The sequence below is a fragment of the Temnothorax americanus genome, unplaced genomic scaffold, assembly GCF_048541705.1.
Source record: "Temnothorax americanus isolate GAGA-0224 unplaced genomic scaffold, ASM4854170v1 Scaffold3, whole genome shotgun sequence".
NCBI lineage: Eukaryota > Metazoa > Arthropoda > Insecta > Hymenoptera > Formicidae > Temnothorax > Temnothorax americanus.
Genome location: NW_027509442.1, coordinates 2,170,001 through 2,610,000, shown reverse-complemented (window position 1 = coordinate 2,610,000; position 440,000 = coordinate 2,170,001). Strand labels below are relative to the sequence as shown.

Here is a 440,000-nt window from a genome sequence, read left to right as displayed (position 1 = left end):
AATTACAAGTTCTTGTCGAACGTTTTTACATCGCGGAATGCCGATCGCGTCTCGAACTATGCATCGATAGATCTTTTCGAACCGCTGCCGATTCGCGTTGCTAATTTAGCGTCCGCGAATTCTTAAGTCGGGACGAAGCGTTAATCGCGAAATCGGGGGAATATTCCTGAGCCCATTAACATACCCGATACGTTTCTTATGAAATTCACGCATCCGCTTTGTTAATTCACATTCTTCGGCGAGCATCAAGCTAAGAATCCGAGAATTTCGCGAGAACGCTTAAAAAAAATCGCTTAAAAAGTACAATACAAAAATACGAGATGCATAATGGAATATAGACCGCTGATCGAACCGATAAAGCATTCGATCGTTCGTTCCGCCGATTTGTCTGCGATTTCGCGAAGTCTATCATTGATCGATCGAGTGCGGAATTTCACGAGCGACAATGATATGCAACATTGTTGCAACTATAATACACACAAAAACTATTTCTGCTTAAAAACTGGCTATAGCGGCTGAAATATTGACTTTTATTTTTAACCACCAGAACCACGCAAATATTTTTTTTCTTCAATAAGTAAATAGATAGACCGGTATTTATGCAAATATTTTTTGCACAATATATAAATAATGTGTGTAATATATGCATAACGTATTTTTTTTTCTCTGAACGCTAAACCTCCGCGCCGATGTGCGTAACGTATATATAAATGTGTGTCGAAATATCAATCTGCATTTTTAACCGCAGAGTGTCCGGCATGAAAGAGGAAAAAAACGCTCGCTTGCGACAAGCATAAGTCCGCCTCCCGTCGTCGCCGTCGCGACGAATAAAGCGCGGCCCGCAATTAGCGACGAGGATATCCGAAGGGATTCGGAATAGCGATGGCTTTTCGAGGAATTTATACGTTTCCAAGAGAAAACGAAAGTAAACAAGCAAAGCGATCTATAGCGTCTCGTTTCGACACGATTGCATTCGAAATTTTGCGGCGCGCTTACGCAATATAACCGGCACGAGCGCGACGCGGCATTCGGGAAATCGTGGGTGCGAAGGAGAAATTTATTCGACGTCGTTGCGTCACGACCGCCGGAGTGTTTTATTCTATCGGATGGCCTCTAGGACACGTGCACGCATGGCACTCGTATCGCGCGTATATACTCGGGCGCGGGCGCGCAGGAAACGTTATGCCGGAGCGGATATGACAATTCATATTGAAATTAATTGCCGCAAAACGCCGCGATTACGAGACTGTCGCGAGTGAATGTCACGACACGATTGTACTTTCGATCGATCTGAATTCATAATTGTCACCGCCGCCGCCTCCGCCGCCGCCGCCGCCGCACGAGAAAACGAGTTTAATTACACGCTACCGTAACGGGTTATGATAAAACGGGATTTCGTTTTCGAATACCGGTTTAGTAGTCGACTTACCTCATACAGCTGCACTATAGCAGCTCGCGCAGCTGCAACGCCGCGAAATACGCGCCGCTAAAGCCGGAGCGGGCTCGCGGCGGAAAAATGACAACGATATATATACGCATGCCGAATCTGGGCGACTAAAATCGAATATCGCCACTATGAAACGGCCGTGACCAATCGAGCAGAAACATCGTGATTATTCGTGATAGGAACGTTGCGATTTCGAGTTCGGGCTGAAATATCGTTAATCGGAGGACCGGACAATGCCTGCAGCGACGTTGGCAGATACTTGCGGAGATCGGGAAGTGCGTGGAATCCCGTCTCTGCTGCCCTCGATGATTTCGACGAAATTTCACAATGCCGCGTCGATTCATTCGTCCTTTAAATTGCCACGCGAAATTCATCCGAGAAATATAATGACATGCACATTCCAGATCCACCGGATATCCTGTTAACCGTACGTAGAGATACCGCGGGCCGAATCAAAAAGAATAGCTGATGCTGTTTCAATGTCGAGCGATAATAATTGCGAAATTATTTAACCGTTCTCAATCAAAGGTTTTTTTCTCACACAATCGGTTATACAATTCTCGACACAATGTCGACTGCACAATTGTATATTCTGAATTGAATTATTGTAATATACTCGTAAATATATTTTATGTATACATGTAATGTATATAAATAAATGGTCTTGCAACTATTTTTATGCAGCTTAAGAAACATTTTCCTTACAAATTTCCCATACAGAAAGTATTTAAATTTAACGTTGTTAAACGTTATTAACAAGAATTTTTATAAAAAATTAACTTTAAAATTAAGTTTAAGTTCTTAGATAATTGTTAATATAAATAAATGTTTAAAATCAAATTTACTTTGTGTGAGAGAGAGAAATCAAGAATTAAAAGAGGGAATTTTTTAATCTATTCTCGCAGAGAATTTTAATCGACCAAGTTTAATCTAATTAAATATTTATTATGTGATACGCCTTTGAGGTGAAAATAGTCGTGCACGCTCTGTATAAATCTCTCACAGCATAGATATTATATTATTCTCTGCGTGCAACTTTTACTTCTTCGTCCTACATAAATGTAAAAAAAAAATCAGCTGTTGCGCGGAATTAAATTATACGTAACTTTCAAACACGTTAGAAACGGATGAAGATAATGAAATGAATTAAGTGTTTAATCCTCTTACGCACGCAGTGCACCTTTAATGTTTGAATTATGCTTTGTATATCTCATATTACAAATTAGCATAAAAGAAAAGAACACTCGATACTTACTCAAAAAAGATAATACATGCAAAGATAAGAAGAAAGGGAATAAATGACGATATATCACTCGATTTGTATTCTCGGGGTTTACATATTTATTTTCACTTTTTATAGGTATTCTTATAACATTTTTATATATGGGAATATATAATCATGGGCAAGTCAAAGAAATAAAAAAAGAAATTTACCAGATCAGTGCCCACTTATGCACTCGTAAATCGCATACGAAATAGATTTTCTTTCTCTTTCTTTCACTTGTTTTCTTTCGCATTCTCTCTCTCTCTCTCTCTCTCTCTCTCTCACTTTCATTAACTCCCTTCATTTTATCTTCTTAAAATACAAACGGGAATAATGTTAACTTTAAATTACAATTATTATTACCAGTAAATCATTCATTAACAGTAATCATCGTAAATTCCGTACGCGCGATGTGCGTGCGTCGTTGTTTTTAGGTTTTTCTCGCGTGTACATATGTATACGTGTATATGGAGTATCGGTTTATTTAAATGTATTATATGCGCGTATTGTTCACGCAAAGTGCGTTTGATCATGTCTATATCGCAAGCACGTACACACGCACGCACGCGCGCGTTTATGTGGTGTGTGTGTGTGTGTGTGTGTGTGTGTGTGTGTGAACTTAGGATCGAGCTTTCAACTCGCTGTCATCGCTAGAATCCAAAGAGAAGAAGATGGCGAGAACTGACAATTAAACGACTGAACGAGGAACGAAGAGGAACATTTGAGAAAAGCGGACATCGCGGGAAAAGGGAAAGCGCGAGGATAAGCGATAAAACAGGAAGAAAGGAATAGGAAAGCTCTCCTGGCACGACGGCTTCGCGATCGTTCTAATCGGTCGCCGGAAGTCGGCCCGATCTCGATCTCGAGAGAGCGACCGGCGGAACTTCCGGCATCGCTCGATCCGCGCGCGAAATCACGCGAGGGTGATCTTCATCTCCTGAATCACACGCCGATCCGCGCGGGATCTTCCGGGTTGAACGGGGCGGGAAGATCGTGCATCGGGAGGAAGACACGTGACACACGTGAGATGTGTGCACGCTCTCGATTTCGAAAGAAAAATTGCGGTGAAGGGCTACAACGATATTTTCTCGCTACAGCGCTGCGTAATGCTCTTTCTCTCTTTCTCTCCCCGCGCGCCCTACCATTATGATATTGCTATGTCACTACATATCGCAGCAACCGTGGGCTTACACACACGTACGACACGTATATACATACATACACACACAGGGCCATAACGCGGTCGCTATACTCATTAGCCGCTACTAGAGAGTAATGGCTACTGCAGCCATTAATCAGTGTAATAACTTAATTGTAATGGATGGTCAAAGGGACGAGATCTCTTTTCTGACGCGCCGCGGACAATTATGAAATATCGTTGTAGCCGAAATTTCCCATTCGCCATATTCGTATTCGTAATTCACGAGCGTATGAATTATTAATGCGACGGTCGCGACCGACGTATCGCGCGATCCATCTCCCGTATATGCAAGATGGAAAGGCGGAAGAGCGGGCTTCTCGCGTGATCTTCACAGACCACTCGTTAATCACTCCGGCCTCCTACTTCCCGCGAGATGTTCCGTTGATCGACGTTCGATCGGAATCGGGCGATTGCGATTCGACCGAGATCTCGATCGGAGAATCCTCGACGTCGTACTATAAAACAGAGATAATTGTATAGAGATATAATAAATAGAAGACGAGAAACAAATGATTTTAATTTACAGTACAGTCCGACAGAATTGCACACGGCGATGCGCCGAGTTTTACTTGATTGTTTCGATCGAACGGGACCGTAATGCCGAGCAGGAACAACGAGAACCCGAAGGAACCAGTAATTCTCGAGCCGATTGTCTCGGAGCGATCGGAAACAACGTGCACTTCCAGAGGTTCGGGCCGTTTAACTTCCTCGTTAGTGATGCCAGATCAGAAGGCGCGCCATTATCCTCGACTCGACTTTTCCTTGCCTTGAGGAGAAGTCAGAAGACGGAAGAAGAAAATCTATCGTGTAAATATCCGAGAAAAATATCCCTCTTTTCGTACGTAAGTTTCGTTCCCTTTGCATATTCTTTTTTCTTCTACTCTCTCTCTCTCTCTCGATGAAACCCTTTCCCTTGGATTCGCCGCGAGGGAAACGTTTGATTCGGCTCGCAAAAAAAAAAAATATCTGAAGGGCATCTGGCATCACCGAAGGATACGTAACGAACGGAAAATTATCGTCGTTTCTGCCGTTGAGACGCGCGTCACGCGCTTCTCATGTCACATATTAATCTTGCGTACAGCGTTAGATTTGTTGGGATCTTCCTCTCTTATAGACATTTTAGAAGTTCGTTATTATCCGATAATTATCTTCGAAGACTCGGTATCGTGTACGATGCTTTAAAATTACGCTCGTAATCGGACTAGCGCGCCGGAGATATCTCTCGTTGTTCCAATAAGAGAGAGTGCATGTAATCCGTGTGAAATTCGATCGGCAATCAAAGATAAAGAAACAATCGTCCGAGTGTAGTCTTATCGTGATCCGCGTTAATATCAGAGTTGAACGATGGCAATCACTGGCGCAAGCTCGACAAAAAGAACATTGTGTATATTTTCCTGATTTACACGTGCGAGTCATTGTTGAGCAAAAATATTCAGAAAAGCTAATTTTGCTAAAGACTAATCCATCGAAGTCTTGTAATTAAAATATCTTTATGACTGCATAATAAAAAAAAAAAAGGGATAGGTCTCTGATACGCTTCAGAAACAATATCGATCTTCAATGTTATTTCTTTTGTGACAGGTGTAACTTTAAGAATGCCAGCTGGTTAAAATTCTCCACTTTATTGCGTATTTATTAGATCGCGTTCCACAAACAATATTAACATTTAGTTATCGCTTCTACAATGTGATAATTTCTCGACAATTCGAAGATTGAATACTGCATCGGAAAGTTAATGCAAATTACTGAGGTTGATATGAACGCTATCACTTAAATCGTTATGACAAGAACTGCGATACCACGCCATCGAAGAGACAATTAATTTTGCCGTTGAACGAAGTATGTTATATCATTGTTATTAACGATTTTTACGAACATTATCGTAGCGCGATCCTCGCGTATTCCGAAATTCTTCGAGCAAATAAAATTACAACGACGTTCAGATCGCAATCGCCTTTACGCGACATGACGTTTTTTTGTCACGACCAACGCGTGATTATCGTGTTCGATGGATCGGGCATGAGAGGATCAAGAGCGCGCAATGCGACTTGATAATTAATCTTATTTGATAAGATCCGCGCGAGCATTCGGAAAGCGCGAGTAGCGCTAAATATTCAATATATTATCAAGACTGACAAATCCGAGGAGAATATATGAAAACTAGAGATCAGAAGTCGTCAATTAGCATTGCATCACAAACAAGTCGGTTCACTTCATTACGGACGGTAGTTGCGTGATAAGAGCCGCTGTTAAATAAACAAATCTATAAATCGATGTCATTAACATAAACAAATTCCTCCGATATTTTCGCAAATTAAATTCATGTTAATTTTTTGAAGGACTCATGTAATTATGTTAAAACCGGATGTAAGAAGCAACCAACTTATTTCTATGCGGATTAGCTCTTTTGCCGAGAAGTAAACAGCTGAATAAATTTTGGATTATTTACCATCTCGATCGCCCGGGTGCTTGCTAGACCAATTAGCGCGAGTGATTAAAACCGATCAGCTGAGGGACGCTCGCGCCAAACGTATGTATTTTCCCCGACAATTTACCGTAGCAATTATCTAATTAGCTACGCGGTTTCGCGCTAAATAACGTACGCTACATATAACGACTCATTGGGGTTTTCATCCTGTAACCTGTTCAAAATTAAAGCGGTTCATTCGCAAGGCAATCTCGATTCGTTCGCCGCTCATGCGTCCAAAAAGGAGCTAATCGTTAACCACGAATCGTTACATACTTATTCGCGTCGTCAGTTAAATCCGCGCAAATTCACACGCATGTGTTCATCAAGCGACGTTAAGCGTTTCAACGCGATCGGTTCCGATTAGGATAAGTAATTGGCCGATCGTCGTTGTCCTCATCACGATCGTATAGAGCGGCGACGCCGTACAAGAAAAAAACGATTAGATTTATAGATATATAGATCTTTCCTCGCAAAAAATTTAATAATTATATCTTAATATGTATATCAACTACTCTCGACTATATGTAGATCGATAAAATTTAGTTTCCATAAAACTTCTCTCTCCTTCCATTTACTTTACGCTTTAATCTAGCCACAAAAAATAGCGTTGCCTTTACTATACACATACTTTATTATACGAGTCTTATGTTTTTCACGAAGTATCTGGGTCCAGACGTACAATCACCGTCCGAAATCAGAAAACTCCACAGGCTTCCGGTTAACGGACGAGGCAAGAATATTATTTATCTCGAGGCCTTATTATTATTGTTATTCATTATTATTATTTAACTGTCGCGAATCCAGTCAAGTCGACGTCGCTGTGTTAATCGGCGTCTTAATTGCTAATTCATTATCTTATCCTTATTACACAAAAGTCTAACGTTAAGAAAATCGACATCAATTTTTTATATTTGCAATTTTAATAAATTTTCATTTTTTTATCCGTTTAATCTATATTTATTTATTTGCTTACGATGTATATATTAATTTAGTTATCCGTTGATAATTAACACAGTCAGAGGCTAACACTATATACAATCACAACCAATTCAAAAATTATTTCAAAGCCTTACTTTAAAATCGTTTCGTGATAGATCGACCTTATCAGTAACTGCAATAACACATCCTTTCAATATTTCGTTTTATCTCAATTTTTATCGCTGTATATAATATCTATGCGATCCCCCAGTTCTACATAGAGCATGAGCTCGCAAAAGCCGGTTGATTCTATATCTCATATTATAGATTCTCAAGCGACGTCGATTCGAAAGATCCTCGAAAGTGTGTGTGTGTGTGTGTGTGTGTGTGTGTGTGTGTGTGTGTGTGTGTGTGTGTGTGTGTGTGTGATTTATGTATGTATGTGTGTTATACATTTACACACATATAAATATATGTATATGTATTTATATAAACATATACATAAATATATATACATAAATTTACACAAGCATATATATGTACGCGCGATTTTCTTTTTGCAGTTTGGACGCACACTTCGCCGGGATTATTCTAATAAAGACGCAAAAGGGCCTGCACAGTTCTCTCCTCTCTCTCTCTCTCTCTCTCTCTTTTCTTTTCGCAGCTGATTCACGTGTAACGTAAACGCGGCAACACGTTTACCTTAAAGTATGGACGAGGATGCGTGAGCACGCACACACGCATATACACACATATGCACGACGTGCGAACGCGTCCAGCGGCGAGTCGAGTCTCGTGCCTCGTAAAAAATTAAGAAAAAAAAAGAGAAAAAAAAAAGAACGCACACACAAAGACGCATGGATATGCGACGAACGAAATTAGAAAAATGTTCGTCATGGGAAAGGCGGACTGACCGCGATTTCCCTCGATTATTTTGGGTCCCTCGTTTCCCCCCTCCCACTACCCTTTGTCGTTAGGACAACTTGAGATTTCCCCGGGCACGGGCCCGTTACTCGTCTTTGGACCTCGCTCTGGACGTAATTATACATATACATATATATCTTTATTTCTATCGACATGTACGTGAAGTATGTATGTACATATATATCCGTTTTCCGCGATCATTCTGTCGTTTCTAGTCCCTCGGCACCCACCTATTGTCTTTCCCTCTCTTTCTCGCTCGCTCGCATGTAGTAGGTCTTACTAAAGGATTAAAAATCGTAACGGGTAATCTATTAAACACTAAGGACGATAATAGCGTTCTTTAAATACATTTCTCTCCTTTCTGCGGCTGTGTGCTATGTTTTCTTTAATTGTAATTACGTTACAGCGTCCCATTACACATATTAATAGAAAGATAAATTCATTAGTGTCGTATTTCTTGTAGTAAAATAATAAACGGTAATGTAACATGAGCGTATATGTGTCCTCCGCAATACCTTTCGCAAGAGATATATGTATATATATGTATAGCACATAGTTACGTATCAACCCTGGACCTTAAAGCGCTTAGTGAAAAATCAGGGGGGCCTGTCTCGATCGACTAAAGACGAAAGACAATTTCTACGAGAGAACGATGTTATTGATCGACGATCGGGATCTCGAGAGGACGAAGAACTCGGTTTCTGCTTCCGTTCGATTCGTAGGACCCGAGATGAAGGATCAATCGCGCAAACCGCAAACGACAGCACCGAAGCTTGTATTTTAAGAAAAACTGATATATCATTTTGCAAATTAGATCCGGGTCCGCTTTTTACCGCGCGAATAATAATTTTCTTATTAACACAATCTGTTTTTTTTTGCACAAGCTCTTACGTAATTTTCTCTCGCATCGCAAAATTCGATAGGTTCTAGATTCTTTTTACTCGGTCACCCGATAAAATCATCGAATGAAGAAATCAAAGCGGAAGCCTTTCTACCTACGTTCAGCCTTTTGCGTGTCGTCATGTGAACACTCAGAATTTATGTATCGCGTTTTACAACACGTTTTAAAAATACGTGCGACATTCCCGCTTTGATCCTTCCCCTTCGCTGGTGTGTCATCAGTTCATTGGCGTGTCTCGCTACGTAAATGCATCTTTATCGATGTGTGCATGAAGATGCATCTACGTTGCTCGGTTTTCTGAAACGCATCGATGCCTCTTCGCTCTTACGACGGTAATGATAACATTATGCAGCCTGAAGATCGCGGCACGGCCTTTTGGTTATTATGTACTTGAGAAAAATTTTCACCCTACACATTACGCAAAAAAAAACATATATATACATATATATTTAAATACATATACATGTACGATTTATATACATACACATATACATGTACATATGTATATGTATATATACTTCCATGTTTCAATTTTATATCATTTTCAATTTTCATTCGACTTAACGTACGAGTTACTAAAATGCTGCCGACATGGAAGCAAAAAAAAAATCATTCGACTCACATTTCTCGTACTCGTGTTTGCTTCTTCTCTCTCTCACGCTGATATATTAAATTTTGATTTAACGCACAATCTATAAACAAACAAGCTTTCACGTTGATTAACTAAGCAAGCTCGTCGAGATTACTCCCGAGACGCACGCAGAACGCATGTATTATGTAAACCTGTACATTATTATTTTTACTATTTTAGACGTAATTGTATTCGACGACCTATACAAGTTGCAATTAACGTTTATCGCCGAGTAATTAACGTAATCAATGTGTCGTTGATAATGGCAACTAATTCCGAGACTTAACGTAGACACGGTTATAATTATTTCAATAAGTTGGCACCTGTTCCGGCCATCCGCGTGAATTTCTCTTTCGTAATTAGGCGCACGGTTTAAACCTACATAAATACAACCATTAATAACGAAATGCGCTCCGGGACATGCTAGATTCGCTATTCGAAATCTCCAATTCACAAGACGAAGACGTGCGCGTGATAGACAAATAATTTTTTTCGCTCATTCTTTTTTAACGATGCACATGTATAAATCACGTATAAAAAAAACAACGCAACACAATTTGAACAACATATTAATGCTAAAAATGTACGCTGGTTCCGATTTTGTAATTTTCGATTACTATCAGCCTCGCTTGTTACCACCACCACGCTTCTGTAGATATTTTCGGCGGGCTGCCAGTTGCGATTTGTAGTTATAAATCTATCATTAAGTATCCTCCGATGACTACATTTTCTTCTACCTTTTTAGCAATATACACTGACGTTAACTTTTGGCATGGCACCAAAGTAACGGGTGACGGTATAAAAATCAATATTTGTTACGTATAAAACAAATGTTAATTCGAAAGAAAGGAATAACCTACTAAAAAAAAAAAAAAAAAAAAAAAAATGCCTCTATCCGCTGAATTCGTTGTTCGCGTCGCCATTTAAATAAAAGCGGTGGAAAGCGACGAGGAGGAAAGCGAAATGAGCTCGCTGCCTTTTATAGATAACGGAAGGCTTAATTCCGCCGACGGTCGGACTCATCTCAGGCTCATCTCTGGTAGATTAATTTGTCGATCGATGAGCGCCGCGAGTGGCTCGAATGTGACGCGAAGGGGGAGATAGGGAGTACGACGCGCTCGACTTTTACTTAAGAATATCATTAAAGCTCGATTGTAGGAATTCGCCACGATTCGCGAAGCGACGAGTCGGCGTAAAAAATTTTTTTTTTTCAACGCGAGACACGCCGTATCGTTGATGTTAATAACAAGTGTTTTCTCAGTTTTCTGTTAATCGAAATTGCGATGCGGTAACAAGACTCTAAAGAACAGGTCTCGACGAATCATACCGAAATTTAGATTTACATCTCTCATCATCTTTTCAATTACTTTATTACACCTCAAACATGTACAGAGTATCTGACTATATATAACAATAACATTTCTATATATCCATCAATCTCTCTTATCCTACGTTGCACAATACCCTAGCATACAGGATTTCGTCAAGATTTAGAATTGGATCGAATGAAAATCCGCCACGACGCGGCATGTCGAGTGTGATCCAAAATAGCGAATTTCGCGAACGTCCGATCGACGGATAATTTAAGCTCCCCGTTTATGCCGTTTGCGGAAATTCGTCGTTCTATAATCGAACGGGCCACGGAGATACGCGAGAGAGGCGTCTGGGAAGAAGGAGAAGGGACGTGACGGTGGAACAGGCGGTGGTAGTAGAGCGATAGGCGATAGGCCGGCAATAGAGGCACTCCGGCCGCGCCGGCGGCTGGATCTCCTTAGCATTAACACGCGATATACCTGAAAAACCAGTTTGCGGGCTTTTTATTAGGCCTTTACTTTCGCTCGCGAACTGAAAGTAAGAGTGAGCGAGCGAGCGAGGCAAACGAGGCCTGTTAGCGAGCGAGCTAACTAATGGGGTCACCAGTCGATACGGATACGCACGTAAACGGAGACGGAGGAGACACACATACGTACACACACGCACGCACGCACCCGTATACACGCGCACACGCAGAGACGGACACGTACGCGCGCGGATCATACACGGAGAAAGACATAAGGAAAAGAGGAGAAGATAGAGAAGCGTACGTAAAAGTACGCACATATTTTGCACGTGCACATGTACAACTTGCGTGTATACATGTGTCCACTTACGCACACGCGAGACCCCGAGCGCCACGTCCTCCGCTGCCTCCGCGCATGTATAACGCGCGGATACACACGCGGATGCATGCGCGCGCGCGCGCTCGCTACTGAATGTTTACGATGTCTATAATAAAGAAAAATGCGGGCTCAGTCGCCGCGCCACGAAAGAGAGAAAGAGAGACCGGGTCTGTGTTGCGTCGTGCCGATCAGCCGTGATTCGTGATATTACCCTCATTGTTCGACGCGAGTCGCGTTCCGTTCAACGTACACGGAGAGGAGAAGTAGTTTTGCATTCCCTTGTTCTCTCACTTCTATCTCATCCTCTTTTTCTTTCGCTCGGTCTCTGTCTCGTGTCCCTATCTCCAATCGCCATCCTTTTCTTTCTTTTCTTCGAACGTGTGCGCGCGCCGCGAGTTTCAGGCTGCAGAAATGTGCCACCTTCCAAAACGAACGTTCAGAGGATCCGTGATTAATTTCTCCGCGCGCGGGATGTCGCGCCGACAACCGTAGTTTCTTTTAACGATAGATAATGCCGTGAGTAAATAAAGAGGAAAAAAAATAACGTGATAGATGCGGTGGTTTTCCGATGGGAGCGGACCCCAAAGTCTTCGCTCGGCAAGCGCGCGGGCGCGCACGCGCGGGAATGTGACGCGGATTTCGGGCGAGTTACGGCGCGATATGCGATTGTCGAGACAATGGCACTGGATGACAGCGTTATACTAGAATTAGAAACGTATCGACGTGTTCTGACACAATACAACATATTACGACAAACATTACGAAAAACGGTTTTCAAATACTCCTCGCTCATCCTCGACATATCTCGCCGTGACTCGAATTATGCTGCACGGTTTTCCTTCTCGTCACGCGGGGTTCATATATATCCCGCTCTCGTAGGGAGAGAGAGGTCTAATCATCCCCCATTAAAATGCGATTGCAGCCACAATTTCCTTTTTAGCGCCGTGTGCCGCTTCGGCCACTCATGTAGTATTTATCGCCCAAGAAAAGCACGGTCGGTCGGACACGTCCGGTGTACGTGGATATGTGAATACACGCGTCTGTGTGTATGTGTGTGTATATATATTTGTATATTTGTATCGTATTTACGCTCGCTCGCAGAAATGAAAGAAAGAAACGCGGCTCCGAAGCGTTTCCCTCTCGATTCGCGCGCACTGCCCGTGCTTGTTCCCTTTCCGGCGTGCCGGCCGTGCCACCCCGCTAACATCATCTTCCCGAGTTAAATCTTATCACGTTATACACAGTATCTAAATGAAATGTGTTCACAGCCACACATTAATTATTTATACATAAATTTATACATATATCTGTATATATTTAAATATATTTATATTTATATATATATATATGTATATATCTTTTCGTATCCCTCAACGTGTTTCCTCCCTCATCAAAAATACCCCTTGCCATTCCTTCCTTCGCTTTCTGTCTCTTGCCTCCTGCTGTCCGGCACGCGATCGACTCCGCGAGAGAAACGGAAAGCAAACGAAAGATCGAAACAGGGGGGATTGCGTCTCGCACGAGCTGTCCGTTCATTCGACCACTCTCTCCTGTCTTCCCTGTTTGTACGAAGTTCCGCCGTGGTATATTCCGCCTCGCGTCCACCTTCGACTCTTTCTTCTTCGTTTCCGCTCCCTTCCTGACATGGCCTCGTCCAGAATTCGCTGTACGCAACGTCGAGGTCCGTTCCATCGACAAACGCTCGTTCCGGGACGATGCCGACATCTGTTCTCCAAAAATTCGTGTTTAGTCGATAAAAGCGGCGCTTGTTCCATTAATCTAAGACCGTCTTGCTCTTTTACTTTTACGATTTTATGTCCGTCCTTTTGTTATAACTCATTCGGAGGAACCGTCTTTTCCATCTTCCTAGTCTTCTCCGATCTCTTTTTTTTATTTTTATTTTTAGGCACAACACATTGTTTCTGGAGTAGTGGTTCGGTCCTAACTTCGCTGCAGCGACTGCCACCGAGTTTATGTTTACGAATGCCTAGAAAGAGCAGCACTCGCGATGGCGGAGACTTGCGATGAGAATACTCCGCGCCCCGTACTTGCCTACCGCTTCTCACATCGTCGACGATATCATACGTTCGTCGTCCGAACACGCCGCCTTTTCGATCCACGATTTTGTTGTTGCCGCGTTTGCCGACTATCATCCTCGATGCCGAAGAGATGACGTCTTTCGTATACCGCTTCTGTATCCAAGCATCCCGCATCACCCCGACGAACGTCAACTGAGGAGTTTAGATTCTTTGACGTTGGACACGGAACGATCGATGTTCGCCTCCGCGTTCTTTGGCACCTCGCAAGGACCACAAGCGCAGCAAAAGTCCCCGGGATCTTCCAGAGGGCAATAGAGGCCGTAAGAGCAGAGGTAACAGAATCCGCACTCGTATCTCTGATTGTACCAATGATTGTAAGAATCGACGTGATTGAGTCGGTTAAAGCAGCAACAATCAACGATCGTGGTGGCGGTAGTGATGGAATCGGTGGTAGCGGTGGCGACGTCTACGGATACGACGTTATCGCCGATATCGTCGCATCACGAGGAACACGCCATCCAGTTGCAGGTGCACGTGTAGCACGCCGTCGTGGGTATCACCGGCGCGTAGTAATAGCCATTGGCGTAGACGTAGGTGGCAGGCGGACCTTGCGGTGCCTGCTGATGACTCGTCAGCCGCTGCTGCTGCTCCTGGCAGAGCACTTGGTAGGCAAGGTTCTGGATCAGGGCGAGTGTCTGCCGTCGTTCGTGGCCCATCAGGCAAACGGTAGACTCTTCAACGACGCTGTGCAGCAGCATCAGGTACTGATACTTGAGGGCCTCCTCCTCGGGCCCGACGAAATGGTTCCACAGGTAGTTCTCAAGTTTGGAGCGCTGCTGTCCTATGTCCGGGAAATCGATGAAGAATCTCGAACACATGTATCGTTCGAGAGTCTTGATGTAATCTGGTTGAGACGGTTTGTACATTTTCACCAATAGGTTGCAGTATTTGAGCAGACCGCCGCCGCGTATCTCCTCGGGATGCCTCGTCGAGATGAGCTTCTTGTGCAGATGGTAGAGCGCCTCCTGGAAATCACCGTAGACGGACTCGCCCACCACGGTCGGGTAGAAGTTCTCAGCGATCGGCAGCTTGCTGCACTCGTAGAACAGCAGCAGGGAATCGAGAACGATTTGGAAGGAGTCGACGGAGAACTCGAATTGCCGTCTCATCGAATCAACGAATTTGAGCTCGACATTTCGATGGCCCCGGGAGTTGCCGAGGGAGATCAGGGACCATCGGTCGCCGTCGTTGTTCACCTTCACCATTTTGCTCACGTAGGCCTCCTTCAGACTGCAGGTAGTGATGCGTTTGCGGCTCACACCTTCCGGCAGCAAGTCGAACAGGGACCCGAGCACCGCGGCCTTGACCTTGTCGTAGTTACGGCCGCTGGACAGTTCGACCGCGAAGATAAGGTCCAGGTCGTTGTAGGGCTGGGACTCGGTGGCCAGCACGTGGGAGGCGGCGCCGCCGTTCAGCCGAATGTCACGTACCCTCATGCCGGCGCCCCCGTTGCTCGGATCGGTCTCTAGCTTGCTGCGCACCACCGTCACGAGATCCCTCAGTCGGACCTCCAAGGTGGGGAAGTTCCCTCGGCCGTGAATGCTGACGACTTCGTTCATCACATCGTTGAGGCGGCGGACCTGCTCGAAACTCAGCACCGCCAACCTCTGCTGAGGATCCGGGCAATCGGTGGCGTTGCTGTTGTTGTTGTTGTTGTTGTTATTGGTATTATTGTTGTGGGTATTGTTATTATTGTTCGTGTTGTTATTGTTGGTCTCGTTGCTAACATCTCCATTGCTGATGCCGTTGGTTTTGCTGCCGTTTACCTGGCAGAGCGACTCCATCATAGCGACCCGACGCTGGCGTTCCTCGTCGATCTCCAGAGAGCCACACTGCAACAATCAATAAAAGACCAGACTTTTACGTGATTCTCTCTTGCAAGCGATATTTAATTATAAAAGCGAACATTATAAACGTTCACATTTTCTTTGTTTAATTTTATAAATTTTTCAACAAGAAAATGTAACCCCAAGATTTTTTATTTTTATTTTTTTGTGAAGGATTTTGTATCATTTATATGAGTTATTTATAAAGAGTAAAGAATATAAAAAATATTTATTTTTCTGTACGACTTCAATATAAATATCTTTAAAAACAATCTTTCCTGAGATTCTGATCTCTCTTCGGTAAACAGATTGTTGTTTCTGTAAAATTATGATATTATTCTTTAAATTATTATCATATTATTCGCATCGCAATCTTTTTAATGGCAGTAATAAATCTTGAACACGCATGCATTTTTCTAAACTGTTGTATGCATCTGTGCATTACATAAAAACAATGTGCGTATATGCATATGCAGATATGCAAATTTACGTTATTGCGGAAAATTGTAACTTTTTGATAAATGTGAACCGCGATAATAAAGGTCTTCGTATGCTAATGCTTTCAAAACTCGCGTGATGTTATACAATGTCACACTTTGACCCACGTGCGGAATTAAAGGTCAGATTAAAGGTGAAAAAAAGGTGTTCGTTTTTAGTGCCGTTTATCGTGCATCGCGCGAATTTCCCCGACGAGTGCATCGCCGAGCGCGCGCGCGCGCCCTTCGGCGAGTATCTATGTCATGGTGGCTCAAAGTGTACGGGTGTACGGGTGCGCGACAGAGAAATGCCACGAGGTTACGTCCGGGTACGCGCGACGTACGCGAGCCAGTCAGCATTGGCTTTCGTGCGCGGGTGCCGTTCAGAAAAGCGCAACAAGTCGAAGCGCCGGTACTCCCGGCCCTCCCGGCGTAACGCGAATATCCTCTTAACTTGGAACTTGAATCGCGCGATGCTCATTCATGCGTCTTTTTAAATTATATCGAAAGTACACACGTGTGTTGGAATCTAGCGAAATATAGCTCGGGACATTGAATCCTTTGGCACGGGATCGGAGCCCCGATATTTCCCATCTCGGTAAAAATACTGATAAAAAATAGTATCCGCTGTTACGAGGAGTGACGTCATTCGTAACGAATTCTAGTTCGTAATTGGCATTCCAGTTCCCGATTGCCGCGCAAGAGCTTTTATGCGGCGCCGATCTGTCGCCAGAAATCAGCCTATCGGTTATTATCTGCAGACTTCTATGTGTGCTGTACGTGTTTTTAGATAATAGGTGTACTTCTTTGAAAGCAATTATGTCACGAACCAGATTTGTAGCAAGACGTCATGAGAGATACGACCGGGAGTTACGCAGTCTTTAATCTCGAGCAGCTTTTAGAAACGCGACGTGAAGTCTACGCTAAATGATCGCGCAGATAAATATCCAATGTCAACAGGTTGCGAAAAAAAAAGATGACCATCGGTCAAAACTTTATTAGAAGTATCGCAGCTGATCGAGGATCGCGGATGAAAGGAGTCGACGGAGACGAGAGGAGGCGCCGCGAGAGTTCTAGAACGTCCCGTGTATACCGCCGAGAAAGCTGGCGTCGAAACTTAGCGAAGGTCGCGCGTCTCGGGACGACCCGAGAAGTCCAAACTGAACTTCGGACTTGCATTAAACTGCTGAAATTAGTTCTGATTGAGTGTCACAGACGAGAATTGATTAGATAAAGTAACGGCGATAAAATGCATTTCCGGCATGTCTCTCTTTCGCATCATTTGCCGGAGGATTATTCAGCAACTGTCAATGAACACGCGTCATGTTTACGGATATATATTAAAAAAAAGTCGATTTATCGCTCCAGGCTCTCCGCATCCCCCCTTTATTCGGCCCCCATGACTGACACCGCTTCGAAACAACAAAGCAGCGAGCTGTCACTTCTCTGTCAGATACTACGCACAATCAAGATCATGGATATGCCTTTGACGCACACAAAGTTAACCGCTATTACCACTTATTGACACGGGAGTGCTGTAATGCGGAAGAACGTGACCTTTTCGAACACATCTGTTTGACACTTTCGTATATTATTGACAGAGCGTGCACCGAGGATCAGCGATCAGCCCGCATTTTTCAAAACCGTCATTCGCGCGCCTCGAGCTACAATCTCGCGCTGCTCAAATCTTGGGCCTCGATCCGTCGATCGAATTTCAGATTAATAGGATCGGGCTTTCCGCTCGTCAGTTTGCAATGCCGTTGTTTCGTGTATTATATTACTTTCAAAACACCGAGTTCATTACGCTGATGGGTTAGCAGTCCTAAGTATGTAGTCCATTCGCACGTAAGACAACAACTTCAGCGAAACGACTTCGCACGCTTGTCAGACGTGCCGTCATAAACAAAAAGGTTAATTACTCACGGTAAACCGCCGTATTTCCCGAACGCTATATTATTTGCTTATTCTCGTACGATCCGCGAAAAGAAAACGAGCCAGCGAATCTTCAACCGGCACGCACCTCCTTTTGAAACTCCGACACGACAACAACAGAGAGAAAGCACTCGTAGCGATTTGGAACGCACGCCGGATACGCTATCACCGCAGTCGTAATGCCTCCGCGGTATTGTTCCCTTAACGTTGGCACACGATAGCGTAAAGAGAGGCAGCTTCGTAAAAGAAGTCCTCTCTCGTAGACGAGAATTGTGCAGATAAATCACTTTTCCGGAGCTTGCTTCACCTCCGAGAACCGTGTACATCGACCACTCTTGAAGCGGGGTTCAACGAGCGACGCGCGTTCCTCAGATCGACGCTCTTCAGCGGGCTGCGTGAAACGCAAGAATGACGAAGAAGCTGGTATCCACCGATCTACAGGTGCGTGCGACGCGAACAAACGCGTTTCCCAGAAAGCGTAGTAACGCCCCGAGAGGGACGTCATATGAGACGTAACAAAGGACACAAGGTATAACTATACCTACAGAAAAATACACGTCGGACGTATCGCAACGTTGGGCTGGTTGCGTCGTTCGAAGAGACCCGCAGCTGATGACGGACACCAGCGAACTGAGGCCCGCGCGAGTGAAAGGCGGAGACGGGAGAAGCGGCTGGACTGGTGGTGGCAGCAGCGGCAGCAACGGCAGCGGCAGCAACAGCAACCGCAACCGCAGCGGCAGCGGCAGCTACGGCAACAGCAATACCAGCGGCACTCGGGGGGTGTAGGAGGGCAAAGCCAGTACGAAGCCCTCTACTACCGCTACTACTGCCGTCACCACCGCGCTACCACCACTATCATCGCCCGCTACCATTAGCAGACGTAATCCTGGACCGTAGACGTAGATCGTGTGCGCGCATCCTCGATCGTTTCGTCTTTGTCTCTCTTATTTCACTCCGCTCCGCCTACCGCACGCGCGCGCGCGGGGGTAGTGAATGCTCGCCGGTGCTCTCTATGACGTCACGTGGAAGAACGCGGGGGTGGCTCTGAATGAAGTTCGTAGATTCGCGCAAGGATAGATTCGATCCAGCTTTCTCTCTCTTGAACAAGGAGCGTATAGGTATCGGGGGTGTCGATAATTAGGGGTTTAATTCGCTGGGCAATTGTGGAAAACCGGGGATCAGTCGAGTTCGGTGATCTGAGCCTAATGCAGTGAAACGAAACGAAATCTCGCTTTTTCTTTCGTTCGACTAACGAATATCTATCTTTGCGGTTTGATTTGAATCGATTTCATTTCGCAAAAACGCGTAAATTCTCGTTAGACCCCGTTGGGGGTTGTAAAAAAAGCAACTCTACCCTTTTCGCAGTAAACATAGATTGGAATACCGCGCGCGAGATATATATTTCATGTAGAATTGAGTCGCTTGCTCCTTTTTCACACGAAATATGTGGCGGAATGCGAAGCAATATGTAATATTAACTTATAACTTATTTCGAACTCAAACGCGCCATTTGTCTAAATTAAAAGGTAAACCCATCTTTCTGCGAAATATCGGAGAAACATTTTTCTCATAGTGAATTGCAAACTTTGTCACAGCGAGTCTCGCGCGCTGAATGAAAAAATTATTCGAAAATGAGAGGGAATCGTCTCCTTCTAACGCTTCTCGTTATTAGATAGACGTTATTAGATTCGTGAAGTGATTTTTCGCGAGAAAATTAAATCCCGTGTAACATCGGATACCGGTGCGAAACGAAATAAGATACGCAATTGTTCATTCCGGCAGCAAATGAAAGTACATCAGAGGATTGAATTGCTCCGCGGCTCGGAAAGAATCTGGCGAGGCAGGGCTCGTTCTCGGTCGCCAAGTGCCGCAAAGAGGAACGGGACGTCCGGAACACCCGGTGTTACCTCGGGAACGGCGCGGCGTACCGAATGCGGGGAGCCAGAGACACGCGTCACAGACAGATATAGGTATATAAACCTGTATATATTTCTGGACGCCCACGCGCCTCGCGTCGGGGAGATGGCCTGGACCAACAAGGCGGCGACTCGCCAAGTACTATCGATTTTACCCCGACAACCGCAGTCGTCAACCTACGTCAAAACCGGTCGGGGCCGTCGGGGGTGTCGCGTTTACGTTACGCGCTCGCGCTATTTCGCACCGCGTAACGAGAGTATCCCCCCCGCCGCCCCTTCCGCATTTCCCCGGTCCTCCTCGGCTGATTTGATCGCGAGGGAGAGAAATATTCACCGAGTGTTATTTATCGCTGAGTTCCAGGTGCCGCGCAGACGCGATGACATTACGAACGTCGCGCAGCGAACTTTTTCCCCTCCCTTCCCTTTTCCTTTTCATTTTTCCCCGATATCACAGATTGCGAAATAACACCCGCCTCGCCGAGATTTGCGGCGCATCGACACGGAATTCACGCCTTTTTATTTACCTTTCGGCTGCGAGAGGCGAAGAGCCGATTATCTGCGACAAAGCTATAGCGCTCTTTTCTTTTAACGTAAGAGAAACGCACGTATACAATACTTTTGTTACCACCGCGTAAGCTGAGCATGCTTTGATCGTGAAATTCTCAACGTTCGCCGGCCGTATATCGCGCATCTTTTGAGAACAGTTGTATCTTTTCGCGGAATGTGTTTCTCTCCGTATATGTTAAGTCGTTTATTTTTAATGTTCATCGTAAATAAAGCAATAAATACATTTTCAGCTAAAGGATTAAATTGGAATAATTAAGTATTAAGTATACGTATCAACAGCTGTGAAATTACTCGATCGTTCGTTAAAAATATTTCGCTCGATTGGTCCGCACAGGATCGCGCGGCGCGCCGGATATTCATTACGTTACATCCCGCATTTTAATCTCCCTATTGAAATGCGCATTACCAGAGGCGGAAAAACTGGCGACGACGCAGTGAAATGACATTTCGCAGCGCGCCGCGGAACAACCTGCGGAACAAACTTCAAATTCACGTTTAATCACGTTACAAAGGTCAACCGTTGACAAATTATCCCCGTGAGGAGATTGGAAAGTGACGGATGCGAAGATTACTGCAGCCAATCAGACGCGCATCGACGCGCGATGGCGGCTCACGGGGGATCCAAATAGTCTCGCTCGCAAATTGCATCCGCGCTGCAAAACGCCGCGCGGCATTCCTCGGTCGCGACGTGCCGCGCGCTGGCGAGTCAACTCTCCATGCAGCCGGGAGAGAGAGGACTTCGGACCTCGCGAAAGGCGAGTAATCGTGACGCGACGTGAAAACGCGGAAAGAGACGCGCGCGCATCCGGAAACGCGTGCCTGCAAACGACGACACTTCCGTAACTCCGTCCCCGCTGAAATACCGGCGTTGTTGCGCGGGGTCAACGAATTAGCGCGGCGAGAGATATCTCCCATGCGATCGCACCATTACAAGCCGTAATGCGGGATTACAGATCTCCTCCGCGCGCCCCTGGAATCTGTCTCTTGTGCCGGTTTGGGACGTTAAACGGCGCGATGCAACTCGAAATGCTAATATATACACGAAGAAAATATTGTAAAAATTACATAAAAAGTATATTTTCTTTTACAATTTTTTTTGCTTGTTAAAACTGGGATATAAAGACATTATGTTTATTATTATATATGAATTACTATATATCTATATAATTTATTATCTTTCGCTAATATATATATATATATATATATATAAATATATAAATTAACAATGCGTATTGTAGAAAATATGCATTGTTAATGAAAAATATGTAAGTTTTTTAATCTATGGACATTGTAAAAACTTCATAATAATTTCGCTTATATCAACGTTTTGATGTTGGCATCTAAAATAAGTATGTTAATATTGTAATTTTCACTGCATATAATAAAGTCCGCTTTATATGACTTATTAATATACGAGTAATTACAATCATCCCTTTGTAAAAAATACAAAATAACATTTATAAATATCATACTTTTCGTCATATATCTCAGGATAGAAACTTTATTTAAATTTTTATTACATTTTCTTCGTCCGTCTTCCTATATTAACCACATAAAACGTTCATTTAGATGATTTACACAAAGAGTGTAGAGTTTAAAAAAGTAACGCGAAAAAATGTCTATTGAGCGTATACGTGATGGAGTTTTAAATATAAAGTCGTAGCTTCGAGGTACGTATAATCTTCGATGTGTAATCGAATGAAATCGAGAAGAGAGCGACAAAATAGCGGAGCTATTTATATCGAAAGAGCACAAAGCAGATAAAAGCTGTCATACGATAAATTGAAAGTTGTTATAAATATCCGTTATGATCTCCGATATTAAAGCGGGTATTTTCATTGCATATATTTAAATGAGACTGCTCGATCTGCATTTTATATCGACAATCAATGCGATCTTTATTAACTTAAATATTTATCGATTGCTCTCTACGGGAATACGAGTTCTGATTACGTAACATAAACGATTGTAATATTTAATATCCACATCGATCGAGTAACCCCTTTTCCAAAGGCGGCTGCTTTAATTCAGTTCTCCTGAACAATTCAGTTTTCCTGAAACGTTGCGTGCGCACCCGGCTACGCATTCCACTCCCGTAATTATCTCGCAGCAGGCTAAACGAGTTCGGGTAGGAGCAGGTTTAATTGATAATACATTTTCGTTCAACGTAACGTAACGATCACGGCATAGTGATGGGGCCATCGATCGATAACGCTGCTTAGACAATAACATCGTAACTCGTAAATCTTAAAACAATAAAATCGTAAAGCCGCGTTTAACGAGACGAATTAGGCGAGTCATGATCGAGTAGTTACGAGTGCTGACATTAAAAACGCTAACAGACTATACTTGTCAAAAATGAAATAGCAGATATGTATGTGTTCGGAGAAACAGGTGTACTTCAAAAAAATATACAGGACGTCTCAAACTCATTTTATATATTAGTTTCCGTCTATTCGATACTTTTTGATCAATTTTATGTTTTTTTCCACACCGAAAATTTGGTTAAACGCTTTTTTATATTCCTTTTTAACTTTCAGTAATTTCAATTTTATTTTTGTCGAATAAATATCGCGATTCCATCAATCGGAATAATTTTCAATAAAAAGAATGTAGTGAATCTGGAAGATGCAAAGTATCATCGTTACATTATTATCATTGTACGTTCTAGACTAAAATTATCCGCAAAATAACTGGTATATAGTCATAACGTATATAACATTGAAATAATTTGATCCCCTTGTTCGCACAGGTATGAATTTTAAAGTGAAACATCCTGTATAGCATTGCGAATGCTCACAATAAACGTGCAATACTGATTCACGTTCCTCTAGAATATTATATATTCACAGCTTTTAATTCACGTTAGAGAGATATTTTACTGTAGTAATCGTGATTCCGTTGCGCGCGCGGTAAATTCATAAAGCCATAAAATCGGGGATTGAAACGCATTATTTCCAGCGAGTTGTTCGTATACGTGTATTATGATCGCGATCGCAATTACGAGTATTACGTGGCGTGTCTGACTCGTCGTGTCGTCGCCACAAAATAACCAATCCTCTCTCTCCTCCCCTGCAATATTCTCTCGCACGCTCCATCGTAATAGCCGGCACCCACGTTGAATACCACAGCTGTGCGCAGATTAAAATTCTATTAAAATGTACCATCCACTTTGAATAGAATGAGATTAAACAAATTGCGTGTATTATCCACTTGTCATTCTGAAGATTAATTCCTTAAAATTTGCAACATTCTCGATCTTTTTATAATTGCAGCGTCGGTATGTCATTTTTATTAAAAATAAATTAACTGTCATATACGCGTACGCATATGTGCATACGTGCATATATCTTCCAAAAATTCTTCAGGTGTATGCGCGCGTGTAATATAATATTTATATAATATTATATACATATATATATATATATATATATATTTTTACTCTCTCTATTACGTTTTTTTTATCTTATACATTTTTTATATATAAGAACATATACATATATGCATATTCTTTACTTCCATCTTACATATTCACATACACGCACAAACTTTCCTTCTGTCTTTATCTCTCTATTATGTCGTGACTCAATCTCTATCCGGCGATATGTATCAACGCGCAGGCAATGAGTAAGTACGTACATCGTCTTACATCGCCGCAATATGTGCGAGCGACGCGATATGCGCAACGGCGACAACGGCGTTACATATACTTGTTGACAAGGGCGCGATGGCAGTTAGGGAGAGAGAGATACGGTTGTCCGAGAGAGGCTCGACATATATCTCCGCCTCGGAGAGACGTCAGAGCGAGCATCGTTTCCGCGTGATTCAGATTCTGGCAGGCCGTGCCAGGCACTCGTGCGCACACCAGCAATGCACTATGCCACGAAGGTTTCCCGGTGTAATAATTCGAGACATTACCGCGCGTGACTCGGGCGAGCGGGCAAACTCGCCGTCCGGGTCCGAATCTCTCCGCGCGTCGTTGCGCCATTGAGCGAGCGCTGCGCGTTATCGATCGCGACTCCTATAATGGAGTTCAATTATGGTGAAAAGGACACGAGCCCGATATGAGAGATACGTTTATGATAGACCGAGGTTATCGACTGCGAAGTTCAATCGACGCTCGTATATATTACGTTAGCATTATCTAATATCTGCACACTAGGCCACCCGCGCGTACGAGCCAATTCCGCCAAACAATATCGCATTACTTATAGATTATGGATAGCATATGGGGGATATACGCGTTCGGAGAAATCACGCGTTTTCTCTGACCCAGGGTGCTTTGCGGGTCAGTCAATCACAACGCTCCCGCACCTTCGAAATCATTGATCGAATAAACATCGTTAACGGACCCGCCGAGTTTTTTTCTCGCAATTTCGACCCCTAACCTTTGGCCTTCCTTGCTATTTTCGCGCAGGAAAGTGGAGTGGCGTTCGACCAGCCGAGAGAATAAATACTCAGGGTGGATCAACGATCGTGAAAGACGCGGCGAGGAGCCAATGATTCGCCGGACGACTTCATCGGTGCGAGGTATGCTTATAGCATACGCCGCTATCGAATCGCTACCGGCGGATCTATAGACGCGCGGCGAGGAGTTGATAAATAATTAATCGCGCATCGACATGTTAAAGAATTTAAGTGGCGTATCTGTCGCGGATGTGCGCGCTACGCTGTCAATCCGTTTTCGCGCGAAACGTCATTCGCTGGCCTACATCGCTTCCCGGGGACCTGAACGCCGCGCGCGGCTTGGGAAAAATTGCCCCTACCGAGCCATCATCCGACACACGTGCCCGGGGCACACACACACACACACATACACACACACACACACGAGGCCTCTCTTTTACATACGTGCAGGCGGTAAATCCCGCGCGTCCACGACAGGTGAGAGACGATTTAATGTCGAGTGCGCATCGCACTCGATGCCTCGCGACGTGCTCACCCGCGATCGATCTGCATCCGTGCGTACCTATATCCTATGTCGATAGGGAAAGAAGTTGAATTTCAGTCGAGAGAAAATGGGAGAAAACAAACCGGTTAAAACGAACTCTGATCCTCGACGCGGAAGAGACGGCGAGACACGATTTTGTCGAGTGGATTATAAATATTTGATCGAAGTCGGAATTTTTATTTAGCAAAGAGATCTAATTATATCCAAACACGTATTATTGGATTACAGGATTTATTTCGCGTCGGTGAGAAGGAAAGAAATATCGACTCGCACACATAGGTTTAGAATCATGTAAAAAAAAAAAACAGCTTCTTTCTCTCTTTAAAGGCCTACAATTATAGGTCTACGATACGTGGAGTAAGAGTAGGCAGGATTAAGCTTTACAGCCTGTTGGGTCTTGATTGGCCAAGCGTAAGTGTAAGAGTAAGAGTAGGAGTAAGAAATAAAATTAATTTATTTCGCTTACGCCCTTACGACAGCTCTCTTAAACCGAAAATAACCCTCTTATGCCTATACTCTTACTCCCTTACTCCGCGCTTACTCCGTGTATTGTATTCGACGCTTAATAGATCGAATTTATCAGGGTACATGTGACGGTAGACTGTATAACTATGAAAAAGAAGAAAAATACTAGGGAAGACTGAAGAGCAACGTGCCACAAGATGCCATGCATATCGGAAGATAGATTTACTAAGTATGGTGTAACTCGCACAAAATTAGATTTAAAAAGAAACTGGATTACACACACGCGCAATAAAAATTAACAAGCACGCAAACAGCGGGAGAGGGTGGAGAGGAAGATACGAGCAGACTCGTGCAGTAACTATATATCTCACGGAAGATTGTGAGATATAGTTACTGCGACTGTAGAATCTACGACGGCACACGAGCTAAATGATGTGCTATAGCGTACAGTTACTACAAACGTTGCGCGATTTATGTATCACTAACGACGGCGTAGTTCACGGAAACTTTCCCATTTGTAACGTCAAGCCGGTCGCTGCGCCACGATACTGTGTGGGATAAAAAGTAAACGTACCTAGCAATGAAATATAGCTGCTCGAGGGAAACGTCAGAAGTCAAAGTTAGAGGAACCGGCGATAAATACAAGCCCCTCCTTTTCTCGGTTTATGTCGTTCTTCCGTCTACTTTGTTTACCTTCGTCTTAATGGAGACACAATATGTTGAAGCAGGATTCGCGGCGGGATTCACGTCGGACACGCGAAGCGCAGTTACCATCGTGTTTAACGCGATTGCATGTAGGCGACGTATGACTGCACGTTGCCAGACGCGCGCGATTCGCGTGTCTCGAGCCGCCCAATCCAGATAACACTCTACCGAGTGTGGGTGCACTTTCGCGTGCAACGAAATAGCGTGCTACCAGTTGCGCGCATATCCGTTTTTCCCGAATTTGTCGGGCGAGCGTTCTGCAGCCTGACCAAACAAACGAGTGTGAATGAACGAATCTGTTTCAATGAGCGCTCCGGATGGTACCGCGAGCACGAACAAGTTAACAACGTTCCATCTCCTGTCGGTGCATCAAAGGAAAAGAGACACGCTCGTTCGAGCTCATCGTTTCGAAATTCTTTTTCCTACAACGCGTATTTTAAAATCCTCCAAAAACCCTTAAGAGCTAAAAATAAATCCCTTAAATTTTCTCCCAATAATTAAAAGCTAATTTCAAGTTGAGATTAGAGGTAAAGGAAGGCTACAGACACTTTGGCTACTTCCGCGTTGTTCAGATATATTCGATTTTATAAAAATAAGTGACATAAAAAGACGTAATTAAATATATCATAATATGTACCACAACACGTACTTATACAAACAAAAAAGCAAACAGTTGGGGGCCAAATTATTCCAAGTCAGACCGAACGAGCCTGCAATGTAATCTACTGTGTATATAGCGGATAAATAAGATTTTAATATATTATAGATACATATAACAAGAAGGAGTAAATATTTATAATAAATATAATAAAAAATTAATTTATATTATTATAATATCTTAAATCAATACAATTCTCAACAATATTACAGATCTTTGCTTTTTCTTCCCAAAAAATTCCTTAAAATTTCTCCTAAACTTTTTATTCCCTTTAAAAATCCTCCGTAAAAATAAAAAAACTACAAATTTGAGAAAAAAATTTAATAACAATGATATCTTGTCTCTTCGTGATCATTCATCCCTAGCTCGGTCCGAATTTATTCACGATCGTGGATTTTTTACACAATTTCTTCTCTTTTATTATTATTTTTGCATGTGAAAGCGCGATCGCGGATCGTATGAATCGAATCTCGAGTTCGGGATGTTCAAACGTTTTATCGTTTTGCAGTCAATAACGAATCTATTACTAACGCAATTGATTTGTTAATTGGAAATAGAATTCGATCCAGAAATTCTACACTGTACAGAGTGTACATCAGAGCGTACCACCTAGGGTTTATTGTATTTTTCCTTCGATAAACTTTTCATATTTTACAATGATTTTCAGTACAGCCTGAGCCATACATAATTAAGATTTATTCTCAAAAGGTATCACCAAAGTTTGGTAATACCTTTCGAGAATAGAGATCTTAACTTTTTAGTCATAATTCGCCAAAGAACCTATATAATTAAGAAAAAATATATGTTCGAGGCCCTCTTCACGTCATCGACGAGTTTTTCGTAGAAAATCGCTAACTGTCGCGTGACGTCAAACGACGTTGATCAGTGCTAATAATCGACCTTGGACGGCAGAACCCCGATCTATTATCGTTCGAGTCATCTGCCGGCCAGCTCGATATACCGAAAGAGAGCAAATAACGATGCGGAAATACTATCGAGGGTGAACGCCGGTTTCAGCGTGACGCCGGTAGCCTGAATCAACTGAAGGACGTGCAGGTAACAGCCGACAAAAAAAGGAAGGACGTCTCGACAGTTGTGCCGACAGCTGTGTTGGCTTGACCTGTCGCGTCGAAAGTATGAGTCGACCTACACAAGTACCCAATAATTCGCCCACTTTCTCTTGACTGAATGACCACTTGTCACGCACTTAGACAATTTGAAACCGTTCGTAGGAAAGATGTAATTGAATATTCTATCTTTCTTGCATCTTAGACATGTTTAACGTCAAACATACTAGCCGCGAGAAAAACTGGACGAACCGTGAACGGTTTAAAAGCTTAGATTCACGTACAAATATAAGAATATGTATAGTTGAATTTCAAGTTCGTAAAATTTTTTTGATTTTTTTGTTTTTGAGACCGTTGGAAATATTAAAATTGTCAGAAAGTTCGTTTTATTTTGTGCACTGAAATGATTAATTCAAAATGAGACTAAATCAATTGATAAAGGAAGAGTAAAAATGTAACGCTTACGGTGTCGCTATACGGTGAATTGATAGCTAAACTTTTAACTTATTATGCATTATCGAGCGTAATTCTATATATAAGAAAAATGTATTTTTTTAAATAACTAAATAGAACTTCTCTGTATCGATATTATATGAGGTACTTAGTTACATCAAATAAAAATAAATCACACATTTCATAAATTCACAAGGAAACATTTCTGTTCGCTGAATTTCTCTCCTCTTAATCCCAAATTAAAACGCGATATTCGTTATTCATAATATTAATTTGCAAAGAGCTTTAAATCTACAATTTTCGATATCTTTGTAGTTAAATTTAAATTTTAAAACTCTCAGTAAATAAAAATCAAATCTATATGTAGAATCCGATTAACGATTACATTGAAGTGTGCGCCTCTAATTAACGCATCAGAAAAAAACTTTATTGTTCACGCTAGTAAAAGCCTTGCCGCGTTCACGCTGATAAAGACTTCGTCGCTCGCCGTTTAGTATGCCGACGGGGCGACGTTTCGAATCGCGCTCGGGGCACCCCGCGACTTCCGCTTACGCGTCGGTGAGAGGTGGCCGAGGAGAATGAAAATCGAAATGAATATTCGGCCTTCGTTCGAACGGGACGCGCGGTACGGTCGTAGGATCGTCGTCGTCGTCGTCGTCGTAACTGGAAAACGGGGTCACCGTGTATACGCGAGTAGGGACGACGTCGTAGAAGAGCCGAGGATGTCCCAGTTTCGTGCCGCGAGGGTCGTTGCACCCGACCACCGTCAGCCGGTGCTGCATCGGGTGCATCGTCGGTTATGTACGCCGGTTGCGGAACGGGGGAGGGGGGGGGGCAAAGGGAGAGGCAAAGGCGGGGGGGGGAGAGAAAAGTTCGATTTCGCGATCGCGCGCGCATCCGGGAATCCCCGACTCGTCATTGTTTTCATCACTTGACGCATGGACAGCGCTGAAATGCGAGTCGAAAAATGAAAATAAAATGAACGAGGAACAAAATGAAATGTACATACGATAATTCAAATGATAAAATGTTGCGACTGAAATAGAGAACAAAGAGGCATGGTTGGGAATTTTGAGATATTAGAAGCTGCTTGAGATTAAAATATTATCTTATCTTGAATAAGATTTCCCACATTTTTAACCTTCCGGTTAAAAAAAAAAAAAGGAAGATACTGTGCCATACACGTACCACGCAAACTGTATATCAGATTACCGTATAGATTTCAATTTATCTTTTGCTTTATTTTGCGTTTTATTTTCTTCTATTGTCCCTTTATTATCGTGCTACGGCATATTTCGTATAATCGTATGTTGTAATAGAAAACAAGACGCTGCAATCATGTCGAAAACGTTAAGTAAAGTGCGTCAGATTGAATGATAGAAAGACAATGCAAGTTTCCCTCGCGCTGCACGCAATTCACGAATTTGCAGAAAATTAATTTATACATCAGATACGGATGTTCGTAATTGAAACATATACGCTCGTCTGAAAGGAAGGAACATAAAATAAATCGATGTAGAAACTATTTCATAGCTATTCAGATTTGTAGATATTCTGTATATTTATGATTATGATCGCGATGTAATAACATGATGATAAATTTCCTTTTCGAGTTCGCGACGTCTACATAAATAAAGGTACTTAACATCTTAAAAATACTACGCTTGGAATAAAACCAAGGGGAAACTCAATTTATACTTGACCCATTCTAACGTCTTTCAGCTTCAAATTCCTTTCTCTCGATATTGGTATCTGCCGAGTTTATGCCGTTGAGCACTTTGAGTATCTCACTTATCGATAACCCAGGATGCGAACAAGAATCGTCGTGCCGTTGAAGCTGACGCTGTCTTTGAATTAGCGGGAGGAAAATATTATGCGGGATGACTGCGTGCACCGCGGCGACAGACTTTTCATCTGAAGTTGAAGAGAGACGCGATAAGTCCGAGATAACCGGAATAACGAGACATCACGTCTCTAATCTCGTGGAGCGAGTTGAAAAAGAAAATTTTAATCCGCGGCTTCTTTCATATACATAAGCCTGAAGCCTCTCCCTGGATATCCCATGCACGCTTTTATTGTTTGTGCATATAGAGATGGGCCCGGGGCTGGTATGAAATAATAGTTTAGATAATCTACGCGTAGATTACACATATAAACGAGACTAGGATTGCTGTAGACTATATAATTTACGTGGTTTCTCTACGTGGGAATATCGGGCATAATGAGAATATCAACGTGCACTTCTTTCTCATATAAAATGTAAACTACGAGAAAGGAAGGAGGGGAGCAGGGGGGGGACGACTAGGAAATTAGCCCGAACCGCTCCTAATTTCCACTCTTTACAATTACATACATACGTAAGAGATACACCTGTTAAATGTATTATGTTCATAAATATATCATGTGATTTATGAATAAAAAGAACTGTTTAAAAATAAAGAAAAATGGAATAATTATCATTGATTTTAATACAAGATGTTACGAGAAAAGTAAGCTATCTCTCACTGCATGAAAATAAAATATTCAGACGAAAATTTATTGGTAAAAAATATTCATTTTCTCAAAATTAAAAACCGGATTCTTCTTAGATGGATCACGTATCTTCACGAGCTCATACAAGAATAGTTCTCTCGCAGATGACGTAAGGAAACATGCACAAATGAGAGACGATGAGAGAAAGAGAGAGAGAGAGAGAGAGAGAGAGAGAGAGAGAGAGAGAGAGAGAGAGAGAGAGAGAGAGAGAGAGAGAGCTAAAAAGCGCAAAGAGAAACACGAGAGCTCGCTGATAGCGAAATGGCAGTATCTGACGCGGTTTGAGGGGGAAAAAAAGGATGCTCGAGAGACGAAACGAGGCACCTCTCTCGTATATAAATTTACTACCGCGATATATGCGTACGCGGCTGGCGTGTGTGGATGATCCTGGGTGCGCGCGTGGTGTAGTAACGCGAGCGGTTACGTATGCGCGAGCAACGCGAACCAACCGTGTGACGTCATTGGTCATTGATCTTCGGTGCGTTGACTAGCGTTCGCGCTGATAGTACGTCCCACTCCCGTATCACGTGTCGTACTCTTCCCTCCCTCCCCGACCCACAATCCCGATTCTTGCGGGCAGCTTATCGCGCGGGCTCTGCCGTAATTTTTCCACGTATATATGTATAACTATCTTTCCAGCCGGATAATTCCCCGGTCGTAAACACGTCCTGATTCGCCGAGGAGTCGCGCATTTAAAAGTAAAACGCGCGCGCGCATCCGTTTCGCTATCACGAACGTGGATACACACACAAATCCGTTTGCCTACTTTTCCCTAGAATTGCCAGAGGATTCGACATTAAAATTTCACGCGAATTGCGCGAGCGGCTCTCCCGCGTGTGAAATTTGGAAGGGAGAAATCAACTCTTGGATCTACTACTGTTACGCAATCGTTTTGTACAGATCTCGTCTTACGTTTACATATACGCGACACACACGTGACACACGTATATGCGCTGATCGAATATACACGTCCTATTTTTAGAGATCAGAATTTGCAAAACTCTTTTATGCCAAAACTGGTTTTATAATTACGTGACAGTCGCGCAGCTGCGTGCGAGGCACACACGTTGCGACATTCATCGAAGTCCTTGAACTTCATTTTATTAGATCTTCGTGATGCAACGCGATTCGCATAATCGACAACAGTTATAATATTAAATACGATTATCATAAATTAGCATACAACTTTTAACCCGTGCACACATGCCGAAGTAGGTATTTCACCGTGATATACAATCAGAGGTCAAGACTGAAGTTATAAACAATTTTCACGATATTCTCTGTTATAAGATACCGGAGATAAGATACCGGGAATTTGATCTCTTCATCTGTCACCTGTTAAATAGTTAAATTAACACAGCCAGCATATAAAGTACACTTTTCTGTATACAGCAGTATTGACATGGCAAAATAATATTCTTTTTTTGTTAACGCAATATTTTATCCCATATACTATTATTTTATCTCTAAAAATAGTAATAATACTTCTAATATCTCACGCAAAAATATTAAATTTGTAAAAAAAAAAACATGGCATTTTACTTTAATTTTAAAGAAATTTAGATTGCGATATCAACCGCAATGTTATATCGGAGGTATTAATTGTCTAATAAAAAAGCACAATCAGCTCCATCGCCTAAATAGGAATGTAATCAGGCTAAATTTATAAACGAGATATGTTGTACTTTCGTTATCTAGCGCTTTTGGAAGTCTGAAAATGTTTCTTCAAGCGAGAAATGGAAAATTTCTGTCGTCGCCACGAGTTCGAGAGAATTTCGTGCGTAGGTAGGATCCGTCCCTAAATAAAAATACAGCGTTGAAAGCAAAAGCAAAAGCAGAAGAGAAGATCAGATTCGTGGTCGCATAAGGAAGGAAAACAGTTGAGATCCACACAAACGGCCGTTAAATTAATAAATTAACCGTCACCGAATCATTGACGTCACGTTAGACCGGGGTCACCTCTGTTATTTTCGCAAAATACGACTGAGCTGATGCGATGGCGCAGGAAGAGAAGGGATGTGATAGGGGAAGGAGAGAGGACAGAGAAAAAACGACATCGTATCGACTGATTTGTCGAGAGACGGGCGGCAAGGAGAAAGGAAGCGAAAAGGACGGGGCGCGCGAACGCGTGGGGGACGGAGAAAAAGGAGGATAATAGAGGGGGAAACCCGAGGGGGTTTCGCCAGGAAACGCGGCGACCTTGCCGAGGTTAAGCAAACCCTTGATGGCTACGTCGACCAAGTTCGCGCCGGCTTCAACGCGATTCAACTACCGGAGTACTCTCTCGGTCATCATCTGTTGCAAGATCATGGGGCAGAACATTAATCCTGTTAACAATGATGATAGAAATTTTCCGTTACTCGTTTCGCCGAAGCGGTAAAGAAACTCTTATCAGGCTTCCAAACGTGCCGAACAACGAAGGCGGAGAGTAGGTATACTGCTTTAGTTTGAATGGATTTCTGTTTATCAAAAAGCCGACGAAGACGGTCACGTATAACAAAGCGAGTTATTCTATATAGATATTCATGTAGTTAGCTTTCAACTAACGTGAGATTATCTCTTGACGATTAAATTTGCAGTACGGTTTAACTATTAGGTATACGCAGAGACGTGCGATTCAGTTAAATTATGTTTATTAGGAGAGCATACATCACTGGCGTAGCGATTACGTTACTTGAAGTAATTTTGCGAAATTATGTGTGCGTTCCTCGCGTTAAATAATTTATTATAATCGCGTAATGCAGACAAAAATTACTTCTAGTATATATTAACGACTTTTTTAATAGAAAAGAAAATAATCTCAAATGTTGAATAAATGTAAATCTTATTTATAGCAATTTGTGACGTTTCAAACTCCAAACAATTGTGACACCATATAAATATGTAACATACAAAGGATAAATATGCTACATAAAATATATGCTGCACAGTGGAATGATAATTTATTTCGCGATTGCATAACAACTGGAAACGATTGGATCGCTCGGAGCGCAAAGTATCGAGACATCTCGAGGGCCCGTTAAGCCTCGCGCGACGAGAAAATGTCGCGGATAAGTACGTTTGTACGTGTCATCGACGGACGAGCGCGAGCGGCGTAATTCACGGGTAAATCTGTTCTTCATCCGCGCCGGCCGCGCTATTATAAAATTCTCCCATTTTCGTGCCATTAAGTAACTCTATTTATGCATAACAATGCAGCGTGCGTTTTACATTGGTACGACGGCGACAAAGCCACGTGTGAATTAATCGCGCAAACATCGTTAACATCGCGCCGCGCAATGCAACGCAACGAATGCGCTTTCGTCGTATAAGCATCCCCACATTTCCCGCTCGGCGGATTGTTTCGTTGAGCATTATAATCGTTGAACGTTAAAACGCTAAAAGCTCTGCGCGCCACACCTTAAGACTTCGGCTTTAAAAGAGCCGAGTTCAATAATACGTAATACTTTAAGGAGCTTTGCCAGGATCGCACTTTCGACCTCTCGTTCCCTCACAAATCTTCTCCTTCCCTCTACATGCGCACGTAGAATCCCGTCACGTGAGTAAGAATGCACGTGAAGCTATGCGAAAGAATAATGATATATGTTGAAAATTTATCGGCATCTATACTAGCAGAGTTTGGAATGTCTCATAAATGTATAATATTACATATAAATACAGTTTCGAAGTGAAGCACGGATTTTTTTTTAACGTCAATGATTGAAACTTAATAAAGACACAAAAATTAAATGTGGAGATTATAATCTTAATGTTCTAAGAATTTCAGTCGAAATTATACCTGTCTCGATTCACTTATCAGTAGATATAATATAATTCATTCATTAAGATAATTAATATTATTTATATCGGCGATAACTGAGTTTGATATTTGCAGCGTATGATTAAAAAAAAATTCTTTTGTATTATAGAGAGCTCTTAATATTTGATATTATTTAATATTTGATTTACGTAATCTCTCTAAATTAGAATCTTTTTTTTATATCTTAATATTGGATAAGTGCCATCTTCAGCAAGATTTTGATGGAAAAATCTCATTAATCTTGCAACTATTTATATTTTAATATCAATAGCGTAAATCTGAGTAAAACATTACCATATTATCTGCCTTGAATTAACTTTTTATTAAAATAAAATCGTACATGTGGTAAATAAACGCGTATTATAGATAAGATTCTTTATCGAATATTTTCATACCCATTATCTCGTTATTCATTACATTGTCACTTACTTAAAGCATATATAACATTATCGCGACCCGTGATATTTCACCTTTGACTTCTGCTAATTGTAAGCTAGTTACTACCTAACGTCAACCCCGATACCTTATAAAATACGATTCTATGTCTACGTAAAAGAATCATCCTCGTACACAGCACAACATGGAGCGAGAGTCGCTTTTCAAAGCGTATAGAATATCGACTTTTCCTGATTTCATATTCTAGCAATCCAAATCGTTGATATTAATGATATGCAGTTTCTCATGAAATATACCAATTATACGTGCAATTACGGCTGCATTTGTCACACAGATTTTATATATAGAGTAATCGGAAAGTGTAGCTCGCACGATTTATCGTTGTTGCTTCATGTTAACAAATAACATTACGATACGCATTAACAACCTTTGGGCTGTTTGCTCTTTATCGAAAATATATAACCTCGGTATATCAGGTCAAATACGGCAACAATGTAATTAACGAACATTTAAACATTCATTAATTTTGAAAGATTGGTGATATTGTTGTTATTCACGAGCACGATTTTTCTCTCGGTCGTCTGCGCAAGTGATGCAAGCTATTTACGACTTCAGAAGTCTGGAATTGTAGACGATTAAGCATCGCGTGCAATTGCAGTAATTACATTATCTTTAATATTATTATGCATTATATATAAAAACTTTCTTATCATTTGAGTATAATTTAAAAAATATTATGTATATTTTTTAACGAAACTATTCGAACGTCGTTGGATCGAAATGATAAGATTATTACTGAGCTATTTAATATTTTATCGTGTAAGTTTTTTAACTTCTATATAAATTGCGTGCGAGCTGCGCGCGCCGCTCGTATTATCTAATCGCATAAATACAAAAAAATGGAATTAATAATTTCTCGGTAAAAAATTTGTATTTTTTAAACTTTTTTTTTTTACGTAAAGCATTTTAAATATTTCGAACTTGAGTGATTATCCGAAAAGCTTTCAAGTGAAAATCGGTTATCGCATGAGTCTCGCAAAAATTTAAGGTTTTTTAAATTTATGATTTTCGTGCCGAATACTCACGATGATACAGACCCATGCATATCGATACAAAATATTTACGCTTTGTCTGCCGATTTTCACATTGTAGATATCTTTTTCTAAACATTGTTACGAAATATCGGAAAGAACCTATCGCATCCTGTGTCAAAGGGTCAAAGGGACCAAGAGTCAAAAGTTAACAACAGGATCAACATGTTTCTTTAAATCTCTTGTGCAGTTCTTCTAGCGATTACGTTTCTCCAAAAATAGTCGCCGTGCATATTATATCAAGCCAACGCGGCTCAAGCGTGCAACGATATCGGCGCAGAATACGATTATCGCAAGTTACAATTATCAGCGACATTGTGTGCTTGTTCCAATCACATTCGTCACGATATCTTTAAGGATATTTTTTAATTTTTATGAGCAATTACATCTTGTATTATTTTTGGATTAATTATACGTCTCTCTATGCGATTAAACTCTTTCAAACGTTTGACTTGTCCAATTTACAAAACAATTTTAATATAATGTCAAGTGCAAAAAGATATTCAAGAAACTATATGGTCACTTAAGAGCAATTTTGGAAATAGAAAAATTAAGAAATCAGAAAACAACATAATGTGCATTATAGTGGAGTTAAATTATAGAAGATTTTAAATTTACAATTATTTTCCAAAATTTATAATAAATTTCAATTGTATAATGAATCTTTAAAACAAAAGATTTTAGTAAATTTTTTTCATATATGATTAAAAAATTGTCTCTAATTCGATCATTATAACTAAACTTGAAAGAAAAATAATAAAAAGCGCACTGAGATCGGACTGTATGAAAAAAAAATTAGAAGAAAAAGCAGATAAATGTAGGTTCTTTTGATCCAAGAATAGATTAAAATAGTTCACAAGATAGATTCTATGGTTTGCCTCGGAGCTGTTAAAACCGAGCTGAAGAAAATTACTCGACAACCAATTAACGAGTCTCCTCCTCGTATTAGTAACGAGTCGAAGAGAAAGAAAGAGAGCGAGAAAGAGAATCCCGAAGAGAATCCAGTTTGTAAGAGGGCAGCCTTGTACAACCTCATCGTCACCATCCCTTTTACGAGACGAAGTAGATGTATCTGACCGAGGTTGATCGGCGACCTTTCGGAGGAAAGGGAAGCCCATGATCGAACTCTCGCGCGAAGAGAGAGGTACGGCCAAGGACAGGAAACAACGAGAGAGAAGGAGCGGTATCCGTATTCGAAGGATCAAGTGGCGTTTCTCGTTTCTGCGAGAACGGCGCGCGGCGCAGCGCGTGTATTACCCAACCGGATAAATTTACATTCACGAAGCGCCTGGCTAACGACTGACGTCAAACAAACTATAAAATAAGCCGCAATTTTTTTGCGGCCGAGCTCATTAGGTACACGCAAATTAATTTCACGATCAAGTCCGCGCGTGGAATAATACCCGCTCGCCCGATCGATGCGCATAGACAAAAGATTCACTTTTTATTGCTTAAATCGTTCCAATTATTGGAATAATTTCGGATGAAGAATTGAAAATACACTGATCTGAGATTCATGTTTTTAAAATCGAGCGTTGCCCACGGTGTGGAGATGTACCTTCAAGTTACTGCTGAATAATTGCTATTTCCATAATGGAAATAGCAATTAGTCAGCAGTAAGGCTTTCAATTAGACGATAATTTTCTGTGATAACAAACGGCGGTATCGCGCATGAAAGATAGAACTTTATTCATTATATACTGCAACTTATTATGTGATTAACGATAGTGCGCGAAATCATAAAGTTAGACTGGACTACGATCGGTAGATTAATTTAATCTCGGCTAATATCTGTGATCTTTTAAGTACTATTATCTCTCTTCTGCGCTTCTCTATCTTTCCCTTTAAACAATTTCTTTAAGAAGTAGAAACTCCCAATCTGCTAAACAGATACGTGTAAAATATTCAAACGTAATGTTACGAGTAGAGCAAAGTAAAGAATACAATTTCAACAAGTTTCTCTCCGAAAGTGTTACCTTATGAATTAAGACTACGCTGTAACATAAACCTCGAAAATGCGAGAGGGTGCTCGATTCCGCTTCGTTTTCACGTCGGATGGAATTTCGTGACAGACATAAATCTCGAAAATGCGAGAGGATACTTGATTCCGCTTTGTTTTCGCGTCGGATGGAATTCTGTGACAGACACCGAGAAGCTACAGTAAAAGGGTCTGTGGAACATTCCTGCGGATCATCGACCGCTTTTCGCTCGTCACACATGCACACGCTTCGGTATTTCTTCACGGTTGACACCTCTCCTCCGTTTCGGAGGGTCGTTCGATCACGCGTTCTGTGTGTGCACCGCGCGCGAGAAAACGCGTTCTCACGAGTTAAGGTGACCCACTGACACACACGAAAATGTCGCTAATGTCTAAAATTATCGTAGCGCGTCCTCCATCTGTTCCACGAGCCAATCCGTAAACGCAGTGGGCGAAAATCGTCGCGTGTCGGAATAATACTCCGACGCGCATCAACCTCCTATATGTCGTTTGGTGTCACGTCTGCGTTAGGGACTTCGATCTTTAAAGTTAAACCGGAAAGAGTGCCGGCCGAATATAAGTAAGTATCAAAGAATCCACGATAATCGAAACACACCATATTAACTCGTATACTCGGAAGATATCCGTTATTCATAAAAACGCGGGTCGTCTCGCTGGGAAAAAAACCTCGTCGAGACATGAAAAATTCCAATATAGAATTGATATAGTCACGATTGTGTATCACGTAATAAAGATTCTGCGAATTCAAAATCTTCGTTGCATAATATTTTATGTGAAAAAAAACTCCCTGACGTAGACTTTTATTGACAATATTCAAATAGCCACATTACTTGGTAGTCAATCGCGATTATAACTTCCCGAAAGAAACGCAAATATATCGCGGCGTGAATCGTTATAAACGCATAAAGTTCATTACTGCTACATTATTTGTCATTTAAATTATTATCTAATAATTTTCGCAGGACATACAAATTGACGACTGTAAATTACACAGTAACTTGTGGATTTTTTTAAACATAGTTCTTAAACGACTTGGCAAGAAAGCATCAATGGAGAGAACTTCTAATTAAAATACTCCGTGCGTCACTATTTATCCGATCAGCGCGATGTAAGAAACGACCGCAAACATGTATATTCGATTATCGATTTAGTCCGAAGCCTCGTAGTTATCCGGAGGTCCAGTCTCTACGGTTGAAAACTTCAGCTTGCGTAACTGCGGCGCACACAAACGCATGAATGTTGTTGACGCATATGCGATTATCAGACTTCCGTCCAAGCGAGCTTGGCAATCGGTATCCAGAAAGAAAAAAAAACCGAGGACTAGTCGTGGGCAATAAGTTTCAACGTGGCACAAAACAAACGTGGCGTAAAATAAATGTCGCAAGATTTATGCCGTTAAGAAACAATGTACGTATAATGTGTAAAGCATAATTTCTAACTAAAAAAGAAGGAAGAGAAAAAAAGAAAGAGAGAAAGAGAGAGAAGAGAGAGAGAGAGAAAGGGGAAATTTGAATTCTTATCCATATATATAATTTATGCAGAAAATTATCTCTTCGTAAAATGGACTGATTGTTATTTACTAGAAATCTTTTTCGAAGTAAAATTTACATTTAAATTCAACATTTGAATACAGTATTTCTGTGTTTTTTTTTCCACCAGACGATGTCTAATATTCGTCCTGAAAGTTACGTAATATCATTTCAGTTTCTTCAAGTCAAAGCAACATTAATCATAGTAATATTCACTGGAAGTCTTTCCAATATTCATCTTCAGGACTGCCAAAGGCATTCGCAGTCACTCGTGCACTTTTTTGACGAGAAGAAGAGAGTTAAATATCTCTGTTTAATGATAACATATTTTGATAAAACAATTGATAATAATGTATTATTTTACAAAAATATGCACTGATCAAAATGTTTCCTTTCATTCGAAATATTATCGTTATTATATACCGTTATTATCGTTCCTCAATCAAGAAATAACGGGAATAATAAATTATTTCATGCAAATTCGTGTTGGAATCACGCACACATGTCTTCCTTCGATTGCTTCCTTTTAAACAAACACGAGGCACGCAAACGCGCGAATTGGTAATAGCCCAATTTTGCTGGTGGGGAGATGACTAATGGTGAAAACGTAACGTCGCAATAAAGCGACGCTGCGGCACCGGAGGCCAGAGACACAGACGTGTTTCTGGTAACGAGGAAGTCCCGAAGTAAAACAATGGCACCCGGTGCACGTGCATCGTGGAATCTCTAAATGCAACAGGATGAAAGCTGGCCCAGAGACAAAAGCTACTTCCGTCTCCGAGACTTTATTCGGTTTTTCTCTCTTTCTCTATATCTCTCTTGCTACTCGCTTCCCGTGTATCTCGTGGTAGTCTGCCATCAGGAAACTTTCGGTAACCGGTTTCCGCCGTCGCGCGAAATTGTGACGGCTTTATGGATCCTGCGAGACCCAGCATGCAATTTCCCCCCCCCCCCCCCAATTTACCCTGGCTAAGCGTAACCGAATTGTGCCGTGGCGCTAAGCGACGTGCCGAAATGTAAAATGCGTATATTGCAAGGAACATTATGGGGTACGTCTAACATGATAACGGCGTTTCTTGTGCGCCGACATAATCTGCATATTTTGAATCGCTCGCGTTTATCGCGTTTGTTTTAGTTGCATAATTCGACGTCATGATAACGTGAACGACGTGCAAAATGTATGTCAAATTTTTCTAAAAACATCAGTGATTTTTTTTAAATTATCTAACTTCCTGCAATTATTATAGACTGGAATACAGAATGTATTACAGAATATATTTTTATGGATAATACACGTATCCTATAATTAGTTATTAAGTAAAGTAAACATTACGTGATCCAACAAATTTTGTAATATTATTATTGCATATTTGACGTAATATCATATAAATAGATATTTTATTTGATTTTAATACATTAAAAAAAATTTTTAATCGTATTTTCTAAACTTATATGTCTATTTCTAAATTAGTAGAATTATTATCTCATTGTTTGTCGGTATAACTGCGTCAAGTTATAAAGACGGTGAAGTATATTGCGCATTATGATTGAAAAACGTAAAAGCAATCAGTTAAGTTTCATTCAAACTACGCAGCGTAGCCGTAACAGAATCAGATTGCCTGCCCCGCCGTAAACAACGTGTCAAAGTAAGACGACGTCTTGTTCCACTACCGTAAACACCTCCGTGAAAGGCGACTCCTTGAGTTTCATTTTGCTTGTCATCGTACGTGACGGGACGATTTCGATGTACGACCTCTGGTGCAACAGCCTCGATCTTCAACAAGTAGCACGATGCGCGTAATAAAAGATCGTGCGATTCTATTATATGTCGAATGCTGCACTTTAACTTTTAACATATTGATACACGAATCAAATATCATCTTTTCAGTGTAATCGACACTGTGTACTTGTGTCAATAGATAAAGCTATGCAGAACAAAATTATGCGTTGTATTAACAGCATTAGTTAACAGCATTAAATTAACAAGATTATTTTCAATTAGATTTCCGTTAGCTAATACTGTTACTATAACATCATTTGTTTCCCGTATATTTTTGAAAATATTGTCTATTGTCTATTATTTTCAGGATATTAAATATTGTCACTTTGCAAATAATGTTTTACGTTGTTCAATAATTAACCAAAAATATATAAGCATATATAAGCATTGCTTATATACATATTGCAGTCAATTATAATCTTGTAATTTTCGTCAAGAAATAATTACGGGCAGAAACCCGTTATTGGCGAAGCCGATTGAAAACAATTGAGGCAACTTACGAAATCGTTTGTATATATTCGACAAACACGCGGTCGGGAAACTATAATGTAAATTCACAACAGCTGCTCCGTAAATATGTTTACAAATACAAAAGTTTCGGAATTCTTGATTGGACATCAAATATAATACCACATTTCAAAATAGATATTAGGTATCTCAGAAATACGTATGCCGTTGCACTAAACTCGTCGACACAAGTCTCCTCGTTCTAAGAGCATACATTATTTTTACTGATAAACATATTAGTTGTAGAAGAGTGACGCAGTCGAGTTTAAATCACGCACAACGCTTCGCAACAATTTATCATAAGTACACGTTGTTCTCTTATCGGAACCGCAGGAAAGAAAGAAAAAACTCGTTCGTAACTCACTCACGGGCCGTGCCTGCTGTCCATTAGTCCCAAATGGCTAAATAAACGAACAGTAACGTCGCCAAAAATGGAGCTAACTAAAGCCGATCGGAATTAAAACACTCCGGGAGCTCAACCTAATTAGCTCCGGTGATCATTACGACGTAGCAACGTTGCACAAAAGCTATCGGAGACTTACGTGAATGCACGTCCTCGGCGCGGCACGCGAACTCACCGGTTTGTCGGCGATACGAGTTGCGCGAGATACCGTCGGGAATCGGAATCCCACGAACGACAACGATTTGTCCCATTAGCATAGCTTCGCGTCGTTATCAATTTGTCGATCGATCGTGCACTCGAAATCGCACGCTCGCGACCCGTTTCTACTGTGATATATATATATTTTTTTTATTTCGACCATTACGTCGCGCGACCTATGTTCTATAGCCTTTAGCGGCGGTATAGCGACTCTACACACATGCGAAACTTCTCCGTTCAATACGTGAGAGAGGCTTCTCTCTATCCTTGTAACAGCTTTAACTTTTTTTTCCATGCAAATCGTATCGGAACAACGTGCGAACTTGCGGAGATTCGGAATAGAATAAATTTGAAATATGCGGGATTTTCGGATTAACGTAGCACCGTTCGTAAGATTATAAAAATACATTTACATAACGAAAAAAATTCATAAGCTAAAAATTTTATATTTGTATCTATTATATTTCATATTTTTATATAGTTATACATTTTCCGATAATTACGTGAAATAAAGATGTATTCAGTTCTGTTAATAAATGATAACGCTTTTATTTGAGCATTTCTTCATTATACTTACCTTACTGACAATGTACGTACAATTTCTTAGGGGGGAGGGGCGGCAAACGACGAAAAAAACCCTTAGTTTTTACGTGGCTCGATTGAATGACAATATATTGGGTATCGCATCACCATCAGTCGAGTCATGACAAACCACGTTACGTGCACTTATGCAACCGACCGCGAATCTTGATAATAGCCTGTACACAGGCCGATACGAATATAATTGCTCAATTATCTCGAACAAAACTCTCTTACATTATTTGCATTGCAGCATGACTTTGTCGCTTGTTACGTGCGCGGCTCTCTCATTCATAACGATATATCGATTCCACGGAGCGTCGAGCAAACGTTGAAAATTAACAGAGGACAGTGAAACATGTATATTACGTTAATTCCCAGCGTTCGCGAAATCATTAGGTATTCGCGGCGTGAACTAACGCTCGATTTTGTTTGTGAACGAGACAGCGTGCCAAAAGCGTAATCGCACGAGAAGGGAAACACCGAGAGCGTCAATAAAGCGGCGAGAGAATTTCGCGAGGACGAGCGCGACGGCATGGCAGCCGGGCACACGTCGCTCCTTCTGTCATCGCTGTCATTATTGTCATTAATGCCATCCTGGGAAAGAATGCCATGGAAGATTGATTCGCGCGGCAAGAGAGCGCGGCGGAGCGTCTTCTGCAAATGTCTTGGCTATTCTAAATACCAGAAAAAGGTCATGTTCGCGGTAAGCATTGGGTTCTGGCGCTTGGCGCGCAGCCCCGTATAATACTGCAACATTGTCGGTCAGATAAACTAGGCTCGTACTTTCACGCGATGAGTGCTCGAATGCGCGCGCGCGCGCGCGAGCCGGTCTTTTTCCCGCCTCGCACACAGATTTCGCTCTCAAACGAAACAAAGAAAGCGAACGTTATAGCAACCAGGAAGTGGATCTCCCCTTCGCCTCGCGGCGACGGCGGCGGCGGCGGCTCCACTCGCTTCGCTTTCGATATTAAGAGAGAAAGAGACTTGATAATTTCATTTGACACACGAGGATACGATATGTATGTGAATGTTAATCCTTAATCCTGCTACGGCGATCTTTTATTATGCAACTATTGCGTCGAATCGACGTGACTTTTGATTTGTAACGGTGTCTCGAAGATCAAAATCTATAATTGAAATCGTGTAACTGAGAAATTTTATTTACTCAATTTTAGAAAGTTCAATTATATTTCATATAATACATTATTAAACACTTAAAAGAATTTTCTCTCTTTCAAGATTAAAAAGAACAAATGCGTTTCTGTTCGCGCGCTGTTATTGACATGGTCCGTTTTTAAAAAAATGTTGTGGATTTGATTCGAGTTTTTGAATGGGAGGTAAATATCGCGAATCTGGAAGTAAGAGAATAATGCCGCACGTTCCAGAGCGTGCTACAATGGTACATTGTGACTGACTGATGCCTATATAATCCTCTTTTATTCGCATTCCGCACTGTTTCAAACGCAATTCTTCCTAGCTGCTTAGATTTATCATTAAAAAGAAGTGTAATTCGACATTTTATGCGACGCATTAAAAGCATATCAAAGAGAGAAATAATGAGTAGAAAATACAGAATGGAAAATACTGGAGATTATGCAAAAAGTTAAATTCCGCGAGACCAAACAATAATGAGTATGACAAAAAGTTTTTTTAACTTATTTGTAACGTTTTCTATAATGCCACGTGTTACATCTGACCTCTTTTTTAAATCATAAATTTAATTATACTTTAATAAATTGTTAAGGAATATTTAAGTAATAAAAACCAGTGCAAAATGATAATGGTAATAAATGACTTAATAATTATATATGTTGATGATTAATTTTGATCGGACAATAGTTCGAAGGCCAAGTTCCCTTAGTCCGAAGTTTACATTTCATTGGTGCAAAAAAGACACGATTATAATTGACAGATTTTAGTGGTTCAATATTTGCTCACCGATCGCGGTATTTAAAAAGAATTTTTTTTGTAATTGCGTAACAAACGCGCTTGTGATGCTTGTGATAACCGACTTATATCTGGTTCAATAGACCCCTTTATGATTTTTTATATAACGTTCCCTCATAAAGCTTCGGAATTTTCTCGATTTTACTTTTCGTTTGTTCTTACGCTACGAGCTGACGTTTGTCTGCCAACAGAAACAATCTAATGCGAGTGAATGTTCCTGTGGAGCCAATCGCGGGTCGTGCCTGCGTGAAATATCTCCGGCTCTATCGGCGAGTAAGATACGGGACATAAAACTAACGCGAGATCCGAGCGCGCGTTCGCCATTTCCATATAATCCGATATAATAAAATCGATCCCGACTGGTTTTATAAAATCGTTTCATAAACCACGATTGTAAAATTGTAGACGTCGAAAAAGCGAGAAACAATTATTTATGATTAGACGGAATTAAGAAACATCAACAACTTACTTAATACTTTCACTGCCGTTTAACGTTTGCACAACGACTGTTTTTGTCACCGGTGATACGTTGGCAAGCGTGAAAGCGTTAAATAATATCACGATGCCATTTTCACGCTTCCAAAAATGTTTAACGCGGAATGGATACATGCGTTGACAAATGTTGAAATGCTTGCGTAGAACAGGATTTTTTAATTAATCGCCGCTGTTTTATTTAAATGTGTAAACATTCTATAAATTTGCCAAGTTACGTAATATGCATAAATTTATACATGTATTTATAACTTTAGATAAATAACACGGAGTAATTATGTCGATGAGAATTCAATAACAGTATCCTTGTGTAACAGTATCCAGTATTATACATTTTAAATTTATACATGTAATATTAATTTACATTAAATTTGTAAATTTAATTCGTGCATTAAATTTGTGGTGTTTTTCCAGTAAAAAATATAAAGAATCGAATAAGCGGCATCGAGCAGTCGAAACAAATCGGATCTGCTCGTTAACGTTACATTTATCACGACGATCATGTAATAATTTTCGAGAGATTTGACATTTACGTTGTATCCTCGCGAGAGGTTAATAGCTTCTCGGGACTCGTTGACTCGTAAGAGTAGTTAATGAGTGGCGTGCACGCAGAGTCAACACTCGATGAGTATAGGTGCGTTTCACCTGCGAATGAGAGTGCGAAGTGTAGAACAATGTCGTCCGTCGTGTCGAAACGGTATTTTCTCATTAAGTCACGATGGGTTTTATAAAGACGTCGCGAATTTGTCGTCAAGCTTAGATTAGTTCTCTCCTTACGGGGATCGAGTAAAGGAAAAACAGAGTATCGCGATAAAGAGTGCGCCGCGGACGGACAGAGTCAGCGCATCCACGACGTTTTACGCAACCACGCGATGCCACGCCGGGATTTAATTATCGCACTCGCGATTAATCATCGGCGCTGTTATCGAAATAATAACTCTACGGTCTATGAGTTGCGCGCGGAGATTTTTCAATAATGCACGAAGAGACAATGTTAACGCAGCAGTTATAGCGCCAATTCGCGCCACGTCAGTACGAATAAACTCGTTTTATATAACCCGACGAGGATCACTTTTCGCGACGGACACTCCGCTGCATAATGGACGTAATCGCGTATCTATAATAGGCAACGCGCCGACTTATTTGCGGACGCGCGCGAGCGGGGTTCCGCCTACAAATCCGCTCGAAAACGATACGGGGGAAAGAGGTTTTATCACTTGGCCGCGTCCCGTGGTCCATTTCTTCGCGCCTATCTCCGTCGCCATTTATTTATTATCATCACGGTCGGCACGCTGCGAGCTGAGATTACGGTTGCGGCGCTGCGCGATACTCCGTACAGCACCAAAGAAACGAGGGTTTGGAGCGGATAAATATAGCTCTCCGATACACCTCTTCATGCATAAGGTACAATGGGATGTAAGAACGTGAGTGAGAAACCTGATAAAGAATCCGACCACATCAAAAGACATATATCGGTGCGCAACCCGCGTATATATTTGTATATACTCCTCTTGTATTTTATTTCAATGCGTGACGTCGAAACATATTTCCACGCCATTCGATATAAATAGAATTTATTCGATTATTTTACCAATATACTTGCCATACAAAATAAATTGCATAAAAAGAATAACACGCTCCCGAATTTGACAATTAATTTGGCGATAATTTCAGCTCAGGAAATTGTAAACACTTTTTTCAGTCTTCCGCGTATATGCTACTATACCTTATTCGAAGATATTCTACAACGGCAAAAGATATACGTCAAGTTTTTTATCGCACTTCAGATAAGAGCCGATATTCTTTGTTCCTAGAGTTCTCACTCGATCACGCTTAAGCAATGAGCGAGAGTAAAAATGGATCTCGGCGATTCGACGTTCTCCGAGCGTCCGAGCTGTTGAGAACGCGCGAATCATTGCACTCTCACCGCCTCGCGATACGAATTCAATCGCTATATACGTTTGTAACGAGCAAATAAATGGGCAATGGATATCCGTACAATAGAATTGAATCCGTAGGCAAAAGAGCCCATATAGCGTTCTTGAAATTTTTCAATATATATATAAAGCGATGTATATTCTTATTATACATATGCTAAATACAAGGTAAAAATGTGAAACAGAGCACGAGATCTCTCCTTCCCCATAAGCTTCTCAAACGGAACATTGTCATTTAAAATAGATGATTCTTTCCAGATGTTATACAGCATTTTGTTGTTACGTTTGCAAATTTAGTAACATTAAGATACTACAACGAATGTTTATTTTTCAGCTCCATTAAGATTGGCAAGACGCGGATTATTAATTAAACATTTATACGCTAACTTTTGATGAGTCTAATGTGAATGACACAATGCCCAATTACATCAGTATTACTAAATAGTTCTGCAATATTTTTGCAAACAATTTTTCAGCTAAAATTTTCCTCATAATGCATACGTACACGGTAAAAAATAATGTATATAAATAACAGCATTAGTGTAATTGGAAATAATCTTGTTAATTTAATACGTTAATATTTTTGTTTTAGTAAAACAAATAATTGTTTCATTAATATTGTTATCGTATTAACGGGATTTCCAATTAGATGTATAATGCAATATTATTTTTTTCCGTGTATATTCAAAGATTTATATCTTTGCTTTTAGCAGTATCTGTTAATTTTCAAGCTTTTTGCTTACAAAAATCGTATGTAGGATTAACAGATAAAACGTGAGTAAAGATAACAAAACTGATAAATCCATCATATAACGATCAGTGCATTCCCGTGTACAGATTAAATCTTTATAGGTTTAATTTAAGCAAGAGTGACCGACCTTTGATCAATAAAACAGATGACCGAGACAGGTATCAAATGCCTGACAACATCGTTGAGGAAGTTCAGCTCGAGTCGACGTCACGCCGCTAAACCGGACACTGACAAATGAAGCTCCGCTGCACATATGTATAATAAAAGGATCGCGCCTATCAGTGTGTTACAAAAATAGCAATGATAAGAACAACATCATTGTTTTACGTCGTTGTTGACGTCAACAACTCATAACTACGATAAACGAACGAATTACATATATGATATTCAATATCAAAATGTATAATACAGGAATTACATCGAACCAAAGTACAAAATAAAAGGCATGCTTATTAATTGACTTTATAAATGCGTTGACTACGTTCTTCGCTGAGCAGAAGTTTACACGCCATTTCTGAGGCTCTACGAAAAAGTCGATTCAGCGAAAAGTTAATTTTCGGAGTTACCCATCTAATCGGACGTTCGCGTTACGATCGCATTATTCCTTTCGCATTCCGAGTCGCGCGACTTTCACGATGAGCGACCATAGATCGGCGTCGCCATCCGCGGGTAGTACGACCTCGCGGATCCACCGATGTGGGACACCTCGATAAGAATATACGCGGAGGGCCTTGACAGAGACGCGACCGCTCCTCCTACGAGTGGCCAAGCGAGAGAACGCGATCTCTCTGATGGGCTCGGCGTCTTTCCGCGCGGTCGGCCGCCTGCCCTGGCTCGGCCCGATCGAAACGAATTTCCCAGACGCTCGAGCGGTCTCGCGCGCGGATTTCAACAGCGAGGGGAACGCGCTGCAATCGTGCAATGCGCGCGCGCGCGCTTCGTGACGCAACCCGCGACGCTTGCGAAATAACCGTAAAATAGATGCAGAAAGGGACAGTAACACTTTAACGACGCGCCGCGCAAGCAGGTGAGAGCGCGAACGCCGCTTTTGATCCGTCGAAGAATTTCTGTTCATCTCGGCGGGAAAGAGGCGCGGGGCTCTCTTCTCGGACCGCAACGTGATTTTAAACAATTCCCGGCGAATTCAAAGGGAATCTGTTCTCGGAGGAATATTTTCAGAGTTAATTATGCGAACGCTTAAGCGTGCGAAAAGATTTCGTAAAATTAGGTTTCTATTTTACACGTTATGGTTTTTCATTTTATTTTAATAACTGAAAAAAGGAGCAAAATAAAGCAATATCTGTTGCTTATAATACGCTTTATGGATTCAAAAGAAAAATAGATAAAGCCTTCCGTCACGTCGCACGACGAGAAAAAAATAACGCGGACAGAGCGGGAAAAGGAAGAGAAAAAACTACGCGACCGAGGAGAAAACGCAGCATACGCGAAGCAACGCTCACGCACTCGATTTGCCAATCATAACGAGATCGGTTATTGCTCAGTGCTGGTACAAGCGTTTCCACGTGCATACCACGTCCTGGTACGTGCCGGCAAACCTTGAAAACCGGCCACACGTTCCTTTTGCAGGGCTAAACCGGAGCGTTCTCGGCATTTAAAGCGCGGTGACGTCGAGAGAACGAAGCGGACTGTGATCGGCGAAACGTCGCTTGGCGCGGTTCGCGCGGCGACGTTTATCGATCAGCTCGCAACGCTCCACTTCTCTGCGAATCTTACTGCAAAGCTACGAACCGCCGCGCACCGGCCGTACAAAAGGCTACGAAGACCGTTAAACGAGCACGACTTCTACGACTTCTACATTCAACATCTAAGTTCTGCATAGTATACATTTTTAACCGACTTCCTATTCACGATTGATAATTTTATTTAAATGCAGATATATCTGGGAAATCGTTGCGTCTTTAACTTAGGGTTGTACTTCTCAAATTGGTTATCTCGAGTCATATGAGCCGATTGGTGAATTTCAAGTAGCTCTTAATTTCATGTATTATACCTTACGCAATATATCGCTTTATAATATGTAATTTCGCGGGATTTATTACGTTACACATATGTATATTATGTATTACACCCTTTAACGTACGCCAACATTTCGCTACGGCGGACACCGTAATAATATACGCTATGAGTAGTGGCACGCTGTGTTTATATTAATACATTCAATATTACACATATCCGGACGTATATAATCGAGTATCCTTCGTTGAAGTCAATAGTAGAAAAGTTGTAGAGAAAAGTTAATAGGAATATCTGTACATTATCAGTAATAACACTTTTAAAATTTTGTAAGTATAATATATCTTGATAACTTGAACCGCTATATTACGCCATATTTTTGTATAGTTACAAATTGCAACAATATAACTTTAATACTCGCCCGCCGTCATTCTTATTGCCGTCAAGGCAAAGTCGATTTCAGCTTCGCAAAAGAACATTCTCACTTCTGCCTTTCCACATAATTCTGGAGCTGGCTTCCACCGACTGTACCACGCTGCACGCTCCAATTCTGCGTTACGGAAAGAAAAAGAAGAAAAAAAGAAGAAATGCATAAATGCGAGGAGGAGACATGTTTTACACGCGTGAGACACGTGATCGTCGTCGATGGCGAAATCGTGACGGTTAAAAGAAAAATAACCGGACATCAAGGCCGGGTAGAGAGTTGATCGAGAAAGAAGATATAAGATGGAAGGCGCGAAGTGACAGGAGCGGAACGAAGAGAGGGAAAGAGGGAGAGAGAGAGAGAGAGAGAGAGAGAGAGAGAGAGAGAGAGAGAGAGAGAGAGAGAGAGAGAGAGAGAGAGAGAGAGAGAGAGAGAGAGGAAGAAAAAGAAAGAGAGAGAGAGGAAGAAAGGGACCGAAGGAGAAAATATATTTGCGGTAACGCAATTCAGCCTGACCACTTTCGGGGCCGTTTCTCGCCACGCCCGACATTCGCCGGCCTCTAATTGGCCGCACGACGAAGTCAGAGCGCCCGAGGTAAAGTCTTTCGCCCGCCGTATTTAGACGAACATTAATTACGCACTTTTACCTTAGACGGCCGTCACCTGTTTCGAACGCCCGTGGACACGCACGGCTTTACGTCTTACTTCGGCGCGGGCGCTCCAAATATACAGGGTGTCTCGGACCATAGAGCGTTGCATTGCAGATTTGTCGATTTAGAGACGGAAAGACTCAACAGTGAATCGCCGATTGTGCAAATTTTAAATGAGCGTAAATTTCTGTCGAGTTAAATTGACGTTTATTGACGCATTTATGCAAATTTATGCAAATGACATCAGTTTTCGCAAATTAAATTCATTTCAGGCAACGAATCATAATTATCTTTATATCTTTTCCATTTCATTATGAGATATAATCTACAGAGTAGGAGAAATTAAGATATTTTCTTTCAACAAACGACCTTCGTCAACTTGATTTACCAGTTTTGAACACCTTTCGATTAAGTAGTTACTATTTAACCTCGACATTTTGGAATCATTCCAAGAATCTATCGTAACAAAATTATACGATGATGTAGATATGAGCCACTCATCAAGCCTACACATAGACTCATCGAGTGTACAAGTATAACGAGATGAAACGTCAAAAGACAATAGTTCGAAAAGCCCTAGCTTTCTGCCGCTCCTGAAGATTGATTTCCGCTATGTTCGCTACAGCCGAAGTGAAAATGTCTGCCGGAACTGATCGCGAAAGCCATGTATATTTGCTCTCAATTATTAGCACGACTACAATTGCTGTAGCTAATTTTCTCTCAAGCTTCATTAACGTGAACGATCCATGAAAGATACTAAGTATCTCGCTGGTATACATCACGATTATATACGCATTGATCGAATAGAATTATATTAAAAGGTGAATCTAATTACGGTAAAAAAATTGCCTTTCAGTAAAAAAAAAAAGACTATAACTGCTTCATGGCAGTCAGAAAAGGCAGTCAGGATCTTTTAACAGCAGAGTAAGCTATAACAAGTAAAATAAATAAATAGACGAGATTTTTTAAATCAACGCTTACGCTAGAAAATATTCAAACTAAACTTATCAGGATAGACTTGAAAAAAATAAAATCTTTTGAAGGATATAATATTGAATATCACAGTATTCTATTTCGCATTTGATCCTAAGGATCGCGTGTTGCATGATTAATTAATACCATACCATGAATGTTAATTATGGTGTGACGCAATTTGCGTGCATGAATGCTTCTATATCTTGAGTAGAGTTTGGATCGCATGCGACGTATAGATAAGGAATTTAGCTGTAAATGCCAAGTAAAATAAAGATTATGTAGAAGCATATAATATTTATACCAAGATTGCGCCAATTATCGTAAAAATATTATCGTAATAACATAAACGGTTAAAGGTCTATTATAAAATTAGGCGGTTGGTTAAACATCGTCCCGTCATAAACCTCTCGATAAAAATATCTCGCGCGCGCGAATATTTATCAGCAAAAATTATACTCGATGTCAACAGCAATATTCTTCATAATTATTTTACAACTACGCTAGGCGGTACTTAATAACCGCATTTATATTGCGTAACAAACGATTCTAACTTTAGTTCTTCAGTTAATATGGCGCAGAAAATAATTCGAATATAAAGACTATAATCTTTTCCGATAAGACGTACGTTATACGTATCATATAATACACGTTTATATATCTCTATATCATAATGAATATTTTCATCGATGGAAACTTAATTGGGTCAATTAATCTAATTAATGACCCAATTAAACATCGTAAACGTTCAAACTTTTTAAGGCAATAGGATTAATGACAGAACGTCACTGTTATTATTTCATTAATCTGCATATATTATATTAACTCAAGGTTTTAGCACAATTTGTGAAAGTATTTTGTTCGAACCGGATACGGCGACGCCTTGTTTTATTCGAGTAACGCATGGAGGCAATCATCCCGTTGGTGCACTAAGAAGAGAGGATCAGAAAATAAAGTTTTGAGCGATAAAAAATAACAAGGGACACGACAGGCGACAGAGGCGGAGCAACGGATATAAAACGGATATAAAACAAGAAGGCGTGGTTGACCGAATAGTGGTTCGCAAAGGAGCGAACAAAAAGCCAACGGGAACGAATGAGAATGTGTGGCGATACCGCACTTTGTGCGAATAATGAAAGAAAATAAATATCAACGAAATATATGCGTATATGTATAATGATACTCGTATCCGCACTTGACCCAATGGACAGCGAACGCGTGATATTCGACCATGGAAAATAAAAGGGAGATCGTCGCAGATGTGACGCATTAAACGCCGTGTAACATCGCGGGAATAAAAGAAAAACGTTGCGATCGTAAACAAGAAGCGTGCAAGGTGTACGCGCCTTATTCCATTAATAACATTCGATCGCGGGCAAGATAAAGAAAATGCCGCAATGCGCGACATTGTATGTCCGGCGAGTAATGCATCAAAACGGACGTCGATAGGTGCCAATGATAAATATGCGCGCGTGTTGCTCCGGGACAATCGCCAGAGATCGATCTTCCGTCCACTTGGAATTGACAAGCTCCCATAAACAAAAATTTAATTGGCATTTTCACCATTTCCGAATGTGCAATCTTAAATAGCTCGATAATTAAGCTTTAGGTGAAAAATCTGTGAGAACAGGCTTCGGAGGTAATAAATCAACGTTAAGTTGTTCAGCCGTCCTTTGCCTGAGGAGGCAAAAAGAGGCCGTTCTGCAAAAACGCGTCGGTCAACGTAACTTGAGCGCGGTGCACTCGCACCGATAAAACACTCGACTCGTATACGTGAGAATGAGAAGACGCGAACCAGTTTATACGAAGTCATGCGAAATCAAGGAAAAAAAAACATGAGAGCGCGCGAGAGTGACGAAAGAAGAATGCAAAATTAGGCAACGCGTTCGATTTGCAAATGCACGCGGCAACGTGTTGTTGCTCAATACGAATATTGATAATTATTTCATAATATTTTCCATTATTTATAATATTTCGTAATATTATTTTATTATCCGTATCGTAATTCTTAAAGTAATAAATAAAGGAAATAAAGGAGGGATATATATTCCGTTGTAATAAATTTTGGTAACGTACTTATATCCTTCATTTACTTTTACTTCCGAGATTCTCGCCTACTAAATATAAAAGTGCGTATTTAAAACTACGAGTGCTTATTGCGTTTATTTGCCATCGTAATTTGGCAATGACGGCGAATAACGGAGTAATTTTTCACGATGCCGAAGGGCGCACTTGACTCGTCGCCGCCCACATTGTATAGCGATTACGAACGATAAGGAGGAAGAAGAAAGACAGAAGAACGGCGAGGAAAGATGATCGAGGAAGAAGAAAGAGAACGGTGGGCGGGAGGATATTACGCTTTCACGATGGAACGCATGTAAGTGTACATTTTAATGTCAAGGAAGACGTGCGCACGCGCGCCCGTTTTGCAACAATGCGAACGTGGGCTTACCACGGTAAATACACAGTAGCGAATACGTCTTACTCACAACGCACGCTGAAACGACCTAGAAAAAATTAACCCTTTATAACCCCGTCGTTCTATATCTCATCCTACTTTCGTCGAAGTCGCCAGTTCGGCGGTCTCGTTCATCGTATCTTATTAATATAATGTCCGACATATAAATTTTTTTTGTAAGTAATTAATGCAACAGAGTCAATTTGATTCGGTTAATTAAAATACCGTTTTTGTTTCTGGCAAACCGGAGTTCTCAGTTTCGAAGATATATTACGTGTTTTGCTAGACTTTCCGGTTAGTTCGCGTTTAAACAGGAATTTAATGTGCGCATATTGAATGCCGGAGTAATCTTAAGAATTTAAAACAATTTGGTTTACAGTTTACCAGTTATGTTACATACATAGCTATCTAAATTTGCAAAATTCGAATCCAACGAGGTCACGTATGAATTTTTATCGGGCTACGCATTTACTATAACCGTCTCCTTACTCAACGACCGCTCAATCATACGAATTCCGAAACCTGACCTTCAACAAGCCGAACGATATCTCGTGTACAAGTTGTTTGGAATTATCGAAATAAAAGGTAAACACAGGGGGGAACGATCAAAGACGACAGGATTATGTGTCGAAATTAATTTAATACTTGCGACTGGAATGTCTGCGAATTCCCGGGACTTGTCCAATTAATAATCCACGCGACACGATAAAATTTTATTACTTAAAGGCAATAAATCTCAATATTTAATAAGAATTATTCGCCAGTGATGAAATAATAATTTGGTTATACCAATGTTGTGATATACTAATAAAACTTGCCAGTCAGGCCGTTTAACTATACCAAATCTCAATATATTGGTCCAACTTTACTCAACGTTTTCTTTCCCACATTAAGATTCGGCCATGTCCCTCCAACGTTAAATCAATTTCGATTTTAATAGGTATTTCATTCATCTTGTGAAAGAGATTGTTGGAATATTTGCTTATTAACTTACAGTGGCGCATATTCGCGCGAATTTAAATATGGGACGAAGGTATTCGCGAGGATAATAAAAGCGATGACATCCAGTCACGGGGAATCGGCACATGTTGCAAATAGAGCCGTTGCACAATCGCAGCTATCGCGGCTGATATTTTTCGAGAAACATAACTTATTACGCCTACGTCAATATATAGCCGCGCGGCGCGGCGTAGCAACAAACGGACATCTCGTACCATTGTTTGGCGTAATATAATCGGCCGTTCTGGAACACTCGCCGTGAGCATTGTCGCCTGCCGAGTCGGATTTATTAAGCTTAATATGCAGGAGAAAGGTTATGCGCGCCGGCGCATGGCTGATCTATTAATAATGATGAATAACGGGTGTTGGAATTATGAATAAGAGAAACGCGGGGAAGATGCTGCGGCTACTGAATCTCGGTCGCGAACGAGACGTGAAATGATATGTATGCGTGTATGTGTAAGAAAGACGATACGTAAAGGCGCCCCAGATTTCCCTTTCTCTTCTTCTTTAACCAAAATCCGATCTGGATTTGTATTCGATTTTAATAAAATTTTAATGTTTTCATAATTAGCTATTTTAGACAACTGAAAAAAACGTAGTATATTGCATTGTCAGCAATCTTGTAAATTACCGTCACGTATCACGTTTAATCGTCACGCATCAGTTACAAAAACACCGATAAATTCGAGTGCAAAGTACGTTTCGAAAGTTCCAAGTTCGATTAGTGATTAAGCGGATGGCACCGCGAGGAAACGCGGCGCGCCGCAGCCGCCGCGATTTCCCGAGATTAACGCCGATTTGCAAAAACGCAAGTTCCGCGCGTGGATGCGCGCGGCTGGCGGAAAATTGACGGGCCGATAAAAACGACGTATGCCGCGAATGTAACGTCGAATTACGCAAATTTACTGCATAAATGTAGGAATAAATACCGTCAGCGTCGTCACGCGGAGATACAGCACCAGTCGTAAAGTTGTCCATCTTGGAAAATATTGGCAGACCTCTTGACCTTTCCGCGAATGAAGCGACGATTGCGCGACAGGTTTCAACGCGATTTCGGTGCGAAACTTCGGAAGAAAGTCGTCGCTTCTCGCTTCGTGACATATATCGGCCGATTCTCTTTCGGGATTTTTACGGGTTGTGTCTTCTGCGTTGATGGATATGCGACACAAATCGCGCGCGCAAGATTCTACTCGATAAAGATGCGAGAAATAACGTGAGAGAATGACAAAGAGAGGAAGAGAAGTGGTACGCGAAGTTTAATGTCCCAATAAACTCCCGGTTATTGTCGTATCGACATATTTAGGGTCGCTTTACGTTAACCGATACGTGAGATGAAATTCATGAAGTCCCGTAAAAGAAGTACTCAGATACCGAGAAGTGCAGTAATAGCGAAAAGAGAATTATAGAAGAGAAAATTAGCATTAATCAACGTAATGCAAGGAAATGACAATGTTGCAGGTTGTTCCAATATTGCGTTATCAGCCTGTGAACGTAAATAAATTAAAATCGAGCGGATAAATTCGTTTGACGTTTATCGTGTCGCAATATCGTGAGAAAATATGAGCTCGAGAAACAAACTGTCACATTATACCGTTAAAAGCCATCTGCTGTAACACCTAAAGACCATTCCAACACAGAAGTTTAGCGCGAGCGAACCATATTTATGACTTTACATGGGCGGCGCCGTAATTTAATTGGTTAACGTACACCGGAAACTCGAAAAAAACTTCGCGCAAGCGGAGAATGGCGGAGTGTGAAAAAATCCCGAAAGAAAGGAGGAAGTACTCGCGGGAGTGAAAGGCGGGATCGGGTCTCGGGTCGTTTAAGTGATTACTATGAAGATTACTATCCCCCCCGATTGACTGACGAGCACGTCACGTTCGAAATAGACGGCGGGCGCACCATTGTGTGTGTCGACGAAAGAAAAGAAAATCAATAATCGCGACGATTTGCGATGCGTTCGTTACGACGCGAAAAGAACTGCCTGGCATACCGAAGGCGGAAATTGGGTGGTGGATCGAATTGAGTGAAAGGTATCTCTCTATACGGAGCGCGCGATAAAGCCCGGTCTACATAGGCCGCAGTTCGCAAAACGCAAGACACACGCACAGAGGTTAGGTTAGGTTGACACGTAGACTGTGCGTGTGCTTGCGTTTTGCGAACTGCGGCCTATGTAGACCGGGCTTAACACGGATCCAACGCGTGTCGCGTACGTCGCGCGTCGTTACGCTTGCGAGCCACGAGCGCGATATCTTCGACCGGAAATTCGGGTGAGAAGCAGGGTCAGGAAAACGTCAGGAATGCATCATATTGCGATCCCGCGAGGAGATTCGCGAAGAAAGGAGGAAGTGGCCGCCGGTTGAGTGAAAGGATGCGCGGGATCAAAAAATTCAACCGAGAGATTATAACACGATCTCTCGACGCACGTGCACGTCGTATCTCTCTTCCTCTCTCTTTCTCTCCTTTTTTTTCTTCGCTCTTTCTGTTTTCGCATACGTAACACATTGGTATCTCGCTATCGCTCTTTAATAGGAATCATAATACAGCGCGACCGGAATATAAAGCCGGTTCCGCGGACGCGTTTGTTCGTCACAGTATATATCGCAACAAATAAGATGAATGCGACAATACAATAACGGTACATGGCTACAGCGCATTTGCGTACATTGAACGTTTCAATATTTAGCGAATAAATGCTACTCTCTTTGCTTTGGTTCGCAACACAATGCATATATTTAAATAAAAATTCAATAATGCGTGTTGCTCATCGACAGCCAGTTTATTTATTTATACATTACAGCGACGTGGTGAAATTATCGCGTTGTTATCGGACCGATCTGCTTATCGGAAAAAATAAAAATGTCCTAAATGAACTCATTTCCATCAGCGCTGATAACGCTATTATAAAAACTGCCTGGCAATTTACATAATAATAAAATAAATAAAAAGATACGATTTACGATTAATTAGTGGTTGATTTATGAATGTTTTCCAGCCTCCTATCTAGCAATCGGTTGTTAAACAGTTCCAATATTAATTATGATCGCAATATGCAAACAAGTAATCAAGACAAACAAGTTTTCGCTCCCGATGCGAGCACGCAGCTGCACGGAGATCCGTAGGTGTCGCACACCCGCGAACAAACGCATGGCACGTCACTCGAGTTAAACGAGCTTTTGTTCTTGCGCGAGTAAAGAAACAACCTGTTGGCTGGGTAATCAACAACGGTGCGCGCGTTATTTGCACACGCGTCGCATCGCGCCGCGTATTAGGGTCTTGGCAAATCTGCTTAAGATTCCATTGACACCTCCCTCAAACAGCTGACATAAATCGGCGGATTATCTATGTTCGTGCGAACAATGTTAAAACGATTAAGAGGCAAGATCGCGTGCGGACGCGGGGAGCCGAACGCGCGTTCCGAAACCCCGGTCTGGCGCAATAATTTCCCCGCGCGAATTATTCCACTCGCGCCGTTCGGCTGGCGCATTCGCGAAACTCTGAAAAGAAAGAGGGGGAAAAAAAAGAAAACGAGGAAAATACCTTGACCCCTTGCGAGCGAGTTTATCTTTAGCTCGACGTTTCCGACGCGCGATTAGGGTGATGTCACTACTTAGGCATTCGGATAGTATTTCGGGAATACTCCGGTATTTTGGAGTCTGCCTCGAATAGCACGTGGCACATCGAATAAATCAATTTGTTAGAGAACGACCATGTTTACACGGCGACTTGTAATCCGGTTTGGTCACTACCGTATACTATCCGATCAAAAATTTGTCTTCTTTTCATCATAGCGAATATAACAATCATTTAAATATGAACCTATTTTGATACTCTAAACATTTGAAACAATCTTTATAATATATTTTGTATATCAAAAGTTGTAGTTTAAATATCGAAAAGGCTCATATCTAAATGATCAGTATGATCAAAAGAAGAAAATTTTTGGATCGGATAGTATGCGGTAGAGTTATTAAACCGGATTACAAGCCGCCGTGCAAACGTATAGTCAATGTCTTATTGCTCGACCGCTTTCGCGACATCATCTGACATCATCCGCCGCGATCGAAAGGTGAAATGAGAAATGACCGTCGATTTCGCAAGCGCGGAAAAATTATCTTTCGCGCCGACGAAACATCGGTCGAATCTCTCTCTCTCTCTCTCTCTCTCTCTCTCTCTCTCTCTCTCTCTTCTCTATTTCTTTCTTTCTTCGTCTCGAGGAGCGTACTGCAAGTGGAAATGCAGCACAATGTAATTTAATCCGTGCTAATGCTAAGATCGTGAGACGGAGCTTGTTTTGCCAGCTTGTCATTAGTCATTTTATTCAGACGATCAACTGTTAAGTCATAGAGACTTCCCGTATACGCGAAAATACGCTCGTTGTTGCACTGCTGAGAGTGGAGCGTATATAAAATTTCAAATATTTCTCGCGCGTGCTTTATCACTCCCGCTGGATTTAAATATCGCAATGGAAATAAAGCTTCGAGATAAAACCGCTTTCGCTCTCCATTATACACGCCATAAACGGATATATCGCAGAAAGGCATAAACATTTATCGCATATATTTCCTTTTCATATGTATCGATGTATCGTTTTCACGCGCAAATAAATCGAACAATTCGATAGACGCCCGCTGATCTGCTTTGCGCAATCCCGATATTCTCCCCCGTTATTCCCTTCGCGCTTTTCGCGCCGCGACGTAATAATTATTTCACCATATTGCCAAGACTGCTCGTTAAAGACACGGTAAACAAGTCGGCGGCGGCTTTTAATATACCGCTCGCGCGTGATCGCACGTAACGGATGAATTAACGTAACGTACATTAAGGCATTCGTGCCGGCGCGGCGCGGCGCGACGCGGCAATCCGACCGTGCGTTGCGGGCGCGCGAGTATATATATCTGTGTACGTCGCGATTTGTTGCAAGCAAGCTATCCCGACCTTGACTACTAATCTATTCCCGCAAAACAGTCGATTCCTCAGAGTATCACGTGTACACAATGACATAATTGCGCGGCGCTCGTAATTTTAATTTCCTCACCTTACGTTGAAAACGAATCGAGCCGCGAATCAAGAGCGTATCTCCGAAGATTTCCAGTTTCTGCTCATTAATCATTTAAGCTATATATATATATTTTTTTTAAGATTTACGGCAGTAAGTTGTGCCCTTTATATACGTGAATTTATTTACGAGTTGCAATTAAACTAGCCATGTGTCACGAAAATAAAAGAATTGTGCGCTACTATTTTGTTACTTTCTCGATTTTAGCATCGAGATCATCGCGAAACTAGGAAACAAGTCTTTTTTACATTCGTATCATTACCAGAATTAGGTGTACATTCGCGACGTGTTAAAAAGGCGCATTACTCCAATCTTCGCGTTTTCAAGGATTAATCAGTTCCGCGTTTGAGAAACGCAGTAGTCATAAAGTAATTTAAATTGCAGAGTGAAAGTGAACCGCGCAAAATGAACCACTAGCCTATAATTATACCAGAACAAGGAAGAACGAGTTATTTTCGCACACAATGTCTCGAGTAGACGCACCGGCCGCGGCGAATGATCGATAGTCATCAGCGGACAGCTGCTGTCGACTTCGCTTCTGCCACTTACAATTGCATAAAATCAAGTAAATATCGTTTGCAAAAAGCCACCGTGAATATTATACAATTCGTAAATTAGCGCGCAGTCGTCGAATAAAATCGTTTTTCAGAGCTGATTCATTAACGATCCCGTTTCGATATCTCGCCTCTCTACCATAAGTATATAATGCCGCGTGAAGTTAGCAGCGTTCGAAATTCAAAATGCTGATCGCAGACGAGACTTGAAAAGCAAGCGCGATTGATTGATATGTAATTACTAATTAGTATCCCGTATCGCGGAGAAGTTCCTCGACCGATCGCAGCGGTGCGTTTACCCTCGGCATCGGGGGGTGCATCGACACGCGGAGAGCCCGTCGCCGTCGCGCAAAAAGTTCCGCCCGAACTCGGCGAGAGAGGCAGGAGAGGATACGAGAAAGGTCGCGCGCGCGTGCGCGCGCGCACCGCGACGTTTCTAGAAAGAGCGCGATCGCTCGCAGAGACGCGAATGGGAATGCGTATACTGATGTGTAATACGCACGGGGATGCGAGTGGCGGATTTTTCAAGCCGAAGCGCGAAAAAGGAGAATTCGAAAAGAGCCCGAGTAAGAGCGACTCCGAAATCACACTCTGAATTTCCGATGAACTTCGGAGTTTTCAATTGGCCAAACGCCAATTCACACAGGAACGATTCTGCCTTGACTCGATTCGAGACGGAACACCGTGAAGTTCGCGCCGTTAATTTCTAAATACGAATTGAACGACTATAATATAAAGACAGGGTGATAATCGGCTATATTCTCGCTCCTCATTCTCCAAATCTTCTGTCTCGTCGCCGAGCCTGCGAGGAACGAGCACGAAGGGCTAACATATGGCGAACGAGATTTAATAACACAGTTGCTGACAGTTGGATACTTACAAATGCGTACAAGCCTTCCGCTCCTTGTCGTCGTCGGGACACTAGGTCACGGCACGTTTCACTGATCTCTCGCGAGGTCGGGGTGTGTTGTCACGTACAAGGTACGCAGAGACAATAACATCCGGTCCGAGAGAGTTTCGCTTCTTGATCAACGCCTCTCTCGATTGCGGATTAAACGCCGCTCGGTGGCCCGCGCACTTGAGTGCGCGCCCGTATTCTTCTCGTACACCTCGATGTGTATATTTACGATAGAACTCGTCGAACGTAGAGCTTATAGCGAGGAGCGCGGCGTTCCGCGCCGTTTCCCGAACCGATCGAGCTCGTTGCGCCAACCCCAGAAAGTCGAATATCGCACGTCGCGTAAAACGAGAACTTGGCGCCTTTCGCGTTTGCGTCCGTATACGAAGAGAATCAGCCGTGTGTCGTCTCTCTCTCTCTCTCTCTCGCCGCCCGTCCGCGTCGACGGGCAGGCCGGTCTCGTCTAGTCGCGAGCCGCGCCGCTCCGTTCTCGCGCCCGCTCGCCGGAGGAACCGGGAAAAACGTACGTTTTACTCGGCCGTGGGCAAGACGCGCGCGCAAAGGGGAAACCGTGTATACGTGTACGACCAGAACGAGGAGGTTCAAGCGCGAACACGTCTACGACACCACCGGTCACCGCGGCGAATCAACTGACACTGACAGCGACGCGTTCGCTCCGAGCGCGCACGCATCCGCGTCACCCCACCATCGCCCGGCGACGAGTCCCCCTCCCGCCTCGCGCTCTCCCGGCTCCCTTCCCCCCATCCCTACTCGCGACGACTCCGGAGTCCGGCCGGCCGCGGTGTCCTCGTCGCCGTCGCCGTCCCCGCGTGACGCCGCGCGAGCCCACACACGCTCGCGGACTTCGCGGAGTCGTGGCGCGAGCGCGACCCGAGATCGCCGATCTCCCCGTTTTATTATACAACGCGGAGACCGCCGGCCGCGGCGACACATGCGAGCAACGCGAGCCGGCGCGGTGCGCGGAAACGCGCGGCTAACCGGCGAAACGACGAATCTCTAGCGAAGGGATTTTTTTTGCAGCTTTCGAGCAAATTCGACTTTTGCGTCTCTCGCTGTCCTAATTGCTGCGCGCTTTTCATCATTCCGTCGATTTTTCCTCTCGCACGCAGCGCGTAACGCGAGGCTCGGTTTTCTCTCTCTTTCACGCGCGCGCGTGACTCTTCGCCGCTCGTGGGATCGCGGATGGTGCCCGAAAGAGAGAGTAGGCCACGACGCGCGAGTATATAGTGGCGTGTTGCGCGATCGATCGGTGCAGCGCCGAGACTTCCGCGATTTTCCGGTATATTGTCCGACGCGTTGGTCGTCTCTTTATTTTCTGAAATTTTGCAGCCTGTCACAATCCTGCACGCCTGACGATTTAAAAAGCGTTTTAAGTTTCTTAATGTCCGCGTCCTACGTTTCAGAGAAATTACGAAACTATTTTGACGAAATGCACTTGTAAAGAATTAGACGCAGGAGCTCGGCTACACTCGCCACGGTATAAATTATGCATGCAAAATTCTTTGTATAAAAGTTTTCGCTATAAGCTGCAGGAATTGTTCGCGTATACGTTTATTTTGAAAGAAATTGCAGGCTGATGTGATGCGCTTAAAATTTTTCAGATATTGTGAAATCCGAAATTATGAGACAGAATTAATTAATAGATTCTATTTGGTTGGCTCGTAATAGATATATAATTTCAGTCGTGTCTATAAGGCGCAAATTAATTTTTTTTTAATCTTTAAAATGGTTGCTTTTAATTATACTCATTATGTGTAACGATACACTTTTCAAATTTGGCTTAGAATATAAATTATATAGTTATGTATACAAAGATATACGCGAAGAACGCCGAGGAATCCTACAGACTTCCGCTTAAAGTCTTCCCGCGCACTTCCGTATAAAACGGTAATAATCGCAAACACGCTGCGTACTACATTATGCGCCGCGATAGACAAACGTTGCGACGTTCCTCTATCCCAAGTCTTACGTAATAGCCGGATCAATTACTTCTGCCTATAAGTGGGACGACTTCGAGACGTTACGCGGCCTTGTTTGCGCTCTTTATCTTCGAAATTGTGTTGCAATTTTCAAATAGCGTCGTTCTTTTTTTTTCCTCGATCTTACGTTCACATTCCAGCGCGGCGGTTCCTCCGCGCGCGGAGGTAACGCGCATTCGAACGTTTCTAACAGCTTCTAGAAACGGCGAACTATAGACATCGATGTCAGATAAGAGCTTATAGCCGTCTGTTTCTCGTAACCTATAGGCTAAATACGTCCTTCCGCGCACCAAGAGTTATCGTCCTACTTTATACGCTCCATCGCGTTTTCCGGATTCCCTTCGAACTGTCGTTCCGTGCAGTTCTTTAATCACGACGAGACCTCGCCTAAGCGGAAACCATAGAACACGGGAGATAGAGTTAACATCAAACGCCTGATAGCGATCAATTTGACGTAATTAATGGTATATTGAATCGATATTTCGACGTACGTGTGTTTTCATATAACAAGAGAAATGGGTTAATATTTTTACACAGAGATATAAAGACGTTAAAAATGCAGAAATCAAATGAGATTAGACATTAGATTAGATATTTGTCATTTTTAAAGATAGACAAAAACTCTCAAAACAAAGTAAAAACATATCGATAATAATTTATTTGTATTGTCGCACACGTGTGTGACTGTCATCTTCATTTCTTGAAATGGAAAATATTAAAACTAATACTATAAAAATCAATTTTCGATTTTATATCCAATAAAAAATTATATTTTATATTCTATATTCAATATAATAATATTTTTAATTCCAATTTTGTGAATAAATGTCTCTTCAAAAAGAATAATTAATCACGTTGTCAATAACACATCAGTATCGATGAAGTTCAAAAATATTACCTTGACGTTTATGAATTCGGACAATGAATGGATAAAAAACGGATAAAAAAATCTTTTGTTTCAATCGTATCGTACGAAAAGCTCGCAATAAGTTTAACGTAGGCAATGAGTGGTATGAATAAAACGTAGACTGAACTTAGAAGTACGCTTGGACAGCGAGTATTTACTTTGGTATTAAACTCTGGTTGTGGAAGTTTGATATTAAAATTTATACGTCATTAAACGCGCAGTACGAATGCCGGGGAATTTATATTTACAACGGGGATATATACTTCCGTATCTAGATCCTACATAGACTCGCCCTTCCATCCGCAGAAATTCTCAGTGCAGAAACACAATGAAAGTCGAGATATCATTTGAAGCAGATTAAAATCTGCAATCCCATGTTTTCTTTCATTAATCCGTTTTTTTCTCTTTATATTACGTTTTTCTTTTGCATAACAGAGTATCTATCGTGAGTGCGTTAAATATGTTGAACGTGTTTTCTCAAATATCAAAGCGATACTTGCTGCTCGTGCGATCTCGCGCACGTTTTAGGTACTGATTATCTCATTAAGAAAAATTCCGGATTTCCCGAACGCGAGCTTGTATTCATTTTTACTCATATGCTATTCATACCGTGTGGCGGGTGATTCTTCCGTGTATTGTCTTCCGAGGCTAATAAGTGCGAATGGATATTTATGATCGAGGAAAGAACGCATTGCACACAGGAAAGGAACTGCGTTTAGTCGGACGACGCGAGTAGAGCATCAGGACGTATCTGTAGAAAGGAATTGCGTGGTCGTGTTATCGTGATATAAAACGCGCAAACGATATCAAATTTAACAAGTCGACGAAACTACGCCTCATTAATATGTTTCAGAATTGACTGATTTAAAAGCGTGAAAGACAATCGTCGCGGCAAGTCGAGCGTCGCGGATTCCGAGCTGCCCGCGGAAAAAAACCTCTTCCAGGGCTCCAAAGACAATTTTAGGTCAAACAGTTATTGCAGGTTATTGACTCGACATCAGATCGTTACTTTCACGTCATAGTGTTGGTCGTGCTTTTAAATCGAAGCGGCGGTTATAATCTATTCTCGGACGCGCTATACCGCCGATGTAACAATCCTGCCATTCATCGTTAGGCAAAGAATGTAAGGAAGCGATGATAAATTTTTTAGATGTTCACAAGTCGATGGTGATGTTTCAGCGCGCGTCTTCTCCCATATGAAAGAGGGATTTGTAAAAAATATATCCGGGGATGCGGGGATTCCCATTAAATGTTCGCGATCGTTGACATTTGAACATAGATCACACGAATATCGTCCATTGCGGACTATTGCGGACAATTCTACTTGAAAAGTCTGTCTAAGTTCCTTTAGCTCTCGAACTTGCAATAATTTCAAGATATTTCAATTCCCCTACATGCGAGTACAAAAGACGTTTCGTATATTATAAAACTCAACAACTATGCTTTTCTCCCATATTAAAAAGTGGATGGAATTTTATATTATTTATTTTTATCTAAAACTTATTCTGTAAAATTCTTTACGTTTTTTTACTCGAAAATAATTTACGGTATAACATTGATTTCTCTAGTTGTGAAACATCCTAAGTATATGCATTCGTACATATGTCTGTAAATAAAGTAAAAATAAATAAAATTAATTTCACTGAATTAATTCGTAATATCTAACAGATCCAGCAGATAATTTAGCACAATCCAAAGCTGCTGTAAAATCGGTTCTCTTATCCTGTTCGAGTTAAGTCGCTGCGCACGTATTCAATTTGTAATTTACACGATGCCAGAGCATACGAGATAGGATTACACACCTACGACGGTAACTTTGCACCGTAACTAATAAAGCTTTCAGAACCGGGTAATGTAATGTCCGAGAAAGTAGCTTCAGTTAAGCCGTAAGCTTTAATTTCTGTATATCTATACGTATACGACCCTTGTTGATATTAGATGGGGTCTGCAATTTTCTCTTCTCTTAAACAAAGAGCATCGCCGTTATCATTTTACTTTGTCTTGCAGATAATGTTAAATCTAAAAATATATCCTGAAAGAAACATTTTAAGGTAAATGTACCAATGCCGGGACACTTAAGACCTACATATGTCTGGACACCTTTATCATTTTAGTTTTTAAATAAGTATAACACGAATATTAAAATCAAAGATAAAAATATAATACAAAAAAAATTTTTATCTTTGATTCTTTGATTTTAATTCGCATTATAATTTATTTGAGAACTAAAATGATAAAAATGTCCAGACGCATTATTGGTACACTTACTTTAAGTAGCATACATTGAGGAACAGTGAGTTTCACAACAAATAATTTTTTTTAAATTAAGCAAAGCGACAAATCCAGTCGTTAGACTTTTTGAAATGTATTTCAAAGCAACTCTCTTTCGATTATGGCTTAAACTTTGCAAGAGATCATAGAAAAATACGACAAGATGTTGAGACCCGTTAAATTCCAATGTGTCGCTTTAACGGAAAGATGAAAGGGTTAAATTCAAGCAACGATCGCGAAACTAACGACGCTAATTCTAAGACCAGCGACGGTGTGGTGGGGAGTCCCCACTGGGGACACGAACGCAGGCCGAGAGACGACGAGAGTTCGCGTCGTCGCGCTCGGACACAGCGCGAGCGAAGTGAAGGTGTTGATGACGTAATGTGCGCACGGCAGCAACCGCGTGCGTGGTAAAGTGGAGAGTTGCTCGTGACTTGCGGTGTGCATTAAGAGAGAGAAAGAGAGACAGAGAGAGAAAGGAGAAGAGAAAGAGAGAGAGAGAGAGAGAGAGAGAGAGAGAGAGAGAGAGAGAGAGAGAGAGAGAGATAACAAGAGAAAGAGTGAGATACGAAGAGAGGAGCGGAGCGTGGAAGTTGCGCACAAGCGCAACGACGTGCAACGCTGCGCTGCGCTGTCGCCGTCGCTACAGCGACCGTCAAGGACGTTTGCGCTCGGTTTGCCATGCCGAGAGAAAGAAAATGTTGAAGTGAGACGTAGAAAGACGGAACGACGGTAACTGAGAGGGAACGTGACGGAAAGGTAGATGAGGAAAGGAGAGGGCCACGGGAGAGGCAGAGCGAGGGAGAGAAAGAGAGGCGTAGACGCGAAAGAGAGGAACCCTTCTCTATATCGCGCGCCCGCGAGATCGACGCGACGAATTCGAGCCTCTCGATCCGGCCTCGAGCGGCCTTGAATACGTCGCTGGCGACTCTTGCAGGGTGTGTGGAGAGCGAGAGATCAATCTCCAGGGCATTTTCCGTCGCTACGGGCATTGCGACTCGCGGTGTTCGTGGTGTTTAATTATCGGTTCTATATATAGGCTAACGTAATTTAAAAGTAACGTACTGTATTATTAGAAGGTAGAGTTTTATTACTTTTCTTTCAGCACTGTATAAAAAATTTAGGTTAAAAAATTGAGTTTGATCTACGTAGATTTATAGAAGTCTTTTAAATGCTTACATATATCGATTCCGATTTTAATTTGATTTTAAAAGCAATTCTTATATATGTATGCGATACAGATTTTATCTATCCTTTGTTACATAAAACACATAAAATTTATATAGAATATGATATATATCAAATATGATATATATCGTTTAAAAAAGTTATGCTTAAAAAAAATTGTAAACGTTAAGTAAAAAATTTCATTTCTCGTTCCATTGAACTTTTCGCTACATCATTCATCCATCTTTCTCCGCCCATCGCGCGTTACGCAACGGCTATTGTATCGAAATGTGCGCAACACGCGAGCGCTTCTTCAGTAAACATTATTCGTCACCCGCGAGCAACTTCTGGTACAGGAGAGATAAACTCGATCGCTCGCAGAAACGCCGTTTGTTTTCGCTCGTTATAAACAGTCGGACAGCGACAGAATTACACTTGCCGCGATCCGCCGCAGCAAACATGCCGTCGGCGACATGTAATTTCTTAAAACCTCTACGAAAGGTGGCCTCCCGCCTGGCGTTCTCGCCCGGCTCACAGTCCACTTTTACTTTGTTAGAAAAGTCTGGCGCGTATATCAAGGCCATCGGGTTTATCGATCAGAGCCGCGCGCGGGCTTCTCTAATAAACACAAAAAAAAAAGAGCGATCCCTCTCATCAAACCGATTGAAATTGTAACTCGATATGCGTCACCGGTCCCTGATGCCTCGCTTATACGTTTTCCGCGTAATGCAAGGTTCTCTCGAAGTACTTGCGCCAAAAATCTCAAAACCTTGAATACAATACAGGCAATAGGAACAGGGAATAAGCCAGGCAACAGAAATAACCCTAACTTCAACTTATAATGAAACTGAAGTACTGTGATTGTTTAGATATATAGGCAATAAATAGAGAATATAGAAATCCAACCGAAATTCTGTTCCTAATGCCTATTAAGGCCCTATTTCATATTTCATTGCGTTAATACCCAGTTTTTGATAAGGTTGAAATGTGGTTATTGCCTGTCTTAATCCCCGATTCTATTGTCTGTATTGTGTGATAGGCCTAATACCTTGATACTTTAGAAATTGTCGCCAACTCTCTTTGCTAAAGATTTCACACGCGCAATCGATATTCGGGAATCCCAGCACGAAAATCCTTCGTCAATTCGTAATCTTTTTTGAAGTAGCTATAATCAACTCGATGGCCAGTGCACAATATTTCTGATACATCGCGTTGGGTATCGCGTGGAGAAGTTATATACATTTTGGTAAACGCTGTTGCGAGAAGTACCTATAGCCGCGCGAATGTTTGTCTCGCGAAGTTAACTTTCTGGAACTTCCTTCCCAAGGGTTAAAGACTTCATTTATATTTTTGTCCGACGCGCGCGTGGACAGCGTAACCGTGTAAATCGTTTCATCGGCGGAAATCACGGAACCTGGAACAGCCTGTACACGACACCGACCGCCGTTCGATAAACTGCCGAGTGCGGGAAAGGCGATTGTAACACTCGTGCATAGGTCAATCGGTTATGAGTATGCCGTAAAATGATCGATGCGGCGCTTTTCCGCGGGATTGTGTTACCAACCAACGTGTCGGCTGGCGACTCGTATAACAACGAGATCTCATGCCGTATCGTAATTCGCACCAACTGATAAACGAATGCGGCAGGAATCGACGAATTATGCCGGGGGTAATTAAATGTCGAAACAACGATGACGGCAGCGACGACGGCGACCGTGTGCTCTTATGTTGTGCTCGCATAATTACGTTTTCGCAAGCGAAGCGCCGCGCCGCGCCGCGCCGCATTGTGTAGACCGGCGCGGCGCGGCAGCGCGGCGCTCCGTTCCGGAGTGTTCGTTTGCAACACGGAGTTTTTAGCGGTTGTGTCGTGGTGCCGGGCAGGAACGCGGAGAGAGAGATCGCGGTGGTTTTCGCCAGGAACGCGAGGAACGCTTGTCCAATCGGCAACGGCAACGGATAAACGTAACGCGAGTCGGTCGGTTCGGTTGGGAAAAAGTTTTGCATAATGTATAACAGCCAGTGCTACTTCTCGCGGGTATACGAGCGCGGTCGTCAGCTAAATCAATGACCCGCGGCCAGCCTGATCGAGCGTTTCATCGTCCGCAGAATTTATATCGTTTCAACAACTAGTCATTGGAGTAACTTATACAGAGCGTTCCAATATAAACATTATGTATGTGTATATTTATACGTGTATAATTTAATAATATATTGAATATATATTCAGTATTATATATATATATATATATATATATATATATATAATATATATAATATATATATATGTATAAGTTACTCCAATGACTAGTTGTTGAAACGATATAAATTCTGTAATATATATATATATAATTTCTCTAATATATATATATATATATTAGATATATATATAATTTAAAATTGAATCATATTAAACATTTTATACATGTATAAACATCGACGATAATATTTAAAGCGACAATTATATTAGTGAACCTAAAAACCGAATGTTTTTATGGATACCCAATTTTGGATACCTTAAACTAGAAGAGAAGATCAAAGAAATTTTTTTAAAATTTCATAATGCTTGTTATATATTCGCATCGCGTACGACGTCCTCTGTGACTTCATAGATCTTTAAGCACATCAGTTATCTGACTTTGACTAATGTTCATATACCGAAATCTCTCTCAATTCAGCAACCTTCACTACAACCGTTTCACACGTGCTACCTTGCTAACTTGCGCTATACCTTGCGTAAGATAATCCTGTAAATCGCGAGCGTTACGGTAGGTGAGACAATCTTGCACAACCGTACCAACGTACCAACGTTAGCGGGAATGCAATCGATGATAAGCGAGTGCGTGTATTTCACTTCGTTTAAAGCGCGGCTAAGCCGCTACTTTCATAGATAATGCCGAGCGTTGAAAATATTAGAAAAAAAAAATTCCCATTGCGAAACGGTGAAACGTATGTTCGTATTTTTATGCTTGCGTTATTACAATAAGTAACGATATGGACGATAAAAGCACGCACGTAACGAGTAATTGATCGGTGGGTTTACGTCAGCAACGCAAAATTCCAACAATCGTTACCTAAAAAGCTTTCCTCATCGCGAAATTGCTGGGTATTCTTGAACTGCTCCGTATAAGGATGAATATATTCCATGTACCTACATATTGTTTCGGTAGCATTAATCGTCACGTCTTCTCGTAACGAAGAGAAATCGGACGATTAAGGGCTTTGGCACATAGAAATACTTAAGCAGTAAAACTTATAAAGCAGTAAGAAATCAACGGTATGGATTTCGCTACCGCTTAGGGCCGTGCCTTAAGTTCTTGACTGCAGTGATTGGCTGATTTGCTTACTGCTTGAGTTTTACCGTTTAAGTTTTTCTATGTGCCACGGCCTAATTCTACCGAAACAATGTACGATTATCGAAAACGTATCATAATGTAACTATGTGTGCGGGAACATTGAAGTAAGTTCAGAACAGCAAATAATTATTCATTATTATTCATATATACACCCGTAAGCTGTTATAAATACATAAGCCGTTTAGTTTGAAAGTGATGTGAATCCGGTTTTCTGGAACTTCATAAATTTTAATCAAGCGTAAACTGATTAAATTAAATATAAACTGGAACTTTTATCGTCATCAATAAGTAAATATACCTCACGTACAAAATAGTGCTACTTTTGAATCGTAAACATTTTTGTTCGAATTTTCTTCCACCATTCAAGAAACGGCGTATGTAATCAATTTTAGCAAATGCTTATGTATTATGGGCTTACATTAAAATTCATTAAGGTTACGAGACACTGTTTCCCATAAATGTGGTCCCGTTACATCAAAAGCAATGAAAAACACATGATATAATTAATCTAAATGCATTATTAAATCGTATTTAATTTGTATGCGAAGTTATTTAAATTATTCTCCGAGTATAACTTTTACTTGATGTTGACATTTATTACCTTTCTCCTAACGTTCGCTTCTTTCTCCAAAGTGAAGCGCCCGAAAAACGTAATGCCGCAACAAGCTCTTACAATTTCCACTTCATCGTAGTTACCGGGGTAACAAGGATTATGAAGGATCTTTCTTCAGAATGTCACTCGCGATCAATTAAATATATATTGTTCGCGCGCGAATTTTTACGAAGTCGCGAGATATGCGACGAAACATTTTCAGATTCCGGTATGAAGAGTGCGTAGAATATTTTTAAGTAAACCGATAAGAGGTGCGATAGTTTTAAATCACGCGCAGGTTTTTTAACGTCAATTTTTAAACTGATAATTATTCTCATGTTATCAAGTGCACCTTAAGTGTATTTTGACGCTATACTTTCAAAAATTAGCGTGTAACATTATTAGAAAACGTAAACGGCGTAAGTGATATAAATAAAATAGTAAATAATATGTATAAACAGAATATAATAGAATATAAATAGAATTCTTTACATATTCTGATATGTCAAAGTTATAAATACTCTGTTTGATGCGATATAAAAATATAATATAAAACTGATAAATATAATAAAAATGCAATTGTAATAGCTGTGAATTTTATATTTTGTACATTCAAACAAGCTCTTTCGCATCTTAACCGCACAAGTCGAAGATTAAGTCTAGTCAGATTCGTATATACATTATACGCGCGATCTCGCTTGGAATCCTAATTTTCTATTCACCCGTAAGATTCTCTCAAGTTCACTGCGGTACTACGGTAACGATCCTCGCGAAGGTTGAAGAGATTTCGAGTAAACTCGAGTGCGGTAAAATGATACGGGACTCGGTGTCTCAAGGATATCATTGAAACCCTCGACAAACTCATTGCCGCCGGCACCGCGACATCACCTTCTCTCTTATCTCTCGCTCTTATAAGATCTGTTCGACGCGTTATCCTAAGCGACTGAATACCAAGACCCCGTTGCTATTGCTACTTAAATTGACCTTTACCGCAGTAACGTCGACTCCAGATATCATTCGCTATGTGCATACAGACGGTTTAGTTACGGAAAGTAACGAACATGTGGCTAACACCATGGTTTGAGTGGAACATAAATTACTCGGTTACGCGCAACATCCTATCAGAAACGTCAAAACCACATTAAGCTTGAGTAAAAGAACATTTAATATTCAATGGGGCGACATAAGTTAATAAAGAAGCTTTATATCGTAAATATCTTATATCAAAGTATCTGAGTTTTGTACGAAATCAAGAGTCAGAGTGAGCGAATAATGAAATCATTTCTCACTCTCATACACTAACACGTTGTCTTATGAAATCTCTATTCTATGGCCGAATGAATTTATAGAACAAAGAGTAGAATTTATATAATGTTAAAGACTCTAGAACCTTTTCAGAGTAGAACAAAAAAGAAAAGAAAGTATTGTATATAGTGTTTAAAATATCCCGTTTTGGAACATTTTTCCTAAATTTGTTTGCAATCTTTGACGATAAAAATTAATCATGAAAAAATTATAAGTTTTACAAACAAGCGTAAACCATCAGAAAATAGATCTTACAATTAAATAAAACAGAATGGCCATCTATAAGAAGATTATCACCGATAAAATTTTATAAGATATTTTATGGAATATGTAATGATATTTGTGTTAATAGTCAAAATAATAAAAATCTCAAAAATAATAATAGAAAAGAGTCTTTCAATTCACGTTAGATTTGCTAACAATCTCTCGTTGAAATTTAATCAAGCGATAATGCGAGATCTCGTAGTCTCCGAAAAGACTAATTTAGTTTATTTGTATCGATCTACCGAGAGACGTGTCCGAGCAGGTAATACGGAAAAATTTTGCTGAGCCAAAGTGACGGCGGGTCAACAAACGATACGTCGAAATTCTACACGCGCTTTCGCTTTCGTGATCCCTATACGATCGATTTACCTGCACCGCGAGTTTTCATACGACACCTGTTGCTGATTACGCGGTTGCTGCTTTCCAGAGAACGGACGCCAACCCGTCATTCGTCGCTAAACGATAACTTGAGCAGCCGCGATCGAATTGCCCTTTTGGGAAGCGTGATCCTATGCATCATGATCATGCACGTATTGATCTCGATACTATCCAGTATCTTTTGTTCTATATGATCAGTGCAGAACTTCTACTTCATGCAAGACGATCTTCTCGCTTTTCTTTTATTCACGTTTTCTTTTCCTTTGCGTCCTGTGGTTGTTTCCCTGTTATAATTCCTATTTATTGCAATTATTAACGAAATACAAAATTCGATATAAAAACACAGTAAACTCGCCACGCAAAGTGGGACACTGCATAATGCAACAACATTATAATCAAATTAATGATAAACGTTCGGTTGTCTCCGTGTCCAATTAAATTTATAATTCAATTAATAATAACACATTCGCTTCCAGATATTATTATTGGAACTTCGTCGGACGTATAGAAATTATAATGTACAATATTTCATTCTCGATACGATGAAAATTTCTAAACGTTTATCGATAAAATTATCACTTTTTATCACGAAATATTATATTATGTCATCGCATTTTGCAGCAACAGCATCAAACAACTTCTGTGATTACATCGTAGATTTTTTATAGACTGATATAGTTGTGCGATTAAAAAACGAAATAACATCGTGGTCAAACCACTGCGACCGATAATTCTATTCTAGACATTGAGACAGGAAGGAAGACGCTAACTTCCTGACTCGATAAAGTTAGGTATGTGTGAAGAACTTCCTGAGAGAATTTAATGCATGTATATGTATAATACAATATCTTTTTTAGATTTGGGATTATGCACAGTTGTGTCGATTCTAGTTGTATCGACTTGTGTTGATTTATATAATATTATATAATTTTATATAAACATTTATATAAAAATGATATCGCACAAAACGTAGTTTTATAGTACCTATTGGTGAATTTTTTATAGTGAACTTTCAAGATAATGCAAAAATGCATGACTTCGCAATTTATTCACATACTATTGTATATGTTACATATTAAGTAAAATAATGTCTGTAAAGTTTTAAATTAAAACATAATAATAGCCAGAAATAAAAATGCTATTTTTGAAAGTTGTTGAAATTATACGAAAAAACATGGCTTAGTATAAACATATGTATAATAAACATTTCTAATAATTTCGAAACTCAATATAACATAACGTTTTTTTGTAAGTGTTATTTCACGTTTTATTATTTCGCTATATACAGAGTGCAATCACAAGAAAATCAGTTTTTCTTATATAAAAAGTGCGCCAACTAAAAGTCAACGTGGGTTTACCAATATTATATTGCGTGAGAGAATGGCGAGAGAACTATAGTATTACGCAGCTTACTGATATGAATAGTTGCTAAGCTGACCACATTAAAGTCGTTAAAGTAATAATATCTAATTTCGTTAAAAGTCGCAGAGCCGTTATAAACTATTTAAGCGTATCAATTGCAACTAGATTTTCAAGAAACCAATAGACACGTTAACCGAAGTCGTAGATAAAATAATAGTACGCATGCAAATTTATGTGCATGTATTTGCTTTATAATTATAATTTACATATGTAATTTATAATATATAAAGTGTATAAGTATAAGACATATATTTATATAAGTAAAAGATATATATTTATATACATATATATACAAAGATATTTTTTTCTATCGTATATTCAATAAAACGACACACATGTCAAGCTGCGTGCTATTTCACTAACGATAAATGTTGCGATGCGAATGAATTCAGCGCTACAAAAACAGTAAAAAAAAAGAGAGAGAGAGATAATGAAATTATCGACGTGACGTGACGAAAAATAAAAATCGATTTTCCTGTCACTTGCGGCCTTCTAGTGTTTGAAACTGGTGAAAACCGAGCTCTCGGCTTTTGCATCCAGAATCAGGGTGTGGTAGGTAACGCACAAGGTTGACTACATTCACGCTGGCGCCATTATCTACCCGCTCTCGAACGAATTGTTGAAGGAACAGGTCTTAAAATTGTCCCCGTTCCTATCGAAAGTCGCGCTCTCGACACTTTGCCGATATACGTGTACCTCCCACAATTCGTTTTACTATAACAGCGAAACTTATACGATTGCAGAAAAAATGCTGTTTATAACGATAAATCGATCCGTATTAATTAATTCAAGACAATAATGAATACTATAATAAATAAGCATAGCATTCAATTCTTTAAGGAAGAACGTGTTGGATTTTTATAAAATATCCCTCAAAATATGGTTAATTATTTCAAAGATTATATCAACAATAAGACAGACTGTATTTGCAATATAAAATCTTTGTACTATTTAATATATAAAAAATTAAAATTGTTTTAGCTTTAGATTACTAAATCCGTATTCCCAGATTTAGTCTTAATGCAGTATCGAACTATTTTCACTTATTCATCATTTTGTGCATATCGTGATAAAATACACTTTTAACAGTCTGTGACTTCTCTTGAAAGCAAATTCAACCTATGCGACTACAACTGTCGCAGAACAACTTATAAGCTTTTCTCATAAAAGTTGACTATTTTTCACACGATCGACTTTGTCGTAGATTATACAAAAAGTGCGTTAGTAGGCCTCGTTTTTCGCAAAAGATGCGTGGAAGATGTAAGACGGATAATTGGAAAAGAATGCGGAACGCGGTTTCGCAATATCGCGAACCGGGACGGTAACCTTGTCTTACTAGCGCAGGATCGATGGGGACTTTTAAAAAATTAAGCGCCACATCTCGTGGAGATTTATCGTGCGCCGTCACCTGGTGTAATTGCGTTTCTTGAGTATAATAGCGGGACGAAATAAACATCGATCGATACCTTCTAAGGAAACCTGGATAAATGTTTCAAGGGAAAAAATGCTACGATCGATTTTTCGTGCGTTACACCTAGCGACGCGGTTCTGCTCGTTAGGACGCAGAGTGGATCGAATGCAGATTACATGATGTAGCCAGCTTAGCGAGAGTCTCTTCTATAAAACACGCCATATAGGCGATCTCTCATATAGCTCGACTATAAAAGGAATGCATTAATGAACCCTGACAAGCTTTGTTTCATCGTATCAAGTAGTTTGACAACATAATTACGGGTTATAACGTCTATTGTACTCATTGCATCGAGGCGTTGAAAGTCTTGTACTAGTTCGTATATAGCTGTACTTATAACACAGTACGCGAAAAAAAATCCACCTGATAATTCTTTTACACTCGCCAAAGAGAGATTTCTATAAAATTCTCACAAATTAAATATATTATTACCTAACGCGAACTTTTCTGTCTTTCGGAAAAAAAAAGGACGAAAGACATCTAGTCAAGCCTCAATGTTTCGTCACCGTGCATAGCAATCGAGGTAATTTAGCTGGGCGAACGTCATTCATCAGAATCAGTGTGCATCGAGTGACGAGGCTTCGCCAAATATTACGTTATACGTTAAGTATGTCCATCGGCGTTACGAAAATGCCTCGGGCTGTCGAGTACGAGCAAGAGCCACGCCAAGAGGAGCGAATCGCTGAAGCGCGCGCGGATGATGATGTTACTATAATGTCAAGAGCAACCGGTATATCACACTCAGCGACTCAGCATACGCGCTTAACGCGTAGCTGTCCACCGCTGTTCCTCTGCGTATTTAGGATACGGCTGCTAACGCGTCCGCGACATACGAATGCGGTTTTCTACGTGCGGGGAATTGCGTGCCTAATACACACTCGCGCGTCGCGTTGCGTTACGTTGCGTTGCACACACGCAAGGACCCTGACTGCTAATCACGTATCTCATTGACGAGACGCAAGAAAAGCGGAAGAGTCGCGATGAAGAAAGATAACAATTACGGAATGACCGCCGGAAATGGGAGGCAGCAATTTGTTTTCGTCAACCGTGATACAAGACACCACGGATTCGACGCGACGCGCGAGCTATTAATTAATTTGATGCGGTGATTAAGAGCGTTTGCGGAATTGTAAAAATTTTCGCTGCACTATCGATCACTAATGTGAGCGCTACATAATATACGTGCTAATTTATGTATCCTGATAAATAGTCCATCTGCATCTTCAGTCGTTTCCTTTTGTTATGTAAGTGCTATCAAAATGCTATTTCTTGATTATCTATACATATATAGTCTCGAAAAAAATAACGCTATTTTTTCAAAGATGGGTATATATAACTATAAAAAAATCTGAGGAAAGCATACAGGGCTAAAAAGCATTAACCGGAAGTTAATGATTTTAATATTAAAAGGTGCAAATGAATAATATTCTAATAATTCGAAAAAATCTATAATTTTTGTTCCATCCAATTTAACATCAATTTAAAATCAATTTTAGTTTTTAATTACATTTTTGAAACGAAAAATTTTTTTCAAGATTTGAATCTTGAACAAAATTTCTCGTTTCAAAAATGTAATTAAAAACTAAAATTGAATCTAAATTAATATATACTTATTTATTGCTAAACCCAAGTGCCCGTAGGCAATAAATTAACGATAATGAAGCATTTTGTTAACGATAATGTCACGACAGCTGCGCGTACAGTAATTTGATAAAAATATTGACGCGAACATCATGTTATTCCACTGTCGTGCACTGACAGAAATCATTGAGTAGGATAAACAGAATATTGAGTAAATCGGAGATCGACGTCGGTACCATTTTCGATAACGAACATATTGTAATAACACCTGTGCGTACGCACGCCGTGCGCAATTGATCCAAATAAATATCCTCTGAAATATATTGCTCAATTGACGTAAAACCTACGTTACGCACTATGCGTTAAGATAAAAAAAAATTTTTTTAAAACGATAAATATAGATCTGAATAAATATTGTCTTATTTATCATATTAAATCAGGATAAGTTCAATGAACTTCGTCATATTGCCAAGTTAAGCTCATTATATCGCAATTTCGTTTTATGTTTTATTCTTATTAGAATCTTATACTACGTACTTTAATAATAATAAATAACTATAGTTATATTTAATGCTCTACCCACAGAAGAGCGATTTTATTACATTCTATTTATATGGAATTTAGGATATTTATAGCAATAAATCTTTTCCTTATAACATTTACATCATAATAAATCACGCGCTTATATCTTGTTTATACGTAAGCTTTGAGATGTAGGTTAAACAAGTTCTTTTTCTGCATTTCGTACACATAACAAAAACTTTATAATTAAACCTTAGAACGCGTTTTTCACCTCGTTTTTAGCTAAAATACTTTCGAACATTTTTTCGCGCGCGATGCCGCAGAAGCGGCATCCGTGACCGGCATTTCCGACCTAATTCTATTCGGAGTGGCCCCGCCGCGACGTTATCATTTTCTGGCACATAACGACATCCTGACGGTATTGTCGTAGCTTCCTGACGTCGCCGACGACGCGCCATGCTTTTCACATTAGCGGGCGCCGATGGCCATCATCGGGACGTGTTGTCTCACAGAGTGTTACGTAAAGATATATTAACGTACGGAAGCAACATGTTAAGTGACACTCAGTTAAGTTGCACAGACATAACTACATCGTTTTGCAAAAATTGCAAGACTGGAAAAGAAAATAGAAAAAGAAGGTTGATACACGAGGTAGTCATCGCAAATATACGGCAAAGATCTCCCAAAAAGTGAAATTCGAGAAGTCAAATAATTACAGAAGTTTATTAAAAGAAAATGTACTGGTATAACTTGACAAGTTATCACGTAAAGTTAATACACTTATTTAAAAATAGTCATCATTGTGTGGAGGTCAACTTTGTTGAGCAAGAGTGACATTATACTCTTGAAAGAAGATATTACTACATAAAAAAGATAAAAGAAGATATCACGCACAGCTTCTGTCACCGCGCGAATTTCAATGGTATTTTATCGATCGAGAGCGGGAACGCGGCGATTATATCTGCGAGAACGTAACAATTACGACATAGAATTCCTTTCAAGGATTCGCTTCGTGATTCATGCCGGGTATACAGAACGAGCGTTGCGCACATCTCTCACCGCGAAAGCTTAGCAGAACCGAAAGAAAGCGCTTTCCAAGAAAATATTTGTATAAGAAACGCATAGTTGATCATCTGTTTTAATGTTGTGCACTTCTCACAATCAGTCATCTTAAATTATACGTAAATAAGTTACTCAAAATTTTACGTACGTCATTTCTGATGAACTGCATATCGTTGATCTTTTTTTTAAATAATATCATTATTCAAATATATATAATAATAATTAACTGAGGACTCAATAATGAAATTAAACAAATTACAAATTAAAAGACATTGAGTACTATGCGGTTACCAGTGTGTTTGATTATTCATATAAAACATTCGTTAATTAGCAATACAAAACATATAATTAAACGTCGATCGTTTCGGCTCTGTTTTGAGCCATCTTCATTATTAAAACATTTATTAATTACATATTACTGTTTTTGTTTTAAAAACATGTTTTTAAATGTGATAGAATAATACTTATCGATGCTAAGAGCATCCTTTATTTTGATTAATTTCCTATTTTCTCTACACAAATAAATTTATCGTGCTTATTTTCTCTTATACGTCACCCATGTATCTATAATTGCAACGTAGCTTTTCTAACATAAGCTCATCCCATTTGAAATCATTTTCTTTAGCATTTACTCGTTTGGCATTTCGTGTCCTATATTTAACAGTGGAAATCCGACCATCGTAACTGTTAGAAAGCAACGACTACTCACAGATTGCGATTAATCAAAAAAACATGGTGAAAAAAGTGGATTATTCGTGTACGAGACATTTATCTAACCAACGAGTTTATCCGCGCCGAACAAGCTAAAGTAATTATCCGGGGAAGCAACGTTCCGTATAGACCAATGCGGGATGCGGAACACGCGGAAGCGAGAACATTTATTACAATAATTGCAAAGCAATCGATTTCCCGCATCCGTCTCGTTGCTACATAGCATTGCTTACTTCGCTTCCTCGCGCAAACTGTCGACATTTTAATTTTTGTGGTAGAAAAAATGTTGATTAAATACAATTTCATTCGTTTGATAAAAATCCTATTATATTCTATATTCTTATGTGCTGATAGTTATTAACTCAGTTTATCGTAATAACCAATTTTAGTAATGTATATTCTTATCGTACAGATGCAGAAAACCTAAGTTTAATAATTTATTTATTTATAATAATTTGCATGTGTGTGTGTATACGCCATTTCTCGAGAATATTTCAAATAATATATTAAATCGTAATAAATAACTATGACGACTTCACACAAGAACTCGACCAGAAAATCCGGGATTATAAGGCTCAATGACGTCACAGCGTCGACGTCACAGTGTCAATGACTCGGCATAGTAATCCGCTTAAACTTCTAATACATAGGGAAATACATTAATAATTAACTTGTTGGAGACAATTAAGTTAAAATATCATAGAATAGTTATTAATATAACGTATAGTCGATTGAAAATATTAATGATCTGCTCTTCGTAACTTAAATCGACTAAAGTTAAGTATGAAACTTTTCGTATACGTGATATATTAAGACTTCCAAATAAATAAATAGAGCAAACGTTAAACAAAATTATTCGAATAATTTCTTATATTATACATTTTTTAAATATTCAAGCATTTGTTATATATTGCGCATTTCATAACGCAGTTCAATAATTATCGGACAATACGCTGATGTAATCGTAATCATTAAACAAATTGTAAATTATGTCACTGTCATTAAGATAATATAATAAATGGAAAAGCATAATAAAGAATAGTTTTAATAATCCTGGTCATATACCAGCGTAAAATATCGATTCCATTCTTGCGGAAAGAGACAAGCTGAAGCAAAGAGATTTATCTCGCGTAATATTTCACCGCAATATTTCACTGCAACATTTCTTGACAATACCGAGGAAATGGAGAATCGATTAAAAGAAATGCAGGGTATAAAAAACGAAACTTAATATCTTGCGTTGGAGCAAGGATTAAAAGTTCAAGAGTTAATTCGAGCTTCAATTTCATTCAGAAGTAAGGTAATAAGTAAAACTGAGACGCGGGAAAGATAAGTGTATGGATAAATAAATGGAATGATGTATTTCCTTAAAAAAGGTGAATCGTCTCGATAAACTATCGCAATCTCGCGCTATACAATCGATTCGATAGTGACTATTTAAATTGTACTTCAAATTCATTAATTCACGCTATATTTTATTGTAGACTTTTATTGTAAGGTAAACTCGGGTAAGATGGCCATACAGGAAAGATGACCAACCCATGTTCATTCGATGTTTCATGATGAGCTAGATTGATAGAACATAGGTGGGCCATCTTTCCTGTGTATGGCCATCTTACCCGAGTTTACCCTAATCAAAATTGATAGAGCCTAAGGATACTGTTACAAAGTTATAAAAATTTAAAAGATTTTCTGCTGTTCTTTCCGTTTATCGTCAAGATTTAAAACCGACATATTTTCAATGAATTCAAATTTGTCACATATCGTATATTGAGCGTGACAATTGATGGATTATTATTTTATCGTACCCAAATATGAAAGATTAAACTCATCCAGATTTTAATTCACGCTATATTCTGTCACGAGACTTTGAATTGTACTCAAAGTTGATCTAAAAATATTATAACAGTGTTATAAAAATTAAAAAAAATTCCTGCTATTCCTTTCTCAAATCTTTATAACGCTAAGAATGAAAACCGATATATCTCCGATGAATTCAAATCTCTCATAGACGCGAGAATAATTGTATATTTACTCGTGATAAGTGACAGAATGGAAGATTGAACTCATCCCACAGATTATAACGGTTTTAACGCCCCCCTTCGTTGCCCATCTCTTTCGTTCTTTTTCGTTAAACCCGCGCGAATTATCATCCCCTTTGACTGTTCAAACCCTAAAGGCCTCCTGGGCGACAACGAGACGCCCCCAGGGCAACTTTGTTCGCAGACAATCGTGTTCGCGACCGACACCCAACTATCTAGGTCAATCGGTTGCTTGGCAACGGTTCAGTAAGCTCTTCCTACGCTTTATCTTCGACCAACTACGTTATACGTAAGTAATGCTGGGTCGCACCGTCGTCGCTTTCTTTATCGCGTAGGAGATACGCGTATTCCTGTACATTGTGTCTACGAGCGCCGACGTCCCTTAGACACCCCTGTAGTGAGCATATTAAAATTCTTGTAGCCGTGCGAGCGTGATGTCTTGCCTAACCATCCGCCGTTAAAAAAGAAAAAAAGAAACACAAATTACGTAGATCTACTCAACAGAAAAGCTGACGGATACCTACTTACATTATCTATTCCAATTCTCAGTATTAAAATATCTCGGCAATAAAGCTTTCGTTTGAATTGAAAATTAAAATATACTCCAAGTGTTTGCAGGATCGACAAATTTTCAATCATTCTTCATTCTTTTGGCGGACTATCCATCTTTCTATCGGTCAACAGATGACACGGTCAGAGACAGTGAACAAATACTGATGGCGCCCGGCTTGACTTCCTGTTTGTATCCCTCAAGTTTCGAGCGACGCCGGCGCCCATGCTTCGCATCAGCTACGCTAGACTGTTGCGTCGCAACAGAATTTGTGTGGGTGCAACGCGAAATCGCGTGGGTGATGGGCGGAATGGATGGATGGATGATCGCCGTTGTAAGCGGGCACGCGCACTCATCCGAGTACCCGCGTGAATCAGTGCTCCCCAAACCCCGAGATGTCGAGATTCCACATAACGCAAAAATAGATGCCTGCAGGTGATGCCCGCGCGCTCTCAGTTCACTATCTTCCGATGAATTTTATTAAGCGTCGCGTACACGAGCGCGCGACTACGGTCTTCTACCAGCTATTACGTAATCGCAAGTTAATTTGCATTACGTAATTAGATTACTTTATTGGCGCTAGATTACTCGCTCGGCTTTTCATCGCTCCGACCTTTCCGGTTTAAACAGCACGTTCTTCGCGTATAAAGTTAACAGCGTTCGAGAATCTGCTTGATCGATACCCCAATCAAGGAACGAAAAGTTAATAAACGAATGGAAAATAACATTTTTAATTCTTAACACGAGATTCGCGTCGTCTCTCTCGTCCATCCTCTACACAAGTTCCCTCTCTATTTATATAAAATTACAGTTGGGAGACACTGACGCACGCACGATGTGCGTAGTACAGGCGACATGCTACACGTTGATGGTGACTACTATGTCATTACCCCGTTATGCGGACGGCGCGACACGCGGCGTCGCCCGATATCATTCGGCGTCCGTCGATAGCAGGGATGAGTTTTGCGAGGGTGGACGGTGGGGGCGAGCGACGAAGATGGAAATGACAGACGATCGACTTGCCGCGTTGTCCCGATTCGACGCGCGGTTAACGCTTCGACGTTGACGTCATTCACCACGGCGGCCGCTGTATATACGAGCCGCCGCAATAAACGAGAAATGCTACATCAATGAGAACGTCGGAACATGTCGAAAGACATCGAGCTGGAATTCCGGTACGCGTCTGCGAACGTTTTCGCGGCTAGACGGTGCGATGCGGCAAACTAAAGTGTTGAATACCTTTCTCTTTCTCAATTCATAATTCATAATAATTAATAAATATATATGTATAACACACTAATACTCATTTGCTACTGTAACGACGTTAGTGTCATTGTTTCGCACTATATAGCTTTCTTAAACTATTAATATTATGATATTCTGCTTTCTCATTTCGAGAACGAGTGTCCTCGCATGAAAATAATGATTTTTCCTTAAGTGGCTAGCGAGAGATCAATGTTGAGAAAAAAATCGGTATATCCCTCTTTCTTATTTTTTTTTTTTTCAAATGTGTGAGAGAATACACATATAATACAATGAGATACAACGGCACAACTATAGACTAGAGAGTTTATTGAATCGCACAATCTTGGATAACTATTATTCAAGGCAAAAGATATATGATAACAAAGTCGTAACACCGGATATCGCGTTATCGCGTATTTCGTAACGCACTTGCCAGCAATATATATAGATAAACGTTCGCTTGTTTAAAAGAACTCGAGTTAATTGATGATAATGCTGGCGTTATGGCATTGACATTGAATACATTGTTAGAATAATATCCCTGTTTGCCTCGTAGTCGGACATTCACGGGGAAACACATGTATATACGTTCACGGTATGTTCCTTAGTATTGTGGTATTATACTACTTACTGTGTATTTTACTTATCTTCCGTAATTTATAGACGCAATTTTTAAATGAATGCCAACAAAATTGATCGTTTTTCAAAAAATAAAAAAAAATATAAAAACAAACATTTTAATGCACAAAAAGGTATTCACAAGGTATTAGCAGAGGTAGAGATATAGAGATAGGAGAAGGAGAGATAGATAGATAGATAGATAGATAGAAAGAAAAGTATTCGAGAGAAATATTACAATTGTCATGAATAAAAAAAACTCTGATATTTGCTACGGTAAAAATATTTCTCGATAACATTATCGATATCAGCGATATACGATATCAACGTATGATCATAAAAAACTTTCATTATTTCTGTCGCGTACAATATGTAATATGATTTATTTATTTAATATAAAATTTAATATCTATATATATATATGAAATTTTTGTAATCTTCTCATGTTCGACAAATTATATTTTTGAATATGAAAAATATATATTAAAATGTATTTTATGTACGGAATAGTACGGATGCAACTTAACGACCTCATTCATCCCCCGTTCTTCTTTCAAGCCATTTTTCAAAACTGCAAAGTCGTATATCAGGATTTGTTCAGCTGAGTAAAATATTGTTACACTGTTGTATGATGATCCATTATGCGACCGGAAATGCAACGTAGGCGTGTAATCGATGAGTTGCGAAATGGTAATGACGCAAATACATAGGTTATTAATTAGTTCGGATCATGGTATCAGTTTTCCCAGCAACATCCCCGTCGTAACTCAATTCCCTCTCTGTTAATATTTACACAATGTACGACGTCGGTCGATCAACCGAATTTATTTACAGACGCTTATACGCACGCAACTGAGCTGTACTTTATACGTGAGAATAATTTGAATACAATAAAATATTATAATTAAATATTTTCCTACAATATATTATTGCTATTGTTATAATTTTTATCTCTTTTTTTACATTTTTGTTTTAATTCCGATTTCTTTTCCGACTGTTATTTCCTTCCTATTTTCCGCCATAAAAATATCACATTAATATTATATCAATCTAAGATTTGTATTTATTTATATACATTTAAGCAAATAATAAAAAATATTTAATTTTATATATATACATATAGATACAAAATACAACTGAAACTACTATACTTGGCACTTAAAAGGCGACATCAACACAATTTCAGTAAAAATCATCATATGCAAATATATATAGATATATGTATATGTACACCGTTGCACGATTCTTACCGAACTTGTATTGATGTCGCTTTTCAAGTGCCAAGTATAGTGGTCTCTGGCATACGTCCACGACCTTTAAACGACTGCCGATCGTATCGACGAGGAAGTGAGCAAATTTCCTACAACATTGCAGCTGGCTTTACGATGCATGAAGCCGGCCAGATTAGTACATGACAAAATTCCGAAAATCATCTGGCGCGTAACAAAAAAAATCAGGTTATTTAGTTTAAGTAATATATATAAAGTCAATTTTTATTATATTACTCTTTATCATATTACTTTTCCATTAACAGATTTTCAATAATTCAGCTATCAAAATATTTAACAAAATATACCAGATATATTAATTTCAAGTAAATAAAATAAATTAAAAGCAAAAGTAATCAATAATTAACAATTGTTAATTAAATTAAAAAATAATTCAAAATCGGTCGAAATATCTGCCAACAGAATAAATAGCGTACTTTCTTTCTAAGGAATTAGTATACTTAGTTGAAAGATTTATACATATACTTATACATATATAAAGAAAAAACAGCGTCCTCTTGTGCAAGACAAACGAGATTATAGCGTATAACAATATAAAGCATAACAATTATTACATATAAGAATGTAATAATTGATTAATAGTTGACACAAGAATCGTTATTAATTAACACAAGTGTGTCAAATCGCCGCATTATTATTATGCGCAAATCCAATTATTATTATTATTAACCGCGACGCGTAATATTACGTTGTTGTCGACACTCGCGCTAAAATGCGTAAATGTCTTGGCCGAGGCGTTCAAAAGCGAAGCGCGGATTATAAATAGGCGGAATTTGTTCCGACTTGTTTGTAACGTGCCATATTGACGGAAACATTGGAGAACGTGGGAAAATGGGAACTATGTTTTCACTATCGAGCGACAGCGTCACAACTTCGAGAAATAAAGCAAAATCAATAGACAAAAACTGTTTACATTCCGCGCAGTTAGGATATTAAGTAAAAAATGAATTATAAATATATGTATATATGTAGAGAGTGTCTTAGAACTTCTTCTAATACCGACGAATGATTCGACCAATATAAAGTAAAATCTTCTGTAATCGAAAATTTAATTATAGATATATCGATCTTTCTCATAACTCTCGAGTCTTTTTGAGATTCAATATCGTGACTAAATGTAAGTCTGAAATTAGGTTTCTCTTAAAGTGCTCTTGAAAGTAACTAAGAATAAAATCTCATTATTTGTTCGCGCTTTGGAATTAAGTCACCAAAAATTGCGTTTTAATTATTCACAAATTGGAAATGAATGGCATACCAAATTCAACTGATATAAAAAACCATTAACTTTGATTTATTGTCTTCAGTGCTTTAATCAAAAGTTGCGAGGATATTTCCACTCTACGTAATTTTATATCAGAACAAAATCATATTTTCACCTCGATTTTCACAAACCGTAAATTAAAATAAAACTGCCACATGGATTATTTAGAAACCAATTACTGGGTATATTAAAATGAGAAATGTATTGTATGTGCGAAGTTGGTGCGTATTATTTTGTGGAAACTTATATAAAGTATTGTCAGTTCTGCATGATGGCTGCTTTATTTTTAATAGTTCCATAATTCTCTATAGATTAGAAAAGTCCCTCTTTCTAGAACTTGTGTAGAATCACCAAATCTTTCTTAAAATCTAGGAATAAATATTAAAAAAGAATTCCCGTGGGACAAAGTGAGACGCTTTCCAACTTTTAAGCAAGTTTTTTAAAAATGCGTTTCGATTCCGATTTTTTTCATTTGACAATATCACGATAATCCTCGTTTACTCATCTTTGCACTAAAGACATTAGACATTGGACTAAAGTATTTGTACAGCGATTGCAACTTATAACATTTATTATATACCTTACTTATTTGGATGTAGAAATGTGATTCTTTTTTATTCATTTATTTAATGTAATTAATTAGGCTGATGAAGGCACGGTGTTGCCGAAACGTCCCATTTTAACATTGTTAATAATATAATATTTTTAAATTTCAATATTCTTGTTGCTCGTTATTGGCCGGTAACCTTTATCTCTTTGTTATGATAAAATAATTTATTTTTAGATGTCTAACAATTCTTCCAATTTCGCTTACGTTCTATATTCGATAACGCTTGTAGTTATTAAGGCAATAGGTCGTTGCAATATTATAGCAACAAGTGGCAGCGAGCGTTGAAGAGGGAGCTTTCTTTACACTCGGTGTTTCTTATCATACATTGCGGCTATACGCTCCCTTATATCTAACCAATCCCGCCTGACATGTCGCTATGCTACGCCACTTCCAGGAAACTAATCTGTTGTTTTGTGTGTGCGACCGAAACAACACATTTTAAATACAGCAAACAGATATCTTAACATAACAGACATTATTATTACTCCGCGTATCTCGAGTCGTAACACAACTTTTCACGATAAAAGTGATCGGAACAACGAAACGGAAAACTACCGACACCGAGAGAGAAATTTATACCACAGGTAAAACAAAAAAAAAACAAAAAACCGACGAATTTTACACGATTTAAATATCTGCGAATTAAACAAAGATTAATAAACAAAAGTTAAAAACGATGTTTGTATACAAAATCGATAAATAATACAAACCAATCAGAAGCGTTGTGAAAATTTATATTATGTGTCAATATTACACGTAAAAGAAATAAAACAAATTAAAAATAACAGTGAAACATATATGGCTATATCTAATTTGTGATATCATCTGATTCAATATGCGATAGCCATGCAGGAATCATTGTGTCGAGCTTGTTGCCTTTTTATCTCAGTGTTATATGTACAAAATAATGAATTCAAATTTAGGTCTAGTAATGTTTTTGTGCGTACGCCGCGGCCGGGCTACGAGATAATGTAAAAGAGCATAAACAAGTGCAGTATGCGTCTATTTAAAAACGCGCAAACTGATAAGTATATAAATCATATCTGATGTCATCGTCATAATTACGCATCTATAATCACGAACGAATACCGTTAGTTTCGCGGCTAGAAGTTTAATTTTTATGATGCGCGTATTCATTCCCGCTGACCAAAATATTGGATCCGTTTTTTGATTATAAAGAATCTTTTAACAAAATTATTTATGAAAAACTGGAGAAATACAAATCATTTAACATTTTATCAACTGTAGCTCAATTATACAGACGCATTGACATCAATTTTATTTAGTAATATATGTATTTTTATCTAGAGCAATTAATATATTATTATCACGTTTTAGCTACATCCTTTGTCGCACACGTATCACTAAAACACTAATAAAACAAATAACATATTTTTGCGGTTATATACGTTACGCGACAACATCGTGATGATATCAAGTCAGTAGTTTTCTCTGCTAGCTCTATATTGTGTTGAGAGGAATTACCCTTTCACATTACATATTTGTATATAAATTGATGATAATAACATATTGTAGAGAAGATTGTGTGATTTTAGTATCGCAAAGATAGCATTGATAAAACTATGGCAATAACTCTAAAAGTTGATATTTTTTACTAAAGTATACTTAAATTAAATACAAAAAATTATTGAACAAAATGTTAAAGAAATATTTAAAATAAAGAAAGCTTTTTGTCATTTTAAGAAATTCCAGCACTTCCAAATCACGCTCTTTTATTTCTATAACTTTCTATTTATTATTTCTATAACTTCTCTCGCAGTCTTTCGATGCAGAACGAAAGAGAAATATGAAAAATGCAAAAACGCAACTAATGAACGTATACGCGAAGGATTTCTCGCACTAATAACCGCGGTACTGCTCCCATTGTTCGTATACTGATTATTTTTTTCCTAGCGCCACACAACCTTGCAGATTACTCGCTGTCAAAAGCACGATGTGCACGTTGAAGGCGAAGGACGCCGTGATTTATTATTCCGTGCGTCCATTTTACCCAATCGTGAAAAATAATAATCTTCTCTTGTGCCGTCATTCTTTTTATTCGCGAATTTTTTCAATCAAAAAATCTAACACAGTTCGTAGATCAATTTACAAAATAAATATTTTTAAACAAAAATTATCTTTTCTCATGCTATTTTCGATTCTCAACATTAAACGTGATCTTTGCAACTCAAAATCTCTCATAAAATTTCATTAAAGCAAATGTTGAAATTAAGTAAAGCTCAAGACTCGATTATGTATATTAATAATATATTCCAATGCTATCGTCTAGTATTACAAACCAGTTCTATGAAACTGTGCCGATACACTTTTATCAGTTAGACAGCTGTCGTTGAATTAAGTAAGCCGTGTTAAATCTCGCTGTGCATCTTAGAAATGATAAGAATATTATACAATTGAAAGCCACACGCGTAAAACCGGATAGAGCAAAGTTTGTGCGGTTTGATCAAATGACATGCCGTCTAATCGTTCGCTCGGGGCCTTTCTGCTTTTGCGTAACCGCGCGTGAAGGTGTGATTAAAATGAAATACAATGTTCAATCCAGAATCGACTTAACTAAAGAGCGAGTAGACATCAGTATTTTTCGTGTAGATCAATTATCTTTTTACCACGTAATCTAGTCATACTAAAAAGATAAATAATGACTGTTACACGCGCGTTTCTATATAAAATGTTCAATCATTATTCATCATTATAAATAAATTTAACGTATATTACAACTTGCTTGTACCGTAAAATAGTATATAGAATAAAACACGTCCATTTATTTTCTGCGTATTATAGTTTAAGTACTTGGCAGCTTAGGTAAGAAAAAAGTTCAAGCAATAATTTCTAAACGCAAAACAGCGACGGTAACTGTCGTAGGACAATAATCAAATCGCAGACCAATGAAGCGTATATAGCAGTCGCAAAATTACAGCAGCCACGACGAGAATGGCATCCCGAAGAGCTTTTCGCGACGTATACCCGCAGGTGCGTCACAAGTAAAGATTCCAGGAGTAAGAATATAGACAAGCGCCGTAGATGCGACCGTAATCGAGAGGAGCGATAATCATCTACACAGCGACATAGGTGGGTAACGACGTCGAGACATCAGTTCTCTTTTACTCGCTTTTCCTCCCGCGGCTGCGGCGGCGATTTCCACGTCATTAAAATCCGCTCGAGCCGCTCAGAATATTGATACTCGGACGTTCACGAGAGGATACGTGCATTAATTAGCGATTATCGCGACGGCCGTTGCCTTCTTTTTACGATTACCTTGCGCAATGAACCCGATAATACCTATAACGCGGTTGAGCGAACTAACCACGGCATGCATCGCTTCTCATGCGAGATCCTCGGAGCTCCGGTTTCTCCGTGTTCGGTCGACCGAACTGTCATTGTGGAAGTGCTCCGTCGTTGTGCACCGATATTATAGAAGTCCGTAATTGTATCTTTAAACCGCCGCGCCGCGCCATCGTGTTATCGCTTGCGCGGCGTATATATTGCGGTGTTGCGAAGCGAGAATGACAGCAATTAGTTTGACTATAATGTTTCTGCTTTCAGAAAAAACATAAAAAAATAATTATCCTAGAACGTTTTTTTCGTTGTATACTTTCATCTTAAAGCAAATGGTTTTTATCAAGACGTGCGTGAGAAAATACATCAATAATAGTCAAAATTATCGAATTGTACTTAAAATCAAAATATGATAGAAAAAATGGCCGAGATGTGACGAATTTAATTCATAATTAAACTAATAATCAATCTATTGCAATAGAAGAGACCAGATGATAGAAATGTAGTTTTTGTTAAGCTAAAACATGGGGAATGAAAAATAAGAATAACAAGTAATGACTCCTTTTTTTTTCCTTGTTTTTCTCAACTCTCATTCACAAAGATTTATGTTTTCCTCCTACAACACCTTATCTTTACAAGAGCCACGCTGTGACGCATGGCATTCATTATATCAATTCGTATCTGGTCAATATATGTATTTCACTTTAATGATTGCGAGCTATTAGCGAATTTCATTCTGATGCACGAGAAGAGGCTAAAAATACACGATGAGGTAACTTCAGTTTATTGGAAATGAGATACAAGCGCTACATTATAAAGTCGTTGTCTGCAGGGTATCAAGCGTGCGTCGCAACTTTTACTCGAGTTTTTAAAGAGCATTAAATAAAATTCTATTGTATATTTGACATCCTCCACCGCGTATAATCTGTTGCTCGTGGCTAAAAGAAAAAAAAGAGATACGTCTCATGTCATTCTAAAGTTAACAAAGTTAAGAGATATGAATTAAAAGAATAGAAATAACAGAGAAGATATACCGAGTATACGGTAAAAAATGTTCGGAGTTAATTCGCGGTGTGATGCTGTCATCGACCGATCTCATGAATATTGTCGATTATACCGATACTGTCTTTGTTCGGATCGGCCGTAAGAAAAAAAAGAGGAAAAAAGGAACGATCATTGTAAACGTGCACGTTCGGACTTATCGGTTCGTCGAGCGCATGCTTAAGTAACATTGCATAAGCGATCGGAGACAAAGTTATTCCGTTCAATGATCAATTTGTCGCGGCGGCAGAGAACGCAAGCATTGCCCCCGTGCTCGGTTGCAACCTGCAACCATGTACGGGGTTCAATTGGTCTCGAAATGATGCTCGATAACGACGAGGGATCAACGATTTTCTGATCTAACCGTTTAATCGCGCCGACTTTACGTAAACTGTATACGGAGCGACTATTACGTATAGTTACGATTAGTTTCAACTTAATGAACGTGAAAGATATCTATAGTATATATATATAAGCATGTTTGTATACGCTTTGCACATCGTGACAGGCGCTTTTCTCCCGACTAACATTTATTCTGGAAGGACATTCCTTTTTTCGCGCGTCGGTTTATTTTCCTCTTTTTTCCACGTATTCAATCGCCCGTCCGTTCGTTCACCATATGTTCCGGAGCGACAACGGCGACTCTTTCGACACATCTAGTTTATCGCATAGTGACCGATCGCCAAACATCGATTTCAATTAGCGTTTCTTTCGGCAGCACTATAACCATCGCTGTTTGCAGCAACGCGTTTGACATTTCGCCTAAAAGGGTCGCGATACTTCAAAGGTAGTCTTTCCTTCTTGAAACAGAAGTTAAATGGATCAGCCTCTACTTTTTATATAAAGTTCTTATTTTTAGTACCAGAATTCATGATTATTATTTCACAAATTTTTTCAACTATTTATCTCATAAAGGTAAGACATAAATCACATACGTCGTCATTTGTAACTTTTCGTTGCGACCATTTGTAAATCGCTCAACAAACGTAAGGCTACCCGTGACGATATACATATATAATAATTTTTGTCGTAAATATTACGATCTCAAAATCTCACGATCTGACCAAATATCCTGCTCGAGGAAAATACGAACGATATGCGCTTCCGCGCGACGGCTAATCGCCGTAAAAGTAATCGAAGAAGGTACATATCGACTTATCCTGACAAATTAGTCAGCGCCCGTAAAAATTCGCAACGTATTGCCACAGATTAGCGCGCGGAGTGCAATTATTACGCTCCACGTGAGATCTTTCATTTTTCTCCCTCCCCTCCCCGGTTCGATCCGCGCGCTGTATATAATTAATCGCGGTCAAACGGGTTTGATTGTTTTTTCCGCGCGCGTTTTCGCGCTGCCGGTTTTCATATACGCTGCCGCGTGACGTGACCTCACGACAGACGCGTGTGCGTGACGTTGCTGTCACGCGTGTACAGCACTTATCGCGGCGTACACTTTTGTCCGACAGGCCTTCGGCGATCGCGCGGTGGACAGCGGGGCGCACGGAGAAACGGGTAGGCAGATACCGGGAGTTGAAACCAGGCCTGTCCCGGGGAAATAATTCTCAAAGCTTATTACACGAAATATCAAGGTCTTGCCTTTCTACGGTACGTACGTGCACAAACACGCGCAGCGCAGAGCCGAGCGCAGCACGTCTCCGCGAAACGCGTGCGGCACGTTCGTGATCGGCGAAATTTCCTCAACTATGATGACCGACGCGACGAGACGAGGTTCGTTCGGCTGCGTTCTCCTCGCTTAGCTAATTGTAAGTAAAGAGCAAACGAAGGATCGCGGTCGCAAACGCCGAGCGATTTTAAAATTAAAATGTATTTAAAATGAGGGAACTGCAGCGTTTATACCCAGTCACACCCCAGTCCCCGCATTCTCGACGTAAATTCAGCGTTAAATGAAGCGACTAGTTTGCACTCGTCTCGTATATTAATCTGTCGAGCAGAGAAACAATTTAAGCTTGAATTTAAAATTGTTAAAATAATGGCTTAATAATGACGAATTCGTTCTTCGCTAAGAGGTTCAACATGCGCAATGAAATTTGTTGGACGAATTACATTAAAATATCATCTTTCATCTTTTTGTTCTTCAAAATTTATTTAAGTGTGCGTATATTTGAAAAAACACATTTATCGTGTGTCCTTTATTTAAATATCAAATAGCGCATGTTTTCAGGCGCGCGACATTCACAAACTAAATTGCCCAGTCGATAATCTTGTTTCGCGCCAAGCTAATAAATTTACAAAGTAGAAATATATTAAGTGTACAACTACAATTCTTTCTACTTTAAATAAAATAATTTGCTTTAAAAGAATTTGCCTGAAGTATAGAAAATGATCGATTATATCAACGCGTATAGCATTTAATCGAACGTGACTAAAACGATAATTTTCATGACTGCAGGGGTTATGCAATCAGGGTCGTTTGTAATGCTACATTTACTATGAATACATGCATAGAAATGATGTTATAAATGTTATGATGTTATAAATGTAATATTGAAGATAATGGTCGATAATAAAATATATACGACCAATTTAATCACGCGCTTCAATATCTTTTATTATTACTAGGAATACGGCGCCTATATATGCAGACATATGCGTGAACTTTGTAAATTACGCAGCGCACGTTTCAGTGATTCAATTTTAACAAAATTTAATATCAACAGTTTAATTTCAGCAAAATGTTATCTCAGGCTGTTGCGTATAATTGATCGATTATATTTATAAATGTAATTATCTGATGATAGCTATAAATCACAAATTTTTGTATAACAGATTTCGTAATGCAAATAAAAGATGCTTCTCTTTGGTTGTTTATGGAATTAAAAAGAGTCTGGTATCAAATATTGCCCGCAAGAAACCGTCACACTCGACACAACATAGAGATTGAGAAAGAGAACGGCATTGGCCGCCGACAGCTGGCTAAGCTTCCTGCGACTTATGACCTATGTATCGGGATAAGAGCGTAAGCTTATATCTCAAATCATATCTCACGATGGTGATAGTATTTCACGATAACTTAAGGAAAAATTACGACGGTTTTTTTTTATCGCAAAAGTACTCATTCCGTTTTTACACGCTATCTTTTTAAGCAAGTTACCCAAATTCGCAACTCAACTAAAAGTATTAAAATACGTAAAAAATAATTTTGTAACGCGCGTATTATTTATTATGTTTTGTATTCTCCATTACATAAGTCTTGATGTATACGCCGTGTGTTTTACGGTCAAGTTCTAACGAATAACATGCTAAAAGTGGGAATTTTCTTTTCATGCAACGATCGTCAGGCACTCCCTCCCCCATACCTCGTGACTTCATTTATTGTTTAATAAACACAGACGAGCAATAAAGCGAGTTGGCCAGGTGAATGTGTGTTGAATGAAGACCAACAAGTGAAGCCGCCTGACGTATTAAAATAATCGCGATAAGTCGCATGTTGAAAATACCAAAGTTTATCGTTGCGTGGTAATTAATCTGCTTGTCATAACTGCTCGATGGTTGCAGTTCTTGTCTATCACATGGCTCATATATGCTAATGCAAATCTCGTCCTCCTTGTTTTTCGTCTTCCATCATTTAATCTATTTTTTAGAAACATTAAAACAATCTAGTCATTGTAATTCCTTCGCCAACAAAATTAAGCTTTCTTAATAACTATATACGCTTCGAATTAAACACTTAAAATAAACTGCAGATATTGGAAACAATTCCGTCTCTTATTTATAAGCCATGCATTTAGTGAAGCTTAATATCTACTTTGAATCTCCCTACGTCAAGAAAGAATATGTATTAAGGATACAAAACCGGTAATTTGTTATTAATTGTTACGTATAGCCTAATGTTTCCACGATAGAAGGCAAATGTACGCTAATTTTCTATTATCAAAGAAAACATTAAACGTAGGATTAAATATAATTTGCCAGTAGACTAAATGTAACGTTTGTACATGTACATTACAACATATTATATACCGCGACCTATACGTAATTTGCATTTAATCATGATAAATCACACTTAAATTACACTTAAGTACAATGTGAGGTGAGTAACAGGTAACTCGTGATGCTTGGCATCTTATCCAGGACTCCGCGCCTCAAATGTTCTCATATCGAAAATTATCTATAAAAATCATCTATAAGCCATTTATAAAAATCATTTAAATATTAACTGTTTTAATATCATTTTAAATATCACTATATTACTCGCGAAAGTATCTGTGCGCTGAATAAAAGTATTTTCTTAATAATTTAATCGGACATACATTTAAGTTATAAATTATTTCTCGCATTAATGTGCATATTTTCTTTAATAAAGCATATTGAAGCATAAAATAAAGTAATTGCAAAGAAATCAAAGTAACTCTCGCCATTGCAGAGAGAGCAGAAATCTTTTGATGAACCGATCGCACGTATTAGAGCTTAAACTTTTACTTGTATCGGTCCCTCTCTCTCGCTACTGTGATCTTATATTTCTTTTTCCGTACTCCTACGGTTTATCCAAATATTTTTCTGAGTAACGATGAATCTCATTACGAGCGAATCTCCCATCCAGGAGAGAAGATCGTAACGAGACTCAATCTTTTTCAGCAGCTTTCTTTGCGCTCGTCCCGCCGTCGTGTTAGCTATTTCAAAACCTGATGATCGTGCAAAAAAAATCGTCTCTTATTACTCAATCTGATCGTGCAACCTTTCACGAATGCATGCCGAGAGTGATGAATCCGGTGGGTTAGAAACCGGCCGACCCACGAACGGACGGTCCGACCGTCGCGTCGGCCATGTGTTATACATATATCCGTGTGTGCGTATACGCATCATGAATCGAGTATTGAGTGGATATCATCTTTGATGGTAGATTAGTTGATCATTATGTAACGAACGAGAGGAACACGTCGTGTTGCGTGTTAGTCCGATTACTCTCGACTTGCTTCCACGCATGCCAACTCTTACGTCGAATCGCCGATCGCCGAGTCGAAGATCACGTGCCGATATGCATATAATTAAAGAGTTCTCAATTAAAATAACTTGGCATCGTACTTCTTTGCCCGCAGGCGAGAGAAATCGATTCGCGTCCGCGCGGCGAAAACGCCGCGGCGTCAAAAGTCATCATACGCGTCGTCTCCACGCACGGTTTGCGCAAAGCGAAATACATGTTTTCGATAACGACGCGATACTCCGGTCACGCTAAAATACGCAATCCGCAAGTATACTCTCGCAAATACAATACATCGCGCGCAGCTTGAATTTACATGCGCCGAGTAACTATGCGGGATTCCGTGTTGTTCTCATATTGAACGATGTAACGATCATAATGAAAGTAACTCTCTTCTTGCAACAGTGCTCAATTGATTTTTAAATATCATATACTCCGCTTTATATGATATTTAAATCCCCCACACACTCATCACGTTACCGCTTTTCACCAGACATCTTGCTGGCTACACTTAAAATTCCGCGACAGTTTGCGCAAGTAGTGAAAAGGAATAACGAGATACGGCATATGCGGATCCGCGGTATTGTTACGAAATTTCTGTTGATCTCATTTAGCAGCTGCTAAATGTCGGATCCCAATGCCACGTCGCGGCACCTTATTAGTTGTTATTACTTTGGATCACGAGGCGTCTCGTGTAAATAATAATGAAAAGAAATAATGAGATATGACGTACATGAATAGTCATTTAAAGTGTTTGTTAAGACATTTCTATATACCGATTACGGGCGACGAGAGACTGTTTGGTCTCGCATCACGCAAATCGCGTCGATCATTGATGATTTTCGTATAACTGTAACTCATGAAGCGTAGGTAACGCTGTGAATAAATCTGATAGATAACAGTCGTTTCGAGAGATGTGTAATCGAGAATTGTTATATATATATATATATATATATTGCAAGATAACTGCAAAATATGCTATTTTCATTTCATTTTGTCATATCTTAAACTTTTAATTTAAAAAAGGATTAAAAACACTCATTTTTTTAAAATACCTAAACTAAATAAATTATATATATATTCTCCGTTGTCTTTCAATGCATGGATAGGTCCTATATGAGAAATATATAAAAAATATCGCGAAATTAAAAAAATCAATTACCAATTCAAACACAAACAGATAAACATCCTAATTTTCGTTATAAAAATTCAATTTAAAAAAGTGTGAATTGATATTTTAATATAACAAAGCGTTAACACCAGTGTAAAATTATTTAATAATAGTTTCATACGCTCGAGACCAAATTAGAATGAGGAAAAGTAGTTAACTGGAATAGCGCGTTGAACAGGTGTGTCGAAAGCGAAACTGTTTAGCATACACATGTGTATGTGCGCGCGCGCGCGCGCGCGCGCAGAAGTACGTGCGCACGTGTGCGTCCGTGAACGCAATCACGTTTCGAGCACGAACCATCGGTCCGTCGAAATTCGATTGCTCGCAGATCTGACGAGATTTCGTCCTGCCGACCGAACAAGGTTGATACATTTATCACGAGTGTCCGCCGAAACGATCGTATAATAATACCTTGTGTCTTTGTTCACCGTGTATCGTCGAGACAGTTCCCGTCGTTAACGGCGTTTCTGGTCGGCTTTGAAAATCCGGTTTCCTTGAATACGTTTCGAATGTGTTTGTTTTTCTACCTCGCAAATTGACACAAGTGTAAGATTAATTTGGTGTGATAAAGATTTTAAAAACATAAATTTTAGTTCTAATATCATATTTATCCCCTTATTTTTTATTTAAAGTTTCTAATTTTCTAGTTTCTAACTTTAAAGTTTACATTTAGAAAAATAACTATCATTTTATGTAATAAGAGAGAGAGAGAGAGAGAGAGAGAGAGAGAGAGAGAGAGAGAGAGAGAGAGAGAGAGAGAGAGAGAGAGAGAGAGAGAGAGAGAGTTCTTCAGTGTATGCTGGTTCGTTAACTTAATTGCATCTATACAATGCATATGCGCTCTGTATATAAAAGTAAGAAATTTTGTACAGTTTGCAACGTACTTTGCAAACTTACGTTTGCAACGTAACTTGCCCTATCACGTTTCGTTAAGGATATGCTTAAATAAATTGCGAGATGACTATTTCGTTAATAACTTAATTTGCTATTTAACTTCCTCAAGCATTGTTTGTGTAAAGTTAACCCATAGCATAATTAAGCACTCTTGCGTTTGTTTTCGGTAATTGTGAGAAGAACAAGTAATATTCAATTTTCTTTTTAGTATAAATAATGCAGTTCAAGAAAAAAAGATTCCCTGTCATTAAATTTATAATAGAAATTAGTATAGCGTTGAAATATATAAAAATTTATATATATATATATATATATATATATATATATATAGTAGCATTTTCATAGGCGCAACGCAAATATATTTTTGCGACCTTATCTTTAAAGAGATATTTACAGTCGTTAATGAATCTCAGCTCGTGTATCAAAAAGCGTGATATTTAAGCGAGATATTTAGTAGAACAAAGTTTTATTTTGAGATACAGATAGTTCACATTTTGATTAAACAACAACTGATTGTGAGAGTATACTCAACTGATCGTGAAAAACGGTATAATTACTCTCGTGAAACCTGACGCGATTGAAGTATTGTATGATTATTGTGGAATATTCCGTATAAATATTAGAATACGCGATGAGATGGCTATTAGAAATAGCATATAAGATCTAATGACTAATAAAATCTAATATTAGATAAAAGTTACTCATCATCATACACATAAACATATCAATCATGAAATTTAATAACTATCTTATGTTAAATTATTAATAAAAATGGATAAGTTATGAACAGATGCAAAAAAAATAAAACAATATCTAGAAGAATAACTGTTATCCATAATTAAAATAATTGTAAATAAACAACACTGTGAATAATGAATAAAATAAAAAAATAATAATTTGCTCACTTCATGGTTCGCCGTCGCCTGATACCTCCCAGGCTTCGTCTTTCTCTCAAATTCGTTCGTGCAACACAACATTCGCGAATTATGACCGTGCGTGCCAATCATTAAAATAGAATAATCGTACACGCGGCATTTTGGACGACGCTTTCGACGTTAATCACACACGACACGCACTTTACTACTGTATACTGCAACGAAATTCAATTAAAACGCGATCGTGAAAACGTTCTTTAAAAAGATATGAAGCTCTAATATGATCTTTCGACTGCACTCGCAACTCGAATCTCACAAATTAACACATGAAACGACATGTCAAATAATCAAGGGTTTTGCAAATCACGATACATATATTTATGCCGCGCGATTGACAAATATCAAAATACGAGCTTAATTACGAACGTACTTATTAATTAAATATACAGTGAGCTATATATACATATTGGTAATAAATAATCGATATATTATTCATCATTTTAATTAACTAGACACCACAGACGCTTCGCGCGCGCTATTTAGCTTTAACATTATGCTATATTACTATCACAACTGTCAAAATATACGATGACAGCTGCAAATGAAGTAATCGGCATCGCGGAAAAGCGACAACAATAAACTTCGATAGATTCGAATACCTATATCGACTTTACATCTCTTTTTTAGGTGTGGATTCACGCTGTCCATCCGATTGTGACAAGCAAATTACGTTCAGATAAAAAAATCAGTGTTCCATTGTAAAACACATTCAAACTTGCTAATTAAAAAATTATTATTGCCTGCGATAAAACGATATCGCAATAAAACAATATTTTATAATCTCCATTCCCTATCGCTTCGAATCCACGAAATAAACAAGTTGCGCGAAGTACTCTTGCTTCGACAAACAGTCAATGCACTTACAATCGTTAATCGTGGGAGTTAATTAATTGCGCGGGCGGATAGTAATTAAATTGTTCGTAAGAAATAATCGTGTTCGGGGTCTCCTCTCAATACGATCGCGTTTCGGTGAGCAGTGCAACGAAACGTGGAACGGTACGCGTGACTTTACTTGCCGACTCGAATCTCATCAAACGAATAACAAACACGGCGCGCAGCGGCTTTGCAAATCAACAAACAAAGGCCGTGTGCCGACCAGCTTTACAGATATAAAATATTTAACGTATTTATATACGAGAGAGATAAAGGTACGAGATATTCTCTCTCTCTGTGCTGCTTCCGCTTTAAATTATAAATATATAATCGATACAACGCAGCATTTTGTTATCTCGACTGACTCGATCTATATAATAGTAACTCGAATATTATATTCCACGTTATCGATCTCAAAAATGTCAATTAAATTATATTTAGATTATAAAAGTTTAAAGCACGATACGAGATATATCCGAAGCTAAGCATCGTTAAGAAAATAATTGTTGCCTGTTAAGTATAGCAAAACAATAATTTATAATCTCCACTCTCCACCGTTCTTATCTTACTACTCCAGATAAATAAATCATGTAAATATTTGCTTCGATACCTTTGCAAATTCTTACTAACGTGAACTAATAATTGTTTACTGTACAATTGTGAGATCATAGATACGAAATGTTGAATAGATATATTCCTTACGTCTAGAAAAATGTTACAAGATTTAAGAATTATAAACGTACTTACATAAAAATATGATCTTTTGTCAAAAATCGAATCGCGAGAGATAAAACTCGGACTGTGTCTCCAGATGATCTTCATCCGAGTTCCTCGATTAAATCGCAATTGCAAATACAAATCAAAAATGGCCTTTATCTCTTTGACAAATCAAAAAACTGATACTCAAGATCCATTTATTAGAATGTATTACGTCTCTCAAAACTGCCTTTATTTAGTTTTCCAGTAAAATTATAACTATTAAATGCAGGCCTAAGAAATGTATTTTAATCTACAAATCAAAGGTAGACGTAACATATTTTAAGACCTTATCTGAGCAGAATTCGTCGACATTCTCGTTGACACAGGCCACAATAAACAACTATTAAATATTGCCACGTCACATTCATGTGATAAATGACGTTTATCAACTCCGGCATCGTATAAAAAATAATTAACCGCAGGCGCGCTTTGGCCTCATTTAAAAATCATGTTGATGTAATTAATATTACATGCTTTCATTCGATTCTTATCAGAACCTCATTGTAAGACGCCGCCAGGATATTAAATGACAAGAAGTAAAGGATCATATAGTATAGGCCAAGCCTTATATAATTTATGCGGAACATAGTAAACATCGTAAAAACATGAAAAATCCATTTGTAGCGGAAAATTTTTCAATATTCTTTTATCTAATGATTTACGACTTTACATAGTCGCTGTTAATGCGGCATTTATAATTATAAATCTTGAAAGCATTAATACACCTTGTATTGTCAGAATAAAATTATAACAAAAAACACAACGGAAATTATAAAAAACTGTTGTTACGTATAAGGCAAGAGAAATGTTTAAGGAAATCATTTAAAAATTAGAAAAAAATAAAAAAATCTGGTTGTCTCATTTTTCATTGTAAGACGATAAGGCCCACATAGAACGGACTCGTTGCTATTTCTTCATAAATTCTAGAATATCTCTGCACGTATCATCACGTAGCTCGTATAAGAATATCTTCAAAAAAGTGCTAGATTCCATATAAAGAAAATCAAAATGTATAGCACGCTATTAAAAGTTAATCTAAAAAAAAAAATTCCGTGCAGCAGATTTCTCGTTTCCAACTTTTTTTTTTTTAATTTACTCTTAAGGGCATGCTATAAATTTCAATTAGAAATAAGACGATAACTCGCTGGAAATTGCACGGCGTAGAGTGGAATTTACCTTGTGCCCCAGTCACAGCACGGTCCAGATTCTCCCGCGGGATCAATGGGTCGTTGCTCCTATGCCTGCGACGACCAGTATAGGAGTAGCGACCGAGGCTGCGTTTACAAGAAACAACGACGTTTAAACGTCAACTCGTTTATTGTTTCTTATTGCATAATACATGCGCGTAAATGTTATAGCAGTTTGCCTGATTCACTGAAGCGGCATGCAAGCACGACATACGTGTGAAAACATTTTGTTTCAATTCAATAAGAATAAAATATATTCTGGATTGCACGTTAAAAGAACGGAGAGAAAATATTTGTTCCTTTTTACAGCCTTCAATTTATTTATCGTGCTACAAAAGATCGGCCGGCTTGATCGATTTCTCGAGGAAATCGTTATATCCTTCTTTAAGACTTCTTCAAGATGTTTTTAATCATAATATTTTCAGAGCGAAGACGAGTATTTCTCGACAAGGGAAAGTACATTGCGGACGATCGTCTTTTTCATCGAGCGCGATAATAATTCCGTTATAAGTCCCGATTTCGTTACGTCTGTCCCTGTTTCTCTCACACTCTCCTTCGTCAGGGAAGACGATATTTATCGCGGCCTTCGCGAAGAGATATATCGCCGATCGAATCGAGCGATCCTACATGGCCTACGTACACCACAGCATCGACGCCACGGAGATTGGAAAAACTTTCCCTGCATGGCTTAAGCACCGTCTTTGACAATACGGAAGAGGGCAATTTACGAGAAGATTCTCCATCGGGTGCACCGCGGCGTGTTGGCTAAGGAATGCGAGCCGAGAAAAAGGAAAAAGGAAAAAGAAGCGCCGTACGATCGCCCGGTAAAATGGATTTTATATCCCGCGGAGACTTTCTCTAAAACATAGACGGTCACGCGGATCATCACTTCGCGCGCGGCGAGACTTCATCTACGAGCAATATCCGATAACTCGGAATTTACGCGTGGCTGTCATCATCGAAACTCATCTCGATATTCCCCCATTATCTCTGCGCGCTGCGCCTTCTCTCAATATTATCTCCCCCCCCTCGCCGTATTGATTGCATCTTGATATCTTGCGTTACGCCATCACCTTTTGTAATATACGTCCGAGGAATGTTTCTTCTATATATATATATATGTACGTTCACAAAAACAATCAAGACACATAGACTTTCATTAAAATTGAAGGTAAATCAATCCAAAATACACACCAAAAAGAGCTGTTATTAATTTGTCGATAGGACGTATTAAAAATTCAACGCGTAACTATATATACTTTCACGTTATACATAAACTGTCCTCGCTGTAAGTACTTCCAGCATTTATTCCATTATTATTACTTCCATTATCATTTTATATATATTCTAAAGCGCTCGGCTAATAATAGAAACTATGCACCAGAAATTTCAAGGTAGTAAGTATCTCCAACGGCCGCGGACAGCTGTTCTCGCTTTAATTTTCATATCATTGTTTCGCGACCATATCTCGGTGTGACCGCACGGACTTACGAATCGCCTGCGAATTGGGCACATCCTTCCTTCCGTATACTTCCTGCATAATACGTTTATCGCTTGGCCAGCACGAAAGATTACAGTAGGTTAACACATACATACATACATACATATACATATACATATATATATATATATATATATATATATATATATATGTATATGTATGTATGTATGTATGTATGTATGTATGTATGTGTTAACCTACTGTAATCTTTATCCGTTAATATCCGTTATATATATATATATATATATATATATATATATATATATATAACGGATATTTAATGTAACAGACCGAGGACCTCGTATCTTTCAGTATAGACCCGCTTTTCGCCATTCTCGCTATCTGAGCCACGCACTTCCGTTCGATACAGCCCGCGTTAATTACGGGCGCATACACGTTTCTTTGTCGCGTTGAAACGGGACAGGGATAATTGCATCTTAATGAAGGCTGAAAAGTGAGCGGCCCATCGCGTCGATCTCGTTTCCTTTAAATGGCTGTAATTAGAGAGCGGATCGTCATTCCGCGGTAATGTTATCTCACGGTCGGATAAACAAATCGCTTTGGTTTGTCGATGCGCGTTAACGAGAGCCCGCGACTTAATTATCTCGCCGAGTAAATCGGGACGAATAACGTATACGCGTGCGTTAACGTGTGACGAGCTGCCGTGCCGTACGGCACGTATTAATATAGACAACACTCGCATCGTGTGCATGCGCGTCGTGTACACCCATGTTAAATGTCCGTCGAATGCCGGAAAACCGCGCGTATTATACCAACGTATCGTGTCTGAAATGACGCTCGCCTTGATTGATGAACGCAAATAAACGACGACAAAGCTGCATCCCCGCCGTATCAACGTCTGCGAATGCGTGAAATCGAACGTGAGACCGGGTCACATATTCGCACCTGCAGAATGTGACTAACATTTTTAAAACGCCTTTAGAATCATCAGAGAAGTTGTTGTGGCATTAAACGCTTTCTGAGGTAATCTCTCTTGAGAATTATGTTGGAGAAAATTGCGATACTTGAAATAAAGAACGCTTGAAAGAAAAAAGTTAATTGATATTTTCTAAAATACATAACAGGTAACGTCTTGTTTAAATTACTAGCACTAATTTTCTTTTTTTAGTTAGATAAGACTTATTTCAGAGTTATAATATCTGCATTCGTAACTCGAAATAATAGATCTTTTTTTGCGATTGAAACAAATGAATAAGTAGAAAAATAAATTATTCCGTTTTTAATAAATCTAGTACATTACTTTTATAATATTTTATTGTTTTTTTTATGTCTTTATAAATACTTATTGTTAGTAAAAGCATTCTTAACCGGATAAATGGAACCGTTATCTAAGTAGGTAACGGGATTCTCGTGGAAACTCACGCGTTATCCAAATATGGGTAATGTAACAATAAAAGTGTTAAATTAGCATAAAATCAAAACAACTGTCTAGATACCAAATAAAAGAACTTGTATGATAAACCCCGAGAATAGAAGTTCTATATACAAGTTTAATTATATATAAACTACAAATTGCAAGAATAAATTTTATTTTACCGTTATGAAATCGTAGATAAAAAAAAAGAGAGATAATTCCAACAGATCTTATATATATGCGTTCAAATATATTAAAAAGCGAGAGAGAGTTAATACCATTAAAAAATTTACAAAGGACTCAGAAAAAGTATTGTTCCGCGACGTATATTACATCATTATGCTTGTTTTTTTTTCCAATATATGCAGGTATGATGGATAATAATAAAGCAGTCAACATTAATGCTACTTATCGCATTAGCCAATGAGCTTTTTATAATCGCCCGCAAATTGGATAAAATCGCGCGTATTATACACGTTTTTGTCGTGCGTCAGTCGTCAAGAAATTACCCTTTCTCGGTGCGCTTACTGATTTCTATATTACTCGCGCGAATTATAGCGCGTAAGAAGACTGCATGGGGTTTACGTAAAATCGCAGGCGGCATGCAGGCACATTTATGTCGCAACTATCGTCCACTTCTTAATGCTAGCGGGATTCACGCGCCGGCCATCAATATACCTGTGTCGATTGGAGCATTACATCCGACGCGGTATGCGTTTCTCCGTTTACGCAACGGTTGCCCTCCAGCGTTTTGCGCGAAGGATGAAGAATTTGCATGCGAACTATGTAGGCATTACGGTTTCATAAGGTCATCCGCCGACAGAGACTCCTCGCACTCTCAACGGAACTCGGTCGATCTCTTTCCTCTCGTGCAGCGAAGTCGCGGTGTACAACTCGCTCGTAGACCCTGTCCACGCTTTCGCAAAATCGATTCGCGATTATCGCGGTGGTTCACGAGCGAGGCTAATTAAAAATTTTAAAAATTAACGAGTGCGCATAAAGCGCGACGCGACGCGAAGTTAAATATTTCGGTTACGTAAGGTTCAAGCGTTTTATAAATCTCGCCATAAATAATTGTTGTGATATAAAGTTTGCTATATGGCTTAACGCATACGTGGCACATATACATTTTTCTGTTAATTTATCGCTCTTCCCGGTACATTATGATCTCCCGTGCAAAGTAACGAATAGTGCCGACTCATTAACCCATCCGCCTGCCATTCCGAACGTTGTAAACGTAGCATAAATTACCTCTTACCTACAAATTTTTAAAATAACATAATCATGCTATCATAGTTTAAAGCACCTGCTCGTATATGTCCTAATTAATAAAAATAATAGTTTCTCTAATAATTTCTTCCTCATAATAAAAGCTCTTCACTCGTAAATCACGTGGAAAATTAATCAGTATTATACAAAAATGATTAAACATTATATAAATATAATCTGTCCTCAACATTCGTTTCTATTTAAAAATTGATTTATATACCACATATACGAGAACGATTATTTGATAACTGAACGATTATTTGATATCCACGGAATATTGTAAAATTAATTATATCACTTATATCTAATGATGGCTGCAATTATCACTAAGCGATTGTTAAATTCAGTCAATAAATTACGCGATGCATTTAATGCTGCTGTTGAATAAATGACGATTGAATTATAGCCTACGAACTTTCCAATTTGAAGCAAGACAATAAATAACTGCTGTATAGAGAGAAGTAGAGTCTAATACACCCTTTTCATTAAAATCGGATTATAAACCTCTTTTATCGAGCTTTCTAAATTATTTTTTATGCATATACACTGAGTTACTCATACTCACAGAATTTCTTTCAAACATAACTATTGATTTTATAAACTTTAAAAATTTATAAAAGTAGCAAAGACATTATCGCTGTATCATAAAATCTTTTTTAAATTAACCTCGCAAAAACTAAACATCCGTTAATTAAAAAAACTAAACGCGTTGTCTTTGAAAACATTAGCGGACTTTTCTCATAAATATTTACTTCAAGCATTTTTAATTAGCAGCTCGTCTCGATAAAACATTTTCGATAATTATTTATTTTTAAAGCAAAGTACGACAGATCTTATCAAATCTTGATAAATAAGTCGTTAAAATTTATAGGAACGAATTTATGAAATCATTCAAATCAATAAATTTATATAATAGAAGGTTAAGGCTTTCAATATACGATCGTTCGAATATACCAAATCAGTACCCTTCTTCACATCCTTTCACGTACGATTATCGACCTTTGACTCCCGCCGACGAAAGCTGATTCTATTTAAGGATCCTCAGCGGTCGTGTGTCACCGCGACTAATCTCGTTGCCTTATGTACGAGAGAAAGACAATCGCTCCGTAACGGTCGTGACGTAAGACGCGCGCAATCTTCGGGTTTCTATGCGCAAAACTCCGATAAGATCGTCCGCTTTGTTACACACGAGGGAGAGTCATTCATTATCGCGTGCACGCAGTCGATTATGGTGTTCCGCGCCGGAATGTCGCGAATGAGCTTTCACCATCAGGGAGAGTGCTGCTGGATGGACTTCCGATGACGCGCGCGTCGACGCCTTTCCAGAGAGGCAGACGCGCTTTTGAATCGATAATATCGGGGTGAGAGAGAGAGAGAGAGCACTTCCGGCGCGCGACGGGCCTCGTTGATTTTCAATCGGGCACGACCACGAGAGAATCGTGTCGGCCGGATTGGCGCCGGGATAAGTAATTTTAAAGTCGGAAGCCTGGGATTATCATCGGGGAAACCTGATTGTCGTTGTTACATCACGCGAGCCCCGCGATAGGCGTAATTTATTGCGTTTGTACACGCGCAGAGTTTTATTCCCGTTATCATCGCTATAATGAAACATAAATTTTAGGTATACACGAGGAGATGCTAGCTAGTGCCCGCCTTTGGCTTATTCAGGCCATTTACGCATTTTGTCCATACTGTAAAAATAAGTACTATATCTCGGAAACGAATCAAACTTCCTTCGGGCGGCTCGATTTGTCCGAGTTAGATCTTTAAAATTAGATAGAAGATAAAAAAACTTAATATGCGCAGCTTATTTTTATTTTACAGTTAATATTAACTGTAGCTCGCGCGATATGATCGAAAGATCACAATATGGTAATTGATCATGAAAATAAACTGAATGCACAGATATCTCCTGATAGTATCTAAAATATAATATTTAGTAATTAATCTTAGAAATCAATTATGTAAGCTAAACAGTTTTACTATCTCTCAGCAATAATCTTGCAAAGTTTTTTGTTACAACCATTACTTTCTTATTTATTGAAACATTTATTTAATCTGGATGACATTTAATAAATCTACTTGGGTAAAAATCACAAAATGATTCTAAATATAACACTTATGCGCGAACTATCAAATAAAAAAATTTCGAGCAGCCTAAACATATCTGTCAAAATAGCGAATGTATCCAGCTTGTTACGAGAGTTGAGAAAGAAAGAGAGAAAGAGTCGGTACGCGTGTGATATTCACTAAAATATTCTTGAAAAATTATTTACATTGAGATAAGCAAGCAAATTATCGTGTTGAATTGAGTCACGATAAGAAGAAATCTGCATTACCCTCCGAAAGATAATGCCGCTCGTGCGATGTGTACTCAATTGCCCAAAATATGACAAACAATGTTGCGTTATCAACGCTGCGTAATGGAAATATCGTAAAGCGAGTCGTGTATACCCGTGCCAAAACAACGCGTGGGTCAATCAAAAGATTAAGTTTATTCTATTTTCGTCGATCAAATTGAACTCATCCGATTTCCAAGCGCCGCAATATTATGTTTTTTCGCAGGAGATAGTGCATGCTATTCGCTATGAAAGTTACGAAAGTGACAAATGCGAAAAAGAGTCACGATTTTAATGTCTGCAATAACGCGAGAACTTTAATAAAAACGAGACATAAATATACTTTTATCTTTTTGCATTAAATGTATTTTCTCTGTAATTTTATTTTATGTATATCGGATTACAGACTTCACCTTTGTTACTTGACTCCGAAAGTCGAGAAGATGTTATTAATGAGTTTCAAGCAATGAAAAATGAAAGATAAACCCGCAGAAGAGAAAAAAACTATGAGTTTTCGTAACAACTTTTCAAGTCTCATCATTTTTAGATATTATTATCTCGGTACCGATCTATATTTCTAAACGAGCATTAAAATTCTTTTTTTTACTCTTATAAAAAATTTCAACAGAAATAACATGTATCACGTTAAAATTAAAAATCGAAAGTTGTTACATTAAAAGGCACATTAAAAATATTTAATTATTCTTAAATTAAATAATGCAGACAATTAAATGTGAAATAAATATACTAAATGCCCATAAAGTTTTGTTCCTTTATAAAAGAATGTGTTTATAAAATCTTTATGTTCGTCACAATCTTGATATCGCACCTTGGTTTCATCAACAAGGTATATGGCAAACATAAATATTACAATGTTCGTAGAAACACACGAAACACGTGTGATGGATAAGAAAACTCATAAAATGTGCTAAATAATCTCCAAAACACATGCTATATAAATTCTTAACAACAATCACTTATTTGACAAGCCGCTAAGAATTGGATCGCGTTGCGCGGGCACGCCGCCTAATTTTCGACAAGAAGTCATTGCACTCGAGAATGGAGGCACGTAGACGAACGCACATTGACGGGCTCCTTTCGCGGTCTGTCGACCGCGAGTCACCTTTTACGCGAACCGCACACGTATATCAGAGCCGGTCGAGCCGTGTGTCTGGCGGGATTAATTACTGTAGCAGGAGGTCTAAAAGCACATCTCATCTTCACCGCGAGCATTTTCGATTTATGACATACGTAAGTATGTACATACGTCCGATCCTTAACGCATTAACCTTTCGGGCGAGAGCGAAAGAGACGAAAGAAAGAGAGAGAGAGAAAGAGAGAGAGAGAGAGAGAGAGAGAGAGAGAGAGAGAGAGAGAGAGAGAGAGAGAGAGAGAGATACCGTTAGCCGACTCTCGTTTCACTTTCGCGACACTATAACGTTACACAGGCGCGCGACCTTCTTCTGGTATTTTCGGGTAAATAAGAGATGCCGCACTCGGTTTGGCAACGTCAGAGGATCGTGCGTGTGTCTGTATGCACAATATTCTCCCGCGGAATATTATACATACACATTCACACGAACACATACACACGCAAGAATAACATCGACAAAAAAAATACAAACGCCGACTTCAGTCGAAGTTACGAAAATCTCCGTTGTAACTTTAGCCTCGGCCTCGGCCTCGAAATAGGCCATGTATCGGCCCTCAACGTATCTCCGAAATAAACTTTCCATCAATACCTAATTGCGATTGCGCAATTTAATACTTTGAAAGTAAATTTAAAAAAAAATCTTTCACGTTTGCTATCATTAAATATTAAAATTCATGCGACTAATTAAATTTTATAGTATGTACAAATAATTATACTTATATATCGATGCAAATTCTAAAATCAGTTTCAATCTCTACTAATTTTAAGATCCTTTGGCGGAGTGCTCTTCTTCGTTTGCGATTAAAAATTCGAAAATTCGAAACAACTCATCTATCTTAAGTGTTATCTCTACGAAAAAAGTAAAAACGAAATGCGGTTGAAAATTCACTTTCAGTATACATATATAGGAAATATGGAATACGACGTGAATCGTAGATGTCAACGTTCTTTATTTGACACGCTCAGATTATGCTTATTATATTTAGATTATGCATATCATTGGACGAGATCCCACGCATGCTAAAATTACCCGTATTTTTTCCTTATTCGATATTTTCGTTACTTATCGTCGACTAATGGTACAAACATCTTCGGAATCTATGTCACTGGTCGATCGATCGTTAGTTTGCGTTAATGTAATTTTACACAAATCTGTTTAGATAAACTTTGCCTTTCGTATCTAAAAAAAATTATGTTCGGCCGCTGTTATCGTTCGTATACATATAGCGAGTTAGATGACGATTGCAATCCGGCAAGAAAATACGCCATTCAAGAAAGTGCGATCTTCAATACGTCGGCAATAATCTTATTTGTCGCGATTCAAAAACAGTCATCGTGCACTCCTCCTCTCCGGTATCATCTCCCCAATCTCATTTATCGCGTGTATGCTCCACATCTGCACGAATCACGAGATTTTCAGTATTGCATAATACGCGGTAAACATGTTTGGCACATTTAAGCACGATTAAGAATGCATTAAAGCATCGACATTTTAATCATTTACGCACTTGCCGAATATTGCGAAGCAACCGACAGCCTGCAGCGTCGCAGATGACATAATATCGGAGAAAAGGTTTACAAAAAAAAAAGTAAATTAACAGAAGCGCAACGCAAATAATTTCGATGTAAAAATGTACATACATTCCAAAATTTATTAGAGATTCTTATGCAGTAATGTAGCATTGTTCAGCTCGCCGATATTTCTTCCCTGTAACGCTGCCTTTCTCAGGTCGCGAAAGTATTTATTATCTCGAGAGCAATAGTATCGATAACACTTTTCAATCAAAATACTATATGTAAGCAACTCTACGTTTATCACACTGTGGCCTGATCAATCGATAACCGTGCCATTGCTCTGGGAGCAATCTCGTTGTTCGGAGGTGCAGAGAAGATGACGTCATTGCAGACGCAAATGATCATTCGAAGAACGGAGGAGTGATGCGTGGGAGTGCGATACAAAAGTATTAAAAAGCTCACGCTAGGCGACGACGACCACAATTAAGGTGGAATGAAACAGTTGAAAAGTATTTATGTGAAGAAAAAGCAACTCGTATAGATACGAGAGAAATCACTTTCTTATTCGGTTACGAAGTTTCGGTGTTTACGTCCAAACTTTGATTGAAAACGAATTTTCAGCAATCGGCTAATCTCATCTCTTCGTAATCACGTGCCAATAGATATAAGATATCAAATTTTCTTCTTTTTTTCTCTGTAACATCTTGTATTAAACTTTTTTCTTTTATATATTGATATCAATTTTTAAGACAATATAATTTAATTTTAAGCAAGTTTTAACCAATTTTAGCCAAAAATTGCTAAAAAATATTTCTGAAAATAGATTTTAGTGAAAATAGATTGTCATACAATATTACACTGTGACATTCTTAGATACAGATAAAATTATTATTATTAAAAATTAAAACTATTTCAGAGATCACGTTTGCCAACAAACTTTTCACGATCTCTGATCTAACGACCATGTAATGATAAATTATTTTTTATCCAACGTTCATTAGCGTGATGATTATTAAACTACTTTGTATGCTTAAATTATTAAAAATGAATGAATCGTCAATTTAAAATCGTCAATGCATATTTCAAAAATGTTATAATGATATCATTGATTACATTGTATATTTATTCTCACTACGTAAGTAAATAATTATCTTATCACGCGTGACCCTTTTTTCAACCGTGGAAAATATTTCTGCCATATGCGCGCATCGACGGCACATGATAAAATTTCCGGAATAATATAAGTCGTGATATCAATGTCATTCGTATTTTGATCGTTTGTAATACATGTTGAATAGCATTTATTTATTTATATATATATATATATATATATATATATATTAGAGACTTATCTTTATGCTACACTATGGAAAGTAACGCAAGTTAGAATGCGTAAGAAAGCAGGGTTGCGCAACTTTGTACTCATGTTAGACAATTTTTTGAAAGACATGGTTCTCTCTATGCATCGATATTTCCATTTCATGCCTACGTAAAGAAAGAAAGGCATATAAGCAGTATTTTGTTACGTAAATTTAGTCAGAAAAACCGTGTATGCTCTGTATACCCATCACATACATCCGAATGGAGAAACAATTTAAATTTCGCTGAAGTATTAATTAAATTTCGTTTGAGGTGCGTATTACTTGACGCTATAATAAATACAGTACACGGTAAAAAATAAAATGTTAATCGTAACATTTTTCAAATGTCCCAAAAAGTCCAGCCTAAATTTTATGTTAAAATAACTCAATCATCGTGCGTTACTTGTTGACAAATTAGAAATGTTAATTTATTGACACTATATTTTACCATTTATGTGTTCTTTTAACTTTAAGTATAATGTAAAAATAACTTGTACAAAATGTCGATATAACATTTTGCTTCGTCTGATTTAATGTAACTCTTACGAAATGTATATTATACATTTCATTTTGAGTTATATTAACACATATTTTAGTAAATTTGATTATTTTATATATGTCAAAGTTTATACAATTATTTGAAAAGATTTACTTTAACTTTTGTTTATGTTAAAATAACTTTAAGACGTGTTGATTTTTTGAAATAATTATGTTAAAAGAACTCAAAATAATATTCAATTTCTAAATGACATACATAAAGTGTTAGTTATCACGTTGACATAAATATAACATGAAAATGTTACGAAAATAATAACATAGCTGTTGTATGTTAATTTTACATTGAAATAATAGTCAAATCTTGGTAACACAAGAAAATTTTAGCATTTGGACGCACGATTTTTTACTGTGTACGTACATATACAAATATCATCAAAGTGAGCATCCGTGCATGCTTTCATAAATCTTAATAACGGTCGGGAAAATTTTGTCGCAGACAGATATATCCCACGTATCCCACATATTTATCACAATGTCATTTAATATGTGCTTCAAGCAAAATTTCAAACTTTAAGTAAAATTTAAATTATTTCTCTATATTCTCGAATGTGTGTGTATATGTAAAAAGATACTTTGCATTAAATTATATGTTTTTATTATGTATTTATTTTTATTATATATTTTTTTACGTATTTTTTATTTTACATATATGTATAGATATATAATAAAAACATATAATTTAATGCAAAGTGTCTTGCGACGAAGCAGACAATGCCGCGCGGCGAGCCACGTGATCAATATCACCTTTCATTGAAACTCCGACCGGTAAATTCGAGAAATTAATACATACCGCGGTACACTGATTGGCCAACGCCACCGTCGATCGTGGCCGGCCGCGCGAACACCCGTTATGCAAATTTAATATATAATTGTCGTTCCTTATAAATTCTGCCCTTTCCATTCGTTTCCCTTCTCGCCGTGGCGATCAAATCGGAGCGCAGTTGCGTTCGGTACACGCGGCACACGCACTTAAGCGGAAAAACGGCATTTAAATGGGAATGCTCTTTATCCACGCCCACGATCAATCAAATAGCGCGAAAACACCTGTCGACGGATCATTCCGCGATATTTCGTAAAACGGTATCACACTGAATAAGTAACCGAATTCTCGACAGAATGTTCCAAGTGCTGGAATAGAGTCTCCGTCGTCGAATGTTTCGTGAAAGATCCGGTAATAGATTATAAGACTGTTTCACTCTAAAGATAAATAAGTTGCGGAATTGTTAAATGATTAACTCAAAATATCGCCATCGATATTTTCAGGGTGTGGAAAATTCTACAGATACCTTTTTGTTCTTTTTGAGCTCGCCAATGAAAGAATAAAGTATTTCACGCACTTTCTTTCCCATTGAAACTTCTAGACCATTCTAGGGCAATTTAAAAGTTTGGAAACACGGACAATTCAATTGAATCTGTACTCGCGCGAGTAATTAACTCGACCGAAGATCAGCGATCTCCGATTGCTCGAATACGCGCGATTCTTAAAGAGATTCCTCCAATTTCACTTATCTAATCGCCGTTATCTTTTTCACGCACGAATTCTCTTGCACATGCAATAAAGATTCCGATTTGATAACGCGCAAGGAAGCGCGTTTCCTCAAACCCCGCAATCTCGGAAATAACGAAAGACGAACTGTTTAGATTTAGAGAGATCGACGTATCGCGTGTGTGACTCCGGATAATAAATAACACAAGCGAACGACAACGCGGATGTATATATACGGAAAATATCATTCTTGTCTGCAAATTCTTTAGCTTTGAAGAGGATCTTCTCGATAACTCGATAACGGCGAAGGAGAACAATTTTACTTGAGTTAATTTTTCGACACGCTAATTTTCAATATTAAATATCTTGGTAGATTTAATTTAAAATTCCACTAAGATAACTAAGATAAGATGATCACTTAAAATCAACTAATAAATAAATTGTTATATATATAATTCCAAAAATTCTACAATTTTATTCAACTCTTTAAAAATTTTATGAAGTTACAGCTGTTCAAAATTACTTGTTGCTAAATATATATCTATGTATTATTTAATTATATTATTTCAGTTCATAATTATGTATCATGATTTTTGAGAGAGAAGTCTTATGTGTGTTCAATTTATCATAATTTATACTTAAAGAAATATTAAATAAAATAAGTAATAAAATTGAAATGTTACTTGTTTTTAAATCTGTTTTTATATACTTCATTAGGTATACGATATTTATGAAGGGGGCTAGATATTTCGTCAAAAAGACAAGTTTTTTAGAATTAAAAATCTCGATTTAGGAAAGAAGTTTTCAATGCAAATCGTAAATCGAAAATATTCGTATTTTTAATTTACAATTTGCATCGAAAACTTGTTTCCTACATCGAGATTTTTAATTCGCTTTCTTTTTATATATTCGGTCTTCTTTTTATTCAAATTGGAGCCACAATATACTTCATATCTGTTAATCTGAGAAATAGCCACTCTGAGAAATAGACGACAAAATAAATTATTCTTTTTTAATAGCTATGTAAATTATAAAAAATAAAATATTAAAAATAAAACTCAATAAAAAAGTAGCTCTTTTTTCGATCACGTTAATTCACTGGCACAAAATATTATGGCAATCCGAATCTAAATAATTGAAACGAGGAATAGAATCTATCGAGTGCCAAGCACGTTATTTGTCAGTCTGTTATCTCGTTGACCCTCACAATCAGTTATTCGCGTGGGTTATTGTAAAACACACTCCAGTCTCAGAAATCAACTAAATTCACAAAGTAAAATTTTATCGATCGAATGCAGCATAATTTGTTTCACAAATAAAGAACTTCCGCACTTGTCTTTATCTAACAAATATACAGAATATTATTAACCTTCCTGAGAGCGTTTTTCCCGATTCTATTATTAACCTTTATTTAATTGTAAATCATTAAAGAGAACGATGATAATTGAGATGTAACATTGGGGTGTTATAAATACACCTCTCGCGCGAGTAATTACCGAGAAAGAACCACGCGATTGACGCGTTGAGTTACGAAGAATTACAATCGCAGATTATAAAAGTGGGAAAAAAGATATAAATCGGACAAGTTAAACACGCGTCAATGTTGTGTTAAGTACAAGCGCCAGACAGATTCGGAGCGACCGCACGTCTCTCTCCGGCAGCGTAACAATATATTTATACTGAAGTCAATGTAGGACGCGAGGGACGCGAGCAAACACGCGAAGGACAGAGGCAAGGTAAACAGTGCAGTGGTACGTGCGCGCGAGGGGAGCAAAAAAAAAAACCCGCGCGCGTTGACGTTTCGCGGCTTTCAGATTTGCGCTTCGGCGTACCGGAACCTTACCGGGGAATCGATCGCGGGGATCGATCGTATATGCGCCGGCAAACGCGCGGGGTGTCGACCTCCCCGCCGCAGTCTCCGGCCCGCGAGAGGGTTGAACGACTTGGGTCGTTGAGTCTCGCAGCCCCTCTCGCCCCCCCCCCCCCTCGACCCGGCCCGGCCGTCGGCGCTTGGCGCGCCGCAAATGGGCCGAGAGGCGAGGTTCGCTTGCTTCGCCTCGCACCGCACATACGCGCCGACGTGTGTATATATATATATATATATATATATATATATATATATATATATATATATATGTAGGTACGACTTGAAGCATTACGTAAGACGTAAGAGCTTACCTGCATCAGCGGTACTTGGACGAGATCGGCGAGTCTGGCTGACAGCTTCCCGGAGGTTACCGTTTCGTATCTCGCAGGGACAATGACGGCGGGTACCTCGGTCCGCGCGGCTTTCGGCTTGGTCGAACGCGGCGCGTCGCTGCAGGCTCCGGCCTCCATAGTCGCTTCCAGGACGATTCTCGTCTCCGTCGGGATACGATGACAACGACGACGGCGACGAGGCACGAGAAATTCCAACGGACGGAAACGGGACACCCCCTGCTTCGGGTTGCGCGCCGATCGCGGATCGATTTGCCGGCGCGACGCGACGCGAATCGGGAGATCCGTAGAAGGCGACGGTGTCGAGATTCGAGATCACAGCAGATCACGCCGCGCGAGGCGCGAGGGGGCGAGCGGACTTCCGACTCCGAATTCGGTTACGCGCGCGCGCTCGATTTTCAGCGCCACGAATATCACGTGATTTCGATTCGCGAGCGCGTAAACTGACGCGCGCGAGAGAGAGAGAGAGAGACGACTGCGTCGATGCCGTCGATTCTTCTAAATTCTTCTGATAAGGCGGCAAAAAGACGGGTGGTGGATCGTCGCACAGAGGCAGGGGAGTCACGCGCGAGGCACACAGACAAGTCGAGGCACAAACACGCTCGATCGCGGACACCTTCACGCTTGTAGTATTCCGGCCGCGGCGGCGGCGGCGGCGGCGGCGAACGGCGCGAAGTCAGGCACAGGTACTTACGGCGGTATTAACGTGAACGGTATTATTACGCGATTATTATATTACAAGGTCGAGAGAGATGCGGAAGATACGGAAGAGCGACGAGACAATTGCGTGGCGAACGACGGGGTTCGGCACTGCGAGAATATCTCGATTCTCTCGTCGCCTCGGCCGGTCCCGGCTCGCCGCCGTCGCCCCACCCGAACGCAGCCGAATGCCGAGCAACAGCTTCCCCCCTCCCCCCGCCACCGCTCCACCCGCCTACCGTCTTCTCGCTCTCCCCGCGCCTCCCTCGCGACTAACCGTCTGCCCGAAATCACCCGAGAGAGAGAGAGAGAGAGAGAGAGAGAAAGAGAGCTTCCACCGTAGTCGCGTCGTCGTGTGTCGTCGCGGTGTTGACCGGCGACGTTCGCGTCGTTCCCGACGTCGTGGCCCGTTGTCTGAATGCCGAGCGAGATTCGACGACGACGACGAGGAGCGACGAGGAAAATGGTTAGCTCCGCTCGCCGACCGCAATTAGCCAACGCTGCGCGCTGGCGCGAACGCGGAACGCTTCTCGCGGCTCGCCGACCCTCTTTGGGGTTGGTTTCGGGACTATTGCGAATAAGATTATCTTAATCGTGATATCCATGAGTGTCAACTCGATTTTATAATCCAAGTGTTTAATTTGAAGTTATAAAGTTATAATTGTATATCAAGTTATCTCTTCGACAGGCTTTTAAATACTTGGGTTATAAAATCAAGTTGACACTCATTTTTACTGTGATTTTGGAACTACATGGATTAAGATAATGTATATGTATAAATTCTGAATTATTATATAATTTATATACATACAATCTCTAAAAAAAAGTCTACAATGTAATCTCATAAACTCAGTTTTGTAAAATATCCGGATTGCACATACGCATATGTTTCATTATTCAGTTATTAAAAATATTTACCGTAATTTTTGAAAAAAATTCCAAGTGAAAGATACAGCGATAATACGCACATTAAGTATGAGAATTTTCAGAAATTAGATTTACGTAGAAAGCAAGTTTTGAAATTCACGAGAATTACAATAAGTAGCGTGATGATATCATAAATAGTTGAACATTTTGCAACACACATCCTATGTTTTACCAGAATTAATGAAAGAACGAGCGTAATGAGAAATTTTACTTTATTTCCTCATCTCTATATGTTTCAGATAAACGCAGATAGTCTTATCCTGTTTCTGCAACCAGATCCGTGTTTCTACAGCCGTCGTATTGTTTTGGCAGGATGTACTCTCGAAAGGTAACGCGTCAAATTAATAATATTTAAGAGCTTCAGTAGGCATCGCCGTTAATTGTTCTGCGAGACCTAATACATCGTGTGAGAACTCTAAAATAACAGCTGGGAGGTGACCGGGACGGTTGCGAAGCCGCAAAAATATTTGTTTACACGTGGCTGACAAACGTGTCGAGCGAAATATCTAGCAGTTATACATACGAGATCACGTAAATAGGAAAGGAAATGAGAGAAAACAGAAGGGAGATGTACTTCCAGTTTATAATAATGTCTCGAAAAGTTTCTATCCGTGATTGACGCGAAGTTAAATTAAACTCCCTCTTGCTTGTTAAGGAAATTTAATTTTAAAAGTTTTCTCTTAATAACATTAATCTATTTTAATTGCTTCTAAATTTGATTTTAAATACATTGTACTTTTAGTGTGCTTATATAATGTATATATGTATTCACATTTCTAGTAAAAGAGAAATAAAGCAAACGAATTTTCTTGATCTCAAATACGATTCGATTTCAAGTCAAATCGGCTTGACCTTAATCTTAATCACGAGGCAAAATTTATAGTAATCAACACGGACACTTTAACACATTGCAAACTAAATTTTAAATTTTTGAACAGTCAAAGATAAGAACATTTAGGTAATCGCAGGTAAAAATATTACTTCTTTTCTCGCTAACGGTCAATAACTTTTGGTCGCACCTTATTGAATTAGTTTTTTTACATCGTCTAATTAATATTTCCACGCTCTAGAAACTCGCCAGTATTCTTTTTTTTACGTAACTCTCCAGTATTGCGCTATATTATTCTACATTGTATTATATGTCGGAAGTAATAACTCGCAAACGTGTGCAAATAATTGCGTTAAACGTTGATTAGATTCGCGGATAGCCTCGCTGAAAGATCGTTTATAGACAATTAAGTATGTATGTATGAAAGTATTTTATTTGCCCCTAAGGGGCCTTAAAGGGCGTTTTTAAGGAACGTACCCAAACCTTTACAGCCTCCTACTCTTCTTCCTTTTCTCACAAAAATTGGCGTTTTTCAGGAACGTACCCAAACCTTTACAATTGCTCGCGCTTCCTAACCCTGCCTGTCCTCTCTCTCTCGCTCTCCCGCTCTCTCGCTCGCTCTCCTGCGTCTCAATTGCTTCTCGCTTAATCGCTCTTATATTTATATCTTATATCTAACTTAATTCTAACTTATTTTTTCTAAAGTTGGACTTCCGTTTCCTTTGCTTCCTTCCTTTCATATTTTTCTCTCATACGTCTCAATCACACTGCTCTCTCATCCTCACTTCCCTTCTCCTCCCTCCCTCTTGTCGCATTTCCTCTATCGCTTTCATCCATTTCTCTCCCTCTCCCCCCTCTTCTAGTAAATTCTCCACCACATCCTGCCACTCCTCCCCATCCCATTTCTCCCATATGTGTTCCCAAGTTTCTTCCTCCCTCTCGCATATCCTACACCTTCTATTCTCTTCTTTTTTCCAATGCAGTCCTTCCCTAATTTCATTACCGAGTCTGAATCTCGCGACCTACTCCATCTTCGTCCCAGTTTTTCTCTAAGTATCCTGGAATCCCGTCCTTCCTTATAAATTTATACCACCGGTTGTATTTCGAGTTTACGATCTTTTCCATCCTTTCTTGTTTTTGCTTCGCCTTCTCTCTGCTCTCCAGCTTTTCAACTTCTAACTCTTCCTCCTCTTCATCTCTCACCTCCAGCTCTTCCAGATAACTTTTTCTTTCTTGTTCCTACTTTCCTATTATCTTCCCCTTCTTCCATCTCTTTTTTATTTCTTCTAGGCATTTCCTCGCTATTCCCCCCTCCCGTTACCTTCTTCTAATTTTTTTTCGAACTTCCAAGCTCTCTTGCTTGCTCTACCTCTCATCTTCTCCCTCTTCACTTCATCTCTCACCATATATCCGGGTGTCCTCCAGTTTAGCCTAAATATCCATCTGATATATCTCTCATGTATACTTTCTACCTCCACTCTTTCCTTCCACCCCCACACTTCTGCCCCGTATCCCATCACTGTCCATATCAGAGTATCATACAACCAGATCCTTCTTCTCCAGTCCTTTTTCCACATTCTTTTCCTTATCCCCCATACTTCTCTCATCACTCTCGCCGCCTTCCTTCTTCTCTCTCTGATGTGTGCCTCTTGTCCCCCATTTCCCTTCAGCGTATATCCAAGATATTTAAATTCCTTAAGTCCCTCTAATTTCTTTCCTTTCCATCTCCAGTCATACTTCTTCTTCCTTCCTCCTCCCTTTCTGAACCTCATTATTTTTGATTTCTTATAGACAATTAAGTAATTTTCCTTTCGAAGCAATTTAACGCTTGAGCAATATGCAATAATTTGCTCGTATCCGCCTCATTGCGCCTTTTAACTATTCGACAAGGTAAAAGATATCGGGACTTATCGGCGCGATCAGATTCTTGAAGCATTATCGATATCGATTTATCGTAGCTCGCTCTCATTGATAAAAGTGTCGTATCTTGTAGCTATCTTACGAACGTACGAAATGATTCGCTTTGTTCCATTGTTCCATTCCCTCTGCAGATCGAGTTATCTCTTAACGATTTTTGATATCAGCAAACGGGTTTCGTCGATCAACGAGACGGACGGGGTATAAGTATTCATACCTGCAAATGAGATAATCCGATCGGCGGATTGTTACTGCACTTGTGCACTGCAGGGTCGAAAATACGGTCGACCGTACATGTCGTATATGTCGACGATCAAGAATGGAAAGCCGTCCGAAATCAGCCCGGACGTTGGTAAAGATCGGCCGGTGGATGTAAAGCGAATTAATTTGCCGCTTTCGTAAGAAAGAATGTGTGTGGCACAATAATTATTGCACCGCGGCGTATCGGTGCGTCGGATTGACCGTGTTCGCCGCGCGCATCGCGTGCATCGGTCGGCTGGCCGCCGCGCCGGCCGGCTGCAGGCCGTCTTTTTCCCCATTCGTTTTTCCTAATGAGCGCGCGCCGGTTACGCTCGACGTGCGTATATACGTGTACACGTAAACATCTCGCATCTCGTCGAGAAGGAAGCAATTTGCGGTAAAAGCGGTCAATCGAGATGAGACCGAGAGCTGGCGAGGAAGCCGCGACGCGAAGCCGCGCCTGGCTCGCCTGCCCGGCCTACTACCCACCTTGCCTATCTTGCGTGATTACTTATCCGACGTACGTAAGTCAACAACCTTTAATTCTCACAGGCAACGAACTACGCTAAACCTAGCGTTCATCTCGATTTTGCGTGTCTTCAGATACAAGCCGGTGCCCATTTAATTCTCAGAACGTCCTTCTCGCTTTCAATGAGCTTCCTCCGCCTCCATTCATGTGCCTGCAAGCTTAATTAAAATCTTAAGCGAGTAATATAATTTAAAAATTCATATGGTTCAGCTTGAATACGAGGCACTCCTTTTTAATTAAACGAGTTAAGAGTAATAATTTAGGTAATAAGTTTTAATTTCAATTATGTTTTAAATTTTTGTACTCATTAAAATGCATTCCTTATATACACATTGGCGCAATTATTTCCATAATTTATTTATAATGAATGTGATTGACACCGATTTAAAAAACGTTTAAAAAAATTGATTGTTTAAAAAATATATGTTAATATTTTATTAATGAGTTTTAATAGATTTTAAACAGTTTAGTTATATTTGCAAAACTTTTATATATATCTATTTATTTACATCAAAAATTCAACTTGGTTTTTCACATCGCTAGTTTTTACGCGATTGCTTTGTATATGTTAATTCTTATCATTTTTTGCTAAAAGAATGCCCAGCTAAAAATAATTTTCTTATCATTCATTAAATATCTAAGAGTTTTAAAATTTGCACAATTATTTCTTTATTTCACATAAATATTTCAAAACAGTGAATAACAAAATAATGATATATAAGAAATGTTAATCTAAATTAATATTACAATGTAAGTAAATAAACATATGTAATTTAAGTAAAGAATCATAGTTCTTTAACCTACCCCACTGTAAAAAAAAAATGAAAAAATATAATAAAAGATTTATTTGCTTATTACATAAATAGATAGCAGAACAAATATGGACTGTTCGGTACTCATATTCGTGTCTTAAACTTGAAGCGAAAGATGTACATATGTACAGAAACGCGCATAAATTGGAATTGTGCTCTACATTTATGTAACTCATTCTCAACGATGGCAAAACGACAGCGAGTTGTCTCTACGGCATTTACTTCTCAGAAGTCCGTGTTAACGGCCTAACAAAATTGCAAAGAGAACGTAATCTGCCTATCAGTTTTGCCAATTAACATTACAATAAACCTATCCGAGCGCGCGTATTTGCGATAAAAAAAAAAAGGAATGCATAATTTATGAACGTTTCTTTGCGACGGAATCGCAATCCGAATAATTACGCGTCTAACGCGTGTGCGCAACTGTAAATGTAGATCAGCGATTAGTTTATCGTAAGACTTATTTGTCGGTGTACCATTATCGTTGACGTTTTTCTTATGCGCATATCTAATCACTATTGATTTTTGCAAGAAATGCACGGATAGAGCGAAGGGATCCACATTCACCATGCATTCACCATGGTCGACCGTGAAACGATACAGAATTGCGAAATTTATCGCACGATATAATGAGCTCAAATCATTATTCCGTCGATAAACAAATCGTTAAATATCCAAATATATCGCAATGTTAGCTATCTGTTTTGATTGTTTTGCGTCGTAAAGACATTACTATGTATGTATGAAAGTACTTTATTTGCTCGTAAGGGGCCTTAAAGGGCGTTTTTAAGGAACGTACCCAAACTTTTACAGCCTCCTACTCTTCTTCCTTTTCTCACAAACCATTGGCGTTTTTCTGAATAATCAGAATAATGTTTATGCAAATGATTCTACTATAATATATGCATATATAAGCGCGGTCGCAATCATTTCTTTCTTTACCGTATTAATCGCGTTGTTGTAATCTCGTCTTAATTATTTTAGCACGTCGAACAATTTCCCGCGCTTGGGATGGACGCGTGCTATTTATTATCTACCGATTGTCAGCATTAGTCAGGATAATTCGGACGTGGCAAACGCGATACGCCAAATATTTAGAGCGGTCGTGCGGTTGCGGTTGTAACTCACTTGCGTCGCGTGTACGCTCATAAGGAAGAAGCCCTCGGGGTGTTGAACCAGAAACTGCGTCGTACTTGACTAGAAAGAGATGTATGTAACACAAATTATATGAACATTAGTTATCCGATCGGGTGGTAATCTTATACGCTCGTGAGTGTTACACCTCGCTCAAGCGTAAAATAATATATTTTTAACAATCTTGCAAGAAATTTCACGTAAAATCACATATACATTTTTCTTTCCCTAATAGAAATGGGAAAGATAAAAAAATTAACTTACGTGAGTATTTAATTTCCTACGATTAAGGAAACAAATAAAATAATTATTGGGGAACAGGTCTTTTCCCGTTTAATTTGGATGTTGCGAAAGCGAGAATGGTGAAAAAGTACGCGGGCGCGTTGCTAATGCATGGTAGAGATGAAGAAGACGCGTGAGCATCCTGGCCGCGATCCGTTCAAGATCCATTGGTTCCTTGTTTTAATTTTCTTCGGGGCTTGATTTCACTTTCACTGCGATCTCGACACCAACCCGAAGTATCCACCCCCCCCCCCAGAGCGGAGCAGCCGCGGAGGTTTCTGACTGCGACGGGACCCACCCCAACGTGGTCTCTCAAGAAGTGTAAAGTCTTGGCACCCTCAGCTTAAAAAATTGATCTGATATCGCGCCGTGTTGGCTCCGCAATCTCATGGGGACTGAAAGGGACAATGCCGCGAGACGAAATACGAAGAAGGGAGGAGGGGTTCGTGTCGAACGGGATTTTCCTTCGCGTAAACGGGATTTTGTAGTAACTTACGATAATTTACTACGCGTAAACGAGTGATATATCGTAAGTTACTACAGAAGTAACGCTCGCGTAAACGTAGTAACATATACACACACTATCTGTCACGTACTACGTTTACGCGAGCGTTATTTCTGTAGTAAGGGCCAAAGCTGACGCGAGACACTATCGTGTCTCTTGATTGCACGAACTTTCTCTCGTATGTTTTTATATATTTTACGTATTAAATGATGTGTCTATATGAGTAGCAGCCTATTAGCTGTCAGCTATTAATGTCGCGTTTTTCACTTGGAATTCCATTGATATTATCGCACGTCGGTAATTAATGACTGTTTGGTAATTAATCGTTGTAAATTAAAAATCGCTGCAAACTTATTTGTTGCAAGAATACACCGAATCTTTTCCTTTCGCGCGTTAACGATCTTCTTAAAAATTAGCGCACTTTCATCCGTTTAATCTCCGTTGGAGACGAATAATATTATTTAAGATAAGATAAAAGCACAGCTGCGTGTTAATTTCGCGATCAGTAAATATGTTGTGTTCCAATCGGACCAATGGAAACTTTCATCCCTGGCTACTTTACGCCGTTGTAAATATGTATGTTCCGTGTTGCCTCGTATAAATCGAGATAACAGGCTGCTGTTTTTAATTTGGCCCGAAGAATGCTTTCTCTGACACTTGCGTGACATTGACACGTGGGAGAAGAGCGCGATATTTGATCCCAATCGATCCGTAAGAAGAGATCGAGCGCGAACAAAAACAAACTGCTGAGCCATATGATATGGTATTAATAGGATTTATGTAACAGCGCATATGTAATTTCTCGTATACTAAACGAGCGGCAGTTGCAAATAATCTCGTAGCATAAATGTTTTGACTTTGCGTGCGTTTCCTGCGCGACACTACACTAAAACAGACATCAGATAAACCGCAGCGCGGTTTTATTAATTTAATTTTTAATTTTTCACGACAATGAAACGCTAATTATTAAATAACAATAAGTTAATTCTAACATGTATTAAAATTCTATCTGAGAACTTGTATTAAAGGTCGAGGCACACTGTTTAAATATTTAATGTAGGAATAACAAACGAAATTAAATCGATTTTTACCAAATTTTTGCCAAAAAATTGTATCATTTTAAGATGGAAATTATATTCAGAATTGAGAGGTTCTAATAAATCATGAAGAAGCTGAATCATTTTTTACAAAATATTTTTACGAAAGCGAATATCTTTATCGACTACTTTTCTCGACAAAGAAAATCGCTGCTTGTCATTTCAATACGAAGCCGTTATTGAGAAATGACAGATTCTAGTCAGTCGTGAAAAGCTGAATCTATTTTTACAAAAAGTATTTTTACGGAAAGGAATTTTTATTGACTATTTTTCTTGAAAAAAAAAAATTGCCGATTGTCATATTTGTCACACAGGGAACCATTGTTGAGAATAGGGAGGTTCTAATAATTCATATTTCTTCATATTTCTGGAGTATCCATTCGTAATCACTGTCGAAGAGAGTGAGAATTGAGAATCTCTCAACTTTCGATGTCTGCGGGCGCATCGGCGCCATATGTTAGCGTGTAAAAGCCGTTGGTCTATTCTCGCAAAAATTGACCAATAAAAAGGTAACTCGTCGACCTTCGATATAGTCTACGCTTCGCGGCGACTGGTTCCCCATCTCTCTTCTACTGCTACCAGGTCTCTCTACCTTCTCTCTCTCTGTCTCTGTCTTTCTCAGCTGATTTTCTTCTCTCTCTTTCTCTCTTTGCGCTCTGTCTACGTATATGTATGTATGTACGCCGCTCTGCCAACTTTCACGTATCATAATATACAGTGAAAGAATGTGGTTTCCCTTTCAAATTACAAAATATGCCACGAGCGTGCAGTTCAGTACACTTCCTTTTCTTTAATTTTTTTTTTTTTTATGTTATCTTGATAAGTTTTTAGATTTTTTTTTCTAATCGCCTACTTTTGAAAGTAACGCGCTATTGACAGTAACAATAGATATTTCTAAAAATCAGATATTATATATAAATAAATGAAAAAGATTTTAAATAATCAAATATATTAATCACAAAAATGTCAGTACTAGCAATGTGAATGGGAGCAAGATAAACTTAGATTATATATAGTTTTTACCCCATAATTATAAATATATGATATTATGCATTTTAACATATGTTAAAAAAGCAAATATTATTTTCCATATTTTTTGTCTTCCTTCAGAGAGAAAATATGACATCCCGTTATCAACCTTTACATTGGGAGAGTTGTAGTCGATATCCGGCTATGTCGGCAGAATATCGTGTTAACCGTGTTGACTACATTTATCAATTTGTGAAGAAAAGATTTCTGCAACAGCATTCTCTTTCAAGAATTCGTTTAAAAATAGATCTCCTGTGCTTATACCTTTTCTGGCTACAGTTTTGTTTAAACAGCTTTCTGTGAAGTTTGTTGTAAAATTTATCCTCTTCTAAAAAGGGCATGTCATAGGTATTGTTGTCACTTTGCCGCGATGCCGATTGGTTCTCTTGCTGCGCTTACTTCATTTGCAGCTGTCATTGTATATTTTGACAGTTGTGTGTATCATGGGGTTAATAGTCTAATAGTAATAGCATAATGTTAAAGCTAAATAGCGCGCGCGAAGCGCGCGCGTCTGTAGTGTCTAGTTTTTTTTAAAAAATACCGGAATTTCGCGTTTACGTTGTCTCTATCGCTGTGTCTCTGTATTCTTACGTTTCTTTTTTTCAATTTAAAACTCAAACCCTTCTCCAGTATCTTTTTACGCCTTTATTCGATCGAAAGTGTACATCCCGTTGACAAGCGGAACATGGCGATCTAAAGGTTTAGACTGGAAAGGACAGCGCCTGGGACTGAAACCTTGATTGAAATATTACATTGCCACGACGCGCACAATCGGTGCGCAGTTTTATTATTAAAGAAGGACTTGACCCAGATTTTATCGGTAAGAAAAAAAAAGGATACCTATAGACGATCCATCCTGACTGTCTATCTGACGTCTTCGTCAGAGCGACGCGTTATTGCCGCCGGCGACGATTTGTATCATCTTTCATGTTATTAATTTAGACAAGAGGGATGTGGATTTATGTGTGGGTTGTGCGACAAACTGGGTCAGGGACACGGGTTTGCATGCGCGTAATGTGCGCTAGGTAGGCCATCCAGATTCATATATCCGTGCTCGGCGATGAAAGATATATGAAATATGCTTTATTTATTCCAGATAAACAATCGTTTTCTAGCAAGACCAAATTAATAATTTACACTGCTTAAACATCTTATATGCTTTCACAAATACGAGCAATTACGTGCGAGTTGCGTTGCGAGCGGTAATTTGTTCATACAATATATAAACGACGAAGTAAACATGTAAAATGCATGCGCGTGAATTAAAACGCGTATAAACTTTTCAAGCGACTATTATTATATCTTTTTTTCTCCACTTTTTTGGGTCGTGTAATCTTTCGAATACTCCGCGGAGGAAAAGGAGGTAAAATTATTATGTAAATTATGTAAAATATCTAGAATATCGTGTCTTATAAATGTTAAACGTTTTATTCATAATAAAAACAGTAAAAAAATTTTTTAACGTAATTAGCGAACATTTTGTGGTCAACGGGTTCTTTTAGGGCGGGGTTCCTTTTTTTTTACTGCGACGTACTGCAGCAGCCATTGTGTATGTAACCACCCTTTGTCGTGATCTCATTGTCAGTATACGAGGACGTCTCGGACAGCTGCGAAGCAACGCCACTTGTCCGGTAGGTAAAACGGCTCGAAGACGTGCGGGAAGGGACTGTCCCATCCTGTGACCCTTTGAACCGGCGCTTCCAGGTACAGGAAACACTCAGCCTGCATAATGATTTGACAACGCTCCGTCAGGGCGACTCAGTGACTCACAATTAGTCCGCGATTAGCCCGGATTAGTTTTACAGCCTTTTCGTCGCGCGCGCAACCGACTTTCTAATTTATAAGAACCGATCGATCGGTATCGATTAATCGCCGGCAACAAATGCGGATTTGAGAAACAAGACCGGCTAATCGGCCACCGTTAAAAACCGGTTTGGAAGATTATTACGCGTGTAACATTACCATCTCGCGCGTCATTCTATCTCGAGCGTCGAAGACTCCGACTTGGGCACCAATTCGCAACGCGCTACATTAGGTTCACGCTAATAAAATCTGACTGTTAGGTATCTGATTTGCGTTAGGTATAATCTTCCCGTTTGCGCAATCCGAATATTCATTGTTGCCGCGAAGAGTCCGAGGACTCGACGGTGTGGACCTTACCTGGACGGTCGCGGCTATTTCCGCCCCAAATCCATTCGTCATCGGCGCTTCGTGGGCGATGATGACGCGTCCGGTTTTCTTCACCGACTGCAACATTCGAACACACGATATCACCGCATATACGGTAATTTATTATCGGTCGCCGGCTGGCGGGTTTAATTCGCGCGTGATTTACGTCTCGTCCCACATTTGCGGTACAATAATAACTTCACATGCACGGCCGATGCGCTAAGCGGGCGCATTAACGACGGCACGATGACGGCACGCGGGCCGTTTTGTAACGGCTATCAAATACGGGTCTACGACGTGATCGACGTTGGAGAAATACACGCCGGGAACGACCGGCGCGATCGGGATATACGTAGGCACACCTGTGCCTCTATGTAAGTGTATATGTGTGTGCGTCCGTCCTGTTGTAAATCATTGACAAAGGTAGCTAGATAAGCGTGACTGAATACGCTGGATACAGGTTCCTATGACATTTTCGACTCAAACCGTCCTTCCCGGCAACTTTCAGGAGTTACAATCTTTCGTTACGGATACACCCCACAGAAAGCCTACATCTCTATATTTATCGGATTGATATTTATGAGCGAGTTTATGAGTTTCTGTATGTCCACTATTAACCTTTATTAACGGCCGCCTTGCTGTCACGATAAACGTTTGAATTATTGCCCACTTTCCTCGTAATGTTCGATCCGGGATCCCTTTCAAACGCCTAAGGAGAATTAACAATTAACGTTAATTAACTTCGCGTTTATGTTTAAAGGAATAAAGTCGACAACGCTATTAATTGTATCACTCCCTTTTACTTTCATTATTTGTAATAGATATTAAGAGAAAAACACTTTTATTATATGTAATCTAGTTTGACGTAATGCATTATGCAATACTATGCAGCTTGTTAAATCTTTTAAAAAAGCTGAGCTTTTTTTCTTGGATCTTATGTTAGTAAGAAAAAGTACCAACTGCTATTGAAGACTAAAAATTCTAATTGAGGCGATTTGAATTAATACTTAACCGCGCTAATTCAGTGTTTCATAATTTTTGTGTTCATGAGTTGTCTGTTTTTAACGAACTTAATCGATATATGCCATTCTTCCTACTTCGTGCAAGCCGGAGGCGGTTTCTCGCCGAAACGACGCATCAGAATTTTGTTTTGCGCGAGCAGTTCATCTCGTTGCGAAACCGTGCGCGGCGTTTCGCAGGCAGGCATGTCGGAGAGTAGACATCAAGACGGCAAATCCGCGACTGTATCGAAATTGCGGGGAAACGGGTTTTCAATTACGATCACCTCGTCATGTGTGTGCGTGTATGTGTGTGCGCGCGCGCGCGTGTGTATATATAATATAGCGGCGGTTTGCGAGCCGCGAGTGGATACCGCGGTACGATCGAGCATATCATTAAGCGACCAGCGATCGATTAGCATAAATCAGCGCGATATTAGCGTCTATGGAAATCCGTATGCTATCGTAATCTGACAGGGCATGCAAGCAGTCGACTTCGCTCGACATCACGACCGCTTCTCGTTTTTGCTACGGCGCGGCGCATCCGCCTCTCTGTCGTCGACGACACGACACAGGACGTCACGTCACGCTCGTCGCGCAAGATCGAATCGCGGCATCGAGTGCTCGACTCCTCGTGCGACTGTGGGCTTACACCGCTTACACGCACGACGATGAATCCTCGCGCGGTCGAAAAGGAAGGCGGAGGGTGGACGGGCAGGTCTTCTTTTCGCGCTATCCCGATGTTCCGCGACGTTTCACACAGAAAGAAAGAATATTCTTGATTAAAAAATGTCTTTAATTTCAACGTGGAAATCTTGAAATGAGATATTGCGTTAATCGAAGAAAACTTGCTTGATTAATAATAAAGTCATATTTTATATAGTTCAAAAAAATTGTAATAAATATAAATACAAATGATGCGAAAGGCACTTTAATTGCATCTCTCGTGCTCGGCAATTCTCTACGTCGAAATGTGCGTTTCGGCGTTCACGGTCACGACGCGTTTGTCTCACCAAACGTCTCGGAGCTTTGAATTAAATTCCGGAACCGGAGCAGGAAGGAGATTCCGCGCGATCTCTCGGCCCTTGAAATTCGACGTCAATGGGGAACGAGCAACGAAAAAAAAACGCGAGCGAGAAGGGTATACACCGGGCTTCTCGCCTTAAGCGGAATCGTCAGATCGATTTCTTTCTCTCTGTCTCTCAAGGAAACGGCCGTTACTGCCCACCTTGCACACGAGTTCCGCGTCCCAAGGTAGAACGGAGACAAGGTCTATCACCTCGCAGAACGCGCCAAGTTTCTTCTGGACCAGGTCGGCCACCTCCAGCAGTACGTGCACCTGAGTGCCCCACCCCACGAGTGTCACGGCGTCACCTATGCGACAAAAGAACCACAGATGCATTCATGTGTACGCGAGTACGCACATCAGGGATTAATCGCTCTGGACGTCTATATACATATATATAGACGTTAATATATATATATATATATTAACGTCTATATATATATATATATATATATATATATATATATATATATATATATAAAAGCGCGCGTTTCTTCTCGCGTATCCTGTTTCAGGACCGGTCACATCGGACGAGATCGCCGCTCCGCTCTTGCGATATAATGGAAGGACGCGATCACCCTCTCGGTAAATTATATTTACCTCTCGCGCTTGAGAGTGCGAATAGTTACTTTCTACACCCTCAGAAAATATTTCTACATACAATGCTATTACTCTTGAATCTATCATAAAATAGGATCGAAATAGGACCAATCATATTTAGTATTGAAACAATAATATTTTAGTCTTAACTAAAAAATTTCTTAAGTCTAAAATAAAATAATCTTGATACTATCTCTCTTAACTTAAATCATTATAACTGCTACATCAATAGACGTGTTTTTTAAAGTAGTTGCAACTGCAGATTGATGTGAATACGATGTTGTGTTTGTTTCAATCTAGTTCATTATATGATAATATTCCTAATAAATAAAATATATTTAATTATTCTTATATATTTCATTATTAGAATAATTAAGTAGGCGCAATTTTTCATGTTAAAATTTAAATTTTTCATTGATGTTTACTTATATATACGTAAGCATTCTGCCAACCTTTGATGAAAGAATTATTTAACATAAAATTAGTATCTTCAGTCGATTGAGAAAATTTAACCACATAATTATTCGAGTAATAATCTTTAGACAATTTCTACAATATAAAATTTTTAGATAATAAAATTTAAGTTGGTGCCTTTTAGCTATAGAATAAGGTAAATTGATTCTGTTGGCAGACGAATAGGCTATTTGTTTTCCTTCTCTATGCTTCCATTCTAATACATGATAATGGCTCAAGAGTTTCGCGGCGCGCGGCCGTCGCGCGGATCGCGCCTAATATTATGGCGCTAACATTGCGCGTTATAAAACAATATACGTGAAGATTAGTCTAAACGCAAGAATATATAAGCTTAAATTTATATACGTTATTCTTGTCTCAAGATTATTAAGTCAATCTTATTTTATTCGAGAGAAGAGAATAGGAATTATTGATTTAATCTCAATATTGTTTTATTTTTATACTACTTCAGATTGTGATGAGATTAAACATGTCAAGAATACTTTTTGTCTCGTTATTAGAAATCTTTTCTGAGGGTGTACGACTTCAAACAACGCCTTCCGAGGCATTATTTTCGTTGGACAGCGCACGTTTCGCGGTGAATAATGTAAAGAGCGAAGAACCGGTTGTTACGCTCTGAACATTTCTCCGAAAAATGACTCTACAACCGCAAATATTTATTCATAGTGCATAATCATTTCCACGTAGCCTGAATATCCAAGAGAACTTCTAATAATACTAATTATAAATACGTCACATATAAAAAACGAGAACTCGCAGGTGGAAACTCTCAATCAATGTCGTTAAAATCGGATTAATAAAATACTGTCAATTATCGCTATTATAATAGTTTTGAAGGCCGAGAAAAAGCAGCAATTTTCATTAAGTTATATAAAGCAAGTAACGTATAGAATTTATACTTCTTCATACAAATTGCATGTATAAATTACGCATATAAATTACGTATTCGAAAAGTATCGTACACAAATTATCCATACACGATATTGGTGCTGTCCAAACAATGTCAAATATTTAACTATCCGATTATTTTCTCTTCCCAAATTTTCTCTCGTTTATCCTTTTCTTTCTCTGCATACATTGTACTTATTTTTCATTCTGTATGTTATCCATTTGTTATCTTACTTATTTGGTAATCCTACTAAAGGGATTTATATCCCGTTAAATAAATAAATTTTTGAACTGACCGCTTCTTACGATCTCGGCCTTGCCGATTTCGATTTTGTAATGTCCCATAGGCACCTCGTCGACCGCTGCACGATAAAGAACTTTAGGCTCGAATATGATACAGGGATCCGGCTCGTCGATGCAGCTCAGCAGGAGACCCTTCGCGTGCGTTGCTCCACGAGGCACGACGATCTAAAAAAGGAAAAGAAAGATGAGCCCGTTCAAAAACGTGAATCGCATCCTTCGTGATCCCTCTCGCGATAATTGACAGCTCTTCGACAAGCTCAAAACAAGCGTGAAATCGATCGACTCCAGGTCGTCGATATTGCGCCGTTCCTCTCGATCGTAATCACGGTGTACAACAACAGCGGTCGCACGTCGCGCGCATTAGTGTGCGGGCAAAACTTTCTTCATGCATACGTAGATCGTATACCCCGTACAATATTCATGGAATTTGTTGAGGAAAGTTGTGAGCTCACGACTCTACGGCTGACGCGGGATATAGCGGGCTATACCCGAAGAATGTTCCCGACAATAAAAATTCGGTGGCGAAGCTCACCTCGCCAAACCATTCGATCAGGTAAACGCGTCGATTTTTAGAAATGAGATCCTACGTCCCAATCGTCACGTATAGCCGTTACGCGTCACACGAGCTCTCTCGTGGAGCGGTACAGACCTTGTTGTTCGGCATTGTAGCAATAGCCGTCAGATGTTTACAAATACTGAGGCGCGGCCTTTTACGACCTTATTACGAAATCGCTTATCTCGATAAGGAACTTGTCTTTTTGCTCGGCTATTAAGAGAGGTATCTAAGATTAGCCTTTAAGACACGCTCAAGAGGAGGCGAGCCGTTCTGCGTGTTACGTTCGATTGTTCGATAAATAAAAGAAAAAAAAGTTGAAATGAAAATTTCTACTAACCTTCAAGCCGGGAGTGTGTGCGAAATAGGCTTCAGGGCTCTGAGAGTGATAAAGACCGCCGTGCCCGACGGCTCCGCAAGGCGCACGAATCGTAAGTTTGCCGCAGTCAAACATATTGCCGCTTCGATACCTCATCTTGGCCGCTTCGTTTACCAACTATAAGGGAAATGTATACACACACACAGAGTCTCGTTAATAGTCTGAGATAATTAATGTTTACCTATTTAATAATTTGCGTGACGAACGGAATACACATTCCGTGTTATTTAATCCGATCCGCTCGCGAAGTTTTCAAGCTATAGAAAAAGAAAGTTTTCACGCTCCCTACGTTTTTAAGCAAATTTCTATTTTTATAGTTTTGTTTATACTTTTTCATTCTTTAAATAATTATATCTTGTTAAATCTTTGAATCTCTCTTACATTCTCGATATAAAATTATTATAAAATGATATATTTGCGCGGGGGCGAAAAATCTAGTAAAATAATAATTATCAATCGATCTATATTATATTCATATGTACTGGTTGAATAATGTGGCACCTGATCGAAAGCGGGAAATATGTAGTCCGCAAATTGTATTTCGGCAATCGCCGATATTCCCGCGTTAGCTAAACCGATTCCGAAGCCGGCAATTCCTTGCTCGCAAAGAGGCGTGTTGAAGACACGATCGGCACCGAAACGTTTCTTCAAGTCCATCGTGCAACGAAAGACACCTCCGAATGCCACGTCCTCGCCGAACACCACTAAGATAAAAAAATAAAAAATTAATTGTTAGCAATACTTTTTATTTAAAAAAATGCAAATATTGTTAAAGATTAAGTTGAAGTTTCAAAATTTTCAATGAGAAATTTAGGTTCTCGTGTAATTCTATTGATCTTTTAGATAGTTTAAATAATTTTCTCGAGAGTTTAATTAATATTCTAAATTTTTCGAAAGTATTGAAAAATTGACAATATTATTAAATTAAACATAGATAGAGAAAAATGCTTTAATATATTTACTTAATATGTATATAGGTGCACACACACACACACACACACACACACACACACCACACACACACACACGCACACGCACACGCACACGCACACGCACACGCACACGCACACGCACACGCACACGCACACACACACACACACACACACACACACACACACACACACACACACACACATATTCCAATTAAAGGAACACAAGTGTAACAAAATTCTTACCTGAACGTGGATCGTTTTCCAGTGCGATACTAAGTCCATGATTTATGGCTTGATACATATTCAGCTTTTGTGTCTCACCTGAAAGCACGACTCTTTTACGTAATCACATGAATAATGCTTAAGCGTAAAATAACTTTTAAAATGAGTAAAACCTAATAGACTGGTGCAATAATTGAATTGAAAAACAAATTTTGTAGGAAATTTGAAAATCTTTGGAAAAGGCCACACAATTTCCATAAAATAATGTGTAAAAAATCTATAATAAAAACCTGAATCACTTTTGTTATGACGTTATCTCGAACGCATTTCAAAACGATAATTCGCATTATAGCAAGCATGACAAAAAATCATTGATTATCGTTGCGTTATTATATCCGTCAGTTTTCAATTCATTCTTGACTTACTATTGACTTAATATTCTTGCATATGAAAGAAAGACGATCACCTTCGACAGAGATACGAATATTTTAATCCGTATATCTGAATACTTGAATATGTCTAGAATTTAAATTTGTTTTGTTTTTTTTACTTTCATGGAAGGAAATATATAGGTAACCAATTTATTCGAAAAAGAGAGAGGGACGATGAGGAAGCAACGGGGAAGAAGAGTCTCGATAAACTCTCGAGAGTTTCGATAGACCTAAATAATCTTTTTATTCTTACTTGCTGTAAATTCTTTTTGTCACACTACTTTTCTATTATGCCAATTTAAATACATGTTAAATTACACCTTCTAAATTTTAAATTTATCACACTCGCTTACATATAAGCGCATCTTTGAATGAACTGGCTGATGAGTAAAACAGATATATCGAGTCTTTTATCAACCTACACATCGCCTCGCATGATGTACACTGATCGGCAGGAATCAGGAATGTCTGGACATTTCGATATGTATATATGACACGTATATGTATATTAGAGTCGTATACATATATGTCCCGTATGTATAGTATATGTCCAGGCATTCTGCCGCTGCCGGTTCAGTATGTATATACACGTGCGCTGGTGCTGTTGATTTCCTATACGTGAATTCATCAGGACTTGGCGCAGAAGATTTTTCTGGAAAATGATTAACATGTATCCGAGTGGCATCCACTTACCGACGATCTCACGCGGCTTCTTACACGGAAAATACGTAAAGTGCGCCTCTCTGACATGGCACTGATGAGTGGCGGAATAGGCGGAAATCTCGCCACAGCTCAAAAGCAGCTTCTTTCCAGTGTGCCGCAGTCTCGCGCTCAACTTGCCGAGCATCATTTCTCTCTCTTTCTTCCTCTCTCTATCTATCTATCTAGTTCTCTCTAGCTCTCTCTCTCTCTCTCCCTCTCTCTCTCGTTTCGGCTCGTCCGAGCAGCAAACCGTTCGCTTGAGAGGTCGTCGCGAATGGTCTTATGTCTTATCTCTATTTTGCACACAATACCGATATTCCACGGAGGTTCTCTCGACCCCACGTGGGATTTCGAAAGAGCCTCCAGTCGAGGTCGAGCGAGAGTGCGCGCTCGCGCGCGCACACACGCCCGTGATCGGCGATCGGCGTGATCGAACGATCGGACGATCGACGCGCGTTGCTGATCGTAGACGCGCGAACGAAAACTGGTTTCTCACGATGTACATACAACATGGAGCCCCGGGAACGCGAGCGTGACTCGACCGAAAAGGGGATAAGCATTTTCCCGGAGTGGGAGAGCAGGGGAATCGCGATAAGTCGCTGACGACATTTAGTAACATATACTTATCGCTCGGTGTGCGATAAGTTCGGGGAGTTGACTTTGGTTTTCCGATTATAATATCGGATCTCGAGCGACGCTTGACGTCAACTCGGCGGCGTCAAAGGGAAGGCGAGCACTTTGATATCCTTTAAACGCGTTGTCATAAAATATTGGCCGAATTTGTTTTCGCATCGCGTTTCGTCGACCGCCGATCCAATGGCAGATTCCAACGACTGGACGATTGACACAAACGGTAAATCAAGAGACACGGTAGTGTCTCGCGCCAAGTACATACACGCGGAGCGAGACCGACCGTGACGCTCTTTTGCGCGACGCGACGGGTTGCGAGTACCCGAGATGTTGAGATCTCGATTAACGAGTGAACGGATCAAGTTCTAAGTAGGCTTGATCGATAGCTTGGGGTCCAATTAGGGGGGGGGGGGGTTCTCTTATATAACTATTTACGTCAACATAAACAAATGAGAATAAATAAATGTCATATTTTTTTATTTGATTCTCGCGCAATTTTTGTGTTTTGTGCAGTTCGCGTGCAACGAAATCGGAATTTCTTTCTATGGCCGATATTCATAGTTATTTAAGACCGTCTTAAGTTCAATCTTAAGATGTCATGAACCAATCATAGAGCCGTATTAGCATCTTAAGACATTACTTAAGATGGTCTTGAAGACTGTGAATACCAGCCTATGCCTTCAGTCGACTTCATTTTCCCGACCGATGGTTACGAAGAGCACTTCTAAAACGTATCGTGTTTCACCAGCAGGCGATCTACTTTAACGACTGTGAATTTTAATTAATTCAACTGTCAAAAGTACCGACAGGAACCTATTACCATCATAGAGAAACCTGAGAGCGGCCATCCGGCTTCGGGGGACGTCTGTCCTAATCTGCCCTCTGAGAAAGGGACGTCAACTACGGCGTTACGCTCGGTAACGATCAGAGAGGACTCGCGGGCAGAGAGAAACCTGAGAGAGGCCATCTCGGCCTTTTTCGTCAATTTTCGGAGATCATCAACTGGGTGCGCGCTGCGCGCGTGCCGCGTGCACGCCGTCGGCCATTACAGATTCGCTCTCACAGACGCGTCGTTGTGACTTCGAGGTGCGTTTTTTTTTGACAAGTATCCCGTAACGCGTGGGAACCAAGGGCATCGTTGAGACCGATCGTACGATCATCCGGATCCCGTTGAACATGGACATGGACAGATCGAGCAACGGCGAGTACAAGTATCAGAGGGACGATGATGCCGACGATAAACCCAGGTCGTTGGACGAGTCTGAGGAGAAGGACGACCATCAGGTCGACAAGGCCGGCGAGTACATGCACGAGCTCTTGCAGGAGAAGATCGACCTGGACGCCCAGAAATGGCCCAATGCAATCCGCTTGCTGGACCAAGGTGAGTTGACCCGAGATAACCCCCAAGTAAATGTATATACTTTTTCGCCGACAGACGATCTCGGAGACGAGTCTCCGTCGCGTTCGCGACGAGAAACCGCCGCGATGTCCGTGGACCGTGATTTTCAATGAAATTGGATTGAGTGCGCGCGATCCTGGATCAGTAGAGTTTTATGATGCAACAAAATTCAGCTTGAAGGCAATATGGTCCGTTTGAATTTTATTGGGAGATAATTTTAGATCAATTATATCAATTCCTCAAAATTCTTCGGTCCTCGGTTAATTTTAGACATCTGGGTTGTTGAAGTGTCTGTTATCTTCTATTTAGTTTGATTTCTGATATAGATAATTTACATCTAGCACCAAGCGTAACTGTAGGGATCACTTTGGATTTTAATCCAATAATTTTGATACGTATCGTTGATGCAAGTACAAAAAAGGAAAAAAAGAATAAAGTCGTTATTAACAAAACTGGGTACTCGTTACTAACAAAAGGAGAAATATTTCTTTAATTTTTTTGAAATTACAGGTACACATATGCGCCATTAAATTTAAATTCAAGACTAAAGTTTAATACAAAAAAAAAAGGAAAAATAAAAACTAAAACCTTTTTAAATTTTTTTGTGAACATTCTTTTTGCATATGTCTAATGGTTCGTATAAGTACTGCAAAAAGATATTAATGGTGTATATAAGTATCACTATTCACATCATCCCTTTGACTTTTTTTTCAATATGTTTTTAGTGTAAGAGTAAATATTGATTTATAGAACTAAAAACAAAAAAGTTTCCTACTGTCCTAGATTAATACTATCTTGAAAGGTTAAAGAATATAATAGAAATATTTCTTACAGATGCCCTGTGTGTATATCTATTGAGATGAAAAATTTGAGATAATTTGAGATAAAAAATTAATGTAATAAATATGAAAATACATTAAATAACTACTTTGTTACACCCGCGTGTTTTATAGAGATACAAAAAACGGAAACTATGCGAAGACCAATGAGAGAGTCGAAATATGTGGATATTTACCGTGAAAAACATGTTCGTGTCTCTGTCAAAGTTTTGATACCTATCCGTGAACATCCTAAGGTAAGTATCGCTATCTACAGCAATCTGAATTACAAATAAATTTGAGATGAATTTGGGTTATGTTTTGCCTGTTGTAGTTTAATTTCGTTGGGAAATTGCTGGGCCCGAAAGGCAATTCCATGAAACGGCTGCAAGAAGAGACAATGTGTAAGATGGCGGTGTTAGGCAGAGGATCAATGAAAGATAAACAGAAAGTAGGTGACAAAGGAAGAGAATCTTACTTTCTTTTTTACTCTTTATTCTGAAAAAGAATTGACGCATATTTTCCGGGTGGATCTTTTAATTTCAGGAAGAAGAACTTCGTGCTTCCTTGAATTTGAAATATGCACATCTTTCCGACGATCTACATGTGGAGATTACGGCTATTGCCCCACCGGCAGAGGCTTACGCTCGCATTGCTTTTGCGCTCGCCGAAGTACGGAAATACTTGATTCCCGATAACAATGATAATATACGTCAAGAACAAATGCGCGAAATGGAGATGACCATGACTGACGATCCTGTCTCTAATGATCGGAGAGGACCTTCAATGAGAGGACCTTCGAATCTTGGCGTTGGTAATGTACCGAGACCCGCTGCAAGACAGGCATTACCTAGAACGTCTAGAGGTTGGTGTTACATCTCTATTATAAAAATTATACGATATGTAAAAGTATGCAAAAAATTTAAAAATGTTGCTATCTATTTGATATTTATTATTATAAACTTTCATTGAATGTGACAGATGTTTCTTATATCGTGATAAATGTACTTAAATCTTTTGTGTATACACAAGATATTAAAATGTATTATGTATATATTAAAAAAATATGTATATATTTTTGAGTTATGTATATATAAAAGATATATATATATATATATATATATAAATATATAAATTGTTTATTTTTTTTTAGCTATTCTTCCACCACCTGTAAATCGTGGGCCACCTAATCGACCTGCACCGTCGAAATCGAAGGTGTTCTCAATATTGGATCGTGCAAGGGCTGCTATGGATCAAAGTTATAAGTGAGTCTACATTATACACATAATATAACAAAATCGCTTTATGAAAATTAAATATGTTTAGTATTCGAATTTTTTCGTTTTTGTAGCTATGATACCCAGACTCCTCCGCCAGCGAGCCGGACTGGATCGCATCATGATTACGATTATCACGGATCATCAGGTAGTAACGCTCGATACGGCGATCGTTACCCATCGAATTCTGGGTATGTATTATAAATTATAATGTTAATTTATGATAATAAAAATAAAATAGGAAATAATATAAAGTGAAAAATAAGGTTCTCCTATATATATATATACGCATTAAAATTTTAACGTACATGAAAGTTAATGTAATATAATAAAATAATTTTTTTTATAGAAATGCAATTTTTTTTTTGCATACGTGATGTTCTTATTATGTGATAGACTTTATATCTGTTTAATAAATATGACATGTATCCTTCTTCAAGATACACGACTTACGAGTACGATGATGACTCTGCACCACATTCTTCACGCGATTATTACGAATCTTCGGACTATCCAGGTAAGCTATTATATTTATATATATATATATTTGCTTGATCATATTAAATAAAAAAATATTTTACATGAACGTAAACTTTTTATGATTTTATTTTAATAATAAAAAATTTTTATATTAGATTGTATATTTATATGAGTATTAATTTTTTTAATTTTCTTACTAAATGATGTAAATTCTTTATTATGCTTACGCAGGGTTTATTATCACGTACGAATCATATAAAATTTTGTAATATAAATATTTATAAATAAACATTCGAGAAATTATTTATATTTATAATTATTGATATAAACTGAAATTATTACAATTATTGAGGAATCATCATTAATAAAGTATATAATGTTTATATGTTTAAAACGAATCTATTGAAAGCTTCCATGGGAATGCATTAAATACTAAAATTGTTAATTATATGTAATAATGTTTAATTGTATATTTACAAATTTAAATTCCTATGTCGTAAAAGAAATAACTTTAGATTAATAATTATAAACATCTTTTTTATTAAATATTGACTATTTTTTAAGCCCCTAATAATGATCAATTACCAAATGAATAAATCTCAGAACCAAATAATGCCTTTATATGATTCTATAAAGATTAATATATATAATATCTAAGAAATTTTAAATAAAAACTTTTATGGAAATTAATTTTAATGTGATTTAATATAAATGTTGCTTTTTATTTAAATCAGTTTAGTTTACGCCCCCATAAGAGAGAAAATTTCGTAGATAATATAAAATAATTTACATTGAAAGCAGATAATGTATAATAATTTACATTATTTCCCAAATTTATGAATCGTGCAATTCCAATTGAAGCATTGTAGGCGTAACTTAAATCCGCTGTAATAATGAAATTTAAACCCTGCCGTAAACTATACAAATATGCATGACGTTGATGTCGCATGGTGATACATCAACACGTTGATATCTTTGAGAATTTGAATATCTCACTAAACTAAGGAACTGCCATCGTGTTCTGCCTAAATAATTAAAGCGCATCAAATCCATGTAATTCGCAGAGGATTCGTCGAGCCGCGCTTGGAAATCTTACAAGACCACAACGACGTCAGGCGCAGCCTCGCGCTACCGCACCACCCCATATACACGACCTTCAAAGTAAAGACTTAGAAAAAAAAAATCATCCGCTAAATTTTCTTTTATCTCAATTATCCGTACTCCTCTAAATATTATTTTTTTCTGACATTATTATTTCATAGCGTTGTTACTAATCCGTTGGTGGCTAATCTTCCTAATGCACGGCGGCCTATGATGCCCACTATGCAGAAACCGGTAAACGATAGAAATCGTCCTTAATCGATCGACGACATGAAGGCTAACACGGTAATAATGCCCAAATATTATTCCCTCTTGACGATTACTAAACACTAACGTTAATACAAATTTCCTATTCTAAGGGAGATTTATTTATCATTAACTTTCTTTTCTTATAAAAAAAGCTAATAAATCTTTAACGAAATAAAAGGCTCATGCTGTCTATCGCACTCTTTTCGTATCTTTTTCTCATTTATAAAAAAATGTTTTATTTTAATTTTATTTTATATTAATTTTTTTTTATAATGGATTCAATAATTTTCAGATTATTTTTCGCGGCCACTGGATAAACAGGAATATATAAACTAACCCATGATTAAACTACACCCAATATAGAATTTACCCAGCCAAAATTCAATATTCATTATATTAATATTCTTGACCACGAACGCGAAAAATTTATTCCTTTGAAAGTTCTCCTCAATCCTCAATTGCTTTGTAGTATAATTTTAATTCAATCACTTCATAATATAATTTTAATTCAATGTATCTAGTTTGCTATAAAACATTAATTCCATTTCCTCAGTCCTATTCCTAAAATTTTTGACTATATATAAATGGATTTAATTATTGACAAGAAGTAAAGGACCAAGAGGATAGATGGGATAATTTACAGTAAAAGATTTAAAGTGAAACTTTGAATAAGCGATTAATATTCCATAAAGTGAAACAAAAATTATGAATTTCATAATTATATACTCAATATTACATATATAAGTTAAGTGTGAATTAGAGGCTAAAGGATCCTCAATATCTTCTTTGTACTTAATGTCTTTTATGATTTGAAAAAAAGTTAAATGAGACATTAAAAGATAACAAATCTAATGTTTAATCTTCTGACTTTCCATCAAATTATGTATTAACATATTACTCTTCCACTCGCTCGAACGAGATGTAAGTCGAATGTACGTATTGAAATATTTGAAATATCAAAATAATATTGCATTGTAAATAGAACAAATTATTAAAAGATTTAAATTATATACAATGCAAAAACTACAATTACATATAAATTGATATGAATTTTTTATTATTAATATAATATGACACTGACATCATGTTACTTACTTAACGCACACAGCCTCTATTCAATAAAATTAAACTGCATAATATGTAGATTACAAAAAAAAAATTAACAACTTGCATTCTCTGTTATGTAGAAGAATAGAAGATTACGATAAATCATAGTGTTATATATAAATAATTTCCAATATATGAATATTTAAAAATATGTAGACTGTAATTCATAAATCGCTAAAAATATATGTAACATGTAACCTTCAAAAATTGAAATAAACATGAAGTAATAATATCAAACGTTTGTTTTGAAAGATGCCAAAATAAATTTCCCAACCAACGATAAAGCTAATTGTAAGATTCTAATAATAATTTTGAACAAAAATACTCTCTTGTATGTAGTTTTACTCCCAATAAATATTGTAAATTTTTTAAATCATATATTACGTATGAAAACTTACTATTATTTTATAAATAATTGTTATTAAAATACTTTCATAAATGTTCACGGTTTAAATATTTTTAATATAACAACGTATTATATTGAAAAATTTTCATAAAAGGTATAAAATATAATATTTCGATTGAATGTATAAATTAAATATAATAAAATATACGAGAGATATCCTCTTTACCAAAAATAACTGAATAATTTTATATATCTATAATTTTATAGCCACGCGCGAAATAAAGTCAGTAAATATAAAATACTTGACAAAAGGGAGTCTTGATTTAAAAAATCGTTTCATAGAAATGTCATGAAAAACTATTTCGAGTTTTATTTTATTCTAATATTCTTATTCATATATTTCACATAGGTGGGTAAAAGATGATGAAGATCTTTGATCATGAAGATTAATATAATGGGAATCACATTAATCATGATGATGGACTTTGAAGTGCCATGAGTTTAACACGACGTGAGTATACTTATGCTTTATTTACAATTATCTGCTACAAACATAAAAATCCAGATGTAAAATAAGTCTGCTTTAACGATCTCTTTCCTTTTTATTTTTTATGTTTGCATAAGATTGAGATAATATCTTAGAATAAAAATCCAAGAATAACAGTTGTAAGAATTTAATTGAAAGCAAACGAAGTATTCAGTTTATTAGAGAAAAAATAGTATAATTATTTATTTATAAGATATTTTTATAGGATATTTGATATTGAGAAAATTACTTATCCGAATATTTTTTATGAATATACATGCATTTATGCAAAGTTAGCTAGTGAAAGTACAATTTTTTAATAAATAAACATAAGTATAATTAAAATAACAATTATATTTTATATCTACTGTATTTTATTTTTTATGCATTATTATTTTATTATTTATTATTTTAATATATTCAGTTATTTGTGTGTCATGTATGATTTATGTAAGATGAAATCAGAGCACAATTAATGCTTTCAATAAATTAAAAAATTATTACAATCCAATCTTTTATGATAAATGGTTAATTTTTATAAATATGACAAAAATATTAAAAGGATCGAAAATAATGTTATATATTTAATGATTCTTTTATTATTTATAGCTATAAAACATGGTTGGCGTTTATTCTATAAAGAAATATAAACGAAATCAGAGATTTTGCTTAAAAAGATACCATTACTACACACAAAATGTATTCGATATTTTTTTGCTTGATGCTTTAATCTGTTACAAAACTCACTCTCTCAACATATCGATTATATTATAGCAAAGCAAATTATAAAACCAACGGTAATTCTTGTAATTACTATCAAAATATAACAGGTAGTCATTTTATCACGAGGGATTGCTTAGAAACAATATTCTTATTTATTTATCACACACCAATATACAAAAATGAACTGTATAATCAATATCAGAATATAATATACTACGAAATTCAAATATATTTAATAAAGATATATCTGAGTATCTTACAAGATTAGAATGATGCTTCAACTTGAAACAAAAAAATCATCTACAACATTCTTTGCAGTTGGCACAGAAATTCTGGTAGAAAAACGTATTTCTACGGCCGTCCTAAGGATTATAAATAAGTATTAATTTATGGGAATCCTTAGCTTTTAACAAGTCGCATCTAAGTAGTTGTGAGTGAAAATAAGGTGCCGAGTTTTTCTTTTCCCTAACTAATCCCTCTGCATATGAACCGGGGAGCCGTAAAAGATGCTTCGTTCGTTATATTCGTTCGCTTAAAGTGCAACCGAGGGCTGCGTTGAAGCGTCCACTCATCTTGTATCTGTTGAAACGCATGCTGATTTTCGCCGTACTCTTTGCATAATAATTACACCATTATTATGTTACTTATCTCGTATGCGTCATTTTATTTAGAACGATGTCACAATACTAAATTGTTTCTAACGTGCATTGATGTTTCGGTACATCAGGCGATGATCAGCAGAGCGATCTTTGATTTATACTCGCTAACGCAAAATTTCTTTTTGCCGTGCAATCACATAGCTAAGATAAAAAAGCGCGCGTGATAAAGATGACGCTGCTGATCACTCACAATAGATGTCTTTTGAATTAATAACGTGCTATATTATTGATGAAGAATTGCATTATTTGCAAAATATGGCGTATAAATGTGAAATTATGTAACAAGTACGGAAGTACGGAATACGGAGACGCCAGATTTAAAGATTTTATTTAATGCGTTTTAACATTTACAAAACTGTCTTACGCTTTGCGTAGTGCAGAGGCGGCTCCACCGTAAGGACAAGCTACGCGAGAAGCTATACAAGTCCCATATGAGTATTCGAGGAATTCGCTTACACGAGAAATCTTCTTAAGGTATCCAACAACTCGTGTAAAATGTAAGAATGTAAATATAAAGAGGTGAGATCCTTTCGAGAAGACTCATCCTCAGTGTGAAGAATGTCACATTAGGTCTGGCAGCACAGCAGTATGAGTTTTTTTTTTTCCCTAAAAGCTTTGCCAGTCCTAGAGCCGCCTCTAACACCAAGAGAAGACGTGTGTCTTCGTGGTATGGTTCCTACGGCAACGAGCCAGTCTCTCATGCTGCGCGACCACCCTGCTAGTACTTCATTTCTATGAAAAAACATGGAATCTATAGTGTATTTTTTGTTATCGGTTTACACCTTAGTAATGTGTACGATTATATCACAAGAAAGATTCAAATATTCTGTACATAATCCGCGACGACGCGAGACGCCTGGTGTTCAAGGTCGCCTCTTCTTCCTCTTTCTTCTCTTGATTCTCGTCTTCCTCGTCTTTCCCGCTTTATTTAATCTTACATTTATATATATATATTTATATATATATTTATATATATACGCCTAAGATTTAATTACAAAGTTAGATATGTCTCAGGTTCACCTGGTATTGTACTTCATACAATATCTCGTGACTGGCGAGTCACGACGGCGAAATGCGGCCGACGAGCGTGTTCGCGCGTCGCTCCCGAGAAGACTTCCGTTTCGTTACGCGCGTGTCATTCGCGTGCTCGAGGAAGCGCTTTTTCGTCGCGCTGTTACCGCTTTCCCTCTGCGTCCGGTTTCCTTAGCCGCCAGTCGCTTACGTTAATAACACGATATCGATAATTGGCACATCTTTTTAATGGCAAGTTTCGCATTGGCACGATAATGGCCCTGGGGAATAGCCTTGAGTGCAGTCTCTTCGGAGGAGAATTTAATCGTTGACAAGCGTGATGCTGATGGTTCTTATTTTTAAACGATAATAATTCTTTCTGTCGATTAATAAATAGAACAAAAATATTGTAGAAAAATTTGCAAATAATTTGTTGAATTAATGACATTACTCATTTTCCGATGAAACGTTTAGGGAAGGATATAATCTCGTCAGAAGGACTTCAATTTTGGCGATTCCCTGGACTTAACGTCGTTCCTGACTATCACGCGAGTGTGCACCTATCAAAGGCAGAATCCTCGCTTGTGGCTAATCGCACGATGTCCCATTATGATTAATATCAGTAGAGGTGACTAAACTGATCGGTTACCGAGGACTAAGTTGCACTTTGATACTCGTACACGACCGCTTCTGATTACACGGTAAAGAATTGTTGGTCCAGGTAAGTCTCATTGATGGAAGCACAGCTTTACTAATAAAAAAGTTATCTAAAATTATTCCATAAATCATAAAATAATCCAAAACATATATTAAAAGAGAAAGAAGTAAATCTCGATTGTTTTTGTTCTTTCTTAATTAATGTTTTTTTTATAATTTAAAACGATCTGCGAATTTTTTATCTTCCTTGCGGATTGCTTATTAATAATTATAAATTGTAGACGATTGAATTACAAGTTACAGGAGACAGTAATACTAATAATTTGTTGAATTAATATTAATGATTGCACTAAGTTTTTCGCATTTTCCGACTATCATAAATATTTCACGATTATTATCGGATCTCTCCACAAATCACAAATTTTCTTGCGTGAAATTTTCAGTAAAAACGAAGAATAACGTCGCAAGGGAATCAATTAGGATTTCATATGTTCGTATCTGTCGTACTTTTTTATCACACCCGTTACTATGTCGTGTTACAGTTTCTGTACAAATAATAATTTCGTATAATTTCAAATTTACTAACCGAATAAGGAAAACCAAAGATTTTTATTCACATCATCCTGTTATATTTAATAAAATTAGAGTGATTAATACATGCGATAATGATGAAGAGCTAAAATAGAAGGTGAGCACCTTCGTTATCGTTAGTTTTCCGTTTAATGAACTTTATTAACCTTTCTTCTCAGTGAACTTCACTGGCCTCATGTTCAAAAGTACGCGAAACGATGACTTGATGTGACGGATGTGATTTACGCATTATCGAATCGCTCTTTAAAAAATTCGATCTGTCATATTTGCGGCGAATCGGTGGGATAAAGGGCGGATTATATAAATGTTTGCAAAAAATCGTAGCTGTATACCTTTGATTCTGATCTCGCGGAATGCCTTCTTTAAGAAGACGGTAAATTATTTGTATTTGTAATGTTCGTCCCCTCCCAAGTAAAATTATCGTACACTGATGTATTGAACTAGACAAAGTTTTTGAAATAATACTTTTTTTTTTCTTAAGAAGATCTAGATGCAAAAGTATACAACATTAATGTATTTCCATATAACAAAAATATCCAACAGATATTCTCAGATATCTATTTTCCTGTGATATTCGTGTTTTTAAATATTGATTAACACGATTTTTTACTGTATTTCTATCGTAAAGAGATTGCTTATAAACACAAATTATGTATCAAAATTTCGATACAACATTTCTAAGAGAGAAAAAATCAAGAATCATCAATTATAGAATATATTAATTGCACTTTAAAGAATATGTGTACTATTTTCTTGAGAATGTTTAAGAATATCTATTGGACATTCATAAGATATGTAAATTTAACTTCTTTTGTTCTATGGCGTGATGCATATTTAAAATAAATATATATTCACTGCATACAGAAACTATTTCCAACTTTTTGTAAGATCGATAATAATTTAATCGCGCAGATGCAGGTTGACGAGGGAAGGTCCTGAAGATTTTCATAGGCAGAAAGGTCTCCGAGACATTCTTACAATTAGACATTTTCAAGATAACGTACAAAACGAATAGAATCTATACCAAAGGCGACCAGCGACAAAGAGTCGAGCCCGTCGGTATTCGGCTTCCCGGGGCTCAGTTACGAAATGAGAATTTTTCTCTCCTCCCGTTTTCTATTCATCGACTATCCCTGATTGCACATTTTTCGCACGTATCACGCAGCCTGCGTGTGGAATTGCCTACGGAAGCTTACGACCAGCCAACCTCGGCGTACACGGTGGGGACGCGGCACGTCGCACGCGAGTGCCAGCAGCGAGTGCGACGCGTCCGCGAGCGCGTGTATGCGCGTACGCGTTTCTCAGTGGTCCACTGCGAGCTTTCCGCAAGAGCGATGGACGCACGGAAGCTCAGTTGTATGGCCAGGAGTGCCTGATAGACGTGACCACGTTCGAGGTAGGCGGGTCTTCTGTGCGTCACTTCTTCATGTCGTTCATCAGCGCGCCGTCCTTGCTCTTCGAGTCGAGATTCGACTGTTGACTGCTCGTCACGCCGCTACCGTTCCCGGGATACATCTTCTCCAGATGATTCAAAGACTCGCTTAGGAACTTCTGCAAGGGGAACCGTAAAAGCTTTCAGTGGAGCCGTATTTTTAAGTGAGAATCTTTAGAGAAGAGACTTCAATTTCTTCTCATATAAATGCTTGAAATCGCAAGAAGAGAAAAAACGGTGGTATAGACAAAAAATAACTTCTCATCGTCTCATTACCTGTATGGCCGTTAAAGCGGCCACGATCGCAGGACTTCCGAATCCGTGTGATATGAGAGAAAAATGGGTGAGATGTCTCTGTATACTGGGATCGAGGATATGTTGCGGCCGCGTATTGCAGAGCGGCGATCTGTCCTGATTCAGAAGATCCATCAGCTCTTTGGTGATTTGTCTGGAAACAGCGAAGTCGCAAAAGTCAATCGCGCGGTTCTTGCCGTGACAATGCGAGGAATGTGCTTTTTGTCGAAGCCGATATTATTAACATTTAATAAATATTAATACTTAAATGAATTACTAATTATTATACGACTAATTATCATATCGATGCTAGAATAGCGTCGGATGACGTGTCGTACTTCAAATAAGAGTTTCGACACTCTGTTAGACAATTTTTTATGATCGACCATTTCAGACTAGCGAAAGAATTTTATTATTATTTATTTTACAGATTCACTTATTATAGTAATAATAATATTTAATGCTTTTGAAGAGCGCAGCGTAGTTAACTTAAAAATGACGGACGGTTCAAACTCTTACTCTTGAGGAGAGTGTCTAGTGTTTATGCTTACTTGGTGGCATGAAGAAGTTCTTTTCTCCTGTAGGAGTCTTGCGGTTCGCAATGCTGCCGACTGAGGTACTCGGCGACTTGCTTCGCGGGGAATTCGGTTTCGCAAACGTAACCGAAGTCTCTGGCAAGGTGAATGGCTTCTCCTGAAAAGAATAAAATATTCACGTGTAATATGCGCGTGATGCCATTATGTAAACTCGCTACGCACGAGTATGCGTAACGGACGATGAAAACGATCGCGGAGTTTTATTTGACTTGCGAAACGCTGTCCATCGTATTTCCGAATAGTTCAACTCGAGTTTATGATGGGCGTCTTGCCAAATTCGCAAGTAGGAAGTTTCAGAGAACCTCGTCTCACATTCGATGATAGATCCTCAGATTTACAGACCTATAATTGTCGATAATCCATAAAATATACTTTTGATGAACAACACGCTGTTCCTCATGCTTTATAAAAATTTATTTTAATAGAATTTCAACTTGAGTTCCTTCCCGCCTTGACCATGACTTTCTAATTGGTTTCCTAAGATATGTAACATTGAAATTCCAAACTTGCAACATAATCCTCCATAAAATGTTGGCTATTAAAACGATCACGACGTTTTATTTGATTTGCGAAACACTGTCCATCATATTTCAATTTTATGATAGGCATCTTGCCAAATTCACAAGCAGGAAGATTTATAGAATCCCGTCACTCAATAATAGATCTCCAGCTTTACAGATTTACAATTATCGATAATCGGATGAAAAGCTCTCTCTATAGTTTGATCAGATTATTTTTCGCAAAAGACGCAAGCTAAACGCTAAACATGGAGTCCACTCAAAAAAATCCATTGAGAAATTATAAGCGGATTCGTTGGAATGAATCTTCGGATGTCCTCGATGCTACAGGCAAAGCGAAATTAACTAATTACAGTTAATGAAACGCGCATTATCTTCAACGTGCACGCCGCCTTCCCCTTTTTCGACCACCCTTCTGTAGCGCATTCCTCGCAACTTCTCTCTCTCTCTCTCTCAGTGTGATGGAAGGTAATTAGGTAGCTACATGTATGTATATGTGTGTATGCAAGTACGGTCTCTCATGCACAAGCTGGAAGTAGACCTGCTGGGCGCTATTATCGATAAACCAAGCAAAGCCACCTGCAGGTATACTGTCGCGTGTATCACCCACGAGATCGGAAACGCGGACTTACAAACGGACAAAGCCACCTGCAGTTAACGAATTATCCAATTTCGCAATCTTGCCCACGCTTCCTTTTTTTCCTCTTCATAACCGAAAACAGAAATACTTGTACGCGGAGATAAGCGCACACCTCGTGCTCGTTTGGAGAACGTGAAGAACTGGCGAAATTCTGTCGCGACCTTGTTAATAGCAATTAAATCATTTTTATATGAAAACTTAACATTTTTTAAAGTCTCAACTAGAAGTTGTCTTTTTTTTATAATAAGAACGAGAGTTGGGTTCTTTTTAGTTTCAAATTTGTGTTTGCGATTTGATTTCACGATGTTTGATATCAATTTACACTGAAAAAAATCTTAACTGGTTCAAAATTTAATGAATTGCAATGCACCTTTAGGGACGTCCCCTACAGGGATACCTGCGAACATGCAGCGAGATTTCAAGTTGTCGCTTAATTCAGACTTTGAAGAAGCAAAGGTTTCGCACACGAGGATCCTTACACGCGCGAATTCTTTGTTACACGAGCGACGGCCGACACGTGAACGGTCGCAGTTAGCAATGGTCCTGCATATTTGCGGAAATTCTCACATATTAATAGCCATCTAATGGCGTTCTAAGTGCCGGCCCAATTTCGGATGCGGGAAATAATGGGATTTTAGCAAGACCGCGTCGTACGCATGATTGACAGCCTTCTAATTTCGATGTAATGGCCGCGCACAGGATCTTGCACGCGCCGTAGCCCTGGGCAACCACCTAGATCACCGCAGAAGTCGTATTTGGAATATTCTCTTTTTTTTTTTTTCGTTTTAATGCGTTACACTTAGGTTGCGCGACAACACGATTGAAAATACCATGGATCTCATAAAATTTAATCGTCGTATCGGTACATGTGAAAGTATGCGATGTTTATTGCCTTCAGTCGTACAGATTGTTACTATATCAGCCGTTCTACGGGTAGAACAAGTGGAAGCTCATTTGTAACGACGTAAAATGAATTTAATTGTATCTGGGGATTTTTATGATTATACGTATATATCTATTAGGACGGAACAAAGTACGATAGACAGTAATGGAACAGCGAGTTCTCGAGAGTAACGAAGTTTCAGTTCTTTGGGAGACATATAACGCTTGCCTCGTTATAGCTTCACGATTATAGCGTAAATAAATCTGCTCTGGAATAAAAAATATATGTCCTATGATTCTTATTTTATTATCACAGAAATGAGATAAAAAATATAAATGAATTGCACATGTTTAAGCCGGGATGCTCATCTTCCCCACGTACATCGCATCTTGCTATATTTATAATTATTATTTACGTTTTCGTAATGCGTTTGAACACGTCCGTTTAATACGCGAAAGAGGTGAGTGCGCCGTAATTGTTTTCAACGACAGCATATGCAGATTTCGAATGTCGGGCCGCTGCTACATATATATAATTTGGACTGCACTTTGCGTACATACGTCGTTTTTCTATTTTATGTGACATAAATTACAGTTCGTGCGGTCGCAACCATCGTTATTTTAATAGACCGCGCGTCATTGATCCTACGTGTTTATGCCGGACCTGTCGTAATGCTTTGTGTAGTAAAGTTTTTACTGCAGTTGCGACGAGAGAGAGAGAGAGAGAGAGAGAGAGAGAGAGAGAGAGAGAGAGAGAGAGAGAAAATGCGTAGCGAGCAGACGCATTAAGCGAAACGAGATACTGCTAACGCAGCTATGAAAAGCATGTAAGTAGTTTGAAATTGTCGATGTTTTGCGTTGTTTAACGTTACACAATGTTGCATATGTAACGTTGTTGCCGCTCGCATTGCACTGATTTTACGTAATCCCACATGTCTTCGCTCAATGTATTCAATAAGAACGGATGTAACATTTTTATTTTCCATCGAAATTGCAAATCGCTCGGTTACTCGTGTCTAATGCATCTAATCACTTAACCGTGGCGTGACAAACGCACTTGGCGAATGAATGTAAGAGTATAGAGCTTATAATAAGGATATTTACATGTTTTGAAAACTGTTATCGTAGATGACTAATATAAATTTGTGTTCCGGTTTAGTGACATGAAAAAGAAAAGAAAAAAAGGGAGGCGTGATTGAAAACTTCTGACGCACGCATCGTTAGCTATCGGAAAGATGCATGACTTTGTTGAAACTTTATCTTCGTTTTGCATTAACTAACTCAAAGGTGGCAAAATATCTTATTTTTTCCCCCTTAATACTTACTTCGTTGCGACGCAATGCAGACATGCGTATTCGAAATAATCGAGAAAATTTTCTGTAAGAGAAGATCTCTCTTGATTCCCTGTTCTGATCTCAATCACTTTGTCGATACAAACTCGATAAAATAAAATAAAAACTCCCCGACGAAGCTAGAAAGGAGACTATCTCCTAGGCAAAGAAAGGATCTTTTCAGCTAGAAACGAGTATCCCACGATGTGGGACGTCGAGCGGGTTATATAATATAGTTTCGTGCGATATTTATCGACGTGGATGCCGAACGTGTGTTTTCGCCGTTTTCTACGGAATTCTCGTATTAGGCGCGCAAAACCGACAGTAAGTTAACTATCGGCGATCTTATCGACATCGTCGGACGTGGTGCAAATTTCCACCCCCCCCCCTCGCCCCTCTACCCTCTTGCGCGAGGTGCAACAGGTCGTTTCGGTTACGCTTTAGCCTGCCACGGGCGCAGCTCTTCCGCGCGGATTTGCATATCTCCCCCCCCCCCGTGTCGTATCTCTCCTTCTTCTAATCTCTTTTAAGTAAATTAGCGTGTCTGTACCTTACCAATATGCATGCGCTGCGAAACGTTTACGATTATGATCGCAAATGCGAATGTATGTCTTGCATTTTATCACATTGTACCTTGAACTTCTTTGAGAGATTCTCTTGGCAAGCAGACAGCTGCAATGTCGGCTTGGCGCGGAATGTTAATGACTTTTTAAACAATTTTCGTAAGTTTTCTCCCGTATTAGGTATGTCATAAATTTTATCCTGTATTAATTAATCCCCGATAGACTAAAAGAAAGCGAGTGTCTGATAGGTATCATGAGATACAAAAAGTTAATCATTTTATATATGCCATTTGAATTAATCATATATATATAATGGCACACGTGCTGCTTTAATATATGTAGAACAAACTTTACAAAAATCTATTAATTAGAAATTCATTAACATTTTGTCATTGACGTAACATAAATTACGCAATGCAAATCGTTATGTTGCCGAAGTAAAATATTACAGCGCACAGTGCTTTAACATTATCGTTAATCGCACCCGAATCGGCGGCGCGACGCGAAGGAATGTCCGGCTTATCGAGTACGAGGGAATATGACTCAATAAAACGAAGGGACTCGCAGACCGCACGCCGCAGATTGCCGCTAAGGGAGCTCGCTCAGATGGGAGATCCAGATTAGCGGTGCGCGAGCAAACGAGAACGAGAACGAGAGGGTAACGTGACTCGCGCGAATTGTGCGTGATGAACGCGGCCGGTGCTGCCTGACGACTTCACCGTGTATGTCGGTCGCGAATCAATAGATAGCCGATCAAAAGCTGTGCAATTGACGCGCGATGGCGCAGCAAGAAGATCGGTCGGGAAAATGCGCTTAATTACACGGCTGAATAATTACATCTTTTATTTCTTGCCAGCAGCACGTGCTGACGTATATGATTATGCTCGAATCTGTCCGATTTTGTTGATTGATTCAGTAAAATTTTTATTGGCAACGCCAATTCCTAAGGTTCTAAAAAAAAAAAGATGAGAGAAACTGAGCTGTCGAACGAGAGAATTTTTGTTAAACTTCTCCTCTCCCACATTGAATATCATATCCGTTCTTACTACGAATAAGAAATAATAATCTTTTAAAGCTACAAAGTGCAAAAAATTAACGTGGATTGTAAAAACTGCTCTTGATATTTAATAATATATTTAATAATATTATAAATAAAGTAAGAAGGAATGCACTGATCGCGCTTGGCGCAACCTGATTTCTCTATTTTCGCTTGCAGTAAATATTCTTCCATAACGAGTCTCATCGAACGATCGTTCGAATCGTCGGGGCGATGCTCGTAGAAATTTGCTTGCCGTTCCGAAGCAGGGCCAGTGCGCGGCGATAGAACAGCCTTATTCGTCTCTGAGCTCTGTTACAACGATAGCCAATATGATGCGCTCCATCTCGGCCTTCGAGACCGCAAATCACGTTCCATTATACGTCCTGATAATCGAACCTGCGAGAAGGATTTCGGGAATTCACTTCCGCGTACCACGAGATCGTCGTGTTCCGATATACCCCCCCCCCTTGCGGTTTCTCATACCGGTTAAAACTTCGCAACGAGTCGGCTGCGGTCGACGTGTACAGGCGTATAACGCGTCTAAAATACGCATTCCTCGACCCCCGTGTACGTTATACTGATGTAACTCTGAATTACACGTTGCCCTAGCCTTCTAAAATTTTGCACTATACGTTATATTACCGGAGATCAACCGATTAACGACGCGGAGATCCTCCGGACGTAAAACGTAACTGTACAATTATATTAAACACAAAATCAAATCAAACTATCAAATATAAAATTAAGTAAACATGTGATGGCCAATTAAATATAAATAATTATAATAAATATCTAACGGTAATTTTATATACGTAATTAAGTAATCTCAATGATGATCAATTTAGAATATTTTGAATCTAGGATAATCTCGTTTTTTATAAGGATAATAGAAGTCCGAAATTAGATATACTTTACCCGTTTTATTATTATTTTATGTTTATTTTTACTGTTGAATGTTTACCTAAAGTATGTCATTACCTACTTTTCGGATATACTATTTGGAGCCGCAGTAAAATGTCTCGTCTCTATTACTTTTACAGCCTTTAAGAGACTCGCTTATACCTCTTTGAGCATGAGAGCTCAAGTTGTGTCACCGCGGCGATCGGGCGCGAATTTACGTATGAATTACGCAGCCATAGGCGACAAATATACGTACGAACATGAGTATACTACACACCTACGTGCGTCGCGCACAGTTTCCCACACTTTCGCTTTTTACTCTGTAAGTGCGTCTTTGACAACATTCCCCGTACGCACGCATCGGTATTCTTTCAGTTGAAGAATGAGGTTCTAATTAGACGAATCGTTGCGTAGCAATTGTCACGTTAACAGGAATTATACATTAATTTATTTCAAGATATATCACTTTTTTTGCGCGTGTTATGACAGTTTTCTCATTTTACTCTGTACGCAAATATACATATAATTAGAATAACGCAAAAACCGCGAAGCACGTGTATATCCAATCATCTTTTTCTCACAGATCGGCTAGCAGACTCTAAGGTATAGGAATCGGCGTTGCAACAGTGATTTGCAAATAGAGAATTGACGTAAGCAGAACGAGAAATAAGAAAATACACTCTAGAATCCATTAACCTGATTTATTGGTTCACTATATATCGGTCAGAGTTCATTCTTTTTATCTCAAGCAATTATTATCACTTTACGCGACATGGACGGGAATATTAAACACGAAAGATATATTGGTTCTTGCGACGGATAAGGACGATAAAATATAAATATCTGTGACTCTCTGTTTTTTTTTGTCCAAATCAATTAACGTTGCAAATTTTCAATGTAAATTGTAAAAAAAATGATGTAACGAAAAAAGCGACTGTTTTTCTCTTTGATCGAATAAATTTATAGTGTGAATTGTTCTTAATGTACGTACCGAAATCGATATACTTAATCTATCTGTTTTTTTTTTGGTCACACGCGATAGATTACGAATTAGAGCAAATAAACTGTAAACACTGCCGCCGCTGTATTGTTCATAGAACATTGCGCGTTGGTCTTACGTGTAAACCTAAAACACGAGACTCTCGCGTCGAGTTGATGTATACCGCGCGCTAGATCGCGTAAAAAGAATATCGCGAGCGCTGTCGTAAGTTCATTACTCGAATCTATATTTCGTTGGAAAATCTTCCCTGTCATTAAAGCGCGATAGAGGCCCAGGTATCAATTAAGAAACGGGATCGCCGCAAAGCTGTCGCAAATTTATATGTTTACGGATACATTACGCGTGATTTCCGATCGCTTAATAACAGCGATCGTCCTAATCTCCCGGCAGACTCGCACACGAAATTATCCGTATATGCAAATGGTAATTATACGCGTATTTGAGGTTCTTTCTCGGCGCGGTCAACTGAATTATTGATCGGAAAGACGAGATTAACGAGCCACGTCGATGGACGCGATAAATTAGCTTTTTCTATTTTATTTTTTTATACTTTTTACTCTTTTTAAATACGGAAACGCTTGGTATGATGGGAATTCGGGGAATGGTCATTCAGTTTTGCTTTATCGCGGCTGTTATTAATTTCCAATCCGCGAGATAAATGCGCTGCGACATCATTAAAACGTGTATCGATAATGTTTAGTTTGTTCAACAGCTAATGATAGGTATCAATCGATAAGTCGACTTACGCGTACTTTACCACAACAATACGACGGTACGACAATAACACGGCCGCCGGCACGACAGATACAACGAAACAATATGATTTATTATCTTGCAACGATCTTGAATTTATACATCGCAAAATGCTAATCGACTCACTGCATCGAGTTTTATATTTACTGGAGATTTAGACACGTCGCGTCGTATCTTTATTCGAGATATAAATATTCATGTTGCGCAAGATTCACGGTTCGGGCGATATATGAAGTGCCAAATATATTTTTTTCCAAATACACGCTTGTGAGAATATATCGAAAAGATTTTAAAAAGATTAATAAAAAGTCGTATGAAAAATTGCTCGAGAAACCAGAATTAATAACCGCCATAAGTTATCGGTAAAATAAAATAGGTGTGTGAATTGCTTCGATGTAAGAAAGTAGCACAATTGGTCAAGGCGTTTGTTCCAGATGAGAATCTCATTACTATGTATACATATGTAATAAACGAAGACGGAGATTTCTCAAGTTCCCATAAGCTAATAACTTTCTTTAAATTTGGTATTTTTTTTTGGAGAGAACAATTCCGACATTTTTTTTAAGAATTTTGAACGTGTTTTGATCGTTGCATCCTGACAAAGTGTACTCTCGAATCTCTCTGGGTTCTCCAGTCAAGGAGTTTACAGTCGCGCGTGGCCGTCGTCTCACGCCGCGCCTCGGAAAGAAACGCACGGCCGATGTTTTATGGAAGCCCCGCCGACCATAAATTATAATCAACGTCCGTGCCAACACTCTAACAAACTTCCAGGCGCGTCATTAGGGCGCTGCTGGCGGAGGTGCGGGATGGCGATTGTACGCGCGCAAACGCATTTGTTGCGCGCTCGTTATATTAAGCGCTCTCTCGCGCAGATGGGATATCCCGTAGGAGTTCCTCCCTCTTTCTCCTCCTCTCTTTCTTTCTCTGATTAGAGAACCGCATGTCCTCTATCCGGTGCAAAGAGCTTACTCTCGTTGTTACTCTCATAACGCGGAAGAACGAAGGCGATGTCTCTAAAGCTGAGTTTACGTGGTTCGCTCTTGGTAATCATCCGAGAGAATCATTCAGAAATGAAAGCGCGATGAATCAGATGGAAAAGGCAAGAATGAAGAAGGTGGTACCGCTTCTCTAGTTTCGTTCTCAGAATTAACAGTAAAACTAGAACAAAGCAGTCAAAATAATTATTAATTAAAAAAAAAAAAATACTTAAATTTATGACGGTGCATTTTCTCAAATTTTCCGTGACTTATGTTGCAATATTTAAATTATTAAGTTGATTACTTTACTTTTTCCCTTCATTTTTTTTTCAATTTATAATATTCTATATATATATGTATATATTTCAATATATATGTAATTCAATATATATATTTACTTCAAGTAATCAAACATCAATACTTAAATAGTAGAAATTAATCATCGGTAGTTCTAGTGTTAATCATTATAATCGAAAGCTGAACGATTGCAAAGACAACAAATTACTCTTTAATGAATTAAATATAAATAAATTTATACTATATAACGCAGACAAAAATAAAGTCTCTCGAATTAAACGTTCGCACTAAATGTGAGATACAGATGATAGATCCTTAAAGTTTATTTTCTTGTAGTACTTTGTTTGCCGGTTGTTCGGTCTTGCGAGGCTTTGGGATCGGTGCCGCGTGTCTAAACAAAAATCCATTCAGCCGTTTAAATGACTCATTCAGGACGATCATCAAGCGTAGACCGTGTAAATTCGCCTTGATGCGCGCACGTTATTCCGAAGAGATGATTTCATCACTATGCCCTACGAGACAAGTGGGCGTCGCGAGGAATGTAATTCTTCGGAGTCACGGCGGAGAAGGGAGGTAAAAGCAAAGACGTGAGTGCGAAGAGGTAACCTTCTGCAAATTACGGCGGCAGTAAATCGGAAAGCGTTACATTTATCGCTCGCGATAAATCGCTGGGAAAACGCGTGATTACGGTTACAATCGCTAATGCGTCGTCCGCCCGTCATCGATTCTAATTAGTAATTTAAAGAATCCCGCAAAAAGTTTACACAACAAATATGTTTTATTCATATATATATATATATAATCTATAACTGGGCTAAATAAATTAAAAGTGTGATTTCTATTAATTTGCAATGAAAAATACATTAATAAAATATAACTAAATGAATAATGATATTAATTTAATATATATATATATATATATATATATATTAAGAAACTTTTTGCATTGCAAGTGACTCTGTCAATATTTAAAAATTTTTTATAATTTCGCAAATATGTCATATAACGCATACAAATGTTCAATATATAAAATCTCGTTTTTTTTATAATTTGAAAAAAATTCACTTTACTGCGTCTCTTAAATTATCAAGCTGTTACAAATTAAATAATGTCCTTCCACTAAACTTTTACTACGAAAAAAATTAATCTTAAATTCATCGAAGGATGCATTTTACAATATCTTCATATTTTTTCTTTGAAATATATAGCAAGTTAATTGACAAAAGTATGTTCTGCCACATGAACGTTTCCAATATTCTTTTTGCAAAAATGTTACCGATATCCCTAGCTTATCGTTACACGGATATTAATGCATGGAATGTACAAATTGCGTATAAATATTGCGACCGTATTGTGGCACTAGGATAATATACCTTACCTATGAAGCTTTTCGTCTGATTGTATACGTTTTTGCCGTTCGTACCGGATATGATCAATGTTGCTAATGAGGAAAACGATTACCGGTGAGGAAAAAGGACACATCCACCATTACCGTGTAGGAAAGAGGTTTTACGTTCGCGTTATTTCACAGAGATGATTTCATCGGGGCGCTTTATGGGACGAGCGTATGCTGTACCTGCTCTAAGATGTAATAGACTTTATGAGGATGTTGTGTAGTTCACAAGCAACCTTAATACTGCTTTGCCTGACAAACGTAATGTCTGTCAACTTACAATATATAGGTAATAGGAAGTAATTTGCACCGGTCACTATTTTAAACATATATACAAGCTGTTGTGGAAAAATGCGCTTTCTCTTAAGCGCAGCGATTCGTGTTTAACGATTTAAACGCAATTTTTCTGTGGTCAAGAAATCTCGTTTGGACGGCGTTCTTCTTATAACGTAATATCTATTAAATTATTATTCGGATCAGTGTACCGTTAAAAGTTAAGGTCAAGATGAAGTTAAATGAATAAGATTCAAATATAATCTCAGCCTTTTTTTACGAATAAAATTCTAATTCCACGATTTCAAGCGGAAGGATCTTCATTTTGACCACATTAGTAAAAGCGGCAGTTTGTACATAAAATTCGCATGTAAAAGTAATGTTGAAAACTTGAAAATCCGGAATAGAAACGATCATGTATAATGTATGTATATATACCTGCGATCATATCTGCTTAGCAAAGTCATTAATCATAGCAATATATTAATATTTAATTATTACTAGACTATTAAGTCTGTAATACATGTTATGTTTTAGATTTATCGGTTCCTAACGTTACATGTTTTTTAAATGAATTTTTTAATTAGTTTGTTCGTTAGGACTTTTGGAATAAATGAGAGCACTCACCTTCCACTAAAGATGTTAAGAGCGTGACGTTGGCGGCCTTCCTTCTACCGGCTGGCAGATTCAAACCAATTTTTTCCAGCTTTTCCCTAAGCAGACGCCCGCCGTTTTTGGATTTCGCCCTGCAAAATATATTTTTGCATGATACCGGTCATATATTTTCCTAACAATCATTTAAATAACATCATTTTATCGACGAAAAATTCATGGCATTATTACAAGCATAATTGTAAGTGTCATCTAAATATTTCGACTCTCATGTGTTTGTGTACAATTTTTTCAAATATTTGTACAATTATCTTTTGTATATTTTCCCATTACCTGGAAGAATAATTATACATGTTGCATCTACATTTCATGTAATTAACATTTGATGTAAATCGTATAGAACTCGGCCAAAAGTTAAAGCTCTCGTGTAGTGACATCGTAGCCCAAACCGACACGATTACGTCAGCGAGACGATCGTTAATTTGATTTATTCTCGTGCGTGAATTTTACGTATGCCGCGAAACAAAAGAGATTCATCGGTCCATCGTCATATTTATCGATCAATTATTTCTCTACCGTTCTCTACCGAATACTTGTTCAGGCACACGGCGAACGCCCACGTCTCGAGCCGTGATCGTTCCGGCGCGTGAGAATTTCGAAACGGAACTCCTCCATTAATCATTTCGCCGTGATCTCTAAAAAGATGAAATCGTGGCGCGACGAGAGGGAACGGCGGCAACGAGAGGGAAATACGGTAGGATTAGCATAATCCGCGGACTACGTGTGTCATCGGCGATTGAGCAAGCTCGACGCGCGCTCGAGGATGCGCTCGTACCGTTCATGCACGTGCGTTTTGCGGTATAGGATCGAGCCTGAAAGAAAGAAGCACTGTGCTCCTCGCACAGAGTGTGCTATTCAAGCAAAAGCGTGAGCACATCGGGCGAATAGAATTTTTATCAATACTTTTATGGTCTCCTCCGACACATGTATCTGGGTTAATCATTGGGCGACGTAGCGACCCGTGTGCGATCGTAAAGCTGAAACGTTTATGTTTCACGATTAATTAAAGAAGTAAAGACTTTTTCGCTGTAATTAGATTTCGATTAATTAGACGCGCCGTTCATTCGTTATTTCAAAGAGCGTTTGATGGCGATTAACATTAATTGTAAGACTAAAATCGTAATTCAAGTTACAAATGAGAAGTATTGGCAAATTTCCATATATTAAATATCTTTAGAAATAGCTTCATTATAAAGGATACAAGGACAATGTGTACGTCCTTTCGATATTGAATAACGCAAGTAGTTTGATTAATATCGTAATCGAATAAATACATATTTTTATATAAATTCTATAAATAATAAACAACTTTTATTAATTAAATATATGCTTCTATATGCTAAAAATTTCAATCGTCCTCTTTTACTTCATACTGAGCTGTTGAGTTGTGTATCGGATGTGTCTCACGTGTTCTTTCAGACGAAGTCTATCGAGACATCATCAAAAATTGCGTTTTAATCCTTTTACAAACCGGACAGCGACTTTGTGTCGTTAATCCACCGGCGAAGTAAGAAGCTGCGAAGTAAATTTTTTTCGTGGAACATCAACGGGAACGCGATAGTAGCAGGGACTTTTTTCTTAACACACCCTGTCCATCCATCATCTTGGCCTGTTATAACGGTAACGCGTATCGCCTACCTTTGTTCGGTTCGGCTGCCCGGTCCGCCCGGTAATCTTCGTCTCGCTCGGCAATTAATACATTTTACCGCTACAGGTTTTTAATATCGGCTCCACCAGTCCTCCGAATTTACGTTCTACATTTCGCTCGTTTTATTTTATCTGAATCGCACTCTGCCGTGTTATTATTTGGCGATATTGTATACATTTTCGGACAGAATTGAAAAGAGAGCGATTAATTATCTCTGTATATTAATTACCTCTGCGACCAAGATCGTGTTTTTATGTACTTTTTATCTGAAAGATGTGGGAACACATAAAAGTTTAGCATCCTTGTCTTAAGAGTACATTGTAATATATATACAGAACATATAAATCGTCACATTGCATTCTTTTATTTATTTATAAATGTAGGCAAAGCTTTGTAATATGTTAAAACATCTTAATATAATTGTTAAGAATTTAATTAATTTAAATTATATTATTAACGGTCGTTCGAACAAACGTCATGTTTCATAATTTTTCTCCTTCTAATTTAAACCATCGCACATTACAATAAAAAACTCAAGATTGGATATTAAACTGCCAGAACTGCTGAAAGTTTCCAACATGCGCTCTAGTTTCCGTCTATAGTTCCGTTCGTCGCAATTTATATAAAGTAATTCACACCTCATAATCGAACTATACATATATCGATGCATGCAGATTTCGAAATTGTATTCAAGCGACATGATAATCGTCATTGATTACATACGATCGAGCAGACACGGGCTGATTCCGCGTGTTCCGACGCAGAGCGGAAGAATTTCGACGAATCAGACGAATGTAATTGACCGCGGTCGTGTGACCGGATCGAATTCTCGATACTTAACGATCGCTGTCGTTCCTCGGTACGTGACGAAAACGATGCTGCGACTCATTACCGGAGATTTGTCCCGAGAAGAATCCTCGTCCCATTCAAACGCATCGTTCTCCTTTACGTGAGGGTTTCCGCGAGAGATTCGCAACCCTCGGCGTCCTCGGCGACTCCACCGATAGGAAGATCTTGAATGGTGGGATCCCTTGCTCCCTCTGATTGCTCGAGACGTCCTCGAACGTCTAGCATCGTTAATCGTCTACTGACGCCACGCGACGTTGGAAAACCAAAGGACTTGATGATCAAGGATCATTCAAATATCCTAGCTCCGTCGTTCGTTTCGCGAGAATAAAGCGGACGATAAAGAATAACGCATTCATATATGCGAGCGGAATGTTGCACGTAATTTACTGAAATATTCAAGGTTTCCAATACTTCCTTGCTGATTTTATACTTAATATATTAAAAAATAAACATTTAAACACAATATATATTTAAAATATATATATATTTACAAGATATATTTATTTCAATATTGTTAATATTATATCGTTACGTTATTAACTTTCTAGAACTCTTCACTCATTAACTAAAAATTAACCTAGATTATATGTCATATGTCTCTCATAGATTTGGAATAACGAATAGTAAAAATTAATATTAATAGTAAAATACTAATTATATTATATTTTTAAATTTTTCTCTTTTTCTATCATGAAAACCAAATAACTAAACTTTGCTTTATAATTTATAAATTGCTCGAATTGGTCACGCTAAGATAATATATCTGAATAGAACATTCTGATGTGATTGAAAAAACTGTTTTGTACCTCTTTTTATCGAAGTCTTTTAGTCAATCGAGGAAGTGATACGGAAATGTTGCTCGCGCAAATAAATTAGATCGACAAATTGATTGATCGACCGACGCTGTATTTCTACGATTAACAGATTTAATGAGAGTCGCGCCGAGAGAATATGCGATAGATTCTCTACGCCATCATTAGTTTTTTGTCGCAAAAGTGAAACTTAACTACTATATTAGCATATGACTATAGCTCATAATAATCAATGTACGCAGAATGTCTTTTTTAATCTGAATAAATTGCAGTAAAGAAAAACAGAACAAATAAATTCTAGATCAATATAGAACTTTTGTCCTACGGCGGAAGTCAGCCTTGTTCTCAAGCTTGATCGACCTTGCGCGTGATTTTCAGACTTCCAAGCAGATGGTGATCAATCGTGGAAGTCTGTCCGACAGTAATTTACGGAGCAGGTGAGAGTTTTGTTAATCTCAGGTAAATTTCAGATTCGATAGAGCGCCCAAAGGCTGTTTCGCGTCGAAGTTGGAAAGTCAAACATCCCAGGATATATTAAACACGAAAAAATTACGAAAGAACGCATCCAGAGCATATAATGTGCATTTTTTTTACTATAACAACTTGCAAAAGATATGATAATACATTTGCAAATTGAGTAAAATTCTATTCTTTTCGTGATCCTCCGTATGTTTTGATATTATCGATTTAGATGTAATATTATTTCGACGAGTTTCTTGCTTTTCCTTTGTAATATAACTCGTATTTATCCATCTTTGCTTTATATTTACCTGGGGTGTTGCCTATCCCGCCTCGCAACAAATTAGTCAATTGACAGTGCTATCGACCCGCTTATTCGAATCTTTTATATTACTCGATAGCGAGTCCACGATATTCCTAGTAGACGTTATCAATTGGCACTAGGACGCTGGTACCTGATTTGTACAAGTCCGACGCGCGTACGTACAATGAGATAAAAATAAATAGAGCGCACACTTGTGCGCGTGAGAAAGCGTGCGTTGCGAAACACGGAGCTCAGGGCGATCAAAAATCGGTCAGTGTGAAAACAAAAACGCTCGTTGCGCGTACACACGTGCGTGGCAAGGGCAACGATACGGTGCGATCGAACTTTGCGAGATGATCTCTCGCGGCGTATTGCGAGCGACGATCCTGGACCTAGGTGGGAGAGACAAAAGGGAGGATACGGGGAGAGGAGAGAAAGAGAGAGAATCTATGGTGGCGAGTCTCGGACCAACGCGCGTGTAATTATCGGTCAGATCGCTATGCGAACGAATGAATTATAACGTCGCGACCGGTGCGAGATGCCGCGCTCGCCTCGAGGCGCGCTCGCTCGCTCGCACGCCGAGGAATTGACACTCGCAGCCGCACGGGTTATTAATGTCTCATTTGCATCGGCGGTATAGATCGGTCCGCTTTATTAGCGGTCCGCTCCGCGAACAAGAAAGATTTGCCGCGCTCCGTCACTCCGGCGAAACGGTTCGCGGGATATGCGAAATGCGTGTGTTAGGCAACATTTATTTCGCGAAAGGTGTGCTCTTTCCTTTAAACGTGCATTTTATGACTGATAATGCAGAATTAGCACTGACCCAACGAAGCTTATTAAACAGTTATTCGTAATCTTTTTTTAATCGTTCATGATAATTCTAATTATGTTTTATGCAAATTTCTTGTAGGATTATTGAAAAAATTGTATTATTATTTAATCGGGTATATTCAACGTCTAGCAAATCAAGATGCTGTATGACAAATTTGTCGAGCTTTTTCCACAAGCTTATTTGCAACGTTATGAATTTTCCCGGGAGAATGCGTATTCTCCCGAAAGACCGCAAAGTAATGAAGCGAGGCGCACGAGATTTCGCGATGCCTCAACGGTAATTTCGTAATGCCTCTGTTGCGAGAGAGGGATCCAGTCCGCGAAAAGTCGTGCGCGGAGTGCGTGGAAGTGTATCTGGCCGCTTGCACGGCGATTTATCCATGCCTTTGGTGATAAAGCATCGCGCGATGAGCGCGTTGCTCTAGAGTCTAGCCGGATAAAACGGCGAATCAGATAAAGTCTGGGTGCTCTCGCATGTGAGAGGAGCGTCTATAAATCAGTAGGTGGCTGTCTGTGCCCGCGGTTGGGCACATGAGAGGGCCGGATGAGCCGAACGCGCGCGGGTTTATTAATTTAGTCCCGCGGATAAAGCCGTGTAACAGCGTGCGTCTCGCGATCTTTTATACGCGCGCCCGCATTGTCCCGATCGCGCCCCGTGTCAGTTGTACCGATTACCTCGAAACGGTGGCCGGAAATGTCGGCGGTAATGTGCAACGCGCCGTGCGTTTCGTATTTCATTTCTTACCGCGCGGCCGCAACAACCGTGGCGAGCCGTATAACAGAGCGCGATACATATATCCGGGACCGCGGATTGTTGCGTCTTCAATGCGCCTCCGCTCCGTAGGAAGCGGGATGCTGCACCGGTTATCTCGCGTGTCGCCTCGGCGCGCGACGGAATACTTATTCATGCGAGAAATCGCGATCGAGCCACATTTTCAATCCGCGCGCATACGATCGACTTAAAGTAGAAGCCCGCGAGCGAACGCGCAAGAGATTCATTATCATCATATCGATGCACGCAGATTGGAAGCCTCTCGTATTTCTTGTACACATTGACACGGAATTTTCTTTGGTAAAAATTTTAATTTTAGATAGTTTAAATTTTGGTGTTTTTTTCTACAATTTTTACAATTTTTTTTTAGACAACGGTATCGGCTACCTATGTCGATCTCCATTTTGTGAAAGCCGCGGTGATTCTCATAGCAACGACATTTAATCTCTCGCGCGTGATGCCAAATTATTCTAACGGTTTGCTTATGGATCGCCGAGAGCCCAAAGGGTTCGAAGCGTGCGTGATTAAAAACGGATGAATGAACCGCTCCTTCTCTGTCTCTCTTTATCGAGAGAACTCTGCTGGGGAAAAAAATAAGTGAAAAGGGACAAGAGAATTATTGCACCCATGCGAATCGACGAATCTCGACTTATCGCGAACGGGGAAACATGACAGGGAAACGCGAACGATCGATGTATTGATTTTTGCGCGCGAGATTTATTTGTGTGCAAATAAAATCGCTTTTAAATCGGTCTCTTACCTTCGTAACACGCCACCGAGGAGACTCGCGTTCAAACATTCCGGCGGCGACAGTCGTCTTTGTACCTCCGCTACCGTAACTTTGTACTTGCTGGTGCTGCTTAGTAACGATAATCGTCCTGGGACCGAACAGAATACGTCCGACGGTTGCGCGTTTCCGGACAACATAGCCTTCTCGCTCCTGTCCGAAGGTTTCATATCTGTAAAGTTTAAAATGTAACGGTTAGAGTAGCCTTAAAAGATTCTATCAAGAATACCAAAATATCTATTTGGCATATATCGTACTTTAAGCATAAAGCAGACCCTTCGTAAGAAATGAGGAAATAAAAATAAAACAAAACAAGAAACTATCTATCGACAAGAGAGCAAAATGTCAAAATGCGTTAAAAATCTCGGAACGTCAATAAAATAGCAAATAATACGTATAAGATATTTTTTACATATATAATTGCTTATAATAAAAGAAAATAAAATCTGTACCTTAATACACTTAATTATCTTATTCAGTAGACCTTTAGGATCCTAAAATTAGGATCATCAAAGAACTGTCTACACACAAGATTAATGCGTTAATTGGTAAAATCTTGAGACGCGTCAATAAAAAAGCAGATAATACGTATGAGATATTTAATGGATATAATTGCTTATAATAAAGAAAAATAAAATTTCGACAAACTACCTTTCGCGTGTACTACTTAATTATCTTATTTAGTAGATGTTTGGTGTATGCTAATCGAATATGTTACGTTCGACATATTGCGCACGGATTGTAAGATCGCTGGAATATCTCGGCAAATGAATGAATATCTTGGCATTACTCATAGCTGAAATACATTGATAGATTTTCAGTTCGCACAGCCGGTGCGACCGTTACGATCTCCTCCCATCGATAAGTTACATCATCGATAAGCAATCGGTGTAATGGCGCGACTTAATAGCTCTAATGAGTCGAGGAAAGATTTACCGGAGTTATCGAGGGCCCAAGCTCAACTTTTTCATCTAACGAGCGTCTAAACGAGTTTTATTAATGGAGTTCGTTATACTTCGGGAATGAGAAATAAATTCCGGCGAGGCGATATCGCGATCGATGTCGCGTATAGATCTCGCGAGATTTCTCACGACTTATCCCGATATCCCGTTTTCGTTCCCGTCGACAGAACGATAATAATCAGTTTCGTCCAGCGGGCGAAGGAATGTAATAATCCAGTTAAGACTGCCGCATAGTCCATTCTCGTAGGTCAAAGTGAGAGATTCGCAACTCGGTGGAGCAAGAAATACCGGAACCAAAGATCCCGATCCGAAATTATGTTATACAACCTCCCTTCCACCCTTTTTCTCTTCTCTCTCTCTCTCTCTCTCCCTCTCTCTCTCTCTCTCTCTCTCTCTCTCTCTCTCTCTCTCTCTCTTTCTGTATGTGTTGTATACGTGTATTTACGTGATCGGGGCAATATCTTCGGCGAATATTTTAAATTCGCCCGTACCGTTCCGGTTTTAGCTCCTATGCATCGGCCAGCTCCGCATTATTGCATCGTTGCCCGGGAATGCTTAATATCGTGTCTTGGGGCCCGGACAAAGCGCGTTATTACATGGCAAAGAGATGGTCAACTTATAACTCGCCGGGGCTCTTCATCTTCGCCAACGCACGAGAGATGTATCTTGCGTCAAAATTTTACGTTTCGATACAAGGAAACTGCTGAACGAGAGAGACATTTTACGCGGACGAAATCCTGACCTCGTCTTTTATACTAATCAAGAGAAACGCAAATTCCCCGTGATACAAGAACCTCTATTTAAAGGAAAGTTTCCCGCTGCAAATGTACAGGAAACGTAACGCGATATGTAACTTAAATGGCACGACGAAAAGAAAAATACAGTCCTGCCTGCGAACGGAGAAATTCACTGTGGAATATTTATTGTCTTAATACCAACTATCGCCGCGTTTCGCTTGATATATATCGCTTCGAGGCTTCGACTAAACGCACCGTCATTCAGCGAGTTAATGTCAGCCTGTTATGACAGATACACGAGGACGGCTCTATAAATCTAACCGATAGATATCTCATGGCATTTTTGCCGAGCGTATATACCATTCCTGTTCCTATCGCTCTTGCGGCGCGACGCGACGCGTTCGTCTCGTTACTCGTCGAAACGTAAGTAAAGGGCGATTGCGACGTGCCGAGTTGTACGCCGAGGGCGTACGTACGTCGCGATCGCCTCGAAAATACAGAGCTTGATATATTCAAGCACGGAAGACGTCGAAGTCGTCGTTCGGGTCCTCGCCGCGGCCGCGGCCGTGCCGAGCATCGCGGGCGAGCGAAGGGGAGAAAGTAAACAAGTTGTCCGTATTATCTATGACTGCCGTCGGTATCGATCCCTGTCGATGTCTCGATCCGGCCGGTCAAACGAATAATCAATTTCTGTGCGCACCAAATAGGTCGACTTGTCGAGCTTATAAATTATAACGTTCGAGAGGAAGCCGCGGCAGAAAGAGAGAAAGAGAGAGAGAGAGAGAGAGAATGAACGGATGCGTAACGGTTCTGGCAGCCGGCGTTGGTCGAACAATTTGGTAACATCGAAATGATGTCGGAGAGAGGATGGGAAGAAAGGAAGAAACGACGGGTGTCGGCGGGTACACGATCTCCGTGACTCGCGCCGTCAAGCGTGCGTTCCCTCCTCGTTCTTTCCCGGGCCTGATATTAGCGGACACGTTAAGTACGGGTTTTATACGGGTTACATTAAGACAAGTATCGTCCCTTTTTTTTTCTCTCAACGTATACTTTGGCACTTAGGAATATCGGGGGGGGGGGAGGGGGACTTTAATATTATCTACTTTTTCCTCCCTTCGCATACGATGATATATCTCTTTCTCCCCTTTTTTCACCCGATCGCGCTTGGCTATTCCTACCGGAAGTATTCGCTGTCGACCGACCTCAAGCATTGTTATTTGTGGATGATTTTAATCTTCCTCGTTCAAGATTCGAGCTTTGTAGTATTTTTATCCGGCACTATATATTCTTGTATCATGGATCGCAACTGCAGATTGTAACGCGTTGTTTTGCTCGATTCTTGCATGAACACAGATCCGTCGTAATTCGTAGATGATACTCATTTAAAATTGAACGCAGTTCTGCAATGCGAAACCAACTAATTTTACGAGGAATTTATACGAATGGTACAGAATAATCCGGACTATATAGGTGCCCTGTTTTCATTGCTGTCGCAATCCGAGACTTGACGTATATCCGCCGAATTTATGGTCGCGTTTAATTGAAATCTTGCAAAATCTATCGCGAAATGCGTAGTTTTCGAAAGACAGTTGTGATTCGGTTGGTCAAGTACCAACGGCGGCACGTACGCGTCGTTAGAGAACATCATTTAGAGAACGCCTAAGTGCTGCGAGCATTTCTAACCGTCCGATGTTGCTATCTCGAACACTTATCTCGATTCTAGTAACGGTTTACGAACGTATTATTAATTTATTTAATGAGAATAGCTCAGGCTTCGCTTATTTTATCCGTCGGGTCGGCGCATCTATAGTGCAAAGCGTATAATTATTGTGAGCTGCCGTAACCTTTCGCCGTGTGAATTGCGAAACCGTCTCACTCATCGGACGGATGCCACTATCTCTCTATCGCCGCTTAATTACTCACTTCTATGTCGGGTAATTCGATAACCGTGCGGCAGGAATAAGCGGATTCGTATAAGAACTTGATTCGAGATTCGTCTCCAATAAATCATGATTGATCTCGTTGTCATGTTTACTCTTAATTCTTGCGTAATATATTGATGTAGCATTAAATATAATATATATTGTATATTTATACATCATATATAAGTATATAGTTAAATAATATTTATGTATTATATACAAAACTGAGATGTCTTCTCTTTCGTCCCAGGATTTCGGGAACACTGAGAAACAGAATTCCAACAAATAATAATAATTTTGAATGTATTCAGCAGCGAACTCTGTGTCTACGAATGAGCGAGTTATATCCGCGAGCATCGTCGAGCAACAACGCACTTGTGACTTGTGACACGCACTTGAGTCTCTTTCTCATGAAATTGCCGTCGTCGTATTTTCAGACCTTTAGATAGTGCTCGGGAAAATAACGCTAGATAATTTGTCAATGCGCTAAGGCTACGGCTATCGCAGATTCAGCCTGCGAGCGCAGCGCGTCGCGGAACGAAACGTCGTGCGGTTCGTCCCTCGATTAATAATTGCAGATCGGCTTGATAACTCGTACGAAACGCGCGTTAGGATCTATAATATTCAAGTTTGGTCGCGCATAGTTTGTAAGTATATATCGTTCGCGACCGTTTATACCGTCTGGAGTCTCTCGATTACACAGCAGCCTGAATCACGCGCGACCATGACACAGGAAACACTTTACGTTCTTACGTCTTCGCGTTCTTGCGCGTCTGTTCCGAGAAATATCTCCGAAGTAACCTATGAGAAGACTCGGCTCGTAACACGAGCTTTTCTCCTGTCTCGAATCGTGCCCGAAGCATCGAGCGGAATAAGTGAATAAAAATTACTTCGAGTGCATTGGTCTTTTCCGCATTTGTATTGTAAAATGACACAGAATTTTAGATTTCTCCGTTTAGAAAAATATAAAAAGAGCTGAAAAGATATACTGCTAAAGTGTTTTGTAACATAATTGAATTTAAATAATTTTATAAATTTTCTTGTATCTTTTAAGAAATGATTGATGATGATTTAAAAATTTCAATTTTTCTCTATCAGACATTATTGAAAATGATATTTAAAGATACATAAAATATGCTTAAATTTATAAAAAGATTTATTTATCTGAATGATATTTGTGATAATGTGTTTGAAGTAAACCTATATATGTACATATGGATTTCCAACATTAATTTAATAAAATGCTAACTAGGAAAATAAATCTTATTACTTTAACATACATATATATTCACAGATTTACATTCTAAGAAAATTTTGCATTTGCAATTAGTACTAACGTATAAAGTAGTAATTTTGTGAATTATGAGATTACTAAAATAACGTGTGATCTAGTTTGTAACTTTTCGCAGAACTAAATTATCGTTCAATGAACGGTCAAAAGTTGCTGTCTCATTGTACATGCCATTATTAAAAATGTCAATCCACGCTGGAATACGGAGCTTATGTTTTCCATTGTATCGCCTAACGTATTCAATTATTACGTAATACAAAAGAATTCGATCGGTATAATTCCTTATTCCTCTGAATGCGTCGAGGTGTTACACATACATCTAGTTAAAATAAAAGTTTTTATAGCGTGCCGAAATTACGAATATCAAGTAATTTTCAATCAAATTTCTGGCATAACTTGATCGTATATCATTAAAAACAGGTTGCAGACTGATTAAACAACATCGTTATAAAAATTTCTAATAGCTCGATAATAGACGATATTACAATCTTATTACGTATGGATCTTAAGCACGCTTAGCATCGTTGTCCGTCATCTTTATTGTACACAGGTTATAGTTGAGAATATTATGCATTCTGATAACGTCAAGAAAATTGCAACGTGATTTTTATCGGAATGGATAAGGATGAGAGACAATTTCAACGAGCGAGTAAACGGTACCGCTAGAGTAAAGCCTATAGGAATTATTTATAGTCTTAACGAGCGCAACTAGGCGGCGTGTGCAAGACCGCGGTAAGCAAATCTCCATTTGCATAATCGTTTCTATTTAATCCTAATTAGGAGTCGCCTCAAATGCGTGTGTGCGCGCGAGAGGGTTATTGGGAAATGCGGCGCGGCGACTAGAGCTATACGCTTCATCGACGAGCGGCTCGTAAAACCATCGACCGCGCGAGTCGTGAGCCGTGGGCGGCTTAATTAAATTCCACTTCGAAGTCGATAGCGTGGAAAAGTGATAAATCGATGCAGCCGCGCGGATCAGCTGCTCATCTCATCGCCGTCGGCTGCTGAGCAACTGGCCGACAGACAGGTAGTTTGCCGTAAAAGGCGAAGCTGTCGCGCAAGCTAAGCGCTAGCGTTCGAACAACATATCGCAGCTTTACAACCGTCTCTAAGTGCGGTAACATTGTCGAGAGTCAAAGGTGATGACAATAAGCGGCCGCTTAACCATCAAGAGTCTCTCTCGGCATGAGAGCCGCTCGCCGTTTCTATTTTATGACACGCACGCGAGTGGGGGATCTTGTTAAATAAGATAAATACGATCCGCAAGGTGAAATCGGTGCGGAAAGGTTTCGTCGTCCGCGTCAGCGCGATAAATGCGCGTCTATTTGTATGACTTGGTTCATCGGGATTGTTGGCTAATCGGCGCTCGTTTCGTTGAAACGAGGTTGAATGGAAACGTCGAGATGGTATATCATTGCGTCAGTAATACATTTCGAGCTCTGCTCGAAAATTCGTCTTAAAAATCGTGCCGCTTGACGCGCGAGACCCTTATTAAAATCTCAAATAAAGTTTTTATAAGCAAAAATCTATCTATAGCTGATCCGAAAAATGAGTTCCGATGGGAGAATGATAATTGAGATCTGTAGGTATTCGCTAAAACCGACAATCACGGTAATAAATAAGAGAATCGCTTGTAAAGGGGAGAGGAAACATCGAAGATGAATGTACCGACGCGTCGGCGATCTTGACAAAAGATGCGATACTCGCGAGATTAGATTCGCCGCTCGCTCGCGAACCTCGGGGTTCGATCAAAGAAAGATCTCAGTCGGCGGTTAAGTAACGCAAACTTACGTTCCGCACAACGCGTTGCACAACAACGCGCGCCGGCCGGTTTTGATCGCGGCCAGGTATTCCCCGTCATAGAGCCGCGGTTCATAGAATGTCTAACGAGATAGATCATAAACAACAATGGTCTAAGACTCTTAAGACGATACGAAGGCGGAGATTCGCTCGCCTCGCTCGCCTCGCTCGCTCAGAGAACCCGTCTGTTCTCCGCTCGCATCCACCATTCAGCCGACCGTCGGTCGTCGATTTTGCCTTCCCCCTTATCGCGCTATGGGATTTCTTTCGCGTCACAAGGAGTCACAACAACCGCGACTACGCGATAGCCAAGCAAGAAATTAATCGTTCGCGCGCGGGAAAATACACGTCGCCGTTGCAGGAGGAAATGTAGCAACGCAAATGTGAAGCTGAAAGCTATGCCCGGCGACGCGCCGCATTTATTACAGAGACTCCGTGTTATATAAATCGTTGTCGCTTTTTCTTCTCGTTCTCTCTCTCTCTCTCTCTCTCTCTCTCTTTATCTTTCCGCCTCATGAAACTCAGTCAGATTCGTAGAAGAGTGACATTAACAAGGCAACGTTCTCGACACCGCCACTATGATTGCGACGAACTTTGGATACGTCGCAATCTAGGTGTTTGTGTCCAGCTATTTAACTGCATTGTGCTTGTCTCCGGATGATTTCATCGCGTTTTCACTCCCGTCCTGGGTGGACGAGTCGTTATTTCCAGCGCTTGAGGAAAAGTCTGGCAGGCACGTATATATGTGCGACTCGCGTCGTTCGCCGGCACGGTAGCAGCGTTCCGCAGGCGTATATCCTCGGCGGCTAATAGCGATTGCAGGTCGGGCCGGTGTAATTTTCATTCCAATGGAAGCGATCGAGAGGAGGCTACCAAGGCGCGGTTGTGAGGAACACATTGGCCATCAATGTAACAACTGCGACGGTGGCGAAACGCGACAATTTCGCCGTAGGTGGGCATGCACGCGTTCTCTTTTTTTTTTCTTGGAAAACCGGTGTGGTCGTGAGAACCACATGCAGACATGATAATATGCAGAATCCATGTTCGGTAGAGTGGGGAGTTAAGGAAGTTACCGCGATTGTGCACATGAAAATTAATAAAATCTGAGCACAATACCGTCCATTAACGTCGCATCTAGAGTCCATATTAGACGTACAGACGTTGCATGGTTATTATCGAGTATGCCATGTAGATAATAGGCAATGATAAATCCATTTTTCTATTTTGAGTTATTAACGTTATTAATGAATACGATGTATTAGATATAATTTAATTGGGTCTTAAAACTTGATAGCTGAATGTTTATGATATTCTCCTGTTTATAATCCTTAAAATAAACTGAGAAAAGATTCCTTTGTTTGTATCGAAAGATATAGAGTACACTCAAGATACAATTGAATACGTAATAAAATATTCACAAGGCGCATGGTTAGTTAATTCAATTGAGTCGTCTAGGGTGAAGCTGAAGACTGAATACAGTATTTTAATTGATAAGAGAGATAATAAGATAATATAGTGTAATGATATGTTAAGGCTAAATTGTGCTCTAATTTGGTCGATAAAACCTATCGATGAATGAACGCAGTCGTACGAGCCTTACATTATAAAATCGTAGATTGAAAAAAAAGAAAAGAAAAAAGGAAACGAAAACATCTCTTTCGATCCAGTTACTTTCTCATGTTGCCTAAGTTCGTCCCGTCGACATGTTTCTTCGAACAGAGCGCCGTCATTCGAGATGCGCGCTCCATTGATCTCTCACGTCGTTCTCTACGAGCCAATTCTTAAGATAAAGGTGGTTCTTGTTATCTGCATAAAGAGCATTAGCAAAAGCAATGTACAAAAGGCAAGTGTATAACATTTAAAAAGACAGCGAAAACAATTTAATACGGCGTCGTTCAATCGATGTCGATGTATTACAAGAACGACGATAGTCTTTCTTTCAATTGCCCTTGAAAACTCAGAAACAAGTTTAATAATCACGTTATTAGAAGCGATTATTATTACCATTAATAAAAAAAAAAAGAAATCTTGCGATAGCGATATTAGAAATTTTTATGGATACAACGTGAATAAGGCGTGTGTTCAAGGTCCTTGATGAGACGTATACACCGACATATAATTTCTAGACGTATAATTGCCGGCTCATTATATAGAAAGCTATTTAAATCGAGTTAATAATATTGTCTAACGTAATAACAGCTTATGTAATGTCTTGTATAAATGTCACTTCTAACTGTTGAAGAAATAACGATATCATTAATATTATCAAATAGCGATACCCATTGACTAATTGTAATAAATTCATTATAATAAAGTATTATTGACGGGGAAGTTATTTGCCTCGTGGGTTTTTTCCCAAATTATTAAAAGGAGAATATGACAAATGAAAAGTATGTCAATTAGAAGATGGACTGACGAAATGCCTCTACAATCAATATACACGCTCGATGATTGAGCAATGACGTAGCTGGAAATGTTCATTTAGATGTACAGATAGCAAATTGATATATGTTCATGACTTGCAGATAGTACGCATTAAAATTGGCGCATGTCACGTGCGACGCCAGGGTTAATTAATATTACAGAAAAACGATCATTTCTCTCTCTCCCTCCCTCCTCCTTTACTTTTTTTTTTTCGTTAAATTACTTATTAATTGCAGTTCTCCATTCCTAGCAATTGCTCAAGATGCACTTCACATTCATACATTAGGTGTAGTGAATCCTTTCTTTAACAATCATGAATAACGATTAGATCTAATGCAAAAATGTATCCAACTGAAAACTAAATATTAGTTAAAAATTCTGGGAAACGTTGCCGTGCGTGTCAAAGCAATCGACAGCATTTCTCATATTCTATTATCTAATCACAAAAAATACGTAAAGAAATAAATGAACGCGAAATAACCTTAATTACGACATTAAAACTTCGTCACGCCTTATTTTATATATTTTAAATCGTTTACGACAAACATATGTTTTTGCACCTATCAATCATGAGAATAAATTCTCATGACAAGAATGTTACTTTTATGAAGTTCGAGCTTCAAGTTTGAGATTGCTAAGTAAAGGGACGGAAAGCAGAGAAAGAGAGAGAGAGAGAGAGAGAGAGAGAGAGAGAGAGAGAGAGAGAGAGAGAGAGAGAGAGAGAGAGAGGGAGGGAGAGAGGGAACCCGAACATCTCGATGGAGGAAGCAGAAGGAAGAAGAAAGCAAACTGACAACAAACATAAACGAGCTGAAGACAGATAGGCTCGCCGATGCTCGTCGTTAATTCATCCGTGTCGTAAAGTTAGAGAAAAGAAACTCTCGTCGATGCCGGGGTCTGGCGATTCGCTATTATCCACAGCCGCGGGCTGTTTGGAGAAATCATTTCGTGAACGAGCGATGCAACCGTCCCGCCGCGTCCGTGATTCTAATGAGAGGCACACTCTCGGCGGCGCGCGCACCTATACGTATGATTTATGACGCGATTATATAATATCGATTATTACGACTGTGTATCGATACACTATAAATTGACATAGCATTCACGGAGTACCGACAGGCGATGCGCAATTATTGCATCCGCGTGGATTTTGCAAACAGGTGCAAACAGTGCAATCGCTTACAAAGTTTCATCCTCGTCGAGGATAGCATCAAGGCTGGACCGGCAATCTTGTGTAATTTTTAAATAAAAAAAATAACTTTTCCTAGATCAATGGATAACGCATGATTTTCGTTCCATTTTGAGCTTTTCAGAGTCGCAGAAAATGTCCACGGCTGATCCAAGCTGCTGATTTACACGTTTCGAATCGCGCTGCTTTTGCGCAACTGTCCATTCGCATCAGGCCGCATATACTATCAAAAGGTATACTATGTGATTGACTATTCTACATTCAAATATTAAACGGCATGAATGGAAAGTTTAGCGTGGACCACCGGTGGTCGGCACGGAATGTGTCAAGAGAACATTTCATATTTCGTTCTCGGCGGTAATAACGATCATCTTGAAATCGCGTGTAACGTTTAGAGATTGCGTGTGTGACGTTACGACAAGCGCTATTTATTACATCGCATTTCGTTCGTAAGCGTTCGTGGTGAACGTATACGACGCTTACGTTGCGTTCCGAGCCGAAATTAAATCCGGCTTCGGGGACTCGCTGGACTCGCGATCATGATCTACGTCAACTCACGTCGATGCGCGCCACTTAACGTGTCCTGTAGCGACAAAACGACGACTTCGAAGAAAGGAGAAAACTTCGCGTATCTCGAACAAAGCTCGGAGCGGCAGCACGAGCATCAGCGTGAAACAATTACCGCCACCATACGTGACTGCGTCACTATGGGAAATATCTCCATCTGCGAATAGCCTTGAGGCCTGGGCCACGCTCAACACGTGCGTCCTGGACACGCACAAAATAATTTCCTGGGCAATCATCGCACCGGAAACTTAACCAATCGACGCGTACCAAACGACTTCGCTTACTTCTCGACCTTGATTGGTTAGCTGGTGTGACTGGGGTGTGACTTTTCGGCCTTCGTGAAGGGGCTCCGCGCCGAGGGGGTTTCCGCCAGGCAGGGATCCACCTGGCCCCCGGGGCAACTACGGGCAACGTGGCGATCGTTAATTTCATTAGGGATTGATTTTAGGAGTTTAGCTGCCTTTATACAAAGATGGTGGGCGCCCTCCATTCGGGGGGGGGGGGACCGTGCGCGAAACGGTCCCGCCTGCTGAACAATGTAAGAAAGGCACTCACACCTCTTCGACACTCGAAATTTGGAATCGATCAGCGTACTTCTCCCTCGGCGTAGTGTCGCCGTGATTTAGATTTAAATTAAACTCATTTTCACACGAGCGTATGTTTAATAAGAGACATATTTCCGGCAAATGCAAAGAATGAAGATTATTATCATAATTTGCCAATCTGCCATCGCAAGTAGAATCAATGGGAATAAAGAACGCGATAATCAACATCCGCTGGCTTGCGAGAAGCGGCAAAGTGAAGATATTGAATAGCGCGAATAGAAGAGAACCATTAAAGCCGCACGATTGTGTCGTTGGTTGGCCTTCTTTGAATGATTAATTACTTTTAATTCTTCTCATGTGGCTGTACTGTGTGAATAATAAATTAATCCGTGTAAATTTGTATTGTAGAACACGTGTTGTCTTAAGTAAATTAGCTAATACGTATAATAAAAAGATCTGTACCTTCGAATATATATTCCTATATCAAGTAATAATTTTTAAATTATAATAGAAGTACATAATTTTTTTTTTTATAACTTGGACTGTTAGTCTTGGTCTTTCTCTTTAGAACTGCACAGCTGTACGGTTCGCGAAATCCTTTTTTTCTCGAAAACAGATATCAGTTTTCGAATTGTTTTCGGCCACAAAATTGCACGCGCGATCGATCGCTTTTCAAGGTATGTAATTAAACGTACGCGTAAATAAAACGATGGATTCGCAGATCGAAAATTCGTTCAATTGCTTCAACTGGTACATACGCAGCTATACGATAGAAATTTCGTAGAGCGTCGTCGCTAGCAAAAGAATCCGTTCGTCCTCGATACTTCGTAGTGGAGCTAAACTGGAGCACGTCGTCGTCGAGTGACGGAGCCAAGGTAAGCCGCGATAATTGTATAACCGGCTTCCGAGAAGCGAAACGCGCTTAGATATAATGCCTTGGATATATATATACACTATATTTTATATATTATCGTTATTACAATTACCGTTTCGGAACAAAATACGCGACTGATTGTGAGAGCAAATGTAAGACATTTACATCCTGCCACCTATATAGACAATTATTATAAATATGTTTTTAGATAAATCCGATCCAACAGAAACATCGAAGATATTTCAATTGAGTCAAAGTCAAAAGAAGTAACAAATTACAACGTTACCCTTCGATATAAATCGTTAGACAAGAATCGCAATCCAAATGTATGTTTAATATATATTCAGTTTAGATGTTTAAATAACATTGTATCGGATTCATGTTGCATCTTACGCGTATTCGTACCGGTTTCAGAAAAAAATGAAAAGATTCACGGGGAGGAAAAGAAGAACGTGCGAGACGCGAAAAGAGAGAGAGAGAGAGAGGGGAAGGGATGGTTGCGAAGAGCGAGAAGAAAGAAGCGGAATAGAAAAAGAACGGCCAAATAAGCTGTCGCGGGACGAGTAACGAGGCATATAATAACCCTCGGTGACATTCGAACAAACAGCCATCTGTAGGTAATACCCCTGTGGTGAGGAACGCCCCGAAAACTACACCCCGCCAAGAAATTACAATGACAATGAACGAAATCCGATCCGCCCGCGGGCACGCACTGTATTTCTTTTTTTTTTCATCTTTTTTTTCTCTCTCTCCTTCACACCTCCTCTCGCAGTGCGTACACGCACGATTCCACGCGCTCCGGTAGGTAGGTTCTCCGGCCATTGTGCGACGCGACGATCCGAAGAGACGAGAAGAATTAAATCGTCGTTGAAAACGAGGGTCGCCGCGTAATACGTTTGTGGCCCGTGCCCGTATGTGGGCTCTAAAAGTCGTTGTTTCCTACAATCACACGTTTCCTAAATGACACCAGCTAAATCGCTATATCGACGTAACTATATAGATCTCCGTACGCGCTCCACGGAGTTTAACACTAGAATTATCAAAATGACTGATTTGTAATTTTTTATCTATAACAGTGCATTTTCTGAAATTTTTCGTGACTTTTGTCGCAACATGTAAATGGCTTAATTGATCAATTTACTTTCTCCTTAAAAAAAAATATCTATAGCATATTTTAATAGTAGAAATAAATATACGTTAATCTCGTCGGTATTAATATTCATGCATGTGACGATCGCGGAGCTTTCGTAAAGTATCATCAATTGATTGATTAAGGTAGGCGTCTCGCTACGTGTTAGTCATGTGACTGTTTGTAGGTTTTTACGTTCAGAAATATATTTCAGGCAATTTTTGCTAAGGGAAAAATAATTTTATGACGTATGGTGTAAAATTTCATACGTGACAAAGTATGTTACTTTTTCCAAATTATGTGATTTTTTTCATTTGACTTCGTTTTGATCAGTTGATCATGCGAGTCGTCGAGAAAGGTTACAAGTGAGAAAAATACTTTTCGATTGAATTTTGACACGTACTGAGAAAGGGTTTCAAAACGCATGACAGGAGTGTCAATCACTATCCAATTCGCGCGGCTAAGAAAGACGAGCCCCATAACCTGCAACTACAGTGATTAGCCAGCGGCGTTGCCAAGTCTTCCCAACCTCACCTCAACCAAAAAATGTCTGCTCGATTACCGCATTTTTAGTAAAATAAACTAAAAAATTAGCAGCGATATTTCCGGTAAACTATATATTTTATGGTTGCATCGGATTCTTCGAAATCTAATGTACAAAAAGCAATGTTTTTTTTCTCACTTCATCTAATCAAAAAATGCGAAAATATGTGATCGAAACCGTGATAGAGCCTTCTTTTTCTGGCCGTCTGTATGAAGTAATGCAAACGTTGTGATTTTCGAGATCGATTTTCTAGAGTAAATAGTCGGTAAGGAGCCACATAAAAAATCGACTGCAAAGCTGATCATATAATTTGATATAAAATCCGAAATCGAAAACTTTATCTAATACATGCCCTGACGAGACGACTCCTTAATTGATTTTTGTTGCGGTTTCACGACCACGACACCTTCGTCGTGAAGTTTATTTAAAAATTAGGGCGCATCAGGGTGAAATTAAATCACGTTCCTCTCACTTTGGTTTCTAACTTGCGCGTTCGGGAGAAAGCGCGCGGCACTTTTGACGTCCTCTCGGCTAAAGCGACGAAAATTACCGCTACCATATTGGGCGGCGGTAACGCGGTACGATTTCGTAATTAATTCATAGATCGAAAGTTACATATATTTCAAGCCATAGGTGTAACCTCCACGACAAACTCTCGGGAGTCCTCTCGTATACGTTCAGTTCGTTGATCGGATACGATCGGTCTTGGGTGAGCGTGATACTTTCGCAAGACGCTGGCCGCGATTCGATCTCGCATTGACACGAGCCGACGAGAGGCGTATCGCTCGCGGAATTGGGCATGATGCAAGTTTCCTTATAATCTGCCTCCACCGCGATCCATAATACATCCTCCTTTGCCGCGTAACTCGCTCGAAATTACGCAATCGCGGAATATTATACGCGTGAATGTGTTCTGAATCGCTTATTCGGAAGATAAATTTAAATCAAAAAATTCATTCACCACGGGTGTAGTCCCGCGAAGATCGAGAAGACCATTTTGTTCAAACGTAAATGCGCAGAGCGAACAAGAAAAACATTTTATTACATAGTATTAGACAATATTTTGCGACGTAAATTAGACACAAAAATTAGACACAAAGCTCGATATTTTTTCAGATTTATATCTTGACGATTAATCTTTGCAGATATGTAGAGAACTTTCCAGGAAAGAAGCTAAACCGGGAGTTAAACTTGACCGTACACGCAAACCAAATAATTCGTCGCGTTGCGATTCAATGCGACGCTCTTCGATAATTCTGCCATTTACAAGATTTTACAATTTCTTTCAACGATCGGTATTACGAGAGGAACGGTCGCTCGCATAAAAGCCCACCGTCACATCACTTTTACATATACGCAATGGGAGAGAGATAGAGCCGTAGGTTTATTTCCACAAACGGTTAGAAATCTGATCGCCTGCCCTTGACACGACGGAGAGCAAGAGAGAGATAAATTCTAATTAAGGGCGACAAGTCCCGCCGGTGCGGTTACTTTATATTTCCGGTCGCGCAGTGGCCGTTTTGTGTCGGGATTATCGCCGGCGCCTCGCTATTTCGAGGTGGCGCGCGTTGCACATTTTATGCAACGCATAAATTTACCCCCGCGGAATAAATTCCGAATCGAACGATCCCACGATCGCGGGGCTTTGTGTTACGCGCGGCGTAAAATTACGGGTCAAAATTCAAACGACATCTCTGCAAGAGGACTGTTATCGTGAGATATGCGTCATAAAACAGCATCGGACCTCTTGTCTCCTAAACTTTCGATGAGTACGCGACTGCGCGCATTTCTGTTTCTGTCAAAATTTATAAAATAAGATACTGATAAGTATTTTCGCAATTACTTACTTTTTAATAGTGGCAGGTCGTTCATGAACCCTCCATCGTCCACATTTGTGTTCTAAAACAAAAAAAAATAATTCATATTAAATCTAATATCAAACTTGTGCTAAAACATTTCAACTATGAATAAATTTTAATAAATTGAGGTAATTTTTTATAATAAAAACCTGAATGAAAAAAACTTGTATATTATTTTTATATAAACTTAAACGTTTTAACATGGTATTAAATCGTTTTATAATGTATAATGATAAGTAATTATGCCATACAATTTTAAAAAGAAAAGTTTACCTACAAAATTGATGAGTTTAGATTTAGTTCTGGTAGGGTAGACCGGGGACAAAAGTAACATTTTGAGTTTAAGATTTTATAACAATTAAAATATAATATCTACGTAAAAAAGACCTGTACCTTTAGATGTAGAATTTATTTAACTACAAAATTATTTTGTGCTGAATTCAGTAATGTAACTAGAAAAAAAGTTATTATTGTTTAAAGAATATGAGGAATACTGTTACAACCGTCCCAACCCCCGGGACAATTGTAACAGCAGAAGGGGACGATTGTACCACATCATTTATAAACAAAATAATGGTTATTTAGTAGGTTTAATTAATCAATCTTACGAATTTAATGATAAAATAATTTGTTACATGAAAATATCAGTATTTTTTTACATTATAGCAAATAAAAACAAATAATACTGTTTTCTCAACTGAAAAACTTTATATAATCATATATATTTAAAAAATTAACCATAATAAAATAAAAAAGAAACAGAAATAAGCTCTCTCTCTGTCTTTCCTTCTAACATGAACATAAAAAATTTATAATATTATAAATATAAATCTAATATTAATATAAAAACTGAAAATAAAGGAATCACGCAAAAAAATCTATTTTTTTTGTTTTTTAGCGGTAGCACGGCTAGATTTCTTTTTTTTTTTTACATGACACAAGTCATACTTTTTGGCAGCCGCACGAATGGATAACTGACCCTTCATAACCTCTTCAAACGCCTGTTCGTATAAATTTACTTCTTTCGTGCCCCGTTGCGTTTTCTTGTTCGCGGCATTCTACGAAGAAAAATACAAATAACATTGTAAAAAACAACACTAAAATAAGGCCAACCAAACGGGGTTAGGTTAAGTTGAAGTTGTCCCCGAGCAACGGTGACAATTGTAACGCTACAACTGTCCCCAGGCATTGATGTTACAATTGTCCCCTAATGATATTTTATGATTCGAAGTAAATTTTTTACATAAATATCTGGATGAAAGTCAATCGTATTATGCAAATCATCAACATAGATAATCACTAAAACATATAAAAATAAAACCTTATACCTTCGGCATAAAGAACAAAAAGTATTTCAGATTTTATGCACGTAAGAAAACTTACTTTAGGAAGGAAAAAAGTAACTTCTTCTTCTGCACACGTGCACGTTCCGCGAGGGGCGGCAATGAACTAAGGAACAAATGCCGCTCCATCTAGCGAATCTCGCCTCGCGGTCCCACACACGTACCTTTTATAATTTAAGAAATATTCACGATGTTACAACTGTACCCTGTTACTTTTGTCCCCGGTCTACCCTATCTAATTTAATTTCTCAAAATTCTTCTATTAAATCCCTTAACAACATTATTTATTTAGCATTGACCTAAAAATAAAAAAAATTTAATTGTTAATATCTGTAATTCAGGAAAAATGCACGGTTTAAAAATCAAAAGTAGATATAAAAGTGTTTAACATTATTGAACATTACTGAAAGAATTACTCGAGAAATACTAACCAGTTGATTCTTTTTCATAAATATTTTTGCGTACAATAAATCGACTACCCGGTACCTGCTTGTTTAACCCAAGGAAAAATGTTTTCGACCACAGCAAAGAACGGTATGTTTCGCAGCATTCCGTCCCGCATTGTAACAAGCGTCTGACGTTTTATTTAACGGACGCTGAAACTTTTGATGTTAACATAACTGCTTTTGTACTTTCTGCAAAAAAGCAGGCTAATCCAAAAAGGAATCGACAAACATTTATTCCACGGAATTAACCACGAGAGATAATTTGAAAAGCTAAAGGACATTCACACACAGCTTTTTCTCCTCTATTTTCTTCAATCTTGTAACTAACAGTAAGTTTAAATTCTGTCAAAATAAATTCCGCTTGAAGTTAAAAAGAGAAAGGAATACGATGTTTCTGTTTATCGTTCCGTTTCGTTAATTATTATTATTTTTCTCCCAAAGTCTCCCACGAGAAACTGACGCTTCTAACATCCTGCGCACGGGTCTGTGGTCAAAAACCACCCCGCACAAAAATGCACGCAATTTTGGAGCAGACCTCCAGCAATCGTAGGGCGTCCGTTTGCAAAAACATCACGCGGTTTATCCTCGGCGGACAAGAACGTCATCGTCGGAGACGCGTCGAGGGATGATAATAGAGAAAATATGTTGCGATTACGTACATCGTCGCTCACCTGGGGGTCGTCAACGAGGCTGCTGTGCAGAACGAGGTCGGTCTGGTCGAGACCCGGAGGCGGTAGGAGGGCGTCAGGACGACGTACGGCGCCATACTCGACGCCCCTTCCACCGCCGCCACCACCGCCGCCGCCGCCGCCACCACCACCGCCGCCTCCGCCACTACTGCGTCCGCCGTCGTACGGGAACGACGCGTGCATGTTCGTCTGAAAAATCAGAAACGACGTTTTAATCAGCATGATACTGGATTGCCGGCCTAGCGTTCTTTTAACCCCCTTCACGGTCCAAATTATTTCTCGCAAATAAGCGAGGTAGCTACCAAGTAGCTCGTCCTCGATCTCATCTAATTGGCGAGTCCAACGGTAATCAAGGAATTTTTGTTATTTAGAGGAATTTATGAAGTCCCAAAAGTACAATTACACTAATTATAAATCTCGCACTGATTTGAATACTTAGAATACTATGCGACAGATTACCGCGAAGCATTAAGTTCAACTCGTGGGAGGGTTGAACTTTCAGTAGAACATTCAAAGAGTTAAATCTTTACCTGAAATGATCTCGTAGAAAAGTATTATAAAAAAATGTTGATTTTTTTCTCCGATTTCGCGCATATTTTGGAAACAACGTAAAAATTGTCCGTTTAAATTGAAGGCATGAACGCGAACGGCACTATGTATTGAATCTTTTGGGTCGCGAGATGTATTCGATCTTAGATTTCAGAGATTCTCTTTACGTCGAATTAAGTTTGAAATGATGTCAATTGGTTTCAATCGTACGCGAAAAAACGATTGTTTCAAAGACGTACAATAGTTTACTTAGAACGATGTGGTTTATTTCAGAAATTCATTTCGAAGTGTGGCATCTTCGAAACGTGACTGAAGCTGAAGATACAACTAAAGTTGAAGCTAAAACTGAAGTCTAGTTAGATGTAAACTGATGCGGAGCGATTGCAATCGCTATTATGCAACGTATATTTGTATAATATGGAGATAATAAAAGCGTGTGTGAGAGAAAGCTAAAACTGAACGTGGCCGAGATCTGATTCGATAGCCGTTAATTTGGTATCACGGGGAGGGGGGGCTGCACGACGCGGTGATAGCTGGTAAATAGGTAAAGGCCGAAGGTCGGCAACGAAGTAAAAGGTTGCCGTGTCCACGAGGAGAAAAATTACCTCGATTACCGGTACATAACGGATCCGTGACGGGTAGGAATCCTCGACATCTTGCGTGATGATTTTGTACTGTATTTAGGATGATAATGAGAGGAAAACAGTGAGCCATAACCGCGCCGCCATTAGCGAAACATCATCCGTAATTAGCTCCTAGGCACGGCGTATATAAATTAAACGTCTATTGAATATTTACATTCTTATTCACATTTATTATTGAATGATGCGCAGTCATATTTCTGCGTAATGCCCGCGTAACAGTTAGTAGTAATAACGAGGCGTGCGTAACTCTATATACTATTTGGTTTCTGTTGCACGACACGAAATGTGATCATTTATTTTGATTACGCGCGCACACGCATTTACACAGCTCATACAAAATTATAAAAATAACTGCCGTTAATGTAAAGAATAATAATATACGTAACATTGCGTGAATCAATGCTTTTCCATTTTACGTTATATTGTCAAACATATTAGTCCCAACAATGCTATTTGTATAATGATATTTTACAATTGTATCATATTTTTTTCTGCAAGAGATAATCCGCGAGATAAAAATCGAATTTAAAAACTGCAATTGTTTTATTTATTTAAATGTATATAGTTCTTTTTATAGGTAGTATTATAATAAGCGGATATTTTGCGAAGGTTGTCATAAAAAATATCAATTTCGAAGAATATCACATCAGGCAAAAGTCGACGAATTAAGGATTACCTTACCGCAAGTTATCTTAATGCTCCCGTCGTAGAGAAGTCCGGTCAGTTTGGTATGATAAAAGTGAATAACAGCATTAAAATCGCATTTTACAGATTTATAAGGTCGGCGTTGTTTCGCTGTTGGAATAACAGGAAGATATTAATCTACCCTTTCAGGTAACGGAATTACTATTCCGTATACGTATTTCAACATTCGCTGCTTACTCTCCGTCAAGGAGAGGCGGATGACGATGACTTGTCGAAACCGCGCGCGTACACGTATCGCACGTACGCCGTATATTGTCGCCTTTCAGCTTCGCGAGCTCGACGTGGTGCTCCATTAAACGGTACCCACGGTGAAAAAATGATCGGCGATATCGCGGAACCTCTGTCGCACGTGTCGGCAAATTGCGAACAAGCGGTGGATCTCCGATCCGGGAAGATTCCATCTCTAGGCTTCGCAGCGCGAATTCTTCATCGGTCTTCATTTGTAGCTCTCGTCCCGTGAAGCAGGCGCAATTTACCTCGAGCGCCGCGTCGCGTCGCGCCGCACCAGGTCGGCATGTAACAGGGTCTTCAAATGAGAGGCGAGGGGATAGTCGTGAGGCGAACGCGCGTAAAGGATGACGGCAGGAATCCTCGCGCTATAAAAGTTCTATTATGTCATCGATATAAAGACGAGCGCGAGGCTTTAATGGATCCCGCCGATCGCGTATATAATTACTCGCGTTATTCTCCGCGATGAACACGGGCGGCTGTTTAAAGTTACTTATTCTTAAAGCAGATACGCCTGGTACGACAGGCGTGTGGAAAGTGCTTCAAAAGAAGTCGCGAGCCTCCCTTCGACTTCGAGGCGATGTTTCCTATATGCATAGCAACTTGATCGGATGGAGTTTTTCTGCATATAGTTCACATCTTCGATACCGATTGTGCTGTGTTCCATTAAAAAGGCTCAACTTTTTGTATCTCTTTTATTTCTTATGTATATCAATATTTGTTTCTTATATGATAACTTGATTAAACAGTTGTCTTCATTTTTAGCATTGTCTTCCGTTAAATTGGCTACATTTTTTTGTTTCTCTTTTCCTTCTTATATAATTACAAGAAATTTGAAAGTATTCAGATAATTCCAAATTTTATAAGGAATCATAAATACTTTCGTCAAAACACAACTTACAATACTTTTGTTTCCTGTGGCAATTTATAGAAATCCTAAATGTAAAAATAGAAATTTCAATTGAGAGATTCCGTTTCAGAGCAAACGAGAGCAAATAATTCCTTTTTATTTAAGGATATGTTATAGAGATTTCTTTTGATATATAAACGTTTGTGTGCATGACACGAGGAACGATAAGCGGCTCTACGGTGGGACCAAGAGAGAGAGTGCGAGTGTGTTCTAGGAAATCGGGAACAAGGCGGATATATGCTCGGAATCTTAATCACGATCGTCAGGGGGGAAAAAACTGGCGATTTTATCCAGACCGCGAGTCGCTCCGTGTCACAAATACGGTTATATCACGAGCCCTTTGCCATTATTGTTCCACATCTTTTCTGCGCGAGCGTCGCAACGCAAAAGAAATTACCGCGAGCGAGTTTCTCCGATTTCTTTGCTAGATTGTTCTTCCCGCCCTTCCGCCCTTCTTGTTGTTGCAATCCTCCGCCCTGTCACGATCGTTTAGATCGACGTGCGACATATATACGATAAAGAAGGGAGGGAAAAAAGCTCACGAACGGTACTGAATACTGAATTCCTCGATCGATGGACGATCAACATTTCTCGCGTCGCACTACTTCAGTGTGCTTACGTCCGTTGTAGATCCGCGTGCATTCTGCCACTCGGTGTGTAATGTATGTCCTATATAAATTATGACTAGCTAAAATATTGATATAACTGCAGCATGTAAATATAATACAGTTGCCGAGAGAAATGGCCATTATTTGATGATTATCGTCCACAGGAACTTTAACTTCTTCCTCTTTGCGAGATTAGCGGATTTCGCTTGATTGAAAATTGATGTCCGGAACGTTGCAGCACCGTTGTGACTCGAATCCGCTGGATTATAATCCAGGAGAAGCGGGACACATCTCGGCGCAATCACTGTGACGCTTGCTTTTTAAACGCTGACCGCGTCCAGGCCGAACGGATCAATTTTAAACCATCGGGAAGAAGGTGGCCGTCGCGCGGCCTCGTTTTAGGTCTGCCGTTTTCACGAGATCGAGGCTACTCGATCGATTCATCATTCCTAACGTATACGGGGGGAATGTTGCGTGTGCGGATTAGCAAATATGCCTAATGAGCTCGATATGATCGATAGCGTCGCTATTTTGCGTTCGCGGTGGGAAATCGTTCGGCAGATGCGAGAGAGAGGGGGCATTAAGGTCATGACTGTCCGAATCCGAGTCCGAGTGATTAGGAGGTCGAAAATTATACGCTTTATGTCGCGTCCATGGCGGCCGGCTCCATCCAGGAACTTTCACGGGAACGAAAAAAGGCGCGCGGCGCTAATTAACGTGCTTGGAACTTGGAACCGCTTTCTGGGCTTATATATTGACGAGTTCGCGATAGTTATACATTGATGTAACCGTGCCGTGCCGGCTAATGAGATGAAATGTGATCGCCTTTCTCTCGTTAAACGCTCTGGTGAAATAAAATCACGTATCGCCGTCGCGGTAACGTCGATACTGATAAATGATGGCGTATATCGGATCGAGCCACAACGGAACGGACAACGGCGATAATATGCGCTCGCCTGCATTCTTGTATGGCAATATATCTCTTATTACGTAATTCCTTCGCATTGCGGAGTACCGGGATACAGTTATACGTCAGGGGAACGTAAGAAGCGCGTTCGCAATTGTGGGGATATTTATACACGTTTGCTCGGAAGAGAGCAGAACGTATTGTAAAAATGTAAAATGATAATTAGAAGCGTGCTAAAATGAGAAACGTGGAAATCGAATACTTTTTTCGGATCCTGTTGTCATATTTGTAAAGGACGTGCGACATTATAATGAGATATCATAACAATAAATGAAATTTTTTTTGTGCTGCGCAGAGAGATTTGTCGAAGTCGCTAGTAATTGCCCCTTATTCAAGTCAATCGGGGCAAAGAGCGGATGATTCGATGCGAAGGAAAATCCTTGTGGCGATTACGAAAACGATTTTCATCATTTAGTGTAAGAAGTATAAAGTATATATAAGTTTTATTCTCGCAATATAATATAATTTTTAATTTAATCAAGTCATCAGCTTTAATATGTCGATTATTATTATTAGACGTCAGCTAATGGACGAAATAGCTAAGGATCTAAAGATTTAATTGTGTAAGAGGAATAAGAATTCCAAAAATTTAAAAATTTTTTTTGACATTTTATATATCGTGCGTTGCTTAGCGTAGCTACTTTTAGGGTATTTAAAATTCGATTGATTCGCATCTATTTCTCGTACTTATTGTTAGAGCAACGTAAATTCACCCCGTACAATTCTAATTCGACTTCGTTTTGTTCGCGTCGGCCGACTAAACATAGTAGAGCCCTTATTAATTCTTTCTAGCAGCGAAGGCGCAACAATGGTGCCGATTTTTCGAATCCGAACCCCTTTAGCCAAAAGGCTGTCACAAACGCTACTCTCCCGAGCATAAATGCTAAAGGACGCTAAAGGGGCCCCGAATCGCGTACAATAAAACGCAAGGGGAAGGACACGACGGAGAGCATCACGTTCTCAAGGATAAAGCTATTGGAATCGGTCGATCTCCACTCGGTTGATTATTGGCATTGTGGTCGCTTCCAGAAACGCTCTCGTTTCGTCCATGTCGCGCTGAGAATGAAACGGAAAAAAACTGAAGAGATCCGTGAGTACATTTTTTTGGAATCTATGACTCTGTAATACTCTTCTTGTAAAAAAAGTAATACGATTTTTCACTTTTATATTAATTCCAGAAATTATTGCAAAAGTTGCGGTTAAATCTCTCTATGTTGTTTAAAATAGACGTATATATTTTAAATATGTAAAAAGATTTGTATTGTGACATCATTGTATTGGAATATCGAACGTTTTGTTGCAGATTTATGAAAATATTTGTACAAAATACTTTTATAAAAATATTATAAAAATATTTCTACATATATTTCATATATGTCGTGACAAATAAAAATATTTGGGCGAGTCGAATTTATCGATATCGTCAACTTTGAATGAGGATTTTATTCGCGTATAAAATATCATCTGCAATTTGCTAATAACGCAAGAAGCGAGTTTGTTCACCCTTTAGGGATACCTTTGGCATCATCTTAGGCATCGCACTGCTTAACATATTTGCTTCAAAGCAAACGTCCCTGGCATTCTCCCCGAGGGAATGCCAAAGGTCAGCCCAAAATTTAATAAGTAAATTACTAAACGGGGTGCACAGCGAAGCATCGCACAAGGGGGAGTTTATTTCGTAGAGATATTGCAAAATTTTGCGAAATTATCGAATCTATGTAAAAATTTGTCTTGCAAAGTACAGAGTGGTCTTTAGCTGCAAACTAAATCAATTAAGACCGTAATATTTATTGTTTTATACTAGCCAGCTTTTAAAATAGCCGCAGTAAATCATCATATAGGATACTACTGACAAACAAGTTTAATTTTACAAAATTAATATGTATTATCGCATTAATATTGTTATTTTACATAATTACTTAGCGCGTGCTCATGTCGTAAAACATTAATGTACCTAGTAACGAATAAGAATTTAATGTGTAAAAAAAAAGAGACGCAGAATTGAACTTTGCGTTCAGAAAAATGCGCGACAGAAAAAAAAGCAAAACGAAATAAATATCAATAGTGCAAAGTTGCATTGCGTCGATTGCATCACTATATTTACATCTAATTGCGACCGCTCATTAATCGCGTGATCTAATCCATGGATCTAATCGGTGATCCTAATGAAGTTGGCTGTTATGCGGCGCGAGTCACACCGGAACAACGCGTATTTTGACGCACAATAGGTGGTAATATATATATTGTCTATCTTATCGGTGCCGAGTGTGCCGATTGTAGTAGTAACGCGCGGAAATTTCGCTTGTCCGGATTGTCGCGCGGATTTGCTCCTCGCATCGTCGGTCTAGTTCTCGCGTTATACATAGTATTAACGACGAGACACGAGCGACCCAGGGAAAGACGCGCGGACGCGCTTAACACTCGAGAACGCCCAAGTTTCCCTAACTATGGCGAACTATGCAAAGGCGCCGTACGGCTGTGTTAGTTTGGCTTTGGGGCGCCAAGACTTCGCGTCCCGCCCGAATAACCCGAGTGTCTTCTTGCCTCCGAGCGCATCCGAAAGTCACGTCTTACGACGACGGGCACGGAGCGATCCGTGGATCTTCGCATTCCCCGTCGTTAGAAGACCCAAGCGCTGGCTTTCCCCGCCACGATAAACCGCGCCGTACTCTAAGATTCATTGTCATCTATCCGTCGCGGAGCGTCGCGTTTGTCCGTACAGTTTCATTTCCACAGCCGTTCGTCGCTTCCCCCAACCCTGAGACGCTTATCGAGGTATCTCGTCGGTTAGATTAAAAATATTATTTTTTATAACGCTTACAACACACATAATTGTACAAGAGCTCTCTGACGCAGTTTATTAATTTTTGCATAAACGCTGATTGAAAATTCTATTCTAAAATTCGCAATCTTAACGAGCGACTTAATGAGCAAACATTTAAATACGATATATTTAAATAATTAAAAATTATTTTAAATTTCTTTTTACCGAAATTTACTGATTTTTAGCATCAAGTAAACATCATGAAGACATATTGACATTTATGATAAGATCAATATTTAAAATATTTAAAAGCTCGTCATAAAAAATGCTGACTTTTTTTTGCGCACTACAAATTATATCTTTTAGTTATCGAATTGATCTTAAATTTAGCAGAGATACGATACATCTCAAGTGTCAGTTATGACACAATTACTTTGATGCGTTGATTTTATCCGCAATTGTAAGCAATCGATTAATTACGCGCTATACTAATTAATAAGTACTGCGCTAACAAGTTCATGAATAAAAGTATTGACACTCTAGATATCAATTCATGCAACCGTCAACATTTCGTAATATAGTAATTGTATTACTTGTGACGCAAGAGGTCTTTTATACCTTTTTTCTTGATCTTCAAAGTTGCCGATATTATCTCTTTTCAACGCGTATAATGATAGCAAATTTTTTCACTTTTTTGTAACCTGGCTGGCGACCCTCGTTCTGGCTGATTAATTATTACTGACTTCATGCATTAAAGAATTATGGTAAATTAAAATAAGCATTAGGAACTCGCGCGGCTTATTTACACCTGTTTGCAATATGTATACATTTTTTGCTGGCTGTTAAGTAAGCTTTTCTCAATATCCTCTTGCAAGTCAATTTCTCAGAATTAAAACTTGTGCAAGTATAACATTATATGCTCGCGTTAGCTTCCGTATGAGGAAGGGGGAGGGAAGAGAAGGAGAAATAAACTATGCAAACAACGTAAAAGTGTGTTATTCCGTAACCTAATTCAATATCGTAGGAAATCGGGAGTATGGCGTTCTGAGATTTCATTAAAATTGAAGATATCTTCCCTACGTACAGGAATGCCCGTCGGCTAGAAAGAAATAGCATCGAAGGGACGCGATGTTTGGAATAATCGATAACGCACATTTGATCGCGGGAGGGTAGAACGTTTTCAAAGCCGTCCTTGTAGTACGGCAAGCAGTTACATGACTGAAACGCACTTTTCATCCAAAGTATATTAAGTACAATATAATTCGTTTCGATTAATTCGCTGTTTTCTTAATTATTAACATTAAATATCTAAATAACCGCACAATTTTTGATAAAAATTCGCAGTAAAATCCATTTAAAAGATAAAACATTTCGTCTGTTTACATATCTAAAAATTAATTCGCGAAACACCAGTTATCTGTAAATTCTGTAATCACTTGAGTCCTGGAAACTGTCAAAACGACTTCGTCAGATTTTAAATAAATTCGACGATTTAAAAAAAAATTTTTTAACTTTGCTGCGTCCGCGCGCGCGCGCGCGCACACGATGTGTTTTTGTTGGCGCGTTATTGGGCAACTCGTTCGACGTACGAATTACAGTAGCAATATACACGGCGTCGCACGTCCGGCCCTCAATCAGTCGGACGGAAAATAATATCACGGTCCTCGATAAAACGCCGACTCGGCAATTCGAGCCTGCATATGGCGCGGACAGATGCTCTCTGCCGCAACAAACCGCTCTTCCGCACCGTGCGGCTGGCGCGCGAAACGGACACGGGGCCCGAGCCGAGAATGCCGCACACCTCCGAGCTCCGTGTCGAATTTCGCCGAACGTATTTCCCTTTTTTTTCCCCCCCCCCCCCCCCCGCGCCGTCACACGACACCTTTGGAAATCGGGCACGAATGCAATCCGGCGATAGAAATGACGGTGGTAGCGTGTGCCGACGCGGTAATTAGGGTGGTGCCTTCGTGAATACCGAGAGCGTGCAAGGTGGACCACAAATACTATTGCTATATAATGATCGTTGGGATCTCAATGCCGATCGCACCCGACGTCTGGGTGTAGCGTTGCCGTAATATATGAGATCGTGCACAAAATCGACGGGGTTTTAAACAATAATATACTTCCGTTATATCTTAGATTTGTTTATGCCTAACTTCATAAAACGCTATATCTATATATATATTTTTGTTTTATCGTAGGTGTATTAGCTTTGTTTTAAAAAAAGGTATAATTTTAGGATCATCCAATCCCTGTTATATGAAGGGTTCGAAAAAACCTATGATTTTTTAAGCAAATAAAAAAAAGCAAGTTACGGCAGCCTGCATTTTCTATATTTTTTCACTATATTTTCTATATTTTTCTATATTCTTTATTTATTATCATCATATTATTCTCTCTGTTAAAGAATATATATTCTTTACACGAGCACAGGTCGAAAATGAATTACTCAGGAAATATACATTACAAATGAAAAAATGTCATGTAACAAATGAAATTAATTTTCCGTGCGGTGCATGCGACAATTGATCCGAGTGTCTCCGAAGAGTAAGGTAGGTATATACATCAGCGTTTATCGTTCTGTACAATTTACAGAACGCGAGAGGGACTCGAAGGACGTAGGTAGGTATAGGTTTACGAAGGCCAGGATTCGCCCGGCCACGATTTCCAGCCACGTAGCTCGCATTACACGGGGCGGACGACTCCGCGCACCGTGGCAAATGCAAATGTCGCGCGGTCCGCGAAGTACCGGTCTCCCTTCATGCTCGCGGGAGATCGACAATCGCAATCACCGATGTTACGGAGACGACGACGACGACTTATTGGCCGCGACTGCCCTGATAGATCGATACCATGCCCGTCATTACGTCCACCCCGCGAACGTCGCGGCGATACGCCGCGCACGCGGCGGCCTACAAATAACACGCCAGGTGCTTTGCTAATGAGGTATCCGACCGGCCGGATACCGACGATACACGTGACCGGATCTCCGCCCGTTTTCATTCCTATCCCTCCTCCGCGAACGTGTGGTACCGATCACGTATAATACGTACGCGGTGCCACGATTTCCATGCTTCCGCGCGCGCGGTATCTGCAGGAGATACCTCCCGGGATCCACCGCGGGAGAGGACCGCGCAATCTAAGATTACATGCCGTTTACGCTGCGTTTGTTAAAGACACGAGCTTCCTTCGCCGTAATGATCGGTTACGGTTAAGCCTTGACGAAGCCGACGATTAAAATTTAATTACGTATATATTTACATATACATGTATAAAGGAACTATGTTGGGACTCGTATGTAATGATGAAGAAGCAAACTTCTTAATTCTTTTAAATTGTTCCGGAATATATATTTGAATAAAACAGAAATATATAGTAAGAGATTAGAACCGTCATACATATAGAAGTCATAAATATAATTCATTAATGAAGCAGTGCGTGTTGTATTGAATACTTCAAATATCGTATCTTTACGTACAGCAAATTGAGTTCTAGTTTATATACCGCTTGCAATCTTTTTTTTTCTGTATTAAATACATTGCATTGCGGAGAGATAATATCTAAATAAATTCGTCGTGGACCGCGGTCGAGCACCGTCAAATTTACAGCGTCGTTAGCACGCGGTGATCGTTATTTCAATTAAACGACATAGATCTGAATATTACATGAATCGAGTTCTTGTCACGTTATTCAGCAATGCGCACGAGAAATCTGGCCTTCTTACCGCGTGCATTTCTAAGTGCGTTCAGTTGCTCTCTGTTCTGATGCTCGCCGTTCCCGATACGTGGGTTTATAACTTGTAATACGGAGTGTTTGTAAAGCATATTAATTGTAATATATACTAATTGTAAGTTCGGGAAAACTTACAATCCCAAATTGAGATATATCTCTTTTTTGTCTGCGTCCGGATCTACACTATCAACAGCGTTGCGAACTTTAGGATACGCCATAAAAGGATAATTAGCCAAATGATTTCTTTAATTTTTTGGAAAAAAACATGAAACCGTTTCTTTTTTTTTTAGAACAAAATGTGTTAAACGCAAGTTCTTTCCAACACGACCGAGACTTCGTTGACGAAGTCGCAACAAAAAGTATAATAGATATCTAATTTTTTAAGTCAGAAAAACACTCGCCTGTATACAGCTATACGGCATATTGGCAATGAGCGAAACTGTCGCAATCCTTGCACCACAAAACGACGAAAAAAATACAAAAAGAATACAGCCATATAAACGAAAAAAAAACCCCAACTCTCAAATGTATGTAATGTAAACGCATGACATATTGGCATCTGTCAAAAGAGCGCGTAAAATTGATTATATACAGATTACGTAAGTCGCTGAACAATTGTTATGGAGGGTCAAAGGATTAAAGAACATAAAACTCACATGTGAATCGCGTATATTGATCGACTGTACAATTTTTTTTGCAGTTGACTATATTTTAGAGTTAATTATACCGGCAGCCTTGTAGCGCGTGCTTCATTAGACGTTAAGTTACTCATTATACTGGCAATGAGTATAGTTAGACATTATTGAGTGATTAATTCATGCGCGAAACACATTGCGCGCTTGTTTCATATAAAATGTTTTCAATCTTATATGGACAATACCTTCCTTTTTATAAGATACCATTCCCTATCGTAGCGATTTTTCTGTCAGATTCGCGTGATACGCTCTTTAGAATTTTAAAATGTACATCCCATATATGATTACATATTTTTTTGTTTTATCTTTAATCCTACATTACTCGCGTGGAGTATAAAATACACCCCAGCCTTAGAAATATACTAAGTTCAGAGGAAAATATTTTTATCAATCGAATGCTGCACAAATTGTTTTTAATTAAAAAAGGACTTCTGCATTTATTTTTATCTAAAAGATATATAGGTAGAATATTACCGACTTTTATTTAGTTGTAAATAAAAGAGAACAATAAAAATTGAAATATAATGTTAAAGCGTAAAATATACTTTATCACTTTATGCAAGTATATAATTACTTTTTTCAAAATATAAAAGATAACCCTTAGAAAGTTTTGACGAATTTCAAGTTTTTCTAAACCGCGCCAAATGTATTGTTATAAAATGTTACGTGGCTATATTTATTATAAAGCAGGGATGTAATAATCGATTTCCGCGGGATCCTTTTTATCCTTAACGCATTCTCTGCGGGGAGACATATTTTCGTACTTACCACATGAATCCCCTCGGTGTCTCTCCTGAGATCGCCGCTCCTTTGGCCCGCGGTGACGGCAGCGCTCAGGTGATTGTAGTGGTGCTGGTGCAACGTGTTGAGCGTTTGCGTATAAGGATCGCCGACGAGGTAATCCAGGTGTTGCGGTTGGCCGAGACCAGGATGCTGGGGGCTAGCGGGCGCGTGGTGATGCGAGGGAAACGGGGGTGGAAAGTAAGGGGGTTGGAAGTCGGAGGCGGTCGGCAGCGAAGCGCCCCCGTGGTGGGGCATGCCGCCCCCGTTTCCGTTTCCCCGGTGTCCGTGGTGATGGGCACCGGAATAGGGCGACGAATTCCCGCCGCCCAGCGAGGAGATGCCCCCATGACCAGTCAGACGGTCCTACAAAGAAAGAAAGAACAAAAACGTTAAACTTAATTTATCTTATTGAAGGTACAATTAATATCTTGCGGTAAAGATAACTATTGTGATTTTATTAAGTGTTAAAAGAGTGTTTGAAAAGTTAAGAATATACAATTTATGGAGAAACGAGGAAGCTTTAATTTCATGAGTATTAATCTACCAGATTGCATGTGTTGATCTGATTAAAGCCTCTTCAGATGAGCATTATACTTTAAATCTTCGAAACTTTTTCTTACAACCTACTGCACGATTCGCTGGTAGAGAGATAAGCATTTTGTCACGGACATTTACGATTCTAAATAAATAAATATCGGTTTCTTCTTTTTTAAGTCGGAATATCTTGTAGAAACGTCGGTATTCGGCGAGACTTTCTCATTTAGTGCAAAAGATACCTAGCGTGAGAGTTTTCGTTCCTGTTTATATTATAAGTGTACTAAAATAGGTTGTAACATCATGTTAAGTTTTGCTACTAGGAGAGTCCAAAAGGTTAATCAATTAGCTTCGATGAAACGGAAGAAAATGAATCTCCTTCCATTTACAACATCCACGCACAGTCGCCCGGCGAAGGATTCACTTCTCATAGCGGTAATTACAGACTATGTACAACGTACATTTGATCCATCCGAGATAAGAGATACGTCACACACATCACGTGTTGCATCTGACGCGAATAAAGGGTTAAGCATCGTGCATTAGCCAGCGCGGACCGAAATTACATGGTAACCAACATAGCAACAGCAACAGACACAGTAACGCACGGAAATTTCCTCTATCGGATTGAATCTATACGCACGTAATCTTGTGACTCATTTAGAAAACACCTGTTTCGATAATTTTAGGTAGCTTCCAGATTAACTTCCTGGCTTTCGTTATGATGTAGACTGTTAGACTATGTAATAATCAAAGAAAATAGTCATCAATAAATGGATTTACTTTAGACTTTCTTGCCTAATAATTGCAATTAAGATATAAAAAAGACATTAAAAGCAGTCAAAAAAGTTCAAGTATAAAATATATATTTATTTAACACAACGGTTATTAATACTCCATTAACATTGACTCCTAGAGATATCATTGCCGTCTTTGACTAGAGAGGATACGGCCTTAGAGGCGTTCAGGCATAATCCCACGGATGGTAGCTTCGCACCACCGGCCGCTCGACCGAGTGCGTGAACCAAATGTCCGAACCTGCGGTTCCTCTCGTACTGAGCAGGATTACTATCGCAATGACTGGTCATCAGTAGGGTAAAACTAACTTGTCTCACGACGGTCTAAACCCAGCTCACGTTCCCTGTTGGCGGGTGAACCAATAATAGTTGTAATAAAAACTACAACTGAATTGCAATTCTTGCAATTTATATATATATATATATATATATATATATATATATATATATTTATGTTTATCTATTCTACTAATAAATCAGCCCTAATCACGGTTTCCAATAATTCTAATGGGTATAAGTGTAATCGGGATAAGCCGGTCCTAAAATTTGTAACGCAACAACAAGAATAGTGATTATTATAGCAGAAAGAGGCGAACATAAGCGGGCGGAAACTATGCAAATCTCACAGTAATCGGCGCGTGCATAAACAGCTTATAAAGAAAATGCAAGTCCTGACAACAGTTCAGCGGATCGAGGAAATTAGAAATCGTGTCGCCGCAGCCGATAGCTCGTTAAGAAATAAAATCAGAGGTTGGAAAGCTTGTGAGATTTTGCTCAAATTATTTATTATAACACATCTCTATGTTTTTTTAATCTTTATTATTTAAATTTCTGACAAAAATAGATAATTTTATAGTTGCAGCTACTTATTATTTAGCATTTTGATCCTGTTTACTCCTTGAATAACATTCATTTTTCCCCGTCTTTTACTTACTAGTTATATTTAGAATTATTTTATATTTTAATTATTTTGATATAATTGTGTATACGATAATTTTCTATAGTTAAATATATTTTATATATTTTTGAAAGTTTTAATAATTATATTATATGTATATTTGCATAAAATAATATTTATAGTTACATTTACGACCCATACTTTGTCTTTCTCTTGTATCTTTCTAAAATTTATATTGTTTTACATATTGTAGTCCCATTTTGTACTAAAAAAAAAAATCGCGCGTATAAAACTCGACGAAAACGCTCCCATCAGTACTTCGACATCGAAGCAAACTCGGTGAAAAAATTATTTTAGAGATCTGGACATTCGACAGAGAAAAGAAAGCTCGACGATATCTTCCGGTAACTTAACTCAAGTTTCACGCATATAAGATCGAGATCCGTAGATCTCGATTTACCCAGTCTCCATCGACACCTCGCGCGCGGTCCAACGATGCCGCGCAATCTGGCCCGCGTGATCTCGCGGTACCGCGAGCTCTCGATTGCACGGTTTTATTCACGTATAGATAGTATCACCCGGGGTGTATGTCTGGGATATCGGGGAGGCTTTTTGCGGCGGCGCGGCATCACCTCGCGTGAGCCATTAGGTCTTCGCTTCGTCGCGATACGATCTCGAACAACTCTATAGACCGCGAAACGGCCGGAGACTGCTAGTCTCATCCCACGTGTATTATACCTAAAGGGCGCGTGCGGCGCGGCGCGGCGCCCAGCGCGTCGAACTCCTTCGAATTTGTTAGAAACATATACGAGCGTGAACTCTCGTACTTCCGTAGAGAATCGAATCCCTCGGAATTGGTCGAGGATGATGGAACTCGGAGATACGTTGCATCTATCCTTTCCGATTGACCTTTGAATACCGCCGCGGAACCAACGGGCCCGCCGTATAGGGCCCGGTCGTGATCTCTCGGCGTGACTAATGCTCGAAAACATAGATTTTTCGCAAACGTCCCGGCCCCCGCAGCTACACGCTTGCCGACGAAAGTTGAAGGATAAAGAGCGACGAATTATTCTAGATGTTTTATGTTTTATCGATTCACTTATGCATGTGATAATTGATTATGAGAGATACTAGAAATATAGGCCAAAAATGAAAGAAGATATTCCAAATTTATATTAATCTTTTGTATAAGGTATGTGTAAACATGAACGAAACGTGTCAAGATAAAACTTGAAAAACGTCCCTTTCGCAAAATAACCTTCTATATTTTCATCATTTGTCGCATTTATATTTATTGGAACAAGAATATATTCTGTTGTTGTACGAGCTTTATATCTGCTTCATTCTATGCGTGTGCGGTGTGTCAGTCCGTGTTGTACAAATATATATGTACCTGTCATATAATTTAACTCGTCATTTATTGACCATAAGTCCCGCGCGAACGATATGCTTTCACTAATTTCGTAAAATTTCCAGAAATGTATATACCACGCTGTAAAAATTTTCGAGTTTCGTCTTCCAAGGCAAACACGTAACTTCTAATCAACAAGAATTAAAATTTATCATTGCTATTCGATCGTCTCCTGAATTAGACTGTCGAAATCATAGCTTGAAACTTCAGCACAACATTGTGAAGGATGTATGCTTATATAAAACAGTTGATTACATACACGTCAAAAGATATAAATCGCAACTGCGTGTGCGTTTGCTTTTACATACATTGTTCCCGACAGTCAAAATGTATATATTAAAAGAGCACCGTCACTATATGTACCAAGAAGAAATGGCACACACTCGCTTTGCAATTTTTAAATAACTTTTTGCATCACGAAAAATACATTGCTTTGGACGAAGGTTGCAGGCATCAAAAAGACTTGAAATTTTCAACAAGTAAATTTTACATATTCTAAGACGCGAGAAAATGCAAATTATAATAAATCGTAGGCGGTTATAGAGATATATAATTATTTGTATGCTGCGCGCATATATGGCGCGGATGAGGACTCGTGATTGAAGACAAACATAAGGATAGGAAGAGGAAAGTCGAGAGTCGAAAACGCGTATTTTAAATGTCGGATATGTATTTGTCTTGTATTACTCGCTCTCTTAATCGTGCCGAATCCTTGCCGAATCGTTGCCGAACGACACGCACTCTCTTACGCCTACAAAGTTGAAGCGCTGTAACGTACGCTCCCGGGAGATCATTGCCAAATAAACCGATACCAATCGCAACGCTGTTGCGCGAAAGGAGAAGAGAGAGAAGGAGAAATCGCTGATGTATGAGCATGACGTGGGAATTCTGTATCGGTGATATCGGTAACGGGCGTATGTGATATTTTAAGCTGAACAATCCGCAAAAGCGGCAGCCCCCTTCACAAAGAGCACGGGCCGAACTTTCCTGCCGAGATCACCCGTTGATAAGATTGGAGAAAGCGTCGCTACACACGCATACACGACACGTACAATTAATAACCAATAAGCCGGCCTCACGCATGGCGAAATTGCGCGATGGGAGATTAGGCATAAATAAATTCGAAGAAAAATATACAAGGTGTACGGTCACGGACAACGTCCCCAACGATCGACGTGTTTAAATTAATGGGCCGCTATATACGCGTCGACACAAAGTATCTCGAAAATGTGATCACGCGAAGTTTACAGCGTCAGTTATCAAATGTATAGCGGTATTGAAAACGTAATAAAATAAATATTATGTTAACATGTGTGTGTCACGCGCGTATGATAATTTTGTTATCCTTAAATGTTCGTCCTAAATCTAAAAAGTCAGTGTTTATCTTAATTCGTTAATAAAAGATTTGTTTTCGTCAGAGAAATAAAATTTATCTCGCCGGAGATGTTAAATTAAATTATATTACACGTGCTGAAGATATGCGATGGCAGTTAAATCTAAACGAGATTTTCTGCTTTCGTGTATGTGTTGAAATCGTCGATCATTGGCACACGTTGTTGCAAATTTAACATCACACAGACTAATCAACGATTAATATATGTACCTATTTCTGTCATTTAAATATATAAATATGTCTTTAAAAAAAAGATAAAGAACGAAAGAGCAAATTGATCAAATTAACTATTTATATGTTGCAGTAAAAATCACGGCAAACCTCAGAAAATATACCGTTATAAGTTATAACTGCTTTGGTATAATTCTAATATTAAAAAGATAATATTGGCATAAGCTGCACATAACTGTAGTCGCATGTGTTGGGGCGATGTGTGACGAATAAGAATTATTATTATTATTCCTCTTCTTATTGTGAATATTATTGTGAGAATTATATAAAAGATAAAAATGCGCACTGCTGCGGAGGTGTAAATTCCGCTGTTCCTGCATGAAAGATGAGTGTATAAAGACACAAGTTGAAAATTACATAAAGTAATTGTGTCGCGGATTTGACGGATGTGTAAATTATTTCATACGAGACAAGTACTCGCGAGAAGTAACGTGAGGCAAGTAAAAGGAGAAAGAAATTAATGGCGAAATACTCTCAAGAAAGAGCACACAATAATTGCCGCTAACTTTGCATTAATATAAGTTAAAGTTTGACAGGGTACCTATTAACGTTGAATGCGCGTACGATTAAAAATACGTAACCGCCGTAGCTGCATAGTCGCCATAGTGAAGAGGTAATTGCTGCATACGTTTACGCACTTTGACCCATATTCGCGCAACAGCCAGTATATAACATTACGGTAACCGGTAGGGAATTTTTCGTAAGTTAGTACACGTAAACGCGCACGTAGATTACGAAATCTTCCCCTCGTTTAATTTCGAGCGGAGTTTGCTCCGGCAGGATCGTGCAAGTCGCGTATAGTTACACGTAACACGCGGCGATCGTAATCGAGAAATACTTTGAAGACAGGGAGGAAGGAGTAATCCCGCGTGTCAGGAATGCGATAAAACGGGGAACGTCGCACCTCGACCTCGATGACCGTGGCCATGTCGACGTGGGGCGCGTAGCAGAACGTCAGCTTGTCGGCTGTCGGCGCCTCCGTGCGCGGCGGGAACATCCCCAGGATCTCCAGTTTGCCGGCTCCGTGAGACAACGGCGATGCACGATCGGCACTCTCCGCGTGGAAATTCGCGCGTCTCGGGAGCCACCTCAACTCGGATCCTTCTTCTTCGTCGTCGTACACATGACACAACCGCAGGCCCGTCCGGTCGCGCTACACCCGCTTCCTCGTCGGCCGTCGCATTCGCGCGCGCGATAATACACTGCACACCACGTCGGGATGGGCACATCAAGTCACACTAATGACGGAGAGAGCACCACCGTTTTTGCTCGCGAGACTACGAGGCGGGTTTTCGGGATTGAGAGGCCGCGGGAAGTGAAAGGTGGAGATGAAGGATTGCAAAAAAGTTCTTCGAAGAAAGAACGTTTCTCTATGCATGGAACTTACAATTTGAAGTAAATTCTAGTAAAATTTTAGTGGAAAGCAGATAAAGAAAGACAGAGAGAGAGAGAGAGAGAGAGATCATTTAAAAATAAAAAAAAAATATTAAAAAATGGCGATATTATAAACAGAACGAGTCGACACATCGACCATCATTGCTCCTATAGTTCACGCAATATCGTGATAATCTGGCGGCCACAATATTCCTTCAGCGTTATTTTTCATATTTCCCAGACACATATCTCCAACTATCACACTTAAATTTATTTTATCAGATTGTGATTGTATTAACCGATCTGCCCCGTGTTTCTTGCAGATAAATAAAATGAGAGATCAATCGATCGATCTCTCGATCCTAGGGGGGCTGCAGTGACTCAAGGACCTGTTCCTCGGGACGTGCTATCCGAAAACTATCTACGCGTCTTCCACCCCGGGTGGCGGTTCGTCCGGAAATTTGGGGAAAACGACGGATGAAGGGGACAGCGAAGGGAACTCGAAAGGGATAATCGTGGACGGTGCGGCGTTCACACGATCCTTCGACGAGGCCGCAGCGTAACAGCTGATCGTGGCCCCCGTGTCGCGGCAGACCGACTGAGCGACGGGGACGTCGGCGAGACGTACGAAAGTAAAGCCTATAAGAGAAGTGTAGCCGCGGACGAAACGGGAGGTGCTACGATGCGCTCTTACCGAGAGCTACTACTACTACTACCACCACCGCGATACACCACCTTAGTATCCTTGCCCTACCATCCGGCCGGGTATCCCGGCAAACGTCGGCGAAGGAGCGACGAAGCGAGACAGAAGGAGGTACGCACAGGGAGGAGAGAAGGTGCGCCCGGTGGTGGATGGAGCGGGAGAGAGAGATCTCTCGTTTGTGCACGCTTGCTGACGACGACCGAAATTTCGCCCCGGGGTACGCGCCACCACGTGGCACCTAGACCTAGCACCAGCGACCCCCCACCAGCCGATGGACGATGGGACGTCCCACGATCGAGCGAATAGGAGTAATGGAGCGGTGCTGTACGACGCTCGCCGACCCTCGCCGAGCCGGCGAACGCGCGCGGCCTCGTGCCCGCGCCTTGCGCTCGTGTGCGTGCTGTTCGTAGGGATGCCTGAGCAGGGATGCTGGGTCCTCTTATCCCCCGACAGCGCAGAGAGCGATCTTGGATTATAACGGATGTTAACGCGGCAGAATTAATTCGATCGTTAGATTCTTGACAACTTTAATGGCAGACTGCCGAAAAATGTGCGATGGAATTGATTTGATGAATATTTAATTGGAGGCACGTATATTTTTACTTTTGATAATAAAACTCCGAGATTAAATTTTCGTTAAAGTCCACTTGAAATTAGTTAAAAAGTGAGATCTCGTTGTTTGCTGTCTAATTTCGACGATCTAGTTTCCGAGACGTTTTAACTTTCGTCCTGTATATATTGTCGGATATAATGATATATTCGGACCTATAAAGATATATAGGGCCATATTTTTAAGGTACAGAATAAAATGTGCATCTAATTATCGCGGACGTCTATATCTGTAAAGAATTAAGTGGCGAGATTTCAGATAACTGGTTTACTGACCCGTCATCCGCCGCTGAAAATTAAAGGTGCCGAGACTCCGAGTTCTCAAACCTGTCGAGTTTCGAGATCCCTGTCGCTCGCCATATCAAGATTAGCATGACTCGCGTTTGGTCAATTTCCGTATGCGAGTATACGTCGCCGCATTATTTCACGCGTGATAGCTCATTAACACATCATTTCGAGTGGCGGTCGTTCACTACAACCAGATGGCACGTTACGCAATATTGCAACAAGAAACAAAAAGTTGTTCATTTTTGGACAACTTATAATTCGTGACGAAATAAAAAACAGGAGCCTAATATTTATATTTTTAAGTGCCGTGTACGTGTAATAATATTTAAAGAATCAGAGAATACGTATATAAAATATACACCAAAGAACACATTAAAATATACCTACGACATATAAAACACAATGAATAATATTCTATCCTGAAATCTGACACGAATTACAGATCGCTTAAGGTGAGCTTGATAACATATTAGGTTAACATTGCAATCGAATGTAGATCATAACGTCATTTTTTTTTACTTTGTTAAACACGTCGAGAACTCGCCTTAAGAATTCACAAGGTGGTAAATGCGACTAAAAAAAAACAAAAGTTGCGTATCGACCGTGAACATTGCATAATGCTGTTTCCCGAACTGCGTACTTTGCATCGCGGAGCATTTGCAGAAACGCGCTATTTTTTTCACCCCGCGCGTATTACCACTAATAAATTTGTTTATTAAATCACCTTGTGCCAACAATATTAATGGCATGTCGTGCGAGATAAGAAACGCAAACCCTTATCCGCGCGATCGTTGCCGCTCGTTATCGTGTAAACGTCACATTTATTAACGCGTAGCGAAAGGTGGAATTGGAGCGGGCGCTGCCAATACCGCTGTTTATTAGATTCAAGATTAATGTTCGCCACCGAACGAATTATTTAAATGGATGGCTCGCGCGAATGAACGATCGTGCGATTCGAAGGCGCGCAACAATGTCCCGTTGACGCTCATTCACGTCCGCGCGACGAGAGGAAAGAACGCGGGCGCGAGAGAAGGAAGAGAGAAACACAGAGAAAGAGAAAGAGATAGAAGCGGAATAAAGAGCGAGAAGAGAGAGGACCTCGCGGTAGGAGTCGCTATTAATTTGCAAGGTGAAAACGGCCGTCAACGTTGCGGGGTACGGCGTTGCTCGCCGGGTCGTCGGCACACTGGGCGTAATTTATGCCGGCGTAAATTCTGCAGCGTAATTACGGGGCGATGCGCCATTCGCACGATGTTATACGCCGAAGTTAAAAGTCCGACGAGCGGTGCGTCGCGTTCTTTCTGCGCGAAACCCGGATGCTCCTCGCGGCATCTGAGAAGAATACCCGCGTGAATCTGTGGGCCCGTCGTCGCGTCTCTCGCGGCAATCATCGAAGGATGTCCGTAACAGTGTTTGCAGTTCTCGACACGGGTCACACCTCAGGTATACGCGAGTATATACACGAATGAAGATACTTTTCGTATCTATGTTCCGACAAATTCTTTCGGAAATACATCTATCCGTCTCGCAACACTGTGATGAATGGTCATAGTTATTTATATCTACGAAGCAGAGTAATCGAGAGCTGTACGTAATTTCGATGATGTATCTTCTCATCGGCGCGATAGGAAAGAAATGCATCTCATATTAATTATGACACATTCATATCGTTGCGCGAATCCCTTTCCTTCCTCCCCCACTCCCCGCGAGTCTTATTTTTTCGTAATTGAAAGATAGAAACTCTATACTTCTATCGGCAGTTAATCACCGAGCGATCGCTGATGGGTATTCGATTTGACGTACGGCCGCTCTCGATTAATCACCGCCTTTCGTTTCGGCGGCTAAAAAGTCATGAATATAAATCAGTAACGAAAAGAAACGCGCCTCTCGCGCGCGAGCGCGCGGCCGAACGGCGAAACGTCGTAATATCGATATAGACTGTCAGTGCGGAGTCGTGATCGAACGTACAGTGTTGTCGTTCGATACAAAAATGTCTTCCTGGAGCACTTGGAACCAGTTTGTCCGGCGAGTTTCCGTAAGAAATTATTTTTTTTCCCTTCATTTTTCATTCCGACCGATGGACTCCGGATATCGCATAAGCAGATCAATAAATCAATCGAATAGGGCGTTTCTGGGAATCCTCTCGTGGATGTAGAAACATAATTCGGGACTTAATTATGTTTGTTCAGCTCGAGCAATCGTAACCAGTTTGTCCAGTGAGTTTCTGCCAGGAGTAGTAGCTGAAATGACTGTCCGATTATTACACGATCATTAATGACGGTTTAAACTACAAATTAGACTTGCCGTCCATTGCGAGATAATGATATAGAATTATGATGGATCAATAACGACATGCAAAAGTAATCTTGTTTAAATTTACGTAATTAATGTAGAGCAAAATCATACAAAATTTAAGTTGTCTTCTAATTATCTAATTGAAAAATATATAAGACTGGGAACCCAAACTGCCTTGACGCATCTATGTCGCTTTCAATATCGATAATTACCTACATTCTACCGTTTATTATAAATTTATAGGCCACCATAGGCGGTTGTCGTACGCGCTGATTTTTCATCCCAGTTTCGCCGATAACGATCGCGGAGTTTATCCCGCTCTATTACGAACTTTCGATAATCGCTCGCGCTCGAGGCCTTTCTCGAGGAAATTTCTAGATGGGCGTGTTCGCGCGTTTCTAATCGCTACACCCTCCGAACGACAAAAGATTTCCATAGAGAAATTAATGTCTCTCTGTGCCATTTTTGCACCTTCACCCGAACTTTCCTTCCTCATCGGGAATTAACGGCGGGACTTATTACGCATATTAATCGAGAATCCGAGATCCGCGAGCCGCGCGTTGCGATAATTCCAAACACGCTGCGTACTAATAAGAATTTATTGAACAAACAAAACGCTATTGCACTCGATCGTTAAGTGACAGAAGATTTTAAAGTGCTTTCTACATGACTCGCAAGTAAAAATATTTAACGTGAAATTTTCTGCAAGGACATAAATTTCAGGAGGAACGCCCTGATTAATTACTGTCAGCGAATAAAGTCGGACATCGTTGCGCCGAAGCTTTGATCGGGAGGAGGAGGGTCGGAACTTGGACGACGATCGGCGACCGCAAGAGTACGCACTCGCGCGTGCAAGTATGAAAGACACGCGAGAAAGAAAGAAAAGGAGCAGGGAGAGAAGGTGAAAAGAGAAAGGGAGAGAAAGAAAGAAGGGAGAGAGAAAGAGAGCCCTGGATGATCACGGTGGGAGAGGGAAGTCGCTAAACGGCATTCCAAGCGGACCATCCAACGCCACCCAACGGTAACCAACGCATGACGCCCTTATCTTACCACGCGTTACCGCGCTTTTCCTCGCCTCTATACCTCAGTTAACGGATCGTCTACGAATGACGAGGATGGTGTCGCGCGAGGCCACCGCGCCGCCAAACTGTCGCTCGTTCGGCATCTCGCCTTTATGTCGGATATATAAATGAGTAACACCTCGTGTGGATTTTATATCCCCCTTAAACGCACGAAATCTTTTTTCCGCGTGAATATTTTTCTGCCGCGAAACCGGAATTATTCTAACGTCCGTTGTTAGACGAAAAGCAAAGATTTTAGATTTTACATGACAAATGTGACGCCAAAGGACAAATTTGTAACAGTTAAGTTAAAGCTGCAGTAGGTATATTTGTAGTATGCGGGGCCCCACGTGATTGCACTGTAGTCCTTATCAATTCATTCGACGGTTAATAAAATATTTAATCGAGTTAAGCCAATGTAGAAAGGACAGTATTCAAGGAAAACAATATACGCTCCATATTAACTTTTAATTATAGGATTTCATTGAAACCCGTGCTTATCACGATTGTATCGAAAGATTTTTCTCATTTTTGGAAAGTAAAATTCCGCCTATTGTTTCTTTGTGACTCTTCTAGATCCAGAAGGGCTCTAAATTCGTGCCTTCGCTGATTAATTGGCGTTTCGATCGCCGAAATCGAAATTTCGATTACAGGTATGCCTATTATTAGTGAAGTTTTGCACGTGCACGCGGGCTTCGATCATTCTTCACGGCATTCAACAATGATATTCACCGTTAATTCGATGACGACGTTAATGGACAACGTCGAACGTGCGCGCCCGCACGTATTTACGTGTGTTCGTGTCCGTTTTTTCGCGGCACTATATACACGCGCGTATTAAACTCGCGTGTATGCGGCAGGAGGCAGAGGCAGGAGTCCGGTCCAGAGGGTTCAAGCTAACGGGACTAAAGTCGATTGTGATTACACCTGTGTGAGTGCTCACACGGACACGTAAGACACACCTGAGTGTGAGACACACGTGAATCATGAGCGAGCCTGCGAGTCTCGTCAATTCTTAAAAAAAAAAAAATACTTGTTCAGAAATTCTTAACATATCTGTCGTACTCGATGTACTTACGAAGCTCTTCTACTGAAAATGTGACAAAGTATTGAACACATCTGCAAAACTTGTCGGATGTGTCGCATTAGCGGAAGAAACAATAAAAATAATGACATCAATAAAAACGGATTTGAGCGATCCTAACAAAACATGATATACATATAATATAAACAATTATATTTGTTTATAATAAAATATTATTCAACACGATATTACATCAGCCTATTGTTTTAGTTCTAATAAATGACGTTTATAATTTTTCAGTACTGCAAAAGTGTTCTTCTGTGCGCAATATTTCACGCGACATATAAAACGTAATTATACCTTTCTATGACGAGTTGGCTTTGAATTTGTCGAGATGCATGAGAATGCAAATTTACTAGTGGCTTGGCATTTAACAATTGATGCATATAAGTGCATAAGCATGATATCGTAACGTGTCGTAGTAACTGTTGCGTCGTAGTGGTCGTTAGACATCACAGTAGAATTGTGGTAAGACCAAACGTTGTCTCACACCGACGCAATGTCGCAATCCATCGATCTCGAAATGACATAAAATTATTTGTTAATTTTTCGGAAGGTAAAGATTTCGGATAAGTATAGAATCTCCGACACAAAATACACATACAAAATAAATGTAATTTCTCGCAATTATTGTGGCTTTTCAAGTTTATGGAATTCTTAGATATCAACCCTATCCTATAATTGAAATCCTAATACCGTCTCGACGAACGCGGCATGTATTAATTATACGATTGACATCGATACAATTTAAGTAAAGTGTGTGCCTCGCCGTTTTATTTTACAAAAAAAAAACAGACGGTAATATACCGCTATGAGCACATTGGCAAAAACAAGACCGCTGTTATTTACAATTAAATAGACAGCAAGTCTGTCGGACGCGCGTGGTCCAGTTTCAACAGTCGATTTTATCGTCTATCTGGTATTGATTCGTAGCGCGTAGACAAGTTTCTCGATGGCGTTGGTTTTGTCGATGCTTTCATTGGCAATGTTCCTCAGCGATTTCTCAACCGCTAATTAGATCGTGTTATGTTAATGCCCGCTTGTTCGATCGCGTAGTGCGCGATCGTAGTGCGAGAAAAGAACGAGAGAAAAAGAAAGAGAAAGTACAGTCATTTAATCTTCACGGAGCGGTCATCGTCGGTATAATTGTTAACGGGATTATTTTAAATAGTCGATAACAATCTGCCAACGTTCGATGACATGGTTTTAAATATTCTTAATCCACGATTAAATTAATTTCGTTATCGTTCTTAAACATTCTAATCTCTTGCCGACTTTTAATATTAAAACAGGAATTTTAATAAAAAGTTACAATATGTATAATAGATATTTGCTTTGTCGCGCAAAATGTAATAATGAACATGTTCAATTTTCTTATATTATCTATTATGTTTTAAAAAAGATATTTTACGCATATGAGAATTTACAGATCTATATATAAATAGAAAGATCAATAAGTCTATAAATCAATATTACTTTCCTGGATTATTTCCACTCTGCAATTCAAAATATAATCATGCATGCGAACAATTATATACGTTTACAAAGTCGCGCGGGTACATATACCTGACTTCAATCTACAGAACGTTGTAGCAAGAGCCAACCGGGTAAAGTCGCATAATTCGACCGGCATCAATTAGATCGTGTTATGCTAATATCGTCCGTACATACGTACTGGCGACCAATCATATCGCAGTTACGAGATCTTGTAGGCGGCCGACTACCATAATCCGTGGACGGCTGCTTGGAACGAGAGACGAAACGAGTGAGTGAGTGAGTGAGAGCGAGAGAGAGAGAGAGAGAGAGAAAGAGAGAGAGAGAGAGAGAGAGAGAGAGAGAGAGGTGGCGCAGGTGCACTACGGTCTGTGGATCTGCATGCAGCGAGTAACATTGTTATGAGGATTAGCGATTCGCATTTGAATCTCTGCCGGATGCAGTTTGGACGATCCGGTACTTTATCGCCGCGCGCAGATAACTCAGACGTAGTTTGATAAAGTTAACAGATATAAGCATTACCCAAGTCCGCTAAATATTTGCGTAAAATTACAGTTGCTACTCGTATACAATAATAACGCATTTTTAAGTTAGACAAGATGAAATGAGTAAAATTGACAAGCTGTATAAGATTGTTGTTAGAATATCGAACTAATCGGGATTTCTCCTACTCGAAACAGATAAATTTACTCCAGATTGGGAATAAATTATTCAAGAATAATTCACTGTCGTAAAAGATTTGTATCTGTTATAAAAAAACACAAGTAATTAGTGATTTTGATTGATAATATCAATCAGAGCACGCAGAAAAATTACAGGCTTTGATTATACACCCGGTTCGTTCGGTTCGCGAAGTAATTTTGTAATAATCAAAGATACGTCTAGAACGATAGAAGGTCTCATCTGAGCTTTTCCAAGATGCTTTCGCCGGTGTCGATCTTGACTGTCGACTCACCGGCAATAAGAGAGCTATATCGGCGATCAGGACGGACGCGAGAGAACTCCGCTCGCTGTCAAGATGAATATCGAAGGAGGAGCGGGATGGGCGAAAGTTCACGGCTGGCGCTTTTTCTTTTAATCGTGATAACGTTCGCGGAATACCGTTGCGAAATGCCAGCGGGGCCCGCAACGTAAGCGCCCTCGCGTGTTTAAAGCACGCGCCGCGTATACGGACGTGCGAGATTAATCGCGCCCGACGATAAATTAATTCGTCCGCGCTATTTATTAATTCTTTGGATATTATCGCGCGGATGACGATTAATTAAGTCGCGGCGTGCCTCTTCGCGCGCTCGGTTTCTGTTACGCCGATCGCGCCGTGATCGATGCCTTATTAATATATGTATAACGATCGCGGAAACCGGCGCTTCGCGCGTTCACTTCCGCGGTTCAAAACGTCAGGCAAATGCGAGTTATAACATACTCAAGAGAAGCACGTCTGTATATATATTAGGAAGGAAGAAACAGGAAAACAGGATTACGTTGCAAAAAGCGGATTGAAGGACGTGCGCAGGAACTGCGTACTAACAAAGTATGCTAATAAAGTCGATCGCGGTCCGGCATAATATCACTCGATCGTACACGGCGCGTTTCTGGTTTGCATCGGTAATTCAGGTGTTCTACCATGGCGCGATCGACGGGAGAGCGCATCGGAATGTGCAAATATATAGCACCTATAATTTGCGGACGGGACCAAGTATCTCGGATATAATCGTTAACATATTTCAAATCGATAATGTTGTAGAATCTCTTTCGCACTCTCATCCCCGTTACTTTATCGCGACACATGCCGTCTTAGCAAATACGCGAGACCAGAGATGACCGTAAACCGTAATCACAGAGACAAATGAAACAATGTGCCGAAAAAAAAAGATCGCTATCCTCCTCGGCAAACGATTGCGCGCGCGCGCGCGACAATGATCGAAATTGCGCTCGATTCTTCGTGTCGGCGCGAGTGCTCGAGTCACATCGATAATTGAATCGCTCCAGACGGCGTTTTATATGCAGCGCAGACATATTTATTGAACTTGGTGAATAATTTATGTGTCACGCCAATTAATTAAGCACGCGTCGTTCGATAGCCGGATAGTGTATATCAACGTAATAAAATTTCCTTTGAATTTGATTATCTCGACGACGCTTTTATGCAACTTGTAAAAAGAACATTGTTACTGATTGTAAGAACCGCACATTCGTAAGAAACGATGTATATTTGTAATAATACCAAATATCTGCATTCTCTCAGTGTCATTTAAGAAACGACAAAGCGATGGAACGTCAAAGATTTTCACAAGATTCTTAGTTTATATTTCTCTGTGATTGTATATAATCATATTTCTATAGCTATCGCTATTTCGCATACCATACGAAGTTGACAGGATAGCATAAATTCACACGGAATTTCTTGAACTAAACTCCTCTTCTGAAATAAAATTCATTGTTCTTATCTTCCTCTTTAAATAATATTTATTAGAAGATCTACGTCGGGTCGCGTGTTGTTGGCCGCAACAATTTTTCCTAAATTCCGCATTCCGCAATAATAGCCGAACGTTCCGTGAAACGCCAACGTCTCGGACTTTGCAATATGAGTTAAATCGAATCGGCGGATGTGTTCTCGAACGGCGCGGACTGTTACGGCTGCATATTCATCTCCGCGATATCGCGGAAGTACAGCGGAGAGGCGCGTATTGTTAAATCGAAGAACGGATCGCGGAGTGCAACAATATTTCTTACCGCTGACCAGTCACGCTTCGTCCCGAATAATAACGCCTCGCCGCGCCGGCGAAAAGTAATTTCGTACTAACGTAAGAAGCGAGGTGAGGAAAGGGAACGCGGGTAAAAAAGAAATATCAGGTAGTGCAATGTGAAAACGCGGCGATGAGAAATTATAGATTAGACGAGAAATAGCCGTACGCTTCGCACGACTACATTTTTAATCATTATCTTATTCTGTAAGTGTAAATCATAAGTAAACAATCAATGAGTGGTGAGACAAATAACGTTTAAAAGTAATGCATCTTCCTATTTAAAGTGTAACGCGAGCTCCTTACGGGTCAGGCCTGGTTAAAGCAAATTATTCGAATTAAATTGAGTTGATTTCAGTCAAATTAGCGCGTACGCGAGCCGCACGCGAAATCACAACGCCTCAGTCAAAGGCCTCGATCGATCGGCCGGTCGATCGGTTTTGACCGACGCGGAGAGAACCCGCCCACTCAAACCGGTAACAGGTTCCGCGTCCCGTCATATGACGCAGCAAACAATATTTAAACATTCACGCGCCTGATTGTGTTCGCTGCCGAACGTGTATATACGCGCACATGGACGCGACGCACGAGGACACAGGCCTCATGTTTAAATACATGCGGCGAAACATAGACAGGTTATCTACGTAACATGCCGACGGGTATAGGTCGACTTGCGCAGGTGCTTTCCATCAAGTGCTCGCGGCGATATATCGGCGTAAAGCGCGAGGCACGGCGAGGCACCCTCGAAGGTGAAGGAGCAAGCGCCTTTCGGAGCAGGCGCGGGCGGCGCGCAGGTTTCTGTCGCGGCTTCCGCATTACGGACGAGACCAACGATATACGATCGCGCGAATCTGTCGTCAGACGTCAAAAGACTCAAAAAGTCAGTTTGGGCAAATCCGCTCCGCCGTACGTCCTACGTTATAATTCTATCTCACGCGAACGTAATCTAAATAAAATAAGCAAAAACATGGTTAATATAATATAAACATATTGCTCGCGGAATGAGGATAGTAGATATGTAATGGATATTAATGATTGGAATTAATTTCTCTTTCTTTCTCTCTTTACCTTTCCTCCGATTTCCGATAAAATCTTAAGCTAAAATTGGGTCAAAACATTGAACTAAAATTTAGGGTCGTGGAGAAAGCGTAGCATCTGTACCGCCAGTTGAATTTTACGATATATCAAAGATATATCAAATCCAGTCTCTCTCTCTCTCTCTCTCTCGTACGCGCCACGCTCGTTGGTTTCGTGAATTTATACGCGAGGCCCGACGTATATTGGAGCTACTTAAATTCGCGCGGTGCGTAATACGCCGACGGGTATATGTACGTTGACAAGCGCAGGTGCCTTTCAGGCGCTTGCAGCAACGCATAAAATATATCAGCGAGACACTCCCGAAGGTGAAAGAGCATTTTTTTTTTCGGGGCAAGCGGGACACCTCTCATCGGGACTTCCGTGTGAACGTGACACGCGCGTTCGTACGATACGTCACGTTTTATATGGAGATTTTTTCATCCGCGGGGTTTTTAATCAGCCAGGGAGCTGATTTTTCCCTTAACCGTTTCCGTGATCATCTTGAAAAGTCTTTTAATATTCCGATGGTACGTCGTATATTCCGCGGTTTCTGTATTTCTACTTCCATACTGCCTTGTTATAAATGTCATTTGTAAAAAGACGTCGCCGCCTTCTGCATTGAAAATCGTTAGAATTGCGCGATTTCTGGCTTTGTTGTACTTTCAGTGCCTTTACATCGCACTTTCTCTCCCTATCTGTACAATCTCTATATCTCTTTACCGTTTTCTCTCTTCCTTCGTAGTCTTGAAAAATATTGTCTTAACTGTCTGAACGGTAATTTTGTAGGCTCTCACGAGAACCCTCTCGCGATTTATAATTCATATTACTCACACGAATCTATGAGTCATGTTCGGGACGCACACATCTCCCTGTACAATCCTCGCGGTCGAAGTAGGACGTCAAAAGGTTAACGGTTGTATCCGCGTGTATAAAGTTGGATTATCGATACTCGAATTGAGAATCCGTCTGAAACAATACCTGTCTGTTCAAGGCTAAACGAAGTACGAAACTGTATAGTGAAACTGATTCAATGCCAGCCGTACAACGGCGAATAAGTCGAACGGTGAATTCGCCAAACTGTCGTTAAAGAAACGCGTATAAAAATTACTGATTATATCAGATAAACGCAAAATTAATTTTAAAAAACTTCACAGAGGCAACACAGTTCGCGATCATAAATTCCATATTTAACTTTATATAAAATTTTTTAAGCTTATAAGTTTAATATCTCTCTCAATGTCGCTCTTAATAATGAGCCTTTAAAGAAATTGAATCCAGTCACATGGAATACATCAAATGAGATAGGATTGAATTAGACTCATTGCGATCTAAGACATCGAGTCTCAACGTGGCAGTAAGAATAATCGCAACATAACACTTGCATATGTACATGACAAGTATGAATCGCGGTTATAGCGCTTGCCGCTTGGTCAAAACTTGAAACGTGATACACGAGAGTTAATTTTTCATTAGCAATTCAAACTGCAACACGATCTTCAACTTATCCTGAAGATATCGAAGATATTATAAAACAATTACATTATAATATTTCAGTGAGTAACGAGTTAATAACGCCTGCCGTTGTATCTCACCAAAAAGAAATGTGACTTTGCAATTTTTAACTTATTAATGCTCGCGGAGGTTTATTATTGTTCCGCGCCTCGGTTCGCTCATTATCCGAACGCGTTATCAGGCGCCCGTCTTTTCTTTGACGGCTCGCTACGCGGGTAATTTGGATCCAGAAAACTTAGTAATTACTATGTAAATCGGCCCTCGCTTTATTAAGGTCGTAATGTATGCGTCTTATTTCGTGCTTGTTACCGCATACCGCTGCAGCATGAATGTGTCCGCCAAATTGGTTCGTATACGTGTGGGTGTAATTTGCAAGTTATCGGGAGTGGCCCTTTGAAATTATGGTACAGTGACGGTAAATAAAGTTAGTCGTTTGTCGAAAAATTGATAGTGTTTTGACAAATATTTATGAGCAGTGGAAAATTACGGGGCAAAATGATTCTTGACGCGAAGAGGGTACCAAGAAGATTAAATAACGCTGAAGAAAATGTCGTTTCTGTGACATTTCTCTTCCGGCAGGCTTTTAATCTGGCAATCTTTATATATTTTAAGAGAACGTGTTGGCGCCGATACCTTTATGCGTGAATCGATTGCACATACGTTAAATAATATGATAACGTCATAAATTTTTAAAAATATTGCAAATTAACTAGAATAGTGTGCGCAGGAATTATGAATTATTAAGCGCTCTGTCGCTTACAATTAATAATCAATTACAAAAATTATTCTCATTTCTTCGTTTTTCCTCATTTGCTTTTTATGATAACAAAAAAAAAAGAATGGAATATTTTTATTATATAATATTTGTTCTCCGTAAAATACAAAATTAATTCCGTTATAAATTAAGAATTTGCAAAGTAGTAAAATCTTTCAATAATCTTGAAATGCCATGCAAAAAAATTGGGAAGACCATATTTCGCCAAGCACTGCAAGTTAAGCGCTTAGGAGACAAGCACGTCATCACGGTGAAAACCTCGGCTGCTTAAAACCTCATAGTAAACATAGCCTTTTTTGTTCCACGCCGCCCACGGAATTTTCATAAGTCAATACCGCAACGCCTTGCCACTTTGCCGAATATATTTAACAAAAACTCTTAAGACGTTTCGACATACTTAACCGGAGTGGTAAAACTTGACGACTAAACGAATGCTACAACAGTATATGCAAGTAGCAAAACTTTTGTTAAACTTGGTTTAAAAAGTCGATGCAAGAAACGATGTGAAAATTAGAAAAGAAAGGAAGATATTTTTCGCGTGATTTGCATATCAAAGGCGCGGGATCGCGGTAGCGGCAGAAGTAATCGCTTTGCTGTTTTACAGCCAAAAACAGGCGAGCAGTTTATCGCGCGCTTCAACTCGCTTGTCCCATTTTAACAGAGCCTTCACTCCCTCGTAAACACGAGTGTCAGTCGCGTGCTCTCGTTTCGCACCGCGGAATGCAAAAAATACGGGCTATGCCATGCCGGCGTTTCGACAAGGATGGAGGGCAAAGCGCAAACGCGCTAATAAAATGACCGCAGCGGCGGCGGTGACGGCGAAGAAACGTATAGGACTACAAGAAAGATTTTACGACGACTCTTACCCACGTTTATTATCCTCCACTCGCGCATACTTCAGCGGCCGAAGCTACGTCTGGTTAAAACTCCCCGCGCGGTTGCAATCGCTCGGTCTGCAAAACGGCGGAATATCTTTCATATGCGCGCAACGACGGCCGAGAGATTCAAGTAACTCCCTAAAGATCACGCGAAGTTAAACGGGTAACCTTTTCGCTGCCACCCATCAAGCTGATGCCCCCTCGGGGAAATAAAACGAAAATTCACGGCTATTTCGACGCGTCGCCTGTTACTTCGCTACATGAGCTAACATTCAAAAACTGGACGGTAGAGTCCACGTGTATAATCGATGCAAATCCCTCGCATCGATAAACATCGGATTATCTCGTTCGCTTTCCGCTAAGGCGAAAAAATTCGCCTTAGTCTCGACTTGCCTTGTATCTCTGCGAGGGGGTCTTTAAACGGGGACGCGCGGATATATAATCCGCGGCTACTCCGCGGTCGCCTCGCTCTATAACCCGCGAGCGTGAACTCGTATAAGCGACAGATGCCGTAGGTATGTATTTTACGTTTCGTTAATATCCCGTCAGTGCTTAGAAACGGCGCGCTCCGGTTTCGCCAAGCGGAACGAGATGCGCATCATACGGAATATATCGCCGCTCTTCCTCTTCATTTATCTTCGCCGCAGCCGCCGCCGCCGCCGCCGCCGCTTCTTCCACATGTGTACCTAATTCCGTCCGTAGATCCTACCGCGAACGTAATATAAGCGACACGCGCTGCAATCACCGCGTATTTTATTGTACGTCCGCGTTGCGTTTAACTGATGCTGGCGGTTGCGGACGGAACGGCCGCGGTCGCGGTCGACGAGTGATACCGGATATAACGACAAGATGCAGAATGCAACTGGGTTTTTCACAGATGGGCGAGCTATTGTTATTATCAATGAGAGATCTATGGGATCACTGTATTTTATGTACGTATACAGTACGTAATGCGAAAAAAGACATTCCTTTCCAAAAGTTTTAAAAACCGGTTTAAGTATTTATGATTAGAAATAAATAATTTATGTGTATTGCATTCTCCCTATATTATACCCATCTTGAGACGGATGTTGATTATAAACGATTCATTCGTTTGATGATACGTGAAGAGTGTCAGTAAATAACGGCTCTTTATTACCGCGCTTTGTGTTAGGTTTAAATGTAGATTTAAAGATGGGAACTGTAGCATATTGAATTAATAGATAAAATCATCCTTATATGTATATATGTACATGCATAATATAATTTTTTATTTGTAAGAATTGTTATATAAAGAAACTTGTCAAGTTTGGAAATTAATTTTATTTCTTTATATTAACATTTTATTATATATATATATATTGTACACAATTTTATAATTATATTATATATATATATATAATAAATAATTTAATGATAAAATGGTAATATATGTGTGAGAAAATAAAATTATAATTTCGAAACTTGAGAAGTTTCTTTAAAAATTCTCGATAGCTATCTGTCCCAGCAATGAAGGAGAAATAACTGAGAGAAAGAGAGACTTGCCCGGCAACACAGAATCTTAATGGCATCTCAACATCAATGTAAGCGTTAGGTTCCCGACTTGGTTGGCATTAAAGCGACAGATCCTAATGCGTAGCTCGAAACTGCTACCCTTATCGTAGATAACCGTGCTCGTCGTATTTCAAACGCGGAGGATTAAAATTCATCTTGCGCTATCAAAATTCACTATCGAGAGGGATAAACAGCGGCCAACCGTGTGTTTCTCTCGCTGATGGTTTAAGCGCAAAAAGGCGAGCCAAGTGGAGCAGCCGGACTCTATAGCTACCGGACTCTAACGCGCAACCGTGGCGGAGATAAACCGACGATCGTAATAATATATGGCGCCGGAGTAAAACGCCTGTTACGCGAATAAATTTGCCGGCCGCGCGCAGTCGTTTATTGGGTTCGCCGGAGGTTACCGAGCCGCGGATGTGTTTGCGCGCCCTACGCGAACTGGGATTTAATCCAGATCTTTATTGCCTCGCGGGGAGAAGAAACCTATCTCCAGAGATGCGGGGGCGGAGAGATACACACCGGGTACGACAGAGAGTCGCGTTAAGAATGCACCGTGTCTCTTCGAACGCCGATACCCCTTTCTCCCCCTCATCGCTGCCAAACGAAACGCGCTCGATATACTCCGACGTTTTTTTTCCCTCGGATTCTAAGAGGATTTGCGAGAATCCACACCGTTCGAGAGCCGCGCGAAATATTCTGCTAAACAGCTAAATCAGCTGATGGTCGCTTTGGATTATCTGACATATCGTACGCGTTGGAACAGATTAGGGCTTAGGGTGTTAGTGTGCATTATCTATGGTGGCAAAAAATAATTGTCGACAAAATTTCAGAATGGACGAAGGAAATTCAGTTCGAGTAAAATTCGAAAGCTATACATATGTACTACTTATTAATTAATTATACATGTCTAATTTTTTTGTAAAAAAATGCAAGTATCTTTTAACAAATCGCGTATCTACGTTTCCTTTATGTAACAAAAGAATTTGTGTTCTTTCTCTCATATATATCCTATTTACATATTTTGCAAATTTTTTCTCCATGCATAAAAGTACTTTTATTGTAAATAGAACGCAAAGCGCATGAGTTGGATTTCCAATAGCGTGCCGGTGAAATACGATACGATCCTTAGCGACATCGAGGGTATCAGAGGCCTGCGGAAAGAATCCTTTATTAGCGAAAACCAACCGATGATTATGTACTTTTTATTATCGCCTATAAGTTATATAGTGTTTCCCCCTCAGCAAGTTTCCTGGTTGCCACGTGAAAAGTTGAACGCAACGCGGCAATTTCGATAATCGCCCGCAATAACCGCTGGCACATCATTCTCCTTGTATACATAAATCTGAAATTGCGATAATTCACGCGGGGCTTTAAAAGTATTATTAAACAAGCATCTCTGATCCTGCGTAGATATTCATCTATAACTTCATTGTTGCCTACGTGATGCGTATCTGCATCGGCAAAAGACTTTGTGTAATAACTCAATGCTCGCTGGGAAAGAATTTATAAGTATATGCGCGCGCGATACCTTTGCATAGATTATTTCAAAGGTTGAGGTAATTGAAAAAAATAAAATTATATTTGAAAAAAACCAATAGGTACTGTTACCCGTTGCGTTGTGAAAAATACATTCACGTATTACCATGAAAATATGTAATATATGTACACGGAGAGAATTTTCTCTTAAAATTTACCCTGAACTCATGGTAGTTGTGGGACATGTACCATCAAGAATTTTATGCGAGCTATTCCGATTAATATCTACCATAATAAAAAATATTAATATCTATTACATTAAAATATAAAATATGTTTGATTAATTTTACTAAAATATATCTAGAAAATTTCAATAATTTTTCAAAATTTACCAATCTGCTTGGTAATTTTTATCACGTTTTTTGTAAAATGTCTTTTGTATACCTACTTTAAAAATTCCTTGGTTGCCAAGTTGTCCCAGGTTTGTAGTAAATTTAAGGGTAAAATATAACAAAAAATTATCTCCGTGTATATATATGTAATACCTTAAAAAGTCTAAAATTAAAATGGATTTATTAATTCAATAAATATTAACGATAAAAAGAAAGATAAATACAAATTCACGAAGACGAAGATAGATCGATCGGCAACAAGTAAATTTTATGAATCACAAAAACAATATAAATTTTCCGCTAATAAATGCGAAAATTCTCAGACTGATTGTGAGATATCGGCACGTGTATATGATGTACGAGGAAGATTTCATATTCGACTGAGTGATAATGCTCGTAATGGTGATTCTCGGTTAAATGATTTACAAAAAAGATCGTAGCGTATGGGACGCTGCGATATGGGATATTAATTTTGTCAGGATTCGCCGTCTGTATACACGGAGTTCGCTTCGTCGCGGAAATCGCAGATCACAGCGGTGGAATGAAAAGATGAATTAACGGAGATGAAGCCTTGTGACCTTGTCTTACGGTGATAGGTATGTGACGCGCCTACAAATAAAAATTCATTACGCATAGATAAAGTCACGAGTCTCACGATTCTCGACGTTATGTCATAATCATGGATAATTCACCGCATTCTAATACAGTATATATTGAAATAGAAATTGTGCACGAGACGATGTGCGACATACTCATCGTATTCGCCCATTTCAAAGATCATTTTAATTTTCACTCTGGTCATACACGTGAAACAAAACTACATGATAACATTATACTATAAAACGTATGTAAACGAAGTTATGTAAATGACACTTAGCCTGGGACGGGCATCATACGATGAATTATGTTGCAAGAAAGATCACGTGAATATCGAGATAAGATTACGGGCAACCGCATCGAAAAGCGCGTAATGAAAAATCAAAGCTTGGCTATTATACGTCGCAATCATAAGGGTCAGACCGGTGCAGGTGTAACAAAGCTTCTTCAAGAGTTGTTCGTTATGTAAGCGTTACGCAACGAAGGCCGGCAAATAATTGTGTTTTTGCCAACAAATATCAAGGCAAGGATTATCGTAGCGGCGTCCGTTTTTTTGTTCTCTCCTTCGGTCGACTTTGATGCGCGCCCACGAGACGCGAGCGACGTCAATAACCGGAAGCCCGTAATTTCGCTGATCGATCGCCTTTTCAGTGCCGTTATATTACCGTAACCGTCTATCCCCGGGTATAGATCGCACCGGAAATCGCACGCGCATCGGCGCGGCGGCGGCACGCCGGATTATCACTCACCGGGGATTTCAAGCGCTATCTTCAAGAAGTTGCGAACAATATATCACGGTGCGCGATGCGCGCGATCGTCTTGCACCACCTATCATTATCCGCGCAATGGCCGGGAATGATTTATCTCGCGGTCTTTAAACTACCGCGTTTCGTGCTTGAATTCTTTCCGCAGACGGTCATTATGCCGCGCGAGACGAAAGTTCGCGGCGACAGTCGTCGCGCGAAACGTTTAAGACTTCACGAAGATTGATCTTTGATTTTAAGTGGCTTTTGAGGAAGAATCCCGGCACTTGACCCACCGCACGCAGAGTACATATACCAGAGTGTCCCGAGATCTACGACCTCAATCTTAACGACGATCCTCGGAGCTTTCCTCAAATGAGACGTCGTGCTAATAATTTCAAATTGTGAACCATAAAAGCCGTAACGAACGCCTTCTTCATCCTTTACTCTCAGAAAACGTTGATTTTGTATTTGTCGAAAGTTCTGAACGTGTAAGTCCGAAGCACCCTGTACTCGTGGATGCGTAGATAATTATCGCAGGAAATTGGGACGCACGATAATGTGAAACGTGACATGCTGAAGATCAACGGCATGTTTATTATAATGTACATTACGAAAGAATGTCCAATTTTAATTTTATAGTTTGCGTTGTGGACGATGTTATGCGGCGGTTTCTCCTCTTAATGGAACAAGATAACGGCACTCTCCTGTGGCCATTATGATCGGTAGCTGGTAATAATATCCAGGGAATAAAAAAAGTAGCGGAGACGCGCGCACATAATATTTTAAAAAGTTTACATTAGATTGGAAGAGTATATTTTCTGATGATCTCGAGACAATTTTTTCTTAGTGGGAACTCGAACAAAATCTGTATTTCGATAATTTTAATAGGCTTTTAACGTTAAACAACGATAATTAAATATGAAATTAAGATTTCGTTATTGAATTGGATTTAACCGAAGAGCAAAATAAACCTTTTTATCTATACAGCTCTTCACCCAAAATTTTTTTCTTCTTTGACACTAATTGCCACGTATAATTATGCTTATATATGAATCTTTGCAAAGAGAGAATCAAATCCAGCTTGGTTAAAAAGCGAATCGTGTACGGATACAGAACGCACTGCTAATATGGACTACTTTTCTCCAGAACTATTTATTAAATTGTTTATTAAATCAGGGAGATTACAAGCTCGTGATATTGAATACCAGCAATTAATCAAAACTTTTAATCGTATACCGATGTCGATAATTACGTTGATTAACACTCATTTATATTCGGTGCTTAAAATGTATAGATTTACCATTGCGATAGAAATCATCGTTATTGAAATGTTCTTTTTTTCCCTCCGCGCGGCGCAATTATGAAACGAAGTAGACAGATAAAAACGTGTAAACGCATGATAATTGTCTTAATGTATACGCTATATTATCCAACAAAAAACTCGGAGTGAACCCCGCTGAATTATTTGCCCGAGCGTATTAATTACCGTTGCACGAAATCCCGCCTTGGGATCTAGTCGCAAGGTATGAATTATTGAAACTTTATTGCGCGCGGCCGGGCCGTGTTCCTTGTTTCTCGCGAATTAAAGTGGCATCTCGTTGCGAGAGGTTGCGAGGTTCGACCCATCATGAGAGAGGGCCGCGCATACACACGTACACACAGAAAAGACTGTTCGCCGCACCGTGACACACCTTCGCTGTACTTGCGCCTTCATGGTACGTGAAAGGCGCATTAGCCTCACCTTTAATCGCTCGCAAGTCGTCGACGCGAAGGCGATTACCTGCAGGCCATTAAAACTGTCATACGAGGGATCTTTCGGCGATCAATTGCGGTGTTTACTGGCCTCTTAACGAGACGACATTATCCACGTTCAGCGAGCACGGGGCTCGACGGGCCTCGATTTTAGCGCGCTGCGCTGTACTTTTCGGTGCTTTCACCTCCTACGTGTCCCGTCAACGCTCGCAACAACGCAAAATTGAAATGATTTGCGTGTTTTAGAGGCTGCGATAACCGATGATCGATGCGCTCGCCGTTACGTCATTACTCGCGAAATTCGATGCTCTTTCTCGACACACGTCCGCGCATATAAATTCCTTATTGACGATTACTTTTGTTATTTTCGGTCCCAGGGAAAATTTATTAACTATTTATTAAAAATAAATAATTATACAATACACTGCGCGATGGTGGCCTAATCGTACGAATCTGCATTATTTCACTATATGTTATTAATCTTGCTGTCCAATTATATTATTAACTATGATTTATCATTATGGTTATACCTTTGCGCACGCTGGCATTAAGATTGCGCGATAGCGCTAACGTTGCTACGGCGAATTATCAAAGTTTAAGTAAAGTTGGTTACATTTAAGAACTCCAGTACGACGTGAGCGAAGAAATTTATCGTTGATAATTTGTCAATATATAACGTATTTATGTATTAGTGCCTCTTCGTGTAGTAATCGATAGGAAAAATATTAACATTTCGCGGGATGACTTTCCCTTTCCTAATACGTAATCTGTACAAAATTTTAATTTAATTGCATTTCCAGTATAAATCTTATGTTAATTAGATTAATTTATAGAATTTTAGATCAAAGGCACAATTACTTTTCTAAGTATAGATAAGTTGATGTATCGATTTCCACCCGCAAAAGGTTAACGGTGACCATTAACACTAGACGCTGGAATTCCCTACCCCCCGAGAAAAGAGACTATTTCCCAAACGTCGTCGGTCACGAAATGTTCGCCGAAAGAACGTCGAGCTAATCTTCCCTCATCACGTGCACGAGAAGCGTGAAGCTACCTAAGGTAACTCACGGCATCGTTAGACACCGCGAAAGCGCCGATTCCGAGGATATAATTAACGACACGAGCCCGAGTCGGTAGCGAAGGATAATTTTTTTCGCTCGCGCGGTTGCGCGCCGCCGCGCCGCCGCATCGACTCGCAAACGCGGTTAATGGAATGGACATCGAATTCAACGTATTATTACACCTGGACACCGAAAACTACGAAGCGCACCCTGTGGACCTCGTCATCGGCAACCTGGGACACCTAGACATCGAATTCAACGTACGATTACACCTGGACACCGAAAACTATGAAGCGCACTATCTGGATCTTGTCATCGGCAACCTGGGACACGTGAACATCGAATTCAAGGTATTAATACACGTAGAGACTGAAAACTACGGAGCGCACTATGTGGACCTTGTCATTGGCAACCTGGGACACCTAGACATTGCATTCAACGTACGATTACACCTGGACACCAAAATCTATGAAGCGCATTATCTGGATCCCGTCATCGGCAACCTGGGACACGTGGACATCGAATTCAAGATATTAATACACGTAAACACCAAAAACTACGGAGCGCACTATGTGGACCTCGTCATCGGCAACCTGGGACACGTAGACATCGAATTCAACGTATTATTACACCTGGACACCGAAATCTATGAAGCGCATTATCTGGATCCCGTCATCGGCAACCTGGGACACGTGGACATCGAATTCAAGATATTAATACACGTAGACACCAAAAACTACGGAGCGCACTATGTGGACCTCGTCATCGGCAACCTGGGACACGTAGACATCGAATTCAACGTATTATTACACCTGGACACCGAAAACTATAAAGCGCACTATCTGGACCTTGTCATCGGCAACCTGGGATACATAGACATCAAATTCAAGCTTGATTCATAAGAATCGACTTAAAAATTCCCTAGCTGCACTTTCTGCCAAGCATAGAGAACCTACTTTTCCGTTGACTCAATATTTATTATATATATACCTAATTTTTACTTAAATAGAAATCTTCCTCCTGACCGATAAGTTTATCGACCTAATTTTGAAATACGCGCGCGATATCAAAACTGGCGATACCTGCGCCGCCAGCGTCGAAAAAGTGAAAGTGACGTTTCTCTGATAGATCGCGGCGTTAGGAGGAGGAGGAGGAGGAGGAGTATCTTAAAAATAAATTTTCACATTTGGACTTTGCGTCGCAATATCTCCGCTCGTAAGGCACGTAGCGGAATATTATGAGAGAAACCCCCCCCTAATTGGACCCCAAGCTATCGATCAAGCCTACTTAGAACTTGATCCGTTCACTCGTTATCGAGATTTCAACATCTCGGGTACTCGCAACCCGTCGCGTCGCGTAAAAGAGTCACGGTCGGTCTCGCTCCGCGTGTACTTGGCGCGAGACACTACCGTGTCTCTTGATACCCGATGCTGCTCCACGAACAGACGCGGTGGGATCATCGGCGTAGCCACCACGTGCTACATCGAACGCGCCGCAATACGCCGGCACCCGTCACGTCTCAGGATCGCGCACTCGGATTTTTCCCGAAACCCGTTTCGCGCGGCGCGGCATCGCGACCTCGCGTCAGGCTCATGTCCTAGACGACGTTGCCTACGCGGCTTGTCGTACGAGCCGACCCGCTCGTTCTCATTCTCAGGTTGATCCTTTGGCAAGCGAAGGATCATAGAGCGGTGCACTCGGAACGATCGTTCTCGACGCAACTTGTAACAATCGAGGATTGTACCGAGGATCTCCATCGAAATGATAATAATCTTTCGACGATCATTTTTAAGTAAAGATGACGATCGTCCGTTACCTATAACGGATACACCAGTGCAGCAATCCCTGTCATATTTATGTATTACAAATTAAAATAATTCATTCTGAGATGTATAAATATAATAAATCAAGCTCTTGACATTCGACAGCAGTGATGGTTAATTTATTAAACGCTCAGAGATTTGGTATTCCTTTTGAGACCAACGTTATTGATTAACGACATTATAGACGCGCAATTAGAAAATACTAGCTATCTTTCAGCCTGATAAATACAACTCTCCTTTGATAGCGGTACCTACTCTGTAGAACACGGAACGACGTACATAGACAATAAAGTCATTAAATTTATAGCGCCGAGAGAAAAGCTTAGGCAAACAGTAGAAATGCGCATCGCGTTTTGAATCACGTCAAGACGTCACAATGGGAATATGTAATGCGAATAATAATCGCTCGAGAAGGGCACAACCGGCGATGCAGATCTCCTAAAGCGCGAAAGAGCACGCATTAATAGCCGCTGTATTATTGTAGCCGTGGATCCGAGCGTCTGATTTGTTGCCGAGTGTCAGAATAGGATACGTTCGCGGACTCTGAAACAGGTAATAACCGTTGCGTAGGCGGGCACGTCACTCGACAGCCGCTCTCTCTCCTACCACGTGAGAGTTCCGTCTCCGTGCAGCATGGTTGGAAATCTGTTCGCCAATGTGACGATAAGGTATATCGATATAAGATACAGGTATCGAAAAAGGAAAAAATACATTTCTGCGTAGACAGGTTAAAAAATGAGAGAAAAAAAACGAGAGCATGGTTAAAAATAACGGTGGACTGTATAAATATCGGTGATACCTGTCGGTGAACTATATACTTAAAATAATAGTCACATAAATATGGTATGTTATGCAATATTTAATTTCCGATCTAATTAAGGTATACGAATATTTAAATGTTTGTTTGAGCGCATTTTCCGTGAATTCCGCAAATACTATAAGTAAATAAAGAAATAACGTTTAATGACGCTGTTATTGCATACCATTGGAAATATTTTTTACACCAGGCATGTGAAAATACCAACGAGAATTATTTTTGCGATTGCGACATCTAATTATATCATCGTCAATTCGGAATTCCATTCGGCGTGCGATACGATATCGCTGATGAAAGAAAAAGACAGACTCACGTCGTCCCTATCCTCCCGGAGGTCGTCGTCGGGACTTCCCTCGAGGACGAACCCGACCTCATTGTTGTTTCTCGTGAGCGACGGCAGCTTCCTCGGCGTCAGCTCCTCGCCGTCCGTGTCTCTCTTGCGTTTGCCGTGCTCGTTAAGCGCGGCCTCGTGCTCGTGCTCCAACATGTCGGTGACCATCAGTTCCGACTCGACGCTAGTCGGGGATACGACCTCGTCCAACGGTGACATCGTCGTCGTCCGGTCGGCTTCGCCGGCCTCCAAGACGGACATGGTGGACTCCGGGGTCCGTCGATGATGCCCGCTACCTCGCTCGCCGGGACTCGCGCAGATCCGACGAGATAGTCGCCGGCCGCCGATAGGTAACAGCGAGACACCGACACTGGCCAAGTGAGTACGGACGCGGGCACATAGAGCCTCCTTTCGCCTTAAAATCTCGTTCGTTCCGCGACTAATTATCGCGGAAGTCACCAGAGATATCTGTTACTTAATCCTGGAATTTCAATGATCACGCCATCGTCAATTAGAGAGAAATCCAGAGGTCGAATTTTGTGCAGATTTGTCGTCGCTAATTCCGACGACAATGATGTAAGGATGGTTCAATAATGAGACATGAGAGCCTCGTGTACACTTCGTGTTAAACTTAAATTCGTTCGATACATCTCATGCGTATCTGTTTGTATCGTTACGGTCGGCGAACAACGCGCATCATCCGGTAATGATTGTTTAATGAAAGAGAAATGCGCATGAATCCGCTATCGCCGTTAAACTGTGGCCAATTACGAAGATCCGATTGTCAGTAATATCCACGTATACGTTTGTCGAGTCGCATCGTCGTCGGCGGCAATCTCCTCTGATTATTCCTTGATGGCATAATGATCGTCCATTAACCGGATAAACTTGGTTTATTTAAGAGAATTATCAACAAGCGCTCGCGCGGTTCAAACCGCAGAGTTGCGCGTCGTTAGCGAAACGTCGTTCCTAAGGACGTCTCTTTTTCAATTGGGTTTCGCCTTGACTCCACGATTAAATTTCCATACACGATTCAGGCATTAAAACTGCCATTAATCGTGGTGATGCGCTTCTTGCGATCATCGCTGTTTGATGATGTCTAATTTCAGTCGCGAACAAAACCATTATACGCGGTTTGCTCATACGCCAGTTTTACAATAAGTGGCACAAATCGGTGGCGCGCTTCACGCCGTGAAACGCACACGTGCGCAACGCCTTCCTAAAGAAAAATTGTCGCAAATGGAATTCTAGTGTACCACTACTATGGCAAGAAGCTTCGGAGTATCCATATAGTGACGAGCTACAATGGCACTGCTGCTATAATTGTATGCAAATTCGCTGTCAAAACGTAACTTTCACTATCGCTGAAGAGCCATCTCAGGAGGAGACTACGCTGTTCTACCGACGCGCGTTATGTCCCACTCAATTAAGAGAGCTCAAACGTCAACGTTATTTGCGAACAGCTGTCAGCGCGCCGTTCGCCGAACGCTTCGACATCTCGATCGCGCGAGAAATCGCTTTTACGCGGTCGTTTTAGCAAGACTTCGATAACGCAACGGAGCAATGCGAGGCAAGATTCGTGCTATGCGAGCGCGTGTCAATCACGCGCGCAGCGCGATAATAATCTGCAGGATATTATTGCAATTTTGACCTGAAACCGAGTCGCGGAATCTTGTCGCGTTCGTTACGCGACAATCTGTCGCTCGTGTGAAATTCTGTCGCGTTAAAATACGCGGGGGACAGTTCAATGCCTCAGATCTTGCGTCACCGATCGCCTCCGGATCGCGTCTCGCGTTCACGCGATGCGTCAGCTTTCGAACGAGTTTCGACGAGGCTCGTTTCGAGACGATCGTCGAGGGGGACGACCTCGCGCCTGCCTGTGCGCGCATTCAACTCTCCGGCTCCGCGCGCGATACGCGCAATCTCTCCCGTTCCGCGTTTTTCCGCTAAAGCAGCTACGATCGCTCGATCGGATACGTCGACGCGTAATTAAGCGGCATCCCGTCATCAAGCACAGATTTTCCTCGGATGTAGTCACGTCGCGCCGTCATTCAGGCCTTCTTTTTCCTTTTCGCCGTCAACAGAATGACTAATGAATTTGAGAAAACGCCGTCGGAGGATCACCGACGATGTATCTTCGGTACCTTCTTGGAAATTATTGGCGTCTCCCAACGGCATCCAGTGGCGTACGCTCGCGTGTATCGAACGACGCAGAAGCCGCGGGCAGCCACCGAAAGTCACGTGGCAGGCCGGTTTCCGCGGTGCGAGTCGATGCCGGCTTACCGTTCTCAGTTCTCACAATCGACAGCCTGGCCGCTCGACCCGGCCCGATTTCACCGCGGAATCAAGACGCGGACGGTGGTCGGTGACGAGATTGCCGTCCTCGATCGATCAACGCGCGCGGCACGCAGGCATGCCGATATCCTCTCTCGGCTTATACGGGAGGTCGATCGTGCTATTCGATCCTGCGTGATGAATCACGCGTATGCGCATCACGCGAATCTTCAAATTCTTCGTCGCGCGAGGCTCCCGCACCTTCGCCGGCAATCGTGAGATTCGAGCCTCGAAAATCTTCGGCGACTTCGGCGTTAATGGTGGCTGATTCACGCATTACGCGCGAATCTTTATCGTTACATAAGGCTTACATAATTCCGTTCCGAAAGCACTGCAATCACCACTTTCCGGAATCTGTCTCATTTCGTAGCGGGAGACGTTGGCATCCGGCGAGGGCTCGATCGATCAATCGTAGACCACGTGGTCGTGCACTGTCACGTGAGGGCGGAGAGAAGGAGACAACGTCGACGACCACGACGATGATGACGACGACGACGACGAAGATGATGATGTGACGCTGACGATTAATGAGAATCCGTACGGCAGCGGAAGGGGTAGTCGCGGGAAGGGAGCACCGAATCAACCCGCGTTCTGTGAGGTCACTTTCGGAAAAGTCACCCGGTGGAAAGCTCGCGGTACGCACTCTTTCAAACGCCCGTGTATTGGTCGAAGGTCGACGAGGACCGATCGGGCGACACCGCGTTGGCGCGCGCGCCTCTCGAGAATGGCCTAGAGGCGAAAAGAGGAAAGGATCTCCTCGAGTGGCGCTGCCCGCGGCAGGAGGGGGCAAGTGTCTCTCTCTCTCTCTCTCTCTCCTTCTCTCCTTCCCTCGCTCCCTCGTGCGTGGAGCAAGTGTTGAAGCTGTGCTCCACACGATATTGCCCGGTGGACCACCACCATCACCATCGCCGGCGACCAACACCATCGCACGCTACCATCGCGAGTCGCTGGTAGTGCTGGTACCGGTGCGTCCGCAGGCACCAACACCAACGACGCCAGCTGTCGCGCTCTCCGTCTCGCTTCATCGCGATCTCGTGGCCTCGTCGACGCTGCTTCCGCGCCGACGAACGCCTCTCGAGCTCTCGTCCTCCCGCTCTGCCCTGCCAGGCCCCTTCCGCGTCGTTTCCTCCACCGCGGTGTTCCTCCTCTTCGATCTCGAGCGTCATCTCCGTTCGACCGTAGTCGAAGACTAGACCGCTCGGTGTCTCTCCCTCTCTCGCGTCTCTCGCGTCCCTCGTCGGACGAGAATACGCGGTGTATGTCCTCGAGAGTTGCGGATCGAGAAGGATCGTCGCGCAACTTGAGCGAGACGGACGGAGGGAGGACGTGGATTCAACATTTTCCTTTCGGTGGGACGTTTGATGTTTCCTCCCGTTCATCTCGTTGCTTCTCTCTTCTTCCTGGTCGCCGGGATCATCGGGAGGGAAACGATCCCGCGGGGACGTGCTTGTCAATGAACTCGAGTGTATACTTATCTCGGTCCGCGCTTTGTCGCTTCCTTCGCGGATGACGGCCGAGGCTGCGTGCGAGCAGGGCACGCCGATATCGAGCTAGATCAATTTATCGGATATCCGAATCTTTTTGGATTTGTTGGACTGGTTCGATACGTAAAAGATATCTTCTTTTTTTCTGCCGAGCATCTAATTATCAACGCATGTAATTCACAGGCAAAGTTCTTTTATTACACGCTGCATACATCGCGCGATGGAAATAAGTGTATATAATTACCATGATTATTATTACGTTCAACTATATAAGCTTAGTACAAGATCAATTCTGTGCTGCATTTAAACTAATCCGATAGTACTTAACATTACAATTTTATGTAAGTTTCAATAAATTCTATTTTATTCTATAATACTTCTCATGTCTCTTGCAAAAGAAACATTGCGGAAGATGTTTTAAATTTGAACCGTCCATATCTTCGATCGTCTTTTTTTTCAAACAAAGGTAAATAAACACTCAACGATTCAACTTATTCGCCATTTATAATTTTTCAAGTTTATCCCACAATGCCAATCTTCTTTTATTAAAATCTCGCCCGGTCACAACTAAATTCTTTCTCACGATACCGAATGGTCACTTCACTTCTCCATATTATACAACGGGTATTCGTAACGTTCTTCCTTTTATTTTTTCTCCCTCTCTTTTTCGTTGGCGCGCCGAGATATTTTCGTTCTGCGTGTCATCAGTTTACGGCGGCGCGTATCTTCACTATCTTCGTAAGAGGTATCGGCTCCTTGTCTTTCCACCGTCGCAGATCGTTACCAGCGATGTATGATCTGTCAGCCGCTCTCGAGCGATCAACGCGCGCCGATCCGATCTAACGCTAGATCACTTTGGACCGGTCTCTCTCTTTCTCTCTCGCTACCTTCGTTACCTGCTCTATTAATTAACTTCGCGCACGTAATGCACGCACGCTTCTCGATGCTGTGCGAACGAAAGAGTTAACTAACTGCCGAGCCTAAATCTAATGGCGTCGTAGCTATAGACATAATTTAGTAATCGATTTATTTTCGAGATTGACTGTCGAGAAGTCTCTTGAAGTAAACGAGGAAAGTTAAATGACGACAAAATTCAGAAAAACTCGGAAGTTTATTACGCATTTATCCAATAAAGTAAACGATTGAGTACATAACGTTGAAAGCAAAACAAATATATCATATATATGTTACGGTATGTCATAACGGTATGTACTGCCAACTATTGAAAATTAAAGATGAAGATAAAGAAATAAAACTGACGTATGTGTGCGTAATTGATAGGCGCAACTGTAATTAGAGGGAGGTAATAAGTGTGCAATCAGTCATATTCTCGGCATCGTCCGGCTTCTTTCCAGTATCGAAACTGACGCACGTGACGTCTCTGCTCTGCGTGTTTCAAGGTGCAATCGATAAAATGCGATTACACAGCGCGTCAAGCGTGACTTATGCGCGACCCGCACCATAGAAGGATCGGCTCGCTCCATCCCCATATACCACACCTTCCACCGATGACTGATTATTTATACGCGAGTCGGTAAGATAATTGATTCCGATTGATACCGGGTCATTAAGAGCACGTTTAAATCAATGGCGGTCAATATAATAAAGCTGGCAGGCTGGCAGGCGAACGCACGCGTAGACGAGAATGCGGGACGCAGCTCTCTCGCGTGCACGAATTGTGAGCATTCTTCCATATATTGGCCCAAATGTGAGCGGCAACGAGGGGGAAATGAGACGCTCATTAGGAAAGAATGCGACGGCGATATGAATAGCGCTATATAACTCTAAATAACTGCAATAAACTCATCTAGGACACACTGGTCCCTTCGCGCGAACTCACGTTGGGCTCGCGTGATCGAGCACAAAAATAAGTGAGAACAGCTGAATGATAATGCTCCCTAAATTTTCTCATAAAAAAAAAACAGAAATATAATATGCTAGAATCTGCAAGGTGGATGATGAATGATATGGAAAAGGTTCTGTAAGGTTTTCAATTTAAAACATAACTTTATTCGCCTCGATTACGAAAAAATTAGTTTTTATCGTCGCAATCAAATGATATAACGTTCGAAAATTAGTTTTATTTTTATTAATTGAGATAATGATTTCTTAGTGACATCCTATGAGTAACGTCTAAAAAATAATATACTTTGAATAATATGACCTGTAAAAATGACGCCGGTGGTTTTAAAGCACGATTTGTCGTTAATATACAGATCGATCGTAATCGATTACGAGAAGAGTATTGCCGATTCAGTTAATTCGATATTGTATTATCAAAATTTAATTAATGGAAAATCTGTAACATGAGAAAAGTGTTTTTAGCCGAGCATAAGCTGGACGCATATTCATAAATAATAAATAATAAGTTTTCGAGATTAATCCATTTTTATTTCAATATTCTTGTAATACGCGCAATGAACTAATCACATTCTGCGTTTAAACATTTTCTGTGCATTTCAATTTCAACGATTTGCTATCGATTCGATTGGACTTTGTCATCATACACACGGATGACCGTTTAATTAACGACTTGTCGCTCGTTTAACGTTTCCTTTAACGCTGCTTTTACTTAAGAATCTTTTTATCGTTAGAAATCGCTTGAATATTTACTCGCTACTCGGTTTTACGACCTCGCTCGTTTTTGCTACATTCGCTTTTAAAAGCGAGGAGATTAAAAGTTATCGATGGACGAGTTGGATGGGACAAATTACATAAAAGCGGATCCGCGTTGATTAAGTTGCGCAACCGTGTCGATTGCGTCACGCCGACGAAAACACCGTCGCGCCAATTTCTGTAATCGCGCTGTAATTACGCGGAATTCGTTGCGGCGATTAATATCGCTTTAACCAAACGAAAATATTCGGGTCAGGTGAGGGGAGCGATCGGCGACAACGGGTCCGACGGGTGATGCCGACGATTCACGAGAGACTGGCCCCCCCGGCATACCAAGACAGATCATTTCTTCCTCCTTCCTTCTCCCCCGCTCGCTCCTTCTGCTCCCCTTTGCTGCCATGTATAAGCACCTGTTCTGACTGAGTGGACGGTATTCTGAGCTTGGGTTCATGCAAGTAAACCTGATGACTCTTTTTTCTTCAAGTCGAACGTGCGAAAGACGAGTCGCGCGCGCTTATTTTCCTCAAAAATATACCATTCTTCAGCAGTATGATTGTCGTAATTTATACTATTTCTATGAAGTCGTAAGAAAACGATAAAATCAAATTTATTTTTGAACAAAGCCTTTAAATATATACATACAATACAGATATATCCCAATTAAAATTTGAAATTATGACGTATTACGTAAGTTGTACATAGAATACATATTCTACATACATATTTATATATTAAAAAGTATTAATTTGTAATAAGAAAATTTACGAAAATTTTTGTATATTATTTAACTTCACGATTAAGATTAAGATTTAAATTGCATCATTATCTGACGATCAAAAACAAATTGGAATTTTTCAAAGTAATTAAAATAAGATTTATATTTCGTCGTTAAAGAAGTAGTCATTATAATAGCAACAATAATATATATAATTTATAAAGTTTCTACAAACATCTTTCTCGTACAAGATGCAAATTACCGAAATCCTACGCTTGTTTCGTAAGTAATCCCCTTCCTCTCTCTCTATTTTTCTGTTTCTCTCTTTGTCTTCTGTCTATCTATCTTATATTTTTATCTTTTTCTCCATTCACCAGTTTCTTCTGGAGGAGCCAAATCCTTATCGCCGTATATACTAAGAATTCCTTGCTGCCACCCACGTGTTCAGAAGATCACTACCGAGAACAGCTACGATCGTCGACCACGTGCGAAAAAAGCCTCGTGAGGGATAGAGAGAAAGGGGGGGGGGAAGCGCCCCGTCAAGTTATCCGGCGCGAGGCAGGGGCGAGGAGGAAGATACATTTTTCAGATTATAACCGACCCGTTCTCGATAATGCGAGTACGTCAGTGGCGCCGAAAGGGACGACGAACGACTAGGAGCCTGGTAACAGTGCCTGGCATTCCCGAGAGAAATCTTTGAGCATATTTTCACGTCTATTCTGAGGGCGCGTCTCTGCCGGATGCAGATAGCGGCGGCCGTGTCGCGGGATATGTGGCCACGTATGGGTGGCGTACAATATCCCCTTGATGGTAAAGGCCATCCAACCTGCACGATACGACGTAATACACTCGCCGGGATAATATATTGCTGTACAAATGGCGCTACGCCCCGTCGCGTCCCGCGCGCCGCACGTATACCTGTGCTCGTCCTCCGCTTATCTCCGCTCGATTTTCGCGGCGAGAACGGCGACGGCGGCGGCGAGTCGTCGTCCTCGCCAGAGCGACGTCGGCGACGTGTCGTTGTCGTGGGCGGACCGTCTCTCCGAACGAAAGCAAAATTAACGCATCAGGGCGCGAAATTGCGAACGGAGGAACGAATCGCTAAAGATCGATGCGCGTATCTCTCACGCCGGGAAAATATTCTTTATCTAAAATAGGAATTGCCGTGGTTCGTCTTCCGACGCAACAAGGATACTTCGCGTCGTTAGGTTCGAAAGGCGTAATAACGCATAGCTGTTGAGTAACGTGCCGCGTTGCACTTGCGTCATGTTGTTAAATTCATTAATATGATTATGATTTCTTGGAAGGCTGTCAGGATTCACCGGCGCGCCAGACAACCTGTCGAGTTTGTCGAAATAGGGCACCGGGCTCTCCCTTTACGCTACGAATTACGAACAGATGAGATTCTATATATGAATTAAACGAGGCAGCATGGCGCGCTCAAATGGGGGGCGATAGATAGGCCGAGATAAACGCGAGCGTCGACTACTAGAAATTGCACTGCCAATTGCGTGTCGTTGCCATCGACGTCGCGATCGCAATCAGCGGCGACGGGCCGCTTCGTGCTCCGTCCATACCTAGCTCGGCCAATGATAATGGCAGATAGGCGTGGCCTGGTTGAGAGATTTGTTATTGTTATTACAATCGCGTCTTCGATCACGCGATTTGGACCCGTGCTCGAGAGCACCGCCACTCGCTACTACCGCGACGATTGCGTCAATTGCGAAATCGGCGGTGACGCAGTTCACGTTGTTGTGCCTGGCCGGTCGACTTATCGCCGGTTGTCTCGCGGAACGAGCAGTCGCGTTTATTTCCGTTACGGTCGACTTACAATTTCCTCTGAGGTGCTGTCAAAACAAACTGAGATCGATTGTTTTCCCCTTCACTATTCGACAGGCTTTCTGTCGGACATTATTAAGTTCATGTATTACTTATTGATAAAGAAACAAATAATAAAATCGTATTTTTTTGTGATCTCTAAAGTGCTCTCCAACATTTCAATTTGACAATTCTACGTGGATTTTTACCAAACACCGATGCACTAATTACAATTTTGCGAATTGTTTCTCAAGCTACAAAAAAATCCGTAATGATACATTCTTTCTAGCGTATTCATTGTTGTTTAATTATTACGAAACGTTTACTAACGCAATTTCAATGTATTTAATATAAAAAATTCTTTTAATAATTCTCTTAATAATTCTTCGGACACTCTTTGATATAGACATATTATTTCGTTTCATTTTTTTATATACAATTATTGATGTTGAGAAGAAAATAGTTGAATCTAAGCACTGAAAAATCCTTGAAAGCCGCGGCGGAGATATAGGGAAGTAGCATCTAAGGAAGCAGTGAGAGAGCTAAAGGCTGCGGCGGCTTCAGCCGCGCGCGTGTTAACATATAACGAGACCAGTCACGCGATCGATATACTATGTATGTAAAATGTGTCCCTCAGAACATCCATTTACATTCCAGATTCCATGAGGAACGACACAAATTGCCAGCACTATATCTCCCGCAATTAGATCGCGCACGCTAATCGTTATTAACTCTATCGTGTTATGCTTCTTCGTGTTGTTATCGTTGTTGCGCTCGCAAAACGCGCTCGCTGTCGTCCACGCTGACGCGTCGCAAAAACGAAATATTAAATCACAGCCGGGGATTGAATTTTCATTAACCGGTTTATAATATCGCTCTCGCGACGATCGGGATCACCTTTGCACGAGGCCGTTGTCGCGTATAATTGAATCCAGAAGACTTTTATCCGTTTTAAGTGATATTTTACATTTGTAATATTACTTGATTATTCCCGATGTCGCATCTTATATAAACACTTTTTTTCTAAAACTGATATCCGATTGATGAATTCAAAGCTCGCTGTTTTCAAATGGGGATTTTGCAATTTTAATACAAAGCACATTAATTCCGAAAAACGAATAATGAACATAAATAATGAACTTTCAGAGTCTCCAATGTTTATGAATTTTTCTATTTAATCAAAACTCGTTATTCTCTTCGAGGTAATATTTTATATTTATAACAATATTTCGTACGTGACGATCTAGCACAGGCGCGTAAAAAATAACAAATACACTCGGAATACACTCGGGCCATTAAGGCGAGCAGCATCGTCCGAGATCGAAATCCATCCCGAATGGACCGTTTGCGGTTTCGCGAGCGAGAATAACGATATCAAGCGCTCGCTCGTGACGCATCCCTCGTTTTCTTGTTATTATCAGTAACTCTCCTCGCATTTCAATGTAATCGCTCGTACGTGCACGAGCCTCGATAGTCTCCGCTTTAGGACGGACCAGCGAATCGATCGGTAGACGTAAAAACGAATCTGCCATTGGAGACGATCCACGATAGAGAATATCACAATGTCGCAAGAGCTCGTCCACTTCTCGATTTGCATATGGGGAGTCCGTCGAGATCTCGCGGTCGTTGACCGCCGCGACCTATTTCATAAAGCTTGATAGGTCGACGATCAGGCGTGACGAATGTGTGACAGGTACGTATTTGCAAGTTATTAAACATGACGTATGTCTCCTTTTCAGGAACATAATAATAATAACAAGAAAGTGCCTGTCATCGTGATAGAACGGAACTCATTGACGCACGAAATTTCATCTGCCGCACACCAACGGAATATGCTAAAACTTGTAACAGGTACAAGAGGGGAACGATTTTTGTACGGGCGCAGGGCGCAGCAATCAATCCAACGGATATATGAATCTCTATTATTAATTTTAGATTAATTTCAGACAAAATCTGGCACATCATGTCTCTCATATATAAGAATTCATATTATTGTTATTATTCTTAAAATATGATACTTATTTCAATATAAGAATAAAGCAACTTAGATGGTATATGGATACGTGCAACAAATGAGAAATGAAAAAACTACCTAAACAAATGTTATTATGAATATCTAAAAGGCGAAGGAAAGAAAGATGACCGCACAGAAACTAAATGGAAGGGATACAGAAATACAAAAAAAGGAATACCAGAGGAAGAAAGGTTTAATGGAGGACTAATGTAACGACAGAAAACTGCGACGATATCGAGAATCGAAAGATATCGGGGAATGTTATAAACTGATTGTATAATAAAATATTGCATTTACCTGTGAAAGAATTAGCTATAGTAAATAAAATATGCGATTTAAAGCTTTATAGCGGCCTTTACAATAATATACCGTTGCATCTCGGATGCCATTATAGCGCTTAGATGAGTACCTCTTAATTACGGTATGCAACACCGAAGGTGCTATAATTCACATGTGCATTATGACTCAGATCGCACGCGTACTCGTCATTTTATTTCCAACATCAATATTTGCGGTGACTCGCGGCACCTGCCGATGCAGAAGCAACCGCCGCGGCGCGGCACGACACGGCGCGGGCGTCGGCGTCGGTGTGGTTTATTCCGCGTTAATTCCTCGATAAACGCGCCGCGCCCTTCACATATCGTTTTCATTTGCGTGCGCCGAGACGAGGTAAAATAAATTGCGGGGCGGCGCTATGAGCGCAAAACTTATTGTCGGAGCCATCTCGAGCATCACCCGAGTGCGCGCGTTGCGCTCCAGGAGGATGGCGGAACGACAGGACAAACATTAACCGACGCACGGTGAATGCGGTATGTCCGGTTACGTGCTAATGCGATTTTACAACGCGGATGGCTTCTTATACGGGTATACGCGACTCCGCGTGCGACCCAGCAGAGGCAATTGCCATCGCTGTTTTCTGCAGCAATAAAGCAAAACGAAGCCTGTCGTGCTTTCAGAAAAGAAAAAAGGAGGCAGTGGTAAAAATGTCGATGACGTTTCCGGACGCGATTTGTCCGTAAACAATGAAATTTTCTAATCTGGTTATTGATAAACGTACAGTTGTTACAATTTTTTAAAAATTGCCATTTAGCCTAAAATGTCCAAGATATATAAATTGTTTAATTAATTCAGAATAGATTTTTTTAAATAATCACGTGCGTTTAATTCCTCATATATTCGCCAATCTCTTTTCTGTTTCTCTTATCTTTTCATTTATTTGCTCACAATAGTTCTACGATCACTTGACATAACTTAAAAAACAGCCCTAAACATTAATCTACAATTGACAATAAAAAAGTAACGAGGAAAAATGCACGCGATAGTAATCATTTGTAAAATTTCGCATGTAACTATGCCGTGTGCAGCACGATCGCTTCGATCGCTATCTTCCTCAATTAATTATCTTCCTCGTGCTGCGCCTTCGCTCGCGCAACAGTCTCTCCGAGAAATATTTCCTAGTGTTTATCAGCATTTTTATTTTTCGCACGATTCAAGCGCCTTTCCCCGTCTACCCTTCCGCGTGTCCACTCGCAAGCGTCGCACAAATAAGCTTCCACGTATTTACACTCGGGTTTTTCTTTTTCTTTCCGTGTACCGATCCTCTTTTACTCGATCTTCTCGCTCTCCCTCTCTTTCCCTCCTTCACTCCTTCTCTCTCTCTCTCTCTCTCTCTCTCTCTCTCTCTCTCTCTCTCTCTCTCTCTCTCTCTCTCTTTCTTTCCTTTCTTTCCCCGTCCGCGTTGATCCGTCCCTTCCACCCCGCGCTGAGATTCCGCTCGACTCGCGCTCGTTTGGTCCGGCCCAGCATCAGGTCAACGCCCTAGTGACCAACGCACCTTGTTCCTACGCGTTCCGTCCGTTCATAACGCGTGCGTGTGGATCGTTCCCGGTGCGAGCGTGTGCGTGATCTTGCGCCTCGGCGTGCGTGCGTGCGTGCGTGCGTGCGTGCGTATGTACGACGATGCGTGTATCGCGCGTACGAGGGCTCGATCTAGGGCAAGCGAGCAGATGCCGGAGAGCGCGGCTTTTTCTTCATCTACCTGCGGCATCGGACACCGAACGAGGTCCCGATCGAAAAAGTCGAGCGTAGCCGCCCGAAGTACGAGGTGGATCGTCGAAGATTTATATGAATTAATCCGTAGCCGACTCGTCCGGTCAACGCTGTCGACCGGTACTTCCCAGTCGGCCAAGCTCAATTAAACATGCAAATTTAATAAGAGCTATGCGGGATTGTCGCCGGAATTGAGTTCTCATAATGCCCGCCTATCTTTATAAGTAATCGCGCGATGATGAAACTAGAATATTTTTATACTTGTATTAATTCCTTGGTACAAGTTGTCATCGTTTTGCTCTCATCGATTTTATCGATTTTGAAATTACTTTGACTGTACACGTACATGTTAAGTTTGTGTATTATGCATTTTAAATATAATACTGTATTATATTATACTGTAAAATAATCTGTTTTAAATATTTCGTGAATACACACATTTCTTTTCTTTGTATTCCGAGTGACTCCGCAACTTGATAACAACGTTTTAAATGTATGCCATACGCGTGTTGGAAATATTTCTTCCCTAATTATAAACTACTTCGTTATTTACAGCAATTTATTGGAGGACGGTTCCGCGTGTAATGGTGCGTGCTGTATGAAACGTGGATTTACATGTAATCATTTCTGCTCAGACGGTCGCACTGCAAAACGAGTAACGAGCAACGTCGCGTACCGCGCTCGCCCCTCATTTTCTTCGTGCATATCTCGCTGTCGATGCTCCACGACGACTGTCGTGCACCGTCTCGCCGGACGCCTTTGCGCGCCGAAAGAAGGATTGTGCACGACGACGTGGTGAAAAATGGATAATCGGTAATTGCCCCCGTGATCGTGCGGGACGAGGACGACGGCGCAGTTTCGTGCGCGAGCAGTTGACTGTCTGCCAGAGTTCTCGCTGTTCTCAATATCGTACTTTTCGTAAAGATCCACGAAAAGTGGGAATTTATGCTTCAATGAATACAGGGTCTTATTTCTATTTAGTCAAAATTTATAGGAAAGCTTAATTGCGAAATTGATAAAAAAAAGTTTAAACTGATTTGACGAATAGAGCGTCAATAATGTAGCTTCAAATGTATCGAAGTTTAATTCAGCAATCAATTTCAAGCGAAAATTATAATTTAATTTATGCAGGATTTTGTACGGAAATAAACTCGATTCTTAAACAGATTTATTTCATAGATGTTCACACATCCATTTTTCCAAGATTTGAATATGCTATTTGTTATTTTAACAGGTTAATAAGAAAATATATGATCGCAACACGTTTGATTAAAACGAATAATCCGCCGAATAATTCAATCGAAAAGAACATTTGCGTAAGAAATAAGATGTCGTATATCATATTTTCTTTTAATCGTAATGCGCGCGTATGTCTTATATTCTTTATTGCCTAACTGGCAATAAGATTTTAAGTAGCTAGCACGTAACACGCTGGCTATCTACAGCCGTAACTTATTAATCACATTTCGGTTGTTCATAGGCTCATACTACTCCTCCATATAAGAGCGAAGATCCTATTGCGTTGTTTTTATCGACATTATGTAGAAATTGTAGATTAAGGTCGAAAGACTAGAGAGAGTGGTGCAGAAGCACGTCATTATATATACGTGAATATTACCTCGTCCAGCCACGTTTGCCAGGACACGGCAAGGTAATATTATATGATGAGCCCTGAGTAACACACGAATGCGGTAGCAGCACTAAAAAACTTCATAGTCTCGCAAGAATGTGTATATAATTTTTTTTAATTATTGCCCTTTTCGCTGCATTTTAAACGAGGTGAAGACAGAGAATCTATTTCTCTGCGTATATCGCTTATCACGAAGTATACTCACGATGATTATATTAATGACTCGTAAAAAAAGGTAGGGGAGACCGGGGCTAACTCGACACCAGAGCAAACTTGACATTAGGCTTTTTTCCAATTTAAATCTATCGTAGAAACTTGCCTTTCCTACTGTAAATGCGTCTTTATGTGCCAGTATTATCATCAACGGAATTTGGTAACATTCTGAGTTATAGTGTAATTTTTAACGCGACATAAGCGTTTTTGATAGTGAAAAGTAATTTTTCTGATCTCTCGAAAATGGTCTACTCTTTCATCGAGCTTTCGGGCAAAACTAAGCGACGTACAGCAAAATTTCCTTAAGCAATTTTGTACCTGAAGAAACGCTCTTTAAATGTGTACCATTAAATTTACTTGAAAATTTTAATTAATTGTTGAAAATTGCCTTTGAAAAAATTGTGTCGAGTTTACCCCGGTATTTTTCAATTTGAAATTTTGTCTTCGCGTCGCTTTTCCTTTCCTGGGGGCAAAACTAAGCGACGTACAACAAAATTTCCTTAAGCAATTTTGTACCTGAAGGAACGCTCTTTAAATGTGTACCATTAAATTTGCTTGAAAATTTTAATTAATTGTTGAAAATTGCCTTTGAAAAAATTGTGTCGAGTTAGCCCCGGTCTCCCCTATAGGTACACTCTGCGAAGAATGTTCGCAAAAATGTGCAAAATCTTTCAGGCTGAATCGCATGCATTCTTAGCGCCGATCGCGCATGCACAATCGGGTAGATCATGTGGATAATCGCGTGGGATTTACCGTGGCACCACACGATTACAAGATCACGGTCTCACCCCGTCGATGACACACAAGGCTGTGAGGGGGAGAAGGGAGAGGGGAAGAACAGAAATTACGCCGTTTGGTGCCCGCGCGAGTCTTGCTCCCTTCAAGGCTTTTAATTTCAACGGTATGCCGCGTCTGCTCCCCCGCGATCTCGAGATATCCGCGCGGGGATCCGTCCCGTCCCGTCGCGTACTCCGACCGATTACTTCCCGGCGTTATTAGGGCCACCCCACGCGTCTGAGGTCCGGCGAGCGGAAAAAAGGGAACGTTATGGTTAGGTAAATTATGGCATGCATTGTGTCGGGGCATGTCTGCGTCGTGTATGTAAGTGAGTGGTATGAATGAGTGCGAGTATAAGCTCAGGAAATCTGCAAGGTCTCAACTCAAAGTGCATATCGATGAAATAGCGTATAACACCAATATTATATACACTGTCTTGCTCTGTGCTGACATGTATTTTTGAATATTGAAAAAAATTAATTAATAATTAAAAGAGAGAACAAATAAATATATTGTGCCCGCATAAAATTTATTCTATCAATTTCACCAACGTTGAATCATAGATTATTGGATTGCACTCTTTCTCTTTATTTCTCTGTACTATACGCTTCTTAATTAAATATAATTTCTCGACGTGTGAGTTTATATCAATTTTTACGTACCACACACATACGCATTCTCTCTCTCTCTCTCTCTCTCTCTCTCTCTCTCTCTCTCTCTCTCTCTCTCTTTCTCTAAGTATATAAATATTACTTTAATAACCTTACAGAACTCACTAAAGCACTATTCTTTCGTTTTACACATGTCACCGATCTCTGTAGGAAAAAAGTATCTCTATCGCGGTCTTTCTTGTCATGTCTCTTTACCTCATTTTTTTTATGTATAAAAACGCGGCATGAGAGAGAGAGAGAGAGATACAATTAATATTCCATTACTATATGTTTTTATTGCAATTAAACGGACGTTCACAAAGCCCCTTGAAATCTGAACTTTCGAATAAAGTGTAAAGAGTTGTTATGAAAACGGCTTAATTATTTGCATGACATTTAATTACGCCGCGGATAGCCCGAGGACCGCTTTTATTTTCTTTGACAATTATTAATAAAGTTCCGCGCAGCCTGGAAATAGCTCGCCGATCTTTTGTATCCTTCAGTACCTACTCCAAATCAGATTTATTCGTTTACCTCCCGCAAATTTAGACGCGTCCAATTTCATAGCTCCTTCAAAGTTTAAAATTATACAATAGGCGTGCAAACAAATATGTAACAACCGTAATTTTTTATTACGTTTTACACAAAAAAAGTATCATATTCAAACAATTTTTAAATTGTTAATAATAAATTACTTTAAAAAATTCACAATGTATTCAATGCTGCAATCCAATTTTATCTCTATACTCACAATCAGATAATGACGGTATCCCTGCTCGAAGCGTGCTTTCTTAAGCTCGGAGGCGGCGCATCGCGTTATGTGGGTCATGAATACGGATCGGAGTTGCCAATGATATTCGTTGCGAAAATACTACAACGTTCGAGAAGCGACTAGCATTGCTACGTGTGCAGATTCGTCGACAGATGCGTCCTCCCGATCATCGCTTGTCCCCTCGTTGATTGAGAAACCACTCTTGCAGTTGTGCCCGTGTAGCCCGAGTGACGAGGAGCATCGGTTCTCGAGGACTTTACATCCGCGGCATTGCACGGCAATCATAGCGGGACGTTCAATGAGCCCGACGAAACTCGGTTTGCTCATAACGCGGTAGCCATCATTGAAATTGTACGTCGTCGGTGAATCGCGCGAGCACGCATGATTAATGCATGAGAGACATTTTTGAAGACTGACGCCGCGCACTCGGTAGACATCAGGCAGGGACTTTCTAACCGACTGACAACGTGAAATATTTGATTGTACGCGCTCCTTTTTAAGATCGGTGATCGACGACAAAATCTCGACACGTCGTGAGAGAAAGAGAGAAGAAGAGAGAAGAGAAAGAGAGCGCTCAACTTGCGCTGGCAACCTTAATTCGCCGTTGCCCACAAACGGGACAGTCCGAATTTATTTCGCCTCCTTTTTGCTTCATCGCGAGCTACTAGTCCCTACTTTGTTCCAAACAGGACAAAAACATATAATTGTGAGAACTATACGGAAAACAAATGTTAATGTAGAGTTTTGAGAAATTAATGGTATATCTATAAGATATCATATCATTTTTTAATATTTGTATTTGTATGATCTATATTTAATAAATTTTTACGCTGAACACACATCACGTTAGCGGTAGTTTTATTTATTTATCGCTGTAGAAGAAACTTTACTCTTACTGAAAGCAAATCGCGCGAAGAGATCGAAGTGGAATGCATTTTCTTTGTAATGTAATTCTTCGAGCGCCGATATCCTGCGTTGCAAGTAATATGAGTATTTCGCAAGTAGCACACCACACGAAGTTCATAAATCTCATATCATCAGGCCGGATGGATTAATTATCGGGCTGCGGCGTTCGAGTGCCAGAGATCATCAAGGATCAGTGGTCGCGCCATTAAGTGCAAATCAACACTCGTTGATTGCACTCGCATCCCTCTCCCCCTTTCTCTCGTGCTTCCTATAATGATGTGCCATCGCCGGTATTGCCTGCCCGTAAGTCCCGATGCGTTCTTATAATTGGAGGTAGTCGGTATCCTCGTAAAAGTTCTCCACGGTGGGAATTTAAGTAAATTAGTTTTGTGCTTTCCGTCCTCTTTATGCACGCAACGAGAAGCGGAACGTTCACATTCGCTCGATCTGTTCGGGTATACGAATTAATTGAAAATTATGCGGCTCTTCGTTATATTTAACAGCACGTGAGTATGATAACGTCAAAAACGATTGCGCGCCCTCGTTTTGCGCGCAATAATACGAGTTAACTTATTCAGCGTTATTGACGTGAAATACCCCTTAAATGATCTGATGAAAAGACGTGATAATTGCCACAGCGTACTTCGATTTAGCGGTTTATTCTTTAGATCCTAAATGTACCAGAAAAGAAACTGTTAATAATTTTATACACAAACATATGACACAGGCGTGTCATTATGTTCCAGTATGGATGTCGAGTCAAACCGCTGAAATCATACGCGGAAAACACGTAAGCCAATTCGAGCTGGTTTCCGGTTCGAAGGAATTTCGTGCTCGTCGCGCGATGTGAATGTCATTACGTCAAATCCGGTTCTTGCGCACCCTCGAACCTGCCGAGCAGACGGGTGAGCACGTAAACGCGCAAAATTTTATTTTCAATCCGCGAACGCTCGTAAAAACACAGTTCCAACCGTGAAATCGTTTTCAACTTAAATATTCCGTAGAGGTAGGTACCTTTAAGAATTAATCATTACCGAAAAAACATGATTATAGCGTCGCCGAATGTCAGAATGAGAGCGTCATCATTCCTCCAGCGAGGAATCATTTAATTTAAATAATTCTTTTAATTCTGTTTTGCGGATTTAAGAATATCGATTTAAGAATGTGATTAAGATCTTATGCGTCGATACGACGCATGCTCGAATGTAGACGAGATTTTACCGCTTGACGTAAATACTCGGCATGTAACGTTCGCTGCGTAACATCGCCAGATCATAATTACACGACAAGATTTAATCGAAGCGTCCCGGGCTAATTAAAAATTCCTCGCTCCGCGCGCGGTCTCTATCAATAAAGAGATAACATCGCTGCGTTAACGGTAGAAAATGTCTTTGCCCGAGTCTTTGCCCTTATCGCGACGCGCGCGGAAAAAAAGGTCCGAGGAAGAAAAGGTGCTTGCGTTCGGTATCTGCAAATCTCTCTTTCTCTCTCTTCTCTCTGTCCGGCACGACGTTAGTCGCCAATGCGACTAACAATTGGCCATTCTTCGGTGCATCGGTATACGCCAGTAAGGGGTGCAACTCAATCCACGTTGAGTTGGCCATTGTACGCACCGAAGAATCCGCCGTGAGGTACGAAGAGAGGGAGCCCTTTCCTTCCTAGATAGGGAACACAATGCAACGAGGGGTCCCGAGATATAGGTTCGTGTAATCTGCACGATGACTACAATATACATATACAAGCCGATACGTCATGCGTATCTTATATGTATACGGGATGTATCCCAAAGCTAACGTCGTTTATCTCGAATAACGCGCTCGTAGGTGCTTTAGTTTGAAGAAAAAAAAATGATTTGTCAACGAAAGGATGACATTTACGATACATTATATACGTGCAATGTACGTTTTTGCATAATAAATAAAAAAACCCAATCAAGATTTAGAAAGCGCAGTTCGAAACTACGTACAATTTGTGTATATAAGCTTAGAATTAATTTTCGTCATTCCTCATATGCGACCTGTAAGATGATTTTCATGATTTTCCGATACTAATTTTTCGTAGAAATTTCTCTTTCGCGGTTCGAGAACAAAGGAACGACCACCTGGTTTAGACGCAAAGAAAGAAGTACAGAACTTAATTTCCGTGCGATAATTAATGAACTTCGCTTGAACAAAGATGTATGGAGAGAAAGACGCTAGATCGACATATATGTATAATTGCTCTTATCGTTCCGTCTTGCGAGACGCGCGATGCACAGTGAATTGCCTCATTAAATGTTTTGCCTCTTAACTTCGCATGTATCTCTCTCCGCCGATCGACCATCGTTGCCGCGCGGTCATATATACTATATATAAAAATTGTAATATCTCACTTCATCTGTATTAGTAACTGCGTCCGACGATAAAAGAAACGACGACGGATTACAAAGGGGTATACAATAGTCACGAGAGTGATTTGCATGTTAAGCACCTTACTGCTGATGTAGTAATCGTAGATTACTAATAGCGCGCAGGCCGTGTAATGCGCTTAATCAGGAATCAATCGGATTCATTATTACAGTTGTACTGGGAAATTAGCCGCTCGCAACAATTCCGAGATCCTGATCACCGGTTTACTTTAATACATATAATTGCATTTTATAATTTATGTTAAACGTTTGCACTCGATGGATTTTTGTCACAATAGTATTTTAAATGAAATTGGATACACGAAAGTTTGAAATGTTGTGCAATGTATGTGGCACAAACCTTTGCAAGTTAAATTAAAAATATTAATTTACGAATTCGATTTGATTCAAAAAATTAAATTAATCTCATTGATGTAATATTCATTAACAACTTTTTCATTACTTTTAGTAGATGAAGTTATAGTCTTCGTAGAAACCTAAGGTATAAATGTAAATGATTATAAGATAAATCTACGATTAATATAAGATTATAAAATTTGATATAAAGATATGTTGTAATCTACATATTATATTTATAATATTTTTAATTTAGAAAAAACCTATATATATTGTTGTTTACAATATTAGAGAGAGAGAGAGAGAGAGAGAGAGAGAGAGAGAGAGAGAGAATATACCAAAAATTTTTAATAAATATAAAAAATTCTTACTAAATCTTTAAAGAAGAAATAAAGATCAATAAGAATTTATATGTGAAATAACGTGCAATGTGCTTTTGAGTGAAAAAATATTTATATTTATGTTGCAATATATGATATACAGTAAACGTACTATATCAAAACCCGAAAGAAATATCCGCGTCTATTTTATCAATGTAAGAATAAGTATATTATAAATATAAATCGAAAAGTCTCGCGCGCGTTGATGTCTCCTTATAATATAATCGATAAAGATAGCTTCGACTATTACTACGCTGCATCGCTGCAGCAGATGCTGGAGTCACCTGCTGGGAAATATCTGGATGCATAATATCTCTTGTTACCGTTGAATCTTCCTATACCGTACAGAGACCTCGCTTACCGACTATATTACCGACTACTAAGGATCATTCGGTAAGTTTCGGAGAGATCGACGTGAAGATATAGAGTTCTTCTATTATCTTCAACGTCTGAATTATCTAGCGGGCGGATGGATAGTGGATACTGGAAACAGTATTTATCCGGAAATAAGAAATGTACTAAAAAATAATAATTACTAAAATTAATCAAACATGTTTATCCTAGGTTGATAGTAGCATATATGTATAAATGTCTCATGAAGCTGAAAGTTAAATATAACACTTTAATTTGGAAAGGAAAGTTTTATATATATGAGATCCGTTATAGAATGATATTTAGAAAAAAATATGTGTTTCTTCCTTATATCGTACTTATATCTTCTTTTTCTGCTTTAATTAGAATGTTAATAAATTTTTAATGTTTTAGTATATACTATTTTTATAACTTTATAAGGAATCAGGTCATTATATTGAAGTTCACCGTGCTTTCCTCATAAATGAAACTCACTAGAGAAAATCGACTTTCCAACGAGAACTGGATATCTATATATCATGTGAGAACCGGTTCGAGCTTTCCAGTGTTTTATCGTCATCTCAAACCGGATCTATGATTTAATATCGTTTCCGAGAACTTTACTATGACTCCGACCATTATGGAAGACATCGCGGGAAATCGCAACTACATGTACGATGATGCGCATCATCTCGTCATTTATTTTTGGATTAATAAATAATTTTAGAGAAAGCTGTATTTCAGTGACTACGCTAAGATATTATAGTAAAATATCTCTCATTTCCTCTCACGTTATACTTTCACATTTGTGTAACTTCGTAATTTTTTTTCTTATCATTGAAAACAAACGAATTAACAATAAAACCGTAACATTTAACATTGAAACGGATTGAAGCAATATACATTCAGGTATCTTCTTACCATTGCAGATAATTTGAAACAAGTTTTCAAGATGATGCTGTACTCTTGTGCGAGAGTAAAAACGTGATTTAGTGTAGTTGTAATATGCGCAAGAACAATGCTAGACATAGCAAAAAATGTCAAGTTTTTGTTTTCTCTATTTGTCTGCATGCATGACAAGAAAAAAGAAAATTACATACGACGGTTAATGTATAGACATTGCAGACTATTATAGCGAGCGATGCCTTCAGCGGTAACGATTTTGCTTTAAGTAATATAATTTTAGTTTACCAATGTAAACAGTTAAACTTATATTTGTGGGATGTTATTATATCGATTTAAAATTAACCCGACATTATATATATATATATATATATATATATATATATATATATATATATATTAACCTTGTCTGCTAAATCAGGACCACAGAAAGACTTAATATATACATATCAAAAGTGTAAATGTATAATAAACTTTCAAAATAACTTGCAAAATCTGTACGTTCTATCTTATGTTCTATTAAAGATATTTATAACAAATTTTAGTTTTGTTAAATTTGTATACATCTAACAATAATAAGATATGAGACTGATGATGTATAATTTTCGTATTATAAATTAATAAATTAATGTTATAATTTATATAAAAATAAATATTCTTTTAATATATTTTGCATGATCACAAATCAGCATAAATAATTAAAAGAAAGACCGTTTAACAGGCCACGAAGGAAGATCGTCACGACAGATTCATCTCGTTTCGATTTGAACTGTTCGATTTGATTAGCATCGAGCGGAGTGGCACTCGTAATTTTGTTATTTCGAGCAGAATATAAATCGACGAGAATTCGAAGCGCGTGTTAGATGCCGTCAAGGTTGCGGAATGCCACATTACCTCACTTAAATCTATAGAAGTTGTAGGCCATGAAGTCGCAATAACCTATAATTTGTGGTTATTAAGCAAAATGAATGAGCCGTTCGATCCTGCGCGAACGGGCTCTTATAAAGACTTTTGTTAATGATTGTTGCGCGCAGATCTTTCGAAACCGCTTAATGCGCTCCTCACGAGAGCCTCGCTTTGTAGCGTGCCGTAATTACTATTATTTCTGTCTTTCTGTCTATCAATCGCTATGATCTCTCGATAACTTGCGATGAAGACGAAAAAATTGTGCACACGTGGCAGAAGGGTTTAAGTTAGTATTTGTCAGAAATTATGTATTCCTGGGGAATATAAAATTTTCAATCCGAACTCTGTAAATTTATCATTATCTTTTCTGTTAAAAATCAATAATAATTAAAAATATATTAGAGTCACGATCGCCTCGTACATTTAGTAAAATAATGTTTATTTTGTATCTGTACTAAATGCAATCTTTATTTGAAAAAAAAAACACCCAAAATCACCGATAATCAAATGCAATAACCAACATTTTAATAAAAAAAAAGTTCTTTAATAATGTCCACGTTCGCACGACAAATATGACAAGTTGTTCGATCTCCGACACTTCCAACACGCAACGTTTTAAAAAAGAAAAAAAGAAAAAAAGTTGTTTTATTTGTGCACATTTGAAAATTGAAATGGACGATAACTAACAATGTAACTATCACTCTAGCGATAATAAAGAAAGAATATTATTCGTGCAAAACACAAATAAAAACCTATTTGCCTGTAGGAAATACTCTCGAGTCCCAACGGAGTGTGTTTCTCGGTCTCATGGCGTGTTCGTACCAATTCGTATTATAAACAGACGCGGATCGAAGAGGCGCACGAATGCCCGAAAGTGGCCCGCCGCCCGCGGTTTTTCGACCTTTCGGAACGTGTAATTACGCAAATTCCGCATCCATCTCAATTAGCAAGTGCGCGCAAGGCGAAAGCAACGACGCGCGTGTAGAAGAGCCTGATGGGCTGTCACCTTCGCGAGTGAGGCCGCCGCGCCGCAGCGAACGACCACCACGCGTCTGCTCGCGACAGAAGCTAAAGGTTTTCCGTTTCTCACGTGGAGAGGCAGAAAATGCCAGGAGTATCTGGCAAACTGATCGTTAATTCGATTTAGCGCGGCAGTCGCTGCCATTACGATCGTGCAGAAAACTCTTTTTGCGATACGCTATCGATTCGTCATTATTCATTTTCTTGGGAGGAAATAATTTCGCCGACGATGATTTCAAAAATATGGGATTGCTCGTCGATATTTGATTGGCGTGACTTGTTTAAATATAATTGATTGATTCTCCATTCTAATCTCTAATCGACGATATTGTATCAACGAATCGATAACTGTGTTTGGTATACCTGTGTATCGTATACTTATATATTATTTATATTTTTTATTTCTTATACATATATATAATTTATATATATATTTTATATAAATTATATACAAAAATATATATTTATATCCTATTTTGAATTATAATTTTTAAAAATTTATGATTCTGCGAAATAGTAACTTTAGCACGTTTCGTTAATCTATCGCTTTGACGCTTGAGTGTAAATAATTAAATCACGTTACACTGAAAATTTAATCGCTCGGAGCTGTTGCAGTTCACGCAACAGAATAAATATAAATCGGTTAAATATTTATTTATAGGCCGTCATCTGATCGCCTTTTTAGTAAATTGAAATGGATTTCATCCATGATTTAAATGTCACTTCAAGATCAATGATTTTGATTTTTTGATCTCTTTGTTCTGCCAAGGTATACTATTGTAATCAAATATTCGTTAATTTTATTACTCATTCGCTCGTTGTTGGCGACTGTAAAAATATCAGAATGAAATATAGCTGGACAACTATATAGCGTCAACAGCAAAAGTACAATAAATAACAATACGTTGCTTGCTGATCAAGAGTTAATATAGCAATTAGAGAAATAGAAACGATTTGAGATGTCCATGCACATTGATTCGACGGTCGGTTTCCGGTTCCGGACGTACTCATTTGAATTACGCCTCTGCACGTTCCTACGGGCTCGCCAACGTCGGGCACCGCGAATTTCGAAACGTTGAGTCGAGTCGCGGGGGTGCGTCGCCGCGCGCGGAGTACGAGAGCGATCGTTAATAATGCGGTTTATCCGGAGTGAGCCGGCATCGGCGACTCTCGCGAGGTAGGAGGTTGAGAACCCGAAGGTGGCTCGTGCTCGAGGATGACCTCTGACCGTGAAGACCGAAGAGTGAGACGAGGCCATGCCTGGGCACGCGAGGCCCAAGACTTCGCCCCGAGGCACGCGCAGGCTTCACTCCCTCCTCGTTCGCGTCCCTCTCCTCCCCTTCGTCCTCTTTTTCCCCCTTGTTCTCCTCCCTCGAGAGGGAGGAGGGGACCCTCGCGCCCTTCCGCCCTTCTCGCTCGCTCTCGCCACGTAATTCTGCGCGATTGGCTGGTGTCATGCCCGCGCGCAGCTCTCTCTGCCTGTACGCCGCATGATGTACCGCGTTAAGTGGCGGACGGAGAGACGAACAGTGGTTGTGCTTTGCATCCACTTTGCTTTCCTACTCCCCTCGTCGCTCCCCTGGCTGGAACGACCAGGATCTGTCTATGATCTTTAATGCAGGGTCGGCAACGTCGGCGGGGCCGCATGTCGGAGTTGCTTGACGCGCCTCGTCCGAGAGATCACGGCCGAAACGCATATTACGCTCATATTAGATTATTACCGAAGCTCTTCGCTGTGTTCTTCTGCACGCGAAGCTGTCGCGATCTCATGACCGGAGATAGCAGTTCCTTGAAATCTTGCGTTTCAATCTGACTCGAGATTCGGCAATCTCGGTCCTCGGAATTTAAAACTGTCATTGTGAATCATTAATTCCTCCAATCTGAACCATCGTCAGAGTAATGGATATATCATAAAACCTTAATACATCACTATTTCTTCGAACATTTGAAATTTCTCGTTATTTGAATAATTAAACCTTCCTCGCTCTCTGAGATGCTCAGATGCTTATGGGCCGTACAAGCGTATGTAAAATATGCAGAAAAAATCCGCAAAATAACGTAGCTACGCAACGAGACTGCCCCGAGCGCCACACTCGCGTCTTGACGTTATTTAATAATACAGCAATAATACTAATGTAGCCTGGCGTGTCCTTATACATACACGCTCTCGTACACACGCACACACGCGTGCCCACAAGCGGGTCCAAGTGGATATATCAAGGTGAAGGATGCACACGCCAGGTATACATCCACAACGAACTTTCGAAGGGGGCGGTGTGAAGGGCGTAGCCCGCTAATTATAATTATACCACGAGAGTATTAGCAGCGTGAAATGCAACGTAAATTCTGGTGAAATACTCGCCGCCCCTCGGGGTCCCGGACGGCTCGTTTGCCAGCGAGAGCGCTTTGTTTCACGGCCGTACGAGTCGGAGATCGACTCTTGCACTGTCGCAGCAGCGCGTGTACACAAACGGTCGCAAACGCCTCACAAAGCCGGTCCGTTTCGCCAAAGGAGAAACAAGGGCGAGCCGCGGCTTTTCCTTTACCCGGACGCGTCGCGCTGCGCTCTGCAGTCTCTGCCGTAGTGCTGTGCCGCAATTCGTTTTTGTCGCGGAAAAACATTAATGAGCACATGTGAATGCGCATCAACGGGTTTGCCATCCAGAAAAAATTTTGCGCGGTTATACTTGTTTTCCCCTTAATTAACCCGATAATTCGCAAGGTGTAATTTGCACCACGGTAAGCTAAAAGTTGCACTATCTCTGCACATTCTTCTACAATTCACCGAAATTATTAATAAGATATTTGCTTGCTGGTTAATTAAAGTGATTGAATTATTGTCGAAATATTACGCGTACATACATTGTGGACCGATGTCGAATATACGAGAGAAATAATTGTGTGGTGGTAAAAATAATAATTTATAAATAAAAAATAATATGTATTTTTTACGAATACATTTATTATGATAAAAAGGTTTATTCCCAGAATTATTAATATTGATAATTGAATCCGATCCATCGTTATCAATTAATATTAATTTCAATTATATCGATTATTCAATTTTCGTGGCTCGCAATCGGACACAATTAATTGATAAAAATAAGAGAAATATTAATATTAATTGATAAAGTTCGAAAGTATCGCGGAACATTGTGGCTATTTGGTTGCCCAGAAATGCGATACAAGTAACGTTATCTCGTGTTATTTAGTGCGTGCTTTGAACACTAATAGTAAACATTAGCAATATATTGGAATTAATACGCGCACACATAAATCATTTCCATCTATTTTATTCTGTGTTGCAACTGCAGATTCTTGTATGTTTATCTTTGGAATTTGCAAACTTAAATGAAACTATTCACACAAACTTTGTAATTTTTACATTGTTTAATTTAAATCCATAAGAAAAATTAAATTGCTTTAAGGCCGGTTCACATAATCCGCTCTTATTTCAAGATCGTTTTAAGTAAAGTTTTAAGATGCTAATACGGCTCTGTGATTGGTTTATGACATCTTATTCGATTTCAGGAAAGTCTTATATGAACATTTAAAAGTGATCTTTCAAACTTGAGATTTCAAGATAAACTTTAGGTTCTTTAGTTAACGATTCAAAAATCTCTCTGCAGCACCGATAGCGCTTATAATTTGTCTAATTTGTGAGTAGCACATTCTTAATAAACAATAGGTAAAATATTCACATCGTTGTACATGATCTGTTGTCTCGACGCAACGTTCCATTTCTTTATTTGCCCTTAAAACACCGCATTTTGAACTAATTAATAACGATAATTATACACGTGAATCATTTGAATGGAGACTGCTTTGGTAAATTATGGCGCGCGCGCACACACAAGCATTCGTATTTGTCAATGACGATTTGTTATTGTTATAGCACGCAGTAACGGCGGTGGCGGCGCAACGCGATGGTCAAGCGTCGCGTTTCGAGTCGCGGTCGGGACGGGGAGGCGGGCGGATTCTTCTAGTGCACTATAATAACATAGTGGCGACCTGATAATTAATAATGAAACTCGTGGGGGAGAACCAGGGCCGGCCCCGTTACGTTGAAAGGATCGCGGCGGAGTGGGTGGGACTCCCCCTTATATCTCGTAATTGCAAGGTGTGGACGCGCTGTTTTACGTGCGATTCGCCCGAGCCGCGGCGAATATGGTGAATGCAAAGGTGAGGAACTGGAGGAACGACAGAAGGAACGATCGAACCGGTGCGCGGCGGCGAACGGGGAATGGTTAGCAGAGATACCCGCGTGCAGCAAACTGAAACTTGTGCCATGGCTTGGCCATTCATTAGCGCGCTGGAACGCGGCGTGGTTATGCCTCGCCGCGGTCGGGGCCGCGACGTTCCAAGGCACGCTCGTTGATGATCTAATCTGAAAGCGCGATCTTGCACGCGACTCGAAATTTCTCGCGTTACCCTTGCGCGGACCTTTCTTTCTTTTTTGGCTCGATTCTTTTTTAACTGCGTGGCACACTTTATAATTGAATATCGTCCGACAGGACAATCGCATATATACGGATCTCAATGATCAAACGTGTAAATACGCTTCTTGCAAATGAGAGACTACTTTTTCAGAGTCTATATGACTTCCATAGATTGAAGGGTTGAATAAATCTCGCTGATAAAATCGGCTAATAGCCAGGGAAATTTGCTTAAAAAAGGGGAGAGGTGTAATCTTTGCATTTGTTACAAAAAATACCTATATATATTATATATATATGTACATTGTTAGATAGTAAAAGGCTTGTAAATTATATCTCATTGTCAGTGATTTTATAATGCGAAAGAAATAATTAAAGGAAAACGTATATACTTATTGAGATTTATAACATAATACATTAGATTTTATTTTCTTTTAATAATGCCAATGTATCCCGTATCCTGAGCAGATACATCATTAGAATGGTAGAGAATTGCGAGACCTATTAAAATATAATTTAAAGTTGTCATTTCTCGACGTTTCCCATGCTAATCGAATAAAAACATTGTCGTTTCCTCCAAGATTAGATTCGTTCTTCAGAGGAAAGAGCTCGAAGCGAAACACCGTCCGCCCAAGTTTCATAAAAATTAAGTGAGGAATAACCATTATAATATTACTCATATAACAATCGAAAAGAATGAATAAATATAAAAAAATGCTCACAATTGAGGTAAAGATTGTACGTAGATAATATCAGACGTGTTTAACGTTCTTAAAATATTAAGGTGGAAGAATCTTGCCTATGTAAAACGTACGCTTCGATTTAAGTACATTCGCGAGCCGAAGAAAAAATGAAGCGGAAAGGACGATCCGCCGTGGGTGATAACGCCTTGTTTGCTTTGAAAATTAAAATCGACTGCATGATTGTTTTGAGACGAAACAATCTCTCTTGCGGAGACGAACACGAACGAGACGGAAACTAGAAACGATGGAGGAAGCAAAAGCGCGACCAATTTATCAAAAAAAATATATGTATAAAGGGCCCGCTCGAAATCTCGGCGAAATCCGCAAGTTTGCTGGTTACGAAACGAAACGATGAAAAATCCCTTCGCTGCATAATTAACGATCCGCGCGTCATTCCGTGAATATTGGACGTCAAAATTCATGCGGCTTGCATTGGATCGGCACTTTTGTGCTGCGCGTTTTGTAATAAGCGATTGGCATACGGGGGGTATATTGGTTAGCCCCTCGCTGGGTGAATGAAACTAATATAATAACGATCATTTGTATTGCGAATCACACGACGTCCTGGCGCGCAGATCGACAATTCATCTTCCTAACGTAGCGTAACGCAACGCGTCAATACGCGATTTACCAGCAACGATTTATACCAACGATTTGAGCCTAATACAATTTCGACGAGAAGTCTTACTTTAAAAACACGAGGAGAAAATGTACTCCATGCTAGTTTTTGTCGCGAATGAACGATATAAGAAGCGAATCTTACCGTAATACTTTATGCTTTAGATATTCTTGGGATTTCCGCGCCTTGAAATCGCTCTTTCCGAAATAAAATGCGGGATGAAACGGAAAGTCGGAGCGTTAGTATAACAATTTTTCTTTTGCCCGAGCTCTCGCCGTCCTATTTTTCCTTTATTTCATCGTCACTCTCCGTCGGTGACTTCCTCGCTTTTTTTCTATTCTCTCTTTTACTCCCATCGCGCGAATCCTTCTTCTTACGCTCTTTTTTCCCCTTCCTCCACCCACTCTCTTTTTTTTTACCCCGACATCGTTTCTACCGTCGACGAGCTTGGACTTTGCCGGGGACTAAAACGAGACTTCAACACAAATAAGATAATTTCCATTATAAACTCGGGGGTAGGGTAAGTAAACGACGAGGAGTTATTTACTTGTCTCGGAAAGAGGGGAGAAAGGGAACAAAGTAATAACAATGGAATGAGAATAAGAAGGAAGGTTCGGATCCGCCGCCGGTGCGGTACCAAGTTTGAAGTCGCGTAGGCGCATTAAAGGGGGGGGGGCTCGCGCCGCGTTATTACCCAAAGCAAATGGCCTCCGCCGTCAACGTTTCTCCTCCGATTCCGCGAGAAAACCGGAATACGCGTTCGCGGCCATCGAAGTTCCCAACGTCGTTAAGCGCCATGCGATATACGTTCCACGTATCAATTCATCGGCGGTGACGTTCACGCGTTCGTTCGCGACGACGACAATCCGAGGACGCGAGATCACCCGAAAGGTTCGTACCTTTCTATCGATCTCGCTGCTCGCATCCGCGTTATACGTCACAAATCGTAGACCAGAAAAAAAGAAGCAGATGAAGGGAATCGCTGTTTACGTCGGGGTCGGGACGCGTATAAAAACTCGTTCTCGATTTTCGACGAAACACACGAGACGTTGTTTGTCGCGCGTTTGTTTTAAAACGCCGTTTAGTAATTAACCCTTTCGCGGCTCGGTATACCGTTTTCGCGCTTCCGAAAACTGCCCAGCAATTTCCGTTGTTGTTATAACATCAGATCCATGTTATTTCTTTATAAATCAGTCCAGAGAGTTCGAAGAGAGCTTGAATTCACGCGAGAGAATAATATAATCGATACGTCTAGACGTACTAAACTTTGTAGCGCGAATTCGTACGTAAGTTCGCGCTCTTCCGCCACGATTTTGCGGATTTCCCATAAGAACACACACACGCCTATAGAAATACATTTAAACCAATACGCACCGGTTCTCATCCCCGCTTCCCATTTGGTAATGCTTCTCGCGAAACAATATTCGAGCTATTTTTCGTTATCGTCATATCATTTAAGTATATAAGATTGAAATTTGCGTTATCAGTGATTTAAAATTAACGAAGGATTGAAATCTTAAAATTCACGTCATATCTCACGAATTCTAAAAAGATTTAACGTCGGTAATCTCGAAGCTATTATGTCAATGTTGTTCGATCCACTACTGCGACAAGTTTCAAAAAATAATTCTATAAACAATTATGATGCTGTTATATATCAAAAGAATAATTGAGTCATACATTACCTGAGTGCGTTGCAACTTGTGAAAATAGCTAAAGTGCGCCATTTCTTTTAACAGTATATATATATATATATAATACTTGCTATACAATTTTACGAATTGACGGTGATATTAATTGGTGGCGACTTTTCAAGAAATCAAATGTTTGTGTACGCAAGAGGCGCAGTTTTTCGAGAGTTATAACGAGCTATAAAATTGATGTATCATCGTGAGTCATTAAAAATACAAAAGGTGCTTCATATTACCCCGGCCATTCGCTGGTAATTAAATAATTTACATTTCCGGCATGATTAAAAAAGTTTCGATGTGTGAGCAGAGAGTTTTCTGATAACAGAAACTCTGGTATCGTCGGACGCGTAAAAATATATCGCTACGCATTTCAGAGGAAATCTCGATAAAATTACGAAGGCCCGATACGCCAAGCCGGTAGCAACGCTTTGAAACACTTGACAGACTATTAATTGAATAAAAACGAACGCCCGCGCAAATATCGTCGATACGATGAGTCCTTTGTATCACGTGCGGTTTATCGGCATTCGGCGTTTGGCACGCCACGCGGACAGGGAGGGTGGGGGAGACGGCGACGAAGACGTCAAAGAGCGTCGAAACGGTCTAAACCAGCGGAATATATCGACGCGCGGAGCGCCAAGTACCTATTTCATGTATCCGCAGAAGAAGGGTCATCAGGCGCGCATTTGCGCGACTTGCACGCGAGTGCGCCTGCGATTGCGGCAACGACCCGCGTTCTTACGTAAACGCGACGCACTCACCCAAGATGCGCCGCAGTCGCCGCCTCCGAGGGTCTGAAAGGCCGGCATGCATCTGAACGTCATTCTGAGCTCTACCGCCGAATTATTATCCAAAGGTCGATTGCGGTTCCCCGGTCACAACTTACCTAGAACAAAGCGAAACACTTAGTTAGCGATCAAATAGCTCTTGCTAATCAGTACTATCGTATATAGTATACAATCTCATATATAAGTTACAATCGAGAGAAAATTAGTTTGTCTTCAGCTTTAATTCTCGTTTCTCTTCTTTTATCGCGAGATACTATTGACCCTATCCTTCGCGCCAGAGAAATTGTTCCATATATATTACGACGCATATATATAACGCGTATGCGATGCTTCTTCACGTTTCCGATCCTTTCAAGACCCTACACGCGTAATCCACATCCCGCGAGACGCGTCGCTCGCCGATTATCTCCTGGCGTGGCAAATCTGCATAACCCCGGGATGCAGATGCCTCAGAATACACGTACATACGTATAATCGCGGAGCGAAGAGTATCTGCCAGAGTATCGGCGCGACCGCCCTTCGCGATTGCGTTCGCAGATAGCGAAAAGATCTCGACGATAAGCGAGGGGTGCGTCGTGGAAGGGCGCGCGACGATTACCCAAGGCTCATTAGGCGCGCGAACGCGCGTGTCCTTTGAGCGAGCGCCCTTGCATTTACGAAGTAAATTGAGATTATTGCGGGACATTACGAGAGACTGCGCGATCATTGGCGATACCTCGTTCAGTGGCACGCGATATATTAGCGTCGCGCAAGAAATTGAAGAGCTTGCGCGTTTTACTGGATCTCTGATTTCCTTGTATTAACGTGCATTTTTTTTCACACGTTAACAATACAAATAAACCGTGGAAAATAAGCCCAAAAAGTGGTGATTGCTTTTCATAGTCGAAATATACCAATAGTTGATACTGTGTTATTATAATTTTGTGTTATTATATGATTATTTAACATTGAAGAATTTTTACGAGCATTAAATAATGTGAGATGTGTGATATTATCATAATTTTACTTTAACAGATTAATTCAAAAGTTTAGCGTTGTTGAGCGGTGATATTTTTGACGTTGGGAATTAAAAGTGAAACAATAACGAGTCGATTTGAATGAAAAAAAAATCCGAGGATCAAAAAAACATAAATTCCGAAACGTTCGACATTGTCTGGGACGATTCGTATCCACGCATCATCGTTCATCGATAAAACGATGACATCGATTCGCGATTCCGCCATCGACCGTTTGAAATGTCAGTAATCCAGGAGCAATCGAGATCCGGCGGGAGACCACGACGCGTTTCGCGCGGTCAGGAATTCCAAAAATCCGGCCACAGACTGTTGCGTAAGCGGAGCTCGCCCCCCGCCCCTTTCGAAGGGGTTATTAGGCCGAGCGCAGCGCATTCTTTCGCGCGTCCGAATAAAACCACGAGGAATACCCGAAGGAACCAAAAGAATGAAAAGGATATGTAAAAGAAGAAGAAGAAGAAGAAGAAGAAGAAGAGGAGGATGTCGACAGAGAGGAGGATATAGGCCTGGGTGAGCCTATGTGAGGAAGTAGAGGAGACGGGGTAGAAGAAGATGCAAGGCGCGCCGATGAGGCTCGACAAGAGAGAGAAAAAGAGAGAGAATAAAAAGAGAGCCGGGGAGGCAAATTCTATACACTCTTTTTACATTTCAACCGACAAAACTTATCCGATTTTCCTAAAACTTGTGGAGATAATATTAAGACTTCTTTTACCTTTGTGTTTGCACAATTTACTTTAATACAAAGTAAATAAGTTGCCCTAACTTGGCGCAATTTTGGGGCAAATTAAACAACCGTTCTCGCCAAAGCAACTAGGCAAAACTCTCAGAAGTCTCAGAAATTTTCATACTTAAAGATTATCAGAGCCTGTGTCGCGATTCCTCGTTCATTCGAACCGTCTCGCCCCGTATTTTCGCCGGAAAGCGAGGCCGAGATTAAAAAAAAAAAGGAATATCGGGAAAGCGAATCTCCGCCCGTTTCACTGTCTGTCAATTCGTTTTCCGCGCCCGATTTTGGCGCGAAACCGCGAGCCCGGGCAGATGTCGCTCCGCGGGAATGAATAATGGATTTGAGCGCGGCCATGCCGAGTATATCCGGTTGAATATTCATTAATGCATCTCTATACGCCGTTCGCGCATGAGGATCCACGAATACGGTCCACGAGTTTTGGTCTCGGCGTATGTATGCGCGCGCGCTCGCTCCATCGGCGCGGAGCGGAGCGGCTGCAACGTTCTTCTTGTATCTTGCACGCGTGGCTCGGGCGCTTGCAAGCGTAACCGAGTCGAGCCGAGAGTCCCGACTCCCGAGAGTACGGCGCATCTGCCAACGGATCGCCGACAGTCAGAGAGACGCGCTGCTTAAATTTATAATTAGCGCTTTCACGTATTCAATGTCGAACACTACGAAAAACGGTTACGTTGCTCGAAAATACGCTCGCCGTGGTGTGGCCTTCAACCCTTGCTTCAACCACATAGTGACTTCAAAAATTTCGTAGTTCTCGTATTCCGTCAGACATTCAAAACAATAAATGAACGTAACCCTGCAAACTATGCGTCGCGATTCCCCGAGTGAGATATATATATATATATCTCGCATCGATTCCTGCCACACTGCTCCCTTATTCTTAAAGTTATAAGCTAAGAATTTCTTTGCTCGCTTTGATATACCTTCGTTTCTTTCTCTTCTTATTTTTTCATGTATCTCTCGTGCCACGTTTATGTACCGATGTCAATCTCGAGCGTCGTTGCTCCGACAATGTCGGCCGGTCGGCCGGGTGCCGGGTCGGCGTACTGCGACTAGTGCGACTCTGCGACTGCGAGCTTAATGTCGCAATTGTCGCAGCGAGCGCCATTCGGAATACGCGGCTATACCTGCTGGAATACGAAATGAGCCGCGCGTTACTCGCTCCAACGAGTATCAAATGCATACGTCGAGCGCGAATGCGGAACGCGGAACGCCTGACACGCATGCGTGCTGCATGCGCGTACGCTGGACGTGCGTTTCCATCCGATTCCCGAAAATTGGTCCACCAGATTGGAACTGTCGCCTATCCCTCGTTCGCGGGAAGGGCCAACGTGCCATTTGGGTGAGGAGAGAGGGAAGGGGGACGCGCACACACACACAGGCGAGGACGCGTTCCGGGTCTCCTCGTCGCGCTCGCTCATCCCTCGCGAAAGCCTCGTTTCGCCGACGAGCACGAAGACACGAGGGTGCCGCCCCTCGTCGTCTCCCATGTTACCGGCGACGCGACGGTGTGTAATCGTCGAAGCTATACGACGGGTTTAATCTGGGATGCGTTTGAAGTGCGGAGAAGAATTTTTGCGCCGCGGTTCTCGGATTTAAGCCGACTGCGCCGAGAGATGGGATTTTTCAATCTAAGATTCGCATTTTCGTCGTCTCCTTCCCTCGTTCGAATGTACTTTACCGCCTACTATGTGGCGGAATAAAATCTAACTTCGGAAATATAGTTTAGAGTAAGGAAAACTATACGCAACCTCGTTTTTCTAAACTCCGTGTAATTTTTATTAGCATAAAACTATTTTCTGCATTCATTATGAATAAAAGTAACGAAAATTAAGAATGTATTGCTTCTTAATCTGTTGATACAAACGATGTAAGAATATGCGTATAATATTAATATCTCGCAATATTACGAACCATTTTACTCAAAATATATTTTCTTCGTTTGAATGTATTTTATCGCGGACTTCCACGTAGCGGAATAATCTAATTCCGATGAAGACATAATTTAGAATGAGTGCAAAATACGGCGACCTTTCTTCTCTAAACTCTGTGTAATTTGCGTGCAATCTAATGTATGACTGTTTTTTGCATTTGTTAATAAAGTAATGACAATTAAGAATGTTCTACTTCTTAATCTGTTGATGCAAATGATGTAAGAACACGCGTATATTATGTCTTGTAACATTATGAACCAATTTCTACAGAGATATGTGTGCTTATAAAAATTTAACATGACCAGATATATTTGAAAGGGTATATATGTTACATCATCGCATCCCTTTGAAATACATCTTACAATTCCGAAATTACTGTAACCTTGCCACGAGCTATGCAACGAAGATTGGAATTCATCGATTGAGATGCAAATACATACCGTTACAGCATCATCTTGACTATACGAAATAGTCAATTGTAACATATAAATTCATCTTGATGCAGTGCAGATATGCAATACACAGCGATATGGGACTGTGAAACAATTGTTTCTAATTTCAAATAATAATGCTATATATGTAATAATAAACCTCATATTCTGCAGTTTACTTCCCCTTTGCGTTACGTAAAATGCTTATTCATTTATTTCACTAATTATCTTACAATTAGTTGTAGAAGACTTTTGACCCCATCGTCAAATGACATTTTGCAACACAAATTAAATTAAAAAACTCTCGCAATAACAACGACGTTTTGCTCTTATTTGCCTTATGTCTTGAATTTGATTGTAACAAATTAAATTTGTTGCAGCACTTTATAATCATGTCCAAAAGACCAATTAATCGCGATCAATTTTGATACTACCGAATTTCACCTGCCGATCTTCCGGATGATAGAAATTAAAATTCTTAAAGTCTTTCCTTTTCTTTCTAGTGCGAAGTTACCCCCGCTGGTGCAATCAATTCCACGTTAAAGTACTGTGCTCGATGTAGATGCCTCGCCGTAAGCATAACGCCCCGGCAACGGCGCCGCACGCGAGCAACAACAATTAAGGAGAACGGAGTTAACTGAGTTATATCGGGGCCGAAATGAGGAGTTTTACGCCGGCAATCTTCAGCGTTATCGCCCTTTATAGGCATCGCGCGCGCGCGCGCGCGCGCGTGGGTCCGGGAGAACCGTAAGGCACAATAACATGGTCGCGTCCCGATTCCCTCCCGAGCCGTTAACGATTCCCCGTATCCCAAATTCCGAGTGCACCACCTTTTTTTATGGTCACCAGCGCCCCGGCGCGCGTCCACGGCGTATACGACTGCTAACGACGTGCCATTAAATCGAGTTAACGAGGGTATAGCCGCGCTATTTGCCGAGCTATTTCCTAACCGCCGCGATCGTTTCGCCCCGCCATCGGTAAACCACAAACGGCGCGGCATTCTAAGGAAACGGCGACGTTTTCGCGGACGCTTTCGCGACGGTTGCACCATCCTCCATCCAGTCGGCTCCTCGGCTGCAACGAGAGCATTGGATGTTCCGTTTTTTTTTCGAGTCGCAATGTCGCGCTTCTCGCGCTAATTCACCGAAGCCCCGTGAAGCCGCGATGCCGCGACCGATCTCCTTTCGGTCGTTAAAAACGTCTTAACGGTTCATTCTCGACAATCATCTCGGACGAATCATTTAAAGCGAGGGTTCGTCTCCGATGAAGCGAATAATCTTCTCGTTCAACGTGTCCTCGGAAGTGACAGCCAATATGATCTATCCTGATGACTTCTTTAAGGATTTCAATAAATTCTCATCACGTCTTCTCTTACCTCAAAATAAAAAATTATTACCTACGAACCAAAATTATCTGTACAATTTCGTCCGCGACTGTCTTTAAACAAGACGATTGATACCGAAATCTTAATGATGTGCTCCGAAACCTTCAAATATATTCATCCGTTACGATTACATTCATGTCGTATTAATGAAGGAATATTCTTACTCTGCATAAACCTACCGCAAAGCAAGCAATGTCGACAGGCATATATAAATATTCAAGATCGAATAATTATTATTATAGCGGCGTAACTGAGCGTCACACGCGCGGATGCAAAATTCATTTGGCGCGCAGTGTCAATTTAGCGCGGCAAAGCATAAACCGTTCATTATCAGATAAATTCCTTTCATTCGCGCTGGCCCGGCGATTTATGAAGGCTAAGTGGACATCGTAACAAATCATAGAAAGCCACTCGATTATTTAACGATGATAATAAGCAAACGCGCATTTCACCGATATGTTTTATAGCTCGTTGATATACCATCGTCGTATCGCGCGAGACGTTGATTTATGAGTCCGATGAAAGGGACGATTATACATTCCGCCATTATACCGGGCTTCGTTTAATGCACGGAACCCTATATACCTTTTCTATTACTTATTCATTCGGTACACTACCATCCTCTTATTTCAGGCGCATAATTACAGACGGCGCGGGGTTATATCCGATCGCAACGCCGATATAATCTCACTTTTTCCCTTTGTATATTATATCGTCTTGCCAAGAAACGCGCAAATAAGAGCGCTTCAGACATCGCCATAAAAGTTTAATGTCTCTGTTGTTGTTGTTAAAAAATATTCATGCATAAATGTATTACAGAAATATATATTTCAGAGTATTATACAGAAAAATTTACGGAAGGACGAAACGCTTTTGAGATTTCGGACAGCATTGACTATGGTATATTGAAGGAGAAAGCTGCTAAAACAAGTCGTAACGTAATAATATTAATAATAACTTTATTGCGTATACACAAGATTAATTTATAACAAATCGGATAATTACAAAGAGTAAAAAGAGATATATATGCAAAGGGTAAGGCAATAATTATCATGTCTCTACCTGCAATAAAAACACACGCGTTGATCAAAGCGTATATGGATAGATCATAAAACTAAAACGCGGTGAATAAAACAAAAAAATATGATACACCTGAGAAAAAGGAGAATGGATTCCTGACACTTTTTGCTTCAATAGGAAATTAATTAAAAGCGCGCACAATAAAAAATTTATATTCAAACCAGGATATATCGCCAGACCCTCAAATGTTGAATCTTATTCTCGATCGCGCGCGGTTACACTTTCCAAAACAGATAACGAGAATAAAGTTAAGTTTATACATCTCGTACAACTGCTGTGTATAGAAAACAAAGAGAAGGAAGAAAATCAGAATTGTTGAGTTCGAATAATGCGATGCATGCTCGCGAGCGATCATGGCGTAATCTTTCCGTGATAGTTACGTTGCGCGTCGTCGTTATTGCTTTTAATTAGCGCATGATTCACGCGACCGGTGGCGCGCGTCCCGATCCCGCGTGCTGTTGCACGCGCATTAGCCCGTCGCGATTCACTCTCGCCCGCTTATTCCGCCGTATTTTATTGCGTACGAGAGAGCGGCGACAATTTCGCCGCGGTATATTGAATATCGAATAGGCGACTGTGTGTGGAGTGGCGTTCAGCTTGTAGGAACCTAACGCCGCGTCGCACCGGTTATACGCCCCCAAGGCGCTTCTAAATCGACCGGCTGAACTACATCGGGTGCTCCCTACTTCTGTCCGATATGGCGTGGACCTAGTTTACTTCTGGCCCGATTATTACTTGGAGTACCCCGAGCGTCGAGCGTCCGGGGGGTAGGAGGGGGGGGGAATCTCCGCCTGGGGTATTGGGTTCCTAAACTTTTAAGGCAGCCTGCGATGGGAGCAAAGGAACACATTTCCCGAAACGATGGCGCATATTACTGCTAGAGCGAAATTACACGAAGAACAATCGCGATAACAATTGTTTCGCGAATAACTTTATAGTAGATGTTATCATAAAATCATAAGTATCGTCATCTAAATAACGCCTTCCTTTCCCCTCTCCGCTCGTTATCCAAATCTGCCTTTCAAGCCTTTATCGATAATTTCTTAAGGCCTACTTATTAAGAAGGATTAATGTTAGAAATTGAAAAGTTATCACAAATAACGTTCTTTCTCTCCCCTAATATTTTTGCTGCGGAAAAAAATCACACGTGCCAAAGTATAATAATAATAATAATAATCATATTTATTGCTAAAGTACAAAATCGATAAGTTTCATAGCTACAAAAAAAAATGCAAAAGATGTGAAATATTTTTAAATCAATGTCAAGCACCGTGCAATAATATACTCTTCGTTTTACTGTTATCCGGCCACACAAGCTTTCCACGTGCGGCGCATCACAAATAGCAATGTACGAACATCGAGATGCGATGGGGAATCGTAATCATGTGTCTAAAAAAATCAAATTCACAACGGGCTCGATAATGGCGGACAAAGGAATGGAAAAGGAAAAAAAATAAGACGCGCAAGACCGAGATCGGTGGGATGCTCGGACGAGTTTACCGGGACCGACTCCGACTCCTACTCCTATAAAGAGCGAACGCGCAACATTCCGATCCATTACAATTACCAAATAATTCCAATGTTGGCCCGTATTGAAGGAAAGGAACCCGAAATTAGGTTGATTAGAGGCTACCGTTCGTCAGGGATAGCCACTACCGGAATTTAACCAGTTATTATATAGATACGGCCGCTCTACGAGAGAACCGTATATGGGCGCGTTAAGAGAAAACGTGCCCCATGAAATTAGGTTCCCGACCGGCATGCGTTGCATGAGAAGCGTTCCAGGGCGCAGGTCAATAATTATGTCATAGGGAATCAAAGTTTGCACGCTGCTCACGTAATTTTACGGTTTCCCGCGCCAGTGTGCGACGCGCGAATAAACCATCGATTCTTCAGCTTTAATCCAATTCTGAAATCTGAGGAGATTCCAGATAGTGTCTCGCCCGTCTCTTCTTCACGTGACACGCGAGGAAAAAGGCAGAGGCACGAACAGAGCGTTCGTTATACTCATTGTCAGAACAGGCGGAATCAACGACAAATTGTAATGGCGCTAATTTCGGCCGCGACATCAACGCTCGTAATCACCGTCGGCGGACGGTGATATTGATCCACTTGTTTGCGAAGTAATTAAATCATTTTGTTAACGGGGGTAAACGACGAGCCGTTCTGCCGAAATTATTCGCCCCGCTGCTTGTGCACCCGATTATTAAAGCAAAAACGCTGAGACCGCGCGATCCACGTTAACTATAAAGTAAATGCCGTGCGTGATTTATCTGATCGCGTAAACCACGGCCCGTGGACGAAATTCATTTTCGCTTCCCTTGTAATCGCGCGTACGATTCACTTCCCTGACGTGTACGCTAATGAAATAACTTCATTAACGGTACGACCTTAGTATCAACGTGTATCAACATAAAAGTTTTGCGGGCTGAAAAGATAAGACGGAATGTTCATTGGCTTAAAAGTCGAAGAAAAATATTTGGTAATATTTTCTCTCTGTTTAAGTAGAGAGATAAGACTTCATTTCATCGGTTACTCGATGATGACTATCGGATGATAAAATACGCTCCCTTTATTTAATCGGTGTTACACTTATACTTATATCGTACGCATTAAACGCATTCGTCGGGGAAAACAATTTCTCGTGCCATGACGGCAGATATATATTGAACACGATGAATAATGGCGCGTAATTCGTTGCAGAATGCGACGGGAGTCGCGCGTCGAAATTCATCTACCGAAAAGCGTTTTATCAATGACACGAGGCAACGCGAGAATGAACGTAACGAGAAAAATAAGACAAAAGAGAGGAAACCGATACACCGGACCGTGAATAACTACTGTCTCTCCAATTTCGCTGATAATTAATGTCCGACGATATAATTTCATTAAAGACAATAGACTCGCGCGGTGTTTGTTTGAATTATGATGCCCGCGGTGATAAATCGCGCGCTTTAATAGCTACCATGCCGGAGCAATTATTGTTGTGCCAAGTTTGCTTGGTTGCGCGATGCGTTGGCTGCCCACGCAGAAAGCGAGAACGCTCGATCGGGAACGCGCTCAAATGGATGAAATGGATAATATAAGATGTTATAACGCGTTACATTCGTGCAGCGTGAAAAACGCGGAAATAAAACTGAAACGCCGAGAGCGATATACCAGCCTAAACCTTAAGCGATATAAATTTTATAGCAAAGTAATAAGAAAATAAAATAGCACGAATAAGAGCTTTTCTAAATATTAAGAGAGAGCTAATTTAACTATCTAATAAACAGATATCCATCTAATAATAGATGCTTCATTTTCGAGTAAAAAATAATTTGATCGATAATTTGAAACAGCCACATTGCAGCGTTAACATTTAATATATCGACAAAAACAGATTATTACAAATTCATTATAATATATAATATCATATAATAAACATTCACGATATTGAGAAAAAAAATATGTACAATGAGAAAAAAAATTCGAAAGTTTTATAATTCAAATGTGAGGGCAATTGCCATTCTATCTGGACAATGGCTACTTTTAAACCGTGTGTGTATGTATGTGTATGCGCGTCAATATACTATAGTTCTCTGATAAAACTACTGTATTAATACAGATTGACTCGCTTTTGTTAAGAGCGCGGTTTAGGTCCGCATCACATTCTCGACGCTTGAAATGCGAGCGAGCGCGTTCCGTTGCCACGGCAATATCGCGGCCGGAAAAAAAAATTGTAATGGCTTACCCGCGACGATGGTGCCCCGCGCGCGGAGATTTACATTTTCATTTTCCCCGATATCAATTTTTGAAGTTTGTTTTCATACGTGGGGAACGGCGCGCGGCGCCGTTCTGCCAACTCGGAAACGCCAGATTCGGCGATATCGAATACGCGATATTGAAAAAAATATGCGAGCGAGATACCAACGAAGCATATGCACGCGCGTTTGTTTGCGCCGAATCTTTCCTCGAAAAATATTATAAAGGAAAATGCATCCTGCGCGCAGCGACGCGCGAATAATTACACTGTACCGTATACGCTACGATTGAATATGGTTTACACGAGGGTTTACATTATATTTATGTTTATATTTACTATTATGTTTGTAGTATTTAAAGATATTTAAAAGTACCATTTATAAATGATTCCATCAAATGATTTTTTGATATGTAATTTTATTTTTCAATCAAGAAAAACAGAAATATTATTAACCTAAAACAACTATAAAATAATATGGAATGAAGAGTTATTGGTGCGTTACCGTCGCGAAAATTCAGACGTATAAATATAGATTTGTAAACCTGGCGTCTTCCCGCGCGCATCAGCATTTCCGACCTAGCGTTTCCACCTACGCGCGGTTATGCCGCGTTACACTCCGCGGATATTCTTTAATACCGAAATAGGCTTGAAACCGTTTCGTTTCAGGGGTTAACCAGGGTCCCTCGAGTACACGTCTGGCAGTTCTGCGGTCTGAATGGCTAGTTAGCGCGAAGATTGGTTTTCTCCGCATTATTCGTCCCTTCTCTTCGAGCGGCGTTATTGGGATCACCCAAACACACGGCAGTAAAATCAGCTAAGCTGGCGGTTATTTATTGCTCGCGGTGGCACAGGTGAAAGAAACGGGCCTCACTCACGCTCTACCATCCTCCGCACGATCCCTCCTCTCTCTCTCACCTACTTTTTCTAATGTCTCTTTTTTAATCTCTCCCTCTAAAAAAGCGCGTAACGTGCCGGGATTCTTACTGCCTAGTGCCTGACTCCGGAGGAATGTCTTCGTGCTAAGAGGAATCACGAGTAAATATTATTACCAGATGCAATAACCGAAACCGTTCGCGCAAGAGCTATCAATTTTTATAGGCGCATCGCTATGTATTTTACGACTTCCAATGTCATCGTCGTTGTCGCCATTGTTTCCAAAATTAATATTATACAAGAGGTCTGTATACATCTTCTTTATCACGCTTGCAAAATTTGACGTGACTGTATAATATATGATCTTAAATATCCAATGCGATCAATCATTGCAGATGTTCAAGAACTGGCGTTAGAAGTTTTGACCGATGTGTTTTAGCATAAACTTTCTTAAACTGGAGAATTCCGTGAGAAAACCGGAATGTCTAGTATCGAAGTCGATTAGTGCAACATATAGTGTTTAGAAAATTACATGTATTTCACGCCCTAAATCTGCTAGAAAATTATGTATCTCCTTATTAATAACTATAAGTTTATATACGTGAACTATAATCTATCTATTGAGGCATATACCTGTAAAATATTATTATTTATTCACCATGTATAATAAAACACATATAAATATTACAATCATATTTTATATGTTATATATGTTGTTTAATTTTTAATCTCAAACATAATCTATACCCTGTCTTACAATCGCTAAAAATATTATTATACGTATTTTACAATACTTCGTCGTTGCAGAATTGGAGAAAAGAGGAAATGATAATAGGGCACCCGTTCTTACTGCCCGTTTGTATTATTGTACGTTGTGTTGCATGATTTACGCGACCTGGTTGAATTTCATTTGCATATGCCCTCGTTATAATCTGCGCGCCTTATAATTTCCGAGAACATTCTATCCAGATCACGGGGATACAGGTTGGAGGAAACGGGCTTAATAGCGATGACAACGTGGCCTACCATCGATCTTATTTCTTACCGGCCTCTATACCCCCCGTGCGCCGCCGCTAATATCGCGGTAACGAGCGTTGCATCATTTTCAATGGAACCTGCTCGCGAACGGCTATCAGCCGTTTTTTTTTTTATAGCTGTTTAATAACGCGGGCCAATCAGAAAACACCGCGACATTTCCGTTTTTCGCTTCGGCGCGCAGCGACGCACCGTCGTCCGGGAATGAATAAGTTAATCTTGATTAGAGCCCGAGCCCGATGATATATACGCGCGAGCAGATTGCGAAATGTGTTTTCACGACAAACTGCGCGGATTTCATTTAATTATACACGGTCCGCCTGTTTTAATCTCTCGCGTAGGTTGATCTGGATGACTTCAGGGGTGGCACGTGTACCACTCTTTTGTGACGCGCTTGATGGAGTTGGCGAAATCAATCCGCGTTTAATACCGACTCCTTATTCATGTTGGAATAAATGATAAAACGTCTCGATCAATCTTTCTAACGTCGATGCCGTTTGAACATGACTTTGCGTTAATTTCATCAATTGAGTGGTTTTTGGATTCTATGAACGTCACACGTGTAGACTAAGATTGCGTGAATCATTCGAAATTTGCCGGTGAAATCATCGAGAAATGACGCACTCGAGGAAAAAAAATCGGATTCAATTCAGTGGAATCGAAAAGCTTAGAGAAAAATCAAGTCAAAATACGGCTGGTTGTGATAATTAAAGAATAATACAAATGGTCACTATTTAAATGATAATTAATGTTTTCTGATTATCCTTCTCTTTCGGCTTATCTGCCTGTAGCAGCTTTGAAAAAGACTATTCTGTTTCTATCATTATATGGTTGATTACAAAGCGGAAGTGCGTCATTATCCTTTGTAGAGAGAATGTTATTCGGAGTACGACATCTTCGACGCGAGCAGCAAAGCCGTTGTTGACCGTAAAGAAAAATGCTGCGTGCAACAAAGGTCGGGGGAGCAAAAGACGAGGCGCGGTTGATTGAAACGTCAGCTAAGAGGAGTTATGTGCCTGTACTATGGTTCCCGTCTACTCCCGAATGCACGATGCAAAAGTTATATGCACGCACGTGCAATATCGTCGCGTATTAGTTCGCTCCGATCGCAGCCACGTATGTGTGCATGTACATGTACATGTACAGAATGCTTCAAGTTTCAAATTTATACAGAATTATACAGTCTTACACACACATGTTATTAATTGTGCAAAATTCTACGTGCTTTATACAGAATACATATACTTATCTTGTGCCCGATTGTGCCCGATTGTGCCCTGTTTAAATAAAAATATCAAAAAAGAAAAGCAAAAGAACGTGTTTTTGTTAAGGGGCGAAAGAGTTATTGGCACGGTCACTGTGAAAATTTATGAAGATTGTATCTACCAAACTGGATTAATTGGCAGTTGTTCTTCGATCCTTTTTTCTTTCAATCTTATTTTAATTTCGAAACTATACCGAGTATATCCTGCACCTTTCGAGCGATCTTTCCACGAGGACTCACCTGCCGCGGTCTCACGTTCCCCGATTTTGGCCAATCCCGTGAAAGCACGCGGTGGACCGACGACGTCCGTGCGTGCGCGTGCACACGCGCGCGAGCGCGCGCGCAATCTTGGCTACGATACACGCCGGAGTAATTGGCGATCGTAAAGCATCGAGGGCGCTAACAGGAACAGCGGAAATGTTGCAGGCGAGTCTACACCTCCGCCCGCGGACGTGTGACGATTAACAACCTAATAAGAATTCCGCCTCGGCTCGCAGCTTTCGATCGCAGTCAATGCGAAAAGTGTGCACGCTGATAAATTCAATTACAAGATATGCGTGTGTGTATGCATGAGTACGATAAAAGAAAAATTTAATATATTTGACATAAAAGTTTTCTCGGAAAAATAAAAGAAAATATAATTTATTTATCAAAAAATATAGCGTGGGTAAAAAATATGTTTCAGCTACTTCTTGAATTTATTTAATATTATATGTTGATGGGGGGGGGGAGAGAGAGAGAGAGAGAGAGAGAGAGAGAGAGAGAGAGAGAGAGAGAGAGAGAGAGAGAGAGAGAGAGAGAATCTAAGACTTTGATTTCTTCACGAAATAATTCAATAGATGGCGAATATCGCAAAACTTTAATCTTCGATATTCAACATTTGAGTTAAATGTTAACTTAAGTTCTCTCATTATCAACAAAAGTTCTTGTTTCTACATATTCTTGTTGTCTTGATTATATTTTCTTTCAAAGAAACGCGCGTCTCCCTTTCTTCTCGCGTAGCAGACTACTTATTTTTTAAAGTGTACCCGAAGGACCGTAAGTACGCGTTTGTAGAATCGCATCGCGATATTACAGTCAAGGTAAATTTGTTAAATTTGTTAAATTTACAGCATTTAATGGCTGGTTTGTGGTAATAGCATTACATTTCGCTTTGTCAATATTGAAGCCGCTAGTCGATCGGACTTGTTAATTTGATATCAAACATTTAACTTCAGTTGGGGGACGCGGGCCTATTTTGCTTCCATATTTACAATAAGATTTAATACACAATCGGAACTACGCACGTGTAACAGAAGATACAATTAGTACAAACTCAAAAGATTTATATTATTTACTCCAAATAAATAATGAGAGAAAAAACTTCTTCTTGGTAACATTTTTTTCATAGTAAATCGGGATTAAATAAGTTGATTAGTATCAACACGTACATTCTATTAATTTTAAAATACATAAAAACATTAATTCTTCCACTTAGTTTGATTATATTATATTTATTTATATTAAATTATATATTTTTTTATATACTTTTAATTACCAATTAAATAAAAAAATACCTGATCTATTAAATTTAAGCTAACTTTCAAAGTAATTATCTAATTTCAGCTTAATTTTCTCCTAAAGCACTCAGTGTTTATTGACTCGTCAAATTAGGCAGTTCTTTTTTACTTAGAGAAACTATACGGATTATAAAATCATACGATACAAAAACTGAAAAATCACATATTGTATTCTATCATTTTTTTTTACGTCAAAATCGCTCTGTCTAAAAAAACAGCAAAAAAAGCAAAAGTTGCACATGTTCAAAATTAAATCCAATATTTTGCTACATTAATTGCGGATAGAAAAGAATGCTTTTCGTCGTATAGATAATTCCATTCGTATAGTCGCGGGAATCGGGACGTGCAGTGTTTGCCATTTGCCAACAGTCTGCCAACAATCGCAGTGAAAACGCGGCGAGAACGCGACCAACATCGCGGAATAATTCCATTGTACCAAGATTTTACGAGTCGCTCTTAAAGCCTGTCATTACGGCGGCGCGTATTCCCGCGCGCGCGCACCCGCACGTAGTACGTCCCAAAGAAATCTTCAATGATTTACCGCTCAATTTTATGAACTTGTATTCCTTAAGAACTCTGAGACGTATCTATTTCACTTAAACGCGTCCTCAGGGCGCGTGACGAATTGCGTGACGCAACGTCACTGGTTAGCCGTTCATTATCCGCGGCCAGGTATACGTTTCAGATTTAAGATAGTGCCAACTATATCTTGTAGGTGGACTCCATATAATTCAACGCTATCTCTAAGTGTACCTTAGTCATTAGACTCAATCGTTGGAGTGTGATCTCAGGTGTAGGAAGATGTTATCTTAAAACTGAAATTCCGTTCTCACATTTGAAGTAAGTGCAGGCGCGTATACAAATTTTAAAAGTGTTTCGGATTAAAGAGCTCCGAATTTAATATTGATTGTTACGGACAAGTTCATGCTGCGCATGAATAAAACATATTTAATTGCATTATCTTTTTTTAGTTACTTTGACTCACTATACGTTATGATATTAACAATTACGAGTTAAACTTTGAATTTACCTAAACTCGTGACTCACAATCAGTCTCAGACCATCAGAGTAAAAGATCCAAGACTTTCTCTCAGCGTTGATCATAACAATCCTATATACTTATATTCGCCATACTTTTCGCAATCATTACGAACGATCGGTAAAACTAACGCCTAAGTATATTTTGAAAAGAGTTTACCATTTGATGCATTCTCGCGGTGTTGTAGTAGTCTAGGTTCGGCATTCGGTCGCTTCGTATGAGGCACGTCTACGATAAATTAAACTTCCGACGATCGACCCACCTGGTCCACCTGGTCCACGAACGCGATTTCGATCGACCCGCGATTTCGAGTCTCCTACGATCGCTCGAAGCGCGAGAGCTGTCCGCCGCGAAAGCACTCGATGACACCACTGTACATGTAACACTCTCAGAATCCAACAGGTACTTGGCACCAGCGTGAGATGCGAGTCATTGGAACCTCGCGTTCACCGACGACGAGACGGCGGCATCCCGACGGATCGGTCCGGCATCCTACACCGTGAAGATCCGTCACAATCGCGCGTCGCGCGGGCTCCCCCCGAGACGAGGGCGGTCGGCGGCGAGTTAAGCCTGCCGAAAACGATGCAGCACGTGGAACCCGAACCCGATCACTGTGCACAGATCATCTCGTAACTCGGCGGCGGGTCTCGATTCTTGGTCTCTATGTAAATTCGCGGTTTCGGCGGATTATCGGGGTGCTCCGAGCACCCCCGGGTTCGGCGACCGTTCGCCGGTAAAAGACGGGAAGGGAGATGAAGTAATGAGAGTAGGTACACAAAAGAGGAAGACGAGAAAGGAAAAGAATAAAGAGCAGAAAGAGAGAGAGAGAGTGAGAGAGGAAGAGAGATAGATGAGTAGGATGGGCGAGCCCGAGATATATCGAGTTACCGGCACCGCGCGCGGATATTGTTTTCCGATATCTCGACCTTTGTATATAGGTATTCGCCTTAAACCGTCGTACACGCAGGAGGACTCGAGGGTTACTGCGCCCGCGGGGCCTTAGCTACCAGATAGACGCGCCAACGAAGCGGCCGGGGTAGGAGCTGGGACGGGCCTGAAGGCCCGGTTTACTTCCCGCCTCGGCCGTATTGGCTGCTCGCAACCGGTCTGGGCCCAATAAAATCGCGCTGAATGCCTCTGGACGCGAGGGACGGGACGCCCAGACCGACTCGGATTGGCCCGCGCCCGGCACCAGCCTGCGCGCGGCAACTCTCGCGTATAAACTGCCGGATAACGTCGTGGAGATTTTATTTCTCGAATAAAGGATGGGTCGTCTAAAGGATGGGCTATCGCGGGCATCTGCCCCGCGCGCTCCGCCTGCATCACGATCGCCGGCCGATACACGAGGATCTCATCGCGCGATCGCAATCGCGATTGCAATGGAATTTCGACGTACGGTCGGAATATCCGATCTATTACCGTAATTTTAAAACTTTTCTCTAATTTCATCAATAAAACATATATTGCAGCATGAAAGATTGTATCTTCCAAGTTTCATACGTAAATCATTTGATCGGTTATGATTATATTGTACACATATAATATTATTCTTTTAATGTATACATATAGACGCAGTTTTATTCTATTAATATGCTAATACATATGTAAACAATATCTTTCTCCATCGCCGATATCTTTTCTCGTGTATAGAATAATTCTGCTAGATAATATTGTAAAATTTTTATTTTCTGAATGAAATAATTTTTACTAAAACTTTTTGAATTTTACTATATTCTCTTTTAGATTTTTTTAGATAAACTTGATGGTCTTTGCAAAATTACTTAAACAGAACACTCTTTTTTCACATGATTGTACTTTTATAGATAATGTCAATCACATTAATACGAAAATCGACAACATGCAATAAATTTAAAACATTAAATGTAAATTTAATCCATTATCACTAAATTATATAAATGTTACATTATTCTTTAAGAATACTATTTAAGCATGAGACACACAAAAATTCGTCATAATAATTCTATTAATATAATTTAACTCGCTGATTTATAATAATTTATAATTAGAGATTTTTATTTTTTCACAATAGTAATATATCCTAGCTTATAATGTCTCTTTTATCACAATTGAGTGTTACTAACAATTTTGAAACAAATGACAATGTGTTGAAATATATATACACTTAAGAAAAAACACGATAATGCTATAGACAACGTTGCTATAACAGGTACGCTAATGACATTAATACGGCAATAAATTTGTCACGTCGATATTTCTGGAAAGTGGTTCTCGGATCGTTTCACTAATTACACGACCGCATAGCTTCGATCCACGCGCTGACCACGCAAACACACCGCGCGCGAATGTGACCAGACCATCATTCTGGTCGACGACCCGGTTTCAGCCGAGGGCAGTCTCTGAGGGTAGATTTTTGATCAGCTACCTGAGCGATGAACAAATGAATGGAATTCTTTTGGCAATCTCCCGTAGGACATGCCCTTCCTGTTTTTAACTTTTGGCCTAAGCCCTTGGCATCCTAGACGCGCGATGACGTTAATGAAGACGCCCGGATGACTTCTTCTTGTGGTTTTAATTAACCCCAAAGTCGGACCCTCGAAGAACTAGGGCTCTTCTCACTATTAGAACAGTCCAGCTCTATTTTTTACGAGAATGAGGAGTGATAACTGAGTTTGCCAATAATTCATAAATTCTCACTTTTGTAAAGAACGCTTTCCTTTGTTTCGCGTTATTTTTCACAAATTATCTGTTGTTTATTTTTCAATAACAACAAAGATTTTCTTACTCCAACAATATATTAACAAATTATTTTAAAATTGATGCTTGAAATTTTTATAATTTTATTTTTCTATTGATTCAAAAGCTTATCCATTTTAAACAATATGTGTCTAGAAAGTATTAACTTTTTCGTTTGTTATAATTTTTTTCGACAATGTTACGTAAACAGTAGCATATAGGCAATCGTAATTTCAAATTGTGTACTTTGACTAAATGTTTTAAACTTAAATTGATGCTATCTTTACTCGCCCTGTTTTTGCATACAGTATCGGTGATAAACAAGTCATCAGAAATGTGGAAATTATATGCACAATCAGTAGGCAGTCAGACTTCTTGCTTTTCCACTCTCTATATCTTGCATCGAAACGATAACTGTAAAAACAACCTCTAATATCTGCCTTCCGCTAAAGTCCGCCTATTTTTATTCGTATATTCCGCGCCAACAGCATATCGTGTAATTCCTATATGCGATCGGGACTCGTCACTTCATAGACACGTAAGGAAGATTAAGACGCTCTTTACGGGCTCGAGCGGCTCGAGGTACGAGTGGTATGCGTACGAGGGGCAGCATGAATTCCAAAGATGAAATTACCTTACGAGGAATTCCTGAATCGGTTATACGAACGCGGCAGTTAGGTCCGAATCGTGACAGCCCAGGGCATGCACGCGAGCTTAGCAAGAAAAATTTCAGATCGACCTAGCGAAATTGGAAGGGAGGCCTTTTAACGAGATACGGTCATCATTGCGGTCCGACGTGTGGTCACCTTTTTGCGATCATTTTTTTCGACGCGTGCATTCACTATCCGTCCCTACCTCCCGCCTCTCTCTCTCTCTCTCTCTCTCTCTCTCTTTCTCTCTCTCCCTCTCCTTCTCCCTTACCCCGCATCCAACCGACCGATTGTAATTACTTTTGCGATACTTCATCTCCGCGGCTTTTCAATTGCGCACCCGCTATCGCGCGACCGGCGCTTGCAATTTTTTCTCTCGCTATATGCTTCACACGTACACCCATTTGCAGAGACTTTGTTTGTAACGTATCGCATCTATGTAATGCAGTTCGTGTATTTTCGCGAATGCACTATGCGCGATGGAAAATTGTTGTTCACGTTTAATGGGTCACAAACAAACCCGCGTATATTTTCTGCGAGTACCATATCGTGTTCCCCAAGAGTATACGGCTGTATATGAGTAACGGTTGACACATGGAAAATGTTACGCATCGCAAATCGCGAATAATAAGCGTATCGTTGTTGTCATACGGAAGAACCCGAAAATTCGGGATCGAGTTGTTTGTCATCAAAATGAACGAACCAAAAATTAGAGACAAAGGTATTACTTCGTTAAACTTAATTAAATACGTTCATAACATATATACTTAGCATATACTTTTATGCATTAATGATAAAATAGTATACTGATAAAGTAGTAAGTACTGTTTTAAGCTTGTTACTATATTCTATTTATTATTTAAACTATTTGCGTTTTTATAAGTTTAACTCTACTGAGAATATTAATACATACAATAAAATTACTTTAAGGAATAAAGTATTATATATTGTAAAATTCTTTTTATCTAAATGATAAAACGCGATAACATGCTTTATTATATAATACCGATATACCGATTTATGGTCGTCTCTAAGAAATTTCGCAAAAAATTCTTTCAAGATAAAATCACACTATAGAAAACCGGGTGGAAATTCTTCCAGTCGTCGCAGTTCCAGAAAGCTCCTCGTGAGATATATTTTAAGCTATCGTTCTGGGATTTCACGCTTATTTTATACGCCAAATAATATTGTACAAGCCGATCGTCGGCGAAGACGGAAACGGGAACGTCGTTTCGCTTTGGTACCCGACTTGCTGCGGGACGCGCGGTGCGCGCCTCGGCTACAGTATATACAGTATATGTATACATATAGTTCCTGTTCGCGAATTTAAACCGACAACGGTATATCTCAGGGCGTAACCAAAGAGGTAGGTAGGTTGGTAGGTAGGTATAAAGGGGATCTTATTGATCTGGTAGCCCGGGGCGTGTCATCCTGGGCTGTTGGCCGCAGGGAGGACCGCGGCTAACCCTAAAGCAAAGGGGGATCCCCGTGGCGTCGCGCATGCGCCCGCGAAACCATTTTCTCTGCCCAGAGGGCTAACTTACACCAATCACCAGAAGCTAGAAACCCTTTTCGCCGAGGGGCCCTGTAAGAACTTCCCTCTTGGAAGGGGAGAAAAACTATATATTTTCCGTTTCACCCCCCCCCTCTCTCTCTCTCTCGCTATTTCTCTCCGCTCCCTCGCTCTCTTCTACCCTCTACTCCAAATCCACCGCTGTTCAAATATCTCGTCCCATGAAATTTCCCGAAGGTGAAGCGAATGTGAATCAACGAGAAACTCTTCCGCAAGAGCTTTTGGCAGATCTTATTGTCTACAAATTATTGCTATGTCGCGTACTCATTGTACGTCGCGACTTTCGTACAAAATTATTTAAGCTGTACCAGCCACGTTTGGAAACGACGACTGAGAGTCTCTGCTTGATGTATCAATCTCAATCGCGAGAACCTACAAGAAATATAGCATGATTGTACATGATACATGCGTTATTAACTTCAGTAATATGTATTCCCCCTTCTTTCTCTTTCCGGACGGAATAACATAGTCCAGTCACTATGTACATTTAAAAAAGACATAATTCTGACCCAGGATTTTTCTTTTGGGGGGTGTTGGGGGGCTCAAGAAAAGCTTAATCTCAAGTTTTCGACCTCTGTTTCCCGCTTGCTTTTTTTACGGGAGTAAAAAATGTGAAAAAATGGTTTTTTCGCGATAACTCGGTTTCTAATAAAGTTACAAGGTCGAATCGGATCTCATTTTAAAGCTTTTTTTACGCTCTACAAATTATGTCGTATGACATTTTTACGTACGATCGATTGTTTTTGAGGCATCGAACAAGAAAGGGAAATAAAAAAGTATGATATTTAGTTTTTTTCTTTTTACTCATTATTGTCGTCCGAAATTGCAAAAATGCTTCAAATAAAACTTGTAGAGCGTAAAAAAACCTACAATATTCATTTGTTATTCATTTCATTTAGTTGAAAATTACGCCTTGTAGAGCGCCTCAAAGTGGAGAGTCGTCGCCATCGCGTCAGCGGCGCGTTGGTTACGTCGATACGCGGCACCGAACGCTTTCGCTAAGATTTCCGATTTCATTGACGCAAAAAAGTTTTTTTTCTATTTTATCATTTTTCGCACACGAATCTGTATAAACGCTTCAAATAAAACTTGCACAGCAATAAAAATCGTAAAATGTTCTTATTTATTACTTTAATTTCGTTGAAAATTCCATATCGCACTACGCCTGCAAATAAATCTTGCAAAGCCTGAAATTATTATATTTTGAAACCGTCAAGTTTTCTTAAGGGAATCAAACACGTATTTGCCATTGCAGATAGTTGTTTTAAAACAAAAATTACACTTACCGTTTCATTGAAGAATACATGAAAGCGTGCAGTTTTATATCTAAGTGACAATATTCTTGTTCATTAATAAATAACAAGTTATTCATGTCTTGAACGTTTTGGTGGTGGCTGATTGTCGCCATCGTCTTCTTGAAGTTGAACCTCGTTCGGGTGTTGCTCGTCGTCTTCGTCGTCGTTAAAATAGTCATCCATCTCACTTGCCATAATTTCTGCCGGAGTTATCGAATTCAGGCATGTTTGTCCGGAACAGTGATAGCAAATCATCGAACATTTAATGCCAGCTTTTCGGCAACCACACGAGCCACTGCAGTTTCCCTTGCATTTACATGAAATTAATTGCAGTAGCTCAGCAGGCACTTTTGATGACGATTCTTTCGCTTCTTTACCGCAAAATAAGCAATTTTTCTTGAAATGGAAATCTGGATGACACTGTTCTTCTCTTGATGTTGATGGTGATTCGCCATTGCCACTTCGCCGAGAAGCCAACGAAGCTAATCTTTTATTCGAATACGTTTTGTAACACGCCCCGTGTACAGCAACTTCGGTCAATGTCTGCAACTTTCGATGATATTCCGCATCTCCTCTTTGCTCGCTCGCCAATAAAAGAGATTTAATACCTCTCGATTTCACCACTTGAACGTCTGTTATCAAAGGTTTTTCACATATGAAACAATCCGAGTCACTCTCTGTTGTTCACTAAAAACTGAACTGACAAAATGTCCAAAAACTGCATTAACAAAATGTCCACAAAATTCTCGTTTCGAAAAGCATCCGCTCGCTGCGATATACAGAAAACGACTGGCAAATGCAATAAAAAGGACCGGCGCCGCGGCGAGCAGATGTTTACTATATATAGTAAACATTTGCTAGTATGTTTACTTTATATAAAACCATGAAGAAAACAATGAAGTCTGAAAGCGTTCGGTGCCGCGTATCGACGTAACCAACGCGCCGCTGACGCGATGGCGACGACTCTCCACTTTGAGGCGCTCTACAAGGCGTAATTTTCAACTAAATGAAATGAATAACAAATGAATATTGTAGGTTTTTTTACGCTCTACAAGTTTTATTTGAAGCATTTTTGCAATTTCGGACGACAATAATGAGTAAAAAGAAAAAAACTAAATATCATACTTTTTTATTTCCCTTTCTTGTTCGATGCCTCAAAAACAATCGATCGTACGTAAAAATGTCATACGACATAATTTGTAGAGCGTAAAAAAAGCTTTAAAATGAGATCCGATTCGACCTTGTAACTTTATTAGAAACCGAGTTATCGCGAAAAAACCATTTTTTCACATTTTTTACTCCCGTAAAAAAAGCAAGCGGGAAACAGAGGTCGAAAACTTGAGATTAAGCTTTTCTTGAGCCCCCCAACACCCCCCAAAAGAAAAATCCTGGGTCAGAATTATGTCTTTTATAATCCGTTTTTTTGTACATAGTGACTGGACTAAACATTGGATTAATGAATTTCGATAAAACGCTGGTGCAAACAGCGTTAGCTAATGCCGTGTCGCGAAGTTAAATAGAACACACAGGATTCGAAATGCGCGCATCGCCTACGACTTAAACCAGTTTCTTCACGCGCCGCGCGGCTTATGAAGATATTCCGGCCGTAACATCGTAATTACGGCTGTCAGAATAGTCGTAATTTTACCGAATGCATTCTTACGCTCGCAGAACCGTGGGGGCCGCACGTCGTATCGACGTGCAGAAGTGTTAAATGGCGCAAGTTTATTGTGGGTAATCGATACCGACGAGTGCGTGCATACCAGGTGCAAGACCGCGCTCACGGTGCATAGAAAAGAGATTGTCGACGGGAACGTATATTCTCTAAGTCCCTGGGTATTTATCATCGTGACAAGGTCCAGGAGTGAGTTATTGCGAATTTACATTACGCATATTTATATCCCTCCCGATGCGCAGAATTATTTCACGTCAGCGCGATACTCGCTGGGAGTTATCGCATAATTTGCGCGAAGCGTTATTTCGCGAATACCAATTCATTATCGCTGCGTGCCACTTCCGCATTCGCGGACGCGATAAACAGGCCGCATAATCTCATGGTCGGCGGATTGCCATTTCTTTGGAGATAAACCGCGAGAGATTCGACGAAGAAGCCAACTGAAGAATCATATAGCAGTATATTTATTCAAAATGAAGTCAATAAAAAGATAAAATTTCACGAAATTCTAAAAATACTTTTAGAAATTTAACAATCCTGAACCATTCCTGCAAAATCAACTACAAGCCGTTGTGTACAATTAATGCTTCCGAAGGTTAAATCGAAGTCCCATTGCCTCATTCGCAAAGAACGCAACGTTGTCTTCATTTAAAGCCCGAAGACACGACCCTCGACTCGGGTCGTGCACGTACGCACGCACGCACGAATGCACGAATGCACGAATGCACGAACGCACGCGCGCGCGTGTACAGGGGTTAACGTAGCGATAACGTTACGGGCTATTAAAGGGACGTCATCCGCGAAGCGAAGCGCGAGCGGATGGCACGAGGGCGTGAGTGCCGATATTTAACGAGCACGCTAACTATTGGTACTTATCCGCCGCGGTGTTTACACGCACCGCGTTATGGACTTCTTTCGAGAGCTGTTCCTTCTTGCTCCTCCGCCTCCGGAGAAACGTCGGCCCACGGCGCGCGCGGCAGTCGTAAATCACCGTGGAAGTCGGCGTTGCGCTTCCACGCATGTATACAGGATGCGCCTATCGCGAGGTATCGACCGGAGCTCCGCTCCGAACGAAACAGCTCAAAACAGATCGTATATATTGGTAGAAGGATTTTATTCTCGGGAGAGAGTATATGGCAAATAAGAGTTGGGTCTTGAGAAACTCGGACAAGATCAAACAACAGATGATCGTGTAACGCTGAAGCTTTTTAAAGTCGCAAAATTTCTTCAATTTCCTCACGTTCACGTTATTAAAGTTTAAAATCAGATATCTTGTGTATGAGATAAGTCCTGTGTATGAGATAATTCCTCTATGGTGGATTTATGTTGGTGTGAAAATCAATAATTGATCTCCGTGAAAAAAATTACAAAGTAAAAATTTGTATTTAAAAGGAAATAGTATAATCTATGCAAAAGTATCAAAATACAGATTTGAAGTTTATGTATCCTGTTTCATAAAATAAAACGTATTGACTCATTCATTAGCAAAGCGTGCATTACTTGCAATTGCATAATATAAAATATCAATCTGATTTTATCTAAAATTAGACTTGGAAATTGATTTAAATTATTTGACCAGACGATCGGTGTCTTTCAAAGGCAGATACCTCTATGAAAATGTAGCACGCGTATTCACGTATTCAAATTTGATCGCCTTCGTTCTGCATAATTATCTAAATATGTATCAGCCACCCAGTATTTATTTTCGCACGCGGTTGCTTATTAAATTTAAGATCGTGCACTGCTAAATACACGATGATAGCACGGTACGCTAATACGAATTCCAATGCAAATCGTCCGCAAAGATCGTCCCGATCGAGTGACGCTGTGTAACTACCGAACCTAGTTTCGATGTAAACCTACTGAAATACGGTTTTGGTAAATATCAACTTCGATTCCGGCAGTTCGGTTGCCGTGTGTGCCGAACTCGGTTTCGGTAAATACACTGGGCGCATTTAATCGAAAATTTCCGCTATCGATGTCTATTATGACATGCCTACGTTAACTTAGTCAAATTATACAAACTGCAGTTTACTGTGTTGTAAAGTGGTGAGTATAAAAACGTAATCATTGCTAAAATAGGATGTATTGCGCTTTTCTATATAATTTTTCAGAGATATTTCTTTGAAGCTAATAAAAATCAAACAATGTTAAAAAAGTTACGTAAGAGCAAAGTTTAAGATTTGAAATTTGCGTAAAAGATAGGAAAAATTAAATCCAAATTTGCAAGAAATACAGGCTTATCTTTTCCACTTTATATTCTTGCAAATGTAAAAAGAGTTTATATTATAAGAATTGGATGAATCTTCGAGAAAAAGAATGTTAAATTATAAAAGCTATAAATAAAATATTTTAATAACTAAAATCGCACCAACGTCATATAAGACGCGGATCGAACAGATTTTGCTGGGTGTTTTTAGAAATATGTAGCCGTCACTCGCTCGCATATACGCAAGGAGAAACCCCTATAGTATTGCCTACGGCGTTCTAAACTCTTTCCCTCTCTGTTTCTCTCTGGCGATCGTTATCGTATCTCGATAAATCGGGCGCGGTTTATCGTTAGATACAAGTGTGAAGATAAGCGTCGAGAGCCATCGTACTCGGTGCGCGTACAGATTGCCATGATAAAAGAAAGCGGAAGATATTGTGCATAGAGGCAGGTTGTAATTCGCGTCGAGGTGTTTCAAGAAAAGGAATCAACGGCGCGAACGACAGCGAAACTGACTAATGATGGAAGCTGCAAATAATTATTAGATCTCCAGCATAATGCTGAAGTTAGATGAAGCAAAACGTTCGCGTGCCTTACTTTCGAGTAAGAAATATTACATTGCGTAGGAAGTTTTGACCACGATAATTTATCAGCGTCTGTCAAATAAACTTTTCGGCAACCAACGAGCTTAATATTAAAGTCAACAAAGAAATCTCTGAGTAAACCGACATGAGCAAACGACCGAGGAATTTCAATTTAAAATACGAATCATCTCTTCCTCCCCTCTATTTGATGAGTTCCTCATACGTGACGGAGATTGACGTTAAAAAATCGACGCTATCGCTATGTCATTTCTGGAATTCAGAGTTCATAAGCGGAAGGAGGAGATATGGGTGGGAAGGCAACGCCGCTCGTCGTTACGTCCGACGCAATCTGGGCGCCGAATCTTCGTGATCCACGAGGTAAGAACCGAGCTGCGGCGAAAAAGATAAGTCGCGATACCCATACTCTCGAAAATTCACAACGGATCCCCGTAGACACCCTCATCAGGAGAGAGGAAAAAGAAGGGAAGAAGGAGAGGAAGAAGCACCGACGTTCATCGCACCCTTCCTCCCTTCGGCGTAATCCACTTCGTGTATCCTCCAGTTGCTATATAATGCGTTGTTCGCGATTTCCTCTCGAAGCATGAAGAACGGAGAGGTGTGCGAGAACGATGAGAAGAAGAACGAAACGACGGAACGACGACGACGACGACGACGACGAAGGGCTGCGAAGAGCGAAAGCGTAGAAGGGGCGGTCGACCGCGGAGGGAAGGAGAAGGAGTTAGACGTCGGTGCATAATCGATGATCACAGTCATAATAAATGAAGTATGTCTTGGTAGGAGGTGGGTAAGGGTGTAGGGTACCTGACGACGGCCTCGGGCGTCCGCAGGAAGATCATCTTCTTCGGCCGTAATCCGAGGTGTGCGTCGCGTATCGCGTATCCGATCGGAATCTCCGGCGCTCCCCGGGACCGGACCAAAAGTAGCTAATCATAATAACGTGCCGGTACCCTAGTACCCAGGTGCGTGCACGCCCCGCTACGATTACCCGACATTATAAATTTCAGTTGCCCTCGAACGGACGCGCATACGCTCCTCGCGCTCGCCGTCTCCCTCCGCCCTCCTGCGAAGATGCGAAAGAAGCTTGCGAAAGAAGCTGCGAATGCACAGCTTCTCTGTTTCTCTTTCTCTCTTTCTCTCTTTCTCTTGCTCGCTTGCCGCTTTAGCCTTTTTTCACGGTCATCGTGACGGAAATGATCGTTGGGCGACTAGTAGATTATTCGGTATCATCGCGCCGTCAAATTTCGACAATAAATATATAAATTCCAGAACAAACAATTGTAAAGCATTAAGCACATCAGCTTAACTGAAGAAAGCTTTGTACACAAAAAGTATTACATTAATGTATATTTTGGACGAGTAATAAAGAGAGCTTTGAAACAAGATTATAGGAACGAATAATTCACCAGCGCGCAGCGTCTGTTATGGCGATCCGTGTCTGGGAGCTGCGCACTCTTTCACACTTCTATTATTAAAGGAAGTAATGAAATTACCCCAGAGCAATTTATATGCTCGACTACGATTTATGCGATCCCGCGGCGTCCCCTTACAGCTTTGCAAAACATGTAAAGTCGTAAAATGGACGTATCGTATTCGCGTCTCTTTAGTACCACAGCCATCTTTGGCTAAAAGTATTGTATTTTTTTACGCACGTCTATATACAAACCCGCGCATCCGAAAACGAAATACAACAGGGAAAGTCCTTATATTTTAGTTACACCGCATGAATGCTAAAAATCCATCGCAAAAAACCGGAATGTATTTACATAACTGTAAATAAAATTTATATAAAACTGTACTAAGAAAAAATGTTCTGGATTTTAGGAAATATTAGTTTGCATACAACTGTGACTCCATTTACTAAAATAAAAAAAATTTTCCTTTTTATTATAGTATACTAGAAAATTAGAAAAATTAAAAAAACCGGTTTCCAGAAAATCGGTACCGAAAAACTATATACACTTTATGGTACTCCCCGGGAAATTTTACCTCTATTTCATATACTTTTAGTAAAAATTTGGTCCACTAACGAATGAATAGTTCGCCGTCAGACATACATACATACATTCTGACGACGGTACTTATAATAATAGATGTGTATTCACTAAGAAAAAAATATACTAATAAAAAGGAAAATTTTCTTTATTTTAATAAATGGAGTCACAGTTGTATGCAAACCGATATTTACTAAAATCCAGAACATTATTTCTCAGTGTGGTTATTAGTTATTACGTAAATTAAAATAAAGATCGCGTTGTAGTCTTGTAAGTACTTACGTCCTCGATATTGAATAATTCTGTATTTATTAAAAAAACAATCGCTATTTTTTAGTTTATTCTATAATATCTATGGATAAAAACATTCGACGGTTTTAAGAAATCTTGCTTCATACGTCATTCAACCTGTTTCCTATGCAAAGCAGTGCCTGACGAGTTTCTGGATCAAATAAATCAAAGATAGGGAGTCGAACACGGACAACGAGGGAAGAGGAGAGAGAGGACTGAAGTACGTACGGAAGGTAGAGAGGTAAAAAGATGAGATATTCCGTCGAGACACAAGGGGACAATGAGACATATGGACAAAAGCGCAGGATGTAAGACCGGAGCGCGGAAGGGAGAGTTGAGCGGAAAGAAAGAGAAGCGGAAAAGCGTATACGAAGCGAGGAGACGGGCCCCTCGACGAGAGAAGAAGGATCCTCGACGGAGGAGAGGGAGAATCGAGTTGGAGAGGCACCGAAGTTGGAATTGATCGGAGGAGGAAGGATTGCAGGGACGAACGCGGAGGGTCGCCCGCAGCGCAAGCGCCCCTCAGGCGACGTCACATTGATTCCTCCGGGAAGAGCTTACAAAATGGCCGCCGGCGTTCCATTCCTTCCTTGCTATTCGTACGGGGTAGGCTTCCGTCTATCTAGGTCTCTTTGTCTGACGAGGGTGGTATGTATGCGCGGATATACGGGGCGGCTGCCGTGGCGTCGGGCGAGGGCGGTGTGAGGAAATCGATGCACCTTGGAAGCACTATACGAACTGCCGTTTCTCTCTCGTATAATCTCGCTAGCTCCAGCCTAGAAGAGACGACGACCGGATGGCTGGCTGGTTGGTTGGCTGGCTGGATGGGCGAACGAAGGAGAGTTACCAGCGCGGAGGGAATTGAATTATCAACCGAGGCGGAAGGTGCAACCTCTAAAGATAAACTGCCTGCCTAAAGTGAATCTTAATCTGATACTGACGATGTAACCGTTTATCGGATACCACCGGCAAATAAGGTTGCCGTGGCCCACCCGGGGTTAGACGACACAGTAGAATGCACAGCTCTCTGTTCGTCGATCGGCAGCAACGCTGCCGATTGCGAAGCTATAATATGTTGCACAATGCCGTCCGTCTGAGCTGTTCTTGATTGACAATTAAGTATAACAACGTGTAAGTGTAACTATGCTGAATAATACGTACAAAGCGAAATTTGTATCAATGATTTGATCGCCAAAGTTTGGAAATTTAACTAGTCGCATGCAAAGAGATCAAATTTTAGTAAACAAATTTAGGTCTCGTCGAAGAAAATACAATTTTATATTGGAGATAAATTAGAGAAAAAATTTGGAAGTGTCTGTAATAGGACAATATACAGTGCTCTTAAACTAAGCGCGACATTGATTTTCAAAAGTGACATATAAACCTCTCTCTCTCCCCTTCTTTATCTCCCCTCTGTTCGAAGTTATTTTATGTCTTCGTGAATCTCGTTTTTGCTCTCTTCGAAGAAATAAAGACACCGTTCAAAGCGACATTAAATTCGTATCAAAACGCAACCGGACAAATCCGCTTCCTCGACTCTCCCGATCCAATCCGAGTTGCAAATTTCATCGATTACGAAGCGCGTCTGCCACAATGCCTCGAGAGCAGCCTCACGGTGCGCTCGCATCGCCCATGGCCTCCGCACGCACACGCACACACATACACACGCGCGCGCGGTCGAACCGGAACGTCGATATCCCGTCGCGCCATAAATATTAAGAAACCCTATAAACAAAGTCGCCGATTATAAATAAGACGAGCGGTAATGTCGTGCATCAGGTACGCGCACCTGACGCGAAGTCACGGTCAGCATTATCCTATGAAGGCAGGATAATTGAGCTTAAATATCGCGGCGGTCGTGCTGGAGCGCGAGGCGGGCATTCGGTGATTCGGTGATCATCAATGGAGACGAGCGCGTTTTGTTTTACAACCGGAACGCGAGTACTTCGGCGCTCTCTCTCTCTCTTTTTTTATAAGTGCAAGAAAAAAAAGAAAGAAAAAGAAAAAGAAAAAAAAACCGGAGATGCGGAACGCAGGCATTGCGAGCTCTATCACGCGGAAATTTCAGTTATGTTCGTATCCTATCGACATGTACATCTCACGATTGTCATACGTATTTGTCAGCGAGATTATAACATTAGGAGAATATCGATAATAATTACACATGTTCACACGGATGATATTATGGACGATCAATGCAAATACGTTCAAAACGTGTTCGATGAAGTTTACGACGTTATAATTTGCTGTTGCTATCGCGACACCTAAACGCGATGAGATAGTCACGGAAAAATATATTAGTTTCGTTTTATGACCTTTCATCTTTTAAAGTTCTTAAAAAAGAATTCCTAAGGCAGTAATTCGCGTTCCTCATTATTAATATTATTTCTTAGCAAGAGATTACGCGATCAATGTGTAAAATACGCGCTGTAATTTATTATAATGTAAGATGTAAAAAAAAATATTCAATAAAAAAAAATTAAGTGTTTGCAATTATCTCGCAACAGGTATGTTACTGCGCGTATTATTATAAAGTAATTGAATGGAAATTAGTGGAGAAATTATTGGAACGATTTTGTGCGATCGTTATTATGACGCGCAAAAAAGTAGAGAGAGAGAGAGTAAAGCAAACATATTCGATAGATAATACCTGCACACTTCCAGTACAATTTACACATCGATCGGGTCACGATTTAAAAATTATCTGTAATTACACTATAAATATATGGCGTACGTCGATATTTATACATGTATCACATGTATCTCTCGTCCGCTTGCGCTGTTAACATATCATAAAAAGTGGCGAAACGTGTCAAAATTAATTCAAAAATTTCGCATCTAATAATTTCACAAATGCCATTGACATTAATAATTCTAGCTATAGCGATACACGATAATTGAAAGTAAATCCCTATGGATTTATTTTTTAACGATAAAAATGAACGTGTACTCATTCGTAAATATTTTCCTTGAAATTGCAACGCGATTCTTCAGCTACGTATAATAACCGCGCGAACTGTTAAAACTTGTTTTCATATGGAAAAAGGGCCCTTTCACTTATTATCGCATCACGACAAGCGAATTGCTAGGTATTCGCAATGATTGCCCGGTATTACGATATCATGATCCACATGTGTATCCGTAAGATAGAGAACATTATACGTGTTATGTCATAAAATGATTTTTGCGGATTATGTCATAAAATGCTTGATTTTTCGTATTTTCGATATTAGCGGGTATAGTTATTAAAAAAAATAATGTCTTCGAGATGTGTCGAGTGCCGATCATTTTAACACAATGTTTGACATATAAATAATATCTTTATAGATGTACGATCTTGCGAAATAGTGATAAATAAAATATAGCTGTTTATTCACGTAATTGTTTGTAAATAAAAACATCAGCCTTTCCATAAAGTAAATATGGACATTCAACAAAACGATCCGATTAACATTTTCAATCAGAACGTTCCCGATATTATGTGCGCGCACGTCTGTTTTTATATTTATTGGAAACGAGCTCGCTCGTGGCTTCTACCTGCAATTACGAACACTTGCAACACACGAAAAATTATATAACGCCTCTAATTAATGTGGCAGAGTACAAAAGATGGCGACGCACTCTCGCCTTTTCTCTCAACCGCACCGTCCGTCAAACGCCAAATCGTTTGAACGTTCCACACGATCGCGTGCTGATATACGCGTCATTACCGGCATACCCAGCGAGAACCCACCCTCAAGTGGGGACTTTCAGTCTGCGGTGACCATGAAATGACGCTTCAATATGCATGCGGTGCGCCGACGTTCTTTCACCCCTTCGTTCACCGCGATGTCCCTTTTCCTCTCTCGGTTTCCCTCGCTCGCTTACCCGTCTCTTTCTCTCTTATTCCCCTTTTTTCTCCATTCCTATCCTTCCCTTCCTCTCTCTCTCTCTCTCTCTCTCTCTCTCTCTCTCTCTCTCTCTCTCTCTCTCTCTCTCTCTCTCTCTCTCTCTGCTTTGTCCTGTTCATAGTGTCTTCTCTCTTTGGCTACCCGGCAATCGTGATTTTCCGTCCCCGCACCGGCGCCCAACGTAAACCGAGATCCGCCGCCGCATGAGAGCGGACCAGATGTGACTACATTCCGCTTTGTGTCCCGCGGGTTAGCGAAATTCCCGCGCGAGCAAGCGAGAGAGCTCGCTCGCCGCTGTCGATGGTGTATCGCTGTGCATTCCCCGCATGATTCTCCCTCTATTTCTCCTGCCCTCTTACTCCTCCCACTAGGTGCATCTGCATTACTGCCTCGTTTCCTGGTCGCGTCTTTCACACATTGGCTATCTATTCTATTCTACAACGATCCCAAAAATGGCTCGCGTCGTTGCAAAAACGACTCGTCTACTATGAAACTCTATTCTAACTCAATTTTAAGATCTAATAAAAAGAGTCTAATTTTTAGAATAAATTATGTAAATCTATTATATATTTTTAAATGTATTGTGCTTTGTGTGTATATAAATTATATAGGTAAATATAGGTAATAAAATATAAATAATAAAAATTGTTATTAATATTTAATGATAAGACACATATCCAAAATATTGTGTGTGTTCATATATCACTATAAATAAATAAATAAAATAAATTATTAATTTTACGTCATAATTTTTAACTTAACATTATTATTATTATTTCAACAATTAACTTGTTTATCGAACTTTGATATTCGAATTGTTTTCATGTAGATTTTAATTTGTTTTTTTTATCATTACATGTTTCTTTCTCGAAAGTGAAATATTCGATATCGTATCGTACGATATCAAAGAAATACATATCTTTGATTGTAATAAAAAGAAAAGCAGATCATTATAAAATTATAATTATTATATCATAAAGTATATACAAGACCATACGCGAGACTATATATGTATATGTGTATATATATATATATATATATATATATATTATATATATATTAAATTCTGATATTGTTACATGGTAATATATGCATTGTTATCACAATGTATCGCATAACGAACGACGTTATTATATTGTAAAGTTGTTGCACGCGCACACAAATACTCGTAGTCCCATTTGTGCATCTAAAATTAATATCGGCGTCGACGAACAAACATCGAACACGGCTAGGTTTTCGTACCTTTGAGTCTACTGATCATCGAGCTGCTTAATCATTGGTATACATGTGCCCACGATGTAATATCTAATAAAGCAGAAATGATTAAACAAAGGAACAGTACGCACCGTCGTTCCCTCAGGCAACGTATACATTGTAGTTCGGTACGCAGCTGACACAGCTATTGCAATTTCAAAGCAATAATAATACAGTTCGTAAACACGGGCAATTACTAAATTCGGAGGATTACGTTTAGAACATTAATTTGGCGTTCAGAAGATTATCATTGAGCTAATATCCTTTACGTGTTCTGGAACTGTAAATTTCGCCGGTAGAACTGCAACGTTAGTAAACTTCGAGTGCCCTTGCGCATGTTTGCATGCCAATGCGTTAAATGTAATGTAACATAATTTAATTGGACATTTCATACGTAATCGATGTGATATACATATACATACATTACAAACTCATATTGCGAATATATTGAACCTTAGTATCTTTCAATTTGTTAATATAATATCACAGTATTACGCGATGATAATAAGATATAATTATGTCTTATGGTCTGCTTTTTAATCAATACATAATAAAATATTCTGACTATTAATTTCAAAAACAATGATTTTATACTTTAATTTTTTTTTTCAGAACTTAGAAATAAAAAATATTTTAAAAGAAGCTTTTTACGCGAGACCAATAGTATTAAAACTATTAAAAAATCTACATTTTGAAATTTGATCTCTGAAGGATTATGAAATATATAATTAAATATACAACAATATTAATATCTTTATTTATTTTTTTTAGCAAAAAATTAAATTTTCTAAAATAACGTTTTTTAATTATTTTACTGGTGCACCAAGCCTATAGATACTTATTAGAATTCCGATAAGAAATAAAATTTCGCCGTTCGCGCATTTATCTTTCTCTTAGCATCGCCTTCTCCATTCAAACATTCTAAACAATACACTTTTCTCACGGAAATTACGGAATCATACGCAAATACTTGTTGAAGAAATAACCGCGGGTAAATCCGCGCGTAGACATATACGCACAGCCACGTGCCGAGAGGTCGTGCGGCACTACTCACTTCCGCCGCGGCCGTCGAAATCCAGCCGTGTTAGCGCCGAAAGCGGCAAGATTGATGTGCCAGGTGTCAGAAACGTAATTGAATGAGTGGCTGGTACCTGCGTCGGTGCCCGTGGCAAACGCCGCCGCTGTCCTCGCTCTTAATTCCGCCGCTCGCGGGTACGCAGGGGTTTAGGACCCTAAAACCTTCGATCAATTAACGGCGGCGAACACCTGGGACGCACGTCCGCACGTCAGCCTCGGAATCCCCGAACGTTTTCCTCATCGATGCAAGCCTCCCATCCCACGGGGGTCATTACACGTTTCTGCTGATTCGGACGACGGCGATTACACGCCGATAAAACGAGTCTGTCCGACGGAGATCCTATTTCGTACACCTTCTATTTCGTGGATCGCAAACTCCCTATATACTCTAACAATTTCACGATTCTACAGATCATCATTTAAATTTTTGCGTTCGTATTGGGATTCAACGATAATAGGCTTTCTTCTTTTCAGAGTTGTTGTCATATATTTTTCCTCCAGAAATTCTTTGGCTTCATGTTTAAAGCGGATCTTTTGCCATTATATCTGTTTTGATCATTAACTAGTTGAGTATAAGCAACATTACGGAACATTCTACATATGATATGAATTCCATAGTGTCGGGTAATTTAGTCCAATTGTGAATACAGTTTACACGAAATTATGCCATTTAGTACACCGGAAGCGATAATTCCAATTACATTTAGTAATGATTCAGGTCGTAAATTGAATCAAAATGTGTTAACAAAGTTTAGAAATTTGGTGAATTTATACATCTCTACGTGGATTAGAAGATATATTTTATGTTAGAAATGTACTTCAAACTTTAATGCTTTCATATTTTATTTTGTATCAGTAAATTTGTTACTATCTATTTAAAAAATTGTGTTTCAAAATTTAATGAAATTTAAGATACTAAATGGAAATAATTTAAAAGTGAAATATTCAAAATATAGGTAGATAAAATTAGCCAAAATAAGCCTTCACAGAATTTTTTCTGATTGATAATACCGGAGGCTAATGTCAAAAATCGGTTATTTTGCAAAAAAGCCTTTCTGCGGAGTGGTGAAAAACATAACGAGGAAGCTCGCATACCTTTGGCGACTCACGAGTTGATTCTCGTGTTAAATGACATGCTTGTACGAGGCTCGGATTCGTCAAAGCAAACGTAACCGGTCGCTCACCGTGCCCTATTTCTCTTCTAATTCTACAAGCTTGTGAAGCTATTTCAATTACCGCGCTGGGCGGCAATTTTTCTTTGATCGGGGAACATTTAAATAAAAGATCACTCGGTTTGAGCGCGCGCGTGCATGCAAAAGAAAGAGGGAAAGTACCTACGTATGTTCTTCGCATTTTCTTGCAAACGTCGTTCACTGTGTCCCTCAATAAGCGGACCCTTTTATACGTTCACCTGACCTACAATCTCAGTGGCGTTATTCTTAGACGGCTTTAAAAAACTTCGTCGTATAAATGTTTTGAAGAGTGCACCGCGTGCCGCTGTGTTTCACCCTATATCCCCGCTTTTCAACGAGCAGTCCGTTTTTTGCAAAAAAGAAACAAAGTGAACAGAGTTACCGGAAGCTTGCGAGGCTGCTCTTGTGTGTGCTTTCGATCGTCATCAGTCAGTGCAAGTAATTGATTCCGTTTACGTTACAGTTACTATTAGCGCCAGGGCAATTATCGTCGCGTTTGTTTAGCAAACATGTATGTAGTTGCGCCTAAGCGCTATCGTGCATTTGCAATTCGTCCACTATACGTAGAAACTCGGTCAGATTTTATAAATAAAGCTTTCATAACAAATTCACAAACAAGAGTTTGATTGCTCTTGTTTCTTTTTTTTTTAGTCCGAGCTTACAGCGTTGTTTACGATTTTTTATGATTGTCAATATCCGTTATTTTTTCCATCATATTTTTTTCGAAAGCATCATAAAATTCAGGATAACATTTTGACATAGTTTGATTAATTTAAACATTAAAAATATTATTGAATAATAATAAGAAAAATACAGACTCCGAGGTCAAAATAGTCTTTATACCGCGCGTACTTTAACTCGAGGAAGTTAAAGGGATACGCAGTGTGGGAATCTCACGTACGCCACGAAGGAATGTGTGGAATGGAGGGCACGAGTGGGCTAACCACCCATTAAGAGGAGCTCTAATCTCTAATTATTTAATAAAAATATGTTTACGACGTGGCGTATCGTACGCCCCCTTCGAGCTCGTCTTGCACCTTTTGCTCGTTTCGTAGAACGTGGTGGGGATCGGGGTCTTCAAAGGGGTCGGAGGTCGATCTAACGAGCCGACGAAGATACGAAGGGCCGAAAAGAAAAGAAGTCATGCACGCGCGAATATGTGCCAAATTTACGATTTGATTGGGTAAAAACCCACGCGGCAAACTTTAACATACTTGCGAAAGACATTTCAGTCACCTTGATTTACGGACTGTTCAATATTTTCATTTAAAAACAATTTATAATAACAGATCGACGATACATAATTCCATGTTAATCTTTCTTATCAAAAATGTGTAATAAAGTTTAATTATATATTATATGTGCCATCGTGTAAACGTAACGAGATAATTCCGTAAAATAGTGTATTTCATCTATTTAACAAATTTTACTACGTCGCACACGTCGAGGATTATTCGAGACGACGAATATCCCAATCTATATATATACTTTTTTAAAATACGTAAGCGGGGGAGGGAATGCCCGGCGAAACATTTGCCTCATCACGGATCGCCGCGTATCTGAATTGGAGAAGCCCGGTGTGCTCTTCTGTTCAAACACGCCAAGGTGCTGTGTGCATATTGGTTTCGTTCACACACGTCTTTCCGTCTACACACGTACAGACGTACATACATATGTGTATAATACATATACGTATTCTCCACCACTCGCAAAGGGGTTCCTAATATCGTACTCCGCTTTGTCGCACTCTTGTTTACTTTGGACCATTCTTGTCGGTATCGATCTTGTCCGCAACTCGGCGGAAGATCGAGAATAAGAAAGAAGAGAGATGAGATAGACGGAAAGAGAGGACATGGCGAGATTTTCCACGGCGTTGTCCCCATTTGCCTTTTGCATCAGAAAACGAGAAATTTTAAGAGAAATCTTCACTAGATCGCAAACCAATATACCGCTGCGAATGCAATTCTGACGATACATTAAAAGCAACGCGCTTATATACGTCAATTTTATACAAACACAACGTAACTCCTTCACCTGCTGTATACATGAGAGATTGAGATGAAAAGAAAAGCTGATCACCGGCTCGAATCAAAGCAACGGACGCATCCAGCATCCTCGCGCTAGCGAGTTTTCCTAGAAATCTCATCCTCTCACAATGTTTCACTGCTGGTCGTGAAACTCTCCCACAAGGATATTGTAGATTCCAAGAGAATTGCATCTCTCGGAAAGCGAGGGAGGCACAGAGAGAGAAAAAGAAGGAGAAAGAAACGACGCGGGAGAGAGGTAGGGGAACGGTTGCCTAGCCGAAACAGCCGAAAACTGTGGTTATGCTCTTCAAGAGCCACTAAAAGGGTGCCTACCTGCCAGAACCATTGATTACCGAAACGCTTCCCACACAGTCTCGCACAGTCGGAACAAGTCAAACTCGGTTAAAAAGCGCTAACGGAGTTCACGAGGCACGGTAAGTATATCCTTGCGCCACTTAGAGACCACTGTAATTTCCATTAAGGATTTCGGCGTGTACTCTTCGCTGCACGAAGAATAGTCTCGGCTCGCGATTTCTCTACGCCCCGGAATGCCATTACGCGGAACCGCGAATTCGCGATACAAATTGGAAGTTCTCCCATGCTGCTCAAAGGAAAGTGAGAATGCAAAAAATGACCTTAAAATATTAAGAAAAAAAAACATACACGTTTGCAAAGCGGAGATATAACGTCATACGGGAGATAAGCGAAGCGGCGACGCGCTAAATTACATAACATTTAATGGGGGATAACTAATATTATTTTACTCGTACTTGTAATAATCAATTCAAGAAACTCGTACTTTTCCTAAGAATGGATTAAGAAATAGTGCGAAAGCTAGTAAGAGGAAAAAAATATCTATAATCGCTGAAAATATTCTAATAAAACTTATAAATTTTTTTAACTGCTTATTAATCAAATTTACTGACACAACTTATTATTACTCCCCGCAATATTCACGTTATAATAATAATGATATTTTTCCTCAGTTATAATAATATTGTTATTTTTCCTAGTTTTCTATGATTATATTTGACATATGGAATTAATGAAAGAGTATTCCTTGTGTAGAATATAATCAGTAGAAATTGATTGCACAATATCGGTAAATGGTGTTTATCTAGAAGCGTCGTCATCAGAAGCGACGATTATCCCATATTTGTGGGTATATACGAGACGGGAGAAGCGAGAAGTTTTATTCGCGCGAAGCCATGATTCAGTATCGGATAATGTAAAGGACGATCGGAGGTGCTTCAAGAGGTGACGTAAATAAGAATTTACAGCGATACGTATATCTGAAGAATCATGACGAAGGATTAATCGACGATTAGCCTCGCTTAAGTCATTCTGCATATTTGCAATAATTCCATAAAATTCAATTAAATGATAATCGCGATTCCCCAATTATAATATCATTCTAGTATTTCTGCAAACTTTTTTGTTAAGAAAAGTGATTGCTCCTTCTGCTACCATAATTTTAAAAACATGTTAATATCGATCTAAATTCGTGTGTATTATTATTAGAGCGTTTCTATGTAATATATAATATATATCTGCCGTAAAAATATGAGCTTTAATACAGTTATTGTTTACGAATAATAACAACCATTGGTTCACAAAAATAATTAGTTTTATTATCTATATCTGTTATCTATTTGTTATATACATATAATTTTACGATTTCATGTAAAACCTATTCCAGAAATCAAAAAAGCTACTGCTTTCATGTCTAATAAAACAATTTTCATATAAATAAAATTTGAATAATTAATCTGATAAGAAATACGATGCAACTAAAACTTTTCCAAAATTTCTTACGATATCAAAGAGATGAGAAATCACATCCCTCCCTCTTTCCCCTTATCTTTCACTCTGGATACAGACGAGTGCGAGCGACGATGCAGCACAAAAGTTAAATAAAACGTCTCGACTGGCGGTTGTAAAGATTCTAACATAAAGATAGGAATCTAGGAGCGTCTACGTGGGAGGTGAATTTGAACGTACCACGCCATTTCCTCGATCGGCGGAGCGGTGATTCGCGGAAACCCGAGACTCCGCGGCGAAATTTCTCATGAGCTAGATTAGCGGTGTTCCTTTCGTTTCGGATCTCTCTTTTTCCCCCTTCTGTCTCTCGCGGCAAGTAGACGTATACCCGGGGCCAAGGGGGATCCCCGGCTAGAGAAGAAGGAGGCGCCAGGGCGTTCTGGCGGGGTCAACTAACCTTTTCATTAGCTAACCCCGTGCAGGCCGCATCAACCGCGGCCTATAAAGTCCTAAAACATTGACGCGAGCACCGGCGAGCACCGGCGATCCCCTACGGGACCAGCCGGCGTAGCCACGGACATCAAGTATATAATTACCAGCGTGCCGCGGATAAGCCTAATAATTTGGTGGCGCCATGGAACACACGGGCGTTTGGAGACACGCGAGCGGTAATTATCACCTAAACCAGATGGAGGGATCCCGTCCCGATCTCTCGTTCTTCATCGCGTCTCATCTCCACCCACGCGCCGGCTGGCGATTAAAGCCGCCCTGAATTATTAACGTCGCGATCAGTTCGATTGTTCGCATTAATCATCTTCCAGACGATCGAAAATTCAAAATCATTATTCAAAATCTCGACAATTCTGCGTATTCTTTTATCGTTCGTGGAAAGTAAAAATATCGAATAGCGAAAATTATGATATGTCCCGTAGCACATTACACATATGTATATAACGTCATTCAAATTAGTTATTTGTTATTTAGTCATAAATATTTAAACGTACGTCCACGCTATCTTTATTCCACGAACGCAAATACTGGGCTAATTCTCATTCCCTGAAGACGTTTTTTTAAATAGGATTAGATTTCGCGCGAATTCCATTCACTTGTAGATTTATTCGTCACTTACCTACAAAGTGCAATACGCAAATCGTTTCTCTTCTCTAATATCGAGCAATTATCCCCATAATGTTTAAGGCCTCGTTAGCTAATATTACTGTTATATTGGCTTGTCTACATTGACTGAAATCCATTTCAGATCTTATCGTAGATAAGTCGTGCGATTACTTAACGCATGCACGCTTAAATGCTCGGAGACACGCAAAAGATAATTATATCGTGTACACCAGAACGAGCTTTGCTCCGATTCTTTTCGCAAGATAATGTCACCTTCGCGTAATACCAAGATATACTTATCTTGCTATGTTTACGTTCCTTTATGTTATATAATTTATTTCACGAGACATTGACAGAACAAAAAGAAATCACTGCGAGACTATTTAGTAGTAGGCGTAAGTCAGAATTTAATTGATTACTAATATTGAGTTTCATGAAATTTAATTTGCAATCCTAAAATCATATACTTTTCTTCTGTGTCTGTATTTTGCAAAATGTAATTTTGACTAATTATATAAGCAGACATCAATTAATTCCATAAATTTTGAAGTTCCGACATCGAAGGATATCATTAACTTAATTTACAGTGCTGAAACAACGTGACAACGCGATAATAAGCGCCTTCAATGTAGAAATACGTCTCTGTTAAAGAGCTACACGACCCGCGTTTATGCATAATCGTCCAGTAATGCGCGCGAGCTTAACTAGTAATGATCCGGTGCTTGGTCACAATAAGAAGTTCGCCTTGGCCACAAGCGAGACGCTTAAAAAGCGATGACGACGCAATTTCCGCCGCTTATAAATTGATTGCGAGCAAATCACGCGAGCGACATGTTCACCTTTTCGCGATCAATTACGAAATCCATTTGCTTCGCGAGCGAGCATGAAAGAGATACGCCCGTATTCCGATAACATGTTCGCGTAAACCCCGGCGTAAACCTAACTTCCAGACGCCGGAGCTTTAACACTTCTTAAAGTCGTATCTATACCGTGTTGCATTAACGCGTAAGCGGTTTTCACTGTTACGCTTAGCTTGTCGTCGCTACGTTTAGTTCTCTCGCGGATTTGCGGCGTTACATGGACGTATACGTGTACCGGAAAACGTTCTCCAGCGTCGAACGTAAAACAGCGGTTCGCGGGGTGTGTCGCATCAGCAACAGATAACTATAATTAAAGGGGCCACGGAGGCACGCATCTTTGCAACTAACAATTGTTATTAAGTGTATCCGTATGTGCAACGTAGCCATAAGTAGACAAGTTAACAGACAGACAAACAGCAGACAGACAAGCCCTTGGCCCGAGGCGACGCGATGTGGAGCTGACTATCTACTAGATCCAATTGCTCTCTGTCATTTATGCAAGCAGAAATTCGCATTGAAATTCGATTTACCTAACATGCATAGGTACGCTGTGTTAAGATACATTGACTGATTTTTACTTTCAGCTGTACTCGTACTTTAATCAAGAATATCGCGGAGTTGTGTCATTAAGCGGAAGCGCTTTAATTAAACTTGATGAACAATTCGACGTACATAATCATATTAAATTTTCTGTGTTTATTCATAATAATTTCAGAATAAAATTATGATACACTTGTAAAATCATACTGAGATTTATATTCAAAGAAATTTATCAAAATTGAAATTTATATTCAAATTATCAATATGCAAAGATAAAATAATGCGCAAAACGTATGTATATTGCATAAATAACTATACTTTAACAAACACTAACATATGTAAAAGAAAAAAAATGTATCCTCCTTTTTTTAAAAAAAAGGCATGTTAAATCGATACTCGCGTCTCTCGAAGTCTTCTCGATAGTCTCGAATTGCTTTGTTGGCTCTTTTCCGCGATGCTGATCGATTCTGTTGCTGCGCTAACTTCGTGAGCGGCTGTCATAGCATATTTTGACAGTTGTGTGTAATATTAAAGCTAAATAGCGCGCGCGAAGCGCGCGTCTGTGATGTCTAGTTTTATATAAAATGACTTATATAATTCAATTTCCTATGTTATAATTATCTATACTATGTAGCTAAATATGCTCAGAATCCAAATTTCTCTTCGATTTTTTTTTTAATTTTCCGTCGAAAGATTTTACAACTGCAGAAAGCGGATGTCGCAAGAATTGAAAGAAAAATTAAGCAAATATTCCTCTCGCAACTGGGTATAAAAATATATTCGTATCGTCCGTCGCAAATGAAGCGTCGCTTGATTTTCTTGGAAATGGAGCGAGAGCACGCGCATACGCGAAGCACCTATAACTGCTCCTACAAGTACGTATCCGCGCAAATTGCCAGATCCTGTATCGGCAAGCCCTAAGGATATGCACGTTCTTCGTTCTAGCAAGAGCAGCGGCAAAGGACGAAGCCGACGGAACGGACGGACGGACGGACGGACGCTTGGACGGACAGACGAACGGATGAACGGATAAAGGTACAGAATGCGCGTGCGTGGGCGGTGCTACGTCTTACACGTGTTTCCACGTAGAACCCCAAGCCTATAGGTTGGAGAACGAGTGGCAGTTGGCTAAGGATAAACCACTGAAACCTGCTGAACGTCGCTTGAAGTCGAAAGTCTTGCGCGATCGCGAAAAGCGCCAATATTTCTACAGCCGCGTATCTTAATTCTCTTCCGATAAGTTGTACAAAATTGTCTTATTATTTTACGTGTAAGACATCCACGTTCGACGATCTGTAATTCGCGTCAGGATTCAGGATAGAACTTTCTGTATAATTTTATGCGACGCGTACGTAATACGAAAATCACTTGAAGAATCAGAGAGACTGCATATGTACATATGAAACGTCAAAATATACACAACGTATAAAATTGTAAGTACAATTTTCTTCTGAAATATGATTGATACGAGTTATAGATCGCCAAGAATAAGTTCGATTTTAATATGTCATAACATTATTTTTTATACGCAATAATACATAACGCATTGTAGTTATCAAGAAATGCGACGCAAGTCGTAATTAATTTCAGAAATAAATTTCTAATGGTTTTCAATGCGATGCTAATCGTGTACCTCAGTAAAATAAGGGCAAGAAAAGAAGATAAAAGTATCTTAAACGAGATTACTCTTTAAATGCTGGCGGGTAAAAGTGTAGGAGCAAACGTTTAAATCGGAATTCCGCGATGAAGGGTTTCGATATATATCTCTTAGACGCAAAGTTGCCTTTTCCCCAAAAACTTTCTGCGCTTTTGCCCAAGTGATTTACCGTCACCGATGATTTATACGCCATTCAAGCCGCGGTGGAGGTAAAGGGAGACCAGGTAATGCCCAACAAAAGGCCAAAGTGGAAGATTAGAGGCGATTATCATGGATCAGGTGCGCGCATATTCGACCGTAACTCAAACCAAGCCGATGCGTGGGTGGCTTACCTGTGACCAGATGATAAAACAAAAACTTCATTATGCAAGTTCCGAACTTCAGCTTTCAAAAGTCAACTCTGTAAAAAGTTCTAATCGATCGTGTATAGTCGCCCATGCGAATAATCGTTTGAAAACCACGTCCGTGAAAAAAAAACATTTTTAAAAACTTCTCTCACGCGCTATTCAATTTTCTTTTCATTCAAAAGATAATGCAACTGATTGCGAAGATCATCACTTTTAGTAATCAAATAGTAATAGTAATAGCAAGCAAGTAGTAAGCTCACTAATTTAGTAAGCATGGTATAAAATAAAAATCTTAAGATTGACACATGTAGTATAAAAAGAATATAATGTATGTGGAGGTTATTTCGATATCCATCACAAAAGCAAGCATTAATTTATATTGTGTGCCTTATGTATTATTATTGCATAACTGTTACGTTACTTTGTTATAATATGGACGGGCACAGCCATCAACAAACAATTCAAGTGGTCTTGTTTCGAGCCTTCGATCAAACTATAAATTTCCTATAATCGATTACCTCTCTAGATATCCGCCCCCTAATTGGGGTTTTCGGAAGGACGATTTTAAAACACCTGACCGTTTATAGACTTATGGTTGTCAGTCTGGACTAAAATCTAGAATCGATCAATCGTACAAATTATATCTGTGATTTCGAAAGTCACGTAAAGTCGGATATTAAGCGTGTGGCCTTAATTAATAGTAACGTCGGCGGAATAAAGACAGAATTATAAGCGGCGGGTTTACGCGCCGGATTTCAATCGTAATTCTAGTTTTAGAGATTCGTTTAATTCGGGGCATTTTGATTGGAATTATAAAACGCAAACGGTCGTGGGAATACCTGATGCGCCTTTCCTTTCTCCGACTAAAAACATTTTCACACATGTTACTTTTTAACATTTAAATATTAAAATGTAACATTTACATATTAAGAGTAAAATTATATGCTTATACTATATATATATATATATATATATATATATATATATAAGTATATATATATATATATATACTATATATATATATATAGTATAAGTATATAATTTTACTATATATATATATATATATATATATATATATATATATATATATAAGTTTCATGACAAATATATAATTATCGTTATCACTATTATTTGTTTAATAAAAAATATTTGTATCTAAAAATTTAGTAATATTCATTAATTTATTCAAATCTATATTTGTTATATTAAAGATTTAACTCTTGATTTAACTGCACTTTCTAATGTAGTATAACCATAATCTGTCTTCAATGTAAATTCTAGTAAATAAAAGCAATGAAAAATTTACCAGTTGTAAAATAAATTATATCTGATTTTATTCTTAGCTTTTAATTTCCTTTCTCTACCATATAACATAATACATATTTTTTAGTTTGACACAATATGAAAAAAATAGGGAGCCCATTAGTTAAAAAAAATTAGATAAAAAACAATTAGGCGCCATTAAAGCCCATATAATCGCGAGCATGAAGGGCTTCTCTGGTGCATCTCTCAGCTTCTCGGTGATTCCAGGCTCGATATAAAAGAGCCGATATAAAACAGCCCGGATTAGAATTGCGGAATGGCAGCCGCGGGAATACGAAATAATCCTAGCCGAAAATTCGTACAGGTATCATCCGTAGGTGGAGATTCGAATCTCTCTCTCTCTCTCTCTCTCTCTCTCTCTCTCTCTCTCTTCTCTCCTCTCCCCTCTCTCTCTCTCCTCTCTCTCTCTCTCTCTCTCTCTCTCTCTCTCTCTCTCTCTCTCGGTGGATCCTTCGCAGGGTCAAGGTGGGGACTGTATCATTTGGCAGATTAGCATAATGACCGGGGGATTTATATTGCGCGTCTTCGCGAAAAGGGCGCGTTGGTAGCAAACGCGCCGAATGAAATAATGAATAGCATAGTTTCTGGTATTCGATGATTATACGCATCGCAACGGGCAAATTATGGTATTGTAGTTTCGACTGTGCGTTTCCTCCGCTACCCAGACCAAGCCTCGTCGCATCAAATCGAGAAGTGGGAAAGAAGAAGCATGAGAAGCGTATAGCAGAGAAAGAAAAACGCGCGATAGGTAGGACTGTATAATGGGACTATGATATAAAAAAAGTTCTTTATTAAGCTATAATAAGGACAAACGGTAAAGATAAGAGAAACCAATAACTATAAAAACATTATAAGAACTTTACGATTTAATGTTTATCATAATATAAAGCTCAAAGAAATAAAAAAAAGGAAAGTGTATATTGTGCAAATTAAAAAATTGTTTAGAGATATTTGCGGTTTATTTATATTAATAATTATATTAGCAATAGGCAATGTTAATAATTATAAGCAATAATAATAGTAATGGTAATAGCCGTATTTTAGAAAGGAATTTTTGAGAGAAATCTATTACAATGGAAAAAAAGGAAACCGGAAAAACTTGTATCTAAGAAAATAGTCAAGAGCAGGACGGAAATAGCGATATCTGTTAAAATGAGAAAACGGATGATAAGGTAGAAAAAACGGATTTAAAAAAAAAACGGATCTGTATCCGTCAAGGATTTAAAGTATGAACGCGGCGAAGACATTTGCGCAAGTAGAAGAGGATAAAGGAGATCGGAGGAAGACAAATAAGAGGAAAAGAAGCGGAAGAATATCGCGGGGAGAGGAGGGACGCAGGCGGAGTTTCTTACCACCCCGCGGAACGAGTAAGAACGTCGTTACTACCGAGGAGAAACAAAAACGCTGCTTTGCTCCGACGTACACAAGTTGCCGAGCGCACCGGAGCGCTTTATACATATATGATCTGTTAATTATATTTTCCATGAATTACTTCCACGTTGTTCCATATCGTTACGCCATTGCCGGCGGTATGATTTCTCGGTGATACCACCGAGTTTGTAACATATCGTCGACGGCACAATCATAAAAACAGTCGAATGATAGTAGAAACGGTCCATTAATTCGGTCTAAAATTTACTAGATTACGCCAGAGAGTAGCACTTGGCATTCAATTTCTTTTCAGTTTGTTTTTATTTCACTTTTGTTCTATTTGTTTTTATTTGTCTTTTGTATGTACAAAGAACAGAAAAATACCGCGCAATAATTTTTTTCTATTTACGACAGATATAAAAAATTGATTGCAAAAGTAAATTTAACGTTATTAACGAGTAATATTATAAATATGATATTAATGTAAAAAATTGTTGAACGATGGTTTGTATCAGTTAGCGTGACAGGAAATATTTGGAGGCAAAAACGTTTCGAAATTACGTGGTTCCTGAAAGAGAAAAGAAGAGAGAAAAATAAAAGAGGGAAGAGGTGAAAAGGGTAATGTGGACCATACTATTGAAATAGAAGGCAAAATGACAAAACAAGGGAAGGATGCAGAGAAATACCAGGTATTAAACGTGAATCTCAGAAAATGAGTGTTTATGGCTCTTATATGCCGTAATTATTATCGAATAAAGAGTCGTTTATGAGGGCTGCCTGCAAATGACACACGAACTTTATAACCGGTAATTCTAGACTTGTTTTCTGGACTGTGCTTTAAACTTCGCAGGATTCACGCTCGATCATGTCACGTTATACAATAAAATTTCTCATGTTTTATTTTTCCTCTATAGAATCCACGTATCATCTTATTAATTTAATTTAATCTTAAATGTAATTTTAAATAATTGCGTGTTGATAATTTAATTTAGGCATTTTTTAACAAATTAATTTAAAAATTGTTATCTATTTTAAACAGCATATTATCTCAGAAAAAATAGAGTTGCTTTCTGTCACGCTAATGATGAAAATTAATGGCGCTCGGAGATATCACACATGTTAATCAATGCAGCTATCCTCCCGTACAAAGATATAGCAATCAGCATTATTTTCCGCGCGGCGATAAGTGGAGCGTGCATTAAGATTCAGCAAAAGAATTAGCGTGCGTAACGATAAACACGTTTTTGTAATGCCGCGGCCATTACACGTTTCTGCGTCCGAACGCACGCGGTCGTGATAAGTTCCACGAAGAATTCATCGATTTCATCTTGCGGTGCGAAGGTTGAGAAGGTTCCTTCCAGTATGTCTCATTGTTAGTGTCAGCCCAACGGCGGAAGATGAGGGCGGACTGTTAGGAAATTATCGGCAAAACGAAATTGGAAAATTATAGGCGCGACCGGGGGTGGGAAATTATTCTCTCGGTCGATTCGTCTAAGGTATTTCGTAATAGTTGCGAAGTTCCGAACGATACAGCACGGTGCCAATGCCGTGACTAACTCTTGGGAACAGGTGGGTTCGCCTAGGCCAATTATACGCCGGACTATTATTAAACCCGAGCAACGAAAACGCACGTTGGCCTGTCCACTCGCTCGTCGCTCGGTACCGCTATCGAGTTTTTTCCGCGACGCTTCGTTCCGCGACGATAATCAGAGTATATATCACGTAACATAAACTGTATAGCTGTATATATTACGTACGATCATCACTTTCAGATTTTATTAATGCTTGTAATGAGCATTTATGAAAGCAAAATATTAGATCTATAACATTTAAATCAAAAAATCAAGTCAAAAAATTTTAATATATATATATATATAATAAAAATCAAATATTCAATATATAATATAAAAGCATTATTTTTTACGAAGCAACATATAGTCTTTGTACTTATAAAAGCTGTCGATTTTGCACAATAAAGAAGGAAAGAAAAGTCCGAGGTCTCCGCAATTCATTGTAACGCCTGAACGAGTGCTTTAATAATTCAATTGGCAAAATGTCGCAAGCCGTCATTTTCTCCTTGAATGAAGCGAAAAGTTTTTGTCAGAGCAGCTGGATATTGCTTATTGTTCCACCTGCTGGCGAATGAGACCTATCGCCTTCGCTCGGCTTACCGGTGATCGGATTATGCCGGTAATACGCTTGATTACCTTGACGTCCATCTTTGCCAAGTCCGCCATTGGCTATCTCTTAAGAGGCTTTTAAGGTGACGCGAGTAAGCGAAGTAATGTCTTTGTGCGTGCTATTGTTAACAGAAGCTGAAATCGTAAAATTTATAATGACAATAGATTTGCATCTATTTTTTCACTTATGCAATAAATGGGAATGGCCCATTAAATACCAGAAATACTGAACTAATAATAAGTAGTATATTAGAATGGATATGAGAATGTTAAACACATGTTAAACATATTAAACAATCGAAAAATAATGAAGGATATCAAATTTTGCTAATGCAAATGTATATATAAGCATATTATTTCCTTTTATTATATTAAAAGATTTAAAGCTCAAATCTTTGAATCGAATGTTACACGCAAAAAGCACGATTTTGTATCATATTATAGAAATAAAATTACGTGCAGTAAATATTAGAAGTAAATGCAATATAAAATGTGTGTATAATGCAAAACACACAAATTACAGTATTATAGATATAAGTAAATTATTAAGTAAGAAATCGATGTGATTGAAAAAAATGTAAAATTATAAGACAAGTGCATATATTTATATACACTTAACATCACATTGCTGATATGCCTCACCTTTTGAGGTGCTGCTCTCTATTACTTTATCTTTATGTAAAATATATCTCTTGCACTTTAATAAAATTATTATTATTAATATTTAGATATATTTCTATTTCTAATTGGAGATTATGTTGTATACAAATTAATAAAAACCGCCTTTAATCGTATATCTCGTTACGCAAAATTAGCGTGCAACACTGTTATCTCCGGCACTAGCATCTTTCGTATCTTACATTGTCATCCATGACTACAAAAGTCGGCGATTCATTCGCGATCGGATACGGACTGCGCGGGCGACGGGGCCCGAGGAAACCGCGGCATCCAGTAGGGAGAGAGCCAGTATGGGCAGGGGGACTGATGGACCGACCGACGGACCGACTGAGCGCCAGCTCGGCGAAGTGGGGCCGGAAGGGGTGGTGTGTAAGAGGGGCCTGACACGCGATGCCTGCCTCGGGGAAGCAATCACGCGGCGGGCGGCGGGGGCGGCCCTCGAGAGGGGGACCACGTTGGCTCTTCCACCCTGTCCGCCAACACCCCTCCCACACCTCCGCGATCCTCCTTCCCGCGCAGCCTCCCCGTCCCCCGATAACCCCCTCAAACATGCACCGAAGTCCCCCTCCGGTGGCGTCGAGCCGCCTCGACGACTCAACCTGCCAGCCAGCGCCTCCAACTCCACCTTGTCAGGCCCCCCTTCTCCTCTTGAGGGGGCGAATATCTCTAGCGAGAGTAGAGAGAGAGCGAGAGAGAGAGAGAGGAGGAAATAGAGAGCGAGGTATAGATGAGAGAGAGAGAGAGAAGAAAATAGTAGTCGCATCTCCAATCTCTCTCTCTCTCTCTCTCTCTCTCTCTCTCTCTCTCTCTCTCTCTCTCTCTCTCTCTCTCTTTCTGCTTGCTCCGTCTCGATAGGCAGCATCTCCCTCGCCCCCTTCTATTGCACGCTGCAGAGAAAAAAAAAGAGGCACAAAGAAAAAAAATAATCCCCCTATCTCTCTCCCGTGGCCGACGCCGCCGCCGACGCGACCGCGGCCGAGCAACCCCTCGATCCACCCTGCCTCATCCCTTGCCCTGCCGCCGTGGGTTACTCAAGGCCCCGGCGTGCACCGCTACGGGGCACTGTGATTACGCCGCGTAGAGGTACGACCACCGCCGACAAAACGAAACGCGAAGCGAAGCGAAGCGAGGCGAGGCGAGGCGCGGTGCATTGCGTTGCGTCTGGCCACTCGCGCTCCCTCGTCCGTTCGCGTAATGAGCATCGCCTAAGTGCTGTTGGGGGCGTATTGCGACGTCCGGCAGGATTTGTCGCTCTCCTTCCCGTACGCCGATGCGCCACACCGACACCCCACCGCTGATCGTCCCCCCAGCCGGTGAGAAAATCGGCGATTTGCATCGACCGACTGGTCGACATGTTTATCGCTTAAGCGCGTTACCCGGCGACGTAACGTTCGCGGAATAGCTACGGCGAAATGGGGGCAACGTGAGTACCCGCCCACGAATGGAATTAGCCGGCGCAATTAGCGAGCTGTTACCCGCGTGTGATTTGCTTCACCGTTCCCCGAAGTTCCTCGTAGAAATAGCGAAAGGCTGCCGCTTCGTTATATTCGAACAACTTCGGTATTCGCCAGGGTATATTAGTTACGTTGTCTCATTCGGCGAACCGGTACTTCCATTCTCATGACGAATGTATCTACGCAGACGGTTATACGAACAGAACCACCGGCCTCGATTACACGCATCGGGGTGTCTCCTATGCGTCCAGTTTATATCCCGAGGCGTGCTGTCCCGTTCGGCGGGATTTGTTAGTTAACTCGTCTTATCGGCACGCCCATAGAGATTGGAATTGATTTATACATCTTCGAGTGTGTCTTCGCATAGTTTCGTTACAGGCGACTGTTGACTGGAGTATGGAAGCATGGCGCTTATACGCACACTCGTCCTGATATCTCAACTATACGATAACGGAGAAGCTTTTAAATAACTCACTTATGACTCCAATCGGGGTCATAAATTTACTTGCAAATCTACACGAATTTCAAAGCAATAAAGACTACATGAATTAAAAAATGTTTCATATAACATGCTCAACCACGAAACAATTAAGATAAGCTATATTAGAGAAATTAATCTGTATATGAGAAAATTTTCTGTAAGTTTTTACAAAAACGTTTTAAATACAGTTTTAATATTAAAACTACTTGAGATAACTGTATTTTTATATTATTCAAAAAAATTATATTTTAATAGAAAATAACTCATATATTAAAATATATCTTGCATATGAAAACATTTTCGAGCGAATTTCAGAAAATAATTAGTAGTAACTAAACACAGAGAACAGATTAATATTCTCACGCTAAACTTTGATATATGCAATTTAGCCTCATTTCCTTAAACATATCCAAGCAGCGATTCGCGGAAATTCTTCAAGGTAGCTATGCGAGTAACAATTCACCCTTAGCCCGGAAGACTATAATCAATATGCAATGAATGTCGGAATAAATGCAGCAAAGTTAGAGTTGCCAGGAGTGTCAAGTGCGACAGAAGAAAACGAGAAACCGAAGAAGTAGAAAAACAATAAGAAAAGAAGAACAAAAAAAAGGGGAGAAGGAGAAGGAGAAAAAGAAGAAGAAGAAGAAGAAGAAGACAGAGAAGAAGGCAACGAAGGTAAGAAGGTAGAAAGTGGGGGAGGGCATCTGCAGCTCCGGGGCTAACTATGTAAATGAGAACGGAGAACGGATCGCCTCGGTTCAATAGACCTTCGACCCTTGAGTCCGGATAATTTGTTTATGAGCAACGCACGCGGCTATCCTCCGTATCCGCCGCGGGGTAAGAATAAGCCGCACGGTCCATCTCGCTGCAGATTCTATACGGGGCCCCCTTCATCCAGGCGGTCGCGCGACCAGGACGGGAGAGATCTGCTATACGATTTACATACGATTACCGGCCAAAGTGAAGGCACGCACACCCACGCCACGCAAACGAAAAGAAGGGAGCACCGGACCGGACCAGCAGTCAGAGAAGCGAAGCCCGAGGTAAGGAACACCGGTGACGGGGCGGGGGGGAGAGTAATGGAGAAAGAGAGGATTCAAGACGAGCTACAGGGGGAGAAAGAGGGTTACTCGCGGTGCTGGAGGAGATGGTGGTACAAAAGGTGGAGAATGCTGCAGAAGACGAAGAAGAGGAAGAAGCAAGAAGGACGGGTCCGAACATGGGGAGGATCGCGAAGAGCCGTTCTGGATTTGAGTCCCGGGGCTGTCGGGATGTCGATGAGCGGCAGTCGGCGTGGGCCGCTCAGTAGGACGCCAGCAACCTGAAGAAGCCCGCACCCTTCGGGCGAACTCGCTCGGAAACAATGCCCACAACCTGCGGGACATTGCACACCTACCCTGGTCGAGGCCACCTGATTTTACTTTGTAGGAAAGGAGACTTTAACGGGCGCCTTAGAAACATGCAACATTAAATGTCGTCTAAAGGTGCAGGTATTCTATACTTGTATATCACGCACTATATCGAACCACGTGCACCTATAATATGATAAAAAATTTACGAAAGGTAAACGCGATTAAATAAAAAATTATTATGCCCAAAAATATTAATCATTATACGTTACATATAATTAACGTGGAATTTCATTGTTAATCATATTCGACAACTTGACTCTCCGTGCGAACCAAAAAATGATTTTTAATTGCACAAATTATCTCGACTTTTCGGAATTGGTTATTTTAATATGTGGATTTATATAACCCTTTGACTGTAATTGGAAAATCGCATAAACTCCCCATAGGATTTAAAATAATTCCATAAAGTGTTAATAAAAAGCAAAAGGCTTTCATGCGTTTTTATATGCAATTTAAATATGCATAATCGACAATTGAAAAAATCCGCATACGACAAATTAATAAGTAAAATATATTGACAACAAATTAATGGAAATCGATCTATTATACAATCAATCTATAATGCACTGTGAAAACATTTTCTATAACCGAACATTTTTTAATATTATGAAGACACCGTTCACATTTTACTTGATTAATCTTGTGATTTTTGATATATTACTTCCGGGTGAATTACCCGCGCGATGAATAAATTTCTCTCGCGCATTTTGCTCTTCTCATTCGGTAGAAAATCTGTCGAATATGCATTCATACATATGCATGCCCGTATATACATATTAGAGCTCTCTTGTCTCATCACTATTCATCCGCATATCTATTTGTTCCTGGTTCCCGTAGGAAAGCAAGAGATTCTGTATTTTCGACTACCATAGCAACCATCTCTCATAAATTCCCTCAGCTGCCTTTATCGACTATATAAAAAAAAAAACGTAGAATTTTTTAATATTTGATATTAATAATAAATATTCTAGAAAAAAAAGAATAATGATGATATATTTATGGAAAGAATTTGTGCTTTATGTGCCGGATAAATAGTTTCCTTATCAATTATATCATTACTTTATCTTCAATACAAAAAATTAAATTAACGCTTTTAAAGAATTTTCATAAAAAATTCTATAAAATTTAATTCTCAGGATGCAATTTTTATACGCTTATTCGTTTATAAAGATAAAATATTACAAAATATAACAATCTTTTTATGAAAATAAATATTAAATATCTGTATTATTTAATAATTATTAAATAACTGTTATATAAATATCGATATATATAAAATAAATTCCTATTTTCAAACATTATATAGCATTATATAAATTCTGAACAGAGTTCTAAAAATAGTAAAATAAATCATAAATTAAAAATACAAATAATGGTACTTGTATTCTGATTGGGTTTCTGATTTAAATATTTATATCTGCATCAGAGAAATATATTTAAAAATTAATACATTAATATAAAATTTGTTTTAAACACACTAATTTTATTTATGCCTGAATCGACTGGTTGAATATGGTTAAGTTTCAATGGTGTACTTGTTACGGTTGCATCCGTAATTCTAGCTGACGAGGCTTACTGTCAACTGTGACATTAATCAAATTCACATTTTCCAAAGTGCATTAAAAAATTAAAATAAATCCTACCGCTCATTTTTTATGAATAATGGCGAGTCTTCCATAACACCGGATTAGAGTACTTAGAACGGCAGCGTACTTTCACTCAGTGATTCACGAAAGTTCAAATGTCAGGTAGAGAGTACGGTAACATTTACACACCATTACTTGATCATTAGTCCTCAAACTTCCTTGTTCAATTAAATCGTGAATGTCTGCGTGATGAAACACGCGATTTTCAATCAAAATATAACAGTAATAGGTTTACAACAAAGATTTACACTTTTTAGTATGATAATTTACGATTGTGTTAAATTCGGATCATTCACGGACCCCTTACATCTGTAAATTAATAATTGAAGTCGATTTTGCTTCCTCGAAAAAGAATTTTAAAAGTAATACATCTGTATGTATGTTTCAAATAATTTAACAAGGTTTTGTGACGCTTTTTCCTTCGACTTCAATGTACATATTTCTTTTAAATGGTTATAAGATATATTTATCTTTTTTTTTATACTATCAATTTACTATGATACAATAACGAATCGATTGATTATTTTTCAAGCTATCAGGGGTTTACTTTGTAAAAATAATTATTGAAACTTAAAGGTATAATTCTCTGTTCAACCTATATAATGTGATACCTGATAAAATACACTTAGAATTAAAGGCCAACAATATGCGCAAATTTTTCTCGAATGAAAAATGACTCGTCGCGATATTCCGTTTGTTTTATGCCAATTGAACGTAACAAAAGGTGCTGTATCGCGTACAATTATCTTGCACCGTAAGATATGCAACACGTGCTTCAAGACATTGTAACATTAAAGTCGCGGAACTTTTAATTACCGAGCGCGTTAAGAGTACACCCACGAAAAGAAAGTAATCCTTTTCGCGAAGTCGCTTACGCCCAGGCGAAAGGACAAACAAGTCGGCGAGGAACGGTAGACGCGCACACGGCCTCATATCGCATAAGTTCTACGGACGCCATGTAGTCGCGCCCGCCATCTTGTAATTAGGGAATCAAGGAGGCATCGCTTTAATGAGCCGCGGGCTCGGCTGGCTGGCAATGCGCGGAGCGTGCAAGAGAGCGAAACTCGTAATATAAAAGCGCGCGGCCAACCGCGGGCGCAGAAGCAAAAAGGTGTGCTCGAGCAAAGTATTTCATACACCGGGACAGAGACAGAGTCAGGAGGAGAGAGAAAGAGAGGGAAAGACACCGAGAGGCGAGGACTGTAGAAACGTGTACCGCGAGGGACCAGCGAGAAAGAGAGAGAGACGAGGAGCCGAGAAGAAACAAGCAAAGACGCAGCGTTCAAGAGATACAGAACTTCGTGGCACAAAGAAGAAGAAGAAGTAGAAAAAGAAGAAGAAGAAGAAGAAGAAAAAACAGAAGGGCGGAGAAGGAGAAAGAGAAAGAAGTAAAAGAGATGGAAGAAAAGAAGCGGATATGGTAGGAAGCGGATGAGGAACGACGAGAGAAGCGGCGAGCGCAACACGCGGAAAGAATACGCCGGAGAGAAAAAAAGGAGATAAGCGAAGTCACTCCGGCGAGAGAGGACGAAGCGGAGGGATGAAGAGAGAGGCTGGAGGGAGGGGGCAGGGGACCGAGGGATTCAATTGCAATAAAAGCACCGTGTCCGTAATCTTAGACGGCGAGGTGTAGGAGAAGGAGAAAGGGTAGGTCTGGTAGGTCGAGCCACCGCACGAGTTACGTATGAGGAATCCGCCACGGGCGTGGCCACATCAACGAGCGGCGCGAGCGAAGCTCTCCTCTTTCCTGTCTTGCGAATTTTTTTCATCCGCGCGCGCGGCATTGCACGCGGGGATGCAACACGAAGAGAGTCGGAAGGGAAATACCTAGCGATACGTTTAACCATTACGAGAGATCGAATGTAACTGCAGGTCGACGCGTCGTCGACGACGCTTTTTCGCGTAGACGATTTATCAATCGAGACGTATTAAAGCAAATCTTTAAGTATTGCGAGCTTACGATTGTTACAAGATATTTTACGCAAAGAATTTATTGCGATTTCGACGAATGTACTGTTAAATTCGTAGTGTCAAATTATACTCAATTTGATTTTTAATCATTCCTTTAATTTAACTAAACCAATGGAGTTAAAATAATGCTGTTTTGTGTTAAAATAATAAATTTCGACACACATGGTGGTTAAAAATAAATAAATGTTATTTAACTCAAGGCATTAATTTAAATTTCATCCATTAATATTTAACAGTGTATCGTAGATCTTGTTATGAGCGAAAGCGACCGAGCCAGAAATATCAAATAACAAAGAGCACCGAGAGAGAAACGCCGATACCAAATAAAGTATCGATATTTTTCTCTACACTTCTAGCTGCACGCCATGATAATGATGCAGCGATATATATAGCGACGATCGATATGGCACCCTGGCATTGAGACTCGATTGTAATGAAGGAGTCGAGTTGTGCATAGACGATCGGGTACCTATACGAAGCCGCCAGCCGGTCGTGCACATACGCATGATACTCCGTCAGATATCGAGCTGTCGGTGCGTATGTGTGCGCGATCGCTGATTTGTGGAGTCAGCTAACAGGGCGGGTTCCAGTTGTATCTAGCGTTACGTACTCCAGAGTCGTGTAGAATATACTATAGGTATATATCCACATTTGGCCTTGAATGTGACTACATAAATCGAAGTCCATGAAAATACAGAAAGGGAGAGAGAGAATGAGAAAGAGAGAAATACATATGGTAAATACTTCTGACCCCAATTAATGAAACAACTACTTTGAAAAAAAAATGTAGATGAAGATATTAAAATACAATAGAACAGATCGTTTATAGTTCTTAATTTATACGTTTTTCAGCAAACATTATCTTTTAATTAGTCTTTTAATTAATATGACTGTATATAAATTACCTTTATGGTTATTAGGTTTTTGACTGAAAAGAGCAACAGCTTTAAGCTTTCTTTGTATATATTAACTTTAGAATAGAAAAATAAAAAATAGGAAACAAAAATAATTGTGTGCATATTAAATCGCCGCTAAACAATTGGAAAAGCATATAATTATCGTAGCACATTGTTCATCGAAGATTACAAATTTTCAGTGCTAAGACACTACGGCCGGTTGTAAAGTCCTATATACTGGTCTGTCTCGCACATGCACGCAAGCTCGCCACGGGTTTCGCTACGGGGCAGGTTACAAGTTACGTCCGAGATACTGCGTATATATCCCACCGATCCTGTGCGTCGTTCGCATCCAGACAGCGTGATTAGACGTGATCTATCGTATTTGCAACAAAATCTCGCATGTTACGTATCCCACCGATTACACGATCTGCCGCGACCCAAGGCGTTATCGAGACGTGCAATTGCGCCCATTTCCAGCTGCAATTTACATGCAACCTATCCACCAATCTGCACCTTGTTCGAGGCGATTGGATTAGAAATAATCTCCTCGGACTGTCGTAGACGCGGCGAGTCGGGGAAACCTATCGATCTGTCGATCATACATGTCTCTCTATATGACGTAGGTAACATTGAATGGCAATCGCTATGCCAATCGTGTTGCAGTTATACTTCGCAATTCAGCTGCGCGAGTCTACACCCCGCCGATCGGCAAAAATTGATACAAGTGCGACTGCCAATAAAGCGCTATAATAAACTATCGGACAATCTAAATCGCCGTAATTTATCCTATATATAGTACCATTTCCTACGCGTGATCGAAGTTAATAAGAACATAAACGTGCGGTATTGATAAATCCATTAAGTTATTAAATATTATTCCTTGAATATATATATATATATATATATATATATATATATATATATTCGTTATATGTTTATTATATGTTTATAGCCTAAAATGTTTAGGAAAGTTTATCCCCTTTTTGACGTACACAATCAATGACGCACACGCGATATTTATATAATTCGTCCGGTTGAAACGCATAATAATAATGTACATACAATATGTAAAGTTCGACACGCGTGCGATAAACATTTGCCGATAAAACAATTGAACAAGCGAGCGATGATATTCGTAACTGATTTAGCAGGCACTAATTATTAATGGACCTAATAAACGCGCCAACACCTCTCAATAAACGCATTTCTTTGCAATGTTTTTATCCTTCATTATTTTTCCATCAACCATTTCTGCGTGTAATTTATACTTCTTGTTATCTCTACGAGCATTCATATTGCAAAATCACAATGTTGCAGGTGACAATTAAGTATGTGCCGCCGTTGTTGCAAAGAGCGGGCGCGTATTATAGATATGATTTTGCAATAACCGCAGCTGTCAGTTTCCTTCCTGCGGTACGCCCATTGCAATTACATTGTATCTTACGCTATTCGCCTATTTAATGTGCACGCGATATTAATGATCGGTAGGACATACCCTAATATCAGCCATACGCAGGAATGCAGATGAGGACATAATCACGTGAAGATAACCGATGTAAATTATATGGTTAATTATCCTTTTCGGCAACCACCCGCTGATGAATTTATCGAAATTTTTCTCCGCGAATTCCGAGATATCGTGGACAAAGATCTTATCGGGCTTACCGATCGCGAAACAATAAAGGTTACATTTGCCATATTAACATGTTATTCCGACAATATGTCGTGTCCCTCCCACACTTTGCAGCGCGAACATTACCGCTACGGGGTTAAATGATATGCCGCTTGATGGCCACGCCGTTCCCGGTTGCAACGCCCAAGGAAAGTACGTTACACACGAACACGCGGTTCGTAATTTTCTGTTTTCGAGGATATTGCGGCAACAAAGAAGCGTAATTGAGCCACGCAGATGTCGAAGTCACGAATCGCTCCTCATCATCTGCTTATAACGTGAACGTTTCGATGGAATCGACGCGATTATCACCCTCGATGGCTGAACTTCGAATATTCCGAAGTTGAAGGGAAAAAATTGAACAGTAAGGAATGTATTTCACCATGGATTTTTGATTGCGAATCGGTTTCGAATTGCCGTGATAAAGTGGGAATAAGTAAGTCCATGAATCTTATCGAACAAAATAAAACAGTTAACTTTTAAGATTTTAAATATAAAAATATAAATTATTATATTTATACATGTATAAAACTTCGAAAATTTGCACAGACGTGTACGGTCGATACTCAATGACGTAAAAATCTGGGTTCTAAAAATATATCCAAAAGAATTTCGCAATGTGTTGCAAAAATTTGGGTAAAAAACTAGATCTGTTTATTGTTTAATAATGAAAATAAATGTAATAATAAAAATTAAAGCTTTTGGAATTAAAGTAACTTTTTCGTTCGCAGTTCCACGTATTAACAAACTCGCACGAAAGAAATGAGATGATTCGCACAAAAGATTAATACAAACTTTTCAAAGACGATAATGCTTAGGGGAAAAGAGTATTTCAACAAAGATAGTTCGTTGAAAGTTCACGCAGAGAACGACGGGACGACGAAGCGGATAGAGGAGAACAAGAGCGCGTTCGAGATATGTATAGTTAGCGCGGAGAGTAGAGTTTAGTTACGTCACAGTCGGGATGTAACGAGCAGAGCTCGTGTATATCAGGTCACCCGGAGCCGTCGTCCGCCTTCGCCGTGTTATTAGCGAATTCCGACGAATCCGTGCCCGACGAAATCGATCGAGCGCGGGCGGTCGGACGGACGGAGTTATCGAGAGATCCGGCGTTTGGATCTCGGAGCCCGCGCGCGAAAAAGACCCGTAGGAGGCCCCCGCGCGCGCGAGGTCCAGGGTCCAGGGAAACGAGAGATAACGGACGTTTTGCAACGGGTAACCTTTGGGATACACTTTGGGCTATTCAAACGAAACGTCGCGCTCGTCGAGTGTTATTTGTCTAGTCTAGGATATAGGGTGCAACCCCGGCGTAGGTATCGCCAATACCGGTGCGGTGGTATAGAAACGTGCTCTTAACGTTGAAAAAGTTACTCCGTTTACGCCAGCTTCACCTCGTGAATCAGATACAGGTATCTGCAGCATAATATATCACACAAGAACGTTTGGCTCGAGCCCCTCGGGACATGCGGGTGTATAATCTTTGGCCGGCCGAGCGGAGCTAAGAGTTTGGGCCCAATTACAGGGCCAGTACCACCGAGCGGACGGACGGACGAACGCTCGGACGCTCGGACGAACGGACGGACGGACGAACGAAGGAACGAAGGAACGAAAGAAAGAACGAGCGAACCAACGAATGAACGTCTCGAACACGTCTCCACCTTCGAAACTTACGAAGCGAGGTATCGCGATTGCGGCGACGGTGTGTGTGCATACGCGCGAACGTAAGAATGCATATTCACTGTCGTTTCATGATGCTGCAACGATGAACGATGAACAGGAATTTGTAAAGAGAACCCGTCGGGTCGGGAGAGAATAAACGATAATAGCCTCCGACGAAATTTGAGTCGCTCATGTCGCTCTTACGACCTAATCGCTGTTATCCTCCGTGTAGAACAAGCAGATAAAGAGATCTGCAAACTTCTTCACGAAAAAATCAAATGTGCGAGATAAAGCCTTAAAATTTCAAAACATTTTCGCAATTCGCTTTCGTTTAAACAATTGATCCCTCAATTAATGACTGCTTTCTAATTTCGTCGTTTTTTAATTTGCCGTTTTATATATATAAATGTTATAAAATATTAAAATATTAAAATATTAAAATATTAAAAGACAATTGTACATAGAAAAATAATAATTCGCTGTTGCATCATATATATATATATGTCACTAAACAGAAAAGTTATATAAAAAGGCGATATGAGACAATGAGAAACAGCAGTTCTATCGTTTAAATTCTCCATTAAATTTGATTGCTACGTCTGGAAACTATTTCACCAGTCAAAAATTTGCTGAATAACATTCTGTCTATTTTCGTAAAACATTATTTACCGTAAGCTCGTTAAACGTATTAATTAATGCATTATATGATACGGAAAATCACGTGACACGGTGCAACGAACGTTAGAAGGAGATCATTTAGTGGACGAAAGTGAAATTGTAATTTTGGCGAGACATTAAATGTGTTATTGGATGAAACAGATTCACGACGAGAGAAGCCAATTAATATACCGGCGCTAAAAAGTGTTAAACACGGATAGCGTTTCTGTAATTGCCAGCAAATGAGGTATAGGTAATCAACATACATTATAATCGAACTGCGTTATAATTGTGTAAATTAACCGTGGGAGGTGCCATACCCGTAGCAATTATCGAAATATTAACAAATATTAACGATTTTACAAGAGTATTTGGAATATTCGCGCGGAAATGATAGCCGTTTCGCGAATGACAGTGGCGATAATATTAAAGTGCTTCTATCACGGAATAATGTGTGCGCCACAAACTGAAGGTAGAAAGGATTTATACAGCGCGATATCTGCGCAAAGTGAAATAAACAAAACAACAAAGTTAAATAAATAGAATAATGTTTTTCGATGTTAAACGGTAAATTGGTTATTATGATCTGAATTAAACAAAAAGGGAAACTTATGCTCTTTTTTTCTAATTAAAACAAAGTTTCAAGACCTTTTCTCTATGTGGCGAACTCCCTATAGAGAAAATTTTGTGTTTTATAATATTTAAATATATGATTAAACGATACGTTTGAAGCAATATTTATGCTATATCTACACAGATTCGCTTCGCGATTAAATGTTTTCGTACAATTTGTCTCCCTTTCGAGATTTTCCCCATCAGACAAATTTATCGCAATGCATGTCCGTTCGTCGAACCACAATTATATGTCGTTATATGCCGCGACATTTTTACGAAATCTATGAAGCGACTTTATTGTCAATGGGTGGTCGCGAGCGATACGGCGAAGACCAAAGGGCGAACGTAAGGAAGGGCTTCTCTTCCTGGCCAGACGAAGCCAGAACTTCTCGGGCACATAATTAGCCAACATCTATCAGCCCGGAGCTATCAGCTCTGTATCCAAACCACCCTCGAGACAACGTTGTGCATATGGCATTTGTGTCTTCTTATAACGGGAAGTTATCTATCAGGTGAAGGAAAAATGCCCGTAATGCTTTCAACGAAACAAACGTATCTCTCCCGCGAGGTTTCGATGTCACTGTATGCAACAACATAATATGGAGTTTCTATGAAACTTTAAAGGTTCCTCTTTCAAAGATAAAAATGGAAATAATGACGCAATAAATATATTATGCATAGTTGTAAAATAATAAACATATTAGATATATCTCATAAAGAACATATATATCCTCCTCCTCCATACCCCGAAATGTATCAGTCTCAAATCAGAACGTCATTGCATTAGACTGTAAAGGCTAATATGTTCACAAATATTTACCATGCAATTACGGTTATTTGTAATTTAATATATTTTTAAAATTATAAATTAATTGATAATAGAAAATTCTTTATGATACATAATAATTTACAAATTTATCAATCAGTCAAATGTACTTTGATTATCAAATAAATTTTTTAATTTCAAGCAGGCCTTGATAAAAACAATATTATTATTCTTTTAACTAAATACCTATTTGTATTGTAACGCTTCAGTTCAGAGTTAATCTTACAAAATTATGTAAGGTGTTTATTACGTAATAAGATTTCGTGACACTCGAGGTTTAAATGCCCGTCATTTCGTACATGTAACGATCTAACTCTAACATTATCTCTCATTATCGCTCCACTCGATGCATATAATTGATATAGTACACGTTAAAGGGAGCGTGCTAATTGCGAGAGATGCGGTTGGCCTGCGCTCGCCGGCAGGTGCGTAGAGCACGCTTTTTTCTCGTCGAAAATTCCGCCACACGCGATTTTGACAAACAAAACCTCTCCCGTGCGCGCGGCGAACTTCCGAAACTAATTATTTTGTCAGTTACATTTCGACGAGCCGTAGCCAGAATCGACAGTTGAACACTGGAGCCGATTTCTCATCCGTCAAACGATCCGTCCCTCGAAATATTGAATTCACCGTTTAACGAAGCTCCGCTCTCCGCGTTACGGATATTAATTTTCATCTATTGTCTACTATTGACATGTCTCGGCGCTGAAAACCTTGCCAATCATCGACTGTTGATATTATACGAGAGGTATCCGATTGTTTACATGCGCGTGCAGAGAATTGCAAGTTAAGAAGCATTTTTAACGCAGGGACACTCTCTAACGTCGCTTCAAAATAGTTATTTTACAAATATACAAGTACAAGGATAACTGTACTTTATAACGGTAGATCGGGATTATCTTAACGTATAATCGAGACTATCTTTTCAAGCGCGTTACATGAAAATTCGATACCTAAGCGTAAATGAACTTTTATTGTTTCAACAAACTAATATCAAATATCCAGAGCGTTATAAAAGCCATCTTTTCTGGTAAATCGATTGACCCTAAAATATTCTGATATAAAAGCATATGTAGAGAATTTGCGTAAATATTAAATTGTTTAAATTCTATACTGTGACAAAAGAGGTACAGAAAAAAATGTTGCAATGTATATTAAACAATTAAACAATATCTTCCACCGTAAAAAAAATAGCTCCGAGCGTAAAGGCGCTTTAAAATTTTTAATTATCGTTTACATTTAGACTGGGCGGGACGGGTGTTTGGAAAAACGGTCGATTATCGACAGCGTCATTTGATGTTCGAAAGTGTAACATTGTTGATTATCTGCTTATCGAACATACGCAACGAATTTCCCTGAAGCGATCCACCTTTCACGTCAATGGAGACACCTGCGTGCTGGTTGTGGGAGCGAAAACCATATAAAAAAATATATATGTATACATGGCGACGTTAAAATTTCTAAAAGAAAATTTCTGATTGGAATCTTAAGTGGCATCTTAAAGTGGCACGTGCTACATTATATTAATTATTCGTGGCGTGTACGGTACGCTCTCTCTGTCTCTCATCCGCACTATTATGAATATATTTCTATACCGCGGAAATCATTATCCCAGTTTCTGCTAACTTATCAGATGGCATGATGTACAATGCGTAATAAGAGCCCTGAAACGACCAGCTATTGCACCTGCAGCCAATCATCCGTAAAAAAAATATTATATACCTGGCCGTCTCTTCTGCTGTTGCACATTGGTGCTCAATCTCAAATTTAAGATATCCACAAAGCAATTTTATTTTATCGATGAAGAGTTTCACCGAACGCCGAAAGTCTAAAAACGAATGTGTATCCAAGCAATTGTTTCATTTAAGAAAATTATGAAGTTTAAAAATTCCTTTGATAAATTATTAAATTAATAAATTTTAAAAATACAAAAACAATAGAGCAACTTCTAAAATGTTAAAGTTATATCTTTGTATTAAACTATAAGTAACTAAAAAAATTTCAGAGTTTAAAAATCACCAAGGACAAAAGAGTACAATTTTATATAGGCAATATTGCACTCCTTTTTAGATATTCACATTGCTTCTGCTTAATCCCTTTCTGTTATGTGAGACGTGCCGGCTACAAAAGTAATAAGAACATACGAAATGGTGAAATATATACCCGTACGTGCGCGCCGTGGTGTGTAATTTCCAACGACATTAGCGAAAAATATTTAGTTAACCTTAGAGGCCGATTGATCTCCCGGACGATTATGCAAATTATGTATATTACGGCAATAACATTGTTGGTTATCTGGCGAATCGCGCGAGGGCACGCACGTATAGTTTACCTTTTGCGACGCTTGACACATCCGCGCACGATACGAGGAACACCTGCGGGCAAACCGCATGCAAAAATTCGCCGCGGTATTAACATTCGCGCTGCCAGGCACATCTGGCCACTGGCAACGGACGGACAAAATCTTAAAAGAAAGTGAAAGCCCCATGTATACATTCATCGTGTGACTTCCGTGACCACGGTTAACATTAATTTTCATAATTAAAATTCCACGAATGCTTGCGTCGCACGGACTGAGAGACTAAATAATACTTCTAAGTTCCTTTTAGCAAAACCCTAAGCCGAGGTCTCACATTAAGCATTTATTGTACATATTATACCAAATCAGAAACCACAATATACTGACACATTCTTTGGAGTATATTTTTGATTATATAAAATTTTAAGTGTCGCAAGTATTTAATGTTAATTTTCAGTATTTAATGTTAAACGCAGAGACACTTGTGATTAGTAAAAATTTTCCGTTGACACTGTCTCTCAATCTTTTCTAAATTAACGCACGTTCAAATGATCGATAATTCAACCGTTCTTCCAATGACATTGTCCGCCGATTCGAGTGATTACACTGACAATAACGATTCACTCTTAAAACAATCCGCTCTGAGAGAAACGGAAAGCGACACCTGCGACTCCCGATGCAAAAATGCACGCCGATATATTCGGCGCGCCGCGGGCGACGCCCCAGGATCCATAACCCGCGTGTGCTTTCGTATACATATATATATGCGCGATGCCCTGGACGATCCCTTTCGGTCCGGTCCGCGAGCGTTTACCATAATTCATGTTAATTGTCCTCAGCACGCGCGCAGCTGTCCCAAATCCCACGCGCCGTGATTGCATTTCGCTGCGGGACAAACATTTCGAATAGTTTCGGAGTCTGTACTTAGGCGTACCTCGGCGAGCGGACCCAACGGGACATTAGCGTCTCCGCACGGTAACGCCGCAACCCCTATTGTGTCCGCGGGATATGTTTTTTCTGCATCGTGCATTTCGTCGAATCTCGTTAGATCTTCGCGAATCTAATAGCGTCATTATACGGTTTCGCGCGTGTAGAATGTAATGCGATTAACAAGAAATGGCAAGGGAAAAATTGAACAACGAATTTAATCCTATACATTGCTCAGATAAAGTCCTACTTTAAAAGATATAAGTATGCTTTTCGTTTTCGGAACTAAAAATGGCGAATTCCGTTTCTTTTTCTTTCATATACTCTTCTTACAGAATAATCTATAACGTAATTTCGTTGTAACGCAACGTCAATATCTTTATTCGTTATTTGAAACTGCATATAAAATTTCAAAGGTAATAAAAATGGAAAATTATTAAAATTAGTATTTTAATCATTTCATTAATAGATCGTTTATAATTACAAATCTATCGATGCCGCCCTCATCAAGTTTCATTCTTATATTTCGCGATTTCAATTTCACAATACGCAAATTTTTCTTCGCGAGTCAAGAACGAAGCGATTACAGAGCGTAAAATTTATCTATCGAAAATATTCGCGCCTCAAGATTCATGATTAGATGCATAAAGCGGGTTGTTAAAGTTTCGCAATTAATTACTCGTTCAACGTGAAACCCTGTGTATATGAAGCTGCCGTAAATCGACGCCGCTCGGCAATTTCATTATTTAATCTTACCGGGCGATAATGGGCACTCTCCGTTGTCGAAGCGCGATGAATTTAATTGGTCGATCGTACCATCGCATCGCTCGGTTGAGGCTTTTATATATTCACGGATGAATGTCCATCGCCAGATCAACTATATTATTATACATATTCGCGGAGACGCGCGATGCGTCCCGTCGATATACAATTTTGACAGTTTATTGACGCACGCAATTCTCATTCACATGTGTCCCTTCATTGGTGTACTATAAAGCCCAAATATATACATCCATGATCTAGCAATTAATGTGTAAATTTGATTTTTAGAACAGATAGCACACTCGATCCCAAAAAAACAGTGCAATAATAAATAATATAAATTTACAGTGATTTAAAACGCTGAAAAATCTTCGCCTAGAATTTATATATATTTTTATTTGCTGAGAGATATTTTTCAATCAATATTAAATTGTACGTTTATATCACTTTTTTGTACCTTTGTTTTTTTAATCGTTCACGATGCGTGCTGTGCGCATAATGGCGCGCAAGTATTAGTGGCGGTAATCTGAACAGTTATCGCTACTGCACGAGAAAACCCTTGACACAAGAGGAGAATAAACCACGAGAGTATCGTCGGGAGAGCGAGCGCAGAACGGCGCGGTGTAAATCGGTGCGCGACAATTTCATTATTTAATCTCACGGGGCGATAATGGCCGCCCTTTGCTCCGGCAGGATCGTGCCGGGCGCTCGTTCGTCCGCGAACGCTTCTCGTCCTAACGCGGGGCAGGAGGGAAACGATGGCCGGGCATATCGGTAACACTAACTCGGCCCCACACGAGCCGTGAGTCGGTTGCTCGTTTCCTCTTCATCGGGGTCGGCGGTGAAGCCACGTGGCGGCGCGTGCCGCAAACTAAAAAAGACCCTTCGTGCTCTCGAGTCCAAGTTCAGTTCGCGGGACGAATATAATTAACCATCAGTTTTGGGTTTCTTCGGAGGAACAACACCCGTGGCGGCGCGCACACACTCGTGGCTGCGAGTTCTATTCAAAAGAGGGTAGAACGGAGACGGTCGATCGGGAAGAGCGGGAGAGAGCGAGGAAGAGCGGTGAACGTGAGCAAAGAGAATGGCGTAGCTGAAGAACGGGGGGGGGGGATCGGTAGGAGAGACACGAGCTAGAAAGGTGGAATATATTTCGCAGGTCGGAACGCAGCTCGAGCATAAACGAGATCAGTGAAACGAGAGAAGAGATCGGTCGAAGAGCCGCGGAAAAATTGGTTGTTGTGCGTTTAATAGAAGTGGGAATCATACCGGACGTATGCAAATAATTACTTGAAACTTAATCCTTGCCTATCTCCCTCGAAACGATAATTAGCACGGCATGTGAGGCGCTTAAGCTTTGGGACGCTCCTTCTAAACCTAATTTCGTAATGGCGTTGTATGTTCTATCAATTATCAAAAATCATGATATTAAACGTTCTTCAAAAATTAATATATCTAAAATTCTAAAATGTTCTCATAATTGACTTGCTAGCCAAATACTCTCTTAACTTGTTACTCTTTTTAAACACAAAATCAAATCTGTTTTCCACGACGCGATGTAACCTAAAAACTCGCTATAATTAAACAAAATTTACTTAAACAATCTATATGTACTCGGAAAAATGAGAGAGGAACGATTCAAGAAACATCTGATTACAAAAGCGATCTTGATTTAATTAACAAAGTAATTGCAGGGTCGAATCTTTCGATATAGCTCAAGGGGACGTTGACGGGGCTTGATTGAAACGTTAGTTGAAAAAATAAATAAATAATCCAATTTGGCCAAGGCGGTCGTTATAACGCTAATTACGTATAATCTCAAACCCTAGAGCTATATCCGTCGAACCAAGTAATAGTCGTAAAACTACCGAGACTTTCGAGTCTTGAGAAGTACCGAGAAGCCACAGATCGAATTTCTTGTATTACTGAAATACAATTCTATTTTTACCCGTACGCATGGGAGGAACGTATATTATTATAATGAAAATAATGTAATATATATAAAATGAATAATATAATAAATTTTGTATTATGTAGCCTTGTTTGCATGCACTATAAATCAACGAGTATAATTGTTCCAGGATTAAATAACTATGTTTTATTCTGTTCTAACCAGTTCATCCAATTCAAAATAATGGGTTTTTGGTAGCTCACATTTATATTTATATTTTTATTGTACGTATATTTATATTTATATATACGTAGATATTTATATTACATATATGTTATTAACTTAATACATGCACATATTTATATACATCGTACATACACATCTGATACAATTGTCACAGATCCATTATCTCAAAATAAAACATGATCACTCATCGATACGATGCGTAGTGACTAGTGACAGAGTTGTGATACGTAAGTGTTACGCGTCGAATTATAAAATAAAAAAAAATATACTCAAATTAATTTAAATATGTATTGATATAACTATCAATGTTCAGAAAAATTAATATTTCAAGATAATGCATACAGTAATTATCTAATTATCAATAATATTATTCTACAAGTAATATAAATAATATAATAAAAAATATAAATTATTTACCCCATGGCTTCTTCGTTATCGCCCGATGTTTCCCTGTGTTTCTTCCTCCTTTATATGACACACACTCACTCGCGAAAAAAAGGTTAATTACAGTCAATCTAATCGTTAGAATACGATAATTACATTTTGCACGGTACTCCAGACGCACACAATATTAATCGCACACAATACGCACTTTGCTTTATTGCGACAGAAAAATAACATCACAAAAGAATATGATCGCGAAGATATGGTCCGTTTAAAACGCGACATTTCGCAAATGGCTAAATCTCGAAGTCGAAAGATTTTAACAAACGGCAAACTTATGTGACTGTAAAATATCAATATACAGAGTTAATTGTGGTTGGCTTATTAATTAAATACAGCGTGCAGATGCTATTCGTAATCGATTTATTTTATATCAGCGACGTTTCATTAATAATCGGAAAACTTAGATATATCATCGTCAATTTCACCTTGATACGATGCAAGTGATGAGATTGAGGCTAATTCAAACGCGACAGATCGAAAATATCGGAATTCAACATTGTACGCATAATATTTCGAACGCGTAAATTCTGCAAATTACAAATATTATTAATGAATGATAATAAATGATAAATAAACGATAAACATATCAATTTTCCCGTTATTTAAAATTAATCGATCCGGCGATTCTCCCTCGCTCGCAATCCGAAAAGAGCAAATTATATTTACATCCTCCGATAGAAAATCAAAGCGCGATACGAGATATATTCTGATGCATAAAAACTTACATATCGCTAAAGGAACAATTGTCGCCTGTAGATATTTACGATTTTTGTCGCTATACTTTCTATCGTCACAGTTTTTAACTCCGAATAAATAGAGCGAAATATCTGTCCCGATAAGTGATCGTTGCCTATATACAGTTACGAGTTGTTAATCTCGCGTTAATGTCCCGCGATCGCTAATTGCAGTGAATATAAGGTATAGTTGGCATTTCTGTGGCATCTTCTGATCGCGATCGCGTTCCCATGGATGAAATACGACGCGTACGGAGCAACACGCGCCGCTATCTGCCCGCTCGAGGCTCGATGCGCGAATGACAACACGAGTTGGCCTTGCGTACGCACGATGGTCTTCGCACGTTTGTACGCCGCAAAAACAAACACCAAGGCCATAAACCAGACGGTTTCGTCACCTCGAAATATTTAACGTATTGTAAAACGAGTTCGCGTGCCGCTTCGTGTCAGCCGCGGTACCGTTCCTCGCGTTTCGAAGTTTTGACGAATAATTCCATCCAACGGATCTAATACGTTTATTTGAAAAATAAACTTTGTGTCAGAATAATGTTAATACATTGGTACATTATTCGTTGAATTCTTGTGTTGTGAGAGAAGTAAATGTGTGTGATTTCAATAAATAAATAAAATTAAGTTAAATTGCCACAAAAATGTGACGATTTGCTGTGATTTATCAAAATTGTAATTTTATTTATCTCAGGACATAGAAATGTTTGGAAGATGGTGTGATTGGTGATAATAATTTTAATATCAATAAATCAATTTTCATTTTTTCGATCACGCAAAACAAAGATAAATTTCTTCAAAAATTCAATTTTGATTAGACCTAATTATTCCTTTCAAGTAAAGTATTTATAATTAATCACTTATTTATATTTTTATTTAAAAAAAGAATTAAATAATTTACGTGTAACAGTAACGAAACTATATCGCGATCTCGACATTTCGGTATTGAGATTTTAGGCTCTAATTAATCTCCATAATACGCTATTAACATATTATGCAATAATGTTCTCGAATATTAATAACATTATTTATAATATTATTTAGGAATAACGTTCCTATAACAAAGACTTCTGATATACTATATACATACACCTATTCGTATGATCGTTCAACATACAGCCCATCAATTATTACATCCGATTAATTAATCAAAAGGTAGGGTTCGTTGATTAGAAGAGATACGTGTGTCGTCGAGCCCACTTCTGGTCTCAAATCGGTGAACGCTCGTGGAAGAAGCACTCGAATTCGAATACCTCTTGGCACGAGCTTAGTAGCGCCGTCCAATAAACAACGGGGTTCTCTAGTGCTCTTCGCTTAGCAAACATAACGCTGGACACGTGCTAAGCTAAAATCATGATACTGTGCGCTCCGCTTTTGTTACAGCCGACCCCTAGTCGAAACTATCATGCCTCGAGTAGATACGCCAACATTAGAGCAAAGTCTAAAAAGAACTTTGTCCGAATAAATTTAACGAAAAGCCGATTCCGAAAATTAAGATCGAAAAAAAACAATATTATATGTATATATATAATATTACTAATAAATTTTTAACAATACTAATCACTGTCACGCGTCGATTCGATAAATTAAAAGAAATTGTCCATTTTAGTTGGAAGTTATTGCGAAGAAAACCAATTTTCTGTGCAAATCATTTTAGTCATTAAAAATAATATATTTAGTTCAAAATTTTCTAAATTTTCAGCATAACATTATTTAAGAAAGTTATTGTTAAATCAATCTGCACCTGAGATATATAAACATTATAATTTGTATTAAATTTATTAGTTATTCAATAAATTTGAGAAGTGTGTGTAAATTGAATTCGATGTCTATTATAATAGAAAAGAAATCAGTACGCGTCAAGAAACGCGTGTCAAGATTCGATTTCTTACTTCCGGCTTCCGGATTGCGTTCGACGGCCGGCCGGAGGCGGCCGTAGAGAAAGCCTCGGGGCTCTTGCGGGCCCAAAAATAACCAATAAGTGCCCAATAAAAGCGGACCGTTAAACGACCGGAGTTACGCTCTCGCGAGTAAAAGAGCTACCGGTTAATTACAGGTCTAACCCTACACCGTATACCCCGAGAAGAAGCTTAATAGATCCGTCTTTCGCTCGCGCCTTCGCAATCTCCGCGCCGCGCGCGCGCGCACGTGCAATTTTCGACGATTAAACGCCAGCGCACGAATTACAAAGCTGCATGCGCGCGGCCGGCGAATGTGTAATTAAGTAAAGGGCCCGTGTTACGTGGCGAAATACGATCCTGACCCGCTTTTTTCACACAGACGCGCCTGACGTTATCCTGAGAGAAGGAGCCGATAATCTCTTTAATCCCCTTATACATAATAACAACACTACCATAACTGCATCGCGCAATAGCGCGTGCAATTTCGCGTTTCCGTGAGAACATTCGCAATTAAATAAATGTCGCGATTTGCATCAATATAAAATTTCATGACCAAGAAAATCTTTCGTCGCAGAAAAATCGATAAATATCCTGATCGATAAAATATTAAAAAATCTTTTCAAAATAATATTTTGAGAAAACTAAAATTGCGCGTGAAAAAGATCTTTCTAATTTCTGGAATCTTTTGTGTTTTACTAATGATTGTTTGAGAGATGTTGTATATGTATTTTATCAATCAATATTAATAATCTGTGAAGCTGAATGAGAAAGCTGACAATATATGCTATTTTCTCTCTTCCGAGTTATTTTCCAAGTAATTTAATTACACGGGCATTTCAAATTACTTTGAATTTGAATAAGCCGCGTCTTTGAGTGCATGTTTCTGTCTTAACCATTAATTATACTTTTTTTTCCGGTCATGCCGTAAATTAGCAGCAAACGACACACGCGCGCGATTATTTCCAGACATTCGCCGCAATATTATACTACAAATCAATCGGGGAGTAAAGCCGCACGCGTACTCCACAAACCCGAACGCCCGACCGACCGCAAAACGCAAACACCGATATATCCGGTCAGCGAAAGTAATATATTGGCACCTAATAATGGCCGCAATCTATAATCTCTTTCAAGCCTCGTTCTTCATCAATTTCGACCGCCGACTCGGAGCACTCGGTCGACAGGTTGACTCCGGTGGACGAGGAGGCGCGATTCCCAAACGGAGGCTCTTTCGGGAGTCGTGTGCTCGCAACGGGGGTCGTATCCCGCAGGGCCTTAACACCGACACCTTCTGCCTCTGTCTCTCTTTCCCTTTCGCCATCCCTCTCCGAGATGGCTCCCTCGCCCCTCCCACCCCTTCTTAAAACGCATGACGCGAGACGCTCCCGCTCGATAGAGCTGCCTTCGAATCGCGAATATCTGCTCCGTCGTCATCCTGTGAGATCTCCATTTGCTCGCGACGGCTGCGACGCTACGTCGAAATTTAACGGAAATACCACATCGGCGCGTCTTTCTTTCTTTTCTTCGATAACAAACATCGCTGTTGCATTATACACATTTGAGCGTAATCATTTAAATAATACATTTATGCTGCATGTGATAACGCACGATAAAACATCATTGTTCGGTATCAACATTGCACCATTGTGTTAAATAATATCAAAATTATGCGGCTTTTAATACCAAATCTAAAACTGTTCAAAACGCGCAAATTACAATGCCGTTTCTACTATTGATATCACCGGATAATTAATGTAAATGTTATGTTATTTAAATGTAAACATTATTCAATGCTTCACTAATGTCACAATATGTCAATTTTATTAGGTATAAATATTCATAAGAGTGACTATTTCTCGAATGTTTTATGCCTTCTTATTATAATATACATCAATCCGTATACATATGGATAATTTTTATTTCCACACAATCTGATTCTAAAATCAAAAATTCTCGTTTCAAAAGTAGACGCGTAAGAAAAATCGTGCAAATAATCAGAGAGATCCAAATTATATCAACGGGGAACGAAGAGCGAAATATTCAAATGATATCGCGATAAATTTTGGAGAGCAAACGCATCGATATCTCGCGCGCGCGATGATATATATCCGCTGCAATTAATTAAAAACTAGCAAGCTATATTATATTCTCGCGAGGACATTTTTGGTGAAAACGTAAGCTGATCGAATATTGGAACTGGCCCGGCAGCGGTAGCGAGCGAAACGCACGAAAAAGCTATCTACGCGCGGCGTTAATGAATTGATTAAAACACAAAATGAATCACGGCCTGGTGAAACCACCGCCACTAAAAACTCATTAAGCTAAAGATTCCGTCGGTGATTTATCGTGGATTACCGTATCCACTACCTGCACCGTAGACACAGCATTAACCCGCGCGCGATATAAATTAGCGGCCGGGCCGGATGATACCGCGTTGGAAAAACAATCGCCAATTGAGAGGTCGAACGAATTGCTATTCGACTGCGCGCGGTAAAATGATTCGTCTCGAATATCTGAACAACTTTCTTTCATAATTATATATCTGATATCGCTAATAATGTTAATCACGGCGCGCTTTACATCAAAAATTAATTTTTTTATGATGTAAACAAATATTTATTGTTGTTATGCAAACAATAAATATTTTATTTATACTTGTTATTAAATATTATGCAGCATGGTGTTAACGAAGCGCGTAACTGGTGATAAAATATTTATCGATCGCTGCACTTCCGGCAGGCAAAAATATTAATGTAAAGATAAAAAATTAAAATTTAACTATCATCAATGCTGATAAATTCTCTAAAAATTGATTAGTTTTTTTCCTATAATAATTCACACAATTTCGAAACGTGGATATACAGTTTATATCGTTACGTATTTATAATTATTCATTAGTTGACAATAAATATGGTCCTTATAGTCGATAATTATGTTGACCAGAACGGTTATATATTACTGTACCACACAGTCGACATACCGATTTTTTATTACTGTAATAAATATTTTCAACGAAGAAAAATACTTATAAAGTATATAGCATATCTTGCAGCAATGACACATGGCCATGTCCGTGTTTCATTGAGATACATCGTGGTATCAAACAAAGAATATATATATATTTTATTTTATTATTTTGCCATAATCATATATATTTACTTTTTATTAATTAAAATTATTTAATTATTTTATTTTATCGTAGCTAAATTCCAGTAATGTGTCACGATATCACGTATCTCTACAAGACTCCCTGTCGATAAACGTAAGTAATAATTAATCTACGAAGATTAATAAATTTTAATTTATCGTCTTTTGGAACGCACTTGGGAGATATACATACGTATTTTATAAAAAGATATAGCAACAACGAAATTTACACACGCATACATATACGGACTTGAGTGAATATAAGATCATATAGATATTTTATATAGATATGCAAAACTGCTTTATATTATATCCCCGTGCAGTTAATTAGAATCGGTGGTAGTCGGGACATGTGTTGGAATGCACGGATCGAGCTCCTATTAAATCCAGCCAGCCAATAAATCCTCGCCGTTTCTTCGCACAATCGAAACACGGGTGCGGCTTAGAAAAATCGCGGCTTATTTCGTTTTGCATGGCACGGATGCAACCCCGTCCCGTCGAAGAAAGAGACTGGTGACCTCCGCGCCAGGTATATCCGTTAAACGACTCGTTAATTGTATTTTTAGGGGGCTTCCTGCGAGAGAGGAGAGAGAGAAGGTCTCTCTCAGTTCCTAATTTACCGACTCGGCCGTTTGGTTTATAGGGGGCCCCGATGTACCCCGTTTATAGTATAACCGACACCACACCTCGTTAAATCAAAGGACCGGAATATGCTTATAGCTTATACGTTCACTAAGAATTATAACCGTAGGAGAGGAGCGTCTCCTCTCTCTACGTCTCGATCGGGCCCGGGACGCAGACGCTATTTCCATTTTCTCCGTAACGGAGTCTGAGTCGGCATCGATTTTACCACCGTTCCTGCGTATACGAGATTGCCTAGGCTGGCGAGATACAAACTCGGGTTACTCTCGCGATCGGAAGCAGCGTAATCGCGAATATAATCTCGAGAAAGTACAGTTCGTCGAAATCCAATTTGTACGTTGTTCGAACCCCGTTCGCGTTTAGTCATCGTTCGGTAAATATCGGGCTAAAGTAAAACAGTGCATGAAGAATTTTGAGATCTTGATGCAACACACATTTTTTTCGAAGGGCCGCGGACGTAAATTTTCTCTCGCAATTAATATAGTACGCTGTCTGTTAATTTTTTCATCGAGATAGGAAGCCTCGAGTGGTATTTTGCCTAGGGCCCAAAGTGCTCCAAAAGTGAGTCCCAACTTTATCAGGTCACCCTGTACAGAAGTTCGCGAGCCGGCAGGACGACCGGACGCGGTAGAGGCAGCCCGAAGAAAAAGAAGAAAACGACGAGAGACGTTGGAGGCGACGGGTGCAACAGGAGGGGGAGAGGGCGTCAGCCATATGGACTTATCCAGCAACGTAGCCCGAAAATAATAAATCTCTGAGCGTGCTGCGGGATTATTAAAAGAGTCCCTAGCTCGTTCCCCTTCGGGAGTGGAGAGCGTGGTGAAAGAGAAACAAAACGCATTAGCGTTTCTTAATGAAGCTGAGGGATACGAACGAGCCGAGGCAACGAACGAACTGTGCAAACGGCAACCACGGACGGACGAATGGACGGACGGCCGTACGAACGGACGGACGGATGGACGGATGGACGGACGGACAGACAGTCCGACGTTCAGAACTAATTGGAGCCACGAGATATTAGGAGAGCCGAAGAAGGACAGAGCAGCGCTTTTGCGGAAGGAAGACGGAGAAGTGCGAACGACGACGACGACGTGGCGAACGGCGAGAGAAAGAACTGGGGTTCAAGTGGTTTAAGGGAGGAAGAGGAGGTGTCCGGGAGAATACTTAGATGGATGTACACGGATCGCACAACACAACCCACCGATACCCACATTAACAGCTAGTTTGTCCACGTTATATGAGTTTGTTTAACGATATTGCGTCGAGACGCCTGGCACGGCGCACAAACGTGAAACGGTGTCGTCGGGTTAAATGATGAGCCTCCGGATGAGCCGCGTGTTTATTTGCCCGGGTTTCGCGCGCGCATGTTAACACACGCTCGGTGCGACAGAATTGCGCAGCGCCGACCGAATTCAGATCTCGTTCTGTATAGAGACGCGAAGGTCCCAGTTCACCTCGAGTGCCGCAGTTTGTAATTGCCTGCTTTACTGATCATCGATTCTGAATAAACCAAACGTAAAGTAAGCTCGACCGCTTATTTTGAATTCAATTCACAAAGGAAACTAAATGTTTGTTAATTGTTCACGGGTTCGAGAAAGATTAGAGAACTAATCATCTGGCTAATAATTCTTTATTATTATGTGGAATTATGTATAACAGTCAATTATAATTTAAACATAATGGCTATATACTTGTAAAAATGACGTGTTCAACTTAAAACGCCTTAACTGGCAGCGATATATAGCGTCTCATAAATCTTGAATTCATCGTAATGTTCCGCCACGAAAATACTGAACAGATGAAATGTTAGAAAATAGATAATATTCATTGCCGAGATTGCATTCTCATAATGATCAGCGGTACGAAGGCCAAGAAGACAAATATATGCAGTCATCATTACCATTGCGAAGTGTGAGTTGACAATGAAAACGACCGCCCTGTCTTCTTGATACTCGGAAACGGTCTATGATGATATTTTAATACCCATTTTTACGCTCTCGCAAATTATAGTGATCTCGGGTTACGACAAAATCTGAATTAGCATGCCTTTATGATAAAATCCGTGCCCTCGTATCATTATCGAATTATGCTACGCCGAAGATCGTAATCGGACTAAAACGATTCGCCTAGGAGTAACCCTACGTTGTAACGGTACCTCCCCTTTTTTCGTTTTCGCAGCGAGGACGTAGTGATGCAGATGGCTCCTACTTTCTATGCGAAGATTGTATCGAGAGAAGCAGACAAAATGATTGTAGTGAACAAAAACACATTAAATAAATCTTGCATAAAACCATGAAAACGAAAGAATAAAAAAGTACACTATATTATATTTCTTCGTGCGTTCATTCACATTATATAATTGTTTTGTTTCCGTTCGCGAATAAATAACCTAACGGTAAAGAAAATTAGAATCGTATTTAAGATCAACTTGCGATAAATAGATTTTCTGTGGATAAAAAATTGCGATAAAACTTAAAAAATCCAGAGATCACATTTAGAAATAAAACATCTTTCGGAAAATTGATAAGTACTAATATATTATATTCATGAGATGCACGAAAACAAGTAGAAATTAAAGACTCCCACGACATATAGCAATTTGAAGACACTTTATTTGAAACAACACTAAAAAAAGTTGTGATTAACCAACGTACGCGGTCAGGAGGTCGACGATGTTCGTCACTTGAAAACGTATATTCCTTCAATTTTCTAGTCGAGTAAGCGTCGTTTGAAGGGCCCTTGTGCGTCTGGCAAAGCGTGCACTATCCTGTTACGCGATCTCTCCCAGCCCGCAATCAAAATTCAAATCACACTTTTACAGCCGAACATAAAATCAATATTCGCCCTTTGGACGCGCCCCTAAATTCCGTCGAAAACAAATCAATGTTCTTTTGACAGTTAAAGTCGACGTCTCGATACGACAATCCGAAAAAAATCTCCATGTCTATGATGACGATTATTTTATTTAATTCGTGGTGTAATATTTCTAAAATTAATTCAAAATAATTATCATGAAGTTTCAAACAGAACAGTTCGTTAATCCGAAAATATTATTATCACGAGATACAGTAACGTCTTGCGCGCTGTATAATGTAAATACTCCATCTTTCATAAAGTATCCTATATAATGTTATCGTTAACTGTTAAAGAACTGGTTCAAGAAATAATCAGAACAATACGTAATATTTCTTACATGAAAGTTGCCCTGAATAAAAATACATTAACAAACTAATTCTCAATAAATAAGCATTGAAAAATATATATTTTTTATTTTAATTGATATATTCAATTTTGTGAACAATCAATTCGTATAAATATTGAAAATGCGTAGGTGTCGATGTAATTCGCGATATATCTGTGTATGTAATACAATTACCCACATTTCCCTCGCATATTGAAAATTTTCATACAATATCGTAATAACCGTGAAACAGGGATCATTGTACATGCTGGTATGTACCTGTTGGCATAAAAAAAAATAGATCGCCTGATGGTTGCAAAGTCCAAAGTGTAGCAAAAAGAAAAGAAGTTGCTTAGGCATCCGGAATAGTGCCCTTATAAATGGTTTTTCTATATTGCCTCGTGTCTGGCTCACGTTGGACATGGACATGGGTTACCGGTTCATTTAAATAAGTTAAGGGTCTCGCTTAGTGCCTTAGCGGGTCCATTACAGCTGGGCAAAAGCGGCTAATTACCTGCCTGACGTGAGTTATAAACCCCTCTTCGGCCATCGCTCCCTCCTTTGAATATTTTTAACCGGTATCTCGATTTTTACAATGAAAACGTCGCGCGTCTGCGTTCCAGCGTTTTACAGCGTTGCGAGTCGGCGGGTGCAGCTATCGCGTGCAAAATATATATCACGCCCTTTCAAAAAATTTTCACTTGCAGATCGCGGTTTGACTTTTGTGGCTTTATATTATATTACATTATATACCATATTACATGGTTTAATAATCAAATTTACTTCATAATGTTTATTTTCCGCGTTAATTAAATTACATTGAATTTTGAAACATCAACCATGTGCTCGCATTTTTTTCAAACAACGTTAATATAATTTTAACGGTAATATATATTTTTTACATTTTATTCGAGAAATGTGTATATGCGATGTAGACGGCTCTGTCGCTCGAATTAGCTCGAGCGACAGAGCCGTCCAGCGTTATACCTCTGCCGATCGTAATGATGTTCCTCAAACGCGGCGAATTAAATGCCAATTTCCGAAACATGTTGCTGACCGCGATAAAGTAACGGCTGACAGTTGAAATTTCGTAACAAACGATCGCGAAGGCGGTACCTTTTGGACAGAAAATTAATCTAGTTTGTCATAACGTGGGCGGGTTAGTTCAAAGTGCCGCTAATGAGAAAAAGGCCGACCCGCGTCTTTCTTATTTGTCAATGGGATCATCGTACCCATGAATCACAGCCGGGAGACGCTCGCCTCGAATCTCGCATGCTGTAGGTGGAATTCGCTCGAGAATGAACGGACGATACGGCACATGGCAGTTCATTCTTGCACAGATATTAACAGCGTGCAACAGGAAATAAAATTATTTTTTTATAATCTAAAGATAATGGATACTTTATTAAATGATACTAAAAACTCATACGTCATTATATAGGCGGCATTGATAAATGTAAAGTTCTATTCTTCACGCTATATGTATAAATCTCTCTTATCAATTTATCCATATAACGTAATTATACATCCAGCAGAATAATGAGGTTTTTAATTCAAAATTCAGTCGGCTACTCCACTAAAGCAGAATTTTGTACATATTAATTCAGAATTAATAAATAATCATAGAGTGATCGAGAACAATGTACTTCCGTGAGAATGAATAGTAATATTTGTAATTATAACTATACAATATATACATATATAGCACAATATATTACTATTAATAGTACTCTTTACAAATATAATATTACAACATTCGTAGTACAAATATTTTTGTAGACTTCATCTGACGTTAATTCCGTTTGTTCAAGCAAACAAACTCAAACTTTAATTGATACACACATGGTAATGTGTGTAGCTGTATAAATCAAACTCTGATCAATTAATTAAATAATACGCATGAACGTTCAATAGAGCACATTGTCGAGTGCTATTATAACGCTAAAAGTTTTTTTTACGAACTTTTGGCATTTTAAACACATCGTGGTTTTCCCGCGTTCAGCGATGGTCGCGTTTCCTTTGGAGGCAAAGGTTCAATTTTGTGTGCAGTGGCCCTAAAAGGGCCTACGGGACTGGTTAGCTTTGGTTAGTGGTCCTGGAACGATGCGAACGACACGAGCGGCTGACGAGATAGACAGACACTAGGGAGGGAGTCTATTTCATGGTTAATTTGGCTAACTCGATTTCACCACCACCAACGTGACCAGCCCACCACTGCACTGCCACCACCACCACCACCACCACCACCACCACCACCACCACCACCGCCGCCGCCGCCGCCACCCTCGAAAGACCAGGGCCACTAAACTACGTACAGGGTGAATTCGTCGGCCACCCTCCCGTTAACGCATTGCTCGCGAATTTTTGTCTACAAGAGTGGTCGAATCGCACGGGTTATTCGAGGGGTTGGAAAAATAATTTGCAACTTCGTACGTGTCTTCCGACGGTAGAATAAGTGCGAAATAATGAAAATTAATTCATACACGCGAACACAGTTATATCTTTAAATAAGTACGTGCAGTCAATATTCATTTGAAAAGGCGCGTTTATTAGAATAACAAGAGTTTATTAAAGTTTGCTATAGTGCGCGTATGTGTGTTTATGTATGTAAATGTTAAGGTTCAAATACAATTTATAATTATTTCCAAAAACCTACATACATGTGTAAAAGAGAAAGAAAAGGAGAGAGAAAGAGAATATTTAATTGTGTACATATGTAAGTGTGTATTGCTTTTTTATTTGTATAAAATGATGTTGATAAAAACTGAGCTGTAATAAAAAAAATAGTATGGCATTTCGCAATTTTATTTGTACCGAAGGCAGATAACAACGGCCGGCGCCACTTCCAATAAATTGCAATCGATGGTAAGCAATAAATGCGAAACAGTAGATCTAATGAAAATCCCAGTGATGGAATATACCGTTAAAATATTTAAACTCCCAATAGCCACATGCATGTGCAGAAGAAGAAATAGTCGGCTATAAAAATATGCGCCCCTCTCCCTTCCCTGCCGTACTTAATATATTCCGACAAACGTGAAAAATAAAATGGAATAATGTGCAAAATATAATGAAATATAATACTCGTATATTCAGCGACCACCATTATGCAAATTAATATCGCTCTCTCGTAAAGTGAATTTGATCAAAATATTCAGACGTGTACGAGATACGTACTCGTAATTCATATTTAATGACGTTAAAAAAATATGTGCGCGAAATATGATAACGACGTTGCCGAGAAAACTGCGTTCATGTTAATAGTAAAAAATAGGAAAATCCTATATTTTATATATATACATATATGTATATTTTTGCACATATTTTTGTACATATACGTACGCCGCGCTATGCTATCTTCTGAGTCGAGGAAAAACGTCAGGCAATGTATACATTGCAAGTATCAGGTGCTCGCTTTTATGCGTAAACGCGTAAGACGACAAAGAGACACCTTAAGCATTGGTTTATTCCGCAACTGCGAGATATCCTTCCGCATTTGAAACGGGCAGAACCGTCTCCTCTCTCTTCGACAAACGCGTTCGCCGTCCTGTCCGTGTCGTCTACCGGCGCACGTTCTCCACCGGCAAAGGGAAACGCGCATACACTACCGGGAAAAAATCTCAGGGAAAAGTTAGACGCAAATATTAGTTGAACGCCGGACTAGTCATTATTTCTCTTTGTGCTCGCAAATGCCACTCGCTACTCCGGTATCTTTCGCAAAAGGCCGGAACAAAGGAGCGTGTCATCGCGCGGCGCTCTACCCCTGCCTCCTCGACTCCCCGTCCCACCCTTCCTACCTCTAATCTAACCCGGCCCCGATCTCCCCTAACCACCCACGGCTCGGTCGTCTTCCTCTCTTTTTTTAAGCTTGAGTCTTAATTACTGGAAGCAGAACGGGTTAAGGACTAAAACACAAGCCGACGTCGGCTGACTGATCATGGTGCGTCCCGACTGACGGCCATGCCAAATGAAAAACGGTCTAGAAAAATTATCATCGCGGAAGATACGTGGCACCTGCTATCCCTCTCTCCCTCCTAACCCCTTTCTTTATTTTACACATTCCCCTTCGCGTCTTTTCCCTCCTGTTTTCCATTGTTCCCAGAATCTCGCCGAGATCTTATCAGATTTTTCCGGTTTGGCGTATGATCAATATCTGCTATCAGGGGCATTTCACAAAAGTTGCGTTACAGTTGACAATTTTCAGATATAATTGAAATTTATAGATTTTCAGCGAATTAAAACAGTGGAAATTAAAAGAATCTGTATTTAAATACCTATAATGAGCTCGTGTTTGATTTATTATTAATACATTTTGTTTTAATATATCGTTTCTAATATGTTTAACATTCATCTTTTTATAAGCTTCCGTTAAACAATAAAAATTTTGAGCAAGAAAACGTACTTTCGACAGACATATACATCCTGTTCTTGGCAATAGCAACTACACATACTTAATGTCTTGGTATCGCAAGCGTTAACGTGACACCGCACGGCGAAAGGTCGCAGAACCCGAATGTATCGTTTGCATTATACCTATGGAGAAATGTGTCGTGCGACACGCACGGCATGTATAGACACGTATGAACAAAGTGCCGCGGCCCCTTTTGTGCAGTACCCGGGGGTGACAATGGGCCTTGCTCTCAGCATTGTCACATGGGTTAACCAACGTTACCGAGGGGGCTATCGTCGATGTTTGGCATCGTCCTGCTCGCCGACAGCCACCGTCTTTTATTCAACGCCCTGCGTACCGCGGCCTAACTGTAATTGCAGCGCATTAGATACACACTTTTACATGATTAACTCGCGCCGTCATAGTAAAACAGCAACCTCGACTGTTACCCGCTACAATCGCCTCGCGTTCGATTTCTGTGTATTTGAACAGACGAAGGTTTGATTCCGGTCAATAACTGCTCTATTTACCTGCTCTATCGACGGGAACAAATAATGAGTTTACAGGGCTTGAAGCCAATAATTTTTCAAGACTGTCGGCAGAATCGGATAAACACAGTTGTCGAAAGTAAAGCGCCTATTATTTTATCTTCTGTACAATATGGTAACTAAACATATAAATAAACATTCCTTTATCACTTTCCGAGACCATCTTGAAAGTCGTGAAAAGATAAAGGTCAAGTTTTATTAGTTTTCATTTAAATCCGCTCCGATCTATCAATAACCCTCTTCCGCAAAGTCCTCTGCACAAAGTAAAACAATTGGCTAAAAAGTAGTTTTTTATTCATGCGTAAATAGTAATGACACGAGATCGGAGAAACCTGATTTTATAATAGGGGAGCTATATGGTTGATTCATAAATAAGTTCCGCTGTATATAATTACTGAATCACTTTTTTATAGAAATTATTACTCACGATGTCCAATTATTTTATCTGCAGCAAATAGTTAAGAGTTAAGAGTATATCATTTACGAATCAATACTTGTAGTGTCACACATACTGTTTATTAAATCTAAAAATTTAATTTGTTAAGTAAAACGGAACTTATTTATAAGTCGATCCAATATTACTACAAAACTATAATTCATGTTTGTTGAACATGATACACCAATAACCACATTATTGATTAATCCTTACTTTTCAAGATAAATATTTTATAGCTGCTACACGTTAACGAGAATATTATCATAAACACGTTTCACGCTAAATAACGTAATTTGCTCGATGCAATGATAATGTCGATTTGCGATTAGCATTAAATTATATTGTATATACATGACAAGAGCAAAATAACGGAGCGTAGCGTTATTTGAAGGAAAACGATCCCATTCATTGATCGAGTAAACAATTTCGACCGCACGACTGATTCATTCTTTTTTTTTTCTTTCTTACGACCACCATTTCCTCATTCTCCGTGATGACGGTCATCTCCGCGCGAAATGAAATCGAAACGCAATTTGTCGTTCCCCACGTCGCCCTCTCGCGTTGCCGCGTATCTCCCTCGCAAAACCATCACACGATTACGCTAATTCGGGTATCATTTATTTTTCGTTCACCCTTCTTCGTCTTTCTTCTGCTGCCCTCCCCATCTCGTCGCGCAAACGAAGCTCTACCCTCCACCGTCAACGAGCCCGCGCTCGATTCTACGAACTTTGAAGTGCTTTGAAAAGCCCGGTGGGTTTTTGATGTAGCCACCAACTGTTCCCGCCATGCAAAATAGTGAATCACGCATTAAGCGGAGATAAAGCGGCAAATAACTCGACTATATATTGAACGTAACGCTCGGTTACACCGAGAACAAAACCGATCCGCGTTGATACCCCAGAAAAATGTTTTCTTTCGGTACGGCAAATCGAGCGGCGCGGGGGGACGATCGGACAATTTAAGTCAGTCAAATGCACGGTGACATTTATCAATAAAGATGTGTGCGTGGAACGGGTCAAGAATCATTGGTCAGCAATTTGAATAAAAGTATATCCTATGAAAGAAATATAATACTCTCCAAAGAGTTTAACCAAATAATTTTTTATTTCATTTATTATTTATCATTTAATTTAATCATATTCCAATGATTGTTGACCCCCATAGTAGTTCTCTCTCCACTCTACATTTCTCCAACTTCAACAAATCAAGTTTCATTAAAAAATAAATTTAACTTGTCTAAATAGAATTTGGAATGAAAGTTTGCGTCGAAAGACTAGAAAATTAACGAGTAAAAAGGAAAAATAACTTAATAAGGTCCTTCTACGAGAGAAAGAACCATCTTAAGCTCAGGCTCAGTTCTCATCAGTAACTCGTATAGCGAACGAATCTTTGATTTATTGTCAACACATTATTGTACTGTCGCCTGAATAAAGCTTATTGTTAGTAAAAAAAAACAGTGTTCTATCCTCCTCAATATTTTGAAATATTGCAGTGTGTAATGTTCATACAAATAACATATAACGAAATATCGCGAAGCATCGTATATTATTTGCAGGACGCGTCGTGGTTTCCCCGTCAATACGTATTCACGGCGAGATTAACGAAAAAAGAAGAGAGAGAGAGAGAGAGAGAGAGGGAGAGAGGAAGGAGGGGGGAAAGCACGAAAGACACGAGAGTGATCTTCGGCAAAGATGGCACGTGAGAGCAAAGTATTAACTCTCTCCTGCGTGGTGGGTATCGCACCCTTGTTATTCCAGCCACAAAGACACAACTCGCCACTCGGCTCTGCCACGTGACCAGATCATACTTTATTGAAAAATGTGCAAATACTCGTCACTCACCAGCCGCGTTCCCGCATTTTGACGACTTCCTTTCTATCGTCGTGTATTATTATTCCCTCCCCCGTATTTTTCGGTTACGAAGCTATTTTCAATATCCGGCAGTTTGCAGCGGCAGAACTGGTCCAATGAAGTAGTATTTTGATATATTTTGTTTTGTCAAAACCCGTATTTCCCGTGTGTAAACAAAAACGGTAAAACTGAATTTCACTGCAATAATTATTTTTGTAGAAAAGAAATGGCATTCTCTCTTTGTTTGGCCAGTGGTCGTTAACCTAGCACGCAGTGGCTGCGCATGCACAAATCACCATTTCGACAATATTTTTATACTCTGTCCAAGTTAATCTACGTCGTATCTCAAAATTGATATAATTCAATCGTAAAAAATTTGTGTTGTTTTACTCGCTGTCTAAAAATTATCTCAGGCATATATAAATATAATAAGTATGGTATTTTTTACATAACATTCTTCCAATTGGAAAAAGAGTTATTTATAAAATAACTGTACAATGTTCAGACAAAAGAACGATAAGAATTCGTATCTAAAAAAAAGTTCATTCGCATATTACGAAATACGAGAAGTGTAAAAATATGAATGATCCTCATGTGCGGCTTATATTTTTTATATTCGTTATATTTCGATCGGAAATGTAATGTCCTTAGCAGCACGTTAAAAACGCAATCTCAGAATTTGAATAAATAATAGAAGACCGAGAAAGCACACTCGGGGTACTTGTTATCAGTGGAACAAATTAAAGCGTTAGGATGAGGTAAGGTTGAGAGAACAAGTACTTCGACCGCTGCGGGATTGCCTTTCAGACAACATAGGCACAGCTAGCGAGAACTCGGCTAACAACATAATTCAATACGGGGCTACTACCTAAACGTGTTTCCGCTATCCGCCATGCTCGAGAACTTACATTTCCTGCTGTTACTATATGATTTCCGTGACCGCCGTGAAGGGGAGAACTGATGCGCGCCATACCGTGTCCAAAACGCAGTGACGATAAGTACGGCCTTTTTTTATCCGATCGAAGATTTTTTTTCGCCCGTCTCCTCTCCATTTGTTCGCGCGAGTTTTTTTTTGTGTCGTCTAAACGGCCGACTCTGCCAATGGCATATGCGGCTCACCAAAACGTAATAACTCCCAAAGTGGTAAAATTTACATTTGGTGCGTGTTAATAACCCCCCGATGCTATATTTTATCGTAATGCGATTAGACTGCAGGAATAAGAAACGTGCGAGTTACCGCTTCGCACAGATATTTAAAAAATGCCTAATTCTACAAAACTTATTAGGGAGAAGAAAAGGCAATTAAGAGATACAAGAAAAACGACAATTCCTGTAAACAGACATCGAACGTCGCATAATAAACTGTTGCGTGATTTGTTAAGCAAAATATTTTTAAACGAGGAATAAATCGATCGATGTCACGCACCACGTGCAATTACACGCGAACAGTAGAGAAGTCATATATACTTCAAATAGTTTTCCGAGTGGAGCGACAATTCTCTCCCGACGTATCCTAGATCTCAATTATCATCATCGTAAGTACGTAAGAACTGTGTGTGTACACAAGAACTCTCCCGCGTTTACGAATACTCTTTTCTAGATAACGACGTATAGCTCGCGGTAAACCACGGAGACCCTCGCGAGCCCGTTGCACGTAGGACCAAGAGGGGTTGGGTTCTCTTCTGTCCGGCTTCAGGACTTCAGGACACTTCAGGATCGTCTTTTTACCTACGGTACGGCATCGCGATCGCGTGCGCGCATTACTTAACCCAACGGCATCGTTCCTCAGCGCGGTACGCGCGCGCGTAATCGCGCAAACTCGTTCCACGCATCGCATGCGAAACGCCAGTACCGCGTGGATCGGTCATCGCTAATTTGCGTCGGTAATGACCGCGTCTACGAGGGGGAGAATTAGCCGGCGAGGAGAGGGATGCGAGGGTCTCCCGCGATCCATATCTGACGTCTGGTTGGCTGGTTTATGAATGGGGTGGGCCCGCGCGCCGATCGCCGCACGATCGCGGAAGAAGATTGATCTGTCCTCGGTGATCTACGATTATCAGAAACGCCTCACGGTAAATAGGGCCCGTTTAGCTCGCTTCGCTGGCGGCGTCGCGCGGCCGTTTTACGGTAGGTTGTACGCGGAAGTGGTTATAAGGCGGTTAAGGTATGCAGGAAGTCCAATCGACTGCTAACGCGATATTTTTATACGCTTTTTCGATAATCCAACGGAATGTTAAGAGAAAAACCTTTTTTAAGCGTGCGTGAGATGCAACAATTTTGCAGAGCGAATAATCCTTTGGACACCTTTGTTCTTCTCGTACTCAGACGTGCCGCGTGCCTATATCGTTTAATTAATACACGTGTAATAATTTACACGTGTATTACAAACGTATAATAATCACATGAATTTTTTAACTGTGAAAATATAGCGTTTCAATTTTTGTTTGGCCAGTCTGTGATTGCGGATACAAAGCGAACCGTTTATCGATGTTCGCCAATCGGAAATCGGACGAATTTTTCAGTTAAACAGTTTTCGTCCGCAGACGCCTCGTTAGAATTACATATTCGAAATAATAAAATAATGAGAGAGCGCAGCTTCCGCGGGCGGGAGAATGAAATGTTCATTGCGCGACGATAGCTCTCTCTCTCTCTCTCTCTGTGCCGCATATAAATATTCATGTCACACACAGCAGCATGGAGCTAGGATATCCAGGATATATTCACGAGGATAATGTGTTTACTGCGGCGACGTGTCTTTATACCTCGGCTAAGGTAACGCGAGCTTCAAATTCAATATTTCCATCCGCGCCGCTGTCGCGAAAATTACACGGAGATATACATTCCAGTATTCTTACGGTCATATTAGAATGACTGAGGTAGACACCTTAAATAATGTGTAAATCTTTTTCGCGCTCGAAACTAAAATTCAATTACGCGAGAATTTATAATATCATTCGGAATCGGTTTATAAATCCCGTACGTAATATCTGCTTTAAAATATAAATTTTTTTCCACGTCTTCCATTTTCCATTTAGTGCAAAATACATAGCATGGTTATTTCACCGTCATAAAAATGTTATAGTTGAAGAATTTCCCTCCGAAATTTAGAATCACATTTTAAGATAGCATTTCACCGCAAAATAAAAAAATATGTGCGAAACATATAGAGAAAATTAAATATGTACAACCACGATACAGAGAGAATTTAATTTGTAAAAAAAATATTATTTTTATCAAAAAGTGCATTATTCAGAAAAATCTAAATAACCTTGTTAATTAAATACGTATTTGCATTGTAATTTAATGTCCCGTCGGCAGAATGGTATTCAAAAGTGTTAGAAACTACCGTTAACTATTCGCCGATTGCGTATATAAAAAATATTTAACAGTTATTTATAATATTTCCAGGCTGTGTATTATTCCTAAGTCTCGCAGAACGCGGAAATTTGACTAAACGCCGACGTTCATTCCAGCGCGAAAGCCGACATATAAAGTCGGCATGACAGATGTAACACTTACCTGCCAGGCGTTGGAGTCCAGAGCGAGGTAAGACATGTTGCTGTTACTGTCCTCCGTGATTGAAAAATTTGTGGGGTACCCGGAAACTCCTCGCCAATCGGCACGCTACCAATATCCAGCTTGTCACTCACGTTCCGAGATGATCGGCAGGCGGCATCTTCCGTCGGCAGCTTCGTGAAGAAGCGAGCTGTACTGGAAAAAAAACAGATGTGTTATATTCGAGCGAATATATAAATATTATTAATATTAAATGGAATAAAAAGTATTTCAAATAACGAGTTTATCGAAAATTGGTAGATGAATCGATTTAAAGTCAAATTCACATATTAAAAAGAAATTATCATAATTAACCGGTGGAAATAATCGCTTCCCTTAAAAACATTAATAAAGTAAGTTCAGATACATATGACTTACAATTAGCAAAATAATTTTTTTAATCTGAACTTTCACATTCATTTGTCATTACTACGTTTCAACTATAAAGGAAAATTATTTAATGAGGACTAATTGGATTTAAAAAACCTATGCGCATGCGGTGAAATTGCTTTCTCAAAGAAAATTTTAAGGAATTTTCGCACGATCCTTCTTTTGCACGCGAACTATACACGAGGCGGAAATATCGAGTAAGATTTGGCGAAAATTTCCTGCGGTGAGTAACAAAAATGCGAATTACTTTCGTCGGCCGGAATCCCCGGGGCGTCGCGTCAACGGATCGGGAACTTAGTTAAGCAAAGTTAAATACGGCTCCCCGAGGTGGCACGACCGCTTTTTAATTGCAAACACTTTCACAAAACGAGAAGATATTCCAAGACGCTCGACAAGCGGGAATTACAGCCCTAGCTTCTTTTTCGCTATTGAAATGTCTACGAGTATAAATATCTGCAGTTCCCAAGGTATTTACAAGTACAATCAGACACTTCATGGAAATGCTTAGCATCAATTCAGCATCAACTTGCGGTATCGCGGAAAGTTCACCACAACGGTGTTTAAAGATTTATTTTACTGTAAACACAGACTTAATTACGAGTAAGAATACGTCGTACAATGCTAAGATTAAAAATTACGTAAAATTCAGACAAGAGGCTTTCCATATTCTGATCAATTAACGAATAAAACAATAACAATGCCGAAACAGTCTCACAATCAGTGCTAAACGCAATAAAAATCACATCCCTTCAATTCGCATGCAGAAAAATATATCCATATATAAATAAAAAATATATAAGCTAACAAAAAAAACATAACCATTCAATTATATAAAAAGATTTATATTGGACGGAAAAATATGTGTATTCGAATGAACACTGTTTTAATCGCTCGACAAATCTTGTCAATAATAGTGAAATTGTAACGAAACTGTAGTGAAACTTTAGATAATGATTTATTACTGAAATATATATATATATATATATATATATCTCTCCCCCCCTCTCTCTCTCATCAACATTATATTCATAAAGAGCTATTGAACGCAATTATACCCGGTTCTCGCTTTCAAAATTAAAACACATATAATAACACCACACATCTTTCAATATACCCGGTGATTTATGCAAATCCGTGCAAAACAAAGGATATCATTATTAAATTTAAATGTAAGAAATATAACATATTTTCTGCATAGTACTGTTTCTACCACAGAATCTTCACGGAGTCCCTCTTTCCCCTTCCTTTCACCGTATTTAAATCAAACGGTGATCAAATACCGGCGGCACCGTCGACTTTATTACTTGACATCACAAAGTTCCATGCAACGAGTCAATCTGACCAACAAATTACTGCCTCTCTGTATTGTTTATTGTTATATCCGACTTACGTACCGTCCTCTCGCAGACACAAGCTTAAATTAAATCAGACGTTTACGAGCGAAATGATTAACCTTATACGTTACGCCAATAAGATATTATTTATGCACATTGTGCACTTTTTGTGCACAATGACGTCTATTGAACTCGCGAACTTGCATCTCCGAAGTAAAAGAACTGTTTGTTTATTCTCGAGAATCACTTTTTGCGAATAACATATATTTTACTTGCATTCTAAACATTTTTTGCTTATTGTATTTACTTTTTTTGAAAAAAAGAAACACATTTGTGTAGTAATAAATACTATGCATATGTAAAAAAAAATGCTAAAAAGTTTAACACTAAATTGGAAAACGTATTCACGCACCACTTCATCACACTGCAATAAAAATAACATTTCTATCATTTCATTTCTGTTCCCTTCATTTCTTGTGTTTACTGTGTTTAGTGAACCATAATTTTTCTATTCTCAAAGGTTTTTTACATTCACCGGAATTTATGATAGAAATTTTCAAAAACAAAGCGTAATGTTTGAAACACTATTACTACGTTTACGCGAGCGTTACTTCTGTAGTAACTTACGATAATTCCTTCGCGTAAACGGGATTTTGTAGTAACTTACGATACGTTACTCCGCGTAAGTTACTACAGAAGTAACGCTCGCGTAAACGTAGTATATGTGCCACGTTTGTTAAACGAAAGAAATTTAATCCGTCAATCGTTTTCGAGAATCAAGGTCGCTTTATCTACGTAATCCCAAATATATGTGACTGTTCTCGCACACGTACACACAGAGAAGAAAAGTTCCTCTTTCTTTATATTTTTAAAATAAGACGCGACGACGATATTCTAATGAACTCCTGGCTGTTGGAAAAAAAAACATTAATCGCAGACTGCGTCCAAGTGGCTTTTGCCTACACCGCAGCTACATCGTTAAATTTCTTCCGGCAGCTATTTGGCTTCGCGATTGCTCCAAGGACTCCACGTTAAAAAGAAACAGTCCAAGGTCACCGCCGCCGCGCCGCATTTCGCACAGCGTTCGCGGCGATCACTCGCGCGAGGCACGTTATGTCCTCGTCGTTACTTTCCGGAGCACACTCGATTCGTCGCTGGTGCAAAAGTTAAAGCCGGACCGCAACGTCCAGGAGATACACGTCGCAAACTCACCTCCTCGTCACGATCTCGCGGCGAATCACCGACGGGCGGACAGCGGCGACGGCATCCGCGACGGCCACCGATCGCGTTTTCGCGTCAGACTCACGATAAAAAGATGAAAATGCGCTCCCGCGATATCTGTCGCGAGCGAGATGACGCGCGCACGTACGTACACGCGTGTCCTTCGTAACTTAATCCGCAAGCGGATTATCGGAGGCTAATTCGAAACGCAGTCAGACCATCCCTCTCTTTCTTTCACACACTCTCTCTCTCTCTCACTCTCGCGCTCCTACCGACCGCCGGCGACCGGCTCGCTCCCTTCCTTCTCTCCCTTCCGTGATCTTTCTTTTTCTTACCCCCTCTTCACCCCCGCTCGCTCGTTCTCCGCGCTCGCGAACGGTCTACGTGTCTTCCTCTCTCTTTCTTTCTCTCTCTTTCTTTCTTCCCCTCTTGCAAGTACTGCTGGGCAGTATGCGGTATGTGTACTTGATCGCACCTTGGAATCACTCGGTGGCACGTCGAAGATGGCAGGCGGACCGGCGTGGCGGCGTGGCGCGACGACTCCGAGGACGCGCGCCACGCGAGAAAATGCACGAAAGCAGATGAGAGGACAGTGATGTCGGAGCGAAGGTAGCTTCCGGTCGCGTCGCGTCGCGTAGCGTTGCGTTACGTTACGTTTTCTGTATCTCGTGCCGTGTGTCCCGGATGTGTATTGGCCCACCGCACGTGGCGCCTCGCGACGTCGCACTGCGCTCCAGGCAAGAGAGGCGCCGCGGCGCCCCCCTCCTGCCCCTCCAAGCCGCCACCCCTGCCGCGGCAACGATGCGCCTCCGCCACCACCCGCGGCGCGGTACTATCGCCTGCCCCCGCGGGGGTGTGGTGCCTCCGCCTACAGTCACACGACGGACCCTGCGCGGCCCTGTTCCATATACCTGCCTCTGCCTGTACCGGAGCCGGAGAGGGATGACGACGGGCTAACCTAACCCTAACCCCTAACCCCCGAGCGCGACGCGACGTGACGCGTCGCGTCGCGTCGCGAAGTAACTTCGCGGGCCGAGCCGCGTCGAGAGATGTAGTGTAGATTTACGAGAGAGACGCCGGTGAATGAGTTACCGCCGATATTTGGACAGATATGAGGATGGGGGATGAAACGAGATGCCAACGAACCACCGCCGATGAAATCGAACCATCGAACGATCGAACGCCAAGAGATCTACTTTCATTCGTCTCAAACCTATTTTTTTTCGAATCTCAGAAGTTTAAATTTATCCTTCCGAACACGTCAGATTTAACGTGTTCGAAATCATTCGTGATAATCTGAAATTGGTATGCCGGGATAAACCACATATTTTAACGTGATATATTTATATAAATTCAGAATTGCCTGTATATGCTTAAAATGTACTTAATTTGAGAAACAAAGAAGGTTTTGAAAGATTATTTTTAGTTTTATTTTTTATTGTTAAAAAAAGAATTAACATTTTTAATCAATTTATAAGAAAGATTGCACGTATGTTTGTGATCGAACAAAACTTTTATTGAGCCAAGTATCTCGACGTGCCAGTATTATTCTGGTCCGTTAGAGAATTTACAAGATAAATAATACTTGCCAAATAACCATTATAGTATAGAACAGTACGAATAGTACAGCAATTATAAATGTGAAATTCAAAAGATTAAACGGAGCAAACTGTTTAAACACTTGCCTAAAGTCAAACAAATTCAATAAAACTTACAAAAAGTTTACAAAATTAAAATCGTCCTGAAATAACCAAGAATTAAAATAATTGGTAGAATTTTCAAAGATATATTTTAAGTCAATTCTTGTAATAAATTGTTGTAAATTTATAGATACAAAAGATCGGTTCAATTGCATGAACCTCTTATCCAAATCAATGTCTAATATTTTATAATAGATAAAAAGAAAGCAATTGCAGAAACTACCTAGTTTACGAAATCTTTCTCCTTTGCTTTTGTTTCAGAAGAGACATTCCCTTTGTAAATTTTTCTCGGACTTGGCTATCTTCCGAGGGACCCGCGTAATTTGTCCAGCAGAGAATTCGAATCCGCCCGAAAAGTCCTCGGCGCGTATATCGGGTGGCGGATACGTACGACGAGGTAAGAAAAAACCGGTGGAGGGTGAGAAGGGACGGAACCGTCGACTCGTCGGCACGAGACGCAGACGGATATCGGATGCGTCTGCCAGCTTGGGACTCGTATACGAGACGTTACCGCATCCCTGCTATCTCTCCCGGCAGCCAGCGTCGCGCAATCCACAGCTACATTGCCGCGCGCGACGTATACAGACGGCGGAAACGACGACGGGCAGGCGCAATCTGCGCATGGCCGATATCGATGTCCCCCTCGTTTCCCCCCTCCGGCGAGTATGCTCCTTGAATATACTGCCACTACCGTACGCCGGTCCACCCTTGTCACCCTCCCTACCCCTGTTATCCCCACTATGCTGTTGTGTGCACAGCGCGCTGCGAGTTACCACGCTGCAGCCCCTTTCTTCGTACGCCCCTGTCGTCGCTCTGCCCCGACTCCTCTCGCCCGTCCCACTCGTGCCTCGTGCTTTTGCCCCCGTCAAGGAGAAAACGGGAGCGGCGCAGGAGGAACAAGAGGTTGGAGGAGGTAACGATGAAAGAGGAAGAGGAGGAGGAGGAGGAGGAGTAGAAACGGGAAAAAGTGGAGGGAAAGAGAGGTGCTTATGAACAGGCCAAGACGACGCAGCTTCTGTTTTCCCTCCTCCCCCCCCTCCCTGGAGATTTCGGCGAATTTTCACGCCGGCGTTATTACGCCCTCTTCTTCTTTCCTCTCTTCGCTAGTAGAGTCGACTACTCTTTTCTTCTTTCCCTTTTTTTCTCGCTCCTTCTCTCTTCCCCGCGCGACGTTTGGTCTCGTATCCTATATGTTGAACCTCGTTTGCTTCCTACGCGCGACGAAGGGGTAGGCGTGTGATGACGAGCGTCGCTGATTTTAGGTTGGAATGCAGCCATTTGGAAAGTGTGTTTTCGTGTACGGGGTCGGTCGATATTTTCTCACAGCAGACGAGCAGTTTCTCGGAAATTTTCGCGGTTTTCAGACAAACCCCGAAATTTCTCACTCGGTTTTTTATTAGAGAATGTGCTCGGAAATTAGTGTCGTTCAATCGTCCCTTATTTTTTTTAGTTTGTAGTATATCTCATTCATTGCTTGTTTGCGAAAATATGATACAAATTGTTATAGCTAGATTTTAAACACGAATTAATAATTTATATATTTTTTATACAACAATTGAACAATAATTTATCAAAATTAATGAAAAATCAATCTCAGTTGTTGCTTTTATTTACGCGATTATATACTCGCAAGCGCGGACACGATATGGATTACAATATGAGAGAAAGTTATGCGCTGAAAAATCATTAAATCACAATTTCCATGATGAGTCACAATTGTTTTAGCGTAAGAATTTACCGCACATCGTTCAATTCTGGACCGTCAGGACGAAACGTAATGAAGGCCTCGGAACAATCAGTTTCAATCATCCTCTCGAAACAATTATTAACGGTCCGTATAGTTGTCTATAGCATTGTCGAGTACGTCACGTCCTGCTACATTCAGGAGGCCTTATATGGATCAATCAGCCGTGCACGCATATTAGATTCATCTTTAATAATCACCAGGCACAATATAACGCGGTTTATCATCAGGCCAGCGCCTATACCTGACGACATTAAATACTGATTATTTCGAATAAATAACGGTTTAGCGCCGCATGTATGTCAGATTCATTTCGATGTACTTAATTCTCTCTTCACTCGGGACCACGAATGTCATGACAGTTTCATGCAACGCGCGCGGTCCTCCAATGCGGTACCCTTGGGCGCCATGTCGCTCGCCGATCCATTTGTGCGCGCCCGCGACTGGCCATTCAAGCGATTCAATGCAAATTTAAATCAACCGTTATTATTAAAATTAATTGTTTCTTTTACGGGATTTAATGTCAAAATATAAAATATAATTCTCGCGGAACGAAGCCGTTCATGTGTTTGTCGTATCTTTTTCACTTTGAACACTTAACCAGCACTGGAGACGCCCGTTTTACCGTAATAAAATAAATTATAAATTTTGTCGTAATTATAGTGAATAGTAAATGTATTAATTGATCCGTGTGTTAACGTATTATACCTATACCTTTGACTCGGTATGTATCGTGCGAGTAGTTAAAGTTAAAACATTAAAAGCACTGCCCGCGGTTAAGCTCCGATTGGCGACACAAGAAAGCGATTTCACGGGCGGATGGCGGCGAATCGCCGTACGTGGACCTCGATCGTGGCGTCCAGCCGATCGGAGTCTACGTTAAAGTTACGAGAGAGGTCAAGCCGTCCATCTTCTTGCTGGAAAGCAATGCGCACCACGCCTATATGTTAAATCGTGACTCGATCGGGAATAAGGAGGAAGAAGAGGCGCCGGTGTTATTATTAGCGCCCGTGGAACAACCTGATGCGATCCCCGTCGGTATCCATAGGCGGGTCGTTCGTGAATCGCCCGGCGTGGAGCGAAAGGGGCGACTGGCGAGAGAAGTGAGATCGGCAAACAACGGAGGGCCGCGTTGCACAATTAACGAGACCCGCCGATTCGACTCGAGTCGAGTACGGATCGAGTGGTGAGGTCGAGTGGGGTCAAGTCGAGTGCAGTCGCGTGGTACGAGTCGTCACTCGTGCCACACGATACCGGCACGATATCCCGGGCGCAATTGCGATTCGCCTACAGATGGAGAATAACGCGAATTACCGCCTCTTTGGCTGTGCTTCGCGGTAACGCTTAGAAGGGAGGAGGCGGAGTTCGCTCGCCATTCTTCGCCACGACGATCGACCGCGACTTTAGTATCTAAGAGGTCTCCCTTTAGCATAATAAGAAATAAACATTATATCTCTCTCCCCCTTTTCCCCTTCCCCCCCCCTCTCTCTCTCTCTCCCTCTCTCCTCCCTCTCTCTCTCTTTACCATGGATATTATATGACGAACGTTGAGTTGTGCTGACACGATTACCGAATATATACGATAAAATATCGCAGTTTCACAGCTAGTTTTGTGCAACTTTTTCAGATTAAATGTCTTAAATTAAAAATAGAGATATCAAAAAAGAATCGAATATTGAAAAATCGATTTCGAAATTAAAAAGCATAATATGAATCATAGGAAAAAATATTAGAACAAGTGTTTTCAATACTAAAATTTCTAATCGGCTCCAAATTATTTATGATATTTCTTTATATTTTTCAGAGAAAAATGAAAATTACAATTCCAATAGGTAGTATGTATGTATGTAGTATCTATTTTTCGCGCATTATTTATATTTAATTATTAATAATAACATTCCTTTTTATTTTCAAGACATTGATATTGAAATTTTTAAATATTTAATATTTAATTTTCAAAATTGTTTTAAATCGTTTCATTAATAATATAAAAGTGTTCTGAATAAATTCATTTACTATTAGGATTTATGATAATATTAATGTAATGTTCTAAAACTTTTTTTAACGACTTATATTTTTTGTCAAAATTATATTGCTCTACTTCAGAAAAGGGAATAGTATCTTTTAAAGCAATATTCAACCTGTCATAGAAGATAATTCTCAAGAAATTCACTGTAACCTATTTTGTTTTAGGGGACGTGACGTTATAACGCCGCAACTCGTTCGTGTGATGCAATTTAACTACCACGTCATTACTCCCGAAGTTAAGCCGGTGTAAGTTCGAAATTACTAGTTAAATTGCATATATCTATGCGAGAGCCGAGAGCGCCGTGTAATCTGCCCATGTGTTTATCCATCGGTAGGTAGTCGTGCATATACCGTGCCTCTCCATCATCGGGATGGTCACCGGGACCATCTTAGCCTAATTACCTAATAATTCGAGGCGGTAACTTCGACTCCGTCTAAGTGGTTTGCGCCCGTCGCGAGAAGACCGATATATCTATAACGCTAAATTGCGATTGAACGTTCCTCGTATACACACCCAAATCCAACAAGTTTCCTCGTTGCTCGTAATTCATAGAATAAAATGTATATTTTGCATTATATGGTTATTTACATCGCGTAATATTTTCGCATTGATGACGCAGAAACCTTTGAAATTGCCGGTATAAAATGCGTATTTATACATTTACGACTTTAACGACAAAAAGTATTTATATAATGTTTATGAAACATATAGATATTTTCTATAATATTATTATATTCGATATTAATTCAATATTATATATATAAAACAACATTCCACGTTACATTCACAAAATGCGTGCGGCAAAAAAAAACATTTCAAAAACGGAAAGATAAACATAAATATGGACAAAAGAGCAATTTCTCGAAAACACATCACTGATTTATATTATTTCGGCGGACAAATGATGCTTTGATCGAAGGGACGTTCTCAATCCTCGGCTTGATAGCCGAATCCTTCTATGCGCTGAAGTGCTTCGGTAAAAAAAGAACGAGCGATCAATAGGACGTCCGATCAATAAATCCCCGGTGATCGCCCCGCGATGTAAAGGGATACACCCCAAATCGATCGCCTATTGATTTTGCGGGGACCGCAAACGGGGCGCGCATCTTCCCTTCCGAGTATCCTTTCACATCGCGAGCGCTTCGGGCTGTCAGGTGCCAGCCGCCAGGGCCATTCTTGTCCCGAAAACGTGAGGCGCGCGAGCTGATTTTTCTATAAACACGTCCGCACACACAAACTCCAGATCACGTTGCGTAGCCCCCGCCGCCTCCCTCTGTCTGCCAATCCCTATAAGCGCGACGTTATAGCGCTTGTTGACTCAAACGCGTGGCAAATTCGTGGGCCCTTTCAAACGTCTCCTCTTCTCGTCTCTCGACACGCATCGACGGGATTACACCTCACGTAATACGTCTCGCGGTAATTCGCCTCATTGTTACGTCAATCCACTCGTCTCCCCGTACGGATCGAAATCGTCGTCCTCGAAATAGCGCGAGATTCCGCCGCGGGCCGGATTGTCGGGCGACGCGAGACGACGCGACGGGGAATCGCGTTTGCTTTGGGACGATTTTTTTTCCTCTCCCTCGCGGTCGCGACGGCAACAACGGCGGCGACGAATAAATATTTACCACTACGAAAAAGAGAGAGAGAGAGAGAGAGAGAGAGAGAGAAAGAGAGAGAGAGAAAGAAGCGCGCGCGCGCGCGTAATCGGTATTTATTCAAACGTCCATTTCCCCGCGCGACTCCATTTTCTTATATTCTTCCGAAACTTCGTTTCGCGAAGTCCGCGAAGGGCGGCCGGCGGACAAAGGAAACGCCCGCGCGGCAATAAGGGCGAGCCGGGAGCCCAAACTTTCGTAATTACAATAAACAAGTCTCTCGCGGGCGCGGGGCAAAACGCCAACGCCCCCGCTCTCCCCCCTCCTCACCTTCTCCCGCTCCTCTCCCTGCCTTGTCTCCCGCGGCCCCCGCCCGAGAGTACAAACGCCTCGCGGTAATAACATGCAAATTGCCGGCTTACCTAACGTCTGGACTTTGTGAGGTCTTTTTGAAATGTGATTTCTTGCTACTTTGAATCCGCGAACGGCGCGCGACGCGCTCTTCGAAGTCCCCCGGTGTACTTTTATAAGAGGGTCAAAAGATTGCGCCGCGCCGTCCGCAAGCGGAATATCGATGACGGCTTTTTATCGCAGATTTATTTCGCGGCGGCTTTCGAGGAGTAAGTAGCGGCATCTGCACGTTTACGCGACGCTGAACGTCTTCGCGTCACTTGTTGCGGCAATTGCGCGATAGAACGATTATCAATAATTTATATGTGGACGTAAACCATCTCCAGTATATAAGTAATAAATATAGAATAATTGTAATATAAAATACAGTATAGGGATCGCGTACAATAATGCAGTGTGTAGATTTAGGAACTATATATATACACCTATACACGTATAGGGGAAGGGGGGGTATATTATATAATTATACATAATTTTCATAACACAATTATATCATTTTATATAAAAAGTATTATATTTTGATGAATCTTCTCTAAACAAAGATCTCTAAGCAAAAATTTGTATCTAGCTTGAATTTTAGGACTTCTAATTAAAAATTAAAGTAATTTAAATCGACCTCACTGGCAATATATATAACGTCTTTCCGATATGAACATTGAAAAACTGTGAGCCAACTTGGTTTGTCGGATTCACACAGCACTTTTTTCAGATCGATATCGAGACATTATTAATTTCGACCATGGTTTTGGTCCGTTGATGCAATTTCTAAATTAAATAGTTTTTTAATTTTATTGCGAAAAATATTACCCCAGCCAGGGTTTGAACCTGGAACCTCCCGTATACCGTGCGGGTGTCGTGCCAATTCGACCACTGGGGCTGTGGTAATATTTATCGCAATAACAACTGTAAGATGGAGCACCGATTACTAGGTCGACGGTGTATAATAAACAGAATAATAAATTTCTTTCGCCAGTATATAGAATTTTTCAATGTTCATATCGGAAAGACGTTATATATATTGCCAGTCAGGTCGATTTAAATTACTTTAATTGTTATTCTATATACTGGCGAAAGAAATTTATTATTCTTCTAATTAAATTTCAACGTATGTGCAGAAATGACTCATAAAGGAACACGCTTCTGCTTTTGCCGCACAATATTATAAGGGCCAAAGCACATATATGACAGTCGTAGTCGTGGGCGTAAGTAACGCACAAGCTCTGGCGTATCCTGATCCGGGTCAGGTCGGGGACTACGACCGTCTCGTATATCGCTACGTCATGTTACGTTCTTTGGCCCTATGTCGTATCCGTCGCGTATACGCGTCAATCCTCGTGCGTTGACTTCCGACACCAGCGCGGCGTATACGACTTACGACAGTCGTAAACGGTTACGACAATCCTTGTGCGTAGGCCCTAAAGCCTTTGTCAAACGCTGCACAATTCACGGTAAATTATTCACTTCTTCTCGCTTCGCGTTTCATAAAACGCGTATCTTCATTAACCCATAATTACTACGACTAAACCATGAGTCGTAACGCGAATATTAAGTTAATTTCGTTAAATGATCGGTCACAAAATAACAAAGTGAAATAAACTCGAGTAAGTATGTGGATTGTATCCCAGGGTTTCTCTCTCTCTCTCTCTCTCTCTCTCTCTCTCTCTCGATATCCGCGCCGGCTAAAAGACTAGACGCGACCTCGCCACGGCACTCGAAGGTCAATCTCCAACGCGACCGAGATTCCGTTCGAGTGCGCGCGCACGTAATGCAAGAATAATAAATACGACTCACCTCCGATGATAATTCGATTCCATCCCGTTCGGCCCTTCCAGCGATGCCGAACCTGATGTCATGTTTCGAATTAGCCGCTATCCCGCGAAGTGGAACGTGGAAACGGTGGGCGAGCGCGCTCTCGCCTCTCTCCTGCCCGCGACCGCGACCGCCCTCACCGAGGGCGATTCTAATAGCGGTATACGCCGTACGTCGTGGCCTCTCGTGGACTCCTCGCAATCCTCGCCCCGCCGATCATCTCCCCGCGTCCCGCCGCGTCCGCGTCGTAGGACAAGGCGAAACTCGTCGCCGGCAGCGCGCGGTTGCGTGGCGCTCGCGATCCGGTAGCGTTTGAAAAGGGAACAAAAGAAACATGGCGGTCCGAGCCGCGACTGCGGAGTGCGGGCGCGCGTTCGCCCCGCGCGGCCGCGCATCGTACTGATAATCACGCTAATGACCGCGTGTCAATCCCCCGACAATTTCGCGATTCCGCCGTGGGATGTAGGAGGCGGGGAGAACAGCCTAACGCTCGAGCGTGATATACCTGCCTCCGTCTCTCTCTCTTTCTCTCTCTCCCGTCTCTCGTTCGTATCGCCCGTGGTCAGAGCGTGGCGTGATCAAGTAGCGTTTGAAAGCCGACGCCGATGCGCCGTTGCGCCGTCCTCGCGCGAATTCCAACGTCGTCGTCCGGACACGAAACGAGCGGGCGGGACGGGACCCGCGCGCCCAACCGCGGCGTACCCGTCGGCTCTTATAATTCGCGATAAAACATTGGTTCGGTCCGTTATTGAGGGTTAGGGGCGGGGGAGGGGGGTAGACCCCGATCGTGCACCCACCGCGCGAACACGCTCCCGACTCCCGACTGTTCAGTGTTCACTGTTCCCCGCGGCCCGCGTACCGCGGACCGGAATTTAGAAACGGACCGGAACGGGGATCAATATATCGATTAATCTACCACGCGCGTATCCCGCGTGACGCACGATGCACGATCTCGCCGTCTCGCGCGGTTATTTCGAATTTATATCACGCGGCCGGCGGACAACTTATCTTTAATACGACGCGACGTTTAAACGATATAATTTACCGGTTTCTTCAGTTCTTTTTTGTTTCGAATAAATTTAGAGATATCCGTATTAAAAAGAGCCAGACGTCGTTCGTTGATTTATCGCGTTGGTGATTTAGAATTAATCTTTACGATTACGACAATAGGATTATGCGATATTAGTCACCACAACGACACGTTTTCTTTTGGTGAAACTCAATACTCGATAGCGACTTTTAGAAAATAACGAAATAGACAGATTGTTTATAGAATTTTTATGTATATAACTACAGGGCGACCCATTTGCCCGCGCTATCAAAAATGGTATTTTCTCGTTTCTAATTTCCTCCATTGCGGATATCTCTTTGTCTGCGTAACATGTTGCGGCTATGAACTTCGGCCAATGGACAAACTGGGTTATTGCAAATAGCAAACACACACCGTGGAGCTTCTTCAGCCCGTCGCTTCCGCGATGCATTCTATCCGCGCTCTACCTGCGTTGTCAGGAGAGCACTCTCATAAACAATACGGTACAATGCGTTTCGTTTGATCATAACTTTCTCGGTGGTTGGCGCTATAAGAGATTTATACTTTCATGACCGCACGACGTTACATGATCGTAATTTATGAGAGAAGTAGAGAGAGACGAGTGTATCTGAATAAAATATCAACGAAATATATCTTTTATGTTATAATTGTAACTTTGAATGAAACAGCGACAATGTCAATAATATATAAATATGATGAGTGCGTCTCCAAGTGAATTCAAATTAAGTTCAATTAATTTTGAAATTATCACACCATGTATTTCATATTTATAAAAATGTAGAGAAATATTGGGAAACAAGTAAAATATTCTTTCGCGCGACTCTCAATAACTTTCCCGTAGAAAATGTAAATTCCAATTAACCTTAAATTAGCGCAAATTCGTAAATATCAATTAAGCGTCTCTCTCGCGATTTAAAAGCGTCACGATCACTCGCTTGCGCATTACCTTCTCCTCTACGCTATATCATTATTCTTGAGGCGCGCAGTGACTTGCGCGGGACTTACGGTCCTTAAATTCGCTCTGCCCACGAAAACAGCGGCGGTGCCCCTGAAGAAGGAGCGGAGGGCATCTTCTCGTAGTGGTCTCGACGGAAACGATTCGGGCGTTAGTATGGAACGGGCAAGAGAGCTGGAGACTTTATCATGGCATTCGCTCGTCTCTCTCATTAGTTGGCTGGCACGCCGCCCCCGGGGCCGGACTGTGCGTGAGTTTAATCTGTGCGGGCCGCAGGCGCGTGTGCGTGAACGTTCTCTCCCTCTCATTCTCTCTCACTCACTCGCTCACTCACATCCTTGTTTCGTACAGTCGTACGTACGTGTCGGCGCGCACGCATATAACGTGTGTGCATATGCATATACGAGATGCAGCGTGGGCGGCGCGCACACGCTACGAAGGTATTCCGAAGGGGAGCATGCGGGACGCGAAAAGCGGCACGAAAGCCGCGTAATATGGGAATGCGAGGCGGTTCGATTTTAAGTGGAGAGAACAAATATCCCTTTCCTTATACTCTTGCCGGCTAGACCTCAATTATCAAAGAATCCCGCGGTGGACGGTGGTGTGGTGGCGGACGGCGGGACGACCGGCGGAATACCGGCGGGGGCGGGATAAATTCGAGGTTTAGAATCGCGCGCAACCGAGGGGGCTACGTATCGATGCTCGCCGACATGCCGACGAGCGGCCTCGCGCAGAAGGGGAAGCAATTTGAATAATCGTAAACTGTGTGTGACGGAGTTTTTCTCTCTTTTCCTTAATGTAGACATGGAGGAGCTATACGAACAATCGTCTAGATACGTTTATATAAATTTTTCTGACTACCCATTTTTAATTGTATTATTACCAATTTGTTTAAAAGTTCTTAATTTATTTATATAAAAAATGCATCTCTCTCTCGTTGTATAGGCTACGTATCCAAATAATCTTCATTGCAAACTTTTTACTCTTATAAAGACGCACATTTTATAGCCGACCAGTATTTATTATCGATATGATATACATATTGAAAATTTTCTCGTATTCACATGAAAGTATCTTCCCACGGTTAACACAAGTCTTGATAAATCAACGATTATAGTGCAACAAAAAATATCTCTATAAGAATTTATGTATTAATAAATAAAAATATGAATGTATTAAATTCCTGCAATATTGTTATAGTCTTCACACATAAGGGTTCAGACACAATGACAAAAATAAGGAATAAGATAAAGGAATAAGGAATAAGGGAATGTCGTATATCTCACTTCAGTACGCACGTACATTAAAGTGAGATGCAACATGCCTTATTCCTTATTTCTTTATCTTATTCCTTATTTTTCTCATTGTGTCTGAGCCCTAACTGTTAACAAAGAAATATAGGATAATATCGAAAATTCTATGGTAATTGTTACAATCAAACAAAGTAACCGCGATGCTTATTTAAGCTAATTTCACGTAATCACGAATCTTTTGTAAACGAGTGTGTATAATCATGTATAATAAATTTACAATTTATAAAATCGAGGAAAGGAAGACTCTCCGCATTAGGGTACAAATTAGAAGCGAGAAAACGGAAATACAATGAGCGTCTAAAAAAAAGGGCCTTTTCTAAAAGCTCTAACTTTGTGGATAAGTGGGTACCTGCAGCCATTATGCCATCGAATACGCCAATTTTTCACTTGAGCGTTCTCGCGTGACTTTCGTTAAGGGTCTCTCGATGGCGCGTTAGAACGGCGTTCTTCTATCCGCATGCGAGCGACGCGCGCGTCATTATTCGGACTGTGTGACGAAACGAAACGAAAAGAAGTATCTGCGGCATTTACGACGCGGCTCGCAGGATCGTCGCGCGGATGCGACGCAGGATCGATCGATCGGCGTTCGTGTGTGTCACGGGAACAACCCTAGCGGCGTGCAACCCGAGCAATTCTCGTTCTTCAAACAACGCCAATATGTTGGTTCGTGGGTCACTGCCTTGGCATGAAACTCGTACACACATGGCGGCGACAGGCAGAGCGGCGGGAGGACACGGAGAGGAAGGGAGGGCAAACGGACGATGCGAGGTGTGCGGAAGGGTGCTCTCTCTCTTTCTCTCTCTCTCTCTCGCGCGCGCGCGCGCGCTTGCTCTCGCTTTCGCGATAGTATGGGGTGAAATTCAGTGCTGAATGTAAGGGACCCTCCCGAGAACCTGGCCTAAGGCGGGGTTTACAGCCCTCCTTGTGAATCTGGCCGTGTGCGCATACATTTTCAAAACTCACTTCGATCCATCAGGTTGGAAGGGACCGCATTGTAAGAGACAACTCTCTTATTCTGACCGGATCGCGCGTCGTCTATCGCCGACCGGCCTACGTGACTTTGAGAAACGAAGTACGTATAACGTAGCTTCTATACCTTCTTAGGGAGTCACCCTGCGCCCTGCTCGAGGATCACGCCCTTGAAGGGGAACGTCCCATTTCCTACCCTTTTCCTCGTAGCTCTTGGCAACCGGTGACACTGCAGACAAGGCGGTTAACATTTAGTATAATTTTTGCCTGGTGACCGAACAAATCTCGCGAGAGTTATTTGGAACTTGCTAACTTTCGTTTGTCGAATCTTAATGCTGTCAGTGCATGAATTAGAAGAAATAACATCCTCGGTATTGCAATTGCAGCACATTAAATGTAAGCTACAACTAAAGATTTTTTTACGTTTATAAAAATGTCAAACACATTTGCTTAAGATATAATCGTTAACGGACGCTTCAGATCGATCGAGTGCAAATGATTTAAACAATTTTCCAATTACATATTATTTTAATTATGAATTTGAGATGACACGTAGGTGAGTCCTCGATCTAATCGAATTATAATATTGCAATGAATAATTGTAAATATATGCATTTGTCCATTGCTTAATAATAACAATAATTTTAAAATTGCGTTATTGCTATAGCAACACGGTTGGGTTTCGCTCAAGCTATATTCGGATAAACATTAGAAATTCTCATTCACGTGCTTTATGCTCAATTTCTCGCAACACGTTCGCTCTCCGAAGCGCTCTCAAACTGCGCCAAAAGGAAAACGATCAAAACGCGAACTCTCCCCTGCGTGTCGCGGGTGTTGAAAAATTTTTTTCGAACGAACGATTCAGCCGGCCGCGTCTATATACGCGAGCGTATGTGCGTGAGTGAACGCAGTATGCAACGCGCGCGGTCCTCCAGAAATCTGTTTATCAGAGGTCCCAGGTATACTCTCGACGTGACGTCCCCGCGTACAATCCGCAAAAATACGAACCGAAGAGAGAGTTACGAGGAGGGAGGCATATCGAGCTCACCCATTGCGATCGCGCGTGCACGTGTACGCACCGGACACGATATCCCGGCGCTGCGGCCAACCCCTTCACCGTCCTTTCGCCCCTCGTCGCCAAGCTCGATCATCTTCTCCCTGAAACGCGCGCGCTTCCTGCCCGAAAAGCGATCGCGACACGCATACGCCTATACCCTGGTCAAACACGCACGTATACGCGCAAAATATGCATAAAACGATTCGTGAGAAACGCGCATAGCGTCAAAAGTCAATCGTCCGGATGAGGAAGTTCATAAATTCGATTTAGGACAATCACGGTACGATTTTGGGCAAGTTATCGATAATGCTGCATGTTACATTTGCCTTTATTCCGTGTTATATTTAATTAAATTCAGATGTTTAAAATTTGATACTTATATCTATATATATATATGCGTTTTGATATTTTTTTATAGTCGTTCATAGTTCACGTTCTTCCTCGTTTGTTTTTTTTTTACCGAACGTATCTTTATATGAATCATATTTATCGCAGATCTAGAACGAGTGTGGATTCTATAAATTTATGCAGATTTATCTTAAATTATTCTGTTTATTTATGTACTCCTGTAAGGCGCGATTTACAACTGCAAATCTTTTTATTTTATGAAGCCATTTTAAATAAAATATGTTATGTGATTATGTATAAAATCTTCGAGTTTCGCACATTTTCTTGCCGTAACAATTTATTTATCTTTTTATATATTCTCTCAAATAGATTATAAATTTGTTCTTCCATTTAATATAAATAAAGTTTTATTTGAACAAAATCTTGATTTTTGATAGAAACGAAATTTGACATTGGATTTCTAAGCTGTAAAAAGATTGCATGGTTTTTTGTTTTATTTTAAATAGATTTTTTAAAGTAAAACTGACTTTCTTTTCATTATTAGACACACGTTTCATCAAACTTTGATCGTACGAATTACAGAATTTTATTCTGAAAATTAGTTACAAAGTTGCCTAATATTTATCCTTCGAAAATTACACTTGAGAATGGTTGTCAAGCTAATTTTCTATACGATTCCAAGTTGTGACCGACGAATTCCTTAGCGAACGAAATCGCAGTGAACACTCGGGACACCCTGTAGATCTTAGAGGCGCTTCGGAGAGCCCCGCGGGCGGTCCCCGAAAGTTTGCCGATTTAAGGATCGCGAGGAACATAAATTGAAAGTAATGGCGCGGCGTATATGCATCGGCGTCAGGTCGGATGTCGGCCGCGGCATCGGGCCTCGGTTGACCGCTCGCAGCGGCCGTCCTGACCCTACGGCGCAAACGTTGTCCTATCACGAAAGCTGCCGCGCGAGAGGAATCTTTTTTTCCCCTCTCCCGGCTATGTCCGCGCGTGTCGACTAATACGCGCGGTACGATCTTCCAGCACGGCAGCTTGCACGGCAATATCGTCTCGTGAACGTGCATGAACTGTCAGAACCTGGCAGATATAGAGAAATATGGACGGAGAAAGAAAAACTATACCACTTAACACGCACGATCTCAAGAAAAATTGCAAATTTTCTTCCGAATGTTGTAAAGCCAAAATCTTGCACACGAAAATATAGAAAAAGCCAGAACGTATACGAAACCATTTACTTTTTTGGAATATTTAGAAATTCTTAAAGTTCTGTGTACGCGGCAATGATATATAAATACTATATTTTTAAGACGTATATTGTAATGACAATGATAAACTTTATGATAACATTGATAAAAGCGGTCCTAATTGCCTCTTTAAAAACGGAAAAGCTGACATTTGGTGTCATCGTTCTATGCAGAAAATAAGTATCTCGACAGTGAGACGAATTTTTTAACCACATTACATTAAACAATTTCACCCGAATAAAGTATTATTCATATAGTCACGATATTAGGCAAATGTCGAAAGAAGACCAGAACTGCTGTTACTCGCGGGAAGAAAGAAGACCAGAGGGGATGGGGTGTAGTATAGAGCCGTGGGCGCGATAAGGTGTTTCGAGCCCCAGGTGGTGGCCAACCACCTACTGAGACTTAAGGACTCTAAATTACGCGCGGACATGGGTTTACGTCTTCATCGGTTACAGCCAACGACCGATGTCGGAGCAACTGACGTTAAAGTTACTCTCGTATCTTTATTATTGATATTTCTCGCTTTTTTGCAAATCCCGCCGGTTACGCGGGCCATATCCGTGAAATATAGGCCCGTCGGTCGGTTGCTTTCGAGGAATGCTCGGATAATTAGTTAGCCAAGATGAACGCGAACGTACACTTGGTTTTGCAATATTTTTTTTAACTGTCTAACTCGCACTTTGGCAGTCGAGAAATGTCTTTATTGAATGTTTGCGTATAATCGCTTTCATTCAATTCTAAATTTATTACAAAGCGATTTTTATTATCGCTCATTCGAGATATCAAACTGAAAAAAGATTTGTCTTAGAGCACAAATTTAATTTGCATTTGTATTACGCTAAAATTTTTAAATTGTATCACGCGTAAAACTGTTAAATATGTTGAAAGTTAATTTTAAAAAATACCATGGTTACTATAAACATTTGTTCTTCTAATTTTCTTTTTTACTTTACAAAAATATCACAAACATGAATTGTTCCTTTTTCTTGAAAAAAAAAATTATTATATCAAAGATATTTATATAAAAATTTTATTATTATTTATGTTTGACCAAGAATTTCTGTTATGTGACACGAAGAGAAGGAAAATTCGGGGAAGTACTAAAATGGTTCAGAGATTCGGTTGCAATCGCCCTGAGCCAGCAGGATCTCTCGATCGTAGGTCCGTGAGGACCTTACACACATTTTTCTTAGAGAGGGAGACGCCTTTAACATAACTTAATATCCTAACGCGGTTCAGTCATTTCCTGGTGGCCATATAGCCATCCCTAAAGATGGTCCCTTGGGAGAATTTTGTCAAAGGATCTTTATTCTACGTGGACGTATAATACACTGTAGCGCCTCGGGCGGAAAGGAAATGTGATACGGAGTGAGTGTCGCACCGCAGAATTTCGGTTACGTACGATTGCATCGTGAACAAGTCGCCCGAACATCTTCGCGTCGCTCACGAAATAAAGTAAAAGCGAGACGAACAAATAAAAGGAAAATTCCAGAAAAATTTCCGAGAAATTTGCGTTAAATATACTTACTTGGCAGAAATTTCTTAAGATTCAGTCACAATTACTTTTACGATTATTTCATATTGGATATTAATATCAATTAAAAGAAATCGACGAAGTAAGTTTAAATATTTGCAAACTAAAATTTGATTCTCGATCGCAATGGAAGCTCTAAAATCTAAATATCAACATGTATTTCTTCTCCGTACATTTTATTCGATGAGTTTCGCATCAATTGTTAAAGTTACAGTAAATAACTTTCAATAGTGTTTTAAATAGCTCTCCGCCAGATTTGCACGTTCATCGAACGCGTGCTTTTAAATCTAAAATAAAAACTTGAAACTTTTGAAATAGAGGCGAACGGACTGAAATTTCGACATCCCGCATCCGCGAGATATTCTGTCTATCCGGGGAAACGCAACAACGGAATACCATCAGAACAGATTGCAGAAACTGCATTTTTCCAGATTTACAGTCCGTAACGTGCGCGAGCTCTTTTTTATCTATCACGCACGTATAAAAAGTAGGCGCCACGAAAATATGCTTTTGCGATATAAAGCGGGTCGTATCGGTGGTTTACCTTGTTTAAACAAAGTCAAATAGTATACGAGAAAAAAAAAACGTAACAGTCTTTGGTCAAAATATTTTTCCAGATTTGAAAGAGTTAAAAGCAATAACATGTTTGGTCAACATTGGATTTCATGTATCTCGCAGTTTACTCCATAACGATAGACGTTGATTACTTAATCCTTTCGACTCATATCTTAGGTATTTTTGATCGGCAAAGGTGAAGAATAACTCAATAAAACAAAAATCGTCTGAAAAACGAAAGACTGGTTCCGTTATTTCGTGCCTCGATATTTTCCTTACCTATGTACGTTCATCTTTTCATTGGAAAGACTGCGCGAGAATAATTAGCAAGTATATCAAATTGGAGATTGACATTTCTCGTGGTCCAGAAAGTAGACAGAAATGTTTTTTTCTGTCTTAATTTTTTTTTAAAGAATGTTTAAAAAATCGATTTTTCAAACGTTTAATTAATAAGCATCCTAGACTTTCTTATTAACTCATTATTATAGATCTGAGATATTTATCAACTCTGATAAAAAAAAATTTTGTATGACAATTAATTTTGACTTCAAATGTGAATTTTAGATAGTTCTTGTATTTCAGATTTATTTTTGCAATTTCTAAAAAAAAAACATTTATATATTGCCCCTAAAAAAGTAAATAGAATGGACGTGGTCAAAGTATTGCAGAATATTCTTTATTAAATCGAATCGTGTTTTATCGATTTTTATTAATCATTACCAGATGGCGAATCGAAAAGCTGCTATTACCATGCACCACCTTTGCTAAAATTAAACAAGAAATGATGTTTGTTCATCAAGTTATACAAATATATTTAACAACTCCTTCAATCGCCAGTTCAAACTGTATTAATGCCACGACATTGAAACAGATGACACGGTTCTTTAGTTTAGCCTCCAGTATCTATGATCGAGAGAGAAAGTACGCAATGCCTGGGGCACCCTTCCATGTGTGATATTATCTTCGTCTTGGCACAACTTTGATTGATGTTACTCGGACAGCAAAAATCTAACATGATATTAAGGTAATAGGTTCATGTTGGCATAATGTTTACAGTTTCAATGGCCGTCGGCGCGCGACATCGTCTTTTGCTTCTCGTTGAATAGATATAGTTATATATATGTTATCTGCACTATCTCTTTAGAGTTCTTGAAACGGGAAGACCGCGGAAGACGATTTTCGCGTTGTTGCTCGTTAAATAATGTCGAAGGGTTCGCGATCGTAAAGAGGGAGGAGGGAAGGAAAGGATCGGAGAGGCAACTTGCGAGAGCCGGATCCTTTCGGAGGCTCTCCCGCTTGATAATTACGAGGAGCAAAAACAATGGGTCCAATCACACGGCGGAACAATAGCGAAATACAACAATTGCGTATGGGACCCCCCATGAAGATACGCGCCCAACTGGTAATTGGACGCCGGCTCGCGGGGAGCCCTACGTGCCAAGTGCTCAAAATCCTTCCCCTACCCCGCCACGTTCGTCGTTAGATACTTGCATTGTTTATGCTCGCCCGCCGCGCGGTTCTACGTGCGCATCGTGCGCAGTTACACCAAGCCGCACACCCGCGCGATACGTAATTAAGAACAAGCGTTTCTGGTAACCCGGCCATTGTTCCGCGAAAGAAGCACGAACCGCCATTATTTCATTTGCCACGTCATACGAGCTTCGTTACGTTTCGCAGTTTTACGGCGGAAAATGCGAAAAAGACGAGAGAGATCGGACGTTTCGCTTGCACGCAATCATTTGTTACGTTATTTGATATTTTTCCCCCAGTTTTATTTTATTTTATTTGATTATTAAACCCCCCCTCTCTCTCTCTCTCTCTCTCTCTCTTTCTCTCTCTCTGCTCCTAAATTCTTGTTACCAATGTTACCTAATTGTCAGAGCGGCACACATGATACTTCACTGTGCGTTTCATATATAAAAAAAAAGAATCAAGTCTGGCCTGAGGCGTTTATCGAAATAACGTTCACAATCTCACAATTTGATTCGTCATGATTGAAATTGACGGTTCGACTTGCCACATGTGAATCGTGGTTGACGACGCTGCCAATTTTCATCATAAATAAAAACCTGTACTTCCCTCCGACTGTATATCGCATGTCGATCGATTACTCGACACACTCGTGGAATACACTTCGAGCGCGACACAGCATTACGCGCATGTTACAGCGAAAGAAATTTGATCGGCATTAGAAAAAAAAAGATTGATTGCATTAGCTCGCAGGTTTCAAGGATTTCTATGCCGCTTGCTTTCTCTCTCATTCTCTCTCACTCTCTTCTCCCGGAAGTCATTATATTTACTACGAAAGAGATAATATCTTATTAAAATGGGTATTCGTGACTAACGATTTTTACCCATATATACGCTATTACGCGCATGCGAATTGTGTAATAACAGCTCGAATCGGCATATAAAAGCGTGCCCCGTTTCAATTAAAATTTTGCAAGCTGGCATCCACACACGTGTGCCTCTCCGCGTACCTTTTATTTGCACTTAATACTCGGTAACCGGTAATTCGATGTAGATATATCTTACGTCCGACATCGGCAACGCGCTAATTCCAAGTAAGTGCCTATACCGGGCCTCTTTCGATTTATCGCTAACTCAGCTAAACCTGTTCCCTGTTCCGCGAGGCTACGCGTATTACCGTTTATTAATACCCCACGACGGGTAGCCTAAACACTGGAATTATTACGTGTCACAACATCCCCGATAATGGGAAAAAATATTTCGATAAGCACAGTAAGGGCGGCGCGTAATGACGCAAAGCCCCGGCTCGCCCCGCGAGATCACTCTCGCTAATTTCGTTTATCGAGTTTCGCGAGAGATCCGCCTCGCCGACGACTGCGAACCCGGTCAACTTTCGCGCCCGCGATGGCGCTGCGCGCCGGATTTATATACGCGCGTTTCGTGCCCCGCGCGTATATACGATTTAATCCCGACCATTAGAACGCTAAAACAACGCTTTTCATCGTCCTAATAGCGAATAACTTTCTCAAAGCTTGGATAACCGGTATTTTTCTTCCTCGTCCGTCTCGGGCGAACGTTTATTTCTCGTCGAGACGAGACGAGCCGAGACGAGATGAGGCGGTGGCGAGGCAAGGCGAGACGGAACGCCGGAGCGCTGCTTAAAAGGAAAAAGTTTTAAACTGCGGGAGCGTAAGAAAAACGCTTTTCTTTTAATTCCGGATAAATACGTTGGCAAAAGGACGGCGGAGAGTGCCGCTCTTTGTCTTCGGTCGAGTGGATTTGTAAAACTTTGCTGGTAATTGAGTACCATTCTGTGCGTTAAATGAAGAAAGATTCCGAAAAGCGGCAAACGCGGAAGAAAAAAATCTCGGCAACACTTACGGCGGTTCTTCTTTCAATTTAATGTTTCGTGACTTACGTCATCCTTTTGCCTCGAATTCCTCGATACGTGTAACTCCTCGTGCTTGGGTAATGCTGAACACATCTTCGGCTCTTCGACGGGACTTTCTTAACGTTACACCTTAACCACTATCATTTTACTCTTTCATCAAACTGTTATTACTATTTACGTGTTTGCCGTCGTTATTACCGTTGCCGCTATCATAAGTAAAAGCTACAATCCGTACGTTTAATACTCGAGACTTGAACCTACCTATAGATTAATTTCCCTACGTCAGGTATAATAATTTTCGCTTTATCACAAGTAAAAGAACATATATTCGCAAACAGATTTCTCTTCTTTCCAAAATATTAAGTAATACAGATAGCGCAACGAAATTTAGCTCCGATCGCAATCGCGCGCAAGATCTAATTTGCGAGAATATATGGTACGTACATAGGGAGCCCGGGCGAAATACGTCGAGTGCGGACAGCTCCGGAAGTCTTCAAGGTAACGCGGACACATGCGCCGGTGTATAACTCGTTTAATAAATGAATAAATAAGTAACGCTCGCGTGGTGGAGATAGGTATACGCGGCAAACGCGAAAAGCATGTTACGATGTACGGAGGGTGATGGCGGAGGAGATCGGGGGTTGAGAGGGGGACTGCCGGGGTGTTTCGGAAATTTCGAGCTGCTACGATTCACGGGTCCAAAAAAACAAAGTGGAGTACTCGGAGCGCAACTTTTCCATCGGCGGTACGCCCCGGGGGCGTAAAATCGTGAGGTCGGGCGCGCTTCCCCCCCCCCTCCGTTTCCCCCAATCCACCCCGGCCGCCCTCGCTGCCCACGTATTCACGGCCTGAGGTCTGAGATTCGAGCCATCTGTCGGAATCCTGATTTTACATTCTCCTTCTCCTCTTCGTAAATAAATCGAGAGATCCGTCTCGCGCACACACACACACACACACGAGAGTAAGCGGGCAGCGTCAAATTCGAGTAGCGCGTTTTACTACGCGCGCGATCTGGCCGCACCGGTGCTATTGATTCGCCAAACGCTTAATTACTCCTCTCCTTCTCCCCTGCCTCCTTCCCTTCGAACCTCGCTCGCTCGACGACGAATCGTTCGAGATCGCGTAACGTCATTCACGAAAGCAACAATCCGATCCTCGCCTCGATGCCTCGTCTATCGCGAAATGTTTTGCGTGTTCATTAAGAGCGGGCCGAACTGTCGCATTATATTACGTAACGTAGGTTCTCACGTCTCTCCGCGATCTACAAGGAGAAGATATAGAGATGATGGGATGGAAATCAAAGATATCTAGATATCTAGATATCTATATATACGACGTATAAAGTTCCTTCGGGAAAATATAAAAATTTTATTGAATCGCTCGTGGAACACAGAATGTAAACACGCGAGACCGTTACGTTAGAGGTTTCGGAATAAATCAAACGTCCCCTCTCCCGAAGAGAGAGAGAATCAGAGAGAAGGTCCCTCCGCCGAACGTTTCACCTTCCTTGCAGGGAAACTCCCGCGTCTTCCACATAGCGGCTGAGCTCGTTTTTGCCGAGCTTGTGCGTATCGAGACGTGTACCGAGACTTTCTCCTTACGTAAAGATCAAGACGAGTTCTCGCGCTACCGTGGATACGCTCGAGTCGGCAACATTCTTCCTCTGGCGGTCCACGGCGATCTCTAGCGTGGCGGCGGCGGCGGCGGCGGTAGAGTTACAACAGGTAATAATTACGTAGCCGAAAATCGTGGGAGTTTTCGCACACGCAATTTTGATGGAGAGATCTGTTACCGGCACTGATGCTGCGCCCCGCCGCCGTTCTCCTACGGTTCCTTCATTGTCTTTCTCTCTCTTCCTCCCTCTCTTGCTCCCCCTCCTGATCCCTCTCTCTCTCTCTCTCTCACTCTCTCACTCTCGTAGCTTTGTCCGCTGAAGCGAATGGCGCCCACGAAATGTCTGAGGCACCATAGCCTCCGAACTTCGGTAATCACACGGTCCGGTGCACCGCAAAGCGAACCTACGCGCCGTAATCTCCGCTTCGTGGAAGACCGTTATTTGATAATTTGAAACAATAAATTAATAGCTCGTCAAACTCTGTTCTACGTTGCCTGGCGCTACGCTGGTGTTGTCGGCGGATTTAATGCGCTGTGAGCTGTGAGATATATACCTGCACGGTGCCCGCAGAAACGGTTTGAATTAAAACGCTGCGTACCGAGCTGCGTACCTTTATCGAGGAGGGTATAGACCACGCCATATCGCGTTCTACTGTCATTCGCGTTCCCGCAGCCTGACTGAAGTACAGCGGGTCCAAGTTACTCCTTATGATTTATGATACATTGGACATATTCCAGTAGTGCGAAAATAATCTAACATTCTTCTTCTCTTCGAGTCGAATTTTATTGATATTCATATATACTTTTTAGGAGAGAAAGAGAGAGAGAGAGAGAATTATTCTTTTGACAAATAGATGTACGTAACGCACAAATATAAAAAAATTGTTTTTTCAACAACATTTGACTTTTGAAATTAGTTGGAAATTAATTTCAATCGAGCTTGTAGTAAAACTTAGTGACTAAAAGCGCACGAATGTTTATACGACACAGAAATTAGACTACAGAGACAGGGACATGAATGATACGAAAATCAATTCTATTCTTTTAAATAAATCCAGGCGAGATGCGACATACTCTTTCCCGCACGATGTCAAGATCGTCGCGACCACAATCAGTCAGCGTGTCCCTCTCGGTTACAGCGCTCATACGTTCCATGAAAAACCCCCTTACTTCCACCATGACGGAAGGATTAACGGAGCTCTCTGCGAAATATAATAGATTAATACGCGCGGTTCTCTGTTCTCTGATATTGTGCGCGGATATACGATCGCAGATACGACATCGTTGCTCCAATAATTATGAATTACTCGATGGCGCGTATATGTTCAAGATACCAACAAGATTACGGAACTTATTGTTAGACAAAAATTGTTTACGCGACGCAAGAGTTATCATCATCTTCCAAAGAAAGTGATGATAACTCCTGCGTTGTCCATGGCGTACGTCGTCCAATGTGAGGATGACGCGGAAGTGATCGTTCGGGGGGCCGTTTCGCCTGTTATACTCGGTTATAGTAACGTGAAGTGAAAAGATCATCGAATGCGCAATATTTTAACCGCTTCTCGACAAGTCGCGTACGGTGTGGGAAAAGCGTATCCAAACCCAGCCGAGTATCGATCACGCATTGTTATACGCAAAAGAGAGAGAGAGAGAGAGAGAGAGAGAGAGAGAGAGGGAGGGAGGGAGGGAGGGAGGGAGAAGGGAGAGAAAGAGTGAGATATCAATATGACGGCTACATGGATAATAACGCGCGCTATGCCGCGTGACGACTCCTGTCCGACAGAAATCGTCTGGTATTGACACGTCGCTCGAAAAGTAACGAACAACCGCACACATACACGAACGCGGCCGCCGAATCCGTTGTTCAAAATATCGTAATTCTGAGCGCGTTGCCGAGACCAGTCCAGGCCAGCTTTGACCTTTGTGCCGGTGCTCGGAGTCTGTTACAACGATGAATTATACCCTCCAACCACTGTCGCGCAACAACAAAGCGCCCGGTTTCACTCGGTTTTTGTTCTATCTGTTGCTCTCTTCTCGTGCCTCCGTCTCTCTCTCTCTCTCTCTCTCTCTCTCTCTCTCTCTCTTCCTTCCTCTCTCTTTCGCTACGGTTCGCCGATTCGTTATGTCTTCTGAAAACAGATGAAAAACAAGTTAATATCTTGCTAGGAATGAAAACGTGATTCCATCCACACACGCATTATTAAAAGCAGCCGCGTAGCGAATAAACGTCTCGATCGATGAGACGCTCGATTAAGAACTATCGCGCAATTTGCGCGACAGGATAAAAAAACGCGAATCAAGCGTATGGACGAATGGAAGAGACCGCTCAATATGAAAAGAAACTGAAGAAACAAAAAGATTTATACATAAACGCAAACATAGGGAAGAGCACTCTTGTTTAAAGCGCAATATCGAAATAAAACTTTAGTTCGAAATCAGATGGAAAAATATTGGTCTATCAATATCCATAATATTACGCCACAAGTCACTGCGTCTCTAAAAAATTAAATGTAAAAATCGAATTAGTTGGCAATAATTTTGCATTCATACTTACGCTTTAACATTAATGCGAATCTCTCGTGAAACTAATTTCATTCGAAAACTCATTTCCAACGACCAACGATTACAAGGGGGATTTTTAATTGTCACTAATAAAATTACCGCATAAAATGGGAAACGTTTTTTTTTTAGCTCGAATATTGTAAACGATGGTACATTCTAGCTTCTGTATTTGTATAAATACCTCTTAATTGGCGCATTTTTGTTATATCTTTTTTTTTTTCAAGAAAGACTTCTCGGGCGTTGTGCGATTAAAATCTTTTAACCAGTCGCATTTGCGATTTAAGGATACTCGCATGTCTCCGGTCCTCGAGTAAAAACGAGCATCGAGCGCGAGCCGGGAAGCGTCGTTAAATCGGTGGTAATACGCGCGACGAATCGACGGTTAGCGAAATGCGTTTCAGCGAAAGTCTAGACTTCGGTTCTGCCACCCTCGCTTTTAACCACACGTAAGCGGTAACGATAACCTAGCATTTTATACGCAAGATCTATAGAGCCTAGGCGTTTAGCGATAATTCTAGGGTGCCCGATCCGCGACCCCTCGGGCCTTACGGATGACTTATGCTCGCTGGAGTTATTTGGACTCCTCAGTGCATCACAAACCGACAAACCGTCATCGTACCCAATTTTGTGTCGCACTCTGTGTCAGCATGATACAGTGCAACTTCTGTGATTCAAACTAACTGTAGTGCAAGTGCACGTTTCAACTGTTCATTGCTTTGGTACATTAAATTGTACGTAAATAATCATGTCTGATGCATGTCTTAAAAAACTAATGTATATGTATAAGAAGATCTGTGTGCTTTTACGGCAAACGTTGAAAATTTATATAATTAGATTTACATTATTTATTTAATTATATATATATGTTTTATTTTATTAAAAAGAATATGTGATTATTAAGTATAACGTAGTGTATGGATACATATAGATAACATATGGATACGAATGTTGTAACCGACTTTTACACTCTACGGCCTACGCGAATAACATTCCTATAACAACAGACCGAAAAATTTCGAAATTATAAATTTTAATGAGGTATAACTAACGATAATGGTATATTAATTCCTCTTAGTGAGAGTGTCTCACAGCATTTTCAAGATAAACAGCGTGATTTACCAAGAAAATAAACATATTACGTAAGTTACACGTTACGTAAACTCACGATAAAGAGTGTAGTTATTAGATATTAAATTTACAAATGTCACGCAACGGAGTTGGTATACTTGGATTTTCTACACGTAGAAACAACATGATGTGAGAATGAGTTCCTCATTGCTTTGAAGATTATAAACGCCTCTTTCTAGTACACGTAATTACCGGCAGCTGTGCTCCACCTCCATTCTTCTCCGCCTTCATTCCGTCTATACCGTTCGTTTCGAGTAGTATCATTCGCCGACTATAATTTGACGTTCGAGGTTCTAAACTAGACGCGCTTTAATACTTGCATGTCGAGTGCAACAGGAGGACGGCGATGATCACGACAATGGCCGCGACTCTCGCGTTAAACGTGAACGCGCTCGTTTATTCGATTCGCGGCGCGTCATAATCTTATCAATCAAGCGAGCGATGGAAAGGGGCAGGAGGCAGAAAGGCTTAAAAGCAATTTACCACTTCCGCGCCGACTCGAGGAGAGAACTCCGACGCGCTCCTATACGGTCCGCGACACCGGATATCGCTTCTCGCGCGCGCGCACGCTCCGATCCGAAAATCATCAGCCTCGTTATTTTGTAGCGTCGGGGCGGAGACGGAGCGCGAGCGCGAGCGCGCTCGCAATAAAGGTAATTGCAATTTAATCCAGGGATCGTCGGACAGGGGCCACAAAGTACGACGAAGGAAGGAACAATCTCTCGCAGCTAGAGGAGAGCCTGATCAAGCCGTGGGCGCGCGCGCGCGCGCGTACAGCTGTGACGAGCGATGCGGAGGGACCGAGAGAAAAAGAAATAAAGAGAGGGATAGCAATAGAGGGAGGATGAGGGAAAGAGAAAGAGAATAGAGAGACAGAGAGAGAGAGTGAGGGAGAGAGAGGGAGGCAGGGGGAACGTCAGGGAGAAACGGAGATACGGAAAGAGAGAGTTCATTGGGTTCTCCAGCCCCCTGGCGCAGTCCCGCTGGATGACAAGACGGGGATAGAAGACAGGTGCTACTGGCAAGCCTTTGATCTCTTCCGCGTTACACGCTCACAAAAAAGGGAATTATCAAAATATCCCGGCTGGTCGTGACTATCGCTTCGGAAGGATCGATGCAATTTCGGAGGCGACGACACAGCGTCCATATATATAGCGCGCTATATCAAATAGCGTTGATCCTCTCAACGTAATTATAATGGGTCTCAATAATATTCTGAAACAGACCGGTCCATTATTCTTATCGTGAAAAAATACAAGGAAAAATATAAATAAATCTGTTTTTATTGTGCGAAGAATAAAGCTTTAGGTATATTTTCTTTTAAAAGCATAAATATATTATTGGCTCTATAGAATCGGTCTGTGCAATCAGAAGAATCGTGCTGGCTTCATTTGCGAACGTAAATTTATAAATACTTTTGTTTATCGTATTAGTGCTGCAGGAATTCGTTATTGCATTATTGATTATAAAACGTGAGTTTGCAGCTTGCTGAAAATTGCACGTTTATAGCACACTTATGCGTGAGTAAAACTAAACAAATATTTATTGATAACATTTATTGATATTATATTGTTACCCACATTTTGTTATTATTATTCACCTGTCGTACATCACATGCAGATTATACGTACTTTCTATATTATACCATTTCTCTTTATCGCTTTAACTAATTTGATTTTATGACAAAATTTTTAGGAATTAATAACGTAAGGAATCGCGTGCGTTGCCCCAACACGGTCAGGTTATTTTTAAACATCTTGAATAATTCATCTTTTCAACTGTCCCGACTGTCCGACGTAATACGGCTCGAATCGAATCGAAGACATCGCGTTTGTCGAGTGACCGCGGACTAATAAGTGCCTGAGGCTGCGTCTCCGCCATTTTGCAGCGTCCCTGGTGGCCGTAATGTTCTCCCAGGCACGCCTTCCTTCTTTTTTATTTCTGAGTTCGCACCGTGTCACTTCCATCCGTGTTATTTGCACGATGACCCAATTTTGATTTCTTGTGTCACGTGACACCACAATCGAGAGACGAGAATTTTTACATGCGTGCCTTGCATATTTTGAGCGAGACGGTAATTTGCGATTCTGACAGGTTTATCCTTCATATATCGGGCGCACGATAAAATTATAAGACGGAATTTAAAAGCGGACTTATGAGGTAATTAACGAAAGTTAATCTTCAGCCCCCAACTGCGTCGAAGAACGCCGAAGTATTAATTTCATTCGGAAATAAAGCAACGTGTACAATATTTTAATATATATTATATGTATACTTTTATATACATATTTTATTTATACAGAAATAATAATAGAATATACACATAATATATACATATTTCGAGTTATACAGAGATAATAATAGTAAAGAGAAAAATAGAACAAGGATACGACGCTTGTTGAAGATCCCAAAAATATTAACTTCAAGTTTTAGAAAATCATCATTTGTTTCTAGACTTTGCACGAAGCCGTTTTCGTCGCATCTCATATTTATATCATGAAATAAGTTACATTACAAGAAAAACTACATTTGCACAAAACGCCAGTAGAGAAATGTATATTTGCATTGCGTCGCTGTCAAAAGCCAAAGGGTTTAATGGGCATCAATGCTGTGAAATGTTAATTAAAAGCAAGGTGCAATGAAGAAATAATGAATACTTATCATCTAATGGTCTATTTTTATTCGCACATCAAATATGCGCAACGTGTCAACGTTGCCGCTACATCAGTACCAATTTTCCACGCAGAAATTTTTTCTTAAATTGTTATCAGATATTCGTACATTCTTCATTTTATTAGCAATCAGTTTCAAATAGACATAAGTCTATGTTCACATAGCGGTAAACACTAGTTCTCGAAAAAAAAAATTTGAGTTTTATTTATTTAATTCATATAAAGACTGGGCGAGATGTTAAACCAGGCTAATAGCCAAACGATCAAGTTTCACGCTAAATTTGATGTAAAAGTACTATCGTAATGATTTCGCCGTGCAGGTATAAGCAACTCCGGAGCAACGGTAAATGGTAGATGTACACATGTTGTTCCCGCGAAGTAAAATCATGCAGCGAGATTCCCAATGGACTCGAAAGCTGTTGACGACAAATCGAGGGTTAAAATGCTATCGGTAAATAGTGACTAGACCGAGGGGGAACGTTATATCAGATGGCTGGGGGATTATAACCCTAATTTGAGCATCACTCGCGTGACGTCGTCCTTTAAATGAAGAAGGAGCATCCTCGCTCCCATGTCTGACAACGATCAATCCCAGTTTAGGAAATGGACGATAAAAGGGCTGACGGATTTATTCGTATAAATCCGCCGAGAACTCGAGTCCTTTAAAAAGGGATAATAGATATCAATTCGACTGATTGATATGTCTTCTAATTAATTGCGTATAACTGCGATGGAAGAAGATACAGATTTTCATTTATATATTATAAATAAAATATTAAAATAAAAGAATATTATCTTTGCTCTCATCATTGATTTCGTATCATATAAAATTAAATTCCATTAGTTTGACATTAATGTATCCTTCTGTTGTAATTATACGCTTGAATATCACTTTTTAATTAATACGTATTTAATCAAATTTAAAATACATATAATGTGATATGCGGTATATAAAATTGTGAGATATCACGAAACGCTCCAGAGATAAAGGTGAGATAATTCGACTTCTCCGAGGCTCGAACTACGATATGCCTTCATTTAAAACTAATTTCTTCTCTGAAATCACAAACGATATTATTCACGCGATAATTCTTGCAATTTTCATTAATTGCAGATAAATAACGTGGGGTTGATTTGATCAAATCACCGTGACCGAGATTGCCGTTGCACCGGTCGAAATAGTTTCCAGCCCGGGCAAGAAATCCTTCATAAATCACTTTGCACGAACATCCGAAATTCTTCTATAATGTGGGGAAGCATCAGCCTCGGAAGATACTCGAAAATGTTTAGCAGCGTTCTGTTTTCGTCGATGATCAATCTATCCGTAAAGCGGAACATACTGGCGCGAGAAAAAAGAAGCTCGTCGGCAAAAAATATATAGTATCGACACGAGATGTAGAGGAAAATAAAATGTTTCAACGGACGATATATAATCGGTTTCTCATTTTTCCCGAACGAACGGGTTATTCGAATAATGTTAAAAAAAGGATCTTTTTATTAAAATTGTCATTCTAGTTTCAATTTGCTAATTTTGTTGCTTCTTTTCCGATTCAATACGAATGGTTGCAGGAGATTTCAATAGTTGAATTTGCCGATTCGGCAAGGAATCCGAATAAAAAAATCAGTTGCTCGAATAAAGGATCAGTTTGAGTGGAGGATCATTGTAGATCTCACGTAGATACACCGTACATATTTGAGTGATCAAAAATGATCTTTACTTGACGAAATCGCGGCTGTTAGCTTCGTTAATTTCGCTCAACTTTTTACAGAAAATCGAAGCTAGATTCATCGTGGTCCGATCGTAAGGGAAGGAGGCAGACGTCCCGGCGGGCGCAACCGCGCTGAAGGTCGGCTTCTCGCGCGCACCTACTCGCTGCATACCGCGCATAGCCTAAAGGATAATTATAGTTTCGCGATCGACTTAAAAATTTCCGAGATCCTCGCGTCGGCGGAACCGTTCGTTCCCCGCTGAAAAGTATCGCCGCCGCGGCGTGGCGCGGCGCGGCGCGGCGCGGCGCGGCGCGGCGCGGCGCGGGTGTGGGTGAGAAGGTGCCCCGAAAGGGTGATGCCTCCAGCGGCTGCGTGGCGGAGAAGGCAGGAAGAGAGCCGGGAGGAAGACGGAAGGAGTGCGGGAGGGAGGGAAGGGTGCCAAAGTGAAGGGTTCGCCGAACAGAGATTAGCGGACTGCTCCGAGACTTTCGTGTTTCTTGGATCCCCGAACCCGTAGATCATGATAATTGTGAGAACAATTCATCGGGTAAATTTCACGCTAAGCGCTCCTCGATTCGTCGGCACGTAGAGATCCTGTCCGACCCGCTTCTCCATTAATCACGATCTACGACTCGCCGCTGCGACCCTTCCGGATGCGCGTAAATACGTCCGTGTCCGTCCTTGAAATTTTGGAGAGCTAGACGAAAAAGGATGGTAACTAATTGCAAGAGCGTTACGTTGTCCGGAAACTCGGCGATGTATTCTGTAAGACGCATACATATATCTGTGTCTGTTTCTTTAATTTTTCTTTTTTTTTTTTTTTTAGTATTTTTCCACCTTTTTTTATTTGCAATTACTTTTGCTTACTTATATCACTTTGGAAAACTACATCAGACTAATACGCGAACATCAATTTTATAAAAACTTATATATACACAAGATCATATAGAAAAGATATTGATCTGATCTTTCGTGCGTTAATGGTTATGAGAACACATGTCTTGGATCACGCATGTTATGATATTATAAAAGAGGTCCAATTGAATATTACCTCATTTAAATTAATAAAATGCCGTTTTTAAAGAGATAAATCGCGAATCAATGTTCCGGCATATTATTGAATACGGTAAATTGATTAAATATGCATATTAAACATATAATAATTACGCTCTTACAACATAGTGAGGGACAGTCAACTGCGTTCAATATTTACATTTAATGATATCAACAAATTATAGTGTTGTTTGCGTAATTGATGCTGAAAACTGCTAATCCAACATTAATTAATTGATGAAATCTGAGGGATGATCCGTATTTGCGTAAATAATAAACAGTCGCAGCACACAATATCGTGACAGTCGCAAATGTATTGAAATTTATATCAGTATAATGAGCCAGACATTATCTATAATTGACTATAATGTAATAGCTAATGTGAATTAATTTTTCTATTAATCTTATATATATATATATATATATATATATATATATGATGTTGAAAATATTAAAGTAATAAAATAAAAACTTATAATAAGATAGTTTTGTAAAAATATTAATCCTGTGTCTAACTGAAGCTCACGAAAAATTTGTTCTTTTTCTCATTGTACAACTTATATCGTACAATTATATTGAAGCAATTATAGTAAAGCAATATTTACGTGATATGTTAATCTGCATCATTTTTCACATGGAATTTCTTAGTATTTTCAACACGATTATCTACGGTCACAAATATTCATCATTGTTTACTGCACCCATTCGAAAATTTAAATAGCAACGATGTATATCAGAAAGCAGCGGGACGCGAAAAGGAGTTTCAGAAACGTCGATTCGCCGTTGGGGATGGATTCGCGCGTTTTCTGACAGTGAAAGCCCACGAGTGACCTAATGAACTCTAAAACAAAGCTTAAGTTCATGTAAGACGAAGAGCCGTCAAGCGCTGACGTCTTCTTCGCGGCTCAAGTACTCAATTTACCGATACTTTCTTCGAACGCTTATGGTGGAAATCACTTACGGGCCATAAGCGGAGGAGAGCCCGACGGTAATACGTGTCCGTACTAATAATAGGTCCTTCGTAAGTACAGGGTAGCTCGTACACTAATAATTATTTATCATCGTATAGCGTATATAGTCCTATACGCGCGCGTTTATCGATAACGCCACTATCTAACCGAAGATAACGGATATTGAGATATATCGGATCTCTCAGGCATTGAGGAAATTTTCATCAAAAAGTGTAATTCGTGGAAGCCGTTTATTATCTGGACATGTCGCGTACGATTTTATCGGCTATGATGAGACACGTGATGTCCTCAAGCGTATATGTCATGTAAATATTATCTTTTTGCGAAATTTACATGCGATAAAACAAATTAATTTGTACATGATATATCTGTATCTGCGGGTAAAGATAAACGACTTATACACAAAACAGAACACCTTTCACTTTTCGAAGAAATTGATTTGACACGCGCACTATCAAGTAGTTGTTTTGTACTTTATATTGTCAGTCGTGGTCATAACCGTAAATTAACTTTATGTCGCACTTTTTGATAAGCTTAATTTATAATAATATTAACATTAATTTATTATTTATGTACTATCTTATTCTACTAATTTAGTAATTTATTTTACATAGATATACTATTTTAATATATCTTGGCAAGATATATATGTATATATTAAAATAGTAGGTATGTAATAAAATAAATACCAAATTAATAAAGTAAAATAATACATAGATTATAAAATAATGCGTTTAAAAATAATACAAATGCGCTAATATCAAATATTTTCTACTCTTGACGCTTATGATTATCTAAAAAGATTAATCAACTTTAAATTAGTAACATTATATCGGGATAACACTATTTTCATATCCGGAGATAGGCCAAGTTTTAAAAAATATTCTAATATTTAATTACGCCAACTAAATGTGAAAAAACCGTCTTTATTCCGACAATGACAGAATTCATCCCTTTCGCGTATAATTCTAATCACAAGTATAATTCTAATCAAAAGAATTTTGATTTGCTTTCCATCACATAAAATTTTCCTTCAATGCTATAATTTTATAATATCGAAATCGCGTGCTTTATCGGCGGTATTTCCGAAATGATAAACTTTCCGTGCTTCGGATCCCGGGCGTCATTTCAAAATTGATTTCTCGGGGTACACGTGACCTCCGAGTGTTCGCGAAACATTGTTCAGTTTTTTTGTCGATCATAAATGCATTAGATGCATATCGGGCCGCTCGCGATTGTCCGACGACGGACATCGCAGTCGCGCAGATCGTGGGAGAAGCGCGCGAAAACGCCTGCGAGTCGCCGCCACCGCTCCGGGCGCTCTAAATGTAACCCTAAAACTCGCAGCCTCATCCCGGCCAAAGGAATGTATAATTACGGGGCATAAAAGTAACTATCGCCCACTCTCAAAAGGCACTTTTCTGGCTGCGCTCGCGCATCGCGCACAGCGTTTTTCGGGGGTCGTCGCACCCACGACTCGCAAATTCCCATCGATCTCCCGGGTCGGTTCGAGATGTTCGACAATTCTTTCTTTCCCCGTTTTGTTTCTTTTTTTTTCTTCAAATGCGGGCGATTACGCGGAGAACGCGCCCGCCTCGACCAGAACCCCCCTTTCCTTCTGGCCCCCTCCGACATTAAAACCGTCGTAAAGTATACGCTGTCAACGCGGAACACTGGAATTGGGTGGACACTGGAAAAAGGAGTCGGAGAAACGGGCCCGGCCCGCGTCGTGCCCGTTTCGAGGATTCCAACATGACTCGGGGGTGGAGCAGCAGGTTAGTCTCGCTGATCGTTTCCGAAAACGGTAATCTTCGAAACGATTCCGTTTCAGCCGTGACGCTCGCGGGCGTCTTTTGCACCTTTTTTCCAGCGCGCGATTAACGGGTTTCCTTGCGACTTGCAACAAAATTCGTATTCCGCCGTGAGGAATCCGCGTGCGTGAAGATTTATACGTTTCAGCTGTACGTACGTGTATATGTGTGATTGATCGATTAAAGGATACTTTTGGGCAGCGCGACGTTCTTGCGAACGTTATTTTCGCAAAAACGTCGCGCTGCTTCGGACTTGGCGCACAATACCGAAACCCACATCGAGAAATATGTCATCGAAGAGCGTTTTTGCCGAGGTCAGACACCGTTCGCATTGGCAACGCGGTATCGAATCGGATGCGGTATGCATGCACGAAACACCATCTGTCATATCGGATTGTTAACTCGGTTATAGCTCGTACGCATATCAAATCGTTCGGGGCGCAGCTTAGCCCGGAATGGGCAGCGCGGTAATGCGATTTGGATATACAGAGAGTCCTGTGGGATATTACCGGCGTTGGAGCCTTTTCCCTAGTGATACGATAAATGATATGCATTATGTAAATATCGTGACCGCGCGCAATGCAAGTCACCCTAACGGAGTAGACGTCCGACCGGTAAAAAAATGTCTCTTGGAACTGATCGCTTCCCGTCGGAACGCATCTTAACAAACTGTTTAATTTTAATTGCACGAAATTTCACTTTCCACATATAGCGCTTATTTCTGTTTTGCAATAAATCACGTTACGTTTGTCCGAATTATATACAGCTGCCGGTAATAATGATAAAAGAAACTCTATCGTTAAGTGACTTTTAATCAATTTTGCGGAGGAATTAACTTGCACGCCGCGACAAGCAACAAATTCATTCTGCGCTTGTTTGATCGAACCGTCGAGATAATATCCGTGCAACGCGACGAGAAATCCAAATGCGCCTAATTTTCTCTCACGGTCTCATCGACGATGCCAGGATGATCCCGTTAACAGGATCAAGACTCGCGCTAGACGAAGGGTTCTTGTTATTCGCAATCGCCTCTTCGCACCCGATCCTTGGGGAGCGCAGATCCCCCGTATTTATTTCCCGCTACGCCATGAGAATCATCCTAAAGAGCAGGATGTTCATTTGCGGCTGCACAATAAAAGAAATTATTTACTTCTGCTACTGGAGTAAGATTTTATCACGGAATATAATATGTAGTTGCAATCATGTTTTATTTAAATAATATAATTTCCGACACACACACACACACACACACACACACACACACACACACACACACACACACACACACACACACATATCAATGCATAAATATTATATAAACTGAAAACGAACTAAAATTCAATTTAAAATTAACTATTGTGCAAAAATATACAGTTATTAAGCGTTTCAAGTAGTATATCGTGCGGAAAGACTTATTATAATTGAATTAAAGATGGAATATATTTACATCAATTTCATTATGTATACTATATCTTGTATTTTCTCTCTCTCGAAAAGTTTTTATGTAGTATATTATAAATTTATCGTTAATTTTTTACTTTCATACCTAATATTAATTAAAGACAGAGAAAAACATATTATCCATTCAGGATTCATTGTTCTCAAGTGATTACTATAGTTAGACCATTTATGCAACATGCTATATTCTCTCTCGAAAACCTTTACATAGGACATTGTAAACTTATTGCTACTTTCACACACATCTAGTATTAATAGAAGACAAAGAAAACATATTGTTTAGTATTCACAAATTCATTTTCGTGTTTATTAATTATATATTATTTATTCTGTATCTTGTAATCTCTTTTTCGAAAATTTGTATTGTAGTACATTATAAAGTTATATCGTTAATTTTATTTTCACATTTATAATTTTGATTAAGAACAGAGAAAAAAAACATATTCAAAATTCATAAATTCAAATGACGACCAATTATATCTTATTTATTCTATATCTTGTGTTCTCTCTCTCTCTCTCTCTCTCTCTCTCTCTCTCTCTCTCTCTCTCTCTCTCTCTCTCTCCAACATTTTTGTACATATGATACATTATAAACTTATCGTTAATTTTATTTTCACACCTAATGTTAATTAAATGGAAATTGGATAAACGGAGCGTACGACGGAGCGACGTGCTCACTTCTACGAAGCTCGGACTTTTGTTTTTCCCTCTAGAATGTAATTTAAAATTTTCATCTCGGGAGAGATATCTCGTTAAAACATTCTCGAGTCCTTATGCAGATCGAGGAAAAGTTCTCGCTCGGCGATTATGTCTCTCTTAGCGCGCGGTTGCGCGCGACGTTATAATTTTACGAGGCGCGCGATGAAGCGTTGGGCCTAAATTGTCAAAGCTATTTCACAAGAAATTCGCTCGTTCTCTTTTATATAGATATCAAGTTGGAGAGACTTCCGCCTCTTCATCTCGAGCGCGCCTTTATCGTCAGACTAATGATTTGCAAACAGTGTCTTTCAGCTCGTTCTTCTCGTTACGAAGTTTTCAGCGGGCGTGTCGGTACGTGAACAAGACAGACATCTTGAGACTTTCGAAAAGTAAAAGACAAGAGTATAAAGAAAATCCTCACCTACCATAAGCTCCGTTTATACCATTGTCCGAATTTTATTTGCACAAGTGCTTTCATAAATGTACTGCAAACAGAGAGCAAATTACTAAAATTATATAACGAATATAATCTAACAAACTCTCTATGAAGAGTTTAAACATATTGTATATCTCTCATTGTATCACATCTATTTCTTTGTGTTGTGAACAAAAATTTTATTTATTTTATTTACTTTTGTAAACATATTGTATAGCTTTTATATTAAGAAGTTTACTCAGAAATTTTTATTGCAAAAATTTTGATTTTATTTTAAATCTTTCTCCGATTTTTTATAGAAATAAACACAGTCAGTGTATAATTCAATAAATTAACTAATATTTTTCATGGCGAAGATCAATAAATATATAAGATATTTTTTAGAGGATACCTATTTTTAAATTATTAATATATAAAATATTCTTTTTACTATGCGCTGCAATATTGAATTTTCTTTTAAAGAGTCCTTGAATTTATAAAAAAAAATCACATAAAATACAATTTAATCAACAAAATGACATTTTTTATAAGCAATGTTAATGTTTTTAGAAACAATGTAATTAATTAAATTATAAATTGTGTGTAAAAATATCTTTTTATATCGTCAATATGTTTTTATATAGTCTTTATTTATATTTATTTTTACTGGATCTTTTCACTTATTCCTTCATTATGCAGCTGTATAACTATACACAATGGCGCCATCTTTAGAGAAAATAAATGATCTTGTGCCCTAACGTAGGGAGCAATGATAGTGGTTTACTCAAAGGGAATATGTACCATCCCAGGGTTAATAGAAAACAGATGATCCCCCCTAATATATCTATACAGGATAGCCTACCATAAGAGTAACTTCTTCTATCAAACTATCCTGCTTTGCTATTGTCGAAAATTTCAAGATGTTTTATCGATATAGGATTTAATAATTTGAAGACAATTGCATCTGTAACATTTAAGTATTTTTATAATCAAGAATGTATCTCTTTTCTTGTAGTATCTGTAATTGTAATTAAGCCAAAGGTCTTATCTTTGAGACGAAAATAATGCTTTAACATGCGTAAATCGTAAAATATGAATTTTCATTTTTTTCATTGTTCGTAAGAACATTTTATAGTATTATATTTTATTATGTATTTTTAATAAAGACCTTTCTTCTTTTGATAATATTATTTGAAAAAAAATGTTTTAATATATTTTTTTATATATAAAATAATTTTATAAATAATACAAATAATTAGAAAGAACTTTTGCATTTTTTTACAAAAAGTAAAATTGCGATTAGATTATACAATATTTTATATAGAGATCATATTTTATATACGATTAATATATTTATATGTGGACAATTTTTTTGTTTTCTTAACTTCACTTTTTGTAAAACAAAACAATGCAAAAATTATCCTTTTAATTATTTTTCATTCAATACTTATTATTATTTTCCTTGTATATATACAAACAAAGATTATACAAGAGAAAGGAAACATATAATGTGAACATATTTTATATACCTACGTATACGAAAAATGTTTTTCTCGAGTATAGCTTCTATTCATTTGCTGTCAAACGTATCATTTTGTTTATTATTCTTCGTAATAATTGAAGTAATTTTATTTGATCTTAATTAGGATATAAAATGATTGTCAGATTGCCAGTGTAGATGATATCAAACCTCATTTATGATTAAAAATCGTACACGGAAATCTTCTTATAGATAACACGCTGGAAAAACCGCTTGACTATGACAGATAGGATTAGATAAGAAACGGGAGCGAGAGATATTAATCAATCGATGCCGATAAATGATAACATTGTGTTTAACAATATTCTTTATCAATATTTGTCTGGTGTACAATGTTCACCACATATAAATGTACATCCGAACTTTTGATAATTATATGCAAAAATATCATCAGAAACACTAGATATAGGGAAAGCCCGGGCAGAGCGAATGTGTTAGAGGGCCATATAATTCTCAATTATACATCAGATAAAGAAGAAGAACATTTAATATTTTCAGCCTCGTTTAAAATTGCGTATATTTATTTCTGTGAAAAAGAATATCAAACTTATTCAAAATAAAAAATTGCCAAGTTGTTGTGAAAATATTGGGTTGGCCAATAAGTCCGCGTGCGGTTTTTTACTTATAAATTTTACTTATAAAAAACCGCACGAACTTATTGGCCAATTTATGTTTAACTGTCTTAAAATACCATATACATAGACTTATTTATTTAGAGTGCTGTAACGATAATAAACACTTGAAGTATCTAATTTTATTTTAAATCAAAAAGTTTATTATTTCCTGGTAAGTGAATATTATTAAAAAACAAAAATACTTTCGCATCTTGTGATTTTTTAATTTGAAGTTGATAGATTGTAGATTGGATAATGGTGATAAAGAGATTATAAAAGGCTGCTAATAGACACTGTAGCCATTTGTTGGGCATAATATGTTTCAGCAATCATGTACACGGCAATTACTTTCTTTCTTATCGCTTTAGCTACAGTCCACGGTAATCTATTCTCTCGTTACGTTTAAAGAACTATTATATTAACGAATTAGATTTATTCAAATAAAATTGATAAAAAAGAATCTCTTTTATTTATAATTTAAAAGAACATTTTATAATTATTTAATATTCAACATTTGACAGTTTTTAATCTTTTATATTTTAATATTCTTATAATTCATAAAGCTTAACATAACGAAATAATTGGTTTAGAATAAAAATAAAGAATAGAAAACTAAAATGTGTATATGTGTGCGTAAGTGTGATTAAATTCATAATGTATATATATTCTTTCAAATTTTTGATACGGTTTTAGTTATAAATTTTTAACTAAATAATTTTATTCAAAAAAGTGATTAATATTTAAATAATTTATAATATATATTCTTTGTTCATAAGGTTTGCCGGCGTCGCATATTATCGGTGGTGCGGACGCTCCGCTCGGCAAGTATCCACATCATGTAGCCCTGAAATATCAAGGCAGATTTCGTTGTGGAGGATCGATTATTAACAAACGTTATATTCTCACTGCGGCTCATTGTGTAAATGAGTAAGTGTCCCCACGATTTGTGTTAACCATCCACATTTTGACATTTTCTCTCTCTCTCTAGCAACTTTGAATATTTAATAACTAAACTAAAATAATTACTTTTTAAAGATATGGATAAAATATTATATATATTCTGTAAAAAAAAATATTATAATATTACTGATATATATTGTGTTAATTCCCTTTAATTTCTCTCTCTCTAGTGCCGTTTATAAATTTTCAAATTTTTTATAAATACTTTGAAAGTTAAAGATATTTTATTAATATAAGAATGTGTGCGTATATATATTGCATCAAAAATTAAAAAATATGTCTTGCATTCTAACGAAATTAAGTGTCACCAATGCAAAGCAACTTGTGGTTCACGCGGGCACTATTTACTTAAACGAGACGGGTGATGCTTATCAAGCGGAGAGCGTGACATGGCATCCTGGTTTCGACGATTACAAACTTAATCACGACGTCGGTCTCGTTCGATTAAACCGGGACATCGTGTACACTAACGTTGCAAAACCCATTTCGCTTGCACAGAAAGACATCGCTGTCGCAGGTCTCCCTTGCGCTGTATCTGGTTGGGGCAGAACTTCAGTAAGTTTTTATTGAAATATTTAATATTATCTAAGAATTTTATATATATATATATATATATATATATATATATATATATATATAAGATTAAGACACATGCACAATCCAAATATTTCACCAATTAGACATAATCTTTTTAAGACTCTTTGAATCTTTAATGATATATAAATGACGTATGTGTTAATATATATATATATATATATATATATATATATATATATATATATGTGGGTATAATAGTATATAAATAATACATCGCGTAATGCTCATAAGTGAAATTGCACGATTGTTACTATTCAGTAATCTCATATAATATTCACTGTTCTTTTTTTTGTATTTTTTTTATAATTCCAAAAAATTTTATATTAGCCGTGATATGATACCCGTATTTGATAGCCATATATTAGTCACACATGGTCAGTCTTGACTTTTATCGCGTCGTTGCCATGTTTAATTATGATATCGAAATGTTTACTTATTAACATAAAATATTCTTTCAGCTTGACGGACCAACACCCAACACTTTACAAGAGATCACCTTGAAAGTTTACTCCCACGAGAAATGTAAGCTGGTGTCTTGGAGAATAACTGACAATCACGTCTGCACTCTCACGAAAGTCGGCGAGGGAGTGTGCTATGTAAGACACATAGGTTTATTACCTTCAAATAAATTTATGGTTTATATTTATTGAGAAAGGAAAATAATTGTAAATTAATCAGTTTGCTTATAATAATTTTAAATAATGTTGCAGGGTGACTCAGGTAGCGCTCTCCTCGCCAAAGGCGTTCAAATTGGAATTGCATCCTTCGTGGTTCCATGTGCTTTAGGAAAACCCGATACGTTTGTTAAAGTGTCCGCGTACCAAGACTGGATCAAGGAGCATATGTTTGACGTTGATTAACAATTAAAGAAAATTTAATGCTTTTGTATTGTGTTACTATATTTGTATTGTATAATATATGCCGAATAAATTTCAAATAAATATTCACTTGTGATATAAAATTTGATATAGGTTAAATATTTTTATTATTTTATCCTTTTATCTCTTTTTACAATTTATGCGATAGTACTATTAGAAGAAAAAATAAGTCACTTTTTTTCTTGCATTAAAGTACGTTTTTACTGGAATTAATTTATATTTTTTCGTGTACACAGATACAAATTGCGTTAATGCAATCAAACTTATATAATCCAAAAGAATATAGTATTATAAAATCACCTGTTTTGTTTTTAATATCTATTATACCTCTAATACCAATAAAGATATAAAATAACACATTCTTTAGAAGAAATTTATTAACTTATAACGCGTAACGCAATAAAAACCTAAAGATAATTGTCTTTATAAAATTTTTATTTAAAAAAAAATGTAGCAAAAAGTATATATCAATAATAACTTGTCAAATAATATGTAAGACTATACAAAACTGCAACAAATATTTATAAGGTACACCTTAAATTATTTACAAATAATTAATATAAAAAATTATATATATAATATATAACTACATATAAATAAAAATTTAAAAAAATATGCTATATTAAATAGAACACATCTCTAAAAAAAATTTAAATAATATATTCCTGAAAATTATAAATAAAAAAATTCTTTTTATACGCGCTGCTATTTTATATGTGAGTTGACGTACTTACAATTAGTATATTGTAATATTCCTCTTGCTGAACGAGCCAAAAAGCGCGTTGAAAAATTCTCAAAAATACTGAATACTGAATGTATGTATCAATGGAATGCAATCTAAATTTTGAATATGTTATCAAAAAACATATTAAAGTAATTAATTATTAAAAAGTAAAATGATATATTAATCTTTAGAGAACGGAAAGCCTGTTTATAGGTTTCAAACTATTTATGCGCTAAAATATCATATATAAAGGTTTTTTGGGTCACTGTGTTCCATAATTCCGGGAATCTAAGGAAAACAAATGAGAATGGCAAATGTGTAGTATGTTCAAAGTTCAAAAAAAGGTATTCGTCGAAAACCAAAGTGTATCGTGAGTGCGATATGCCTCTGTGTGTTGTAGGTACCTTACTTCGAAATAAATCATACAAAACAACATTACTATATAAATGTAGGTATGCATAACAATCGTAAATAAAAAATTTTTTCTTACAAAGTCCTTATAAATTTGTTTGCATTTCTTAGCTCTAAATTTCAAATATAAAAGTTATAAATAAAAATTATAAAAAGTTATTAAAAAACCCCTGTCCATTTTCTAAAGGTTAAATATAAATTATATTTTATATGTAATATACATATTTATTTTCAATTTTAACACGGTTTACCAATCATTTATAACTCACAACTTATTTGCTAGCTTTAATAAGTGATTTTCTGATAATTTCATCAATTATCATGAAATTGTAGCGCAATAGATACACGAATTCCATACATTATCAATAAATTTTAATTTCCGCTTCTAAAATAGCTCGATGAAGTGCACCGCAATTTTGAAATCATCATATCAATTGCATCACGTATTTCAGATAAAGATTTTGAAATAAATTTTTCACCCAGACGATAGCGATCTTCGTAGACACACAGTTCAATCTCACGTTTAATCGCTTAGCATAAGTTATCAAAATTATTTCGATGGAATTTATTGATTAAATCTGTCAGATTAAATAGATTTCATTTTTACGTCACACACATACATTCCAAAGTATGTTCTTCTGGTGAAGTACTCAAAATGGCCTATATAAACGTGCGAAGGAGTTTCATTGTTACCAGTGCCACGGTTTCAATATGCACGCGTTCTTTGTCTTGATAGTCGCCTGCTTGGCGGTAGCCGCTTATGGTAAGCGAGAATAAACATGATACATATTAATTATATGCATGGTTTTATTTAATTTTTACGAGCTACGAATTAAAATGACGAAGCTAAACTTTGAATCTTTAATGACAATACTAAAACCGCAAAATGTATACGTTACTTTATAGAAAACTTATCATTATTTTTTAATTAATTTTTGATTAATAAATCTTTAATAAAATAATTAATTTTGGTTTAACTGGCTGATGTTCCGAGCTTCGCCCGGGAGTCGTTTTCCTTTAAACTATTTCATTTATTCAGTAAAATATTCAAAAATGAGTATTATTATTAAAGAAATGTTGTTCATTAATACTTATTAATTCTCGAAAAATTTTAAGAATTTTAAAACCGGTTTTCAATTTTGTGTATTTTCTAATTTCCGCCAATTTTCAGATATTGGACCTTTTTCTTTTTTGTTTCTCGTTGGAGGAAGAAAAGAGAGAGAGAAAGAGAAAGAGAGAGAGAGAGAGAGAGAGAGAGAGAGAGAGAGAGAGAGAGAGAAAGAGAGAGAGAGAAAGAGAGAGAGAGTTTATTTAGATAACTTATCTCTTATAATATGCGAATAATTAATTATGTTTTAATTTTGTATGTGTCAAAAAGAATAGAAATACGTAGAATAGCATAGAAATGGATTATTTTAAGATAATAATTATAAAATAATAATAAAATTAAATTTTTTATAATAATTTAATATAAAAATAAATTGTACACAATTGTGATGTGTACACATTTCTCAAACTCTAACAAAAATGTAGTATCGCATAGTATATATTTATTAATAGTAACAATTTATAAATAAAACAGACTATTATAATAACCGTAATTAATTAAAGGCAAAAAAAAACAATATGTGTCTAACATCTGATTTGTACATTCTGTTTTATTGCACCTTCTTATATAGGGTACCCAAACATTCATATTGTTGGTGGAAGCGATGCTCCGCCCGGCAAGTTCCCATATCAAGTATCTCTGAGAAAGAACGGAAGGCATTCCTGCGGCGGATCCATCATCAATAAGTATACTATTCTCACCGCTGCTCATTGTATAACAAGGTATGTTCCTTATTCTCTTGTTTTATATTATTTAAGGCGGAATTACGATGAACTTAACGTAACGGAACGCGACGGGACACATTGTTTTATATGCATATAAACACGTTGTTTTTTTATATACGGCTGATTACGATCGACTTTACGTAACGTGACGTGAAGTATCAAAAAACAATGTGTTTAGGTTTCACGTTACTTCGTGTCCCGTCGCGTTCCGTTACGTTTAAGTTCATCGTAATTCCGCCTTTAAGCTGCGGTCCACTTGACGCTACAAATGTTTTGGAGCGTTCTTCTTTTCCTTCTTTCTTTCTTTATTGAAAGAAAAGAGAAGAGGAACGCTTCGAAACATTTGTAGCGTCAAGTGGACCGCAGCCTTATACATGCACACATGAATAGAATGAAATTCTTTTTATTCGTAAAAAAAAGATGTTTAAAACTATCTGAAAAAGTGAAAAGCAAAAAGTAATCGACCAAATTTTATCTCTTTAACAGCTACAGGAATAACCCTGGCGCTCTGAGAAGTTTAACTGTTCACGCTGGCACAAATCTGTTAAGCGAGAGTGGTTCCGTATACAGAGTAAAACAAGCCATCCCTCACAGTAATTTTGATTCTATGGGATTGTCCAATGACATCGGCGTACTTATTCTGACAACTCCTATCGAATACACCCAATATATACAGCCCATACCACTTGCAACTAGCGACATTGCTCCCGAGGGTAGTAGCTGCACTTTATCCGGATGGGGAAGAACCTCGGTAAGCATCAAACAGAAATTATTTTGAAAGCAGCTTGTAATGAAAGCAGCTTCGTCTTTATTTAATATTTATCACATTTTATTTATAAAGTTTAACAAAATATAAAAATTTCTGTTTTAAAATTGTATTTCCTTGATATACTAACAATAAGAAATAATTACTATATTTCTGTGTTATGATTAAACATAGTCTACAATGAATAGAAAAAGTTCTTGAAATTATTTACGTAAAAGAGAAAAGATTATATTGCGCAATCTGCTCATCTTGTAAAATTTCAAATTCTTACTTTTTCTCAAATTTATAAAAATGTAATACACATACACACACATGCGCGCGCGCGCGCGCAAACACATACACACACACACACACACACACACACACGCGCGCGCGCGCACAAAACTGCATCGGTAAAAAACATTTTGTATTTGAATGGATTTCTACCAATGCAATGTAGAAATTTTTGTGTTAAATTTTTAACATACACTTGGTGTTAACATATTATTAATATTCACTGTTTCTAAGAATTAAAATAGCACAATTTATATGTAAATGCACGAATTTTTGCTGACATTTTATATGTTAAAATGACCATTTATGTTACTCTTTTCTCTATAAGAATTTTCATCTGATAAAGCGACATGTTTTACGTTATATATTATAAAGAGATATCGTCTTCTGTTTTCTGTAAGAAATAGAGAAAAAAACAACATTTTATTTTAATTAAATTTTAATTAACATTATAAATGTTAATTTAACTTAAACTTCTCCAGATAGCGTGTGTTACAATTTTGTCTTAATTTTTCACATATTACTTGTGTTATTTATTCACATATTTGCCTTCTGTTAAATTAATATAAAAATTACAATGGATACACTGGAACATATAAAATGTGTTAAATTTAACATAAAATGTTTTACTGTATAACGTTATGTTTTAAAAAATTCTTCATGAGCACGTGAATTTATAGGTAATATTTTCTTTAATCTTAGCTAAATGGTCGCGTCCCTAACAATTTACAAGAGATCGAGTTGAGCGTTCACAGTCAAGCCAAATGCAGACAAAGGCACGGGAACGTACTTTCTTCTCACATTTGTACGCTTACGAGAGCAGGCGAAGGCGCGTGCCACGTAAGTATTAGATTTAACAACTTTATTATCTTAAAAATCGCTGCATAAATATAGACGAGAAATGCAAATTACATAGAGATTTTAGATTCTAATACTGATTATAAGCACCAAGAAATATCTAAATTGAATGTTATATTTCAAATTTATTTATAATACAATAAAATTATTAATTTTGAAAATATTTATTCAATCTATTTATTTAAGATATTAAATATAATCTCTCTCTCTCTCTCTCTCTCTCTCTCTCTCTCTCTCTCTCTCTCTCTCTCTCTCTCTCTCTCTCTCTCTCTCTCTCTCTCTCTCTCAAAATATAAACATCTATAAAATTTAGAACTGGAACAAGCAATATCTTTTGCTTAATAATTATGACAATAATTATAAATATGACGAGTGAATTAAATTAAATAAAATATTAACTTTGCAAATAACTAATCGTCGTTTTTATTAAATTCTTAGGGTGATTCCGGTGGTCCTCTCGTTGCTAGAGGTGTTCAGATCGGTGTCGTCTCCTTTGGTCTACCATGCGCTCGTGGATCTCCCGACGTATTCACTAGAGTATCCTCTTTCACTACTTGGATCCGAAGAAACAGTGTTGAATAAGAGAATAAAACAAAATATATCTTATATATATATACACACACACACACACACACACACACACACACACACACACACACACACACGTTATTATTTAAATATATTAATATTCTTATACATTTATATATATATATCCCATGTATATTCAATACGTTATAAAATGTTTAACAAGTTTAATATATGATAAATAATAACTGCAATTGTGTATGCGAAAAACGACTTGATATAATTGTTTGATAATGACTGATTGTGTAAATAATTTTTATCTGCGCTTCTTGTATTAGTTTAAACATAAATGTGCTTGTTTAAATGCTGTAATTATTTGAATATAAACATTAATAAAATAAAATCTGATTTAATGCTTTTACTGTCAAACTGATTTTGACGTGAACTCTGAGAGACCATATATTGAGAAGTACGCGACTGTTTATAAAATATCTAGAGTTAAATGATAAAATAAACCGTACTAAAAAATAAATTACGTACAAATAAAATACGTAATACATTATTTCTATATTATTGAATGTATATCTATATCTAATAACATAAGTCAAAATTGACTGGAATAAAAACTCACTCACAAACCAAAATAATAGAGCTCTTTTTGCAATTGAGATAATTAGATGTAAACAAAAAAATAAAAACCGAAATCTGTTTTTAAACAAATCCAACATATTATGTTTTAATAATACTTTATTGTTCCTCTTTATATCTTTATATAAATATAGTTAGGACAATCATTCTTATTTAAATAAATAAAATAATTGTGATCCATAAAATAGTTAGGAAAAGTCAAAGATTTATTTACAATAGAAATCTCTTGTTTAGCAAAAATTTTATCGTTCACGTCACATCAATTTCTAACGTTAAAATACACGTATTTAGAGAATGTGGGGAGATGTGTGAGGTACATAATTCATTAACTCGCGACCAAAGTTATTGATGCATTATCATTTATGGAATAAGAAATACTATGTTTTATATTTTATATATAATTAATATATAATTAATTATTCCAGAAGTTTGTATGATTATATGTTAAATTAAGTAAAGCAATATTTTCAGAAGTTTACGGGACTCTTGCAAAAATTCACGCGACACTCAAATAAGATGCCATGGCAGTAAAAGGTTCACGCGGGCACTATTTACTTAAACCAGACGGGTGATGCTTATCAAGCGGAGAGCGTAACATGGCATCCTGGTTTCGACGATTACAAACTTAATCACGACGTCGGCGTCGGTCTCGTTTGATTAAATTGAGACATCGTGTACACTGACGTTGCAAAACCCATTTCGCTTGCACAGAAAGATATCGCTGTCGCAGGTCTCCCTTGCGCTGTATATGGTTGGGGCAGAACTTCAGTAAGTTTTTATTGAAATATTTAATATTACCTAAGAATTAGGATTAAAACACACAATCCAAATATTCCACCAAACAAAATATCAGTAGGTTGATAAAAAACTTGATTAACTTTTCTCTCTACGATACAGTGTTCTGTACCAATTAGTCATAATCCTTTTAAGCCTCTTTGAATCTTTAATGATATATATGAATGACGTGTTGTTGTATGTTAATATATATATATATATATATATATATATATATATATGTGGGTATAATAGTATATAAATAATACATCGTAATGCTCATAGGTGAAATTGCACGATTGTTACTATTCAGTAATCTCATATAATAGTCACTGTTTTCTTTTTTTTTTTTTGTATTTTTTTTCGAAAATTCCACAAAATTTTGTATTAGCCGTGATATGATAGCCGTATTTTATAGCCATATATTAGTCACACATGGTCAGTTTTGACTTTTATCGCGTCGTTGCCATGTTTGAAATATCCTTTTAGCTTAACGGACCTACACCCAACATCTTACAAAAGATCACCCTGAAAGTTTACTCCCACGAGAAATGTAAGCTAGTGTCTTAAAGAATAACGCCTGACAATCACATCTGCACTCTCACAAAAGTCGGCGAGGGAGTGTGCTATGTAAGATACATAGGTTTAAAAGAAATAATTGTTTATTCCGCCAATGAGTATCAAACACAAAACATTTAATGTTATCGACTAACGATTGGCAATGTATACAAAACGCTGCGACATTGGGCCTTTTTCAAGCATCTAACTGACAAACAATTCAGAATAAATTTAATTTGGTCGAAAAGATACAATTTTAATACTGATTTAATAAATTAATGAAAAGCGATACTTGTTAATCCATGTCACAAACTCACACGTCTGTATCTTTGAAAATTTTACCCGAAATAGTCATAAAGACAAGTCACTATAAGAACTGGTCAAGTCAATGCAAGCGAACCAACAAAGGGTTAACAAGTAAAAATTGTGTGTTCTGAAACCTATACTTTACGTGTGTAAGTTGGTGACAAACGAGAATGAGTACAGTGAGACGATTGCGCCCCCCGCGACCCAACGCTGTCACTTAGATATATACGGAGCAATACATTAGCGAAGGAGCGCCGACAAAAAGCGTGATCACATGTCGGAGTTTCAAGACGTACTGATCGTTTTCACGGTTTTAACGAATACATTAGATTGTTATTGTACATGTGATGCTCACGTGATGCCGATAACGACGAAATAACTTTTATAGGGTTTAAATTTTCTGTATCCTTTTTCAAATTGATCGTGTTTTGGAGTGTTTTTTAATTAAGAACATTTCTGCAATCTCTCTCTTTTTCGTGTTTTTTTTTCTCTGTAAATGATATTAGTTTCGGACCATTTAAAATTATGGCCTAACATTACACGATGTTTGCTAACGACCGAGTGATTGCTATCATGTTTTTTAATGTCTTTTTGGTGTTCATTAACTCGTGTCATTAAGTGACGTTTAGTTTGCCCTACATATGTTGCATCGCAATCGCCGCAATCTATCTTGTATACTAACTTAGAAGTTTTTTCTTTGCTGACCCTGTCCTTACCGCTTCCTATGACACCATCCAGTTTTTTCGGGATGATATATAAAATGTCGAGATGAACTGTCTTAAAAATGCGTCGGATATCCTCGCCTAAGCCCTTCACGTATGGTACCGTAATGCACCTTCTGGTATCGAACATGGTCTGTGACGCGTCAACTTTTTCCACCGTACTCTCGAGTGTCTTAAGTCGAGCCCTAATTCTTTTATCAATAATTTCAGTAGGAAATGAGTTATTTATAAGGATTTCCCTTACCAAACAGATGTTGGTTTCATGGAAACGTCTACCCGACAGTAAGATCGCTCGTCTACTAAGCTGATTATTGTATTAAATTTATATTGTACTGGGTGGTTTGAGAAATAATTGATATAACGCCCTGATGACGTAGGTTTTCTATACCAGTTCGTAAGAAGGTGACCTCCCTCCCTAATGACGACAGTGTCAAGGAACGGGAGTGAATTATCTGATTCCGTTTAATACGTGAATTTAAGGCGCGGATGGTAATTGTTAAATGCGTCTAGAACTTCGTTTAGTTTCGATCTGGGAATTATGGCGAAGATATCGTCAACATATCTGCAGAAAAACAAGATGACAAATTTAAAAGAGTTCAAACAGTGAGTCTCCAGATCATCCATCACTATATCCGCGCTGATTGGTGACAGTGGAGAACCCATTGGGCTGCCAAAGGTTTGTTCATAAAATTTCCCATTGAAACTAAAACTAGTAGAGTCAAGCACTAAATTGATGGCGTGGAGGAACTGAGCTAAAGTGAAGTTCGTATTCGGTGAGATTTCATGCCATCTCTTTTCAATGGCTTTAAGTACTAGCTTTTTTGGGATGTTGGTGAAAAGTGAGGATACATCTAATGAGATCATAATTTGATCGTCATTAATATTTAGTTCTTTAACTTTCTTAACGAATGTCCAACTGTCCTTAATGTACGATTTCGGCCTGTGAATACATTCGTGTATTATAGAATGGAATGTAGAAAACTGGCGATGTTATACATCGGACTTTCGACCGCGGAGACAATAATTCTCCGAGAAAACCCTGTTTTATAAATCTTTGGCAGCCCGTAACACCGTGGGAGGTTTCCATTGGTGCATTTCAGACTTATGTCGATTTATCAACGATGTCATTGTCTAGCCAAGATTTTACTAACTGATTAAGACTTTGTGTCAATTGTTTAATCGGGTCTTTCGTTAATTGTTTGTACGTTGATACGTCGTCGAGTATATTAGTCATTCTATTAATGTAATCGTCTCTGTCCATGATTACCGTTGTCTGTCCTTTATCAGCTCTCGTGACAAAGACATCGCTGTTATTTTTAAAAAATGTTTTACAATACTCTTAAACTCACTTAAAATGTGACGATTAATATAGTCCAAGTGTCTCGATTTTAACACGGTTTACCATAACTCACAACTTATTTGCTAGCTTTAATAAGTGATTTTCTGATAATTTCATCAATTATCATGAAATTGTAGCGCAATAGATACACGAATTCCATACATTATTAATAAATTTTAATTTCTGCTTCTAAAATAGCTCGATGAAGTGCACCGCAATTTTGAAATCATCATATCGATTGCATCACGTATTTCAGATAAAGATTTCGAAATAAATTTTTTACTAGACGATAGCGATGTCCGTAGACACATAGTTTGATTTCACGTTTAATCGCTTAGCATAAGTTATCGAAATTATTTCGATGGAATTTAATGATTAAATCTGTCAGATTAAATAGATTTCATTTTTACGTCACACACACATATACATTCCAAAGTACGTTCTTTTGCTGAAGTACTCAAAACGGTCTATATAAACGTGCGATCGAGTTTCATTATTACCAGTACCACGCTTTCAATATGCACGCGTTCTTTGTCTTGATATTCGCCTGCTTAGCGGTAGCCGCTTATGGTAAGCGAGAATAAACATGATACATTTTGATTATGGATTTATTTAATTTTTACGAGCTACACGAATTAAAATAACGAAGCTACACTTTGATGAATCTTTAATAACAAAATTAAAACCGCAAAATGTATACGTTACTTTATAAAAAATTTATTTTAATTTTTTAATTAATTTTTGATTAATAATTTTTTAATAAACTAATTAATTATGTTCTAATTTTGTATGTGTCAAAAAAAATAGAAATACGTAAAAGAGCATAGAAGTGGATTATTTTAAGATAATAATCATAAATTAATATTTTTAATAAGATCACATTTTTTATAACAATTTAATATAAAAATAAATTATACACAATTGTGATGTGTACACATTTCTCAAACTCTATAACAAAAATGTAGTATCGCATAGTATATATTTATTAATATAGTAACAATTTATAAATAGAATAGACTATTATAATAAACCGTAATTAATTATGTCATTAAAACCCCCAAAAAAACAAATTGTGTCAAAAATCTGATTTGTACATTCTGTTTTGTTATACACCTTCTTATATAGGCTATCCAAACATTCATATTGTTGGTGGAAGCGAAGCTCCGCCCGGCAAGTTCCCATATCAAGTATCTCTGAGAAAGAACGAAAGGCATTTCTGCGGCGGATCCATCATCAATCAGTATACTATTCTCACCGCTGCTCATTGTATAACAGGGTATGTCCCTTATTCTCTTGTTTTATATTATTTATACATGCACACATGAATAGAATAAAATTCTTCTTATTCGCAAAAGAAAGATGTTTAAAACTATCTGAAAAGCTAAAAAACGAAAATAATCGACCAAATTTTGTCTCTTTAACAGCTTCAGGACCTCTAACGCTTTGAGAAGTTTAACCGTTCACGCTGGCACAAATCTGTTAAACGAGAGTGGTTCCGTGTACATAGTTAAACAAGCCATTCCTCACAGTAATTTTGATTTTATAGAATCGTCCAATGACATCGGCGTACTTATTCTGACAACTCCTATCGAATATACTCAATATATACAGCCCATACCGCTTGCAACTAGCGACGTTGCTCCCGAGGGTACTAGTTGCACTTTATCCGGATGGGGAAGAACCTCGGTAAGCATCAAACAGAAATTATTTTGAAAGCAGCTTGCAATGAAAGCAGCTTCGTCTTTATCTAATATTTATCAAATTTTATTTATAAAGTTTAGCAAAATATAAAAGTTTCTGTTTTAAAATTGTATTCCCTTGATCTTGATACTAACAATAAGAAATAATTACTCTATTTCTATATTATGATTAAACATAGTCCACAATGAATAGAAAAAATTCTTGAAATTATTTACGTAAAAGAAAAAAGATTATATTGCGCAGTCTGCTCATCTTGTAAAATTTCAAATTCTTACTTTTTCTCAAATTTATATAAAAATGTAATACACATACACACACACACACACACACACACACACACACACACACACACACACACAAAATTGCACGGTAAAAAACATTTTGTATTTGAATGGATTTCTACCCGTGTAGAAATTCTTGTGTTAAATTTTTAACATACTCTTGGTGTTAACATAATATTAATATTCACTGTTTCTAAGAGTTAAAATAGCACAATTTATATGTAAATGCACGAATTTTTGCTTACATTTTATATGTTAAAATGACTACCAAAGTTATGTTACATATTTCTCTATAAGAATTTTCATCTGATAATAAAGAGACATGTTTTACGTTATATATTATAAAAAGATATCGTCTTCTGTTTTCTGTAAAAAAAAAACAATAGCATTTTATTTTAATTAAATTTAACATTATAAATATGTTAATTTAACATAAACTTCTCCAGATAGCGTGTGTTACAATTTTTGTCTTAATTTTTCACATATTACTTGTGTTATTTATTTACATATTTACCTTCTGTTAAATTATTATAAAAATTACAGTGGATAAACTGGCACATGTAAAATGTGTTAAATTTAACATAAAATGTTTTATTGTATAACGTTATGTTTAAAAAAAATTTTTATTAGCACGTGAGAGTTCATAAGTAATATTTTCTTTAATATTAGTTTAATGGTCGCAACCCTAACAATTTACAAGAGATCGAGTTGAGCGTTCACAGTCAAGCCAAATGCCGACAAGCATGGCTCCGGAACATGAACGTACTCTCTTCTCACATTTGTACACTTACGAGAGCAGGCGAAGGCGCGTGCCACGTAAGTATTGGATTTAACAATTTTATTATCTTATAAATATCGCTGCATAAATATAGACGAGAAAGGTACGCGTACCCCATTATTTATTTTAGTGATGCAAATACGTAGACATTTTAGATTCTAATACATATTATAAGCAGCAAAAAATTTCTAAATAGAAGATAATATTATGTTTCAAATTTATTTACAATACGATGAAATTATTAATTTTGAATATATTTATTCAATCTAGAGTTATTTAAGATTAAATATAATCAAAATAGACATCTATAAAATTTAGAACTGGAACAATTTAAGCAATATCTTTTGCTTAATAATTATGACAATAATTATAAATATAACGAGTGAAGTAAATTAAATGAAATATTAACTTAGCAAATAACTAATTGTTGTTTTTGTTAAATTTTTAGGGTGATTCCGGTGGTCCTCTCGTTGCTAGAGGTGTTCAGATCGGTGTCGTCTCCTTTGGCATACCATGCGCTCGTGGATCTCCCGACGTATTTACTAGAGTATCCTCTTTCACTACTTGGATCCGAAGAAACAGTGTTGAATAAGAGAATAAAACAAAATATATTTTATATATATATATATATATATATATATACACACACACACACACACACACACACGTTATTATTTAAATATATTAATATTCTTTTATATACATTTTTTATCCCATGTATATTTAATACGTTTTGTTATGATATGTTTAACAAGTTTAATATATGATAAATAACAATTGCATATGTGTATGCAAAAAACGACTTGATATAATTGTTTGATAATGACTGATATTGTATAAATAATTTTTATCTGCGCTTCTTGTATTAATCTAAACATAAATGTGCTTGATGTTTAAATGCTGTAATTATTTAAATATAAACATTAATTAAATGAAATCTGATTTAATACTTTTTGATTTTGACGTGAACTCTGAGAGACCGAATATTGAGAAGTGCGCGACTGTTTATAAAATATCTACAGTTAAATAATAAAATAAACCGTACTAAAAGAATAAACAAAAATAAAAATACTTTTTATATATTACGGTATATTATAATGTTATAAATAAAATATGTAATACATTATTTTTATTATTGAATGTATATATCTAATAACATAAATCAAGATTGAATAGAATAAAAACTCTCACTCACAAACCGAAATAATAGAGCTCTTTTTGCAATTGAGATAATTAGATGTAAGCAGAAAAATAAAAGCCAAATATCTGTTTTTAAACAAATCTAACATATTATCTTTTACTAATATTTTATTGTTCCTCTTTTTATATTTATAAATATAGTTAGTACACAATCATTCCTATTTAAATAAATAAAATAATTGTAATCCATAAAATAATTAGAAAAACTCAAAGATTTATTTACAATAGAAACCTCTTGTTTAGCAAAAATTTTATCATTCACGTCACATCAATTTCTAACGTCAAAATACACGCATTTAGAGAATGTGGGGAGATGTATGTTTTCTTCTAGATCCGTTTACGTATACATAATTAGTTAAACTCGCGACCAAAGTTACTGAGGCATTATCATTTATGGAAGAAATACTGTGTTTTATATTTTATATATATAATAATAGTATAGATTAATATATAATTAATTAGTCCAGAAGTTTGTATGATTATACATTAAATTAAGTAAAGCAATATTTTCAGAAGTTTACGGGACCCTTGCAGAAATTCACGCGACACTCAAATAAGAGATGGCAGTAAAAGTGTTTAATACAATACCCATTAAATACGACATTTATTCTCTTAATATTCAAATAACTTTTATCCAAGATTTTGTAAAAAAAATGTACTTATTATTCACAAATAAAATTTATTTTCTTATTTGTTACTTATAAATCTACTCGATTCTCTCGGCCATACGCATTTGTAGCTTTTTAGAAGATTCTCTTTGTAAGATTCACGTAGACTTCTAAGCATGTGACACGCAATCTATTGATGATATATCACAGATTCTATTGTCAGATGTCGTGATCGATAAAAGTAAATTGACCATGAGACCATCACTAGATAAACGAACGGAAATCTCAATTGTTCTAAGAAAAGTTATAACAGGGCAAATTTAATTAAAACTATCATTCTTATCAATCTATGTAAGTGCATAATGTAAATTATAAATAACAATTACTTTATCGTATGATACCGCGTGAAAAAAAATTCAGAAAGCGTCACAACACGTGATTTATATCTTTATTTCAACTACTTCAAAAACGTATATAAATGCATCTATTCGCTCCCATCTATTCAGCCCCAGGCAACAAATCTGCAATTAAACATGCGTGCGTTAGCTTGTTTTGTATTTATCGCTCTGGCATACGCCACTCAAGGTAAGTAAGAATTCATTAATTATTGTAAACATTATAAAGTTGACACAATGTTTTATTGTTATGGTTGAAAGTGTATGTAGTAATGTAACAGATATATTATTTTGCGCGTATAATAATATAATTAATATATTTTTGTTAATAAGGAGCTCCATCTCCTCGTATCGTCGGCGGTAAAGATGCTCCCATTGGCAAGTTTCCGTATCAAATTTCATTGAAATATGGCGGCTCGCATAGATGCGGTGGATCTATCCTCGATAATCATAATATATTAACCGCAGCACATTGTGTCGCAGGGTATGTTACATATTCTGAACATATGTCAATATCTTATTAGTAAAATATAACTCTAAAAATTAGTCTTTGAATACATCATATATATATATTATACTTAGTCTTACATATTATGTCCATTTGATGTATTATGTAATTTGACACATAATATATAAGACTAAGTATTATATATATATATATATATATATATATATATATATATATATGATATATATATTGTATATACATACTTATATGGTTTTTTTATCGTTAGATTGGAAAATCAGGTGAAAAATCTAAAGGTTCATTGCGGCACAAACTTCTTGAACGTACCAGGAGATGTATATGACGTAGAGAGTGTTAGTGTCAACAAAGCCTACGATGATTTTTTGCTCATTAATGATGTCGCTTTAGTCCACCTTAAAAATGCTATCAAATACAACAATACGCGAGTGCTACCGATAAAGCTTTCAACAAACGATAGTAATATCGAGGGCAAGCCGTGCACGTTATCCGGATGGGGAACTACAAGGGTAATGTCGAACTTATGATACAAGATTTTCTAGTTACACATGTCTAAGAATGAGACATTCTTTTTAAAACAAAATGTTTTTATATTACAAGTGCGTGGAAAATGGCCCATTACGCGCGTGTCACTTTCCACGCACGTGTGATATAAAATAGGGTGTGTAACACGTGCGGGTTGAAAATTGGACACGCGTGCGGGTGATCGCACTCGCCTTCGACTCGTGCGTCCACTCCGCACGTCCAATTTTCAACTTACCGCACTTGTTACACAAATAACTATTTTCTCTTTATATGATATATAACATGTTAGAAATGTGTAACAAGTGAGAAGATTCGGTAATAATCATTTGTTGTTTCTTATTTACTGCGAGTCTCATTTATCCAAATTCACATTTATTCCTTCTAGGTTGGTGGAAGTACACCGAATAACTTGCAAGAAATTGAGTTGGTAGTTTATCCGCAGAAAGAATGCGCGAGAGTGCAACAAAGAGTGAAAAATACCCATATCTGCACTTTGACTAAATCAGGAGAAGGAGCGTGCCACGTAAGCTTTTTTATTTATTAATATAATAAAACAAATTAATATATATATTATTTATATATATATACAGTACTAAAAGAATATTAATAATATAAAAAGTTAGAGATATTGAAAGCATCTAATCATGTGTCAATTATATGTTACAATTATTTCTTAACACTGAAATAATTACAGCAAAAATTTGCAATAGTAAACAATTTATTGTTATTTATAATATTAATGTTTTATTATTAATAATTGCATCTTTATTTTAGGGTGATTCTGGTGGACCTTTAGTAGCTAATGGAGTTCAAATTGGAATCGTCTCCTTCGGTAATCCCTGCGCTCGGGGATATCCAGATGTTTACACAAGAGTATCCAGTTTCGTATCATGGATCAATGCAAATTTAAAAAATTAAAAGATGTATAATATGTTTATTAGAATGAAATTATATCTTACAACATTTATAATTTAATTGCTAATGTGATTTGAGCAAAATTATTTCTGCAAAATGTAATTCCTGTGTATTGCTTTGTTTTATCAGTTAAATATACCAATGCAAATAACAAAATAATAACAAATCAATTGTTTTTATTATTTTACGTAGAAACTAATGTTTTCTAATGTTTTCGTTTGCTGTTCTCATCTGTGATAAAATTATATTAAATTATTTACGTTATCGCAAAAGTCAGAAATCTACGTGATATATTTAATGCATTTGAACTTAGCGAAAAAAAATATTTCGAAATATAAATAAAAAAAGTTTCGATAAAAGAGGGAATAATATATAGGAGATATTATAAACTTTAGTCAGTTTTAAAATGGACATAATGCATAAAGTTAAATATTTACAAATAAATTTCACTGTCAATTGTATAATAAAATTCCGAACTATATATCTCTGATTAAAATGACACTTATTCACTCTAAATATTATTGCATAATCGATATTATCTGATATTTGAAATCTCATTTTTAGTCACATTCTAGTCATCACTAAACCTAATATATTATATGTTTCAATAATATTTTACTGTTTCTCTTTATATCTTTAATAAATACTTAGTAAAATCATGCCTATTTAGATAAATAAAACCGTTACCCACAAATTGGTCCAGGAAAGTTACAGATTTATTTAAAATAGAAATCTTTTAATTTAAAAAAATTTTATCATTTAAATTATATTACTTTCTTATATATATATATATATATATATATATATATATATACGTCAAAATACACGTAGAGGATGTGGAGCGATGTAAGTATTTTTCTAAATTTATTTACATTATTAATTAAGGAGAGAGAGAGAGAGAGAGAGGTTTGATCATTACTTGTGAGTCAAAAATGCGACTGAAATAAATGTCATTACAGCGATCCCGAATTATATGCAATATTAATATAATGAATTGTGGATGCTACTTACGTGCTATATTCTTCGTCAATTACCAATGTATAGAATATTAATTATAAATATATGTCGGGGTATGAGAGCGTCAACGACTCGGGAATCGCTTATTATCCAACATTCTACGCTGGGATTGTGTAAAGACTTAAAAAATCGGACTTTATCGTGTGGATTGATGGCTTTATCATCACAAATAAGTTCAGGTCCCAACGTAGAATAAGCGATTCCCGAGTCGTTGACGCTCTCATACCCCAGTATATGTTTGTTAATATTCTATACACTAATAATTGACGAAGAATATAGCACGTAAGTAGCATCTACAATTCATTATACTAATATTGCATATAATTCGGGATCGCTGTAATGACATTTATTTCAATCGCATTTTTGACTCAAAAGTAATGATCGAACCTCCTTAATTCGTGATTAAAGTTAATAATGTATGACATTCGTGTAAGAAATATTGTTTTATATAATTAACTACTTCCAGAGAGAGAGAGAAAGAGAGAGAGAGAGAGAGAGAGAGAAGTATATGTATGTTTATATATTAAATTACATATATTTACAGAAGTTTACGGGACCATTTCAAAAATTCATGCAACATCCAAACATGGATGACATGGCAGTCAAAGTGTTTAGTACAATACCCATTAAATACGATATTTATTCTCTTAACATGCAAATAACTTCTATTCGAGATTCTATTAAAGATGTATTTCTTTATATTCACAAATAAAATTTTTTTTCCTATTTGTTATCTTGTTATCTATAAATCTATTTGATTCTGACCAAACGGATGATTTGTATAGCTCTTTACAAGATTCTCTTTGTAAGATTCACGTTAATTTCTAAGCATGTGACACGCAATCTATTGATGATATATCACAGATTCTAATGTCAAATATAGTGATCGATAAGAGTAAATTGACCATGAGACTATCACTAGATAAACGAACGGAAATCCCAATTGTTCTGAGAAAAGTTATAACAGTGCAACTTTAATTAAAACTATCATTTTTATCAATATATGTAAGTGCATAATGTAAATTATAAATAACAATTACTTTATCATATGATACCGCGTTGAAAAAAAATCAGAAAAACGTCACAATACGTGATTTATATCTTCATTTCAACTACTTCAGAAACCTATATAAATGCATCTATTCGCTTCAGCCCCAGGCAACAAATCTGCAATTAAACATGCGTGTGTTAGCTTGTCTTGTATTTATCGCTTTGGCATATGCCATTCAAGGTACAAATTTATAAATTATTCTAAATATTTTAATAAACAAACAAAGAAATACAGATGAATGTATACTATATATATATATATATATATATATATATATATAGAGAGAGAGAGAGAGAGAGAGAGAGAGACAACTGCGTCTTTCTAATAACACATACACTACTGTTCAAAAGTTTGGAAGCACTACTTTTTTAAGAAAAACAAAATAGTCGTGCTAATAAATATGAAAATAACAATGATTATATTTAAACAATGAAAACTTATTCTTTCTTCACAACAGAACAGTAGCATAGCATGTTTACTCTGTAAAATTCTTTAAATAAAATACTTCTCTGGAAAAGAATTAGAAACAAATAATACTGAGTTAAAATTAAAACAGACAGTACAGTTTCTCATATGACATTTTTCTTTGGAGATATCTATTAGCACTGTTTTTCTTAAAAAAATGGTGCTTCCAAACTTTTGTACGGCAGTGTACTTATATAATATTATATATAATTGTGTTTATTTGACAGTACACATGTAGGCGGGAGAGGGGCTACTGTCTCCTTCCTCCTGCAAGCAGGGGTGGACCTCGGTTCGTGTGGAAAGTTAAAAACCCGAACCGTACAATCCACCTACATGTGCACTGTCTATACACTTCCCTTAGCACTGACACAAACTGTTATATTTCTTAAACTTTTTTTGTTAATAACTTTTTAACAAACAATAATCGTCTAAACCTTTTGACGGTTACTTAGGGTGATGATAACATATCTCAAAATTATTGAAATCGGGAATGGCTCCATATCTCTGAATAATTACCGAAAAGAGAGAATAAGAGAAGAAGTTTATATAAATTTTAATCAGTTGCAGAATGGATATAATGCATAAAGTTAAATATTTACAGATAAAGACCAAAGGTCAATAAGACCATTTTTGGGGTTCTCTTCTGATTTTCGGAAAACAATTTTTTTTACTTTCTCATAGCCTTAATAAATAAATAATATCTATAATAAATATCCGTTCCATTTATGATTGCAAATAGCTTTTAATTGATCGATATAAGCTGCTGATTAGAAAAATGTTTCTAATAAATTTTTTGAAATAATATTAAAAGTCTACAGTTTAGTTATGTGCACGGCAATACATTGCAACTATATCCTGTGTTATATTTGAGAGAAAACCGATTTATCTCATTTATTTATGGGCATACAGATTTGTATCTCTTTATATTACAAGATTCACGTTGACTTTCTAAGCATGTGACACGCAATCTATCAATTATATAGCGTAGACTCGAATACCAGATATAATAAGCGATAAGAGCAAGATATTAACTATAATACTATCACCAGATAAACCAACGGAAATCCCAATTTTTCTAAGAAATGCATAATGTAAACTGTAAATATCAATATTCTGTAGCACGATATCGCGTTGAGAAAAATTCAGAAAAGTGTCACAAACACATGATAAAGATTTTTATTTTAACTACTTCAGAAATATATATATAAATTATTGCGTATCACATCTATTCGCTACTGTCCCAGACATTAAACCTACAAAGATGCGTGCGTTAGCTTGTCTCGTATTTATCGCGCTGGCATACGCCATTCAAGGTACGAATTCATAAATTATTATACCTAATAAATATTTTACCATAATAAAAAAGAACACTGAAAGAAAAATCCAGGTTTAAATAATCGTTCAAAAATTAACAAACGGACAATCCGACACTTTCAATCGGAATAATTAAAAAGCCGATCAATGATATCCGGCTATATCCGGCTATCATTGATTGAACATTATTCTAATCTTGATCGGCTTTCATAATTCCGATTAAAAATATCGGATTATTCATTTGTTAATTTTTGAATGAATTGTCCATTTCTCTGAATGAACAGATATAAAGACAGATATAGAAAGAGGTACAACTACGTGTCTTTCTGATAATACATATAGATAGTATAAAATAATTACTTTCCAACATAAGCAAAATTATCAGTAATATAGCATAAATATCCGTTTTATAGCATTTATAGTTTGTGTAAACATTTCTGTACGTATATATGTAATATACATATATGTATATAAACATACATATATAATACTGCTAAACATAATTTATTATATAAAAAAATAGTACTTCTTACATCTTAAATTTCAAATATTAATAACTTCAGTCTTCAATTAATTAATTATGTAAACGGATATACAAAAATACTACGTATTCTCTAAATAATGTGTAACTTTAACGTTAAAAATTTATATGGCGTGAACGATAAAATTTTTGTTCAATAAAAGATTTTTATTCTAAATAAATCTGAAACTTTCCTGAGAATATTACGGCTTACTTAGCCGTAAAATTGACACAATGTTTTATTTTGTTATTGTTAAAAGTGTATGTAGTGATGTAACAAATATTAATTTTGGCGTATATTAACATGATTAATTTATTTTTGTCAATAAGGAGATCCATCACCTTATATCATCGGTGGAAAGGATGCTCCCATCGGCAAATTTCCGTATCAAGTTTCATTGAGATATTACGGCGTGCATAAATGCAGTGGATCTATCCTCAATAATCGTAACATATTAACCGCAGCAAGTTGTGTCACAGGGTATGTTACATTCAAGCATTCTGAACCTATTTCAATATCTCGTTAGTGAAATATAACTCTAAAACTAGTCTTTTAATATATCAATTATGCATAATATGTAAGACTAACTAAATATATACATACTTATATGTTCTTTTTTTATTGTTAGGTTCGAAAATCAGTTAAATAATGTAAAGGTCCATGTTGGCACAAACTTTGTGAACCTAACAGGACGTGCTTATGACGTAGCCAGTGTTAGCATCCACGTTAATCAAACCGATAATGACATCGCCTTAGTTCATATTAAAACTCCTCTGAAATACAGCTCGCTAGTGCAATCGATAAATCTTATGACAAGCGATGAGAATCTCGAGGGCAAGTCGTGCACGTTATCCGGATGGGGAATAAAGGTAATATCGAACTCATGATATCGAAATTTTCTAGTTCAATGTCTAATAATAAGGCACTCTTTTAGAAAAACTCATTATTTTCTTTTTATATATAATATAACAAATTAAAAGTAACAAGTGAGAAGATATGTAATAATTATTTATTGTTCGTCATTTCTTTCGAATGTCCAAATACGTATTTATCCTTTTTAGAATGATGGAGAGATTTCGAATAACTTGCAAGAAATTGAGTTGAGAGTTTATCCCCAGGAAAAGTGCCGAAGACTATGGGCTGTAAAAAATACTCAACTTTGTACTTTGACAAGTGAAGGAGAAGGAGCGTGCAAAGTAAACTGTCAATTATTCATCTTCTAAAAAGGAGATAATATTATAAAACGAATTGATACATAATATATATTTATGTTTTACACTACACCGAAAAAATATTAATAATATAAAAAATTACATTAATAGCATCTATTAATAATATGCCGATTTTAATTATAGCTTAATACTGAAATTATTATAGCAACAATTTGCAATAGTAAACAATTTATTGTTATTTATAATATTAACATTTTGTTATTAATAATCGCATCTTTATTTTAGGGTGATACTGGTAGCCCTTTAGTAGCCAATGGAGTTCAAATTGGAATTGTCTCTTACTTTCATTTCTGTGCAATGGGATATCCAGACGTTCACACAAGAATATCAAGTTTCATAACATGGATCAATGCAAATTTAAAAAATTAAAAGATATTATTTAATTTATTAACATACCACTTTGTTTTACATAATTTATAATTTAATTACTAATATATGTATTTTGAGCAAATTATTTCTGCAAAATTATATTACTTCCTGTTATAAGTATTTCCTGTTGCTTTGTCCATCAGTTTAATAAATTACCAATGCAAGTAACAAAATGATAACAAATCAATTGGTTTGATTTTTTTCTATGCAAAAGCTATATAATATTCTTGTTTGTTATCTTACGATAAACAATATCATATTAGTTAGTTAGCGCAAAATTCATAAGTTTACGTGATATTGTTATAATTTATAATAATTCAATACAAAAATAAATTCTGCACTTTTCTCAAACTTTAACATTAAAAAATGTAGTATTGTATACTATATATTTATCAATAAAGTAACCATTTTCTTAATATGATAGACTATTATAATGTTGTAATTTATGTCACTAAAGGCTATTAAGAACTAAACTTCGTGTCACAAATCTGATTTGCAGCTTCTGTTCTTTTTTTTGTATTTTCTTATATGCTACCCAGACACTCATATTATTAATAGAAAGGATCCGGTACGTAAGATTGCTCGACTGCGTCGCACTGTCATTTTCATTCTAATTAATAATTTTAAGCTTGTACTGTAGAAATTGGAAATACAGACTCTGAATAAGATGTTTATGACAATATCAGGTCAAAAAAATTATTTGAATTTAAACTGAACTTATTATAAAAAAACTAAAAAATTACGTAAAAATTAGAAAACCGAAAAACGTTCAGCGGTCCACACTGAACTAGAGTATAGCGAGCTAGTATTAAAACTATCTGAAAAGCGAAAAGTAATCGACCAATACTTTATATGTTTTTTTAACAGCTACGAAAGGAAACCTGGCGCTCTGAGAGGTTTAACTACATTCACGCTGATGCAAATCTGAGACTGACACCGTTTACAGAGTAAAACTATAGCTACTTTTTCACCGTAATTTCGATTTTTTTCAATTAAACATCGGCTTACTTATTCTGTCAATTTTTATCAAATTCACTAAATATGTATAATACATACGTTCCCCCCTCCCATACCACTTGCAACTACCGACGGTGTTCCCGCTGATTCTGCCTGCACCTTATATCCGGATGGAGAAAAACCTCGGTATAAGCACCAAACAATATTTATTTTATACAATAAAAGCAGCTTCATCTTTATTTATTATTTATCAAATTTTAAAGTTTAGTAAAATATGAAAGTTCTTTCAAAATTATATTCCTTTGATACAATAATAAGAAATAATTATTCTATTTCTGTGTTATGAGAACAGCTTTCAGAGTAGCGTTTGTTAGCAACAAGTATGGGCGAAAGAAGATATAAAAAAAATTCAGAGAGCTGTTGGAAAACACAGAATTTGAAGAGACATTGCAGAATTAGAACCATCTTGGATTAAATAAAAGGAAGCGACAAGAGCAACTCAGAAGAATGAGATAATTATAAAGAAAAGGAGAATGGGAGAAAAACAAATGGTGGAATATAGAAAAATGCCTGGACAGAAAAAGAGAATTAAGGAACATACTCAGAAAAGCATAAAAAAGAATGAAAAAATTTAAAAAAAATAATAAAATTAGCGGAAAAAGATATTATATCAGCGGAGATGGAAAGCCAGATAAGAAGGTTAAAAAAGAAAAAACAGAATGAAAAGACAAAATAAAAAATAAGAAATAAAGAATAGTTACACTGTATATAGTAAGGTAATTCGTTGGGTCACAGTAGCCTGGACTTACCGACCGCTGGATCGATAATGATTAACACGGGCGCGGTTCATCGAAATATTAAAATGTATTAAGAAAAGCATAAGAGTTAATTAGATTTCTCTTTTAATTTTATTTTGCAATTTCTTGTTGGTTAAATTAATTACACAGGCCAACAAAAAAAATTTTTGTCAAGTAACTTCAATCAGAATGGATGTTTCGTATATATCTTCGGTCACAAAAAACAATACCGCATTCCAAATTGCTCCATCACGTCAGATCTTAAAATTATTTCGAATTTTTTAAATGGGAAATCAGCAATTTATAGAGAAAAAATGTATAATAAATCACTAACCGTCAATAAAGTAATACAAATAAATAAATGTTCGATTTATATATATATGTATATTGCATTGATTCCTCCTTACATTGATTCCTTATATTAGCAAGGAAAAATAAACTTTGTAGGCCTGTGTAATTAATCTAACTAGTAAAAAAAGTGTAAGATAAAATAAAAAGAAAGATCTAGTTAATTCTTATGCTTCTTTTTGTACATTTTATTATTTCGATGAACCGCGCCCGTATTAATCATTAACGACCCAGCGGTCGGTCAGTCAGGCTACTACTGTGACGCGCATTTTACTGTACATACATACAAGGCACCCAAAATTTAATTTATTAGAAATCATTCAGAGAGCACTACAGGGGAATGTTTTCCGAGAAGTTAGAAAAAAGAAGTAATTGTACCTATAATAAAAAAAAGATATAAAGATAAAACAGCAAATTATTGAGAAATTATCGTATGTAAAAGAAATAAAGCTAGTTAATAAATAAAAACAAGTCAATAAAAAAAACAAATGGCAGTTGTACATACATACGGAAGTCTCTCGATAATAGAAGAATAATCATTACAAAGATCTAATGTGTCCTTTTGAAGGTTGGTGCCATTCCTTTGTCTTTTAATGTAAAACATTTCGGAGATACTCATTTTAAAATGTATGTAATAAATTCTCTATATTTAGGATTTTAACGTTATCCCAATTAAAAAAATTCATGTCCGTTTAATCTGTGTTTAAAAACTACAGAAGAGTCTCTAATATTTTTTTGGCATTAATTAAAAAATTATTGATAAAATTATAGAAAATTATTAATTGGTTCTACAAACTAACTTTCTCAGGGAGATATCTTATCTTTTCGCATCATTCCTTCTGTCAGAATGAGAGCGCATATATTAGTTATCTCTATTTGCTTCTATCTCCGTTTCTCATTAAAAAGCTATTACTTCTTTTCTCTCTTCTTCTTTCCTTTGTAAAAGTCATCATCTTTGACTTTTTCACGCTTAAAGTCAAATTTCTTCTGTCAAAAAATCTTGTAATGCTTTTCAGCATTTTTCCCTCATCTCGTCCGCATCCCTCGTCCTCTTCTATAAATCATGATTGCGTTTCCAATAAAATCTTTTCTTTTTTCTATTTTTTTCCTTAATCTTTCTTCAAAAATTAAGGAAAAATAATAGAAAAAAATTTAAATATAGAGAATTTATTACATACATTAAAATGAGTATCTCCGAAATGAAGAAAAAATAAAATAAAAAGAGAGAAGAAAATAGAAATAAATGATTATATAAACCTTTTAGTAAACTGAAAAGTTGACATAATGCATAAAGTTAAGTATTTACAGAAGAATTTTACGCCGTCAGTTATATTATACGGTATACAAATAAGATTCCAAACTATATCTCTGATTAAAATGATATTTATGCGCTCTCAAAATTGTTATCTAATCGAAATAATCTACTCTTTGAAATCTGGACTTTTACGTATCACATGCATATAATATTGCATACATACACACACACATATATATATGCTGCTTCATATATATATATGAAGCAGCTGCTACACAGCTTTTTTTCTCTTCAGTAGTATCTAATCTCTCACAATGCAAGCATTCTTTGGTTTCTTGATCGCTTGTTTAACGGCGGTTAGTCATGGTAAGTGACAAAAAATACAAAGTAACACATTTTTACGCGTAATATATTAATCAGCGATGAAGCCGGTTTATTTTGGTGTATTCTGAATAAGAACACGAAAAAATAATCCTTGATTTCATTTATGGTGATGCAAATCAAGACGTAATTGATGTGAATATTTCCATAACTCGATGAATAAAAAAGTTATTTCGCTACATTTATATTGAGGTTTATATATGTATATATGTATATGTATAGATATGTATATCGCCTATATCTCTACTATTAATGCATTAAAATAATCCACGATCACAAAGACTTCTTAAACGTAAATACATAAATACAATATATACATATACATATGTATGGTTCAATTCTATATTACTTTATTCAAATATGTCATTAGACTCGTAAAAATGTAAACAAATTAATAAACGGCGATACGAGTCAGGCGCGGTACGTGGTGCGCATCAAGTAAAGAAATTAATAGTTATATACAGAAGTAACGAATTACAATGTATATAATATACGTATATATTCCAACTTAATAAACTGCGCGCCGATTATTTTGTCGGACTTGAAACACAGCTATCGTTGGAACATTATAATACCCTTCCCTCCCGAGGAATTAAATCGACGCGATTTAATTATTTAAAAAACTGTAAAGATTTTATTGCAAAAAATATTACTTCAGCCAGGACTCCAACCTGGAACCACCCTCATTCAGTGAAGGGTGTCGTGCCAATTAACCGGTTATTGCGGTAAATATTGCCTCGATAGTCGAATTGGTACGACGCCCGACGCCCTTATAGGATATTAATGTTCCAACAATAGCTGTGTTTCAAGTCCGACAAATAATCGGCGCGCAGTTTATTAAGTTAGAATATATTGTATATTATATATATTGTAATTCGTTTTACTTCTGTAACTATTAATTTCTTTACTTGCACTTGTTTGCGCACCACGTACCGCGCCTGACTCGTATCGCCGTTTATTAATTTGTCTATATGTTACTTCATTAAAATTAAAATAATATTTGTAAAAATTGTATAAACCTATTTTACACATTTGTAAAAATTTATACAATCAAGTATAGGAAATAAAATGCAGCAAATAATATTTAATTTTCTATCTGTTATTTTTTCCGCAAGTGCAAAGCTCGCAAAGTATAATAGCATTTTGTTTTTAAAATTTTCCGATTATTTTATACAATTTATCCGATTATTCTTTTTTCTAAATTTATAGTTTTATTACGTCTCTAAATTTATTGCATTTTTACGATTTTCTACAATTCTGTCACACAAATAGAAAAATCAACGATAATATAAAAGTAATCAATAATAATAATTTATATTCTTATCTTATTATTTTATTAAAAATTTAAAATTATATTGAGATGAGAAATAATTTAATTCTTTTTCGAAGTATATATTTTCCAAAGACTTCGCACTTTTTACTTAATCTCATGTTAAAAGAAATAAATGATATTATCCTAGATTTTGTTTTTACTTGCAAATTTTTGAGAATAGATGTATGATATATACATATAATCTCAAAAAAAATATTTAAGTAAAAATTTGTCGCAAAAATTGTGCATTAAATTAACAATGCGATTAAAAATCTTTTCAGCCTTGGATCCTCACATTGTCGGTGGGACTGATGCTTTAGTCGGAGCGCATCCTTACATGGTGTCTCTGAGACTGAAAAACAGTATTTTCTGTGGCGGTTCTATTATCGCTAAACGTTACATTCTTACAGCGGCTCACTGTCTTATGCGGTACGTATCATTATTTATGTAAAATGTAAGATAATGTTTTAAAATCTTATGTTTTAAAATCTTATGTTTTAAAATTAATACCCGAACTCTCTCAATACTTGACTCCGCCAATGTTTAATTTATTTGGATCTTTAAACTTTTCTCTCTCAATTTTCATTGAAAAACTTTTAGACACATAAATAATTAAATCTGTCATGCCCCAAATACATTTACTTTCCTTATTTTCTATTAACTTTTTTTTAATTTATTGAATTTAATTCAAGCAGTACCTAACTGCACAATATTAATTTGTATAATGTATAAATCTTGTAATTTAAATCTTTTGCGTAACATAGATTTACCGATCCCGATGATCTCAAAGACGTAACAGTTCACGCTGGCACAAACCTATTGAGTGAATCCGGTGATGTTTACAAGCCTGAAGCAGCTATTATCCATCCTGACTTTAATCTGCTTTTAATCCGCAATGATATTGGCTTGCTCCGCCTTAAAACGGACATAGAATATAATAAATTAGTGCAACCAATCTCGGTTGCAAAAACGAATTCCGTCCTAGTTGGCGATCCTTGCTTTCTGACAGGATGGGGAAGACTCGAGGTAAAAGAAATAGCGTGTTAAAGAAGCGCATTATCTTAATAAATAATCTAAACTTCTCCTTCGCATTTGTAGAATAATATATGACTATTACGTGAAATGTTGCTTTCAGTCGAATCATTATGTCACTAAATGTGATATACATATATACATATATATATTGAAATATATATCTCCATTTTTCTTCACGCGCGACTTATAGTTCTTCGATTATTTTTACAGTACTTAGGCAAACTACCTGATAAACTTCAAAAACTCAACCTGCAAGTTTACTCGCAATTAAAGTGCAAAGTTGCATTCTTGAATGTGAGAGACAGTCATATCTGCGCATTTTCACAATATGGCCAAGGAGCATGCCATGTAAGTATGAGAATAAATAATTTTAATTAATAAAATATATATATAGTATTATAATAAATTATTAGTATTATATAACATAATTATAATTTGATATTATAATTTAATTATAATTGTATATATAATTAACTAATTAATTTTAATTTGATAAACACGTGCTGTTATTAAAAATGACTAATTGTGCAGGCTTGTGCAGCAGGCTTTAATGAGCCAATAAAAATTCAATTAATCTACTTTGTTCCATATACCTTTCCAAAAAAGTTTGAATTGTATCTATCTTATGCAAATTTTGTGTGTAAATGTGTGTCTTTTATTATGAATTCTATATTCTAAAAGCATAGATTAGAAATTATTCCATTCTGGCATCAAACGCTGCAGCGTCATTTCTAATAAATGTCTTTCTTAGGGTGATTCCGGTAGTCCGCTCGTTGCTAATGGTATTCAAATCGGCCTTGCCTCGTTTGTTCGACCATGCGCAGTCGGATACCCGGACGTGTATACACGGACATCTTCGTTCACGGATTGGCTCGCTGAGTACATTAATAATGAATAATGAAATAAAATAATTATATACTTTGTAAAAAGGAGAGAACGTGTAATTAATTTTATTAATATACTACTGACAATGAGGATTGCTCAATGCGGAGCCGAAACGTACGAAACGTCTTTGTAATTCAAAAATTAAAAATAAATCAGAGTTTCTGGTATATTTTTACGCATTAATAACCGCGTTGTGTTACTCTCAGGACCAAATCGCGATATTGATTAGAATTTATTTTATATATTATTAATTTAATATATGACATAATTTATATATAATATATTATAAATTACGTACGATTTTACTAAATATTTTAACAAATATTAGAATTATACTGCAAAATGTATTGCAATTATTTCTTTATTTAAAAAAATTTCCTTGTTAACGTTATCATAAATTGCAATTGGAGATAACTAATCTAAACTTTTATATTGATAGATAAAGTGGTTATTTTACAAACAAGTGATAATCATGAATTACAAATATCTTTTCAAAAAAGACTGATAAAACAACCGTTTCAATCGCGCTCAAGAAATTATAATTATCATTATTTTAATTAGTTGTAGTTTTGCAAGCGACAGTTATTCAACAATTTTTTATAAGTATTACAGACAAATCTTTTATATATGTTGTATACACACAAAATTTGCCTATACTTATAGGTTAATAACTGCGAATTTTTATATACCTCAGCAGCTAAAAATGTATATATAATAATCTAAAAAGGCTATCAAGAGATAAGATAGTATTTTCATTAATTTTGAAATTGATTCTTTTAAGCAATGAATTGCATCAAAGCCTCAATAAATTATAAAGTTTTTTAATAAAGAATGTACACATGTGTTATTAGTGTGTTATTTTAAAAATCAAGAAGTTGCTTTTCTTATATAATTTAGTTTTTAGTGGATACGCAACAAAATATTTTTGCTCTTATTTCAATACAATATATCAACATGCTTCAATTATTGCTATATATTATTACAAAATTTAATAAAAATTATATGATCAAATGTTTGTTTAACAAAGTGTTTGTCACTAATACAGTGCGTTTATAGATATCAATATAAGTACTTGGCGTATACTAGTTTGTTCTTATACTTCCTATCGGTACGCTTAGATAAACCTGAATACCAAACAGTGATTTCAATCTACAATATAGGATATAAATTGAAGATAACATGTCCAATGTACCACAGTGCTTATCACTATGAATGCTGTCGCTGGTCTCATAATCGCGTGTCTGGCGCTCACTGCCTACGGTAAGTGGTATATTTACCATTAGAATATTACGCTTATTAATCTTTTTATTGCGCGCATGACACGCTCCAAATAATATGTAAATCTCAAAAAAAAATTTATACCAATTTTAGTTTTTAAATTCTTTTTTCTAACTTATCATTTTGCGTAAGCGTCGATATCTTGATGATTATTTGATAAATTTAACACTTATCTTTTAAGTAATGGCAAGTCCGAAATGCTAAAAAATTGTCTAGAAACATTTGCTGTTCGAATCTCGTTTGATGTTCATTACTTTTTCGAAGTAGGACGAAATTAAACGGTTCATAGCTAATTCTGAGCTGAAATCTTTAGCGAGAAACCTTTAGCAAAATAAAAATTCTTCTGATCGATAGGTTTGCCAGGTCCGCAAATCACCGGCGGCAATGATGCTCTGGATGGCGCGTATCCTTATCAGGTGTCATTGAGGAGTGCACATGGTGAATACCATTTTTGTGGTGGAGCTATCATTAGTGAACATTACGTTATCACCTCTGCCCAATGTATTGTTGGGTATGTACATTCTTGTTCTGTCCAAGTGCTTTAATTGAGTGTCTTATTTAAACATATAATCGCGTACAAAATAAAAAATTTTATGGAATTATTATATGGATTAAAAACATTGCTCAATGAATACGGCAAGGTCGACAGGTAATGTCACAAATCATCAACGCTTAACGTGTTTGTGACAGATTGCGCGCTCTGGTCGTACGTTTCAGTCTTATCAGTATGACAGTTATCTAAAGTGGTGCAAGCAATGACAGCCGAAGAGAGAGGATCGATACTTTTCCAAGTCATCAGAAAAAGAACCATGAGAAAATTTTGCGTAAAATTAAAGATTAGTGACCAAAAGACGTTTACTTTAATTCAAGAAACTTATAAATAACAAGTTTTCATTATTCAAATAATTGTATCCAAATGATGAAATTGTCTCATAGCGTAGTGTTGTCAATCCATGTAATTTCGTACACACACAATTTAATACTTTAAAAAATATTTGAGTAGCGATAATTTTTGGCATTTTGAGATGTGCGGTTTATTCAGTTTGTATTAATATTATTGTTCTTATATTCTTAAGCATTTATATCGCATAAGATTGAACTTTATACCAAATTACAAATAAATTATTATTTGTATGAACCGTTATAGATTCCTCAAGGATCCTTATAAAGTTTATGTCGCCGTTGGAAGCAATTATCTTGATGACATGGTCATATATCGAGCGATGAATTTGATAGTACACGCTGGTTACAACAAATTGCTACGTATTAATGACATTGGTTTGATCCAAACATTGAACACCATCACGTTTAACGATAAAGTTCAGCCGATTGCCTTGCCAACTGTAGACCGTAATTTCGATGGTTATCCCGTCTTAGCTACTGGCTGGGGACGACTCAAGGTAAATATCAGGCTTTTTTCATACATTGTCTCTACGATTAACACAATAGAGATACATATAAATAAAATGATTAAAGAAGTCTACATAAAATACAAAAATAAGGCTTTGTAAAAATTATGACGATAATCGGACATAAATTTTATAAGATAAAATATTAAATAAATTAACAATTTTTTTAGTTGGACGGTCCAAGCCCTTATCGCTTGCAAGAGATTATATTGAGGGGATATTCCCACGAGTTATGTAGCAGGTATGAACACGTCAAGAAGACCCATCTATGTACCTTCACAATGGAAAATGAAGGAGCGTGTTACGTAAGTAACCATAAAATAAAATAAACGGCGCGTGATATCTAGTCCGTTATTATAAAATGAACAAAAAAAGACAAGTTCATCAAAAGGATAACACAATCACTATCGCTTTATTAATATTAATATTAAGTCAGCCATGACCAATTACGATAAACAATCAAGGAAATAGAAAATGTGCCAATATACTATGAAGGCTGGAATTTTTGTGCTTAATAATATTATTTACGTAAATTTATGTACATTTTTCTCGCTTATATAGCAATTAAACTACGCGCACCGTTACTATTATGTCCTAAAACAATTATATAACGATAATATGATTTTACACGTTTGCCTTAAATACGTTTCTCTTTAATATTTATAGATTATTGCGATAAATGTCACCACATACTTCAGTGGTCGAATTGATAAAGACTTCCGTCCTGGATAATAGGAATTAGATTTCAACTCTGACTATGGAGTAATAAGATATTTTTCGCAACATATCCTATATATTTCGTATACCGCATATCCTATATATCCTATATTCTAAATTTAAAGATTTGTATTAATATCGGTATTATTAAATTGATTATCAATTTAATTTTGTGATTACATTTCTTCTATCTTCAGCAAATTCACGTGAATAATATTATTAAACACAAAAAATCTAACCCGACCGTATATTGGCATACGTTTCCTATTTACTTGATTAACTAAGTATCACTGTATCGCTGTGATTTGACGTAGGAGATTGATAATGGACATTTTTGTCGTTTTAATATCTTTTCCAAGAACTCAATGACACTTTTGATAAACGTTATTACAACTTTATGCTTCTTACTAAAGCAGAGAGTTTTAATATCACGCTTTTGTCAACAGGAATTTGGTATATAAGTTATAGAATTTTTTAGTTTAGACAAATTATGCGTGAATAAAAAATTCTGGCAAGTGTCAAGCAATATTAAATGGAACAACACGAAACGTACGCTAATCTTATTTAATTGGTCTAGATTATAATAAATTATATAGCGCACTAATTATCATGTCTGTCTGTTATTGCTAAATTTGTTAATGTTATTTGATTTTATTCAAAAGAGCTTTCATATATTTTTATTTAATATTAAATGGATTTATATTCGATAGGGTGACGGCGGTGGTCCACTCGTTGCTAACAATGAATTAGTTGGTCTGATGTCATACAGTTATGGCGCATGCGGCGCAGGTGCCCCTGACGTATCCACCAGAGTATTTTCCTATCGATCGTGGATTAAGTACTACACAGGGATCTGATACTGTATTAGAACTATACACCTATCGAATGTCTTTCTGAAATTTCTGACGATTACTGCACAGTAAAAAATTTTGTGTATTTTTGTTAAAAATAGACCTTGTTAAAATTTTTGTGTTAAAAATGTAACATATTATGTGTTAATTTAACTAATTTTGATTATGTTTACTGATTTTTTGTGTTAAATTTATATTTAAGTAAATCAAATGTTAAAATAACACATTTTATATTTAATCGTAAAGTTATTTAACATAAAAACAATGTAGTTTTGTTAAAAAAATATCCTTTTCATTTATATTTAACAGTATACAGATATCTGTTGTACATAAAATTTTCGTTCACATATCATCAAAATTTTCTTCACTTTGTGTTAAATTATGGACATAATATTTGTGTCATAATTTGACATATTCACATTATGTAAAATTAACACAAAAATTTGAGTGGACTGTTTGAGACATGTGATTTATATTATATTTAATACAAATTTTTTTACTGTGTGTATTTATTGTTTTAAAATGTAACGGCAAATGTCAACGACTAACAACTTTTATTTAACAAATTGTATTATTATATAAAGAATTAGTTAAAATTTTATTTGTAAGCAAACTATATGCGCGTTGGATTAAATTAGAGTATCTCAGAAACTTCTTGATATATAAAATAATATCTTTGCCAATTTGTATAGACCTCGATCACCTCTAACAAAAAATTAATTAAACTAAGATTGTAATAAAGCTGTATAAATATATTTAACATTGACGATTAGATTTTATGTATGTAATTTCAATTAATTTTTAATATGGTACAAAAAGCAGATATAAAATTATATTTACTTATTTTGATTTTAACTGCAACATATCTTTGCTACGGTATGTTAAAACTATATTAATGATGTATCATAAAATTCAGATACACATGTGTATTAATAAGACATGTTTCAAAAAAAGCTTTATTATTACTTCTCTTTATTAAGAACACATGCCATCCTTTTGTTTATTTCTAATAATATGTTATATAGAAGTGTAATTAGTATGAGGTATCTTTTATATTTAGTCATATTTTACTGTATATTCGTCTAACATACTGTATATTTTTTTACGAAACGTACGCTAAAAATACCTGATAAACGAAAAAGTCATATATTGGTATCTTACAATATTGATATCTTTAAAAAATTAACGATTTTCTATATATTTATATTAATATTAAATATTTTTTGTATTTTGGAAATGTACAATTTATAAATCATCAAATTGTACAGATTTATAAATCGTATAAACCATATTGAATGGCAGACCATCGGTATTTTAGAGGAAAAAATTTATTCCCAAAATATTTTGAATGATAAGGATATCGTTAAACAGTAGCAGTGATCATAATCGGATCACAGTCAGAAAAGAATCTGGATTTATATCTGAACTTCGCAAAATTGATAAATATGGTGAAACCAGAAAAAGTATATTCTTTTGAGCATTACGCAAGTTTATGCAAATAAACTAATAGCGAATTCGGTTGGACGCACCAGTGCGAACTCATTGCACATTAAAGTCGTTGTCCACTGATTTAATACTTAAACTAATACTTAAACTAAAATGCAAATATTTCGACTGATAAAAAATGCCCAACATACATATATTTTACCAAATAATACAATAAATAATATTGAGGATTTTGTGACTTAACCTGTTTATATTAACCCTTCTATTCACTCCAACCATGCCCTTTCGTGTCCCACAAGTTTCTAATCCTCGCATCATAACTCACGAACGAATTGACGAAATTTAATGTTCCAAAGCGCAAATTAAAGCTAAAAATAGTAGCTTTAATTTGCGCTTTGGAACATTAAATTTCGTCAATTCGTTTGTGAGTTATATGATGCGCGAGAATTAAAAAGGCGGAAAAAACGTTGGAATGAATAGGGTTAAATATAGGTATACTTTATATTATGTCGCTGAAGCTAGCAGCGGGAGCTAGCAGCGGAACGTCCCGCGGACAAGGCCGAATATCATATGGGTTTCTCAGGGGGTCCGAACGTATCGTAGGTTAATTATTATTAGCCGCTGGGCTTTTCTTAGATATTATTAATTAATGAAAATTAAATTTATTTATATATAAATGTTTTTTACAATATTCAAACTGTTTTTTCATCGGTTAGATATAAAAACATGTTTTAATTATTATAGATTATTCGATAAATAATTGTAGAACATAGCAAAGAACGATTTTCTCCAAATTTTTAGGGAATCACGTTCTTGTAACAACAAAACGATTCAGCAAGTATTTGGAACAATCCGCGGTTTTATATTAATTGTTATTAATTTTTTATTCATAATTTATTCAGCGGCGACCGATCGCAAAGAACAATTCCCTCCAAATTTTTATGGGATCACATCCTTGTGATAACAAAACGATTCAGCAAATATTTGGAACAATCCGCGGTTTCCCTTAATTGTTATTAATTTTTTATTAATAATTTATTCAGCGGCGACCGATCGCAAAGAACGATTCCCTCCAAATTTTTAGGGGATCACGTCCTTGTGACAACAAAACGATTTAGAAGGTATTTGCAACAATCCGCAGTTCTCCTTAATTGTTATTAATTTTTTATTGATAAATTATTCAGCGGCGACCGATCGCAAAGAACGATTCTCTCCAAATATTTAGGGGATCACATCCTTGTGACAACAAAACATTCAGCAAGTATTTGGGACAATCCGCGGTTTCCCTTAATTGTTATTAATTTTTTATGGGTATGTATAATTTTACGGTCTCTTGTAGGTTTATCGCCATGCACGCTGTGAACTTAACGCGAGAACAATAAAATTCATAATTCTCATATAATAATATTCGTATATAATGAAATAAGCGAATGCAAAAGATTACTTTGACAAATCATTATGGTTACCGGAATAGTTATTTCCGAAAATATAATATGTTTAATAAATTAATAAAACGAAGTGCTTCTAAAGAAATTTTAAGAGCTAATCTTGCAATATATGTCGCTACATTTTGTGTTTCGCGAGGTAGAGGAGCGCCTCGCGAGATTAGAGGAGCACCACGCGAGGTACAGAAGCACCCTGGCGAGGTTAGAGGAGCACCTCGCGAGGCACAGAAGCACCCTCGCGAGGTTAGAGGAGCACCACGCGAGGTACAGAAGCACCCTGGCGAGGTTAGAGGAGCACCTCGCGAGGTACAGAAGCACCCTCGCCTTTGTCGGGACATCGGCGATTTCGTTGAAGGTTTATCGCCGTGCACGCTGTGAAATTAGCGCGAGAACAATAAAATTCATAATTCTCATATAATAGTGTTCGTATTTAATAAAATAAGAGAATGCAAAAGATTACTTTGACAAATCATTATATGGTTTCAAGAATAGTTATTACCGAAAATATAATATGCTAATTAATAAAACAAAGTGCTTCTAAAGAAATTTTAAGAGCTAATCTTGCAATATATGACGCTACATTTTGTGTTTCGCGAGGTAGAGGAGCGCCTCGCGAGGTACAGAAGCACCTTCGCGAGGTTAGAGGAGCACCACGCGAGGTACAGAAGCACCCTCGCGAGGTTAGAGGAGCACCTCGCGAAGTACAGAAGCACCCTCGCCTTTGTCGGGACATCGGCGATTTCGTTGAAGGTTTATCGCCGTGCACGCTGTGAAATTAGCGCGAGAACAATAAAATTCATAATTCTCATATAATAGTGTTCGTATTTAATAAAATAAGAGAATGCAAAAGATTACTTTGACAAATCATTATATGGTTTCCGGAATAGTTATTACCGAAAATATAATATGCTAATTAATAAAACGAAGTGCTTCTAAAGAAATTTTAAGAGCTAATCTTGCAATATATGACGCTACATTTTGTGTTTCGCGAGGTAGAGGAGCGCCTCGCGAGGTTAGAGGAGCACCACGCGAGGTACAGAAGCACCCTGGCGAGGTTAGAGGAGCACCTCGCGAGGTACAGAAGCACCCTCGCCTTTGTCGAAACATCGGCGATTTCGTTGAAAGTTTATCGCCGTGCACGCTGTGAAATTAGCGCGAGAACAATAAAATTCATAATTCTCATATAATAGTGTTCGTATTTAATGAAATAAGAGAATGCAAAAGATTACTTTGACAAATCATTATGGTTACCGGAATAGTTATTTCCCCGAACATATAATATGTTTAATAAATTAATAAAACGAAGTGCTTCTACAGAAATTTTAAGAGCTAATCTTAAAAGCATGTTACCGCGTAGTATCTCCAAATTCGAGGTACTAATTTCTAAATGGAAATGACATTTCGAGTTACATACTGCTATAAGAAGATACCTTT

At 39.1% G+C, this 440,000-nt stretch overlaps 11 protein-coding genes and 3 long non-coding RNA genes across 32 annotated transcripts; 11 read left to right on the top strand and 3 right to left on the bottom strand.

Annotated features, from left to right (window-relative positions):
- Window positions 1-2,764: 2,764 nt before the first annotated feature.
- Window positions 2,765-120,201, bottom strand: LOC143900533 (terminal nucleotidyltransferase 5C). Of its 5 annotated transcripts, none has more exons than XM_077411985.1 (2): window positions 119,414-120,201; window positions 2,765-15,846 (listed from the first exon to the last, which is right to left on the bottom strand). In XM_077411985.1, exons 1-2 carry the CDS (start codon window positions 119,570-119,572, stop codon window positions 14,455-14,457), a joined length of 1,551 nt encoding a protein of 516 aa, XP_077268111.1. In that variant the 5' UTR covers window positions 119,573-120,201; the 3' UTR covers window positions 2,765-14,454. The 5 variants fall into 5 exon arrangements, with proteins under 5 accessions (XP_077268111.1, XP_077268113.1, XP_077268116.1 ...); XM_077411987.1 differs by lacking the exon at window positions 119,414-120,201 and adding an exon at window positions 62,947-63,680; XM_077411990.1 differs by lacking the exon at window positions 119,414-120,201 and adding an exon at window positions 49,101-49,192.
- On the top strand, window positions 47,250-49,434 carry LOC143900539 (uncharacterized). The gene is made up of 2 exons (XR_013257813.1): window positions 47,250-47,689; window positions 49,119-49,434. It is a non-coding gene; the product is annotated as an uncharacterized LOC143900539 (long non-coding RNA).
- Window positions 120,046-121,820, top strand: LOC143900536 (uncharacterized). The gene is made up of 3 exons (XR_013257811.1): window positions 120,046-120,138; window positions 120,195-120,706; window positions 121,318-121,820. It is a non-coding gene; the product is annotated as an uncharacterized LOC143900536 (long non-coding RNA).
- Window positions 121,821-130,857: 9,037 nt separating this feature from the next.
- Bckdhb (Branched chain keto acid dehydrogenase E1 subunit beta) lies at window positions 130,858-139,644 on the bottom strand. Of its 2 annotated transcripts, none has more exons than XM_077411994.1 (8): window positions 139,161-139,644; window positions 138,058-138,135; window positions 137,384-137,586; window positions 136,844-136,999; window positions 135,944-136,115; window positions 133,848-133,993; window positions 131,613-131,699; window positions 130,858-131,174 (listed from the first exon to the last, which is right to left on the bottom strand). In XM_077411994.1, exons 1-8 carry the CDS (start codon window positions 139,315-139,317, stop codon window positions 131,034-131,036), a joined length of 1,140 nt encoding a protein of 379 aa, XP_077268120.1. In that variant the 5' UTR covers window positions 139,318-139,644; the 3' UTR covers window positions 130,858-131,033. The 2 variants fall into 2 exon arrangements, with proteins under 2 accessions (XP_077268120.1, XP_077268121.1); XM_077411995.1 differs by lacking the exon at window positions 139,161-139,644 and adding an exon at window positions 138,890-139,043.
- Window positions 139,645-140,604: 960 nt separating this feature from the next.
- On the top strand, window positions 140,605-147,950 carry LOC143900534 (KH domain-containing, RNA-binding, signal transduction-associated protein 1). 5 transcript variants are annotated; one of them, XR_013257809.1, is made up of 11 exons: window positions 140,605-141,180; window positions 142,152-142,273; window positions 142,351-142,467; window positions 142,563-142,881; window positions 143,170-143,281; window positions 143,368-143,484; window positions 143,734-143,810; window positions 144,838-144,934; window positions 145,036-145,159; window positions 146,986-147,087; window positions 147,712-147,950. XR_013257809.1 is itself a non-coding variant. In XM_077411992.1 (10 exons), exons 1-9 carry the CDS (start codon window positions 140,976-140,978, stop codon window positions 145,130-145,132), a joined length of 1,263 nt encoding a protein of 420 aa, XP_077268118.1. In that variant the 5' UTR covers window positions 140,605-140,975; the 3' UTR covers window positions 145,133-145,159; window positions 146,986-147,303. The 5 variants fall into 5 exon arrangements, 3 of the variants coding, with proteins under 3 accessions (XP_077268118.1, XP_077268117.1, XP_077268119.1); XM_077411992.1 differs by lacking the exon at window positions 147,712-147,950 and having other exon boundaries at window positions 146,986-147,303; XM_077411991.1 differs by lacking the exons at window positions 146,986-147,087; window positions 147,712-147,950 and adding an exon at window positions 145,416-146,467 and having other exon boundaries at window positions 140,608-141,180.
- Window positions 147,951-151,222: 3,272 nt separating this feature from the next.
- Window positions 151,223-368,935, bottom strand: Tfap-2 (transcription factor AP-2). 9 transcript variants are annotated; one of them, XM_077411981.1, is made up of 11 exons: window positions 368,762-368,935; window positions 356,511-356,702; window positions 265,889-266,008; window positions 201,657-202,034; window positions 189,057-189,275; window positions 186,597-186,648; window positions 170,739-170,937; window positions 164,259-164,377; window positions 153,021-153,162; window positions 152,452-152,623; window positions 151,223-152,294 (listed from the first exon to the last, which is right to left on the bottom strand). In XM_077411981.1, the coding sequence occupies exons 3-11, from the start codon at window positions 265,949-265,951 to the stop codon at window positions 152,160-152,162; spliced, it is 1,479 nt and encodes a 492-aa protein (XP_077268107.1). In that variant the 5' UTR covers window positions 265,952-266,008; window positions 356,511-356,702; window positions 368,762-368,935; the 3' UTR covers window positions 151,223-152,159. The 9 variants fall into 9 exon arrangements, with proteins under 9 accessions (XP_077268107.1, XP_077268104.1, XP_077268105.1 ...); XM_077411978.1 differs by lacking the exon at window positions 368,762-368,935 and adding an exon at window positions 359,827-360,210; XM_077411979.1 differs by lacking the exon at window positions 368,762-368,935 and adding an exon at window positions 359,827-360,210 and having other exon boundaries at window positions 356,511-356,697.
- On the top strand, window positions 175,682-186,590 carry LOC143900537 (uncharacterized). The gene is made up of 3 exons (XR_013257812.1): window positions 175,682-183,077; window positions 183,285-183,402; window positions 183,491-186,590. It is a non-coding gene; the product is annotated as an uncharacterized LOC143900537 (long non-coding RNA).
- Window positions 368,936-399,720: 30,785 nt separating the features above from the next.
- Window positions 399,721-401,945, top strand: LOC143900376 (chymotrypsin-1-like). The gene is made up of 5 exons (XM_077411635.1): window positions 399,721-399,802; window positions 400,199-400,349; window positions 400,685-400,937; window positions 401,438-401,575; window positions 401,690-401,945. Exons 1-5 carry the CDS (start codon window positions 399,754-399,756, stop codon window positions 401,837-401,839), a joined length of 741 nt encoding a protein of 246 aa, XP_077267761.1. The 5' UTR covers window positions 399,721-399,753; the 3' UTR covers window positions 401,840-401,945.
- A 1,752-nt stretch (window positions 401,946-403,697) lies between these two features.
- Window positions 403,698-407,578, top strand: LOC143900371 (chymotrypsin-1-like). The gene is made up of 5 exons (XM_077411631.1): window positions 403,698-403,755; window positions 404,672-404,822; window positions 405,312-405,576; window positions 406,567-406,704; window positions 407,161-407,578. Exons 1-5 carry the CDS (start codon window positions 403,704-403,706, stop codon window positions 407,302-407,304), a joined length of 750 nt encoding a protein of 249 aa, XP_077267757.1. The 5' UTR covers window positions 403,698-403,703; the 3' UTR covers window positions 407,305-407,578.
- Window positions 407,579-412,068: 4,490 nt separating this feature from the next.
- On the top strand, window positions 412,069-415,560 carry LOC143900370 (chymotrypsin-1-like). The gene is made up of 5 exons (XM_077411630.1): window positions 412,069-412,164; window positions 412,720-412,870; window positions 413,019-413,280; window positions 414,246-414,392; window positions 414,803-415,560. The coding sequence occupies exons 1-5, from the start codon at window positions 412,113-412,115 to the stop codon at window positions 414,944-414,946; spliced, it is 756 nt and encodes a 251-aa protein (XP_077267756.1). The 5' UTR covers window positions 412,069-412,112; the 3' UTR covers window positions 414,947-415,560.
- A 1,056-nt stretch (window positions 415,561-416,616) lies between these two features.
- LOC143900373 (chymotrypsin-1-like) lies at window positions 416,617-418,541 on the top strand. The gene is made up of 5 exons (XM_077411633.1): window positions 416,617-416,747; window positions 416,891-417,041; window positions 417,292-417,550; window positions 417,952-418,089; window positions 418,341-418,541. Exons 1-5 carry the CDS (start codon window positions 416,696-416,698, stop codon window positions 418,482-418,484), a joined length of 744 nt encoding a protein of 247 aa, XP_077267759.1. The 5' UTR covers window positions 416,617-416,695; the 3' UTR covers window positions 418,485-418,541.
- A 2,121-nt stretch (window positions 418,542-420,662) lies between these two features.
- On the top strand, window positions 420,663-424,535 carry LOC143900377 (chymotrypsin-1-like). Of its 2 annotated transcripts, none has more exons than XM_077411637.1 (5): window positions 420,663-420,729; window positions 423,179-423,329; window positions 423,478-423,718; window positions 423,911-424,045; window positions 424,307-424,535. In XM_077411637.1, the coding sequence occupies exons 1-5, from the start codon at window positions 420,678-420,680 to the stop codon at window positions 424,448-424,450; spliced, it is 723 nt and encodes a 240-aa protein (XP_077267763.1). In that variant the 5' UTR covers window positions 420,663-420,677; the 3' UTR covers window positions 424,451-424,535. The 2 variants fall into 2 exon arrangements, with proteins under 2 accessions (XP_077267763.1, XP_077267762.1); XM_077411636.1 differs by lacking the exon at window positions 420,663-420,729 and adding an exon at window positions 422,219-422,327.
- Window positions 424,536-428,086: 3,551 nt separating this feature from the next.
- Window positions 428,087-431,613, top strand: LOC143900372 (chymotrypsin-2-like). The gene is made up of 5 exons (XM_077411632.1): window positions 428,087-428,173; window positions 429,782-429,929; window positions 430,265-430,526; window positions 430,746-430,883; window positions 431,287-431,613. The coding sequence occupies exons 1-5, from the start codon at window positions 428,122-428,124 to the stop codon at window positions 431,431-431,433; spliced, it is 747 nt and encodes a 248-aa protein (XP_077267758.1). The 5' UTR covers window positions 428,087-428,121; the 3' UTR covers window positions 431,434-431,613.
- A 924-nt stretch (window positions 431,614-432,537) lies between these two features.
- On the top strand, window positions 432,538-436,447 carry LOC143900374 (chymotrypsin-2-like). Its single transcript, XM_077411634.1, has 5 exons — window positions 432,538-432,680; window positions 433,053-433,209; window positions 433,846-434,098; window positions 434,278-434,412; window positions 435,535-436,447. The coding sequence occupies exons 1-5, from the start codon at window positions 432,629-432,631 to the stop codon at window positions 435,679-435,681; spliced, it is 744 nt and encodes a 247-aa protein (XP_077267760.1). The 5' UTR covers window positions 432,538-432,628; the 3' UTR covers window positions 435,682-436,447.
- The last annotated feature ends 3,553 nt before the right edge of the window (window positions 436,448-440,000 follow it).

Bases quoted from the DNA above. Each gene is read 5' to 3' on its own strand.
- LOC143900533 (XM_077411985.1), bottom strand. From the start codon at position 119,572: ATGGAGGCCGGAGCCTGCAGCGACGCGCCGCGTTCGACCAAGCCGAAA. The intron at 15,847-119,413 runs GTAAGCTCTTAC...TGATTGTTGCAG, and splicing joins TCCAAGTACCGCTGATGCAG to TGTGGCTCTCTGGAGATCGA.
- Bckdhb (XM_077411994.1), bottom strand. From the start codon at position 139,317: ATGATGCTCGGCAAGTTGAGCGCGAGACTGCGGCACACTGGAAAGAAG. The intron at 137,000-137,383 runs GTGCCACATTAT...TTTCCCTTATAG, and splicing joins TATTTCCCGCTTTCGATCAG to TTGGTAAACGAAGCGGCCAA. The intron at 131,175-131,612 runs GTAAGGTCCACA...ATCATTATGCAG, and splicing joins AAATAGCCGCGACCGTCCAG to GCTGAGTGTTTCCTGTACCT.
- LOC143900534 (XM_077411992.1), top strand. From the start codon at position 140,976: ATGGACATGGACAGATCGAGCAACGGCGAGTACAAGTATCAGAGGGAC. The intron at 141,181-142,151 runs GTGAGTTGACCC...CGTGTTTTATAG, and splicing joins AATCCGCTTGCTGGACCAAG to AGATACAAAAAACGGAAACT. The intron at 142,468-142,562 runs GTAGGTGACAAA...TTTTAATTTCAG, and splicing joins CAATGAAAGATAAACAGAAA to GAAGAAGAACTTCGTGCTTC.
- Tfap-2 (XM_077411976.1), bottom strand. From the start codon at position 233,618: ATGTCCGTCTTGGAGGCCGGCGAAGCCGACCGGACGACGACGATGTCA. The intron at 170,938-186,596 runs GTAAGTAATTGC...TAAACTTTACAG, and splicing joins CGACCTGCCACTATTAAAAA to ATATGAAACCTTCGGACAGG. The intron at 152,295-152,451 runs GTAATGAGACGA...TTCCCCTTGCAG, and splicing joins CCGCTTTAACGGCCATACAG to AAGTTCCTAAGCGAGTCTTT.
- LOC143900376 (XM_077411635.1), top strand. From the start codon at position 399,754: ATGTACACGGCAATTACTTTCTTTCTTATCGCTTTAGCTACAGTCCAC. The intron at 400,350-400,684 runs GTAAGTGTCCCC...AACGAAATTAAG, and splicing joins GCGGCTCATTGTGTAAATGA to TGTCACCAATGCAAAGCAAC. The intron at 400,938-401,437 runs GTAAGTTTTTAT...ATATTCTTTCAG, and splicing joins CTGGTTGGGGCAGAACTTCA to CTTGACGGACCAACACCCAA.
- LOC143900371 (XM_077411631.1), top strand. From the start codon at position 403,704: ATGCACGCGTTCTTTGTCTTGATAGTCGCCTGCTTGGCGGTAGCCGCT. The intron at 403,756-404,671 runs GTAAGCGAGAAT...CTTCTTATATAG, and splicing joins CTTGGCGGTAGCCGCTTATG to GGTACCCAAACATTCATATT. The intron at 404,823-405,311 runs GTATGTTCCTTA...TCTCTTTAACAG, and splicing joins GCTGCTCATTGTATAACAAG to CTACAGGAATAACCCTGGCG.
- LOC143900370 (XM_077411630.1), top strand. From the start codon at position 412,113: ATGCACGCGTTCTTTGTCTTGATATTCGCCTGCTTAGCGGTAGCCGCT. The intron at 412,871-413,018 runs GTATGTCCCTTA...TCTCTTTAACAG, and splicing joins GCTGCTCATTGTATAACAGG to CTTCAGGACCTCTAACGCTT. The intron at 413,281-414,245 runs GTAAGCATCAAA...CTTTAATATTAG, and splicing joins CCGGATGGGGAAGAACCTCG to TTTAATGGTCGCAACCCTAA.
- LOC143900373 (XM_077411633.1), top strand. From the start codon at position 416,696: ATGCGTGCGTTAGCTTGTTTTGTATTTATCGCTCTGGCATACGCCACT. The intron at 416,748-416,890 runs GTAAGTAAGAAT...TTTGTTAATAAG, and splicing joins TCTGGCATACGCCACTCAAG to GAGCTCCATCTCCTCGTATC. The intron at 417,042-417,291 runs GTATGTTACATA...TTTTATCGTTAG, and splicing joins GCAGCACATTGTGTCGCAGG to ATTGGAAAATCAGGTGAAAA.
- LOC143900377 (XM_077411637.1), top strand. From the start codon at position 420,678: ATGCGTGTGTTAGCTTGTCTTGTATTTATCGCTTTGGCATATGCCATT. The intron at 423,330-423,477 runs GTATGTTACATT...TTTTATTGTTAG, and splicing joins GCAGCAAGTTGTGTCACAGG to GTTCGAAAATCAGTTAAATA. The intron at 423,719-423,910 runs GTAATATCGAAC...TATCCTTTTTAG, and splicing joins TATCCGGATGGGGAATAAAG to AATGATGGAGAGATTTCGAA.
- LOC143900372 (XM_077411632.1), top strand. From the start codon at position 428,122: ATGCAAGCATTCTTTGGTTTCTTGATCGCTTGTTTAACGGCGGTTAGT. The intron at 429,930-430,264 runs GTACGTATCATT...TGCGTAACATAG, and splicing joins GCGGCTCACTGTCTTATGCG to ATTTACCGATCCCGATGATC. The intron at 430,884-431,286 runs GTAAGTATGAGA...TGTCTTTCTTAG, and splicing joins ATGGCCAAGGAGCATGCCAT to GGTGATTCCGGTAGTCCGCT.
- LOC143900374 (XM_077411634.1), top strand. From the start codon at position 432,629: ATGAATGCTGTCGCTGGTCTCATAATCGCGTGTCTGGCGCTCACTGCC. The intron at 434,099-434,277 runs GTAAATATCAGG...CAATTTTTTTAG, and splicing joins CTGGCTGGGGACGACTCAAG to TTGGACGGTCCAAGCCCTTA. The intron at 434,413-435,534 runs GTAAGTAACCAT...TATATTCGATAG, and splicing joins AAAATGAAGGAGCGTGTTAC to GGTGACGGCGGTGGTCCACT.